The 576,716-nt window shown below is 43.2% G+C and overlaps 4 protein-coding genes and 3 long non-coding RNA genes across 11 annotated transcripts; 2 read left to right on the top strand and 5 right to left on the bottom strand.

Annotated features, from left to right (window-relative positions):
• Positions 1 to 145,552: 145,552 nt before the first annotated feature.
• MAP3K21 (mitogen-activated protein kinase kinase kinase 21) lies at positions 145,553 to 194,425 on the bottom strand. Of its 5 annotated transcripts, none has more exons than XM_006274506.4 (11): positions 193,758 to 194,424; positions 169,995 to 170,175; positions 165,041 to 165,189; positions 163,741 to 163,916; positions 158,020 to 158,260; positions 155,196 to 155,318; positions 152,739 to 152,855; positions 152,050 to 152,200; positions 150,659 to 150,753; positions 148,955 to 149,737; positions 145,553 to 146,060 (listed from the first exon to the last, which is right to left on the bottom strand). In XM_006274506.4, exons 1-11 carry the CDS (start codon positions 194,329 to 194,331, stop codon positions 145,639 to 145,641), a joined length of 3,012 nt encoding a protein of 1,003 aa, XP_006274568.2. In that variant the 5' UTR covers positions 194,332 to 194,424; the 3' UTR covers positions 145,553 to 145,638. The 5 variants fall into 5 exon arrangements, with proteins under 5 accessions (XP_006274568.2, XP_019335358.1, XP_019335359.1 ...); XM_019479813.2 differs by lacking the exon at positions 193,758 to 194,424 and adding an exon at positions 193,237 to 193,300; XM_019479814.2 differs by lacking the exon at positions 193,758 to 194,424 and adding an exon at positions 182,258 to 182,312.
• Positions 170,668 to 184,511, top strand: LOC109281229 (uncharacterized). Its single transcript, XR_002087813.2, has 2 exons — positions 170,668 to 171,129; positions 183,827 to 184,511. It is a non-coding gene; the product is annotated as an uncharacterized LOC109281229 (long non-coding RNA).
• Positions 194,426 to 201,324: 6,899 nt separating the features above from the next.
• Positions 201,325 to 447,281, top strand: PCNX2 (pecanex 2). Its single transcript, XM_059715472.1, has 34 exons — positions 201,325 to 201,522; positions 207,712 to 207,917; positions 216,773 to 216,890; positions 218,714 to 218,750; positions 219,529 to 220,836; positions 236,360 to 236,507; positions 236,670 to 236,815; positions 238,374 to 238,467; positions 261,417 to 261,552; positions 269,120 to 269,262; positions 271,035 to 271,188; positions 271,278 to 271,310; positions 283,154 to 283,325; positions 291,298 to 291,408; positions 294,068 to 294,159; positions 302,594 to 302,703; positions 305,907 to 306,003; positions 312,834 to 312,926; positions 313,466 to 313,616; positions 328,928 to 329,069; positions 337,961 to 338,138; positions 353,952 to 354,062; positions 363,022 to 363,149; positions 389,479 to 389,537; positions 392,246 to 392,461; positions 406,757 to 407,010; positions 415,765 to 415,998; positions 418,063 to 418,166; positions 429,986 to 430,130; positions 432,426 to 432,656; positions 433,041 to 433,315; positions 434,413 to 434,597; positions 443,922 to 444,370; positions 446,157 to 447,281. The coding sequence occupies exons 1-34, from the start codon at positions 201,370 to 201,372 to the stop codon at positions 446,328 to 446,330; spliced, it is 6,387 nt and encodes a 2,128-aa protein (XP_059571455.1). The 5' UTR covers positions 201,325 to 201,369; the 3' UTR covers positions 446,331 to 447,281.
• Positions 353,374 to 363,078, bottom strand: LOC109281240 (uncharacterized). The gene is made up of 3 exons (XR_002087831.2): positions 363,001 to 363,078; positions 362,465 to 362,608; positions 353,374 to 353,589 (listed from the first exon to the last, which is right to left on the bottom strand). It is a non-coding gene; the product is annotated as an uncharacterized LOC109281240 (long non-coding RNA).
• Positions 447,282 to 454,324: 7,043 nt separating the features above from the next.
• NTPCR (nucleoside-triphosphatase, cancer-related) lies at positions 454,325 to 478,888 on the bottom strand. The gene is made up of 5 exons (XM_006274503.4): positions 478,777 to 478,888; positions 472,070 to 472,232; positions 470,496 to 470,592; positions 464,040 to 464,249; positions 454,325 to 458,525 (listed from the first exon to the last, which is right to left on the bottom strand). Exons 1-5 carry the CDS (start codon positions 478,808 to 478,810, stop codon positions 458,457 to 458,459), a joined length of 573 nt encoding a protein of 190 aa, XP_006274565.1. The 5' UTR covers positions 478,811 to 478,888; the 3' UTR covers positions 454,325 to 458,456.
• Positions 478,889 to 525,617: 46,729 nt separating this feature from the next.
• On the bottom strand, positions 525,618 to 536,285 carry LOC109281200 (uncharacterized). The gene is made up of 5 exons (XR_009461617.1): positions 536,188 to 536,285; positions 531,666 to 531,873; positions 531,284 to 531,404; positions 529,603 to 529,688; positions 525,618 to 527,011 (listed from the first exon to the last, which is right to left on the bottom strand). It is a non-coding gene; the product is annotated as an uncharacterized LOC109281200 (long non-coding RNA).
• Positions 536,286 to 555,239: 18,954 nt separating this feature from the next.
• Positions 555,240 to 558,152, bottom strand: MAP10 (microtubule associated protein 10). The gene has a single exon (XM_006274512.3). The coding sequence runs from the start codon at positions 557,907 to 557,909 to the stop codon at positions 555,450 to 555,452; it is 2,460 nt and encodes an 819-aa protein (XP_006274574.1). The 5' UTR covers positions 557,910 to 558,152; the 3' UTR covers positions 555,240 to 555,449.
• Between the last annotated feature and the right edge of the window lie 18,564 nt (positions 558,153 to 576,716).

Below are 576,716 nucleotides of genomic sequence, written 5' to 3'. Positions count from 1 at the left end.
CCTCAGTCCAGAGGGATTGTCTGTATAGTTGGAAATAGGTTTAGCCTAGTCAGGTTAGACTAATCTGCTAAGGTTGAATCACTTCAGGCTTAGGCTTCTTGAATATCTGTCCCTATCCTGTGTGTGGGAACCCCAGTAACTTCAGTGGAAGTTTTGCTCGTGAAAGGTTTACAGAACTAAATCCAAAGGCTAATTTTGTATGTGCTCATACACACATATACACACACTTAACTGGATAGAGAGGGAGTAGTTTGAAAGGGAAAACAAAAGAGCAAAATCAAAAAGTGAATGGGGGGGCGGCAAAATCAAAAAGTGAATGGGGTGGGAGGGAGGCAGCATAATAAATTTAAAAAAAACATAGACCACAGGAACATTTAGAAAGGAAATGTTGCAATAAACTTTAGAAAAGTATTGATGAGAGACTGTAAACTCAGTTATAAATGTTTGAGAGGTTGTTAGGAAGAGCAATATTAAGAAGGATTATAAAAGTAATGGCATAGAGTATCATTTTTAAGTAACTGGGGAAGCATTGTATGAACTGAGAATGGTGATCTGTGACTATGGCACTTCAATAAATTTAAGAAAGTTTATCATTGCATTTCATTTATTGCTATCATAGGAAATACTCATGCATAACAACTTTAAATGAATTGAGATAATTGATCACTCAGGGAAATGCCTAAATGCATTCAAAGACAAAAAATTCAAATAGCAATTTTAAATGAACAAGAAAAAATGATGTTAAAGCCCATCAAGGGAATATTTTAAGTTATTAATAGGACACCAAGTCCTTTAGAGAAGAAATATACTCTGCTTTACAAGCTACGTGAAACTTACTTCAGGGGAAAGAAGTGTTTGCAAAGCAACCCTTCTAGTGCATCTCAGCTCCCACCCACAAAGTGGCACTCACAAACAAAAATGCAGTTACATAAGCTGTTAAAGAAGCACACCTTCCAACCATTCACTAGTGGCCCAAAGGCCAGAAGATCAGTTCAAGCTGTGACTGCCTGTGCGCTTTTATTTGTGACTTATTGTTTTGTGGATTATAGTCCATTCTGTGTTGGCCACAAACAAGTGCACAGCTACAGAGTCACTGCGCTGAAGATTTTACATTTAAGTCAGTCAAAGTATAGGAGAAAGAAAGTATCATTAGACCCACTTTATGGATGAAGAACTGAGGCAGAGGAGGCTTATGTGACACCCTGAAGATTACACAGAATCCTTGCCAGAAGCTAAACCCAGATCTCCCAGGTCTTACCCTTAGCCTTCCAAACACAAAACTATTCTTTCTGCTTGTATTCCCCACCCACAACTATGAGATATGACCCTTCTCAGGATGATCTTATCACAGAATAAGGGACAACCTATCTGAGCAGATAGGAGAGTTGAGAAACTCAGGGACAGGAGCTGTAACTGTTGTGTTCTCAGGTCCTTGGGGTGAGGACAGAGTTGTAGGTACAAGGGAATATGGGATGAGGAGAGAGTGAGTAGGGGCAGTACCATAAAATTGGCACAAAAATGTGTACATGTTGAATGAGTATATAGGTATCTTGTTGGCAAAGTCTAAGTGATGGGCATGAGCTGTGGGCAGAGTGGAAAAGGAAGGAAGGAGATCCTGAAAAGGCAGTTAGAAAAGATGGCCAGGAAATGGGGTGTGGGGAAGTGGAGGGGAAAAAGGAAGGGAAAAAGGACAGAAAAGAAGGAAGTAAAAGGAAGAATGTCTCATGAACAAATGTGAATGAAAGGGAAAGGAGGCAAAATGGAGAAGATAAAAAATGACAGTATTTGGAGAGAAAAAATTAGAAATTAAGGGATAAAAAGGAAACTAAGGGATAGAAGCCAAGAAAACAACATCAGTTACAGTATTAGTGAAGTTTGGTGCTTGATGAACTCCTTGAATATGCTCGACAGTTGATTTTATATGCTGGTGAGATCTTGTCACAGAATTCACAGGTTTAATCACTACCTCTCTACAATGCTTCTGAATCTGTAACAGGTGCTTGAAACGGTTGGTGAATTAAGGGGAGGTATAGTAGATTTTGCAGGTGATTCATAAGGTATTCTCTCTAAAGCTACATGCCTGTGTGCCAGGCAGTTTAGTTGTGCCCTGAAGGAATTGGAAGACAAGTCACACGAGCTGGAGGAATCTCATTGAGTCACTATGATAACACTCTCCTTCTAAATCACAGTCCAGGCTCAGGGAAGGCGTCTTCAGCTTCCCACCTGCCCCATCTGCTCTTTAATAGATGCCCATGCTCTCTTGTCCACTCTGCTCCTACATGACTCTCACATTCCTCCTTCCTCATGACCGTTTCATTCTGCTTGTGTTCACTTCACCCTTTTCCTTCAAACTGTTCCAGCTGCCTTTAAAACAATACAGAATCCTTTGAATGTTTCATGGAGGAGGAGCTTATACATTTGCTGACACCGCGTGCTTCATAAAGGAATTTATTTGAAGATCCTCCGCTAATTAAATTGCTACCTAATGTGAGATAATTTTAAATAAAACAGTGCTGAGGCAGGGAATCCAGATATGTGAGTTGTGTTTATTTTTACTGCAGGTGAAGCAGTTTTAAAACTCTGAAGAAAAGTGGAAAATTAACAGAATATTAAGTCCAATAAAATAATATATTGGTAGCTAAGAGAGAACTCTCCTGTAGCTTGGAGGAGGTTACTGAATTAATTTGTCAGTTTATTATAGAAAGCTAGTGACACTTGGAATCCTTCTGCCTTGTAAAATCAAACATGTTCTGGCTGAGACTCAGCAGAGAGTGGAGGACAAAAGATAATTATTTTGTATAATAGCGTAATCTAGTAGATAATAGTAAGAGAGCAAGCCAGTTAAAAAGTTATCTAGTATTGGAAACATGGGGTTGGACACTGATGTTCCAAATCCATGATTTGCTTGGCTGGGTGTTTTTTTTCCTTCCTTTCTTTCTTTTTTTTTTCCTTTTTTTTGGGGGGGGGGGAGGGGAGGGGCCGTTCCAACTCCCATCTATGCACACCTGAGACCTCATCATCAGAAAGCAAATACAAGCCATCTCTGCTACATGTGGCACCTTTAATGGAAAAAATAATGGAGAAACAAATAAAAATCTCTTATTTGTCTTCTTCCCCTCTCTTCAGAACTGCACCTCACTCCCTGTATGGCTTAACTCCACAGACAATTTCTTGTTTGCTAGAATCTGCCCAATCATCTCACTGAAGAACAGAAATAGAAGGCAAGGCTGTGAAATAACACCTTCCTGGAGACTAGCTCTGTGGGCTGGGTAAGCAGTTATTCTCTGCCCTGGAAATAGCTTCTTCCTACTTATTTTCAATGCAAAAGTAAACACCCCTGCCTGGTATTTCACAAACATCCACTGAATCCTGAATGTTTTGAAGAAAACATTTCAGGCACAGCAAACTGATATTTTCCATCAAAATGTTGCTCTTTCAAAAAAAATTCCAACCAGATCTATCATATAGCACCTTGTTTTTCCTCTTGCACCCAGACACTAGATGGGAAGGGCTGAACTAACTGGAGCCAGACAGTTAGGCCCATGTTCCTGTTACACTTATGGTGCAAGTCGGTCAAAAACTGTTCTAATAAGATCTTGCCACAGATGTCATTCTTCAAACTTTCCTCAGGCTTCAACCACTTTGTTACAAGGTCAGCTAAATGTTGCAGCAAAGCCCATGGATCCTTTTCCTCTCTCTTCTTCTTAGCTCTGAACGCCTGCCAGTAGGGTTAATATCCAGCCAGCAAAGGATTTCTCTCTTTGCCTTATCATAGTCTATATCTTCGTCCTGCGGCATAGCTCCGTAGGCTGCTTGGGCTTTTCCTATAAGCAATAATCCCAGCTGTCCAGCCCAGAGGGATTTCTCAAGCCCAGCTGCCAACGCCACCCACTCAAAGCTTTCCAAGAATACCTCTGGGTCATCATGGGTACTCTTAGTTCCACCGCATTCCTCTGATGCAATGCCTGTTGCTGGATCCAGCTTTTCTCCAGGGCAAGCTGACAAGCTGACTGTTATTGCTGTTGCTGGAGGACTTGCCCCATCAAAAGTAACATTTGCTGAATAGGGTCTGTTCTGCCTGCAGCTGCCACCATCAAAGCTTCCATATTTTCAGCTTCCCCTCGGCTGTCAGAGTTCCCGGCCAATGCTCACTTTGTAGGGAGAACACCGTTTACGGGTGTGGACCTTTGCATCCTGTTGACATTCACTGGCCTTCTTCTTTCCCAAGGCCGTCACCAGTCAGTACAGTTGGGTCGGTCTTCCTCGCTGTTATCTCGCCTGCCATGACTTTGATGGCTTAGTTAATTAGGCAGGGGTGATGACTCCCCAACCCAGAGTTGACTGTCACTTGCCCCAGTGTCAGACCAGGTAAAAACAAAAAAACCCCCTCTCTTTACAAAGGAAAAGAAAAACGAATGAAACTTGCTGTTTGTTTAATGGTTCTTCCCCTGCTGCAGTGAACTCTGGTGCTGCTTCTTTCTCCCCCTTGTCCTTGATCAATGTGCACTTAATCAGCGGAGCCATGATCAAGTAGGGTTTTTTTTCTCTCTTCCAGTACCTGATGCCCCACCGGCTCAATTGACCACCCGTGGCAGCCAATTAATGCGGAAGCATTTTGTTTTGGTTTTTTTCTCTCTGAGCTCCTCTGAGCTCTGAAGACCCTGCGGGTCTATTGTCCCATTCCCAGGAACTTCAATTCTGGGCAGCAGATGGGCGTTTACCGTCTCTGCCTGCCCTTTCCCTCTCCCTTACTGTACTCCTCCGTCCTGGCGTCCGGAACCGGAAATAACCCCCGGCAGCTTAATCAACCCAATCCGCCTCAGCCCACGAGTTGATAAAGTTGCGCCAGGGTGGATTGAGAGCTCCCTTCAGAGCATGCCCATGCTGCTGCAGCTGGGCGGACTCCCCTGGCCAGGGGTCTTCTCCCAGTACATACTCTTCTTCTTTTCACAGTGCACTAACTTCACTTAAAACACGAGCACCCCCATGTTCAAGCTGTAAAGCACATGTTAAGTGTGATCATATTGTGGCAAAGTTATGACCTTCCACAGAAGAAATATCTCCAGATTGTTAGGTAACATGTGTTCAGAGTCCGCCACAGAGATGATATGAGTTCAAGATTCCAGTGTGGTGTCAAATGATTCATAGATTCATAGATTTTAGGGTTGGAAGGGACCTCACTGGGCCATCTAGTCTGACAACCTGCCCCTGGCAGGCAAGAAAAGGGTCACCAAATCTGGGATCATGTGATCCCAGCCAGGTGCCTATCCAGTCTGCTCTTGAAGACCCCCAAGTATGGGGTGAGCACCACCTCCCTTGGAAACCCATTCCAAATCCTGTCAACCCTGACCGTGAAGAATTTTTTCTAGTGTCCAGTCTAAACCTACTCTCCAATAGCTTATAGCCATTGTTCTTTGTTTTTCCAGGGGGTGCCCTGGTAAACAGATTGCCACCTACTTCATGTTGCTCTCCCCTTATGAATTTGTACACTGCTACAAGGTCCCCTCTCAGCCTTCCCTTGGAGAGACTGAAAAGGTTGAGATCCCTTAGCCTATCCTCATAGGGCCTTCCCCACAGGCCTCTAATCAATGAGTGGCTTGTCTTTGGACACTCTCCAGGCTCTCTGCATCCCACTTGAACTGCGGCGTCCAGAACTGGACACAGCACTCCAGTTGTGGCTTGACCAGTGCCGCATAGAGAGGAAGAATCATCTCCCAGGACCTGTTTGTGAAGCACCTATGGATGCACAACAAGGTGCGATTGGCTCTGCCGACTACTTCATCACATTGATGACTCATGTTCATCCTGGAGCCAACAGTGACTCCAAGATCTCTTTCTGCCTCAGTGGTGCTGATCATCCCCCCAGCCTATAGGTACGATGGCAGTTTTTTCTCCTCAGATGCAGCACCTTGCACTTGTCCTTATTGAATTGCATCCTGTTGCTCTCTGCCCACTTCCCCAACCTGTCTAGGTCAGCCTGGATCTGGTTCCTCCTCTCTGGGGTGTTAACTTCACCCCATACTTTTGTGTCATCCATGAATTTAGACAAGGTGCTTCCCACCCCCTTGTCCAGATCATGGATGAAGATGTTGAACAGCACCAGCCCCAGATCTGAGCCCTGAGGGACTCCACTGCACACATCTTTCCAGATTGACACTGACCCATCCAACACCACTCTCTGAGTGTGACCCTTGAGGCAGTTTGCTACCCAGTCTACCATATAATCATCCAAGGCAAATCTCCTCAGTTTATTTATAATGATGATATGGGATACCATCTCAAAGGCCTTCTTGAAGTCCAGATAGATAACATCCACCTTAACTCCTGCATCTAAATATTTGGTGGCCTTGTTGTAAAAAGAAACTAGGTTAGTCAGGCAGGACCTGCCTGCCATAAATCCATGTTGGTTACCTCTCCACATCACATTAGCCAGCAGGCTCCCACAGATGTGTTCCTTGATAATTTTTTCAAGAATTTTCCCTGGGATAGAGGTAAGGCTGTCTGGTCTATAGTTCCCCAGATCTTCCTTCCTCTTCCAATCCTTCAGGACCTGACCCGAGCACTGTGAGTGCTCATATATCCTTGCTAGTGGTTCAGCTATGACACTCGCTAATTCCTTCATTATCTGTGCATGGAGTCACTCCAGTCCCGGTGATTTGAACATGTCCAGTCCCTCCAAGTGTCTTTTTACTGTGTCAACACTGACTGTTGGTCAGCTGATGTTCCCCTTGTTGGTGTCCATGCTGTATATTGAGGGTTCGCCTAGGTTCCTATTTAAGAAGACAGAGGCAAAAAACTCATTGAAGAGCTCTGCCTTGTCCCTGCTATCTGTCACTAAGCCCCACCTGCCCATCCTGTAGGGGTCCTGCCTCCTCTTTCTGCTCCCAACGTACCTAAAGAAGGACTTTTTATTGTCCTTAATCACTGTTGCTAGCCTGAGTTCTAGAGCCGCCTTGGCCTTCCCGACTGACTCCCTGCAGGCGCGGGCCAAAGAAGTGTACTCCTCCTTGCTAGCTACCCCCTGCTTCCACTTCCTGTATACCTCTTTTTTTCCACTTATGGTATCCTGGATGACCCTGGTTAGCCAAAGGGGCTTCCTGGCCCCTTTTCCCCCTTTCTTCTGCCATGGGATTGTATCACTGTGAGCCCAAAGGATGGTTTCCTTGAGGAATGACCACCCATCCTGGACCCCCAAAGCATCTAGGCTCTTGGTTCCTAGTACTCTGCTAACCAGTCCCCTGAGCCTATTAAAGTCAGACTTTTTAAAGTTCTCTGTATAGTGAATTTTATCATTTGGTGATCACTGTCCCCCTAAGTTGTCTTGAATCTGCAGGTCCCCCACCAGGTAATCCCCTATGGCCAACACCAAGTCAAGCAAGGCATTACCCCTGGTGGGACACCTTACCTCCTTTGTTAGGTGGAGGTCCTGGATACAGTTTAAGAACCTGCATGAGCAGTTAGATCTAGCTGACTGCTCCTCCCAGCATATGTCTGGGTGGTTAAGGTCCCCCATGACAATCATGTCTCTAGACCGCACAGCCTGTGAGAGCTGCCTGGAAAATTCCCGGTCTAGCTCATCCTCCTGGTGTGGAGGCCTGTAGTAGGCCCCCACCATCAGGTCCCTTTCCCCCCCAACCCCCTTGGATCCTAACCCACAGAGTCTCTGCTTGTCCATCCTCTGATCCCAGTTTGATTAGGGAAGATGTGTACTGTTCTTTGACACAGAGAGCAGCACCCCCTCCTTTTTTCTCTCCTCTCTCTCTCCTATCCAACCTATAGCCCTCTATTCCTACCCCCCAGTCACGAGTAGAGTCCCACCAGGTTTCAGTTAGTCCCACTAGGTCAAAGTTATTGCTCGCAAGCAAGAGTTCTAGTTCCTCCTGCTTGTTTCCCATGCTCCTGGCATTTATATATATACACCCTTAATTCCCCGGGTGGATGCCCCTGGAACCCCCTTATAATGCTGTCTAATAGGTTCTTCGATACTTACATGGGCTGATCTTGTGGGTGTCTCATGGTTCAGTGTTCCATGGATCCCTCCGTCCTCATCCTCCCCTTCCCCCGATGAATCTAGTTTAAAGCCTGCCAGAGGAGATCAGCCAACCTGAAAGAGAACACACACTTACCTTTGGAGGAGAGATGAAGTCCATCCCACCCGAGCATGTCTCTTGTTCAGAAGTATGGGCTGTGGTCCAAAAAGCTGAAGCCCGCCTTGTAACACCAGCTTCGGAGTCTCAAGTTGACCTCCCTGATGCAGGTCTCATGGCGTGGTCCACATCTGCTCACTGGGAGAACAGATGAGAAGACCACCTGTGCCCCTGGCTCCTTCAGCTTGGCCCCCAGAGCCTTGTAGTCCTTCATGAGGCGATCTGGACTGTTCCCGGCTGCATCACTAGTGCCCACATGGATTAGGACCATGGGGTAATAATCAGTGGGCTGGATAAAGTCCGGGATCATCTCTGTCATGTCTTGAATCTGAACTCCAGGCAGACAGGAGACTTCACGTGTCATGGGATCCAGGCGACAGATGGGCCCCTCTGTCCCTCTCAGGATGGAGTCGCCCATGATGAGTACCAGCGTCTCTTCTTCTGGGTGTTCTGGCCTCCTCCAGTCTGTGCTGTGCATGGAGTGGCCTCCTCTCCAAGGGTTTCCCTTCCTCTTCCTCCAATGTTCCCAGGGCCTCATACCTGTTCCTCAGCTGGACTGGGGGATCTGATACCGCACCACTGTGATTGTTGGTCCCAGCCCCAGGATTACCCTGTAGCCAATTCAAGACTGCCAGCAGCAGAAACCCAGCTTGCTCTATGAATCCAGCAGCAGCTGTTGATCTGGCAACAGGGACAGCACCCTTTCCCTGGCTCAGATCCCCATGCCTCCCTCTGCCCACCACCAGCAGCAGTGACATAGCTGACCTTGGCATGCCAGGGGTAGGCCCTCTAGGGCTGGGCAGTGCTGGGTATGTGGTGGGAAGGACACAAGCTCTGGGCAGGGGCCTTGCAGGTCTTCATGAGCAGACCAGCAAGCCTCAGTGCCCCATGCTGTGGTCTGTGTTGTGGGGAGCAGGGAGGCACAGCCAGCTTTAGACCTGTCAGAGCAGGCTGATATCTAGTAAGTATTACCATGCAATTGCTCAGAACACACTCATTCTTAATAAGGCATGGGAATGCGTACTATGATCTAAATAAAACAGCTGCTAAGTGTCCCATGTGACTTGGAAAGAGAACTTTATTGCCTGCTTCTGCTTTAGAATGAGAGACTGTGGTTTGTATCTTATTTCTGGCAATGGGAACAACTTTCTCTGTAGTCTTTGAGCAGTCATAATAGCTTATAGGAGAATCTGCAGCAACATGATGTTCTGGGCTTATTAGACATGTTCCAAGACAAGAAGTGACCAATTATTTCAGTTACCTTTATGGATGTTCTTACAGAATAGAGACAGGATGAAGAGGAGAATGAGTTCATTGCATCCTCTTCTCTCAGAGTTCTTCACAGCCTTGATTATAGCTCAGAATTACACACACAATGATACTTATTTTAATAAAATCAACAAGTGTCATTTAACATCAATTTTCATTACAGTTTTTCATATCTTTCCTGTGCTTTACCTTTCTCTCTCATACAACAGATTTATTGATTCCTTGGCTTCTTTTGTTGGTTGCCATTTTAAAATCCCTATTTTTAAAAGAAAGCAATACAGAAAACAAATGCTACTTGAAAACTGGTGCATTGTCTAATATATTTGCAAGTAATGGATAATGATGGCCTCTTTTGGATTCTCTACAAAGGAAGAAATTCCTCTGAGATCATGTTTGAAGATTTCTAAAAGCTTTCTGTATTAATTAATTAATACAATTAGCTTTCTAAATTAATTAATTAATACAATTTGTCAAATAGGAGTATAGGTTGTAGCAATATTGGGCTAAGACCATAGGCAGACAAGGTTCTTTGGATAAATCTGATACTTTTTATTAGACCAACTAAAATAGTTGGAAAAATTCTTCTTTGCAAGCTTTTGGGGACAAACACGGTACCCAAAAGCTTGCAAAGAATACTTTTTCTATTTTATTTGGTTTAATAAAAGGTATCAGTTGTCAAATCAGTTTTTCCAACTCAAAATTAAATTAATAAATTTTTGAAGAGGGTCTTGTTCTCAAACAGAATCCAAAATGGCAGCTCACCATACCTGTCAACCTGTTGAACTCCAAATGTGGTACACAATACTAAAAAGACTCAAGCAAGGGGTAAAAATTCTTAATACAGAACACATGAAATATTGTAAGATTCATTTCCTTAAGATACAGGTTCTAAATATGGATCTCATGACCACCAGGCTATACCTGATGTAAAGGGGGCACCTGATACAAAAAGAGGACTTTGCTTATGGAAAAATCTCAGAATCATTGGACTAGCATGAAAAGCTCCTAAAAACCTGGTGTCACGACTCCCAGTAGAGTGTAGGCAGATTTATGACTAAAATGAATGATGTGCCTTGAAAGGAGGGACATTTTAGATGGAAACTTGAATGAGCTGATGTGCATAACTCTAAATCCTGCAGTGAGTCATCTACTAGTAAGTCTTTTTAGTGTAGTCAAATAAATTGCTGAAGGTGTCCAACATTTCTGTTTTCTGCAGAAATTTAATTTCTCCCAAAACAAATTTTTAGACTCTCCACCTCTCTCTCAAACCTATTTCCCCTCTCTTATTTGGAGTAGAAAATCTCAGCTGACTCCAGCTTTGGGGAGAATTGAAGGCCTGTGAGGAAAAGAAATTAAAGGGAAGGCTTGCAGACATTTACATGTCCAGATTTTTTTCTTCCACGTTAAATATTGCAACATCAGAAATACCTAGTTGAAAAGGTGAGACTGCCTGGTCTTAAAATTGTATAGTATAGCCAGACCCTTATACAGCACTGCCTGTTCCCATGGACAGGCCAATCCACATCTGCTGTCAGCTTAGTCAATTAGAGAACTTGAAGTTGAATTTGATGTCATTAATTTCTATGCATTTAAGACTGAAATCAGTCAGAGACATAGCGTGGAAAAAATACACCAAGGCAGTCTTCTCTCTCCCTTCCCCCCTCCCAGATCTCTGCTTCTACATTCTCACTTTCAAGTGCAGGAACAGCAGCAAGTAGAGCACCAGGCAGTCATGGTGTGCAAGGCATTCTGGGAATCCCAAGAGTGGAGGAGTTTGCTGCTGCCAAGGGAAAACTTTCATCCATTTTTTTTTGCTGCTGAAGGCCAGGTCCTGAGGGCAAAAAAGACTGCTGATTTTAGTTGCAGAAAATGGGGATCCATTCTCTCCCTCAGGAGCAGCAAACTCACTGCTGCTCTACAGAATTATGATTCCAAGAATGCTTTGTGCTCAGTGATACACATTGCCTAGGCTGGCAGAGCTCAAGCAGGCAGAGCAGAGTGAGGCAGGCAGTAGCCCTGGGATCAGGCACCATCTTCTCATGCTTGTAGCACCCCTCAGACAGCACTGGAGGCACACACCCCCTCTCTTATCCCACATTTATGCTACTGGAATCAGTGCCTTGATGACAACAGCTGATCCATGGAAAAGACATTAATTCAGATAGACAATCACATCTTCCTTGCATCAGATCTTCATCCATATAAAGATGATCAGTCTGCCTAGAACCAACTCATTTCAAAACACCCTTTTTCTGACTCTTAGATAACCCACTAGGCCAGTGAGCTCAAACTTCTGGCCTTGTGGTCTAGTTGAGTGAGTAGAGCTGGTCCATGGGGCTGATCCTACTGGCAGGGTCAGCAAGCAGTCTATGGGTGCAATCCAGCAGGCTGGCCTGACTCCAGCTGTGGAATGCCTGTACCACTGCGCCCTCACCGTCACATTTCCAGGCCCATGGGGAGCCCCACAGGATGAATGACCCAGCCCCTGTGGTCAGCAGTTGAGCACCATCGCCCTAGAGAATATGTGTGTCCTTCCTGTGCTCCTTGCAAATTCTGAAACTATTAATTTAATACAAAAACCCAAAGTGATACTAGGAGAGTAGAAAATGGCATCATAAGAAGTTACTTTATTCTATTAGGGACACAAGAATGGAAACAACCATCTGAGTCATCAAGTCCAGCCCCTAGGAGTCACAGGGGAAAATATAATGATGGTAAGTCCAAAAGGGTCCACAAGAACTCCTACATATGCTGTGAACCACAAAGCAATTCTTGACATGTTATAATACATTTAGGATATTTAGGACAAAATCCCAAAGGTCTCAAAACTACAGGGTTCTGCACAAAGAAAGCAAGAGACTGAGAGTGCTACAAGTACCTCTGACTAACTAGGAGTATATTGCCAATACAGCATTAAAAGCATGGAGTTTTACTGCATGTCTATCTGGCTCCTGCCCATTATGCAGCTTATTGATGGCTGCCCTCAGGATACTGGAACATGCTACCACTGTTAATGCTGGGTTATATTTGCAGACTTTTTCTTCCAAAATTGCACCTCTTAATTGAGTAGAAAATGAAATCTACTGCATTCAACAGAGGGGATAGAATCAATAACTCTATGCTTGCAGAGCAGTAAAAATCAATAAGTGTTTGATGGAGTCTTTCAGGGCAATAGAAATTTCGTGTATTTCTCTGCATTTTTCTTATTTCCCCCATTGTAGCTTCACAGGAGCTAAAAAAGAAAAAGGATGGGTTTTTAGGCTTTCTTAATGAAAAAAGATACAGTTTTAAGACTGTCAGATTATTAGCAAGCATTCTTTCATTTCCAATATTCTCTTGTAGCTCTATCTCTGAAGATTTCATAGACTTCATAGACATTAGGGCTGGAAGGGACTTCGGGAGATCATCAAGTCCAGCTCCCTGCCCCAGGGGCAGGAATTCAGCTAGGATCACAGGATCCTAGCAAGATAAATGTCCAAACGCTTCTTAAAGGAGTCCAGAGTAGGTGCTTGCACCACCTCTGGAGGGAACCTATTCCAGGCCTTGGGAGCTCGGACAGTAAAGAAAATTTTCCTTATATCCAGCCTAAAATGGTCTCGAAGGAGTTTGTGACTGTTGGACCTTGTCATACCTTGGGGCGCTCTGGTGAACAGGCGTTCCCCCCCAGATCCTGATGGACACCCCTTATGTACTTATAGGTTGCCACCAGGTGAGCCTGTGCTTTTCCAGGCTGAAGAGTCCCATGGCTCTCAGCCTCTCTTCATAAGGCCTGTTCTCTTGCCCTCTGATCATGCGTGTGGCTCTCCTCTGGACTCTCTCAAGCTTCTCCACATCCTTCTTGAATTGTGGAGCCCAGAATTGGATGCAATACTCCAGCTGTGGCCTCACCAAGGCTGAGTACAGCAAGAGGATGACATCCTGAGATTTACTTGCGAAACATCTATGGATGCAAGCCAGAGTTTGATTTGCTTTACCACCCGTGACATCACATTGGTGGCTCACATTCATCTTGTGGTCAATTATAACCCCCAAGCCTCTTTCGGCCAAGGTGCTAGTGAATGTAGCACTGCCAAGCCTATAAGTGTGCCGCAGGTTTTTTTCCCCAAGGTGGAGTGCCTTACATTTGTCAGTATTGAATGTCATCAGGTTTGTATCTGCTCACTTTTTCAGCCTATCCAAGTCAGCCCGGATCACCAGCCTATCCTCAGGTGTGGACGCTCTACCCCAAAGTTTGGTGTCATCGGCAAACTTGGCCAGTCCACTGCTGACACCAGTATCCACATTGTTGATAAAGACATTAAAGAGAACAGGTCCAAGGACAGAGCCTTGGAGGACACCACTGGTCACGAGGTGCCATGATAATTCACTTCCATGGACCACACTTCTGAGTCTGGCCTCAGAGCTAAATCCCCAGCAGTCAGACTGTGATGTAGTGGAGGCCACAGTTGGCCAATTTTTCCAAGAGGACACCAGATCAAAGGCTTTTTTAAAGTCCAGATATATGATGTCAATCTCTTCTCCCTTGTCCAGGTGATATGTCACCTGGTCATAGAAGGAGATGAGATTGGTCAGGCAAAACCTACTGTGCGGGCCGGGCCCCGCTCCCGCCGCCGCACGCGGGTCGGGAGGGGCGATCCGCGGCCCGTCTTTAGCACACGCGGGCTGTGGCCGGCAGCCCGGGCATGCGGGGTCGGAGAGAGCCGGCGACGAGCTAGAGTTAGTCACAAACGCGTAGTGGTTGATTGAAAAGATTGTTTACTTACACCCAAAGATGGTATTGGTGTAGGCTGGACAGGTTTCTAGGCACAGCTCCCGCTTAGATCCTCGCTAGAAGACCACAACAAATTCGATTGCTCCCACAGAGTTGTTTAGGCTCCACGGGTCCGGTTCGGTTGGGCTCGAAAAGCTCCCCGGAGTTGAGACTCCAGGGGTTCGAAGTTACAGGAAAGGGATACGTCTGGGATTGCGATCGGCGACGGGGAGAGGCTAGAGGCGAAAGCTCCGTAGGGTCAGTTCTTAAGCCTCTATTGCCTGCTTAGAGGAGGCGCGTTGGGTCCGCGAGGGTCCGCAGCGCTTGGAGATCTTCACACAGAGTCTCTCTCTTCCTTCCTCCTCCTCCTCTGACTTGGGCGGAAGCTACCCAAGCCTTTTGTACGGCTAGCAAGCCAATAGCTAGCCGCCACGTGTGCCTACATTTGGAATTGGCTAATAATGTGGCGCAAATCCGAATACAAATGGCGGGAACTCCTTTGCAGCGTGTATCACTAGTATGCAAAAGAAATGCACCCTGCAAAGAAGCTGTAATTTGGCGGGAAATCCCCTGTTGCACCAGAGTTCTCTCCCGCAGCAGAGAACTCTACCGTGCAAAGAAAGCTGCAATCGGCGGGAAAATAATTTAGCGGTGCCAAAGCACACACACAAACAAAAATCACAACTTTGGGTTGTGACACCTACCAGCAAGAAACCCATGCTGGCTGTCTCTCAGGATTTTACTATCAGCCAGCTTGTCAAGAATGGTTTCTTTGAAAATTTTTTCTAGAATCTTTCCAGGGATTGAGGTCAAGGTGATTGGCCTGTGGTTCCCTGGATCTACTTTCCGTCCTTTCTTAAAGATGGGCACCACATTGGCCTTCTTCCAATGTTCAGGTACTTCACCTGAGCACAAGGAGTTTTCAAAAATCTTTGCCAGTGGCTAGGCTATGACTTCTGCCAGCTCCTTAAGTACTCTGGGGTGCAATCTGTCAGGACCCATTGACTTGGTATCCAGCCTCTCAAGGTGTTCCTTTACAAGGTCCACACTGATGCTGGGTATAAATTCACCATCACCCTGGCCATCCTGCAGCTTGCTAGGCAGGGCAGTCCCTTTGGATTGATGAAAAACCAACGTGAAGTACCCATTAAGCAGGTTAGCTTTTTCCTGGGTGTCAGTTGTCAGTTGTTCCATTTGGTTTAGCAGGACTCCATTGTTACCCTTGAGTAACATCTTTGAGTTTTACCTGTACCAGAATTCTAGAGAAGTTGAGTGGTGATATGATGGTTCTATTATGAAATTACATGTTAGGAAATCACGACCATTAAGTGAGACAATATGTAGGCTGACTGTAAGGAAATACAGGACATTCACCTAGGATATTCAGGACACTGCACCTGTCAGGCACTCTGCACTGCTCTGACTCTTGGCCAGACTGTGTCCTATGCCCCTGTGTATCCAGGATGCCCATTATATTTCTCAACAGCTGGCTGGGACTGGCCTCTGAAATCCTGGACTTTCCTGGCTAAACCACAACATATGATGGTCACCCTAAAAATATGGTACTATTGAAGGAAATTATAACCTAAGATGTGCACAAGAAAAGACCCATGTTCTTGCTCAATATTCAGGCAGAAGAGGTCTTCTATCCCAGGGTTGTCCAAATTCTGGGCAGCCATAGGCATTGGCAATGAGTTGGAGGGGGCATGGATTTCTGCAATGACAGCATGACACAGGGCTGCAGCCTGGCTAGAGTCAGGGCTTAGCAGCAGTGGGGGTGGCGGCAGAGGTGGTGTAATTTCTGCACCAGCAGTCCAGCCGGATCCAACACCTGGGAGCAGTGGGGGCCGGGGTGGCAGTGGGGGGCGCAGAGCTGTGTCACTCCCACTGTCAGCACTTGTGCATCGCCTATGACCAAGGGCATTGTCCCGAATACTCCGTGGGATATAGACTGCAGACCAAGGGCCACTTGCCATGTGGACAGCACACCTCCCAGGGCTCTCCTGTGCTGCATTTCCTCTCCTAATGCAAAGCCAACCCAGTCTGGGTCTGCTCTTCAGTGGCATAGTGAGTTCATTGAGTGTCTGGGGCCAGGGGGCAAGATGAGGGCATGCCAACCACTGTGGACAAGTGGGGGATAGATGGACAGAGGTGAGTGAAGGGAAGGAAAGACCTGCCTACTTTCCCAGGGTACTGCTAGTACTGTAACAGTGTCAACTCCACTCCAATGGCAGCAACACCATGGCCAGGCTCCCTGCAAACCATTAACTCCCTCTCCCACCATGCATATATATTGGATGCAGGGCTATAAGGCTAGTCAGGAATGAGAGTACTATTCACTTACTTCCTTGTCCTGCACCCTCAGATACACCACATGGTGTGGAGCTGCCCTGCTCAGCTCCTACAACTGGGCAGGGGCAGTATAGGTCTGCCACCACTGTGTGTCAAATACTCCTGGCAGAAGGGATCCCAGTGGGGTGAGGGCTCTGCTTGTCCTTCCCTCGTTACACTACTGCTCCCCCCCAGCCACACACACGGTGTGAACAGCCTGGTGCTCCCCCACTTCCCAGCTACATACAGTGCCTGGGCAATCCAGCTCCCCCCACTTCTCAGCCACATATGCCTCATAGGCATCCTGGCTGCCCCCGGCTTCATTGCTATTTCTCAAATAGTGTAAAGTAATATCATCATATTCCATATAACTTTAGACATTTCTCATAGTATTGCCTACCAAGTATGTCAGAATTCAAGGACTATACCTGGAAAAATATGCAATAAACTGTACTCACTGAACTTATTAAAGTATACAGAGTAATAGTCTGCTGGCATAAAAAGACTAAATTAATTTTCATGGTCAATAAACAGTATCTGAGAAAGCCCTTCCTCTTTGTACAAAGGTACATTTGGTCCTTCATAGTTAACTTTTTCATACTTTTTACTTCAGAAAGCCTTTGTTACTGGTTGAGAAATAAATTAATAATACATAGTTGCTAAGTAAATTATTAAAATATAGAACCCATTGATAGATTTTATTATAGAGAAACTCTAAGTCAATAGAAATATTTCAGCAGATAACATCTGGGTTGAAGAACAGGTAGAACCTTCCTGACTACGAGAGTGGTCAAGCATTGGAACAGGTTACCTAGAGAAGTTGTGGAATCTCCATCCCTGGAAGTTTTCAAGAGGCAGTTACAATGAGACTTGACTGGGATGGTGTAGTCAGGGTTAATACTGCCTTGGACAGGGGCTGAACAAGGTGACCTCACTAGGTCATACACGGGCCCATTATGATAACCCAAAGAGTGCAAGTACATATGGATGAGAAAACAAACCACAAAAGGTTACAAATGGGAACTTATGTAAATAGAATAAAATTATGTGCGAATAGAAAAGACCATCTGATCATATATTGTATTAGTTTAGAAATAAGATGGTCATGTATGAACAACGATTACAAATGGTGTTCAATTCTCTGATCATCCTGTTTATCAACTAATACAAAGACATCAATATCCCATATTGCTACCAACTCAGGGGTACATTTATACCATCTTGCAATTTTTGATTAATTCCATTAAGTTAAATGAAGAATATATCATCTTTAAACCAGAGCTTTCTTCCCCAGTAGCTAAGATTTTATTGAAAGATGTATGCTTTTTAACTGCACTTTCACACAACAATAGTGAAATCCCGTGAAAAAGAAACTTATCTCATGGGATGGGTACATGAATGAGAGAGAAAGAGAGAGACAGACCTTTCTAGACTTTTCAAATCTTTACTATAAAAATATTTAAAAAACAAAAAGTCAAAGTGGAAAAGTGTGTGTCACTTGCAAGGACCAAGCAGGAAACACTTGTCAGTATTAAAAAATCTGTATCAGCAGGGACTGAAACGCCCTACTCCAAAAACCAGTAACACATTTCAGACTAGCTGTCTGGCTTCTAGCTGAGTGCTCCCACAACACAATTTGGTCCACAGTTTGTTGTAAGATGATTCAACTCAAATGAGATACAAGAAATGGGAGAGATGGAGGCCACTTTGGAGCTGACCCCTATAAGCTGGTGTCTGCGGGTTTTTTTAAGTCACCATCTTGGTCTGTTTCAAAAGAGAAAGGGTGAAAGAGAATTGATGAGGAGAGGAAGAAAAATGAATTCTTTTTGTCTGTTCTTGTTAAAAAGAGTATTGGTCTTAATTTAAAGCAACTACTAGTAGCATTTCAAAAACAAAACACTACATAATTTCACAGCTAACTTTACTTGTGAACAGTAGGTTAGAATAGTGAAGAAACCTCAATGATCATCATCCCCCCTCCCCCCACAAAGGACTCATTATGGAAAAATTACATTAAACAATTTGAACAATGTAGCTGAAAATTTCACACCAAACACTTTGGATGTAGCTCTTCTGTAATAGAACTGACCGCTATATTTAGCTCAACAGGGTAGAAAACGTATTTTGGATAAGAAATGGGTTATTTGTAAGACAGAGAATAATGAATATCACATATACAGAGATAGGAATTTGGGTTATAAAATTTTATCATCATAATAAAAGCATTATATTTTCTTGTGGATTAAGAACTCTGCCTGACAAGTTAATGTGATTCACATATACCTATGGGATCAGTAAGAATCAATACAGACCATATCATACTCAAGATTTATGGTTAAATATTTTACAAACTTTGAAAAATGATGGGAAGAAAATACATTAGCTTACATTACTTACTTTTTAAACTTTTACTATTAAAATACTTTAAAAATACCAAGGTGAAAGTACAAAAGTGTTTGCATTACATTACATTAAATGCATTAGCTTAACTTGTCAGATATGCGTTAAAATAAAAATAAAAACAAAAAAATCGGAAATACTGAGCAAGAGCTAAAAAGAGAAGAAACATGGCTGGGTTACATTCTGTCATTAGACATTTCTGTGTCGTCCCATTAGGTTAAAAGAGTGCAATCATGTGAAGAAAGAACTTGGTTCTAAAAACAGAAGCAGCCAATGAAATCTCACAATCCATCACACAAATAACTTTAGTAGAAATCAAGGCAATGACAGTACCTAGGCAATCACATACATGAAATCTTGTGTCCAATAATAGATTTTTCATCTTTAAAGATAGCAAGGCAATTAAGGTTCAAAATAAGGTAAGACTGATTGTATATGTTTTTAAAAGACAGTAACAGTAGAATCGTGCTGAATCTCTTCCAAATCAAATTAGCATCCGAAGCTTCGCACAGCCCTAGTTCTCACTGCATGCTACGCAGTTTACAAAAACTGAGAACAGACAGTTTGTACTCCCAAAGCTAATACACTCTAAGGAATCACAGAGGCATCTGTTCAGATTTATCCACTTACATTACCCTAGAGTGAAGGTTAAAGTCAGCAAAGTTTTGAAAGAGAGCAGTCAGAGACCAAAGACTGAATGAAATGAAGGTAAGCTACTCTTCTAATTATAATGATCATGCCATCATTGCTACTATCTTACTAAAGTGCTTCCTTCATCCACAGTCTCCATAATTGTTAACCTGGCACCTTTCACAAGCACTCTGATTACTTGGAGTGGGGAGGGGGATATTTTTCTAACATCTAACTGGCTTACAACTGTTGTAGCCCTGGATGAGAAGGCGCAGTGGTCCCTTAGCAGTGGAAACCTGTTCCACTCTTTTTTGATGATGAAGCAGCCCCAATATTATAAATGTCAAATGAGACTGAAGAGGAAATGAGAAGTTTTTGTATTTCATTGTGAGACTAAGCATGAGACTTGGCAGAGAGAAAAAAAAAGAAAGAAAATTAAATGGAGAGAAAGGAAAGTGAGAAGGCAACCTAAGTGACTAAACGGTTCAGTTGATTTGGAATCCTGATTAATCCAAGATGAGAGCAAAAAGTAGAGTTGAGAAGGTGATAAAGGAGTTTTCCAATGTGGCAACAATTTAGATGGAAATCTACAGATAGGTCTATTGAATTGTCACTGAAGAACTCCAGAGGATTTCCATTGACTTCAAGGGCAACAGAATTTAGAAGCTTTTTTTATATATAAATTAAGGTAAATATTCTTAATAGATACCTAGAACCACCAAAGACACAATAACCTATACTGACTTTATATTCCTTAAGAAGATGTAATGGTGGAGCTAGTCAGTGCAAGTGTAACGGACGGCTGAAACTAATACAAGGTTTGCCATTTATAGTAAAACCTTTTTACAGCTCTTGGACAGAATAAAGGGCTTCCAGGTGACTAACTTATTTTGTACTCACTGAAAGGCTCCTTTAAATGGAGCCTGGGGAATGGAAATATGCCTTCATGTATTTGAGAATTCAGACCAGAATAACTACTTTAAAAATTAGCTGCATGGCTGTCTAAAGGTTTAGATCATAGCAATGAAAAATTACCATTAATATGCTGGGATGAAATACATATCATAAAAACCATAAAGCAGTCAGAGTATAGGATTGAAGGAGGGAACATGTATACTAGATTACCCGGATTTACTATCTAAAAATAGAGAATAGTTACAGGGGTGGATCCCAGGGAGAAATGGGAGATGCAGTGGTATAGCTGCACCCGCCTTTGATTCTGCTCCATTCAAAGAAATCTTATGAGGTTCAACAAGAACAAGTACAAAGTCCTGCATTTAGGATGAAATAATCCCATGCACCAGCACAGGCTGGGGGCTGACTGGCTGGGCAGTAGCTCTGCAGAAAAGGACCGGGGAGTTACAGTGGACAAGAAGCTGAATATGAGCCAACAGTGTGCCCTTGTTGCAAAGAAGGCTAACGGCATACTGGGCTGCATTGGTAGGAGTGTTGCCAGCAGGTCAAGAGAAGAGATTATTCCCTTCTATTCAGCACTGGTAAGGCTACATCTGGAGTACTGTGTTCAGTTTTGAGCCCCCCACTACAGAAAGGAAGATGACAAATTGGAGAGTCTGGTGAAGGGCAACAAAAATGGTTCTGGGGCTGGGGCACATGACTTATGACGAGAAGCTGAGGGAACTGGGCTTATTTAGTCTAGAGAAGAGAAGACTGAAAGCAGATTTAATAGTAGCCTTCAACTACCTGAAGTGGGGTTTGAAAGAGAATGGAGCTGGACTGTTCTCAGTGGTGGCAGATGACAAAACAAGGAGCAATGGTCTCAAGTTGCAGCAAGGGAAGTTTAGGTTAGATATTAGAAATAATTTTCTCACTAGGAGGGTATTAAAACACTCATGGGTGACTGGTGCCTCCTAATACTTGGGGAACACCAGCAGCCGATCACTGACCGGGGAAGGGGCGTCCCCAAGTGGCTGATCGCCAACACCAGCAGCAAAAATGGAAATGCCAGCAGCACACCTGGAAGTGCTGCCAGCGCTTCTCTCAGAGGGGCACAGCCAGTCTCAGGGGGTTCACATGCACCCGCATGCACCCCCTACACGGCACCAATGAAAACATGGGGACAGGTAACCTAGAGAGGTTGTGGAATCTCCATCCTGGGAGGTTTTTAAAACCCTGCTATACAAAGCTTTGGCTGGGATGATCTAGATGGGGGTGGTCCTGCTTTGAGCAGGGGGTTGGACCGGATGATCTCCTGAGGTCCTTTCCAACCTTAATTTTCTGTGATTCTACAGTCTGTACTCTCTTTTCAAAATCTGCCAATAGGTAGTTAGTTGTGTTAGTCTGAAGTTAGGCAAAAGGCACTCTATAGGCTAACCTGTTTAGAGGTTTACCACCTTCATCACAAGACCAGTCCAATGTCCATGAAAGTCAAGTTATATCGAATTTCATTAAGCTAATGGGTAGTGGATCTCCTTCCTGTTTTGTAAACCTTTTTTCTGATACCCCTTTGTCCATTTGTCCTCTGATTTTCTGTTTTCTATAAGGGAAATAGGAACCTTTGTAATCCACCATTCAGAACACAACATACGTACAGAGTTAGTATAAAGTAAGAATGATGTTGTAGCCATGGTGGTCCAGAAATTATGTGAAAGGCAAGGATTTCTTAGGGTGATAGTTTTCATTGGGCCAACTATGTAGTTGGGATAAGCTTAGACAAGCTTTTGAATGCAAGGCATTCTTCGGCAGGTTTCCGAATTACTATATTATGATTCAGTTAGTCCAAAAATGTTAAATTGGTTATGACAAATACTCTTTATAAATATGCAGATATTAACAGCCTAATGAGACTAACAGGAAGATCTCTGGTTTGGTAGAAGAAATTTTTATTAAGAAATCTGAACATCACTTAGAAACAAACTACAGAGTTCTTTGTAGAAGATGGTGAACTTTCTACCAATCACACTTTATTGCTTCAAGTTTTATTATAGCTGGCTTATAAAAGATATAGTAATGCTGAAGCATACAGAATACCTAATTCAGCACTGTGGAGTTATCATCAGCAAAAAACATTCTAGCTAGAAACTTGATCTAAAGCCCATTAAAGTTGATTGGGACTTCAACAGTTGGAACGGTTATGCTGGAATTCTATAGTGCTTTTAGCTCCTGAACCAGTGTAAGCTAAACACATTAGGCTAAATTAGTAGTTGTAGTGAACCCAATAAAATGAATCAAGTTATCCCCTTGACTTATTTGACACATTACTATACTACTATACTATATTATTTGATTTCAGTCCATAAGAGTAACTAATTACATTGTAGTTACAAGATAACTAAACTTTGCACATATTTTTATATATAAATTAATATAAGCAGAAAATTAAGGCTTGAATTACTCTATAGTATTATTCTTAATACATATATGAATTGACTAGGAATATATTAATTACATTGCAAATTCTTTGCAAATATTCACAGTTATACACTGAAGCGTCCAATTATAGGAAAGGGTGGTATTATAGCTATTGAAAAGCATAACTTACAACATAACTACATAAATACAACATAAATATATTTACTGCATTAAAAATGTAATCTGTTTGGTAAACACAGGTTAATTTAGAAGTGATGAAAGGTTCTGAGTTGGGAGCACATATTATTAAGAAGATTCATAGGCAGTAACAATGCCCAAGCCCAGCAAAAGAAAATATATTCCTAAGGGGAAGGATTTTTGTAGGCCTTTGCTTCTCAAGATAGAAGAAAAAAGAAAAGAGTCAGAAAACTTACCTTGAGAATCATCCTTAACACACAGTGGGTACATCTGCACGTGCGATTAATACAACACAATAAACCGTAGAGCAACTCAAACCGGAGTAAAATACTCCCGAGGGCAGAGTCTACACATGTTCCTGGGACAGCAGAAATCTGAGCCAGGGTGCAGCAGGACCCAACTGGCTGGGCTGGCTGGGCGTAATTTACACCTGCAGTTTATGCTTGAAATTTACATGTGCGTTTCAGCACAGTAAATTACTCTCCTGTATGACAGCACTGTCTCTGACAGTACCATTTTTCAGCTCTTGCAGCTGAACACTAGAACCGAGTTTCTGTGCACTGCAAAACAAAGCTGTAGGTTTCTTTATCCAAAATTATCTAGGACTCAAAAAAATAATACTTATACAGACACGCTACACTGAAATATTTTGGCAGCCACCAATAGCATTATCAATGTGGATTCTAAACTGTTATTCCTGGATACGGTTGTTGATACAGAGTCATTAAGAACTGACACGAAGGATGAGGGTAGGAGTTAATACCATACTCTACGTAGCTGTATAAAAGTAGAACATGCTGACACCCAGTTCTGATCACCTGTGATGCCAGTTTTCATCACCCACTTGTTAGATTTTCAAACCAATGCTTTTGTTCCTTCTCACAGGCTGTCCTTTCTGAAACACTACCACATTATTCTTCTAAAACTCTCCTTTGTTGTGATGCCCATAAAAATGATAATGTGTAGGCTATTTGTCTGCTAAGACCACTGTCTATCAAGAAATCAATGTTGTCTTATTGTTTACTTGTACTCTCTCACCTTCCTCTTTCCATCTGTCGTCTCCACCTTCTTACATTGAAAGATTTCTAGGGTAGGCTGTCTTTTTGGTTTTTGTACAGTGCCAGGACCATAGAGTCTTGGGGCGCTTGTACACGTGAGGGGAATTTAGCTCCCCTAAATTGAAACAGTGGGTCACAATTAAAAACCCACAAATTAAAAACCCACTGTTTCAATTTAGTGGCTCCTACTCCCACCCCTCCACCCCCCGGGCTGTGGACAGACTCCACCGGGGGAAAAATAAAAAACAAAAAATGGTGAGGGGCCTCCTTTTTTTTTCTTTTTTTTTCACGTGGAGCCTGCCTGCCTCTCCCATGCCCGGGGAAAAGCTGCCAGTGGTCCATGAGCTGCAGGATCCCCAGACCTTCCCTCTGCAATGGCAATGCCCCCCGGGTGACATCTGCCCACTAGCAGCCCACCCAGGCAGCCCCAGGGGGTGCCAATCCTGCAGAGGGAAGGACCAGAGCCCCTCTCAGCACAGGGGCCATCAGCGGCTCAGCCCCTAGCCATGGGAGAGGTGGGCAAGCTCTGTGAGGAAAAAACAAAAAAGGATTGGGCTCATCACTTTTTTTTTTCCCTCCAGAGGAGCCTGCCCACGTGAGCTGCCACTGAGCCGCGCAGGCCCTGGGCTGCAGGAGGGGCCCAGTGCTTCCCTCCACAGCAGTGGCACCCCCAGGACCACCTGGGTGGGGTTGTAGCTGGGTGGGTGCTGTCCCAGCTTGCAGGCAGGACCGAGCCCAATCCAGCAGTGCATGGGGCACTGGAAGCCCGTGTGTGCTCAGGGAAGCTCAGGCTTGGTGGACTTCCAGCACTGCATGCACTGTTCCTACTGGGGGCACACTGTCCCCGCCCCTTCCCACTGCCTGGAAGTGCCCAGGAATAGGCTGGCTTGCCCCTGGGGCAGTGTGGGAAGGTGGCAGGAGGTCAGCTGGGTGTGCTGGCAGCTGAAGAAGGCAGCAGGGGCAGTGCACGGGGCACTGGAAGCCTGCCAAGCCGAAGCTTCTGCAAGCCCACCTGGGCACTTTGTGCACCATCCCTGCTGCCTCCCCTAGCTACCAGACATGTACACGTGCATGATTTTTTTTTTTATCCACAATGGGACAATTTGCCCTGATCAAACTAAAATACATCTGAGGTGGTCTAAGTTGTCGCACACACATAAATTTTTACATGAAAAAAAATCATGCACATGTACATGGTAACACCGTTATGTTAGACAAATGATGATTTCTTGTCACTTTGTCACATGTACATGGCCCTGCCATCATGGTACAAGTACCCTTGTTTTTTTTCTCCATATCAGACTAGTCAGATTTGGACTTGGAGTCTTTGACTAGGATCCTACATATGATAGTAAGACAAGATATTACTATGATTACTATTACTATTATTATTATAGAAATAGCAACAGAAGAAGCAGAACTGGTTTTGTGAAATCAAGATTTTGTATTGTGAATGAGTACAAAAAAATTTAACCGTTTCTCTCAGGGATGCAAAATTCAGAAGGATTTTCCTTAGAACCATCATTTTTCTCACATAATTTTATCTGCTGATGGGCTACATCCAATATTTATCATGGATCTGGCTAAAATTTTATTACCTAGTATTTATTTAAATAATTTTCCCCACCAAAAGAAACACATTTATATATTCATAAATGGAAATCCCTGTTTATATGTTAGTGAAATTAATAACAGTAAATACATACATATGCTAATAAATAAAATCAAAATAAAAACCTGAACTCTAGCTAATTTTTTGCCTTGAAATGCAAGAAGTGCCAGATATTCTTTGACCTCTGTTTTGATAGGGACTATTGATATTTACTTATGTGGGAAGCTTTCAGATTCCATGGTGATGGGTAGCAGTGTAAAACACAGTATAAAAACTGAAGTTGCATATTATCAAAAGATGCTCATTGGTTGCTAATCAATAAACAATATAAACATTATTAAAAATGGGAAACTTGATCCCCCTACTCCCCTGCTGCTCAAATAATAAACCAAATTTCTCTAATGAATTTAATAAAATGGATACAGCTTCCAAGTCATTCTATACCTGCACCCGTATGTGTTCTTTGTCATACACATAAATGCCACTTCCATGCTGGCAGTATAATTGACTGTCTTTATATTTAGTTATATTCACCAAACAAACTTAGTTAAGAGTTAATTTTCCCCAAGAGCATCCCTCACTAAACAACATCATATCTAATTAAGGAAACATTAGCAATTAGGTTATGGATAGAGTTGCAATGTATGTTAACAACAACATACAACCCTTTCTTATATACCACTCCAGTGTATTATCTTCTAATACAGCACTGTCCAAATTCCACTCTGCAGGCCACATGTGGCCTGTGAGCAGTTAACATGAATCTTGTGGGCCTTGGCTGCTGCCTCATCTTCAGGCTGTATGAGGAGGACTGCTGGCAGGAGGCTGTGAGCCACTTGCCAGCCCACCTGTTTAAGGAAAAGTATGGAAAGGGGGAAGGTGCCCCGACAGCATGTCCATGGCCATGCTGAAGTTGGGTAGCTCTGTTCTAATGCAAGCCTATTCAAAACAAAAATTAAATGCACAACTTTAATTCCAACCACATCATATTTCCTTTCTCATTCTGAATCTAATATTAATGTTTTCAGTCTTTCACCTATCTCTTTACACCACTTCTCTTTTCACATATTTCCTAAACAAATTTTAACTTCGAATCATAGAAAATGAGGGTTGGAAGGGACCTCTGGAAGTCATCTAGTCCAACCCCCTGCTCAAAGCAGGACCAACCCCAAGTAGATCATCCCAGCCAAAGCTTTGTCTAGCTGGGCCTGCCTGCCTGCCTATTAAAATGGAATTTACAGGGTTCTTGGATTTCTACTTCAAGGCTTCCTACCATTTCCCTCCACCCACACATACTTTGCTTTAATATCTGGAATTTAAAGTAGTGATTTCTTAAAGGTCAAAAGTTTTTGTGAGATATCTAAGTACTTCAAAGACTGAGTTTCTATATAAAGTCTGGTGGTATATTGAATTCTGAGTAATTAAAGGTGTGAACAGTTATGCGTTGTACTGGAATATGTTATGGCCACATGCAGGATGTATGAACTATAATCTGTGGTTGTGGAGATAGGCAGGCCATGAAAACTTTACTGAAAAGGTAATCTTTATCCTATGATCAAATGTTTGGCATTTGCACAAATTAATTTTTAAGTGTAGCCAAAGGGATTTCACTCAAACGTTCCCCTGGTCCTGCAGTTGAATCTGCATAGGTGAATTTTTGTACCTGTGCTGAATGCCATAAGTTTCACGTATTTCATAAGGAATATATGGATTAACTGTAGACCAAGACTCTCCACAAGTACTTATCCTAAGCCATTGTCATTACTTCCATGCTTTTATGCCTGCAGTATATTTGTTTCAAGAAAAATACAACTTAAAAAAACTTAAACCTGAAGCAGAATTGACTGCATCCAAAGGGCAATTCTTACTATTTAGGATCTCTTGACTATAGTATATTGCATACTTGTAATGCAGGGGAGGGGGAGGCAATAATTTGGGCCCACAGGCAGTTCTGGGGAATTGTTGTAGGCTGGTCAGCAACCCTCATCCCACACAACAGCTTGTAGCCCACATACCCTGTAACTCCTCTCCACCACCGCCACCAGTGCCCAGCAGGAGCTGAGTTCACAGCTCCAGCCTTGGCCTGCCCCACACCCTCTCTGGACTTACACCAGCCAAAGCAGACCATATACTGGACCAGATGGTACCTGCATGCACAGCTGAGACCCTGGGCTACTCCACACATGCTCCAGATTGACCTGCCCATGATGAGCAGTGGTGGCAGAGGCAGTGGCCAGGCAGAAGCTGCTACTTCCCCCCCTCACCACAGCCCCACTGGGTGGCCCAGAGATGGCATTGATGGCAGTGGAGAGGAGCCACAGGGCAGCCCGGATGTAGGCTCCAGGAGGTTGCCACTTTTCCCCCACACCCAGCAGCAGCTTCTGTCCAGCTGCCACCACAGCTGCCGCCACTCAGCATGGGCAGACTGGTCCAGAATGGGTGAGTGATGGCTTGGGATTGGGGCTGTGCATGTGCGTCCCAGCTGGTCCAAAGCTGATCTGTTCCGGTTAGGACGGGTCTGGAGCAAGCGCAGGTTGGGCCAGGTCCAAGCCAGGGCTGTGTACATGGGTCTTTGCCAGTACCATGGGGCTGGAGCCAGTGGTGGCAGCAGCTAGAAGGAGCCAGCGCTCTCTGGGCTGCCTAGAAATGCAGGCCAGCTGCAGAGCCACCCACTATGTACCTGAGGGCGATGGGATGCATCATGGGCCAGATGGCACCTGGGCCAGACAGAACTGAGGAACCCGCCGTGGTCTGAACTAAGTTCCTCTGTTGCTGGATCCAGCCCATAGGCCATATTTTGCCTACCCTTGCTGTAATGAGAAACTCTATATGTACCCATAAAAAATGCAGTATATAACCCAATCTGCATGCCCATTCAGGTCTTGACCTCTCTTTTAAGACTGTCTTAGTTACTCAAATTAGTGCCAAAGTTTTTTTGTGGGGTGGATGCTTCTCTGCTACAAATGCAAATGACACTATTGACACATTCCACAACCAGGGCTAGATTTGCTTTAGTGACCTCGGATTTTAAAACAACCTGCATCCCATTGTCAAATCTCTCTGCCACCCAATTCCTCATAAATAAGGTATCTCACCCTATATTCAGTCATATTGGTTCTATCAGTAAGACCCGGTTTTTAAAGTTCTTCACAGCAGGAAGAGATGCATCTCATGGAGACCAAGTTTTTCTGAACCTTTTAGAAGTCTGATTTGCAAAGCTTGTACCTATGATCTTTTTTCATGTTGTTGATTTCCAAAAAGGAAGCAAATTAAGAAACAAATCTTAATAAAAGCACCTGCAAAAGTGGGTGGCTAATATAAAACCTAAATCATTATGGTGGCGAAGCACTGGAATGGATTATACCTAGAAAGGTGGTGAAATCTTCATCCTTGGAGGTTTTTACAGTCCAGCTTGACAAAGCCTGGGCTGGAATGATCTAGTTGGGGATGGTCCTACTTTGAGCAGGGAGTTGGACTAGATGATCTCCTGAGGTCCCTTCCAATCCTCATTTTCTATGATTCTATGTACCCTTTTTTTGCCCATTGCTTTGGCTATATCCTCCCTAGCCCCCAAATCACTTTACTGAACATCATATCAGATTCAATATTTGTCTCTCTGCATCATACACCCCTTGCCTACAGCTGCAACCCCATCTCCCTTAAGACACTTCCTTTCCCCTGTGCCAGCCATGCAAACTCCACTTCACCCTTTAACTCATTTCACAGTCATTGCTGCCACATGTACTTACAGTGCTTTTTCTAAGTCTGCTTACTAAGTCACCTGACTTGTCTCATTCAATTCTTTCCCATATGTTGTCTTCTGTCTCAACTCCAAGGAGTGAAGTGGAGAATAGGTACCATCAAACTGTCCATACAACTGAGTAATTGTCCTATCACTTTTGCTGTCCACATCCTCTCTCCCTTTTCCTTTCCAATCATGTCTCTCTAATGACCCTCATTTTTCACATCAAACGTAGACTGCTGGCTCTTTGTAAGTTGCTTTGCATATCTGACACGTTCAGCAAATAGAGTACACACAAATATATCAGTAACGTTAGAGTAATATGTTCTATGGGCCAAACAATGACTTTCTAAGCTGCTGGAAAGAATGGGGTATAGTGGCAGAGAAAAAGCCTTGTATTGCCAAAAGGTATGCACAAAAACTTATGCCATTAAAATGATGCCTGCAGGAACAAGACAGGCATGGAAGGGAAGGTGGGAAGCAGTGCTCTTGCTAAATGTTTACCAAGGAGTAGTTTATGTGCAACCTCCACTGCAGCCAGGTAAGCATGGTTGTAGGGTGTACAGGGTCAGGGGGACATCTCTCCATGGAAACTCTGGTGTGGCAAGCAGTGGTGGCAGGCTCCCCATCTCTCCCAGAAAAACTGTGACTAGTTTCTATGTGACTGCTGGTGTGGAGCGGAGTAGAGGAGTTGGAGATGAAAAGGAGTTGCCTATGCCCTTCTGGCTTCTCTCCCTCCTTATTGTACCATTTGGCCCTGCATTCTTTTTATATTATAATTTCTCTTGTTCCCCCATCTGCTTCTTTGCACCACCCAGTCACCACCCAGGAAAATTTGGGGGCATTGTGCAGCAAAGCTTTTACAATTGTCTTACCTGACTTAAATTGTCAAAATATTAATAAAAGTTAAAACACATCTTTTGTAAACAAATCCACAGGCCTTACTTTCATTAGAAAAGAAAAGAGGGTTAGCTAGCACATGTTAAAATCTTAGTACAGAACCACTTGTAGTTTGAACATGCTTTGGGCAGTTAAGATTAAGATCTGTGCTGTTCTCTAAGGTTTAATTTGGCTAGTTAAGGTGCTATAAAACATACAATTTCTTCTCTAGACACAGCCACATGTCTCTGCCTCACAATATTCACTCAGGTTGCTGTCTGCTATTTTTTCACCTTACCTTTTAAATGAGCTTCTTCAAACCATAGGGATGGAGCTGGTTCAGTGCTAAACAAACGGAGTTTGCAAATCCCTGCATCATGCTTTCCAGTGGCACACAGCACAGCAGGAATGCCTGCCCTCACTCTGCTGCTTGATTATTATTGAGTCATTTGTCCAAATAAATGAAACTTCATTAATTGGAAGTAATGACTTCGGAAGAGAGACATCGAATCTCATTGGCAGAAGATGTGCTATTTTCACTTTGAGCTCTAACCAATTGCTCCTTCAATCACTGCTGGAACAAACATGGTGAAATTTTAGGTTGCAACAGTATAAGGAGAGTTCATTTTTGAGAATATGACTTCTAACTGCAGATTGCATTTAAATGGGTGGATATGTAAATAAGTAGTCTATAATTCATCTAGGCACTGTGATCTCTTGCTTTCTGAATTCATTATTCTAGTTAAAACCCTTCCCCTTTCCCCTGGTAAATAACATAACTGAAGATTTTAATGCATGAGTATCACTTCCCCTGACCCTTAATTGGTAAAATAATATAACAGATGAACATTCTGCCAAAAAACCTGTATTTCGTTTCCAACCTCTCCCAAAAGGCCCACATCAACAATTACTTTGAAAATTAAACTAGGACTATTTACAAAATGTATTTGGAAAGATGAAGCAGTTAAAGTGTGTGTTAAGAGGGCACAGGCAACCATCAGCTAAGGTGGCCTCTTCTTGCCAAGACTCAGCATCCCTAGGCTACCAATCAGATGTTTCTTCCCTAAATAAGTCACTTTCCTAACTTTGATAGACATAGCACCTGTAAAGTTTACCGTCTATAATTAGGGACCTACCTGAATTGCAGTGCAACAAAGTGATTTTTGTGGGCTGCTTGTGGCGCACAGAGCCAATTTCACGGTCTTCTCAAGGCAAGCCCCACTGCTGCTGATTGGCCAAGGGGCCCCAGCAGCCCTGCCCCTTGCTGCTGATTGGCCAAGTGGCCAATCACTCATCTTCAGACTGCAGCATTACTGCAGCATTGCATCTGGCTGCTTAAAAGATGGCACCAAAATCCTCTCACTTTCCTAACTAGTGCCTTCACTGAGTCAACATCAATAGCTCAGCCTCAGTAGCGCTCTCTTAAACTATGTGCTGCAGGGATTGCCATATTTTCTTTGTATTCCAGTCAGCTTTTTTGGGGGTGGGGATTCTGCACAAAATCATGGGAAACACCATTTTTCAAGGTGATTGCAGAAACTGATGCTTTCTGTGGTTTCCATGAAAACCATGAAACCGCGACTTAAGTAGGTCCCTATATGTACTGTAGGCTAATAGTGTTTGATACAGGAACAAATTACACAGCGCTACTTGTTTAATGAAATAGATCCTTATCTTCTGTTGCAAAGGTTGATAAGACATGTCTGTAATAGTTTAAAACTAATACATGAGTTTTCCTCTACCCTCCTTAGGCAGAATCTTCAATGCCTGGAAATGTGTAAATCACCAATGTTTTGCTCAGTAGCAGAGGACATCACTGAAAAAAAAAAATATTCCAAACAACTTATCCACACAAAGTTAGAGGCAGCAGATGCTCAGTACCAACTAGGCTACTCATTTGAGAATGCAAGCTTGTTACCTAAGCTGTACTGTGACAGCTGATGTTTCTTATTGGAACTGTGCAGTTCTGCTGCTCAAAGCTACTGCATTTTACAACAGATATCTCAGTGAAGGTGACCTTTTATTGGCCTGTTTTTAATAGAAAAAATGTCTTGAAAGAAATCATTGATCATGGCTGTTAACAACTAAAATATTACATGGTATAATTCATAGAGCAAGCTGTTCAAAAACAGAGCATTCCTGACTCTTAAAAGAATGTCTAATTCATTTAGGAACTGCTTATGGTAAGAACCGTGCAGAGAAAAGCCAAATTTCAGGGCTAAGGAAACTATTAATGTAATAGGGGAAAAATAACCTCATCATCATTAGATATGATCACATGTTGGCTACTGTGGTGAGGGAAGTTTCAATCCCCTGCCTCTCCTTAAAGAAAGCTGCTGTTATATTTCATGCAATATTAAGTCATTTTTATTATTCCTCTTTTTGTTAAGTCCTCACTGTTTAGATCATCTCTCTTTCAGAACTTGCTTTGACATCCAGACTTTGTTAGGACTCTGCTATGGGGCACACTCAGAGTGAACTCTCATGCACTGGAGTAGCATGTTTCCCAGGGGGTAATACTAGCTAGTGTGTTTCCCTACTGCCAGAGTTTTTCCAGAGACACAAGGAATTTTTAATATTTGCAGCTTAATGTGAAATACCCAGCTGTTTGTACAAGGCTTTTCTCAGCAAAGTGGGTGGCAGAAGAGCTGTGCATCACTTCTGGAGGATCATTAAGAACAATTTCTGCCTAAGATTGCAGAAAGGCCTTTCAAAAAAGCATGGTACTTGGCATCCTGAGGTCATACTGTTGACCACATGCAGAATAAGTGACAGAAAAAAAGAAAGCTTTCAAGTACATATGGTCTGCTGAAGAGAGGCCTGAAGCCGAGAGATGCATGTTATTTGGCAAAATTTCTTCTGTTTCTGGGACACGGGTGTTTTGATCATTTGCTCTGTCCTCTTCACCCCCAAACAGCTAGTTTTTTCTTTGGACCAACAAAAGTCTTTTCATTAAACCGTAAAGTCTCATGTCTGGGTTTTTTTCAGGTTTCTCAAGGAAATCAAAAAATGAAATTTCTTTTCAGCCTTTGCCAGCCTATGGGGAAATCACAATCAAACCCTATGTGGGAAAGTAAGGTTCAGAGATAAACTTATCTTTCTGCATCCTATGTCTTAAGCTGGCTCACCTGAAGCTAAGAAGAATTTACACAGAGGAGTGCAGCCAGGATAGAGGGAAATGGTACCAATGTTGTGAAAAGATATAAATTATAATGCTTAACAGTTGCATAGTGCTTTTCACCTTCAAACCCTGTTGCAGAGATTAGGGAAATTCCTTTAAAAAAAAAAAGATTTCAGTTTACATTTACCGTTTGGTTTGTTTTGGTTTGAACATTACAGAAAGGAGCAGGGATAGCAGGCAAGGACCTGAGGGCCTAAAGCTACAAAAAAAATAAAACAAAAACAGGAAAGAGAAAGGTCCTGCTTGAAGAGTGGAAAAGAGACAGGAGAGGAGCAAGGTGAGCATGGAATAACCTACTCCCCAAAACATAGGTATTTCCCATAAAACCTTTATTTGAAAATAAAAGGTGCAGGGTTAAAGGGACATAGCATCTTCCTGTCCCGGCATGAACATGTGCCTGTCAATCCCATTCTAGAAGGTGCACTGAGTACATACATTACTGGTGCAGAGCTAGGCAAAGGAGGGAAGAGCATCAGTAGAGGGGACCAGTGATGATGTTAGTAAAAAGGATTGGTTTGGTTTCAACACATAAAAGTCACCAATGAAATCTGTGACACAGGACACCACCCGGTTACTGTTAGCAATTCCTGCCAGCTTGTTTTGCAGACAGGCATGTAATTTCTCCCTCGAAGTATAGCAACTGAAACCAAGAGATGAGAGGATGCAGATGTTTTGTCTGTGGCTTTTGAAAAATGAGTGAATGTTGTAGAACCTGTAAGTATTAAATCTGAAGGATGCAGAGCTTTAAGACCCCATGGGACAAAAATAATCTCAGAGGAACTTGCTAATTCACAGCAGGAAATTAAATATCACTTTATAGAATGAGTAGCAATAAAGGATGTCCATAAAGCTGCAAACATCCTAACTAAGGAACAAAGTAGTGGTACTTCCCACAGACTGACTGCCTCTGCACAGGCTCCAGTGCTACAACACAATGCATTTATTTATAGACACCTATCCTAAATTATAATGACCTTACTGTTTTATAGGAAAGGAGACCCAATGTAACTGTGATTTATAATCCATTTTATTCTCTTCAGATGATATTCCTTTTCCATATTCAAGGGTACCCTGAATTCAGATACTGTATTATGAAGACAGAATGATCAAACCTCACCATGAAATCACCATGCGCTCTCTCACTTACTGAATTGTATCAACTTCATAGAAACTAAGACACCAAAGCTAGGGTTTGTGAGTAGCAGCTCTAAGTAAGCAAATTGAGGGAACTGTTGAGCAAGCCCACGTTCTCTACCCTGTCAGCTGGCAATTGCATAATATTTTATAGCAGAAGGCAGGGAAGGGTGGCACCTTGGAAACTAACTTCCAGAGAGGCACGACCTTTTCTGGGTAACAATCTACTCTGCCAGATGTTGTAATCTACAATATTGTACATAACACTCCCCTTCACCTGATAATTTTTTACAATTAGCATTCTGCAAATCTTTAATTCTGTCCTACCTCAAAGGAGATTCTTCTCCCCCTAGCGCCACATAGTGCACTTATGTAAACACAGAGCCATCTTGGGTAGCCAGATGAACAAGAAATACCTCTAGAGATGTGCAACAGTTCAAGACTGACTACTGTAGCTGTTGGGAGACTAGCTTGGGCTGCAGTACACTTGGATTCAAGCCCCAAATTTGAATCACACACAACGAGGACATGAACTTGCCACCCCCACAGTGCAGGTAAGTTCCCTTTCCTTATGACTACCTGGGGCAGCTATTACTTGTTTTCTTGCAAAGTTTTGGTTTTGATAGATCAACATTTTCTGACCAAAAAAACCCTCAAGCCCTAATCAGAACAGAACAAAACAATCAAATCATCAAGGCTACGTACGGACATTCAGAAAGCCTGAGGTGGAATCAATCTGAGTTGCACTGTTTTCTGTAAGTGGCGTACTTTAGATTGGTAGCAAACAGAACACACATTCACCCTTGGGGGAGCAAATCCTAGACCAGTTTCTACCATTTTTAAACCTGTGTGCATTGAACTTGTGTTCTGTTAGGGGTAAAGACCAGTTTCTGGTCACTTATACTGGTAAAAGTGTAATGTCTATACCTGGCCCAAATGTCTGGCTGCATGTCACTGTTCTGGCTAGAATCACTCTCTCCTACTTACTGGGTGCATCTACACAAGACATTTACTGCAGATTAGACTAATTAGCTCTGCAGTAAATATTGCATGTCTACACATATGCCTCTATTAGGCTGGAATAAACTAGTTAACTTAACAGGAGGATAGTACTTACAAGTACTATACTGACACAGAGTTTTTTACTCTGCAGCAGTGCACATGTAGACACTTCCCCAGCTGGCTGGGGCATGAGGGTGTAACAGTGTGGAGGCAGCCTGCCAGCTAGCCCCACACTAGGGCACCCTTATGCCCCAGCCAGCCCCACCATAGCACATTGAGCTGGGCAAGAGCAGCCCTGGCCTGGCAGGCTGACCCCTGGGGCCCCCTGCCAGCCAGAGCTTCTCCAACCCAGTTCAACATGCTGCAGTCTCATGCATACATTCAAACAGCATGACCAGGAGCAATAAACTCCTGTGCAATAAGCACTAGAGTTTATTGCTTCACTTTAATTGCATGTGTAGACGGGCCTACTGTGACAACATTGTATGGTTGGAAGAAAACCTTATACTAAAAAGCATTAGCCCCTTTCTCCCAAAGTCACTCCCTGCCAAGCCGATTCTCTGTAAATCGCCTTAGGCCCTTTTTCCCCCCCTTTCACATACCTATTTGGGAATTCAAAGATCCTCACCTTGTACCAGAGAGACAGGACCCATTCCTTCTTCTCCCATCCTAAGAATAGGAGTTGGATGGTCGCGGTAAAGAGGCACCCAAAATCAAAGGCTTCTAGATTTTGGAATAAGAAGCTGTGGTTTACACAGCCAAAGGCTTTCTGTTGATCTAGGAAGACAAGGCTGATGTTCAGACAGAAGAGTTCCACGGCTGCTAGCAGGTCACAGCAGAAACAGATTGTACTGGATGGTTTTGCTGGGTATGCAGTAGCTCTGTTTGGAGCCTACAACTGAGGCTATGGCTGTTTTGAGGCAATTGGATAGGAGTTGGGTCAGAAATTTGTGATCACTACATGAGAGATACCAGCCACAAATTCTTAATGTCACCAAGATCCCTTTTGTTTGGCAGCAGCAAGAGGACTGCACCAGCAGGAGCTGACTAGTAGGATGCCTTCTTTGGGGCTTTCCTGGAAGATGTGCAAGGGGTCTGAGCTGAGGGGCCAGAGAGTCTTGTATTTGACAGGTAATCCTTCAAGGCTTGGCTCCCTCATTGTGGTGAGGCCCTCAATGGTTGTGGTCAGCTCTGCCAAGGACAGCTCTTGTTCGAGCTCATTAGCCTCAGACATGGAGATTTTGGAGAAGCCCTTGTGCAGGTGTTGCATAGCTTCTGGGCGGGCAGGCTTGGCTGCAAACAGCTCTGTGCAGAAGCTAATGGCACATTTTCAGATCTTGGCCAGATCTGAAAAATACTTGGTCCAATGGGGTTTTCAGTTGGCTGATGTTCTTTTGTTCTGTGCACTTCTTCTCTAGGGTGAAAAAGAATTGGGTCCATGCATTAGATTCTGTCAGCTCTTGGAAGCAGACTTGAGTTCTTGGCACCCTCCATCAGTTCTCTCAAGCATTTTTTCTGGAGCCTGAGGCTTTTATGCAGCCTATGGTCATTATTAGCATCCCTCAGGGCAGCCTGAAGCTATACAATGTCTTTATCAAGCTCTTGCACAATGTGGCAGTGGGCTTGGATCACCTGTTGTGTGTATTTTTTATTTGTGCTTTTCCCCACTTCCTACCACCACTCCCAGGAGGGGATGTCACCTCTTGAGGCCACTCAAGTTTGGCAGAGCTATGTGAAGCAGTACCAAAAACTGAGGGTCTTGCAGAAAGCTAACATTGAGGCACCACCAGTAAGATGCTCAGCTGCAAGGTGAGTCAAGAAAATCCATTTCACACCAAACTAGGCTGTAGTGTAAGATTCCTGATGGAGTAATACAGCTGCAGTGAAGCAGAGGCAGGTGGTGTTCAGTGGTATAGACCCAATCCAGGTGCACGATGGAGAGCCCTTTGGCACTCACCTTTACCCAGGGATATTGCCTCATGCTAGGATGGAGATAGTACTGCCTGTAGGGTGATCCATAGCTATCAAGTGGAGGGTGGATGGGGTTCCTGCCCGTTTTGGCCAAGCCTTTCCTGGAGAGTACAGTTAAAATCACCCTGTAGGATGAATAGGTAATTGTTATCAGCTGCAGTCTGTAAGAGGTCAGCCAGCATCTTGAAAAAGTGCACCTTTTCCCACCTTTCATTGGGTGCCTAAGTGTTAATTAGAACGAGGTGGTGCTGGTCTGAAGTTGCTCAGACCATTAGCAGGTGACTGGGGACAACTTCTTGGGACCCACTGAAGCCAGTCTCAGACTTGTGAGCAGAGGATGGTAATGCCCACAGTGGAGCTGGAGTCATGGCTGAGTTGAGCTCTTCTCCTCCAGGCAGTGTTCCAGTCTTCCTCCTTGATCCTGGCTGTGTGCATCATTTGCAACAAAGTGACTGCCCTACATTGCTTTCACAAAGAGCTTGTTCACTACTTGTTCAATTGTTTCAAACCGTTTGAGTTTCAGACTCTGCCTTCTTTTCCTCCACAGTTGGCCAATGGCCATGGTCAACCTATCTTTGCAAAAGTGGCATTGACTTGGGCATAAGAAAGAGGGAGACAAAAATGCTATAACTGCAAAGGCTGTGTGCAGCTTTACTTGTAATTCTTACCTAACTGGAGTAACCAACCCAAAATTACTCAGTATCCTGGCATTAGTGGCGTAGATAAATGATTGATCTGAGGGAGTATGTGTATATCCATGACCTCTCACATGAGAGGATCCAGGATGCTAAAAAGAGAGAGACAACAGCAGCCAAGACTGGAACTCTCAGCAACAAAGTGGTGGCGTGCAGTACACCACTACACCAAGCTGGATCCACCCCTGTCCTTTCTACACCCTCAGGCCAATAAAGGGACTCTAACATGAAGCCACAATACTAACACAGAGATAAACTTCCATATATCTAGCAAAGCCAGACCCAGGATCAGTGCTAAGGCAGCTCTGGGTTACAGGGAATACTCCTATTACCCACCAACTACATTAGAACTATTTGCAACAACTGTAATGAAAAGCCCCCAAACCAGCCTTCCTATATGAATACTGGCTTAAATGTTCATGCCTTTTAAGCCTCAGAAGGTTTTCCCCCACCTACTATCATCATCACAGTGAATATGTTAAAACTGGAACATCACCTTTGTCTTTTAGATATTTATTCCTCCAGTATGCACCAAAAGAAGCAACTCTCTGGTGTCAACTGTAACTTTATTTCCATTTTGCAAAACTGGTAGAGAGGTGGCTCATTGGAAATTACATTTCCTTTTAGGCTATTTCAATTAAGTTTCTATTTGTAAAAAAAATGCATTCTTTTCAACCACCAGAAAATTTCTGGAAAAATAATTACCTCCAGCTGACTAAGTTAAATGACATTGCAGGATCCATTCACATAATTCTACAGCAATTTCATTTTAAGACCTACAGAGCTCTGTAGGGAGCTATAACAAGGGTTTTATTTCCTTAAGCAGATACAATGCATGCTTTTTTGCAACAATGTTTTCTCTAGTTGAAAACTAAAACAGGTCTCTCTCCTGTTCCTTAAGGACTGGTTGTAGAAGGGACTTGTGTGTTAGGAGCTATGTATATTGTATTACAATATGGGTGTGTCTACATGTGCATATTAATGTGAAACTTATTGCTCTGGAGGGCATCATTTGCAAGTGCACCCAGGACTGCATCATGTTGAACTGGGTCGGAGCAGCCCTGGCTGAAAAGGGATTCTGGGGGTCAGCCTGACAGCCTGGGGATGCTTCCCACAGCTCAACATGCTGCAGAAGGGCTCTCTGGGATACGAAGGTGCTCCAGTGTGGGGCTAGTCAGCAAGGTCTACATGGGCACTGCTGCAAAGTAAAAACATATGCAGCAGATAGTACTTGTATTTACAGTACTTAGAAATATTACAAGAACTATCTGCTGCAGAGTAAATTAGTTTATTCCAGCCAAATAGGAGCACACATGTAGACAAGCAACGTTTACTGTGAAGCTAATTAGTCTACTGCAGTAGGCATCTCATGTATACTCACCCTGTATGCACTTAAAAGGGATAATAGAGGAAGTCTAGAGGGATTGCCTTGCTGCCCACCACGGGAAAGATTATTGCAAGAACCCTCCTAAACCATCTCCTTCCACTTGCTGAAGAGCTCCTCCTGGAATCTCCGTGTAGGTTTAGGGCATCACAAGGCACAACCAACATGATCTTCACTGCTTGCCAGCTGCAGGAAAAATGCTGGGAACATAAATCTCTTTATATGGCCTTCTTTGACGTCATGAAAGCCTTCAAGTCTGTCAACTAAGAAGCACTGTGGAGGATTCTTCTGAGGTGCAGATGCCCACTGAAATTCGCCACCATTCTTCACTTGCTTCATGTATGTGAGTGTTAGTTCTCAGTAGTGGATCTATCACAGGTCCCTTTGAGTTTAAGATTGGAGTTAAGCAAGGCTGCATCATCACTCCAAAATTCTTTTAAGTATTCCTTGCCATGATGCTATATCTCACCACCAACAAGTTTCCAGTTGGAGTGGAACTAAACTACCAAATAGATGGTAAAATGTTTAATCTCAGCCAACTCCAAGTCAAAATCAAGACTAACCTGACCTTAATCATCAAGCTCCAGTACGCTGATGTTGCAATGCAGGGGTGTGCAAAATAAGGCCTGCATGCTGAATCCAGCCCACCAATTGATTTTATCTGCTCTGCAGGCGGGCGGCATGGGTGGCAGTACTGCACGGCAGGCCTTGGGTAAGCTGTACTCAGGCCCCTGCCTCTGCTGGTGGGCAAGAGGGGTAGTGGCTCCAGCTCTGGCCTCTTCTGGTGCTATGGGGATGCTGAGTGGAAGCAACCCCACCTGCTTGTTACTGAGTGGTGACCTGACAGATGGAGTCTGGCCCACCCAAGGCCTGTGGGACCAGAATCCATCTTCCAGGTGCCATGTGGGATAGTGGGCAAAAGCAGCTCTGCCTGTCTGCCTGGTACCACGCAGTGCTAGCAGAGGCTGAAGCCAGAGCTGCTGCCTGCACACCCACCAGCAGAGGTGGGGGCCTGAGCACAGCTTACCCAGGGCCTACTGTGCAGTGCCAGGTGGGGCTGCTTCCACCCAGCATCCCCCATGGTGCTTGGGAGATTCAGCCCATTCCCACAGGCCCTGGACGAGCTGTGCTTAGTCCCCGGCCTCTACTGGTGGGTGGCACCCAGGTTTTGGGGGACCAGACTGCATCTCCTAGGTGCCATGGGGGACATACACATGTGGCAGGCCACGGGCAAGCTGCACTTGGGCTCTAGTGGCTCCAGATCCAGCTCTATGGGCTACTTTCACACAGAAATAACAGGGGCCTGAGCACAGTTTGTCCAGTCCTTGCCCATGGGGGATGGACTCTGGCTGTGGGCGTCTAATCTGTCCCATTCTGCCCTGCCATCAGGGCTCCTGGGAGCTGCAGGGTGGGTGGAGGAGGTGCATGTATGCGTGCCAGGAGTCCTGATGGCAGGGCAGGACAGTGTGGAGGCCAGGCTCTATCCCCTGTCCCCCCCAGGTACAGATGCTGGCTGGTGGGGGGTGCAGTGGGTTGGAGCCAGGGAGCGTGCGTGCGTGCGTGCATAGCCCTTGACAGCTCACCAAAACTCATTAAATGGCCCTCCAGCCCAACAAACTGCCCGCCCTGAAGCAGTGCACACTTACTCAGAAGCAGAAATTCAGGCAATTGTCATCTTTACCAAGGCATACAAGAAAATGGGACTGATGTTTAACATTCAGAAGACTAAGGTCCTCCATCAACAAACTCTTAATGAACAATCCCCAGCTCTGGCAATTCAGATATACGGAGACTCTGGAGAACACTGAGTATTTCCTGTATTTCAGAAGCCATCTCTCGCACAAGGCTGACATCAGTGAAGAAACCCAACATCACCTCAAATGTGCAAGTGCAGCCTTCGGACTCCTAAAGAAATGTATGTTTGAAAATCATAACATAAGATTTGAAACCAAGCTCATGGTTTATCAAGCAGTTGTGATCCCCACCTTATTGCAGGGAGCTGAGACATGGACAATAGGCCCCTGTGAAGTGGCTAGTATTCACTTTGGATTTGGATTCAGCCAATTCAAGGCACAGTGATTTGATTCAGTGATTCAGATCACTGTTCCAAATCGATTAGGCTGAATCTGATTTGGAGATTCAGTCACCGCTGAATTGGCCAAATCTCTGAATTGATTAGACCCCATCCCCCACCCGTCCTGCCCAGCCCCAGCGTTCCGGCACTTAAAAAAAAAAAAAAAAGCCCCGCATTCTCTGGCTCCTGCCAGGCTGGGTGGAGGGGAAGACATTCCAGGATGCCTCCCAAATCCCCATGCTGCATGGGGGGGGCTCTGCCACAAGCCCCAGAGGCCCCAATGGTCGCTGCAACAGCCAGCAAGTGCAAGGCGCTTTTTTTTTTTTTTTTTTTTTTGCTTTCTTTTTCTTTTTTTTTTTTTTAAGTGCCATGACACTAGGGCTGGGCAGGGGAGCCATTGATGGGGCTGGGAGAGTGGGCAGGGGTCAGGGGTCCCCCCATGGTCCTGTTCCCCCTCTTCCAGTCCTCCCCCCACCACTTACCAGCATGGAGTCTGGGTCCAGCTCCCTGCAGCAGTGAGCAGGGACTTTCCAAATCTCCAAATCTTTTCCAAATGGATTCGGAGGCTTCAAATTGATTCAAACCTTTTTATTGGTCTCCCAATTCAGATTTGAATCTCCTCCAAATCGAATCAGCAACTGAAGCTTCGCACAGCCCTAGTGGACAATGTATAGGAGACACCCCAAGTCATCGGAGAAGAACCATCAGTGCTGCCTGTGGAAGATTCTTCAAGTCCAGTGGAAAGATAGATGTACCGACGTTAGCATCCTCTTGCAACCAAACACTACAAGCATCAAGGCAAAGATCATCCCATATCAACTTTGCAGAAATTATTTTTCCTTTCCCAGCTCTGAGGACCAAATTTAATCCTGTGCTGTTCAAGTCTTCCCAGAGTTGTGTCAGACATAGTCTTCTAATCTTCTCTCCAAATTAGTATTAAGATTTGAAATGACAGCTTCAAGAAGTGTGCTTCATGTCACCAATGAAATCATTATACCTGGGATTAGGTAACAGTCAGAAGTAAACTTAACCTCCTGGAAAGGAAATACAACAGATGGTACATTAACCACCTGGCTCTACAGGTCTGTATGAGTCATAAGCTCCTTGACTTTAGTTAAGCATCCACAGCATTTCTAACACATCAGATATATTTTGTTCCAAGTAACTGGATAATAATGCATAATTGCTACAGGCTGTTGGTACAATTTATCACTTCTGGTTGCCACTGTTTCCCTGGTATTTATTTCCTCTCAGTTCAGAATCAAATTTATTTCACACTTTATCAGCTTGTGCTTCATTAGCCTTCTTTCACCACATTTGTATTATGTATTCTTTTCTATACATGTCATTGAATCTTGTTAAGAATAGAGATGCAGGGGAAAAGAGGGAGGAGAAATTAATTGATATAATTCCCATCAATATACTTTTAAGCAGTAAACATCAAGATGCCTCTTATTTCACCAGTGGAGCCAAGAAACATAATTTAGCATATCAATCAGCACTGCATAAATTAAAATGAAATTTATAGTAACTTAAGGCAAATATTCCTTCAAGACAATGAGTTTTCATTCATTTTCCAAGTTTCTTTCCTGATACATTTTTTCAAAACACTATTTTCTTAAAAAAAAAAATTTCACTGGACATTATTTGTTTTAGATGCCTGGTACCTGCAATTTCCAAATAGCACGGACAACTGACTACATGCTTTAGAGGGACCAGCCAGATATCCAAGTGGTATTTGGAAAAAAAAATCCCCAAAGCTTCCAAAGTAAAATACATGAAAAAAACAAATAAACCCTTTCAGCAAAGAATTGATAGGAGGGACCTAAAAGCAACTGTTGCAAGTATAAATGAATAGCATAGATAGCAAAAGACTAAATGAACTGAAGTCTCCAGTGGCTTCTTTGTCTTCCAGTACAAGGTATCAAAAGTGTAGCCCGGGTACACCCAGGGGTGTGCCCTGTCCACAAGTGGAAGGGTTGGGGTGGTCAGGCAAGAGTGCTGTGAGAGGGGCCTGCCTCTGGGGAACAGTTCCCTCTTTTCTCTATAGAGCCAGGCACTTAGTTATATACAAATGTAGTGCTATACAAAAATAAATATGAATAAGGGACATTAAATATTTGCAGTAGAATTGGTATGTGACACCACAGGGTGTGTGTAGATGAAACGGGGGCTCTAAATTGAAGCAGTGGGTTTTAAAATACACAACTTCAATTTAGGGCTGATTAAACTCCTGTGTTGTGCATACACCCTGCAGACTTAACCTTTCTCTCCAGTGGGGAGGGGAGGGCAAGCTGCCAGCAGGCTGAGCGGTCCCTGGGCTGTGGGGGGGGGCTGGTGCTTTCCTCCATGGCAGCGGTGGCCCCACCCCAGGTGGCACCTGCCTGCAGGCACCCGGGTTGGGCGGTCCCAGAGGGAACCACAGTCATGGAGGGAAGCACCAAGCCTCCGCGCAGCTCAGGCAGCCAGGCAGGTTTCGGGGGTGGGGAAGGATCAGGCTAGCTGTTTTTCTTGGGTGAAACCTGCTTTCCTGGGCTGCTGCCAGGCTGCTTGCAGGGCTTCCTGCAGAGCCGTGGAGCTGCACAGAGCCCAGAGTTTCACTCCGCGGCTGTAGGGGCAGCAAACAAACTCCTTGGAGGAGTTTTAGTTTGCTGCGCCCCAAGTCATTTAAGGCACATTGAGCCGCCAAATTTCCTACAGTGGCTGGAACTAACATGCAATACACTACTAAGGTATGCAAACACCGACACCATTAAAGCAGTGCAAAAGCATTTACCCCACTTTAAAGTGTCATGCACACATGCCTCTCATTTTGTCTACACATGGCCATATACAATAACCTGCAATCAACACATTGTGCCACTTCAAGGCACTGCAAAATGTAGAACAGGTAACTGGAAACTCGGTACAGATGATCCACAGTGAAGGTAATAAGCCCCCCACCCTTGCACAGGTGACCATTAACACCCTGGAACAGGTAAGTCAAGGCATCAACACAATAAACACATACAAGCATCAACTCAGATAAACCCAGGTAAGCTGAGGTAGCAATGCAACAGACATACACAGGGAAAGTGTATGATAATAGCCACAATAGGGAAAGTTCAGATAATAGGCAGTAAACATATATGTTACCTGTCAGCAATGTGTTCTTGGGGAACCCTAGCGCAGTATGCAGCCTGTCTGACTCACAAAGGACTCCCCCTCCCCCACACACGTCTGTCTGATCAAGAACTAATAAGAGGAAGGGCTTAAAAAGACAAGGAAGATGAAGTGGGAGATGCATCTAAAACCCTCCAGACAATAGTTATAAGAGTGAAGCAGCTCCCCTGATCTCATTTAAACTGGAGATGGAACCAGATGGCAACTCATTTACATGGGAGATGGGGCAGGAAAGCACCTTCATTAGCATTCAGGATGGAGAACAGAGAGTCCAAGGCAAGGACCGCACTGAACTCTGGGACCAGAGAAGCAGGGGAGCACTGCATGATGGGGGAATCCCTGCTCCAAACACTAATCAACCCACATCTGTACACACCCAGCACAACATTTATCAGACCAATTCTAGTAAAGACTCCATTATTGGTATCTAAAACACTGAATCTGCCTGTCTGTATTGTGAGCTCCCTTCGAGTAATGCCACCCATAGCCAGGAGTGATCAGTACCTATTATCCAGCATATGAGCCATCATTTACTCATAAACAAACCTAGTGCTCTCTTGCCTTGAGCCATTGTTAGTTCTCTACAAAAACCCCTAGCAAAGCTCAAGTTTCTGTCCTGGTGCTTGGATCCAAAAGCTGCACCAGTTCCACTCCTTTGCTGCCTGGAATCCCTCCACTGGCCCCGCTGAGGGCTCTGCCTATCTGCAAGCTCCAACAAACACCTGGGAACCTCGACTGGTTCAAGCTTCGCTGAGTGGTGAGACCCCAACTCTTTCTCTCTCTCTCTCTCTTTGACTCCAGGAACCTGACTTTTGCTTTCTTACTTCAGGCATGCCTTTCTAAACCTGACTTTAGCTGATCAAACTTGAGCTAGACTTCCCCAAATACCTAACTGAAACTATGTAGTATTGTAACTTTTATTTGTCTCTCTTGTATGGCGGTTACTACCGGTATCACCATAAGTTCATATACCTGGTAATAAATAACTTTTATGGTCAAGCTGGTTGCTTTACTCTCTGTCTGAAACTCACTTATTCTTCCTTCCCCTTGACCTCCCCATTTGGTCTGCAGTAACACTTCTTTTACCTAAGTCAAAGATCGCTGCAATGCCCAAAACTACAGTGGGGTCTGCTCATCAAGGGAGTTACTACTAGGACCACTGTGACAAGAGATTGGGACATGATGATTTTTGAGGCGTATGAGGATATCAGCTGAAAGTGCTAATCAGACCTAGTCTGCTCAGATGTATGCGTGTCTAACTGCGTTTATTATTGTCCTGCTGAAATAAAGGATGAACTGAGTTCAAAGCATATGAGGGTGTTAGCCTGTCAATGCTGAATAACTTGGCCTGGCTCAAGCATGCCCTGCTAATCTGTGTGTGTATGTGCGTATATGTGTTTGACTGATTTGGTGGTTAGAGGAACCCAGCCCTATTGAAAATGAGTCCTGCAAGATAGCTCCATCGGGGATGACGACTTGCAGAAAAGAAAGAAACAGCTCCATATAGAAACACAAGTAACACAAGCAGCACATTGATAGAATTACAAAGACCCCAGAAATGCACCCCTAACAAATGAGCACACCCCAAAGTGATGGGCAAATCTCGTAATATATATAGATAATGAAGACAGGTAAACCCATATAAACCCCCTTAAGGAGCACCCATAACTATATTAACATCTACAGTATGAAGCAAAAAATCAATCACAAAATATGGGGTGCAGAACCCTACAAGGTGTTCCCTGGAGCCCCGCCCTTTTAGGGCCCCGGGATGTGGACACCCCTCCCATACACACAATGGAGGAGGGTGGAGGCTGCACCCATTCCCCCAGCAACTCCTGCTCCCACTCTGAAGCAGATAAGGCTCATCCCCTGGTGGCCAGTTGAGCCAGGGCCTCTCTCTGGCGGTGCCTCTGGCTCCTCTTGGTGGCCTGGTGCCCCGCACTGGGCACCCAGGGTGCTCCTACGGGAGTCAAGACCTTACTGGCTCTGGTTCCCTGGCCTCACACAGAGGGTCCTTCCCCTTCCCGGGCCCTGCTCTGGGCACTGGGGCTCTTTTAGTTTAAAGTTGAGCCACACTGTGGGGCTCCGGCTACCTGGCCTAGAGCCAGGACTAACTTGAGCAGCCTTGAGCTGCTGTCAAAGTCGACCCTCCCTTCACTGACCTGCGCACCATGTCGGGCATGAGCAGCCTTGAGCTGCTCCTAGGGCCGGCTCTCCATGCGCGGATCCACATACCACCCACCCAGTCACTTGCCGGATTTGCAGGCTCAAGCCGCCTCGAGTGGCTCCCAGAGCCTGAGCGCCATGTGCCAAGCCGCACAGACAGCATTGAGGCTCAGGTGGGGTCCTGATGACAGTCTTCTCCGGAGCTCCTCTCTCCTTGCCATCCCTCATCACGTCTGCCCCCAGCATGCTGAGCGCGCTCCTTTTACACATTTCAGGGGCTCTGCCCCTGAAGTCCAGTGGACCTGCCGTGCTGCAGTCCACAGTCTGGTCAGGGAGCTCCTCTCCCCATCCTTTCTGGAAAGAGGCGGTGCCCACTTTCCCACAGCTTGTTCCTGATTCGTTGATTAGCTTCACCAATCGGAATTGAGGATTCTCGAGCCCCTGGACACGGTGGAGCTCGATCAGGTAAGTCTGTCACAAAAGTAAAGCTTTTCTATTGTATCGTTTTCCAAAACATTTATTCTGAAGAAAGGGAGTGTGTAATGCATCTTGTTCAACAGACCTGTTCCCTGTGCTTTTGAATTACAACTTTGTAATTCACCTTCTGTTCTGCTGTAGCTCCTAGTATTCCGCATACATAAATCTTCCTTTATTTTTCCAGCTCTTTCCCAATAGGGGCATCTCCCCCACAGTCTGTCTCCTGCTGATCATTTCCTTCAGTTTTTAAAGAGGTGTCCTTGTCTCTTGCCCTTCAGCTGTCATTCTAGACTCAGAGCCTAGTCAGCAGAACATTTTCTATACAGGCCTCATGATCATGAGCCATCCACAGGAACCATTCACAGCATCTGCATCTGACTGCTTTGGGGCCTTCACTACCTGTTCTTTATAGCCTTACACGTGTGTAGATGAGAGCAGGGATGGGGCCAGAATTTCTTCTTTCCAGGGACCGAAATACCTTGAAACCAGATGTAATAAGATCCTGAATTTGCACACAGCTACTCAAGACTCTAGAGAAAAAAAGCAATGAATCTAAATGACAATGTAGCTGAAATGCATACACTTTACTGTTTCCTCATGGTCATGCCTTGCTGGCCATATTTCACCACTTTTATCTGAAGAGGACTTAGGAACCATGTGAAATATTTGCCTTGAAGAATTAAACAGAAGCAATACTACCATCTAGGAGGCCTTTCCTTCTAGTAACCAAAGAACACTGCGATTGAAGCCGATTGTGCCTGGTTCTGCTTCAGCAGTTTTTTAGCCAGTCCACAGAGAATAATTTTGCCCTTTAAAGGTAATTTTGCCCTTTAAAGTAGCTGGCACAGTATGGTTTGGTCAGACATATTCCTCCATTTTCCAGCAAAAATGCCCTGGGAGACCTTTAAACATGGGAAACGAATTCTTTAAAAGCCTTATACATAGGGCCAAACCAGCCAGACTTGTGAAAAGAGGAGACTAAATGAGCACAACAGTGACATCCACAGGGCAGTGAGCAGTAATCACACTTTTACCAGGCAGTATTTACAGCACAAAATAAGCTCAAAAGTATGCATAAGCTTCCTACAATAGTACTAAGGCACTGTATCCGATTCCCCCATCCCTCACACACACAGACCTTTTGCTGAGGAGAGGCAAGATAGTGAATATTCTCTTTGGAAAGACTGTTGGCAAACTTTTCCCCCTGTCTCATGCAGAAAATGAATGAAGCTGCACCTTTCCTGCAGTCTTCTGTGCTCAAAGGATCTTTAGACATTGCCCACACATCTGTTACATTCTGTGTAAAATCACTGTAAACCCTGGTGTGTGGGTATGGGCATACGAGCATATTGGGTATATGCACGTTTCCTGTACCTGATCTATATGATCACACAGCTTAAAGCAAGCCATGTGATCACAGACTAGAAGCAGCTTGTGCACACATTGGCTGGTGCTGAGAGCTGTGCCAGGAACCCAATCTAACACGGGGTGGGAGGGATCAGGGGAGGACTGGCAGTTCTGCAGGGGAGAGGTCTCTATCTGAGGGTGGAGGATTTGGGGGGCCAAAAATAGCAGCGTCAGGGGTGGGTAGGAAGAGTGGAGCCCCAGGACTGAGGCAAGTGGCTGGGTTTTCCCAGGCCTGGGACTGTTCTATGAATATGTGCAGATGTTTACTAGATGAGACTAACTTGTTCCTGAACTAACTTGTTCCTGTTAGTTCATATCCACAGGATCTGAGGATGTGATCAACCTAAACCTAGTTAGGTCAATCTAAGTGTAATGTCTGCACAAACCCATTGAGGTACACTATAGATGTCCCAATAGACTTGAAAGTAAGAATTATATTACTTATGCTATCTGAAATTTTGCAAAATGTGTAATTTCCATATTTACTCAACTATAAGATGGTCCTGAATTTAAGATGACCCCCCCTCAATAATTAGATTCTATATATAGAAAAATTATAAATGTGTTATAGTTTTCCAGGTATAGAGTCTAATTATTGGAAAGTTTGCCTTGAATTTGTCCCCTTCCACAGCTTTAGCAAGGAAAATAAATAGGGGAAAGGGGTGGGGGGGAGATCAGGCGGCCCCCTTGCCCTCTGCCACCTCAACTTCTTCCCCTTGCAGCCCCTTCGTGCCCCCCCACTTACTGCCAAACCCTGCTCTCCCTGAGCACGTGGAAGTGAAGGGAACATTTGAAAACACTGACTTTTAACTAAACATACAGGCAAATTACTATGGGTACCTATACACTTAGTTTATCCAGAATTGATGCATTTTACCTTTTTGAAACTGCTGCAAGTTTTAACACAGGTACTCCATAAACACATTTTTAAGCAGCACTTTTGTACTTATTTATATATAGCACAACCTATGCATAATATCAGTCCAAAGCCAAAAGGCTCATGATTTACCATATACTGTAATTCATTAAGCTGAGTCCCAACAGAGTCCAAAGCATTTCAAGCCACAGTGACCCTACAGCTCAACACTGCTCAATATGTGTGTGTACTCCAGATACCCCCACACAAAGGGGCACCCCCCACCATGACTGGAACCAGAAGTTTGTCACAAGTCCTATGATCCTCCAAAAACTGATATACAGATTAGGTGCAGAGTGAGCTGATCCAGCTCCATCTCCTGCAGGGTAGGGCCACACTACTAACCATATGTGGCAGCCTGAGAGAGGGGTTAACAGAGGGATTCTGGGTGAACTGTTTAGGACCCTGTTTAGTGATATATGCCAGACAATTAAGGCTGGTGAAGAAACAGGAATCATTGGAAATGGGAATGAAAGGCACAGTTCAGCTGTGGGAGTGAGGAGGGAGTTGAAATGTATTTAATGTCATGGCTCAACATGACTTGGAAAAGAATAAGCACTGAGGGAGGGCTGAGCACAGTGGGTAATACCATATATTTTATTTAGATGGGTTGCATTAATCTAGCCTTAATCAAAGATTCATAGATGTTAGGGTCAGAAGGGACCTGAATAGATCATCGAGTCCGACCCCCTGCATAAGCAGGAAAGAGTGCTGGGTCTAGATGACCCCAGCTAGATACTCATCTAACCTCCTCTTGAAGACCCCCAGGCTAGGGGAGAGCACCACCTCCCTTGGGAGCCCGTTCCAGACCCTGGCCACTCGAACTGTGAAGAAGTTCTTCCTAATGTCCAATCTAAATCTGCTCTCTGCTAGCTTGTGGCCATTGTTTCTTGTAACCCCCGGGGGCGCCTTGGTGAATAAATACTCACCAATTCCCTTTTGTACCCCCGTGATGAACTTAAAGGCAGCCACAAGGTCGCCTCTCAACCTTCTCTTGCGGAGGCTGAAAAGGTCCAGGTTCTCTAGTCTCTCCTCGTAGGGCTTGGTCTGCAGGCCCTTGACCATATGAGTTGCCCTTCTCTGGACCCTCTCCAGGTTATCCGCATCCTTCTTGAAGTGTGGCGCCCAGAATTGCACGCAGTACTCCAACTGCGGTCTGACCAGCGCCCTATAGAGGGGAAGTATCACCTCCCTGGACCTATTCATCATGCATCTGCTGATGCACGGTAAAGTGCCATTGGCTTTTCTGATGGCTTCGTCACACTGCCGACTCATGTTCATCTTGGAGTCCACTAGGACTCCAAGATCCCTTTCCACCTCTGTGCCACCCAGCAGGTCATTCCCTAGGCTGTAGGTGTGCTGGACATTTTTCCTCCCTAGGTGCAGCACTTTGCATTTCTCCTTGTTGAACTGCATCCTGTTGTTTTCTGCCCACTTGTCCAACCTATCCAGGTCTGCCTGCAGGTGTTCCCTGCCCTCCGGTGTGTCCACTTCTCCCCATAGCTTTGTGTCATCTGCAAACTTGGACAGAGTACATTTCACTCCCTCATCCAAGTCGCTGATGAAGACATTAAAGAGTATCGGTCCAAGGACCCATATATCCCAGTATGGGGTGGGATACCGTATCGAAGGCCTTCCTGAAGTCTAAGTATACGACATCCACCCCTCCTCCTGTGTCCAGGCGTTTCGTAACCTGGTCATAGAAAGAGACTAGATTGGTCAGGCACGATCTGCCTGCCACAAACCCATGCTGGTTTCCCCTCAGCATAATTTGCCCTGCCGGGCTCTCACAAATGTGAGCCTTGATAATTTTTTCAAAGACTTTACCAAGGATGGAGGTGAGACTGACTGGCCTATAGTTGCCTGGGTCCTCCTTCCTCCCCTTTTTGAAAATGGGGACCACGTTAGCCCTTTTCCAGTCCTCTGGGACTTGGCCCGTGCGCCACGAGCGTTCGAATATTCCCGCCAGTGGCTCTGCAATGATGTCGGCCAGTGCCTTCAGCACCCTCGGATGGAGCCCATCCGGGCCTGCCGACTTAAAGGCATCCAGTTCTTCCAAGTGACTCTGCACCACCTCAGGATCTACGTATGGAAGTCTGGCGCCTTGCTGCTGCCTCTCTACAACCCCAGTGAGAGACTTGTCGTGCCCCTCACTTAGGAACACTGAGGCAAAGAACTCATTGAGGAGTTCAGCCTTGTCCCCCCTGTCCGTCACCAATTGTTTCTGCCCATTTAGCAGGGGTCCTATTCCTCCCTGGGCCTTCCTTTTACTCCCAATATATCTAAAAAACAATTTCTTGTTGTCTTTTACTTGGGTTGCCATCCTTAGCTCCATGGTAGCTTTGGCCCGCCTAACTGGCTCCCTACAAGCACGAGCAGAGGAGGTATATTCATCTTTAGTGATCTCACCCTGTTTCCACTTTTTATATGCTCCCCTTTTGGCCCTTAGGCTGCCCTGGATTTCTCTGGTCAGCCATGGAAGCCTCCTGGCCCCTTTCCCTCTTTTGCCTTGCTCGGGGATCGTCTTGCTTTGTGCCCAAAGGATCGTTTCCTTAAGGCACAGCCACCCTTCTTGGGCTCCCATCCCTTCAAAACTCCTGCTCTGCAGTGCGTCCTTGACTAATCGCCTGAGTGCATTGAGATCAGCTTTCCTAAAGTCTAGCACTTTCACCCTACTAGTTACCTTACCCACTTGACGTCTTATGTTGAATTCTATTATTAGGTGATCACTGTCTCCCAAATGGCTACCGATCTGGAGGTCCCCTATCATGTCATCCCCTGTTGCCAATACCAGATCCAGTATGGCATTCCCCCTAGTGGGACCATGCACCTCCTGTGTCCTCCTACCTCTTGTGGTAGGTTTCCATCAGTATGTTTGCCCAATACAGGCCATGTATTTTATAGTCATGCTTGGTGTTGGCTGCATTTAATAAACTTCAGAGTTGATTTCCATTACTGAGCACAAGCTGTTTTTGGCAGCAGTTTAATGATAGACAATATATTTCATAAGGATTCCTTGTATGGAAATATAAGACAAGAAGCTGTCTTCCCCCATGCTGATTGGGGGCAGGGGGAGAGGTAGGACCTCATATTCTACTTGAGTAAATACAGTATTTGGGGTGCCTAATTTGAGAACTTTTCTAGGGGCCCAACATTTCAAAGAGCAAGTACTAAGCATTCTTTTGAAACTCAGGTTTCTAACATGTTTCATAAGGGGTACTAAAAAACTGAGACACCCTAAATTACTTGTTTCTTTTGTAAATGTAAGCTGAAGTGGAGCTGATCCTATACTAATTCATTTTAAACTGACCCCCCCCCTCCCCCAATTGGTCTTTAGTGCTAAGGAAAAGAGAGCACTTTTCTTAGAGGTTTCCCTTTGCTGTGTTATTTCTTCTCTTTTAAATGCTTATACTAGTTGTTTTCCAATCAAAATAGGGGATGAGAGAAACCCCTATTCTTTCTTTTCCTGCTCTTCCATGATAATTCAATGATACCCTGGGGCTGCATAGCATAAAAGTTCAAATCCAACCAAAACCTTATTTTCATTGAGATTTTTATTTCAGGAAAATATTTCTAATTATATCAGGGGTCTAATATTTAATATCTAATATTAGGGGTCTAATATTTTCCTTTCCAGTATTGTATCCTTCTCAGTTCTAAGCTGTCTGTCAATGGGCTAATACAATCCTGTTGACTATAATGGAGTTAAACAAGCAATAATTTGGATCTATCATTCCTCCAAATAGATAGTCTTCTATTCCACTCTGCCCTCCTCAGTTGCTCTAGAAGGTTACAGTATCATATGCCTTCAGTGAAATTAATCATGGGGGTTACTTGAATAAAGACAGTTAGAAGATTGGACCCTCAACAAGGAGAATTATTTGCTAAAGTGATTACGGAATGACCTTTTATATTAAATTTAAGAATATAAGAACTGTCATTTACCACACAGGTCCATCTGGTATCTTGTATTACAGTGGCAGCAAGTGGATGCTGAAAGGGAGAGTGAATAGGGTCTGACCAGGGTTTTTTCCACTGTTCCTCTCCCACTTGTAGCCTCAAACATTTAACAGAAGATACTTTCTAGAAGAACACACTCATGGCTTGAAAAATAATATTTTTGATTGTTTGGACAACCCTAGCAGAATAAAAAGAAAAGAATGGAATACAGGTCTTGACATATGGGTTTCAGTAATAAAGGTAGAATAGAGGTCTACCGCTTGTAAAGGACACAATGCTTAATACATTTCATGTAGCTCTCATTAGTATTATGGAAATGACCTGTGCACATTGAAGAGCAGGACTAGACCCACTTGACTTATTTCTCTTCCTCAGGTCTGCAAATGAAGTGCTAGAACATCAGGAAGAGTTACAGGAGGGCAATTTAGAGGCATGTAAGGAAGAACGATGCAAAAAAGAATACATACCAGATGTCTGAGAACTATGACTCCAAGGCAGGCAAGCTGCACTAACAAAGTGGCTTTTTATGCTGATTCAACACATCTTGAGGGTTCTGCACAGATGCAGCTACATCAGCTCATCCATGCTGATGGCTACAAACCCAGAACAGATGCACTCTTGCTCTCCTACCTGTGGAGGGTGGCATTCCAGTTGCTTGCTTCTTCTGCAGCTCTGGATGGCTGAAATCACTTTTCTATATCCCTGTTTCTCAGCCACAACAGCTCTCTGTCTCCTTTCAGGTCTCCTCACAAGTTGTTTCAACTTCCTTACCTTTCCCTATTCTCCTAATGATAATTTGGATGAATAAGGAATTTGAGATACTTGAAAGATATACAAAAGTCAGGTTGTACATAGCAGTATTGTTGTTCTTTACATAGCACTTTCACTTTCATCCATGGATCTCTGAGTACTTTTTCCAAGCGGCAGATAAGTATTATTATCTCCATTTTACAGATGTGAAGCTAAAATGGTGATGGTCTGTAGCTTGCATAGGAAGCTAGGCTTCATTGGCAATGTCAAGACAGAGAAGTCAAAGCTTTCATTCTCCAACTCTGGAGCTGCGTTCACTTTCTTGTCAGTCCCACTGTGGTTATTCTGGCCATTCACAGAGCACCTGAAGGGCCTGGAGAGCTTCAGGTCCAATGGAACTTCTGCTATTGTTTTTGTTATGTTTTGATTAGATCCCAGAATAAAACCTTTGTCTGAGATACAGAAACCCTGCCTTGCAGCCACTTCTAGTCCCAAGTACTCTTTTCTAAAGAGACTCTGAAGGTTGATGTTTCCGCAGCTCTGACAACTTCATACTTTGATGGATAAGTTGTTCAGCACTAGTTGAATGTTTCTAGGGCTAGGGACACAAGTTACATATAAACCAGTTTAAGTGACCGGAAACTGGTTTAAAACTGTAACAGAACAGAAGTTCAGTGCACATAAACCAGTTTCAAAATGGCTGAAACCGGTTTAAGATAAACCTGGTTGAATGTACTATCAGACTTAACTGTTTTGGGTCAAACCAGTTTATGAAACTTCTGTCCCAGACCCCTTTCTAGTTCACATTAAATCAATCAAAGTCCCCCAGCATACTTTCCAGCCTTGGGGTGGGCTGTGCTGTCTCCTCTAGCAGAGAAGGGGAGGTGCGGGGAATAGGGGAGAGAGAGAGGCAGGGATTACTCTTCCCCCTGCCCCCAGCAAACCCCAGATGGGGCCTGGGGCCAGCAGGGTGGTAAACCCCTGTTCCCCTGAGTACAGAGCTGCTCTGCCCCACTAAACTTACTGCTGGCTTCAGCTGTGGATTACAAATCCCAGAGGCACCTGAAAGCAGGAAGAAATAGTGATGAGCAACCCTGCAGAGTTCTGCTGCTGCAATTCTGGACAGAAAATCCCAGAGACCTCTGGGGCAGAAGGAAGAGGAAGTGCCAGAGAGTCATTCTATAGCACCCCTCTCCCCACACCCCAGCTATTGGCCTGAGCCACTGCAGGCATGTGGCTGCATTTTCTGAATCAAAGGTAAACATATATCCAGTTGTTTCTCAGTTTAATTTTTGCAGCTTAGACTAACCTGCAAAGACTGAATCAATTCAGCCTCAGGCTTTATCACTGTCTATACTTAGCCTAGGTGATGAGAGAGGTGGGGAGGAATTGCAGTAGGGGTCTAATACAGGAGAAAGGGGAGCAAGAGTGATTTTCCTGAGCAGAAACATCCAAAGAATGGGGCCTAGTGGTAAAAGGGCTTTAATTGCCTGGAATCTATTAGAAAAGCAATACATCAAGACACAGACAGTTCCACAAGTCCCTGGAATGCATTGTGGATAACTTAAAGTTTCAAAATATGGAGGAAATTATTAAAGTAGCAGCTATTTTAGATTTGATTCTGACAAAGAAGGAGGAACTGCTGAAGAATCTGAAACAGAAAGGTAATTTGGGTGAATGCGATAAAAAGTGATAGAGTTCATGACTCTGGGAAAGGGAGAAGTGAGAGCAGCAGGTTAAGGACAATGATCTTCAAAAAATAGACCTTGACAAGCTCAGAGAACAGGTAGATAGTGTTTTTTTGAGAACAAGTTCTAAGGGACAAAGGAGCTCAGGTTTGCTGGCAGTTAAAAGAACAACTATCCCATTAAGCATAGAAAATATAGGGTCTAGAATGAAGATCTGCATTGCTGTATGAAGATATCTTTAAAAGGAATCATACAAAAAGTAGACACATGGGCTAGGCAACTGCACATGGAGATATAGAAGCTAAGGTACAAAATGATTTACAACTAGCAAGGGAAATGAGGCATAAAAGAGACTAAAAGACCATGAGAACAGCTTCTATAAATATAATAGAAGCAAGGGGGAGAAAAGAAAGTAAAGTTCAGGAAGAGAAAACAATGGATGGCAATGAGAAGGCTTAAGTATTCTGTCTTTTTTTTTCCAGTCTTTACAAAAAGAGGTTAACTGTAAATGAATTGTGTACACAACACTATTAACTTTACCAAGGAGATAAGAGGAGCATGTCAGGGGCCCTAGCAAGTATCCCAGACTGGGTTAATTGCCTAGTGAGCCACAAGTGCTTGGGGCTTTGACTGGCAGCCCTAACCTAGTTAATGACTCCAGTTGTCCACTGTCTGGGCTTTTGCATTAGCTACCAGGAAAGCAGCTTCTCCATAAACCTCCAGCTGTGGCAACAGACTTCAGGCCAGCCCACAGTTCTGATTAAGGTTTGCTTTAGTAAGCCTCTATATTGCTGTGCTCTCTGGCTTTCCTAGTTCCTGATCCAGGATGCTCTGTTCTTGGATTTAGGCTTAAGGATTCCCCTTGGATTTGGCAATTTAGCAGCCAATTCCTGGACTCTGCCCCTGCATTTCCTTCTGGATCCGGTAACTCAGTCTCAACTTCCTGAACCTTGACCAGGCCTTTGTTTTGGACCTTGCCCCAGGGTTTCCCCCTTGGATCTGGTAACTTGGCTCACAAACCTGACTCAGTGTTTTAGGCTGAGCAGCCTAACCACTTGATGAGACCTCCTAAGACCTGGTCTATTAAACTGCAGCCAGATTAAGGGGAAAAAAAAGTTTAAAGAATATTTAGATATATTTGAGTTGGCAGGGCCTGATGAAATTCACCTAAGTGTACTTGGGGAACTAGATGAAAGAATCTCTGAACCATTAACAATTATCTTTGAAAAATCACCAGGGACAGGAAAGCTCCCAGAGGACTGGAGAAGGTCAAATAAAATATCTTCCTTTAAAAAGGGCAAAAGGAGAACCTAGAGAATTCTAGACAAGTTACACAAAAAGAATACAAACACAAAAAGAAACAACAAGCAATGTGCAAACACATAGAAGATAATAAATAGCCAATATAAATTTGTGAAGAACAAATTGCATCAAACCAACCCATTTTCATTCTTTGATCAGGTAACTGGCCTAGTAAAACTGGCCTAGTCCATAAAGAGCAGAATGATGTATAAGGTGTGTCTTAACTTTAATAAAGATTCTGAAGTCGAACCACATGGCATTCTTATAAGTAAGTTTGGGAAATATGGTCTACAGGAAAAATCACCGTAAGGTAGGTATATAACTTGATGGAAAAAAATAAAAACATAGAGAATTATTAAAGGTCCACTGTCAAACTGGAATGGAATTTCAAATGGGATCCTGCTATCCCAAGTCCAGTTCTACTTAATATTTTGATTAACAACTTGGATGACAGCAAAGAATAAATTTATTAAATTTTCAGAGGACACTATCAAAAGGGTTGCAAGGACTTTAGAATACAAAAGGATCCTTTCTCTAATTGATTAAAGGCAGCATCAACAAGGCAAAGTTCAACAGAGAGAAATGCAAAATACTACACTTTAGGTGTGTCTACACATGCAGATTTAAAGTGCATTAGCCATTTTTAAGGCTCATTAAGGGCATGGGTCTACATATGCATGCCCGTAATACACCTTAAAAATGGCATTTTTAGGCTATTTGGACCTAACTTTGATACCTGCAAAATTTAGGTGCAAATAGCTAAAGCCCCTTAACATGTAACACTGTGTATGGTGACTGACTTGGGACTAACTTTAGTCCCAAGTCAGTTTGCGCACCATGTTAATGAGCATTAGTGCATGCACATATAGACCTATGCCTAAATCACCTTAATGCGCATTAGGCAAATGTGCATTAAGTTTAGGTGTGCATAAAAGCACGTGGTGACATGCCCTTTAAAAGGATAAATGCCCAAGAGAAAATGTGGAATAACTGGCTAGAGAATAGTACCAAAGAAGAGGATCTGGGGATTATGGTGGATCCTTAACTAAGTCGACAATTTGATGCAGTTGCAAAACAACCCCCCACCCTCAAGAAAAACACAACAAAACCCTCCTATCTTTCTAGGATTCCTGGCAGAGATGTAGTATGGAAGGCATGGAAAGCAACTGTTCCCCTATACATGGTATTGGAGAGGCCTCACTTAAAGCGTTGTGTTCAGTTTTGAATGCCACTCTTTAAGAGACCTGTAAAAGCACTGGAGAGTCAAGAGGAGAGCAACAAGAATGTTAAGATGTTTGCAAAAAAAGAAAAAACTATCCATGAGAGAAAGTTGAAAAAGGAGGAGATGGATGTGATAACAGTCATCAAATATGCCGAAGGTTGTTATAAAGAGGATGGAGATCGTATGTTCACTGTGTCCTCAGTGGTAGCACTCAGCTTAAAGGACAGCAAAGAGTTTGGTTAGATATTAAGAAAACTTTCTAACTGCTTGGACAGTCAAGTGCTGAAACAACCTAACTAAGGAGGGTATGGAACTCCTTCATTGGAGCTTTTTTAAGAACTGGTTACACAGATCTGTCGGGGATGGTCTTAGTCTACAATCATAACGGTGCCTCAGATCAGAGGGCTAGACTGGATGACCATCCAGACCTTTGCATCTATGATGTTTTATTCCATAATTTATGTGCCCTCCAAGCCCTGTCTTTTTTCAAACAGCTTGCACCCACTGTATTATTATGTGCAGTGACCATATCATTAAGTGTCAGTAGAGCCAAAATATTTCTATATTTAGCCTATCAAACCTGAAGCTATAACAACAGCCTTGGGGTTGATAAATGTAGCACAGCTGTTGCTTCACTAATGAAGGGGAAAAGAAAGGTCAGTTGTAGTAGAAAAGGAAAACACTCCTTGTACAGTGTGAGGCTAAAAGCAAGTTTTAAAACCAAAAATGTAAGTACCCAAAGCTACCTAGCAACTACCCATAACAACCACTGCAGACATATACAGTCATCTTGTTTTCACTGAAAGTTATAGCACATACTGTTTATTCAGGCTTAATGGTTAATGATTTTAGTTTTCCCACATAAAATATTGTATTTTTTTTATTGTTATATTAAGTCACTCATTCTTTTAAAAAATCTTAAAAGCCATTTAATTTGAAAAAGTAACTGAATCCAATTCCCTGCAGATCATTCTTACCCAGCTTTACACAGTGCAGAATTCTGCTGTCCTCCATCAGCAACCAGTACAGTATGTCTATTGCATTTTATGCCTTCTTTCATGAAAGACAAAACTACCAGGCTTCATGTACTGGGGAGCATCAGTGTTCAGTCTTAAACTGATTATTAATCAAGAGAGAGCCCAAATATTCTAAGAGCTTGCATCTGTGCAATTTTTCCAACTATTTAGTTGGTCTATTAAAGATATCACATTTAACCAAAGAGCCTTGTCTGCTTACATCTATGTGAGGCATTTGCTTTGTATGCTGCTATGAGACGGTTAACATTACACTCTATTTTTTAAAAGCTGCCCCCTCACTACTCATGTAAATTGCCACAACTCTGGTAGGACTGTGCACTATTTTAAATGAGTGAAGTGAAGGGTCATCTCCACAAGTGTGAAGCAAAGGCAGGGAGGCCTCTTCATATCTGCCATCCTAGCCAGAGTGAAATGTTGCTTAACCCCAGCAAGCTCTCCAAGGGTAAATGAAGGATACGCTACACCTGTTTGCAATGTGCTAAGCTATTTTATCTGCTGCATAATTCAGGGCAGGGGGGACAGGAGTCATGATGGAGAGCAAGGAACTGCAGAATGCACCAGGTTGTATCATCTTCACTGGCTTCAAATCAGCACTCTCCAAAGGGAGTGGGAGTGGTGAGGGGAGCCGTTTCCCTAGCCAAATTTTCTTTACCATCTGCCACTTGAAATGTTAAAACCTAATCTTGTATCTAACACTAACATAACAAAGCAGTTCATGAATGCATAGGTCAATAAATAGAGAGGAGGAGTCCGAATAGGCAGGGTGGAGAACAACAAGATAGTGGAGCTATTAAGTGTGAAAGGTTGCTTTTGATAGGAAGCAGAACCTGTGGTTACAGAGGCCCAGAAGAGGAAGAAAGAGTGGGCCAGTGTTTTCTCAGCAACTCAGTCTACAAACTAGATCAGCAGGTGTCAGCAAACACCTGAAGACGAGCCCTGGTTTTCCACAACATAGACAAAGCCTGGCCAACAGTTTGGTCTTTCCCAGAACCAAAAACTGCTCCCTCTCAAACCAGTGACGTAGAAGGGGATAAGAATAGGGGCTAGTGACTCATCTGTCCTCTGTGGTTACTGCCTTCCACCTAGCACGTGCACAGTATGCTTCTTCATCTGGGCTCAACCTCTTCTTCAGAACTATTCCTGCTAAAACAATAGACTTGGGGAGCAAAATCCAGGACACCCTAAAGATCTTTCAGACCAGAAGTTATTTTCAAGACTTACTGTTCTGGCTAGTATGGCCAATGTACTATTGTGCCGAAGAAAGGTAAATTAGCTTTAGTGAAAGGCAGAACCAAATAACTTGGGTGCACTGTGGCTGTACTACTTGAGTCCAGGAAGCAGATGCCCGAGCTGGAATCAGTAACTCAGTATTCCCAATTAGACAGCATTATGTTTAGCCCATAGATATAGCCGGGTGCTACAGAGACATTTGCAGGAAGTCTTTGGCAATTCCTTGCAGTTGAGGATGATTGTCTTCCATGATTGTCTTATCTGTGTATTTGCAGAGAGTAAATGAGAGACAGCCAATCTAGGACCAATTTTCTAAATTCAGGACAAAAATCCAATTCAGGGAGCCTTCATGAACACCAGAATGTAGCCCTGAAACAGTCGCAGAAAAGTTGGGACAGTTGATTAAGTACTGCTGTCAAGCTGGGTTTCTCCAAATCTATCAAGAGGCTTCCTCCAGCCCTGTCTCTTTCTTGCCCCTTGCTTCCTAGCCCTGAGTGTCTTCCTTTGCATAATTTTTCTCTTCCTCACCCAGCCTTCCCTGCCAGTCTCTGAACAACCTCCATCTCCATACCACTAATTGTGTCTTGGAATAATGGAAACAATTATAATTTTTGTTTTAAATATGCATCATCATGCTTAGATAATGATACAGAGAAAAATTACTCCTTGGAGGATGCTACCCAATCAACTGGGTGGGGCCCCAGACTGCTTAAACTAGGGGTGATCAACTTCTGGCCCGTGGGCCAAATGAAGCCCACAGAGCCTTGGCATCTGGCCCATGAGGCTCCCCCACACGTTAGAAAATTTTGTGATGAGGGAGTGGTGGCTGTTTGAGCATTCGTGGTCATCTGGCCAGGTGCCAGGGGATTGGAAACTGGCTAATGTGGTCCCAATTTTCAAGAAAGGGAGGAAGGAGGACCCAAGTAACTATAGGCCTGTAAGCCTCACCTCAGTGCTTGGGAAAATCTTGGAGAGAATCATAAAGGAGCACATCTGTGGGGGGCCTGCAGAAGAGATCATGCTCAGGGGCAATCAGCATAGGTTCAACAAAGGCAGGTCCTGCCTGACCTACCTGATTGCCTTTTATGACCAAGTAACTAAATCTTTGGATGATGGTGTCGCCGTGGACATAGTCTTTCTAGACTTTAAGAAGGCCTTTGACACTCTCTCTCATCCCATCCTCATCAATAAATTAAGCGACGGTGGCATTGATGCCTACACAGTTGGATGGGTAAAAAATTGGCTGATGGGGAGCATCCAGAGAGTAGTGGTGGACAGGTTGTACTCAACCTGGTGAGCTGTGAGCAGTGGGGTACCCCAGGACTTGGTCCTTGGGCCCGTACTGTTTAACATCTTCATCAGCGACTTGGACAAGGGGGTGGAAAGCACACTGTCCAAATTTGCTGATGACACTAAGATGTGGGGCGAGGTGGACACACTTGAAGGGAAAGAGAAGCTGCAAATAGATTTAGACCGACTACAAAAGTGGGCAGATGAGAATAGGATGGGGTGCAGCATAGACAAATGCAGGGTGCTGCACCTTGGGAGAAGGAAGCCACAGCACACATACAGGCTGGGGAGTTCCCCTCTTGAAAGCACAGAGGCAGAAAGGGATCTTGGAGTCATTATTGACTCCAAGATGAACATGAGCCGCCAATGCCAGACTGCAGCCAGCAAGGCCAGCCATACCTTGTCATGCATCCAAAGGTGCATCTCAAGCCGGTCCAGAGAGGTGATACTCCCCCTCTATGCAACTTTGGTCAGGCTGCAGTTGGAGTACTGCATCCAGTACTGGGCACTGCGCTTCAAAAGGGATGTGGCCAGCCTGGAGAGGGTTCAGAGGAGGGCCATCCGCTTGGTGAGAGGGCAGCAGGACAGGCCCTATGAGGGGAGACTGTGGGACCTGAACCTGTTCAGCCTCAGCAAAAGGAGGCTGAGGGGGGACCTGGTGGCTGCCTACAAACTCATCAGGGGAGATCAACAGCAAATAGGCAGAGCCCTTTTCTCCCCAGCACCACCTGGGGTGACAAGGAACAATGGTAATAAGCTGATGGAGAATAGGTTTAAGTTAGAGATCAGAAGACAATATTTTACAGTTAGGGTGGCCAAAATCTGGAACCAACTTCCCAGGGAGGTGGTTCTCACCCCTACCTTGGGCAAATTCAAGAGGAGGTTAAATGATCACTTGTCTGGGGTCTGGTGAACCCAGCATTCATTCCTGCCTGTAGCAGGGAGTTAGGCTAGATGATCTGTTCAGGTCCCTCCTGAGCCTAGTTAGTATGAAACTATGAAATAATGGCACCCTCATGTACTGCCAAATTCCCAAAGCCCCATGTGGGTCAGAGCCAGACCACACCCCCTTCTCTCCATGTGACTAGGTTGTGGCCAGGCCACCCTCCCTCCCCTCCCCATCCCAGTGGGGCCAAGTTGGGGCCATGTCAAGCTCCCTTCCCCCTCTACAGGACCCTATTGAGACTGGGCTGCCCAATCCCACCCTCTCTCTGCAGCCAGATAGGGCCCTGTCACACCCACCCTAGGTGCTGGATCAGGATCGCCAGTCAAATCTGATCTGCAGATGGACCAGGCAAAAAAGCTGACCACCACTGGCTTAAACAAGTCGTTCTCACCCAGAACAAAAAATCCATTTAATTCTTGCAACTGGTTTGCTTCATTTAAGGTACAATGTGTATATGCACACACCAAGCTTTCACATTTATATGGCCTAATCCATCAGCAAATCTCACCCTGCTGGGCAATCATTAATTTAACCCCTACAAGAGCCATTTATATTAGGCATTATTATCCTATTTTGTAGATGGGGAAACTGTGGGAGAGGACAGACTAAAGCCTAAAAGTCTTTGGTTTGGTTGGGTTTAGAGGGGTGTGGTTTCTAAGAGGAAGGAGACATTTCAAGTCTCAAAATAGGGAAGAGGGACATGGAAAAGCTGCTGAGCTGGGGTAGGGGTAGTAGAAATTTGAGTTCTGTGAAACAAGGGGAAAGGTTTCTTAGTGAGAAATCTTCTGAGACAAGAATGAGAGGGTGGATGTTCTGACTCTGGAAGGTGCTAAGGGGTAAGCAGGGAGAGAAGCAGAGAAAAAAGGCAGTACACCCCACTAGTGCGGTTGGACCCGCGTACCACAGAGTACAACTGAGCTATTCTCTTTGAAATGCAGGCCAGAATGCCAAAATTGCCTTAGTCCACACTAAGAGCAATTTAAAAGTTTTTGGAAAGTTTTGCATGTTTATGAGCACTTCTCTTCTGTAAGAGTGATCAATATTCTGGAACAGCACAAATAGAGAAAAATTATTTACACTTTTTGGAAGTCTTAACATTTTATAAGTGCTTCTCGTTGGGGAAAAAATAGAGTTCTGTACTTGTCTGGTGCTGAGAGCACTTCAGTAGTGCTTTACAACTGCAGGAGGGCTGCAGGCTCCATATACTCCAGTAAATCACAGCAGAAAGTACAAGTAAGAGGTCCCTGCTGATTAAAGGGTGGAGAAATGATTTTATTGATTGGGAATAAAACCCCCAGAGATAGATCATATTTCTGATGGAAGAGTAAATTGCACCTCTTATGCCCTATCAAATTAGGTATTTTATTACCTGCTTAAAAATAAAACATTCTTCACACTAAAATACACTGCTAAAAATGCTGCTAAAAATCCTATTTCATCTTCTTTTATTTTACTTAAGTAAAATTATTATTTACTTAAGTACTGCAAGGTGAATACAGAACTGATTGGATCATGACACTTGATAAGTACTTATCAATAGCTCAATGTCTAGCTGGGAGGAGGTATCAAGTAAGGTTTCCGAAGGGTCTGTTCTAGGTTCAGTATTGTTCAACATCTGCATTAATAAGCAGTAGGATTGAGTACACATTTTGTAAATTTGAGGATGACACCAGTTGGGTGGAGTTGTAGACACTCTAGAGGGCAGGGCTAGGATCCATATGGCCTGGATAGACTAGGAAAATGGTCTTCAATCAATCAGATGAAATTCAACAAGGACAAGTGCAAACTCCTGTACTTGGGACAAAATAATTGCATACACAAATACAGAATGATTTGCTAGGCTGAAGTACTACAGAGAAAGACCTGGGGGTTGCAGTAGACCGGGGGTTCCCAAACTGGGAGATGCAAGATATCTCTGGGGGGTATGTTGGAGAAATTGTGTAATGGCAGATTTAGTTTTCATTATAATAATAATAATTGGCATTTAAGGGGTTAATATGATGGTAGGGGTATACAGACAGCTGGTAAAATCTGGAGGGGGGGGTATGCAACAAGAACAAGTTTGGGAACCTCTGCACTAGACCATTAGCTGAATATGAGCCAACCGTGTGTTCCTGGTGGAGAAAAGGCCATACAAAGGTTGTCACTTGCAAATCAAGAAAAAATATTCTTCTACTCTATGCAGCACTGGTGAAGTGTCACGTGGAACATACTTCAAGAAAGATGTGGATAGATTAGGAAGAATCCAGCAGAGAATGACAAAAATGATTAGGGACCTAGAAACCATGATTTACAAGAAAAAACTGAAAGAGCTAGGGTTATTGTAGTTGGAGAAGACTGAAGGAGGATTTGATAAAAGTCTTCAAATACCTGATGAGTGATCAGAGGGAATGAAAATGGTTTTTCTCTATAACCATAAGGAACAAGACTAGAAGCAATGGAAATGTAGGCTGGTGATTAGGAGGAACTTTCTGACTATGTGGGTGGTCAAGCATTGCAACAAGCTACCCTGAGAAGTTGTAGAATCCCCATCCCTGGGAATGTCCAAGAGCAGGCTAGAATGGTTCAAGTTAGAGATGATACTGCCTTGAGCAAGGAGCTGAACTAGATGACCTTGTGAGGTCCCTTACAGCTCTACTTTCTATGCTCCTACTTTCATTGTTTTCATTCTTTCAGTGGCATCAACTCATGGGCAGATCCAGGATTTACAAGAGGGGTGTAGAGACCACCCCTTGGATTATGGGGGTGGAGGGATGGGAGAAAGGTGTGTCTGGAGCCCCCGGGTTTGGCAGGCGACATGAGGAAGCTAGGCAAGGAGCAAGTGCACAAAGTGTGTACCTACCCCAGGCAGGGACCCATCCCAACCCACCGACACTGCTGCCACTATTTCCAGCTGACCTGGGAGAAAGGGCAAGGGACAGAGCTTTTCTTGGCCCTACTCCAGCTTTGGGCTGTGGGGAGTGGCTGCATGGGGTGCTGGACTCAGCAGGGGACAGCAGCAGCAGTGCAAATGTTCCTTCTTCTAGCATCTGCTTCCTGCTCACCCATCCCCAACAAGTGTCCCCTCCTGGCCAGGAGCAAGCACTGGCTGGATGAACCTGAGTGCCACTAACCCTGTTCCCAGCCTACCTTGACTCCCTGTGCAGCTACTACTGCAGCTCATAGCTAAAGCAAGACAGGAGTGGTTCTGGGACTCCGCCTGTGCCTGTGTCAGCTGGGGACAGCAGTAGTGGTACACAGGTCCCTCTTCTCAGTGCCTGATCCTGGCCAGTGGGTGACACCTTCAGGGGAGGGGAAGGCAGGGAGCAAGTGCTGGAAGGAGGAACCTGTGCACCACCACTACCGTCCCCTTCTGAACCTGGCACCCTGCACAATCACAGCCCACAGTTGGGGTGCCACACAACAAGCTCTGGGGCTTCCCCTGCCCCTTGATCAGCTGGGGACAGCAGTGGAAGGGGTTTGCATCTCCACTGCCACACCTCCCCTAGATCTGCCCCTGCATCAGCCTTAATGCTTCCCTTATCTGCTTACCTGGTGCCATTCCCCATGGCCTGGAATGAGCTGCCATTTTTACCCCTCTCAACTCCACAGAAAGTGAACTAAAATGAACAAGCTTGGAGGAGTAAAACCCAGGACACAGTCTGGAATCAGAGGTAGTCCAGGCCACTTCTGGGTCTGCTTAGTACAACCTCCATAGTCTGTATTGTGAGCAGGTTAATTCATTTTGCTGAGAGGCAGAGCAATCTAGCTCAGGCACAGCAACACATGAAAGCTCCCATCCTGCTTGGGAGGTAACCAATGGCTAACTCCTGAATTGGGAACGGGATAGTGGCAATCACATAGTGCCAGGCACCATTGAAGGAATGTTAGTAGGAAACAGTCTTTCAAATTTCAGACAAAAGCCCCATTTCAAGATATTTTTAGGGACACAAATTTGGACCTGACCTGGAAATCTGGAATGATAGGTTTATTAGAAAGTATGCAGAGCAAATGTTCTTTTGTTCCTAGAAATGCTGATAAGGATTGGGTGTCATTTCTTGGCAACCTAACATGAGACAGGTTTACAGAAGATTATACTTGTGTCACACTATCCTATAAAAGAAGATAAAGAAATTAATAATGCTAGTTTAGAGAGACTCAAATGGAGACCTGGAGGAGAGAAGTCAGAGTATTGGATATTTGTCAGTAGCTACAAATCTGCACCTTAATGGCATTCTGCTCACGCAGCCTGTTACTCTTCTCAGGAGAGTTTCTTGTACAGCATTATATTGGGCTGTTCAGGTTGATCCATCTGGAGTCATTGTTCACTGCCTGTTTTGTTTTTCATGTCACTTCTGAGTACACCAGAGAACAAGTGTCATTCTTTGTTCAGGTTAGACACCTAGGACTAACCCTCATGGGCGATTATGATGTATGACATCAATAGGACTGGTTATAGAAAGTTAAAGGGTGCTTTTGATGCTTTGGGCATTATGTCTGGTAATCGTGTGTGAGGGTTGTTTCCCGAAGTTTTTAAATAGCAGGTTATACAAGCACTTGTGTTGGAACACTTGTCGCCTACAAGACCTTATTCATCTCTGAATTAGATAGTATCTAAGGGTGCCTGTAAGTATGTCTGTAGACGTGTAATTACAGCGCGTCGGAGCAGATTCGATTAATCAAGTCTGCTGGAGCATGCTAATTAGCATGCCTCAGTATCTCATGTAATTAATTAAGAAATTAAGTCAATTCTGAAATGAAAATAGGCCAAATATGAAATAAAAATAAAATAAAAAACAAAACACTGTTCCAGTAGTGTCTAAATATAATTTTTGACTGCTTCAAAATTGCTCCCCCAGCTTTTACAGATCAAAAGATAAATCAAGAAGAGTTTGTTCTCCTGAAACTACATTTTTCATAACATCTACTTACCAGGCTTTAAAAGCAACTTTCTGTTTCAAGTCTAACATTGTCCATCATGCAGCTGTAGCACTGTTTGGCATCATGTCACGGTACAGTATTTCTTCTGTACTAATTGCTTGATGCACAAAAAATCTGTTCAGAACATGGTTGAAAGTTTTGAAATAGTTCTGGTTTTGTCCTCTTTTTAGAATTTTTTGCAAACTAAAAATGTTTGATCAGCTAGAGAGTTGGTCATCAACCTTCCAAATCGGGGGGGGGGGGTATTTTCCCTTCAAATCCCATTTGCTTTTTATGAAAAATCTAGGATGTGATTTTTAAGGGGACAAAAAGGCATTCTATCCCCCACTCCCCACCTAACTCCCTTTGAAAATCTACCCTTTAGTAAAAAGGATATCAAAATTTTAAAAATTCCAAGTAGTGTAATACAGGGATTGGCAATGTATGGCTCACAGGCTGGATCTAACCTGTGGGGCCACAGGGCTTTGCCTTTGCCTGTGCTCAGGTTTTTCTGGTGTGCGGTTTGAAAGAGATTTCCAGTCCCTGGTCTACTAGACAATTTTATCCTAAGTTATTTCAGGATAAACTGTCTGTTTAAATAAGCTTAAGTTAGCTGGAGCTTTACACTACAGGTTTTGTTTTTCTGCCTAAAGTCTCTATACTAGTAATTCGACTAAAACATTGTTAAAAAGCTATAAACCACCTCTTATCGCTCAGTTCGATCCTTTGAGTATGTAAAAGTTTTTTTTTGTTTTGTTTTGTTTTTTTTTTTAATTCACAGGTCTTTTTTCTATTGTAAACAACAGAGCATTGACTGTAGAAAAAGGGTTTTGAAAAGATAACTTTATCAAAAAGAAATGGAAATTGGGCCACTTATGATTTGCAAGCTATTGTCAATGAGTAACACCTCTACAGTGCCATAAGCAGGCTGCTCTTTTTTAAAATATGTCATTACATTGCTACTCAATAGGCTGTACAATAACTTTTTATAGGTAAAAGTTTTAGTTGTCCACCAAGGAAAAGTACTTTTTTGCACCAAACTTGGCACAGATCTGTGCCAACCTTGGACAAAAGACAAAGAAACCTAAGTAGCTTCCCTTTTTCTTGGGCATCTGTTTCATGGCACCAGAATTCATGCTTGGACAATGTCTTATCTCTGGTGGTAGTACTAACCTGTGATGGCAATATGATACCCTGAGTGCTATATCTATACTTCTCAAAATTCAGATAGCTACCTGGGGAACAGCCCCATCTCTCAGGCCTGCGGTTGGCAACCTACCATTTACGGGCTGGAGCTGGCCTGTAAAGAACTTGGATATGGCCTGCCAACATCTGATTTAGTGAAGGGGAGGTGCCAATTTAAAAGGGCCATATTAAAGCAGCCAGTTAAAGCTGCCTTATCACCTAATTTGTTGTTCCCTGATGGGATTCACCATGGCTTTCAGCAGCCCCTGGTAAGCAGAACTGAAGGCACAGAGCAAGGAAGGGATCAGCAGCAGGGATGCAAAATAAGCAGCTCACAGCAGTGTCTCAGTCTTAAGGACCTTATGCACCACTATAAAAGATTTTGAACCCCTGTCTTAGGCTAGAGGGTCTTGCATGGGGGGATTCAATGATCCTGCCATCCCCACAATGGCAGGATCATTGGCTTGGATTCCATACATACATTACTCTGGGTAGCTCCTGACAGGGCGTTTTTTTGAAAAAATTAAGTTTCTTGTTATTTATGCTGATAGATAACAAAGCAAGAATTAAAAGGAGCCAACCAAACAAAAAAAGAAACCCTTAGTTATGCCTAAATGTCTAGCAACACTCCTACTCTAAAATGTACTGTTGAACTCTCTACCCATACTTAACTCCCAGGCTGTCACTTTAAGAACCACTTGATTACAGACATGTTTTAAAACTACTGCACTATCCACATTATGCTTTTTTACCCTCAGGAAAATGCATTAAGGAGCTTAGCATGAAAGTTAAAATACACCAAAACTTATGTAAGTCAGATAGCCAGTGTGGGGGAACACTCAACAACTGTTGACTTTCTAATGGGAACCATTGTAATTTTAATTAAGGCAAAAGTTTCTAATTTAATTCTGTATTACATCTTGGGGAGGGGAGGGCTCATCATTTTTTTAAATTCTATTGCTAGATATGCTGTAAAAAAATACTGTGCTTCCCCAACCCCTTTCTTTAACAAAATTAAAATCTGTAAAATCCTGGTGTGTTGGCAGGAAACTTGCCTATATCCGTCCTGATTTACTACAGCACATGAAGCTCATAGCTTTCCTGTGGTTGTAAATTTTTTCAAGGATGCATGTTTTTAAGGGGCATTTGATTCTGAGTGCATCGTCTGAGGCATCTAAGGCCTGATTCAGAAATATGTGGAACACCTCCAACTGAAATCACCTGGATCTGCAGGTTCACCATACCTCTGAAAAATCAGACCCTGAGTGTCTCAACTTGGGCTCCCAAAATATGAAGCAGCCTGAAATAGGTCATTTTTGTAAATACGTGGCTGAAGCTAGAACTTTCTGCTCCAAGCAACTGCTAAACTGTAATTGAATTCCAAAATAGAGGATTTTTTAAAAGAAAACCTTATAGGTTTTAAAAAGCCCCGTTGTTTATCTACAGCTAAATTTATTTTCAAAGCTGATTAAGTCTGTCAGCTGATAACAACAGTGTGGCTTCCAATCTTCATTTAGAAAACCTGAGCACCTGAAAGCAAAGGAAGTGAATAGTTAAGGATGTTATATATTGTATGCTTGCCCTAAGCTTAGGCTCATGAATGCTTACGCTTTAGTTTGCTCTGATTTAGTCTATAAGGTGCAAATCTACCCTGCCTTCTTCCTCGTGAACAAAGACATTTTTACAAAGCATAATGAAATGGATATTTCATCAAACACATCCACTTTCCTTTCTTTTGACTCGAGCACCTCACTTGAAAGAGCATGCTTTATATTAGACTAAGCTGGTTGAAAATTTTCTGTGGGAATAGTTTTCTGCACCCCTCTGCGCTGTTTTTATAGTGGTGTCTCAAACGAACCTAAGCTCAGCAGTGACTGTGTTATACACTTTTACTTTACATTTTCAATCTTCATTTGGAACTTTAGGAGCTGCCAGTTTTAAACAGTTTTAAACTACACAGGTTTGGGGGACTATTAAGAGTAGCAGACAGGACGATGTCTGTACAAATATACCCATGTTCTTGCATAGCATTTTTATTGTAGCATCACTCATACCTTTTTCATGCACTTCCTTTGTAGTCATTGCAGAGGAGGATTATGCAGAGGAGGCTTATGCCACAGACTAAGAGTTTTGTCGCTCTAACAATGGTTCTGAACCTGTGGCCCTATCAGTACACTGCTGCAGCCCATGTGACATGGATACACAGGAAGTAAGTTGTGTGGGTGTAGCCCACATAACACATTTCAAGTATGGTGCACTATGGCAAACAGGTTGAGAACCACTGCTCTAGTAGCTAACTCAGAGGCCTACTTGCTATCCCAGAAATGTTGGCAGAGTTGCTATGGATGAAAAGCCTGGCTCTGATCCTCAGGGGAATCAACAGATTTCTCAAAACAACAAAAAGCAGAGAGGAATGAGAATGCAAGTCCAAAGTTTAAAAACAAGAATATTGGATGGGGATACTGAGGAGAAAATATGTCCACAGTGCCTACTGATTTGCTAAAGAGTCCATGAATGCCTCGCATAAGAGCTCTGCCTTGTGGCATGAGAGAATCAAGAAGCACAAGTAGACCACACAGTCATAGAGAACCTCCCCACCTTCATCACCTTTGACTGATGGGTAGCCATTCGAGCCACCACTAGGAAAAGACCAATGCTGAGGTCTCACAACATATTGTCTTGAGCAGTGAATTTTTTTGCTGAAGGAAGTTTGTGAAGAGCACTGGTATGTTCCCATCATGGAACATACTCTTGAATTTCAGTAAAAAAGGAGTACCAGAGAGTGTACACACTGCAATGCAAGGAGCTGAACCAACTACCTATTATCATGTTATTGTTGCTGGTCTCAAAGTGGAATCTGATTTATCAACAATTTATTTTTTATCTGCCTTCTTTGTAGAATAGATCTGAGTCTCCTCCAATCCCTGTCCCTTCATGCATTTAGAAACACCAAATAGAGTGGGTAAGGATAAAGGAGAAGGTGGTAATGAAACAAACATGCTAAGATGGTCACAACATGACAGAGCTGCTGAACTAGATTCTGACACATGATATACAGTACCAACAATGCCAATATGGGAAGGGTTTGAAAAAGTGCGCAGATCAAGTACATCTCAGGTGCACCTGGCACTAGGACTGTGCTGAGATGCGTCTCCCTGCTGTTGCTAGGTGACAGGGGATAACAGATCCTTCTCCGTATTGTCATGTTTCATTTTTGCTCTGCTATATTTACATGAGTTATTTTATTATTGCTGTTTCCCATCACTGTTTTCTGTTAGGGCCTGGAGGAAAGAAGAAAAGTGACTTTTGAATCCAGCCATACAAAGAAATCCAAGCTGGTAGCTATGTCTTAAAATGTGTCTATAGTTCTTGCCACTGCTTCATTTAAGTGACAGAAACCCAGCTCCTCCTTTTTGGAGTGTGAGCCCAAAGCCTGTGACAGTGCAGAACGAGGAGGCAACCTTATGTGTGCCAGGGTTGTCTTGGAGAATAAGAGCAGCCCTATAATGAAGAATAGGATTCAAACCCTTCAATTACATTTAGGTACCCAACTTTATTTGAAACCTGGTTGGGTCACAGCTCAGCTTGACAAGACACTCTGTAGAAGCGTGTGGTACCTGAAACAACCCTACAAAATGGGAACTGAAGACAAATACCCACAGAGTATCCACAGGCTCTGACTCACCCCAACAATGAACATAGATGTTGCCATGCTCCTAATCACACCCCAGACACTGGCGATTTACCACTACAGTACATAAGAAACCTTTTCCCTGATTCCAAAAAACATTTTGATCAAACTCAACTTAGGGACAACCAGATGACCTCCAGTGACCAAATGACAGGGACAACCACCCCCATGCTTATACCATGAGCAACTCTTGAACAGTGAAACTAAGGATACCATTACTGCTCCCTCAGAAGCCAGTCAGTCTCCATCACTATTTTATTCATCGCTTTTTCTCTTTTGCTTTTTCCCATCTGTGTAAATAAAAGTTCAATTTAATTAGAGAGAAGTCATCAACCCTTACAAGTTTTTACCATGACCAGAGATAGGTTTTAAAAAAATAAAAATAAAAAGCCAACCACCACAAACTCTGCCACAATATGCATTCCTATTTTAGAAAAAAAAAAAGATTGCTTGGTGCTGGAGCGACTTAACATTGCATACAAAACGTGTATTATTTTCCAGCAACTACACAGAATGCACTTGGAAAAAAATGCATTTTCTCTCTCTCTCTCTCTCTGCATGTGTGTCTTGCTATAAAAGACTTAACAAAGACTAAGGCCTACCACTTACAACTTAACTTCTCCCCGCCAGCAAATTTTATTTGATATTGTAAGAAATGTGTATATGCTGCTCAAAATAGTTAAATGAATTATAGAATGCTTCCTTAGCAACAGTGGAAAGAGGTGCCTGTGAAGGAGTACTTGCTTGTATCTTAGACATGCCAATCACATTTTGTTCAAAATTGTTTCTAATTTAAAGAAACCCGTTCCACTCTATTGCCTTTGCCAAATGCAAACTATCAGCTTAAATACATCTTGCAGTTTGCATCTGCTTGAAACAGCAATTTGAGCTTAGTTGACAATGAGATTTTACAAATAAGCACACACATAAAATTGTCATATTCACAAAAGCATTCATGAGTGTAGCAGCTGGGATACATAAAAAGTATCCTGTCACCTTTTCTGGCGCCTTTTTTGGTTATATGGCGGGGGAAGGGGGGAAGTTGTTGCTAACACTGAAATATATGCACAGTAAGAAATGAACTCATTATAGCATCTGCTACACCTGAAACCTTTGTCACAGAAACAGATACAGTGCATCAGCTATTCAATCTGATTCATCAGCTTTTGAACAAAGCCATGCTGCTTAACAAAATAAAAAACACTAGTAAAAAAGTGAAGATCAGCAGTAGCCATGGGACTCTGACTTAAAGGAGCCCTATGGTAGAAATAGATGTCACCAAATGAAGTGGATCAGCTTTACTGGCATGTGTCCTGGCACAGCTGATCAACTTCCTTGGGAGAAACATGTTTCCCATTGTCCTGCCTGTTGATGCTGCAGGACACCAGGTGATATGTTCTCCCAGGGCTTGAGGGGCCTGCTCCTGCACAACAATTCTCTTCCATCCTACCAGTGAACGGACGAGGAAGACGGCATGAGAACTGCATCCGAGAAACCAACTGGCAGCTTCGGCAGTGGTGTCTCGAGGCAGGCTTCGGATTCCTGGACAATGACCCGCACATTACAACAAGGGACATGCTCAGCTGGGATGGGCTTCACCTGTCCCCCAAAGGTAAGCGTGTGTTTTCTTCTAGGTTGGCGGATCTCCTCCAGCAGGCTTTAAACTAGGCTCGTTGGGGGGAGGGGAATATGAGCGCGGGGGAAGCTGTGGACCACCAAACCATGTGGCACCCACAAGGACAGCCCAGCCTGAAGAAAGAGAGCATTGGGAACCTGAAAGCCATGGGGAGGCCAGCACTACGGCACAGGTAAGAAATGAGAAGGTAAGAAACAATGGGCCCCTTGGGACTCGGAGCAAGAGGGCAGCAAAGGCACCAGTCGCAGGGCTCAAGTGCCTATATACTAATGCTAGGAGCATGGGGAACAAGCAGGATGAACTAGCGCTCCTGCTTGCATTAAACACCTATGACTTAGTGGGGCTAACGGAAACCTGGTGGGATTCATCCCACGACTGGGCAGTACATATTGAGGGCTATAGATTGTACAGAAAGGACAGGGTGGGGAAGAAAGGGGGAGGGGTTGCGCTCTATGTCAGTGAGCAATATACATCAACCCTCATCAAGACAGAATCCAAGGATGAGGAAGTAGAAGGATTGTGCGTTAGGCTACATGGGGGGCAAGGAGAAAGGGATTTGGTGGTAGGGGTCTGCTGCAGACCCCCACATCAAGGGGAAGAAAGAGATTCGGGGCTCCTGAGGCAACTCTCGGAGACCATAAAAGCTAAAGAGGCGGTAGTCATGGGGGACCTAAACTACCCGGACATCTGCTGGGAGTCACAGACAGCAAAGTCCCACCGCTCACGAAGGTTTCTAACCTGTGTACAGGACCTCCACCTGACACAGGAGGTACACGGTCCCACTAGGGGGAATGCCATACTAGATCTGGTATTGGCAACGGGGGATGACATAGTAGGGGACCTCCAGATCGGTAACCATCTGGGGGACAGTGATCACCTAATAATAGAATTCACCATAAGACGTCGAGTGGGTAAGGTAACTAGTAGGGTGAAAGTGCTAGACTTTAGGAAAGCTGATCTTAATGAACTCAGGCAATTAGTCAAGGACGCACTGCAGAGTAGGAGTTTTGAAGGGATGGGAGCCCAAGAAGGGTGGCTGTGCCTTAAGGAAACGATCCTTCGGGCACAAAGCAAGATGATCCCCAAGCAAGGCAAAAGAGGGAAAGGGGCCAGGAGGCTTCCCTGGCTGACCACAGAAGTCCAGGGCAGCCTAAGGGCCAAAAGGGGAGCACATAAAAAGTGGAAACGGGGAGAGGTCACCAAAGACTAATATACCTCCTCTGCTCGTGCTTGTAGGGAGGCAGTTAGACGGGCCAAAGCTACCATGGAGCTGAGGATGGCAACCCAAGTAAAAGACAACAAGAAATTGTTTTTTAGATATATAGGGAGTAAAAGGAAGGCCCAGGGAGGAATAGGACCCCTGCTAAATGGGCAGAAACAATTGGTGACAGACAGGGGGGACAAGGCTGAACTCCTCAACGAGTTCTTTGCCTCAGTGTTCCTAAGTGAGGGGCACAACAAGTCTCTCACTGGGGTTGTAGAGAGGCAGCAGCAAGGCGCCAGACTTCCATACGTAGATCCTGAGATGGTGCAGAGTCACTTGGAAGAACTGGATGCCTTTAAGTCGGCAGGCCCGGATGAGCTCCATCCAAGGGTGCTGAAGGCACTGGCCGACATCATTGCAGAGCCACTGGCGGGAATATTCGAACGCTCATGGCGCACGGGCCAAGTCCCGGAGGACTGGAAAAGGGCCAACGTGGTCCCCATTTTCAAAAAGGGGAGCCACAAGGTTGCCTCTCAACCTTCTCTTGCGGAGGCTGAAAAGGTCCAGTTTCTCTAGTCTCTCCTTGTAGGGCTTGGTCTGCAGGCCCTTAACCATACGAGTGGCCCTTCTCTGGACCCTCTCCAGGTTATCCGCATCCTTCTTGAAGTGTGGCACCCAGAATTGCACGCAGTACTCCAACTGCGGTCTGACCAGCGCCACTATAGGCCAGTCAGTCTCACCTCCATCCTTGGCAAAGTCTTTGAAAAAATTATCAAGGCTCACGTTTGTGAGAGCCCAGCAGGACAAATTATGCCGAGGGGAAACCAGCACGGGTTCGTGGCAGGCAGATCGTGCCTGACCAATCTAGTCTCTTTCTATGACCAGGTTACGAAACGCCTGGACACAGGAGGAGGGGTGGATGTCGTATACTTAGAATTCAGGAAGGCCTTCGATACGGTATCCCACCCCATACTGGTGAACAAGTTAAGAGGCTGTGACTTGGATGACTACACAGTCCGGTGGGTGGAGAATTGGCTAGAGGGTCGCACCCAGAGATTCGTGGTGGATGGGTCAGTTTCGACCTGGAAGGGTGTGGGCAGTGGGGTCCCTCAGGGCTCGGTCCTTGGACCAATACTGTTTAATGTCTTCATCAGTGACTTGGACAAGGGAGTCAAATGTACTCTGTCCAAGTTTGCAGATGACACAAAGCTATGGGGAGAAGTGGACACGCCGGAGGGCAGGGAACAGCTGCAGGCAGACCTGGATAGGCTGGACAAGTGGGCAGAAAACAACAGGATGCAGTTCAACAAGGAGAAATGCAAAGTGCTGCACCTAGGGAGGAAAAATGTCCGGCACACCTACAGCCTAGGAAATGACCTGCTGGGTGGCACGGAAGTGGAAAGGGATCTTGGAGTCCTAGTGGACTCCAAGATGAACATGAGTCGGCAGTGTGACGAAGCCATCAAAAAAGCCAATAGCACTTTATCGTGCATCAGCAGATGCATGACGAATAAGTCCAAGGAGGTGATACTTCCCCTCTATTGGGCGCTGGTCAGACCGCAGTTGGAGTACTGCGTGCAATTCTGGGCGCCACACTTCAAGAAGGACGCGGATAACCTGGAGAGGGTCCAGAGAAGGGCCACTCGTATGGTCAAGGGCCTGCAGGCCAAGCCCTACGAGGAGAGACTAGAGAACCTGGACCTTTTCAGCCTCCGCAAGAGAAGGTTGAGAGGCAACCTCGTGGCTGCCTATAAGTTCATCACGGGGGCACAGAAGGGAATTGGTGAGGTTTTATTCACCAAGGCGCCCCTGGGGGTTACAAGAAACAATGGCCACAAGCTAGCAGAGAGTAGATTTAGATTGGACATTAGGAGGAACTTCTTCACAGTTCGAGTGGCCAAGGTCTGGAACGGGCTCCCAAGGGAGGTGGTGCTCTCCCCTACCCTGGGGGTCTTCAAGAGGAGGTTAGATGAGTTTCTAGCTGGGGTCATCTAGACCCAGCACTCTTTCCTGCTTATGCAGGGGGTCAGACTCGATGATCTATTGAGGTCCCTTCCGACCCTAACATCTATGAATCTATGAACCCAGGAATTTCTAAACAGGATCAGGCCCCTCAAGCCCTTGCTTTACCCATTCACTGAGGAGCATGCCCAAGATTTCTGGGGCGCATGTTGTTTCATGGGGAAAATCAGAAGAAACCCCTGACTCACTAATCAGGGAAACCCCAACCTAAAGGCAATGTCTGTTTACAACCCTAGAGACAGATCCTGTGCTCATGGAAGTCCATGGTAATTTTGTGCACTATCCCAGACTATTCCAATTGGAGTCAATGCAGTTAATTCACTGTTATTTGCAAAACAGCCTAGAGGACTAGAGGGTCCAGCATCAGGCTATTAGGCACTATATAAAAGTAGCAAAAGTTGGTCCTTGCCCAAATAGCATACAAAGTACATACAAAACAAGAACAAATCTAGCAAATACAAACAGCTAGGCAAATATGAGGAAATAAGGAGAGAAAACAGGTCAGTATCTTAACTAGTGATCTTTCCAAATCAACTACCTAACTACTGATGAATCTTCTGTAGACATCATAACAGAGATGAGTTTCAAAGGGTGTAAGTTCGACCCAGATCAGTGATAGTATTTAAAGTCCCAGTTGCCCATCCATTTAACATGCCTGACTAGATCCTATGCTCTGTCTTATCTTAAATGGGTGTCTTGGGACAGATTTAAATGCAATTAGTAGGCAAAGGGTAGTTTACTGTTTAAGTGCTGTTAATAAGCAGTCCTCTCAAAGGGGCCAAATTCATTTCTGATGTCAGTGGATGCTGCTTTGCTGAAGTTTTGCTAGATTTAGAATTTCTCCCAGAAGAGCATTAATTGAAATTACCTATCCATGCAGAACTCTGTTATATCACCTTAAAGGGACAGCGGACATGGAAGAGAGCAGCTCCATGCCCAGAGCAGTGCTTGCTGCTGTGCTGCCACTAACGACGGTGTGGCCAGCTGTAGTGTGGCCAACTGTAGCAGCAGCTATTTTGGGGGGAGGTGGGGAAGAAAGCTGGGAGTAGAGGTGTAGCCACCCCTGCAACACCACTCCTGCTCCTGCACCCCCATTTACAAAATCGAGGATACACCCACGTGCATATATTCATTCATGTATTTTAGCTGTTTTGGACATACTGGGGTGGCATTATACTTTTAGTGGTATGCCTTCCCAGTGGCACCTAATAACACCTGATGATTATGGAGCTAGTTAGGAATGGAAGAGTGTGTAAAGAGCCAAGACTTCACTTAGTGTGTGAAATCTGTTTCTGAACTCATTGCCTTTCAGGGAATGAGTTATGATCTGGTCTGTGGTGATACGTTAACTTTGCAACTCCAGTTAATATTCTACAAAGGCATGATTATAGAAAATTAAAATTGAGACCAAAATCAAGTCCAACAAACATCAGAATAACTGACTATTCAGAAATAAAAATACCAGTGCAAGGGAGGTAAACTGCTAACATCCAGTATAAAAACAGAATATTACAAACTCTCATTAATTGTGGCATCTCAGGAGATGACACCAATTTTGGATCTGGCAGCTTTTGAGAAACTGAATCTAGTTAAGTATGTGCTTTCAGCACAAGATGACACCATATTCATGCCTCCTAATGATTTTCTTGGCCATCACAGCCCAAACCTGGACAGGCTTCTTGGGTAGAAACCAATTGTTCCAGAACAGAAGTAGCAACCATGTCCCTATAGGAGGAAACATACCTGCAAACACAACGCACGTACAATGTAGAAAAAGGAAACTGGTCTCAGTAGCCTACGGCTAATGAACTGTGTCTGTATACGTAGACACACAGTTGCCAGAAGTGCAAGTTAGCCAGATCCCAGAATAAGGACTCAAGTCCATCAAGATTTATAGGAAAATTTTCCTGCCAAAAATTAAGCAGAAACTGGATCTGATACTTTGTTGCCTGGAGAAGAAAGTGAAACCTCCTGAAAGGCTCACAGGGACTTGTGAGCTACAGAAAAAGGGGAATAGGAAAGCAAAGACTCACACCAAAGAAACATTCTAGTAACTAGGGGTGTGCGAAGCAGGCTGTATTCAATTTGGATTCAGCCCAAATCAGGGACAGTGATTTGATTCGTTGATTCAGATTACTGTCCTAATTCGATTCAGCCGAACCTGAATTTGAAGATGTTTGTGTTAATTGATTGTGTCATTATTGTTAAGAGGGAAGATGTGATGATAGAAGCTGTAGTTTGGAGATGCTCCCTTACTTAGGCTATAGAGATTAAGAATTGGGAGATGGTCCCTCAGTTAAGGAGCCAGTTAGACGGCAGAGGTCTGCAGAAGTTGCCTACTGCTCCACAGTTAAAGTTTGTTGTTCTTGTCATGCTATAGTGTTACCATATTTCTAGTTTCAAAAAAGCAGATACTGTGGGGGAGGAGACGGGGAAGGGGTATGTGATTGGGGAAGGGCAGTGATATGCATGTGCCCTGCCTATGCCTCTCACTCCTGACCTACTGTACCCCATCTCCCAGACCATGCTGGTGTCCCTCGCTCTCAACCTGAAGCCCCCTGCCCCACCCAACCCTGCTGCCTATGCAGCTCTCTCTCACTCCCTCTCTTACCTGCCTACAGTTGCAAGGCCCATGCCAGAGCAAATGATACCCCCAGTCTCCAGTCACCTTCCTCTGCTGCCCCCAGCCCCAAAGAGCCAAACCAGAAGTGCCTGGAAAGAGCAGAGGCAGAGCAAAAACCCAGACATTTGCTTGCATTTCAAAAAACTGCCTGGATGGAGGATAGAGGACCAAAAAAGAGGACATGTCTGGGAAAACTCGAATGTATGGTAACCCTCATTCACGTATACCTGTATTTCTTGAACTCGATGATCACGACATGATCCGTCTTTGTGGAATCTGCAGAACTAAAGATCTTTACAATCTCTACGAAGGACTAGGGAAATTCCCACCAGCAGGGACAGTTCTCCATGCTTAGCATTGCTGGAGAGCCTCATGACAGTCTGAAGAAGAATAGCGTGACCTAAAAACATCTTTAAACAAACATCTGCAGCATCTCTTGGAACCCACCTGTAGATCTCAAGAGACTGTTTATGCCAATTCTGTGACATTATCAAGATGTGTTTTTGCTGCTTTCTAAAATGTCAGCCACCTAACCTTTCCAGGCTCTTCTCACACACTGCCTGCTTTTCCAAAACTAATTAAAAATAGCAGAGACTTTGAAGCCTGTGTAAATCTTGCAGTCAAATGCAGCGGAGAGAGAATATTCAGAAGCTTAAATCCTCTTCTTTGTTCTATGTTCTGGCTCCCTGCTGCTCAGGTTCTTTATCATTGCCTGTGGGGTATTAATGGAAAAAGATATACTCTCACCTACACTAGACGAGCCCATTATTGATCAAGTTCTGAAACTCCATTGAAAGCATAGGGGTTAGGGGTGTGTGAAACAGGCTGTATTCAATTTGGATTCAGCCTGAATCAGGGACAGTGATATAATTTGTTGATTTGGATCATTGTCGCCGATTCGATTCAGCTGAATCCAAAACTGAAGATAAGATGCTGATTCAGAGAATCAGAGATTCAGCCATAGACATAGCACAGTCTGTGAACGCTGCGATGCTGGGGCAGATGGAGCGTCCCGCAGGAGCATGGGGGGGGCCCCGCACATGGTCAGTGGCAAACCCAGAAGTGGACCGGAAGCAATTCTGGTCCACTTCCCAGTCCTCCAGGGAGCACACTGGGGGGCTCTCCCGCACCCCCCTGGCTCAGTGACTGGCCACAGGGGGACCCCAGGTGCCCCCCCAAACCCAGAAGGCACCAGTCACCAAGCCAGGGAGGTGCAGGGGGGCCCCCAGAGTGCTCCCCGGTGGACCCAGAAGTGGACAGGAAGTGCTTCTAGTTCACTTCTGGGTCTGCTGCCGATTGCGCTGGGGATCCCCTCCCCTTGCCCCACCCTGTGCTCCTGTGGGATGCTCCATCTGCCCCACCATCTCAGCATTCACAAGTCACCTGGTACCTTGAGGTATCTAGAAAAAACATTTAAAGCTGTGTCTATGTCTGAATCGCCAAATCTTTCCAAACTGATTCAAAGGGTTCCTATTCATAGATGCTAGCGTCAGAAGAGACCTCAACAGATCATATTTGGAGATTCAGCCACTGAATTGGGCTGAAACTCCGCCGACCAAAGCTTCACACAGCCCTAATAGGGATGGCAAAAGTTGGCAAAGGTTGTCAGAAAGGGAAGTCATTAAATTAACCCTACACTACTACATTCCTTGTCTGTACTGCTTTTCACGCAATACTCAAAGTACTCTAGAAATATCAATATCAGAGAAGTTGCAGCAGCATCCCCCATTTTACAGGTCGGGAATCCCACACACACAGGGAAGAAACTAATATGTCTGAGTAGAATATGAAGAGACCGCACAATACACTGTCTGGTGAGGCGTGATTAGACCTAGGCAAAAACTGAAAACACAACAGGGAACAATTTGGTGGTTCTAGATTATTGCTAGGTTGCTATTTTCACTGCTTAATAGAAATTTGGTAATTTGACTAGATTGGTCTCTATAGTCTTCTGCTACTGCAAAGAAGGCAAAGAAGTGTATAAAAATGCTTCTGTTAATATAATTTGGTCATACCACTGAAACTTTTTGTTGTAAGCAAAAAATAAAAGTACATCTCCAACCAAAAGACTCTGTTAACACACATATTACATAAAGCATTCTTCACTGTTTTAATTGTAGTGTATATAATTGACAACAGTGAGGTTAAAAGCAAGCAAGGGCACAGCACATGGTATTTCAGGGCTGGAATTGGTGTAATACTTCTTTATATAAAAGGTATAAGATATTGATTGTGGCTCTGAATTCAACAAAGGTCTTCACTTAGCTGTCTACAATGACACTCAGCTCCCTATCTGGAGTTGCTATATCTAATTTAGAACCATGTAAGATGTGAAAGCAGTTGCTGGGTCTTTTCTTCCTAACAGTATACTAGAGTTATCAGCACAAAATTTAATTTACCATCCTGTTGCCCATTCACCTCCTTTACCTTGATTTTTCTGCATTTTATCCGAGTCCCTTCTCGTTCTGACTCATTTAAATAACTTCCATTGGCAAGGTTTTCTACCTCACTATTCATTCCTCTCAAAATCACTAATAAGTATCTAGGTACAACGGGTAATTGGAGAGGTTTCTATGCTGGGGCCCTACCTGCTGCCCTACTTTATCTTATCAGGAATAAATCAGACAAACAGATTGTGGATATAATTACAAAAATGCCTTTATAATTGTGCCTTTTCCCACTGCAGCATAAGCTAAAGCTAGGAGGGGGGAGTGAGTTTTTAAAGTCTTTTAAAAAATTGATAAAAATGCATCTCTTCATTTTTGCAACTGAGAAAAAAAAATTCTGAAGTGTCAGGGTAGATTCACTAATTTTCAGATTCTTTCTTAATAAAAAGGTGAAGTTCAGAAGCAACAGCTGTTGTCATTTCTATTCAGCCCACTCACTTTTGAATACCGGACACAGAACACAGTACAAAGACCTAGCAATTGGAAAATTGTTCATCTTTTTAAGTTACAGCTTCAAAAGCTTTGAGCTCAATTGTTTACCATTGCATATGTATTTTAAATTTCTTGTTAATGCACTGAACAATGGGCCACAAGGTCCATGCTTATGGCAAAGTCACGGGGGGGAGGACAATACTGAGTAATGAAATGCCCAACACCCAGGCATCATGTCACCTGGTGGCATCCAGAGCCCTGCATTAGGCATCCAGCATTTCTGTAGAATGCACAAGGGAGATTTAGGTTAAATCTATATCACAAATACAAACACGTGCACACACAGACCTCCTCTCACTTGCATTCTGCAAACCCAGAAGTGTACTGGTGAAGGTGCCCATCCCTCTCTGGCAGCTCTTGAGATCTTGGTCTCCTGTGTGCTTGAGAAAAGCTTCTGGGGATGACCTAGAGTAGCTTAATCTAGGTTTGGAGCAAGCAGGAACAAATGGGCAGGGCATGCTCAGGGGCATCTATGCTACTGTTCTGATATCCTTAGGGGAAAGAGCAAAGGAAGAGCTCTGAGGAGTCAGCTAGCTGTGAAATCTAACAGTGGAGTTGGGAGATGAGGACTGAATTTTGAGCCCTTAAGCAGCAGATCTTGCTAGAAAGAGGTATTTATTTGTAACCAGACAGGCACCTCCTTCCACTAGGCCTCCTCAGTCTGGAACTTCTTATCTGACGTTAGATATCTAAACACGTTTTTTCTCCGTTTTTTGGGAAAAACAGAAATGAGATTCTTGACTAGCCAACAGCCTAATAGACCACCAATCTGGGGTACTGGGCTCAAATCCAATTCTAAATAGGTAAATGCACTAACCACCAAGTAATTAGCTGGTTTGGGGCAGGCTTTTCTTGGTTGTTTTTGCTGGAGCCGTTCTGCTTTTTACTATATATTCAGCAGGGGCAATGTATAGGGGGTGCACACGGGTGCACGTGCACCCCCTGAGCATGGAGGTGCACCCCCTGCAAAAAGGTGCCGCCAACACTGTCAGTGGCACATGAGGGCAGTCACTGCTTGCCACCCTGCCGCCAACACTGCCAGCAGCATCTGCAAGTGGTCCGCGGTTCCCACTGGCCCCCGCTGACGCAGCCAGTGGCGGCTGCAGGTGATCGCCAACCCTTGGTCAGTGCTCACCACCGCCCCTCCCCGACAGCGGCTGTGGGAGCTTACCACCACTGTGCTCCCGCTGCCGCCGTGCCCGCCCCCGCCACCAGGGGCACGTGCCATTCATGATATTCACTAGGCAAGAGAGGGGAAGCACTACCTCTACAGTGCAGTGGGCTGGGACATCCATTTGGGGTTGGAGAGAAATTCAAGTCCCTGCTCCAGTAAATATTATTTATACAGAGAAACAGCTTTAACAAAAAAGACATGAGGGACCCACTGCGGTAGAAACAATAGTTTGATAGGCAGGTGATTTACGTGGGATGCAGGAAGTTCAAGTCTCTAAAGCAAGCAGGCCAAATTTGGGTGTCTCTCACTCTGAATCACAGGTGGATGAAAAGACTCCAGCTGTCTTTTGTGAGGGGTCCATCCAGATAATCTGTGCTCAGAGCACACCTTTGCAATTGAGCAGAGACAGGTGAGGGGAACACCTGGCTTGAAAACCCAACTTAGGTTCCCACTTTGTCAGGGCTTCTCTTAAGCTACAGATGTGAGCAGCTTGTTAGTGAGGCAATGTCGCAGGGCACCTCAGTGCCTGCTCCTAGAGAGGAGAAACTGCCAGGAAGAGAGCCCTGGCAGAGCCTAATGAGCACAGCTGCGGGTTGCCAGGGTAGCAAGCACAGCTGCGGGTTGCCGGAGCAACTAAGGGGAGCCAGCTGCCTGTAGGGGGCAGGGCCTGGCCCTTATAGAGCCCAGGGCTGAGGCCAGGCTAGCAGTTCCCTGCCAGCACCCAGAGAGGCAGGAGCTCATGGGGCTAAGATGCCAGGACTGCTCGAGCAGGCTGAAGGATGGTGGCTCTGTGGGGCAGGAGCTATGTTGTTGCAGCCAGGCTTCCTTGAGTTAAGTTACAGCCAGGAGGCTTGTGTTTGGTTTGGTTAGTGTGTGTATTACAACCGGAGGTTTGGGTGAGGCTGTAGGGGTTGGAGGAGGCCTCATAAAGGGCCCCACGGGAGTGTGGGGGTCCCGGTGCCAGTGAGGGTGCAGTTGAGCGCCAAGAGGGCGCATTATCTTCATAGGTTCCCCAGTGGTATGGGGACCTCAGCGCCAGTGCAGGCGCAGCTCACAGTGAGGAGCGCAACCAGTGGGTTGTGAGTGCAACCAGTGGGTTGCGGATGGGGAACATAGACCCCGGGTTGTGTGCGGGGTGCGTAGACCCCAGCCCCAGAGCGAGGCAGAATTGAGAAGCCCAGGGTGGGCACGGCGAGCCCCAAGGAGGGGGAGTGCCATATTAGGAAGCCCAGGACGGGTGCAGCAGACCCCAGCAAGGGCATCACTTGTGGGGTGCATAGACCCCAGCCCCAGGGAGGGGTGATTACTGAGGAGCCCTGGAGCAGGGCAATATTGAGGAGCCCGAGAGGGGCAATGTTTGAGAGGCCCAAGAGGGGCCCGATTGAGAAACCCAGGACAAGAAGAGCGAGCCCGGTAACAGGCTAGCACCGCAGAGAACCCAGGACAGGGGAAGGGTGCTGCGATGGACCCAGACAGAAAGGGTTAGCAGTACAGTGTCCCAGAGAAGGTCAAGGTGCTGCGGTGGCCCCCGAGAGGACAGGGAGTAGCAGCGCGGTGAGCCCGTACTAGAGAGGGTAGTGGTGCAGTGGGCCTAAAAGACCAGCGGCTCGAGGGGACGTCCCAGAGGGAACTAGCGTATTATAGAAGAAGGGCCCGGGAAGCGGGCATGCAGACACACCAACGTCTTTCACATCAGCGAGGCTTGGGGAGTGGTATTAGGGGTGGTAGGAGCCACGCGTAGCCCATAAGGCTAGGGTGCCCGGGGAGCACCCATCACACCGGGAGACCCCAGGGGGTCCAGGAACACACGGGGACAGAAGTCCTGAGTAGCCATGCCCAGGGAGTCATAGGCAGCCTCCCAACCTTATATTTACCAGCAAGACGTGGCGGGCGAGAATAAGAGGGTGCCTTGGGCCGGCCTTGACACGGAGCGAGGGACCTCGAGGAGATCACGGCCCTCCTAGAGGACCCCGCTGTGACAGGCAGCCTTAGCACTGAGGTGACTTTTTCCATGCTGACCGGGAGAAACTTGGGATGGTGTGGGGTGATGTGGCAGCTACACTGTTTTCAGGGTATCTGTTGCCTAAGGCAGCTAAGCAGGTAAGTACCTTTGAGGATCAAGGGATAAGCCACTGATTCCCTTGTATCTATTTTCCCTGATTAGTTGTTCTGGGTTAGTTAAGTGAAATACTGGACCACAAGGCAGAAAGCCCATGACAGTGTAGAACAAGGAGCCATTTTAAAGCATACTGCATCATACACAAACCAGTTTAAAAAAAGTGAAATCAGAAGGTATTTGGTATTCTGGGCTAAAAACAGACAGTCAAAAAGCCCAAGGCTGAACTGAGTCCATTTTTGCAAGTTAGTCTAAATTGCAAAGATTAAGCCAAGAAGCAAGTGAACAGACATTCACTTTTAATTCAGAAACTGCAGCCATATTCCTGCAGTGGCTCAGGCCGGAAGCCGGGGTGTGCTAGAGCATGCCTGACAGCCACTTCCTAAGGGAAGGGACTGAAGCTCCAAGGTTTTTTCCCCGACTCCCTGCTGGAGCAGAGGGGGCATGGCCAGACCTCAGCTAGGGGAACGGGTGCTTTAAACCCACCATGGCCCAGATGAGCTTCCAGCCTGGGTCTGCCTGGGTAGGGCGTGGTGGGGGGCAGTGCCTGCCAGACTTCTGCTTCCCTGCTCCTTGCTCTGAGAGGGGAAAGCTCCTGCCAGGCTGAGGAGGGAGTGGTTGGGGAAATAGGTAGTGGCATTGACTTCATAAAAATTTGAACAAGAATAGTCCTTTCTCTGAAGCAAGCATGTATTGCACACAGCAATTTGCAATCTCAAGCACAAAATAAAGAAGAACCAAAAATCTTTGCCTAAGCTAAGATACAGCCGAGTAAAACACAGTGAGAACACACACAGCTTAGTCTAACTTAAAATGGAATGTAATGAAGCAAGAAGACAAGAGAAAGCCTTGCATAAGTCTTACGTAAGGAATGTCTCCTTACTGGCAGGAATTCAGAAAGTCCTTCTTGGGAAATCAGCGGGTAGTCTTAGGTGTTGGAGTGGGGATTCCACAGACCTGATCTCGACTTGGGTTTTCACAGGTGCACTTGCACCTCTTCTCCCCCTTGGGTGCCTTTACTCCAAGTGCTCTGATTGAAACATGGGCCTAAAATCTGGGTTTTGGCAGGGTTTGGGCAGGCCAAGCCAAGGCCTGCAACTTTCAGCGCCAGAGCCTTGCCACTTATTCAATTGGTTCTGGGGCCCATGGGAGCTTGCCATGTGTCATGAGGGGGAAAAAAAAAAAATTTCCTGCAGATCCATCTTCCAGGTGAATTTCTGTGCCCACACCCAACCTTGGGCTCACAACCTGCTGCCCAGGAGCTGACCCTGCTAACCCCTAAGCCAGACAGCAGGACAAGATTTGGGTGTTTCCCACTTCCCTGCCTACCCCAGGACCACACTCATAGTATATATATGCACAGTATTACCACCGCACACTTTAATAAAAAAAAAATTCACACCCTTGATGGAGAGCCCTGTGCCCTGCAAGAAGAGGCCATAGACAGCCACAAACGCCCCCCTTTTTGCTGCCAGCATCATGCTAGGCCCCAGAGGTACAATGCAGACCTCCATAGCTGCTGGCTACTTCGCTGCTTGGGCTGCAATGACCTTGGCTGCCCCAACATTCAAAAAGAAAAAATCTTCCCCATTTTGGCCCCACCAACTTCCCCTTCCTCAGAGACACTCTGAGTGCTCCGATTGAAGCACAGGCCTAAATCTGGGCCTCAGCATGGCATTGGATTTTGGCAGGCCACACCAAGGCCTGCAGACCGAAGGACATGCAACTAAATGATTTCACCAGGCCATGCCAACACCTGCAGCTTTCAGCCCCGGAGCCTTGCTCTAATCCAAACGATTCTGGGACCCATGGCAGGACTCTTATGTATTCAGTAGCTTTTGTTTCTTCTTAGGTAGTCCAGTCTCCCACCTTTTATTGGTTCTGCTTCATAATGTAAATGTAGTTCTCTGCCTTTTTTTTTTTTTTTTAAAAACACACCAGCCCAAGCAGTCCCTCTGCTGCTCCCTTAGCACCATCTCCAGCACATATTTTTGATGATTATGCCAGGTTTTTGCCAACACCTCCCACCTGTGTCTGGTCCTACAGGGCTTGGCCCTGTGCTCAGAGGTGGCAGAGGACCAGTCCCTCCAGCCCCAGCTCCCCAGTGTCTTCCCCCTCCCCCATGGCCTGAAGAAGCTGAGGGGAATTACGCCCCCCCTTATTAATGGCTTGCCCGCCTCAGTCTCTGCCAGAAGTGGGAGGGAGTGGAGTCTGTTGGTCTCTTGGTGGCCACCTGCCTGCTAGAGAAGTGGGGATTAAAGCCCCCCACCAGACTCCTGCCCAGCTTTGCCTGGGGGGGGGGCAGTCCCTCTCAGGCTACTGGCCCCCCACAACCAGCTCCAGTGGAAAGCAGGGGGCATGGGCAGCACACAGAGCCAGGGAAGGGGGGGTTAAAGTCCCTCCCAGACCCCAGCTGGAGCTTGCCTGGCTGGGGCAGTCCTTCTCAGGCTGTTGCTCCCCCCCCCCCAAGTATTGCCCCATGCCCCTGCCCTCTCCACTCTACTCCGGCAGTGAAAAGTCTGAAAGGGGCTCCTCCCCCCAACAGGCAGACTCAGTTACAGTCCCCAGCCAGGTTTCCTACCCCCACCCCCTTGACAGCCAGCCCTCACTTCTCTGGCTAGGGAGCAGAGGGGTGGGGCCAGCCCTGCTTTCTGGAGTACACAGCACAGCCCAGGCCAGGGCTGCAAAGCATGCTGGGATGCTGGGAGACTCTGATTTAACTTGAACCAGGAAAGGGTCTGGGACAGAAATTGCATAAACCAGTTTGACCTACATCAGTTAAGTCTGATACTACATTCAACCAGGTTTATCTTAAACCAGGTTCAGCCATTTTGAAACTGGTTTATGCGCACAGAACTTTTGTTCTGTTGCAGGTTTAAACCAGTTTCTGATCACTTAAACCAGTTTATGTGCACCTTCTTTCCCTAGCCCTGGAGTCTTCATAAACACAATAAAAACCTGCTCTCTTACCACCACTAAGCACTGACATAGTTCATGGAAATGCTTTATATACGTTAACCAACCTTCTCTCAACATATGTGTTCTGAGTGTTATCCTGTTTTGCATGTCAGAATATAGATGTGGAGTTACTGCGTTTTTCTGAAACCAAGGAGTATGCTAGTATCAGGGACCAGTAATTCCTTTCTTCCTTTTCTGTATTCAGACTGCTGTTTGACATAAGCAGCAGCATTTGGGACATGTTTTTCAAGTTGAACATATTTTTCAAGAGTCAGCAGATTTGGCAAGTCATTAAAAAGTTCATTGTGGGGCCTGTTAGGTTTTTAAAATCAGTTGAACACTGGCGTAACAGTTTGCATGCCAAATTACACAACCTGAATCTCAATGCAGCCCTACGAAAAGAACTGACTGAAATGACAGCTCTGGATGTGACACTGTGGAGATGACCTAATCACAACAGGCATTTCTAAAAACTGATTAATGAGGAGATAGATACCAACCTAGATCAATACAAAGCACTCATGAATGTTTCCTTTTTGAATAAAGACAAAGTAAAAATGTCATTTCTTACTCAGCACATGTGTTTCCAATCCAGAGTCAGTATCATCCCTTCTTGCTTTAGGGGACAAAAAATAAATCTTCATTCTCTTTTTCTTTTAAGTTTCACAGTGAAGTGCTAGTCTTCAGTCAAGGTGCCTCTGACTCAAGTCCTTCCTCAACACAAAAGTCCTCAACCTTACTTCTTATGTCCAATTGATTGGCTCAAAAGCCACAGCTTAAGTTAACACAACTCCTCAACTTCCATTAAGCAAATACATTGTCTATAAATTAAAAGATGACAACTCAACAAGTATAATGAAAAGCTCAACCCCTACAGCAAAATAAATGTGGTGACCATGGTACAGAGTTTCCAGACTTAGAGAGAGAAATGGAGCATTTGGGCATTTTGTGTGAAAAATACAACACTCCTTTCTCCTCCCTCCCACCCTTTCATAGACCATGCTGACAATATAAAAATGTTTCAGTGTATAATACCACTTCTGAGGCTTGATGCCTATGTCAGAAACAAATAATGCTAAAGATGGTCTTACCCAGTAGCAAGGCCAAAGCCAATAAGCAAGTTGTTTGCTAATATTTTTAACCAAGAGAAAATGCTGCCAAAGGGCACTGATACTCAGTTTACTGAGAGGTGAAGAAAGCAAGCCTATGTAATTTTTCTTGGGGCTGATCAACACAGAGCAGCTGTTGCTCTAAGAATTATTAAATCAGTTAAAAGGGATTGGGGAACGACAAACATACTCACATTAATATTATAGGCCACGGGGGAAATGAATGCATGTAGGTTTATAAGAAACATTTGCAGAAAGCTGATGATAAGATTGTTAATGCGAAGATACAGATTTTTAAAAACTTAGAGATATTTCAGCTTTACTGCAAAGCATCTTTGTGAAGTAAAATAGCATTCCTGAATCCTAAACCAGATTCATGAAGCATACACACAAGTTGGGCTGGCAAGTCGGGCAATTGCCTGGTCAAATGTTGTCAATTGACCAGTCAATTGACTACATGATTTTTGATCTGTCAAACATTATAGCAGTTTTACCCCCAACATTTTTTTTTTTTTGTAGTTTTCTTGACAGGAATATGATTTTTATTGTTTTTGACACAATAGCAAATTTGTGCTTTTTCTGTGTACTATTTAGACCTAGTGGCAATTTTTTTTTTTTACTGATATTTGACTGAACTTTATTTGATCGGTCAAATATCCAACCCTACACACATGGGAATATTTCCCATTTGTATTAGAAACAAAACTTTACATTCATGATCAGGAAAATCTAGAAACTAAAACTCCTTAAGCAACATGCTAGTTTCAAGATAAAACCAGGCATCTTACAAACTTCAGAGGAATTCTACCCATTTGATGTTGCTGCCTACATCAGCATTATTTAAAAGCAAGCTAGCTATTGATCATCCTCTTGGGAAATCTTAGCAATTTAAATGCACCTCCTGGTACTATTAAGAAATAGTCGATTCTGTGCGGCTGGATGGATCTGAACTCCTGTTATTTTTTGAAGAGCTGTCTGGAATGATGAGTACTGGGAACACAGTATCTACCTATTCATAATATCCCTTCAGTTCTGTATGTACAATTCACATTATAACTTCAATAGGAGTCATATGCATGCAACAGAAGAGTGAACAGCATCCTTTTATTAAATGAGATACTCTTGAACAAGTGTCTACATTTGTAATACAGCTCAATTTTGGAGAAAGCAGAAGAAGATATTTACTAGTCCTGTGCGAAGCAGCTAGTATTCACTTCAGATTCAGGTTCAGCTAATTCGGGGGACAGTAATTCGATTTGGTGATTCGAATCACTGTCCTGAATCAATTCAGCTGAATCTGATTGGGAGATTCAGCCATCGCTGAATCAGTTGAATCTCCAAATCAAACAGGCCCCATCCCCCACCCGCTCTCCCAGTCCTGTCAATGGCTGTCCCATCTGGCCCCAGCTCCCGACTCTTTAAAAAAAAAAAAACACAAAGCCCCCACTCACCAGTTGCTGGCTGGCGGAGGGGGGGGAGAGGAGGAGATCCATCCCCCATCCCCTGCCCACTTTCTCAGTACCCCCCACCCATGGCTGCCCTGCCCTGCCCAGCCCAGCCCCGCCCCAGCATCCCAGCTCTTCAAAAAGCCCCTCACTCACCAGCTTCAGCCAGGCGGGTGTATGGGGTGATCCCCACTGCCCCCCACTGCCCTGTCCTGCATGAAGGGCTCTGCCATGAGCCCCCAGAGGCCCCGACAGCCACTGCAGCAGCCGGTGAGTACAGGGCTTTTTTTTTTTAAGAGCCAGGAGCCAGGCCGGGCAGGGCATCCAAGGGGGGGTGAGAGGGCTGGGAGAGCAGGCGGGGGTCGGGGGGCTGCTCAGTGGGGCTGGGGGAGCAGGCAGAGGATGGGGCCTGCTGGGGGTTCCCCCATGGTCCCCTCCCTCCTCCTCCACCCCAGACCCCCATCCTCTACTTACCGGCCTGGAGTCCGGATCCAGCTCTCTGTGGCGGTGAGCGGGGACTGCCCAAATCTCTAAAGCTCTCCAAACCTTTTCTGAATTGATTCGGAGAGCTTCGAATTGATTCAGACCTTTTTATTGGTCTCCTGATTCAATCCAGATTCAGAGATTTGGCTGCTGAATGGTACCAAATCTCCTCCAAATCGAATCAGCACCCGAAGCTTTGTACAGCCCTAATATTTACCTAGATTATAGGCCTTGCTTACACTGGACTGCTCCTGCTACCTTAACCTCTGGCAGCAGACAGCAGTCAAACCAGGGTAACTGCCAGAATGTATCTACTACCATGCAAGCTTTTTGTGGCTACGCTACATGCAGTTCCTGCCAGATCCACCTGGTTCCACAGAAGCCTGTGCTGTACAAAGTGCACCATGTTCAAACATCTGCTAGAAAGGCTGCAACAGCTGGCAGAAGACACTGGTATATCTACACATCCCTTCTGCTTGCTGCTGGGTGGTGGCAGAAGCTTGCATTTCAATCACAGATCTGCCGTTGCTCTGCCAGTAGAAAGAAAGAGTTCTATTACTACAGGAGAACTGTGAGAGCTTTGCCAGCAAAACAGCAAGTGCATCCACAAGCATTTTGGGGCAGAAAAAAAGAACAACATCATCTAGCAGATGTAGCACTGAACCCAAGTTACAAGGTCTACCACTGACTTGTCATGGGACTGAAGGCAAATCACTTCACCTCTTCCTACATTTCACTCTTCAGTTATTTTCTTTCATCTATTTAGATTGTGAAGTAATTCTGGGGCAGAGACCGATTTGTGTGATGCATATGCCTAATGCACAAATGTTTTGCATACTGTGTGCTGGCCAGTAACACAAAAGGACTTGAAATCTGTAAAACTAAATTCCCTAATAAGAAAACTATGTACTGAGACATTCTAAACGCTGCTCTCATTCACACCTTGCACCAAGAGGCTAGGGTGCCAAATTTAGAGGACCAGAGGATCATGTGCCTCACCTGAAGCTTTCCCTCTTGTAACCTGTGCTTCTCCCTGTTTTACTCACTCCCAATACCATGGAAGTTGCTACAACAGACTCCTGTTCTCAGGTGGCATCTAGATGCTACCTGTATACAAATAAATGGCAAGAGCACATAATCTGCCATAGCTAGGATTTACCTATGTCAAAAGATGATCTGAAATGGGCAAAAGCCATGTAAAATTACATTCTGTTAATTTAGGCCAGCACTGAAATCCCCATTACTATACAGCCTGAACCTGCTTTCATTAATGAGGTTTTAGCTATTATGCATACTTGCAGCTGAGTAGAGCCCATAAAATCTACTCAGTCATATCAATCGTACCTCACAGAACTCCATCAAGCAGTTGTATGCCTTGATGGCATATGGATACCAATTATTTCCCTAGGTCACTGCCCTTATATACAAAATCTAGGTATTTTTGTAAAAACCAAAGATAGACTATCAATAGTTCTAAAATTTTTACCAACCCTTTGTTGGTTCTTCAACATGTATATCCTTAATCTTCTAAGGATTAAATGCTTTCTTGAATAGGGGTGAGACTAAAATATGGTTTGCTGAATTCAGGCCTCCACTTACTCTCAGTGCTCTAAAAGAGCATTTTGGAGGAGTGGAAAGCAGCAAATTCTTAGAGCAGTGAAAACAAAACAAGATTAGACTGTTTTGATGATTACCAGAAATCATTGCCCCCAGAGATATATATATTCCTACAAAATATTTACATCTTGTTGATTTAATATTTTTCCCTTGGAATATTATTATTTCAGCAGAAAGTTTTCAAACAGCTCTCACTCTTTTGTAAGTAAGGTCTGGACTGGAACCCCGGAGACAAGCATAATTCACAGGTCTCTGCCACAGACACCTTGTACAATATTAGGCAAGTCACTTGTTCTCTCTGTGCCACGATTCCCCACCTGCAAAAGAGGAGCATTGCTATGTCTCTCTCACCCTTCATCTTGTCTATTTAGATTGTAAGTTCCTCATGGCAGAGAGCCTTTCTCTGTGTTTATATAGTGCAACAGGGTCCTAGTTTCAGATGAAAACTATATATTGATTTAATACAAATAATCAACAGGACGTTTACCCTGAACAGCTCTGAGCATCTATTCTTCCCCTCATCAAATAGCATAAGCAAGGGGAAATGGAGTAGTTCCTACTCTGAAGGAGGAATGTAAAGCAGGGCAAGAAGATTAATAACTAGTGAAAAGCAAACCTTGATAACTGTTTTTTCCCCAAGGTAGTCAAATAGAGATTTTATTTGACCCCTATTATACATTTTATATTCAGTTAATGTTATTAAAGTCAAATTTCCAGGGTGCTGGAATCTTTCAGGCTTTTTAATGATTTTTCTGGTCTGCAAAGGAAAACTAATGATATTCTAAAGTACTGTTTAAGAAGCCACATTTTTTCTTTGTTCTTCCAAAAAGTATTTGCATAAACCTACTGGCAACAACTATAAGGAAAACTAATAAAAGTATAGCTCATCTGTATGTACATAATCTATATTAAAAACTGAGTTCTGGTTCTTTAGGATATTGAAACCTGTCTTACTGTTTTAGAAACTTTCCTGAGGATTTCTGACTTCACTGGCCTCACAGAACTGATATTTAGTTATAAAGCACATGTAACTCTACTTAAGAGTTGTATTTCAGTGCCTCTGAGAGTTAATCACATAACTGTAGAAAAAAAATCATATTAATGCTGTTATGTGGATCATTACCCATGATGGAATTTGCTCAACTTTCAACTGTTCAACTACTCCACCATAATGTAAAACAAACTCTTTAAAAAACGTACTAAATTTGAAAGTGAAGTTCACAACAACCTGGAGGGATGTGGGCAGTGGGGTTCTGCAGGGCTCAGTCCTCGGGCCCGCACTGTTCAATATCTTCATCAGCGACTTGAACGAGGGCCCCCCTGTTCAAATTTGCAGATGTGGACATGCTAGAAGGAAGGAATAGGCTGCAAGCGGATCTAGACAGGTTACAGGGGTGGGTGGATGAGAACAGGATGGGTTTCAACACTGACAAGTGCAAGGTGCTGCACCTGGGGAGGAAGAACCAGCAGCATACCTACAGGCTGGGGAACTCCCTTCTCATCAGTGCAGAGGCAGAAAAGGATCTTGGAGTCGTTACTGATGCCAAAATGAACATGGGCCAACAGTGTGGGGACACGGTCAGGAAGGCCAACTATACCTTGTCATGCATCCACAGATGCATCTCAAGCAGGTCCAAGGAGGTGATCCTCCCCCTCTATGCGACACTGGTCAGGCCACAGTTGGAGTACTGCGTCCAGTTCTGGGTGCCACACTTCAGGAGGGATGTGGACAGCATTGAGAGGGTCCAGAGGAGGGCCACTCACATGATCAGGGGGCAGCAGGGCAGGCCCTACAAGGAGAGGCTAAGGGACCTGAACCTGTTCAGCCTCCACAAGAGAAGGCTGAGGGGGGATCTACTGGCCTGTTACAAACTAGTCAGAGGGGACCAGCAGGCATTGGGGGAGTCCCTGTTCCCCCCAGCACTACCAGGAGTGACTGAAATAACGGCCACAAGCTGGCAGAGGGTGGATTCAGACTAGACATCAGGAGGCGCTACTTCACAGTCAGGGCGGCTAAGATCTGGAACCAACTTCCAAGCGAAGTAGTGCTGGCTCCTACCCTGGGGGTCTTTAAGAGGAGGCTAGACAAACACCTTGTTGGGGTCGTTTGACCCCAGTATTCTTTCCTGCCATGGCAGGGGGTCGGACTTGATGATCTGCTCAGGTCCCTTGTGAGCCTACCAACTATGAAACTATGAAACAATTTGAAAATGCTCAAAGGTGTCCAGATAACCTTGTTTCTGCATTTGATAGTTTCTTACAGGATTAGACAACCCCTGGCATGGTTGCCAGCATGTGGCACTCAAAGGCATTTCACTTGGCGCACATGCCTCAGGGCAGATGGCAGGAAAGGGGCAAGGGCTGCAATGCCACAACAAGGATTGGGCCCCTCACAGCTCCCCTGCCATCTGGCCCTGGCATGCCAACATCTTACTAGTCGAAGTTGCAGGTGTTTTTGATATGGCCCAAAAATGTTGCCAACCCCTGGTTTATTAGATGATCAAGCATTTTCAATGTTTTGTTAATTACTACACAGATTAAACAATGGTCAGTGAATGAGGCAATTAAGCATCCAGTATAACTGCTTTGATGCATGCAATGGGGTTTGAAGGGAAATGAACACACTTCATTCAGTCCCGAACCTGCCCATCGAACAACAAAGATTCTGTAGAAATAGTATGTGACCATGCATCATAACTTACAGAGTTAGGGTTACATGCTTGGCTGTGTTAAAATACATTTTATTTCAGTGGACCCTGGTTGCCAATAAATCCAAATCACTCTGTACGAATTCTCCTTTGTCATCATTATTTGCCAGTAAGCAGATGTTTGTGATCTATCAGTTTTCATCAGCAGCGGTTGTACATTTGTTCCAGATAATGATGAAAATGTTGAATGCCATGGGCCTACTGTCCAGCCCTACTAGAAACATTACTAGGAATGATGGTTTCCCAATGACAACTTTTTTGAGGTCTGTTAGCCAAACCAATTCTCAATTAAATTTAATACACGCTTTACCAGTATTGCACAGTGCTCCTATTTTAATTGGAACAATGCACAAAAGTCTAAGTATTGTAATTACTAAATTCTAAGATAAGGTTATTTTCCCTATTTATCATGGGGAAAACAAAGCCTCATCTTCAAATCGAGCCTCACAGCTGGGAGCTGGGAGAAACGGCTATGCAGGGAGTCCAGCTGGGGCAGGGACAGCTTCAGTAGCATTCAGCAGCAGCAGCTGGTCTTTACCTGGATTCCCTCTCCTCTCCTCCTTCCCTTGCTGGCAGGGAGGCAGGCAGGAAAGGAAGAGTCTGCATGTGCTGCTGCTTTGGGCCTGCCCTACACTGCAGGAAGCAGCTGCACTGTGAGCCTGTGGGCAAGCAAGGGAAAGGAACAGGGCAGGGAAGGAGAAATCCTCAGGGTGCAGTTGGGCTCCCAGCACAGCTGCTTCCTGCCCCATGGCACCTGGAGCAGCTCTGTAGCTCCACTTGTGCACAGACCAACAGGGAAAGTAACAGTAGGAGGAGGTAAGTGGTGGTTGGTAGTCACCAGGGGGACAAAGGATGAGGGGAACAAATGCTCTCCTTCCCCTGCTTTCCTCTACTGTTTATCCCTGCTTCCCACTACATCTGCCTCCTCACTCCTGCTTTTCCCATTGCCTGCCCCCTTGCTACTGTTCCCTGCTGCAGCAATGTGTGTGTGGGGGGAGGGGGGAATTTAAGATGATCCGTCCCATAATTAGATTCTAGACATGGAATATTATAACAAATGGAGCAAATGCAGTAGGTCACATCTATAGAGTTGTCATAATCAACTAAGATTTCTAATTTCATCAAAGAATCAGATGTATTTGACAAGACCTACTCTGCATAAAATCACATTGACTGGCACTCTTATGCTCTAATTATTAATGTAATTCCATATTGGCTTTTCCATTACTTTGCTTGGAAGTGATATTAGGCCAAGTGCCCTATAGTTACCCTGCATCATTTCTCTTGCCTTTCTTGAATACTAACAAATTACCACGGGGTAGACAAAATATAGCCCACCGGCTGGATCCAGCTGGCCAACTGATTGGATCTAACCCACGCTGCTGGCACCCACCAATTGATTGTGTCCAGCCTGCAGTTGCCACAGCCTGCAGTATTCTACATGGGATTGTATCCAGCCTGCAGTACTTCTCATAGGGCCGAGCTCCACTTGCTCTGGCACAGGGCAGCCCATGGCTGTGATCCCGCCAGCCCTGGCCCCAGGCCATCATGCACAACTTCCCAGCGGGGCTGCTCCCAGTAAGCTGCAGCCATTCAGATACTGCTCATCTCCCCACCATCTCTAGCAGCTGCTCCTCCTCCTCTTCCTGCCCCTGCTGTGCTGCTCCTGGCAGCAGGAAGCAACAGCAGGCATGGGGATGTGAACTGGGCACTGCATGCTCAGCCAGGTGGCTCTTGCCTCAGTGCATGGGGCTTCAGCTCCCAGCTGCCTTCCACCCAACTCTGCCACTTTCCTGGATGGAAAGTCACAAGGAGCTGAAGCTGGAGTTCTGCGCAGTGGGGCAGAAGCTGCCCAGCTGAAGCTCCCTCCTCCCCCAGCTTGGCATGGTGCAACAGGGGCAGGAGGAGGAGGAAGAGGAGCCACTGGAAATGGGGGAACCGAGCAGTACCCAGGCAGCCGTAGCCACAATGAGAGCAGCCCCGCCAGGAGGCTGTGTGCACTGGCCGGGGCCAGAACCGTCCTGTGGGTGCAGTTAGGAGTGTGGTGCGGGGCTGCCACAGGTGGGAGTGGGCTGGGTTCAACCCCATGCGGAGTGCCGCAGGGGCAGGAAATGCTGGACGGTGGGGGAGGAGTAGAACACACCTGCAACAGCACCGCCCCAGCAATCTCTGCAGCACCCGCCCCCTGCTCCTCCCTCCACCCCCATGGCTTCTAGGACTTTTTTAGGGTGTAAGTTCTCAAGGCTTGTTGATTTAAAAATGTATCCCTGATTAAATATTTTTAACATCTTCCTTTATGACCTATGAATGGAAAGATACCTCGCAATCCTCATAAAAACATATATTATCCTGCTTTGGCACAATGAGGCCCCCATGTAAAAGTGGGGCCTCATTGTGCCAAATGCTTTACCTACAGAATGAGAGATGGACCATTCCCCAAAACACTTTCAGTCCAAAAGGAAGGATTAAGGCTGTAATTTTGTCCATGTTTGTAGTGCACTTAGTACAATGAAGTGTGATACCTAACCTCGACTGAAATACAAATAATAAATAAAATAACATTCATCCTTTTACTGGTACAGAGAGATTAAAGGCAAAGCAACTTGCTCAAGGTCACCTTGAAAGTCTGAGGAAGAGCCAGGAACTGAAGACAACATAACGCTTGAACTGTCCTTCCTTTTTTTAAGCTCATCAGCTACATGCCAAAGTACAGAGAATTACAATAATCAGGTCTAGAGGTCATGAATGTTGGCTGCACTCTGGGGAAAAACAAATCCAACTCTGAAAAGCATGTAGTCTTCCTGACAGTGATAGAAAAAGGGCACTCACAGCAGTCACAATTTGCACATCCAAACATCAGCAAAAATCTAGAATATTAGCACATTTGGCAAATCCCCCTCTGATTTATCCCCTGGACATTTGTGTTTGTGTTTATATAAGTATGCTTATTTTATCAGAAACAATATTTCCATCTTTACATTTTCTACTTTGTTTTTGTAACTCTGCAAAAGTCTAGAGAGCACTGGTGGCATTGTACAAAAAGCCTAACTGAAATCTAACTTATTACTCATGCTTAGCAACAGGGCATACAATAGATGTCCTGTTGAGTGTCCTACATTTTTCTTTTTATCAATATTAGTTTTTAACAGATGTTGATAGTTCTTATTCCTCTGGTGGATGACAATATCATTGACCAAAGAAACAACTTCAAAATGTTAATAACCTCATATAGTGCAAATTGGCTGCTAGTCTGTGACTGAGGTTCCAGGGCAGTAGAGTGAATAAAACAAATTTCCATATAATTGTCCAAGCAGATTTGAATGGGGACTCTGAGTCACTCTTCTAATGACCAGGAACAGAAGGAAAACAATACGGATATTTTGCCATTAGAAATAGTTCTGCAGGAGGATTTACATAAAGTACTATGATATAAGCCTATGAATTTAAGTCTATGGTGTCTCACATTCTGCCACACTAAATAGTTGATTGTTAGTGTTGTAGCATTGAAGCAACTGGATAAGCATTTAGACAGTGATGGACTACACTGCCTCCTGCCATGGAAACAAATAAACCCTCAAAACTGTAGCCCAGTCCTGTTCCCTGCATACATGAAAATTTTGGAAATGTTTACACTTTTGACCTGTTGTCCTAGTTTAGGAAGTTGTGCAGCACAGAAATTTGTTCTAGTTCTGGCAGGAGTTTAAGATGAATGATAGGAAGAGTTGCATGATTGTGGGATAAAACCAAGAGTGACTGGTTGGAAAGTGGAGAGTGATACAGTGAGAATGAGTGACAGGTGCAAGAATGACATGTTGTTACTAAGTGGGAATGATTGGATAGTTGTTTCTGTCAATCATTTGAAGGCTATGAAAGCTTGTGTTACCACTACTTGATTGTGGGTGGTGAGAGTTCATGGGGGATTTGTTCTGTGGAGTTTGAAGGGAGAGACAATGCCAGTGAAGAGAAGACTCTGGTGAAAAAGCCATCTTAACAGGAAAGGCCAGTGGGTGAGGACCCTTCGAGACCCCCCACTCCAGTGTCCAGGAGGCACTGGTCAGGAAGGCCCTGTAAATATAGGTGTAAGGATATGGATATCCCCTGTTCCTGTCATTGTGCTTATTGCTATATTTCTCTTCCACTACTGTTAATAAATTCCGATTGGTTGAAGCCGGACTCTTTTAGCTTCAGTAATCACTATCTTTCTACCCACTCCTTTTGCTTCAATTGATTACTAATTAATCAATTAAATTGGCAACACCATTACATGTGAACAGGTAAATGCATGCAAATCCATTAATTACATATGAACATGCAAAACAGACCAGAACACAAAGACCTCCTTGTACAGTTTTTGGGAAATTGTATAATTCAGTGGAATGGGAATTGGGATGTAGTAGGTGAGCAAGGAGTAAAGCCTCCCACACACACAGAACCAAAGGACAGAGAAAAAGGTCCTTCCAGCTCCTCAAAAGCAGAAGCCTTCTTTGCATGGATAGTTAACACCTCAACTCAGTCATACTACACCAAATGTCTCCAGCAGCCAGGCTTTGAGCCCCTGCCTCAATCTTCACCTCTAAATCCTGGCAGAAGATCCTATGAAGCAGGAAAAGACAAACTTAAAGTACCAGACAGAAGGAAATGGTCCTGCTGCAGGAATTCCTTCCTCCTTTCTGAGGAACCAAAGCAGCTCTCGCTCCACAGGATCCCTTCTGCTCACGCAAATCCGTTGTCTAGCCCTAAGCTTTGATCAAGCTGGTTCTTTCCTCCAGTGCGTGCAGCACAACAGCACATCTGCGAAGACAACCTGAATTAGCCTAAACTGAAAAATATTTGAAGAGTACATTCTAATTAATCACTTAAAAACAGGAAACAAAACACAAACCACTGTCCTCTCACCCTTCATTGAGTCTTCATACTATAAGGCTCCCCTCTTTCCAGAGTCACTATTTTAACTCATTTGGTACCTTTCACTCAAGGATCTCAAACTATTTTTCAAATGCAAACTAACCTTCTTCACAACCTCCTTGTCTGTTAGGTCAGTGTCTTTCCTCCTCTCTAAAACCAGTATATGAAAGCACAGGATAATTTAACACTTTCCAAAGGCTATACAGAGGGTCTGTGGCAGGCAGAGGTTTGGAACCTAGGTTTCTGGATGCTACCCTGTGCTTTCACTACTTAATGCTCTCTTTGCACAATATGGTTTGCAACACGTAGTTCAAGGGTGTCAAACATAGCCAGCAGGCTAGATCCAGCCCCTCAGACAGTTTCTCCAGTCTGCAGGGCTCCCAGAGAGGCCAGAAATTGGGAGGCAGAACAAGTGGAGGGTGGGGCCTGCCACAGAATTCAGGGCCGCTGGGAACGGCCTTTGGCAGGGGGTGAGCAATGGCTATTCCAACACAGCATCACTTGCTCCATCGCTGCTTATCCCAGATCTGGCCCCCAAAGAACATCCTCGTCCAGATTCAGCCCCAGGCATGGGAGAAGTTTGTCACCTCTGCTGTAGTGATTTACCAAACAGGAACTGGAGTGCACACCCACGTGAAGATAATAGCTGCCTGGTTTCATGCTCTTCATTCTCAAGAGCTCCTGGTTGGAAAAATATAAATCCTATCCTATTTGTACTCCCATCTGGAGTAGAAGAGTTGGACATCTCACAACAACACAGTGCTCTTGTAAAACCTCCTCCCCATCTGAGTACTTTAGCCTCAGGAGAGTTAAACAGCTTGGACCAATTTCATATTAGCATTAGGAAGACCGGCTTGGAAGCACTCCTTGAGCCAACTGCAGTCTTTCTCACCCTCCCTCATTTTGACCTGCATTTGGTAAAATAGGTGAGTGCCTACAAAATCCCAAGCCTCAGGGTGGCACTCTGCCCTGCCTTCAACTACCTCTCCTCAGGGAATGAAGGACAGGTCCAGCAGTGGTTTGCTTTCCACTGGTATTCTCAATCTACTGAGGAAGTGCAGAAGCATCATCTATACAGCAACATGACACAGCTACACATGCATCCTGACTATTGGGTGCCTGCAAGTTCCAAAATGGTACCAGTTATAAATCGGCTGTATTTAAAAAAAAAAAGTCAACCTTCCCATGAGGAAATAGAAAATCTCATTTCATGTCAGTCTCCATTGTCAAAATAATAACAATAACAATAATAATCATAATCAATCATAATAATAAATAGTGTCAACGCATTTAAAAAAATTATAGTTGTGATAACTGTAGCTCTACTGCTAACAACAGAATCTGCCTTATTCAACTTGAGTGGTGTCACTCATCCTTGGCTGGTCAGCAGCAAGCCTAGAAAAGCAGTGGACACGAGGGAACAGACTTCTTCTCATGCACTGGCAGATCACTAGTAAACTGTAGAGGGAAAGCACTTCAGAGAGAGAAAACCCAATACTGTAATTGCCTCCAAGCACTTACTTGTATTTTCAATCGCATGAGACAAAACGGGTGTTTAAATTGGGGTCTAAGACACTAAGGTGGTGAAATGGGAAAGAGTTATCATTCTACAGCCAATAAAGCTCACTCAATGAGCAAACTTCAGGTAGTCTGCCGCCCACCACCCACTCCCCTCCCCCCCCCCCCCCCATCCCCACCCCGGCATACACACAAATCCAAAGTAGAAATGTGAAGAAAAGGCCAAAATTACTTAAGTCCCAAAATAACAAATTTTAATATTCTCCCCTCCTTTTCTTTCCTTACACAGTTCAAAGAACAAACAAGAGAAACAACAGAGCTCATGACAGTCCTAGTTTAAAAAAAAAAACAAAACAATTTTTGAATATTCATTTCCCTGAACTTCTCAGACAGAAATGTTAGAGCGACTGCGTGATCTGAATTCTGCCTGTGGAGGCTTAGTTGATCCTTAATTTCAAGCAAAACAGTATTTTGCATTTTTATGCTTCTTAGTGTGCTTATTGTAATTCAAGATTTGCATAGCAGTAATTTCTGGATGATCGCATGTAGGACTACAAAACCATTCTACAAGACACTGTATAAACATAACACATAATACAAGTCTTTCTCAAAGATCTTGACACTTGCGCATTCTATCTCCCTGCCAGGCAAACGTTGAATCTGTGCAAGATGATCTCTGTGGAACTGTACCAAAGCCAGTACCGCTTCATATGAACTATGAGAATGTGAATCCAGTCATAGGATAGAAGTCTTATTGCTGTATGCAGATGTAAGTGCTAGCACTTCAGGTACGGTGTATTGTCCAAGCCAAACAAATCCTGCACACAGCTGAATGAGGAGCTATTATATTCTCTACTTTACCCTTACCCACACTTGAGAGAAAGGAAGATCCATTCTCCCTAGAGTAATTTGAGCTTATAGCATTTCCAGAGTTAAAATAAAACAGATGCTGTTTCAATCACTAGTTACGACTTAATCTAAAAAAAAAGGGGGGGAAGGGAGGTAGAAAGCACCTTGTCTAGTTGATGAGCTGCCTGAGCCAGAATGTTGTCTGACACTTTTCCATCTGTGTAATAAATGACAATATATAGTTTTATTTCTGTAACATAATACTCTCAAGAATTCTAAGGTACTGAAAAAGCAACAGTGATATATAAAATACAAAGTAAGGATGTAACATAGACTCAGAGAGAAGCAGGGCTAGAAAGGACCTCCTGGGGTCATCTAGTTCAACTCCCTGCCTGAGGCAGGATCATCCCTATCCAAACTACTCTTTAGGAATCCATAATCTAAACTTTACATAAGACTACCATCAACCCTGACACAACACATACCTAACACCCTAACCTGCCACAGGTGAAGCAAGCGAACCATGACAGCCAACATCCTGCTTCTATGAAAGACTGTCAATATATGGTCAAGAGATCCCAGGTAGAGGGCTATGCCTTCCCAGCTACAGAGAAAGGCAAAAATCTCCACAGGCCATACCAATCTGACCATGGGGCAAAATTCCTTCCTGACCCCATATACGGTGAGTGGTCTGACCCTGAGTGGAGGGGCAAGACCTTCTAGCTAGGAGCCTCCAGCTTTGGTCCCAGCAGAAGTATTGGCACACCCCCATCAAGTCCCCAGCCTTGACTATAACTAACACCCAATGCCTCTGAGGAAGATTTAAAAACACCCTGAAATATGTAGCAGAAGGGGAGGTGGGTGCAACCAGCATAGCTCAGAAGCATGGGAAATAACCATATGCTTAGATCATCCCTGACTAGTGGCTGTGCAACCTCTCCTGAACACCTCCAGTGGTAGAGTCCACAACTTCCTAAGCAATCTATTCTACTGCCTCACTGTCTAACAGATTTTTTTTCTGGGTATCCAATCTAGACTTACTTTGCTGCAACTTCCATCCATTGATTCATGTCCTCCTCTCTGCACCAAGAGAAAAAAGGTGCTTTCCTCCTTCTTTACAGCAGCCCTTCAAGTGTTTTAAGACTGCTATCATGTCCCCTCTCAAGTGCCTTTTCTACAAACTGAACATGCCTTTCTTCAGCCTCTCCTTGTAGGACTGCCTTCCAAAGTCCTTGAACATCTTTGTTGCCTGCCTCTGGACCCTCTCCAACTTCTCCATGTTCTTTGTAAAATGTGGATCCCAGAATTGCACACGGTACTCCAGATGAGGCCTAAGCAGTGTCAAGTAGAGAGGCACCATCACCTCCCGTATCTTGACCTGATGCTTTTATTGATGCAGTCCAAAACTGCATTCATCTTTTGTGCAACTTATTTTGAGTCTGTGGTCTACCAAGACCCCCAAGTCCTTGTCCATAGAGCTGCCATCCAGCCAGGTGTCCCCCCCATTTTGTATATATGTTTTTGATTATTCCTCCCAAGGTGTAGCACCTTGAATTTGTCCACACTGAACTTCATCCTGTAGCTCTAGACCAACTTTCCAATCTGTCGATATCCTTCTGAATTGTGCTTGCAGCCTCCAATGAGTTTTCAGTCCTTCTCAGTTTTGTGTTGTCTGAAAACCTGCTCAAGAAGCTTTTCTATGCAAGTGCCCAAATCATTAATAAACACATTGAACAGCATCAGGCCAAGGACAGACCTCTGCGGGACTCCACTTGAGACCTTGTGTCATTCTGACAGACTCATTAATAATTACCCTTTGCTTGTGGCTATTGTGCTAGTTATCTATCCACCTTGTAGTAGTTTGATCTAGCCTACATTTCTCCAATTTGTTCATAAGAAGGTCATGAGGGACCTTGCCAAAAGCCTTTTTGAATTCCAGATGCAATATACCTACAGCATTCTCTTCATCAACCTAAGTACTTGCCTTGTCAAAGAAGATCAAGTCTGCTTGATACAATTTGTTTCACATAAACCCATGCTGGCTGCCTGCGATCAGCCTTTCCTATTCCTAACGCTTACAAATGTCCTTAGGATATACTCCAGTAACTTCTCAGGTATTGAGGTGAGGATAATCAGTGTGCAGTTCCCCAGGTCCTCTTTCAAAAGAGGGGCACTATGTTGGCTCTTTCCCAGTTCTGCGGTACCTGGCCTGTCTCTCACTACTTCATGAAGATCATAGCCAAAGACTCTGAGATCTCCTCTGCCAGTTCCTTCAGTACCCTGGGATGAAGTTCATCCAGCCCTGCTGACCTGACTTCATTCAGAACCAACACAAGTTCTGTGGCTACCTCTTTAGTTATCTCCTTCAGGTTGCCCTCTTCCTTATCCAGATAATCCCTATTAGGTGTCTAGCTGCCGCTTAATGTTTGGGGGAAGACTGAAGCAAAGTAACTGAGTAGATCTGCCTGCTTTGCATCTGTAGTTAGGAGTGTCCCCTGGCTCATTAACAGAAGACCCACAGCTTCCTTGGTCCACCTTTACTGGCCACTATATTTATAAAACCTTTTCTTGTTGTCCTTAACCTCCTTTGCCAGGTGCAGCATGTTCTTTATCTTTATCATCCTGCTTTCGTCTATGCAGGTTCTTGCTATTTCCTAGTAAGCTTCTTGGTGACCTGCCCATTCTTCCATTGCCTGTATGCTTCCCTTTTATATCTGAGGCAATTAGAAGCTCCTTGGGCAGTCACAGTGGTCTCTTGCCATTCTTCTTGTGCTTCTATTGTGTCCGGGCAGTTTCTTGTTGGGCTTCCAATACTGTGCCCATTAGAAGCTCCCAGCCCTCCTAGGCACCTTTATCCTCCAGTCTATCCTCCCATGACACCATATCTATTAATTCCTTGAGGCACATAAAATCCACCTTTTTTAAAACCAGTGTCATTATTTTGCTGACTTCATGCTTTCCCCATCTCAGAGTCTGGAATGCTATCATATTGTGCTTGCGTCCTCCCAAGTTGCCCATCACCACATATAATATACAGGCTGTGAAATAGGAGCTTCATTTCTAGGAGGCAGGTAACAGACAGTAGCAATGCAGACCAAAGGATAGCTTGATTGGTGGAACTTCAAAAACAATTAGAAGGAAGAGAAGGTCATTAAGACCTGTGGAATGAAGAGTTTAGAAGGGATCGGGTAGATTATAATGAGCTGTGAAGTCAATTAATTCCCTCAGCACTGCCCGACTAGAAATGCTCCTGCCACTGCTAGTCAGTTGGCGTTAAACTTTGGGTGGAGCAGAAAACAACAGGGGGTGCAAGGACATCAGTGCAACAACCCCCTTCCCATATCTGTCCTTGGTTCTCTGTGATTCCTAGGATCCAGGCTACATGGGACTTTACAGAACTGCATCCCAACAAAACTGCAATACAAAGCAAGTTACGAACTCTAGTGTAATGTGTTGCCTATCTGAAACTCCTTGGAAGGCAAAAGGCTAATTGCATATATGCTACTCTGTAGTAATACAGCCTGGATCAGATGAATGCATGGATTCTTGTAGAAAGTTTCAACAACAATAGTCTGATTTCTAGTTAGAGGGCAGTGAAAATAATAAAGTCATTTGTGGCTGTTCTTCTTAATCCTGCACCATGAGTAAAAACAATGGAAGACTTGCCATAGATTTCAGTGGATGTAGGAAAATCCTTGTGCCTGAACCATAAGGGACCTCACTCCCCTCCCCCCACACACTTTCTTTGGACTCTTGCAACCAGAAGCCAACTTATTTTGATTAACTGTTGGTAGCTTCTGCTGTATAATAGTTCAGGTTATAACAAGGCATCCCTACTTTTGCTTTGTGGTCCCCAAAGTAAGTGGGGACCACAGAGCACAATATTTACATTAGCTGGTCCATTTAATAGGATTCATTTTTATACCAGAGGGCATAGATAATGTTTGATGATGGTTAGGAGGAAACTCCCCCTCTAGGCATGCTATGGGTCAAGTATGGGGTCTCTTATATTGAAGACAAATCTGAAGAACTTGGTTATGGCCCACTCCCAGAGGAAAAATTCTGGTGTAGAGGAGCCACTGGTTTAATCGGGTTTGGCTATTCCTGCATTAGAATGAAACTGATTTTAAGACTCACTTCAAAACAAAAAAAAGGAATTCCTCTTTATGGTGTTTGCTAGTTCATTATGAAGGGCAAAGAAGAACACTTATAAAAGAAAGAAAAAGCAGGATATTGTCTAAAATCTTTCCTTAGGAAGAGCGAGTGAGCATTTCAGAGGACAGCGGGAGATGCATGAAAGGGGAGAAATAAATTTCATGATCATTTTAATGAGATGTTTGCTGTCATGTTGTCAGGAGAAGAGATAAAGAGAAGCAGAAAAGGGAATGAAGGACCCATATAATATTCCTGTCAGCCACAGAATTCAAGCAGATATGCTTGTTTGCTTACATTTGAATTAAATCTGCCCCTGTAATTTTCCCTCTTCCAAGATGAATAAATTGCATTTTTTTTTCTGAAGAGACAACAATCAAGTGTCAATCACAGTGATGGGCTCCAAGACTACTGGTCTTTAAATAAATTAATTCTGCTAAGATCTGATGGTGCTCAGCTGTAGAAATGCACTGCACTGTGTGGAAGAAGAAAACCCCAGGCCTTAATTTCTGCTGACTTCTTGAGTTAGTGCACTATTTGCTAATGATTGCTTTTTCCCCGCCTATTTTGCAATCTGCTCTTTCTCCCGCCCTTTTTCCCTTGTTGAGCTGAGTAGACCTATGAGGTCAATAGGTCAAACCACAGTCTATGCCCTCTTGCAACTTTCTGGTTCAAAACAGTTTTTCTTTGATTTGTTATATCTTGTGTTATGTGACCTGAATTGAAACATATAAAAGGCTTGCTTCAATTATCTGTTGCGGGGGGGGGGGGGGGGGGGGGGGACGGCATGTGGGACTGACAAGAGGAAGTTCTGTCTGTCCGGTGCTCTCCCCAGCAGCTGCTTGTAAATAAAGGTCTCTGACAACTTTGTGACCAAACAATAGAGTGAAGCCTGTTTCTTCCACAACTGACACTGTTCAGAGATTATGCACCTGACAGAAAGCACAAGTATAAGAGCAGCCCTGGACACACTTTAAAAAAAAAAATTAAGTCAGCAACATTGAGTCACTTATTTTGGCCAAAGGAACACACACAACCAGGATTTTTGTTTAATCATGGATACTTAAACACAAACACTATCATTTGATAAGCAAGCAAGACTTCTCCCATTGCCTTCAATTAGCTACACATCTCAAGTGGCATAGTGGTTATGCAGGGGTTTAGGTTGTAGCCGTGTTGGTCTAAGGATATAGGCAGACAAGGTTCCTTGGGTGAATTTGATATCTTTTATTAGACCAACCCAAATAGTTGGAGAATAGTTATTAAGCAAGCTTTCGGTTTCAAAAACCCTTCGTCAGGCTAAGGAAGTTTCAGCAGTTGGTGTGTGCTCTTCCTGGATGGGATGAAAAGTAAACAAGCCAGGGGCTGGGCTGGGCTGGGGAGTCAGCTGCCAGGCAGATTATAATGTATCAAAAATCCAATGTCTATGTTTAGTCCATGATCTCTAGTGTCCAGGAGGTTGATGAAATGGAGCTCATAGGCTTGTCTCTGGGAAGTGTTGTGTAAGTTTCCCTTGAGGATCAGGACTGAGAGATTGGAGAGAGAGTGGCCCTCCTGTGAGAAATGTGCCCCCACCGGTAATTGGGTGTTTCTGTCTTTGATGGATTTCTGGTCTGCGTTCATTCTGGTGCGCAGTTGTTGTCTGGTCTCTCCTACGTATTTTCCATCAGGGCATTTGGTGCATTGGATGAGGTATATTACATTTCTGGAGGTGCAGCTGTAAGATCCTGGGATGCTGACGGCTCTGTTGTGGGGTGTAGTAATTGTGGGGGTGGTGGAGATGTGTTGGCAGGCTTTGCATTTCTTGTCATGGCACGGTCTGGATCCTTTTGGTATGTTCTGGGCTTGAGGAAGTTTGCTTCTGGTGATGAGGTTGGCGAGGTTCGGTGCTTGTTTAAAGGCTAGGATGGGTGGCTCTGGGAAGATCTTTTTAAGAATAGGGTCTCTTTCTAGTATGGGTTGCAATTTTTTGAGGATTTTCCGTACAGGTTCAAGGGAGGGGTGATATGTCATAACCAGCGGTGTGCGATTTGTGGGGGGTTTTCTTCTGTACTGCAGCAGTTCTCCACATGGTATCCAGGTGGCTCTTTCAAACGTGTGATCTACCTCTCTGGAGGAGTGTCCTTGTTGGGTGAAAGCCTTTTTAAGATTGGTGAGGTGGCAATCCCGGGTGTTCTCTTCAGTACAAACGCGGTGGTATCTGAGGGCTTGGCTGTACATCACATTTTTTTGGTGCGTTTGGGGTGATTGCTGGTTCTGTGCAGATATGTATGTTGGTCTGTGGGTTTCTTGTATAACATGGTTTGTATTTTACCCTTCTGGATACTGATCATCATGTCTAAAAAGGAGATGTTGGTGCTAGAGTATTCTAAAGAGAGGCAGATGGAGGGATGGTGACTCTTGAATTTCTGGTGGAACTCAATCAGAGATTGCAGGTTCTCACTCCAAATGATGAAGATGTCATCGATGTATCTTAGGTATAGTAAGGGTTTGATGGTGCAGTTCTTGAGGAAGTCTTCTTCCAGGTGGCTCATAAAAAGGTTGGCATACTGTGGGGCCATTTTAGTGCCCATAGCTGTTCCCATCATCTGGAGGAAGTGTAGATTATTAGAAGTGAAATTGTTGTGTGTGAGGATGAAGTGTATAAGGTCAGTAATATCTTTGGGTCTGTATTCTGAGTTGTAATCTTGTTCCTGTAGATATGTAAGGCAGGCTTGGATGCCATCCTGGTGTGGGATGTTGGTCTATAGGCTGGTAAAGTCCATGGTGGCTAGGAGTGTGTTGCTGGGAAGGTGGTCTATAGTGTCTTGTACAAAACTTGCTCTGTGGGTGACAAGTGGTTTTAGGATTGATTCAACAAAACCTGATATTTCCTCAGTTAGGGTCCCATGGTTGAATATGATAGGTTTGCCAGGGTTCCCTTGTTTGTGGATTTTTAGGGAGCATGTAAAAAGTCCCCGGGTTAGGTAGTGGGAGGATCAAGGTCTGTAGTTTTTCTTGTAGTCTTGATGGAAATGATTTGATGGTATTGTTGAGTTTTTTGGTGAAAGGGGGAGTAGGATCTTCTTGTAGTTCTTTGTAGTAGGTGGTGCCAGAGAGCTGTCTGTTGGCTTCCTTTATGTAGTCTTCATGGTTTAGGATGACTATGGCTCCTCCTTTATCTGCTGGTTTTATTACTATTTGGTGGTTACATCTTAGAGATTCTATGGCCTTTTTCTCTGGTAGAGAGAGGTTGTTATGGTGGCATGTGTTGCTGATGATTTCATTGTTCATTCTTTCCCTGAAGCAGTCAATGTAGCAGTCAAGGTTAGGGTTTCGTCTACTGCGAGGTGTCTAATCTGATTTTTGGGGGGCTTTTTGGCATTGATCCTTTCCTGAACGTTGTCAGAGGATGAGTTGTTGTTGGGAGTGGGTTCAGTTTGGTCGTAGAAATATTCTTTGAGGCGCAGGCATTGGAAGAATTCTTCTAGTTCTCCACATTGAAGTATTTTATTAGGGTATTTTTCTGGACAGGAATTTAGGCCTTTAGAAAGGACAGATTTTTCAGTTTTGGTAAGCATGTGTGTGGAGAGATTGATAATATTTGTGGGTTGGTTGCTGCTTTCAGTTTCATCAAGTCTGAGGTTGGAACGTTGTAAGGTGTTGGTGTTGTTCCTCTGATGGTTGTTTTGTGGCTGGGGAGCTTGTTCTTGGAGTAATTTGTTCCATTTCTTCTTTTTATGTAGGATGAATGCTGTAGAAAGTTTTTCATAGTTTCTTTGTATCCACTGTATATTGTCAGGGAACATGCATGGATTTCTGTCTTCTAAGTTGTTGTAGTATGTGGTGATTTCCTTCCTGAGTTGGTCTCTTTTGGAGTAGAGTAGGTGAAGTAGATGATTTCTAATTTTCTCTGAAGTTCTTCTGCATAGCTGTGAAGCATATGTGGAGTTGTGTGTAGTAGTCAGGGGTTTGTAGGTGTTTAGTCCTCGGGGAACGAAGTTGTGTTTCTTGCAAAGGCTTAGAAAATATATGTCGCTGTTGAGTTTGGCTTCTTTCTTTTTCATGTTGTACAGTTTCCATTTCAGACGGCTGAATTCGATATCTTCCATGTTGCAGGGGTTTAGGTTGTAGCCGTGTTGGTCTAAGGACATAGGCAGACAAGGTTCCTTGGGTGAATTTAATATCTTTTATTAGACCAACCCAAATAGTTGGAGAAAAGTTAGTAAGCAAGGTTTCGGGTTCAAAAACCCTTCATCAGGCTGAGTAAGTTTCAGCAGTTGGTGTGTGCTCTTCCTGGATGGAATGAAAAGTAAGGTACTGGTTATGCTACATTTTGATGAAGGTTACCCACTGTTGTGGTTCAATGATAGAATCCTTGTCTGCCATATGATTCCTGGACATGAATATAATTACAGCCATCGAGGCATCAAAAGTTGAGACCCGGTCTTGCCTTTGGATTCTGTCTCAATGGCCTAAAAGGGGGACGGAAGGTCTGGGCAGCCTCCACCCCTCCATACTCCTAGCTAGGCGCACATGTCAAAGATCCTAGTGACCTCTCATGCATACACTATGATCCAGAATGATTGATGATTGCTTACTATCTGATGAAGGATGGACTTTCTGCAAGGATGGATATTGCAAAGTTCTATGGTGATAGGGCTCCAAATAGGTCTGGACAACATTTTGGCAAATGCTGAATTCACCAAAAAATGACTCCATGTCCATCCTATAATAATTTGTGAGATTACTGAACAGTTTCAGCTGGCAAAAAGTTGAAGGGCTACATTCACAAAACCACCAGAGATGGAAGTAACAAAAGAGGCTGCAGCAGTGTCCACCATATCTCAGCAGTTAGAACATTCACCCAGGATGTGGGAGTGTAGCAGGGCACTAAGGTGCCTGCTACTTGTAGAGCAGAGATAATCACCCAGGTGCAGGTTGCTAGGACAACCGGGTAACGAGGGAATTGGTTGCACCTGCACCTGGTCAGCTGGCCGGAAGAGGCAGTGCCCTAGGCCCATATAAACCCCAGGGCTGGGATCAGAGAGGTAGTTCCCTGCCAGCAGCCAAGGGGGAAGGAGCTCTTTCAGAGCAAGCAGAGGGAAGAGGCCAGACTGCAGGTACAGCCCTGAGATTGGGGAAGGATGGGGCACCCCGGTGTGGCTGGAATAATGTTATAGCCCAGGGGCTTGTGTTTTGTTTGCTGTTTTAACTGGTGGCTTGGGAGAGGCTATTAGGGGAGGGAGGAGGCCTCATAGGGGGTCCATGGCAGCGTGGGACCCCAAGCGCCAGTGGGGCGCAGTGCGAGACAGGGCCGCAGAGAGCCCGAGCACCAGTTCCATCAGTGAGGCTTGGGGGGTGGTAAAGGGATGGTTGGAGCCATGCATAGCCCATAAGGCTAGGGTGCCCGAAACACCCAATACAGAATGGGGCCCACAAGGGATTTAGGAGCCAGGGCCAGTGTACAGCAAGAAGCCGTGTCCAAGAGGACAGAAAGGCAGCCTCCCTATTATACATTTACCATCAAAGACATGGCGGGCGAATTGAGGGTGCCCTTTAGGCAGCTTGGCACGGCAAGGGGGCCTTAGGGGAGATCACAGCGACCTCTAGGATACCATCCTATTACAGGGAGATTAGGTTCAATTCGCTCCTATACTTGAGTTCAAAAGGTCTTGTGCAAAAAACTCAGACCTGTGTACCAGGCATGACTGGCGTTATCAGTCAACACTATTTGCATCTGGATTATCTCTCTCAGAATTTGTTCTGGGAGGAAGCTCAAAGATGCCTCTGAATTTAAGCTGTATTGAAGTCAAACATAAGCCTGAATGAATTTTAAAAAGAAAATGTTGGAATAGATATTCAGCTTCATGCTTTGAGCTGCAACTGGAAAAGTTGCCTTCTCTGAAATTTCCTTCTCATAACTTCCTCCTAAAACAAATCCAGACCCATCCACTCTGGAGAAGACCATGAACACTAAAGTCACAACATATATACTGTGTTTACTTTTAACTCATCCTTTCAGAGAAGAGTTTGTCTCAGTTCGCTCTTTATTTCATCCTCCTTTTGGTCAGCTTATTTTTCTCCTGGATGCAAGCCAACCAGTTTTGCCTGTTACCACCAAGTACTCCATGGGCCACAGAACTTCTGCACTAGCTTGACCTACTGCTCTCAGATGTTGTTCACCCTGCTATTAAACAGACTTTCCACATCCCTTTGTAGCTGAAGGGAAGGAACTATATTGCTTTTCATGTCTCTATAATTTACTAGTTCCAGTTGTATCTGGAAATCTTGAGAGCAAGTCTTCAGAGTAGTTTTAGCAGAAGAAAATAGACTGCCTGTCATTAGGCAAGGCTAGTGTTTACTTCTGCTGCTCATGCAGGATTGATATACATCATTAGGTGTCTCCCATGAGGCAGCAGCCAATATTTCCCTCTCATTTACCTGTTGTCACCATGACAGACATTATCAGAAGCTAAACCCAGAGAGCCATGCAATTGCAGATAACAGGGCACAAAGAGAAAGTTGGAATCAACTGTACTCCACTGCTTAGACCATGTGGGGAGATTTCACTAAAACAGAAGGCCAGTTGAAATAAAAGGAGTAGTAATCTGCAACACAATTGAGGTTGATGTATCCCTGGCACAATTCAGTTTTTTGTTTGACACAGAGTTGACACAGAACTCTGTTTTTCAAGCAGTAATGCTCTTACTCCTTAGGCAGTAATGTCCTTTAAACTATCCAACTATTTTGGTCTCATTAAAACTAAAATAAATGAGGACAGCAAACCTGGAAATCTTCAGCTTCAGAAAGACTGCTTGGGCTCTTATTTTCATGCAGTTTGATAAACTTACAGCCTGCTGTGGTATCAGAATGTGGCTGATAGAATTGGTTTCAAAAGCTTGTGGATTTGTGTGCACCTGCACACACTAAAAGCAATTTCTTTTACTGTTGGCATAAGACAAGCATGGAAGACAATTATCCTCGACTGTGAGAAATTGCTCAAGACAACAACTGTCAGCAAAGCACCAGGAGAATTTCAGACCAACTGCAGCTATTTTCAGAAATAAACTCTTAGTTTAGTAGAAGACCTCACTTTAGCAGAAGTTATGTCTGTAGATGCAGTTGGAGACGCAAAGCCAGGACAGATCCAAGGCTGTTGTCACTGCTACCACTGTCCTCAGCTAACCTGGGCACAGGGGGAGCCCCAGAGTGGCTCCTGACCTGCTCCAGCCACTGACTGAAGCTGCATAGGGTGTTGTGGGGACAGTGGCAGCGGTGGAATGACTTCTTCTTTCAGCACGTGTTACTCCCCCACTATGATCTGTGCCGGCCAGGAGCTAGAAGGAGGTATCTACTCTATACCACTACTGCTGTCCCTGGTTGATATAGGCAAGGGAAATCTCAAAAGCCCCCCTGCCTCACTCCAGCTGTAGGCTGCAAGAAGCAGCTGTATGGGCTGCTGGGCTTGGCGAGACAGTGACAGCCGGGCATGGGTTTCTCCTTCCGGTGCCTGCTCCCAGACAGGAGGAGACAGAGGGTGTGGCAAATACCCTGTGCAGCTGCTCCTTGGAGCCTGCAGCTGGAGCAGAGCATAGGAGTGCTCTGGGGTGCTTTCCATATCTGGGGGACAGCTGGGCACAGCAGCATTGGGGGTACATGGATCCCCCATCAAGTAGTTGATCTCTGTCCATTTCCCCAGTTCCCTGCCAGCCTGGGGGCTTCAGACACTCCTCACCCCCATCCACCACAGTCTGAGAGGTGGTGTGCCACCACCCCCACCCCCTTAGGAAATTCTAGATTCTCCCCTGAACAAAGCTAATTCTTAAAAGCATGCACTGATCTAATTTACAAATATATGAGAACAGAGTGGAATAGGGAAGGCAAAGGCCTTAACTAAACCCCTTTCCCCCTCCCCAAAATGGTACATGGGACTAAAAAGTGACTTTTAGGGTATGCGCGCACGCACACACGTGCGCACCCCCCCCCCTTGTCTTTCCAAACTGGTATCTTCAGGATACACAGTCTATACCATAAACAGCAGTCTGGTGAAATGCTCAACAGGAAGAGCGTGACCCAACAGAGACCGGCAGATACAGTGAGAAGCTGGAATGAGAAGAGTGGTTAAGGTAGGAGAACATGTTAGGAAAATGGAGGAGGAGGGTAAGAGAGAAAGAGTGAGAGCATGCACACACAAGAGAGCATGAGTGACTGCATAAAAGGGAGAAAGAGCAAGAGGGTGGGGGAGGAGAGAGAGAGACTGGGCTTTGTGCCTTTTAACTTCAGATACAATTCAGCTCTATAGCACTTATAAAACTATGAGAGAATACTGAGGCACTCTGCAGAGTATGCAAGACATCTCTCCATTGCCCCTGCTCAGGATGGGCTGCAGGTTGCCATTAAACAGTGTTGCCAACTCACATGACCTCATCACAAGTCTTGCAATAATTCAGTACTTTTCACCTGATTCCTAGAATCAGACGATTAGATGAGCATCTCATAACCAGTAAAAAGAAAAAGAAAGATGTTTTTGGTGCCTTTTTTTTTTTTTTTAACAGTCCATCTCAGAACTGGTATAAATTGTTCTGGCAGGGGGATGGAATAGATCATGGGGTTTTTGGTGGGGGATAGATTATGTTTTGGGGGAGGGGAGGGGGTGAAATTACATACATACACACCTACCCCTTTTCAGGTGTAAGACTGAAGAATGCTGCTACTTTGAATTCAGACAAAAAGTGTGCCCAGGTATCGAAAGTTTGGGAAACATTGACTTCATGAGCCTTAACATGTTGACTGCAGTTTTTCTTCATTGACTGCCATAAAGATGGCCTCATCTAGAAACCTGAAGAAAAGCTCATTTTAAAATCTCCTTCAGCCAGGGATAATCTAAGGGGAAAAAGGCCTGATTCTTATTGATCACCATGGCCTTTCCACCACTTAAGGGATTTAGACAGGCCTTTAGTTTTTGGATCCGATACTGATGTAAACTGTACATTCTCTATTTGTAAAAATAGTTACATTTTCTAGTTGTAAAAATCCATAGTCCCAAAAGAAATTGTCAAAACCTCACTTTTAAGGAAAAAAAACCCTCAATGTTTCTTTTTGCTTTCATAAGACATCAAGTACACAACCTTTCCCCCCCCCAGCCACAGATAAATTAAACCTTAACTGCTTCAGTCTTGCTGGAAGGCTCTCAGGACTGCAGCTTCTATGTTGTTTGATCCTACTGCAAAGCTGACTGTCTTTGCCATTCCTGAAGAAACATGCATTGTTAAGCCTTGATTTTTTTGCTACATGTATTTCTTTATTTGCATTTCTACATATTCCATCCATGAATATACAATTATGGGGCTTCTGAGACCGCAGAACAAACAATAACATAAGAGCGATCCTTTGAACAAATGCTCAATTAAACTAACACTTCAACAATTGCAGTCTTGACAGTTATGCATTCCCTGAACAAAAACAATTTCTTCAGCTTTTTGCTTGCCATCATCCCTTTCTGTGTTAGGTAATAAATAAGAGTTTGTTTGCATAGGTCAACCTTGTCTGACTGGCCACAGTCTGCCTTAATTTTATATCCCTAGAGCCCCCTTGCCAGAGCGGCTTCACTGGGGTATAACTGGAGGAAGAACCTATCCATGATTCTGAATATATTCACTGAAAAGATTTCCCCTTTGGGCTGAGTGGAAGTGCATATTCACAGAGTGAACCATGTGTACACCGACAGATTGTTCATACTCAAAAAAACAAAAAATCCCCAACATAACAAAAAAACCCAACCCTCAATCCTGCCAGAAAAACTGAAGTGGTAAGAGGCTATATTTTGCCCACAGTGCCAGGTGATGTGCTTGCCTAATGCGGGGTCCCTTTTCACCACTTCTGTGTCCCTGGGAATAAGTTTGGGCAACTCTAATTTATTACTGGAAGACTTACTGCAGCTTACAGCTGAATGCTTTCTTCAAAAATGCATATTTCCCTCTTCGAAGTTATCCAGGCACGTCTGGAGGATGAAGAGAGCCGTGATTCCACCTCCTTTTAGGCAGCTAACTCCTATGGAAATCTGATTCTGCCTCCCATCAGAATACCAGCCAGCCACTGCACACGCTGACCAGGGGATTATGCAGTGTAATGACAGGAGGAACCCTGGAGTGAGAAGCAAAGTTATCAGAGCGTGTTGTGGGGAGGTGTAGGGCAGGGAGAGAAAGAAGAACAGAAGGCAAAAGGAGGCTGGAGACCCAGATACAGAACCATGTGGGCTAAGCCAGACACTTATGTATATATACCCTTGTTATAATTCAAGAGACAAAAGCTAATAAAAGGTATATAGTATTCTATGAGGTGTAACATTACAAATGTTATATACAAAAGCTTCATTCAACTTTCTCTCCCTCAACCATATGCATCTCCACAGGGGCTGGCTACAATCTGACCCATTACTAATGAAGCCAACTCTTCTACACTTTTCAAGTGCTGCTTTTCCATTTACTCACTCTGGCTATTTCAAAACTGCCCTTTTGGCAGGTTATTCCTAGTTACAGATTTGAGCCTACATACAAGGTGCTAATTATTTTAAGGCAGGTTTAAAGCCTTTGTTTTATATTCCAGTATGGATCTTTGAACAAGAGTTGTGAAGAATCTCTTCACCACAGTAGTAAAAGTTGTGTGGGCCGGGAGCGGTCCGAGGCTTTCGGGGGTGCGCGGCGGGCTGTGGCCGGGAGCCCGCAACGGTAGGGCGGGTACTTTTGCACGACGGACTAGAATTAGGCACGGACTTGTAGCGGTTAATTAAAAATTGTTTTACTTACACCGTAGGTGGTCACGGTGCAGGCAGGAAAAACTTTCTTGAGTTGCAGTTACAGACAAACACAAGTGGAGTTTGCTAGGCTCCACCGAAGACACACGCATGGAGTTTGCTAGGCTCCACAAAAACAAACACGACAGAGCTCTGGATACCCTTGACGAGCGCGCAAAACCATAGATACGTCTTAAGAATTTAACGAACGAGACGGGAAGAGGTTGGTGGTTGATCAGGCCGCCGAACTCCTCTGAGACGCACACAAAGTTTCTATTACTCTGCCGCATGCTCAGAGTCCCCACGAGATGGTTGTGGAGTCCTCTATCGCTTGGGCGGAAACTACTCAAACCTCTTATACGGCTAGCAAGCCAATCACTAGCCGCCACGTGGGAATAATTTAGAAACAGCCAATAGTGGGAAACAATTTTACATACAGGTGGCGGGAACTCCTTTGCACCGGGGTTTTCTCTCTGCAGCTGAGAATTGCACCGTGCAAAGAAAGCTCCATGTGGCGGGAAATAATTCTGCAGTGCCGAAGCGCGCACACAATCATTGGGTCATGACAAAAGTAACCCTGAAAAACTAGAACCTCCCATTAAACTTGAGTCCAGTATTTGGCTCGACATCCTGGGCCAAATTCTTCTTTCCCCAGCCCAATCCATTGAAGTCAGTGGACTTCTGCTATCACCATTTAAGGGAAGGCTGAGATGTACAGTTTGGCTGGGACAAATATTTTCTATGGCAGTCCTTTAAATTTTCCTAATGACACCGTCACAGCAGAGGGTTTTGTTTTTTTCTTTTAGCTACCCAGCATAGTCCCATACTTTAAGCTAACTCTTTCTATGTTTTAACATAGATCTACCTTTGGAACCACAGAGTTGTTAATTTTTGGCTCCAAGAAGTGTGGGCTAGGTACATCACAAAAATAAGTTGATGACCTGGTGACATGCACTGGGGCTTTCAGTAGCAAAGGCATAGATAGCCCTAACACAATCTTTCCCTATTAATAAGCTGAGACCTGTGGCCTGAGCACATTCCCTGTGTAGGATTTGCCTATGCAAAGGCTGGAGAACTCCAGAATAGGGGCTGATCAGGCAGTCTGAGCTGGCCTATGTCCCTTAACCTGAAAAGCATATTCTGTGGAGTAGGACCTAGGTAAGCCCACACTTCTCTGCAGCATGAGGAAGGACCGAGGGTCCATCTGGCTGGTCAGGTCTTTGCTGATCCTGTCCTGTCTTTGAACAGTTTGTATCACTGGCTTACAAGAATCTTTACTGCATATTAGTCCTAACACACTAGACATCTACCTCCTATAGCATGCTGTGCATACAGATGGCTGCTTCAGGCAAAGAGAGATGGAGAGGTAGGCACACAGGATCTTCAAAAGATCTCTCAATAATATTTTTCTTATCCAAGTGGCAAAATCTAGAGCTTCCTGAAGTGAAAGTAGATACTTAACAGCTTTCCCCATGCCTGCTGATCCGTTGCTCCCTGCTCCGGTACCTTCTGCTCCATTTGGTAGGCAGAAAACAAGTTGTTAAAGAGGTAAAAAGATAATTAAATATACAGTGTAACATTTCAGTTTAGAAAACATTTTAAGGCAGAAAAGCTCTAAGTTGGTTAAGTAGCTCAACAGCATTTTTTCATGAATTCTTGCAATTGTATTGTGTATCTACATCAGAGCTGCCCAGCTGGTGGCCCATGAGCTGCATGAGGCCTGCGAAGGGTTAACATGAAGCCCACAGGCTCCCACTTGGACACCACTCCCCCCATTGTTTTGACTACTGTGGGGGCTGGGGCTTTTAGGTTTGCCCTCTCCCAGCGTCTACTTCCTGCCCAGGTCCTAGGGGCATGGCCAACTGGTGCTGCCTTAGTCAGGGCAACTATGGTGGGAGGTCCCCCCCCAGCAACTAGTCAGTGACTGGGGGGGGGTCATCCTTTGGCCAATCCCACCAAATGGGAGGGTGCTCCCCTGCAGATGACCTTGCTGACCGGTGTGGGGGAGCCCTGCAGCCAATTGCGAGGCACCCGATCGCTGTGATGGCAGCCAATCCAGGCTGGGGGCAAGGCACTGTGATGGGAGGGAGGCCGGGAAGGGTTTACATTACCTGTGCTCTGCATACAGCCAGGAGACATGGAGCCACGGGAGAGAGACAGCAGGTTGCCTGCAAAGTAGAGGGGAACCCCAGGAAAGTCTGTAGCTTGTGGGGGCATGCGACTCTGCCACCAAGAAGCTGGACAGACCTTTCTTACATTATTTGATGCTTTTCTTACAACCCCAGGTGCTGAAGTAAAGAAAGTCCAAACATCTCACTTGCACTATAAAAAGTCTCTAACCCTTCTGACAAAGCACAATGCTTAGACTTCCTCATGAATTCCACTCTCTGTAAGACGGTGTTTAATTTTTGCAGTTGATCAAAGGGGGGTAATGTTTCCATCACATTATGTGGTACCATTGTAAGAGTTCAGGCAGCCAGTGTCTTTTTGATGTGTTTTTTCAATGTTGCTTCTATCTTAATTGCACAATGAAACTCACAATATCTTTAATCTTTGTATGATAATGTGATTCCTAGTTTTCCTGATCCGTTTTCCTATACTCAGGATAGTTCTCATTGAAAGTAACAGGATATAGAACTAAAGCTATCAATCAAGATCACTACCAGCTTTCTACAGTTTCTATACAAGACAGTGGGGCCAGTTTTTCCTTTGGTTTCAGTAAGACTGAAACCAAGCTTCCCTCATAGAAGATACTATATTTTCTCTCTCTAAATACATCCCCATGTATAGTATGCACCTTGTTTTTGAAAGGCAGCCTGAGGGGCATCTTCCTTATGGTGACCAAGTAGCAGCATCTAGAGAGCTGAACCTGCTCCTGAGGCTGCTGTCAGCCCTGCATGCCAGAGAAGTCTAGTGACCAACCCAGTGCATTGGATCTGACGCTGCGTACTAAGTCCAACCCTGCATACTGGCTCTGGGCTGCTTTCCAAATTCAACACTGCACACCAGGTCCAGCGCCATGCACTGGGTCTGGCCGTGGACCAACCCTATGCATGGGTAATTACCGTGGGCCTCAGAGCAACGGTAATGAACTCTGGCCTTGCTTTCCCACCACCAAATTTACAGACCCATGAGGATCAGTTTTTTTCACATACAATGCACACCTCAGTTTTCATAACCTGATCATGGGGAGATGGTGCAGGCAGTTTGCAAGGAATTATGGTAAATACTAATAATTCAGTGTATAAAATGGGCCTTTATGGAGCAACAAGGAAATCTGAAGACTAGAAGAGAAGCTAAAGGGCTGAAGAGGGATAGGAAAGCAAAGTAGGAGATTTTTCATATGCCACAGGTTGGATAACAACAAAAAAAGAACTGTGCTTGAAAGGCTCTTTAGTAAGTCAGACTGTGTGAATAACCGATTTCTTTGTTTGGTTGCAAGGTTAAATAAATAAATACATAAATAAATATTTATTAGCTGGTTGATCCAAAACAAAACAAATGATGGTTTTCTTGCTAAAATATTGCCCCCCCCCCCAATTCATTTCCCATTCAGGTTTTGGACTACATTTTAATCTAAAAATAGAGTAAATTTGGGTGCCAAATGTTTTGAAGCAAGCTCTTTAATTGTTCTTACTCTTCCAATTTTTTTTCCACTTAAAACGTGTTTGCCAAATAGATCTCATTCACAGATTTTGCTGCCCCAGAACTACTATTATTCAACCAAAAACCATTTGAAAATGTCTCAGCTCTATTTAAGAAAAATTCTTGCTGAGCTGCTACAACCACAGCTAGTTTTCAGACCAACTTCTTAATGCCTTTTCCAAAGTTTTCCCTCCTGCAACTTGTGCTGTTCTGTCCAAGTTCCACGTAGGTTACATCGGGGAACTATGGTGACACAGACAACAGATAACTTTAAAATTTCAGTATTTTCAAATCAAAAGTCAAAAGGGACAAACTTCTAATGAACCTTGGTTGGACTAGATGACCTCTTGAGGCACCTTCCAGCATTACTCCTCTATGATCTATGAAATATTTTCTTGATTCTTCCTCGCCCCCTTATTTTCTGGCCAAGCTGTACTGGCAGAACAAAAGTCTAAGGGGAATCAATGAAGGTCAGCAGGAAAACTTAAAAGCTGCAAGAAAAGACTATGAAAGTCAAGGGGCTAGGGAATGGCCACAAAGCTTTGGGGTAAGATTATATATAAAGGAGAAAAGAACACATGACTAGAAAAATAAAACAAGTAATCAGTGGAGAGGAGAAAGGGAAGTAAGGAAGTGAGAGAGACAAACAGTAAAAAAAAAAAAAAAAATCAGCTGACAGAAGCAGCACAGAGAGAGGGATAAAATGGTTGTTCCCTGACCAAGGGATTGGAGAATTAAATGGGATACCTTCCAAGCAAAAAATGGGGAGGGCCCACAATTTTGCATTTATGTTTCAATGTAAATTTGTAATTTAAAATGTTCCTACTGGCTTTGGTGTTTGCTTTCTTACCAAGAGGTCAAACACCACAGAAATTCAAATGTTTTTTAAGCCCATCTAATAATTTTTGGGAATATGACTCATGACTTTGAAAAAGATTGGCAAGACTGGGTTCCTTTTTCCCCCTGTACTGCCAATTATTTTTTATACCTATTACACCAGCCTTGTCGCAATCCTTCAGTCAGTATGCTTTGGAAGACTCTTACAGTGATTGATCTACTTTAAACAAGGGGTTGGTCTACATGGCCTCATAAGGCCCCTTTCCACCCTACTTTTCTGTGATTCTGTGGAAGTTGATAAGGGTTAAAAAACTGTGGGGGTATAGTTATCCATTTGTGCAAATCCATTTATAAAATCAGTGCCTATGAATTTAACCAGAGTTAGACTATTCTAGAGAAATACTTTCTTCCTAGTAAAGGCCTTGTAACACCTTACGCTGTAAGCTGCACAAATGTTGATCAGTGTTCGTGCCAGGTTGAGTCTGGAGCGGTCACAAGTTCAGGACAGCAGGGGCCTGGAGGACTGAAAGGTAATCATCACCTCCCCCTCCCATTCTAGGCATCTCCTCTGCCCCCTGCTCCCCAAGGGGTCTCCAGGGGTGCCCCCTACCCTCTCTTACTGACTGCACCATCTGTTCCAGGGGAGTAGTCAGGGAAAAATTAACATACCCTCTCAGCCCCAGCTACCACTGGTGCTCTTCTCTGGGCTGAGCCTAGCCTAGACAGCAGCAACAGCAGCTGGGCTGGCAAGTTAACCCTTCCCTGCCTGAAACCCTGGGACAGATAGCATGGGTAGCCACAAGTGGGGTGGCAATAAGTGGGGATCAGAGGTGCTGCAGAGGGCAGGGGGGCAGCCAGCCCAGCAGCAGCCAGCAGAAGATGGGGACAGGGGGGTGTTTATACCAAGGTGTAGCCTAGTGGCTTAGAGCATATACCACAACGTATACCATTATGTGTCAATATGCCAGGCATAGTTCATTTGGGAGAGGCTTGAAATAAGGGCTAAGCCTTCAATTTCTTTCCATATGCAAAATACCCTGCATTACATGAAACCCCACAGAAGGTAAAAGAGATTAATTACTACAGGCACAGGGGCTTGCCCACTAAAACGGGCTTGTAGGACTGGGCCTGTCTCTTTAGAGGCATCCTATCTCTAACAACATGAAATTTGCAAGAGCTCTAAGCACACAACTCATTTCATGGTAGTAAGCAGCGGTACCAAATACCCTGGCACTTAAAATAAAGATCCAAGTTGCTGCAGTGTAAATGGAGTCCTTTTATTACTGCACAGAGTTCTGTACATGAAAAACCATCCATTTAGGGGCACATGGTCTTAAACTAATCTTCATGCCTAAATCTGTTTTGGGACGTCATTACATTTTTAGAAACTATTCAGTTACAAAAGGCAGAGTAGACCTTGATCATATCTTCCCCATCTAACTTTTTCAGCTCAGTGAATTAATGCCCCCAGCCTTTTATATTAACCTGCACGTTATTCTAAAAAAATTTTTAAGTGTTCCTTCATCTCAAACTGGGACTTCCTTTTTCAAAGAAACTTTTCTAGAAGTTCTTCTGTAACTCAATCCATAGCCAGGCTATGTGGGGGGAAAGGGGCTAGAACCGGGGTGTCAGAATCATGTGGGAGCTCAGGCTGGATCCAGACTTTGGGGCTCCTCATAAGCTGGATCCAACCTATGATGTGGGGGTGATCATTTTGGCAGTGGCTATGATGGCCACTGCAATGGCGGTGGCAATGGTGATGGGGGGTTCCAGCGATAATGAGGGTCCACCAGTGGCAGGAGGAGCCTAGCAGTGGCAGTCCAGGAGACGGGCCTGGAGGTGGTAGTGGTAGTCAGTCAAGCTCACCTCCAATGGCCACAGCCAGCAGGTCTAAAGGGCCCCAAATTATGCAGTTGACCATGCCCCAAAACTTCCAGGAGCCCTCCAGCAGTGTAGCAGGCCAGATAAAGTGGCTCTGTGACCCAGCTCCAGCCCACAGGCCATATGTTTGAAACTCTTCACTAGAAGAACATTTGAGTTACCAATTAACTGACTTGCTGCATTGTATAAATAACCTTGAGGGTTGCAGTTGCATGGCAACCCTCTTAAATTTTATTCTGAAAAGATTGTTTGGGATGGGAGGGGAGCAGGATTTGGGTTGGGGAAGTACTATGAGGGAGGTGAAGGAAAAATTAGGCTTATACTGGAAAACAAGATTGCCTGAATTATGGAACAACTGCTACACTTTATTATATAAACTTCTAAACTGAGCTCAAGAGGTAAATTCCAAAACATTACATTTAACAAACCATACAAAAGGGGTATGCCACAAACATAAAAAGTAAAATTTCTGTAATGATTCAAAGCAGTTAAGTGTCCCAAAGCAAAGTTTATCCTGAGGAGATTATATTGGCACGTCCCCCTGAACACCAATCATTCAGAGCTTTCACTGTTTTCACTTTTCCAAAAAGGTGTTCAAAAAGGGACATTGAGAAAAAATAGGGGGCTTTATGGAACATAAAATAATTTGAATTTATACTTGTTTTTTATTCAGCCCAAATATGTCCAAGCCTTTCAAAAAAAAAAAATAGCTGGTGATAAAATTTTAATTAGCTTTCTAAGAAGACCATTGTAACAAAAAGCACTATACACTATAATAAGTCTCTTGTGGAAAAGGTAAATATCTTTTAAAATTACTTATCAAGTTCTCTTGTTTCCATCCTAATTCATACCATTGTGTGATGCATTCACATGCCAAATGAATTTTTATGCTACAGCCATATCCCATTAACACCCCATGTGCATCATCAGGTTTAACTGAAAACTCCAAGGATTATTTTAAACATTGCCAATTAATTGCATCAGACCTCCAAATAAATCTGGGGCGAAGAAAATGTTAACATACTGTGGCAGGGCACCTTTGGTGCCTGCGACTTAAAGAGCAGTAAACAGGCAGCAGCCAGGTGGCTGAGGGCAGTCATTTTGGACCCAAGGATATAAGCTGGGCTGCAGTTCACTGCAGGATGAAGGAGAACATCAGGCTGAGAGGCTGCTCTGGCCTGATCAGGAGATAAGGGCAGGGGCTATGGGGAGGAGGTGGCTCCTTGTCCTGGATAAGACATAAAACTGCACCCTGCCAGTGTCTGTCTGGTGGGGCTCTTAGTGGCATGGGAGCCCTCAGAAAATGCCAGGCCAGTTACTCCCCAGTGAAAGGTGGGTCGGGGCACCTTATAACACCAGCCCCACATCCCTGGTGGTGTTCTAATGAGCAGGGGGAGCCCAGGGCTTGTTAAGGAGCCTTGAGCTAGAGCTCAGGCTGGAGGAGGGACCTGGGGCTGCGCCCAGGTGGCAGGGGCACCTGTGGGCGTGAGTGAGACCCTGTGTGAGAGGGGTGATGAACAGAGCCTGTGAGTGTGGGCAAGTGAGGACGCCCATAGTAGGCCGGTGAGGGGCTAGGAGTGAAATAGACCTACAGTTGTACAATCGCTCAGTCTGTGCTCAGGTGAGGGTAGCAGGAGATATCCAACAGACTGCACCAGGGCTGACCGCGGAAAGGAGAGCTAAGCCCGAAGCCAGGTGAGGCCAGGCAGCATGAGTGTGGCCCGAGAGAGGGCAGTATGAAAGAGGCTGGGTGAGAGCCAGCAAAGTGAGTGGGACCCCGGTGAGACGGGTAGTGTGCAAGTGGCCCTCTGGGGCTGTAGAAAAGAGCTACAATTGTGTGTCCTGTTTGCCCAGGCTAAAAGCCAGGGAAATAACATCAGAGTAATATCTGTGAGGCATGGGACCTGTGGATGGGAGGTCAGAGTGGGTATTATAGATTCATAGATGTTAGGGTCGGAAGGGACCTCAATAGATCATCGAGTCTGACCCCCTGCATAAGCAGGAAAGAGTGCTGGGTCTAGATGACCCCAGCTAGATACTCATCTAACCTTCTCTTGAAGACCCCCAGGGTAAGGGAGAGCACCACCTCCCTTGGGAGCCCGTTCCAGACCTTGGCCACTCGAACTGTGAAGAAGGTCTTCCTAATGTCCAATCTAAATCTGCTCTCTGCTAGCTTGTGGCCATTGTTTCTTGTAACCCCCAGGGGCGCCTTGGTGAATAAATACTCACCAATTCCCTTCTGTGCCCCCATGATGAACTTACAGGCAGCCATGAGGTCGCCTCTCAACCTTCTCTTGTGGAGGCTGAAAAGGTCCAGTTTCTCTAGTCTCTCCTCATACGGCTTGGTCTGCAGGCCCTTGACCATATGAGTTGCCCTTCTCTGGACCCTCTCCAGGTTATCCGCATCCTTCTTGAAGTGTGGCGCCCAGAATTGCACGCAGTACTCCAACTGCGGTCTGACCAGCGCCCTATAGAGGGGAAGTATCACCTCCCTGGACCTATTCGTCATGCATCTGCTGATGCACGATAAAGTGCCATTGGCTTTTTTGATGGCTTCGTCACACTGCCGGCTCATGTTCACCTTGGAGTCCACTAGGACTCCAAGATCCCTTTCCACCTCTGTGCCACCCAGCAGGTCATTCCCTAGGCTGTAGGTGTGCTGGACATTTTTCCTCCCTAGGTGCAGCACTTTGCATTTCTCCTTGTTGAACTGCATCCTGTTGTTTTCTGCCCACTTGTCCAACCTATCCAGGTCTGCCTGCAGCTGTTCCCTGCCCTCTGGCGTGTCCACTTCTCCCCATAGCTTTGTGTCATCTGCAAACTTGGACAGAGTACATTTGACTCCCTTGTCCAAGTCACTGATGAAGACATTAAAGAGTATCGGTCCAAGGACCGAGCCCTGCGGGACCCCACTGCCCACACCCTTCCAGGTCGAGACCGAATCATCCACCACGACTCTTTATTAGGCCCTTGTTAGCAGGGCAAGTAATGTGTAGCCTCCTACCTTAGTAACAACTCTCATTTTTCCAGCAAGGCGTGGCAGGAGAGTGAATCAGGCAGTTACCCCAGGAGCAGGGCAGTCAGTGAAGACCTGATGAGGAGGCCACCCTGTTACACATACATTAACAAAACCTGGATCTCTGAAGAATAAAGTTTGCTTGCGCAGTTGCTAACACTGCAGTCTGCATTATTATTTGTTTTATCCCCTAGAAGTCCCAGATGAGATTAGGGCTTCATTGCGTGTGGCACATTCAAACGTCTAGTAAGAAACTGTGCCCTGAAGAGTTAATGATCTAAACTAGCAAGCTAGATAAAGCGTTTAAAAGGAAGTAATAAGAATCTGATTTTATAGGGAAATTTGTTGAGGGTGGCGCACAAAACTATACAGAACATGTGTAGCAGAGCTAGGACCTGAACCCAAACTTTTCAGTCCCAGCCAAATACCTTAAGACTGGGCTGGTGGAGCCCCATGAGCTGACCCTTGGTGCTGCCTCTTTTTTATGTACTAGACCATGCCTGTGCACAGTGCCCAGGAGGTGCATTGCATGCTTGGGTCAGTCCCAGGCTGAGCTGTCCACAGTGCTCACGTGGACTGGGTCTGTTAGGGAAGAGTGGTCTGAGGGCCTGACCCAGCCCATAGACTGGCTCCATGCCACTTATCCAGCCCATGGAGCCAGATGAATTTGACACCCCTGCCTTAAGACCATTGTTTGGCATTTCACAAATCTCCATCATGCCCAGTTTCTTTTCTTAACTCTTTTTTTGTTAGGGAGAAAAAATTCCCACTATTTTTCATCTTTTTACTAGGGATGTGCAAAATGGGCCCTATTCAATTCAGATTCGGCCTGAATTGGGGACAGTGATTCAATTAATTGATTCGGATCACTTTCTCGGATTCAATTCAGCTGAATCCATATCTGAAAATTCAATGCTGATTCGGAGAATCAGCAATTCAGACATACACACAGCTTTTAATGTTTTTTCTACATACCTTGAGGTACTAGGTGTAGCTCATGAATGCTGAGATGCTGGGGTGGATGGAGCATGCAGGGCCCCCCCCCGTGCTCTGTGGTGAACTCAAAAGTGGCTGAAGGAAGTACTTCAGCCACGGGGGACCCCGGGTGCACCCCAGACCCAGGAGGGACCACTCGCCAAGCTGGAGGGGATGGGGTGAGGGCCCTGCATGCTCTTCAGTGGACTGGAAGCGTTTCTGGTCCACTTCGGGGTCTGCTGCTGAACACGCTGGAGAACCCCTTCCCCCTGCGCTTCTGTGGGACACTCCACATGTCCCAGCATCACAGCATTCATGAGCTGCCTGCTACCTAGAGGTATGTAGAAAAAACATTTAAAGCTGTGTCTGTCTGAATCTCCAAATCAATTCAGAAGGTTCTGATTTGATTTGGAAAGATTAAAGGGTCTTCAGATTCAGAGATTCGGTCACTGAACTGGGACACATCCCTGTTAAACTGAATCAGGAACCGAAGCTTCACACAGCTCTACTTTTTACTATCAAATAAAAGACATTGGGATGCATATAGTTTTATCCATATTCCAAAGACATTTATTTAACATTGGGCTCAATCCTCATCCCACTGAAGTCAACAGGAGCTCAAACAAGAAGGAAAAAAATCACCTATTTAGACCTCACTCCATCACTTTTGAGAGAGGTATGTTTTATTCAGTTTGTGGAGAGTGAGAGAGACATAGAGCATCTAAATGAATTTGCTTAAAGCCACAACCTTTCTAGTTGAGAGACCCTGTCTCTAGCATTCACTTACCTACTTACACTATTAGTTTGTGTCTCTCTCACTACCTATTTTTACACCAAGTAGACAATAATGTAGTAGGATACACATGTAGGTACAGCACAAGATCTCCTGAAACTTATTTAGGTTTTTCAGAGTTAGACTGGAGTATGCAAGAGAGAACTTTCTTGCTTATGTTTCCACGGGAATGCCTTGAGACAATTATTCACACAGAGTTCATGTGGAGGAAAATGTTCCCTTTCCTACTCAGGACAAGTCTCTTCCCCTTATTCCTTTAAGCATCTCCTTACCTGACCTTGGTTCTTCCAATCTCTTTCAATTCACCTACAAGAGGCAAGCATTTTAACAACACTTGAAGTTAAACTAATTCCATTATGCAATAAATGGAGCCATGCTATAGCAAAAATGGCATACCCTGGTGACATCTAGTGGACATACGGAAGAAAAACACAAAGCCAACCACACTTCAAATTCTATTTGTAAATATAGTATTTGTCTGTCTTTCTACCCATTCTCTGTGCTCTGAAGGAATCATTTAATTTTGCTAAAAAGCCTGAATGCATTTAGAATCATAGTAATACATATCGATTTATGCATAAGGAAAATGAAGTCACTGGAATCAAGATACTGTCCACACACATGCTCACTTGTGGGTGAACCTGATGACCTTGGGTGTCAGGGTGCAGGAAAGCATAACTAAGGGCAGAGAGGGGCAACTGGGGCAGCAGCCCCAATCACCAACTTGGGCTCAAGGGATATAAAAATAAAAGCTGCTGCTGGCAACTGAGATCTGCTGCTGTCCTGTGTGCTGCCAAAGCCCAGGGCACACAGCCGTCCTGTTACACCTCTGGGGGTATGACCAGGGTGTTGGCAGCTGGGGTTTGATCCCAGAGCAGGGATCCTTTTAAGGATGTTGCACAGTATTAACGTTATTGTGTATGCTAACACCCACAGGATTCACAAGATAAACCCAGAGCGGTGCATCCCTGCTACTGCGTATGTGCATTTCCCCAGGGACAAATAGCAGCTGCACATTTTTGTGCCACTGCTACTTATTCCCAGGTATGCCCCTGCAGGTGTGCTGTGGCACCAGGCAAATTGCCCTAGGTGGGGTAGGAGAGGCTGGGGCCAGCACCTGGGCTAGCCCCAATAGCCTTAAGTCCTGGGGACCTACCAAGGCTACAGTGGCGGCAGCCTGGACACAAAGAGCTTGGCCAGCAGCCAGAGCATGGCTCTGACTGGCCAGGCCCCAGCTTGGGTGGTGCACACTGTTGCCACATGAGTCGCCCCACTTTTTTTGGTGTGTGTGTTTTTGGGTTTTTGTTAGTTTGTTTTTTGTTTTGTTTTTTAAAGAGACCTGGGTTTCCCAGTATCTAATTTTGCTCCTGCGTTACAAATATGCAGCACGGCAAACAGATTAAACATGTGCTACATGCATTTTGTGATGCCACAAAAGGCTTTAAGGCACCACAAACTTCACATTCCTGTTTGTGGGAATACAGCAAGAGATGTCAAATAGGAATCCTTAGACACTGAGGTCTTGTGTTTTTTCTGAGTTCTTTGTAACAAAAGCATTTCTCTATTATTTTTCAAAATGTCAAAAAAGTAAAAGCTCATAGCTGGCATTTTCCAATAGGAGGCACAGGGGCTTGAGGCTAAAAAACTTGAGAACCACTGTCACAGAGGGTCACAGACCAGAGGGATCAGGAACAGAAAAGATGGAAAGCAAGGATCCCAATTAGAGGAAACCAGGAACAAAGAATCAAAGAGCTAGGAAACTAAGAACAAGAGATCATCAGCCTAAGGCTAGACAGAGAAGTAGTTGTCCCAATAGCCTTTTGGGCAATGAAAGAGCTGCTGGCTATAAGCAGGCAGCTGTGCCCATGTTAACAACTGTGGCCAGCTGGGGGTAGATAGGCTCCCGGCAACCAGGCCTATGCAGGCCACCAGGACTAGCTGGGGAAGTTTAGCTTGTCCATTGCCCCAGCTCCTGACATCAGGTTTGCCTGAGAAGCTTTTGCTCTGGAAGTACCCATAGAGCAAGTTCTAGCCCTGTCCCTTCTCATTGCCTATGCCAAAGGAACAAAGGCAGGGTTGCTAATCCAAGTTTGGTTTTGGGTTTGTTTGTTTTTTTTTTTACTGACAATCTGCACACTTTTTTTTTTTTTTAAACACATAGAAGGTAAAGGGTGTACAAAGCACCAAAATACACAGAGACACCTTTCCCAAGTACTTCACATCGTAATCCCCTGCTTGCCTATATACTCCAGAAACTGCTCCAGGCACCAGACACTCTTCCCCAAATAAACTTCCCTTCTCAGTACAAGGAGGGGGAAAAGGTAGGGCTCTCTCTCCCCACCAACTGCCCCTCCCTGCCTCACCCCACTATGCAGTGTCTCACCTCTGCCAAATCCCTGCATGCTCCCTCAAGAGCAAGAATGAGATGCAAAGGGTCTCCTGACTGCTCCTTCCCCTTACACCAGATGGGAGAGAGAAACCCGCTACTGTTGTGAATGGGCTGTAAGCAACACCCTTTTGCTGCAGCTGCTTCTCCCTGACTTGTTGCAGCAGCAAAGGGCCTGATCTGCTTCAGCAGCAAACATCTCCATGCAGGAGGCTGTAGGGAAGTAGTGGAATGCACAGGGGGGCACATCTAGGTGGTGGTAGGAGACAGGGTGGACAGGGGAACTTTAGCACAGAACGGGGACACTCAAAGGCCTCCCCCCCTGTGCATGGATATGTTCCCTCTGCCCTCACTTCCCCTCTGAGGGAAAAGTGAGGAGAAAAACTGAGTCCTGCACATGAAAGACCCAAAGTTTACAGAAACACCTGAAGGTCCCAGTGGGCAGCCGTGAGAGGAAGCAGGGTTGCCAGACATCCGTTGATTTTTACGGTGATCGAAATATATTTTTAAAGACTTTTAACCATTTTTTTAAACAGACTGTCCATAAATTCATGAATAGTTGGCAACCCTGGATAAAGTACAGTCTTTAGTTCCTGCTCCTTAGCTGTCTTTCAGTAGCAACGTCCTGTCTAAATTTGACACCAGTGAAGAGGGGCAGGATGGCAGAAATCTAATGTGAAGAACTCTAGGGCTAGGGACATAAATTACACATAAACCGACATGAAGCATTAGAAACCAGTTAAAATCTGTAACACAACAGAACTTCAGCGCACATAAACTACTTTCAAATGGCAAAAACTGGTTTAAGATAAACCTGGATGGATGTAATACCAGATTTAACTGAATTAGGTTAAAATGGTTTATTGAATTTCTGTCCCAGATCCCCTCCAGATTCAAATTAACTCACAGTCCCCCACTATCTCAGGATGCTCTGCGCCTCCCCTGCAAAACCCCACTTCCAGGGTGGGCAGACTAGCCTTGGCCCAAGTTGTCTGCTCCAGCAGAGAACAGTGGTGCTCTACCGTTCCTGGATTCTGGCTTAGGCCACTGCATTTCTGGACTCAAAAGTAGATGTCTGTTCACTTGCTTATCGGTTCAAACTATGCAGGTTAGACTAACCTGCAAAGATTGAATTGATTGAGCCTTGGGCTTTTTGACTGTCTGTTCTTTGCCCAGTTTCTGTTAAGCAACTTTGTTTTACTTCTAGTAGTGCCCACATATACTGTAGAGGTCCCAACCTGCTGAAGAGTGGTCCTGATGTCCTGAGGTCTTTGCTAATGGAATGTCTCATCCTTTCTACGGGGCTCTCCTTAATGACAGTCTGTACTGGTGGCAGTGGTGGGAGTCAACCTCTCTAAAGTTTCTAATGAAAGGTACTTGAATTTGTGCTTATTAGGTGAGATGAAACAACCCTAACAAGCAGAGCATGGCTCTGGAATACATGGGTCTTTTTGATCCTGCAGCAGCTACTCAGAATCTCATTTTGAGGATTCATGTGTAACTTTGTCCTAGCTTGCATAATTGCTCCATTACCAATGACCATGAAATTCAAGCCTCCTTATAATCCTGTTGCATTGATTCTACACCCCTATGGCAATGAATTCTACAGGTCAATGATTCTGGGTAAAGCTGTGCACTGTATTTCCTGTCCTAATTCGGTTGCCTTTGGTTTCCATCACATCTTGTCATTATCTATCCACTTTGCACTCTATTTTCCATCTCTAGTGAGGCATTTAAAGTTTAAACACATTCCTCAGGCCAGCACTTTCTGGCACATCCTGGTTTTGGCTAGAAAGCTGAAGTTCATGACTGTTACTAATGTAGCATTGCGGTGTCTCTATTCTGGTAAGCAGATGCATAGGGCCCCATGACAGTTTGCAGAGTATTCCTGCTTCTGACACGAGAAATAAACATCACATATGATGTGAGAACCAAGTGAGGGCGTGTGTGAATGTTTAAGCCTCTTTCCAGAATGCCTCTCTTTCTCTATTGGTACAAGGCCTGCAAAAAGCTAGAAGAGCCCTCTGCAAGGTTTTGGGGGAGTCAAGAGCTGAAGACATCAAGTTAAAAAAATTATCTGTAAACTTTCTTATTTAGAAACAGACAGTGTGGTCCAGGGATAGGAATCTTGAGGCCTGGTTTCTAAGCCGTACTCTAACAGTGACTTGTAATATCACGCAAGTCACAACATCTTTTTCAGTGTCCTCATCTGCAAAGTAAGACTATTTACCTATTTTAATGAAGCACTTCTTACATCTCCCACCCTTGTTCTCATGGCTATTTCTCAAGTAGTTTAAAATTTGCTAGCAAGAAGCTTGCCATGCCTAGGAAACCCACGCTTGTTACTTGTTTCCTCTTTTCTGTACTTCCAAAAGCTTTCAAATTAAAACTCTATATATTTCCTCTCTCTGTGAAAAGACAGTGAGCAAATATATTTTTATACTATAAAATTTACATGTAATGCATCACACGCGCACTGAATTGCTGTAAACATTGACACTGATAGTAGTGCCTCTTGTAGTATGTGAATTGATGGATTATGCCCAAAGCAACATGTTCCCTCCTTCTAGCAACTGAGCTTGTCACAATGAGTACAGCTGTTGAATTCATTCTCCTTGGTGAAGTTTATCTTAAATTAATCTTTAACTCCCTGGGAAAATAATCACTGGCAAACCAAATTGGTTCTTCCCTCAATTATTTACAATTTATTCTGAACACTGTTTTAATGCAGCAAACATCCAATAACTGCATTCATTTGCTCCACTTAATGCTTGCATGTTTAGGAAGCATCATTTCTCTATTCACTTTTTATTATGTGACAATTTATTCATCTTAGCTTGGATTTGAATGGCAACATGTTGATGGAAGTGGTTTTTAGAAACCCAATTATCTAACATACATTAAATTAATAGGAGTTCCAGTTAGTAATGCCAAAAACTTGGGCAGCCGAACCCTAAACTAGTAACACTTCATTGCCTTGGAAACTTGCATAGAATTATTTCAAATTATTTTACAAGTACTGAGCCAGCCTAATAAATTATCATGAGGTAGGGTTTAAAATACATAGGGATCACTTGAATAATCCCTGAAATATAGCCAGTTCTGAGATGGAAAGTAGACATCCAGTAAGCATATAATCAACACCAGTAACAGTATATATAGAACAGTGATTCTCAACCTTCTTAGCTTTAAGGCAGCCCTCCATAACTTTTCTGGATTCAGTGGTGCTCCATTTCAAAAACCAATTTGTTTGTTATAGAACTGATGTCTCACACCCTGCACCCATCAAGGATCTCATTGGGTGACAGAGCACCTGAGAGCACAGCTGGGGATGGTGGTGCATGGTAGTGGCAGGTGCTGCTCAGCACAGCAGATTGGGGAGCTTGAGGCGAGTTATCAGTAGGCCTGTGCAAACTGGCAAGTATTTGCTTCAGATTCGGCCGAATCAGAGGGACAGCGATTTGATTCGGAGATTCAAATCACTGTCCTGATTTGATTTGACTGAATCGAATCTGAAAATTCAGCACTGCTTTGGAGATTCAGCCATAGACTAAACAGGCAGCAGTCCTCAACCAAGCTGGACACAGCTGCCTCCAGCTGGTAAATCTGTTGTGGTGGGCGGACGTGGGAAGAGAAGGCCATGGGGGGGAGGGGGGGGGCAGATCAACACCCCCACAATGAGGGAGGGATTAGGGCTGAGACAAGCTGCCCAGCCAGGGCAAGGGGGAACGGGACTCAGGGAGGGGGGCAGGGGATGCGGGTGCAGCAGCACTAGGACCGGGGAGTATGCCCTGCTGCTGCTTGTCCAGCTGGAGCTGGGGCACAGTGCAGGTGCGGCTCCCTCTAGGTGGAAGGGGGCAAGTGGCAGCAGGGCATAGCTCCTGCTTCCAGTGCTGCCATGCCCACATCCCGCACCCCCTCTCCCCTTCCCTGAGCCGCACTGCCCCCTCCCACCCTGGCTGGGCAGCTTGTCCCAGCTCCAATCCCACCCTCACTGTGGGGGCATTGAACTGAGTCCCCATGCCCCTTCCCTCCCCCTTCCGCCCACCACAACAGACTTACCAGCTGGAGGCAGCTGCATCCAGCATGGTGAGGACTGCTGCCTGTTCAGTCTATGGCTGAAGCAGCACCAAATCTTTTCCAAATCGATTCAAAGGCTTTTGATTCAATTCAGACCTTTTAATTGGCCTCCTGATTCGATTTGGATTCAGAGATTTGGTCGTCGAATTGAGCCAGATCTCCTCTAAATTGAATTGCCTACTGAAGCTTTGCACAACCCTAGTCATCAGACCCCCTGAAGAAGGCAGCTGACCCTACAGGAGGCAGATAAGGGCAACAGTGATCACTGGAGGCACAGCCTGGTGTTGTTATTCTCTGCTCCTTCTATCTGCCCCACCTCGTCCCTGGTCTGTACCTGAGTGGGCAACTGTGGTCCCCTCCATTGCAGCTGTTCCCTCAGGAATTTGCATGACAGCAACTGAAGTCACCTTTAGCTCAGAGAGCATGGGAGGAACAGAAGAATGAGCTGGGTTGCAAAGTGCTGTTCCACAGTCCCACATCCAACTGCCTGCCTGCAGCAAATCGCACCACCCAGACCACGGGCGCTACCAGGTGTGGCAGAACAAAATTGGAAGGCCCCAAAGGAGCACCTGGGGGTGTCAGTGGGGCAGAACTGGGGCACCCAGCTGCTGAAGAAGCAGGCACTTAACTTGTTGCACAGCAGCCAGGCACCACCCCAATTGAGAATCACTGGTTTACAGTAAGAGCTGCAGCATGTTTCTTTATAACCATTAGGGAACTTAGACACAAAATAATTTCAGCTGGCTATAACAGGAGTACTAAATCCTTAACTCTTGGGTAGGGGGTGGAGGAAATACACAATGGAAACTATACAGGCTGCAGACATCAATAGATGATTTTTGTTTAATCTAAAAAACCAAAGCTAAGCACTTTCAGGGACAAAGGCCGCTAAATTAATAAAATGTGCTTTACCGGAAGCAGAGTGTTACTTCAACCTGGCTCTGCATCGTCTCTATTGATCAGGTGCTTTATTGGGGATTTGTTGGCGCTTTTATCTAATAGATGATTCAATCAGCTATTAGTGTGGCAGCGGGAAACCCCCACAGGTTTGGAAACACAAGGGGCAGACCCCAGAGCTCCCGAAGAAGGGAACAGTGACACCCATGCCCCAGAAAATTTACCTCCTAGGTAGGCCAGAGTGGAGAAAGCTGTGCAAGCCAGCGTTTTGCCGGCTCTTCAAGTGGCTGTCCCTCAAGCTGGGCAGTGGCCAGCTGATGTCAGCTGGGGCCACTGCCGCCACAGGGAATTTAAAAACCCTGCCAGAAGCCAGATGGTGGGGAGGACCAGCTGGGAGAATGCCAAGCATGCTGATACCCAGTGCGCCCGTGGCAACAGACCCGATGACTCTGCCTAGCAGCAGAGGAGTGAGGGCAGGAGCTGGATCCTGGCTGGGAAGTTTGCAAAGCCCGGCCCTGGAGCATTAGAGACTCTAGGACAGCAATTCTCCCTAAGAGAGTCGACCGGCTTTATATACCCTCCCCCGGCACTGAAGCCTGCACTTAAGGCCTTAGGGTCGACTTAGGAGCCTGGGCAGTCAGGCTGATTGCCCAAGCCCGCACTGTGTATACAGTTGTGGAGGTGGATGCACCTCAGGGCAATGCCTGTGCCATAACCCTGACTCGGGGAGACGGCATGAAGATTGACGCGGCTAGCGAGTGGACGAGGTGTAGGGGAGGTGGAGTCCTGAGAACAGCCATAGCAAACCCATGAGTATCCTGTCTTTGGGTCTGGGGGGAAGGAACATCACTGAACCCTTTCTTCTTTACAATTCCATCAAGTTGTGGCAGGAGAGTCAGGGACCCAGACCACAGAGCAGGAACAGACTCACGGCACCAACTGGGGGCGCCACAATTAGATAATAGCACCAAAAAAATCCCCACTAAAGTTCCCAATCTATACAGATGTTGGGTGATCCAGGTTCAACTAACATGCTACCTCTTCCAGGCATGCACTGGGCTCAGCATAGGAGTTTGCAATTTGAAGTGAAAAGCCATTTTAGGGGGGTTTTTTTTGTTCTTTTAAACGTCTGCAAGCTGCTAAAGTGACTGAAGTGACCATTAATAGAAAGTAATTGTTTCACAAAATAAAAAATAAATAGAAGAAAGGATTGGTTTTGACATTTCTTTTCATTCCCCATTTGAATGAAAACTAGACCTTTAGAAATTCTTTTTTGTGAAAAGAAAAACTCAGCTCAGAACAATCATTGGTCCACTGGTCAGGACAATTGTCCGACACATGGAAAATCCAGATGCAGGTTCTAAATTTGGCACAGCAAAACTCTCCACATCTCTGGAGCATCCTAGCCACTGGGTGGCTGGTTACTTTGGACTGGCTCTCTGTACGGACTTTAAAAACCTTCCTGGTGAAAATGATGTTGAAATAGTTCTGTAGAAAGTTTAGTTGAGTTTGCATTTTTCAACAACAAAAGAACCCATTCATCAACTAATTCCTTAACATCTCTGTTCCTAATACTAGCCACGATGCAATGCTTCATTAACCTAGGAAGGTATACCTGTTAATCATCAATAGCTTCTGCAGTACCAAGGTGGTTTAGGGGTTCTCTCATTCATGTAGCAACACAATCTAATGCTGGCGAGAGGACCTGCTGCACAAGAGCAAATTGAAGGTTGCTTCTTTTCAAAGGGTAAAGATTAGTATCTAGTCTGTATGAAATCCTTATAGAATACTAGCTTTTAATTACGTAGATGTTTGACTTTCAGAGAAAGAACTCCATCTATAACTTCTTTACAGCAGTATTTCTCAGATTTTGTAGGTCATACACCCCATTTTAAGTTTGAGACTTTTGTACTCCTAGGATCCCATGTTATGGATAATAAAAGTAACACTTTATAAATCACTACAACCACTCAATGTCTCCAGCAATCATGAGATACTGTAGAACTGTTTTTCCTAATTTTGGTTTCTTCCCTTTTCTCTGTTTATATTTGTTTTTTCCCCTTCTGCTCTCCCAGTCTTTCCTCTTGTACCTTCCAAAAGATGGCTGCATACCCTCAGAGATGCTTGTGCCCATTTCAGAAATTAGCCATTTGTTGCAGTTCCGCTACACCGGCCATGGAACCCTGCCCCTCTCCTTTAATCTCCATCAAAGGCTTTCCAAAGTAATGTAGTCACAAACAATAGGAACCATGATGCTTGCTTTTTCTTACTGAGATCTTCAGTTCCAACTTCATCCCTGTGGAGTGGCTCAAATACTATATTTACTTGAAATTAAGACAAGTTTCTCCCCCCCCCCCCCCCCCCCCAGCAGAGGGAAAAGAGCTTCTTGTCTTGGATTTGAGTGCAAGGTAAGGTGGTAGGTGGCTGCCCCCCATGACACCACCTGCTCTCTACTGACTTTGCTCTCCTGCACTGCCTTTGCCCCTACCACCAGCCACCCACCATCAGCACTTATCCTCAGTTGCAGGTCTGGCTCCAACACCAGCTCCAAGTATGCAACACATAGTGGTTTTGCTCCCTGCCCCAGCCAGGTAGCAGCAGTTGCAGTAGCAGCAACTCTGTCCCCAGGCACAGGACAAGGTCAAAGCCCAGGTCAGGGCTGAAGCCACCACTGCCACTGATGCCTGGCTGGGTCCAGGCTATAGCCACCATGTTGCTCTATGTCCTGGGCCAGAGCTAGAGCCACAATGGATGGTAAGCACAGGACCGGAGGTGGGGGGGGGGGTGTGTCTTAAATTCAAATTCAAAGTAGATTTGGATTCAGGTAAATATGGCACTCAGCAAAAGGATACAAGTTATAACAATAAAAAGTCCTTCTCTCACCAGCTGCGATTAGGGTTCTCTCACCTTATGCTCCACAGGCACATCATATTCTGCATTACCTTAGAGAGAGGGGTCAATATGTGAAAGGGGCTGCTGCTAAGACTGAGGAAAGGCAGCAGGGCAAACAGATTCTAAAAGCCAATTACAGCTCCTACTGCTGGGTCATGATCTCATTGTGACCCAGAGGCTGGTACAACAAGATGTCCACCTATTTCTTTTCCTTTCTTGTTATCTGGTTTCACCATCTTCAACAAGAAATGTCAAAATACTGCTATACATGAGCAGTATATAGAACAGGAATAAGAAAAAATAAATCAGGAACTGCTAAAGTGTAGAGACCTATGATTCAAATACAGGAAAGTAACTTAGCTATGATGGAGTTGAGAGGAAAGAAAAAAATTTAGCAACATATGCTGTGAGAGTTAAGATTAAAACAACAGCTGCCACTGTTGAACGATAACTTCTTATGAACAGATGTAATGCATAATCATGAAGGTATTTACATAAGTATTGACCTGAATCAAACCCCCCTAGTTTGAAATCCAGATCCAAATTTTACAATTCATGCCTATCATTACACATTTGGGAATTATTTATGCAAGGGAATCTGTACTGTAGTAAGATGGTTAAGACTTTTCAGTCAGATTTTAAATCATACATACTTTGTTTGCTGGAAACTTCTGGTTCAAAAGGAAGTGGAGGCAACTTCTGTGCACTAAATTTCCATGACAAAGTTTAGAACTGTTACCAAGTCCCTTAACTAGTAATCACATGGAGCAAGTGTTACTATTTTGGTGTTAACAGCTACTTACTCCAGAAAAAAAATGGTTTATAAATAAAATACTAAATTAGTAGTTAGAGATTTCCCTGGACAGATAAAGTGTTTTAGAGTAATGGATAATGGCTCTTAGCCCTTTCTTGAAGATAGAAAACTAAAAATTTCCCCCCTGCCCCAATCCCTTTCCCCCCCACAAACAAGCAGCGGACAGAGTTAGGATTTTAACCTAGGTCTCCTGACCACACCAAGATGAGATGGTTACTTCCAAACTCACTTTATCAAGCCATGCAGAAATACAAGTAAATAAGTTATTCTAAAAGCTGCTACTCACTGTACATAGTTAAACTTGTCACCAAGAGAGAAAAGGAGTTGAGCTGATCAGGATGAAATTTTCTGAAGTGTTTAAGCCCTACCAAGGCTCATAGCTACTTTGTAAATTGTATTCCAAAAAGAGACCTTTCTGACTCAATACAAGCGCCCTGAAACAAGAGAAACTCTCTTATTAAAAAAGGATAATATGCTCATAGCACATTAAAAGGACTAGAAACCTCTACTTATGCTGCAACTGACACAAGGTTAAATCTACACATTATGAGCATTAGTGGAAGTAAGTAGTCCATTGGATTTCTAATGCAATCAATATTTAGATCAGGTTATCAGCTCTCACTCAGGCTAGGTCTATAACTGCTCCCTTTTACTGGTGTGTAGTTACCCAAGTGGCTTTACTGAATGAGTATTCATTCAAAGAAAGATTTGCAGGTTTGGGTAAACAGCTATGAAGTTTAAACTACCCTTATTTATTAATATGGAGGACAGAGACCACATACCAACCATTGCAAGAGCATTGGGATCTACAGGGGGAAAAACAAAACAAAAACAAAAACTCAACAACCAAATTTATCTTACACATGTGAAAGAGCAGGCTACCACCATTTGCATTTTACCTGTGCATAGAGGCTCAAAACAAAACAACAGCAAACCCACAACCCTTCTCCCCTCACCCCCTGCCACCTACAGTAATCTAGGTAAGATTAAATTAGGAGGCAGAATAGATCTGCACTGTTTAGAGTAACCAAAGTACATAGGTAGGGAGGTTGATCAATTAATCTTTTGTGAATTGAAGCTCACTTAAAATTACTCACTTTCTATATAGACAGCTGCATCCTTGCATCCTGAAGGATTAGGAATCGGGTGTTCAGTTCTTGTTTACTCCCCAAAACTTGTATACAGTAGGTTAAGATACAAAAATAAAGAACATCCTCCCCTCCCCAAAAAGTTCTAAAACATGGTACAACTGAATACAACAAACAAAACAAAAATTCAGCCACTGGGTTTTGTAAACAATATGTCAAGTGGTTTCTTAGTCTTTACAATTTAAGCATCTCAAAATAGATGTTAATATAATCCATACTGTTTTATCTGGTCACCTATATTTAAATAGGTGCATCTTTTACTAAATAAAAGATAAAGCAACATACATGGAGGATTATTTTTTTTAAAAACCTAACGAGGTAAGATACATGCGGTGACTTGAAAAATAGAATGTGAAAACATGGTAATTTTATTTCAACCTTTTCAATGAATGAGGACTGACCTAGAAGAATTATACCATAGAGACCTCCATCAGAAAAAAAAAAGTCTTGTAAATGGCCTGCATATGTTTCCCTTGGGGATGCAACATTAGAGTATATAATACCTATTAGAAGTACACTGTGCTGGTTGGCCCATAGTATGCCAATCATTTCTAAAACAGAACTCCTCACTAAAAAATCAATGGAGAATGTTGCTAAAAACAGATGATATCATATGTGTCATTGTCACAGAAGAAAAGCACAGCACACAAAAATATTTTTGTGCTGTCACTGTTGATTACAGAAGGAGCTAGGTGGAAAAATTCAGCATTCACAATGAAGGAAAATAAAGTATTATGCACACAAGTTTACCAGACAAGACTATAGAACCTGAGGTTTTCTTGTAGAAAGCTAGATAGAACAACTTCCCCTAGGAGTTGTACAATCCAGTCAACTGTTTCTCTCAATATTATAGACTGAGTCTATCCTGAAACAGTTTAAGCATATATCATATTTCAATACCTAATTTTCAGCCCCAAATTAAAAACATGCTGCTACCCTATATTTAAGATTTGATCCATGTTTTCATAGTGAACCAAACATGTAATTATGTACACTTTGAGAGCGAGTCATTACATTTTAAATGTAAAACAGATTTCATTTACTTCTAAGGTTTAAACCTATGTTCAAGTATATTGTACATAATTTAATGTTGTAATTAAGTTTTAAAAATGTGTAGTATTCATACTGATATTGAACTTCAGCGCTTTAGTTTTAAATCACTGTATTTGTTGTTTAGATCTTTCTTCAGTAACTTGCTTCAGACAGATTACGTTAGAAAGATTTGAAAAGTACAGCAATTTAATAACCTACTATACAGTCCTTCTTGGCTGCAAAAAGTATAAGTTAATGTACCAAAGTATGTTTAAAGAATATTACACTTTAAGAAATGTTTTTGTTTTAATTTCCACTTTGAATATTGTGAGCTTTTTTTGACCAGTTACCTCCTCTTGTCTGCATGATTTACTGTTTCTATTGCTCACTGTCAACATAAGCAAAGAAGTGCATCATAATTTTAGAACAGAGAATTGCTTCCCCAACCATTGGCTTTAATGCTGAAGTTTCATTGATTCTGCTAAACAATAACATAAAATCCCAGACTTAAGGGGTAAGAGAGACAAATCATTTAAACAAGAGTGTCATGCTGGGAAATGAAATTTTGCAACTGTGTTATTTTATTTCTGCATCGGACACATGACCCAAAATCTGCCAAGATACTAGGGATTATTAGTTTAAAGCTTAGAATTTAAGAAAACACTTAACTTTTAACAATGCTTTTGCATAGAATGTTTGTAAGACTGTGAACATTGCATACTTTATCTTTGGCATTTACTGAAAGCTGTTTTTAAATTAATCACTGTGTTAGCTCTGCAGGTAAAGTGCACCTTCCTCCACAACATTTAAAAAAAGAGACTCTTTTTGGCATTGCTGAGTTAGAAACCAAGTGTTATCAGGTTTTTGTCTTTTCACACCTCAATATGAGAAGCAGGGCTGTCACTGGGAAACTGAAGGCCACAATGATTTTATTCTTATAAAGCCTAATATTTAATGCAAGTGTTTACAATTGTGCTAGGAACAAATGCAATTAAATGCATTTTTTATCTTAATTAAAAAAAAGAAAAAGAAAAGTTTCTCCCACATAAAAGGGCAGTACCTGAGTGCTAGGTATTATTTTAGGGGAGGGAAAAAAAAAAAAATCAGGAATATTCTTTTCAGTGCAAACCTTGTAATCTTAAAAAAAAAAAAAGTCTGAGTACAAATATCTAAATTCAAATGTATTTTTTACTTCAGTGGAATGTTGCCTCACAAAGTATGTCTAATGCCTTTAACCAAGTTGCAACCTTTCAATTAACCCTCTCAAAGTTAAAAGTTGTGCCTAGAACTTAAGTGTTTACAAAAACAGCATAATTTCTTAGACAGTGGCTGGATCAACTGCTCTCAACCACTGTATCCATCAAGAATATGAAGGCGAAAACATTTTTAATTCAGTGCTGGTATTGGTTACTTCCATGATATAATCAATGCCAAAAGGTAATTTGCTATTGGGCTGGCATCAAAAAACTCTACATTATGCAAGGAGATTACTCCTGCAAGCAGAAGATATGCATGCAAAACTTTTTTTTGAAACTGGAAAGAATTCCTCTGCATGTTAATGAGTTCTTTAATGCACAAGTTAGACTTCAGCACAGAAAGTGTGCCTGATATTTTTGAGGAAAAGGAATAAAATTAATTCAGATAGTTAATCTGTGTTTAGATATGCATCCAGAATAGTTTTACAACACTGTGCTTTTGAAATTACTAGCTGGCATTTTAAGAAAGATGCAAAATATGCACCTTGTTACATACTTTAGAATTAGTTGACCATTACAAAACTTCTGGTACTAATGGCCGCAGTGTTTTAGAAAATAGCAGCATGAAACATCAGAGGGACAAGAACTTTTAATTTTTGTTCTCCTTAAAAAGAAGAAAAACAAAAAAAACCCACAATACTTTAAACAGCAAAGCACTCAAGATAGAAATTCTCTCTCCAGTTCATATATAGATGGCCGACCAGTCTTGCTCTTCATCCTGCATAAAGGCACTGTGCAGTCTCTGTTCTGACCTTCCACATCAGCATCAAGTAAGGAGGGCATATGGCCTTTAGTTCTCTTCTCAGAATCTGGTAAAAAATTAACATGTGGGCCTAAATCACCCTCTAAATAATCTGCCTCTGCAGAGTTTGGTTTTATAATCTGTGGAAGTAACTGCCAAGGATCTATTTTGCTTCTCAGAGAAGAAGGTCGAGGCCTAGATATAATATTGATGTTTGTTTGTTTTTGTGGTGACACATCACTTGGTATGCTTCTTTGTGGAGATGGAGAAGGAAGGATTCCAAGAACTGGGAGAGTAGACAACTTGGAGACTCCTTTAGCTGAAGGTATTCCATTAGCTAGATGAAGGGGAAGACGAGACAATGTTAGATGATCACCTGTAACTTTATCTTTCCTCAAATTTGTAAAGAGGACAAGCAAAGAAAGCAAGTGTTAATGGCTGAACTTTATCTTCATTAAAATTTATAAAAACTTAGTAGGAATTAATGATGCCCCATAAATGCTCAGCACCATCAGATACAATCTGGCTCAGACAGTCAAACCTCATACAAAAAGAATTCCTTTCAGTCAATATTATTCTTGTGCTGGAAACTCGGAGTTGTTGACTGAGGAAGAGAAGTAGGCTGTTGTCCCAAGTAACTGGATGACTACCATTACTGGAAGAAAGCGGGCAAAATTTGATTATTCAAATAATTTTTGTTTAAGCAAGGTATAACACACAGTGACAGGGGGCTGTCCCCAGCCAAGCTCGACATCGGCCTGCCCACCTGGCAAGGGCAGTCTGCCCTCACTTGCTTGCCATGCCTTGAGGTCACAAAATAGATGAAAATGCAGGAGGCTGCCCATTCTAAGCCCTGATGCCAAGGGCAAAACACACAGCTCCGACCTCCGATTTACCATCCCATGCCTCGCAGATGGCATCCAAACTGCTGACAACTCTGGCCCGTTGCTCGGCCACACTCTGCCCTTTGCCAGGCCTCAATCACACCGCCCCTCACTGGGCCTCACCTACTCTGCCCTACTCTGCACAGCCCTTTGTGTCCCCCCGGGGCCTACTCTTTGGGCTTCATCACGCAGACACTTCAGCAAGCCTACTCTAGTCCTTCAGCCCGCCCACAGGCCCTACTCTACATGGTCTCCTGCTTTCTGTCCCACACTGGGCCAAACTCAGCCTCTAGTACCTCTCTGGGCCACTACACTGCCCCTCACTAGGCTCCTGGGCCTTACACCCCTTTGGCATCAGGCCCCACTCAGTGGGCCTCGACCTCTGCCTCAGGCCCTGCTCTATGGGCCTATACCCTGTGCTTTTCTGTCAGGGTGTGCTCCACTAGCCTTTCCCCTCCATGGGGTACCCACAAGGCAGCGGGGGCTGAGGCTCCATAGTGCCCCATCTTTGCCTTTTACTGGGGAAGCATAGGTGTGGCATTTCCTGGAGACTGCCCCATCGCACTATCCAACCCCAGCAGGGAGCAGTTTCAGGTCTTACCCATGACCAGAAGGAACCTCTTCCATCCCCATAGTTCCTACCCTGACCTCCAGGTGTTCCAGGAGCTGTACTCAGGTTGGGTGATGTTGCTCCACTTGCTCTCGACTCAGCTCCTAGGGCCAGAGCTTATACCCTGGCTGCCCAGCCCTCATCCAATCGAGGGGCTCCCCTTGCGGTCATGTAACCACCTAATTGGGCCTAACTGCATCTGCCAGCTGCTCCACAGCCCGTTCAAGCCCATTTAAAGTGGTCCCACCACACACACATTCAGAGGAAAAAGAACAGTTTGAGGAATTCAAAAACAAATTATGCTTCTGAGGAATACTGCATTACACTGTGGAGCAGTACTATTCATAACAAGAGCTCTGGGTACGTTACCCAGAACAAAACAATTCTAGTATCTTAAATAACTAAAACTACCCATTTATCTCTGCTACTAGTAGATTTGAGGATAAGATTTAAGCTTGCATTTGTCTTAGAAGTTGGACAGCCCTGAGTTACACTGTTAAGTCCCAAAGGGCCACATACCCCATTGTACTTGCTCCCCCACCCCCAGTGCAGTCCTGATTTCATCTGCCCCTACCCATGGCCCAGATTCCATCACTTGCCCCCTCCTACCCACCACAGTCCAGACTCACCCTCAGCTGTGTTGTACTGCCCCACCCTCTGGGGTAGAGGCAGGGAGCAGCAGCTGGAGGAAGGAGGGGAGGGCCTGGAGGCTCTGGCTGCTGTTAGAGCCAGGTGAGAGCTGAGGGGTGTAACCAAACCCCTTGCAAGCTGCATGCAGTCTACAGGCCACTAGTTGGACAGCCCTGGTTTAACTGTTAAACATCCAGCATGTGACTGGACTCTCAGAAGGCAGTCACTAAGGTGCCACCCTGTCCTAACTGGATTCAAAGGCATGAATCTTCCTAGGCAACAGCCTACTTTGTGGACTTCAAGATTTCTCAAATCTGTTTTTCTATAACTCAATAAATGAATAGTAGTCATAGGGCACCAACCAGCCTCAGCTGACCAATTGTCAAGCTATTTTAAACTAGGTTTAGTATTTCTTTCTGCCACCTGAAGCCCAGATACAACATTTGCAGAAACAACAATGCCAGCTACTATGCTTGGTAGTTTTGTTTCAAGACCCAAAGTATGAAGGGACTCCTTAATACAGAACCAGTTTTGATAATTTCATTGGCAACACTGTTCTGATGCATGCTGTTCACAGCAGGTTCCAGCAGACTTCCACTGAAGCAGCTTAAACATTAAGTGAACCTGTATTGCTGTTTATTAGCAAAATTTTTACTGGTCTTCAAGGGCACCTATACACAAGCGCAAAGTCTGCTCCTACGTGCTGGAATTCTAGTGCGTTGGAGCAGATTAAATTAATCGAGTCTGCTGGAGCGTGACAACTGCTGCACTCTAGCAGGCACCTGTGCCTTGTGTATCTCTGTCTCCATGCTTAAAAATGGTGGTGGAAGTGCTTTATCTAAAGGTCAAAGTAACTTTAGTTCAAGCACCTCCGCTGCCATTTTTAAGCGCAGGGATGCTGATACACAACACACAACAGTGCTTTAATTAGAGCAGCTCTCATTCCCCAACCCATCCTTGAAGCACATATACAAGTGCCCCAACTGACCACATCTCCTTCAACAACTAGTTATTTATCACTAACTTTCAGCAACTGATAAACTGCAGTTCCATAGGATTTTCATTTCTACAGTAAAAACTACTTTTTTGATATTTTGTATTACTTACTTGTAGTCTGGAAAGCATTTCCTTCTGACAAAGTTCGTCGGTGACCCAACACCCTCAGTTTTGAGGAAGAAACATCTGGCACATTTTCAGATTGCTTAAGAGGATGAATAGGAGATGTATTCTTTAACATTGCAGTATCAGTGTCAAAAACCAGCTTTACCCTTTGTTCCCTCTTACTTGCAGGAATTTCAGATGAAAAGTCAGCAGTGGGAATGCTTGGATTACAATCACTGGGCATAACACTTACAAAAGCATCTTCACCGTCAGACTGAAGCAAGCATTTTGTGGAAATGGAAGAGACAGAGAGAAGGTTCACAGTATTTGCAGAAGGATTTAGGGTTGGAATATTTGTTTCCTCCTTTTTGGACTGCAATCGTATAGGACTTGCACTCCTGCGAAACTTTGAAGCACGCTGAAATATTCCATCCCGTTTCTTCTTCTCCTCTTTGAGCATGAGTTCATCTGGAACCTGCGATTTGTTCAGCTCTCTAATGTCCAAGCCCAAAGCTACAGATGCAAGGAGAACCGCACATCCATACAACACAGAGTCAGTTTTTTTTTTCTGTGATGTTCTATTAAGACTGTTTGTAGGAGTCATTTGTGGAGTACTATTTGCAGAACTAGTAGAGGTTCCTTCTTCAAAGCTTTCATGATCTACAGCATTCTCTCCCTGATCATCCTTCCAAAGAGGTAGATTAATATACGCCTGATTCGGCAACTTAATTGGCTTTGGTCTTTTACAGTCCAAATCTTCAGGGAAAAGTCTCTGATCTGTACAAACACCTATAATGAAGTATTAATACTTTAGTACTCAAAATAAAATCCAATTTCCTCTATTTTGCTCGCTATATGTAACTCAAGATTTTTTATATTTGTTATTTTTGCTGTAAGTGCAGTCTGCCTCATTTATGTGTTTTACAGGCTCAAAGATGCATACTGGGATATCTTTTAAGCCAGATTTAGATATTGATGTTCAATGAAAGCCTCCCTATGTGCTTTTGATCAACATGCAAGATTCTTGCTGGAATCTTTAGAATGCATATATGCAAATAACAGATGGGTTTTTTTCTACATGGGGTAACTTGTAGCAAAATGGAATATGGGCAAACAGTGCAAGTACATCAGCTGCCATAAGTTCTGGATAGTTGGGGTAGGTTGAAAGATGACAATGACCAAGCAGCAAGTGTTCACATTAATATTTTAATCCTAACTCTATATTTCTGGTCTTTTAGATACTATTTAATAGCTATTATATCATTTTGCAGGTAGATTCCTCTGCCCCTACCAACCCTGCTTGACGGACTTAGCTCTTGACTGCTTGACTGACTTAGCTCTTTTTCAGAAGAGCTATTCTATTTTAATAATACAAAGAGCCTTGATCTACATGGCAGCACACAAAACCTCAAATGTACATTCTTTAAAGAAAATTAGCAAATTCACAATAAAATTTATTTTAGTCTTTTTAAGTATCATGAAAATAATTAAAAAAAAAAAAACACAGAAAATAGAAATGAACCAGACAGATTCCTGAAAGAAACTCTAGTCTTCACAAAACTGAGATGTCAGCACAGTGTTTAAATTTATATACCAAAGCAGTTTAAAGGTCTATTTTTGCTTCAGATAAAGAGTATGCATAAATCTTTTCAGAAGTGAAGCACTAATATAATTAGGGCAACTTCTACCTTAACACAAACACACACCTACCTTCATCTGCAAACAGTGAAGCTAATGGAACCCCTTTCTGATTTTTCATTAAAATTGTTGACCAAGGATCGCTGCCGTCGGAAAGGGGTCTTATTCTGAAATAAGAATGATTCTTTTTGACACGGTCTAGACCAGCATATTTATATGAAACGTTTATTAGGAACTACCACAGGCTAAAATGAATAAATGTTTTGCAAATTAAACATTTACTGTACACTGCACTTAATGATTTAAAGTATCTTAAAAAAGATTAAGTGGGTTGATATGGGGTTGTAAAATGCATTATAACATCTTTACAGGAGATGCATGCAAAAACAAAAAAACCCCCAAAACAACTCAAGAAGCATACAAAAGGGAAGCTGCACTTAGCATGTTGCGTGTTAGCATGAAGCTGCATTTAGCAGTTATGACTGTATACACCAAGATATGCTTTCAAATCATAAATGTCCATTCTAACCGATAAAGATTTAAAAATTGGATAATAATTTACTTTCCTTGAAAGAAAGTAAAACAGGTCTAAAAATAACAAGTAGAAATATCAGTAAAATCTCTGAGGTTTTAATGGTCTCAAATGAAATTATTTAAAAGCATACTGCTTTTCAAAATTAGGAAAACAATTTTCTGCAGCACATGGATAATGTAGTATTCATGGCTGAAGCTAGTAATATACACATAAATTTGAGTCTTTTCTTCTCCAGGATAGACTGTTTTAGCATGAACTACAATTATACTTATTTATGTTAAGAATGACATGGGGGAAATAATATTACATTTCAGAAAACTCAAGAGAGCTTTCTGAGGTCAGAATAATTTTCCTGAATGTAGTACACAATTATCCAGGTAATTTTAGGATTCTTTTTAAAGTTTTCCTCAGTGTGAATCTCATTTATGGTATGTCTTCATGCTTCACACAGGCAAAATAATAACCTTTTAACTAACAGTGTCCACTGAGGCCAAGTCTGAGCCCTCTGTGCCTTCAACTTGTAACATCCAATGGTATAAATGACAGAGGAGCACTGACTTTTTTTTTTTTTTTTTTTTGCTTCCCTCATTAAATTTAGAATCTCAGAAAAACAAAACTCAAAAGGAGTAGGGATGGAAGGTCTCAGAGAAGACAGAGTTCATGAGAGGATGCCACCTGCGAGGACAGCTAATAGTTCCCAGATGAATAAAGAAGAGTTTGAGGAGTCCAAGCTACAATTGGCTGCAGAACTGCCTTCTCAACTTGGATATTTGATCTATGCAAGAGGCAAGAAATCGTGTGGCTGATATATTTTATTGGACTAACTGCATGACTGGAATAGATACAGCCAAGCTTTCAGGTATCACAGCACTCTTCCTCTCATACTTAAACTAGTCACAAAAAATGGTTTTCAACATAGTAGTCATACCTCTCCTTACAATCTGCACACTCTTTTGTTTGAACTGAGCTTGGCCCCCATGTACAACCTTTCTTTTTAAAATTTCTCTTCACATCTTCAAATTCCTCTGGGTGAAAAGCTGCACTTCTTCCCCAAGTTCTATTGCTGTCATCTGAGGTTACTAGAGATGGATAAGTAGATTAGTGATCATTAATGGTCCTTGCAAAATCAGAGAGATATTTAGATTTTGGCAGAACAGACTTCTCCACTGTAACAACATTTATCCAGTAGCAAATAAAGGTGCAATTGAAAGACTGAGATGCATTTTTTCCATAGAAAAGCCCATACATATACTGCAACAATTCAAAAGATAAGCAAGCAAGGAATAATTTGTAAATGGGAAAGAAAGGTGCAAAATTAACAAAAAAGTAGGAAGGATTCTTTTTCATGCTTATGTGACATTGAAAAGTAATGTGGTAAGTGAGGTAGATTGAGCACTTGGTTAATATATTTGTTCATGGGCATTTGTGATCATATATCTTTACGAACATATCAAATTAACTCAGTGTCACACCCAAGATACCCATCTGATTAAATGTAGTTTTGTTTTTCATTAAACAAACACTGAAGAGATTTTCTGCATACGTGCTCAGTCTATCACTTGAATTCAGCTATAAAATTAATACAACCAACCCCTTTACAACTTAATTGAATCTTGCCTTTTTGCACAACCCCACTGGGAAGTTCATATTCACTTGTGATATCTACATCTTGCTGGTACACATACACACTGTTTCTTCGGCCATTAGTTGCATTTGTGTCTGTTTTGGAAAGCACTAAGGAAAAATTAAAAGAATGCAGTAGAAATCTTAGTTACTTTAATTTATAAATCAAAGGAAGGACTGATTCCTTCTTCATTTTAGATCTTGGAACAGAAATCCAGATCTAGAAAGTTTCCAAGCACCTCTGAGAAGATCTTAGCATTTATAGTAAAATGTGAGGGTGCATTGCTCATTCCAGGATTGGCCTTGGTTTGTGGATATGATTCAACTAAATGGATTCCTGCATCAAGCCAGGTCTAGGCTGATACCTGGAGAGGTAAATCTGCTCACAACCAAGGTTATTGTACAGACATAACAACACCAAACTTAAAAACTTGTTAAAAGTCAGCTTCATGTATAGACCGTTCAGACTTCACGTGTTTGAGCTCTCTTGCTGCAACCCTTCTCCTCACTCCCTTTTAAAGAAATTAACCTACTCTACATATCATAGCTGATAATTTATCTTCAGTAAGCCATGATACTACAACTGAGTTTTCAAATTTCTAAAAAGCCTACTTAGCATTAGCATTAAAAAATGGAGTTAATTTTTTCTGACTAGTTTTTTTTTTTTGTTTTGTTTTTTAAATGATGAGCTAGGATTCTTCATTTTAAAAAGCTATTTAGATTTGGAAGCCAGAGGATGTTAAGACAATGGGTTAATCAAGCAACCAAGTATTAGATATTCTTGTTCAAAGTGCTCATACTTGAATAATTCTAACCAAAAGACATTTTGAAGTTAATCAAGATAAAAACAGCACTGAAGGGGGGGTATTTATTTTTACACAGGCACAAGGGATGTGGAAATTAAGCTGTTTGAGCCAAATACCCCTGAAAGATCTAGTAGGCTTTTTGACAAAGCTTAGGAATCAAAACTCAAAGTGAGCAAGTTCTTTCATTTAAAATCCACCTTTGCATACCTGATGGCCTATAAAAGAAAACCCCAAATGGAGAATTAGGTCCCGAAACACTTCCTTTACAGGAAGAAGCCTACACAGATGAAGCCTCTTCCAAAATATAAATGTCAATTATTTTCTACCTTTCCAAAACATTAAAAGTTCTAGAACTAGGCTAATCAATGGCTTCTTTGTTTGGTGTCACAACCCAGTGATTTTGGTGCCTTGGCACGATGGAATTTTCCCGCCACATGAGAGCCTCTTGCAGAGTAAAGGTTTTCTGTTGCAACAGAAAAACCCCGGTGCAAGAGAGTTCCCGCCATTCGAATGCAAATTTGTGTCCCACTATTGGCCAGTTCTAAATTATTCCTACGTGGCAGCTAGTAATTGGCTTGCTAGCCGTTTAAAATTTCGTGCGACTTCCGCCCAAGTCGGAGAACTTTAAGCACGCTGCAGAGTGCTTCTAAAAGAGATCTGACTTGCGGCTGAACTGATCGATAGACTGATCACCTATCGATTCTTCTCCCCGTCGCCGAGCACAATCCCAGACGTACCCTTTCCCCGCCGGCTTGATTTGTGGACGGATAAGCTAGCCTGAGCCTTGCCAGCTGGAACAACTAACATAGTTGTTCAGACGACCGGACCGTTTGCGTCGCAACCACAAGCGGCGTAAGTAAAGTTTTACAACAATTAAGCTTTGTCTGCCTCTCTATTCACCAGCCCGCCCAACGAACGAGTAATTATTAGATCACCTCGAGTCGGCTCTGGCCGTCTGAGACATTTGGTTTCTATGGTGATGAGTGTCACAGGTAAAATCTAATAGTAATCAAAAATAGCATGCTAGCATGAAAAGCTAGTTTTAAATGAAAGTGAATACCAGCTAATTTCTCTTAGGACTGTAAAAAAAACAGGAGGGGAAGGGGGAGGAGGGAGAAGAGAGCAGGGGGCATTACAACTATATTAGTTAACATTCTGAAAAGGATATCACCCCAGAATTTTCCACTGATGCTTTTTTCAAGCAAAATTTGAGCTTCGTTGGGATAGGCTGTATCAGACTCCCTTCGTTCTTAATGAGGAGTGCAATAACTGAATGCTCAGGACCTGGGAAAATTAGATCTACTAATTGTTATTACCTTTTTTTTTTAAAAGAATATTTCAGTGCTTTCAAAGCCAATTTAAGTACAATTTCCTAAAACAATGAATATTTTAACTAAAAAAAGATGTATTACAATTTACTGCATTCTTTTCAGCCAGTTAACCTGAAATAATTCCTAAAAACAGTTAATATTCCAGGAAGATTCTTTCTTTATCCACAGTAAACTGTCATGGAACATGTAATTCTATCACATCAATGTTCAAGTCCACCTCTAAGCTACAGCTACCAGCGTTTCAATGCACTGACATAAAACAAACATATTCACATTGTTTAAAGAAATTAAATGGAATAGTGATGAAGACTTACGTTGTATAGCTCGAAGACGAGGCATTATTGTAGGGCTGCTTGGTGGACTAGAGTTGGTACTGTTTAAACTTCTTCGCTTATCCAGACTAGGGGATGCTTGCACTGTTATTTTGTGCTGGAAATCTGTTATAAAATAAGCAACACACAAATTACAGCTTCTAAATAAAGTCTTGGCTTTCTAAAAGATTACACTGCTGTAATTTAGTCAGAAAGAAAGTTGTAAGTAGTTTCTTTCTACAGTAACACAGCCAAATTAGTACATCAGTACTGACTGAAGATTCAGACCAGTAACAATTGTAGGGGTACCACAGCTCCACTGTTACCACTTGATGGGCCAAGTACTGCTGTGAAAGGAGTCTGGTAGCCCAATGAGGGCTGAATTGATAAACAGTGACATAAAAAAAGTGTGCATCTTTCCTGGAGCTCAGCAGGAATACTGAAGATTAACAGAATATGGTAAGAACTTGTTTGATTTCAGAGTGCCTTTATAAGTTGGCAAGGCATTGTGGGAAAGTTGTACAGCTATGAAATATACTTTTCCTGTTACAGAACAGCCAAGGGTTTGTAATCTCTAGGGCTGGGGGGAAGGGGGGTGGCATGTTTAAGCATACTTAATTCACATATACCAAAACAATTGATGAAAGAAATGTATACCTGCCAGAACAAATTTTCATTAAAAAAAATATAGACTGTGAACTAACTGCAAGGAATATTTCTGACAACATGTTAAAATAAACCTCCCATTAATATTTAAGTACTGCAACACTTTACATAGCAAAATTTATCCATTTAGCCTTGTTTTACGATTAACAAAATTAAGATAAGATTTTATGCATTTATATAAAAATACATATGCAAACGTTCACCTTTCAAGACTTCCAACATAGTAGAAATGACCCATTAGGTGCATAAAACAAACACTGTAAAAGTGCAGCAAGTAAGATCCATAACCGGAATGGGGGGCGGGGTTGTTAAACTTGCTATCTGAAGACTAGATCTGTAATAAGATACGCAGTGGAAACACTCAGGTTGGAGTATAACCATACTGCTGTCACAGGAGTGCACACATTTTAAAGACTTTGGAAGATTAGGAGTTAAAATGGCATATTTGATTAAAGTGCCAATATATTACTACTCCCTCCCTCAATATATGGGAACCACATAGTAAGCACAAAAGACTAGTTTTTAGTAAGGCAAGATCTAAACTTAGTTTTGAAGACGTTGAGATTAACAGAGTAATCCGCTGGACTGTGTTATGACAAAGTACTTTTGTCCAGGACAGGAAAACTTGTATTTGAAGAGTGCTGAGTAGCACTTTAAACCACCCTTGCATTGTTCCATTCATCTTTTATTTCTGTCCCAGAAAGCTATGACAATATTAAATGGTAATAAAAATCTCTTATTGCACTGACAGTAAAAGGATGTTACCAATGTTAGTAAAATCTTTCACCTGATTCTCTAAGTTTTGACTTCCTATGACTATCTAGCAACACCTTTAATGAAATGTAAGTGAACAAACGGACTCTTGTAGCAAAACTACTTGGGGAAAAAGCATGGTTGTATGTCCCTGGGGTTTAGATACTTTAGCATATCTTCTGTAACGCATTGGGTGTACTGACATGGGTATCAGCAGCTTTGCTCTGATTTTTTTCTTCTGGTCAATGCGATTAAAAAGTCTAACTGACAAAGGTCACGTTTGGACAATAAGGAGGTAGATTAATAAAATTATTCCATCCCAGCTGTTTTAGCCTCCATTTGTGCTCAAGTTCTGCACATCTGTATACCAACTGCATATTTTCAACACTTAATTGAAACCAGTCAACTGGCACATCATTCTGAGAAGACAGATTACACATTTTTCTCCTCACTTTGAGAAAGGTTACCACCACATCTGCAAATTTCAATACAAATAGAGTTTTGTTTTACACTATTGAATCACTTTCAGTTTTCCCAGTGCCTCAGAACTTGCTTATGTGGGAAATCAGATTTTATGGAACTATCATGCCTGCTTTAAAGGGTATTTAATTAAATTAAATGTTACATCTTTAAAAGATATTTCCCCAATTTTATATGAGGTGAAAACACAATGTCCATTATGCAAGTCAATAAGTGCATTTAAATCCTGGACTTTCAGCCCTGGACACAGCCATTTGTGCTACACATTTAGTTGTCTGTGCACCAACCAGGAGAGGGAAACTTGATGCACACCTTGCTAGTAGGTTACTAATTTGCCTAACAAGAGTAAAATACTGGAGAATATAGATCGTGAGTTCTATTTCTGGCTCTGGAAGGTGCCTACTGTTCTGGGACAATGCAAGTCTGGTGTCTCCCATATTAGAAGCATGGGCTCTATTCCCAATTCTATAGGAAGCAACATTATGCCATCTCTCAGTCTGTTGAGAGATCCAGAGCTGGTAGTCCAAGTACCTGATCTTATCAAGGGTAGCAGCGGGCAGAAAAAGGGGAGTGAAACACAGATACCATTAACAGCAGTAATTACCAGACAAATAAGAACTCATGATCCTTTGGATCCCAATATAGCACACTTTTCCCAAGAAACATTTTTGAACAGGAAGAGTATCTTTGACTGATCAACTGAAAGGAGGAGTGTTCTGCAAAATATGATTACTTGGAAGTTCTATCTGTTAAAGGATCTCTTGAAAAAAAAAAGTTGTTTTATACATTTTATACTAATATAGGTCAGACCCTTTAGTATATTAGGCATCTTCAGGGTTAATATATAATATCTAGATGTTAAAGCAAAGGAATCTCAGTTTCAATAGTTCACTGCAAATAGGGGAAGAAAAAAGAAAAGGCATCAAACCTGAAGGCAAACTAATTCTATGTCCATCTTTAAGTTTTAACCGACTCCTTTTAAACTTCCCCTTCCTCTTCTTTACATTAGGCTTCTCTTGATTTAACTGGAATATCAAAATGTTCAGCTCACGCTCCAGGACATCAATCTCCCGTTCCACTAACTGCTGCTCACGACGTTTTAATAATTCTTCCTGGGATTTCTGCTGAAGGGCTGCTCTTGTCAGTTCTTCTTCACGTGACCGCAGCTCCTTAGAATAAGATTTACACAAACATGGATAAATGAAATTAGAAAGAGTTGTACTATTAGCCTTTTTTACAATGCAATACTAAATTAGTCCTTTATGAACTTTCACTGTACTTTATAACTAAGTAAGGATGCATGGGCTAGATGAATGGACTGTAAGGTGGACAGAAAACTGGCTGGAGCATTGGGCTCAAAGGGTAATGGTCTATGGCTCGATGTCTGGTTGGCAGCCGGTATCATTGGTCCTGGGACCAGTCTTGATCAATATTTTCAACAATGACCTGGAAGATGGCATGAGTGCATCCTCAGCAAGTTTGCATATGATGCCAAGCTGGGAGGGAGTAGCAGATATGCTGGAAGGTAGGGTTAGGATTCAGAGAGAACTAGACAAATTGGAGGATTGAACCAAAATAAGTCTCATGAGGTTTGATAAGGACAAGTGCAAAGTCCTGCACTTAGAATGGAACAATCCCATGCACCAGTATAGCCTGGGGGCTGATGCTGGGCAGCAGCTCTGCAGAAAAGGACCAGAAAGGGGTTACAGAGGACAAGAAGCTGAATATGAGCCAGCAGTGTGCCCTTGTGAAGAAGGTTAATGGCATACTGGGTTGCATTAGTAGGAGCATTGTCAGCAGATTGAGGGAAGTGATTCTTCACCTCTAATCAGCACTGGTGAGGCTACATCTGGAGTACCGTGTTCAGTTTTGGACCCCCTACTACAGAAAGGATGTGGACAAATTTGAGAGAATACAGCAGAGGTCAATGAAAATGGTTAAGGGGCTGCAGTACATGACTTCTGAGGAGAGGCTGAGGGAACTGGGCTTATTTAGTCTAGAGAAGAGAAGACTGAGGGGATTTAATAGCAGCCTTCAGCTAAACTGAAGGGTGGTTCTAAAGAGGATGGAGTGAGACTATCGGGGAAGATGACAGAACAAGGAGCAATGGTCTCAAGCTGCAGCAAGGTAAGGTATTAGGAAAAACTCTCTCACTAGGAGGGTAGTAAAACACTGGAAGAGGTTACCCAGACAGGTAGTGGAAGCTCCATCCTTGGAGGTTTTTGTTTTAAGACCTGGCTAGACAGAGCCTTGGCTGGGATGATCTAGTTGGTGATGGTCCTGGTTTGAGCATGGGCTTGGACTAGGTGACCTCCTGAGGCCGTTTCCAACTCTAATTTTCTACGATTCTATGATTTTAAAGCACAAAAAAATCCATTATAGTCACATCTGCTTAGTTCTTTACAAGTCACCTGTCTTTCTGTAGAAAAAGATCTTCCAGGCATTGAACAGATCTTTTAGGTATCACGTTTACATCGCAAATTATATACACTGAAGCAGAAGCAGCACTGTGACCAACATCACCATCCTATGTTAAATCAAGGACTTGTAATGAGACCTCTGGTGATCATAGAAAATGTGTTTGGTCAGCTCTCATTAGGTTATAAATTCCCTTTCTTATTTTATGTTCATCTTGCACCTATACAATACACTTTATACAGCATGTCTATACCATAAAGAGACCTCTGCATGGTTGTATCCTAGCAAAATTGCTGCTGGGGTTAGCTATGTATAGAATGGTGCTGGTGGTATGAAAATAACTGTATAGCTTCTCTTTAACAAAGAACTATTTCAAAATTGAGTGGCATAACTATACCCCAATCACTCTTGAAAAAAATATATACAGTTCTGAAGACTTCAAAGCAAGTCACAAGACAATCTGTATGTACTTTCAGGCATTATTCAATCCAGGAATTTTTAATGATTTTTTTTTAAACAGAATACGCCATTCAGAAAATGTCATCACTACATTCTTTGAGGTCCTACTTGATATTTTTAATTTAAATTATTAATAGATTAATAGTAAATATAGGGTGTAAGTATTTAAAAATTTTAACAAATATCATCAAGAAGAAAATTCACTAAAATTTAATTTTAAAAAAGTCAATTAAAAAATGCCGAAGTATTTATTCTACCACTTTGCTTTTAGTCAACAGCAACAGAATCACAAGTCTACTCATTGGAAGTTTTATACTGTAATGATTAAAAACTAGTTTAAAAATTAGTTTGAAATCAGCAGGATTTCAAACTAAGGTGACCCCACAGCTTAGCACTGCTCAGTATACATGTGTACTCCAAATATCCCCCCAAAAGGATCCATGTGCTAATCAATCTCCCCACTCATGACTGGAACCAGTTATTCTTGTCATGATTACTGGGGTCTTCCAAAAATATGCAGATGAGGTACAGGGCTACCTGGTTCAGCTTCATAAATCTTTGTTGATTGGTGGATGTTGATATTGATTTGCCTTATGACAGGTTTGACAAGTTCAGTTACTTAAGGTAAAGATGCTACTGATGTTTTATTGAAGTCTCTTAAATATAGTTGACTTGGTATATATAATATTTTAATTATATAACTGAATGAAAATCAACATGAATGGATAAAAAAAAAAGAAAACAACTACTTAATAGTTCTCAGAAGTAACTGTAAAGAAGGAGTAGTCATTAAATGGGGTGTTTTTAACAGGGTGGCATAAAGACTTGCTTTTTTTGGTCCCATATTATGTAACGTTTTATTGAGGACCTAGAAGGACAAAAAAGACCACTCAAGAATTTGCTGATAATAAGATTGGAAGAGAGTTAAATAATAAGGAAGACAGGTCACTATAAAAGCTTGCAACTAAACAGTGCTAGTGTGGCTAAATGCAGAGTCATACATGCGGGAAGGGAGACTATAAATATTTATGGCTGCTGATGAACATGGAAAATAAAAGGAAACGCATCATTTTACTTTCAGCTCAGCACACTCCCACAGCAAATGCAGCACATGCCCAGAAGAGGAACTGTGTCAGTTTGTCCCTGCCTGCCCAATGTCTGTATAGATCATGCACTTCAGCAGGGCTTTTTGGTGCTTTTATATCTAATAGCTGAATCAGCTATTAGATAAGTGCCAAAATGCTGAAGCACGTGATCTATGTAGATGCTGGGGAACCAGATCAAACTGATGTGGTTCCTTTTTCTGTGAAGCACCAGGTTTTTTTCCATGTCTGCCAGCATCCAACATGATAGATGACTATCTTAAAAAGAAGCAATGAAGAAAGACTTGTAATTTGGGGTGGATATTAGCTGAACAAGAACAGCCAATGCAATGCTGCTGCTGAAAGAGCTAATGTATAAGCAAGGGAATACTGAGTAGGGAAGTCACACTACTGTTAAATACTGAGGCGATATAGTGAATAGTAAACAGTTTTGATGTACATCGGTCAAAGAATGTTGAGGGGGAAAAAAGAAAGGGGTTTAAAGAAGTCATAGAATGATTAGAGGATTGCCTTATATCTAGGGACCTACTGAATTCATGGTGAAGTGGGTGCACTGGGGCCCCTTTAATCTTGTAGGTTCCCCTGAACCCCCCACCGATTGGTGAAGGGGTCCTGCTGACTCACTTCTGATCAATGGGGAGACAAAAACCGTGGTTTTAAATATGGCGCTGTTTTTGCCTCCCGCCACCAATTGGCTGAGGAGCCCCAGACAGCCTTCATGTCTGCTGCTGACTGGCAGGGAGGCAACAACAGCACAGTGTTTAAAACTGCAGTTTTAGCTTCCCTGATGATCAGGAGGGAGCAGTGAGGTCCTCTGCTAATCGGCAGCGGGGGAGGAAGGTGAGGGCACGGTGGCAAGGGGCGCTTGGGGGACCATGCAAAATTAAAGGAGCCACTGCGCACTAGTTTTGCTGTGAATTTGATAAGTCCCTACTTATATCAGTAGTGCTCAACCTCCAGTCTGAAGGGCTCCCCATGGGTCTGGAAGTTTGGCACTGCGGGAGTGGTGGTAGCATCAACTGCCACAGCAGTTGCAGAAAGTTGCAGGGAACTATTAATACCACTGCTCCCCGTCAACAAATTTCTACACCTGTGGAGAGTCTTATGAGCCAAATGACAGCACCTAGGTGCCAGATCAAGGTGGAGCATGAGGTTACTCCATGGCTGCATCCAGGCCAGTGCGCTAGATTGCACCTGACCCCATGCACCAACCCCACGCTGAGTCTGGCCCATGACTGACCCTGCCTGCAGGATCTGACCCACAGGGCCAGAAGGTTGAATACCACTGCCTTATGCTGAAAGGCACATGGAGCTGAATCCAGTGTACTTAAGGAGTAAGAATAAACACACTTCCCACAAGGAAGTTTGGGGTAGGGACTTACTGTGTTAGCAGTTCTGTAGTAACTGATCATCTACTTGCTCCTACCCTGTGATAAGCAAAAGCTAAGCCAAGACAATTTATCTTTCAGTGGAACAAGGGTAGTCTGTTGCACTCCAGCTTCCATTTACTCTGGGGACAGTTTACTCAGTTACTGAATATCAGCTACTCTATGGCAATAACCCACCTACTTTCCACTTGCTGCAGTTTGTTTGCCCATATACAAACAGAAGGTTAAAAGGCAAGTTTCAAACTTTGGTCCAATCTTGCCATGGATTTCCTACACCATGAAACAGTTAAAAGACATGTCCATCAAAAAGGAAGTTTTTTTGTTTTGTTTTTTTAACTTTTACATACAAACAGGATTTCAAACCGTAACTAGGCAAAAACCTTACAGTCTGTTTTTTTCCCCCTAAAACTACTATGCTTTTGGAAGGGTCAATCATTTTCCATCACGCCCACATATATATTGGTTTTGAGAAGAAGCAGAGAAGCCTAAATCTCCTTAAAGGTTTACTGAATGATGTAGAATAGCTATAGTAAAAAAAGACAAGGAGTTATTTTTCCTGTCAGTACTTAAGTTTGAGCCCAACGTTCCTACTGCATGGAGATTTAAAAAAACAACAAAAATCTGGCAAAACTGTACATTGGTTGACTTCCTGCCATTCTGCTCCAGATTTATAGTCTTTATTTTCACTTGTTTAAAACTAAAGCATGAAGGAAAACACAAAAGTCCTTGAACTCCGAGACATACCATGTAACAGCAGTTATTAGCTCTATAAATTATTTTGAGAATAGACGATATTCTAAATATAATTGGAATCAAGACAAGTTAAAAAGGGCACATCTGCATCAAGAACAGACAACAATGTTCAAGTTTACCTATGAGAAAAGTAAAAGTATAGGGTAAGGGGTTCCCAATGTTTTGTTGTTGTTTTTTTTTTAAACAGCTGCCTGGCTTTAACCCTGGAAGCTCAGATGTGACCCCGGAAGCTGCACAGGTGGGCGGACAGATGGGAGGGGCGAGGGGCTCAGAGCAGGGGACTCATGCAGCGACCCCACAGCAAAACCACTGCAGCCCGGTTGGTTGGGAACCTCTGGTATAGGAGTTATCTTAGGCCTGAGCTATATACATATTCAGACTTCTGGCATCATTATGGAATACTGCCAATAAGTGTCCCAATCCCACTAGTAAAAAAGCCTGTACCCACTAACCTACACACCAGTAGTTCCTAGTTTTCCTACTCCTTGATTACAGTTATTACACTTACAACTGGAAAAATCCACTTACTTTTTCTTTAGTCCTCAGTTCATTGAATATCTGTTGTATTTCTAATTTCCAGTCATCTTGCATGGAGTGGAAGGATTCTTGAGGCATTTCGGTCATAACTGCCTCTTCAATGGCAGTAAGCTGTTCAAGAATTAAGGCAAACGATGGTCGGATATGAGGATCTTGCTCCCAACATTCTGAAATTCACCAAAATCCAATCAGTTGCACTATAAGGAGAAGCTTATAATTACACAATCCATAGTTTTCCAATTCAAAGTTCAAGTGCTCACCTTCTTCCTAAAAATTGCCTACATTCTCTTTGTTTCTATAAGTCAAGCTTACCTACAGTATCACAGGGCTTTTCAAAGTGTTATAAAAGTCAAGTTTTTCTCCCAAACATAATTTCTATTTTCAGGATCTGAAGAAGCAGACTATCACAGAAACATAGAAAATTAGGCTTGGAGGGACCTCAGAAAGTCATCTAGTCCAACCCCCTGCTCAAAGCAGGACTAGCCCCAACTATATCATTCCAGCTACGGCTTTGTCAAGCCAGGCCTTAAAAACCTCCCAAAATGGAGATTCCACCATCTCTCTAGGTAACCCATTCCAGTGCTTCACCACATTCCTAGTGAGAGAGGTTTTGTTGTTGTTTTTTGATTTTTTTAAATATCCAACCTAAACTTCAGTTGCTGCAACCATTGCTCCTTGTTCTGTCATCTGCTACCACTGAGAACTATCAGCACTATGTAGTATGTTAATAAAATGAACAACCAGAGGCAACCTCTGACACTGCAACATTAGTCTGCAGTTCCCTTACTTCTTTTTAAAGAAGGGATGGCTGAACAGAACACGTTTGGACATCAAGAGGTGACTGTGACATAACTGTGGTTTCTGATGGAAGTGATTTTTAAAGTGATGTGATACAGTACTGTATGGCTTATACCAGGAAAGTAAAAGACATGGGCCCTAGGCTAGGTCTGGCCTGTGGAGCTCTATCACCTCTATAGTGCCATATGCAGCTGGCAGCACGCAGGGCCAATTTGTGGGCCCAATCAGCCCAAGGACCAGCCCAACACCACTCATCCAGACCACGGGGCTTGATGAGTTCGACACTCCTGGATTACACCGAAATGTGTTAAAATGTACTGGAGTGGCAGGAAGGGGAGTAAAGGTAGAGAGGAATCACTACATTATACTTGGTTGGCATACTACCAGATGAAGTGTTTGAGTTTTAAAGTAATTGTATAACCCAGCATAAAGAAAGCACAGATATTGCAGAAGGACATGTACATTTTGAAGTATAAAAAAGCAGTATAGATACCTTTCATTAGTTTAGCAAATGGTTCAGGACAGGTGGATGGAATGGGCAAGGTAAGCTTATTGACAGCTACTCCATAAGCCACAGCGAGACCATCAATGCCACGGTACGGAACTTCTCCTGTAAGCAGTTCCCACAGCAACACTCCATAACTATAAAGCAAATTTTAAAATGGTTAGTTTTATCTTCCAAATATGTTTATTCAGAAAAAACCCAGTTAGCACTTTGTCCAGTTATATACTGTAATAGATAAGGTCTTTAGTGTCATAGGTAGGGACCTACTGAAATCCACAGGAAAAAAAAGAAACAAAAAACAACAACAAAAAAATCCAACTTACCAAGCACTGTGGCAGCTTGCCGGGGGGAGGAGTAAAGGGGGCTACCTGCTCAAAGGAGTGGCAGAAAGATGGCTGCTGCCCCCACCCCTAGTCACTAACTAGCTGCAAGGGTGGCCTATCATGTGCCCCCACCCCTTTCCACCAATTGGGTGCAAGGTACAGGACTATGTGATGGACAGCCTTTGCAGACAATTAGCAGTGAGGGGCGGGGTCACCAGGCCCCTCAGTCAGGGGACAGCCCCTGCAAATTAGGTAGGTCCCTAAGTCATAGGTGAAGGGACTATTTCACTTTTGTCACCTCCTCTTTCTTATATCAACATTTAATAACATTGTGTATATTGGCCAAATGTAACGGCTCGCAGTCCGCTTACTGCCTTGCACTGACTGACAACATATCCACATGAAGAACTTGGGAAGGGAAAACAAACAAACAAACAAACAAACCTTTTTTCTACTAGGTACTATGAGAGCCTTGATGGAAAGAGAGGATGAGTGGGATTAAAGGTGGGAAGGGAAAGTGTAAGGAAGGAAAGGGGGACTTTAAAAAGAAGCCTTCTAGATATCACCCCATCAATATCAGCCAATATCAGCCAAACCAAACCAGAGTTTGTCCAAACAAATAAAGATATCACTTTCTCTTCAAAAGAAAAGACACTATTTGAAGCCTGAAATTATGCTTCCCCATGACGCACTGTAAAGTAACCTCTTACTTTTTTAACCTTCTTACAAATCATGTAGCAGGACCTGAGACACCGCCACATATACAATTTCATTTTTCTAATCTGGGGGAAGATGGTGAGGGGAATATATTGTCTCCTGTCAAATAAACAGAGGAGGAAAATGTCTTGAATTTTAGAGCACTAACATTTTACTTCTTGATTTTCTATCAAATTCCAAAACAATTAACTGTCCTTAGAATTTCTTGAACTGACTTTTTTTCTCTCCCTTTTTCAGCTATCTCTGTGGACTTGTTACCACCTGTACTTAAAAAGTGAGCCTTATAGTTACTCTTTTCACTCCTATTATACAGCCACAAAATGCAGAAAAAAAGACACTAGGGGCAACCTTCTCCTAATTTAGCAACTGCAGAAGGAGCAGCCCAGAGGAAAAGGAAGAAAAACAAAACAAAACAAAGGGATAGATAATATTCTCTCCATTCTCACCCATGAGAGTCACCTGCAACACTGCTTTTCCTCCACAAAATGTGTTGGGTCAGCAAAGACAGAAACAACTGCATCGTTCTCTGGCCTTGGCTCTCCTTAGAACAAAGTTGTTTAGAATTTGTATGAATTCTTATTGTTTTCTCAGAAATCCCGAGACACTATATAGTGCAACGAAAGTACTACCAGAAGAGAGTTTAAAAATGTACATTAATTGAATAACAAGCAGTGTCTGTCTAGAGCTACATTCAAAGTCTTGACTTCTCAAAGCCTTATGTTCTCCTTGCTTTGGATATGCAGGCTACTGAACTAACATTTGTTTAGAATTAATGAGAAAAAGCACTGAAAAAGGTATACTAGACATATTGGTGAAGTCTTGGACTTTTTCAGTAAACTGATTTACCAAAGAAAAGATGCTCCCAGATAAAATAGACCAGTATGCATCATCCAAAGAGAAAAGCCAACTCACACTCCAACAAAATTTCATTTCAACAGTTACGTGAAACAATAATGAGTAGTTTGATCTGTACTGAACTTTACACAGGTGAAGATCTCTACCTAACCACTACTTCTTGCTTTCAAACCTAATTTTGGGCACCTAAATAAGTCTTATGCTTTCTGATATGGTCATAAACTCTGCTCCCAAATACAGAGCAGTGAATAATCTGTACTAAAATAAACCAAAAGTGTCTGTTGAGAACTTTAAATGAAGTTCAGCAAAGCAGTGCTGCATTTGGCTAAAAAGGCAGGGGAAAAATATGCCTCAACAAGTTGTTCATTGTACTGTCCAGGTTCAGTTACTTTCTGAATTCAAAGTTTCTAATGTTAAGTAGTTTTTAACACTGACAGAAAGATAGTTGTGGAATTCAATCACACCAACACAGTAACAGTCTGAGAATGCCCATTTTAATTATAGCGTTAATCTCAAGAGCCGTTCAAGAGCCAAAACCAGGGAAAGGAGGGGCAGTGGACGGAGGGGGAAGAGGGGAAAATGAAGGGGGGAGGGAAACCCACAGTCTAATTTTACTAAGTGTGGGTTTTGGGAGGTGCTATTCTATCATTACCTCTGATAAGTAGTTATTACCTCTCTCTAAGGTACAGAAGCAGCTATTTGTGCAGTAAATTCTGTAAACCCAAATACAGTCATTCTAGGCATTTATTCCCAGCACTTAAGAGGAAGCACCTTTTAAAGAAAATGCACAGAATCATCTATCTATTCTTGCATCTTCCTAGGCCCTTGAAATGTATTCCCTAATGGTTGAACCTGTTAAAATTTAGCTTATTTTTCTTAATGCCATGAAAGTGTCTCACTATTTAAGTCCATCCTCAGGTATTTAAGGCAGAGTATCCATTACATATTCACTTAAATCTAAACTCATGATTCTTATAAACAATTTCCTACTCTTATGCCAGCCAAATAGTTAAACTGAAATAATGACTCCTCTTGAAAAATACATTTCATTTTCTCCTCCACTCTTCTAAACAAAACAAAAAGACTATATGCAGGCAACCTTGTCCAGATGAACTTCCCAGCACTAGCAGATTTTGGAAATCTGAACACTGGATACAAACCTGTCAGTCTCCACTGCTTCTGGTTACTTTTTTATATCAAGTCCTGAGGAGGATTGTAAATACTGTGTATATTTAGTTTAATGCTAGAACATTTCAAAAAGAAAATCCGTCACAACTTAGCTGTTCTCCATATGACTTGTAATGTGCCCTACTGAAACTCCTACATGCTCTGCATCCAGAATGCTATTTATTTAAAAAGGAATAGCATTCAGTGGGACTATATTGCACAACCAATTTTCTCTACTTTTCTATTACGGAAAGAGTATAGTGGAACAGAATAGATCAAGATGCAGAAAGCAGGCAAGACAGCAGGACTGAAAGCAAAGTGTACAACACAAGCCTTACTAAATAAAAACCTCTCCTGTTAGGACTCCATCATTAAACTAAATACTTACATTTTTACAAGAGAGGCGTGCAGGATAGAAGGCGAAGAAGAGAAATACTGTAGATTCCAAAAATGTAAACTAATGTTGCAGAAGAATATAAAACAATTGCACCAAAGCATACCCCCTCAGATACCTAAAAGACTGGACAGGACCTGTAATTAAGCATGGAATACAGCTGGTTAGGGAAACACCTCCACCCAACCTCCATCCCAGCAACACAAAAACAAACTGGTTTTCTCAAATGGCCACCAACTCAGACTGATGCAAAACATCTGGCCTAAAGAATGAGGGTTCAGACTTCTTACAGATAATAAGTACATCAGAAACTAGGAGTGCAGCCTACGGAGCTATCCTGATTTTACCAAAACCATGACTTCACGGTGCATAATAGCAGTGACACATCTAAGCAGACCCTATATGAGTTAAGAACCACACATCACAAACCTTGCACAAACTTAGATCAGGCAATAGATTATGTAGCATTAACCCTTCCAAATTTGCTACTTATACATTTACTTGAAAGAGCTCAAAATTTGAGGCTATATTTGGAAGACACAGCCAAGGGGTAGAGTGGCTAAACAGTGTGGGAGTAGAGAAACTTGGAACCCCCTAGCCAGTGGTGACTGTTTTGTGCAATGCAAAAAAAAAAAAAAAGCAACTTACCTGCCCACACAATTATTTCTTCCCTTTGATACTCAACATATTGCAAACTGCATAATTCAAGCAGCACTGATTCTAGAATTCTACCCAATTCACTCTTAGGAGATTACCCATGGATTTAATTTATGGAAATCCCCACCACCCGAGTGGTAAAGTAAAGCTGTTTCTGGCTCAAATAAACCTCCATCTTCCTCATACTAACAGAAACTCATTTAATGTCTATTTACATATAATCTCTAATTTAAATTTGACTTCACAGTTCATATCTAAAAATAAGCACTTGTTAGATTCATAAGTAGCAGCACCAACTTAAGTTAACATTTGGCAAAGTTAAGGTGACAGCCTCTTTACCTTGATTTGCAACTTTTATTCATTTACCAGATTTACTGCATATGAGGTAATCATCAACTAGTCTCAGTACCATGTCTTACATACCAGGCAAACTTTCCAGAGACTGGTTAAGAAGTTAATGTAGGATCTGCCTCTTCATAGTCTATTTATGCAACAAGGGTAGGAATTCTTGTTTCCCCCATGTAAAATATCTAGGCATTTAAAATATCTGGGGATTTAAGAAATGAAAGGCTTCTCTTACTGAGTCATTGATTTCTTTAAGATATTAATGTTAAAATAAAGGGATAAGAGAGCTATGACTATTTAGATAGGCCAATTGAGGTATATTCTGAAACAAGAATTATACTTAACAGGTGGTAAAATAGAAATTCAGAACACCTTATAAACAAAGGGTTTCTTCACATATCAGTTTCTCCCTGCAAAATCTTAGGAGGAGAAAATTGCTATTAAGCAATCTGATGTAGTAATCTGAAGTAGACAAAGCACTTACCTCCAAATATCACTTCCTTTAGAAAACATTGAGCACTTGATAACTTCTGGAGCCATCCATGCATACGTGCCTGCTGCACTCATTTTAGTGGTTTTGTGCCATTCCCTAGCCAGACCGAAGTCTGTAATCTTCAAAGTTTTATTAAAAATGTCATCATCCTCTATCTTCTCCAGTAACAAAACTACAGGGGGGGAAAAAAAAGTGTTTGTAAGCGTTTCAAAATGTAAATTACCTGCCACCACAAAATTTGAGTAAAATGCTGTTTCAAATTAAATTACAATGGCGAATCAAATGGGCACAATCATGATACTTAATTTAACTTTATTATAGAGTAAGGGGGAAAACTGCCAACTTTAATGCTGCAGTATATTACACACATTCACTCTGAATCTGACTTATTTAAAAGTAGGGTGGTATTGGCAATGTGTAGGGGGTGCACGCAGGAGCATGTATGCCCCCAGAGATCGGTTGTGCTCCCCCCCCCCCCACCAAGAAAAGCACCACCAGTATTTTTGCCAGCGGTGGTGATCAGCTGCTGGGGGACCCCCCTGTTGGCAGCTGGCTGCTGGTGGGACTCCCCCAGTATTAGGAGGCACCAGTCACCCATGTAGGGATGTGAAAAAATAAATAATTAATCATTTAACCAATAAGCCCAGTAATAACCGGATATAGGTTCCTGGTTATTGTTTACTGCAGAACGGGGTGCAGGCCAGCAAGGAAAGGGGATGTGGGAAGAGTGGAGAGGGAGAAGGGAAGCTGTGCAGCGCCCCAGAAAGAACTAGATAGCAGCAGGGCTGGTGAAAGGGAGGGAGGAGCAAGGAGGAGAGGAGGGGGGTGCTCTTGGCGACACGCAGCAGGGAGGTTGCAAGCAGTTGCACTGGGGTCTGTGGAGGCTACTTATTAGGTACTAGTCCCCCCTCCCCCTTCCCGCTACTCTGCTGTCCACAAGGAGAGCAGATCAACTCTGCTCCGGGGAGTGCAGATGTCAGAGGCCACCTCCCTGTCCCCACGTCTGGCCGGGTGTAGTGCCTTTTGTGGCTGAAGCTACTGCTGCAGCTGCCACTGCTGGCAATGCCCACATGTGCCTCCCAGTCAGGCCCGCAGGAGCTGCAGGGCCTGGCAGGGCAACATAAAGGTAAGGGGGAGGGCATGGGGCGGCTTCCCAGGGCATGTGGCTCAGCCCTACAGCGTGCCCTTCCTGCCTGTCCTGTCTGTGCCCAAGACCGGAGAGGACCCCGCTGCCCAGCCAGCTTGTGAGGTACAGCCCTGGGGAGCTGCTGAGTCCCTGCTGCACCTCTGAGGGCTGCAAGTACCTCACTGGTGCCAGACCAGGCAGGGGTGCCCTGCAGGCTGGGTCGGAGCAGCCCCACGTGGGCCAGGTTGGGGGTTGCCATGCCACTTAGTTGTTTAACTCTTATAACTGCAACAGGTTAAGTGGATATTTTCTAATCAGTATTTACATCCTATTTAAAACCTTAACTATTATGTTCCATTACAATAGTTTTGTGATACAGCTTCTATAAGCTATAGAAAACTGTGATTGATTGTGTTCTGACTCATATATAGATAGACATATATAGATAGTTTTGTAGATTTGTATAGATTTGTAAGAGCTCACTTCATCTTAGACAGCTCAGATACAATTAACCTACAAGGTGCATCTCTACCTTGCCTCTTTTGTGACTTGAGAGTAACACAGTACCCCTCTCAACTTAGTTGAAATCCAGATCACCACCTCACAAAAGAATATCCTCCAAGCTTACTCATCAATGCCAAGTTTCTACTATTCTTGCTGACAGCAGCAACCTCTTATTTTAGCATTTAGATCACAAAGATCAAAGGTTAAACAACAGATAAGACTACTTAGCACATAAATGTTCTCTAAAAATACAAGTTGCAAGGAACAGCATAACAAGGTAACCCACCAAGTAGACAGTAACTGAGGAATTACCTTGCTTTATGAGGAATTTGTTCCAGAAAATCTAATGACCTTGTAGCTGCAATTGCAATAACTGAGCACTATTTTACTTCAGAGTGATTAAAAAAAAAAAAAATAGTTACAGTCATTTTAAAAAAAGTCTTAAATGTCATGCAAGTAAAATACTGAACAAGTATTCCATTTCCAAGAAGCTTTTTAATATACCACTAGAAGAGAAATTAAGGCCCAAGTGCAAAAATAAAAATCTAGGCAATTAGTACCAAGAAAACAAGTTAAAATTATGCAAAAAGGTTATGCATTTAGATTTGAATGAAAGGCCTATTGTTTTCAATTCTATTTCAAACATGTTCAGCAGAATTCCTGAAATTCCTTGTCAGTCAATGTGACCGAAACCCAAAACAGCCAGTTTTGCAAAGGTAACAGCTGGCATTTCACCAGGTTTCATCCTTGAACAAAGGTTCAAAACATTTCAGACTTCCCCTTCCTGTTGGTAGGAAAAACTATAGTACTGTACATAGATTAGTTAGTGGGTGGAAAGTAAAGTGCTCAACATACCTACTAAGAGATAGTAATGCAACTGCATAAATTCTTGTGGTTTGGTAACCTAGCAACCTGTACTAGACCATCCTTTGGTGATTTCTATAGATTTCTGACTCATTATCTTCATTCCATAATAATTAGCCTTTACAACCTTGTATTTAGCTCATTTACTGACTCAATTCCGAGCTACTTGGATTTTTCACATAGACAGAACCTCCACATATCTGTCACCAGCTCATTGCATATAAAAGGAGATCAAATCCGGTGACTCCAAATTTAAGAGAATGAGAAACAAGACAAAGTGAACATTAAATATAACATTTTCTGGCCCAAATGAAAGCTCCAAACTTTTTAAGCCAGCATAAAGCACAGAGGCTACAGAATGAGAGATTTCTGTAGCAGCAACTGGATGTTGGAGAGACTTGAATAAAAGCTTTCCTGGTATCGTAACTAATGGTGGGTCCTGGGCACTATTTGTGTGGGGGTGCAAAAATGTCCGCCACACCATTGCCGAGGGCACAGAAATGGCTTGTTAAGCCTCTCCTTTCTCCCCCTTTCCAGAAGTGCCCTGTCTCCTATTACTGGGGGAAGTGGCAAGTACCCCTATGACAGTGTCATCAGAAGCAGTTTAAAATTTTTGCATGACAAAAGTTACCGAAACCTAGCACACAACTTAATTCAAATGCTATATTTCTTAATACACAGGGAAAGCCTGAAGTAACTATATTCAAATCATGCATGTGCTAAAGGCTTAAAGAGTGAATGGTATGTGTGCAGCTATGTACCGGCTGAATAATTTTTATACCCTTCCATAGCTTTCAGGGGAATTTTCTGCCCTTCAAAACATACATGTAGATAGGAAAAATTCTGAGTCAATTTGACAGCAAACCTGAAGGAGGATGCAGACAAAACAACTTCCTATCACTAACTCTTCTTTGAAGGCTTTTGCTGATTTGAGACACCCTGCATGAAATTCTGAAACAGGCTATGGCCAAACAGTGAAATTAAGAATGGTGAAAAACAACAGATGCCAGATTAAGTTTAAAGATATAAAACATACAGCTACACCTAACCACTATTTATTTAGTCTGAATCTCAAACTACATACACACTTTTAGGTTGAACAAAATAAGTTAATAGTCATTTTTCACTGACAGCTTTCTTCTCCATCCCTGTTCCATCTTCCAGTCTGATGTTATTCTGAGTGAGTCAGCATCTGGTATATCCCATTAGTCCTTCCTAGGAGTACACATACTTAAGCACCACATTTAAGTTACAGACTAATCTTTTTGATCTTTTGGAAGGCGAGTTCATAACTCCACTCAAAAAGGCATTTACATAGATATCTGGTCTATCATGGTAAGTCAAATCTCCTGCTAAGGTAGCACTAATTTGAGTTCCTGTTTCACTGCGTTTCAAATGAACCCAAATACCATATTTACTCAAATCTGAGACAAGTTGCCCCACAAATTTAACATGGGGAAAATAAGGCCTTACCTTGGATTCAAGCACCAGGGCAAGGGCCACAACTGCTACTGCCACCTGGCTGGGGCCATAGGTTTTTGGGGGGGACGGACACTCATGCAGCAGGGAAAGGGCAGGGGGAGACCAGGCAGTGTTTGGAACAATGGATGTGCAGGAAAGACCGTGAAATAGTTGGAACATGGGGGGGAGGGGTACCAGGGAGACTGGAGAGCACGTGGCTCTGTGGATATGCAGGGGAGACAATGTGGTGGGGCGAGGGAAGAGCAGGTGACTGGTGGGAGGGAGGAATGGGATAGGGACAAGTGACAGGGTTGTGTGCGCAAATGGCAGGGACACATAGCAAGGGATCATGCTGTCTGCCCTGCCCCCCACTGGGGGGGGGCATGGGGAGGTGAATTTAAAATTGCCTTCTAATAATAGTTTTCCACGTAAGGAATGCAGTAACAAGTTTATAATTTTCCATGTATAGAATCTAACTATTGGGGTTAACTTAAATTTAAAGTAGTCTTGGATTCAGGTAAATATAATACTGTCTATTCTATTCAAGGTAATTCCCCCACAATTGCAGACTTCTAGCACACAGTTTCTCCTTAACACCTTATAGTGCATTGTTGCAAAGGAATCCTTTTGACTTTCCAATTAGCTTTATTTATAGCGTAGACTATTATAATTAGCTTTATTTATACCGTACAGTCTCTATACTACACGTCGGATCAATGCCAGCCTAATAAAAAGACTGGTGATGAAGACATGCTCCTGATTTGTACTGCAGCTGCAGACAGAAACCAGTACTCCATTGTGCAAGGCACTATATAAACATAACAAGAGATAGGCTCAAGGTTCTTCTAGCCAGGGAAAGATTTACAGGAGTGCTTAAGTCCCCCAGTATGCGAATGGAATTCACAAATCCAAATGAGGCACCAAAATCACATATAAAGTGAAGAGAGAATTTTAGGTGCCTAGATTTAAGACTTTGCTAGCATGCTGAGCAGGGAACACCTAAGCCAGACAACAGGAAACATTAAAGAAAACGCGTGTCTGAAATCCTGTCTCTCTGAAACCTATGTACGTACCCACAGCTGAAGCGGTTATATAAGATTGGAATTCATTGCCCAAATCTGATCCTCAACCTTACATTTAAAATTACAGGCACAGGCAACTGTCACACTTTAAAAAAAAATGTGATAGTGCCATTTTATTCTATAATTGCACATTGCTTAGAACACTCTTTGGACAAGGGCCTTCCACTTTGGTTCAAGGCCTTCCTCAGACCGAGCAAGTTCAAACCAATAACTCCTACCTCTTTGGAGACAGCCATAACCACCAGGCTATCGAACATTTGGTATATTCATTCTATACCTACTGTTGAAGCCGGGTCACTGTACAAAGAAGAAACATGAGATTCTCATGGGATCAGAAAGAGTAAGCAAAAGGAGACTGGATTTGTTGCCCAGCTCTTGGGTTCCCTACCCCACTCCCAATGCTGTCTCTACATATCATCCTATAACTCTTTAGTGTAAAGTGGCAGCAAAAGCTGGACCCAGAATTTAGAGCCTTGTCTATCAGACAGTGCAGCCCAGGTCTCCCTAGCCAGTCACATTCTTTTTGTTTTTTCATTAGGTGGTTTAAGGAGCACAGATATGCAGCATGCCTGACAGGGTTCTTCAGATACAGGGAGATTTCCCCTTAGCACTGGCATTTCCCCTTTCTCACATATTTATTCATTCTCTGCAGCCCCACTACATCTGAAACTTCTGGCTCTCTCAGGCTTTCCCCCCCTCATTATAGGTGGGGAAAGTATATAGTTCCATTTAGCATAGGCTACTACATCCCTCTAATTATTATAATTGTTTTATACCCCTTGTTTAATGTATGATACAAAGTAGTTGTCTTTATTTTTCTGATTGGCAGACTTCAAGTCAGATTTTATGTAAAAGTAATGACACAGTCTATAGTTTGTTCCAATTATTTCAGTCCTTAGCCATTTAACATAACTTGTTTGTGGTCCTCAAAACTGCTATTAGGGGGAAGCTACATCCAACCTTTGAGTGCTTACTAGGACAGTCTTTAAGGGTACTTCACCTGAACTACAAATGCTTTGATTCTAAAGCAGTTACTCTGGAGTACTTGAATCTTTTCTATTTATATTTGCTACCAAGATTGCTCATCTCTCGCCTTTATTTTAGAAGGAGTTCTAGGTCATCAGCAGCCTTTGCTTCCATCTTATCTAGGACTTCTCTAAATAGTTCAGTCTTGTGCTAGTTAGCTTGAATTATACTGATTAATAGCTAAGCAAAGGTAGCCCGTATGCCACTACATTTGCTGCCATTGACAGTGCTTATGCCACTTCCCACTGCTTCAACACGAGTAAAGAGTTGACCACACCATAACTGTGTTAGACAGCATCCTCATGTTGTCTTCTAACCTCAGTTTAAGTACTGTTTGTCAATTACGATTCCTGTTAATTCATTTTTCATTAATCTGCAGAGCTGATCTGGTTGCCCCACATTTTTTCTTGCAAAGCAACAGACAAGACAGAACCTTATTTAATTTGTTGTATGAAGTCAGCAATCATGTATATTACAGCAGTGAACACTTTTTGTGCATGGAGGGAGGTGCTTCTATCATAGTGACTGTTGTTACACAGATTAGTGCTTTACATTAAGGTTAACTTCACTAGTATGAAATAATATTTTTGACCAACTAAATGAGGGGAAAGTAGTCTTAAACCTGTTGAAAAAAGTTGCGTGCAGATAGTGCACATCCCTAAGATAGTATAATTTCATCCAATTAGCACCAAACATACCCCAAGATGAATTAGGAATACTTTTACACTAAATCCACTTTCCCTCCTGAGTTCGGACAATTAGTCAGCCAAACATTCTGACAGTGCTTTATGGCTCGGAGGTGGCCACTAGAACCTAAACTCAGACCTCAGTGTTTCTGGGGTAAGGAACCAGATAAGACCTTCCACTTTTAAATCAAATGCAAAGGGACCAATTTTCCCCTTAACCATATATCTTCACAAATCAGTCAATTCGTGCAATCACCCACCCTGCCACCAGCTGAGGCCCTTTAAATAATGTAGTCTGTGGAGACACTGCAGTGCAAGAGACCCATCCTGAAGAAAGTTGGAGGAGTCAGGATACGTAGCCCATCACTACGATAAGGACAGCTGCCTGGAGCCCCAAGCAGAATGGCAAGCAGCGCAGGACAAAGGCAGACCTGAGCTGGCCAACCTTTGTTGACAATACTAGCTTTGAGCCACAGTTTGTGATTGAGTCTGGGTAAGAAAGGAGTCATATCAGCAATATGGAAATAGCCCAAGGCAAGGACCTCATTCAAAGACTGAACTGTCTTGGTACCAGGGGCCCCATCTACTGAAGAAAGTTTATATACAACTTTACCAACATCAGTCAGACACCTATACTGCTGCCCCCACTCAAGTCACCCTTCTGAGAACTTTGTTGCCAATAAGGCCAGTGAGGATTTGACAAACAACTCCCTTACAAAGTTCCCCAAATTAGTACAGCATGGTCAGCATGTGAATTCAAACTGAAAAGCTTGTTCTTATAGTAACTGTCAATTAATTCAGAACCAAACACCCCTCTTTCATTTGAAATCACAGGCAACTGGTCTTGCGTTCACTATAAGCATGCACTGATTGCTCAAGTAGATCTAGTTTACTTGCCATCCATTAGGTTACATCAGTGAACTTCGTATGCCAAGGACTCGCCTTAACACACTAACATTTCGGGGGACCCTAGTTTCCCCTCTGAACCATTACATTGTTCCTCTGCACCATACCAGGAAGTAGCAGCAGTGAGCATTTAGTGAGGTCTGCAGTAAGTTTTACAGATCTTTCCACTGCCCGCTCATTATAGAGACAAGTATTACATCAACCAAGTTATGCACAGCTAAGAAAGGAAGAGGGGTCTTAAGAGCATCTCCTTACTATACCTCCACCCTCAGGGTGAACTCTACAGCTCCAGAGCCACATGCACCCTGGAGAGTGGAAAGCACATTAACCTCCTCATTCCCAGTACCACTTATCCCAGAAGCTCATTGGCATGGAGCAGCAGGAGTTGCTGGGCACAGATAGCTCCCAGTCCTAGGAAACCCTGGTGATGGTAATGGGATGGATAGCAATAGCATCCCATAAATTAAAGGAAAGCTGTTCTACCTGAAAACAGACTTCTTAGTTCATTTCTCACCTTCAAGGGGCAGCATCTGCAGCATCAGGGATTCCAAGGTCACTAAGGCAAAAAGCAGCTCCGTGCATGGTGAAAATGAAAGGGGCAGGAGAAGCAAAACAAAAGTGACGTTGGGGGAGCCAGTCTCCTTGTTGGAGAAGACAGCAAAAGTTGCAGACAAGTAGCCCTCTTAGAGAAAGTACCACTGGCGTGTCTAACAAGGTCTGCATTTCACTCAGGGCAATAAGAATACAGCAATGATGAGGGAGACTATGACCATGACAAGGGAGACAGCTGGGGGAGGGAACCTATGTGTGGAATATGAAAGGGAGATGTAACTGTCAATGACTTCCTGTCCTGCCAGACTGTACATAAAGGCAGTGCTCTTGCTTGCTTTCCTGACTGCCATTTCCTCTGGGTGGCCGTTTAAGCACCTTCCACAATGCAGAGGAATGGCCCAACATGTTGTACTTGGGGAGAACAGCAAGTGGGCAACAGCGTTCTGGGTAAGAGAAGGATAGCAGCTCTTTCTAGCAGACAAGCTCCTTTTGATCCCTGCAAACACCAAGCAAGTTATGTGCTGTAGCACTGCCCCCTCACAGGACATTCAACCATAAACTTACTGCTATGTTGCTGGTAAACAAACAGTTATTTTTTTGAGAACAGGTACCATGGGAATAATGGTAGATTGGACCGGCAAGAATCAATGGGGATGATGGTCACCCTGTTGTGATCAACAATCCCTTTCTTGTCAGGGAGACCAAGGTTGGAGTTGAACAATTGCTTAGTCCTGGGGTCAGTTCTGCAGTAAGTCTCAAGAAATATAGCCCTTGTCATCCTAAAGCTAATATACCAGTGCTAATCACCTCATATCTGTGGCACTACCCTCTCCCAGCTGTCCATGGTTACCCACAAAGAAGTGGAAAATATTCTGGAGATGGCCCAAGAGCAAGCCCCTTTCTCACTGGTGTCCATGGGCACCTATACATGTGCAGCAAGGCTATGCTCCGACATGCTGTAATTATAGCACATTGGAGCAGACTCCAGTGTCATATGCATCAGCGTCCCTGTGCTGAAAAATGGCAGCGGGGGCACTTTGAACACTTTAACTAAAGCTCGTCTGAAGAGCTTTAAGTCTCCCCCACCACCATTTTTCAGCACAGGGATGCTGATGCACGTGATGCTCCAGACACTTTAATTAGAGCACCAGCCCCCCCCCCCCCAATCCCAAAGCACATGTATAAGCACCCTACGATTTCTTCTTCCACCACAATCACTGCCCAAGAAACTGATACCCTATTCCACAAAGGGCCTTACATGAGCTTCAGGCACTGCCATAGGCACCTGTCACTTCTAGTGAATCACTTCACCCAACTGGGTGATCATGTGGTTGAGGCTCAAGAGTAACTTTTATAGTGATACCCTGTGCAGGACTAGAGCCTAACAATGTTGTACATTCAGGAAGCAGAAGAGCTCTAGGCAGCAGGCATCTATGATACACTTCTACCACACAACATGAAAAAGCACCCGTACTCTCAGCCTGATGTTTCTGCCTGGCTTGTCACCAGTGGAAATAGAGGCTTGCTTTATTCCAGCCATTACTGTAACCAAGGACCTCTCTAAAGTCAGGGGTGCTCAACCCATGACCGGGGGGGGGGAAGGGTTTGTCTCATCTCTGGTCTACAGGGCTCCCTAAGGGGAGACTGAAAACCTGGCAGCGGAGAGTTGTGGTAGCATTAATTGCTGCTCCCTGCTACCCAAATTCTCTGTCTACATAACATAATGCATCTTACGTGTCAGATCACACCAGGACATGGGGGGTCCTGCTGGCACACAGCTGGATCTGGGCATGTAGAATTATACAGAGTATACTATGTATAAGAGTATAAATATATATATATATACACTAAAAAGAAGTCTGAACAAAGGCACTACCAACTGCAGAGATAAAACTTGAGGAAACTAGTCAGGAAAAGCCCTTGATTGCAAGAACTGTCCTATAAAAGAAAGGAACATAGCAGAAAATGATCAATACCTTTGAATAGCAGGGGCAGAATCATTAGATTATCTGCGATTGGCAGGGAAAAGAGATAAAAGAAGAAAATGTCAACAGTATAAAATTAGATTAAGTATCAGCTACAAATTCAGTGCTCTTTGTATCCACCAACCCCCTACCCTTTACTTCTTTAAATAACCACTATGGCATCTTTGGGCAAGTGACAATAGTTAAGAGAATTAAGTACTTTACATAGATTATTGAGGACAGCATGAGGAGGTGGGCTATTATCTGCTGCTGAGATGGTTGGAACATTAGCTATTTTTTTCCCCTTTTCTTTTTGAATTATTATTATGCCTGGAAGGATGAACCACAAATAGCAATTCATTAAAATACAAATATAATGCATTCAGAAAATGGAAGAGTTAATGCTCTCAGTCAAATTATTACAAGAAACTTGAATAACAAACATTCTACATTTTGTAAATGTAGTGGCACCTCATAGCTTTTCTATTAAAACTCCATGTTTACATGTTACATCACTAACATGACATTTCTGAGATTCTGCATTATGCTGATATTAGTAACCAAAAAGAAACTCAATTTGAAAACAGTTTAAAAGACACTCTCATTCCTGGTTATGTATCTGTCTACAGCAGTGGTTATCAACTTTTTTAGCTTTGAGACAACCATTGGAAAATATTAGTTCTTAAGTGTTCATAGTAAAAAAAATGAGTGAAAAAATAGAAAAAAGCAGTTTTCTGTTACAAAGAACTCAAAAAGACAACATGTCAGAATACTTTTAATGTTATGGATTTCTGTTTGAAATCTAAGTTTGTCTTGTGAAACATATTTGCACACTTGACAGTGTAAGTATTGTGTAGCACCCTGATGCACCCTTGAAAGGAGTTCAAGGCACCTTGGTTGAGAATCACTGGCCTAGGAAATGTCTTTTATAATTTTTTATATTCCCACAAATCTATTTTTTTCTATTCTTTTAAACATTCCCTTCTTCTCCCTTTTGCTTCTGTTTGCCTTTCATACAACCAAGATGTAAGAAAAAAATATTGCCCATAAAACAAAACCAAAAAAAAACACTTTAGTGTTAACTTGTACTTAAGTAGCATCTAAAAATCACCTTGGCCAAAGTTTTTATATTTGAGTCAGTTCATATCAAAGGGAAGCTGTCCATTCAAATAATGTGAAGGACATCTAGAAACACAGTAAGTGAGAATTTCCTTCAGCAACTCCCCAAAATCCCTAAAAGCCTCAGGCCTACCCTTCTTTTTGCAGAAAGGTACTTCGTGCCCAAAAGCCTGTTCAACATCTCTTTCAATAAAGACAGTCCAATAAAAGATATTACTAACTAAACATTGCTTCTATCATATTCCCTGGATCATCACAGCTACAGCACTATCTATACCAGTACTTTACTAAAAAATAACATTTCAACAAGCAAGATCCTGATGCTTACCCAGTCACCTCCTCTGTCCTGATGATTTGAGTTTCTTTGAAATGTATTTACTTAATGCAAGATAATTGTAACAGATGACATTAAATTTGCAGCTGAAAACATAAGACCTAAACTAAAGTTAAAAATAATTTTTAAAGAAAAAAAAAGTTTTCCAAAAATCACCTTTTGATTATTTGTTTAAATTTTAACTCCAGAAAAAATATTTTTCATAAACGGATAGATTTTTCCATTTCTGGATCAGTGTTAGTTAGTGTGGTAGAAAGACTCAAGGCAACCTGAAGGCAAGTTGTAATGGGTCCCGTGCCTTCCGCCCTTGCATTGTTTCCTGGTCCTAGCAGACAGCCTCCTACCTGCAAAAGTAGCATTTTATATGCATCTTTCCACGGACTTTGGAAAACAAGAGTGCACTAGTTTCACATTTACAAAAGTTCATCATCAATAAGGCCTGAACACATTCTTTTAAAACATTAAATTTAGGATTCTGTAGAATTGAGCTGCAGTCACCCAGTGTTTGCAATGCACAAGTTGCTTCAAATCTGGGCCAACAGTAAGTCTGCACTAAGTGCCTGAAGTAAGGAGAGCTACTGAACGCCTATATTTTATTTATGTATATGCCTCTAGCTTTCCATCCCTTACCAGCAGGATGAGCCTTCCAGATTATATTGCAGTCAGTCATGCAAATTCTGAAAATAATGTTACAATCTGATCTTCAAGTCAGCAAGTCAGGAGTTTAATGATAAATGCAAGCTCTTTGAATGATTTCCAGGATTGTTTTACTTGTCTAATAATGAACTATAGTAAGCATAACTATTTCATTACATTTTTTTGAGAAACAGAGGGGGAGGGTTGGCTTATCAGGCCTGAGTTAAAAGCACACCTGCCAAAACACAGATTTCAGTAGCTATGAAGAAAACAAAGCATGATTATACTGCCAACATTGGCATGTCTGCAACTGATTTAACTGGAGCTATGACCCTGAACATAAAAGCTTCAACTTTAGAGGCAACTTGAGGGGAGGGAGTATTTTTGTGATTTTACATGCTTACAGTTAAAGATATGGCACTAACTTGCAGCAAAAGCAATGTATGTTGGAAGAAAGCAAAGGTGAGTAAGTATTTTAGGATTTCAGGTGAAACCCTAAGAGAGTTTAATTTAAAATTTTGCTTTCACTAATGCTAAAAGTTATGACATTTCTTACTATCCTTATACAGTAAACCTAAGCATTAAAGTTAAACACAAATTAATGACAGCATGTTTCAGGTTGTTTGTTGAAATCCATTTTGTTATTATGCCTGCTAGTTTTAATTTTTTTTTATTTCAGAAAATAAGTCCTTAAAACATCCCATCCCTTCCCCCTCCCCTTTTTGGAAGCATCATTAACTTCAGGAGTTAGAATTAGCTTCAAAAAGAGGAAAGTCCACAGGCTTTTAACTTTACTCTGTAAGTTTTACAAACACCTATTGTACAAAGCCATTTTAGTTCAAACTTGCTACATGGGAGCTTGAAACATTTCTAGATAAGAAACTGACAAACTGCAAACAAAAAAAATCCATTAGCTTTAGCTTCTAAGGTTAAAGTAGCCACAAACTGGCATTCAAGTTCCAAAAACAATTTGAGAGCTTGAATGTTACTTTTAGCTATTTACAACTCATTGTAAGCTAACCTTTCAATTGAATTTCTTTATTCAAAAAATTCACAATGCTTGCAATGGTGATCAAAGGTACAAAATAAAATTTACAACTGGAAAAACCAATGAAGATCTCACTTTTTTCCCCAAAGTTCCACCCAGCATCAACAGCTGTTGGTTTTTATACTTAAATAAGCATACTTTTCATTTCACAAAAGCTAAGGTCAGTTCTCAATACACTCCAAAGGTCTAGCTAAAGAAATAGGCCATATTTTAAAGGTATTTACGAATTTTCAAAACCATTTAAGCATATACTTTCAATTTAAAAAAAAAAAAGTGAATTTGAGACATGAATGGTTCTAAAAAAAAAATCCCACTAGGTATTTATCTACATCTTTAGGAGACTAATGAGTTTTAAAAATCTGACTTGATACTCCTAATAACCATGTATAAAAGTTATTTAAATATTTAATAGTATTTTAATGCTTATCGTAAATATCAGTGTCCAAAGTATAGTAAGCTAAATTGTAATGTGACAACAAATTAAAAGCTCCAAAGTGCAATCATTTTCTTTCCAGAGGGGTTACAATCAGTTGTCAAAAAGGCTAAAACTGGACTCTGCTTTTGGCCAAGAGGCAGCAACTGGGAACCTTGGTGAGAGCAAGTTCCATGAAGAAACCCAACTGGCGAGGTTCCAAGATGGAGCCAGAGGAAAGAAATTTACAGCTACAACAGTAAAGCAGTTCCCCTGTGACTTAAGATGTGAAAATATATTACAAGAAAAATGGGGCAATCACTGGGGGAGGGAAGCAAGTAAAGCCAAAATAACAATCAGAGCAGGACTCTATTTTTAACAGAGTCAGGCAAGGAGTCAAAAGGGGCAAAACGCAATCCTCTTTAAATAAAAACTAACAAATATATCAGTATTAAAGTTGTGCATTTAAACATAACCTTTGATTCTCATACCAGTGGTAACAGTAGTGCTAAATGAAAGTGTGTTAGAGTAGGCATTAGTGTTGTATTGTTGTTCTGATAGTGAACTAATACTTGGAAGTTAGTTTTATTGCATGTGACATGTTGTTTTAACTAAAGATCTTTGCTTTTCAGTGTCAATACTGTGAGGAAATACCATATACTTGAACACTTTATTTTAAATTACGTATATGTGCATTTTCAATTATCTTCACTTGTATCTACCCTAGATGTAAATGAAGGTCAAAGATAATGCAACATTTAAAAGGTAAATAAATCAAATTCAGTCTATAGTGGTTGTGTCTTCAAACTACATAAGAGATATCAGCTAGAACATTATTCATTCTCAGGACACTTGTGACCTCTAGAGAAACATTGTATGAAATAAAAAGCAGGAGTTACATTCCAACAGATAGCCACTGTATTAAAAAAAAGGCATTACATGCCCCTATTTTTTTTTTTTAAATATGCTGAAATAAATATTTCAAATGCAGATTAGAGGTAAAATAGTATACAGAAAATAATATTTACTGGAAATAAAGTATTACATGCAGAAGGTAAATTTAAAATCCACCTCTATTTTTTGATGACAAAAACACAAACAGTGCATATCCCATCTAGAAAGAGTTAACAGGTATGTCAAATCAAGCTCAAGTAAAAATGTCTGTTTTCTAATGTGTTCTCTCTGGTAATCTGGAAAAACAAAATAGGTTTGAGTTTTAATTGTGCTAAGCATTTGTTGCTCTCACTGAAGCCACGGAGAACTGCAGGTGGTCAGAACTACTAAAAGACACATCAAGGCCTTGGCTTTTGTTAACATGCTAGATCAGAGGTAGGCAACATTTTTTGGCCGGAGTGCCAAAACCCCCACAATGTCTACCTTGGAAGGTGCCCGAGAGCCGGCAAAACGAAGTGGGGGGGAGGCGGCGATGGTACATGGCAGGATGTTAGTATATTTAATAATCATAAGTGTTGCCTTTGTTGTTGTGTACTTTTTTGTTAAGCATGTTGCAGTGAGAGAAAAAAAAAAGAAATAAGAGAAAGAGGAGAGAGAATAGGAGAGAGAAAAAGAGGAGAGCAGAGAAACAGGCACAAACACACACACACAGAGAACCACACACACACACGTGCGCACAGAGAACCAGAACAGACACATGCGCACACACATACAGAACCACACACGTGTGCAAACACAGGCACACAAAACCAGAGGCAGACAAACATACAGAACCAGATGCGCAGGTGCACAGAGCCAGGCTGCTGGGCCACCAGACAAAGTCCAACCCAACAATGCCCTGCACCTGCTGAAGCCCCTGTGCTTCCCTGGGGAGCCAGCCCCCAGGCTGCAGCATGGCCAGCCCAGAGCCTGCCCATCATCAGCCCAACCACCTACCCACTCCACACAGCTAAGCCTGCAAAAGTATGGCTGTCCTGGTAAGGGGCAGCACCAGCCTCATCCCAGTAGGGGGGCTGGGCTTGGAGCAGGTGGGAATCAGGCTGGCTCAGCTGCAAGCCCTACTGCAAGCAGCCTGGGCTCCGTAGTTGGCAGCAACTACCCAGAGCTGGGGCTGGCTGCAGCCAGGAGTCTGCAAACAGCTGCATGCATACCTCGGAACAGGCGGGGGGGCTGGGCCTGAAGCAGCACAACCTCGGCCTCTCCCCTGCTGCCAGCACAGAGCTGATGACTGGGCTCTGGAGCCCGGAGCAGCTGCTTGTAGCCAGCCTGGGCTCTGGGCCGCTGCAGCAACCAGGCTGCAGACAGCTGTGCTGGGCTCCGGGATCAGCTCTGTAACAGCAAGTGCACATGTACCTTAGAGCAGGCGGTGGGAGGGGCCTGAGGCAGCACAACTTTGGTCTTTCCCCCACCACTGGGGCAGAGCTGATGGTTGGGCTCCAGAGCCCAGTGCAGCTGTCTGTAGCCAGCCTGGGCTCTGGGCAGCAAGCAGGCTGCAAACAGCTGTGCCGGGCTCCACAGCTTTAGCATCAGCTCCATGCTGGTGGTGACTGTGCGTGCACCTCAGAGTGGACAGCAGGAAGGCTGCGCTGCCTCACCCCAGTCATCAGCTCTGTGCCAGAAGTGGGGGAGAGATTGGGGTTGCGCTGCCTCAGGCCCCTCCCACTGCCCACTTCAAGGTGCACGCACTGATACAGAGCTAATGCCAGAGTCCGGCGCAGCTGCCTGCAGCCTGCTTGCTGCACCCAGCCTCAGCTCTGGGTAGCTGCTGCCAGCCACGGAGCAGGTTGCTTACAGCAGGGCTTACAGCTTCCGAGCTGCCTGGGCTCCATGGTTGGCAGCAGCTACCCAGAGCCGGGGCTGGTGGTGGCATACCCAGCAAAACGGCCTTGCATGCCGCGCTCGGCACACATGCCAGGGGTTGCTGACCCCTGTGCTAGATACTGAATCATAAAAAAAAGTGCTTAAGAAGAGCTCAGAACGAAAACAAGACAAAGTATTCATTCAAACAGCAAGTCAATTTTACAAACAATACACAGATAAGAGAGCAAGCATGCACACAATTTTTTACTTTAACAGGCCTTTCCCTTAGAACAGATCTCTCCCCTCAGGAAAGGCCCATTTTTCAAGTTGTTAAAAATGGATGCTACTTCACCAAGCCAAGTGAAATCTGCACCTACTGTACTGTGTTAGAACAGCATTCAAGTGTTTTCTGCAAAATAAACAGTATTATTATGATTTTTTTTTTTAAGTCTTTGTTCAACTTACCTCAAAGCACTTCAGATTGGGTAATATAACCATTGCAGAAAAGGAAAATTAAGGGATAAAGGCATAAAAATTTCAAAAATCAAACAAACCATGCCATTGCCTCTTATTATTGTACTTTAATAAGTTACTAGCTGCAGGATGGCTCAAGTTAAATGTTTCAGAGATATTTTAGTTCATATTCTTCACATACAGCATGCACCCCAAAGTCAGCTCCCCCAAAATGGAGGGGAAGGGGCATGTTTTAAGCAGATAAGCTGTTTGGTGTTTGTATTTTGGAGAGGGGTTTGGCTGGACAAAGCAAGCCTGGAGACGCTGCATGCTATGTAGCTGCCAAAATGCAAGGATCCCATGTTAACCCTCTCAAAGCCATAGCTATTGGTTGAGCACTGTAGCTTGTGCCTGAAGCAGTGAGAAACATATAGCATCTTTGACAAATCCTTGATTTACAGGAACTTGCATAAAGAACTGCTTGAGGTAAAGCACTAACAATTTTGCTATCGCCCTTGCAATGGTCTGAGGCTCAACCCTCAGACTGTTGAGGCAAAGAGGAAGCCCTCCTGGGAACAGAGTGTCCAGGCAAACCTAGGGATAGAGTTGGTGAGGCAGCTGGCACAAGTAACTTTCTGATGCCACATTCCTTGGACACTATGGTCATGTCCAGATGAGTGCAGCCGTGCTGTATGTGGTGCCACAGACACGCCTGCTGTGCCACATACTGCACGTTCAGTTGTTCTCCATGCTGCAAGCGATCAGTGCAGAGGGTTTTTTTGGATATCCAGGGGTCAAAAAAACCCAAGGGAAAAAAAAAAAAAAAAAGAAGGAGAGGCCCAAAGCCAAAGGCTGGCCAGCTAGAGCTGTGGTCCACTGCTGGCCAGACTCCTCATGGCAGGATCACCACTGCTGCAGCCCCAGAAGGTCCCCAGGACAGGCTGCTGCAGGGCCTAGTGCTGGCCCCAGCCTCCCCTACCGCACCCAGGGTAACTTACTGTGCGCACAAGAGCGCACATGGCACAGGCGTTCCCCAAGGACAACTAGCCCATACATCTGGACGCAGCCTATGGGTGCTTACAGATGGAAAGGGGGGGGGGGGGGAGGGGAAAGAGGAGGGAACCCAGTGCTTTACTTTCAGCTAGGTGTGCTCCTGTGCCAAACACAGCCCATGCCCAGAAAAGTATCGCATCAATTTGACCCAGCTCCCCAGAGTCTGCATGCACTTCAATGGGGCTTTCTGGTACTTTTATCTAATAGGTGATTGGATCAGCTATTAGATAAAAGAGCTAAAGAGCCTCTCAAAAGTGCATGAGCTATACAGATGCTGGGGAGCTGAATCAAACTGATGTGATTTCTCTTTGAGTAAAGAGCTGTTTTTTATTTTTTTTCCCCCATGTCTGTCAGCATCCTATGTTCCCAGGAGGATTTACTCCTTATCAAAGAGTGGGCTATGCCTCTGGAAAAATCTTTTTTAAAAATTGCCTTCCAAAAACTGGGTGCATGTTTTATGTGAGAAAATACAATGTTTTCCTTGCCAACTCGGCCAGTACCTACCTAGGTTTTTCCTTTGAGGGAGAGGAGTAGCTATATTAATTTTCATTATATGTCACTCTGAGTTCATCCCCAGGCAAAAATAGTTAATTAAGACTTAGAGACTTTCTTTAGCTTTTTCTCAAGGGCACAAAAACACCCTTGCAATGTTTTTATTATAAACTCACATCAGAACACAATTAGACATTAAGGACCTGTTATTTAAAAAAAAAAAAAAAAAAAAAAAAAGATGCTAATGTTTATTTGTGGACCCTGCAACATCTTCCATCTTCTACCAGTCAAGAGAGGGCACACAAACAAACCCCACTTGCCCCAGTGACTCAAGAATTTAACCGTCTTCGAAGGGAGCTCTGAGTTTGGTTGTGCCTACCATACCCAAGACAGCTCACCTATTCAGAAACAAGCAGCCCTAAAAAAGTGTGAAAATTCACCAGAATTTAATCTACTGAAAACCAAGAGCCTCCCTCTGCAATGAGCGCCAAGAAAACACAAAACAAGGACTCTGTGAAGTTCAAAAGGAACAGAGGTGTTTACAAGAGCTCCCGAGGTCATCTTTTGAATGCTCCTCTCTTTCACTACTTTTAAAGATTCTTAGGTCCATAATTTGAGTTACCTTGCTAGGAACCAACTTTGGGAAATGCCAGGCCACAGAAAATTTTAATCTTTTCTTCCTTATCTAGCTGGACCTAACCCAGACAGAAGCGGGTTTCTTTAACACAGTATGCGTCATACTGCAACGTGTTTCTTCATTCTGCTTTTTAAAAAGGTCCCAATTTCAGTCTTTCTAGTTTTACATTACAGTGGGCTCTCCATGGCCTGTGGTTTTATTCTTCAGTTTGTGCGTTTGATTCCTTTCACCCAGTGACCCTAAAGGGTATGCTGGGGCACCTGTGTGTACTGGAGCACACGAGTGCACTGTGAAGAAGTGGCTGGATAATGCCCTGGGCATGCTGGCTCAACATGACAGGATTAGAGCCCAACTGAGTTAGCACTGCATGATGAGGCCCAGTAATGAGATCTGGCCCATAGACTAACCCAACACCAACCCAACATCACCTAGCCCGCAGGGCCAAAAGGTTGCATTTTATTTGCATCAATGTATATTACTCTCAAAGCAGCGAAGAGAGAACAGAGGAAGGAAAACAAGAGAAATTCTAGCCTACAGCCTACTATCTACAACTTTCTGTAGATAGTAGGCTATTACAGCCTACTATCTACAGAAAGACCTACAACTTCTGCAGATGGTCTGGGGCTCAAGGATTGGACTCTTAAGTCACCTCAAGACCCATAAATGAGCTAGGATAGTGATTGTCCTCAAATCAAGGGATTGCCGCCACTGACAATTTATTACACACACTTCACTCATGCACATCTTTTTGGGTATGAGTGAAGCATACTGCCAATTTTAATCCAGAAAAAAATGCACCCCTGATATCAAAACTTTGGGGGAAACCCCTTAAACTTCAAGCTTTTCACCATTAGTATAAGCAAGATACTCTAGGTTTCCCCATAAAGCTTCCTGAAACCTGCATTAAGAACACATAAGCCTTTTTCTTTAAGTGCAGATGATGAATACTCTAAAATCAAAACCAGAATGACAAATCTTTGCCTGGCTTAGAACAGGATTTTGAACACAAAGGCTAATATATACTACCTAAACCATATCAGACTCATACAAAATTCTAGTCTAGACAAGGCCCAGGCAAGTCTCCACAAGGCTTCTATAAACCCAGGTCTCCCCTGTCTTCGTATGTAATGCAGTGCCTTTGCCCATGGGCAAGTGACTTGATTCCCTGTGAAGAGTAAGCAAGCAAAATTGGTACATCCTTTACTTTCTGCCTCTCTCCCATCACATAACTGAGAACCAGACTTAGATATACAATCACCCTTTCCAGTTTCATTAAATGACTAGAAACAAAATACCTTTAACATTAACAAACCTGTACAATAGTTAAGGAAGACCTAGGTTTACTAGACTAAGGTTATAATTGAGACACACAGTTAGGATGATACTGACAACCTAACTGCAATGTTGCCAATTTCAACATTTACATTTTCTTAAAAATGTCAGACTGATATTACTTTCCAGCCAACTACTACTGTGTCAAAAACAAATGCGGTTTCTTCAGGGTTCTTTTATGTTAAAGAAAGGTTAAGTCCTTTTTAAATCTTGATTCTAAGTTAAAGGAAAAATCTGCCTGGAAAACTTGGGTCTGTCTCCTCTCCACCCCTTTCTGGGAGGTGAAAAGGGGCGTTAAACAAAACCTTGGATTGTTAACTGCCAAGAGACTTTATAGGACACCAAGAACAGGACAATAGTTTTTCTCATCTCTCCTCACCACAGCTATCCACATCTGGGAGGTAAAAGAGACTTTGTAAAACATACACGTGCATGCACGCAAAGTGATAAACGTATATTATTCTCATCTTTAAACATCTTTTGTTTTGTATACTTGCATTCTTATAGGTATGAACTCAAGTAGGATGGGTACCTCCAAGTAGGAGTCACCCCCACATAAATGTGCCCGTTTCATTTTCTTAGCCTTAAAACAAAGGTTACTTGTTCGAGTGGCACATTCCTTTCAGATTCACGTAGATAATGTTATGAATTTAATTCAAACAACAACATATTAGCGTAGTAATGGAATGCCACTATATGCTCCCTGGCTGTGTACGTTAATTACTTTCCCTTAACTGTGAGACAATTCTGAGAAGTGTCTGAAATCCTGCCATATCCTTGACCCGGCATAGACCTGGTACTGACAAAGAATGCACTGATCAATGATCACCTCCTGGTGATAAAGGAGGTTCAAGTTGTTGTTATTGGCAGGTTTATCACCTGTGCTTGATACTATTGAACCAAAGTGCTGACCTTAGGCAGAACCAAATGAAAATGCACTTCAGCAGCTTCATTCTTTTCTTTTGACAGAGCACCATAGGTAGTTGCAGGTATTTTCTGTTCCTTCTAAAGAGCTCTCCAAGGCAACATGCCCTTCCATTACCTCTGGTGTTAAACATGAACATTAGTGGCATGAGCATTTTGAAAACAGCTAGCTGTAGGTATCTTGCTCATCCGACTCAAACAACCTGTATGACTGTCTCATGCAAATTAGGATCAGACAAGAAGCCAGCTGAAGCAACTATACAACATGGAGGGAGTAACACTGACCACCCCAACTAATGAATGTCTGTCTGCCTTGAAATTTTAGGAAATCAGACCTAGAAATCAGACCTAGATTCTGAAGGAATCAATCCTAGAGTTCAGAGCCTAGGTCTGATTTCAGGGAACACTTTTCCTCCCCTGTCCCCAACAAAACAAGTTTTGTTAGATCACATTAAGGAAGCTGGGATGTCAAACTCATTCATCCGCCAGGGCCAGATGAGCATTGCTAGGCTGGTCTGCAGGTCAGACTGGACCAAGCTCCCTAGCAGCACCAGCAGTCCAGCCCCTTCACCAAATGCAGGGCATGCTGGCCACCAGAGCAGCATGGGGAGGCCAGTGCAGGACTCACTGCATGCAGTATGTGGGGCCAGCACAGAATGCAGACTGGACCTGACCTTGCACATGGCACAAGTCCAAGGTATGGGCTGCCTATGCCCTCCCGCACCCCCTGCCAGCCTCCTGTGCTCTGTGCAGTGTGCACAGCACAGGGTCCAGTGGTGCAGGGGTTGAAGCATGGGGTCTGTCCAGCAACCTATGAGACAAATCCTGTGGCTCCAGAGACCAGATCTGGCTTGTGGGCCATGTTTGACACATCTGTTATATAGGAATTAAGACACCTTTTTAAGTACCATGCCTGAATACATACTGCAAACTTTCAGAGGCAGACCTTGCACCTGTTACTAATGCTTTTGTCACATGAAGAGTCTGATGTACTGAAATGATGTTTGTGTAAGGCCTAAACCAGATACTTAAAATGCAGCAGCTCTACTCAGTGGATGGAACATGGCTCCGACATCCTGCCAGCATGTGCTACTGCTAGCGTTTCGTTTTTTGTAGGGAAACTTGCTTACTCCAAAGATCACCTCTCCCTGTGGCCGGCTGCCACCACTTCAGTCAAAGTACTTCAACCAACTGTTTTGCCTAGTCACTCTCTTCCAGTAAGCAAATCATAACATTTATCTTACTGTTCATAAATGAATGGCTCTCTCATTGTTTCAGTTAGTAAGGACAGCCAGCCTACTAACTGATGCCCCCAAATACATTTTGCCCACAGGATGGATTCTGAGGGACTAAGGAAGATGGGAGAAAAGAGAAGTCAAGATGTAGCCAGGCAAAGTTGTGTGTGCAGACACACACAAACACAACTTAGGCAGCATAAGAGTGAGGTCCCCAGACCCAAGTGGACCCTGCAGGTAGTAAGACAGTGATTCTCAACCGTGGTGCCATGACACCCAAAGGTCCTGTGGGATCCTTTGAAAGGTGCCGTACAGTAGTCACATTGTCAGCATTCACAAAATAACTTCAGACTCCAAAGAGTGAGAGAGAAGTACGACTGAAAAGGAGCACCAGAGCTCATCTAATCCAACCCCCTGCTTGAGGCAGGATCATCCTCATCCAAACAGTCCTCTACAACCATCATCTAAACTCTACAGAAGACCACCTCAGCCCTGATCCAACACAGCCCTAACACCCTCAACTACCACGGGTAAAGCAGGGGAACCATGGCAGCCAATGCCCTGCATACGCTCAAGAGGAGCCCACAGCATCAAAACCCTTTGAACGGTTCTTCTGCCCCAGGCTCTACCCACCAGAAGAACTGCTCCAGCATTTCTCACAGCCAGCCACCTCCCGGTCCATAGCCCACTCTCCCCTGCGCACGACAAGACTTCTGCAGACAGTTCCCAGGCTTGGGCTCGCGTCACCTCAAGAGCCACCCATGAGGCATGGCAAGGATTGTCCCTGAATCGGGGGAAGAGACTGTCAGTGACCAGAAAGCCTGCAAAAGCTACCAGCTGGCATTTGATATGGGCACCTCAAGGATAAGCACCGCTGCTGGACAAGACCTGCAGACCATGATGAGGGGGTCCTAGCAATGGGGCCAAGGAACGGGGCTGGGGGCGGCCAGCTCCTTCCTTCTCGCTACCCCCCGACACTCAGCAGCCAAGGCCACCCCCACAGGCTTGTCCCAGGCCAGGATCCTAAGGGTGTGTGTGCAAGTGTGAGTATGAATGTACCATCCTGTAGGTCACTTGGAAGTGTGAGCATAAGTGTGACCATGTGCAAGTGTGAGTGTAGTGTGAGTGTAGTGTCCCCCCCTCACGACACTCACTGTTGCTGGACTTGAGGTCACGGTGCAGGACAGGCACGGCCGCCTGCTCGTGGAGGTAGCGCATGCCTTGGGCGATCTGCACTGCCCAGTTGACCAGTACATGCGGGGGGATTCGGCGGCCTCGGCGGGCCCCGGCTCCGGCCCCAGCCCCAGCCCCGGCCAGGACGCGGTGCAGGGCGCCGCCGCGGGCGAACTCCATGACGAGGCAGAGGTGGGGCGGGCGCAGGCAGGCGCCCAGCAGCCCGATGATGTTGGGGTGCCGCAGGCGGGCGAAGAGCGCCGCCTCCCGCCGCACACTGTGCGCCGCGCCGCCGCCCTCGCCCTCCTCCGCCGACGCTGCCTCCTGCCGCGCCGCCTTCACCGCCACGTCGCGACCGCGCCAGGTGGCCCGGTACACCTGGCCGAAGCCGCCCGCACCGATCAGCTCCCGCAGCTCCAGGTGCGCGAAGTCGATCTCGGCCAGACCGGGCGCTCCCTCCTCCTCCTCCGCCGCCGGGCAGGTACGGCTGGGCGCGGCGTGGGACAGGGGAGCGCCGCCGCTCCGCCCGTCCGCGCCGGCCCCCGACAGCGCCATGGCCGGGGCCGCGGCACCCACCGCACGCACTCCCGCCTGGGCATCCGGGGGAGCCGCCCCACCCCGTGCGCCCCGCCCTGCGCCGCCGCGCCCGGCAGGTAACGCTACCAACTGACTGACTGACCCGGCGGGCGGTTGGCCGGCGGCTCCGCCCACTGCCGCGCCCGATTGGTCAGCCGAGTGCGCGTGACCCGGGGGGGCGGGGTTAAGGGCGGAGGCCCACCCCCCATGGTTGCGTTGAGGGGAGTCTCCTCAAGACACGCCCCGCTGCTGACCGGGCCCCGATTGGTCAGAACAATGCACGTGACTGTGAGGGGCGGGGGTAAGGGAGTAGCCCCGCCCCTATGGGCTGGGTTGAGGGGAGGGATGTGTCAAAAAAATTAAAAATTAAAAAAAAGATTAAAATAAAATAATAAAAAATAATAAAAATGGAAAATAAATACAAAATAAATAAAATAAAAATTAAAAATACAGCTTGTGGCAGAGGTGGATGGGGTGGTGGGGATCAGGGTGCTGCGGCAGTGGGGGGCTCCCCCTTGTGTGTGTGTGTGAGGGAGGCGGTGCCAGGGTGGGAGGCACCAGGGGAAAGAAGGGAGGTGGACATGGAGACCTGGGTTTCCCTTGAAGAGGCGCTAATGCTGAAGAGCTTTACAGAAGCACCATTTGGGAACCGGAGCTCATTAAAATAACTCACAGGGTTACAGGTGCGACCTGGCGGCTGACCTATGTGGGCTGGATGTAACAGAGAGCATTGCTAGCACCTCCCTCATGGGAGCGGAGTGACCCCCCCCCCCCAACTCCATTAATGTGAGGATTACAGTTTTACTCAAACCTCCTGGACCCTCTGCCTAGATGGCTGGGATCTCACTGCTTAGACAGAATGACTATTTCTCTCTAGTCCAACCCACTCCCCCCCAGGGTAATTTACATCCAAAGTACTATAGATCCTTAAACAGAACAAAAATTGCAACTATGAATTGTGAGGCTAGAACAACATGCTGTATTATCTAGTATACACCATCATCCAAGCCTTTTAAAAAGCATAGCTTGTTTTCTGCCATCTCAAATTATAGTTGTATGGATAAAAAGCCAAAATAAAGTGTACAGGGTATGTTTTAGTGAAGTACTTTTTAAAAGCAGACAAATTATCAAGGATCCAGTGTGGTTTTCTCATGTCTCATCCTCTTTCTTTTAACATAAAGGAAAGCCTCAAAGTCACTTGTGGAGTAATGATAAATATTTCCCTTATCTGCATATTTGCCCAGTATTATAAAAGCTATAAAATATGTTGTAATATAAGTGTTCAGGCACACAAACAAATTCTGCACTGACCTTTACCTGTTATCTAAAAGAATCCGCAGGAACTGATAAATTGTGGACTATTTCTTAGGTCAAATGAGGTACTGGCTACAGCACGGAGAAAGTTTTTAAATATTACTTAGGTCAGGGTTGTCCAGCTTCCAAATGGCTGGGGAGTGAATGCCCCATGGGCTGCATGGGCGCACAGTGCAGTGAAGGGGGTAGGTTTTGTACAGGCACGTGGTGCACCAGCAGGGACTGTACACTCATAGGCCATACCAGGTTGAGCCACTGGCTCCCCTGGACTGCACCATGCACCTGCACCTCCGTTCCACTGTTGTACCACATGCCCAGTGGGGCTGTGTGAAATGCCATTGTTTCATTTCGACAAAGAGCCCCACATAGCCCTGGACCCAGCTTGCCCTGCCCTGGCCTGCCCTGCACAGATTCAGGGGCACAGGTCCCCCCACCCATGCCCTCCAGGACGAGTGGTGGAAGCAGCAGCAGGAGCCACCAGATGAGTGGGTGAGCACCAGACCGGCAGCTCCTGGATGAGCGGTGCGCAGTGGCGGGAGCACCATTCCCCCTCATCCCCCCCTGCACTTCCCTGATGATCCATGACTCCATCCCGCGCCTGCTCCACCCTAACTGGGAAGCACTCATCCCAGCCCCACTCCTCCCTCATTGCGGGGGCCGTGATCTGTCCCCCCATGCCCCTTCCCACCCCCTCCCCTTCTACCACAACAGACTTACCAGCTGCACGCAGCTCTCCAAGCTGCCGGGCTGTGCTTCTAGCTGCCTACATGTTGCGCTGTGGCTACGCATACACACGGGCATTTATTGGCCAAATTATCGGCCACATCAGGATGATTTCCGATATGATCAATTTTCTTTATATCGGTGCAGATACGATAGCAGACCAATGTATCGGTGACCTCTATTAAATGTGCATTTTCTCCCATGGCACCCTCTAGTGGATTTTTTCTTTAATCAAACAGAACAGACTACTCAAAAAGTGAAATTTCCTACTCTCTTCATTGTAGCCTTCTCTAAAATAAAAGCAATGCCAAATTAATGTTGGAATATAATATCATATGTCCACATTGCATTCACAGCAAGCATACTTATGGAGATTCCCAGCTGGCAATTGCAAAACCTCTTCTGGTTATCACATCATTCCAGCTGTACTAGAAACATTTTCCCAGGATAAATGTCATGGAATATGTCCCCAGAAAAAAATTAGGAAATGCCTAAATTAAAGCTTCCTTTGCAACCACAGTTTGGCCTCTTGTGCATGTGCAGTATGATATAATCTTTACATCAATACCAATCTTCTTTCCATAGGACCTCTTTCTAATTTAGTTGCCGATCAATAGTTCAGTATTTCTTGTTATTCAGTATATTGTTCCAGGCCTTGTTTAATGCCACTCTGCAACCATGGACTGAATGCAGTCTTATTAATTTGCATGGTCCTCTTACTGTCATATCTGAGTGTTTTATAAACTTTATTGAATGTATCTTTGCACACCTCTGTAAGTTTATCTAGCGTTATTACCCCCATTTTTCAGCTATGCAGCTGATTCACAAGTTACATGAAAGCCAAAATTATAAAAATATCCATTATCTTTAGGTGCCCAATTTGAGACAACTAAAACATGATTTTTCAAAGCATTTAGCATTTTTAGAGCAGTTTGCACGTTCAAAGCACAACTGTCAGTGACTTTAGTTACAGTTGTGAATTCTCAGCGTTCCTACAAATTTGACACCAAATTTCTTTTGTTCACACCTAGAAAATGAAAAACACACAATTAATGGCCAACCATGATTTATCTAGTCTCAGACAGCAACTCTGTGGCGCAGGCCAAGTTAGAATTCATGCTATCCTAGCATTCAGCTTTCATAAACCTTCTACATCTTCCCATTTGCAACAAATGAAGCAAGGGTCCTACAGAAAACAACCATCCTCACTTCATCACTCTGATTCATTCTCTGAACACAGTACATCTTTTGTACTAAATGAGGCAAAAAATCCCCATAGGACAAAAAGGACTGTAATTAAACATAAAAATATAATGCAAAGGCACAAGAGAATTGTTTGTATGGCAAACTACTTTTAGCACTTCCTAACTTCTGGATGCTTGAATGTGCAACCTTGATGTTCTTTTAATCTAATTTATAAATGTAGTATATATTTTTCTTTAGAAAACAAAGCTTAAAAAAGATCCAATGAAATACCATGGTGTGGAACCACACTGATCCTCAGCTTAAGTCATCAACATAATTCAAACCTTTGTATCTACAGCATGTCAGACAGAAACTCTTTCCCTGCCTTTAACAGTATGAGGAATGCAATCCCAAATTTGAGCTGGACCTACGAAATTTTTAATTCTGGAACTACGAGTAGAATTTATTCTGATAAAGCATAAGGGCAGGTTTTGTTTTAAGGTCAAATGGCAGTAGGACAAATTACCATTTTATATGGTTACCCAGTTCTTTGCCAGTAAACAGTCCAGAATATCTGAACAATTCTGAGAACATCCAAGTCATTGCATGAAAAGAATGCACACATGGAGAGAGAATGTGAGGATTAGATCATTAGATATTTTTATAAATGATTATTTTTGGTGATTGTAGATTTCATGCCCATTACCTCAGCCAGAAGATTTACATCATAACCTTCCTGCAAAGGCCTCTTACATCCTATTTTTCATATTTCTGGAAGATCTGTGGCCAAGCTTGCTGGTTTTGCAAAAATCAAGGGTCAGTCAGTGAAAAAACTTTCCACTGAAAGTGAACAGAGCTGAAAAAGACACGCAGAGAGGAGGGGAAGAAGGTGACTAGGCTAGAGGCTGCACCACTAAGCCAGGGGACTCCTTTGGGGTCTGAGAAAAGACCCCATGGCTGGAGGTAACTGTTTTATTGTTTGTGTGCACGTTTGATTTATGGTTTATACTGCCCGTGCAGTAAAATTGCCCCACAGGACACAGCATAAGTCATATATCAAATACATACACAAACAATAAAAGTTACCTCCAGCCCTGGGGTCATTTCCCAGATCCCAAAGGGAGCACAGTGTTACCACCTGTACTAGTAGCTCACATTCATGTTCTCAGCATTCTTCCCTGGGAGCCTTTTAACTTCCTCGGGGCCAGCTAATTATCCTCCTCAGCTGGCCCAATGCTCCCATGCAGCCAGCAATCTCTTGCTGCCTGCAGCTGGGCTGCAGTTCCTCAGACACACAACCTGTTACAGTAAGGTCTATAGATCATCCACTGTAAGCAGACTGGGCTATGGTAACTGTGCTGGTTATTTAGATACATCCAAGGGGCACAACAGGAAGGTAGTCCTTCTGACAGAGCAAATGGGAAATGATCAAGGAAAGCGCACGTAGAAGAAAAGTGATTCTCCGTTCTCTCATGCCATCCTAGGCTATACACATCTCTTCCCTGGGCAGGCCACTAGAGAAGACTTGAGTCATCAGCGAAGCCAGACTAACCAGTTACAAACTTGCAATATATCCTATATGCATTAGAAGCTTCAACAAGGCCTCCACTTCCTAATTCTAGGCAAAAAAAAGACAATAATGACACAGCCAGAAACCTTAATTATCAACTCATCTGGTCTGATTTTTCAGCTGGGATATATCAAGTTGACTGTATCTGTCCACTACCTGACTGGGCCAAAAAAGTTGGCAGGGCCCAATATTAGCCTATTTGCAGCAGTAGTCTGAAGACTGTTTAATATTAGTGTAGCTTGATTTGGTATGTGGTTCTGACTCCTGGTTCTGTTTTTGGTTCTTGTTTATTCATTTGTGACTCTCAAACTCTGTCCCCCATCTCTGATCTCCTGACTCTTCCTTTTCCTTCCCACACGACTGAAAACCCCCCCAAATGCAAAACCGTAGAAGATGCTTGAAATCCTGTTTCCACCTTTGTTATTGTAAGGGATATCTTTCTTTCTTATTTTTCAGTTCTATTTATTTACTTTTTGTGTGGGGAATGCATCTGTGTGGGAAATACAGCTTTAAGACTTTCTCAAAAGTAAATGTTAAATTTTTTTTAAACTAGTTAATAGTCTCTAGGGTTAAAGAGTAGCATTGTTTAAGTTGTTATTATGCCTGATATAATAATTACCTCTACAGAGTGGAAAGATTCTGTGTTATTGTGGGAATAAGGGGAAACAAGAATATGCACAAAAATGTAATAAGAGCAAAATTAATGAAGGTATTATTATTCACCTACAGTACTTGTAAGCTGTACTTCTCTGTGATAAATCAGAGGAATTTGCCACCTGTACTGGTACCTCTCAAACCAAAGGTCTAAGAATACAAAACCTTTATTGCAAAAACTGAAATTATAACATAAGTCTCCTAACCCCTTGTTAAATGCAAAGCCATCCTTCCTTTACTCAGTTCTTTGCACATAATAAGAATGATGTAGCCATGACGGTCCAGGAATGATGCAAGAATCAAGGATTTCTTAGGGTGATACCTTTTATTGGACCTACTGGGCACATGAACACGAGGTGCTACTGTACAGTGGTTACTGCACATTTATTTAATACTTGTACAAGTACTAAATAAATGCACAGTAACCAGAGTTATTGCCCAGTAGTACCAGTGAATGCCTTTTAAATGATGGCACTGTATAGTAGCCTAATTTTACTGTGCAATAGCATCTCAGCACGGTTTTTGCCATGTGATGCTACTGTTCAGTAGTATCAGGCTACTGCGCAGCCAGAGCCTCATGCAGCCCCGCTCACTGTATACCTGGGGTAGAGCTAGACAAATTTTCCAATGCAAGACACTGATGAAGAATGTCCTATGTTTGGAAGCTTGTCTAACTCTACCCCACCTATACAGTGGGACCAATAAGAGATATCCCAGGTTTTGAGTGCAAGACATGGATGAAGAGTGCCTTGCATTTGACAGCTGGTCTAACTCTACCCCATCTCAAAAGAGATCACCCTAAGAAATCCTCGCCTCTGGCAGATAACACAACATATTTTAGATCGTGACTGGAGTTAGGAAACCACAGCAGCAAGCTCTGCACCTTCTTACCTGCAGAAAACAGGACCAACTACTCTCTGCTTCATATTAGTAGCTTTTTAGTTCAACTTTTTCCCTTCTTCCTGCAGAAAACAGAACTTCCTAGTCTCCGCTTCATATTAGTAGCCTTCTAGTTCAACTTTCCCCCTTCTTTCTTTCTTGTGAGCTAAGCAGGAACACTGCTGCCGTTGTCCCCCACTCTGTGGATACTTCTCTTTACCCCCCCTCCCCACCTCTTTTTTTCCTTTCTGAAACTGCAGGGCCACTTTTTCAAATAAACCCCATTAAAAAAAAACAAGTCCACAGAACTGGTGTATTCTTCAAATTCTTGTAACCTCAGGTGAAGAAATGTGGAAGCTACTTGCTAGGACTTCCCCGGGACTCCCTACACCCCTCCCAAGAGGCCTGATGCCTTTCTGTTATTCTCCCGCACGGGAAGCAGTGCTTTTCGAAAAGCGGAGGCCGCGGAGTGGGGGTGCCGCGTCCCCTCCCGAGCGCAGGGCACCCTTTCCACCGCATTAGGGTCAGGGGGACGGGCCAGCGCGGCGGCAGCACGGAGCAGGCGCCGGCAGGGCTGGGGGCGGCATTCTCCCGGGCGGCGCGGGGCATGATGGGAGAATCCTTGCAGCATCCCGCCCGCGTGGCAGCGCGGGCGCCGGGCGCAGCATCTTTGGGGCCGGGTGAGGGCGGCGATGGTGTCCCAGGTGGTGCGGCTGCTGCGGCAGGGCGTGTGGGCGGCGCTGACCGGCGGCTGGTACCACGACCCGGAGTACAGCACCTTCACCAACAGCTGCCACCTCTATCTGTGGCTCTTCTTGCTGATGCTGCCGCTGGCGCTGCACCTGGTGAGCGGGGCAGAGGGGGGCTCTGCCAGGGCACAGAGGGGCAGTGTCTGTATGGGGGTCGTGGACCAGGTGGGGGAATTGGGTCTGCGGGCAGGGGAGAGGGGTGGTAATTAGGGGGAAGGGGAGACGTTCATGTGACCCCCGTTTAATCAGGAGGTTGTTCCCTTCGTGCCTTTAAAAAAACACAAAACAACAACTTTCCGCCCCACTTCTCTCCCCCTCCTTCCCCTTTGCTGCATTCATTTCTTCCTTGATGGGCAGTCCCAGTTCCTCTGCTGGTGAAACGCTGTCTGTCTTGCTGGAAGGAGTGAGCAGAATGGATTTGCTGCCATGGCCAAACAGGAATAAATAAAAGGAGATGGCATTTGCGGCTGTGGTTGAGGCAGTGTCGTTTCAAGGCCCATCCTCCCCCCTGGCTTTTCTCATTTTCCTGGCAAAACTTTCCTGTTTTTATCCTGAAGTGCTGGATGGCCTTTTGGCCCAATGATCAAGTTATTTTGCAGGGAAGGACATTAACAGCTTAATTGACACTAGGTAACGCCTGGGGCTAATCTGTTTCACTTTTGTATAGCGATATGGATGCAACATAAACCAAGTGTAAACACAATATGGACAGGAAGCTACCTAAAAATCTTTGTTTCAGACTGACCTTTCACTCACACTCACACTCACATACACACACATTTAAAATTTCCCTGAATGTTAAGCGCTTAAGAGACTTACTACTTGTAAGGCCCAGAACCACAAATCCTATTGAAGTCACTGTGCTATTTATATAAGGGTGGCAGGGTTGTCTCCTGGGATTTAATGTGAATCAACATCTATGTCTGTCTTCAGATTTTCCCTTAAAACACCCTTGTTTTAAGTAAACACTAGTTTGGCCTTCTGAAAAGGATAAATAAGTAAATGGAATACAAAATCCCAAACGTATGAAGATATGATGGATGCTAAATTTCACTGGCCATGCCACACATTTCCACATCTCTTCTCATTATGTTTAATCCTCCCTCTTATTGAAATTTGAGAAATAAAATGAAGTTATGTGTTGTCTGACTGTAGTAACTCAAATTTGCATTCTGTTGGCTAAACTTGAAAAAAAATAAATGTTTAATCTAGTTTCAGTGGTCTATCACAGTGGTATTTAGGACGCAAAAAGTGGGTTTGGAAGAGGACTTTTTTTAGCTAGAGTTGTGTGTATGAATTTAGTGATTGATTCCCCAATATCTAGCTCCTGACTTTCCACTATTAGCATTTATTTTGGCATTATGGTCATGGATTCCTTAATTCTATAGCATTTTTTTTAATAAAGAAAATTCCACATTAAACACTGTTCTTCCTTACTGCTGTATCTCAGAGCCTATTGGCTTGATTTTCAGAACTGCTTTGTGTCCTTCTAAAGTACACTGAAGAGGCAAATGATCAGTTCTGGATATCATGCTATAGGTCCTATTCATTGGGTCAGTTAAAGTAACAACACACTGTGCTTTTTTTGAGTAGGTCATGTTAATTTCCAAGGCCATAAGAGCTTTAGGTTGCTGTTGTAAATGAGCACCCATTAGAGTGTGGGCGCATCTACACATTCATTAATGTGCTTTTCCTAATGAACATTAAATGTATTACCTACAATGTGGGGTACTAAATAAATGCGCATTAGGGTGCCCTAATGTACAGTAGCAAAAGCACACACTTTTTTGGGACACTTAATGTGCAGTAGCTTATTTTATGAGCATTAGCGTATTTGCATGATTTTTTACACAGCACTTTAATGCGCAGTAAAATAGGCTACTGCACATTAAAACATAAGTGTAGACACGCTCTGTGATCCGCAGTAAACAAAAACAATCTTTTTTTTTGTTTTTCCCGAGGTATACATAGAGAAGCATATACAGGAAATACAAAGATTCCTGGGAGATTTTAGAACTAATAACATATGAGAGAGGCAGTGTAAGTTTAAAAGACCATCAAACCCCAAAACTGAGCGATAAAACAAAGATTAGAAAGTGGGAATTATTTAAGATGAAGGTGAAGAAGATCAAACTTGTGCACAAACTTTCCACTTCTGAGTTCCTTCTTCATTGCTTCAGCAAGCCTTGCTTTCTGCAGGCTGGCTGATTTTCTGATGAATCATCTTGTGAGATGCAGAGCCTGTGTTTTCAGGCCAACATACCACAGTTGGCCTTTCTTATTCTGGATAAGAATATTGCATGTAGTAGGCAGGCTGATTAAGAATAATTGTGTCTTTAAGTCTTTATTTTCTTTTTAAGTTCTTGGCTTTTGAAAATGATACTAGAGATAGCTAAATTATCAGAACTTGGAAACTTTAACTTGTTTTTTAAACAGTTTTTTTACTCTGGGAATCTTATTTATAATTTTTTAATGCAGTATTCAGATTATACACACATGTATATGTGCATACAGACACACATCTCTTGCCAGAGTAAAGAAAAAAATGCTTGATTTTTATTTTCCTTTGTTCCAGTTTGTCTTAATCAAAACTTTTGAAATCATAACATCTGTTTGGATGTTGATGAAAGGGCAGATTTTGACCAAAAATCAGAATTTTTCTGACACGTTTTAGATGAGGCATGTAAAAACTAAAACAGAAACAGCATGGGGAAGCTTGTGCTATGTAGGCTGAATCTGTGGTGCAGACTAAACATTTTTGTCTCTAGCACTTTTTGCTATTAATGGTTTTGTTATCAAAAAATACCCACACCTGTGGTTCTTTTTCTTCACCAGGTTCCTAATTGTCCCTTTCTAATCTTCATGATAAATTAAAAATATGCTTCGAATAAATATTTGGGACATAATTGAAATCATCCTCAGAACTCCAAAACTGTTATATGTCCTGTAACTTGTTTTATCGGACTGGTCTGAAAAGAGATGAGGTGAATTAATTAAAAGAACTAATTTATAATCCATATCCTGATCCAATCTACTTTTTAATCTGAGAGAATACTGTTGCTTCTTTTACAAAGCTATTTGGCCAAATTGCTTCCCCCCAAGTAATCCTGTTGAAAACAAGAGATAAATTCATGTCTGCTTGTGACACAGTTTATTTCACAAGTTACAAGACAATGCATGCCCAGATTTTGGTGAGTCAGTATTTGTGGTTTTAGTGACTGTTTTTTCTGCCTCATTTTAGACAGAAGGATTCCCTGAATTCACTGATTGAAAAAATCACTGCTTCTTTTGCTTTAGGTACACAAATTACATTATGATGCGATAAATCTAAATGTGACATTTGAGCTTATTCTTACTCAAGCAGTTTTATTTTCCATGTGTTTTCCCAGGTGATTAAATTGGATTGTCAGATGATCATCACTCAGGATATATAAACTTCAAAATCAAATGTTTATCTTCACAGTATCTCTAGCTCTCTTTTTTATTGCCAGTTAATTGCATGTAGGTGTATTTGCAGTTTAGTTGTTTTTATCTGGTAACACACCAAGACATAAACCAGCTTTAATTCTTCTTTCAAATTTTCAAGCTGTGATGTTTTGTTACAAGGTGAAATATCTTTCTAGTAAGAAATACCTCTCTAATATTAATAGAAACCGTCCTACAATAGAAGCCTGAAGGACAATGACATTTAGCATTTTGAGTATTTAGTGATGCCTAGAAGCACTGTAAAAGTGTAGAGATGCAATGTAAGGTCATTACTTTCCATTAACACAGTAATCTACTTGGCTAGTCAGAAGACCACAGTTGAAGGGGTACTTTAGGTTTATGCATGTGTGCTTCTACAAAATTATTGATGCAGTGTACTTGGATATTGTAAGGTGTTCTCTAACAATCACTTGTCACCTGGTAGTCCCTATCGCATTGTGATATAGAGTGGTTTCTTTCAAACACATTTCTAGAGACTATTTAGCACGTAACGTTGTGAACAAAACCTTGTAATATTAAAATACATCTTTTGAACATCTATGTTTAATCATAAAATAAACTGTAACTACCATTGATGACCAACTGTTTTCCTTTCTCTATTCTACAAGCTGATACCGGCCTTGGTGGGGGAGTTGGGGGCAGGGAAGGCTCCAACCCAATAAAATACATAAGTGCATACTTAACTTTCATAATGTGAGTCATCCTTTCAGCTTCAGTGGAACTCCTTGCATGTTTCAAGTCAACTGTGTACTTGAGTACTTTTAATTAGTACTTTCTGCAAGCTGAGATGCAGTGTACCTATATTCAGGTAACAGACCCAGTACTGTAAATACCTAAACTGTCCACTTCTCTGTAATACTTTTTATTAATGCATCATAAAAAATGGGACAACATTTTTCTTTCCCATGAAAATCTTGCATGTATACTTACAGCTGCACTCAGCTGAATTTGGATCAGGAATAATAATTCCTACTTTCATAGAAACAACAAAGAAAAGGAAGTGATCAAATATATTCAACTTCAAGATCAAGATAAACATAGTGGTTTGCAGTCTGTTTAGATCTGAACAAAACATGAAAATAAATATATTCTAATTTATGCACTTATGCCTATACCTACAGAGATATTCCTGGCTAAGCCTGTCCTTTAGAAATGCCTAAATTCCCTGCTTGAAATGCACCATGAAGTAAAGCAAGACTTCTCTTGAAATCTGTTTTGCATGCAAGTGACCCTTATGTGGTGACCATCAAAATAAAACATTTAGGGAACAGTCCAAAGCCCATTACAGTTAGACTCCATCCTTTGAGTTTGCTAGGCTTTCATCAGACCTTTCTGTAATAGAACCTCTGTCTCTAAATTGTGCAGTGGCACAGTAAAGTTTACCTGAAAAATGCCTGATTGCAAATTTTAAACCTTTTAGGTAAATGTGACTAACTTAATACAGAAAAAAAACTCAGTTGATATAATAATCAAGGCTTTGATCCTTCAAAGAGAACTAGAGGTATTTATCTGCCCACTTCTCTTTGTACAAAAGACATGGCCTTAATCAGTAAAATGTTGCATGTCTCTGGTTTCTATCATTTGAAAGGACTTTCTAAGGATAGCTGAATTCCTGCTAACTCATTTTAATTACTAGGAGAGCTATTGCTGGTCATTAACATTTGCAAGTTAGCATTTAAGCAAAGCTTTAAAAAAAAACAAAGACAAAAACAAAGCTACTTCACAAAATGGACTTTGTCCCTTTTTCTTTTACAAGTTCAGATTTTTTTTTTAAATCTCCACTGTACACCAATAAAGATACTTGTGCAAAACCAGCAAAGTCTTAGTGATGGGAGATCAAGCTTAAATGATTTTTTCTGTTAAATTCTTGCTATTAATTGGGATGAGACTGACAGTAGTTTCTTCTTATTTTTTTATTGATTAAAAATGTTCTCCTGATTCTATGTCTGTGTGTATGTTCCTAAGCAAACACACAGTGGGTGCATCTACACAGGAGCTTTACAGTTTATTAATTAGCTCTGTAGTAAAAAATCACTGTCTATACATGCACCAGTATTAGGGTACAGTAAATTAATTAACTCTGCCATAGGAGGATACACAACCGTAGGATAGTTCTAATTACATGTGCTGAAATACATGTGTAGATGGTGACAGGGGCTGGCTGTGGCACAAGGCTGCTAAAATGCAAGGGCTGCCTGCCACTTAGTCCTGCACTGTAACACCCTTGTGCCCCAGTCAACCCCTCTGCCACCCGATGCTACCACCTAGAGCCCAGAGCCGACCTCCTGAATGCCCTGCCAGCTGGGCTGCTCTGCCCCAGCTCAAGCTGCTGTGGTCCTGGGCACATGTACAGATGCTGTGCCTGGGAGCAGCTGACTCCAGCCCAAACTGTGCTGGAGTTTATTACATTGTTTTAATGGCATGTGTAGATACACCTACTATATGTAGTTCTTGCACCTATTGCCAGCCCACGGATGGAGAGGAAGATGTTTGAAGAGGTCTCAAAATAATTATTGTAATAATTTTTTATTGATTTTGATCAAGTAACTTTCATAGTCAATCAAAAGTACATCTGATATCAAAGTTCGAAATCTATATACTCCATAAAGCTTCAATTGAGATTAAATAAAAACCAAGAAATGCAGCCATACTTCAAGTGATGGGAAATTCTTACAATGTTAGTTGTTTCAGGCAATAAGAAATTAAGGGTAACATCCCCCCCCCAAACATTGTGAGTAAATAATAGTATCTTCTTGTAATAAGTTAGTATCATTAACTCACTCTCATTTCTTTCCTTAGGCTTTCCCACCAAATGCAGTAACAGTTTTTATATACTGCAGTTCTGTGACCGTGTTCTTCACGATAATAAAGGTGATCAGTTATCGTCTGCATGTGATGTTTGATAAAGGAGAAGTAATTCAACAAAGGATCTCAAGAAAGAATGGAAGACAAAGTAAAGATAAAGAGACCACAACAGAAAATGTAGGTCAGCGGTCTACCCTTCGGTAAGTTTTTTATTATGCACAACTGTTCTATAACAAGGACAAGCCCATGTCCCAGCCCTGCATAGCAGACTTCTGTCGTCTTTTATAGCAATTTTAAGTTGTGCAAGCAAGGACCTAAGCCCTCTCAAAGGACTGGCAACTCATTTAAGTGGATCCAGCTTCTCTGATGGGGCAGGTATGTTGCAGCTCTAACTGAGGAGGGTGGCGCAGCACCTAAGATTAATAAAGGGTGCAAGGAGGAGTAGGAATAGAGAGCTGATTGGGATCTGATAAGGAAACCCTGGGGAGAGGTGAACTAGTTCCTTGAAAAGACGGAAGCAGGACTGAGAAGCAAAGCAGTTTGCATGTGTAGCTTTCTGAGTTGAGGGTGGAGAAAGCTAAAGCAGAAGGGGAAGAGCTGATAGGTTTATCTGTGACTGAGTTGTTTTGTGGGGCTGGGGAAGGTGAATAGCAAGAAAGTCTTGCTTGATTGATTTTCTAGCATGGAGTCAGAGAAATGAGATCTGGGGAATCAATGGAGAAATTTCACCTGCTGACTTCTGCAACCCAGAGCCAAAAGGGGTTGAACTCTAACAAGAATATCAGAGGCTTGCCTTTTGCCATGTGAGTCAGAGAATAATTAGTAGTGTTTCCTCCCTCTGTGAAGAAGAATTTTAAAAGAAGTAAAACCAGGAAACTGTTGGACAGGGTTCTCACAGGGAGGGAACTGAGGAACTTCCTGAGTAATGACAGATGAGGTTAGATTTGGGGTCTCTGTTTCCTATGTCCTTGTGTAAGTTTTTTCTAATGTGCTTATTTAAGATTCACTGGGCCCATCCAGACAAGCACGCAAGTGCCTCTTGCAGCATCTCAAAGCCCTTTGAGATGCTACAAGAGACACATGCGGGAACAAAAAAACATTCCCTGTGCTGCAAATTTGTAGCACAGGGGAAAAATTAGACCCCTGGATGTCCAGGGGTCAAAAAATACCCGGGGCAAAAAAAGCGGGGCAGGGCACGGTCCAGGACCATGACCTGAGGCAACCAGAGGCTCGGGTCTTCCACAGAGATGCTCTGGTATCCAGCCAGAGCGTCTGTATGGCTGGCCCTCACCTTGGTTCCTGCCACAGGGAGCTGGACCCGGGTTCCATGCTGGTAAGTAGGGAGGACAGGATTGGAGGGGGGGGGGGGACCCCTGCCTGGCCCCATACCCTGCCCACTCCTTAAGCCCCCTGCCCAGTCCCATACCCCTCCCAGTCCCCCTGATAGCTGCCCCACCCACCCTAGTATCCCCGCAGTTTAAAAAAAAAAAAAAGCAAAAAAAAAAATCCCCGCACTTGCCGGCAGTAGCAGTGGCTGTGAGGGCCCTGGGGCCTCCTGGCAGAGGTCCTCCATGCAGCCTCCACTGCTCAATCGTGCCCCAGCCCCATCCCTGATGGCCCCCCTTCCTGGCCCCAGCAATCCAGGATTAAACCCCCGCCCCCAAAACCCGCACTCACCGGCAGTAGCAGCAGCTGTTGGGGTCACTGGGGCCTCCTGACAGAGTCCCCCCCACACAGTACGGGGCAGTGGGGACTGGCCCTGGCCGCGTGGTACCCACACTGCCACTGCCCCATTGTGTAGGTGTGGCCTAGGTTGTCAGGGTACCACATGGCTCCACGCACTGTCAGGCACCTGGGATCACTCAGGATGAGCAGTGCCAGGCCCCAGGTAACAGCCGCAGAGGCCCCAGCTGCCTGATAGCATGCAGAGCCGTGCGGTGCCTGCCAACCGGGGCTGCACCTGCATGATGGGGCGGTGGCAGTGCGGGTGCCAGGTGGCCAGGGCCGGTCCCCGCTGCTCCCCACACACCCCCATGGTCCCCCACATCCCTCCACAGCCACCCACACATCCCTCGCACTTCTGTGTCAGTGCAGTCGGCTGCAGGGGACCCTCCCCCCCCCCCCCGGTTGCTGACTGGGGGCGGGGGTGGGGAGGGAAGTGTCCCCCAACTCAGGAGGCACCAGTCAACCATGCAGCCAGGAGTTGGCTGGGACCTGCCCTAGACCTTTGTCTCTATGTGCATGGAGTGGGAGAGCTGTGCAGCAGCAGCTGTTTCCCAGCCCTGTGCACATCAGGACCCCTCCCAATGTGTATGGGCCATGAGACAGCTGTCTCATGCGCATAGAGCCTGGCCCCGTGATCCCTGCCAGCGCCTGGGCTAGCACCCAAGGGGAGCCTGGCTGCTGCAGGAGGGTAGAACAAGGTGGGAGCAACCCTGTACCAGGTTTCTGCTCCGAAGAGGGAGCATGTGTAGACGTGTTCCTGGTGGGCTTACTGAACAGGTGTTTTTACTATTGAATTAATAGCATGTGTAGACACACCCACTGTGCCCTAAAATAGTACTGTCCCTGGCAGTACTATCAGGGAGCAGTTAATTTACTGTGCCCTAATACTGGCACACATGTAGATGGTGATGCCTTTACTGAGGAGCTAACTAGTCAGCTCTGAACTAAAGCACATGTGTAGATGCATCCATTGTTGGGGTTTTTAAGCCCCATTTGTGCTGCCTGGGGATTCCAGTTTGAAGAGAGCTGCACAGCTGCAGGTTGCTGGGGTAACAGCCTAAGTGGTTAATTGGGAAGCAGCTGCAGGCATCACATGACCGGAAGGAGGCAGGGTTTGGGGGTATATCAGCCCAGGGCTGGAGCTGTCAGAGGGACTCTCGGTCTCTCCTGCAGGAAGACTCTAGAAGCCTCCCAGATACCTAGGGCTAGGGGCATGTGGCCCTAAGGGTGGAAGTTTGTCTCCTTAAAGGGACATAGCATGGTTGTCATTGCTAGTGTTTATGTATGTGTTCAAACAGTAACACAAGCATAAGGCCAAGGGATCATGCTTATGTTACTGTTTGAACGAGAGGACCGGGATGAGGCTATAAGGGGAGGTTTGAAGGCCTCATCAGTGCCTGGAGAAAGGGGCACATGATTCAGGTACAGCCTAGTGACAGGCATCGAGAGAGAGAGGTGTCAGAGAGAAGGCCGCAGCTACAGGGACACACGGAGCCCAGTGCCAGAGAGAGGGGCGCAGCTACAGAGGCCTCAGTGAGCCCTGGCTAAGGGATATAGGGGCACAGGGAGCCTAGAGGTGTGCAGGGATTGTAGGGTCTCAGGGAGCCCTAGCACCAGAGGGGTGAAGAGACACAGGGCCACAGAGCTCACTGCTAGGGCGGTGCAGAAGTGACAGGAGTATAACACCTGCAAGGCTTGAGACACAGTAAAGGGAAGGTTGGAGCTGTGTATTACATCCTTGTTTTTAGGGCATAAAAGGGGCAGCCTCCTGCCTAGAAACAACTTATTAATTACACTAAAGTTGTGACAGGGAAAACAGTGGGCAGGCCGCCCTAGACAGGAGGGTGGGCTGATGTAGTGATAGGCTTTGGGATGGCCCCCTGTCACAAGGTCATTTATTCTTGCTTTGCTTGAGCTCTTATATTAATTTAGAGAGCCTTTGTGGTAATGCCCCTCACTGCTTCTCTCCCTGTTTATGGATTATTCTGTGTCCTTGGTCTAGTCTGAAGGAAAATGGCAGCTTTCTCTGTTTAGACTACATAGTATATTACACTTCTTATATCTCCCCTAAGACCAGAATCCCATTCCTAGTGAACCAAATACTTTCATGCCCATGAGTAGTACACTATTTTCATGAGTAGAACATTACTCTGGAAATGTTCAACAGATGTTAATAAGACCACTTACAAAGTAAGACACTAGTCAGAGGGCCTACGGGCATATCCAGACAAGCATGCCCATGCGGTACCACACAGTCTGGTGTTCTCCGCACTGCAAGGATGCACTGCCCAAGCATGCGCTGGGCTGGGTTTTTTTTCCACGGGTTTTTTTACCCCTGGATATTCGGGGTTCAAAAAAAAGTGGAAAAAAAACAACAATAATGCAATGCATGCTCAGCCGGCATGTGCCAGAGCCATGCGATGGCTGCCAGCCAGGCTCCCCATGGCAGAATCGCTATGGATGTAGCCCTGGGAGGCCTCCAGGATCCCAGGTAAGGCTGCTGGGGCTCCAGCGTCCCCTACCCCACCTGGGGCAACTTGCAACATGCCAAAGCATACATGTCATGAGCGTTCCCCAGGGACAAGTAGCAGTGGTGCAAGGTGCACCTTGTGCTGCCACTACTTTCCCCAGGGAACCAAATGTCCACGCATGTCTGGACATGCCCTATATGGCCAAATTAGGCACTAGAATGTAGCTTCCTTGGATTTATGTGAATTTCAAACTATGTAAGAAAGTCATTCTTGTTTCTAACTTATCTTTACTGACAACTAATGGAACAGAGAAACAATCAATTAATTATGAATATTGAGCCTTTTTTAAAGTACTCTGGAAGCCAGTGTTTGAAACTTACACAGGAAAAAGTTACCAGTAGCTTTGAGTATTTGTGAGCAACTTGGTGGATATGGACATTCCTGAAGCTTGTAGTATGGCATCTGTGCTGCTGGCACAGGAATAGCTGTAGTGTAGTGTACAAATACCTAAGCTAGCTTTAAACCCTTTTTTGGGGTTGCTGGCAGTAGTTTAGCTGCAGCAGCGCAGACCTCACCATAGGATAATTTATCCAGCTTATTGGGTAGATTTTGCAGCTCACTGGTTTCTGTATTGTTGCTGCTGCCTACTACTGAAATCCATGTTGGGTATCTGTGAGTTGCTGTAACTTCAATTTATATTCCTTTGAAGGTTTGAATGTTATTAGCCCACAAAGCTATTATTTCCTTTTTCTGTTATCAGATACATTGATAGGATAACTTAAGAGGCTTGTCTTAAGCTTTGCATTGTTTTGTTGTGAATTGGTGTGACCATTAGATGACCAAGGTATAAAAAGTGCACTTAGTATGACAGTGTGTGGCAGGCACACTTGCAGTGCCACTACTGATATGCTCTGCCCACCTGGGCACCACCCCACGGCCTACTCTCCTGCCATGACTTGATGTTATCTGAGATTAGTTGGAGGTGTTGCTCAGTGCTTCCCTCTGGCCCCGGGCAGCTCAGCTAGTAGGTCTTCTGTGAGGCTCCACCATCCCTACACTTTACCCCTTTCCACTCTGGTCTCGGTGATGTCTGTGATGGGCTGCTGGCACCACCCATTCTCCTGGCATGCCTGCCTGCACGGTCCTTCATGGGAGACTGGCGAGGCCTTCTTGGCCGATGACTGCACTACTTAGCATTAATGAACCTAAACATGTGCACGTGGTGTGGGCAAGCAGGGCATCAATGCTACCCGCACCCAACACTTTACTTCAGTGTTCTGCGCTTGGTGAGGCAGGCTTCACCTGGTCCCCGACAGCTTCCCCTTTGTGGGTATTCCACAGGTGAGCTGGAGTTGTAGGCCTAATGGCACCCAGCCACATACCTCAGTACTTTGGGCAACATCCCCTTGTGCTCCCTAGTGTCCCCCGTGGCCACTGCTGTTTTACCAGTGGATTTGGGGTCTGTACCCACTCAAATGCAGTGGCAGTGGCCATAGGGGTGCCGGGTGGGTTTTCTTCCCTGGTCGGCTCTACTGGTCCCACTTGGGCTGGCCTTCTCCCATCCCAACTGCCCTCATGGTACCTTTCAGTGTTGTAGTGTGTGAGCAGAGGCTTAGTCAGGGCTGCACCACTGGCTTTACCCATCCAGGCTTCTGTGCCAATACTTGCTCTTTCTCCTACTGGTGTTTGGTTGCCCATGGCATCTCCTCTTCTGGTGGGGGCTTCTGCCCCTTGAAGGATTCCCTGTTGTGGTGCCACAGGTAAGTGTGTGGCCTGTCTCCACGGGAGGGTTCTGGTGGCAACTGGGACTCCTGTAGCCTGGCCTGGTAACCCGCCCCGGGGGGGGGGGGGGTGTGCTGGTCCTGCTCCAGCTGCAGGGAGGGTTTCAGGTTGCACTTGTAGTGTGCCTTCTTTCTCCCTCCCCCGTGGTGCTGGTGAGGAGTTCCGGGACCGGACAACTCCACGGGCCCTCTTCTGGTCACGTGGTGTTGGCCAATTCCCCAGCAGACTGGCCACCTGGACGCTGGCACTGTAGTGAGTGTGCTGCGGGCCTGTCACACAGGGCCATAGCAGAGAAACTTAATTCTTTGCATTGGTTTTTACTGCAGAAGATACTGGGAGAATTTCCACATCAAATCAATCCTTCCTAGTAGATATGTTTGAAGAGCTGAATCACACTGAAGTGATAATAAGACGTTTTAGAATAAATCAAATACCAATAAGTCATCAGAACTAGATGGCATGCACCCAAGAGTTCTGAAAAAACTCAAAAGTGAAATTGCAAAACTATTGGCAATAGTAGGTAATCTATTGTTATAAACAACTGGGGATAACCAACATAATACTCATCTACAAAAAGGGGTCCAGAGATTAATTTAGAAACTACAGACCTGTGAATCTCACTTCCATCCCTTGCAAATTGGTAGAATCTATAAGAAAGAATAAAATCAGCTACACATGGACAACTGTGACATGTGACATGGGGGAGAGTCAGCATGGTTTCTCTAAAGGGAAAACTGCCTCATCGATCTGCTGGAATTCTGACAATCATGTAGACCCAGGGATCCAGTTGACAGCATATATTAGGATTTTCAAAAAGCTTTCAAACAGGTCCCTCACCAAAAAGCTTTTAAAAAAAAATGAGTTGACGTGGCATTGGAGGGAAAATTCTTTGCAGACTAAGAGCTGGTTGAAAGATAGGAAGCAAAGGGTAGTGCTAAATGGCCATTATCCAGGATGAAGGGAGGTCAAAAATGGGGTCCTGCAGGATTTGTGTGGTGCCTAATTTTGCTCAGCGTTTTCGTCAGTGACCTGGAAATAGGGATGCAAAGTGAAAACTCCCAAGTTTGTAGATGCAAATTATTCTGGGTAGTCAAATCTGAGGCTGAAGAAGAGCAGCTCCAGAAAGATCTCACAAAGCTAAGTGAGTGGGCAAAATGAGTGGCAGATGAACTTCAATGTCAAGCTATTTCATATGGGGAAAAATAACCTCAATTATACATACACAATGGTGGGTTCTGAACTAGCTCTGACAACTTAAGAAATGGACTTTGGAGCCATTGTAGATAGCACTCTAAAAGCATCACCTTAGTGTGCAGCGACAGCCAAAAAAAGCTAATAATATATTGAGTATCACTAAGGGACTTGAAAACAAAATAGAAAATATTATTATGCCACTATACAAATCCCTGGTGTGTGCACATCTTGACTACTGTCAGTGATCTCCCTCTAAAGGGATTACTGAATGTGCTACTTGCCGCTCTTAGGAACAGGATATTGGGTTAGATGCACATGGACGCGGGGGATCCAGTTGGTTTGACCCAGAATGGCACTTATGTTTTAACATTCCAGTTTGTTGAATATTTTTATAACCAATGAATAGAATAACCATACATTTTCATTACTTTACCTTTTGTTTGGCAAGGAATACTATGTCTAAACCTTATTCAGTTACATAGTTCTTGGTTCTAGATTTAACACAGAATTCAAATACAGAAAATTACAATATTGAAATATAGTATTTGACAAACTTATCTTCCATGTTTAGATGAATGAATTTTGAAGGGAATGAAGAAAAGTTATTCCGAAGGAGAATTCTTTTTCTATTGTAAAGGTTATATTCATTACACATTTGCAATACAGTCTAAGTAGAATTCTTATTCATAATATTTGAGGTTGTCTCTTTTCTAGGAATCCATCACTTCATAAAAGAAAAGGAATTGTCTTCACGTTTTGTTTTGATATTCTGGTTATCAGGTAGATGGCAAAAGTCTTTCAGCTGACAATAGTCAAAGACCTGATGATTTCATGCTTGAAACTAGTTAATAAAGTGAATATAGTTTTATAATAAAGAGGTCTGTGTTACTGAGGTAAAGCATTTTTATAGTGGATATATAGATTTAAAATTGTACGTAGGAAAAAATCAGTCATTTACATGATTAATAATAGCAGTGTAATTTGCAGTTGAAATCTAAGTATATGTTGTCCTATGTCCAGGTACTCGTACGTAAAGCTTGTACCAGAGTATTTATATATATTCCCCAGGGGAATTATAGAAGTTATATATAGAAGGAGCCATTAGATCACTGAACATATCTGTATAAACATATTTATATTTTTCAGGTTGTCTCAGGTATTGTTTATTCAATTGTTTTTATATTTAACCTTAGTTAAAAGGCATTGAAATTATTTTGCTGCAGTTTTTAATGATTTATGTAGTAATATAATTATTGCTGAAAATAATTTTTTTTTTCTGTTTCAGGTGGATATTTGATGGGAAATATATAAATGATCAGCAGAGTACATTCTCTATGCCTGAGCTTTATATAGTTATTATTTTTTACCATACTTTATTTTCATTAGTTAACAATTAATTGTTCTACTACTAATAGGAAGCCCAAGCTAGCATTTGGAACAACAAATACATTTTTAGACAAATATAGGGCTGACTTAGGTGACCTGCTCTGTGTACAGAGGCTGGAGTGATATCACTGTTTAACATAGTTATGTCCTGCTTTCCTGAAATAACAGAATGTTTTTGTGCTGATGTTCTTTTATTTTGAGGCTAAGGAAACATTGAAATAATTTAATTCTAATACAGATCTCCCAGTGCTAGAAATGTTGTGTGTAGATGGTTATATCATATACCCAATCTTCAGTTCAGCTATTTGGGGAAAGATGGGAAGGAGGGGAATGAAAAATCTGGAGTGTACTGTTAAGCGAAGGCCCTACAAATCATCCCACTCTGCCTCCCTAATTCAAACACCATGGCTATGACAATGTCAGCAGTATTGCATGAAAATACAGTCAGCTTAAGAAACAGTGGTACTAATTTTCTACTTTCTTATTTTTTGGATCAGCAGAAACAGAAGAGATAATGCTAATATTGAAGAATTCAGACGAAATGATTCAACTCCAACAACCCATGGCAGTTCAAGAGTACAGGCTATACGCTCACGCCACTCTTCAGGGGTTTTGGTTAGTATGCTGTTTTTTGATGTTGGCATCTTCTTTCTGGGCAATGCTATGTAATTTATGCCATAATATTGTGTCAAAATACATATCACTTGAATTAATGGCTTGATCCTGCATAGAGCCATGCAGAGTTGTTCTCTGCATATGCTTTTTAGCAGTTGGCTATGTACCCTCACACTTTGATGCAGAAGAAGAAAAATGCTTTATGTATATGTTTAGTGTGTTATGTTCTACACTAAATTGGTCAGTTCCTCCTTGACCTCAGAGGAACCAATATACAAAGATATCAGTAACTTGCTAGGCATCCCAGTAGATAGAGCTCTACATTTGGTTAATCTTATCCAGAGTAATTAGTACTTGTCCTTGCTGCTGCGGTAAGAAAAAGATGCTTACTAGAGGCAAAGTGAGCACTTTTTTATTTCATGCTGCTAAATCAAGCACAACAACCATTTTTGTTGTGGAATGACTTTGCTCCTGGATAATTAGTAACTGGTTTGTTGCTTCATTTTTAAATTTGTGAAACTGAGACTCATCACATGTCTGCACACATATACTAACCCTGATATTAAACATATGCATTTGACTTGACTCCAAGATCTGCATAGTAGATGAAACAATGCAAACATGCCATACCTGGAATCAATAAGATTCTAAAGCTAATGGGATGTATGAACCTGGTGGACAAGGTGTATACATATTGCATACAAAATATCTACATTAAAAGAACATTAAGGTTTCAAATTCATGGACCTGCAAATCAGCAAATGCTATAGTTGTCTGTCCAATCTTAAATTTCCCTCCCTCGTCTTTTTATGATACAGTTTTTAAATGCATGATCATATACTGTTTATTTCCTCAGGACTCCTGCCTCATTCAGCACGGCAAATGGATAGTGTTGCTTGAATACATTGCTATTTTATGTTTCATTTCATGTGCGTTATTCCATGTGCATTCCTAGTTACTGCAGTGTTGAAACCCTGCTCTGAATATAAAAGTGTTAATTTCCCTCTGCCATTTACTTGGAAGCTTCTCTGTATTATATGTGTATGGTTCAGACATGTTGTTCAGGTTACCTTCATAACCCCCCTGTGAAGTCAGGTGTTTATATAACTCCCCACTACATCTTTGTCCCTATCTCAGTTCCCTCTCCTTCCTTCCCTTTGCTTGCTTGCCTCAGCATATCTGCCAATACAGATTCTACCTGGTCTTCTCACCCCTTTGCTTTATAGTCAGGTATTTTTTCCTACTCTTCACTGGCCTGCGCACCAGCGGTATCATTGACAGTGTAAGAGAAACTCCCTGCTTCCAGTTCTGGGACTTGATCCCACAAGAGTTTGTGGATGCCAGGAAAACTGAAGCGACCTTGATTTTCCCTTTGCACCTTTTTTCAAGATATCAGTCCTGTCTGTGTTAAATAATTTATTTTTCAATATTTTATAAAGAGTTAATACCAAATACTAGAAAAGAAATCTTACATTTTACTAAGTAGCAGCCAGTAATAGGGGAGAAGGAAAACTGATATGTGTGATCTTGGTCCTCTTAGATTAAAAATCCAGAACTGGGGCTGCTGGATTTCAAAATCCATTTTTTATTTCTTTTGTGGGATTCCAGGGGAAAGAAATGTGATTGACATTATCAGTCATGCAAATAATACTGTACTTACCTTTACCTTACCTTGCACTTTATCTGGATGAGTGTACACATCCCACAGATGCTTACTGGCTACTTTCATAAACCAGTGATAAGGCAACTACTGAGTTTATAGCTTGCATTTTTTTAATGCATTGAGTTAGAAAACACATGTTAACCTTATATTTGATTTTTAGGAACTGCCAGCCCGTGAAACTGTTGAGGATCTCAAAGGTATCTTGAAGGCTTTTTACCTTTTTAAACTGTTTTTCTTTAAGCATTGCTTGTCATTTTTTTTTTTTTTAAATGAAGAGCCTGTACTAGATGCTAACCTGGCCCAGAAAAATGAGTGGCTGCTGCCTCCCTTTTTCTACCTTGTAGATGGTTAGTTGGGTAGTTGTCAATCCTCCAGCTAGATTAGAAAAAATCTACCCCTGCGCAGGTAAAGAAAAGTTCTGTTGCATGGGTTTGTTCTCTCTCTCATCTTTTCCTGAGGGAAAGACCTCTGTGTACAGCATAGTACTTGGGTTTAATAAACAATTTTTGGGGCGCAGAGGGCGATCCGTGGGTTTTTATTATATATACATGCTCCTTTTTCTTGATTTGGTGGGGGAGGAAGCACACAAAGGGTAGACCTGCAACTTATAGGCTCCTGAGACAGAAAAACTTGCAAACCCTTAATGGTCTGACTTGTATGAATAGATCTATTCACATGAGTGAAACTATATTTTCAGGTAATTTAAAAGCAAAATATTTTTTTCAAGTAATTCCTAAACTAGGAAACATTATCCTTAATTTTTTAGCTAGATGCAAAACATTTTGGAAGTTGACAGAGAAATATTGACTCTAAAAAAATATTCTAAGATTACTCTTTTCTAAAGTAATTTGCAACATTAATCTGGTTTTGGGTTACTTTTGGTGCTTCCTTAGTTCTGCAATCTAGTTTTAATGTTTAGATGTATAATGCTTTTTGTTTGTATGGCCTTATTTTACATATTTTACATGTTGTTAGGAGTTATGGTGTTAGAAGATCAAGCTGTTCCACCAGTTACATCTACTTCACCTGATGCCAAAGCAGATATGTTGCCTGTTTCTACAGCCCTTATGACAAGTTCTACCACCTCAGCGATAGTGACAAAACCAGTGACTGTGGAGACATTTTCTACTAATGGAACAAATGAAAAAGAAAATAAGGTGCAGCCCTCTGTTCCCCATACATCAGAAGATATTTTTGTGGATACAGATATAACTAAAAAGTTGTCAAATATATCTCTGTCACAATGTGATGTTTTAAGAAATGGCTTTCCTCTGGAGCCATGGGGCAGTGAAAATTCAGTTATTTCAGAGCATTTAAGTAATCCAAAAAATAACAAAAGAGAGAAATTGTCAGATGGGTCATCTTATGAAAGCTTCAGTAACAACTGCCCACAGTGTACTGCAATTGCAGCCAAAGAGACTGATGTTCAGAGGGAAAATTCTTGTAACCTCGATAACACTAACGAGGATCTTGATTATTCAGATGGTGAAGTTGCTGTTGCTCTTGTTGACTGCTCTCAGCCTGGAGACCAACTTAGTCTACATGAACCCATTAAAATAATAATCACTATGAGTAGTGCTCCAAACACCATGAATGATTTAGAAGGTTCTGTTCACCTGAAGGTATTAAGCACTGAGAGAACCAGCTCAAACCCAGACTCCAGTACAGCTACAGAAGATCTGAACAGTCAGCAGAATAATGAACAGCTCAAAATTCCTATTATAACTTTTGAATTATCTGATGGCAGTAGAGGTAACGTTTATCCAGAAGCCAGTGAGAGTGAAAGAACTTCAGAGCATTTAAAGGTTGATAGATCATCCAACCAGTGTTCAGGCTATGAATCTGGTGAGCAGGACAATGCAGGAAAGGAACAAAGCAATCCTGCAAATACGCCCATAGAAACTAACACTTGCTTAGGTCCAAATCTGGAAGATGTTTCTGAGAATTTGCCAGTCACAGCTCTTAATTCTAAAGAAGATCAACTAAACCTTGATCCAGTATCTTGTAAAACTCCCCATGAAAAGAGACATGTTCGTGTGCTGAGTGTAGACAGTGGGACAGACATTCTTTTAAGTAAGAATTCTACAGAAATAGTTAGTGATAAAGAGAAGGCTTTACCAACCTCTAAATCTGACCTAGAAGCCAAAGAAGGACAGACACCTAATGAATCCAACTTCCTGGAATTTGTCTCTTTACTAGAATCCATTAATACCTCAAAGATTAAGGCATCCAATCAATCCAGCATCAAAACAGAAACTACAAAGGATAATGGATCTGTTGGAGGTATGATGCATGATTTAAAGTTACTCTTTTGTAACAAACTGTCAGATTATTTTGATTATCATAAATCCAGAGCTTGTTGGGGAGACCCTTAATCTATAAGACAAGGAATGTACCTTTTTTCTGTTCTACTATGGGCTTTCTGTATTGAAGGTTACAGCATACCTGCCTGATATTAAGAGACCCGTGCTTTACTGGAAAGCAAAGCACAATCTTATCCAGCATTCACTTGAGGTTGTATAAATACTAGGCCTGTGTGAAGCAGCTAGTATTCGCTTTGGATTCAGATTTGGCTGATTCGGGGGACAGTGATTCAATTCCGTGATTCAAATCACTGTCCCAAATCTGATTCGGAGATTTGGCTGCCACTGAATCTCCAAATCAAACGGGCCCCATCCCCCGCCCGCTCTCCCAGCCCCGTCAATGGCTGCCCTGCCCGGCCCCAGCATCCTGGCACTTTTTTTTTAAAGCCCCACATTCACTGGCTTCTGCCAGGCTGGGGGCAAATCCCTGCTGCCCCACGTTGCTTGGGTGGGGGCTCGGCCACAAGCCCCCAGAAGTCCCCATAGCCGCTGCAGCATCCAGTGAGTGCGGGGCTTTTTTTTAAAGCACTGGGATGCTGGGGCTGGGCGGGGCAGCCATTGATGGGGCTGGGAGAGTGGGCAGGGGTCAGGGGCACTCAGGGGGACTGGGGGAGCAGGCAGGGGATGGGACCTGGAGAGGGTCCCCCCATGGCCCCCTCCCTGCTCCTCCAGTCGCTGCCCCTCCACCTCGTACTTACCGGTACGGAGTCCGTGTTAAGTTCCCTACGGCAGCAAGCGGGGACTGCTTGAATCTCCAAGTCTCCTCCAAATCTTTTTCCGAACAGATTTGGAGGCTTCAGATCAATTCGGACCTTTTTATTGGTCTCCCTATTTGATTCGAATTTGGAGATTCGGCTGCCAAATCGGGCCGAATCTCCTCCAAATCGAATCAGCAACTGAAGCTTCACACAGCCCTAATAAATAGAAAGACATACCAAAAATAAGTATGAAGACATACTTACAATTCCTGGAAGGATAGGTATAGGTAACCTCTGGATCACAGTGGTGGGTTTCTTCCAACTATCCAGTGTAGCAATTAACCTTTTATAACACAACATTTCTTACTAATTTTACATTTGTACAGTGACTGGCTAATGTTGTTTCTAAGTTGTTTTTCCTTATAAAGAGGTTTTTGCTAATAGAAAGTTCAGGGTTCACAAAGAGTGCTGTCTTTATCTTTTTAAAATTTGTGGCTTGGTACTGTAATGTCTTGTGTCCCACTCAAACCAGACAAACCACAAGCCTTTTTACAAGAGTAACAGTCCTGGTAGTTAGTATTATTACCAATAACTTTCAGAATTTTGTGGTTTAATTGACCTAGTGACTCTTGCAATAAAGCTCCTATATTATAGTTCTAACAGGTAGGAAGGAACTTATACAATAGCTCTTAGCAAATGAAGAGAGTTTTTCATTTACACATTAGCTTTACCTTACATACGTGAATATGGCTTCCCAGTGACCTTCTATTTGCTCCCATTTTTGTCAGCACTCTATCCCAATGCCTTCCACTCCAGTTCATAGGGCTATTGTTTGTAAGTGTTGTAGCATCTAAGTTTCTTCAAAACAATAGCTAAATTGAGACATCTGTGGTTAGATGACTAAAACTGAGGAAGCACTACATATGAGGAATAAAATAAAAAAAACACTTTGCAGTGTTCTAGCTAAAAAAAAAAAAAAAAGTTTTGAGATGACAAAAATAAAACCAATTTATAAATGGTTTTCAGAGGGAGAAACACTGGTAGCGTGGTGAATGTTAAAGCATGATTTATTGTCCTCTCAATAGCAGGGTTAAACTCAAGTAAAGGAAGTAACCACTGATCAGAATGGATCAGGATGTCCACAGATGCCATAACAAAACTGAGGGGAAATTATTAGTTCAGATACGCAACTGGTAGTCTCCCATATGGACAAACTCAAGTTGTCGTTCATCTACAGCCATGGCTGTCCATACATGTGAGAATGCTGTCCCTTTTTTAAATCAATCCTATACTTTTATTGGCCAGTACCGCTGAGCATATAGGAGCTTTCCCTGGGCTGCTGTGTTAGGTGAGGAGACAACCATTGTGTGCCCAAAGGCAGTCATTTTGGCTATGAATACCACAACCCCCCTCTCTACCTAGTGCATATTTAGCTCCTTTTACCTACATCCCTGAAGAGGAAGGATATATTATCACTATTTTACTTTTTGAACTTAGTGCCATAGATTTCTAAAAACACTTTAGAAGAGAAGTGTTTTTAGAAGATAGGAAAGAATCAATTCTTTACAATGGCAAATTCAGTCCTGAAGTCTTGGAATAATTAGGCAGATTTGTTACTTACTTTCCCACTGTTGAGGAAATTCTCTGTTGGAGTGGTTTATGCCAGAAATATGATTACAAAGTGAGAGCTCAAATACTTTTTCAGTATTGGGTTAAGGCATAGAGTTCAGGCTAAGAAAATATTTTTCTCCTTCTTTCCCCGCCCCTCCCCAGAACAGGTAGAAGTTTTGGGTTTAGTTCTGTTTGTAAAGTGTCTAGTGCAGGGTAGTTCTTGTCCATAGGGCTCTAGGGCATTTTGTTGAGACAAATACATAATAGGGGAGTTTCACACTTGCCAAGCAAGGATAGCAGGGAAGCATGGGCAAGGGTTCGACATCCAGTACAGCTGAATCAAGCTGTCTGTCAGACAGTAGTGGAATAGCTGGCCTGGTAGAAGTAAAGAGAATACCACTGACTTACGAGTTAGCAAAGAGCTAAGGAGAGCAAGAGAACTGAGTAACAAATCAGCGACAGTGGGAAGAGGCTGGATTTTAGCACTGCTTCTCCTTCCTCAGACTCAGTTGATTTCAGTTCAATATGTAACATCTTAGAAGCTAGAAAGGGATCAGGAAGAATGCCTAATGTAAGCTAATGCATCTTGTAAACAGCAGTTTGAAAGTATTCTCTGCTAGTGTTCTGAATAAAGTTATGGGGTTATTGGAGGACACAATAAATGTGAACTTTTCAATTACAGCCAGTATAACAAGTTGCAGGGAACCTGTAGGTTTGAACAGGATTTGTAGGACGGATGATTTTGAGAATGATACCAGTTAGCTTCCAGGAAGCTTCATGTGCTCAGGCAGTGAGCTGCAGGGCTCAGTATAGGCAACCCCTACTTAGCACTTGTAATTGGTTCCTGAAAAACTGAGTGTTAAGTGAAACCAACTTTCACTTTTCACTTTCTAAAACCATCAGAATTAGGGCTGCCAGGATTAGTGTCAGTTTCAGTACCAGCTGTTGGATGCCCGCAAGTGTTATAACAAAATCGCTGAGCGCTAAGTGGAATCAGGTGTCAATGTAAAATGAGCGCTGTAGTGAAATAACACTGAGTGAAATAGCCTTAAGTGCGGGGTGGCCTGTATAGTGCATCACATGGCTGCAAGCAACAGCATTATGTACAATGCACTTAATAAAGATCCAGTTACTACAGTCTAGATGAAGTCCATTTATTGTTGCACAGTGCTGTACGCATGAAAGAGTCGGATGGTTAAAAGACAATTATTTTTAAAGGCAAGCAAATTTAATCTGGTTTGCGGACACTAATCCAAGATAAACACAATCTGATTATTGACTGTTGCTGCAAAATACTGCTTGATTTCTTTAACACAGACTTTTTCTTTTTCTTTTTTTTTTTTATGGCATTGTAATTACTAACTTAAAGTTCCTGGCTCTGCAGCAGCAGTTAATTACAGTTTGTACAATAATTAAAAAAAATATATATTTATATTAAAATTATATGCATGTGTGGAAGGGAAATTATATGCATGTGTGGAAGGGTTGATTTTACAAAAAATGAAAAGTGTCTGGAAAAGTCAAACAACCTCAATGGAATTACTTAGGCTAATTACACCTTAACCAGCTTAATTGACAGAGGAAGTCCTCCTTCAAATGGGCATAAATATGTGGCATAGAAGAACACATTAAAGAATATGAGAAACCTGGACCTCCAGATGCATTCTTAGTTCTAGAAAGCTTAGCATTCAGAAATCTAATGTAGGAATGACTAAACATTTTGTGTAATTTGCAGAGAGCAAGTGATCAGGATAATTTTCTTGTAGTGATTGGAAGAGGTTTGGAACTGATTGGTCATGTATAAATGAAGGATCTTGTGCTCAGATGAAATGCAGGAAAGACAATATATATCACTTTGTCTACAAGAAGACCTTACTACTTATATTATTCATTAAAATGTGGCACAAAGAGACTCAGACCCTATTTATTATCTCTTACACCATTGTTAAAATAGATTTTGATTTTTAGAGATTTTGAAATACTCTTACTTTTAGGCCAATAATGGTTTTAACCTTGGTTAAACTCTTACCACCCACACAGAAGGGAGTTTCAGTCAGTGCCTTGTCATACAGGACTCTAGGTATGTGTTAAACTTTGTGGACCATTATGCAGTGTTAAAGTTAGAACATGTTCTGAGCAGTTGCACAACCATATTTACTATGAACCTTACATGCACAGCTCATGCTCTGCTGCTAGAGGGCCAGCAAGCAGGCTGCCTGACATGTCGTGCTGGCATTCCCATATTTCTGATACCAGCTGAAAACAGCCAAGCATAGATGAAGGTGCCGGTTAAGTGAGGTGAAGCGATGATGTGATGTGACTACTGGTGAGCTCTGTTTGACTTACTGTTTCAGATGGCACCAGATTTCCAGGTGCATTCTGGAGATGAGTAGTAGGGCTGTGTAAAGCTTTAGTTGCTGATTTGATTCGGCGCAATTCGGTGGCCGAATCTGAATTGAATTAGGAGACCCACTAATCTCTCTGAATCGATTCGGAAGCCTCTGATTTGATTCGGAGAGATTTGACGATTTGGCCATAGACACAGCTTTATATGTTTGGTTTTTTTTCTATGTACCTTGAGGTACTAGGTGTGGCTTATGAACCCTGAGATAGTGGGGTGGATGGAGTGTCCCATGGGAGTGCGGGGGAGTCCCCCATGTGCTTGGCAGTGAACCACACGCTTCTGGGTCCGCCGTGGAGTGCGTGGGGGACCACCTTATCCCCCGGCTCAGTGACTGGTGTCTCCTGGGTCTGGGGGGGGACCCAGGGTTCCCCTACGGCCGATTGGTGAGCTGGGGGCCATGGGGGGACCCCCACGTGTTTTGTGACGGACCTGGAAGTGGGCTGGATTCTGGCCCACTTCCAGGTCCGTCAACGAGTGTGCGGGGGATGTCCTCACGCTTCTGCAGGATGCTTCATCTGTCCCACCATCTCAGCATTCATTAGCCATGCTTGGTACCTCGAGGTATGTAGAAAAAATATCTTCAGATTCAGACTCAGCTGAATCGAATTGGGACAGCGATCTGAATTAGCAAATTGAATCGCTGTGCCCCGAATCGGGCCAAATCTGGATCCAAATCGAATACTGCCCGCTTCGCACACCCCTAATGAGTAGTGGAATCAAGCAAATCCTTGCCCTGACTGCTATAATCCACGGGCACTCCATGCTTCAGCATAGCATACTCATGGCTCTGGTGAGATGCTTCTCTGAGGACTGTGATACTGGCATGAGCATCATACTGGCTCATTTGCAGGAGGAACAACATGCTGCCGTGCAAGTCAGGGTCCTGTGGGTCCAATATCAGATGGCACCTTATCATTGCTGGGCGCTACTGGTGAGCCCAAATGCGTGGAAGCAGTTTCTGCTGAGATGACAAGCAGTGGTGGTGAAACTTTACAATGTTCTGTGACACATTTGTTGACATTTTGTCCCAAGCTTCAGTGCCAGGACATTGGGCTTTGGCCCAATGGGGGCTTTGGCCCCAATTAATAGACGCATGGTCGTGGTTATTTGGAAGTTGGCAAACACCCACAGCTTCCATTCTGTCACCAACCAGTTCAGCATGGGGTGGAGGACGGTGAAGACAGCCAGGCATGAAGCATGCAACGCCATCCTTGAAGAGCTGGGCCCTCAGTGAATCTGGATTAGAGACTTATGGGAGGTTATCATTCGATTCGAACTGACGGGCATTCTAACCTGTGACGGCTGTCAGTGGGACTGATGTACCCATTCTGTGCCCCCATCAGTGTATCTCAGATTACATAAACTCTAAGGAGTTCTTTTCAGTTATGCGCCAGGGAGTTGTGGACAACAAGTGGCTCTTCACTGACTTCAGTGTTGAGTGGTTGGACCAGATACATTACACACACGTATTCAGGACCTCTGGTGTTGCAGAGATGATGGAGCAGGGGCCTTCTCTCCTGGTGCTTACACAATGGATGTGGATGGGCTGACCTCCATTGATCATCGGGGAGCTGACCTACCTGCTACTCCCCTGACTCATGAAGCCATATCCCTGCTTAACTAGGGTTAACTATAACTGGCCCAGCCACTGAGCACCTTAATTGGCCCGGTAATCTGTACTGATTGCTGCTTCTGCACCCAGGTGAACGTTGAGGCTTTCAGTGGGTGCTCAGGGTGATGCCATGTGGTCTGGGGTCACACCCCCCATAGCAACCAGGGGGTGTTGTTCTGAGGTTGGTACCACCTCTCCGGGCAGTAGAGTGGGGTGCTGGGAGTGGGTAGCTTGGGCTGCTAGAGGACCACAAATTGTTTGTATTATCTCCATGGAGCAGGCTAATGGTAGCTGAACATGTGTTACTTAATGGGCGTGCCTACACGTGCTTTTGTGCGCACCTAAAATTAATGCACATTTGCCTAATGTGCATTAAGGTGATTTAGGCGTGCATCTACACGTGCACACGCTAAGGCGCCTTAACGTGGTGTGCAGACTGACTTGGGAGTAAAGTTAGTCCCAACTCCGTCAATGTACCTTAATGCACCTTAGCGCATCTACATATGTGTTATGGCACTTTAGCTATTCATGCATAAATTTGATACTTGCTTTTGTAGGTATCAAATTTAGGTGCGAATAGCCTAAAATCACCATTTTTAAGGTGCATTAAGAGCGTGCACATGTAGGCCCGTGCCCTTAATGCTCCTTAAATGGCTAATGTGCCTTAAACTGGCATGAGTAGACGCGCTCCATATTATTTGGAGATACAACTTTTCAGGCGAGGAGTAAGTTTTCTATGACATAAGTGAACATAGCATGTATTAAGTGCATTTAACATGTATGAAATATTCCTTGTAACCTGGCTCTCTGAGGCAGTTTTAAAGTCTCCTAGGAAAAATGTCTCTAATGCACAGGTTTGTGCAAATCAAGGTTTGTTTCTGTGCTGGCTGATTGCTCCACTGACTTGTCTGTAGCTGAGTAAGATTTGTATATATCAAACTTATGTGGGATGGAAGCTTTTGTACTCTTTGTTCTGACATAATTGACTTGGAATCTAGGACAGATAACATTATCTCTTGGGAAATACGATCTGCTATAGGAGTAGAAACCAAGACAGAAGAACACAAACCAGAATGGTTTGGCCTGAATTCATTTGTTGCACCATCTGGTTTTATTCAAGGTACTCATCCATGTTGCGGACTGTAGAAACAACACCCTTCCTCTTTTCTGGGGTTGGTACCTGCAAAGGGTGCCTCTTTTCTGGGGTTTCTTTTGTATCTGCAAAGAAAAACATTTTCTATGTTTATAAGTTAGAATTTACTTTTAAGGACATCTTCAAATTTAAGTATTGAAGGCTAGCAAGGTGATGGCAAGTTCAAGCTATTTTTGATGATGTTAAGATAACTTTGAGTTATCAGATTAGATCCAGTGGGATTCAAAAAACTTGGTTTTATTTTGGTCTCGGAGGTGACCTTGGGATGTCACTTCTGTCTGTTCCTCAGCGTTTACACCTCTAAATGGGTGTGATGATAATGATACTGACCTACTTTAAAACACTCAGATCTTTTGATGAAAAATGCTTTAGGATGTAAGTACCTATTAACGAGTCATTGAGTCTTTTGCTTTTGAAGAATCTTTGCTTGTTTAAAGTTGCAGAAGACTGGAAATACTTTTCTGGGACTGACAGCAAAGGCAGACAGCCCTGGCCCTGTGAAGTGCAAACTTCCATCTGAGGATGGTGTAGCAAATTTGAAGGGAAGGGGTGAACACTTGTAGATATTTAGGGACAAATGTTCAGGGAAAATTAGATCAGTAGTTTTAAATCTGTTGTTGAAAATATAGAGGTGAAGTTTATCAAATTACACTAACCATCAGCTGGAAGGTTTCAGAGCTTTGCTTTCAGACAAGCTAAAGATTATGGGAAAAAATAAAGAATGAAAAAGAGGCCCACATTATTACACAATGAGTCTGCTAGAATGTTATATGCAGGCCCTGAGTTAAGGTGCAGAGGGAAGTAGGATAGTATATGGCATCAGTGATTTGCTGCTAAAATCGCAATGCATGATATTACATATGCTTATTTAGCCAAGCTTTTAATCACAGGGAAACCTGTCTTTCATGATACATACACACACTCACAATTCTTCTTGTTCTATAGGCACAAAATTTGGTCTACTGCAGTGACCTTAATCAAAAAAGCCCATGAACATAAAAACAGAAAAGAGTGCTTCAAAGGGTAAAATTCTGTCCCTCTTTTAGTGTGTTGCCATTGACTTCCATGAGGGTACAAGTGAATGGCTCATAGTACTTTCACACTCCATCAGACTGTTCTCTGCTGGGTCTGAAGAACCAGAAAGAGGACATGTACATTGTTGAAATGAGTGGCTGGCAGCAGTGGTAGAAAACAGAGATGACTATAATTCTCTGTACCCTTACAAAAAGCTGGGTAAATTCTACAGCAATCTAGTTTCTGTGGCAGACACCCTGGGTGCTATCACACTCTGTCTCAACATCAGATAACCTTATTTTAAAATAGATTTTTGGCACCATGGCAAGCAGTTTGAGACAGTATGGAAAATCAGGTTTAGGTACTTCTGCTAAAACAATCAGCAATGAAGTAACCAAGAATGTTGTCAATTACAATCTCATCTTTAAGTCTCAAGAGGGTGCAACTACATGAGACGCTGACTGTGCAGTACCCTAATAATACTGCACAGTAGCACCTAACAGCACAGACAATGCTAATACACTACTGCGCAGTATTTGCTACTGTGCAGTAGCGTCATTTAAAAGACATTCACCGGTGCTACTGTGCAGTAACTCTGGTTGCTGCTCATTTATTTAGTACTGGCTAATACAAGTCAATACAATACAAGTGTAGACACACCCAGAGTGTATACCCGATAGGTATGAATGCCCATTCACACCTGCTGTGAACACTGGAAATGTGAAACCATCTGAAAACAAAATTAAATATGCAAGCAGGTGGGCTAAAAAATAAAATATTTTAAACTGGAAGTGTATATTCCAGAGTAGAATTCTGCCAAAAGGAGCAGATTCTGTGTTAAAGGAATTATGGAGTAGGTGAAACCCTGACCAGAGTAGTGCAATTCTGCATGAGCAAATGCAGATTTCAAACCAGTTGGCATGTTGAAATAATGTAAAATAAAATGTCACTAAAAGTGAGAACTAAATCGAATACAAGGTAGAAGTTATTGAGAGATAGATAGATAGTAGATAGATGGATCATAAGATTTCATTAGCCCCAACTCACTTTAATAAACTGAGACTTAAATAATAAATAAAATGTCGCTGTAAAAGTGAGAACTAAATCATATACAAGCTAGATGTTATTGAGAGAGAATTATATTTGTATATCTATATATAGATATATCTATATAGATCATAAGCTTTCCTGAGCCCAAACTCACTTTGTCAGGTGCTGTGAAAGGAAAGATACTGCAGTTTATAGAATAAGGAGAGTGATTTGAATACAAAAAGCAGGAAGGGAAGGGAGAGGGGCAATGCTGGGAGAGGCAGACAAGCAAGCAATTAACCCACAGGAATAAAGGGGTTAGAAAAGCTAATCCATGTAGTAGGATGAAAATTTGTAGATCCTGTTTAAAATATACTTAACACAGTCCATCTGTGGATATTTTGTTCCACAGTTTTCCATTTAAGTTGTTTTTTAAAGTTTTACTGCTAAAGAACAGCCACTCAGAAGTCTGCGATGAAATGTCCGGGAAAGTTGAAGTGTTCTGCCACAGACCTTTGTGTCTTTCTGTAGCTGATGTCAAATTGGTGTTCATTCATTCTTACTCATAGGGGGTTACCCCATCTGTCCAGTGTAGGCAACATGGGAGCACTAAGCAGGTGATGATGTATATGACATTGGTAGAGTTGCTGGTGAATGAGCATTGGATATTATATTCTGTATTATTTGGTCCAGCAATGATGTGGTCTGTATTAATGAGGGGGCACAGCTGACGTCCTGCCTTTTGTATTCAAATGGCTCTCCATTTTATATACTGCTCTGTGCATGTCTTTTCACAGGGTTTGATGTAGTAAGCTTGGGCTCACAAAAACTTATGCTATATATCTCGGGCTTAGTTAGTCTATAAGGTGCAAATTTATCCTGCCTTCTGTCAGACTTCAGGCTAGGATAGTTAACTGTGGTACTTTTCACAATATTTTAAAACAGAAACAACAGGGCTCATAGAATAATATTTAACTGAGACAATTACTTGAGACCATAAAACATCCCCCAGAAATAATGACTGCCATATCATGTCAGATAGACAAGTTGTCAATACACATGAACATTTTTATTATAACTATAATGATGGATACAGGACATATCTATATAAGAGAAAGCCATACAGTTATACCTGCAGACTCTCCCTGAGGTTCACAGGTTATTGCAGTGCTGCTCAACCTTTTTACAAGTGGGAAAAGCTTAAAATCAGAAATGGCCTGAGGACCACATAGAAAAGCATTGCTAGAACTTCACATGCTCAGTTAGCTCTTTCAGATCACCAGTTGTCAGCACATGCTCTGGCTAGAGTTATTGCTTTTGCTCAGCTTTGAAACTCAGGGATGACTGTCACTGCCCCTAGTTCCCTCTTACTCTGTTACTAAATTTAGTGGAAGTGAAAAAGAAGAGACAGGCGGTGATGGTTGCTCCCTGAGTTCTGGAGTTATTTAAAAGTGGCTGCTCTGGCAAGAGCCCATGCTAACATACGGTGAGCTCAGACAGGAGCATGGTGTTGCGTGATAGTCTGTTCCCATGGGCTTTGCAGGCCACATCTGGCCTGTGGGGATCATAGGTTGAGCACCACTGGCTTATCCTGTCAAAAGGATTCTTTGATGGCATATGTTAAACCCATTTTCTAATGGAATACGCTACATAAGTCAGATAACTCTCTTGTTAGCAGAGCTGTGTTTACATTAGGGATTTTGCCAATCCATTGTCAGGTCAGGATGCAATGATTATTTTGTGCATGTGCACCAGTGGTTCTCACCCTTTTTAGACTCGGGGCACCCATTGGAAAATGCCAGATATTAGCTTTCACTTATTTTTGGAGTACAGAAAAATAATAGAGCATTCTTCTGTTGCAAAGAACTCAGAATGACTACAACAAGTCTGGAAGTTTTTGACCCTATGAATTCCTATTTAACATCTCTGGGTTGATTTTGTGAATAGTGTAGGCTTTTATACACCTAACGGTGCTAATATTGTGTGCCACTTCATGGCACCATGGTTAAGAATCACTGGTGTCTACTCTCAAGTGGTATAGTTATAATAACAACTTATAAGTATAAATCAAGCCTAAAAGTACTTACAGAAATATAGTTTATTCCCATATAGGAATAAGGATGGAGATTCCTCAACCTCCCTGAGTAACCTGTTCCAGTGCTTTACTACCTTCCTAGTGAGAAAATCCTTCCTAATATCTAACCTAAACTTCCCTTGCTCCAACTTGAGACCACTGCTCCTTGTTCTGTCATCTGCCACTACTGAGAACAGTCTAGCTCCATCCTCTTTCAAACCCCCCTTCAGGTAGTTGAAGGCTACTATTAAGTCCCCTCTCAGTCTCCTCTTCTCTAGGCTAAGTAAGCCCAGGTCCCTCAGTCTTTTCTCATAAGTTCTGTTCCCTAGCCACATCAACATTTTTGTCACCCTCTGCTGGACTGTCTCCAATTTGTCCACATCTCTGTAGTGAGGAACCCAAAACTGAACATAGTACTGCAGATGTGGCCTCACTAATGCTGAATAGAGGGGAATAATCACTTCCCGTGACCTACTGGCAACACTCCTACCAATGCAGCCCAGTATGCCATTAGCCTTCTTGGCAACAAGGACACACTGCTGGCTCATATTCAGCTTATTGTTCACTGTAACCCCCAGGTCCTTTTCTGCAGAGCTGCTGCCCAGCCAATCAGCCCCCAGCCTGTACTGGTGCATGGTATTGTTCAGTCCTAAGCACAGCACTTTGCACTTGTCCTTGTTGAACCTCCTGAGATTCCTTTTGGCCCAATCCTCTAATTTGTCTAGATCACTCTGAATTCTAGCCCTACCCTCCAGTGTATCTACTACTCCCCACAGCTTGGTGTCATCTGCAAGCTTGCTGAGGGGGCACTGTATGTCCCACTCTATGGGGTTGGACCTTATAATCTGTTTAGGGCCCTTCTGACCCTAAGTACTACGATACTATGATTTTCCAGGTCACTTATGAATACAATGAACAAAATTGGCCCCAGGACCAACCCCTGGGGCATTCCACTTGATACTGGCTGCCATCTAGACATTGAGCCATTGATTACTACTCTTTGAGCCCAATGCTTCAGCCAGCTTTCTATCCACCTTACAGTGTGTTCATCCAGCCCATACTTCCTTACCTTGCCTGTGAGAATATTGTGGGATATCGTATCAAAAGCACTGCTAAAATCAAAGTATGCCACATCCACCTGGCTCCCCACATCCACCAGTGTAAGATGTTCCAGTGCATCTTTATCCCGATGTAACTGTATCCGTGTTAGGAGTGATACCAGTATAACTATATCAAAAAATACCACACCCATAACCAAAATAATCCAGCTGGTACAAAAACTGTGCACAGACTAGTCTTCAATTGTGCGTGCACAAATATCAGAATTTTTTCCCAGATTGACTTAACTAGAAAGCTCAACAGTTTCATCCTAGTGAATTTGAGTGCGAGAGAGAGTAGGTTTTGGGTAAGAAGTCACTCTCTGCAGCGAGACCCAGGGGTGCCGGATACCCAAATATGCTGGTTACCTTAGAGGCATCTTTGCCTGTTTGGGTTGCTGCCCCTCCCACTGCATCTGGTGCTCAAGGGCTTTCACTCCCTGGCGTCAGTGCGCTGGGCGACAGGGAGGGGGCCCCATGCAGGCTGCTTTGCCCCGGGCCATGGCAAACGAGGAAGATGTGAGACTTGGTGAAACCAGAAATGCCATGGTGGGACTTCCGGTTTCACTTTTGCCACGTCGATCGGCAGGTGGTTTAGTTTTTACTGCATGTAGTATCAGACTTAACTGATTTGGGTCAAACCAGTTTATGAAACTTCTGTCTCAAACCCATTCCTGGTTCAAGTTAAAACACAGTCCCCCCATGCTGGTTAATAAAGCATTCCGGATGGTAAAGTGCCGGATAACACAGCTTTTAGCGTACTGACATATCTTTCTAGTGCTAGGAGAACTAGATATTTACCATTTATTATCTGGAAGGCCTAAAATATAAAAAAAAATGAGTTTTTTTTTTTAAGCCACTAAGTAATAGAGCTAAAAATATCTTTATAATTGTTCTAGCCCTACAGCTGGCTTTAGGTAGTGTGGGACCAATTAGATTATTAGAGTCACGACTTTTTGCTGGCTATCAATTATTCTTAATCCTTAAATATTCCGAGTCTGTTGGAAAAATAGTTTCAGTTAGACTTCCCCAACACCCTCAGCCATCAGGGTTATAGTTATGGGATTATGGAGATGCCTGGTTTAGAGCACCTCCATAGTTAAGATAGGGTGAAGTTTTGCTCTTAAAGTGAAGTTAAAAACCAAATTAGACAAGAAAATGTACAGATAAGGAGGGAAAAGATTAACCTTGCTGTCCTTTTTCACAATTGCTTCTGCCATATTTTTCAAAATAATGCTCCTTTTTGAAATATTCTTTTCCTTTTCAATTCTTCACAGCAGTTAGCCTATCACAGCAGAAGCACAGAGTAAGGAAGCTCATGGCAAAAAAGAAAAATCCAAAATGGAACAACAATCATGTTGTTATTCGCCTTTGCTAAGGATAATTTGTTTTTCATTATAGAGGTCTGTGGAACATTGGATCTTGTAGACCTTCCATGTGGCACTGTCTTCTTGGCTCTGCTGCCTAGCCCGGGCTGCCTGCCCTGTCTGCTGGGTTATCCTGGCTTATTAGGTAACTTTTGGGACATAAGGTTAATAAGGTTTATGCTCCTGCTCTCCCTACTAGGGGCTGAGATTTGGTGAGTAAGATCTGGTCTTGCAGTTCATGTTATATCTGTAATTGGTTTTCTCAGCAATAGTGACATTGATGGTGATGCAGAAAAGGAAGTGGATTTGTTGTGGAGTTCAGCATTTTGCAAGTGTTTGGGGGACTGAAATTTCTCTTGTACATCATGTGAATTGAAGTTGGCAGGGACATTAAGGTTTGCTTGCCCAATGACTTCCTTGGGGTTTAATAATTGTTTAGGCAGGAAATCCAGTTGTTGAGCAACCTTAAGTTCAAGGTAACAAAGCTTTTTGTGGGGACATTGCTGTGGTTTTCTTAATGACGAGTACGTTTCTATGGCATGTATCACTGTAGTACTTGAGCAGCTGGTATTGTGAGGAGACTGGATGGATACTTCCCCAGGGAAAGCTGGAACCCAAGGGCTATGTAGGGTGTTTTTCCAATGGGTTGCCTGGCCCAACAAATCCCAGAATTCTTAATTTAAAACCTAGAACTGTAGAAAAATCACTGTTCTGGTTATACCTGAAAGCACTTAAAGACATTATTCTTTCATTATCAATATGGTGTTCCATGATTTTTAGCTAATCAGTGCAAGTATTATTAACTAATGAGGACCATCACTATGTAATAACAAAGTGTTCAAAGCTAGAAGCAGACTTAATGTGGACAGGGGTAGAAAATAGCCACTAACTCGCATCTGCCTCCTCCACCAGTATACCAGCTTCTGGTGCAGAAGGGGAACAGTCTATTTCTGAGATAGACCTATTGCAGATTACTTTCTTATGGAGCAATGAGGCAAGCAGGGCAGGAATTAGGACCTTTTTGGTTATGTTGCCTGTGGCCACGTGCTGAATCTCAGAAACTGAGACAGTGGAGCCTGTTAAGAGTAGCACCAGGCACATGCCCCAGTGCTACCCTCAGGCTGTTTTGGGCATGCTTCCTGGCATGTGCTCAGGGATGCTCTCAGCAGGCTACCACTGCCTTGTTTCCAGGAGTTTGGTATGCACTAACTGGCAGAGCATGAATAAGGCATGTGCCTCTTAAAGCAACATAGTTATGTGTTCCCCAGTTTAGAACTACATTTAATAAAGTGTTAATAGCTGCCTCAGTCTTTAACTTATTCAGAAGTAAATGAGAATAATTTCTTAGGGAGACTCTACACAGGTCACTTCATGTGTCTTTCAGATAGCCAGGCAACAGAGAAGAAAGAAGAAATGATGGAAATGGAAAAGCACTGCGAGCATGTTACTAAATGGGAACGATCAGATGTACAAAGTCAAGATCATGCTAGGAGTAGTCCAGTGTTACCAGAATCTGGCAAATTTACAGCACTGTAAGGGCAGTTTTCTTTACAATTTTGTACTTCAAATTTATGATGATGGTAGCTGTTTTGTTACGCTGAGTAGAATTGACTTTTAATTAACCTCTCTCTCTTTCTGTTTTGAGAGCAAGAAAAAAGTTCCTCATAGTAGTTTTGAAACATTTTTGTGTCAAGTTACCAGGGCAGCAGGCAAAGGCAGATAATCTACCGGGTAACTTCCCAGCAAGATAGTTCTGTCTTGCAAGTTATAAGCGGACCTGAGGCTTCCATGCAAGATGAGATATCTGTGGATACAATGCATGTTTTCATAGATGAGAATGGTAAGTGTTTAAAGCTGTAACTTTTAGACTATGAGGAGAGAATTTTAAAGAGATCTTGGAGTCCCTAAAAAGGTATATCTTTTTATTTTACTGAAAAGAACATTTTCTGTGTCCATCAATTGGAAGGTGGCTCAGTGGTCAAATACCAGATTTAAAATAACTAAAGTGTTCAAAATGCAGTAGAGTTATCTCAGACCTGTAATCTTCTGACACACAGAGTACAGTTTAACATATTTTAAAGGGGACACCTTAAAGACAAGCCTAGTCTGCTTCTCTTGGAGGTTGCAAGATCCGAGAGCTCTCTTCGATTTGCTTGAACAAAATGTTCCCAGCCCTTGCTGTCAGGGCTTTCAGCTGAATGTGAATAGGTGATAGCTTAGGTGCCAGCAGCCTCCCATCACACAGGGTATCCATCTATCAGAACCATAATTCTCTTCATAATATGTGATGGAAAAACCACTTTCCTTTCCAGTACCTGACCTTGGTGTAAGGGAGCTCCAGATGGGCAGCTTGTGAAGTAGTTACTCAATAGTTACTGTTACAGGCCCTTACCATAGTGTAACTGAGTGGGGGCAACCAGGTCAGCAGTCCCAGGTGCCGTCTTTGTGGAAGGAGCACAAAAACAGCCAGAACTGCAGCAGTAGCTGATCACGCAGCTGTGATCAGCAGCTGGTGATGCCACAGGCATCATGTGGATACCCCAGGTGGAGAAGCTGTCTGGTTATGCCTTTGGTTTCAATAGTCCAGAGGCTGATGTTTCAGTACATTCTGTTTTACAGGCATTGGCCAAGTGGGTCTGCATAATAGCAGCCCAAGAATTCTTTCCTCCTTTAAGCTTTCTTGCAATCTCCTTCCAAGATGCATGGAGGAAGCTCCTATGTAGCTGGCTTTTATGGTTCCTAAGGTCCTGTCTTTCTCCCTTTTGCATTATATGCTCTATGATGCCATTAGAGGACAGCTGTAAGGAAGCCAGGGTAGTAGCATGGCCTGTGAGTTAATGAATCATGCTAATCTCTTGCCTAATTAATGTATTTTATTGGAGGTGGGGAAGAGAATGGAGAAGGAGTAGAATATGGCCACCTTAGTTCTAATTCTCTGCTGTGTTGTCTCTGTCATCTAACACCTTTACTGAGGGTAAAATGTACACAAATCAAATATCTCCACTTATACCAGCAGGTTCTTAGACTTGCTTTGCACATTTATAAATTACTGTGCAGTCATTAAGGGATTATCGGATAAAGCATTGTGTGTCCAATTTTGGGTAGAATTCTACTTTTCACAGAACTCTTTTATACTGGCCATGAAAAACCCCCCAAAATTTTGCCTTAAAATTTAAATATGTTGGTGATTTTGTTTTGGGTCTTCCATTATTTGTTTAACATTCCTTTTTTGGGGGAGCTTTAAAACAAGCTTATGTTGCCAATCACAAATATAAAGAAGTAGTGAAAGTATTTGTTTTATGGATATAGGGCTTTTTTGACCCAAAACCAGATTGCAACTAAATGTTATGTACAAACAAATAATTACATCCTCTAACTGATGTTTTTGTGTTTTAAAGGGGAAATTAAATCCTGTTATTTAAAGACTGGCAGTCAGAAAGAAGGACATTTTCGACATCAGACATCAAATTGTGATTGCATTTCAAATGCTCAGTAAGTAAATGCTTATTTTTAGACATGTTAGACTTTTCAGTGCTGGAGGCTATGAAGTTGATTGTAGCTGCAAGAGAGACATGTGAAGAGGAGGAGTGCAGAATAAATGTGTTAATCTGTTTTAGAAATGTGAAATCATGCAATCTTTTTTATGTTCAAAGAAACCAGGGTTGAGGGAGTGACCACACTGTATGGTAAACATATGGAAAAGAAAATACTAACTGCTGTATGTTTTCACTGTCAGCCAAAGTAATGTTTGGAGCTATAAATGTGCTTGTAATTAAAACAAAGTGAAATAGATCTGGATGGCATAGGAAGCCATCCTTTGTCTTAATCCTGTTGCCTCTCAGTCATTGTCCACTGACCTCTTATTATTTTTACTATCATGTTATATGAGAGCAAGTGATCATGCTTTACTGGGCGCAAAGAATAAGCCCTTCATTCTGCTTGAAGTCCACATAACAATCATTTTACCACTCTTCAGAAGCAATTCAACAGTATTTTTTTCCCTCAAAGGTGCTTTTAGAATGGTCCCAGCATCCTAATTGTATTGCCTCTGCCCATCCCTTTGGTGTTATAATCCATCTCTGATTTGTTGGGTTTTATTTAACTGCACAGAAAGGTGTTTTTTATGAGTATACTGAAGGGTATGGTCTCACATCTTTTACAGCACTTTTTTAGAATTTTTATAAAGGCCGTGGGTGGGAGGGATATTTTTCATGACAAACTAGGAATGTTGTTCAGTTGTATGTTTAAACTAATGTAGTGATACGATTCCATTGAGCTAACCCCATTCCTAGCATGGGCATACAGACATCTTTGCAAAGTGTCCCCTGAATATCCAACACTAGACCTGGTTACTTTGTTCAGTGGCCAAACCAAAAGATCAAAAAGAAAAATAAAGTTAGGGACAACCCAAGGTGGAAAATTAGTGTTGTCTTTGGGAGAACAAGACAACTGAAATGTTGACATTGATTTGGAATTAAATATTTAATTTCATTTTAGTGTTACCTAACTCTCTTGTACCTTTTTTTTTAAATTTAGGTCAGTTTTGAAAGGAAAGGTCAGTGTTTTAGAAATGTTGATGTGAAACCCCATTTTTCGATATTTTCTCCCCCTATTTTTAATCCAAAAATATTAATCAGATTTGACCAAATTTCATTACTTCTTTTGGTCACCCTGACACTTTTGACAAATTCTCAAAATTTTTTACTTTTTTTTTGAGAATTTTGCTATTCTCAGAAAAAATACAGCTTTGATACTGCTTTCTTTAGTGTGAATGCTCACTCACCAGGCTGCTGTATTTTGTCTCAGGATACTGGTCTCATATGTTTTTAAGTTTTCTTTGGTTTAAGTAGGCTGCAATCCACTTTCTATTTCTTGGTCCCTTCGGTGCTCTTTTTGGGGGAAAGCATCCTCTGCTTCCTGCAGCACAGAAATGGGGTCAGCTATTCTAGGCCCCAGGAGCAGTGCTGACCTTCCCCATCTCCCTAACAGCTTCTTTCCAAGAACTCCACTTTGTAAGCATTCTGGGTTTACAGTTGAATTTTTCAGGGGTAGATAGGTGAATCAGACAGACAACACAGATTTTGTGAAGTTATCTAGACAAGTACTTTTTATTGAGATAGGGCCTAAGTTTTAGTTATGTATTTCAGCTATAGCCCTTGACTACATTCTTGTATACAGTAGCTCCTCTGAGCAATGCATGGACAGACAGTGGAGAGTTTATTAAGTTTCTCTCTTTGCCTCGCTTTATACAAACTATAGACTAATTATTGATAGCAATAGTAATAAAATGGAGGCACATAATAAGAGATGCACAGGGCTCTGTATAAGGCATAGCTCAAAGAGTGTAGTTTACATTGGATAAAAAATCAGTGCAAGATTTAATAGTAATACTTCTGATGCAGTTGATTACTGAACAGAAAAACACAGAAAATATTCCTAAGAGTAAGTTTTTAGCAAGAGATTTTTTTCGAGAAGACATTTGGAAGGTAGGAGAAGCACTTCTCCAAGTGTTGGGCAGCATGAAGGAAGATACAGAATTTGCATTATAAATAAGAAGAAAATACTGGGAAGAGTGGGCTGTGGTATAATTTATTTGTTCCAGGGACATTCTGTAACATGGTTTGGCTAGCTCAGCTTGCAGAAAATCTCTCTTTCCATCCTGGTCAGAGAAGCTGCTAGAGCTGCCTGGTCTAGCAACACAAACACTACAAGAAGAAATGCAGTGGTAGTAGCATGGAACAGAAGGGGTTATTATATTTAACATCTCGAATACTAAGTATTCTGTCCCCAAATATTAGTAAAAATTGCACTTAGAGGAACAACAGTGACAGGACCTTTACAATTGTCTTTTTTAGTGGCATTCTGGGGATGTGATATCACTTCTAGTACACGCACACACACATACACACATACCGTGTTAGTCAGGTAGGATTCTTGCCAGTTTCAAAAGGACATAATGATTGCAGGCAAAAAAAGCCCTTTTCATGACTCCTAACTGTATCTATTCTTATTATGAAAGACAAAAAATATCAAATAGAATAACACAACATGTAAGTAGTAAACAACAGTTACTTCAGTTACAATCTCTTCTGTATGTCTGTCTGTGGAGAGCTCTCAACAGAGACTATACCTTTGAGAGTGGGCCCACCTTTGATGGGGACGCTCGTCACTAGGTAAGTTGTGACCAAGTACATTATTCCCCAAATCAGTAGTGACCCCTGTCTCAGTGTTAATTGTGAAGGATGTGGTGGCTGCCTGTTGTTGCTTATGAATATTATATGTTTTCTTTGTTTGTTGTAGTGTTATTTCTGTGATGGTAAGGGTTGGGGATGCCTGTACATTTGCAAGAAGAATAAAATAGCTCCTGATAACAGCTTCTCCACAAATGCTTGAGGCAGTTTAGAAGCCAGCTGTTCTGAAGACTGTCTGACCCACAGTGGTTTGACCAAACTCCAAAATCCCAGGAAAGAACAAATGACTGTCTGGATTTAAAAGGGGTTGCAACCCCTGAAAGGGAATGCAGAGGTCGAGTTGAGGTGAAGTCAAACTCCGTGATGTATCAAGGTCAGGTGTGGTCTCTATGCCAGGAGTACACAGTCTAACCAACTAGGATTGAAGGTTTCCTTCTTGGTGTTGTGGTGGCTTTGTTTTTTTCAGTGTCTTGTTGCTGCTGTTTGCTTGCTTGTCAAGGTCAGGTGAACAGGCAGAGTTAATTAAAATGTGTAAGAATACGCAAGAGAAAGAAGAGGAATTTGTACTTTCTCCATAGGCTCACTGAAAGCAGAAAATGTCTCTCTCTGAAGATTAGCTTATTTCAAATATTGGCTGCTGTCACCTTGGGATGGTGTCGGTAGCATCTTCAGTCTGTTGATACATATGTAGCAGGGTTGCAATTTTTCCACTGTTGTCCATTTTATTTCTTTGTCACAGGAAATTCTAAGACCATCTTTAAAGACGGTCTTTTAATTCTTTTATATTTTTTTTGCCTAATTTTACAAGACGGTCACAGCAGGGCTTCACTGAAATTGAGATTCTGGTCCCAGCTTTTTTATTTGCAAAGCCTTTCCATTCTTAAAATAATCTTTACATTTAATTTATTCTTAGAGTGTCTAAACTTAAATGGTAGTTCAGTAAATTATTGGCTTTCCTTCTTAACAATCCTTTAACAAGTGGTTCCAGTTTTCTAGGGTATGAGTTTTATATATAGCCAAATTAATATATGTGTTTTATGCTCAACACTTGTTAACTTAGTGGTCTTCAACCTATGGACCATGGGCCCGATCTGGTACATGGAGCTTTGTTATTGGTGTATAGGGCACTCCACAGGTGCCACAGAAATTAACTCTGTCACTGCTTCCGCACCATCAAATGTTCAGGCCCATGGGCAGTTCCATGGGTTAGATGGCATAGCTGTAGATGTCAGATCAGGCCTGCGGGCTCTAAGTTGAATATCACTGGGTTAGTAAGATAATGAGTCATGAGTACACAATACTCATTCATTTGGCTGCATGGGTTGGGCCTGTGGACCAACTCTGTTCACTGGATCTAACCCATGGACTGGCCCTGCACCACTCATCTGGCCCATGGGGCTGGATGGACTGAGTACCACTGTGCTAACCAGTTATAACAAGGACATTCTATTTTATATTTGTACATAAAACATCTCTCTATTCAAAAAACAATGGTGTTAGTAATTATAGGAACTACTTACATTTATTTGCAAATAAACCTCAAGAGAACCTTATATTTTATTGAGAATTTGAAGCACAACAAAGGTTTTACTTGCAAAATGAAATGCACTAGAAGTGTCCAATATCTTCTGTAAACACTTTCCAACCATATATGTTCACCTGCAAATTTGAAGGATATTTATAAAAGAGTTTGGAGCATTTATAAAAGAAATAATTTTCAGGAAGGAAGTTGCTATTATTCTTTGTGTGGATCTAAAGTAAAAGTTTTTCTCTTTGTGAAGAGGAAGGTAGAGAAGCCCACTTTGTGACTTAGAAGCTGGACAGCTCTGTGCTAAGTGTTTGGGGGCCGAATGTCCTTTGGGCTGTACCAGTGCCCATGGTCCACACCAGGAAGAGCCACAGCCCCCTGCATGCTGAGCGAGTGCCCCCACTGCAGCTGGGCTCAGAAGTCCCTCCCACTGCTGCACCATGTATCCATGCTCCCCCTCCCCACCTTGCTGCATTGTACATCTATGCCCTCCCGCACTGCTTGCTGGTGCACCCTGTCCTGTTCCTACCTCTCCACTGTGCTACTACTCTCCCACAGCCCTCTGCCCTTATTACACCACACACACGTACTCTCCTGTTGCACAGCAGGGCCTCAAGTTCACTTTGAGCTCCTATGGCTGTGTCTCAGTGCACTACCCTGCCTTCTGGATCAGTAGCAGGCAGAGAAAGCTGGAGATGGGAAGGGGAGCCTGGAGATTCTGGTTGCTGTTGCAGCCAGTGATGGGGAGAGCAGTGGACAGGCAGGAGCTCAAGGAGGAGTAGGGGGTACAACTTAACCCCTGACAGATGGATGGCCCTGACCTAGCACATTGTTTTGCTAATACTTTATAAGCATCACTTCTCTCTGAAACTACTGCTGGTTAGAAATGTTTCAGGAAAAAAGGCTTCTCGGGCAATTCTGATTTGCCAGAACTGAAAATGGGTATATTTTGTTAATGTACTAATTAAGGTGAGATCGTTCTCAACTCCAGGGTGCAATTTCTCATCAAAAACTTAGGAGAGCATATAGCATAGGAATTGGGGAACTCATCTGAGATTTGGGAGATTCAGATTCAAGTCCCTGAATCAAGCAGAGCAGAGACTTGAATCTGGGTTTCCTATATCCCTGGGGAGTGCCTTAACCATTGGGGTCTTTGTTATTTGGAGTTACTGTTTCTTACCATCTCTTGTTTTTTTTCCCCTCTAAATTTCAAAAAGTCATAGCTTCATTATATTGTACAATGGAAAAAAAGATTTACATTTAAAAAAAATGAACAGCATGGGAGAACTAGTCCTGATCATTTCTATTTGAAATATTCTGCATGAAAGTGTTCTAGTATTCCTTTACCTGACCAGGTTTATTTCTGAACCATTAATATCCTTAGAAGCCTCTCCCCACCCTTCAAAGAAATAAAGGGCATGTCTGTACCAAACTGGTATTTGGCTTAAGTCCTAGATGTCCTGTTCTTTGAGTAGACACTTTTGATTGTTTGCCTTTTGACCAACTGGTTCCTAGTTACAACCTACTATTTGCAATGTGTTTATGATTTACAATTGGTAATTAAAACTCCAATCAAATATTCTATGCATGGCATAAATTGTAATCATTATCATTTGTATAGCCTTAAAACATAGGTCAAAAGAAAATAATATTCAGTGTAAAAAAAAAAAAATAGATGTTACAAAGCTGCATTCCAGATTCAGTGAAAACAGTGGGAGGTAATAAAGATGGTTTTATGGTTAAGGAGGTGTCATTCTCATTGACACTTTCAGTGTCTGTCACTGGTTGACAGGAAGCAGATGCTTCCTAGGAATTTCCTTAATTACTTTAAATGTTTCATTTCATTAAATAACTAAATTAGTTTTGATAAGCAGCCAAAAACATGAGCATGCGAGCTCTCTTTTTTTCTAAGTGTCAGACGTATGAAATTGTAAGTATCTCATAAAATGAGATAAAAGGAAAGCAATCTTTTAATAAGCTACAGCTCCAATAACTAGGAATTTTATTAACAATTTTTGCATCAATAGTGAGGTCTACCCTGTATGGTGTAGGAGTTCTGCAAGATATGGAGTCATGTTGGTACATGAATTACAGAATAGTCAGATGCTTTGTGTATACTTGCAGCACCAAGGTAACATATCTCCAAACATATTTAATTATTTGCTTGCCTAAACTATGCTCTATTTACATATGAGGATTCTTGCTTAGAGTTTGATTGGCCTTCTAATGTAAAAAGAAAAATGTGTCAATATTTGTTACCTTCTAGTAACATTGCTTTTCTGAATATGTCTCTGAAATATTGCTTTCCAAGAGCCCTGTCTTTTTAAATGAGCAAGCGTGGAAGAGATTGATCATCTGCTATGTGGACATTTTATACCTCCTGGTTTCACATCAGTCTGAAGCTAAAGTCAATTAATGCAACCTACTGCACTTTTTTCAAGTTACAAGTGCTAAAGTGACATACTGTCTGAACCTATAGTCCAGAGAAGCTGAATACTTGATTACCCTTTGTTTATCTGTGACCTACTAGAGAGATGGCCATTTCAGAATTACATGATAGGCTTCAAAGGCGTATGACCATTTCCACTCAGTACTTCACCTCACATTCAGAAAGGTTAGTGACTTTAGATCAATTTAAGATTGCTGATATAAAACACAATTGACTATTTTGAAAATGTCATTGTAATTTTGCTATTGCTGAATTCTTTGTTGATGAATTTTAATGCTGTTGAAAAATTAAAACATTAATATTTGGAGGAAAATTGAACATGAGTTACGGTATCAAAGTGTGATCACATTAAATATTTGGCTGCCTTTATAGGATGGTCTCAGAAACAACAAGAAGATGTTCTAAGTTTTCCTAATTTTTCATGTTGCCATTTCAAAATTATTTTGCTGCTTTTGGTAAAAATTTAAGTGAAATTTTAGTTTCACAGATATTCCCAAACTAGTGGAGGAGCCATCCAATTCTGGTATTGTCCACAGAGGTGCTTTCACTATAAAATTCAACTACTTTCCACCATAGATTTTGATGGTGTCAATCCTGAGGCACTATTTCTTTTTTAATTACAGGGTTTTACCAGGACATTGAGTAAATTTTGTATTCGGATGCAAGTAATTGTACAGTATTTACTTAGACATAATTTAGAAATGAAATATTACATTTTCCTGTCCTATTTTCTTCTGGAACATCTGTATATAACTTCTTATATATGTTTGTCCCTGTTTCAGGTATTCAAATAACCATGTTGCAAATACTGTATTTGGCTGGAGATGTGAGCTAATTTGCTGCCTTCAGTTTATTTTCTTTGTTGATATATTTAAACTATTTTGAATGGAATAGAACCTGTGGGGAATACTGAACAACAAATAATCCAAGCAGGGTAGCTGTATAACACACATGGGTTGATTTATATTTGTATACAGTGGATACCTTTTTAGAATGGTTTGTTTTTCCCAGCTGGCTGCTAATCATGACACAACCTCTTTGGTGTAAGAGCGTGTGATTAACTTGTTCAAATATTGTAATTTCATTATTATTGTTTGTATTACAATAGCCATTGAGATCAGGAGTCCATTGTGCCATACAAAAGTATAGCAAGCCATATTTTCTGGCTAAAGGAGCTAACAGTCTAGCTAGATGAGTCGCAAAAGGTCAGAGAAAGGGGAACAGCATATGAGCAAAAGACTGAGAATTAAAAGATAGAGAAATCAAGTGTCTTGCCCAAGGCTGCATAGAAAATCTGTGACAGAGTAAAGGGCAGAAATTGTTTCTCTTGGGTTCCCCCTCAGTACCTAAGCCCTGTCTTTCCTCCTTCAGTGACACTTGGGTGATTATTTAAGCCCTTTATGGGAATAAATGTAAGGATGAGCTGGCTTGTTCAATTCTTTTTATAATATTATTAAGAAAACAAGAGAAATGAGTCCTCCCATTCACTGTGTGGAAGCTGGGGAACTCAAGGTGGTCAGTAACTGAACTTCTTTGTTTAGTATCTTAGATGGGGCCCAGCTACTAAGCTTAAGCTGTCAAGAAGCCTCATCATAGTGCAGGGGCAAAATACAACCTGCAGGCCAGATCCAACCCTCCAGGTCATTCTATCTGGACCGTGGGGCCCCTAAAAAAATTAGAAAATTAATTATTATCTTCCTGGGGCTGCCTGTCAAAGATGACAAGGCACCAGCAGCAGCAAGACCCAGGAAGAGCTAGCAGCAGGACCCAGCAGCAAGGCCCACCTGACCCCGCCCTACCCCCAGCCACCAGACAAAAGCTTCTGCCTAGAAGAGGCTTCTGGCCTGGTGACCTTGGGGCTGTTCCCCGGCCCTCCCTCCATCCAAGAGTGGAGACTCAGGAAAGAATAGGTGGAGATGGCAGGGAGGATCGCTGGTGCAGCAGGAGCCAGCCCGGCCCAGCCAGCATCATGTGGTTCCCAGCTGGCTCCTGCTGCACCATGCTGTCCTGGCCATGCAGCCAGGAACTGCGCACTACCGAAGTGGTGGGCAGGTGGCGGGGGGGCATGGCAGGTGAGTGGTTGGGAGGTGAAGCGGGTGGGCGGGCAGACGAGGGAGAGTGGCGGGTGGGTGGGCAGGCAGGGGGAGCAGTGGGCAGGTGGGAGGGCAGGGGAGCAGTGGGTGAGGAGGGAGCGGCAGTGGCAGGCAGGGAAATTAGAGAAGCAGCAGGGGAAAGGCAGTGGCAGCAGGCGTGATGGGGAAAGTGGCAGTGAGCATGATTGTGGTGCACCAGGGACAGCCACAGCAGGAGCTGGGCTGGCTTCTGCTGCATTCTGTTGTTGTAGCCGGGAACCATGAGCTGCTGGGAGGTGCCCGGCTGCACCGGACCAACTCCATGCTTTGCAGCACAGATTCTGGCATTGCAGCTGGGAACATGCAGCATGGCATGGAGCTGGCCCAGTGCAGTTGGGCACCTCCCAGCAGTGTGCAGTTCTCAGTTGCAATGCCAGGACTTCAGAATGTAGTAGGAGTCCTGGTGTTGCAGCAGGGAACCATGCTGGGCACCTCCCAGCACCATGCAGTTCCCAGCAGCATGGCACTGAGCCGACCCAGCCAGGCCCATCCCTTCCAGGCACCACACGGTTCCTGGCTACAACACCAGGACCTATGCAGCATTGGATGGAAACGTCTGGACCCGCCCTGCAACACATGGTTCTCAGCTGTAATGCCAGGATCTGCACAGAGCCAGCCTGGCCCAATGATGCACTAGTGCCAGGAGCAAGGGGGAGTCCCACTCCATCAGGCTGGGCCGGCTCACAAGGTCTAGCACTTTAGCAGGGAGCTGCACATGGAGGCACAGTCAAAGTCCTGTGAGGCCCACATTGCAGCCAGGAACCGCATAGTGCCCTTCCCCACACCGCACACGTGTGCGCGCGCGCACCCCCCCCCCAAAAATCTCCATACTCGCCCACACCCCTCTACATACCCCTACAATGTACAAGAGTAAGATTTTGCTTTGAACTATTATGCAATCATCTCTATATACACAGCAAAACACACACAAATCAGGACAAAAATATTTTTTGAAATAAAATGTTATTCTAGATGTGTGTTTTTTAGTATATAATTTAGGGTTTTTTTGGTTTGAAGATGGTAACCCCCCCTCCCAAAAGGAGTACTTCTGGGGCGAGAGGAGGGATGTCTGGTGGCAAAGGTCAGGGGCTGGGGGGTGGGACTTCTGGTCTGATGATGGCGACCAGGGGGCAGGGCACCTCTTGAGGGGCAGGGCTATCCTTGCAGTGCTCAACAGCTCACCAAAACTCGTTAAGCAGCCCTCAAGCTGAAATAATTGCCCACCCCTGTCATAGTGTATAATATAAAATTAATTCCAGTTCATGCTCAGTTTACAATCACCTGTTTAATCTGTTTGGTCTGATTTCAGGATAAGCTCTTTCAATAGCATCAGTTGGATCTATAGGTTAAAAAGAACTAAGTGGAGCAAAAACAATGACTCTGTAGCAAGTAGTAAGGAAAAAAAAATACTCTGCCAGTGTAGCTTTTAAATATTGTAAAATTCCAGTTCTTGGCCTTGGGCTCATGAGAAAGCTTTAGCTCAGTGACTTAAGTTATTTGATTCACATTCAACTCCATAAATAAAGCAGCTGCTGAGTACTTTGTACTGTATGAAAGCATCTATCTGAACACCTTAGCGCTAACATTCATCTTCTGAATAAGCACATTAATACTTTATGGTGTTCACCCCTGGAAAATTCCCCAAGCCCCCTACAGATGTACCTTTTGCATTTCAAACTTATGTTGAAATGGGTAGCATACACTGTTTTTGACTTATTCATTACTAAAAGATACCATATCACTAAAGCAGCTTTTTTTTTCTTTAGCAAGGTGACTTAAATGACAGGGACAGCCTCCAGCTCTAGTAGCAGCAAGCTGCTGATTCTTAATATCTAATGAAAAAAACTCATTTCACCATGTGATTTGCTTATACAGTTACTCAAAAATACAGATTTTTAATTGTATGCCATAAATATATGTGGTATTTCAGGGTTTTTGAGGAGGAAACCCAGAGTCCTAAACCTACCTGATTTACAGGGTGGAGGGACAGGTTGATTTTCAGATCAGTTTTTTCCTTCTAATCTCTCTTTAAATGTAATTCTTCATGAATGATTTTTTTTTCACTTAAAAATCTTGTTGCCTTGCTACATGCAGTTTTTGTCTTACTTTTAAGTCAGATTTTTCTAAATCAAATGGTAAAGCACCGGTATGAAATGCAACTTTTTTTTGGCATCTCTCTGGCATCCTTGCAATGGGCTAAGTACGGACAGTCAAAGTCTGAGGCTGAATCGATTCAGTCTTTGCAGGTTAGTCTAAACTGCAGAGATTAAACTGAGATATAACTGGACACACATTTACTTTTGATTCAGGAAAAGCAGCCATGTGCCTGCAATGGCTCGGGGGGGCACTAGAGCATGGCTCTCTGGCATATAGCCAGCATAGGCTGTGTGTTTGCTTCCTCTTCCTGTTGCCCCTGAGGTCTCTGGGATTTATAGTCCAGATTCACAGCAGCAGGACTCTACAGGGTAGCTCATCACTTCCTCTTCCTGCTTCCAGGTGCCTCTGGGATTTGTATTCCACAGTCACAGCCAGTAGTAAGTTTGAATGGGGAAAGGGGTGTTTAGCACCCATTCCTTTGCCCCAGACACCAGCTAGGGTTTGCCTGGTGGGGGGCAGTCCCTCCCTCCCTCCCTCCCACTACCTTTCTCTGCTGGAGTGGACCATCCAGCCCAACCCAGGGCTGGAATGCATGCTGGGGGACTGTGATTTAACTTGAACCAGGAAGGAGTTTGAGACAGAAGTTTCATAAACTGGTTTGACCCAAATCAGTTAAGTCTGATGCTACATTCAACCAGGTTTATCTTAAACTGGTTTCAGCCATTTTGAAACTGGTTTATATGCACTGAGCTTCTGTTCTGATACAGGTTTGAAACACTTTCTGATCACTTAAACCAGTTTATGTATAACTTCTGTTCCTAAGGAAAAGTCTGTGGAACACAGTATAATCTATATTTCCATTTAGAATCCCATTCTAGATTTGTGGGTGCTTCAGCATCCTTTCTTTAACAGAGGAAGAAAAGGACATTTTGAGAAGGAGTTTGTGAGAAGACAGAAGTGAGAGCATTGCCACAGGAGGGCAGCAAAATCCTGTGTAAATACAAAAGTCTTTGCAGAGCTTTAGATTTTAGTGCTTAGTCAGAAAGAACTACAGTAAAGCTGCTCTTTTCTGGTGAAAGAAGTGATGGGGATATTTTGAAATACGTTTCCTTGAGATAAGGGAACACCAAATGTTTTTAATATATTTCTATTTCCAGAACAATATCTACAGAATACCTCCTTTAATTAAAAAAAGAAAAGACCAGCTAAGCAAGATTTTCATGTTTTGTTTTTATTTCCCTTTAAGATATATTCCTTCTTTTTGAACTGTAAGTGTATATTAACTTATATTAGCAAACCAAAACTATGATTAGGAACAGATAAGGTTGCAGCCAGACATACCCTATCCCCACAAATCCTAAAAGCAGAAGATAAGGGGAAAGATTTCTGTGTTCCTTTCTGCCCTCATGCTGTCCACAGTGCTCTTGTTAACGCACCCCAGCACTCCATAAAACTTTTCTTTCCATACGTGACAGCCAGCTTCATTACACTTGCACTTCAATGCAAAGCCTTAACAGTGACCTCATATGTTTTATAGTGATGATATCAACAGATCAGTACATCTAAACGTTTCATGTTCAGTGCATTTGGAAAGCTATTTTGCTTCGGTGCTTCTGATGATTCTGGAAAGGGTTTTTGGTTTTTCTCTTCCATGCTCTCAATTTTAGCCTCCTTGAAAGTGATTAACAACAGTTTACATGCAGGAAATTTTTTACCATCAAAATAAAATTATGTTGGTTCAGCTCACAGCATATATTCACAACTATTTCTCAAAACTTAAACACTTACTAGACAAGCGCTACTTATGCATGAACACACAACTATTTTTCAACATAGTCTCCTTCTTCATTATTGGCCTTTTCCCTAATAGTCAACATGTTTTGAGATTGTACAAAGGTCAGTCAGAAATAATGCTTCATAACTTCCTATGTAAGCTGTGGACATGGAGGGTGTTCATCTTGACTTCATGCATCTGGGAGGCACAGAAAACTCAGAGGCCAGTATGTCAAGATTCTGAAGACACTGAAACCTTGTATGCAAATAGCCCATGTCAAGAGCCATATCTGAGTGCTGCTTTTGCGCAGCCATGCTCACCCATATACCACAGAGGCAATCCTATTATTTGGACGGACTGTGCTGCCCCATCCTCCATGCAGCCAGGAGGAATGAAGGACAAAGTATGAGGGCAACGTTTTTGGGATGACAGTTATGGATTGATGGAGTCTGTGTGACAGTGGCTGCTCAACTGGGACAAGGACTTCTACAATGTCAGGATACATGCCCTTGTTCTTCAGTGAAAAAAAAGCTTTTGATGGAGACTATGTTGAAAAATAGCTGTGTGTTTAGGGATGATGTACAAGTTGTTTGTGCAAGTTTAATATTTGGCTGAGAAATAAAAGGAGGTATTACTTTGTGACTGCCCCTTGTATAATTGATGTTAAAAACTGACATGTCTTTTGGGAACGCTGTTGCTTGCACAGTTTTAGGTCCTAAAATGTTGTAGAGGTACAAGAAAAAGGCAAAAAAGGGGGTGAGGGGAAAGTGATAGTTTTCCAGAACTTCAACTACATAATATTTTGACAATTAAGATCAATTTAAATGAGTTTTTAAAACTCCAGTAGTACCCATTGATTTCAAAACACACATACACACCTTCCTTCAGAACTCTGCTTTTACCCCCAAATGTGTCTTCTGCTTTGAGAATATGAAAATGAAACTGCCTATTTAAATTTTGCCTGATTTCATTAATGCTTTCTTATCTAAAAAAAATTAAAAATGTAAAAAGGGAGCTTAGACATAGCAAAACATGAGGTCTTTTTGAAAAATTATTTCTATTCTAAGCTGCTATAGATAATATGGGAAGAGAAACTTAAAAATATCAGTTTTAAGTTGAGAATATCTCCTTCAAAATTATAATTAGTGAGCTTACAGAAAAAGAGCCAAGATTGTGTCCTGAGCTTCACAGGATTTTTTTTCTGATGCCCTGATTAGTTTGATATGTAATTAGCGGATCTTCCCAGTGCTCTACTTTCACTCCATACTTCATTTTGCCTCCTAATTTTTAAGAAGAAAGTTTTGTCCTCTAATGTCATAATATATTACATGTAAAATTTCCATGTTGGGGCAGGCAGACAGGAGGTGGCAGTCCTCAAAGAAACTGCTACAGATGCTGCTGGTGTAACTAGGTTCTCACCAGGGATCTGGGTTTTCTGTTTGCTGCAGAAAAATGCAGATTTTCTCTTTTAATGGAGTAAAACATGGGAAATGGTGAGTTTCCCCTTGCAGGTAGCAGAGTTCCAGCCTGCAAAGGGCTGCTTGGGGCTGTGGGGAGCAGGAGGAGAGTTATCAGGGGAGGTGGGGGGGCTGTGGGTCAGGAGTGAGGGACACCGGCAAGGCTGGGAGGCTGTGGGTCAGGAGCAAGGAGCACTGACAGAGCTGGGGGCCTGTGGCTTGGGAGGGAGGGGTAGTGGTATGGACATGGCACTGGCATATTAGGGCTGCTCAGTTACATAAAGTAGCAGGGGGAACAGCCACAACTGGACCCTGGGGAGCAAAAGGGGCAGGGGGAGCTCTGATTTTTCCATGATAAAAAAACCCAAAATCAAATGCCAAAGTATTTAATATTTATTTTATTGTAATGATTGAGGCACTGGTCAGCTTCCAAATTGCTTTAAAATTGTAAATATATCAATAAATAATTGTTTTCAACTGATACCAATTTAGTGTTTCATTTTAATTGTCAAAAAACATGGATTTTAGGGGTTTTAATCAAAGAATTTGTGATTTTTAAATAGACCCCTGGTCCTTACATGAGCTGGGCAGTATGGCACCCTTAGAAAGATCTTATGGCATTCTGGTTGAGAATCACTGGTATAGTTGGAAGACAGCAGGAGCAAGGATGGTGATATTGTAGTGGGAATCTGTGCAGAGGCTGATTTAGGACTTTGAATCTTTTCCTATCCTAAATGTAGATGGTTATATTATTACAGTGAACTGACAGAGATTCTCACAGAGAGCAAAAGTCAAGGAATTCAGAATTAAGGTTATCAAGAATATAGACTAGTAGTTCTCAACCCTTTTAGACTTGAGGCACCTCTCGTTAGACCTAGGCACCCCTCAGAAAATATCAGCTCTTAGTTTTCCCTTGTTTTTTTGGAAAAATAATAGAGCAGTTGTAAAGAACCTAGAAAGACCAAAACAGGTCAAAATGTTTTTAATGTTATGGATTCTTATTTGAAATCTGTGGCTGTGTCCATACAAGCAAGCACGTGTCTGTTGTGGCATCTCAAAGCAGTTTGAGACACTGTAGGAGGCATGCCACAAATGAAAAAGTGTTCCCTGCACTGCAGATATGCAGCACGGAGTCTGTTTGATACCAGGGAATCCTGGTATTGAAAGAAAACATGCCAGAAAAAAGCAGCACCTCTGAAGCAACCGGAGGCTGGGTCCTCCAAAGAGATGCTCTAGCACCTGGCCAGAGCATCTCTATGCCTGCCGCATGCCCCTGCTGCTCCAGCACGCTGCCTCAGTGTGCTGGAAGAAATAAAAGCTGGGCATGGCTGGCAGCAGTGGCCTGGAGCTGGAAGGGACCCAGGTTCTGTTCCTGGTAAGCAGGGACGTACAGGTGGGGGGACCATCTGGGGGTGGGGGTTGTGTGAGAGGGGTGGGCCCCCTACCTGCTCCCCCTACCTCCCATGGTGCACAGGGCTCATGGCCCACTGCAACCAGTTCCCCAGCAGTGCATGGTGCCACCTGAGACCTGGGGAATACACATGGCACACAGAGCTGACCCAATTCACTGTTGCCCACCTTCAGACAGGACCAGGCTGGCTCCTGGTGCCACTTTGGGCTCCTGGCACTGCAGGCAAGAGCTACATGCCATTGGGCCAGGCCGGCTCCTGCACAAATCTGAAGCACAAATTTGTGCCGCTGCTACCTGAGCTGCTGCAAGCACACATACCTGCACGTGTGGATGCACCCTGTGGTTTTATCTTGTGAATCATGTTTGCACACCTAACAGTGCTAGCATGGAATGGCATCCCAGGGTACACTCGAAAGAATTTCAAGGCACCCCAGGTGCCTCTACACCCTGGTTGAAAATCACTGGTAGACCTACAACTGTATTGATATCAGAGGATACTGATACAAGATGTTACAAGGCAAGCGCTATGTCTGTAGCAATACAAGTGCTTCTCCGCTTTTAACATTGCTTCATTCAAGACAAAAGCTTGGGTTGATTAAACTAACTTGTATCATTCCAGGCTTGTGTTTAAAGACCTTGCACAATTTTAAATATCAGTTGGTTGTTCTGTAAATATATAAATATCATATCTTTTATTGCCTCTCTGTTTTTGGCTTAGTGAAGTTGTGCTTTGTGGCTGCTAATCAAAATGTGGTTTTGACTAAAATATTTTAGTAGGATTGTTAAACTCATAATAATCCAAACGCTAAACCAGAAAACACTGTGTGCACAATGTTTCCATTTAATAGCTTATTAGACATATTTTTGTTGCCAGGTTGCTTGTATTATTAGTCACCATCATAATATTTAGTGCTTCCTGTCTTTTCAAGTAGAAATCCCCTTTCTCATACATAGTTCAAAAGAAAGGCTAACTCAGAAATCAATAAAAATAATTTTAAATTATATTTATAATGATGTGAAGTACCCTTGTAGTGAGTTACCTCAAATTCTGACATAATAAAGAGCTTAGTCTGTCTGTCTGTCTGTCTGTCTGTTTGTAACGCTCTTGGAGCACTAGATTGGTTACTGAAACAACAAATCAGTGCTCCAAGAGCGTTATGGACAAGAGGCAGTGGTGGTAGCACAGCGATGCACTGCCGTGGTGGCAGGGATGAAGGGGATGGAGCAGGGGAGCAAGGCCAACGCTGCTGGCCTCCATACCCCCCGCCCCTCCCAGCCCTGCTCCCTGGAGGCAGTGGAGTGCTGCTGTAATGGCATGGACAGAGTGGGAGAGGCGAGGCCAGCACTGCTGACCTTGTTCCCTCTCCTCCCCCCGACCCTGCTCCTTGGAGGGGGTGGTGTGGGGTGCTGGTGGAGGGGGACAGAGGGGATGGCAGGGTTAGCTTCCCCTCCCCCCCACCGTGCTCCTGGGAGGTGGTGGTGGTGGCAGTGCAGGTGGGTTAGGGTTGGAGTTAGGGTTAGCAAGCTTCCCACCCCTCTGTCCCTGCCCACCCCTACCTGCCCCCGTCATTCTTGATGGGCAATTTGCTAGTATCTTCATAAGGAGGCTTAATAACTAGTAGAAAATGGGTTGGCATAAGCTATGCTGTAGGGGATTGATTTTTTTGGTAAACATTTCAGTGGCATAAAAAATGTCCTCAGAGAACAGGAGGAAGTTTAAAACACAGATTTCAAAAGGTTTGTTTGGCTACAATTAAATATTTTCCATGTTGTGCAGCTCCCCACTTACATTTTGCTTTGTTCCATTACAGAACTGAATGCAGCGAAAGGAAAAAAAAAAAAAAAAGCAAAACCTTAATCTTTTTTTACCAGTTATCAGTAGAGGGCACTATGTACCTTTCACATTCACCACGTGTACATTACTTGTTTGTCAAGTATATTTTTAGTTATTCATTTACAATTCAAAATTTAGTTTAATTATACCTTTGCTTATATTAATGGTGGAGTTTACTGTAGTAGATCTTGATAACATTAATTTGATTTTGCAAACGAACCGCTTTTCTGTTCATCAAGGCCTTAACTTGCACTGTGATATTTAGTTTTATGTTACAATTATTTTGTAATTAGGAAGTGTTTTCTCCTATTTATACATTAGATATTCCAATTATTTTATGGAAGCCAGTTATAGGCTTATAAAAACACAAACACAACTAGGATTTCCTGTTGACATTCATTATTGGTGCAACAGTGATGTCATTAGTAATGGTATATATCGTTGATATGCTCAAAATTTAAACTGTTCAGCCTTGGGAAGGGGAGGTGGTAGGTGAATATGAGAATAATAAATCCCATTTGGTCTATGAGGGAAAATGAGGTAACTAAGGGAGTGGTGTTGAAGGAAATGGGAACTAAGGGAAGTAATAAGATGTAAAGACGTAAGGAATAAGAGACCAGCTAAGGGAAGAAGTTTTCCAGGGGCAGACTCTGTTGTTGAACTGCTGTTTTTCCATCTCTGCCCTCCCAGCTGCACATGTTTCACTCCTCTGGTCCAAGTGCCCTGGTAGCATGGTAGTGTTCCTGACTCTCTCAACTGGCCTCCTGGTGGCTGACATGCTCTGTAATGACTGTTTCGGCCAGTCATTTCTGGTGGGTGGAGTTGTGAATGCTGTGGCTGAAAGGAAATAAAGAAAATAAAAGTCTGTTTGCTCTCCTGGGTCCACAAAGTTTTCCTTTGGTTTGGTGGGAGGAGGTTATCTCAAAGGGCACACTTGATACTTGTGCCATGAGTCAGAATAGAGATTTCTGAATTCTGAGGATTGTTTGGCCATAGTGCAATGGCAGTGTCTGACCAGGATGTTGTGACATACTTGTATGTACGTGCATACAGAGCTAGTATCATCTAGCTTGGCTCATCTTTGATAGACCCGAATGAAAAGAATATAATCAAATTTAAAATCTGTGCCAGAGAACTGACTAGGGAAGTAGGCAGATGAGTTTGGAGGTGAACTGTGAGGATGTAGCATGTGATTTTTACTGATTCTGTTTCCTTTCCGTTCTGTCTGGCTTACACACAAAGAAGCTCTTACAGAAATGGAAAATCTGGCTCACTAAAGGTGAAAAGATGGTCCAAAGGGTAGGATGTGAATGTGGGAGTCAGAAACCCTGAGTTCTGGTCTCTGCCAGTGGCATGTACATGTGATGGGGGTTTAGTCCCCAAAATTGAAATGGTGGGTTTTTAATTGTAACGATTAAAAAAACCCCACCATTTAAATTTACGGGCTTCTGTCACTGTTACGTTGAGGGACCCAATCCTGATCTTTTTCTCTCTCTCTGAGGAGCCTGCCCGCCACTCTCATGCCTGGTGGGGGGAAGGGGGGAGGTGGTGAACTGCTTCTGGGCTGAGTGGCCCCTGAGCGGCGGGGATCCCGGTCCTTCCCTCCATGGTGGCTGTACCCCCCCAGGGCCACCTGGATGAGCTGCTAGCAGGCAGGTGCTCCCCAGGGGACACTGTCGCCATGGAGGGAAGGTCCAGGGCCCACCGCAGCTCAGGGCCCACTGGCAGCTGGCCCCCTGGTTGTGGGAGAGGTGGGCAGGCTTTGTGGGAAACAAAAAAAAGGATCAGGCCTCTTGCTGCTTTTTTATTTCCTAAGTGGATCCTGCCTGCGCGAGCTGCCCCCAGACCCTGCAGCCCCTGAGTTGCAAGGGGACCTGGCCCTTCCCTCCCCAGTGGCAGCCCACCACCCCCCCTGGAGCCACCAGGGCAGGGTGCTTGCTGTGGGGGTGCTGCCTGAGCTTGCAGGCAGCACCCACCAGATCCAACTCTTCCCCAAGCCCACGCTGGGAGCAGCGCCCGGTGGGCTTCCAGTGCATGGGCTCACAGAAGAGTTGGATCCTGTGGGTGCTGCTTGTGAGCTGGGGTGGCACTTGTGCAGCTTGCACCCCACCCTGGTCCCCATCCTTGTTTTTCCCCCCCTAGAGCCTGCCCACTTCTCCCAAAGCCAGGGGGCGAGCTGCTGGTGGGCCCTGAGCTGCGGGGAGCCCTGGACCTTCCCTCCACGGTGGCAGCACCCCCAGGGTCACCCAGGTGGGCGTCTAGTGGACAGGTACTTCCCAAGCTCACAGGCAGCACCCAGTTTGATCCATCTGTTCCCTGACCTGAGGCAGCACCTGCCTTCTAACAGCCCACCTGGGCAGCCCCAGGGGGCAGCACCACCATGGAAGGAAAGAGTGGGGCTTTCCACAGTTCAGGGTCTGCTTGGTCCACTGGCAGCTTGCCTTATGGCTGTGGGAGACGTGGGCAGGCTCCATGGGAGGAAAAATAAAAAGGGATTGGGCCTCTCACTGCTTCTGCCCTCATCCCACCTCTCCCACAGCAGGGGAGCAAGTTGTCAAAGGCTGCAATGTTACAAAAGCTACATTGCAAACTAAACTATGTGCGGATGTGGTTTAGTTTGCAACATAGCAAACTCATTTAAATTGTACAAAACCCCCCTGCACGTGTACAAAAACAGCCAATTTTCATCACATGTACAAGCACTCTGCCTGCCTACAGAATTTCTATATGACCTCAGGCAATTCATTCAGTCTGTATATGCTTCCCTTTCCTTTCTGTAAATAGTAGTACTAAGAATTCCCTATTCATAGAATGTAGGCCAGAAGGGACCTTGGAAGATCATTGGGTCCAGCTCCAAGCAGGAAAGACATCTGGGGTCAAGTGACCCCAGCAAGGAGACCGTCCAGTCTCCTCTTGAAGATTTCCAGGGTAGGCAATTGCACCACCTCTGGAGGGAACTTATTCCACAGTCTGGACACCCTAGCTATGAAGAAGTTTTTGCTAATGTTGAGCCTAAAACTGTCTTCCAGGAGTTTGTGACCATTGCTCCTGGTTTCCTCAAAGTTGCCCTGGTGAACAGTTGATCACTGAGCCCCTTACGTACGCCCGTGATGTAGCAGTAAGCTGCTACCAGGTCCCCTCTCAGCCTTCTCTTCTTCAGGCTGAAGAGTCCCAGGTCCCTCAGCCTTACCTCGTATGGCTTGCCATGCAAGTCTCTGATCATATGGGTGACTCTTCTCTGGACTCTCTCAAGCTTTTCCACGTCCTTTTTGAAGTGTGATGCCCAGAATTGGACGCAGTACTCCAGCTGCAGTCTCACCAATGCTGAGTAAAGCGGAAGAATCACTTCCTTGGTTTTGCTTGAGATGCATTGGTTAATGTCTGCCAGAACATTGTTTGCCCTGCTGGCAACACACTGACAGATCATGTTCATACTATGGTCTGTTATTACCCCTATGTCTTTTTCAGTCATGATGCTAGTCAATTTGGCACCAGCAAGCCTGTAACTATATTGGGGATTGTTGGTCCCCAGATGGAGCGCTTTACACTTCTCAGTGTTGAACTTCATCTGGTTCTGATCTGCCCAACTTGCTAGCCTGTCTAGGTCCACCTGTATCTGTAGCCTATCTTCAAGTGTGACCATGCTTTCTCATAACTTGGTGTCATCTGTGAACTTGTGCAGTGAGCTCTTCACCCCTACATCCAAATTATTTGATAAAGATGTTGAAAAGAACTGCACCAAGCATGGACCTCTTCTCACCAGGATGATACAGATCCATTCATTAGAACTCTCTGAGTCCTCCCTCACAGCCAGCTTCCTACCCACCAAACTGTCAAGTAGTTAAGCCTGCAATTTTCCAATTTTTCCATGAGAATGTCATGGGATACTGAATCAAAGACCTTTTGGAAGTCTAGGTATATAATGTCAACCTTCTCTCTCTTATCCAGGTAGTGAGTTATCTGGTTGTAGAAGGAGATGAGATTGATAAGACAAGAACTGCCCATGATGAAGCCATGCTGGCTGTCATTCAGAATCCTACCTTCTGCAAGTGTATCGCACATAGACTCCTTGATGAATTTTTTCAGGATTTTACCTGGGATAGACATTAGGCTAATTGACCTATAGTTGCCCGGGTCCTCACTCCTCCCCTTCTTGAAGCTGAGCACTACATTGGCCCTCTTCCAGTCTTCAGGGACCTCCCCCGAGTGCCACAAGTTTTGGAAGAGTTTCGCCAGAGGTCCCACAATGACTTCGGCCAGCTCCTTCAGCACTCTCGGGTGAAGTTCATCCAGTCCTGCTGACTTATAAATGTGTCTACCTTTTCTAACTGATCATGCACCAGCTCAGCATCAACAGTAGGAAGGCAGTCATTCCCACCATGCCCATTCTGAGCCTTATCTTGCATGATTTTCCCTGTATTCTGGTGAAATACCAAAGCAAAGTAGTTGTTCAGGAGTTCAATTTTCTCCTGAGTGTCGGTAACTAGCTGTCCTAAATTGTTAAGCAGTGGCCCCATTTGTTTTCCTTCTGTTCCCTACATACCTAAAGAAGGACTTCTTATTGTCCTTGATATTCCCATTGCTAGGTTAAATTGAGTCACCACCTTAGCCTTTCTAATCTTTTCCCCAAATGCGGACCATTGTTGTATAGTCCTCCTTGGAAACTATCCCAAGCTTCCATTTTCTGTATTTCTCTTTCTTCTTTTTCAAGAGGACCATGATATCCCTATTAAGACAGGAGGGCTTACCAGCCCTTCTGCTATCTTTCCTCTGCACAGGAATGGTCTTCTTTTGTGCTTTGAGGATTGTGTCCTTGAGGAATGACCACTCTTCATGCACTCCTTTTACCTTTGGTTCCTGGACCCTCAGTGCTTCCATTACTATTGCCCTGAACTTGTTGAAATTCACTTTTTTTAAGCCCAAAACTTCATCCCTGCTAGCTGATAAGCCTGCCTTGCTTTGGGCACACATCTATACATGCACATGCTAAGGTGCATTAACACAGTGCACTGACTGACTTGGGACTAAAGTTAGTCCCAAGTCAGTCAACATACACAGCGTTAATGCGCCTTAGTATGTCTACATGTGCATTAAGGCTCTTTAGCTATTCATGCCTAAATTTGCTACCTGCTTTTGCAGGTATGAAATTTAGGTGCAAATAGCCTAAAATAGCCATATTTAGGGTGCATTATAAGCAAACATGTGGATGCATGCCATTAATACACCTTAAAAATGGCTAATATGCCTTAAATTGGCACGTGTAGATACATCCAAAGAGTTGCATCTCTTTGCCATTTAATCCTTGACATCCCTACTGAGACTACGAGCTATAACACCTATTATGATAGTGGGTGACGATCACATTTTTCTATTTAGAATTATAAAACAGTGATTAGATAATTAGTAACTACTCTGGACTACTAGGACCTAGGCTAGATTTTGTCAGACAGGATGGAAGGTTCCATGTTCTGTTGCCAGTTCTGTGAGCCAATAGTCCTAAATTGTTTTAAGTGTTCTTAACATCACTTTTTCTAAACCTATTCCATTCTTTTTCTCCCTATTGCACAGTGAAATACAATTCAGCTCCTCTAGTACTACCACTTCAGAGAGTCAGGAACCATCTTCAGGTGATCAAGCAGCAAGTGCACTCCAGCAGCAGCTTCTACTGATGATGGCTCGAAGAACCCTTTCAGAAACACCCAAGGTATATTATAATATTTAATTTTCTAGAATTTTAATGAATCATGTTCCATTAATATGTGGCAGAAAAGAACACCTGCTGTTGATGCAGTTGTGCTAATTCTTTTGTATTGATTAGTTTGGTACTGCTCTACTGAGTTTTTTTTAATGCTTATTATGAACACAGTTCTGCTATCTGTTCTCACACACAGTGATATCTTCTTATATTTGGTATCCCTTTCACTTCAAAGTGCTATTTGCAGAATAAGGTATCATTTTGTGAGCCAGGGTGATGAAACTGGAGCCTAACAGAGCATTTTTAGTAGGGTAAAAAGGACAGTTTTGCCACAGTAATTTTATTTTTCTTTTATAGCATTTAAGGATTACTGTGTATCTAATGCTGCCAAGCATTTGTGTAAGACCCATGTTAGCTGTTCAAAGAGAATACCAGTGTATAAACAGTCAGTCTCATATCCTGAAACTTACTTAAGTTTGAATAAAAGAGGGCACCGCTCTGGAGATCTTATGCACATTGCCCAAGTTTAGTATTATGACAGATTTACTATTTAGATTTATATGGGCATTTAAGCCTAAAATATTAAGTCAGTCACCACTTACCTGAAGTGCGCAGAAATACTCTTAGGTCTTGGATATTTTTTTGTGAAATGTCAGGACACTCCCAAGTCCCAAAAGCTGGAGTTGCCCACTACTTGACAGAATAAGGCCTTTAGAGCTAATGTATTTTGTAAACTGACAATAACATATTTTAGTTTTTCAGTGTTTGTAAATCTGAGGCCTGTGTGACTCTTTGGACTATCTTTAAGAATCTGGACTCTTCCACATCACAGGGTTTCACCTCCACTTTTCCAAATGCCTATTTCTAGTTTAATGCTTGTATTAATAATTCAAAGCATCAATTATTTTTTTACTTAGTTTTTTAATAGGATCTAGGAGCTGACAGCCTTCAGTATGGGAAGGTGACTGTTTTAAATTTTAAAATATGCTTTTGCCTATATTTGTAATAAATGCATATAAAATTATTATTTGGATTTGTAAAGAGACTTCTGTACTAGGTCTTAAATTCTTTACACAAATATTTAATCCTTTAAAAAGCCTGTGACCTTGGGTACTATTTTTCACCTTCATTTTAGCTACAAGAAACTGCTGGATTAAGAGTTGAAGTGTTTAGTCCAAGATCGTACTGCACATTTAAGGCAGTCAGGCAGAGATCTCCCTTCTTTTTTACGTCTATTCCTGTGATGAAAAGGTGAAACCATGATGCTATAAAAGTCGTGGGGAGTTTTGATGTTGACTTTAGTGAAGCTAGGATATAACTCAGTGCCTCAGACATTAATATAAATTACTTGGGTAGTGTTTCCTTCATTTTGTGGATAAATGAACAAAAACACATGACTTGTTTAAGGCAGCACAGCTAGTTGGGGACAGAACTCTAAATAAAATGTAGAAGTCCAGATCTAAGCATGAACCCTACAAACCTGTGTGCACATGCTTAACTTTATATATATGTGTAATTCTCCAGAAATCAATGAGAAATCAATGAGGCTACTCACAGGCTTAAAAGTAGGCACACACTGAAAGGATTGCAGGATCCTACGATCTATTTAGATGGTAAAACTGTTCCTCTGCTACCTCTGCCCATTCAGAACTCCTTTTTCTACTAATAAAACCAAATTAGAAAAGTAATAGAATTGAAAATACAGGTTTTTAAAAGAAAAATTGAATTGGAGTGTTGTTGTAGCTCTTATTGTCCAGGAAATATGCAAAAAAGAACTTTTTTGGTGATATCTTTTAGGCACAAAGTCTCATGTCTCTCCTAACCATATAGTTGGTTCAATAGAAGATATCACCAAAATAACCCCCAAACCCTTGCTTCTCTCATGAAACCTCTCAGTGTAGACATAATCAAGAAGAACAGGTTCTTAGAAACTGACAGAAGCAGTAGTCTGCAAGTGTATCTAACTTTGGCTTTTTCTCTTTTATCTAAATTCAGGATTTGGGGTTTATCAAGATGAGATTAGAGAGGCTTGTATCTGATGGTATTTATACATTTACACCAAAGATGTCAAACATGGCCCACAGGCCTGCTCTGGACCATGGAGGTTGGTCATCCAGCCTGTAGGGCTTCTCATGGACTGGGCCACTCACATCTGCAGTCGAAACATGGCACATGGGACTTATTGCTGCAGCTATCAAAACCCCTGTGGCAGCAATGTTACTTCCTGTGGGTTCAGAGTGGCTTTGGAATCCAGGGAGTTAACTCTGCTTACCTTTCCCCCCAATCCTCCTCAGCCTGCTGTCAAAAGTGGTGGTTTTAGTTGCCCCTGGTGACTAAAACCAGTACCAGGGGGAAAGGGAAGGAAAATGGCAGCAGTATGAACTCCCTGATTTCCAGAGCTGTGCTGAAACAGCACTTTCAGCAGCCTTAGGGATCAGTACTCTGGCTGCTCACAGGTTATCCAGCCTGCAGAGCCAAACAGGTTTGACACCTATGATTTACATGAACTTGATGCAATTTTTTCTCTGTTTTACTATTAAACTTAGTTCAGTTAAGAATCTTGCACACCTATACATATGCAGCGAGGCTTAAAATTAATCGAGTCACCTGGAGTGTGGTAATTAATAGGGCTGTGTGAAATTTTGCTGGCTGTTTCATTTCAATGCTGTTTTGATTCGTTTCAAGCTCAAAACAGTGAAATCAAAATGAAATGAAGGCCTTTAAAACAGCCTCAAAACAAGGGCAGTCAAAATATTTTGAAACGTTTTGAGTTTCGAAGCTGGGCTTGCTTGCAGGCAAACAGAAAGTAAGGAGAGGGTAGAGGGAGAGGGGGAAAGGACTGCTCTCATATTGACCATGTAGTTGGCTAGTGACTGTGATCCTTCCCTGAGGTCCCTTCCAATCCCAGTGCTCTGGGGGAGGGATGGAAAAAAAGCATAAAAAGCAACATAGTTTGAACTGAGCTGCTTTCTGCCTTGGGGTCAGTTACTGAGCCGTCTTCCAGCAGCTCAGCAACATCAGACAACAAAGGCTATCACTCTTTCCTACTTGCTAGCCTAGTGGGATTCATCAATACCTTTTGCATTCTATACCCTTTTATTTTATTATTATATTCATTGATTCCTTTCAATTTATTCCTTCCCAAAAATCCGCTTTTTGTTTTTGTTAGTCTATTTTGATTCTTTTCAAATCTGTGCTTTCTCTCAGTGTGCATTCTATTCACTGTGTAGGGAAGCACAGCATATATTGCATAGTGTAATATAGAATTTATGCAGGAACATATGCATACATTTATATATCTTTATTTTATTTATTACATAAATACATACATACCTTACATAAATACACATAAATATACAATTATCTACATATATTACATAAATCAGATAACATTACAGAAGAACACAGATTTTCCAGCACACCAAGGCAAAGACATTATGAAACACACCATGAAGTGTGCTGGAAAGGCAGCTGGCAAGCCTTCAGGGAGGAGCGGAAGAGGAGGTAGAGAGAGAGCTGTAAGTTTCCCCTGCCACCCAAACTGAGATGCAGCCTCTTTGCTACAACAAGCAGGCATGAGGCTTCCACTAGTTCTATAGGCAGCAAGGAAAGGGGAGCAGTTAACCACTGCCTGTGCCTGAGTCTGCATCCCATCCAAGAGCACCAGCCATAACCTGCCCCACCATCACCATGACAACAAGCAACAGCACCAGCATGACAGTCTCCTCTACCCCCATTTTACTTCCCATGCTGAGCCTTCCAGTGCCTGAGGAAGAGCTGGAGCTGGATCTGAGTGCCCTAGCAAGGGAAATTCTGGGGAAGGAAGGGGAATCTTCTGAGTTTATGCTCCACACCCCTCAAGTTTCCCCTAGAGCCAGGTCTCCTTCTGCAGAAGGCACTTCAGAAGAGGATGAGGTAGAGGATGCGGAATCAAGTGGCTCAGCTGAGTCCGCTACTCCTGTTGCTGTGCCTCTGCCTGCTGAGAAAGGGGAAAAGGCAGCATCTCAACATGCACCCGCACTGTAGAAGCAAGTGGGTAATGTGGTCTGGGATCATTTTGAGCTGGCAGATGATCGCACATATGCTATCTGCCTGCACTGCTGAGCCAAAACCAGCCAGGGCAAGGGAACAAAACACATGAGCACCACAGGGATGCTCATTTCTGCAGGAACCACCCCCTTGCCCTTGCTCCTCCTCAGCCTGGCACCAGTGGGAACATGCCCAGAAAGAAGTCCCCCTCTTGCTTCAAAGCCCCCATCCCCCCTAAGCAGAGGTAGACCACCCTGGAACAGTGGGGGGAAAGGCAGACAGGGAGGCAAGTTGCAAGGGCGAGCGAGATCACCCAGAGCATTGGGGCAATGCTTGCTGTGGATGGCCAGCCCTTCTCCTTCGTTGAGCAGCCAGGGTTCAGGCAGCTCATGGCACTCGTGGCCCCATCATACCAAGTGCCCATATGCACCACCGTCAGTAGGACAGTGGTGCCCTGCCTGTATGAGGCATGCAGGGAGTACTTGAGGGAGGAGCTGCACAAGGCAGGTCCACAGGTGGTCTTACACTTCACCTCGGACATCTGGAGCACCTGGGGTGGAGATCATGCCTACCTCTCCCTCACAGGGCACTGATGAGACCAGTCAGGTTGTTGGTGGGCTCTCCTTCACGCCAAGGTGATGGACAAATGGAACAGAGATCATGGGGGCCATGAACTACTTCGTGCAGGGGTGGCTCATTGAGCAGGGCGAGCTCACCCGCGGGTTCATGATCACTGACAATGGGGCCAATATGGTCAAGTTGGTCCATGATGCCAACTTTGTTGGCAACTGCTGTGTGGCACACAAATTCCACCTCACTGTCAGGGACACCTTGGAGGGGGACAGGGATGCTGGTGATGGTGCCAGCACCACCAGCAAGCTCATTTCAAAATGCAGGAAGGTGGCAGACTACTTCCACTGGAGCATTAAGAGGGGCAAGATGCTGCAGGACAAACAGGCAGAGCTGAACATCCTGCAGCACAAAATCATGCAGGATGTGGTGACTCAGTGGAACTCCACATACCTGATGCTCAAGAGGCTGGTGGAGCAAAGAAGGCCATCCATGAGATGGCCTTGCTTGGGGAGATTGGGATCAGTGGTCCCCTTAACAGAGCTCAGTGGGATATCATCTCCCAGGTCTTGGTGGTCCTCAATCCCTTCCTCAAGGCCACCGAGACCCTCAGTGCTGGCGATGCCCTCCTTAGCCAGGTGATCCTCATAATGAGGGAACTTCAGAACCAAATGGAGAAGTTGCAGGGGATCAGTGTTCCTGGTTGTGGCAAGCTGCTGTCACCAGTTGTGCAAGCCCTGTTGAGGCAACTAAAGGAGGACATCAGGAAATGGCTTGATCCCTTGTGGTCCAGTATGGTCCACATGCTGGCTGCCATGTGTGGGCCAAGGGCATGGCTTATATGGTGGGGTCCAGAGGCACCAAACCCCAACGTCAGGCAGGTAGCGCTCAGGCCTTGATGGCTGTCTATCTCGCTGAGGATGTGGAGCCGCTGCTGTGTGACCCCTTGGCCTACTGGACAAGCCGCAGCCAGATGTGGCCATGGTTGCGTGGGAGCATCTGTCCTGTCCACCAACCAGTGTTCCAAGTGGGAAGGTGTTCGGCTTTGCTGGTGATGTAGTGACACCCCACCTTGGGTCCTGGTTTGGCGGAGCACCTGGTGTTCCTCAAGGTGAACCTCCTGCTGCTGGGGTTCCCCAAGCTCTAGGTACAGATGGAGTGACTGCCACCCTCCTCACTCCATCCACTCACCCTGTTTTGTCATTTATTTAAAACCATTTAATGCCCTGCTCTCAGAGCTGGAGGTGGCACTCACTGAATCACCAGCCAGCATGGGAAGAACATGTCCTTGCTGAGCTCCTGTGTCAGGATGAACTTGGAGGTATGGGCTGGGGCTGTGGGGAAGGAGGAGACCCCAGGTCCTGGGCATGACCACTAAAACTGCACTATGCCAGGGTCAGGAGGCCTGATGGAATTGTTGGTGGTGCGGCAGCCCCAGGAAATGCCAGGACTGAGGATCTCCCTGGTGAAAGGTGGGTAGGAGGCACCCTAACCTTCAGCCACCACACGCATGCACACAGTCCTGGGTGGGGAAAGCTCAGACCCATCACATCTGTGACAGGCCTGAGGCTTGCTGGTTGCAGTAGAGTTGTGAGGCTCCACGTGAGCTCAGTTTAGATGCCTGGGGTGCTAGCTTTCGGGTTGAAAAACCCTTTGTCAGGCTGAGGAAGCACCTGCAGTTGGTGTGTGTGTTGTTCCTGGATGGATGGAATAGTAAAGAAGCCACAGGCTGGCATGCAATGCAGGCAAGGAAGCCAGTCAGTGAAAATGGAAATGGAGGCATCACGGGGTGAGGTACAGGCTGGGGTAGGGAGGAACAGGTAAAAGTTGAGAGGTACCTAGGGAGTCAAATGTGCAGCAGGTTGTAGCGTGTCATAATTCCAATGTCTATATTGAGTCCATGAGTTTCTGTACATAGGAAGTTGATGAAGTGCAGTTCATAGGCTCATCTGTGAAAAGTGGTTTGTAAATTCCATTTAAGGATTATGCCTGAGGGATTGGAGACAGGTGGTATGCACTCATTCTGGTGCACAGTTATTGCTTGGTGTCTCCTACATATTTTCCATCTGGAAACTTGGTGCCCCTATCGAGGTATCTATTTTATTGTGAAGATATCTTCATACTGGAGATATTGTTGGCAGGTTTTGCATGTCTTGTCATGGCATGGCCTGGATCCATTCAGTGTGTTTTGATCTGTAGGAAGTTGGCTTCTGGTGATGAGGTTAGCGAGGTTTAGTGCTTGTTTGAATTTACAAATCACTTTTCACATACGAGCCTATGCACTGCACTTCATCAACCTCCTACATACAGAAACTCATGGACTCAATATAGGCAGTGGAATTTTGACACACTACAACCTGACTCCCCAGGTACCTCTAAGAGCCGCACTAATTAAAGCACCTCGTTCCTGGAGCACATGCATAAACACCCCTGGTGGTCTGAGACACATACCTTATCTGTCTTTGGAGATATTACCCCTGAGACATCCAAAAAGTGGTAAATGGTCCTGCAGCCTGTGATGAGAGGTAGCAGACAAAGCGTCCAGATTGTAAACAGTGCTTTGTATGTCAAAGATTAGAATTTTGTCCCATGAGGTGTGTTTTAATTGGCCTAACACTTGAGAAGAGTCTAAAATCTGCAGACAAGAGATGGAGTCAGAACAATCAGACACATTGTGATATGTTAAGTAATAAGTAAGTAATATGTTAAAAGGAGTATTAAAATATAATCAAAAGGTTTTTACATGACTGGTAAAATTCCTGACTATGTGCAAGAAATGAGGTTAATGCCTTATGTTTTTTATTTCTAAAATGAAGAAAACATATTCTTGCTACTACCCATTTTGTGAAGAAATTGATAAGAATTTTTTCATTCAAATTTTTGCCTCTTAGAAAACGCAATTTATTGGCAACAGTATGTTCATATGAAATTCTGTGTGTGTGTACATCTGTGTGGCTGGTTTGTTTTTGTTTTAAAGCATCTGAGTCAGGACCTTGAGGACTCTTCATGTTCTTCAGCACAACGAAAATTTAACAGGCAGTTTTACAAATTAATTATATTTCCTGGGAAGTGGATTAAAGTCTGGTATGATCGACTAACCTTATTGGCTTTGCTGGACCGGTAAGCTTCGTCCATTTCCTCCACTTGCTTATTTTTATGCGTGTAATGAACTGTGGCTTGAATTGCCCCTTGGGGCACAGACAGAAGTGCAGCTCCCTGGTCCAACAGAAAGTGCCGTGAATTACATGAATCTTCCCAACCCAACAAATGTTACCGGTTGGGTCGGGAGGGTGGGGGATTGAACCCCATACAGGGACAGAGGGGTTCTCTTCAGCCTCTTCTCCTATCCCTGCTCCTCTTCTTCCAGCCCCCGGGGCTGCCTCGGCATGGGAGGAGGAGAAGGAAGGGGAGGGAGGTCCATTTTGGGGTTTTCCCAGTCTGCGTTGCAATTGGGGGTGGGTGGATTGGACAGCCATCTCCAGGCGGCTCCACTTCACCAGCCCCACCCTTCAGCTTCAGTTTGGCAATCCCTAGAATGAACTCCTTCCTCTCCCTTCCCCACCTGGCACTCTGCTTTGGCATGCTTTCACCTGAACCCTTATGTAAGGGATTGGGCCCTTTTAAAGTGCTCTGCGGCTGTGTACTTGTGTTAGGTCACAGCTGTAAAGTGTTTTTCGGGGCCAGGTTGGGCAAAAATTTCACTTCTGTCAATGCCCTTAGAGTTGATAGCACAAACTGTTTATTAAAGGAGTAAATCATGTGGATTGTTTTAAACATATCTGTTTGGTTTAAAGATGTGAAAAATATTTTTCTATGGTCTGAGCTTGGGCCTTTACAGCTAATTTTGGTAGCTCACTGCCCTGACTGAGAAGGGACCTTGGTTCATATCAGTGTTAAACTATGGGATAGTCACTCTCTCCACATTCACAATTACAGTTGCCTACCAAAATAATTTTTTTTACCCTGGCATTTCTCCTTTCCTTTTCTCATTTCAGTTGGAATTACCTGTTTTGTCAGTTCCCATTACTAGGTGTAATATAATCTGTTAGACTACTATCAACCCAAAACATATAAGACTACATAGCCAACAACTGTAGTCTGGTCTGTCATGAGCTTTGATCCTTGTTAGTGTATGTGAATATATTATATAGTCATGCTAATATGAGCTCCACCGCAGAAATGTCAGAAGACAGCTTTAGCATGCTACAGCAACCATAGTATCTAGCCAGCAAACTTCTAATGTATGAGGAAATATCCACTGAAGCACTCTTATTTACAACTGTGAATGCCTGATTCACTTTCCTAGGCACTTGTGTTCTAACAGATGAGATTCAATATGTGTAATGGATATAGTGTGCTTTTGTAATGTATATAAGGACAAATTGTGTATTTTAAAGCAAATTTAACCTGGCAGTGGTATACATTTCCTTCTTTTGGTCACATACTATATTTTGTCTTTTGCCTTCTAGTTAAATGAAGGTTTCTCTCTTCTTGAGGAAAACGATACATAAAACTTTTTATAAAACACAGACAAATATCTGCTCAGATGTACATGTTACTTTATGAATTCTTATTCAGTAAGTCAAGTTATATGGTCATAAGGGTCCTTGCTGGCTTTCAAATCTATGAAATAAAATACCCAGATGTTTTTGTGAGGTTTAGGTATCGTAATGATAAACACAGCTATGAAGCCTCAGGTACATGAGTTTTATATGTAGGTAAGTAGGTGTTGATGCAGAGTTCTGGGTAAAGAATCTCAGATGCTATCACTTGTAGTTCAAGTCAGTAGAGCAATGACATTTTATATAGGCTGACAGTCAGGCCCTTGATAAATAAATAAATCCTTTTTTCTTCCTTTTTAAAAGTAATTCCTATCTATTTTATTCATGTAGGACACAAGACATTAAGGAGAATGTGTTGGCTGTTATACTAGTTGTTCTTGTTTCTTTTCTTGGATTCCTAACACTGAACCAAGGCTTTTGTAAAGACATTTGGGTCCTCTTGTTCTGTCTTGTTATGGCCAGTTGCCAGTATTCCCTTCTAAAGGTAAGGGGCAAGTATGCTTTTTCTCCAAGAAATTGTATGTAATCTTGTGGAAGGAGAATCCAATAAACCTTTTTTTGTTCTGTTTATAGAGTGTTCAACCTGACCCTGCCTCACCAATCCATGTAAGTCTAAGCGGCAGGACACGGGTGTTTGCGTTTTACATTATTGCTTTTGTGCTAACTGGGAACCAGTTGGGATAGTGAAAGGTTAAAAACAAGCAGCTTTTGTAAAAGTTGCAGGTTGTTTATCCAAAAAGCTCCAGACCCTATTGGTTGTAGCTTTTGGAACTTCAGAACTACATTTATTAATGACTGATTATTTGAATTAACTGTTATTCCTGGAAATTATATTTTTTCTATATGCCAAAATATGTAATAAAAATGAACGCATCTGAATAAGGTTATAGAAATGTAGTCATATGGCATCTGACCAGCCCTTTCTTTGTTTTCCTTTAATCACTCTTAGGTCCTGAAAGAATAGTAATATCAGAGCTACACTTTGGATGTGTCTACGCACAATGGTATGTTGCCATAGCAACACGCTATGGCAATGTAGCATCCGTAGGCGTCTACACATGATCAACAGCTACTTTGCTATAATGATGCGCTTCCTTGATATAGTGCCCTGCTGTGGCGAAATAGCTGCTAAAAATAACCACGTACCATGCGCACAGTGCAGTACAGGGTGTTACTGTACCATGATTTAGTACTTCCAAGGAAGTACTAAATCATGGCGCAATAACAACATCACCATAGCAGCATGTGTAGACATGCCCTTTGATCCTTAGCCCATTGAGACTGAGAATGCATCTTCAAGACTGAGGATTGACGGGTCTTTTTTAATCTGCTCTTGCTGAGGTTCACCTCAAAATAACTAAGAAAGACTATATAATTGTCTGATGACATGGCACACTGTCACACTGAAATGTGGGTGGCTAGATCTGGGGCCCCTTGGGCAATCAAGATGCTGATCAGGGTCAGGATGAGTAAGCAGATTCAGAGGTCAAGCCAGGTCAGGAAGTCAGAGGTTCAGTCTGAGAAAGGGGTCTAGGGGTGAGCTGAGTCAGGAAGCTGGAGGATCAAACAGAGAGAAGAGGCCAGGAGCAAGCCAGGTTAAGAAGCAGAGAGATCACATACAGAGCAAAGCCAAGGAGCAAGCCAGAGGGAACAGCACAGTGGTCTTGGATCAGGTTGAGCCCTGTTGCCTGGGCACTTCCTCTTTCAGTTCAGGTGTTTTTATGGTGGAAGTGGAGGGTCAGCTGACCCCAGCTAGCCATTTCAGTGACAGGGAGTGGGGTGGAGGGTTAGGTCCTACTGAAGGCTTCAGACCAGCCTTGGCCAGCTTGGATGACAAGTGTGGAGGTGGCTGTGTTGCCAAGTTGAGGCCCCTGGGTTGAAGTTGTGGCATGACACACATGCTTTCTTCTTGTTAAATTCCTCTCCCTGCCCCTCCACCCCTTCTGTAACTGTGTTTATATAAAACTCATCCTTTTGTCATGAAGACTGAAATACCACCATTGGGAGAAGGTTAATTGAAGTATCAACAATGGGTTATTGTGAATTAGCCTATATTAAGTAGAAGCGTGCAAGATCTGCTGACTGTAGTACACAATTACAAGCTGTCTTGCTATTCTATATCATTACATCTGGAAATACTGCATATAGGGCAGCAGTACATTAGAAGTACTGATTCCTTGTTGGAAACACAATTATCTGGGCATATTTCTCTGAGGAAGGGACTGTGCCTCTGGGAAATAGATCCAGTATATATCTGTTGCTCTTTGAATTGTGAAAATAAGGAAAGTGGGGTTGTTGAATACATTACATTCAATAAAAAATACATGTGCTCTTACACTAATCATTTTGATCAGATGAAGGTGGAAGGTAACCTAGTTAAGGGAAAGGAATAACATCAATATGCTCAGTCTCCTTATTAGAAGATATTTCTAGCATAAAGGCATGAGTTTGCAAACTGCAGGAGGAGGAATGTTTTCTTCAACTCAGAATACTCAGCTCACTGCAGGTTGGAAGGTCTGAAGCAAGGTAAAAGAGGTCCTGTATGTTGCTCTTAGGTCTATAATGGTTTTATACAGGGATATTGGCAATCATGAAACTTCAAACTGGCTCTCTACTCTGTCAGGTTGGCTCTATTTCCTTTGACAACAAGATTCTGCTTTTGTCAATTGAAAGGCTGGAGATAGACATTCCATTTTAAATTAATGTTGTTTGCAGTTAGCAATTGTAGGTTCTACCCAGATGAATCTTAAAGGATCCTTAGTTTCCCTTTCCATCTCAGTCATTCATAGGGTATATGGAACTGTCAGATATCACACATTTGCAGACAATTAATGTCCCCACAAAAAGTGAGCAGTGCTGATAAACAGCAAATTCATTTACAGTTCCATTCCTTGTATTGTTATATTTCCAAAACTTAAAAAAAAAAAAATATTCATACCTCAGTAAAGAGCTAATTTTCTCAAGGCCAAAAATAGAATCTGCTTGTCAGTTCAGCTAATACATGGCTATGCACAGTAATGTGAACAGTAATCAAATCAACTGCACATGCAGACATTAATAATGTGCACATTTGTTTTAAATGGGTGGTAACCAGGTTAATCAAAACTTCATTTTAATCACATCAGTCTGATTATTTTTAGCATCAAAAACAAACAAATGAAGTTTAATCAAAGCATTTTTAAATATAAAATCCTAGGTATAGTTTTATAATCACAGTAAAAACACTGTTATAGCATCAGTCATCTTACTGTGTCATGCAATATATAAAAAAAAAATAAAGAGACTCCTGATTTCTTACCTCCACCCCAAGTCCTCTCCCAGACATTTTTCAAATGTGGCTCGTTTGATTTTGTATCTTAAAAAGAATTTGTGGTGTGCCATAACAATGCCGATGGAAAATATTTTACAGTTTTCTCATTCAGTGTTTTGAACATGAAAGCCATATTTAGCATAAGATTTAATCCATATGGAATAATATAATGCAGTCACTTAAAAGTAATATTTTTATAACAAGACATTTTCACAAAGGCTTGCTAGTGCTAAAGAGCATAATTAAAAATACGGCAGTAAGTAGGCATGAAGAGATACCATACTGTACTGCTTCATAATTCAAAATACTACATTAAAATTGAAGTGGATAACATTACTTGATGCTAATATGAGGATGCAGAACAGCAGGGAGGTTAAAGAATAATCCGTGTTTTAGCCATAAATGGCAACGCAGATGAGATTTTCAAATATATAACACAGTTAATGTTACAACAGTTACAAAAGAGCCATGGGATAACCTGGAGATCATTTTGAACCTGTTCATGTTCTTCAATTCTTGGGTATGAGTGGCCCAAAGTACTTGTGATAGTCTGTGTCTGGCTAGCAACCTCCAAACTTCTTCCGTATCTTTTTCATGCAAACTTTTCTGTAATCAGCTGGGGCTGTCATCTTCAGGATATACTAGTTTAACAGTCTACGTAGGATTACTTTTGAAGGCCTCCCGGAGTATTCAGGAGGTGTTGAATGGCCCCATGGTCCTGTGCCTCACTGAGCATACAAGGTTAGTGCTCCAATCTCTAGAGTAGATTCTTCACTTCCTGGTGCAGTTTGTGGTGTTTCTAACTTTTTAAAAAGCCCTGCATAGCTTGGTATGAAGAGGAGCTTGCTATTTTCTTTCAATATTGTGGTAACAACTGGGATCATCTGGGATCCTGCATCACTGCACAGAAGCCTAAGTTAGGTGAACTAAGAGATCAGGGTGATAAATATGCTTTAGACAGGTAGTTTAGTGCCTGCCTTTCACTCTAACAAGTTGTCTTCTAGAGATTCAGGTTAGTTAGCATCAGTATACAATATAGAGTTTAGTAATCTGGTTAATGCTTAGATTTTGTGTGCAGTGTGTTAAAGGTCTGCTTTTATGGTTTTGTTTTTAATCTGCTTTTGTGTTTAGTTGGGGATTTCTGTTTTTTAATGATTAGTCTCCTACTCCTTGCTTGCCAGTTATAACAGGAGGTCTCTTCTAGTCCTGTGTTTGTGTTGCATGAGTTGCAAAATAGCAGAAACTCAGACCTTGCAGACATGTTTTTATTATGACAGTAAGATGCTGTAAATGCTCATGGTAGCAACAGTTGGCCTTTGGGCAATGGGTAAAAGGCAAAGATCCATACATCAAGATAAGCAAATGGATGGGAGGGTAGTGAGGCCTTATCTTTGTCTTTGCCCCTGGGTCACATGTGCAGTGAGGGCCCTCTGGACTGTGTTTGCAGTCTTTATTTGTCTAAGTACATTTGCAAACAGGTGCCTAGCAGGATTTACAAAAGCACTTAAGCAAGTTAGTTACCTGCCTCCCATTGAGTTTTTTGAGTCCTAACAGGCTAAGACACTTTTGCCAATCCCATGAGGCACTTCTCTGCAATCATTAAATACCATTGTAAACACAGCCCTGTGAGATTTCACACATGTAGGCCTCCTCTTAAACCTGTGGTATGTACGCACACAATAACATGAGAATAATTTTCGATATCATTGTGATTTTTCCCATCAAAACACTTCTCAATCTAGAATGGCTTTTTAAACAAAACATTTCTCTTTTTTTAATTTTTCAGAATCTTGAGGGGAAAATGAGAAACTTTTGAAAACCTCTTTTTTGGGGGCACTAAAAACCAAGTACCTGAAAATTCAAAGACAAATGTAGATGAAATTAGGGTAAAATGTGTGTGGGTTTTGAGGTGTTTTTTTTTACATTTGTCACAGGGAAGAATATAATTTACCAACCCATTCCATATCACATTAAAAGTAACCAGGAAATCCTTGTAAAATGACATAGAGGCCAGGTACAGAAATTATATATATCTAGTTCAGTGCTTTCCCTCTAAATCTTGTGGGAGTCAGGGTATTCGGCAAGACGGACCATTTGTCTGACCCAGCATGGTACTACTTATGTTATTACACTGTGTTCTTATGTTTTTTGCTTTAATTTTTACAGGCATGTGGCATTAAAAACAGGAATAGGCTCAGTCTGTGGCTGAGTTGTGATCAAAAAGTTTATCAGTGTTTGATGTCATTTGTATATCGTGAAATCAAGGTGCAATTGAAGCACACTAGTTCATAGCAATCTGATTGATTCCAGAAGATATTGCAGATCAATTGATATTAGGACTAAGGTATGAACCTGGCTGAGAGCTAGGAAATTGTGGTCACTGTGTCCCTTCATCTGGATTAAAAGACAGATTCTGAAGATGTGCTCTTTTATTATAGAAGAGATGCTCACTTTAAATTATACTTTACAAATACAGATGGGTTTACAGCAACATTTTACAAGGCAAACCTGAATCCTTGTCACTTTGATCATGGCTTTTCACACTCAAGGCATCCTTGAATTGCCAGTGTATAAAATGTCCCACTTACCCTTGAGCTTGCTGTCAGAAGAGCTGTTAATATTTCCTTTAACTGTCTGCTTCTGTTTTTTTTCAGCCCTTACCTGGCACAAAAGGTTTTGAACTACTTGTAGCCAAGTAAATGAAAATGTTGTAACTTGTAAATGTACAGCAATGTTCACTCTTCCTTTGATGTCTGTTGGGAGAGCAGCATTTCAAACTCCTACATATGTGAAACAGGTTACCTGAGAGAGGGGAGTGTCACCCCACATAACTGGAATATTCATTTGTAGCTGAAGAGCTCATATCAATTGAAAATTAGGAGTTTATTGGTAGTATGGTATATTTGTTGCCTTGTATCCTAAAATATTTTGCCAGCCACAAGTCTGATCCTGTGTTTTTACATGGGCAAAACTCCAAGACTTCAGTAGGCCAATGGGAATCTTCTCACTTGCAGCTAACATGCTGCCACTTCTGAGGAGGAATGCTGCTGCAGTGGTTTGTTAGTACATAATGAGCCCGCAGGCCCATTTAGGTTCAGGAAAAGAATACTGTTGCTTAGCAGAAATTAACAGGGAATTCTTGCCTAGCAGAATATAATTGCCTGGATTGGAACTGAGAAAGGAGAAAACATTAACACTCTTGTGAAAAGTGCACTGGGTACAGGCAGGGCCTCAGCAGCAGCACGGGGCATACATTCAATAGTAGTTCAGAAATTAAGAGGTTCTACCTACTAACTCAGTAAGACTCTCAGTCGCTTCCTGGAGGAATCTGAGTTTTCATTAGAAGTCTCTCCTCCCAATGCTGACAAGACCTTGCTTGTGAGTTGATGAGCTTGTGGCCCCAAGCAATATGGCAGTAATTCAGCTGAGTTTCAATTTAAGAAAGGAAGAGAACAAACACTAATTTGGCAAAAATGTAAATGTAAATAGTGATTTGTTTTTGTTTTCATTTTAAAGGCAACTTTGAGACAGAACACAGCATGGCAAGCTCATCACCCAACTACACAGGGCATGAGCAAAGAGAAGCAAAGGAATTAGGTCTTTTTAAAAAGGGGGAAGTCCTGAGAAATGATCTGTATATTTAAGGGTTGGAAAAAGTCCCTAATGAACATGTGTTGCATTTTAGGGGAGACAAAACAGCAGAAGAAAAAACAAGATCCAATTTAGCCTTCTCTCGCAACTTAAAATGGACTTATGGGTCTGAAAACAATTTTTATCTTCATTTTCATTCCCATTCTCCTCAGCAGATCTGGATGTTAGGTGGCTTGCTCAAGGGATTTTTTAAGGTGTTTCTGGCTTGCTTGGAAGCACAAAGTATAGAAAACATTGGAAGAGCTTGTTCCCTAAATTTTCAATCCAGTTGTTTTGCCCAACCCTGTTTAGGGGGTGTGGAAGTATCCACACTTCTATAAGTGAGCATACCACGAGGTATCCCTGTGGGTGTTGTACCCCAGTGCCCTCAATGGCTAGCAGTGTCATCTCTGTACCATGAGCTTGTTCAAATATAAGCATTTCCAACATCAGACTTTGCAGGCAGTAGCTTTGGCTGGACTCCAGCAAGCACATATTTTGTAAATGATTACATTATTAGAACTAAAGATCAACCCAAGCCCTAGGCTCTGTTCAGTCCTGAGGGCAGTGGGTTTTAATGGAGTTGCTTCTGTGTAGGGTGACTGTATTATTTTTAAGGAAATCCAGGACACGGCCCCACTTCCCCTATTAGTAGTACTGCTGCAGGCAGAGGCAGGCGGGCAAGGGTGCAGGGCACAGTCTGGTGGGAGATGGAGTGCAATGGTGAGCCAGGCAGGCAGACAGGCAGCTGCTGCTGGTTGGAGTGGAGTGGTGCCCAGCCTAGCCCACCCCCCCATCTCCAGCCACTGCTCAGGAGGAGCTGGGCTGGGCATGTGTGTGCAGCAGCAGCGATGTCTGCTTTCCTGCCTGCCTGGTGCACATGCCACTCTTTCTCCCTGCTGGACTGTGCCCCACACCACTACATGCCTGCCTCTGCCTCCGCCTCTGCCTGCAGCAGTTTCCAGGACTTTTCTTTTAATTTTCACCCGCTGGCTGAAATGGCCTACAGTCTGGAACTGTCCTGACCAAACTGGGACATATGATCACCCTAATTCTGTGCCATCCGTTTGTATGTTTGCAGTCACTGTCTTCCTCCATTTTCTGACTGCTGATGACCTCTATGCTGTATAATTCTATTATGTCTCCCTGTGGCCCCCATCAGCAAAAGGCTGCCTCTCCCTGGCCCTCAGCTTACAGTCCCAGCTCTCAGACTTCTGGAATTGTACCTTTCCCATGACCAACAGGCTGTGCTTGTCTTCCCTATTCTCAGAGGGTTAGAGAGAACTCAACCAGCTGGATGCTAAATCTGGCAAAGCAGTGCCCTGCACTATCCAGATCCTATCAGCTGGTTTGTTACTGTATTAAATAGAGGGAATTTAATACTTCCTTCTAACTTTTCATTGTTAGGTAAGAAATAATGATACAAGCTGCCAGAATGCCTGGCATGACCTAACCTATTAGGAAGTGTTGATGTGTAAAGATAAAGGTTAATTCAGTTCTTCCATCACTTTTAGATAGGTGACTGATTGGTCCAGGTGAGGTGTCTTGAAACTATTTAGGATCTGGGGTGAACAATCTTGAGGCAGGTCTCGTAGAAGAAGGCTTGATCTGACCTTTGATTTTCTGGACAAAAAAATAAAGGCACTAATTTGACTCTGAACTGTGAGGACTTTTTCATAGCTGGTTGCAAAAGGTGCCTCCTTACGTGGTGAATAGTAGCCATGTATGGGCATTATGTTTCTGTTAGGAGAATTGCAACTCTCCTAGTAGAAAGTAGGAGCGTACAAGTGTTCAGTTTCTCCAGCCCCCTTAGAAACTCCCAGTCTGAGGAGTGTGCAGGGGGTTTACTGCACTGCTTCAGTCTTCTCCCAAGCCAGTCTGTAGAAGGGGCGTAGATTGAAGAGGAAAGATTTTTCAAGAATGGGAGGAGTGGAGCAGCTGCTGCTCTCCAAGCCTTGCTTAGACTGGGATCACCTGATCTTGGGAAGGTGCAAAGAGCAGGGGTGATAGGGCAGGCTGAACACCTGAACTGTTCTCTCTCCCAGAAATTTTTCTAGCAGTGCAAATTTCTGAGAAATTTTTCAGAAATTCCCACTGCTAAAAATGAACACCTGTTTGTGGCCAGTAGCAATGCCTATTGTAACACAGGCAGTGCTCCCCATTCCAGTAATGATTTGTCTCAGGGTAAAAATAGAAAGGGCACATAAAGGAAAGTTTCGAAATGTTTCAAGTTTCAAAGCCGTGTTACTTGGCCTCAGCGCCGGTCCCAGGCAACAGCGGCAGCCTGCTGTCATCCCATGTACAGATCCAGCGGGGTCCACATGACCCCAGCACTTTTTCCTGCCACTGACAGGGGGTTGGACTCAATGATCCTTTGAGGTCCCTTCTGACCCACTAGGAAATCTAGTCATTGCACCAGACAGCAAAGCTAACCTATTTAACAATTTCTTTGCCTCCATTTTTCTCAGCAGGGACCGGGTCACCCCCCCCTCCCCCACTGGGACCCCTGTAGGACCCAGGAGAGGCGCACCCAGGCCTAGGGTCAATGAGGACCTACTCAGGGAACTTCTGGAGGGACTGGATGTATTTAAATCAGCAGGTCCTGATGATCTCCACCCCAGAGTGTTGAGGGAATTGGCAGAGGTCATTGCAGACCCCTGGCATGGCTTTACGAGCACTCATGGTGCTCTGGCATAGTGCCAGAGGACTGGAAAAGGGCCAATGTGGTTCCCATTTTCAAAAAAGGGAGGAAGGAGGACCCAGGAAACTATAGGCCACTCAGTCTTACCTTGATCCTGGGTAAGCTTTTTGAGAGAATTATCCTGGCGCATGTCCACGAGGGGTCAGCAGGGGAGATTATGCTTAGGGGCAACCAGCACGGGTTCATTAGAGGCAGGTCCTGTCAGACCAACCTGATGGCCTTCTATGACCAGGTCACAAAATCCTTAGATGCAGGTGTAGCAGGGGATGTAGTCTTTCTGGACTTTAGGAAGGCCTTTGACACTGTCTCTCACCCCGTTCTCATTAAAAAACTAGGGGACTGTGGCGTCGACACCTATACAGTCAGATGGGTCACTAGTTGGCTGGAGGATCGCCCCCAGAGAGTGGTGGTGGATGGGTCATTTTCGACCTGGAGGGATGTGGGCAGTGGGGTCCCCCAGGGCTCGGTCCTCGGGCCCATACTGTTCAACATCTTCATCGGTGACTTGGACAGGGATGTAAAAAGCACCCTGTTCAAATTCGCAGATGACACTAAGATGTGGGGAGAAGTAGGCAAGCTAGAAGGGAGGAATAGGCTGCAATTGGACCTAGACAGGTTACAGGGGTGGGCAGCTGAGAACAGGATGGGTTTCAACACAAATGCGAGGTACTGCACCTGGGGAGGAAGAACCAGCAGCATACCTACAGGTAGGGGAACTCCCTTCTCATCAGTGCAGAGGCAGAAAAGGATCTTGGAGTCATTTTAGACTCCAAGATGAACATGGGCCGACAGTGTGGGGACGCGGTCAGAAAGGCCAACCACACCTTGTCATGCATCCACAGATGCATCTCAAGCAGGTCCAAGGAGGTGATCCTCCCCCTCTATGCGACACTGGTCAGGCCGCAGTTGGAGTACCGCGTCCAGTTCAGGAGGGATGTGGATAGCATGGAGAAGGTCCAGAGGAGGGCCACCCGCATGATCAGGAGTCAGCAGGGCAGGCCTTATGAGGAGAGGCTAAGGGACCTGAACCTATTCAGCCTCCATAAGAGAAGGCTGGGGGGGGGGGGGGGGGGGGGATCTCTAGTGGCCATTTACAAACTAGTCAGAGGGGACCAGCAGGCACTGGGAGAGTCTCTGTTCCCCCAAGCACTACCAGGAGTGACAAAAAATAACAGTCACAAGCTAGCAGAGGGTAGATTCAGGCTAGATATCAGGAGGCGCTACTTCACTGTCAAGGCGGCTAAGATCTGGAACCAACTTCCAAGAGAAGTGGTGCTGGCTCCTACCCTGGGGGGTCTTTAAGAGGAGGCTGGATAAACACCTTGCCGGGGTCGTTTGAACCCAGTACTCTTTCCTGCCATGGCAGGGAGTTGGACTTGATGATCTGCTCAGGTCCCTTCCGACCCTATCAACTATGGAACTATGAAATTATGACCCTAGCATTTATGAATCTATGAATCTAACAACACTCACTGTGGATACCTCTGTATGCTACTTAGACCAGAGGTGGTAGCAGCCTATGAATTACAAGAAGATTCCTGCTTCTCATGTGTGTTCATTAAATAAGGTGAAAATATGCAGTTCTCTTTTGAGTGGGTTTCTGTGCTGACCATCTGTTTGTTACTTGGACTACTCTAAAAAGAGGTAGCTAGGGCTTTGCAGTGAGGTGAACCTGATCAGCGACAGCTCACCTACCGTCTTTCATCTCTCTCCCGTTAAGAGCCATATTTTAATTCAGCCATATCCCTTTTTAAAGGTTAATATTAATTTGCACATTTCTTATTCTTTGTTTTGGGGATGGTGGACCAAGGGTCATTCTTGTGCATTCTTTCAAACTGTGTATTGGTTTTATGTAATGTGACCACCTATTTAGCAGCGGTATCTGAATTAGGATCCTCAAATAATTTTCTTTATGATCATTAATAAAAGGTGCCCTGTTCTAGCTGAACCTAAGTTTCTAAAGTAGAAAGACTGAAGCAGTAGATGCATGAGCCATAAAACTTTGTTTTTGACACTAACTACATTACCTTAACACAGTGTTTCTCCGTCTGGGATATATGTTCCCCTGGGTAGATGCAGCCCACTTTTAGATAGTACACAAAAGGAAAGAATGGGAAAGCATAAGAAGGGAAAGGGGAAATATAAATAGAAGAGAAAAGAAAAAGAAAAAATGAAGAACAACTACAGTCCCTCTTAAGTAGTTTGAGGGGTTACATTACGGTTAAAGGAATTATAGGTTATATGTTCCTTTTTTATTTTCCGTAACAAAATCAGGGGGATACACAGTAGAGTAACAAACTTACAAAAGGTTTCCCAAACCAAAGCAGTTTGAGGACTGGTACCATAACAAAATATAATTAAAAAACTCTAACTTTAATGTTCTTTTCATAAATGCTACGTTAAAAGGTCAGGATATGCAAAGTAGACAGTGATTAAAATTTTATAAAAAATGTAAATGCTAAGCTTATTATGGCATGATTCAGCTAGATATACCTTTTTTCTGTGTATGACAGTGGCTACTATAGAATTACTATATCGTTTTGGAAAGGTCTGGAAGAGTTAAATGCTTAGAGGCATAAAGGGTACCTAAGTTTGTAACTGCCCTTTGTGCCTTTTAAAAATCTACTTGGAGGTGGATAAAATAGCTTGCATTGGTTTATTGATAATTAGCAGGAATAGTTCATAGAAAATCTTTGCTGCTGGACCCTCATTCCATCTCCGAGTTTTATACAGACTGTAGACGGTCATGATCATAAATAGAAAGACAAAAAGTAACATTAAGAAAGATTTTGTTTGCTCCTTTTTCAGGGACACAATCAAATCATAACATACAGCAGACCTGTATATTTTTGTATATTGTGTGGCCTTATTTTGCTGCTAGATGGTGGATCAAAAGATAAAAATCCTTCAATATACACAGTGTACGGCTTGCAACTCTTTTCACCTGGATCTCTCCGAACAGCCAGAGACCATATAATAGGTGAGTCAATACTTTGCCTGAGACACTAAAAATGAAATTGGGAAGCCTGCATTTTCTTATGTTTACAATCAAATGAACATAATGGAGGAGTGCCTTTGGGCCTTGAAGTCAAATCTGTACAAAGAACTGGAATGACTTGGTACACAGGTATGGTGGGTTCATTCCCTCAGCCTAAAACAATTCTTAGTGAAATAAGGATTATGTTAGTATTCTCTGCAGGAAGCTAACAATTTTAGAATGATATTAGAAATGAACACCGATTGTGAAGTTCAGTTCATCTTCATAAATAATGTGCCTATGGCTCCAGTAGATGTTACATTTATGACCCGATTCATTTGTTAATCTCATCATAAATAATAACTCTGCCACATGGTCAGGAATTAAAGGCCAAGAAAAGAGAAAACTGCCTACCTGTGGGTGCATCCAGGGATGTCTCACTCACTTGCAGCTCTGCTTCTTGATCACTTCCCACTCATCTGCCACACCCTGATGTTTTTAATAGTTGACAAGAGAAAAGAGAGGTGAAGTGTTATCCAAAATCAGCAGTATGACTTGAGGGCAGAGATTTTCTTCACAGGGCTCATCCTCCCTTACACCCTGCACCTTACCACTTGCAGTTGGACTGTGGTTAAGGTCTTATCACGTCCACCTTTACCTCGGTTCCTAAGTTTACTTATCGGTAGTAACTCTTGGCCTCCAACTTACCTAAGGTTAAGATGCCTTTTCACTAATTTATGGCTCCCCGATTTATCGATTTTAATTTATAAAGCCTGTGATTCCTCAATTAACCATCTATTGTATATTGGTTTATTAACTCAATCAATTATCATCCTTACCCCTTATTGTTTAGTCCATAGCTTGCCAGCTCATTAACTTAATCAACAATCCTCGTAATTCAACGCTTAATAGTCCATTTCCGCCTTAACTCAATCAATGATCCTCTTATGCTTTATCAATTAATAATTTTATAGCCTGCTGGTTTTTCAGTGTGCTCACCTAGCTTTGTGGAAAGCTTACCCCATCTTCACCAGTCTCCTCAGTCACTGGTTCCATCTAGTTCCACCAGCTGCAACTCGGCAGTGGGACTTCTCATCCCTGGCTCCAGTTCTGGCTCCAGCTCCAGCTCTGGCTCCGACTTCAGGTTCAGCTTTGGCTCCAGTTCCGTCCCCGACTCTGGCTTCATGTCTCCATGCGGCTCACGTGGTACTCGCACTTTCCATGCCTTCCTCTCCCTGTGGATGAGAAAGTGTGCCAGCTGCCCCTTTGAGCCTCCAGTGGAACTCCCAGGAGCCAATGGGAGCCAGGTCCCACCGCATGTGGTTCCCTGCTGCCTGCATCAGCCCCTCTAGTCCCTGCCTGCATCTGGACATCTGACAGTGCATCTTCAGAGCCCATGCTGAAACACCCTGTTCTCCTGGTTAGTCTTCGGGTGAGCTCTGGTCCAACTGGCATGCATGGACTGTAATAGGCTTGGGACCAGTGCCCTGCTACACAGCCATAAAAATATACCACATTAAACGTGGAAGATTTTTGTAGTTGGTTTCCATCATGCCTTATGCTGAACATGTGGTAGGGTAAAATCCTACCACACAGCACAATACCTGCTACATGGCAGGGCTTTAAACTTACAGGCTGGTGTAGAGTAGCACAGGAAATTGAGCACACGTGGCATAGGCTATCTTGCACTAACTACACACATGAATATTCTTAGTCTGCATATTAAGGCTATGGACAGAAATTACACATAAACCGGTAGAAGTAATTGGAAACTGGTTTAAACCTGTAACAGAACAGAAGTTCAGTGCACATAGGCTGGTTTCAAAATGGCTGAACCTGATTTAAGACGGACCTGGATGAATGTAGTATCAGATTTAACTGATTTAGGTTAAACTTCTCTATTGAACTTCTGTCTCAAATCCCTTCCCAACTCAAGTTAGGTCACAGTCCTCCAGCATCCCAGGATGCCTCGTACCCCCCCACAACCGCCTCACAGGGCAGATAAGTTAGCTTTGGCTGCTCTGTCTGCTCCAGCCAAGATGGGCTTGCCCTGCCCCAGGCTGTCACAGAACTCAGGCAGCAAAACCTCTGCATCCTGCCTATGCCTGTTAGCCCAGTAGGGCAGGGTGGGGGAAGGGGGAACAGAGCCCCCTGCCCCCCACCCTCCCAGGTCCAGCTTTGCCCAGAAACCCAGGTCTTCCCAGCCGCCCACCTCACCCCTGCATTCAACCTGCCTCCACATGTGGGAGGTAGCTGCCTTTCCCAACTGAAAACTGAATGCGAGTTCAGTTCATCGGTTCTATCTTTGGGGCTTAGAGAAATCTGCAAAGATTGAATTGATTACTTTTCAGGCTTTTTGACTGTCTGTGCTTAGCCTAAGAGTTTAACTCAAAACTTTTCATTTCAGCAACTAAGGCAGAGTAGCTTTTATGCAGTAGCTATTACAGTCCACTTCCTTGTGTATACAAGCCCTAAAATAGCTTTATATACAAGTATCTCATGACAGATCACCAGGAGTTTTTCTCTGCACTGCTCTGGGGCAGTCATGCTTAGAATTCTGAATTCTGCCTGGGCACTTCTTTGCTGGTAAAATATTTACTGGTTGGTGATAGTTGAGACAAGAGCTGAAAAATAACTCAATAAATTTAATTGTATGCCATGAATCTGAGTTATGTAAAAGCAATGACTCAGGAGGAAACATGGTAACAATTGTCCTGTGTAATGAAGGATGTAAATAAAGGACTGAATGTCGTGATTTGGAGAAGCACAAGGAATAATGTGATAAAACTGAAAGGTAAAATGTAGGCTAGGATTAAAACTACCTAGAAGCATAGGTGATGTGCGGGGGGGGCACAGGGAGGCACATGCCCTGCCTGAGATTGGCCGCCACTGAAGCTGCTGCTGGCTTCTGTGGGCGGTATCTGCTCGCCACCTGCTTCCCCCTTCCCTCACTGCCAACATGGCCAGTGGCATCTGCGGGCTATTACTGCTTGTTATCCCCACCCTCCAGTGCCAACACTGCCACTGGCATCTGCAGGTGGTCCCCGCTCATCCCCGCCGACACTGCTGGCTGCAGGCGGTCCCCGCTCGCTGCCATAGTGCCCCTCCAGTCTCAGGAGGCACCAGTCATTCAAGCCTAGGGGTGAACTATGCTTGTTGTGTAATAGTCTCCCCAAGAAAGTGGCAGAAGCCTAATTATTTAGGACGTTTAAAACCAGAAAAAAAGAGAAGTATTGGACGAAGCAACTTTATGTTATGGAGTAGATGACCTAATTGGCCGTATCTATCTGTGATTGCTATAACTGCGCTTAAAGTCTGGTCATCACCTCCTAGCAAAAGTTCTGTTTTTATAATAATATGCAGCTTTTTATACATGCTTTTTGGCTCTTGTTTCTCCTCCTTTCAAACTACGGAATAATGAAGAGCTGCATCACTTATTTTCATTAGTTTCTTTCATTAGTTTCCCTTGCTCTCATTACAGTTTCTTCTTACATTTTATTCTAGCTGCCTGTCAAAGGTGAACAGTAAAAATGCTGATAAATAATTCAACAAGAATCCTAAATGACTCCTGGGATAAAGATAAATGGAAAAACTATAGCAACCACTATAGGATAAGTGAGGCTATAAATGTGTTAATTTTGGCTGGCCTCGAAGAGATCATGGAACAGAATTTTTGAAGCGAACTGAAAACAGGGAGGAGGGGGACTACAAACTCATATTGCCATTTAGCTTTCTTTGAAAAAATGGAAGTCACCAACTGCCAGAGGCTTTCCACCCATTTTTACCTTGTAGAACAAGTAGACTTACAGTGCTCTACCTATCTGAGCAGAGCTCAGAGTCTCCAGCCTGGATCTTATATGACCAGTAGTCTGACCAAAATCTTTCACTTCTTTTAGTTCATAATCCAGGAGAAAAGGCTTTCTGGTGTGAGAATGTGGAACATTGACTTAACACCTACCATCCCATCTAGCATTTTTTTCTTTTATAATACAACCCCCCTTCACTGCAGCAACAGCTGCTTTGCAATACTTCCTAACAGCCAAGGAAATTAGATAGCCTCTTGTTGCTCTCAGACTATAATATTAATATTATGGTGAATTTTTTGTCTTTCCCATTAAGTTGTGGAAACATCACTTCTCTCACCAAACAAAGAATGTTGGATGTAAAGGCTTAGGTCTCATATCTGGTTACATATTGTGCTTCCAAATTAATGTAGCTACCTGGATATAAATAGCTCTTTTAGATGGTGAGGATACTAAAGTGCTTGCATTTTGAGTATTCTCAATTGTGCTAAATATAGGAGATGAAACCTTGACCCTATCAAAGATGGGTGGTTTGGTCCACTCCATCTGCAGTGGAGCTAAGATTTTACCCATTGTGTTAAGTCCTTATAAATGCTCTTCCTAGTTATGCATTACCTGAGAGGAGAGGTAGAGTTAACCTATCTTAACCGTAATATATTTAGATATTTTAGACTGGTATATCAATAAATAAACTTGTGTGTGTAAAGTCATGGTGTAAGGAAGCTAACATTTTCCCACAGTATGGTGGTGTTCCAGATATCTATGCAACTATAACTATCAGCTTAAAACACAAAACAAAAATTGTGCTTCTTGGAAGTCTGACTAAGAAACTGGTTGTTCTGATGTTGTACAAAGAACAATGAGATTTATTTCAAGAATGTGCAACAAACCCAAATTGGTTGCAGCAGTATCAAACAGCTAAGATCTTTTAAGTCAAAACTAACACCTTCCTCCCAAATAGCTCAGCTCCTGGCTATTATTCCCTTGGAGGGAGCCAACTGTAGTGTTGCTTTTCCACACAGGACTTAAATAAGAAGGCACGCATATGCTGTCTGGGATTCTTAATACAACTTTAACTATTTAATCATCCTCTCTTAATGCTCTTCTCTTCCCCAGGGAAACCAGATGATTCCTAAATTCAGTTCCTTTAAATACAATGGCCTTTTAAGTTTCCTTTCTCCAAGATAACTCTCTGGTGCTGGGTAAGATTACTATGTATCAGGAAACGTCAAGGAGTGCAGGAACGGAACTTGGCCTTGGACAGCCAACCATCCTCATTCCCTCTCACATGTGCATCCATTTGTTAACACACACACTCCTCTGACACACTGGCAATGAGTTCTGCTTCCTGTCCTTTTCATTATTCCCCCTCCTGCTGTACAGGCTGTTCTTGAGTCATATTAATGCAATAATTCAGATACCAAACTAGTAACATCAAGCTAGCTATGTAGTGAGTCCCTTGCCTCAAAGTGAGGATCTCTCATTACTTCAGTGCCAAGCTTTTGCAAAACTCTCCTAAATTTCAAGGCACTGGGGGTCTAAAAATCTATGGGATCAAATGGAGGATTCAGGATAATCCCTAAGGCATCTTACTGTTTTTTGCCATTGCTTTCCTAAGTAGCAATCCAAGAATAGTTTGGAATGGATAGATTGGATGGCCAAAAGAAGGAGAAAGGAAAAGGTAAGGAAGAAGAGCTATTAGTACCACCTACAAGCAAGAGATGGAGAATGCAGTATTTCTTTATGCTTTTTTATGCATCTAATTTGTCGGTGGTGGATGATCATGATATACATGACATAAATGTGAGCTTAGGTTTTCATTTTATTGGGTCTGACCTATTGTGCCAGTATTTGGACACTTCCATTCTTTCTGTCTGATATTGTAGCTTGTCCTTTCCTTCTTATGCTTGACTTCTTCAACAAGATTCACAAAATTATGATAGAACAGGGTGAAGATGAATTCAGTCAGAGTTAACACCAGTGTATTGCTGTTTTATTTTAACCCAAGATGCATTAACATAGGGAGTTATAAGCAAAATGATATAATTAACATTTAACAAAGGAAACAAAGATGAGCGGTAACATTTTAAAAGTCATCCTGAAAAAAAAGATGATCAGTAGATTGTTTCATTTATTTACAGGGCAAATAAGGAAAAAAATGGCACCCTCGCAGGTGTAACTAACAAATACATATTTGTTTACAAGGAAAATCATGAAAAACAGCAGAATATTTTTCCTTGAGAAATGGGGGATGTACTTTGGGAAGTAATTTTCCAGTCTCTCAGTGATCCTGTTAACATAATAAGTGTTCGTTTGCATTCTCTTTGACTATTGACAGAGACTGGATCAGGTTTTCCTTTACCTCTTTATGATGCAGCTTCAATTTGAAGCAGTATTGGCAGCAGTTCAAAGGCTGTCCTTTCATAAAAAAACATTGCTTCCATTTTCACAGGTCTTACCAAGAATGTCTCTTTTCAAAATGTGTTTGCTCATCTCATTTGTATTTCAGTTCTTTCCCTCACTCGGTTTGTTTGGTGGCAGTCTTAAGTCCTTGCACCTCTCAATTTACTGTCACTTTGTTCAATTTATCTGGTTTTAGGTTTCCCATATCAGTGATTATTTCTACTTATCCAAGTAGTATTGCCTACACAAGGCATGATCATGCCTGGTGAAGAGCATTCTGGCACCAATCCAGGAAAGCATTTAAGCACGTATTTCTCTTTGAACATGTGCATAAACCCTTTCAAGTTAGTAGGACTAAACATCTGCTTAAAATCAAGTCTCTGCTCAAATGCTTTCCTGGATCAAGAGAGCGAGCCCTAAGAAAGGTGAAGATGTTGAAGGTATGACACTGGAAGTCCAAATACCTGAGTGTTAATCCTGGCTTCTTAGAGGTTTCCATGCTGAAGAAATGCTATGCAAACATGACCCTTTACTCAGTAGATAAAGCTTGCCTTTGGGAGCATCTACACATTGCCCTACAGTGATGTTGGTGCTTCAGTACTTTCTTGGAAGTGCTTTAAGTACTAAGCATGGCGCAGTAACAAAATCACCCTAGGGCAATATGTAGATGCGCCCAAAGGCAAGCTTTATTTACTGAGTGAAGGGCCATGTTTACTGCACCCTGTTGTTACCGTGCCGTGCTTTAGTACTTCCAAAAGCACAGCGCGATAACAATATGGTACAGTAATAACATGATGCAGTAAACATGGCCCTTTACTTAGCAGATAAAGCTTGCCATCTACACGTCACCCTTCTGGAAGCACTAAAGCACGGCGCAGTAACCACCTTTACTACACTGTGCACACAGCACGTGGTTAGTTTTCACCACTACTTTACTGTTGTGGCATGCTAAAATGGAGGAGCTATGGTGATGTAGCAGTGGATCATGTGTAGATTCATCTGATCGCTACATCACTGTAGCACGTTGTACAGTGATATAGCACATTGCTACGGTGACATAGGGCAACGTGTAGATGCACCCTTTGTATATCTGCTTACTGTGCTGCATTTTAAAAAATTTATTCACATTGGTCCTCCAGGGTCAAAACAGTTATGTGAGAGTGAGATGGATACTGTCATCACTGGCATCGCCAGCAGCTATCTTCCAGTTGCAGAACCTTTAGTGACTGTCAGGCAAAATGCACTGTCAGAATTCAGTTTGACTGACCTATTCCAAATTCACTTGGCAGAACCCCAGGTTAGCTTTATGCTTCAATTCAGACTGAGCAGATTTGATACTGAGAAATAGCTAGTATAGAATGCACAAAACCATTTATTTTGCCAGTCAGTGTTCAGCGTTGAAGTGAACTTTAAACTATGTATATTGCTTTAACTATCTGTAAAACAGGGGGATAATATTTACAGCACAGGCCTGTTGTGAGAAATAATGTTTGTAAAGTTTTTAAATAGCATTGTGTGAATGCCTTATAATGTTGCCTATTATTGCTATTAAAGAAACATTCAATAAAAATAATCTTTAAATAATAAAATGTCTCTAAAAGATAATCATCATTTCCAATATTAAAATCCACTCACTAGAAATCCATTGAAATTTAATGGAAAGGTTAATTATTGTAGTATGATGCAGCTTCTCTCAGTTTTCTTTTTGAATACAAACATCCAGTTTTTGTGATACTCAGATACACTAACATATATCTATTTTATTTCAGTGTTTTTGTATTGCTTCCCTGCAATTTCTCTTCTTGGTCTATTTCCTCAAATCAACACTTTTTGTATATATGTCTTGGAACAAATAGACATGTTGCTTTTTGGTGGTTCAGGTAAGTAGCATGTTATCATGAGCTCATTGTTTCATGCCTTAGATTAATCTGTTTGGCAGTACATTTTTAAGCCCATCCATGCTTGAGTTGACAATGACACAGTGGTAGCATAGTTTCCTGGACCAGATGTTTCTCTGAAAATATAGGCACTCTAACTGTAGACTGCAAACCATCACCATTGCAAAAGTGCATTAACACTACCAAATGAGTCTACTTCCCCCCACCCCTGATCTTGGTCCATACTGAAGAAAGTATGTTAGAAAAACATGGTAGTTGCTTTTAATTTTATCTAGTTATTTCAACCATAGTACACTCAATGAGAACTAAAGAAAAAACAACAAGAGAAAGGGAGTGCTTAGTTAGTTTTCTCTCTTTTCCTGCCTTCTTTTCGCCCTGTTGCTCAATCAGGAGAATAAATCGTAGGCTTGCTGCAACCAACACGAATGTCTAGAGCAGAGGTTCTCCACAGTTTTAGATTGAAGGCACCCCACATTAGATTCAAGGCTTTCCTTGGAACATGCCAGCTTTTAGCTTTTACTTATAACCAGACTATGGAAAAATAATAGAGCAATTCTTCTGTTGCAAAGAACTCAGAAAGCCCATGACAGGTCAGACTGTTTTTGTTACTATATATTCTGGTTTGAAATCTCTGGGCTTATCTTGTGAATCATGTGCAAGTGTTTGCATACCTAACGATGCTAATATTGCATGATGCCCTTAAAAAGATCTTACTGTACCTTAGTTCAGAAACATTGGTCTAAGGTATCTTCACAGTATAAAAACCTGTAGCATAATTAGAAGTTCTTTAACCTAAGAGGCATGCTGTAACGGAATGCAGAAATGTAAGGCATTTATATAGAAGGCATTTTAAAGTAGCTTCTGTTCTTTCCTTCTTAAAAAAATTAAAAAGGGACAAACCAGGGGTAAACATTTTTGTATGACAATATTCAGGATAAAGAAGTCATCTTTCAGGTGAAACCATGGGCCCAGCGACCACTAGGGATGTGTGTGACAGTGGGCATGCTCAGGTCTGGGTCTCATGCCGGCCCACCCACCTGTTTCTCTGGGGCAGTCCGCCTAGTCTCGCCTGCCACGACTTTGCTGTTCCCGTAAACTGATGGCATAAGGTGGGAGGCTGCCTATTCCCTGCCCCGATGCCAGGGGGCGCTGTCTGCAGCTCCGAACCTTCCCTACACTGCATCCCATGCCTTGCAGATGTCATCCACATGATGTAATCATAACCTACATCACAGCTGGTGGTCCAGGGTCTCACAGGGACTCTCCCTCCCTCCCTGGAGCAGCAGGTCATTGTGCTTGCCCTTTACGTCTTTCTTCCATCTCACTCTCAGCCTCCTTGCAGTGGAGGAATTGCTGAGGCCAGGACTCACTGTTAACTCAGCCTCTGGCCCAAACTACAGCTTCAGGCATCCACAATCATGCCTTGGCCTCTTCCCCACACATGGGGTTCCTACTACACCCCTGCTAGGGCCTCTATACCATGCCCCACCCTAGGGCCTTCTCATCTTCATGATCAACTACTCACAGTGCTGGCCCTTGCGCTGCCCTTCAGGCTTACTCCTAGTTTGGCCCTGCTCAACATGCCCCTGCGACTGCCCTTCAGGTCTACGCCCTATTCAACCCTACTCAGTCCCCCTCATGCACAGCCCTTCAGGCATACTCCCATTCAGCACTACCCTGTGTGGGGCCACACAACTACGCTCCCCATGCTACTCCCTCTGGGGTCTCCAAGATATCACATCCCTGCTGGGCTCAGGCACCTACACATGAGCATACCTGGCCCCCACTACTCCCACAACTCTATGCTACCCCCTCTGGAGTCTCTGGGATCTCACAGCCCTGCTGGGCTCAGGTGGCACTCTGCTTGCTGTGCCTGGCCCCACTACTCCCACAACTGCCTTCAAAGCCCACCCGAAGATGGGGGCTGGAGTTAAGGCACCCCTCCCTGCTTTTCACTGCGGCGGTAACTGGCCTGGCATTTCCTGGGAGCTCCCACACCACTAGAAGCCCCACCAGGCCACCCATCCCTTGCAGGGTACAGTTTTAGGTCATGCCCAGGACCAAAAGCCTCCTGCTTTTACCTTCAAGATGTTCTTGCTGCAGCTCAGCCAGGCAATGTTTCTGCCTGGGCTGACTGCAGCAAACTGCAGCCTTTATATCCCTTGTTCTCAAAACGACTGCTGCCATCAGGCACCTGGTAGCTGCCTGACTCTAAGTGGCGGGCACCCAAAGGTGCCCTGCTACAGTGTGCGAAACGCCTTATTCAATTCAGATTCAGCCTTATTCAATTCGGATGTCTATATCTGAATCATTGAATCTCTCTGAACCTCTCCGAATCAATTTGGATTTGGAGATTTGGCTGCCAAATTGAGCTGAATCTCCAACAAATCAAATCAGTGACCGAAGCTTTGCACAGCCCTAGTGACCACTTATTGACCCATTGAGGCTCTGATTTTACCTTTCATCTCTGAGGAATTAGTTTGACTGATCAGACAGGAAAGGTTTTCTTTATACGGCTAAGATTTAACATCTAACCTTACTGAATAACATTCTGGTCATGTAAGTCGTCTTTTGATTTTTCTCTTGGTTACATTTTCTCTTTTCATTTAGAAAGTAACAAACTTTGATATCTGTATTTCAGCTGCTGCTGGACTGGTATCTGCACTATACAGTATTTCTCGAAGCTTTGCAGTTCTGGTTGTACTATCCACTTTCTGCTTCAGTGCAGTGAAGGTAAGTAGACATAACTGCAGTGGCAGAATGGACCTGCTATGCTGAAAGGCATTCTCTGGTCTAGTGACTGGCATTAGTTCAAATGCTTCTTGAGCCATTTTATCAATTCTTGTTATCAAGCCAACGTAAAAACGTGGCTTATAGATGTACTGCATGTTAGCTAAATGGAGATATTTTAACATCTTAGAAGTACTGGCATAAATATTAACCTGATTGACTGAACATAACACTTATGCATGACCACCTTATATAAAGTAGTGCATTGCTTTTTCAAAGCAAAAGGAACTAAAGCAGCTCCTGGCACTCTTTGACTTCCTTGAAAGTTATGTCTGTTTATGCTGGCATTTTCTAAGAACATATATTTTTCATTACAACAGCATGCAGCACAGTTACTCCAAGTTTGAGCTTTGTTATATTTCCTAGAAATTAACCAGCTGTCAATTATGACTAAGATTACCACTAACCTGTATCTGTATGTCCACTGTGTTTTTGGTAAGAGGTTATTGTTAAGCCACCAACACATGCTTCATAGTGAAATTTGGCATACAAAGTCCATAGCTGAGAAGTGAATTGATATATAGGATGATATGTTGATATATATGATAATATGTGTATGTTTATGTGCGTGTATGTAATATTGTATAATAATATTATTATATTATACTACATAGCAAAATAGGCCATTTAAACTGCTTTCTCATTTTATGTTTGGTCTAAATGTTTTAATTGTAAATATTTTACTAAATATTTAGTATATAGTTTTAAATGTCTTCTACACATCGTATGTTGCAATAAAATAACATGGCTCTGATTTAGTGCGAGAGTAGGGTGGGGCTAGGCCACGCCCAATCTTACTCCCATGTGGGAGTAAGGCAGGGCCAGCTCAGTCCCAATCAGGTGTACGGGGCTTGGTAATTTGGCAGAGAGGAAGGGGTTGCAGTATTAATTCCCACCACTCCCCCACTGCCAAATTTTTCAACTCATGGGAAGTCACAAGGGCCAGATGTCATAGCTCCATGGGCCAGATTTGTCCCATCGGCCAAAGGATGAGCACCCCTGAATTATACCAAGGCTTCTTGTTTCCAGCTACATTAATGGGTTAGCAACTGACAACTGAGAGTGGGGCTGCCTGGGAGTATGTGTCTGTGTGCAAAAAAGAAAGAAAGTTTGGGGAGTCAACCAGGGAGCAAGTGGAATAAACAGAAATGAGATGGAAAGAGAAGGAATAGTGTTAGGGCGTTTTTGGGGAGGCGTATTATTTTAGGTGTCTGGGAAAAGGCCAGGTCTCTTATGGAATAGGAGGGTTCAGCATCTGAGGGCAGAAGAGTCAGGATGATAGTAGTGTAGAGAGTTTAAAAATAGATTTTGTAAATAGTATTAAGGAAAAGCCTCTTAAAAATTCTCTCACTTCTACATCTTTCTTTTTTAGCATAATAGTTTAAATTGCAACATGCAGGTGGCTTTGTAGATAAGTGATCTTGCCCATGGATTAGACTTCAAACTGCTTAGAAATATGCTTATAATTTTACCTTGGAGTTATAGAGTGCTGTGAAAGATTTACAAGATATCTGCTGTAAATTAACCATATTAAGTGCAGATTTTCTGTTCACATAGAAATTACACCTAATTTTAATTTTTATGGTATTGGGCTCCTGAAGACATTTTTAAACAGGATAATTTAAAGCATGTAAAGATGATTCCACTTGCTTCATCTTACAACCTTAGTCCTCTTGGGTTTTAGAATTCTCCTATATCTTTTCTTTGTACAGCATGAAAGGAACACTTGCATTAACCTTTCTTCCTTCCTAGATCTTTTTTAACTCTTTAGCCAGTACCTAGGGAATGATTCCTGTCACCTTTACCTATGATTAGTGTCATTGCCTTCTGTGGGAATGTAGAGGAGTACTACCCAGCTTAAGGAATGGAGAGAGGTAATTAGCCAAGGTAGTTTGAAGTCGGGCAGAAGCAGCCAGGGCAGCATGGCACCTTAGCCCGCTTGTACATGTCACAGGGGTTTACTTTGGTTTAATTCTTCCTAAATTGAAGTGATGGGTTTTTAAAAACCCCACATCAATTTAAACCAAAGTAAACCCCCATGGCATGTATACAAGGGTCAGGTCCTTACCTGCCCCTCTGGCGGGGGGGGGGGAGGGGGACAAGGTGAGCTGCTGGCGGGCCAAGCAGTCCCTGAGCTGGGGGGGAGGGGGTGGGGGAGCGGTACTTCCCTCTGCTGCAGCGGCAGTACCTGCCCACAGGCACCTGTCCCGGGTGGTCCTGGGGGGGCACCGCAGCTGCGAAGGAAAGCACTGGGACCCTGCACAGCTCAGGCAGGCAGGCAGACAGGCTCCGGGGAGAAAAAAAAAAGATCAGTCTTGACACTTTTTTTTTTTTCTTCAGTGGAACCTGCTTGCATTGGCTTCCGCCAGGCTGCCAGCACAGCCCCTGAGCTGCACAGGGCTTAGTGCTTCCCTCCACGGCTGTAAGGTAGCAAACTAAACCACCTCAGACATGTTTTATTTTACTGTGTCCCAAAGTCATTTAACATGCAATACACCGCTGACTATGTAAACAGCTACACCATTAAAGCTGATTATGTCGCTGACAGTGTAAACAGCTGCACCATTAAAGTGGTGCAAAAGGGCATTTAAGTCATTTTAAAGGCCAATTTTGTGGCGTGTACAAAGGCCCTTAGGGACTAACTTGTTCAGAAAGGCATAAACTTTCATAGGCAACAGCCTATTTTCTCAGTAGAACTTTTATAGATACTATATAGTAGAGCTTTTCTTTTAGCTTTAAGCAAATCAGTGGTCATTAGAGCTTAGGCTTTCAACCTCACCAGCAGAAAAAAGCCTCTTCAAATTACTGGAAAGGACTTGCTATCACTAAAACTTCTCAACATAATCCATTCTTTCCATGACGGAATGCAGGGAACAGTCATCTATGATGAAAAAATATCTGAGGCTTTTGAGATCTGAAGCAGAGTCGAGCAGGACTGTGTCCTTGTCCTGACCCTGTTTGGGATTTTCTTTTCTCTTCTTTTGAAAGAATGCCCGGGGCTGCGGGAATGCCACATTTTCTTAGGGCCTTGCTATTGGCCAGATTGTCTATGACCTTGCTTAGGTTCTCAACAGTTGGACTATCACCAAGCTCTTCGAAGACTGAGTGTCAATAACATTAAGGGCCGTCAGTGACATCACTTTCTCTTGAATAGAGTTTAAGATGATGTTCTACTCATTTATCCATCTGTTGCTTCCAGTCTTCTCCCGATGCTGTCCTTAATGGATCTAACTTCTTTGTAGCTGGACCTGCCACCTTCTTGATTCCATCATATGTGCCTCTGATGTTTCCAGTGTCACATGGAGATTTAATTTCCTTGCACAGTCTCAGCCAATGATTGTAGGCACAACAACTTGTGATTTGTTCAACAACAGTCCTTGCTTTCCTCAGTTCCTTCAAAGTTCCATCTGAGGCATTCTTCTTCATAGCTATTATTCCTATAAAACTCTATCTGGGATATAGTTTTGTTAGGCATTTGGGTCATTCTTTGCACTGGAGTATCTAATAGTATCAGTTGGACCGCTTTCTCCTTCTCTTTAGCAGACTTTGGCAGCATAGCGCATAGTGTAAAAGTATCTGTGTTCACTCTGTTTCTGCTCTAGATTGTAGTTCTGTAATCTTGAACAAAATTGACTGATTTAATAGCCATTTGTAACAGGATCGTCTGTTCTTTTAAGAAGGGGCTGCCAGCCCTGATAGGACATTCAACTGTAGGGCATTTTACTAATGAGGGAGTGTCCCACTTGGAGATTTAAAACCATGGAGGAGAGAGCAGAAAGGGAGATGAACTGTAAGAAATCAGTTTGCAGGGAAGGGAAGCCAGTTTGCTTGCACTGGGGAAAAGCCAGAGCGGAAAGTGGCTCTAATATCTGCAAAAGATGGAGATCCTCTCCAGATATTTGTTCTGTTTGTGTTGTTAGAAATTGAAATTTCTTTGCTGGGAAATGAAAAGGTGGAAGGATGATAAAGGACCTGCGTGCACCTTGCTTCCCTCAGCCAGTGAAGAAACTATATTTGTATTTCTTGGATTCTCAGATACCCATTAGATTCTGAAGACATGCAGCCCAACCTCTTGACTGTTATTGCCTAATAAGCCTATACTACCTTTCTCCATGTTTTTTTCCCCTTTCTTTTTTGCCACGTCTCTGGACATTTAAAGGATACTCTTTAAAATGTAAGCCAGAGGTGCTGAGTACTTGGGGGACCTGAGGGCCCTACCCTCTTTGAGAAGAGGGCTGTCACCTGAAATGCAGAAAACTTCCACATGTCCATCATCTTAGCCCTGGTAAAAATAAAAGTTGGCACCCATGATGTAAGCCATATCTTTTCTTTTCTTCACAATTATTAAAAATCAAGGGTTTAATGGATTCCATTTCTCTGTCTTCCGTACCAGTCACTTACCTTGCTCTAATTAATACAGTAGTATTTTGGTGTAAGGCAGAGTAATGCATCCTGAATGATGTTGGATTCACCAGTTTCTTTTCTTCTGTGTTCTGTTCCAGCCAGCTGGCTTTGATTTGAAGCTTAGCCAGAGCCAGACAAATTTTTGTACAGCTTCTTTTAATTGTTAAAGAAACTTGTGGGTTATCTTAATCAGAGTGAAAAAGAATTGGATATTGGATTCAGGTCAAATATATTAATTTGAAATAAATTTACTCATATGTGGCACAGCTGCATGTTTCATTTTTAGATAATTGCAAATTGTCTTCACAGGAGTTATATAGTCTGAGTGGCTCTGCTACATATGCCTGCTTAAAAACAAACAAAAAAAAAAAGAAGGCCCCCCCAAATAATATATCTACAGTTTTTAGTAGACATTTACCAAAAGATGTATTTTAGCTCTCATTCTTAACATCTCACCATTTGTTTAGTTTAATACTTAGTCTGATTCAATACCAAGCTCATCAATTATAATAATGAGGCAGAGTAGTGCTTCTTGCTACCTGCTTCTTAACAACACTTGCTTCATCTGTACACGAATAATTTTGACACATATTTGTCTTAATTAAGGTTTTACAATGGCAAAGCTCTCTTTCGGATTGCTAAGACTGCCTCAAAATGTTTCTGAACAAGACTGAATGGACCCATGTGTATACATATAATTCCCAAATGTGCAAGCAACCAAATATAGAATTACAGGAAAGTTGAACAGTTTTATTTCTTTCACATTAAAATACTTCAAGCCTCCAGGAGACTTCTGGATACAAGGCTTATCATTGTATATATTTCCCCATTAAGACCCATGAGAGCCAAGCAAAAGCCATTAGGGATGTTAATTTTGGAAGGAGATGGCAGATATTATGCTTTTAGTTAATTATTTGTTATTTGTAACCTTTTCCATGTCCAGAAGTATATGTGGTTTATATGGTGTATTCAGTGCTTTCCATGGGTGATATCACAAGCAATTCATGTACACCTAGATATAGAGATATGCATTCTTTTCTGGATTTAATGCAATAAAAATAAAACATTTAGAAACCTGTCTGTAGAGATTGAGAAGTTCCAAGATCAGTTTGTGTGAGAAAATGAGTGGGTTATGATATAGCAGTACTTCACAAGGAGTCAAAAACTCTGGAAGCAATTCCATTCTAACCACCAATTTTAAGTCTTTTACATCTAATACATCCAATACCAGCTAAAACCCAGTGTAGCCCAAACATAACAGAAGCTTGATTTTTAAGGTTTTGTTTTTCAAGGCTTAGAGGTATAAAGTCTTTTTTTTTCATTTTTGGATATTTTATGGGATCATGATAACTTGGTTGAAGTTTATGACAAATATAAAGAAGGCAACATAACCTCAGTGCAAATCTAATTTATTTTGTTTTGCTATAGTGCCTAGCAGCTCAAACCAGGGAGCAGGACTCCACTTGGCAAGGACTCCTCATTATTATGCATGCAACACAAAAGAAAAGACAGCTCCTTTTCCCGGAGAGTCTAAGCAGAAAGCAAGAGACAAAATACAGGGACAGACATAGAGGAGAACAAAGAAATAGTGAGATGATGCGGGTCAACATGACAGGCAGTGGTTCCAGCATTCCAGGAGTCTGATCTTTATCAAGTGTTTTGAAAGATAAAGAGGTAGCTGTGTAGATGTTTACAGAGAATTCCTCTTACCTTTCTGAAACTGTCAGATCATCCAAATACATCAGCATTCTGATCCTTAATTTGTAGATCTACACAATTAGTCTAATAGCATAATAAATGCTTCTAGGACAATTGACAGTTCCCAGTCATTAGCACTCACTGGAAAGAGAATATGCTGCTTACAAATCTACCGTTAAATTTGTACAGAGGTTTCAGTCACAGCCTCCAATTTCCATCTACTTATAGCTTTCAGAACGATTTTTCTTTTTGGTTGAAGTTTACTTTTATATGATCTCAGCCAAATATAAATATTTTACAGGTCTGGGAATGGGTTAAGGAACTTTTTTCCTCACTTAAATTTGTTAACGTAGTCTTAAAAATAGAGACATTATGGACAGCTGACTTTCATAGCCTATCTTGCAGATTATACTCTATGACAAGTAGTATGTGTTTCATGACATAATTGGGGTAGATAAAAATAGCAAAATGCTGATAGAATTGTTAAGTTATTGTAAGTTAACTTCTCATCATGCATTGTACCCATTTTCTGGGATATTTATGGTTCAGGTTAAGGTTTGCAGCTTGTATGCTATCCCTGATACAACTGTGGCCATCAACACTAGCGCTTGTGACCATTCAAATTTCTAGTCTTGATATATTTTGCTTCTGTTGTTGTTGCACCAGCCTGCATTACATCTCTGATGGGATGTCTACACAAGATGCTACATCGCCATAGCAATGAGCTACTATGCCATAGCTTGTTGTTTGGTGACATAGCATCAGTGGGCATGAACCATGACAGCATTGCTACTGCACAGTAGCAGCTAAAAATAATGATGTGGCAATGGGACTGCACAGTGACTGGCGTTACTTGATTAAGCAAGAACTAAATGACTATGCAGTAAAACCTGCACAGACTGGCACATGTGTAGATGTGCCCTGAGATGAGGAGAGTGTTCTGGAAGAAAGCAAACAGGTGTAGTTCCTGTTATCCAATGATTCTGCTGTGTTGAGGGCATTCTTTGCCTGTGGAGTGGGAAGTTCACCTTGAAACTTATCTGGAAAAGGTCTTTAAAAAGAGAGAAATAACAAGAGACTGTAGTTTTTGAATATGCCTTTTTTAAAATGTATTCTTCCCCCACCCCTTCCACCTTACCAGGATAATAAATTTTAAAGTTCAAAGAAACCTTTATCTTCCTTTTTATTGGGTCATTCTGGGATTAGGTAGACCTGTGGTAAAGCAAGGCTTTTCTTTTCTTTTCTTTTCTTTTCTTTTTGGTCTCAGTGTTTGTTTTAATTTATCACTTTTATCCTTAATTCTTCAGTTCCCTTTCACTTGTTTTAAAAGCCAGTATTTGTGCACTTTTCTGCACTTGTATCAAAATCAGAATTGTATGTGAAAGAAAAGAGAGCAAGACATCACTGCCATAGAATGCATAGGAAGTCAAACTCCCTGTCTAAAATGACAGGCAACATCACCACCCAAGAGTAAAACCTATTATTCCTATTCTCCCACTGAGACAAATTGTTGTCCAATTATTGACTATGTCGTTCTTTCTCCTTTTAAATTTAGAGCTCTACCAGACATTAGTCAGGAAGGAAATGACAAAAATGGACTAGGGCTCATTACACTGAATCTAGATAAATTACTAGAGAAGTGTATCTGCACATTTTGTTAAACAGTCTGGCCCAAGCAACACACTTTCTTCCTGGGCTGGGGGAGAGAGGTGTAAGAGCAAAGCACCCTGGGAAGCTGGAGGACTGTGCTGTGTCTTCTTTCAGAAGGGAATGTGTGTGTAAACAGTCACCCTCCAAGAGAAACTCTCTTGGGAGCGATTTAACTTCAGTTGTTTCTGGTTTATTTTCCTTCTAGAGCAGCCATTTTTGCTCAGGGAGAAAAATCCTGAACATCTGTACACTGGTGATTTCTAAATGTGTGCAGCTTCTTTCATTTGAATATCAAATGTATTACTTTAATGAGATTATTAATTTTTCCTCTAGCATTTCATTAAAGGGACAAAAAAGAATCTTGCCATTTTATGTGGTTTTCTGGTTTCTTTTTTAATTACTGATTACAGCAGTATTACAGTATGCACAATCATGAAGTATGCCTGTAACCTCTCAGCCATCCTCACAATAATAGATTGTTTGGAAAAGGGCTATACATCCCTATCATATGGTATATAAATGAAAGTACTGGAGATCTAGTATTATATATAGGCAGTGATTTCTTTTAAAAACCTAAAAATTGCTTTACTAAAATACATGCTTTATTATTTGTCCTTCCTGTTAGGAGCCATGGGATGCTCAACACATTCCAGCATTGTTCTCTGCTTTCTGTGGCCTTTTAGTTGCACTTTCTTATCACCTTAGCAGGCAAAGCAGTGATCCATCTGTACTTATGTAAGTTGTCAGAAGACTTTTTTCCTCATTGATTTTTCTTTTCTTTGTGGCATATAAACTACAATTTTGCACACAGTGATATTTAAATCTAGATTTCCAAATTCTGTAACTTTGATGCAACTTCCAGTGGAGCTATGTGGAAAAAAAAACCTGATACAGAAAAGGTTTGCAGAAAGACATTGTATATAGTGTTATCAGTGTTTTAGAAAATGCCCTCTTTTGGAGAGAGAGGTCAAGATACCAGCAATGAAATACGTTTTTACTTCTAGATAGATGGTATGTGAAAGGCTGTGATCCAGAAAACATTCATACATGTGTTTAATTTTACTGTCACAAGTATATCAGTTGAAATTGGTGAGATGATTCATAATAGTAATGGTAAGTCCTTGAAGCCTGGAGTCAAAGATCATTGTTAATGTATGTTTGCTCACTTGTGAGAAACAGTTTTAGGTTGTGGTTCCTTCTAATGCCCAGGTATCCCAGTCACAACCATCCAATCAGACTAATCACTCATTGGTAGTTCTGTCAGTGGTCTCAACAGAAAAAACAAGAATATATAAACAAACAGAAATCAAACTCCCAGGTGGGGGTGGTGGGGAGCCTGCTGCCCCACACTGCCCTGTACTGCATGGAGGGCTCTGCCAGAAGCCCCCATCCCCCACTCACTCTCCCAGCCCCGTTGATAGCTGCCTGTTAAACACTGAGGCCGGGCGGGGCAGCCATGGGGGAGCAGAGCTGGGAGAGCGGGCATGGGTTGGGGGATGTTCAGGGGGTCCCTTCCCCCCTCCTCCAGCCCCCACCCCTCGCTCCCTACTTACTGGCATGAAGTACAGATCTAGCTCCCTGTGGCAGCGAGTGGCGACTGCCTGAATTTCTGAAGCTCTCAGAATCCTTTCCAAATCGATTTGGAGAGCTTCAAATCGATTTGGACCTTTTTATTGGTCTCCCGATTCTATTTGGATTCAGAGATTCGGCCGCTGAATCAAGCTAGATCTCCTCCAAATCGAATTAGCACCCAAAGCTTCACACAGCACTACTGTTGACCTCTCTCCTCCTTTGCCCTCTTGTCTAAAACAACAGCTTAAGTTAAGGAGTCTGTATGATCTAGTTGGGAATGGCCCTGCTTTGAGCACGGTGTTGGAATAGATGACCTCCTGTGGTCCCTTCCAACCCTAATTTTTTGTGATTTCTATGATTCTCCTTATGCCACTCTGCTAACAGGGACAGAATCAAGGAAGAACCAGTAACATAGTAGATCTGAAAACTGGTTTGATATTAGCAGATATGCATGTAGAAACAACAGGTTTTTCCTGGGGAAAGGGGAAGGCTTTTTCTGGCATTCACTGGAGGATACAGGGGAAAAAACAGGAATGAGAGAGAAGATGGAATCCCGAGGGAAGGAAAAAGTCAAGGCATTAATTGGAATTGTTCAATTCTTCAGATTTACTGAGATATAATGTTATCCTCAACCACCCAGACAGGACATACAAATCAGATACTTATATAAATATTTACATTAATGCGAAAGAGCAGTCAGAAAAGTGCTTCCTCTTACTTTCTTTGAGCCAATCGAACGCCCATGGGATCTTTTTAATTGACTTCTATTGCCCCTATAGGATCTATGATAGGACTATAGATTTATGCTATAGGATCTAGATAGGACTATAGAGGAGAAGAATGTGCAATGCCCCTCATACTAGGGAGTTTTATTGTCTTCCTGCATAAAATGCACACAGAAAAATACTAAATAAGGACTGTACTGTGAGTTCTTAACATTTTAAAGAACTTTCCCTAAGTGTATATTTTCCTGGGATATACTCAAGAAATAATCCCCAGGCAATTATTTTCTTCAATCAAGTAAAAACTCTTTCCTTTTGTTTTAAATAATGTGTTTAGAGTCCTTGAATTCAGTTCTCGGTCACCTTTAAAAACTAGTTTCTAATCCCCTAACAACCTTAATCAAATCCTCAGCAGTTCAAATTGTTGTTAAATGTCTTATTTGGGATTAAAATATGTATACAACACATCAAATATTCATTGTGTAAGCACGATTAAAATGTATAATCCCTAAAAAGAGGTTTAAGATATTTTTTAAACTACACTGAACTTAATTAAATAGATTTAAGGGGATTGGAAACAGTATTTAAGAGATGGCCTCCAGCATAAACTTTAAGTTGAAGAGAAGGTGGGGAATTAAACTAAAATTTGGGATGAATGTGATCTATCTGTTTTCCATCACTAACATTTTGACAACAGAGTTGTTACTAAAGAGCCCCCTTTCTGGCCTGACCATCTCAGCTGAGATGTTAAAAATTTATAAAGGACAGGGATACTGAATTACCCTCTCATTTAGGCCCCAGGCAGCCATTCAGTTAAAGGTGCAAGAAGATCAGATTCATGATCCCAACAATCACGTCTCCTGTCATACTACATGGATTTGGCAGGAGGCATGATGGTGGGATCAGGGATCAGATCCTGATCGTGCTCTGTTGCCAGTGCAGAGGGAGCCTGGGATCACAATCCCAGGCTCCCCCTGCACTGGCAAGCAACAAGCTGGTGTGCTCAGCTTGGATCACCAGTCAGCTGATCAGCATCCCTAGCCTTAGGAGTACATAAGAGTCAAGGGCTCTGGTGCACCCCTGAGGCTGGGACCCCTGCCACTCCCAGCCTCAGGGGCAAACTGGAGTCATGGGCTCTGATACGCCCCCAAGGCTGGAAGTCCTGATCTCAGCCAATCAGCCTGGCTATGCATTCAATTTAAGGTACAATGGGAATCATCCACAACGTTAATAAACACTTTTCTGTAATAACTTTGTGTCTTATTCCCTGTTTATTGTGCCATTAATTGCATGAATGTGTGGTCAGGTTACTACTTAAGATGTGATCAACTGGTTAATCATGTCTTAAATGTAACGTCTGCTAGGGGCTATAGTTTCCTTCAGGTTGAGTCTGAGGCATTTTGGTGGGCCACTAGGTTGATCTAGACTAAACTACCATATTGCTGAAGAAGCTAATACTGCTTGGGCCAGAGGTGCAACTGTTCTGTAGCAGGTTCCAGCTGTACATTCATAAAATAGCCAGTGTGGATGTAGAGGTAATATTAGAGGTAAAAATGTCTGTTATTTTCTTAGTGAGGGCACTAATTCTGTTAGCTGAAAAGCTGTTGTTCAAATGTATCCTAATTTGGAATCTTTTTATAACAGGTCGCTTGTTCAATGTAAATTTTTTCCTCACTTACTACGTCAAAATTTGGAAGACTCATCAATAGATCCACTCCCAGAGAAGATGAGAGAATCAGTGGTAAGAGTTCTTCTCCTGCCCCCCATTGTTCAGTTTATATACTGGAAGACTGCAGTCCATCCATATGGTGCCCCTTAGCAAAGCTCAGCTTTTAATAAAAGACATAGAAAATGGCAAAATACGTATTCTGTTTCTTTAGTACGAGAGGGGGCTAAGGAAGCTTCTAAGTCTAATCTCTACAGGATGGAAGCTGGGGGAGAGCTGTTTTGTTTGCTTTTAAGGTTTCTTTCCAATGTTTCAAGAAAAGCAGCTCTAATATACTATCATCTTACGGTATGCACAGTTTCAGAGCATGGGGAACGTGAAAGGGTCACCTACCCCAGACTTGAAATCAGCTGACTAAGAATTATGTGCCCTGCAGAGATTTATAGCATGCTAACTCACACTGCAGGAGTTTAGAAAGCCTATCTTACCTAACACTTCAACTAGGCAGAACAGATTGCAATCGTGACACCACTGAAGTTAGTAGCAAAACTCCCATTTACTTCACTAGGAGAGAATTTCAGCCTTAGTCTTGTCTGGCACAAAATAAAACACTGTGGTTCCTCCCCTGGATTTAGGGAGAGATGCAGATGATCTGCAGGAATGCCTCTCTCTATATGGAGAAGGCAGCATTACTGGCATGTCAAACAGAAGGCATAACCTATTTGCAGTTTGGAATGAGAAGAAGCAAACAGAATCCTGACCAGATAAAAGGCTACAAGACAACCACCTCCTCTTAGTCTGTTCCTCTCTTTCTTTCCGAGCAGGCCAAAATGTCGTACTGTCTGCCTCTCTTCTCTGTGGTTATACCACTGCACCTCATCTTCAACTTCCAAAGTGACCCTTTTCTACTTTCCTTGTTATCAGGTACTCTGGGGAGGGTCCTGACATCAGGAGTTCAAGCTAGTGGAGGGCGGGATTTCTAGAAAGGTTGATATGGGTTAATTCAATCCAAGGTTCCTGAACTGTCTTGCTTTCCAGTAACCAGGAGCCTTATATCACCATAGTGGCCACCTTCAAGCACTTGCATGTGTTAAACCACATATGCAGGTGTAAATAGCTTGCTTTTAGAAACCATACATGTGTGGATCTAGAGGTGGTGTGGTGGTACAGTCACACTCCCCTTTGGCTGTGCTGCATGTGAGCTCTCAGCTTTCATGTGGCTCTGGAGCTGGGGTTGAGTGCTGCTGTTGCCACTTGTACCTTCCTTCCTTCCTTTGAGGGAAAGGAGGAGAAAGGCAAACAGCAGCATTTTTCAATCCTTGGTTTCCAGAGCTCTGGGAAAACAGGGGCTCCAGTGAGACCTTGCCCTGATCAGCTGGTGAGCTCAGAGCTTGCTGTGCATGCACAGCACAGCCGAAGTGTGGGGCCTCACCCCCTTGCCCTATTCCTGGATCTGCTACTGAAGCCTTAGCCATCTAATTAGGATCAAATTGTTTTGGATGTGTTTGGCTACTAAGTAAGGTTTCTTTAAAGATATTGAATGTTTTTTATAAAGCTACCAGGGCCATTGCCCACAGCTGAGATGGATGAGATGCTGGTTGGAGTCTGTAGACCAGGTATAGCACTGTGAGCCCCAGTAAGCCTGGTAAGCCAGAGCCCCAGTAAGCAGACAGGGGTGGAGGCCAGGAAGGCTGGTGCCCCAACAAGGGCATAGACGACTGGAAAGGAACAATATCAGATGGGTTGAGGGCCCACTGAAATAATTGGTGAGGCCTGTGAGCCTGGGCATGGCTGTAGGGGTTGTTGAAAGCCATGAACAGCCCTTAAGGCAGTTGGTAACTAGAGTCAGAGTAAGACAGACTGGATCAGTGGGCCTGTGGGGCCTTTGAGCCGCCTCCCAACCTTTTTATTTCTAAATAGCATCAAAGGCATGGCAGGAGAAGGAGAGGGTAGGACCCAAGACCCAGAGGAAGCAGGAAACACAGGCCACCAGGAGGCATCATAACCAACTCAGGGGCCTAATCCTGCTACACTTCCCCCTCCCCTCAATTTAGTCCTGGCTATATGCCAAGTGAAATCTTGTAGCTAGGAAAAATACTGTGTTGTAATGCAGTTCTCTAGTATGGTTGTACTGTTAAGATAGATAGGACCTCTTTGTCTTGGTCCCTTCTTTGTGGTTGAATATGTTTTCTGGTGCCCTTCCCTAACAAGAAATTGATTTCACACAGCGCTGCTCAGCTGTACATATCTGCAGTATACGTCTGACATGTCATTTGGTCTTTCTGAAAAAGAGGCTATTTTCACTGTCTGCTGCAAGGGCCTGCTAAAACCGTGCCTTCCTTTTTTCCTCTGTTTGGGTTGTGTCCCTTTTATATACTAAATTTAAGTGAAAAGTCTCCGGGGTAAATTGGTGTGCACCGTGTTCACTCTTTCATGCTGGGACACAGATAATATTCTCTGAAGAGGAGATAGCAATTGTTGTTTAGTGCAGTGGCTGTTTGTCTAACCCCCCTCAGAGCTTGGCACCTCTGTCTCCATTCAATAGTTCAACCAGTCTGTGAGTAGATTTTCACAATTGTTTAATAGGGTAAGGACTACAAGCAACTAAAAATATATGTGAATTAGGCTTGAGGGACACAGTCAAAGGGCAATTTATCTTGATCTCATTCAACTATAGTTGAATAGCTATCATATCCATCTCTGGTCTTGATCACTTTTTCAAAAGCAGACTAAAAATAGCTTTCGAAGCCACTGCAAGAAAAACTTTGATCAGTCTTTGAACTGGGTATAATGTTATACAAGAATGAAAGAGAAGCTTTACATGACACATCTGTTCCCTCTTTGTTTTTCTTAGTATGCCCATGTGTAATGGCCCAAAACAAGTTTTTTAAGCCTCACCCACTATTTGCTGTATACTGTGACAGGAAGCACACAATGTCCATTGCCCCTTTGATCTTTTCACCCATGTATAAGACATGCATCATATTCAATCTAAATGGGAGCCTTCTGACATGATTTTGAGAGGCAAATAACTGTTTCACCTCTCAAGGTGAAAACAAGCATTTAATATTAAAATGAATCTGTTGTGCTATATGATGGTTCCTTATGATGGTTCTATATTAATGTTAATAATAATAAATATACCATCTCTAATGCTTAGCTACATGACCTTTACTGTTTTTTCTTTGCTTGAACGGCTGTGTAAGAATCGTCAGCTTTAGAAACTGGAATAACAAAGCAGCTGTGGTGGATAATTGACCATTCAACTTTGAGAATGGAGCTTACTAGCATTATAATTAATTTCTATAGGCATCCCTATGGTTGATTACTACACTAACCAGTGGCCTCAGGGTGTTAATGTATTACATTCAAACCCAGCTTCCTTCCTTGCCTCTAGTGCAGAGAGTTAGATAGTTAATAAAAGGATTTATACAATGCTCAAAATGTATAATTAAAGACAAAAAGATAAAATAACAGTCTACAACATGTTTTGCTGTTTAATCTCTCAAGCAGGAGACATCCAAAATAGCCTTTAAAAACCATTTGTAAAATGAAGTGAGGAGGAAGTTGCCTTTTTGTCTGAATGATCTGTTCTTATCCAAATTACAACACCATCCCAATCGTCGGGGTTATTTAGTTATTGAGTTTTTATTGTGATTGGAGGTCAACCTCATGCTCATAGGGCTAAATGCAATAAAGGGCTTGAGGTACTGAGATACGAACAACTTACCACAAGCTAGGTGTAGAAGCTGAGGCTTTGCGAGCTGTCTGTTGCTCTGTGTTAACTGCCTGTATGCACACTCCTGTCCCACAGTAAGTGGAAGCTAACCTGTTATAGCTTAACCCTTAGTGTAAGAAGGGTCAGTTGCTGCACAGCAGCAGAGCTTCAATAGGATGAATGGGGAGTGACCACTCCCCATGGTGGTTAGGGATCCTGGAAGATGAAAGGTGTGGATTTGAGTAGGTTGCGAAGGGCTTTGAACTTTCTGGTTGAGTATTCCCATCAATAGTTGATTGTTAAACAGTGGCTCAACATCAGCTGCTTCTCTGGTTGTGTTGTCAAAGAAAGACAGCAAATGCTGAGAAAAATCTGAAATTATGACCTGAGTGGATGCTTACTATTAAGACAAATTCATGATTTCTTGAGACCTTATTCTTGATTTTGAATCAGGGGGTTGGTTGTATGGTTTGAGCCAGTTATTTAGAACCAAGGGGCACATATAGACATGGTCTGTGAGGTACGGGGGCGGCACTTTAATTAGCGCAGCTCAAGAGCTGTGCTAATTAAAAGTGCCCAGTCATTATGTGTATCAGTGTCCCCACGCTGAAAAATGGCAGGGGGGCACTTTGAACTGACGAGCTTTAGTTTAAAGGGCCCTACCACCATTTTTCAGTGTGGGGACACGTGACACTGGAGTCTCCTGGAGCGCAGTAATTACCACACTCCAGCAGACTCGATTAATCAAGTCTGCTGCCACAGGCTGTAATTATAGCGCGTGGGAGCAGCCTCCCTGCACGTGGATAGGAGCCCATGGTGTTTAGTTACTTTCTGGCAGGGTATCAACACGGTTCTTGATCAATACAGGAATGGGAAAGGAAAGGACAATTTTGAAGACTTGGCTTGAACAGAGTGGAGTGCTAGAGGACAAAGAAAAGGCGCTTGATAAGATGAGTTCTGACTCAACAGTCAGTATGTATGATGTGAAGTAATGTGGTCCCCAGGTTGGGGCATAAAGGTAGTTCTTTTGTAATGTGGGTAACTTTTACAGAGCTTTTGCTAATCGCTAGATAGGGCCAGATAAGTATTTTCTCCCATATGAATGCTCCAAGCTTATCTGGGTTTGGTTTTTTTTTTCATCTTCCTCTGAGGCATTGGGATTAATCACAGCTAAGGCTGAGGATTTTTGGCTTGGAAATGCTGATGTTCCTGCAGAACACCTGTGCTTTTCTGGTTAGAGAGCCTTGCTCTTCAGCACAGGGTCATATATCAGTCACCTCGCTGGGGTCAGGAAGACATCTTTCCCATAGAGGAGAATGGCGTAGACTGTGAGGGATTTTGCCTTCCTCTGTAGCTTGGAGCATAATCCTTTTCTTAGGATTTTCTGAACACATATTAATACATTATTTCTATGCTAGTGCAGAGGCAGAGCACTGACAATACCTTTCTCTCCCTTACTGTAAGCTGTGGCATGTTATAGGTTGTTTTTAGTGTTTGGGGTATTATGCCTTGTAGTTGTATGTGGGGATTTTGGGGGATTCCTTAGGTAAATGATTGCCTGCGACCACAAGGGACTGGACTAGATATCCCAGGAGACCCCTTCTTGATCTGAGACAGAAGTTCAACAAACTGATTTAGCCTAAATCAGTGAAGTCTGATTACTACATCCATACAGGTTTATCCTAAATCAGTTTTGGCCATTTGGAAAGCAGTGTATATACACTGAACTTCTGTTGTGTTATGGATTTGAGCTGGTTTCTGATCACTTATGCCAGTTTATGCGTAATTTCTGTCTCTAGTCCTTGAATCTCAGGGCTGTACCCTGTTCAAATGCCAAAAGTGGCTGCAAAAAGTGGTGTTGTTAATACATTTTAGAAAAAGGTCACAAGCCTTTTGGATACCAGAAAGTGCTAGGCAACCTAAAAAAAAGTGGTCTGTAGTAGCTTCCACTCTAATTTTCTTGTTCAGTAGTTTTTTTCTCTGGAATATTTTCTCCCCATTCTTGGGACTGTTATCCCATTTCTGCTCTATATTTTCTCCAGCCTCCCTGCATAAGCACATGTAGGTTAGGTTGGCTGTGCAGCTGGAGAACACTGTACTATCCTGAAATCAATGATGATACAACCAACATTTCAAGTCAGATGTTGGTATGTCCCAGTCAGCATTTAAGTATTTAAGAAGTAAATATTTAAATAAAGAGCTAGCTGTAGCCTGGCATGGACTGGCATTAAGAACCTCTTCTTATCATAAATAGGAAGTATTAACCCTCTGTAGTATGTCTGCTCATACATCTTAGCCAAGTTTTTTACTTACTCACAGGAGACATTTGTGGCACCTCTAAAATACATGTGAAAATTTTTAACACAGCGAAAAAAACCCTTGTAAATATGTTTACTGACAATGACATTTTAATCAGATGGGATATGAAGGATATGATATATTCTATCTCAATAAAACAAAATTAGCTTTATAGATAGACACTTAAGAGCACAGTTAATGTTTTCACTATCCATGCACAATGTTAGAGTTATGCCCTCATCTGAAACATCCAGATCTTGGAAAAATTTGGACTGATAGTCAGGTGGAATCAGTTTAGATCCGTCTCACATTTATTACATGATAGAATCAGCCTTACATCTTGAAAGACACTACAGAAATTCTTTCCCAAAGAAAAGCCACTTATACGACGTAAGAAAAAATAGTTTTATAGTTTCTAGGGTCGGAAGGGACCTGAACAGATCATCAAGACCGACCCCCTCATCAAGTCCGACCCCCATCAGCTGGGAGTCATTTCTATGCCTGCAAATAGGAAATTAATCCAGAATTTTAATAAATTGATGCCATTTTAAAAAATAGAGAAACTCTATTGCAAGTCCATTGAATAAACTGACACAAATTTAAAAATCTTTTTATTTTTAAGTTTTCCAGGGCTATTGCCAACAAAGTTTAAAATTGTCTTTAAAATCAATTTTAATAAATGTGAATAGGATTGGCTGGGGTTTTTTTGATAAACCTAGAATCTGAAAGAATAATTTCACAAAGCATAGAACAGAATATACTTTTATATTAAACATTAACAAATGTCATTTCAGTGCATGCTGTCAGTAATTCAGAAAAGATTAATTTAATTTATCCAGTTAAAAAAGTATTAACTTGCTAATTTTGTCTTAAACATATTTTTTCATAGAAGGAAATCTTGAAATCAGATCTCATTGTCTGCGCAGTAGCTGCTGTTCTGTCATTCGCAGTCAGTGCCAGCACAGTGTTCCTGTCATTAAGGGTATGTATTATAATCCCCTCCTTTTAATTTTTTTTTCTATGGTATTATCTCTTTGCAAAACCATGCGGTGTCTTACTAGGAAAGAATAGGGAGGAGATAGGTTGAAGAAAATGTATTTACTGGCAAAGATAATTTCAAGGCTTTTGATGTACACTGCAGTTCAGTTATAGATATTTATATTAGGCACATTATTACAGGTTTGGTAATTGTTTTCCCTAAACTTTTCCATTGTGTTCCTCTTTTATGATTTAGAAGCTGGGGTTAGAAAGGGACTTGAACAAAAAGGAACAACTTCGCTTTCTTCCAGTTAAAGTACTGTTTAATTCTGTGTGTAAAACATATTTTTAAAAGAACAAAGTTTGTTGCTTTCATTTCCTTAGACTCACATCTGCTCCACACCTGTGGAGCTGGGAGCTTTTTTTTTTTTAAATTGATATTTCTTGTTAAGAAACAAGAAAGATGAAATTGTATATTTAAGGATGTTGTCTAAAACTATTGTTGATAAAACCTGATTTAATTTTTCCCCTCCCTTGGTTCAGCCGTTCCTCAACATAGTGCTGTTTGCATTAGCATGGACCGTGGGATTTGTAACACATTACATACTTCCTCAGCTCCGAAAACACCATCCTTGGCTGTGGATTTCGCACCCCATACTTAAAAACAAAGAATATCGGCAGCGGGAAGTGAGAGGTTTGTAATAAATATTTTCCCAGTGTTGAATGATGTTGCCTGCAGCTTGTTTTAAAAGAAAAAAAATTCTAGCAACGTTTTAAAGGCAGTCAATTTTTTCAAAGCTGATTTTTATTTTTTACTGTTTTACTTAGAAATATCCAAAGTATCACTTCTGGATTTTTATAGTTCTTTTGGATGGCCTTGCACAAGGGCCAGAGAACTAAAGTGTTGTCTGTCCATGGTAACATTATAGTAGGCAGAAATATGAGTAGGGTCTTTTCCAAAATTTCATTTTCATTTTTGGATGTTGGTTTGAGTTTTGTCCACAGTCTTTTACTAAAGCTATCCAGGTTTGATGAAAACCAGTCAAGCCCAAAGCGTTTAATAGTCTATGTAAACATTCTTTTCTATATTAACTATAGGCTAACAAAACTGCTAACAAAACTTTGTTCTTTATGATGTTAGTATTCCACAATTCTCTGGTGCCCCTGAGGACCTATCAGCAGAAAGAAGGAAGGCAAGGGGAAAAAAATGATTCCCTCATTCTATTCTCATTGAAACCAGAGTTTTTGGTTGTAGCTGTGTTGGTCTAAGGACATAGGTAGGCAAGGTTCTTTGGGTTCATGTGATAGCTTTTTATTAGACTGACTGAGTAGTTGGAAAAATGTTCTTTATAAGCTCTCAGGCACAAGCGCCTTTCTTCAGGCATAAGGAGTGAAGTTCGTAGGATTGTCTATGAAAGGTTTTTTGTAAGTTCCCTTTGAGGGTTAGAATTGAGGATTAGAATTGAGGATTGGAACTACAAAACACCTTTCACTTCACAAAATCTACTAAATACAAAAAATCATGGACTCAATATAGAAATTGGATTTATGACACATTGTACCCTGCCTAATATCTGATTTACCAGGTACCTGCCTGACCTTACCATTTACACTTTTCTCCCCTGCTCCCCTCCCCTCCTTCTCTATTCTTTGTCTTCCTAATTTCCAGCTATTTACTTTTTCACAAACTGCCTCTTTTCTACCTTGGAGAACTCAGCTACAGCAGTCTCCCTTGCTTGCCTTCAGCATTATTTTCCCCTCGTTTCCCCCCCTCACCTCCCTTCTCTACTCGTTGTTTTCCTGATTTTCAGTTATTTACATTCTTGCTGACCTCCTTTCACACTTTTTGCTTCTTTCATTCCTTGGAAATCTCAGATCAACAGAGACTCCCTATGCCTGAAGAAGGGTACTTGTGCTCAAAAGTTTGCAAAGAACATTTTTCCAACTACTCAGTTGGTCTAATAAAAGATATCACATCTACCCAAAGAGCCTTGCCATTCTCACTGAAGTGAATTGGTAAATTTCACTTGACTTCAGTGGGAGCAAGATAGGAATTAGAGAGCCACATTTTGATTCATATTTAAAATGCTTCCAAAAATTCCAAGCTCCTCTACCACATACCCAGTCCCAAATTCCCCTCTTTCCCTTGGTTACTTTTGTTGTTTATTTCCTTCCCTTTATTAAATAGTTGAAAATGAAGATTCCTACCTCTTTTTCTTACCCAGACTATCTTGGGGCCTGTATAATTTACTGGTGTCATAAACAGGCTCTCTTTCATTGCTACTGCTAAGTGAGCAGGTAGCCCCATCTTTCTTAAGTGTTACCTTTCATATGTCACTGACCTGAGCCCCTAAATACTGGATTCAGTGATTAGAACATCAGGGCTTGTTTTTCAGGCTACTGGGAACTGAGCTTCTAGTCCATCTAGCCTTTAACCCTTACTGTGGTATAGATCTGAGATGCTCTTTCCCCTCTGAAATTGGACATAAAACTTCATGAATGCTCTGACCTCTTGAGGCTTGGATTCAAATCTGAATTTACTTTTTGACAAAAGGCATTATAGTACATTTTCAAGTGGATACTTACTGCTATTTATTAAGCATCCTTTTAACTCTCTTCTGTTAAATATAAGTTGTTTTATGACTGGAATAACTTTCAGTGTGTGGGAAAGGGCTGCTGTTTCCTCTGGAAGATAAAGGATTTTTAGAATATGAAGGAGGATGAAAGTTTAAATATATTTGCCTTTCACTATGCTGGCCCCTGACACATGTTACATTTGTGGTACAGCTAAGGTGCTAATTGCACCATAAATAGTAACCCTGCCAAAAGATAAAGCCAACTTATGGCATTATAATATAGGAAATGAGCCAAAAAGATGTTTCACATTATTCAGAGAAGTTTAGGACTGGAAGGGACCTCAAGAGATCATCAGGTCCAGCCCCCTTGCTCTGGGTAGAAAAGACTGCTGGGGTCAAATAACCCCAGTAAGGTAATTACCATGCCCCAGCTGACTCGATTAATCAAGTCTGCTCCCACACGCTGCAGTTACAGCATGTGGGAGCAGACTTGCTTAATAGTCTGCTCGAGCGTGGTAATTAATGCGCTCCAGCAGACTGCTGGAAGAGTCTCAGCATCCCCACACTGAAAAATGGTGGTGTGGTGCTTTAAACTGAAGCTCGTTCAGTGGTGGTAGGGCACTAAAAGCTAAAGCTTATTAGGTCAAAGCGTCCCACTGCCATTTTTCAGTGTGCGGATGTTGATACACATGATGACTGGGAACTTTTAATTAGCACAGCTCTTGAACCCTCCCACTGGCAGCTGGAACAGGTGCTTTATGGTGTGCGGTACAGGCAGCTGGGGAGCGGAGAGCTCCTAGCTCTCTATCTGCCCATGTTGTGCACATTGGATCTCAGCACCCAGTGAGCTTCAAAGTGCATACCTGCAGCTGGGCTGCAGCTCCCTTTTTCAAACCTCTCCAGGCACTTGGACCCAGACACTGAGGAAAGGCTCCCCATTCTCTGGCTCCCAGCACCCAGAGCACTTTAAAGCTTCCCCCCACCTCCACCACATGGAAGCAGCAGCTGGGGAGTAGGGAGCTGCTGTTTTTATGGGCAGGAACGCCCATCTGCATACCCACTTTTTAAAGGTGTGGCATGGGGGGGGCATTGTGAGCCTGACTTCAGGAAGATGCTCCCCATGTGGAATTGCCCATGGAAGCAGCATGTGGGAAGTGGGGAGCTTCCACATAGCATCAAACTGCCTTGCTTTATAGTTTGCAAGTGGGCTGCAGGGCATTCTGCTCACATAGAGGGAGCCCTGCAGACTCCCAGCATGGAACTCCCCGCATTACAACAAGAAATTGTTTTTTAGATATATAGGGAGTAAAAGGAAGGCCCAGGGAGGAATAGGACCCCTGCTAAATGGGCAGAAACAATTGGTGATGGACAGGGGGGACAAGGCTGAACTCCTCAATGAGTTCTTTGCCTCAGTGTTCCTAAGTGAGGGACACGACAAGTCTCTCACTGGGGTTGTAGAGAGGCAGCAGCAAGGCGCCAGACTTCCATGTGTAGATCCTGAGATGGTGCAGAGTCACTTGGAAGAACTGGATGCCTTTAAGTCGGCAGGCCCGGATGAGCTCCATCCGAGGGTGCTAAAGGCACTGGCCGACGTCATTGCAGAGCCACTGGCGGGAATATTTGAACGCTCATGGGGCACAGGCCAAGTCCCGGAGGACTGGAAAAGGGCTAACGTGGTCCCCATTTTCAAAAAGGGGAGGAAGGAGGACCCGGGCAACTATAGGCCAGTTAGTCTCACCTCCATCCTTGGTAAAGTCTTTGAAAAAATTATCAAGGCTCACATTTGTGAGAGCCCGGCAGGACAAATTATGCTGAGGGGAAACCAGCATGGGTTTGTGGCGGGCAGATCATGCCTGACCAACCTAGTCTCTTTCTATGACCAGGTTACGAAACGCCTGGACACAGGAGGAGGGGTGGATGTCGTATACTTAGACTTCAGGAAGGCCTTCGATACGGTATCCCACCCCATACTGGTGAACAAGTTAAGAAGCTGTGACGTGGATGACTACACAGTCCGGTGGGTGGCGAATTGGCTAGAGGGTCGCACCCAGAGAGTCATGGTGGATGGGTTGGTCTCGACCTGGAAGGGTGTGGGCAGTGGGGTCCCGCAGGGCTCGGTCCTTGGACCGATACTCTTTAATGTCTTCATCAGTGACTTGGACGAGGGAGTGAAATGTACTCTGTCCAAGTTTGCAGATGACACAAAGCTATGGGGAGATGTGGACATGCCAGAGGGCAGGGAACAGCTGCAGGCAGACCTGGATAGGTTGGACAAGTGGGCAGAAAACAACAGGATGCAGTTCAACAAGGAGAAATGCAAGGTGCTGCACCTAGGGAGTAAAAATGTCCAGCACACCTACAGCCTAGGGAATGACCTGCTGGGTGGCACGGAAGTGGAAAGGGATCTTGGAGTCCTAGTGGACTCCAAGATGAACATGAGTCGGCAGTGTGACGAAGCCATCAAAAAAGCCAATGGCACTTTATCGTGCATCAGCAGATGCATGATGAATAGGTCCAAGGAGGTGATACTTCCCCTCTATCAGGCGCTGGTCAGACTGCAGTTGGAGTACTGCGTGCAGTTCTGGACGCCGCACTTCAAGAAGGATGCAGATAACCTGGAGAGAGTCCAGAGAAGGGCCACTCGTATGGTTAAGGGCCTGCAGACCAAGCCCTACGAGGAGAGACTAGAGAAACTGGACCTTTTCAGCCTCCGCAAGAGAAGGTTGAGAGGCGACCTTGTGGCTGCCTATAAGTTCATTACGGGGGCACAGAAGGGAATTGGTGAGTATCTATTCACCAAGGCACCCCCGGGGGTTACAAGAAACAATGGCCACAAGCTAGCAGAGAGCAGATTTAGATTGGACATTAGGAAGAACTTCTTCACAGTTCGAGTGGCCAAGGTCTGGAACCGGCTCCCAAGGGAGGTGGTGCTCTCCCCTACCCTGGGGGTTTTCAAGAGGAGGTTAGATGAGTTTCTAGCTGGGGTCATCTAGACCGAGCACTCTTTCCTGCTTATGCAGGGGGTCGGACTCGATGATCTATTGAGGTCCCTTCCGACCCTAACATCTATGAATCTATGCACGCTGGCAGTTGGCAGTCACCTGACTGGGGTTTGAGGAATTTTATGCCCTATCCCCAAAACTGTGTGACCTAGCATGCACATCTGGCATGGCATGTGTCTCTCAGTTTTGGGGATAGGGCTTAAAATTTCTCAACCCGCAATCATGCAATTGCCTTAACGTCTGCCAGCAGCCACTGATTTGCCATTTCTGAGTCCTGTGACCTAGGTGTGGGTCACTGACAAACAGGCTAACACTTATACTGGGATTATTTGCCACTTCATGTTTTAGAGAGGAAAGTGCTTTCTTTTAGTAACACAAATTTGTTAAATACCCAAATCCTTTCAGAGAAGTTAAAGTTACCTGTGATCAAATTTTTTATATATATATACATTTTTGAGGCACATATAGATAGATAATGCATAGATATAGCTAGATAAATTCATCTATATATGCCTGAAAAATGTATATACTTGTAAATGATAGAATCCATTTTCACTGGATTTCTGCAGAGTGTAATACTTTGCTAGCAGAAGTAATAAAGCTAAAATTATGCCTTTCCAAGGCTTCTGTGACAATGGGGGCTCACTTGATAACGCAATGATGGAATGATGCAAGAAAAAGATTTAAAAAAAATATGATTTCTCACAGTAGAATTAAAAGTGTGAATGCAGAATCTAACACCAGTGATCTTTTATCTGGTACCCTGTTTTTATTAATTTAAATCTTAATGCTTGTCTGCCCAGACCTCTTGTAAGACATAATACAATACTGAGAAGTAATGTTCAGCTTTGCCATCTTTTCACTAGTAACATTCAGTTCAGCAGCCATCCATACTTTCTATTCATTTTTACCTGTTAATTGGTGCACCTGTAGTAGCTGTAGCCTGAGATGACTGAGCTACAGTTTTTAACTAGAGGCGTAACGTGACTCCTGAACATCCTGTGGCAGCCAGGCACAGGGTAGTGTCACTGGCTGTGCTGCCAACACCACAGCAACTATCAGTCTAAAATGCAACTACTTCTATTTTTCTACACCTCTCACAATACTGAAATAACCCTTGTACATCACAACCTCTTTTATACTATGTGTGCTATGGTGTAGTCTGTATGGAAGACGGATGTATTTAAAAGCTAGCCTAATTGCTAGGAGATTTCCTTATTTAACAATTTGAGGCAGAACTGTTTTTACTCTCAGACTTACATATACTATACAATTTGAAGGGCATAGATATTGAAATCTGTAATTTTTGATCTCCTGCATAGCATCTCAAGAGGAATGTTAAAGTTTAATGGAACAGTGCAACTTTATTGATAGTTTGGTCTTGCTAGTATCTGCAGGCTTCAGCAGGTGATGCCTTGATATGTAGGAATAGCTGTAAATATTTTAGCATCTCAGGGACTACTTTCCAGTTCTTCTGCAGTTCTTTTCAGCAAGCAATCTAGCTTTCAGAATTATGGCTTTTTTCAGTCTTGTCTTTGCTCCCAGCCAGAAATGTGCTTGTCATATTTTGATGGATCTTATGCCTTAATCATCCTCAATATATATTCTTGAGGTGTTTGAAGACAACATTGTGAGAACACAGACTACTGGGGGACCTCAGTCTCTTTAACTAGACAACAAAAGGATTCAGATTTCTGTCTGCAAAAGCATGCATTAAGGATTTAAACCTCTCTGCAAACTCAATCTTCAAAACTATTACTTTCAATCTCAAACTTGGGTATGCAGAAGCACCCCAGAGACTTGACTGAAGGTTGCCTTTTAACTTTTATTGCAGTATGCCAAAGAAAGTGTGCTAGAAATGCAAATCTAATTAATGATTGTATTCCAGCTGAAATTTATTGTTCATGCAGGGTTCATCTGCTTAATAATCAGCAACTCTGTGAATACTCTGGTTTTTTTGTTATGCTGCAAGAATTTAATCAAAACAGACTGCTCAAAGATATCTGCATTTGTCCTGATTAAATCTGTCTTCATTCACTGAAAAAACATCCTTTTCTTAAAGACAATGACTCAGCTTTTTAAAAGGTTGAGCCAGGCTAATCCAGACTGATTTGCTTGTTCTTTGGGCTCAGCGGCATCACTCTAATGAACAGTTCTCTGGGTCAGTCAGGTAGAACTAGGGTATTTTCAGATTATTTTCTAATATGTTTATATAGTCTGTATTGAGTTTAAACATTACAGCAATGTGCCCAGAGTCGTATATTACGGCAGCTGATCTCTCTTTGATCTCTTGGGTTGATGCAAAGTCTTCCTAGTCTAGGTTTGACAGAAAATTTGTATAATCCTTGCTATGGAGGAATGTCTGAAGGACCAGCTCCATTTTATTTAGAAGACTTTCAGGAAAAGTTTAAGACTAAAACTCGAGGCTCTATCACCCATCTGAAGAAGAACAGTGTCCTAGCATTCTAAAATATCAACATGGTGCTTTTTAAGACTATGAAAGATGCACATGACACAACTCATTACCCATTGATAGTTTTTGCTGCTGGGTCTTGAGATGTCTTTCTGCTCTTGAAAATTGAAAGAGCACCCCAGAGAGAGAATGATTGTTTGTAATTAGAAGTGACTAGGGATTTAGCTTCCATAAATCAGTTCTGGGCTCTGTCACTGACTTTGGACAAACCATTTGGACTCCCTATACCTCTGTAAAATAACTATTATCATCATGCCTCCCACTACACCCTTACAAGGTACTATCACCTAGCATTATTTCACTAAGTGCAGCCAGCAACTTCTGTTGTACAGATCTATACAGCCTATGCAGAGATACAAGAAGCAGTCTAAGGTCAGAGCTAGGTAATCCTAGCGTGCCACAACTCATGGCTTCACCTGTGTGTCCTGGCAGCTTATCTGTGTCATTGCTGCACCCATTATGAGGGGGAGGGGACACCACTTTCCTTTTGGAGTAGCCTGTGGGAAACCAAATATTTATGCAAGAGATTAGTTGGTATCTATTTGGTTTAATGGACTAGGACCATTATATTTTCCTTCTCCTGTCACACCCACAGAGTCACCTTCAGTTGTTGTTGGCAGAGGTCTACATAGCAGAGAGTCGTATCAACTCTGCAGAGAGAGAACACGACAGTTCATGCTTTTAACTCTGGCTATCTGCTGGGTCATCAGTTGTGTCTAGAACAGGTCAGCACACGTTTGCCAAAAAATCATCTTCCCAAAATATGGTGTTTATCTGAAGCCAAATATTCAGAGACACATTGATTACCCCAAAAACTTTACTGGAAAGATTTGAAAAAGAGAGGAAGAGATCCTTGAACTGTACAGCTTTGTGGTTAAGGCCTTGGCCTACACACACACACACACACACTGTTCTGAATTGGAAAGCTCAGGTTCCAATCTGAAAACAGATATTTTAACACTATTCCATTTTTGTTGACACATTCCAAATGTTCTGCCTTTGTTCCAATATGGAACAAAAACCAAGTTTGAAACCTTAAGGCCAAGTACAAACATTGGGGGAGGTTAAATTGGGTTCAAAATGGCCACCTGATTTAAACGTAGCTCATCCCAGTGCCAATTACACTTACAGACCTGGTCTTAGTGACCAGCAATCAGTCTAAACCTGTAACTGTACAGAAGTTCCATGCATACAAACTGGTCTAAAAATTGGAGAACCCGGTTTAAGATAAACCTGGATCTATGTAGTATTAAACTTATTCAATTTAGGTCAAATCGGTGCATGGAACTTCTGTCCACTTCCCCTGTACAGCCCCGGGGCTGGGAAAACCCAGCCACTGGACCCACCCTGGGGGTGCTCTTTTCACTCCCCCATTCCCCCACACTTGTCTATTTTTTGCCCCTGCCTCCCCTCTCATCCTTCCCTGGATGCTTGCTTCCCCAATCCAGTCAGCACTTTCAACTTCCATCCCACAAGCTGCTCCAGGTGCAGCTGCTTTTATCAGCGTTCACTGCTGCTGGAGCCAAGCAAGTATGTCCCAGTGTGGGGGGGGATGGGACAGATGAGGCTGTACGTGTGCTGGAGAGGGGGGCGAGGTGCTAAAAGTAGCCCCTGATCCCCCAAGCCATCCCATGCAACTTGCAAACCCTCCTGATCCTGTCAGACACTCCTGAACCCCAGCAAAACCTTGTGGGTTCCACCTGTCCCCTCCTCACCCATGGGTCACACCTTTCCCACCTCACTCACAGGTCCTGCTTGCCCCCCTCATGGGTCATGCCTACCCCCACACCCCACCTGTGGGTCCTGCCTGTGCTCTCCACCCCATCCATGGGTCGCACCTGCCTCCCCACGCCTCACAGTCATGCCTCCCCCATCCCCCAGGAAAGAGCCCCAATCCCATCCAGCCTGCTGGACCCTCAATCTCCCTGCTAGCCCCCACCCCCATCCTGACTTACCTGATATTGGACAGCCATTTTGAACCAATTTAACCTCCCACTAACACCCCTGAATGTCTGTACTTAGCCCAAAAATTTATGAGACAGAATTATCATTCTCTAACCAGCTCTCTTTGCTTCTGCATTGATTACATTTAGGACATGTTTTCAAGTATTTCAAGAGTCTGCTCTACTCATACAACCCAAGAACAAACACATATGTCAGAGGCCTGCATTACCTATTCCTTAATCATGCCCTGAAACAGCAGTATCAGTGGATAAAAGTAGAAGTCAGGAAGCTTTGGTATGTTTTATTCCCAACTCTGCCACTGATTAACTGCATGGCTTTTGGCAAATCATTTAATTTCTCTGCGACTCAGTTTCTACTGGCAACCTGGGAATAATGATAGTTTTATAAAATGCCTTAAGATCACTAGAGAAAAAGGTCTATGTATATGCTGCTACTAATATTAATAATAATTAGTATTGCACCAGAAAGCAAGTACATTTATGAAGCATTGAGATCTTTAGATGAAAGAGGTTGTTATGTAAGCATTTTCCCTCTGAAAATTCCAGCTTTTTTCCTCTTACTGACATTTTGAGAGAGAAGATTGACAAGATTCTAACTCCCCCCTACTCTTTTTTTTTTCATGCTCTCTCTTCTCTTTCTAGTAAGATTAATGTTGTCTCTCATCTGGTCTCCAATCTCATAACTTTCTTTTCCCTACTTTCTTTCATTGTCACCCTTTAATTGGCTTGTCACAGTTCTGTAGCTCTCTTTTCTTACAATACAAGAATGATTTGGTATTCTCCATCCCCAAGCTGTCCACCCATAATATTTCTTGTGTCTCTGATTACCACTGACTCCTGTCTTTTGCCTTTCCCTCTTGCTTCCTGAACATATAATCTGCAGCTGCTACTTTGAGCTCCTCTCCTTTCATTCCATCCTGGGGCCTCTTCAATCTACCTCCTCTACTCCATTGACCTTGCCCTTGCTAGCATGTCTCGTCTTTTCAGGCTAGATCTTGAGGCCTTTTCTGTACCCTCTACCTTTTTCCTGCTTTTGATCTTGTTGGTCATATTTTCCTTGTCATTCCTTCCTCTCTGTCTCTTTCTAGGCATTTCTTCTTGCCTCTTTGGGTGATCTTATCTGCAGATGTGAGCCATCAGTCATTTTTTCTCTGTACCCTCTCATGTATACCATCTATTCCCAGTTTGTCTCCATCTATTCATTCACCCATCTAAACATGTTTACCTTGTGGCTAGGGACATACATTACACATAAATTGATTTAAGTGCTCAGAAACTGGTTTAAACCTGTAACAGAACAGATGTTCAGTGTACATACACCAGTTTGAAAATGGCTGAAGCCAGTTTGAGATAAACTTGGCTGTATGTAGCATCAGACCTAACTGATTTGGGTCAAACTGGTTTATGCGACATCTGTCCCAGACCCCTTCCTAGTCTAAGTTAAATTACAGTTCCCCAGAATCCCAGATGCTTTGCTGGGCAGGTCTCTGCTCATTGTACCAGCACAGCAGGGCTGGCCCCTCCCCTCTGCTTCCTGACTGTAGCTCTGGCAGAGACTGCAGGTACAGCAGGGTCTGCCTGGCTTCCTCCTGCTTCCCCCGTCCCTCTCACCACTCCCTGGTAAAGCAGGGATTCCCCCCTCCCCTCTGCCTTAAATAGACACTTGTCAGCATCAGTTAGCATACCACATGCTGGCTACAGTCTGTGCTGTGGCAGACAGGACAAAAGCAGACAGGATTGTGGCTTAGGGCTTTTTGGAGCTAATCAACAGGTAGCTTGTAATTTCCCTCCATTCCTTCATTGGAACAAGTTGTTTAAGAAAAGCTTGAACTAATGAGAGACCCTTTTGTTTTTCATTTATCACCCAATAAATGCTGTGTAAACCCCTGCTGGATACCTGGCTGAGCAGCGAGGGGGGAGGGGAGGAACCCCTCCCTAATTAGAGCATCCTGCTAGGGCCTGGCCATGCACCCCATGGCTCAGCACTACAGAAGGGAAGGGAGGGCTGCTCTTGCGCCCCCCGGGTTCTAGCCTGAGCCACTGCAGGCATGTGCCTGCATTCTTTCAGTCCAGAGGGGATGTCTGTGTGGTTACAAACTGATTCAGCCTAGGCAGATTAGACTAACCTGCAAAGATTGAATCAAGTCAGGCTCAGACTTTTTGAATGTCTGTTCTTAGCCTGTATGTCCTAGCTGCCAAAAGTTTAAATGGTCTTGTTTAGCAACAGTATCTTCTTTCTTAAGCCCTGCTCTTTTCCCTGCATTTTGTGTAGCTCCATTGTTCTGGTCTATAACTGAGGGCAAATGGAGGGATAGACCATTCAGAACTTTCCTTCCTCCTTGTCCCTTACTATATTGTTTCCAAATCATTCCATCTATTTCTCCATGCCCTTTGTAAAGTCTGACCTCTTCTTTGTTTCCACATTGCTAAAACTCTTTTCTGGCCTTACCACCTCCTTCCTTGAGTCTTGCAACCATCTCCTCTCTAACCTGTCTTGATACACTGATCCTCCCCACTTTCTCTTCAGTCCATTCAACGTGTAGCTGCTCAAAAGAGTTCAGTTTTGGGTTGGGGCAGGTGGATGAGCCTGTGTTGCAGAATCTAGGAGCACTCTGTGCTCAGAAAAGCCTCTCTTTGAGTTCATGTGCAATGTTAGAAGGGAAGTAGAAGGAGGTGCTCAGTCTTCACGGGCTGAAACCCAGCAATAGGTGACTGGCAGTTAAAAGTCCAACATTTGGGAGGCTGGGAGTCAGCTGCAACTGATAACTAGAAAATGAGGGTGGAGCCATAAAGAGGGTTAAAAGCCTCAGGAGCAGTGTGAAAGAGAGATGAACAGACTGTGATGCTAAGGAAGAAGTACAAAGCCTGTGTGGTTCTCCTCAAGGTCTGAAGAAAGACATCAGATTTGAGTTTTGTTTGTTATTTGCATGCTTGTTTGTTTTGTTTATTGTGGGGATAAGGTGGCCCCATGTAAAATAAAGTGGCTGGAAACCCTGAACGCAGAAGCATGTTTCCTACAGCATCACTACAATCATTCGTGTCAATGGCTTTATTCTACCTGTGGGGTGGAAAAGTTTGGTTTCAAAATGTAAATCACCTTGTTTGTATGAACTTATGAGGACTAGCTTGGGATTTGAGCCTTAGGTGCAAAAGCAAAAGGAAATATTTTAAGCTATAACAAGTAGAGGGTATGTGCAGTCCCAGAAATCTATGTACAGCTTTTTTTTGCCAGTCTGTTATCTTAACCATGAGAGATCCTAGGTACATTAAATAAGGATAATTTGGAGGGTTTCTTTTTTGATCTTCTCCATGTAGAATATGTATCTGCTCAATCTTCCTGCAGTATGTTCTCCCTTCTCACCATCTTTCCCTTTTCTCGACCACCCTTCCAACTCCTTTTGCAGGAAGGCATATCAGTGATTCAGAAGGTAGCATTGTTACTTTTGAGTCAGTACTGAAATCTGTGTTTGGAGCGGCTGTTTTTCCAATGAGCCTGACTGCTTGTGCTCAGTATTAATCCACTGTCTCCAGAATATGGATGTTATTTAGAAAACTTCCCTCTGGTTACCTATGTTTTCCCTGAAACTTTAAATGGCATAAACTTATATTTCTCAAGCAGTAGGTTATGCCCTGCTGGGGAGAAGCATGACCGTCTCCTACAAGGGATGTGCACAAATTGCAGTGGCAATTGGCAGCACCCCCCATGTCAGCCATTCTCATGCCACCCTGCTGCCGCCTCCTCCCCACCTCCTCAGGCATTGGGCAAATTGACGCCAGGGTGGAAGGGGCAGAGGTAGCACAGGGTTTGGGAAACACTTACATACAGCATGTATTTCCTAACTAGTGAATGTACTGGTACATGACTGTGGAATTCTGCCTGTGAGATGAGCTCACTCTTGCTGATTGAAGTAGTCTTTGAACAAAAGAAACTGGAGAGAATTTTACCCCCCTGGGGAGCAAGGTCATGTGTAGTTAAATCTGAAGCGTGCTTAAATCACACATTCCCTTGCCCTTCCTTCACCAGTGCAGTAATAATGAGACGTGACTTATATGTAGTGTAGTGTAATTAAAACATTGCTCATTTTTTAGTTCCAGTGTATATACGCAGTACTTTGTGCATATGAGAATCTCACGAGGGCAGAGCACTTGGCTGCTAGTAACTGGTGATTCTAATAAATGGTAGAACACTGCTGGATCTACACAAAGCATATCTTCTGCTGCCATTGCACTATCATGTTGATCTTGTATCCCAAATGTACATTTTTGTTAGAAATCCACTAGAGCAGCAGTCAGCAACCTTTTAAAGCTCTAGGCCAGACTGACCCAAGTCAGGGAATGTCAAGCTGTAGGACCCAGTCCCTGCTGCTGCTTTTCTGGCAGCAGCACAGGAAAAGCACCTGTGCTAGCTCTTTTCCCATGGTGGCAGAGGAAAGCGACTACTGCCGAAGGCTTCTTCTCCCCTGACCAAGTGTCACTGAAGCCCCATGTCTGTGGGCTAGCTCAAATGGCTCTGCAGGCTAGTTCCAGCCTAGGGGCTGTAGGTTCCCAACCCTCTGCACTGATGCTGAAAATTTGGTCGCACTAAGTTCAGAAATCCCATAAGCTCACTTTTTCAAATTGATACCATGGCCTAAAAGATCACAACACATGACTGAAAAATTGCTGACCAAACAGAGTCAACAAAGACATTTTTCACAAGGTGTGAGACCTCTCTGGTGGCACACCAAGCTAGCTGACACTGACTTTCACACTAATTATAGCCAATTTGTCACAATTGTAATTATGATGCTATGGCAAAAATGGAAATGTGCTTGATATCCAAACAAGATTGTTCTTGTATCAGGTACTCCAATGCTGGAAAATTTGGTTTTTAATCTTTGGCTGATGTTCTGCTTTTATCAGATATGTTTGTGTCTGGCTTCTGCTCTATCTCCTTTTTATAAAAGCTTATTTTTAAGGGTTCCTTTGGGATAACAGTTATACTGTCTCGCTTCCATATTAATGCTTTTCATGGCTAGGTTTCAAAGCCTGATCCACTTTACCAGGGAGGTCTGTATAATGATTCCCATTTTACAGCTGGGGAAACTCATTCACAGATTGGTGGAGTAACTGGTCCAAGCTTATCCAGCAAAACTGGGAGAGAGAATCCATTTGTTCTTAGACCCAGGCTAGTGCTCTGTCTGATAAACTATACTGCCCCTCCACCCACACCCCAGCCACTTGAAGGGTACAATCTATTTAGTAATGTTTAATAATTAGATTAGTTTAAAGCAGAAAAGTGGCAAAAATATGAGAAATAACAGGTTTTTGACAGCCAAAAATATGACATTAACAAGCATCTGCCTTTAGCATGTACCATCTTACCTTATTTACCCATATTTTCTCATATACAGCATACACTGGAATAAGATACATGCCTTATATTTGAAAGGCAGCATGAATTTAAAAGATCTTTCCTTGTAGTGTCTGAAGAGTGGCAGCTAGGGAGCTGAGCCTGTTTGTTGTTTCCCTCCTCCTGTGAATCACATGCAGACTTTACTTTTACTTTTGCCTGGCAGAAGCTTAAGCAACAGAAACTTAGTACTGTGTTTCCTTGCTTGTAATGCATGCTTCAGTATCCAGGAGCTGGGTTTTTAGGGGAAGTTTTATTTTGTTTTGGTTTTTTATTTTTATTTGGGGGTGGGGAGGGGGGAAAGAATTTGGTTCCTGTGGCTGGGGGGATACAATAATAAGAAGCAAAATACTTGCATAGTATCCATAACCACAGAGCATCATGGCTACTATATGGCAAAACAATTAAGCATTCCATTAGGTGTTCTACCATGTAACTAATGTACCAGTTGTAGCAGGGAAATTATTGTTAAGCCAACCATATGAGACTAACCAATGTGAAATCCAGAACTCATTTGTTTTTCCTCTTTTATTTATATAGTATGTATAAAAGAGTAATAATTTGACAGAGTGGTCTGTTATCTGGGTTTTTATTTCAGATGCTGCTCATTTAATGTGGTTTGAAAGACTCTATGTGTGGCTTCAGTGTTTTGAGAAATACATCCTGTATCCAGCAATAATACTGAATGGCCTCACCATCGCTGCTTTTTCAATTACCAAACACAAGAAATTTGGTACACAGTAAGTTGATTATAGTTCCTAGCCCAAGATTAATAATTATAAGATTTTGTATTTAGATTAATGCACAAGAGATGATGAAGTTTAGTGTTGCATAAATGAATCTAGTTATTTGTCATGGCTTGGTTTTGTACAACTAATGAATAATAAGTACTAAATCTGGTAATTATTGACTGTAGTAACAAAGTTGAAACCACTTTAGCATATGATAAAAAAGATGTTTTAGCTACCGCTGTAACAAAAAATGACCGAGGCTAGAAAGACTGAAATTTATAAAGGCAAATTAAAGAATCAAATATGTGTAGAAAACCTAAATGACAGTTAAAAACTGGAGATAGTATCTGAACAGTCTGCAGGTGTTTGACGGGTGTATACACAACAGGGATGTCTAGAATTAATGAGATAAAATGAAAAATCTAGGCTGCTATCAGAAAATACATCCTAACTGTGAGGTTTATGAAACTGTAAAATACTTGGAAACCTCATCACTACAGTCCATTGAAGGCTAGACTGCACAAAGCATTCAGCAATGTAGAGTGGTGAGTAGCCTTGCATTAACAGGAACGTGAGAAACGCAATATAAGCTTTTTCCATGTCTGATATCTCTGATTGGAAGGAAATGCTGCTGTTCCTCTGTATTCTAGTATGTTCCTTGAAGACAACCTTTTATGGTAGAGATCTTTACTTGATGACCTACAAACTGCCATACATTAACGGGAGTGATTGGAGTGTCTTTACTGTGCAGAATTTCAGCAGAGATTTTTCAGAATAACAGTAAATTAAAGACTAGTTGTTTAAAATAATTTTTCAAGATGAAAGCTCTATTAAAATGGAACATATTTTTACAATATAACAAGATTAAAAAGATACAACGAATGGATGTTAGTTTAATTATGATTACTTTTTATTATAGTAATACATAGGGACCCAGGCCCATTTTTCTAGGGACTACATAGAGATAAGAAAAAGATGGTTGTAGCCCCAAAGAGCTTCATCTAAATAAACTGTACATGTTTGCATATTATTCCTGAACTGAGCATTTTGAATTTCTATTCTAAAACAACACTTAATAAAAACTAATATTATGCAGTTCCATATTGTGCACTATCATCTGTGAAAGGGAGGTTTTGCAAGATGAAAAGGGTACATCCCTTTGTGACATCTGACAGCCCAGCTGTCTTCAAACTATGCCCTTATTGATAATTTTTTTTCAAATCCATTGCCTGCATTCAGCTTGCAGACTACTAACTGGTAGGAATTTACAGCAACATTTTCAGAATGGCCTACTTTCAAAAATGAATCAGGCACTTGGGGAGCTAAGTCTGACTGAAAGAGGTCAACATCCTACTGACTTTGGAGCCTGTGTGTTGCCCAGAATAAAACCCAGGTCATTCTCACAGCTGCATAGGTTGTATAGGGCTACTAAACCTCACAGACAGGATTTAATTTGCCACTAATCTTCAGAAGTGTCTGAGAACCCACTCAAGGAGCTGATCTGCTGAGTAACAGGATGCTACTTTTACATAGCTGTTTTTCAAAGTAGAATCACACTTTAACATTGTCAAGCTCAAGTGATCAAAAATCATAAGTTGATCTTGCAGCAATCATGGGATAAAAAAGAAAAAAAAGAGAAACCGTTTTTGGGTCAGCCTTCTGATCATTTAGCCTTTAGGGAAATGGCACAACTCTCTAAGGTATATGTGATCATTTATGGATTTTAAATTTGCTTATCAAAATACTTAAAAACAAACAAACAAAGAATCAATGTTTGGCTCCTCTTCAGAGTAAAGTCCACATAAACTATGCCTACAGTTCAATTAAAGATATTACTGCTGATTTTTATATAGACATATTCAAATTAGTTTTAAGTTGGCTTGCTTAGGTGCTGGTAGCAGTCTTGCCATGGTAGCATGGGGCTCAGTATGGGCTGCAGAATATACCCAAAAATCTGTATGAATATTTGGGGAGATAACCAACCCTGAGGTCCATATTGCTGCAGCTAGCTGGCTACTGGTATTTGACCTAAAGCTACTATTGAATCAGGATGGGGAGTGGGGAAAATACATTAGATTAGCTTAGATTCATGTACAAGTGAAGAGAGGAGGCAGGCAGCTGCTGTCAGAATCGAGACGTGCAGCAACCTCTTGCCCCCCACTCCACTTGCCCTCTGCAGCTCCTGGCCCCCTTCCCCCCACCCCCTTACTGTCAGGCAGCTCAGCTTAGGCTTGGGCTGGATTCCCTCCTGAGCACAGAGCACAAGAAAATTCCATCCCCCGTCCTGGCAAATCAGCAGTGCCACTGCTGCTGCATGGGCAGCAGGGGCTGCACTTCCATGTGCTATGCTCTGGGAAAGAAGAACCCAAGCAGTCAGTAAGAGGGGCAGGGAGAGTCAGAGACTGCAGGGAGCTGGGGGGTGGAGGGGAGGCAGAGGCTGTGGGGAGCTGGTGGAGGGGGTGAAGGTGGCAGAAGGGCAAGAAGGCTGCAGGGAGAAGAATTGGGGGGGGGCAGAGATCAAAGAGTGTCTACATGACCCCCCCTTAGCCACTGCTTTCCTTGTTGTAAGGGTGGGGGAGATATAAAACAACCCTGCAATAATTAGGTTCTATACCTGGAAAATTATAACAAATTTATAAATTTTCCATATATAGAATAATTATTCAGGGGTCAACTTAAATTCAGGGTAATTTAGATTTGAATAAATATGGTAGTTTGGATATATCCACGTGAGCAGTAGTGACATCTTTGGATTGAAGTCTAGATGTGCCTTTCATCTTTCTTGTCCCATTTGGTATGGAGGGCAGCCATTCTAGGCCTTGCCAGCCTTCTGTCTTGGAGAGAGAGAGAATGGAGAGTGACGGGATGGTAGCTGTGCAGTACTCATTCTTCCTCCATCCTCTTCCCACTTGCCTATTTCCTCCCCTTTCTTATCACTTTCTTTCCTCCCTTGCATTTCCCAGCAAGTCATTTTCCTTCAGCACTCCTTTTTCCCATGTATCATCTTAGTCAGCTTTTATGCTGCCTCCGTTCATGAGCACTCCCTTTCATTCTGTCCTTTCCACCTCACAGTCCCTAACACTTCCTTCAGTTTTCCCGCATTTCTCTGTCATCATGAACTTACCAGGATATCTGCCTGGTAGTTTATAGTCTTGTTCCACGTACTTTACATTCTCCTATATCCTACCCTGCTCTCACTAAGGCTATGTCTACAGGGCACAAAGCAGCAGAATTTAACGGTAGGCATGCCACATTAACATGGCTATGCTGCTTCTAGTTTAAAAGCTAGCATGCACGGCATCTCAGCATGACACTGACTTGTACCCTATAGACATACCTGAAACGGCACTATCAGCTTAGCAGGGGTGGGCAATTATTTTGGGCTGAGGGCCACTTGCCAAGTTTTGGCAAGCTGTCAAGGGCCACATGGGTAGCCCTGCCCCTTGACAGGTGCCCCCCCATGGTCGCCATATTGTGACCTGAAGTCCCATCCCCTAAGCCCTGACCTTTGCCACCAGAAGTCCCTGCCCTTGCCCCTGGAAATACTCCGTTCAGCAAGGGGTTTTGCCATCTCAGAACCAGAAAAATACCAAATTATATTCTAAAAAGCGAATATCTAAAACATTCATTAATTTGATTTAAAAAAATATTTTGCCCTAGTTTACATGTTTGTGTAGTGTACACAGAGGTGAAATGAACTCTTACTCTTGTATATTGTGGGAGGGTGAGGGGTGGGTATAGGGTTGTCGGGGTGTGTGGGTATATGAGGTATGGGGGAGGGTATGGGTGTGTCTGTGGGGGGTGTGAGGGAGCATGTGGGTGTGTACATGGATATGTGGAGTGTGGGTAGGTATGGGGTTTGTGGGGAGATGCATGGGGAGAGGGTGGCAGGGGTGTGTGAGGTGTATGGTGGAGGGGTCTGCATGTATGGCAGTACGAGGGGGGGTGCATGTGTATAGTGGGATGTGTGTGTGTGGGACTCACCCTATGAATGAACACACACACACACATACACACACACACACACACACACACCCCTCCTATCCCTGGCCCCATGCTCCCATGGTCTAACGATGCAGCTAGGAGCCATGTGGTGCTGAAGCAGTGCACGGGCAAGAATGCAGGGAAATGGTGGGGATGGGATGGGACTGGGATGCTGAGTCCTACTGCTTACTCCCCCTGGGTCCTACTGCCCTGGCTCCTGTCATCTTTAACAGGAACCCAGGAGCAGATAAATATTTATTTTCTAAATTTTTTAGGGACCTTGTGGGCGGGATAGAAAGGCTTGGTTGGCTGGACTTTGCCCACCCTGGCTTAGCCCCATTAAGATGGTGGCCTTTTTAGACATGTTATTTTGAGACCAAAAGGGACTGTTTTGTTGATCTTGTCTGACCACCTGTATAAAACAAACCACTTAACCTCACCAAGTAATTTTCACATCAAGCCATAACATCTGGGTGAACTATAGCTGAAAGACTTCAAGTGATGGAGAGTGTTTCATATCCTTAAGAAGGTTTTTTCAATGATTAACTGCCTTTCAGTGTTAAAGGATAAGAGTTGAGCTCTAAAAGTTTGAACACAGAAATCAGTAGATCATGAAAACTTAAGAAGAAAGCTAAATATTGCAAGAATTAAAATAAACAGAATGACTGGCAACTCTGGTTTTAAGACAGAATTCATGTTGCCTGACCTTATAGTTTAAGTTTTTAAAACACAGCTACTTTCAATTTTAATTTGACTTTCTCTGTGAAAGAAGGTGTCAGAACAAAGGCCAGAAAGTTCTAGTGTGGGCACTGTTTAATATATATGTTTTTAAATTATTTAATTTTTAAAGAAGCTTCTTAGAGTGGATTTAGGGCTCCCCACAATCCTAAAACAAAGTGGAAGTGTTGATCACTGGTTATAACATCTGAGAAGAAACTCCCTGCTAGGGACAGACATTACACATAAACTGGTTTAAGTATCAGAAACTGGTTTAAACCAGTTTCAGAACAGATGTTCAGTGCACATAAACCAGTTTGAAAATGACTGAAACTGGTTTGAGATAAACCTGGTTGAATATAGTATCAGACTTAACTGATTTGGCTCAAACTGGTTTATGCAATGTCTGTCCCAGACCCCTTGCTGGTTTAAGATAAACCGCCAGCATCCCAGCATGCTCTCTGGGCGGGGCGGGACTCTTTGCTTCACAGCAGGGATTTGCTTCCCCTCTGCTCCCTGGGCAGAGCTCCTCTGGCTGGGTCTGCTGGCTTCCCCATGCCCCTCTCTCCCTCCCCTCTCACCACTTTCCGCTTAAGCAAGGATCCCTTCCTCCTCTCTCCACAGCACGGACCATAGCCAGCTTGTTGTATGCTAGCTAGTGCTGTATAAGGCTCCAGCAGCAACTGCAAACACAGCAGGATCTGCTGGCTCCCCCCTGCCCTACCCCACCCCCATCATTGCCCAAGCAGGAAATCCCCCTACTCCCTCCCTCCCATCTCCTACAGCACAGACCCCAGTCCCAAGGACTCTAGGCATGTGGTATGTTAGCTAATGCCAATAGGCATCTCTGTGTGTGTCTCTCCAATTTCATTGGGACAGGCAGGCAGATAGAACAGAGCTTTTGGAGCTAATCAACAGGTCACCCTGGTGAGCTGTTTAAGAAGAGTTTGAAGTAATGGGTGAAAGGCTACTGTTTTGCTAATTGGGTGATATCACCTCCGGGCTACCTTGCTCACCTTTCAGTTTTCTGCAGACAGTCTGACAAGCAGGGAGAGAGACTGAAAAGACTCGTATCATCAACAGATGCATGCGCTGCACACCCCACCTTGCCTCAGAGTGCTAGCAAGGGTTTGGGGACTGACAACTCTCCCACCCCTTGAGCAGCCAGTGGGGAAAAGCCTGGGATGGTGCAGACAGACATCCCTAATGAGAAAGTCCTGCCGGGGCCTGGCCATGCCTTGCTCAGCTCAGCACTGTGGAAGGGAAGGGAGGGCTGTTCTAGTGCCCCCCGGCTTCTTGCCTGATCCACTGCAGGCATGTGCCTAAATTTCCTCAGTCCAGAGAGAATGTCTGATTTCCAACTGGTTCAGCATAGCCAGGTTAGACTAACCTGCAAAGATTGAATCAATTCAGGCTCAGGCTCTTTGAATGTCTGTCCCTAACCCCTAAGGCTATGTCTTGGAAGTGATAAGTTACAAATCCAGTCAGTGGACAGCAATTCCAAAATCTTGGGACTGGTGCCAGTCAGACTCCAACATGTTTTCTCCAGGGGCAAATAGAGGAAGGAAGAGAGGGAGAATCAAGATACCTTCAAATATATATTTGTCTAGAAATGGGCTTGCTAGTAGTTAATAAGCCTGAACCCTAGGCTACCTATATTACATAGTGCAAGTGGATTTGTGTACCACAATAGGTCTTTGTTGCCTAAGGAGGAGTGTTGTGTATCTGAGAGTTGGAAAAAAGGGAGGTTACTTACCATTATGACATTTTAAGGCCATCTTTCATGATTCGTATTCACATGCTCAATTCCCCTCAGAGATCAATGTAATGTTTTCTGAGGTGATATCTTTGCAATTATATTTTCTAATTTCATTTACTTTTGTAATTAAAATTTTTAATTGGATTTTTTTTTCTTGGAGAGGAGCTGATACTTTCTGCACAATTAGGAACTCATTGGAAGGTTCCAGAAGCAGAAGTCCTAGCTGTTGATGAGGCTCACTGGACAGGCTCATATGGCTTCCCCTGTGGTCTACTACTCTTCCTGCCTCAATAGGTTAAAAAATCATAGTTGAGTGAGTGCAGTTGTATCCTTTCTGCTACTGGCGCTTAGCACCAAAGACAGAACTTTCCTTAGTAGTATCTTTAAAGAAGCAGAATTATCAGAAAACAATTTTCCCTAATCCTCTAGCACAGGGGCGGACAGTTATTTTGGGTGGAGGGCCGCTTACTGAGTTTTGGCACGCCATTGAGGGCTGCATGACAGGCAGCTAGGGGCAGATAAATATTAATTCTCTAAAATTTTTCGGGGCCCTGCAGGTCAGATAGAATGGCCTGGTGGGCTGCATCTGGCCCATGGGCTGCATTTTGCCCACCCCTGCAGCAAGAGGGTATGTTTATAAAACTTCTGTCTGCCAAAAATTTTAAGGATAGCAGAGGAACATCAGTAATGATTTGCTTAGAGAAAAGGGTCTTTCAGCATTATCTACTGCTGCTGCTCTACGATCTAATTTCTTCTCCCCATTAATATCTTCCTCGTTGCTCCAAGAATTTTCATTTTGGATGGAACAAATATGCTCATCTCATTTAGATGTGGTTTATAAGAGGTTCAAAATTTGTTTTACTCTAGTTCCTGTTTGTTTGACTCTAGTATCTGCAAATAATTGGAAGCACCAACTCTAGCAGGGTAAGAAATGAATTCTCTAGCCATTTCATCTAGACAGTGATGCCTAAGTGATTCTTGTGAGTGGCCTGAACTCAAATAAAGTTGGATCTGCAATAAAGGATATGCTGCAATGAATAAACGGAACATAAAATAAAATCAACTGAGCTGCACAATCTGAAAGCTTTTCTGAAATGACAGAAATGCAGTTTGAGTCGAGATATTCTGGTGATCTCAACATTCTCTTTAAAGTTTTTTGAGCTGTCAAGTGTCACTCACTTTAGCAGGCATTTTACTGATTTTTTGCTGATGTGAAGGAATATTTTTGTTGCATTTTGCAAACATTGGACCTAATTCTGATCTTACATATTGGTGACTTCAGGGTTCCTGTCTGTGGTTGCCAGCATTTAAAAAATACTTCAAGGAAAGGTCTCTAAGTCATCTGTGATTGCAGAAAGACAAGAAGTAGTCTTGCCAGTAAAAAAGGGAGTTGCATGTGCACCTTGATGAATTTTAGGTCGTTCTTTGAAGGCTAAAATCGGTGAATGACTTAAGTGCCTAAAGTAGGATTTGGACTTATTTAGACTTTTAAGCCTGAATGTACTCTTCATAAAAAATGTTATTCAGCTGCTGCCTAACTTTGGAGGCATTTGAGCATACTAGATTCCTCCCATTTTCACTTTAAAGCTCCCCATGTGCCTACATTTGTGCCTTCAAGTTCCCAGAAACCATCCGAGCCTAGTGCCTGTCTCCTGTCTAAGGTTAGGATCTTATTTGCAATCAAAGGGAGGGTCTAACTTTCAACATGGGTAAACTGAGAGTCACAAATTAATTGTTAAAGATCTTTGGAGGTTGAAATAGCCAAATGCTGTGCTCTTACAGTTGGACAGTCTCTTTCTTCTTAGTGAAAAACTTGTTTAGTTTTCTGAGCAGATACCTATCTACCTAGAGTCCAGGTTACATTCCCTTTCTGTAGATTTTTTTCACAGGTAGCAAAACAGACTGTATGCATTACTCATTATAACACATACATTTTCTAACATTTTGTTTCTTTGATGGCAGGATTGTTATAGAGTAGGGATGGTTCATGCCATACAATTAAGATAAAGATTTCAGCACCTCTGTTTTGAAGAGAGTTAGTATTCAGGGTTTTGTTTAGACTTCAATGCATAAAGGAGTTAGGAGATATTTGCTTAAGCAGTTATCTAATATGAAGGTGAGTTAGTTTTCACATCAGTTTATACAAGCTGAAATGGGACTTTCTGCCTAATGAATGCTTTTCTTTTATAATACAACATTGTTCCTGTGTTAGAGTCTGTTAAGTATCAAACAAATATGTATTATTGGGAGCATAAAGCTATGCTGTTGTGGATAAATTAAGCAAACATAGAACAAAGTCATCGATAGACTGCATGCATATAGACACACCAACCAAAAATGGGTCTGGTATGGCTGTCCACATTCATTAAGTATCAATTATTTTCTTTTTTGTTTGTTGTTACTTTGACTTTATTAAATTTATTCTTTTTCACCCCTACAGCTGTGATATTATCCTGATAACAGTTGCTGGAATGAAGCTACTTCGGTCCTCATTCTGTAATCCTATTAATCAATTTGTTACTTTAAGCTTCACTGTAGTCTTCTTCCACTTTGACAGTAGAGAGAGCTCAGATGACTTCTTACTGAATTTCTTCATGATGTCCATTGTGTTTCACAAGGCAAGTTTGCAGACACCGTTATTTTCTTTGATCTTAAATATTTACATGGATTTAACTTGTCTTTCCAGTGTTCCAACATTGATAAATGGCTAGCAATTTTTTAAGATGACTTATTGTCACTTTTTATCAGAGACAGACCATTGATTAAATTCTCTACAGGACTTATCATTAGCTTTAAAGTTAAATGTCTTCTGTCTCTCTGCAAAACATCAGATTTACTTCAGCATTCATAGGATACTATATAAGTTCACACTTGTGATTTAGTTATTTTATATATATATGTATTCAAGAATGGAATCATAAATGACTTGGAAGGGGGCCTCTTGAGTCATTAGTACAGGGTTGCCCTCTAAATGAATTGCTGGAGTGTAGGTTTTTTTTATCTAGGCTTCCTTTAAATGTCTCAAGTGTTTGACTCAACAATTTCCTTTGGGAAGTGATTCCATTGTCTAATTGTCTTTCTGATAAGAAATGTTTTCCTAATGTTAGACATACATTTTTCCTTTCTTAGTTTCAAGTCATTACCCTTGTTGTGCTGTCTTTAACCTTAACTTCAAGGTTCCTTCAACCCTTATACATCTTTAACTCTCAACTTCTATGGACTCTCTTCACTTTGGGTTTTTTCTGAGTTATACTCATAATTTTGAAATTTATCTACACCAGCTGTGGGACTGGATTCTGCCCTGATTGCCCATTCACTGAACTCAAAAGCATATTTAATTGACGTTGTGCTTAAAACCACAAGAAGTCACTGGAGCTGTGTCTATATTAGAGCTTCCAGCACTATTAATGCTAATTATCTAAAGCACGGTGGGAATATTTTTTGCTTTTTTAATATGGTCCCCTGTTACTATGGTATCAGTCCTGATGCAGTTGGACCCACTAATAGCACTGGCAAAATATTGTTGCTAAAATATATTAGTGTAGACATGGTCCGTCAGTGTGACCCAGCTAACTTCCGTTACATAACTGAGAGGGGATTGGCATGATACTATGGTTGCTGAGTCTGTATATCAGAGAGGTCCAACAATAAAAGGATATATGTCTAGCCTCTGAGCACAAGGAGATCAGCCCTCAGTGTCATCTCTACTTAATATCCTAACCTCAATAATTACTGGGATATGAGGGCACTGATGGGCCTATGTTTAGCTTCTCTGTTAGTTTTTTTTTTTAGGAGTGAAAATGTGGGTTTCAGGTGATAGATATTGGTACTTGATGAGTCACATGATGGTCTTAATCCCTAATCAAGATTCTTGGGTGCCCTGGTAGACATGATTCATTCCCTTCACTAAGAGCGACTGTTGATTATTTTGATTAACAGAAGTTCCTGGTTATATTGACATTTTCATTAACTAAACAGAGCTTGTTTGTACACAATATGTGGCTGTTGGACTGGCAACTGCAGCAAGAGCTGTACAGTCACCCTCTGAAACTCTTTTCTATGCTTTTTCAAATTAGACAAAAAGCAGAGGCTCCTAGGATCTTTAGTTCTTCATCAGCATGTTACAGTTTCTATGAAGAAAGCTCCGTGTTTGTAGAGTTTGGGACATTGGGAGTTTACAAGAAACTTTTTTTGTTTCTCAAATGCTGGTTATATGAAGCCTCCTAGAGAATTAGCAAGTTAGGCTTAGAAGAGATAGGTTAGTGAGGAGAATGAGAGTGGCTAGGGACAGATATTAAAAAACCCTGAGCCTGAACTGATTCAATCTTTGCAGGTTAGTCTAACCTGGCTAGGCTGAATGAGTTTGTAATGGCACAGACCTCCCAGACATGCAGGCACATGCCTGCAGTGGCTCAGGCTAGAAGCTGGGGGATGCTAGAGCAGCCCTCCTGTCCCTTCCACAGTACTGAGCTGATGGGGGTGTGGCCAGACCCCAGTAGGATGCTCTGATTAGCCCAGGAGGGAATTGATGACAGTGTTTATCACCCTCTGACTCAGACTTTACCACCCCATTAAGAAAACTAGAGAAGGACATTACCAGCTACTTGTTGATTTTGCCTGTTGATTCTACTTGTTGATTCAGCACCGACCGTAGCCAGCAGGTGGTCTGCTAGCTAATACACAGATATCTCCTCAGCAAGGCAGAGGAGAGGAGGAATTCCTGCTTATCAGGGAGTGTGTGTGTGTGTGTGTGTGTGTGTAAGGGGAGGGGAGTAGCCCGCAGCCTGTGCTAGAGCTCCAGCCAGGGAGCAGAGGGGAGGGACCAGCCCTCCTGTGGAGCAGAAAGCCTCACCCAGCCCAGAGAGCATGCAAGGATGCTGGGGGAGTCTGATTTCATCTTAAACCAGCAAGAGGTCTGGGACAGACATTGCATAAACCGGTTTGAGCCAAATCCGTTAAATCTGATGCTACATTCAACTAGGTTTATCTCAAACCAGTTTTAGCCATTTTCAAACTGGTATATGCGACTGAACATCTGTTATGTTACAGGTTTAAACCTGTTTCTGATCACTCACATTGGTTTATGTGTAATATCTGTTCCTAGCCAGTGAGATAACTAATGGTATATGCTAAATTAAATATGGAGCCCTGTGCTTTGAATTTTTATAGGTTTGCTAAAATAAAAGCTTCAGTAGCTGATTGTAAGTATATATTACAGACATGATTTGACAGTTCATTTTCAGCATAGTTCCATCACATTTTCCAAATCCCATTAAACCTGAACTTTTGAAGGTTCATTAGTTCATCAGGTGGCCTTGTCCTTCTGATATTTTTTAAAAACTGAAAATAAATGGCTGAAAAGCCTCTCCACACAATAGTTATCCATGCTCTAAAAGACAGCATTATGGATGATAGCAATTTAAAATCCTATTAATTTCAAATCCAAAAAATAAGTTGTTTTACTTCAATTAAACAATAGCCTGTGATTAGTTCAAAAAGATTTGATGGCACTCTTTTATAAAATCTTTCTTTTCACTTGGAGCTAAGGATAACATCAAATAAAGATGTATGAGCTTTCCATGCAACAAGTTTTAATCAGACTGTATCTGGTTCTGTTCCTAAAAGCTTTATGAGTCTTTATAACTTCAGCAGCTGACAGCTTCAATCAAGGCATGGTTCAGTTGTATTAGTATTCACAACTCTTTTTAAAACGACAGAATAAGAAGTTTATATTACCATCACCTTTTGACTATGTAGAAATAACCAATAAAATGGTACAGTAAAAGCTCTGTTATCCAGCATCCCCTGGGAATGGGGGATGCTGGATAACAAAATATGCCGGTTAATTGAGCAGCCCTGGCTGCCGCTTCTCCCACCGCATCTGGGGCATCCCTCCGCCCCGCCCATGGCATCGCAACCCTTCCTGCCACATTGCCGCCCATCCTGCAGGACAGGGAGGTGGGTCCCACACAGTCCCACACAGCCTGTTATGCCCCCGGGCTGTGGAGGCTCGGCAACACAGGCTGCTTTGCCCCAGGCCGTGGGGGCTCAGAGAAACTGGAAGTGTCATGGTGGGCACTTCTGGTTTCACTTTATCTTACAAGCCAGCATGCTGGTTAGTGAAGCATGCCGGCTTGTAAGATGCCGGATAGTGCAGCTTTTACTGTAGTCAGTATCTGCTTGCTCATTGAAGCTGTGAACTTTCCACTGTCTGGATAATGGGACTTTTATAGCGTTACATCCAACGTAACCATATTGATGGCAATTTTTGAGCAGAGGGAGTCCACAATAAACCATTTGCTTGCTATCTAAATGATATTGCATTGAACATGCACCATTTTTTTTTCTTCTGCCAGAGACTGGAGGAAACTACATGTAAATGCAACACATGTTCACAGTTTGGTTAGTGGCTCCTTAGACAGATTTCTGCTGAATAAGCTTCACTACTAATGGCAGGTAGAATATTTCTGAATCTCTTGGTGATCATGTTTCTTCTTTTATGCTGCTGTGATGATGCTATTAATACAGTTCAGTCAAATCAGAGAATTTAAATCAACATGACTCCTCACTGAGCAAATCAGGGCATTAAAACCACAATGGCTGCTCACAGATTTCTATCTACATTTACAAATAACCATGTCTCCCACACTAAGGCAATTATATATCAACACAAGAGGAGATTTTTTTGTTTAATCAATGTGGACTTTTTTGCCCTTTTTAATGCCTTATAACTTATTAAAGCCACATGACTAATTTTGTGCTCTTTTGAAGGTTTTAACCCTTATCTGCATTTTTGCAAGTTGTAGAATTTAAAAGTTTAATATTAAAAACAGGGTAGATAAGCATGAATTGAGTACAGTTTTAGGTTTCAAATTGCCTTATGAAAGGACCAAGGTAAACGATTAGAATAGCTTTGTATTTTTTTAAAGAATGGCTAAAACCTTAATTCAAATAGAATAGTGTTTCTTAACCTTTTTCATTTTTTGCTACTTACTATGACCTGTGGCACACATTACACTTAAGATGTGGTTAACCAGTTAATCATGTCTTAAGTTGTTAGCTGGCTGCATGTTAATGGTTAATAGGTGGTAAAACAAGGAATAAGATACAAAGTTATTACGCAAAAAATGTGTAATAACTGGTCGATTTCTATCACTTCATTAATTGGATGTGTGGCCAGACACATGGCATGCCCCTGTGCTGGGGCTCCTAGAAATGTCCATTCTTTGAAGTCTTTAAATCAAAACACGTGTAATACAGAGATAGCGGCTATATCTCAAACAGAAATTATAGACTTAATGCTTAGACTAGATCTTCTGTGATCTTAAACTCTATGAATCTATGGAAGCACTTTACATGGGCCATTGGTTCTCCCTGGACTTCCTGGCAGACACTGTGAATATCAAGTGATAGTCTGAGCCATTTAAGTTAATTGAAAAGAGAGTCAGGTACAAAGCACTGAGAAAAAATATTGTTTGGAATCAAGGCAGTAATAGAACAGGAAATAAGTGCATTTCACCCTGGACTTCTCAGTGTGTGAGAGGAATTAACTTTTGAAGTGTTTTCCATATGCCATATTTCATAAAGTGAAAATATTATTCAGTTCTTGGTGGAAGAAGAAACAATGAACTATTTGGAGTTGCTAAAGAAAGCAGTTAGTTCTTGCATCAGTCTGATATCTATCAACACAATAGTTTAATTGAGCTAAGTCAGGGAAAATCATAATTGTTTAACTAAATGGGGTTTAAGCAATAGTTCATGCCTCAGAAACATGTTTAAAAAGGAGTATGGCCAGTACAGCTCCTTCGGACAGCCATGCTACTATGTGAATTGGTTTTAGAGGATGCTGCAAGATTTGGTGGTTCAAGACTAGGAAGAAAGGGAGTGTAATGAAACAAGGGACCACACAAGCAGCAAAGGCTCTGGGCTTAATATGGGCTGACTGTCAACAGGGATGATGTCAATGGGAATCCTCTCCAGCACACTTGCTAGATTTGTTAAACAGGTAGCTTTGCACTTTCCTCAGTGCAGTGATGCATTGTAAAACCGCTGTGTGACAAGTGGGCAATTAATGCATTTTAAGTGCTTGCACAACCCCCTTCTAGAACCTTGAATGCTAAAGACACACTTAGCACTCCTTGAGTTCAGGGGAGGGAAGGTAGATTAGCTGTGGCTGCCTTACATGAGAACGCAGGGTGGCATGGGTGGGTCCAGAATTTTGGAAAGCGGGGTGTGGGAGCAATGACCTATGTTACAGGAGTGGCTGTCCCCCAGCTCCCAGCCTGCCCACACAGACTCCAGGGTGGGCACACTGTACCAGAAGGGCAGTAGTGGGGGATTTTTTGTAAATCCTTCAAGCAGGTAAGGATCTTCCCTTCCCCTCCATGCTTATTCCCCTCCCCTCCGTTTCCCTCCCCTTCCGCCCACCCTCCCCCATCTGCTGATGCTTCTGTCCCCAGGGCTAGGTACAGACATTACACATAGACCAGTTTAAGTGATCAGAAACTGGTTTAAACCTGTAACAAAACAGATGTTCAATGCACATAAACCCATTTGAAAATGGCTGAAACCAGTTTGAGTTAAACGTGGTTGAATGTAGTATCAGATTTAACTGATTTGGCTCAAACTGGTTTATGCAATGTCTGTCCCAGACCTGTTGCTGGTTTAAGATAAATCAAACTGCCCCAGCATCCCAGCATGCTCTCTAGGCTGAACAGGCTCTCTGTTCCACAGCAGAACTGGCCCCTTCCCTCTGCTCCCTGGCTGGAGCTCCAGCAGAGACTGCAGGCTGCTCCCCCCCTTCCCCTCACCACTCCCTGCTAAGCAGGAATTCCCCCCTCCCCTCTGAATGAGTGGATGATGAAAGGTGTCTGTGTATTAATTAGCTAGAAGACCACATGCTTGCTAGGGTCAGTGCTGAATCAATAAGTAGCTGGTAATGTCCCTCTGTTGTTTTCTTGATGGGTTGATAAACACTGAGTTAGGGGTGATAAACACTGTTATCAATTCCCTGCTGGGCTAATCAGAGCATCCTGCTGGGGCCTGACCACACACTCCTCCCCCCAACTCAGTACTGTGCAAGGGAAGGGAGGGCTGCTCTAGCACCCCCCAGCTTCTAGCCTGAGCCACTGTAGACATGTGCCTGCATGTTTGGGATGTCTGTGCAGTTTCAGAGTGATTTAGCCTAGCCAGGTTAGACAACTCTGCAAAGATTGAATCAATTCGGGCTCAGGCTTTTTGAATATCTGTCCCTAGCCCAGATGACTCAGAGTTAGGGGGGGCTCTAGAGCTGCTCTTCCTGGGCTGCACATGGAGCCAGGCTTAGCAGTGGCAGGAGGTGGATTCCCTTCCTGTGTCTGCATCCATGTTGTCAGGGAACACTGGGGGGTCGGGGGCGGGGGGGTCTGTGGGGCGGGGGAGGAGGTCCCTGCTCACTGCTGCTGCTGTCTCTGGATGAGCCTGGCTCTGTGTGAAGTTTGGCTGGAATGGGTAAAAGTGGCTTTGGAGCTTCCTTGCCCCTGCCCCAGTGCAACAGGAGACAGCAGCAGTGATGAGCAGGGAGGTGGGGAGGGGAGTGGAGGTGCTACTGAGCATGAAGGAGAAATGCGTGGGGAATTCTTACTTGCTTCAGGACTTTAAAAAAATGTCTCTGGCTCCTACTCTCTTAGTGTAGCCGACTTAACACAGGGGGCTGCATCCATGCCACTGTACTCCACTCTGGATCTGCCTCTGCTAGGTGGGGAAAGAAGAGAGGAATGCCCTCCTCCCTCCTTCCCAGTATGCTTGAACCAGAGCAGCCATAATTGAGTCATTTGGATACTGTACTTAGTGATTTGGTTATATATATTGATCCTATTCAAGCACACCAACAGCCTGCCCTACACAGTATGATTATATTGCACAAACCATCTTTGTGTACTTGATGAGGGGCCACAGGGCTGAAGGACACTGCACATAATTGGTCCATGTCCTCCTTTTATAGCAGAGGCATTGGAACTGTCTCCCTAGTGCATTTAGGTAAGCTTTAAACTATTTTCTTACTGTTAAGAAGCCTTAGACTTTTTAGATTTGGTGAGTGTCCACCCCATACTTTTTGAAACAAGTATGCTAGGTATAGGATGATGATTTGTCTCCATGCATCTTCTTTGTTAATGCATAAACAAGTGAATTGGGCTTGTCCCAGTGACTGATGTAGGAAGCTGCCATGTACAGTCAAAGCAACTGTAGCTGGAGAAATCTCCTAGCGATCTGTACTGCCCCCTCTGCCTGTCTGTTATCTTTCTCAAGTGTGGCAGCAGGCAGCAAGGTGCTTCTGTGTCAAACACTCACAAATTCAGTGCTGCAACTAGGGTCATTGTCACTGGCTTCCATGTGGAATGCCAAAAGAAGAAGAAATGCATTTAAAATTTTTTCTGGCCTGGTGACTTCTGCTGAGCTCCCATTGTGTTTTAAAGAAATGGGACCCATATTCTCACATATCCCATCTGCACATATCCTGACGGAAACTATCAGACCCAGTAACATTAACCCTCTAATCAGTAAGGCTACAACTTACGGTTTTTTTCTGTCTCTAGTATGTTATTGGCAGGCAGTCTAATGGCCTCTTAATTTGTGTGTGGATGAACTAATTAGCAATACTAAAATATGAAATCACCTTATATTTTTCTGATAATCAAATCCTCTGAGGGTTCAAAATTTGTCTTCATACATAAGACAGAATAATCAAAGAACCAGAGCTTGTTAAATTTGCCTTCATTAACACTGCATTCATTTGCCTAAGTAGTCTTACCCCTGCTGAGCTCACTTATGGATAAGTTTTCCTTGTCTGTTAGTCTCTTTTTATTTCCCCTCATCGCACTTGCCAACTTAGAAGTGAAAAAAAAAAGGTAAAGTTTTTTTTATTTTTTATTGAGGTTGTTTTCTTTTAGCAAAGAGGAACAATACTATTGTATATTATATAAGATAATCTTCATGTCACAGCAGCTCCAGCTAACATAGGCTGTAACAATTTGCCAAACCTGTACAAATCAGGCTCAGCCCTTCAAGAGTTTCATACCCCTACCATGATTCATTCTAATGGGGCAGATCTTATGCATAGCATCTTATTTTTTCTTCATCTGATGAGAAATTGTAACCTTTGACCATCTTCTTACTTTGCTATAGTCTAGTAATTAACCTTGTTAGACCTTTTAAATTGTCTTTGTGGGCACAAACCACAGACCTCTTGGTTAACTTACTAGCGTCAGTTAATTTAGGTGCTACCCTAAGTCAAAACCCTTGCTCTTTTCTTTTCCCCTTATAATTTTCAGACCTCCTTTAAAGCTGATGTTTTATTTCAAAACTTCTGTCACTGAATCATTAATTCATATTCTAATCCATTTCTTGCCATTTGTGCACACTGAAATCCAGTGTCTTAATCAGCTGCTCCCTCTTAGCTCACAGCTGTTCCATCAACTTTTGATATCTGGCATATAAATCCCTGATAAGACACTTCCTGTCGAGTAAATTACCCAAGGCTACCTTTGATATTTGACAGGATAATCTTGGTGGTTACTTTTTGGATGCTGTAGCTGTGGTTTGCATTGTGCATTTTATGTTTCCTTTTAATATTGGAAACAGTTTAAATTGCTTTTTTTTCAGTCATCCTTCCATCATTGACCTCTACCTCAGATTTCAACCTAGATGAAGATTTTTTTCTGTCTTTTTTGTATTGAGGAACCAAGACAGTGCATACAAGTTGGTCATGTGCCTTTACTCATTCAGGGGGCTATATTTAATGCATACACTCTGAGCTAATGAGGGTAGCAATACCATAGGGGAGTAAATGAGTCATGAGTGCACTGTATCTGGATATATATGAGGTATATATCTGGGTGTCAGTAGCTGGTACTCCACAATGGTTTCTGCCCCACTCCTCCTTCCGCCAAGTGGCTTCCTCTGTGAATTATTTTATGTCAATTCTTAACAAAGTTGGCCCACCAGATCTGTAGGAAAGGATACAGTTTTAAGTGGCACTTTAGGGGACATGATTATGGATACTGCATGGGGGAAAAGATGAATCAGTACAACTCCTAGCTTTTCCACTCTAACTGGTTTTGCCTACTTTGTAGACTGCACTGGCTACCTGTGTGGCCTGTACCTCCCTCCCTCCCTCTTCCCAAACAACAGAGAATTGATGGTGTCTTATGGCACTGTTGATCAACTCTCTGTCCTACTACCAGCTCAGTGTTGGATGTGGTACAAGCCTCGAGTTAATCAGGGTCATTACTTTTCTAATAATCTCTAACTGTTGTAACCCTCTTCATCCTATGCTCTCGGCCCTCTGCATCCATATATGTCCCGGATGATTAATGACTTGATGATAAATATCTCATTAGACTGTAAGAAGCTCAGATCTTGTCACTTGAGCTGTCTGTGAAATACCACACACCCTTCTAGTGCCATGCACAAAATCTCTTGTAAATGAATATCAGGACAGTTCAGGAATTATGCTTGGAGTTTCAGGTAGAAACTATTTTATAGCTCTTCAGTTTTTCCCATAGGCAACTTCTTTTTTTTCTAGTGGTATTGGTACTTTCTCCAGAGAAGAGAAGCAGTAACAATCAGTAGTTTGTCCGTTGCTTCTTATATCATGCTTGGCCATATAAATTTACTATGCTTAGTAGCACTAAGATTACAGATTTAATATTTTTCTTTTACATGCACAGCAAACTTCACCATGCTTAAAAACAAAGTTTCACGTTAATTTTTATGGACATAATTTTTATGGATGCAAACATAAACACGTTTCCCAAAAGAATTAGACCTATCATAACAGATCATCGCTTACCCTGAAGAGATGGCAACAGTCAGTCAGAATTGACTGCACGCATGGAAAATTAAATGACACAGTAAATCCTGAGAGTGCGGGTCTAGTTCTTTCTTGAATGCACCAGTGGAATTTTAAGGAGCATCCATTTCTAGTCAGGACAAAATTGCATATGTATATGTAAACATTTTTTTCCATTTCTTAACAGAAAGTTCCGAGCACCAAATTAGCAAGTACATTTTCACAGATGTGCTTTAGATATTCCAAGTCCTGTTTTGGTACCTCCCCATGTAGAGTCCTAGTGAATGACTTACCACACAGGCAGAAAGGTTCGGACAGGCAAATCTTTTCACAAGAAAGAGGCATTGCCAACTTTGATCTCGGTTTATTTAAGTCACCCATTAAATTCCCTATGGATTATAGAAGTGAATGAGATCTGAGACCAGGAAATATTAAAATAAATAAATAAATAAAAAAGGAAAACTATATATGTAATTCCAGTGCTGGAAAACAACCTTAATGTAATTAATTTTCTAATTTCATTATTGAATTTAATCTGTTGTTTTAGGTGTATGCAAGAGAACAAGAATAGCCATATATAAGGAAATTAAGAAACATTTTTAAAGATTATAATTTTTAGCTCTTCTTTATTAGTGTACATTAAAAATAGAAGATATTTGTATGAGGAAGAATTTTGTAGAAGCTTAACAGCTTTACCCAAGAAAAAAAACTTAACATGATCAAGATCATAAAGGGTATCTCCATATAAAATATGCATTTTGCCTTTTCATTTTATTTGACAGTAACAAGGATAAAATTATTTAAATTCTCTGAATTGATTATACTGGTAGTTTTTACTAGTTATTGAACAGGAACGAACTGTTTACTGTGCAAAACTGTCATATGATGAAAATTTAGGAACATTCAAGATATACATACCTTAAAAAGTGTATAATTTTTCTGCTTAGTGTTCTGTATAAGATGCTTCAGAACTGAAGAGGAATTATACAAAGGATACAGTGAGATAAATTATCCTATACTGGGGAAGTCTTGAGTAGAACTTGCATGCACTCTTGACGAATATGTAAGGTTTAATATACTCATAGGGACAATATTTTTTTTTTAAACTTTCACACTATCAAGGAAACTTTTTCCTTGAGATCTAATGCTGCATTTAAATATACGTCAGACATATCGAGAATTTATCATCAGCTTCCCCAGTCAAAATTAAAATATAATGTTTACTAAGTGTACGTTGTTTGTGTATTATCAATAATATGTAATTTTCATAATTATAAGAATAATATTCTAATACTGTTCGTTGAAGTTGGAGATTATTTGTATGATAGAGAACTGAGCCCTTTGGTTGTATTTGGAGAGATATGTTTCTGTTATTTCTAAAACAAAAATAATTGTTCTTGGCAAACCCTTTGAGTTCTCAATTCAGACAGGGAAGAAGGAAAGGATACGTGATTTGTAATCTCCCTGATAAGTGAAACAAGTAATAAATAAAAGCTCTTCAGGTTAATCTAGCAAAGAAAAGCTCTTTAGCACCTGAATCTATACAGGCTAGTGTCTATATAATGAATGAAGCAACCATCTTACCTTTGGCATGTATAGTCAGGTTATGCAAAGTACTGGAGACTACTTCATGGTTGAGGGATTCTTCAGAAGACCTCACAGAAATAGATTAATTGGTGGAAAGTTCTGGTTTCAAACTTGAGATACTTGAGTATCTCAAGTCATAGAGGTACTGGGCAATGTTCTTCTCTAAAGGCATGTGCCATCTGAAAATTCACATTTTAATAACTTTTTTGAACAATGTAGGAATCTCTCAAAAGCTGAGAATGTAGAAGAAACTTGCTAGAATTCCTTTCTTACCTCCATTTTTTTTGTTGCTGAAAACATTCTCTCTCATTCTTAGTGGATAAAAGATAGGTGGGATGGCAAGTGGTAGAAAATTCTGGAAATCTCTGAATTTGGATTGGCTCTTACTTATTTTACTTATTTGCTTTCCCTGCTCCTATCAGCAGTTGGCAGAGAAATTGAGTACTGGCTACTTGAAAAGAGCACCTTTTTAAATGTTCTCCTAGAAGAAGGAACAGTAATAGTTGTGGGTGGCAGGGAATAAGGAGTTCAGACCTATCATACATTTTTTGCAAAACTATGCAGATATTGGAGACATGTAACTTGTATAATAAAATACAGAAGCAGAAGAGGCTCCCCTGGTTTTTATTTCCTTACAAAACCCAGGACTTGAACTATGAGGTTTTAAAACCTTTTGGTGAACCTTCAGAGTTTTTTGAACACATCTTGGCTGATTTATGGCTTTGTGACTTCAATCTGTAACAGGCATATCCTTAGTGGATTTTTTTTCTTTTTTGCTGTAGTTGTACATGATGTTTGTGGATGTTCCAAATGTAGCTTATTGGTTTGAATTGTAGTTGAATCTTTAACAAAAGCTAGATTTTTCTCCTGGCTGTTTGTTCACGCATTTCAGAGAACCAGATGTTAAGAAAAGACCTTGAAGTGTTAAAACTCCATGAATTAACACTATTCCATTTGCAGTCAGGTTTTGCTGCATTCTATGGCAAATGTCATAGTTTTTCAGTTATATAGAGTGGCTTTCAGAGAAACAAGGTGAACAAGATTTGAATTTCTAATGGAAAAAACAAGCACAGATTCATAAACAATCTGCGTTTGAAAGAGACCGTGACAGGGGGCAATTCTCAGGGTCGGATCTCATGCTAGCCCACCCACTTTTCTCTGTGGAGCAGTCCACCCAGTCTCTTCTGCCATGACTTTGTTGTTCCCATAAACTGATGGAATAACACGGGAAGCTGCCCATTCCCCACCCCGATGCCAGAGGATGCTGTCTGCAGCTCCAAGCCCTCCCTACACTACATCCCATGCCTCGCAGATGGCATCCACATGATGTAACCATAACCTACACCACAACTGGTGCTCCAGGGTCTCACAGGGACTCTCCTTCCCTCCCTGGAGCAGCAGGTCATTGTGCTTGGCCTTTAGGTCTTTCTTTCATCCCACTCTCAGCCTCCTTGCAGTGGAGGATTTACTGGGGCCAGAACTCGCCATTACCTCTTGGGATGAGCCCCCTACTCGGCCTCTGGCCCAAAGTACAGCCTCAGGCATCCACAATCATGCCTTGGCCTCTTCTCCACACATGGGGTTCCTACTACAGCCCTGCCAGGGCCTCTACACCATGCCCCACCCTTCTCATCTTCATGATTAACTACTGAACGCACCCCTGGGACTGCCCTTCGGGCCTGCTCCCTATCCAGCCCTACTCAGCCCCCCTCACACACAGCCCTTCAGGCCCACTCCCATTCAGCACTACTCTGTGTGGGGCCACACAACTATGCTCCCCATGCTACCCCCTCTAGGGTCTCTGGGATCTCACATCCCTGCTGGGCTTGGGTGGCACTTTGCTTACCATGCCTGGCCCCACTACTCCCACAACTGCCTCCAAAGTCCACCTGAAGATGGGGGCTGGGGCTAAGGCACCCCTCCCTGCTTCTCACCAGGGATGTAACTGGCCTGGCATTTCCTGGGGGCTCCCACACCACTAGAAGCCCCACTAGGCCACCCATCCCTGGCAGGGTGCAGTTTTAGGTCATGCCCAAGACCAAGAGCCTCCTGCTCTTACCTTCAAGATGTTCCTGCTGCAGCTCAGCCAGGCAGTGTTTCTATCTGGGCCGGCAGCAGCAAACTGCAACCTTTATATGCCTAGTGCTCAAAGTGGCTGCCCTCATCAGGCCCCTGGTAACTGCCTGACTCTGCCCTTAAAATGGCAGCCACCCAAAGGTGCCCCACCACAGAGATCATACATCCTAGTTTTACTAGGAGTGTCCTGATTTTTCCATATATCTGGTTATGTCTTCATTGCAAAATGTCATTGAAGTATAATTAGAGTGTTGCCCTTAATTTGAGTCTCATACGTATGTGAAACTCCTTAGATCAATTGGAGTGATGTTTTTGACTTAAGTTGTCTGGCATTTCAGGGGTTGTGGCTTAAAGCAAAAAGTAGCATTACTTGTCAGCTGCTAACGGGCATGGTACTTAGAGTCAACACAGACTAGCAGCTCTTCTTGAATATCACTGGTCCTTCACTGCATTCCCTCTATCTATCTGTGTACCTAGAAAGTTGTCCCATAAATCATTTGAAAGAAATGCTTAGAGCAACTCAGTGTACCACAGTGAGTATATACTTTGGGACTTGCTACTAGGAGTGTCAGTGTCACATACAAGCAAGAGCGGTGCTAGCAAGGACGCAGTAGCTCAAGCATTGTTTCACAATGTGGCCACTCTCACTCACAAAGTAGGCTAACCCACGAGAAATAATTTAAAATAGAGGTAATTTGATTGAACTTTCACTGAAGTAAACCTTCTCAGTTGGACTTAGAACTTCTATCAAGGTATCTAAAACGTCTTGATTTGTCTTTTAATCCATTAGAAGTTTTTGAAATACAAAAATGTTTGTTCAAAGTGTATTGAACAAAATCCTGTTTCATTCTCCTGAAGTGTATGCATGTCACTCCAAAGCGTCCTCAGGTAACGATATTGCAATACAAGTAATCTGACCAAGCCCTGTCCGCTGCCATCACCAACGTGAGGAAGCCAGCTGTTTGCTGGAGCTCTTGTGACACTGGTAGCAACCATGGAGATGCTAGCTGTTGCCAGTGCTCCCATGGTGGCAGCAGGGTCCCAGTAGAGCTGTGGTTTTCAACCTTTTATCATTTGTGGACCCCTAAAAATGTTTGAATGCAGGTGCAGACCCCTTTGAATTATAAGTGTGGGTATTCACATGCTTTTGATGGATCATGGTCATCCTTTCTGGACCCCTTAGGTATAGTCTGCAGACCCTCAGGTTGAAGGGGGTCTGCAGCAGGGCTCTGAAACAGGTCCCTGTTGCTGGTTGGGCTATATAGAACACCAGCACTCTCACATATGTGGCACTACCTATGTAATGTGTGTCCATACCATAAGAATATCTTAAACACAGGTCAAGACAAATGTGAGCTTTTATTTATTTCCTGAACAAAAATAGTCAACAGCATGAAAGGAAATTGGTGCATACCAGTCTCCAAAAGTTTTCAATGATGATGTTGCATATAGATTTAGGTACAAGAGGTCCTGACTCTAATAGGGGGGTCTCTCCCAGCAGGAATACGCCTTACTGTCAGATGTGAAATTCTTCTCTTCAGATGCTAAAGGAGCACCACAGAAGTTAACCAATCAGACTGCAAGTTATGAAGAAAACGAAGTTAGCATGTAACAGAGCAATATTTAATCCCTAATTAAGCAGAAATATTTTTAAAAGATGATCATTTGGGCCCCAATTCATAAATATACTTAAGCTTGTGCCTAAACATAATCATGTGAGAATTCAATGGGACTGCGTGTTCTTTAAGATAAGCATGTGCATAAGTATGTTGCTATATCAGGACCTTAGTGTCAATGAAAAACATAGCATAACGAACTAAATTCTATTCATTCCACTACAGGTTTGTAAAAGGTTTATCATTTTCTAGATGTTACTATTGGAAGTGACTTTGATAACCACACGTGTCATCATAATTGTTTTTTTTTCTCTTGGTTTCAGCTGTGGGACCTATTGCAAAAATTGCAGTTCATCATGACATATATAGCTCCCTGGCAGATTGCTTGGGGGTCTTCGTTTCACGTGTTTGCTCAGCTCTTCGCAATACCTCATATCCTTTTATAGGTTTATTTTTCTTTACCCTCAAGTTCCCTGTTGATATGTGTGCAAGGTTTGAACAAAGAGCATGACATTTTCAGATCATTTTTATTTAAAAAAATGTGACAGTACTTGATGTTGAGTCTGAAAAATAGTCTTACTTCTAATATGGTCTCCTTAGATATGGGAGAAACAGTTTTATTTTACTTGGAGGCAGGTGCAACTGGGAAATCATAGTGCAATCAGACCAAGATGTTTAATATTATGAACATTTGTTCCCTTCTTTTCCCATTCCTGTGCAGTGGGTGACTTTACATACATCTTCACTATACAGAACTTTGAGTATCTGGTATAGAAAATACATTTTCAGTACACTATCTCCATCTGGGATAGACTTTCCTCTTTTGTAATGCATTTAAATCCTTATCCTGTAGAGTACTGAGCATGCTGCAGATTGGCCCTAAAATGCTTAGCCTTTAACAGTTTTCCCTGGCAAGTCGGAGACATGGTGAGTGACTCACTAGTTTACAGCATGTCTGTCCAACTATCAGCCCACAGGCCACATGAAGCCTGCAAGGGGTTAATGTGTGACCCCCCCAGGCTTCTACCCAGCCATTGTTCCAGCTGCTGCTGCTCTGGGGTTTCTAGGCTCCCCTTCCCTCATCTTTTGCTTTCTGCCCCTACCCTGGAGAGCAGGGCAGTGCAGCCCACAGTGCTGGGGGAGCCTGTGGCTTGGTACAGCAAGAATGCTGAGGGGCTGTCTGGGATGGCAGTGCAGTGGTTGTATGGGCCACATATGGTATGGGAGAGAAGAAGAGGCTGCTTACATGGATGGAGGAGCATGGGGTGTGGCCTGGGGACTAGTGGCTTGCACTAGTGCAGCCATTGGTGGTGCAGACTGCACCATGTTCAACCCATGGCCACTTAGGAGTTGGAAAGCCCTAGTTATGTCATCTGTGATTCTAAATGTGGTGATATTTTTATATATGTAAGGGATATATCACTATGTGCTTACAGTTGTCTTGTTGGATCATATTTAGGGACCTACTCAAATCATGGCAAGACAAAGGATTTTACACTGCCTACTAGTGTGTAGAGCCAGTTTTACAGGCATTTCGCAGCGGCTGCACCCCTTGCCACTGATTGGCAGAGGGGTCCTGGCCTCCCTGTCCTTTGCTGCTGATTGTCCAAAAGGCAAAAAAAATATAATTAAATAGAGAATTCCATGGCAATATCATATAGATTACCATATTATTATAGATCCAAGTATTAGATTTAAACCTTTGTTTTCTGGTAAGCTTTTTTTTGGTGGGGGGGGTGGAGGTTGCTCATTCCATGGAAAATTGCAGCCAATGCCATTTTTCGTGAAGATCACCATTTTTTGTGAAGATCACCATTTTTCTCAGCTTCCACGAAAATCACAAAACCATATTTTAAGTAGGCCCCTACTCATATTAGTGTTCTGAAGCAAGGTGGTTCTAAGACATAAAATATTGTAGAGTAGATGGAAGCACAAACAGAACAATCCTCACAGGGAAAGCTTCCAGAAACACATCCATAAAGGAAAAATATTGTAAACCTGTACAGCTGCTTTGGCAAAAGCCATCACAAAACTCTGCATCCTGTATTCATTTGAATCCCTATTTTAGTATGGCTAACATTTTTTTAAAAGAAAATTTTATTTAAGTTTCAGGACAGGACATTTCAAAACTGAAGATTATATTTTAATGAGATTTCCCTTCAATCACAATTTTCTGCAGTGACAGTAACTTTAATATTAATACAATCATGATGTAAGCTTTCCTAAAAGGCAAAAGCAGCTAGCTGAATAGGATTTAGTTGATTTAAATAGTTATGGCTGAAGTGCATTAGGCTGACTATCTATTATTTATATTAATGATATCCTTGTTAAATGCAAAACAGTACCTTAATGCAATGTTATGGTTAAGAGTTTAAATGAATAAGTTATTGTTCCCACAGCAACAATAACTTTGTCCTTTAGTATCTGCATACTACTTTCTATTAATGTGTGTGCATTATCATCATAAAGTAATGCAAAATACTACACATGCACAAAAGGGCTAACTTTCTGTAGAGCTAATCTAGAAACCATAATTTGGAATTGACCTAGTTATATTTATGTAAATTTGAAAATAAAATAAAATATATTTTTTTAGAAAAAGGAAAAAAAGCCTAATGAGTGATCACACTGCAAAACAAATATTACATGCATTTATTTAAACGTACTCACTTACTATGTTCATCTGAATGCCTATATATATACATTTCATAGATTTCATAGACATTAGGGCTGGAAGGGACCTTGGAAGATCTTCGAGTCAGGCCCCCTGCCCCAGGGGCAGGAATTCAGCAGGGGTCATAGGATCCCAGCAAGATAAACATCCGAATTGCACTTGAAGGCGTTGAAAGTAGGTGCTTCAACCACCTCCGGTGGCAGTCTATTCCAGACCTTGGGGGCTCGGGCAGTAAAGAAGTTCTTCCTTATGTCCAGCCTGAAACGGTCCTGGAGAAGTTTGTGACTGTCTGACCTTGTCATCCCTTGGGGAACCCTGATGAACAGACATTCCCCCAGATCCTGGTGAGTACCCTTATAAACTTATAGGCAGCCATCAGATCACCCCTGAGCCTGCACTTTTCCAGGCTGAAGAGTCCCATAGCTCTCAGCCTTTCATCATAAGGTATGTTTTCCTGACCTCTGACCATGCGTGTGGCTCTCCTCTGGACTTTCTCAAGCTTCTCCACATCCTTTTTGAATTGTGGAGCCCAAAACTGGATGCAGTACTCCAGCTGTGTACTCATCTGGGGTTTGCTTGAGAAGCATCTATGGATGCAAGCCAGAGTTTTGCTTGTTTCACTAGCTGCAACATCACATTGATGGCTCGTGTTCATCTTGTGGTCAATCATGACCCCCAAGTCCCTTTCTTCCGTAGTGCTAGCCAGCATAGCACTGCCAAGCCTATAAGCATGCTGTAAGTTTTTCTTCCCAAGGTGGAGAACCTTGCATTTTTCAGTGTTAAACACCATCAGGTTCTCATCTGCCCATTTCCTGAGCCTGTCCAGGTCAGGCTGGATCACCCTCCTGTCCTCAGGTGTGGAGTGGACGCTTTACCCCAAAGTTTGGTGTTGTTGGTGAACTTGGCCAGTTCGCTTCTGACTTCAATGTCCACATCATTAATGAAGATGTTGAATAATATAGGCCCAAGGACAGAGCCTTGAAGGAACCCACCACGATGACTGACTTCCGTCAACCACCACCCTCTGGGCCCAACCACGCAGCCAGTTCCCCAGCCAGCGGATCATGGCGAAGCTGAGGCCACAGTTGGCCAGTTTTGCTAAGAGGTGATCATGGGATATCAGATCAAAGGCTTTTTTAAAGTCAAGATATATGACATCAATCTCCTCTCCCTTGTCCAGGTGATAGGTCACCTGGTTGTAAAAAGAAACAAGATTGGTCAAGCAAGACCTACCCACAACAAACCTGTGCTGGCTATCCCTCAGGATGCTGCCATTGGCCAGTCTGTTAAGAATGGCATCTTTGATAATCTTTTCTAAGACTTTCCCCAGGATAGAGGTCAGGCTGATGGGCCTGTAGTTTGCCAGATCCACTTTCCTCCCCTTCTTGAAGATAGGCACCACATTGGCCTTGTTCCAATCTTCAGGTACTTCACCAGAGTGCCAGGAGTTCTCGAAGATCCGTGCCAGGGGCTAGGCTATGATGCTTGCCAGCTCCTTGAGTACCCTGGGTTGTAAACTGTCAGGGCCAGCTGACATGGAGATGTCCAGCCTCTCAAGATGTTCCTTCACAAGGTCAGCATTGATGGAGGGCAAGGGATCTCCCTCACCCGGGCCTTCCCATCCCGTAATGGGCAGGGGTGTCCCTTGGGACTAGTGAAAGACCGACACAAAGTACCCATTTAGCAAGTTGGCTTTTTCCTGGGCATCAGTTGTCAGTTGTCCCATCTGGTTTAGCAGGGGTCCAATGTTACCCTTGCTTTTTTTTCAGCTTCCCACATATCTAAAAAAGGACTTTTTATTGTCCTTGATACTTGTAGCTAGTTAGAGTTCCGTCTCAGCCTTGACTTTCCTGGTTCACTCCCTGCAGGTCTGGACCAGTGCAGAATATTCCTCTTTGGAGATGGATCCAGTCCTCCATCCTTTGTAGGCCTTTCTTTTTAGATGCAGGAGGTCCGCTAGTTTCCTTCAGAGCCAAGGGGGCTTCTGTGTCCTTTTGCTGCCTTTCCTCCAAGACAGAATAGACTTAGCTTGTGCATCCATGATCGCTCCCTTGAGGAGCAACCAGTCATCCTGAACTCTCCTCCTTTTTGGGTCGTGGTCCCTTAGGGCCTCACTGACAAGTCTCCTGAGCTTGTCAAAGTCAGCTTTCCTGAGGTCAAGGACTTCTGTATTGCTGACTGACTTGCCAGCTTTACGGTGGATGGTGAAGGTGATCAGCTTATGGTCGCGGTCACCCAGATTCCCTTTGATCATTAAGTCTCTGATTAGGTCGCCCACCATTGCCAGTACCAGGTCAAGCAGTGCTTTACCTCTCGTCGGCCCGTAGACTTCTTGTGTCAGATAGAGTTCATCCACGCACATGAGGAAGCTTTACAACCATTTATTTTTGGCTGAGTGCTCTTCCCACGAGATGTCTGTGTAGTTGAAGTCTCCCATGACAACCATGCACTGGGAGCATGCGGCCTCAGCCAATTCCCTGACAAACTCCTGGTCAAGGTCTTGATCCTGGGTGGGAGGTCTGTAGTAGGCTCCCACCATTGTGTCCCCTGCGCCGTGTTCCCAACAGATTTCAACCCAGAGGGTCTCCAATCGTCCACCCTGGGCACCAATGTTGGCTTGCAGGGACGCGTAGCTCTCCTTGACATAGAGAGCTACACCCCCACCCTTTTTGTCCACTCAATCTCTCCTGTACAGGGTATAGCCATCTATACCTCTGGCCCAGTCCTGGGTGGAGTACCACCAAGTCTCCAATATCCCTATGACATCATAATTATTTGTGTTAAGCTAAAGGACAAGTTCCTCCTGCTTATTCCCCAAGCTCCTGGCATTTGTGTACAGGCACGCAAGTGTCCCTTTAGGGGCCCTTTCCCTGCCTACAGATTGTTCCAGGGCTGGAGCAGGGGTGGCCTCCCTTAAGTGCCTTGGCCTGCTGGCTTTGCAAAGGTTTCTCAGCAGTCCAGCAGTGCCTGCCCCCTGGCGGGTTTAGTTTAAAGCCTGGTGGAGCAGGTCAGCCAGTCTGGCTGAGAAGAGCCTCCTCCCCAGCAGAGAGAGGTGGAGGCCGTCCTTTCCCAGCAGCTCACTGCCTCTCACCAAAGAGCGGACTGAGGTCATGGAAGCTGAAGCCCTCACGATGAAACCAGTACTGTTGTCTTTGTTTCACTACCTCGATCCTCCTCTCCCTCCTCAGCCCGTAGCCCAAAACTGGGAGGAATGAGGAAGACACCACCTGTGCCCGCAACCCCTTAAGCCCCACTCCCAAATCCCTGTAGGGCTTCATGACCTGGCTGGGATTGCTCTGAGATGTGTCATTTGTGCCCACATGGATAAGGAGCATAGGGTAGTAGTCAGTGGGCCAGAGGAGCTTAGGGATCCTCTCCGTGATGTCTCGGATACGGGCTCCTGGGAAGCAGCAGACTTCCTGGGCTAAGGTGGCAGGGTGGCAGATTGCTCCCTCAGTCCCCATCACGATGGAGTCTCCCATGACAAACACTTTGTGTTTTACTTAGGGAGAGTTGGAGCAGTAGCTAAAGTTGAGCCTGTGTTGCCTACAGGATCGGGCAGCTTGGGAGGCTCTGCTGGGGCTGCAAGAGGTTCATACATATTGCAAAGTTCCAGCAGGGCGAGGACCTTTTTGCGGCGGGCCTTCAGGCCCTTGACTACCTTGGTCCAACCCCTTGGCTGGACAGAATGGGAGGTCCCCGAGTCCTCCCTTGTCCTGGAAGGTGATCTTGGTCTACCCTCTGCCTTCAGGGGGTGAAGGGCCAATAGAATTACTTGCTTGTGGATGCAAGTGGGATGTAGTCTTAAGAGAGGTATTAAAGTTTGAGGCGTTCAGTAATAATAGTCTAAAACTAGACAGCTCTCACTTAGTGTTCTGCTTTTTTAAAAGAGTAGACTAGTATTAGCACATATTTCCACTTGAAACCTTGCTTTCTTAACACTTCGTTAATTTTATGAAGCCCTTAGCACATAACCTAATAAATTCTCATCTTCATAAATTACAAACCCTTGATACCAACATATTCTCTGAACATAATGGAATTACTTCACTGCTCGTATTATATGTTTAATTTATCCAACAAAAATTATAGTGAAGAAATTGATTTTGGAAATCCTAAAGAACATTGGGCATGTGAGAGTAGAACAGAGTGGTGTCCAACTCTGCAAACAGTTACAAATGAATGTAAGATTATTTCCCAAACACATAACTCACAGCTGTCCAACTTTGGTGCTGTCAGGGGCTTCACATGATACCTGCATGTGGCAGGGTGCATACTGTCTGGATGGCCCCCTGGGAACTCTCCCACTGGTGGGCTGGGCTGGCAGTATGTGGTTTCCCCCACTGGCAGCATGTGACCACCTCCTTGCCCCACACTGTGTGGGCTGCATAGGTGGCATGTGGACCCCTCAGCCTTTCTCTACTACACAGCAGCAGATGAGGCAGCCACCAAGGCAGCAGGCCACCATAACTACTTGTTGGCCACCAGTTGGACAGCCCTGATGTTACTAATTCAGTCCTATTTACTTGTAGTGTAAAGCCCTTATCACTTTTGTGAATTGGGCTTATGTTTCTAAGGCACTGAGGGTAAAGTTACACATTACACTTAGACCAGGGGTTCCTAAAGATTTTATGCTGTGGCCTGGCAAACCACAGCCCAGCAGTCACAGCCTACTGTGGCAGGAATTTCCGGCTCAAAGACAGGTAAGGATCCCACCCACCGAGCAGAGGTGTGGACCAAACCCTGCGCTACTGCGGGCCCTGCAGAAGGAGCCACAGCCTCTCCACCCGGCTTTGAAGGGGCCTTAGTTTGTCGGTCTGCAGCCACTTCCAGTTCAGAAGCCACCTGTGCTGCAGACCGGCAGAACTAATTAGTCTACTCTATAGTGAAGCGCATGTGTAGATGTACCCTTTAAAAGTTAAATGAGAGTTGTCTTCTGAGTTGCATATAATAGGCCAACAGAGAGATTGCTATTGTTTTGTATTGTTAACGCAAAGATTTTGTAGTGAACTTCCAAATTTCCTAACTCATGATGCTAACAGCTATTATGCTGTTAATTACTTTGAAGGAATCTTCTAAGTCCTTATCTGCCTGCCTTTATCTTTTCTCATTGTTTCTTTTCAGCTCCTGTGCTCTTATTTGACACTTGCAAATAATTATTTAGCCTTTACGGCCAATCCTAGTTATGCTTAGGGTAATATGAGAATTTAACTTTGTTGACATGTGTTCTTCTTTCTTTGTATTCTCTCTCCTTGTCTTTGAACTTGTAACCTTCAGAGGAAGTTCAGCTTGCAAACTCACTCATGCTCTCAGGCTCTATTCCAGATCACTTTCTCTCAATAAATTGAAGGAATTTCAATGCTATACATGTCTAAATGCTTGCTAATGCTGACTGTTACTTCCAGGGCAATTGATTAATTTGATTTTGAGGGGGGAAAGGGGGAACCAATATGAATATTGTTGAGGTAAGTGAAAGTCAAATATGCATCACAAATTGGACTTTAATCTTTCTAAGAATGCAGAAGTGATATAACTGCCATTATTAGAACAGGCTGAATCAAGAGACTTGCTCCTGAGTGCCTGGACTTTAAGTGTGGTTTCAGAGAAGTGCCACTGCTTTGATATTTGTTGTAGTTTAATAGCAATTATTTACTCCAGAAGAATAATTGAAACCAACATGCATATTGGTTTGGAACTACGTACAACATTTTTCCACAGAACATCAGTGTGTCAAGGGCATGGGATAATGAAGAGATGATTTGACTTTGACTTTCTTTTTAATCTTTCTCTAACTTACATTCTTTATAGCTGCCTCTTTACTGTATTGCCTGGATCAATGGTTCTCAACCTTTTTAGACGCAAGGCACCCCTTACTCAATTCAAGGCACCCCTCCACAAGTTTTGTGAATTGGGTGGCACCTTATTTCAAAACTAATTTATTTGTTATTGACGGGCAGGGCAGCAGGAGCAGGGGAACCGCTAGGCAGGGAGCTCCTGAGCCTGCCATTATCCACGTACCCTCTCACACCATCAGTGGCACCCCTCAAAGACTCTTGTGGCACCCTGGTTGAGAATCATTGACCTAGACACATTTTTCATCAATCTCAAATGAACTGCTATATGAAACAGGCAGGCACTCTGGTTTTTATGTTCTTTACTCACCTGCAGTGTTCTTCTCATTTTGTGTCCACTTTAGAAGTTGTGAGTGGTACACTCTGTAACTATCCAGCAATAATGTAAAAACTAACATGAGGTGGACTTGCAGGAACCACTTCCCTTTAAGCAGGTTTGATAATGGCCGCATTTCTGTAAAACAGTATTAATAATAATCTTTTTTTTCTGTCATTTACACAACTCCCACTGTGTTAGTTCTGGAATTTCAGCAAAAATCATTAGAGATAATGTGTTAGTGGAGTTAGAGCAACTGAAAATGGCCAGTAAGTTTGCGTATCCACAGGAACTCTGTTCTGGCGGAAATCAAACAGAGGGCTCTCTGCTGTCCCTGGCAGCTGACACGCTATGCTGCCTTTTTCATTGTAACACATAGTGCTTGTTACTGGAACTGTTTAACTCTCATAGCTACAGTGCTCATCATAATTAGTTATTTGTGTCTGATCTGGGGAAATACGGTAAAAATAAATAGGTCAAGAACCATCTGAAGAATGATTTTAGAAGTGTGATGAAAACATTTGTGTTACCTTAACTTGAAATGCTCAGACTCTGCTATGCTTTTCTTTCAAATTCTGGGCACCGCGATCTTTTCTGCTCCACTGAGTCCATTTCTTGGTAGCGTCATTTTTATCACATCATATGCCAGACCAGTCAAGTTCTGGGAGAAAAACTACAAGTAAGGCAATTAAGAGTTGCATGCACCTGTTGTTTTAAAAATTTTACTCTTACCAGTTTCATTTCTGTAGGTTTCTTCTCCCCAGTACCCCACCCCCTTCCCCCCCCACAAAAAAAAATCTGTACTTTACTTTGGAATATGAAAGTAAGCTTTTTGGTTGAGTCTTGATTCTACCATATTAACTTTATCATAGTCATTCAGTTATTTTTGAAAATGTATTTAAACAATTATCAGGATGTTGCAGATGAGATGTCACATTGCACCTATGAAGCAGACAGAACAACAGAGCTGTGTAAAAGAATCACAACAGTCATTTTTTATTGTCTTAGAAGCCAGCTTTAGTAACTAAATCTGTTAAGCCTTTGGCAACAGAAGTCAGGTTGTGTTAATCCATTTTACATTAGCCTGTTAACATTTTACCAGTTTGGAAGTGTTGGGGAGCTCTCACTGCGAAGTGTGAACGGGCAAATTGCCGAGTCTCTATTTTAATTGGTTTTTAACACGTCATTTTTCATAAAGTTTAGCACCAGCCTTGGGTAGTTCTGTTTGAATTTAGTTTCCCCTTTTCCAGTTACATAAGAAAATGAACTTTAAAGCAGAGAAATTATTGGATAATGACATAATTTCCATTTATATAGTGCCTTTCATCCAGTAGATTCTCAAGGCATTTAGCTATTGGTGTCCATAACAGCCCTCCACTGGGGAAATGGGCACAAAAAGCCTCAATGGTTTTAAGATGGAGCTAAGTGAGTTTGCGAAAGGGAGTACCTGACATGATATCTGTTATAGGAGGCTGGATTCAGTGACTTTGTCCTCTATTACAAGCTGTACGTAGACTCTTCACCCCTCATTACAATACAACCAGCATGGACTAAAGTATTGCACTTGTTGAACCATGCAAAGAAAGCCACAGCAGTTTAAGGCAGGAAATGAAGAATATATTATCCAAAATAGGATTTGGTCAGAGCAGTAGGGATTAGTGTAAAACATTTTGTTGCACGTCTGTCGCTTTTATGACCCCACTTAACTATAGCACCTGAGCAACTCCTTAAGAATTTTTAAAATAACAATGATTTTTTTTTCTGCTTTTCTAACTTATCAGAGGAGTACTTCAATTTGATTTATAGAGTTTTCTGTTTGGTTTTGCTTTGTGTGAGTTGTGTGAATGTATTCATTCAGTGTCCATCATACCAATGTAATATTAGTGTTGATGGTATTAGAAGAATGATGGGTTAGAGGTAATCTGATGGAACTCACAGCAAGGACCCTTTTTCCATGGGTCCCACAGAGGGAAACTTAAGAGTATGGACAGGCATTCAGTTCCAGCACTGCAAAATTCTGGGAAATTTGCAGCTCTGGAAATCCTTACAAAAATGTATAGGTTGTTCCAGCCTGCAGCTTGCCCCTCAACCCTATGGGCAAACTAGGGTTGAGATCTGGGGACTGCTGCCCAGGGTTCTTGACAGCCACAGAGAAATGTCCCCCTATACCTTTATAGACCCAGATCACCTGGGTCTGTGGAAGGTGCAGGTGGGCAGCAGCATCTCAACTCTTCCCAATTCCAGGAGCAGTTCAGTGGCAAGGATATCCCCTCACCTGTTTCACAGACTGGAAGTATCTCAGGGCATGCAGCTTTTGGATAGATCTGACACAGAAGGCAAGGCAAGCTGACACCTTAGTGACTAACTGGTTCAGAGAAGCATGAGCTTTTGCAAGTGCCAGCCTACTTTGTCAGATAACATCAGATCTTGAAGTAGCCTGTTGCTTACAAAAACTTGTGCCTCTCTGAACCAGTTAGTCAGTAAGGTACCACCCTGTCCTGCCTTCTGCCTGACTTTGGACTAACATGGCTAAGTGCATTTTTTCTAGATATGAGTTATAGAATCAAACCTAATGATCATGAATGCATGGTTCACATAGCCAGATCTGTCTGGCAGAACTGAGCCTCATCTTCATGTTGTTTGTACATGGAACTAGGTGGCTTTTTTCTTTCTTTCTTCACTATAGGATTTTTAGACTTGAGATACCTGATGTTTGGTATCTTAATAATGGATCTTTAATTTTTTTCCTGTGATTTTTCTGACTCCCATTAAATGAACAGGAACTGTAGGTGCTTCTGAAAATCAAGCTGCTTATGAAGGTCTCTTGGTTTAAGCTTTTTAATGTGTAATGCCAATACTTTTTCTCTTTTAAAACAAACAAAGAATACATGTATCTTAGTCTTCAAGCTTTTGGCTGTCTCTGAAACCTGAGGGAGAAAATTAATTGTGAGGAATAAGAAGTCATCTGCCAATTTAACTTTTGTCTAGGCCCTGATAATCTGAATGAATGCTTGCCTATTGTGCTTAAACATTTGTTTCTGTATTTCAATCTTAATTTCTGTTTTTGCTTTATGGCATCAGATACCACAGCATAACAGGGGTGGGTATTTACTGCACATGCTCCACAGTAACTACCTATGTGATGCTCATCCCATAGCACTAAGTGACTGAAAGCTTCCCTTTAGTAACCTAGATCTCTTTTATTGGGTAGGTCAATTTTGCTAGCTTGAATCTGCTGACTGCCTAGATTAAAATTCCTTTTCTTTAGGCTAGCAGCTTGCAGCCCAGCCCACCTCAGGAAGGTCTCCTGATCTTCAGGGCCTAAGGTCAACCCTCCCTGTTCCTTCTTCCTGCAGCATGTTCGTAACTCATCTGGGTGCTGTAGGCTGCCAGGACAGGAAGTCTACCAGCAGCAATCCCTGACACTTGTGGCTGACTTCCAGCCCATCTGTATCCCACTTTCCTGTACCCACTTCTAATTAGAGTCAAGCTTAGAAAGAGAGACAAGCACTTTGCAGACTGATTCTTGAAAGAGCAGGACTTGGTCATCTTGGTGTTCAGCTACCACAAAGTGGGGTGGCAAGGGGAGGGTCAGGCTAGTCACTGGTGACCCTCAGGGCAAATCCTCACTAAGAGGATGGACATACACACTGAAAGTTAAGCTACCACTGCTCACTTTTATCTACTGCAAGCCAATATCATGAACGTGGACAGTTATTGTGGAGCATCTGACACCCATTAAATCCCAGACCCTTTTTACTACAGGATAACTAGTTTATGTACATCCCCTTATGGTTTTCTTTTTCTCTTTTTTTCCCTTTCTTATTTCATTTGTTTTCTTTACTCCTTTCAATTTTTGTCTGCTTTATCACATCCTTCATCCTTGTCCACTCGTTTTTTATTTCTAAGTAAACTCTCCTGTCTTCCTTAATTATTTTCAGACCTGTGCTGCCATTCTCCCTCACATCGAGGAGCGCCTTACTCCACAGGTATTCCCACTGAGCTCATGGGGACTGCACATGTCCTGCAGTGCTACTCTTTCATAAACAGGGGTGACAGAATTAGTGCTTTAGTGCTTCCCACTGATCCACAAATAATTTTTACTGGGTATACACTTGACTTTATATGTTTTCTTTTAATCATCCTGTATATTCTTGGTGCCCTTCTGTGGTTCTTTTTTGCTAACTAATTTACCCCACATAATATACTAATATCATGTACCCAAGGGGGCAGATCTACAACTGGTATAAATTGCCATAGACCAATTAAAATCAATGGAGATGTTGCAGTTTCACAACCAGTCCATCTTCCCCTATATTTATTAGTAGTTTGTCATTCAGAATATTAATACTGTTGCCTACCTTCTCAGTGTTGGTCATTTTGTACAGACCACATTTCTTCACCTAATTTGCTCTCTGTTATGCATTAGACATTATAGTCTGGTTCCTGACTTCTTTTTCACCTTTTTTAATATGGAAATAAAAAATCAGTCTTGCAGAAGTCTGATACTCATCCAAGTGAAATAAGTGTTTGTCTGAACCTTTGGTAGCCTCCCTCCAAAATGTAAATTAAATCACCCTATCTACATTTATATTCATTTTGTCACTAGCACTTCTAGTTTAGGTTCTCTTTTCCTTCACTTCCATTTCAATCTGTTACTGTTTTCATGAACAACCGAGCTTTGTAAGCAGAGTGAGAGTTTGGTTTAGGAGTTCTTGAGTCTTTAAGGCTAGGGGCAGACATTCAAAAAGCCCAAGTCTGAATTGATTCAATCTTTGCAGGTTACTCTAACCTGCATAGATTGAACCGATTTGCAAGTGAATAGACATTTACTTTTGATTCCAGAAATGCAAGTACATGTCTGCAGTGGCTCAGGCTAGAAGCCAGGGGGCACTAGAGCAGCCCTGTTTTCCATTCCTCAACAGCCGCAAGGCTGAGGGTAAGCTGACCTGGAGGAAGGGCGGCATGGCCAGGCCCCCCCGGCTGGCAGCCAAGTATGATTGGGGAGGGGGTTAAATTTCCACCCTGGCCTGCAGGGACCCCAGCTGGGGTGTGCCTGGAAGGGGAGGGGGGAAACAGCCCTTGCCAGGCAACTCCCCAAAGCCAAACACCAGCCTGGGCAGCATCTCAGGTGAAGCGGGGTAGGGAGAATTAAACTCCCCTGTCTCCCCTCTCAGGCACAGGCACAGAGACCCCAGGTGGGGTCTGCCCAGTTTTCCCTCTGCCCCTGCTGGCTCAGTGGGGGGCACAGTGGGGGGCCTAGCCAGAGAAGCTGGCATGGCCCTGCCTTCAGGGCTGGAGCTGGGGCTAGAGCTGGGCCTGTGTGGCTGTGGGGCTGGGGCTGTGGGGCTGAGCCTAGCTTACTTGCAGGCACTTCTTAGGGTGGACATAGAGGGGCCAGACCCGGGTGGGCCATGGGGGATCATGCCCTTTCAAGCTGGCTTCGGCTAGGGCCACAGGAGCTGCACTATCAGATTGCTTCCAGCTCTCTGTGCCCAGGCCAGGCAGGGCTATCACACAGCCACAGCTGGCTGAGAAGGGCTCAGTGGGGCTGGCCTGGGTCGGGCCATGGGGACAAGGCCCTTCCCAGCAAGCTGCAGCTGTGAGACAGCCCAGCCTCATGGCATGGGCAGCACCTGGCTGGGCAGCAGGCTGCCTGGCCTGGCTTGGAGGTGGCTCGGAGGTGTTTCCACAGTTGCCTCCATGCCCCCTGTCCTGTGCAGTACCCAGTGGCTGCAGTCACAACACAACCTGCAGGGCTGTTCAGCCTCCATCACCTCCAGCTGCCACTGCCGCCCCGCTCTGGGTGAGCAGGTGGGAATCTTCTGCCCAATGTATGGAGCTCTGGCTCCAGCTCCTGGACACCTTCCATCTGCTCCACTTCCCCCGTGCAATGAGTAATCCCTGTGGGTAGGCAGAGCGTGTGGAAGACGTCTGGGATCTGGAGCCACATCTCTGTGTGCTGGGCAAAAGCTGCAGGGCTGAAGCTTCCACCCGCCTGACATGGCAGGAGCAGGATCCGCAGCTGGAGGTGAGGGGAGCAGAACAGCCCTGCCGGGCCCAGCCAGCTTCCCCTTGCCTCCAGCAGCTCCTCCTCCTCCCACTTCTGCCCCTGCTGCACTGCTCTGGGTGGTGTGTGGGGAAGCTTCATTTGGGTGAATGGAGATCTGGCTCCAGCTCTCAGCCGCCTTCCACTCACTCCACCTGCCCGCAGGGGCTGCTCAACATGCCAGGTGGGCAGAGCAGATGGAAGGTGTCTGGGAGCTGAAGCCAGAGCTCCATACACTGGGCAGAAGCCACTGGGCTAAAGCTTCCCACCCACCCAGAGTGGGGCAGCAGTGGCAGCTGGAGGTGAGGGAGGCAGAATAGTCCCACCAGCCCTGGCCAGCGCACAGCTTGTGGTGCCACTGCAGCTGCTGGGTGCTGTACAGGACAGGGGATAAGGTGACAGCTATGGGCATATGAACCCCTGTGATGTGTGGCTGCCCAGCTCAGGGCCCACCAGTGCCTCTGACCTGTCCCAAGCAGCTTACTGCCCAGCCAGCTGCTGTCCATGCCAGTGGGCCAGGCTGTCTCTCATCCATAGCTGGCTGGAAAGGGCTGTGCCTCCCCTGGCCCAGGCCAGCCCTGCTGGGCCCTTCCCAATTGGCTCCAGCTGCATAACAGCCCCACCCAGCCTAGGCATGGGGACCTGGGAGCAATCTGGCCATGCAGCTCCCACAGCCGCAGCCCAAGCCACAGCCAGCTGGAAAGGGCCTGTCCCCTGTGGCCCAGGCTGGGCTGGCCCCTCCATACTTGCCCTCAGTAGCAACCACAGGCTGGCTCGGGTCAGCCCCACAGCTCTAGTCATGGATGAGGCAGGCGGATGGTGGGGCCATGCCAGCTGGCTCTGGCCCCCTCTCACCACTGGGGTGAAGAGGGGGGAGAATGCCTGACAGGTGCTGCTCCACCCTGGCCATGCAGAGCCTGGCTGCCAGTGGGACAAGGGATGGAGAGGGAGATTAAATTCAACTCCCTCTTCCCGTTTGCATCAGGCTGTGAATGGGGCTGGCCATGCCCCCCAGATGCGAGGGGGAGAATACTTGACAGGCTGCTACACCCTGGCTAGGCATACCCTGGTTGCAGTCCCCCAGAGGGGGAGGGGAGTGAAGGATAAACCCCCTTCCTTTTCTCTTTGGTTCAAGGGACCATGCCGGGCTGGCATCTGGCCACAGCCCTGTCTTTGCACTGGCTAGTGAGCAGAAGGGAGGGGCTAACTTTGCTTTCTGAAGCAGAGAGCACAGCCCAACCCAGGGCTGCAGAGCATTCTGGGATGCTGGGGGACTCTGATTTAACTTAAACCAGGAAGGGGGCTGAGACAGAAGTTCCATAAACTGGTTTGACCCAAAATAGGTTAAGTCTGATACTACATTTAACCAGGTTTATCTTAAACCAGTTTTGGCCATTTTGAAACTGGTTTACGTGCAGATTTTACGTTCTGCTACAGGTTTAAAACCACTTTCTGATCACTTAAATCAGTTTGTGTAACTTCTGTCCCTAGCCTACAGGGACACTGTTCCAAAAAAAAGTCTACTCCTCGTTATATTAGGGTAAGGAACGTATATGACACATGGATGAAAATAATTGGATTGCTTTACTGCTTTAAATTTTGATATGCCAAACATTATTTATGAGAGAAGTCCTTACTTTTACAAATAGCCCTGTTGAAGAAAGTGGGGCTAATTCAAATTCTTAAGCTCTTCAATACTAAAATATCTATGTCACAGTAAGTGCTGCATGAAATTTCTGTGCAGTGCTGGGCAACCGGCAAATATTTGAATGCATTAAAGGACAGAAATTATAATGGGATTACAGAGAGTGCAGGAGACTCAGGAATTTGATATGGAAGCTTGTTCTGGTTCCTCCCCAAAGCCTTTTTAGGAGAATTAAACCACAGGCTAACTTTGCACACACTACCATGTAAAACAGGCAAAGTGCAGCAACCAAGTGGCAGGTACATAATAAGCAGGTGGTATAAGTTCAGTGTGCCATGGTTGTGTGTGGCATTTAATTGAGGAAAATGCATGTTGTCCTATTTTTGCAAGGCAAAGGCAGAGAAACATGCATAAGAAGCACTGGGTGCTGTTTTTATTATTGTATTATTGTTATGTATTATGCATTAGCATGGACCCAATTGGGGGAAGAGGAAAGATGGAGAGGAGACATTAGGCCAGTAACCTGGGTACTAAGCAGCTTTTTAGCTATTTAGTGAGGCACACTTTGGGTCTTTCTGTTGAGTTCATAAAGCAGTTTCTTTATTGCTCATCCACTATTTTAACTCTATCTTCCAATCCCACTTTTTCTCCTGGGGTTGGACAACGTGGTTCTTGGGCAGCATGTCCCAAAACTGTACAACATGGAGAATTAGAGCAATGACTGGTTTTGAAATTGAGGTGGAGAAATGTTGCTCGATAAAGACGAATTAAGTGTCTTGTGCTTTCCATCAGTTATGCCCAATCTAAAAGCCAGTTCTTTGTGACAGGGTTTAACAGGGATCCCTTGTCCTGTTACTGGAAAATGGCATGGCCCTTTAAGGGCAGGGTTTTTGTAGCAAGGCACACAAAACCCATGGGGGGAAAGTTAAGGAACAGTCCTGTGGTCAAGTCAGCTGATGGGAGGCAGGTGACCAGAAAGGGGCAGGGCTTTAGTACTGTATAAGCCAGAGCTTGAGCCAAAGCAAGAAGTTAGATCTGGAAAGCAGCAAGGTGCAGAAGCCTTGCTGGAAGATTGCTGCTACTGATGACATCTGGGTCGGGAGCTATAGGAGTGCACCCAAGGGATCAGATTCAGGGCCCAGAAGTATGGAAGCCAGCCAGTGGGTTGGGGGCTTGTATTGCTGCCACAAAATTTAAGTTTGTGTTCAGGTTTTAACTGATGGTTTAGATGGGACTAGAAAGGGATGGCTTGGAGGTCCCATTAGTGCCTGTGTGGCATATGATTGCCTTGAGTCCTGCCAGGGGTCAGGCTCAAGGCACAGACAGGGGCCAGAGGAGCCTAGAGCCTGAGAAGGGCAGAGGTAGCCCAGAGAGGGGCAGAGCCTGGGGCCAGAGGGCCTAAAACCAGAGAAGTGCAGAGATAAAGGCCCTGGAGCGCAAGATAAGGGGCTGGAGTCCAGAAGCCAGGTCTGAAACAGTGGGCCTGGGCTAAGGCACCAGCTACAGTAGAGGGACTGAAGCCAGGAAGGTTGAAGTCCCAACAAGGGAGTAAAGGCCTGAGGTGGCCTGGTGACTTTTGGGGCAAGAGTCCCTCTGGATGTGATATTGCACGTCAGTGGTTATGGCATGGGCGTGATTATGGGGGCAGCTGGAGGTCACAACTTAAGTCCTTAATGCAAACCGGGTCAGGACAGTTGACTCCTGGAGAAGAGAGAGCTACTTAGGTGTCAGTCTCTCATGGCAGCCTTGCTTTCATTAAGTTTCCACCAAAGCATGGCAGGCAGGAAAATGAGGTGAAACCTTGCGAGACAGGACAGAGAGAGAGCCTAGCAGGGATAAAGCGACCTGTAGGGGCATCCCAATGGTCCATAGGCTCTTATTCTGTTACACAGGGACTCTGCTTAACTTGCATGTGTGTGCATGTGTGTGTGTGTGGCATGTTATGATATCATATGCAGTCCTGGAAACATAGCAGAATTGTTTGTTTATAATAAGAATGCATTTTCCTGTTATCTCCAAGCTCTAGTAATCACTCCAGGTCATGTTTAAAATAAGTGTCTGGATTTTTATTTTTTTTTTTGGGGGGGGGGGGGAGTTGTGGAGGGGGTTTGATTGTTGAACAAGAGAAGAGATGAGAATGCTGGGAAAGGACAAATTCTCATGCATCCATTTTGTTTATAACTTTGCAATCTCTTAGATGGCAGTGCTTTGATGGAGAAGGAGCACAAAGTTATCTTGCTGCTGGCAAGTTAGTTTTCCCATGGGAGTCCGACTGAGAAATGTTGTATTTGTCCTTTTAAAAAAAACAAGATGCAAAATCCAGCTCTAGCCTCTTGTTAATCTGTGTTCTACTCCTGGTTTGGAGAGCCCTGTTTTACTCTCTATTTTCACAGCTGTTCAAATGATTAGCCCATAGATGTCAGGGGGAGTGAAAAGGAAATAGCAGTAAATCTTGTTCAACGTATAGGCACTTTAAAGCATCAAGCATCTGTTCCAAAGCTGTTTTCATTCCTTCTTTAAACAAAAAAACTTTATAATGCCATAGCTCTGCTTTCCCCTACTCCTCCCTTCCTCTTTTCTCATTTTATATTTTGTATGTAGGAATAGATAGAATATCACAATAAGCTTGCATTCATTCTAGACATTTGATCACACAAGCACCTGCTAAAGATAGTTTCTGCTTCTGGTCTGATACATCCCGGCAAGGAAACTGCCAGTGGAAAACTTTGGATTTTACTAATGAGCCTGTCTTTTGTCATTCTCTTCTTCCTTCTTGTTTCTCTTCTTGGACATCTGACTCAGTTACTATTTTGGAGCATGGCACAGTTTGCGTTTGTTTGGGGGGTCTAAGTGTGCTACTGCTTGGTATAACTAAATCAGTTAAGTCTCCCTAAATACATTATGATTAAATTACTAGTCACCTTATTTCCATCTTCCTTTCTTTACTGAGAATATAGTAGCAGGTCTTTCTTTTCTGCAGGTTTTCAAACATATAACATTGTTTACTGGTCAAGTTGTGGACAAAAATATAGCCACATAAAATGCCAGGATTTCTGGGAAAGGAGGGATAAGAAGCCCTAAACTTACTCATATTTACCAAGGACAACATTTCTTTGTTTTAGTGGATAGTTTAAATTCCTGGTGACTTCCTGGCTGCAGAGGGGAAAGTGTTTGCCAGTGTGGACACAATTAGCACTAAGTCAAGATTGCAGAGGGATGGAGCATGAGTGAGAGGGGCCCATGCTGCTCCATCCTCTCTGCCCTTTAAAATAATTTTCCTTCCATTCCTTCCACAATAGTACCTCCTGCCTGCCCTCCTCCTGTGTAAGTCATGGTTTCTGGACATGTACACACACAAAACTGTCCTCCATTGTCCTCATATGCAAGCTATATAGGCAATTGTATATATTTTCCCATTAACATATGTTAAAATTCAGAAAAGTCTTCGGTAGTTGTATTCTTCAGTCTTCTTTTGTTTCACAGTGGTATTGCTTGCATGGGGATGTAGAAGCTATTGTACTCTTTAGTACAGTAGCCTGTGTTTGGCATTGATCAGTACTAGACGCTTCAAAGTAAAGTACAGGAATCTCTGTAGCATACAATTACGGAATAACTAGACCCTAAGGGAAATTTTTTCCCAACCTTATGAATTTCAAGGTTGGCTTATGCCCTCAAGCATAAGCACCCTCTTCTACATTTTGTTATGTCCTGTCTAATGTCACTGTGGGTGTTCTCATTACCCACATAAACATCTCAATATTTTTTAATCTTACTAAGTTCATGGCCTCAAAGATGCATTGTAACAGTAAGCGTTACACTGGATGGGATTGCATTTTAAAAAGCAAAACAAAATCCTCTTAAGGTTTTAAATGTAGCACCTTTTAGTTTCACTGAATGCTCCTGGTCCTTGTATTGTGCAAAAAATTAGATAAGGGGTACTGATTTATCTTCTCAGTACCCTTTAGTATTTTGTATATCTCAATTATGACCATTCCTATTCATCTCCTTTGCAAAGTGCTGGGGCACATTTCCAGCCTCTCAAACGTCTCCTTGTACAGAAGACTTCTGTGCCTCTTGTTCTTTCTGTTTTCCATCCCTGGTCTTCTCCAGTTTCTGCAATATCTTTTTGAATGGGATGGCTAGAAGTAGGCACACAGTTCTTAGTCAGGGCATACCATCCTCAGTATTATTTACTGTCCTAGTTTGTGCTCACCATTATTTGTTTTGCTTTTTTGACAGCCACTGTCCATTTAGTAGAAATTTTCATTGAGTTGGTCACAACATCTCTCATATCTTTTCCTTGAATGGCTACAGTTAATTTACAGCTCATGGAACACTATATATAAATTCTACAGATAAGTGTGCATGCAACCATAGTAGTGTATTATAGACACTCTTGGCCTGATTTCAGTTCCTTATCTCTGTATGGCACTCCTGTTGATTACAGTGGGAGTTAAATCATGAAAGGTTTGGAGGATGGACTGAGAGGTTGTTAGCTATTATTTGGTACCAACTCTTTGATTCCAATGGCTGACTGCAGTGGCTAAAATAAGTTTATATATTGGAAACATTTATTTATATATTAGAAGAAAATAATGGGGCACAGTTGCTAAGGTATTTCATTACAGCTTCAGAGCAGGGTTTGAATTCATGCCAGAGTCCCCATGTACCTGCAATTGATCCAGCTGTGAAATGGGTACCAATCATTCAGAACAGTGAGTCAAAGATGGCTGGACATAATGCTAGCCATATCACTCTTTTGCGTGCTGTTAAGTAAGACGTGGGCGTATCTTAACTACACTAGTGCGAAGGGCTGTTAGGCTTGCATGGACCTTCCTAATAAGGTGGGAGGCAGAATTTTCCTTTATTACTTTTTTTTATTATTATAACTAGAGAGTACTGCAGTTTCCAATCAAGTATTCTTTTCGGGAAAAAATATGTACTCGTCTAAGATAAAACAGTAGTCTGTAAAAATTCATAGTAAGATGTACCTTTTCTTGAAATTGGGTAGATAACTAACGAAGAACATAAGAGCACTTGGACAAATAATTAGGGGCCAATACTGATAGCAGATTTTTAAGGAGGCAGATCCGATTTCTGATACGCAGCCCATCAGCTTGAAGAACAGTGCCCCCGGATCTGTGCAGGGCAAGAGTGGACTGCCACTGTGGGCCGGGGCCAGGGCTGCACCAGGCTCTTCCTGGTGAGGGGTGATGATGGGAGGGGGACTGCAGCCACCCCAAAATTCTCCATAGCCCCCTTGACCTCACCTCCCAGCACTGCCGCTGCCCTCCCTGAGTGCAGCTCAGCCCAGCCTAGGCCCCGCCTAGAAGAGCCCAGCAGAGCCCCGTCTCCAGCCCTCTGTGGCAGCCCACACCATCCCACACAGATCTGGGGGCACATGCCCCCCCCCCCGTCCTCTGGGGTATGTGTGCAGGGTGGAAGCTGCTCCCCCTCCGCACCCCCAGAAGAGCTGCGGCTCCACCCTGTGCCCCGTCTGACCCTGGCTGGGCAGTGCCTGCCCCAGTCCCATTCCCTCCCTCATCACAGGGGCCTCGATCTGCAGCCCCCCTTCCTCCTTCCCTCCCCTTTCCCCTTCCACAAAAGACTTACCACCTGGATGCAGTTCTCCAAGCTGCTGGGCTATGCTACTCACTGCTTGCGTGCTGCATTGTGGCTCTGCACATGCACAGGGCATTTATTGGCCAAATTATAGGCCACACCAAGCAAAAAAAGCTAATTTCCAATACAGTCATTTTTCTTTATATTGGTGCTGATCTGATAATGGACCAATGTATTCGTGCACGTTTACAAATAATTGGGGAAGAATGTAAGAGCGTTGCTCAGGCATGCAGGGATGAAGTCAAGAAAGCCAAAGTGCAATTGGAGGTGCAGCTTGCAAGAGATGTGAAGGGTAGTAAGGGTTTCTGCAAGTATGTTGGTAGCAAAAGGAGTATCAGGGAAAGTGTGGGTCCCTTACTGAACGGGGGAGGCAACCTTGTGACAGAGGATGCAGAAAAGGCTGAAGTGCTCAAAGCCTTCTTTGCCTCAGTCTTCACAGGCAAGGTCAGCTCCCAGACTACTGCACTGGGCAGCACAGTTTGGGGAGGAGCCCTCAGTGGTGAAAGAATAGGTTAGGGACTACTTAGAAAAGCTGGATGTGTACAATTCCATGGGGCCAGATGGGATGCACCCAAGGGTGCTGATGTGATGGCAGAGCCATTGGCCATCATCCTTGAAAACTCATGGCGATCAGGAGAGGTCCTGGATGATTGGAAAAGGACAAATATAGTGCCCATATTTAAGAAAGGGGAAAAAGAGGATCTAGGGAACTGCAGACCAGTCAGCTTCACCTCAGTCCCTAGAAAAATCATGGAGTAGAACCTCAAAGAATCCATTTCTAGGCCCTTGGAGGAGAAGGAGGTGATTAGGAACAGTCAATATGGATTCACCAAGGGCATGTCTATGATGAGATGACTGGCTCTGTAGATACAGGGAGACCAGTGGATGTGGTGTACCTTGATTTTTAGTGAGGCTTTTGATACTGTCTCCCGCAACATTCTTGCAGGCAAGCTAGGGAGGCATGCGCTGGATGAATGCACTGTAAGGTGGATAGAAAACTGGCTGGAGCATCGGGCTCAGAAGGTAGCAATCAATGGTTTGATGTCTAGTTGGCAGCAGCATCAAGTAGAGTGCCCCAGGGTTTGGTCTTCTGGCCAGTTTTGTTCAATGTCTTCATCAAGAACCTGGGAGATGGCATAGAGTGCACCCTTAGTAAACTTGCAGATGGTACCAAGCTGGGGGGAGTAGTAGATATGCTAGAAGGTAGGGCTAGGATTCAGAGTGACCTAGACAAATTGGAAGATTGGGCCAAAAGCAATATCATGAGGTTCAACAAGGACAAGTGCAAAGTCCTGTACTTAGGACAGAACAATCACATGCACCAGTATAGCCTGGGGGCTGACTACTGGGCAGCAACTCTGCAGAAAAGGACCTGGGGGTTACAGTGTCCAGTGAGCTGAATGAACCAGTAGCGTGCCCTTGTTGCCAGGAAGGATAATGGCATACTGGGCTGCATTGGTAGGTGTGTTGCCAGTAGGTCAAGGGAATTGATTATTCCCCTCTATTCAGCACTGGTGAGGCCACATCTGGAGTATTGTGTTCAGTTTTGGGTCCCCCACTACAGCAAGGATGTGAACAAATTGAAGAGGGTCCAGCAGAGGGTGACAAAAATGGTGAGGGGGCTGAGGGACATGCCTTTTTAGAAAGTCTGAGGGAACTGGGCTAATTTAGTTTAGATAAGAGGAGACTGAGAGGGGACGTTAATAGCAGCCTTCAACTACCTGAAGGAGCGTTCAAAAGAGGATGGAGTTAAGACCGTTCTCAGTGCTGGTGATGACAGAACAAGTCTTAAGTTGCAGCAAGGGCAGTTTAGGTTAGATTTTAGGAAGAGTTTTCTCACAAGGAGGGTAGTAAAGCACTGGAACAGGTTACCTTGAGAGGTGGTAGAAGCTCCATCTTTGGTGGTTTTCAAAACCTGGCTAGACAGCCTTGGCTAGGATGATTTAGTTGGGGCTGGTCCTGCTTTGAGCAGTGGGTTGGACTAGATGACCTGAGGTCACTTCCTACCCTAACTTTCTATGAAATGCATATATACTGACTTGAAAGTAACAGAATAGAGATTGCAAAAAGTTAAGCAGATAAGTGTGTTAGATTGTACTTTTTAGGATAGGAAAAGGGTTTGATAGAGAAGAATAGAAATATTTGCTAACTGGGCGAACCTGGTATTTAAAGCACTATGTTCAAAGTTGGTAAGAGCTTCACAGAAATGGAGAATATAAAAAAATCAAAACTTTTAAAAAAGGTTGGCAGTATCATTTTAACTATTAACACTCTTCTTAAATTTTGCCTGTGGCAGTTAGTAAAGTAAATTGAGGCTAATTGAATAGGAGTCTGATGCATGAAAATTAATTGGGAGGACATTGGAGATTCGGCACTCAGTAGTTCCCTGCCGTGTTAAAGGCGCATTCAAAACTCCAATTCGTTGAATCATTCTAAGAAAGACAGAGTAAAGCAAAGATAGGAGGGAGTCCTCAGAGAGAGAACACGTGCAGAGACCAGGCAAGAACACAAACAGAGATCAAAACCCAAACCGGCAAAACAAAAAAGAAATGAGGATAAACAAAAAAGGAAAAATCATGCAGTGAAAAAGAATCTGAATAAAAGATGACATAGGGTCATATTCAAGAACACCAAGTACAGAACCATGCACATGAAGAAGAAACAAAAAATCATAAACAACAAAGAAGAAAACAGATTTTTTTTTTAAAGAAGTATTCAAAAGAGAAGTCAACACTAGGACATTAGAGAACTGATGGTAAGTCTACAGATCAAAGCAAAGGAGAAGAGCTGGAAGTTAGCAGATTTCGAAGTAAGTTGAAAACTTTTTAAGGACCAGTGTTTTGATTTGGATTCAATGTGGCTGTTTTACAAATTCTGGAATCTGACAAGATCGAGTAATCTTGAAATTTCTGGAATTTTGAGTACTCAAGGTCTTTTGAAAATAAGGAGTTTTGCAATTAACTTTACTATACAAGTATAGTTAGTTGCTAAAAGACTGTGGTGACATGCAGAAAAGGGCATGGCCTAAATTTACTGTTTGGATCTGAACCATGCTAAAAATTATGGGGTGAATTGTGTAAGGCATAGTTGAATGTGTGCAGATCAACTATGCCTTACAAAAGACACTGTTGTGCCTTTTAGTACATGAATACCTCTTGGGCTAAATTTTCCAGCTTACACATCTGCTTTTGTCTTCCATACAGACTACACATACTACTTAGGAGACTATTTGAAAAGCCAGAAGGCTTATTTTCCTTTTGTTATATAGAGAACTACAGCAGCAAGAAAGTAAAATTAAAGAGCATATAAAGGCAGGAGAATATACCATATTTTCTCACCTTTTCCCCCCAGATTGGGGTGCATGTACGAAGTAGGCAAACTAATTTTGTGCCTGAATAGAAGCACCCTGCTTTGATTCCTGCCCCACAGTTCACAGCTGTACTATTATTATTCAAGCAGCTGAGGAAGTCAGTTGACTTAATGGCTTATTGTTCTTCATTCCACAGGTTTGAACAATTCTCTCCCCTTTTCAAAGGTCTTGATTAACACTAATCAAGCTAACCTTTCTTAAGGTAATTTTGGTATCTTTTAACTTATCCTGATTTCTCTCCTTTTATTTCACAGTCCTGGAGTCTTTAGCTTATCTCAGAATCACATATCCACCCATAGAGAGCAGTCTTTAGCAACACTTAGGGTTTCAGCTTTAGTTAAGCAGGAAATGGAGGAGAAATCCCTGCTCTATGCAGTCATAACTCTGGAAAAATCTTTTTTTGCTTCAGTCTGCCTTTCAAAAACCAAGGTGTGCATTACATTCTGGGGTGTGATATATGCAATTAAAATATGATTCAGGCTCCCTTTTGTTTAGTGAACATTTCAGCCTAGACCTAGGGTGGGCAAAATGATAGATCTGGCCAGCAGCCAAACTCCATTTACCATCATCCCTTGCCTGCGTTGCTCCATCTGGTTGCCATGGAGACCCCAGGAGCAACAGGACCATGACCGCGCAGAGCCAGGGTTTTCATGGAGACCAGCCCAAGCAGTGCTGGTAGGGTGCACAGCTAGGTGGGGAGGTACTCCAGGGCCGGGATCTTGTGGCAGTGATGGTGTGGACCAACACCAGGGCAGAGCTGCAATCTGTTGCCCTCATGCTCCAAACAAAATCCCAACCCCAGTGTGAGAGGGGAGGCAGGACCCCCCCAACGTGGCCCTGACCCCTGATTAGCATGCCTCGGCACTTACTGTAGGAGCCGAGACGAGTAACAGCTGGGAGGAGAAGCGAGCACAGACCCAGGCACAAGCTCGGCAGTTTCACAGCTGCCTGAGCCTGTGTATCAGCAAGGGCTGGGGGCATGGCTCCCAAGCAGTGCGGACTGCTCAAAAGGCAGCAGGGGAACCAGCTGGCGGCAAGCCAGGGAGAGAGGAGGAGAGCACCAGCTGGGAGACGCCGGCTCCAGAGCTGGAAGGCTCCAGCTTCAGCCACTGAGGAAGGAGCCAGGTGTCCACCGGGGGACCCCGACTGGTGAGACAGAAGGCAGACTTGGGGATCAATCAAAGCAAGGGAGCCCCATGGAGGGGCAGCAACCAGGAGGGACACTGCTGGGGAGCAACAGGGCTTCAACTAGGAGTCCAGGCACCGTGGTTGAGGGCAGACCCTCAAGCCTGCAGCCATCCTCAGACAGCCCCAGAGGGGGCAGAGCACGGGGGAACATGAACCTCCAGAACGGGAAGAGAGATGGCACCAGTGAGAAGGACCAGGGCAACGGGACCTCAGCTCAGCCTGGCTCCAGGGCAGGGATTCCAGAAGAATTGGTAGGAACGGGGGGCAGGGTCAACCTCAGTACCTGCACCTACTAGAGGAGAGGAGACGCACAAGTTCCCGAGAGAGAGAGAGTGACGATCTCAGAAGCTCCACTGGCAGGAGCTGGCATTTGAAGTTAAGTTGTAGTTGACCCCGGCTGGGGCAAGTTTGTTTCTTAGAAGAGGGGAAACCAGCTTGAAGACAAGGGGTGGATCCCTGAAGGTTAATGTCCAGGAAGACCCAGCCCTTTCAAGTCAGGCAGCGTGGGGAAGACCTGTGGGGAGCCGCATCTACCCAGGCTGAGGACATGGTAAGGGTGAGGTAAAGGGGAGGTTTGGAGCCCCACGAAGACACCCCCACAGTCGAGACCCCTCCTGGCCCCCGACAGGGAACTGCCTCCCTAAGAATAACATTGAATATGTGGCAGGCGAGAAAGGGGCAGCACCCAGACCATCTAGGTGGCACCAAAATTGAGTTTCACCCTGACATTGCTGGGGGGCAAGGCATTGACAAAGAGGTTCCCAAAGCCTTACAACACCTACCAGCGATACCCAGCCCTGGCCCTGGTCCTGAACCAGCTCCCTACTCAGCCACCCACCTTGCCAGCACTGCTCAAGCCAGTCTCCATAGAAACTGTTGCCTCACATAGTCATGGCCCCGCCACTCCTGGGACCTCCATGGAAACAGGCCGCAGTAACATGGGCAGGAGTTGCTGGAAAATGGAGTCTGCTGCAGGCCAGATCCAGCCTATGGACCAGACTTTGCCTGGCCCTAGCCTAGACTTTTGCCTGCCTTACAGTTGACCAGAAAACCAGAGGATGTTTGTGCCCAAATGGGCTGTCAGACCTTGTTTCTATAATTGTAATGGAATCATTCTGCTTCTTTCATGATATTGAACACACTTCCAATTAATCCCATCATCTCTACCTCCTGCTATCCTTTACATCTTCATGTCTGCCTACTGCTTCTCCTACTGGAGAATTCTCACTTCCCTACTTACTTACCCAAATCCACTTTTCTTAACTTTAAGCTTTATCTGCATGGTGCAAACAGCCTAATACATCCCAAAAAGGAAACTGAGGGACCCTCCTTCATAAAGCTCCTACATCATGCTACTTTTTCTTTCCTGGCTGGATTAAGGTAAAATTGTGCATCTTCTGGTATTTACCTTTCAAGCACCCATGAACGACTGGTGCCTCCTGAAACTGGGGGACACCATTCGTAAGCAGCGGCAGCAGTGAGCAGGGACAGCCTGCAGATGCTGGCAGTGGTGTTGGCAGTGGGAGGGAAAGTGGGGGGTGGACAGCGAGCAAGGACTGCCCTCAGATGCCGATGGCAGTGTTGGTGGTGGGAGAGGGTGAGGGTGGCAAGCGGCGAGCAGAGACCGCTTGCAGATGTCAGTGGCCACATCAGCGCGGGGGGGAGCGGCGACCATCCACAGAAGCTGGCAGCGGCTTCGGCAGTGGGCAATCTTGGGGGGGCGGGGATACGTGTCCCCTCTATGAGTTATCTATGCAAGCACCCTTCCTTCTATTTGACTGAACCCCTCCTACTATACATATATTTTGCATATTATTACTGTCCTTTTCAATTCTTTTTATTCTGTTTCCTTGATTGGTATGTTTAGAGAAGCTAGAAGGAAGGATAGATGCAAGTGCCATTGCTGTATTTGATTCTTCAACCTGCCCATAGGGGTACTGAATAAAAGAACAGGAGCTAGTAAGAGACATCAGGAACCAGATGGGATGTTAACTTCAAAATTAGTTAGATGTTTAGAAACATTCAAACATACTTGCTTTTCAGGGAAAGCGCCCAAAGACTTGCTTAGAGTTTCTGTGAAATAATGTTATTTAGTAAGAAATCCAATTACTAAAGTAATTATCAATTTGGGTGAGTGGGGATGACCAAATTTAAAGAAAGAAATTGCCTGTGGAAAACCCAAATTACCCACACTCCCTGAAATTCACTTTAAGAAGTTCTGCTTTTTGACAGCAAAAAGCCGATAAGTAAATGTGCAGCTGAGTTTGGGCCTTGTTACACCTTGTACTTTGAGCTGCTCAAATGTTGATCGGTGTTAGTGCTAGCTCAAGTTTGGAGCTTTTCTGACTTCTCCACCTGCATAGCTGTGAGTTGCCATTAGAGGGCTGGCAAGCAGGGTCCTGACTAGCACCTGCCTCTGTGAGTTGCCACTACTGGGCTGGTGAGCCCAGACAGGCTAGTATCCCTGCTTTAGGTGGGAGGGTGTGGAAATGGTTTGGGGGGGCAGGAACATTGAGTGGGGAGGTGGAAAGTTAATGGAATGGGGGTGGGTAATGAAATGGGAGGTGGAAAGGAAATAGGGGTGGGTGATGGGTGGTGAAATGAAGGCAGTCAGCCACTTAAAATAAAAATTAGTTAAAAAAAAAAAGAGAATTTAAAAAGAAATGAAAAACTAAATTAAAGGAAGACTCATGTTTTAATAAATTAGGATTGTGTGGTATGTGGGGGGGTGCTGGTTTTACTTCCCAGGGTGCCTGGGAGGTGGGAGCAGTGAGGGAAGGCATGTTTGGGGGATCTACTGCCCCTGCCCCAGGAAGGAAGCCCCAGCTCAGGGGGACTGAGTCTGGTCCCCTGCCCTGTTCCTTCCCCTACCTCCCTTAGGTCCCACTCCTGGACCTATCCATGCCCTGTGATCTGACTAGCTGGCATGTGCTCTGCAGACTGTTTGCATGGGATTGCACCCCTGGCAGGTGGGAAGGTCACGCCCCCGATGGCAGGAGGGGGAGTGCCAGAGCTTCCACCTGGGCAGTAGAGTTCAGGGGGTAGAAAGTTTGTTCAGACAGACAGGAGGGTTGGGGAGAGGACACGGCATCCTGGGATGCTGGGGACTGCAACTTAGGTGGCTCATTTGTGGGGAGTGGCCACACGTTAATGGAACACAAGCTGGGTAACACAGATCAGAGACAAACCTGCCCTGGAGTGGTGTAACTAGAGTTGTCTGAAATGTGCTTAAAACTAGTTTTAGGTGTTAATGTGTCGGCAGTCTAGGGGTTAAGAACTCCAGGAACTACCTAAAATTAATGTGTAATAAGTCCCTTTGATTATTGGGTGCAGTATAGGATAGTCTAATGTCATGCAAATTCCCTTAGCCTTTAAGAAGATACAAACAGAACTTCAGTTCCCATAACTGTGGAAGATTTTAAAGTCCAGTAGGGACTCACTGTAAGATATTTCAACAATTTGTACTTATTTCATTGTATAACAAATATTCAGTATGTTGCACTATGTCTTTACAAAAATTAAGTTTCTGCTTTGAAAATATGTGGATGAAGCCCTGGGTTTTTCCTGCACTGTTAAGGAAATCAGCATTCTTCATCTGGTATATTAAGGCTACCTTGTTCAAGGCTTAAGTTAAGTGATCTACAGTACAGTTCAGATGACAGCTTTTAAAGCCGTGGCATAGCTGCAAAAGCTGCTTTTCTTTCTTTTCTATCCTAGCATTCAGTCTGCATTACCTGCTTCTGAAGCTACTAAAGTACTTTTGCTTTCCTATAATTGCTTCATACATATATCAGAAATGGGCTTCCACAGCAATGTTCTAAACAGAAAGATTTTTCACTCATAATTTTCTGAAGTAATGATTCATTTCTTTGGATTGATCTTTCTGGAAAAAAATGTCTCTTATTTTATCACCAGCATCTGCTTAATTTTGTGCTTCAGGTGCTTAGGGGGTCTCATGAGAAAAACCTTCTTACCAGCTCTCAGGATCTCAGACGGAAAAATGTGTGTCAGATACAATATTGACTTTACATCTGATATTGTCCCATGGAATTAAAAATCATCATGGAATGTGATTATAAGATGCCTTAAATATACCCATTTTGAAATAGCCATGTTGTTTGGTAAGAATGGGAAATTGCTCAAATTCCATGACATGGTCCTCAAGTTCCCCCTTTAATTCCCTCTGCCAGGCATCATAGGAGATGGGCCTGTGTTCTGAGACAGACAAATTCTGGCAACCTAATCATATTAAAATAATTCTTCATAGTCAGGGTTGCCACATAAGACCACCTCTGCTCTTACCCTTTTTCTACTGCATTAGAATTAAAGACTTTCATTACAACCCACCAGGCCCACTAGAAAGAAAAGTAATTGAGATCAATAATACATCAAATTAAATGTTAATTCATGCAGATAGTGCGCTAATATTAACTAAGAGTTATATGCACACCTGCAGAGTGAACCACATGGAAAACTTGCTATTTCGAAGCAAAGCTCAATAGCACATTGAGAGCTGAGGAAAGCAGTATTATCTCTCCTTCACTTTCTCTGTGAAAACCCTTGTACACATTTCTTATGGTTGGCTTTCTGTGGCTTTCATAGAGGAAATATTGCTGCAAAATGAAGAACGAGGCAAGAGAGGTTTGTCTTTTTGCCCTTAGGTAAGCCACTGTCATTTTCCCAGCAAGTTGATTTTGGAAATGTTACAAGAGGCAGTGATTTATTAGGGTGATATCTTTTATTGCACCAACTATGTAGTTGGGATAAAGATAGACATTCATTGTCAGGTTGGCACTAGCATACAGAAAATTCAGCTCTCTTGATTGGGATGTGCATGATGGCAAAGGGAAGAGATGTGCTGCTAAATGGGACAAAATGGAAGAGAAGAGACTTGGGAAGTAGTGAACAGAGAGGTATGGGCTCAAGCAATGAAAGCATTTCTACATGAAAATGAGATGTTTGCACATTAAAAAGCACAAGTCCTTGTCTTGTTCTGTCAGTGGACCCGCCCCCCCCCCCGCCGCCACACAATGAAGCTGGGACTCTGTGGTTTTTCCTGTCTGATTTTTAGCATTCCCCAACTCCAACCCCTTAAAGGAGATGTTCATTTAGTATCCAAGCCAGTTGATGCCCTGCTTGACACATTTAAGAATGAATCCATATCTATGGATAGATAATAAACCAAAAGAAACCTGGAATTATAACTTTTTCAGAAAAGTTGCCATTATGGCATTGCTGTTACAGAAAAGGAATGATCAGTCGCCACAAAAAATGTAAAATATCCTTGGGTTAGTGTATATTAAGGGTTTTTAAATAACACTAGAGGTAATCAGAGTATAGTGGCCCTGAAGAAATAGAAATGATATCTTTGGGATACTATAGTAAAATCATTTCAGCCACCACTTTTATTTTATTTTATTTTATTTTATTTTGTATACGCTGCCATTACAAATTTTAAAAAATGTATTTTGAAAAGTTTAGGAAGATATTTTATGTTCATGTAGGTGAGAAGGAAGCCTAAATTTAAAACAAAACCATTTTCCTGGCCTTTTAATAGTTGGATGTTGCTAAGCTTGTAGAAGTATTGCAAGGATTATGACTATACCTATCCTGTTGTGCTGCCATAAATCAGGGATATTTGGATGATCCTGCCTTGAGTAGGGGCCTAGACTAGATTACTTAGTGAAGCCTCTTCCAGCCTTACTTTCCAGGGTGCCTAAGTTGTTTTGGCAGACAGCAGCCAACACAAGCCACAAAACTGTGTATGTGCACACACTTTTGGCAGCTACTTGTGGCTCAACTGCATAGCTAAAGCATCAGAACACAAAATGCAGTATGGGAAGGCAACAGCTGCTACGTGAATTATGGGAGCCAACCGGAAGTACTGGAGTGACTGCAGGCACCTTCATTCACCATTAGGAAGCAGGAGAAGCCCTGTAACTATGCCAGCAGAGTGGCGGTTTCTACTGCCGCAGAAGATGTGGGTATGAAAACCATTCAAAGTTTTGCCAGCAGAACTGGAGAGCAGACAAGACAGAAGAGCTTGTGGTGTTACAAGAAAGGAAGAGCAGGTCCTGGTGGTCTCAGAACAGAATTAAGAACCCTAAATTGCTTGGCCGAGATTCTATGTTGTGCTTAAGAGCAAGCTTGCAACCCAGCAGGACTGTCATTAATGTGGGGCTAAGCCATCTTTCTACAATACCAGGTTTGGGCTGCTCCACGGATAAGAGAGAGTCATGAAACTTATGTTGGCTCTCACACCTGTCTGAATGAATGCTGCCCCTCTAAGCTGACCTACAGGTTACAGTGTGGCTCAAAATCTCAATAACGCTGTGTTCCAGCATGCCTTTCCCAGGTGCTCCCTTGGCATGTCCCCTTGTTAGAAGATCCCTGGAAGAATCCTTGTGGCAGTTTTCATCAGCTCCTGTGCCCAGTTCATTTATCCATGGCTGAACCCTTGGAGTCCATTCATGCTGCTTTGTAGGGCTGTGCAAGGCTTCAGACTGTGCTTTGGATCCGGAGAAGCTTCAGAAGCTTCAGTGTCTGAAGCAGCATGTCCAGATTGAAGCACTGGCTTCGTTAGGCTTTCTGAAGCAGTTCAGAGCTTCTGAACCGCTTTGGAAAATCTTCGGAGCCACTTCGGAGATCTGACCATAGGGTGTAATGGGGAATCAAAGAAATATCTATAACTGTTGTCTTTTGTCTGATTTGGATGAAACTTTCAGGGGTGGTAGCCTCTGCTGAGCATGAAGCCTGCCACATTTCAAAAAGATTGGTGAAGGGATTTGGGGGGAACTGTACTCCAAATTCTTGAAAGCAAAACTCATGTCACGTGTATGTGTTACACCACAGCAGGGTGAAAACTGCAGGGATGGTAGCCCCTGATGAGGCCACAAAATCTGCCAAGTTTCAAGAAGGTAGGTGCAGGGGTTTGTGGGGAACTGCACCTCAAGCTGTGGACAAGCAAAACTTGTGACATGGGTGACACTGTGTGTTAAGGCGCAGCAGGGTGAAAGCTGCAGGGATGATAGCCCCTGCTTATGTCCTTGAAACTTGGTAGGCTTTGTGGCCTCAGCAGGGGCCAACACCCCTGCAGTTTTCAGCTCGCTGCGTCTTAACACACACAGTGTCATCTATGTCATGAGTTTTGCCTGTCAGCAGCTTGAGGTGCAGTTCCCCCCAAACCCCTGCACCTATCACCTTGAAACTTGGCAAGCTTTGTGGCCTCACCAGGGGCTACCATTCCTGAGTTTTGACCCCCCTGTGGATTAACCCATAGATGTGACATGAGTTTTGCTTTCAAGAATTTGGGGTACAGGTCCCCCAAAACCCCTGCTTCAGAGCCGCTTCAGCCGAATTGAAGTGGGAACCTGATCCAGAACTCCAGATTGGAACCCTAGCATCCAAAGTGGCCGGATCTGAAGCTGGATCTAATAGCTGCATACTTGCACAGGCCTACTGCTTTGGCCTTTTTCATCAGTTTAAAGGAACCAGAGAGGTTATGAAGACATCTCGCTGATGTAATCCTGACACTGGCAACCTTTATAGGCTTGGCCAAGTGAATTTATTTTTCTTTCTGTTTTATTCTCATTTTACTGAAGGACATAATTAATTCTCCCAGACCTGCTTCTCCAGGCTGCTGCAAGGATTAATAATGTGTATTAAGGTAAAAATGTCAAGGGGATGGGGCTTAGGAGCCTATCTTGTATTGGTGCTTTTGAAAAGTTTATCTGTAAAGCCTGTGAATTACCACAAAGAAAAAAAGCGCTCTGTAACCACCAGACGCATCACCTTTGGCTGCCTGTACTTGGGGATTCCTTTCCATTCATGTCGGTGTAGAATATTCCACCAGCCATGACTGCTAAAAGAATACATATTTCTAACTGGACACATTATTATATCCAATCCCACTGGACCCTGATTTTGTTGCAGTGATCAATTCATTTGTGATCTCCACGTTTTTAGTACCGCTCATAATGTCTAGGAATGTAGGCATGAGCTGTCTAATAAACTGTCTCTTGGTCCAGGAGCTTCCATGACAGCTGTGCTCCCTGAGACAATGAAAAATACCAACCAATGGGGGAAGGCTCTGTAATATGGGAGGCAAAGTTCTTGCAAGCTTCACTTCTCTCAAGAGATAAGAATAACCATGGGCCTTCATGTTTTAAAACTAAATACAGAATGCTTGTATGTGATTTGCCTTTCCCTCAGTAAATGTTGCATCTGCACATATACATGAAAAAAAAAAACCTGTATAATTTATGGTTTTGAATACTTGGGAGGTACTTTGGAGTCAATGTAAATACTGAGAAATACTGGGAGCATCTACACAAGACATTTACTGCAGAGCTGCCTAATTATCTCCATAGTAAATGTCTCGGCATCTACACATGTGGCCCTGTTAAGCCACAGGAAACTAATTAACTCTGCCACAGGTTAGTACTTGTAAATGTAAGCACTGTCTTTCAGCGGAGTTCGTTAGTGTGCAGCAAGGCACGTGTAGACACTGATGGGGCTGGCTGGGACACAAGGGTGTTATAGTGCAGGGGCTGCCTACTGACTAGCCCCACACTGGAGTACCCTTGTGCACCAGCCAGCTCCTCCACAGCCAATTGAGCTGGGTTGGAGGGAGCAGCCCTGGACCCCCCCCCCCCCACCTGGGGCCCCTACCGTTTGGGGCTACTCCGACCTGGTTGAATATGCTGTGGTGCCCAGACGCACGTTAAAATGTGGTGCCCAGCGTGGTATATGCTGGAGTTTATTGCTCCATGCTAATTGCATGAGTAGATGCACCCACAGTGTAGTATATTGTTACTAGCTTTCAGCCTGAGTCTGCTACACTTGCCTGACATCATACCGCAAGAATAGCTCTGCTGGAGTAAGAAGAACAGTGGGGGACAAAAAATTATCCTTTTTTTCTTAGTTGGCTATATACTTTTTGCTTAAGCTGCATTAAAAAAGAACTAATAGTAATAACTGTGTTTGACTATTGAGAGCAAACCAGTTTCCAGGTTAGGAATATGAGCTGTGTGATCATACAAACAGGATGTATGAGAAAAAAATGTTAAAAAGAAAAAATGGGAAATCTTGTCTCTAAAGGGAATTGGTTATACAAAGTGTCTTTTCATTTCTAGCACAAGAAGAGTGGACCACTCCAATACAAGACTGGCGATCCAGATTGAAAAGGACCCAGGTATGGCTTGGGGTGTTTTTCTATATATTTTTCTAAAATGTGATTTATTTATTGTATTGTGGCTGTGTTTTGGGAAAGCTTGAAGCAGATGCAAAGTGCTTAATCACTATATGAATAAAGCTGATCAATTAAAATGTAATAGAGATTAAAAACTGCAAAGATCCTGATTAAGTCATGTGGTTTGGTATGTAAATACATTCTTTACTTTTTTGGGGTTGATTAGATAGCTGCTGAGTTGTGAATCACTTATTCAATCATAGAGTCTCTGTGTGTCCGTGTATGTAGTAAATAGCAGACAGAGTAGGTCAACTTGAAGGTCAGCTGTTGGTCAAATAACTATCTGGGAGAGTTGGTGTAAATACCCACTTTCCACTAAGTATGACAGTGGGCATTCCTTGCAAATTCTGTTAATGACCCTTGTGGAGAGTGTGTTATCTTGGGTTGAGTAGAAATTTTGCAAGAAAAGAGACACAGGAAAGCAAAGGGATAAAATGCACCTTGTGTTGCTATATTACTTAACAGTGTATTAAAGGTAGCTTTGATTAATGTTAATATACAGCAGAGGTCTAGATGGTTCTGAACATTTCCTGAAAGAAAGGAAATGCTCTAAGTCAGGGAGCACAAAAGGTAGATAGCATCTTGCAAAAAGTGCTAGCATTTGGCAGGATCACATCCTTACAGAAGAAGCTGATGTAAACATTTTAGGTAAAATACTGATCCCATTCCAGTCAATACCAAGGCTTCTACTAAGTACAGCCAGTATATTATTGGTTAATTTTAATTTCTACTTAAAAAAAAAATTGTAAAATGTGTTGTAACAAAATTGAGGGGGAAGTATGGGAAAGGCGGAAATGAAGCTACAAAACTGAATAATCTGTCTTCCTTTACACAAAGAATAAACTTGCTTTCTGGGTGGTAGGAACAAAAGGTACTTATAGTATATTAAAGTGAACAAATGTGTCTTTAGATAATGGGAGAGTGAGGCATCTTAATGATCCACATTCATTATTTTCCATTTCAGAGCATGAAATAAAAACATTTTGCTAGCATTGCTGTCAAGTGACAATAGCCTTTTATTATAATGATGTATAATAGTATTGTTAAACCCAATGTTCAGGCGAAACATTTGCTTTTTCTAGTGTGGTTTAAATCTTAGTTTTCTGACTAGTTTAGGTCTTCATCAAAATAGGCCAGTGGGAATATAGCTGAGTGTGGGGTATAATGACCCAAATACAAAGGCAACCCATTTAATATGAACATGACCCAATGAGCTTGAGTGGCCTTTACAGAGTATTGGGGTGAGCTGCTGATGCATAGCAGAAGATAAATGCACTTGCCAAACCAAACATGCTCATTAAATAAGGGAATTCAAGCACACTGACACTGTATTAAGCCAAGACACAGTTTTGGAAAGTGTGAAGATTTTAGTTCATTTCAGTAATCATAATGAAGTGCTAATTTTTAATCCAGTTTCAAAATGCACTCACATGAGTTTTTAGACTCTGATTGGGGTGCTCCTTCTCCCAGCCTTCTAAGAACTAATTGGCATTAGAGATTCTTGTTAGTAAAGCTGATTTTTACAATTAATAATAACAATTCCAATGATGATTGAACCTTGACACTTTTCCCCTCAACATGCTAAATTTGTGTTTTAAAAAAAATGTTTTTTACAGGTAATTTGATGATGTCATGGTCTTAGTTATCCATCGTCATTGGCAGGGATGGAGACTTTCTAAGGTTACTTAGAAGTTTAGCCCTACAGCTCCAGCTGAAAATAGTAGGAGACAAAATCCCTTTGTTGGCTATGAAAGTGTATTTTTTCAGCTATTAAACAGCATGTTTGGATAGTAGTGGCCTAGGGAGGCGTGTGATTCTTTAAAATTCATGTTAGTAAGCAAAAACAAAACTATCTTAACAAAGTAGAGGGCCCTCAAACTAATTACTCCAGGGCTTCCAGAAAATTCCTGATATTATTAAACAGGGGAGATGTAGCGGTCCAGCTTTGATCTGCACATTGCCTCACATCCAGTCTTCTACTTTCAGCATTGTTTTTTTTTTAACTAAAGATCACATACCTGACTCTATATTAAGTAGCTAGGAGCTAGAGGTGCAGTAGAACTTTCAAGGAGATGCTGTCACCTCCCAGGAATAGGCTGTGTTATAATATCTAGCAAGAAAGTAGGATCAGATTAAAAATGGTTTGATATATATAATATATTTATCCAGACATAGCGTGCTCATTAAGTGCCTGGGATGGGGTGGAGGAGCAGGAGAGGTCTGGGGGTATGTCAAACACTGTAAACTTGGGGCAGTAGAGGATGAAGGGAAGGGAAGCCCTTCGTGGGCTGCTGCTGCTGTTGCAGCACCAGTTCCTCTGGCAATAATAGCCCCACAGCTGGGCTCCCTGGGACCCAACTCTAGTGCCCGTTTGCTCTCCCCAGTCCCAATACATACATATTGGCAAAGGCTTTCCTGGGAGGGGGAGGGAGTACACCATTCCACTCGCTTCACTCACTCCCTGTCCTCCAGATATACAGCTTCATGCAATACTGCCCTGCCTGAATCCTATGCCTCCACTGTAGCAAAAACTCCCAGGGGGTGATTCTGGTGCCCCCTCAAACTCAGCCCCCAAGGCCCATGCCCAGTTCACACCATCCAAGTTATGGTACTGAGTTTACCTATAATAATGTTTGTTGCTGTGCTTATAGGAAGCGATGACAATAATCTCAACTCCATTTTTTATGAGCATCTGACCAGATCTCTGCAGGAGTCTCTTTGTGGAGATTTGATTCTTGGCCGCTGGGGAAACTACAGTACAGGAGACTGTTTTATTTTGACATCAGATTATTTAAATGCCTTCGTTCACTTGATCGAAATTGGAAACGGCCTTGTTACTTTCCAGCTCAGAGGACTTGAATTTCGAGGTAAGGAACTACGTACCTGGAGGAGTAGGAGACGAGCATAAACAAATTAGTTGCCAGGCTTTCTTCACATACTGAAACTCCATAGCCTGCTTATGGTACAGTAGACTGTTGAAAGGGCATATCTGGCTTTAATGGCAGCCCAAAGCATTGGAAAATTAAGTTAAGTCCCTCAACACAATGTGATTTGAAAACAATATAGGAATGTTGTGTTCTTTTTATTTGTTTCTTGTTTCTGAGCCTTTTGGGTATGCTTGCATTATGCTCTTGCATCCTCAGCCATGACAGCTGTGATTCTTTACAAAACTGCGTGACTTTAAGAAGTGGAGCCTGAGAAATGGTCACAAGATTGCCATCAGATCATCACAGTTAGCATGAACATGAAGATGAACACCTGTCTGGTATTGACATGGTTAAGTGTTGGCATTGGGCTGCTTCTGGCTACAGTGACAGGATAGTTTGTCCTTTGAACTGGTGCTGAAAGCCACCCAGAATGGCTGGGGTCCACTCTACTTCCTACCTGGAAGGAAGAGAAGGAGGGAGTGAAGAGCCGATTCCTAGTTTGGGGCATCATACATCCCAGGCTTAGGAAATACAGTTGCTGAGACCATTCTTGGCAGCGGAGGGAAGGTGACCCCACTTTGTCTCTTGCTGGGAGAAGGACTGTTCCTTGCTGTGAGTGCTTCTAACTGGCAACAGGGTGAGTTTTGGCATTTGGGGTTCCACATTCATTTTTGTGGTCACTCCTGTCCTGTGTGCGTTGCTGCTAGGAAGAGAAGGAAAAGATAAAGGAAACTGCAGAGCTTATCAGCCAGCTTTTAAGCTCTCTCCACGTTCTTTATACTAGGCGAAGTCGTCTAATTATTTATTTATGCAACATACAAGTGTTCTGGTATTTTCTCAGATGTAGGAAGAGTATATCTCCCTGCTCCAGAGAGCTTAGGATCTAAATAGGTAACATACAAAGGAGTGGGTGAAGAAGGTATAAATTGATGATGTGGCAAAAATATTCAAAGGAGGCTCTGGGGTCTCTGGGTGGTGCAGTGGAGGAGTGGGGAGAGGTGTCCTTGTAGGTAAGATGTTAGGTTGGGAAACAAAAATATGGGTCCAGTCCTTGTGTCATGGATTGCTCATGTGTTCTTGAGTAAGATCTGTAATGTAGCGGGAGGGTAAGCATGGGGTTGTGAAGAAAAAATCATTTATGTTTGTGAGGCCCTTGGACCCTCTGGTAATGGGGCCACAGAGAGCACAGACAGACAGATTGTAAAAAGAGGTTACATGAGGGAAAAGTAAAGAAGAGCAAGTGTTCACTTATATGCCCTATAAACTCTTATTAACAATGACAGATAGCTCTATTGCTTTCTTCATCTTCAGAGACATCTGTACAGACATTAACTTCTCTTCATGTCGCTCTAAGGTAAGTGATAGCATCCTTATTTTGAAGGTAGGCAAAATGAAGGCAGAGGGGTTAAGTACCTTGTTAAAGGCCACATAGGGAGTTCATCGAAATTTTCCTGATATGCTGATTCTCTTGTTTCATGCCCAGGCCAGCAAACTATACGTCTTTCCTCATTCTTTATGCATGAACATAACAATAAGCCGAGACAGGACATGCATTATTAGGTCACTGGTATAACAGTGTGACAGCTTTAACCAATTAGTTCTGCCTTTAGCAAGGAGTGCTACAGTAGCACTGGCTTTAAAAGGAGATAAAACTTTGTGTTAAATAATTAACTCCTTTGAAGCCAATATAGGCAGCCTGAATGCCTCTTAGTTGCAGTTTATTCCATTTTACTGGAAGAAGCAAAAATAAGACACAATATACAACATGTATTAATCTGAAAAGTAAATTCCTGTAAGAATTGCCCTATCCCTTTCCCTACGCAGAGATTTAAATGTGTTTAAGAAAGGTTTTTAGTTTAAATTCCTTTTGGACTTTTTCTGAGTAGCAGAGCAGAAGTAGCTCTACTGTGTAGTTAAGTCTCTGTTATTTGACATTCTTGTTTGGATTAAAATGTCTCATTGAGGAGCTTGAGGTGCCTTTTATAATATTACCACCTTACCTCACTACCACTTGTCTGTCTCCATCTTTCCATTCCCTAGGCAGATAGAAGGCCTAGAAATGACAAACAGCAAATGTGACAAGATGCCCCCACCCCTGTCCTTGTTGGGAGAGAAGATCAGGGTATAGCAGGCAAAATTAATTAGCTGGAAGTAGAGCCATGTAAAACCCAGTGGTTTTGTATCAAAGTGGTCCGTGTGAACATTGGCTTTGTTTTGTTTGTATATTATCTCCAAGTATCATTTTTTTTCATTTGAATTTGAAAGCAAACTTGTTTTAAATTGCAGAGGCTCACCGGGCACACATACTGAGCATACACAGTTACATTTCATCACTGGAATTGCAAATTTCAAATTATTAAAGGGGAGCTGATAGCCCCCAGTATATGAAGGTTGTCTGCTGGTTTCCCTTGTAAGAGATTATGATTCCTTTTTTCTTTCCCTTGCTTATGGAAAGCTCTTAGCATCTCCATTGTTTGTACTAGGTTTGTGGAATTCAATAAGGACAAAGTCCCTGGGCCTTTCACTTGTCCCATGAAATCCCACATAGGTTTGGCTGAATTTCAGATTTTTGAAAATCAGGACCACGTTCCTCAGGAGCATGTCAGCAGGCTGCTAAAATAATTTTGTGCCTGAAAGCTTGCGAAGAACTTTTTTTCAACTATTTAGTTGGTCTAACAAACAGTGTCGCATCTACCCAAAGAGGCTCGCTAACCTAACATCATCGTTCAAATTGCTGGGCCCACATCACTGCAGCACCTAGAACTGGGAAGGCTTGGGAGATATTCTAATAGTTGTAACACTGGAAGTGGAGTAGTTGAGGTAAGAATTTTCCTTCCCCTCTCTCTCTCTCTCCTTCTCACACCCTCACTGTCACCAACTTAGACAATATCTCTCCACACCTCAGAACAGTAGCCAATTCCCCTGCTTCTGTGTGAAGAAGCTTACCCAAGCATCATGAAGGGGGGTGAGCCAAACCAGATATCCCCTGACTACTGCAGATCCAGTAAAGGTAGAATTATTTTTCCTAAAATAATTGTGTGCCTAAATTGAAGCTTTCTAGCCACCCACCTAGATGTTCTTGATCCTGGATGTATGCCATGACCACATAAATGTGTGCATGCAAACTGAACATACGCCATAAGGCTATGTACTGGTTAAGCATATATGTGCATTATCTGAGCCTGAGTCTTGAAAAGATGCCCTTGGTGGGGGGAGGCCTCCATGCTATGGCTTCAGTATATGAGAGGTTAGGGTGTACACCCAGAAAGTTGGAGACCCAGGTTGTAGATCCCCCTTGTCCAGATGGGGTTTGGATCTTGGTATTTCTGACTTCTCAGCACAGTGTCTAATCACCAAGGATCCTGGTTTTCACTGTTAAAAAATGCAAAATTCTCTGATTAAAACCCCCAAAATCTGTATTTTTCCACAACTAAAATGAAACACACCACTCTCTTCCCCACCACTCCACATATATCAGATAGATAGATAGATAAACACAACGTTTTATTGATATCTATAAGTAAAACATTGTGTTTAACTGATACATACATATATGTGTGTATGTGTGTGTGTGTATATATGTTAAACACAATTTTTTATTGATATATTTACAATTTTAAAACAGTTTGGAAGCCAACTAGTGCCTCAATCGTTATAATAAATTCTAAACAACTGCATATTTTGGCTTTTGATTTGGGGGTTTTTATCATGGAAAATCAGAGCTCCCTCTGCCCCTTTCACTCACCAGGATGTGGGTCCAGCTACAGCTGTTCCCCCCTGCTTTGTCATCTGTGTTCCCCCTCCCCATAGACTTACTTGCAGGGAACTGCGGGAGCTGCTCTCCACCATGCTGCCTGGCTGCATTGCCACATGTATGCGTGTGTGTGTGCAGATGCACGTGACCCCTTGCCTCTCTTCACCCTCCTTCCACCAAGCAGCCCCTTGGAGGCTGCAACTCTGCTTGCCTGCAAAGGGAAAGCTGCGGTTTCCCAGGATTTTCTCCTTTAAAGAAGAAAATCCACGATTTTTTCCCACAGGAAATGAAAACCCAGATCCCTGCTAATCATACCACAGGCCAGACATTATCTTGCTTCCTGTCTGATGAGCCTTTTGTGGCTGAGCCACTGCCCCTTGTATTTAATAGTTATTGGATAAAATGGATGGAAAGAAGTGCAGAGGGGAAGTCTGTGCCCTAGAAAGACCCTAGGACTTGTTCCTTCCAGGTCAGGATCTGCTTTGGAGCCATACATCATCTACCTTGTCTTCCCACCCCACGTATTTCCCTCTTGGCTTCCAAAGAGGACAGCTTCAAAAGGAGCACTGAAGAAGGGGGTCTGGATAATACCAACTTGTGGGATGGTGTTTGGAGCCCTGTGATGGAAAGGCTGAGAGAAGCATGTTCATGGGTGAGGCAGGCCCAGAACCAAGGTCTTTGGCTTCCAGGGCAAGGTGCTCTAATTGTTCAACAGTTGTAACCAAAATGTGACTAGTCAGGGCTCTCCGCTTCCAGTCTAACACTCGCATGTCCTAAGACATGTTTTGAGCACATCCTTTCACAGCATCCAAGTGGGCTTCAGCCCATGAAAGCTTGTGCTATATTTATTTCTCTACTTTGGTTAGCCTATAAGGTGAAAATCTGCCCCACTTTCTGCAAGAAACTCAGCCAACACCCACACAAACACAGGCCACACAGCCATCATTCCCTGCTGCCAGCTAATGTAACTTTTGTTCAGGGTTGAAACCCTGCTGGGAATGCATAATGGGTCTGGTGTTTCAGTTGTACTTATTAGACCTTTTCCTACAATATTCCTTAAAATAACACTAGGGAAAATATAGTTTTAAAAGTCCCCCAATATTAGTTTGTAAAGTGAAGGAATGGTTGCATGTGCAACTTTAATTCCTCTCCTTTGTGTACTTACATTATGTTCCAAGCTTATGTTCTATGCTTGTATTCTGCTTTTTATGCAGGAGCCCAACCTTAGTCAAGAGCATGGGATGAATGCACAAGGTGTCAAAGTAAGGTTACACAGAGAACCTTAAATCTGGCATTTTCTCACTTTGACTTCTTGACTTTGCAACCAAAACCATGTTCATTTAACTTAGATTTTTATAAATTAAATGATCGATTAGAGTCCTAAATTAGCCCAAACTTTTTCAGCATTTCAACATTCACTTGAAAGATTTGTGAACCTCAGTGACCACTTTGTAAAGTTGGAATTAAGTGGTTTCTGGATTTTGCTGTGACCATTTTGCACTACTATAACTAGAAAATGAGAGTTCAGCAAATTTACTTACAGAGTTTTCTGAACCAAAGTTTGCTTTTTAAGGGTTTGCTATCCATATCAGATTATTGGCCTTAAAGGAATTCCTGGTCCAAACTCCCATATCATTATTGGATAACAGTCTTCAAATCCTTGAAGGTCAATTACAGAGGATGGAGAGTTGGCTTTTCTCTGTAGCAGTAGGGGACAGGAGTAGGAACAATGGCCTAGAGCTTCAGCAGGGGAAATTTAGTTGGAAATTTGAAGGAACTTTCTGACTATGAGGCTGGTTAAGCATTGGAACAGACTACCTAGAGATATTATGCAGTCTTCACCTTTGGAAGTTTTCAAGAGGAGATTAGACAGACACTTGGCTGGGATGGTCTAGTCAGAGCAGGAGACTGGACTAGATAACCTTGTGAGGTCCCTCTCAGCCCTACATTCCTATGATCATATGGAAAATAGGGGTACTGTTTAACTGTAAATGTCTCTTATTCACAGTATGGAAATGGACTAATGCACTGAAAGAAGTTAATCACTATAGATGCTGCCATGGACTAAGATATTTTAGTAAGAGCAGCGTGCCAGAAAAAATAAATAACTTGTCGTATGATTTGAAGCTTAGAAACAAAAACTGGGGAGAATGCAGAAGCACTGTTGTCAGCCAAACTGAGCTAACTACAGAATGGGAAAGAAATGATTTTTCTGTTGAGTCAGGGCATCAACAAAAGATCATTTGGAGAATATCCAGTTAGTCACCTATCTCTGAAAATTACTCAGGGACAATAGCACTGGTATCTGGATGTATTGTTTTCTAACTCGCTCCCTTTGTCCTTCAATAATGTAATTAACTATTATATTTCTCCCTTATTTTTGTTACTGATGTTGTGGATGTATTATTCATGCTTCACTTGGAACTTTGTTAGATGAATTGGGGAAGTGGGCATGGAGCAGACACAGATGTAATTGCACATAGTGGAAGGCAGCTGCTATAGTGGGAATGGAATTGCCCGTGGGGTTTTCTGTGTATTTGCTAGTTTATTCCTCTCACAAAATGGTGCATGAACATCATGGGCAGTTTAGATTATGCTCCAGGCACTGTAACAATGTTTAACAAATAAGGCCAGATACTATTCATATCTATGATATATTTGTACGTGCACTCTATGTAGTTTTATTACAGTAGTGAGCAGATTAGCAGTGTAGGGAATATTTATTGGTATTTGAATGTTCTGTCTGAATGGACTGAATGTTCTGTCCTGTTCTCAGGGATCGTTCTATATTGAAAAATTGCCAGCACTCTAATTTTTTATTTTTTAATAAACAATCACTCCATGTTGTAAAAAGTAAAGGTCCCTTTCCTTGTCTTTCCTAAAACCACGTTGCTAATATAATGTTATTTTCTGGACACAATTTATCACAAATATATTTGTAAATTGAAGGGAGCTGGATAGGTATGATTCAGTAAGAGAGATCAAAGAGTTAGGAACATAACAATCTACAAATATTAGAAAAGTGTGAACAAGAAGTACTGCTGTAATATGTTTTGGATCATTTAAAATTGTTGCATGATATCTACTTTTAGCCCTGAGAAAAGGGTAATGTAGTAATCTAGCTTTCAAGTGGGTCTCTGCAGCAAGCTAAACAACAAATTCGTCTTGCCTGTTGTAAGTGAAAAAGATTATTACTTCAACCATTTTTTTTTTTTTATAATTGACCCTCTTACTACATCATGTGGTATATCCAAAGATTAGATATAATATTAGGAAAAATGTTGCAAAGAGAAATGCGTTTGGAGGGAGATAGACTGGATGTCATAATAATAGTTGTTTTCCATCAAATAACTTCAATGATTCTACAGAAATCTAGTCTTCTCCCTCAAGGAATTGTTCTGCAAATTACTTCCCTGCAAGATATCATGGAACCATAGTACATAACTGTAAGGTGGAGAGGAAAAGGAGCATGGTGTACACCTTCCAAATCGTCTCGATCCATCTTTGGTTCCTCTGTTCTTGCCACATGGAGAAGTGGTAGAACCAACTCTTTCCTTTTTTTGCCCTACTCTTTTTTGCTAGTGAACAAAACAAAAAGGTTAGTGGTTTTGAGGCGGGGTAGAGTGGTTATATTTTCACAGCACTAATAAGTTTTGCTGGAGCAAGTGAAAGGACCAAAGCTGGGGTCTTGGTACTACGAGAACTAAGAGCCATGCTGCCACCATTGCTAGTGTCCAGAAAGTATCTACTCTAGAAACCTGTCAGGATGCCACCAGGGAGTTCAGTGCATCCTTTTATAAAGAGCTATTGTTTTTTCTCAGTTCTAGAGCCAAATCAGATGCTAATTTCAAGAGGGGATAATATTTCAGTCTCTCTTCATTGCACTTCCAGGGGTATTTCCACTACTTAAGAATCTCCTTTATGGAGGAGAAAAGGGAGATGTTTAGATGGTTGGGGGGGTCTTTAATAACCAAAGCTACATAATCATGTCTAATTAATACACATATGTATTAACCACTTTACTGCAGGTACTGAAGATGACTTGAGTTTCCTGCGATAATCCACATTAGTACCTAAAGTCTGTTGTCCAAGCCTGATTGGAGCATGGGAGACTCACGTGATCCCACTCCAGGAAAATTAGTGTCCCAAGACCACAAATGGGAATGTGTAGAGACTGGAAAAAAGATGCATTGTTGGGCCTCCTTGGCCATGCTCCCACTGTGGTCTTGAGCAAATCATTTGCACTTTATACTTCTGTGCCTCATCTGTAAAATAATGTTGCCACTTTGCTGAGGAGGAGCAGATTTCCAGAGCCTTGAAGGAAGCTTCGCATTATGAGCAGAAATTGGTGATGAAGAATCAAATGTTTTCTTATATGTATTTTGTAAATAAAAATTTACACTAACTCCTGTACCTTCTGAGGGTGGTAACAAACAGCACATAAGCATCTAGTTGCCTTCTTGCAAATCCCTCTTGTGTGACACCTCTGCCCTGCCTCCAGAAGCAGGTGTATTAGGTCTCTGTTCAACAAACAGCTTCTACTTCCCATCCTATTTGGTCCCTTAATTCTATGACTCCTTATACCCCCTAGTCCAAGGCTGTTTACTGAGGTCACTTAGCTTTGAAAGTAAACATAGTGGGGTGCGGGGGTGTAGTGGGTGAGACAAAAAATTGTGGGAGCTGTGCTATACATCTTCTGGCCAAAGATATTTATTCCGCTGGGCTGGGAATGCCACACTTATAGGCTGTGGGCAGGAGTGGGGCAGGCTCAGCTGCACGGGGAGGGTGGTGGTGGCCCGGTGGGGGGAGGCCCATTTGGGAGGGGTGGCTACGGAAGGGCTAAAGGAAATTTTAGGGTGGCTTTCCCCTAGTGCTGCCCCTGCTTGTACTGCTTTTATCCAACACCAGAAAACTTCAATTGTCAGAAAAAGGAGAGAGATTGAACCCACACAGTATTTATAAAAATGATATGGGTGTGGCTCCTGCATGGCATTGTTACCCCTTTCTATACTGATTTTTATACTTACCACTTATGTCAGTGGTCCCTAATGTACAGGTCATTAGCACCTTTTGTTCTACTCATGCATTTAATGTTAATCCACATCATTAGGGTGTTTTAAAGTTTAGATATTCAGTATGGAAATGAGATCTCCTCTAGAAGTGCAGCATGTTGTTGTGTTATCATATTTTATGCATGCCCATGCACAATTAAAAGTTTTTTTTTCCTCCACTCAATATGATTGCAAGTTGAAAATCAAAATGCATGTTTTTATTTCACTTGCTATTTTTGGAATGATTAAATGTTTTCTGCTGGATAGGCAGTAGTCAAATCAGGTGTTGTTGTATATGCTGCTTGCAGTCAGATTACAGTCCCAAATTTCAATTTCCTAATTTTCTTGTAGGTCATTTAATTCTGACAGAGTACAAGTGAGTTTTTAAATTCTGATGTGTCAGGAAAATAGTGGTCCATTTCTTACAGTGCTTTTCTGCTGGGCTCAACTAAATTGACTTTGCTTTGTTGAGGTAGCACATGTTTTTACATTAATAGAAGATTTTTGGCAAGCATCCATTGTAGATATCATGCAAATGAATCAGTCTTATCTATATTAACAATTTTTACAGTGGATGACTGCTGTGGAGTTGGAAGTAAGAGAGGTAACTTAATAAAACAAAGAATTTTAAAAGATATTTCCCCTTGATTTAGAAAACACTCATTAAAAATAAAAGCATTTTCTTGTATGTTAATATTTAATGGGCCACATTTAATGATATTGAATGTCTCAACTGCACCTTCTGCTCCACTGCTCTTCAGTTTTATAAATAATTCTCTTAACTCGATCAATTTGATATTTTATAGCAAAGCTTAATAAGAATTGGCATGTTAATTATCAGTTTGAAATACATGATATGCAAAAGTGTAGGGCCCCCATTCTGGAAAATATATATGCATTGGCATAACTTTATGCACTACATGTTGTCTCTTTGGCCTTTGTGAGCCTAATCACACTACATAAAGTCAAGCATGTACACGAAGCTTTGCAGGGGTCTAAGATGGTTAATTATAAATGGCATTGAAATACAGGATATTAGTTGGAATTTCCCAACAAAATAAACATTGTGAAGTTCAAGTTCTGGCTGTTATGGGTTTTTTTGAAGGCAAAAAGAAGGACTTTGTAGAAAAGGCATATTTGAGTTCCACTGCTAGAACTGAGGATAGGGAAAGACAGAGATCTGTAGGGCCTGTAGCTGCAGGTTCACATCCCATCTAAGCAGACCTGAGCACTACTTCCATTGGAAGTTTAAATCATCAGAAATCAGACATAAAAAAGATGATAATTCAAAATGCCCAAGTAGATCTGTTTTCAAGGAGGTGCAAGAGAAGCTGCTGCAAAGATGTTTAGGCAGGAGTTTCCTAGTTGGTGTGTGGACAGTCAGAATCCTAAAACCCAGATGACAATATCAAGATCTACCCCAACAGCTTCTGTTAAAGTGGAAAGTGTTGATTCGAGCATTGGGTGACCTACCTTGGGTGTGTCTAAACAAGACATTTACTTCGGAGTTGACTAATTAGCTCCACAGTAAATGTCTTGGCATCGACACATGTACCCCACTAGGCTGGAGTAAACTAATAAACTCTGCAGCAGGGTAGTACTTGTAAATACAACTACTACTCCACTGCAGAGTTTTTCAGTTTTCAGCGCACGCATGTAGACGCTGATATGGCTGGCTGGGTAGAAGGGATTTTCAATGCAGGGGCTGCCTTCTGGCTAGCCTTGCACTTGTGCTCCAGCCAGCCCCTCCACAGCACGTTGAGCCAGACAGGAGCAGCCCTGGGCTGACCCCTGGGGTCCCATGCTAACCAGGGCTGCTCCGCCCCAGCTCAGTGTGCTGCGGTCCCAGGCGCATGTTCAAACAGCACACACAAGAGCAATATACTCCAGAGCAATAAACACCGGAGTTTATTGCTTTGCATTAATTGCATGTGTAGATGCGCCCCTTGTGTCGCATCCAAATGGAAGACAAAAACTAAAATAAATTGAACATTATAGAAGTTAGTAAATACATAAAAGAATAAGCAGCGTCTCTTCTGAGTGGTTATAGCGTACATTCCATTGATATAAACTCTGTAGCACAGAAGAATTAATGAAATCATTTACTTACATTGGATAATGTATTAATAAATGAGTTAGCAACACTGCATGAATTGGAGACAGTAGAAATCCTGCTGTTTGTGTAATTTGCAGAGCTGCTTTCTAGGAAGTTCATATGGAACAGGTTTGAACAAAAGAGGGGACACTCTTTAAAGGTGAATGTCATAAAGGAGAGTCCACCATCAAAGAATAAGTTCCTGGTTCATATTTATTAAAGATAAAATCTTAATTTTGGCATGCCCAGCATGAGTTAAATAGAACCGTGTACTGGGGAGTCATACAAGGACAAAGGAAAAATGAATATTTTCCTATGGTCTGTAGAGATGCAGCTTGTGTGCATACTGAGATGGAAAATGACTGGTGAAAATGGCCATGAAAACCACCCTTCCACCTAAATCAGAGTGAATCCTTGTAGAGTAGCTCTCTATGGCATGAAAAGGGTGAAGAATCTTTGTGTCCCACTCTCTCACCAACCTCTGCTATGGACTGGAACTACAGTATAGTATGGTACATCCAACTCCCATGATGGTATTGGATAGTTGATTAGGTTTTATGTTCTTCTTAAAGCCCCAGCTACTGGAGTCATGGGACTATGCAAGAAACTCCCCTTTCAGTTAGAGAAACACAAAAAAAACCAGTTAAAATCTCATTAGTTTCTGGAACTTGACTCAGATTTTTGAATGCTTGGAACACTAAATGCTTGAAATTGATAATTGTCCTACTGGCTTAGGACCCTGCTGCTGGGGGGGACAGGAAGGGGGCAAGATTTGCTGTTTACCATGACTCCAAACACTCTGGCTTCCAGATAACACCCTTCCCCATAATGAATCTGGAACTTGATGGAAGAAACCACCAATAACTGTTAATCTCAAACATGACTTTGTGTTGAGCATGAAAACAACAACCAACCCCCACCTGCTCTGGCTCCTATTATTTGTTCTTCAGGATAAATCAGCAAAGTAATGGTGAGCTGCTTACTTTCCAATTCCCTCCCTCCCTCAAAGGCTAAAAATAAGGAATAAAAGAAAAGAGTGGATATCCTACTTTTCTTCAGCATTCAGATTATACAAAGCATGCATTTTTCTGCCCAATTCACTTTGAGTACAATATCTTTTGACTTTACTTAAGAAAAACATCCATTGACCCAGAGCAGTTGCTGCCTTTTTTATTATTGAGTGCCAAGCATTAATTCATGTAGAAATCTGTGAAATGTAAGCAGAAGCAGCTCACTTCATGTCTGATTCTACTGTAAATATTAAATTGGTAGGTCTTGTTTTGTACTACAGAGGAGGCTTGAGAGGAGAGATGTTTATTTTAGGGCTATTTGAAGAAGTATCATATCTGTCATATAGTATACTCCTGTAGTACATGCACTGCCCAAACAGCAGTGCTTATCTGTGAGAGCCATTCTAGAATACCTTCACATAGTATACAGTAGGAGCTTTCCATTTCAGAACACTAATTGGAGGATTTTGGAGGAAATAGTTCTCTTTCATCAGTGTTTCAAGAAAAGACAGACAAATATTTGCTAACTTTGCTATTTTTTCACTTTTCTAAATCTTTCAGGTTTTCTCTTTTTCTCACTTCTTTCTAATGTGCTCATTAGATTATTGGATGAAGAAGAAATGGAAGGGGATAAAACAACAATGTTTATATGTCAACATGTTTTGAACTGTTTTGTCTTTAACTTTGTTGGAGCCAGGATTTCATCCTATGTTTTGATGGAATTGAGAACCATATGTGTACTTCCTCCAGTAAAATAATACTACTAATAATAAGCAGAGACTGAGAGAGAAAAATTTGTTTTAGTTATACAGATGCAACAAAATTGGCATCCCTGGGTTGGCTGAAAGAGGAAATTGATCCATAAAAATCCTGTATGGCTATGTCACCCAAATTAATATTGTATGTTGGTTTCACTCTTATGTATGCAGTCCAAAGTAATCACAATCATATTAGGAATTGCAGAAATTAGTTCTAACCATGGTGTTTGTTTTTTTCTTTAACCAAATGAAAAACAAAGTGTTTTAAAATACAGAGTTTCCTTTTCTATTTTTTTAGCTTTAAAAACAGTTCTGGAGTATACTTGCTCATATGTGAAAACTGACATGGCATACTCACCACAGATATAAAGCTAAGTGATGATGGGGATGCAAACATAAACCAGGTAGCAATTAAGCTAATGATGATGATCTTGTTATGGACATTGTAAAAAATAGATAACAATGTGTCTGTAAATACAGTCACCATCGTTTCCACTCAAAAGTGGTCTATTGCTGGTTTTCTGTTTTGACAGCTAAGGTTTTAGTTACTAAGAATGTCTCTTCTCTTGGCTGCAATAAAGTCTTTGGCAAATTTCTCTCCTATGAAGACCACCTGGAAGCTGAATGTATCAGCTCTTAGTGAGCAAGAGTTTTCCATTTGTACAGGTCTCAGTTAATGACCTCAAAATAGGCTCATGTGTGATTTAAGTCCATGATGGATACATTTTACTTAATAAAAAGAGCCACACCTCAAAAGCATAATTCGGGTGCCTTGTGAACTGTACTGTCATCCATGGCTCTCTGGTGCAACTTGTTAACCTTGCTTTTTAGTTCCTAAATGGTTTGGGAATAGATTCATATAGAGGGCACCATTATGATCATTAGTCTGACCTTTTGTCTCATGCCAGCCATAGATTGACACCAAGTGTTTCCTGCTCCAAGGCTGTAACTTTCCATTGGGATAATTTCTTTTTTCTTGAAAGATGCCCAACTTTAAATTAAAGAATTTAAGGCTATGTAAGAGACACTATGTAAGAAACTGTATCTCTCCTCATGGCTCACTGATATAGCTGCTATCAGATGAAGGCATTTAATCTGAAGCTGCTTGGACTTAATTGAGAAGGAGCTGCCAACTGTGTGCTCTCTTTGGAATGTACTTCCCAAATCAGAACTCGGATTTTGTTAGCATTCTTACACATGGCAAAAACTGTTTTGCTACCTGTGCATTTTGGAGGTGGGTTGAGAATTGGAGTAGTTGTCTTATCTGCCTGGGGTGATGAAGGGAGACTCCTTTTGCTCTATTCTATTGAGTTGTTGAGGTGAGAGCAGAAGTCTTTTATGTGATTTAATTCATATTGGAATGCCCAGAGTATGCAATTTGGCCTCTTTCGGCTGCTGTAGATTTAAATAAATAATTCTCATATTTTTGTTCTCAGCTACATATAGATGACTTGATGTGCCTAATTCATATCTGTAGCTCTTTTTATTAGATTTTCATTAGCTGCTCGAATATATATTGTTTCTTCCTCTAGTAGTTGCCATTGTATTATCCTTTTTAACTCCCAAGGGACATACTGCCAGCAGAGAGAAGTGGAAGCTATAACAGAAGGAGATGAAGACAATGAAGGCTGCTGCTGCTGTAAGCCAGGTCACCTGCCTCACTTGCTATCATGCAACGCAGCCTTTAACCTCCGATGGCTGACATGGGAAATAACTCGAACCCAGTATATCCTGGAGGGCTATAGTATCATTGATAACAATGCTGCAACAATGCTGCAAGTGTTCGACCTGCGCAGAATACTCATCAGATATTACATAAAGGTACACTACAAGTGCAGTGAATTCTACCTTCCATTCCTAGTTTGAAATTTTTTGGTAGTTAAAAAGGGAATGAGAAAGGGCTATCTAACAGAAATAATACATTTTAAATAACAAGGTTTACATTTGCTAATTTGCGCTGACTGGAAGAGCTGTTGTTGAAATAGTGAATCCTGTGATTTGTTCTACAAAGAACAAATTACATTATGAAACCAAGGCCACTGAATCACAAAAGATACTTAGTTCCTTTATTTTTGATTATTACATTTCTTAAAGAACTTTCTATATAATGATGCCTTGTCTACATGCTGACTTGTTCTAGATTAATTGAGCTGGTTTAGGCAGTACAAAACCCATGAGTGAGCACATGGTTTTCATTTTAAAAATAGGTTTTCTTGGTCTAGCTTATAATTGTTTCATAAGCATGTGGATCATAGAAAATGGGGATTGGAAGGGTCATTTAGTCCAGTCCTCTGCTCAAAGCAGGACCAGCCCCAACTAGATCATCCCAGCCAAGACTTTGTCTAGCCAGGTCTTAAAAACTTCGAAGGATGGAGATTGCATAACCTCTCTGGGTAGCCTGTTCCAGAGTTTTACTACCCTTCTAGTGAGAGAGTTTTTTCCTAAAATCTAACCTTAACTTCCCTTGCTGCAACTTAAGACTGCTGTTGCTCCTTGTTCTGTCATCTGCCACCACTGAGAACAGTCTAGCATGTAGTTAAAGGCTGCTATCCAATCCCCCTCCAGTCTTCCCTTCTCCCTATAAAAAGAGCCCAGTTCCCTCAGCCTCTCCTAAGAAGTCATGTTCCCTAGCCCCCTAACCATTTTTCTTGCCCTCCACTGGGCTGTCTCCAATTTGTCCACATCCTTTCTGTAGTGGGTTGCCCAAAACTGAACACGGTACTCCAGATAAGGCTTCACCAGTGCTGAATAGAGGGGGAATCACTTTTCTTGATCTACTGGCCATGATCCTACTGATGCAGCCCAATATGCCATCAGCCTTCTTTGCAACAAGGGCACACTATTGATTAATGTTCAGTTCATAGTCCATTGTAACCCCCAGTTCCTTTTCTACAGACCTGCTGCCTAGTCAGTTTTTGCCTAGCCGGTGCTGGTGCATGGGGTTGTTCTGTCCTAAGTGCAGGACTTTGCACTTGTCCTTTTTGAACTCCATAATTTAAAGTTGGGTTTCTTTCTCTTAGGCTAATCCTCCAATTTGTCGAGGTCTTTCTGAATCCTATCCCTACTCTCCAATGTATCTATTGCTCCCCGCAACTTGATGTCATCTGCAAACTTGCTGAGGAAGCACTCCATCCCATCTTCCAGTTTGTTGTTGAAGATATTGAACAAAACCAGCCCCAGGACCAACCCCTGGAGCACTCCACTTGATACCAGTTGCCAACTAGACATCAAGTCATTGACTACTACCCTCTGAGCTTGACAATCCAGCTATTTTTTTATCCACTGTACAGTCCATTCATCCAACCAACCCATACTTCCTTGGGTTGCTTACATGAAAGTTGTGAAAGATTATCAAAAGCCTTGCTAAAGTCAAGACATCTGCAGAACCTGTGTCTCTGCATCCACAGAGCCAGTCAGCTGATCATAGAAGGTAATTAGGTTGGCCTGGCATGATCTGCCCTGGGGAAATCCATGGTAACTTTCTAATCACCTTCTCTTCCTCCTGATGCTTAAAAATAGATTCATGGAGTCCATGATTTTTCCAGGGACTAAGGTGAAGCTGACTGGTCTGTAGTTCCCTGGATCCTCCTTCTTCCCTTTCTTAAAGATAGGCACTATATTTGCCTTTTTTCAATCATCTGGGACCTCTTCCAGTCACCATGATTTTTCAAAGATAATGGCTGGTGGCTTATTATAATTGAGAATAGGTTTAATATCTCAAGTCAAGCTGTCCAAGCTTTAAAAAAACTCCCAAAACTTGATGCAGCCTGTACAAAGAATAGAGCCCCACATCCAACAGGAGCAAGTTTCCCCCGGACAAATTTTCACATGCTTCTAATGTTTGCTTTGCAAAGGCATGGCTTTCTCGCTGATCGCACTTGCAAATGCACAGACTGTTCATTTGTGCATAGTTGCCACTGTGCTTTCTGATCCAGGTTTATGCCTCAAGCTTCACCTCTCTGGTCAGGCATCCTGGCCAATTTGATTTCAGCTCAGCAGAAGTAAATTTGGTGTAAAATGAGTCCTGTTAAGCACAGACATTTGCACTATATTGTTTAAACATATTAAACAATTTTAAACTATTTAACTCTATTAAGCACCATATTATTAAATTGTATTAGTATAAAATGGAACTGGAAATGAAAAGGAAGCCACTCTGTGTTTAGGCAGCTCTGTACTGCTGTTCTGTACTGAATTTCAGTCCAGAAGATTCTCACACTTGGTTTAATTTTTTAAGTGTCGGTAAAATTGGAAAAACAAGCTGAGTTAGAATCAAATCAGTTCATTAGTTTAAGATAATGAACAAGTGTTCTTGGCAAGTTGTAGCTTTTTCTCTAGCTTTTTCAAATCAGCGGCTTAAACTGAGGAGATTATGATGCCATCCTAACAAGTCAGAGGAAGGTGAGCTTTATGGAAAGGTAGGTTAGAACATCTGGTCTGGGGACACATAGGTGGGAGTCAACATGTAGCAGGACCAAAAGATATGCAGTAGTAAGGTATGTGAATGGTTCTCCTCTTCTCGGACCGTAACATTGTCATGGTAGATAGGCTTGTGTGTTCCAATGACCCTCAAAGCTATGTCATCTGGAGTCTTGTACTCCTGGTAGGTTCTTTTTGGTGAACAGATCTGAGGTGAGGTCCCAGACTAAGCATGGTCCAAACCCCTGAAGACCCCAACAGTGGAACAGGCGTACTTGAGGACTTGCTGGACAGATGCAAGACCTGCTAGGCAGATAAAGGCCAGCTGAAAGAAGAAGGTGGCTATACCTTTTTTTGGAAAGGAAAGTCAACTAAAGAGAGGTGCATTCACAGGGTTGGCTTTGCCATCAAGTACAAGATTGTCAGCCAGCTTTCAGAACTCTCTGTGGGCATTCATTAATGCCTTATGATTCTGCCTCTCAAGCTCAATAACAATCAGTATGCTACAGTTGCCAATGCGTACGCCCCCACACTTGATGATGAAGTCAACAAGGAACAGTTCTACTGTGCTCTTGGCACAATCCCAACTGCCATTGCCAGGGAAGACAAGCTCATCCTCATGGGTGACTTCAAGACAAGAGTTGAGCAACTCTCTGAACTCTGGAGTTGCACCATTGGAAAAGAGGGGGTAAGGAAAGTCAACTCCAATGGTATCCTCCTCCTCAGCAAATGTGCAGAGCATGACTTGCTCATCATGAATACCATCTTCAGACAGAGTGACAAATATAAGACCACTTGGAAACATCCACACTCCAACCACTGGCACCTTCTTGACTATATTATTGTCAGAGCCAATGATTGTACTGACGTCCGTATCACCTGAGTCCTAAGAGATGCAGTTGACTGCTGAATGAACTACCATTTAGTCAGATCAATCATGGACATGCAGCATGCACCATAACACCATAAACAACTGAAAGGAACGTGGAAGAGATTTAACATCAAGGCACTCCAGAACCAAGCTAGATGTGAGGCTCTTCAGCAACTCCTTACTGAGAGGCTCTCTGGCCTACCTGATGACATCAAGAACATCCAAACGTATTTGGGGGAGCTTAAGAATGTTATTCACAAGGCATGAATCAATGGGATACTCCACTTACCATCACCAAGGTTGGTTTGACAAGAACAACGAGGAAATCCTAACACTTATCCATTAGAAGAGAACCACATTCTGCAGTTGGCAAAATTAACCCTCCAACCAGCAAAAATGGGAGGCTTACCACCAGCTCAAAGCTGTAGTTCAGAGGAGGCTACAGGACATCAAGAACCGATGGTGGCAAGTGAAGGCCATGGAGATCCAGAGTTTCACTGATCAACATGATATGAGAAGTTCCTTTCAAGCAATAAAAGCCATCCATGGGCCACATTCCAGTGGCCCAACCCCTTGTGATCCAAGGACGGTTCCACCTTTCTCACAGACAATGTATTCACCAAACAACAGTGGAAGGATCACTTTAAGATTCTACTCAACCATGAATCTGAGGTATCGGCTGCCACCATTAAGTCCATCCCTCAACACCCAGTAATAAACCTCTTGCTGATCTTCCATCCTTCAAAGAAGTCTGACATGCCATCACTCAGACCAAGAATAATAAGGTGCCAGGCCCAGATGGCAACCCTACAGAGGTCTTAAAAACTGATGGAACAGCACTAGCGCAAAAACTTCACCACCTTCTCATCAAAATATGGGTTAATGAGGAAGCTCCACCTGCCTTAAAGAATGCCAATTTTGTGGCCATCTTCAAGTCAGTATGTGGGAACTACCGAGGCATTGCCTTCCTCTCCATTGCATCCTTCTGAATTGCCTCTTCCCCCTTGCTGCAGATGTCCTTCCAGAATCCCAGTGTGGCTGTAGACCATCTCGGCATACCACGGGCATGATTTTTGTTGCACGACAGATCCAGGAGAAGTGTAGAGAGCAAAACCAGGAGCTGTTTATGCCATTCATTGACCTAACCAAGGCCTTGGAGTACCTGCCCCAAGTCCCCCAGGGCAGACCGAACCAAGACTTTGGCCTCCATCAATTGTAAAGCCTTACAAAAAGTGCTGGCTAGGTTTGGTTGTCCACTGAAGTTCATCCGTGTCTACAGGCTACTCCATGATGGGATGACTGCCACAGTCCTATGCACTGGATCAGAGAGAGACCCATTTACCATCCATACTGGTGTCAAGCAGGGCTGCATCATTGGCCCAACCCTTTTTTTCATCTATCTTGCTGTGATTTTGATTCTTATCCATGACTGCCATCCTCCCAGAATTGGGGTTGAGTATCAAGTGGATGGTCAGCTTTTCAACTTGCGGTGCCTTCACAGCAAAATGAAAGTTACCAAGACTGGCATCACCGACCTTTAGTATGCTGTTGACTCTTATCCTTGCACACACTGAAACCAATCTGCAATCCACCCTTGACCTTTTTTCAGGTACCTATCACAGCCTGGGACTCGCCCTTAACCTTGGGAAGACCAAGGTGCTCCATCAGCCTGCCCCAGCACAAGCTGCCTCCTTTTGCCCACAAATTACCATTGGTGGAGAAACCCTGGAAAATGTCGAGCTTTTCCCATACTTTGTTAGTCATCTCTTCTAGTCAAGTCAGTAAATGTAGAAATCGAACATAGGATTTGCTGTGCCAGCATCTCCTGTGGAAAGCTTCTCTTTGCTGACTGAGATCTGCAGATGGAAATTAAGATCCTGGCCTACAATGCAGTTGTTATCCCCATGCTTCTCTATGGGTGTGAGATGTGGGTGACATATTGAAGCCATCAAGTACCTGGAATGTTTCCTTCAGTGTTGCCTCAGGAAGATCCTTCACATTAGAAGTGAAGACCACTGTACCAATGCCAGCATCATCTCTGCAGCTAACGGAACCAGCATTGAGGCAAAGATCATGAAACATCTACTCCACTGAGCTGACCACTGTGTGCAGATGGCTGGCACTCATCTCCTGAAGCAAGTCCTCTTCTCTCAACTTATTCATGGTAAGAGGACCCGTGGAGGACAGAGGAAGCACTACAAGGACACGTTGAAAGCATACCTTAAGAAGGGTGGCATCAACCCTACACATTGGAAAGTGCTGGCTGATAACAGGTTTCAATGGCGCTGCACTGTACATCAAGCTACAGCCCACTTTGAAGAGAACCGTCTTGCTCAGGAAACCAAGAAACAGCAGAGGAGGAAGGAAAGTGCATGAGATCCTGGCCAACAGTTGTGCCTCTCCCCTCCCCACGCCCCCCACTGCCCCAGGCACCACTTATGTCTGTGGAAAAACTTGCAGATCATGGATTGGACTCCTCAGCCACCTTAAAACTCACCAGTAATCCCCCCCTCTCCCCCCTGGCAGACATCATCCTCATATCAAGGGAGAGCTGATGAATAGGTCTGTCTTCATTGGCTATAACTTTAGTGGGGTTCTGTAATTAAGACAAGGCTGTTCAACCTCTAACAGGTCAGGGACCACAGCCTTGCAAGTGGCACCAGCATAAAAGACTGGTTCCCTGTGCCACATGCCACGTGGGTATTGTTCCCACTGCACTATGTATACCAGAGATCCAGCTTCACCCACAGCTCCCCCAGCACCAAGGGCTGCACCACTATGCCCTGCCCTCTGGGGTACAGCCAGGAAATGAAATCTGGAGGAGGGAGGGGGAGCCTGGAGACCCCAGCTGCTGCTGCAGCCTGAGTAATAGGAAGAACAATGGCTAGGTGAAAGCCCAGCGGCCACAAATTAACCCCTCAGGCTGACAGTTGGACAGCCCTGGTTTAAGAAAATTATCCTATTAAAGGGTTAGATTGAGCTTCTTGAGTTTAATCTATTTCATTTGCCATTGCATTGACAGCCAGGAAGCCACCTTTTTCTTCACGTAAAAGGATTTTTACTCTCCTCCAATAAACTGGGTCAGCTTCTGTAGCCTTTTTGCATATATGTGAAATAATGTCCTGCCTGACTACTGAGATTTTTTCCTAGTGCTGCCTCTGTCTCCTCTCAATTTATTCTTGTTTAAATACCATTTAGTCAGCAAGAAGTTGTCTTAGTCTCTGAGTGCTGTGCATTTCACTACCCATTGTTTCTGTCTGATTCTTCTTAAAAGAAAGTGTGCTTATCTCTCTGCATATACTCAAAATCTGAGACTTGATCTTTAGTTTGTATCTGTCTTATTTCTCTAGAATCCAGTTTTCCTTTTGCGTGTATTTTATATTATTGAAATAAGAAATAGATTTAGAATTTTTAAACAGGGATTATTAATACTGTCCTTTTTCAAGCCTTAGCAAAGTTCTTCAACTTTACAGGCCTTCATTCATTTTACTATCCAATTCAAAATTAATCCATTATTGATTTGCTCTGGTGCCAGCTGAAAATCTTGCTGTTCTCTACTCCCATCCCTGTTTCCTTCAGCCATGTTGACTCAAACACCTTATTCTCCTCTTAGTAAGGAGTAAGGAGAGTTGATCCTACATTTTCTGTGCACTTAAACTTCCATTGACTTCAGTATGAGCAGAGATGTGTAGCTGGTTTTAGTATTGCCATTGCTGATATGAGAATCATTTAATTTGCAATTACTGTCCTCTGCAACACTGACCTTGTATAACCTTGTCTTTTACTTATAAATATATTGTAACTCCATTGCCACTCATTTTTTTCCTGATGCTCCTAGATCATTCATCTGCAGGGATTGAACCTTAGGAACCCTGATGTAGATATGGATCTTGTTACTTTTTCATTAATTTATGTATGTGCTAAAAAATGTTTACTGAATGTGTTCCTCCTCCTCCTTCAAACTTTGAGAGAGCTGATCAATGATCAATCATTGTTTCAGATTCACTTGTAAAAAGCTATCCAGTTTTTCTTTTTATTTCACTAACTTCATCAACAGTGTAGCCGGGGGTGAGAGCTAGGCCTTCTAATGGTGGAAGTATGCACCAATGGCTCTGTTCTTTATTCCCTTCACCCTGGGTTTGCCCATTCGGAAGTCAACAAGACAAATGTAAGAGCCTTCCTCTGGGCCTGGTGTGGCCTGCGACTGCAAATCTCCCCCTTCCTCCTCTCCTTTCTGAGGCTCATCCCTGGGCTCTAGCTATTCCCCTTCCGGATTCCTGGTTGCTGCCTGGCTGCCCAGCTGGGGCTAGCCCGACTACTCACATCCCTCACTCCTGGGTCTGCAGCCGATTGCCATCTGTCAGCTGCTGCATCTCCCATATAGTAAGGGAGGGGACTTCTGGTGTGGCTTCCCTCCTTGGGAGCCTCCCTGGTGCTTTACCCCCTGCCTGCTCCTTCCGGCCACTTCCGATAGGTGCAGCCCTGCCAGCCAATCTGGCCTTTCCGCCTGCCCCCCGCAAATGTCTCACGGTCATAGAATGCCACGTCCCCCAGCTTCCCCTGTTCGCAGCCAGCCACCTTTCCAGCCTGCAACCCAGGTGTGTAGCCTGGGAAGGGTTTTCTGGGGTGCTATATTGCCTGGTAGGTGTCCTGTGCCCAAGCCTGTGTTACAAGCAGGCAACTACAATATATTTATTGCCAAAACAAAACAACAAGTAAAATAAGGTTTTTCAGAGCTATATTTTACACTTGGAAGTTCTCATATTTACAGTTGCGTTCTGATAAACATGTTCCTGTTAAAGAAATGGGAGAGTTGCATTCTCAGAAATCTGGAACTTCACAAGAGGTGAAACAACATCAGATGTTTTTGGCCATTTGAAAACTGAAAATCAGATTTGCAAAATCTGCAGAAGCCTTGATCAATGTCATTTTCATTTGCAGTAGACTCCCTAGAGTAACAGTCACTTCTTCCAATTAACTAAACAGGTGTTGAAAGCATCGATTCCAATTGTAGTGTATTGCTTTTCATTAATATTCTTTTAAGTCGCATTCATTTACACTCGGTTAGCACTCAGCAGACTTCTTCCTTTCTTGTTTGTCTACTATTTAGATGCAAATTATTGCAGTCACTCTAGATAAACAGTTTTGTGAATCAGTGATGACAAGGACCAGGAATAATATATATTCTTGGGGGTAATTAATGCCTTCTTAATCTGATTTTCTCTCTTTTGTGCAGTGGTTCAAAAACAGGTACAATGGCTAACAAGTCTGCGTTTTGTCAACAGAGCATAATATACTTTACAGCAAGTTCACCCAAAATCTTAGACTGGATAAAAGATGAATCAATCCAGAAGATACTACAACCCTATGCCAAATGGCATTACATTGAACGTGACCTTGCACTGTTCAACATTAACATTGATGAGGATTATGTTCCATGCCTTCAAGGAATAACCAGAGCTAGCTTCTGCAGTGTTTATCTAGACTGGATTCAGTACTGTGCCAGAAAAAGAATAGAGGTAAGCATGTATCTTTTAATTCTTAGGATACTGAATTATAGAGGTATTGCACTGGAGCAAATAAAAGAGTAACTAAAGTTTAGTATCATATTTTGTCACATATAACACTCCCGAAATATAATACATGCCTTCTTTTTGAAAGGAAAAAAACAAAAAACTTTTCCTTGTAGTAGCAGCTAGGGAGCAGAGCCTGCTCATTGTTCTGCTCGTGAGTGACATGCAGATTTTACTTTTAACTTTTGCTAGTAACAGGCAGAAACTGTTCTTATCATATTTCTCATATATAATGAACACTGCAATTTCCAGCAGCTGTTTTTGGAGGGAAAAGTGTGTGCTGTATGCAAGAAAATACAGTATTTTCTTCAAAGTGTAAAGTAATGTATAACGGGAAATATGTTTTGTACAATGTGCAAACCATTTGTGGAGCATGTTAAAAGAGAAACTGGGGAAAAATAAGTAGTTTCATGTACACTATCCATCAGCATTAACTTTATTACCTTTAGTAAACCTGCATTTAAAATCTTTAAAAAAAATGATTGCTGCTAGTGGAAGTATACACCCAAGGAAAAGCCTAAGTATCGTAACAGTGCTTAAGTTGTCATAACTTCAAAGCATCACTGCTGTAGGTCAAATAATATTGCAAATTTAGGGGGAAAATATCAGTCTAGTTACACATAGGTGTACTTTTCAGCTGTCAAGGAATTACAGACCTGATTAGCCAAGAGTATCAGGTTAAATCTGAAAGGTCGTATTTCAAATCTAACACTGTGTTGCAAAACTATGGAAACTTATCATTTAACTGGAGGGAGTTAACAGTTACCCATTCATAGTCTCTGAAACCCTAACATTATTCAGGTTCAGCCATCCTTCCTACTCAAATGTATTACTGTGTTTCATTGAAAGCACTATGCAGTTAGACATGCAAATTCCACTGAGTTTAATACTTTGTTGATGACAGCAGAGTTAATAACCAGCATAACTTTTTCCAGTCATTATGTCTTTTGTGTGTTCAGGTTCTTTACCCATACTTCCCATTAGCTGCCGCTGTCTGTAACCTGGGCAGCCCCCTTGAGTTTCAAGATTCATTCTCCCCTTCCTTAGCATTTGTTAAGCCTGCCTGTCATCACCACCACACCATTTCTCAGGTGGATCACTACTCTAATTCCTGTTCCACTGAATTCTTCCTCTTGCATCTCCCACCTGCTTTTTCTTCTCCCTTCACAATGGGACCCACCACTTTGTTCAAATTAAAACAGGATAGAAACCAGCTATAAAGTTGCTACATTTTCCAGCACTCACTTTAGAGCTGCTTGGCTCTTTTCATAGATAGATATCTTTATATAGATATTTTTATGTCATGATAATTACTTTGCATATGTGGTCAGTCAAAATTTATTGTGAAATTAACCAGTTAATTGCATAATATACATAATGTGTGGCAGGGGCCTTTGACTGTTGCAGCTCCCCACTGCATTGTCTCCAAGCCGTAGCTCTACTGTGTCAAACTGAACTGGTGCTGCAGATTAGGGTTACTGCAGGCCAGACCTGGACCACCCTGGGGCTTGCTGGAGTACATGGAGCTGGCATGGAGTGCACAACACCTATAGCTCATGGGCTAGACTCCGTGCTGCAGGCATCACATAGGGTCAGTCCAGGGTGCTACGTGCCTTTGACCCCTGGTGCTACACATGCTGCATATAGCACGAAGCCAGCACAGGGCGCACGCTGCATATAGCATTTCATTAGGCTGGCTTCTCACACTGGTTCTGGAATGGCCCGATCTGGACCAGCCCCAGAGGCAGCATGCAGAGCCAGTCAGTGGGGTGCTACATGAAATATGCATCCTGGACTGACCCCCTCTGTGCTGTGTGCAGAGTATGCGATGCTGGGTCTCGCTTGTGCCCTCCATGCAGCATAAGGGGTTGAGTCCAGAGCCCATATCTTTGACACTGCTGGTGTATGCACATTTCCACTGTATAGGAATATTATAGTTACAGGAGTATTGTTACTTTGTTTCATAATGTTTATATGAAGAACTAATATATTATCTTTACATCTTTCCAGCATCTGGACAGTGATGAAGATTCTCCTTTAGTAACACTTTCTTTTGCCTTATGTATTCTGGGGAGGCGAACTCTGGGAACAGCTGCCCACAATATGGCCATCAGGTAATTTCTAGAAATACATTTCCCCCATCTTAAAAAAAGAAATCTGATTAGCTTTTTCATTTAGTGTGAAATCTAAAACGATTCCTGGATCAGAGATAATTTCATTGAAAAATTAGTATTAAATGCTGCCCTTGGTCACAATTTTTCTTAGAAACCTGAACAATAAATTATATTAACTTTTTATTTTTTCTTTTGGCAAAGTAGAATTTTATCCTATGGAGTTTTCAGAGTAATGATTAATTTTAGGTTGAATCCTGGCCTGAAGTAGTGTTGCGAGGACTTACTTCTTAGAGGAAAAAGATGTTAACTGATCTGTTCAAAGAAGGTCCCAACAAAACATGGATTAGTAGGCTAAATAATAAATCCATGAGCTTCCTGTATTCCACAGAGCTGAACACCCTAGTTGCTATGCAACTGAATAATTTGATGAAATGATGATGGTAGTGACCCACAGAATAAGAATTTGATTGCTCCTTGGCAAGCTTCACACCACACCACTACCCACAGGTGACTGGAGGTGAGGTCCGGGGGGCCCATGTGCCCCTGCTGATATTGGCCCCTGACTTGGTACTGCTCAGGATGGGGCATATTTTGCCGTGCAGGTCAGCAGTGTGTTTGGGGGTGGGGGAGCACTAAGCCATGGCACAGAAGTATAGGAGTGGATTAAACTCCTTTACCTTATTTAAAGAATTAAACAAAGAATAAGTAAAACCAAGTTGCATTATTTTAAAAAGCATTTTATAGAATGTTTCAAGCCTGTCCCTTCTCAAGATAAAGCTATCCTTTAAATATTTGTTTTAGCTTTCTAATTTTTTATTTGAAATGTTTGCAAAGTCTGCTTTTATGTCTTCCTTTGAGCCTGTTGTTCAAAACATCCCTGGACCCATGTAGTGTGCTTCTGCTGTCTGTTTTTCTCAGTAACTTTCTTGATATTTTTGCTATTAACAGCTGCATGCTGCTTTAACTTATTTTAGATAGGATTGACTTTTTCTGTCTGCTTTCATCCATTCAAATTGGTGTTATTTTTCATAAATGAACAATATTCCAACCTCTGTCCTAAAGTTACACTTTTTCTCCCCCACTGCCCATGTTTAATAGTGGTCTATCTAGCCAGTGGTCTATCCAGTGGTATCCTGTACCTCACCAAATACATGCCATTTTTTCAGTGAGATACAGGATACTGGGCTAGATGGACCACTGGTCTGACTCAATGTGGCACTTACTATATTCTTATTTTCAGAGGAAAGATTAAAGTAGTTTTGACCTTAGACTTCCAGTAAATCCTACCACAGTGATAGGTACATTAGGACTGCATGTAAAGATACCAGTAAAGATCCTTAAAAGTGTTGATATACTGGAGTTTTCAGTTTCCTTTATGAAAGTGCACTGGAATTCTTGCAGTTATTATAGCAAAGTTAGCTCTGTTTAATCAGTTTGTAAGGTAATGGACAGCTGGAAGAGTTGTTAGTAATATCTTAGTTATTGCAAACATATAAAATTTTCATAATATTCCAAAGAGTTAACAAAGCGAAAACTGAAGTCAAGTTTATTTATTTCCAAGAGCTGTTGTAAGGGTTTTAACTGTGTCCATGGAAATAGGTAGTAGGAGTTGGATCATATTTCCTCTTCATGCGCCTGTGTGGTAGGTATATGGCCACCTAACTGCTGTTTTTGGCACGTGCACATTTGGGGATGAAGATGGATTCAGAGGGTGTGCAGAGCCAAGGTCACCCCCCCCCCCCCCATTTTTGGACCACAGTGCAGGAGCAGCAGCCAGAGACTGTTTTTGAAGAATTCCCCCCCAATACTTTCCTCTGTTCTCAAAGCTGTCTCCTCTCCCCTCTTCTCCTATCCCCCCTCTTCTCTGTCTGCTGCAGCCACTGTCCCTGGCTGACCCGAGGTGAGGAAAACTCAAGAGCTGCTTCTGCCCTACTCCAGTCAGGATTTTAGGGAGCACTTATGCAGGGAGCCAGGCTCAGCTAGCGACTGCAGTGATGGGCGGTCAGTTCCCCTCTCTTCCCTGTACTTCCTTCTGCAGATGTAGGGCAAGGGAGCCCATGTACTGCCACTGCTGACCCAGCAAAGCCTGGCTTCCTGTACAGCCACTCCCTGCAACACTGGTTGGAGTGATGCAGAATTTGCCAGGAGAATGGCAATGATGAGTGGACAAGGAGGGTGATAGAAGGGACAGGAGGTGCTGCTGAGAACAGAGTCCCCTGTGGCCACTGGGATGCTGAGAGCAAGGGGAGAGGGAGAGACTCTTATCTGTAGGGGTCTACCCAACTTGAGAAGGCAGCCAGTTGATTTAGCAGGCAAATCACGGGGCTGACCATCATTTTCGAGGGCTTATCATGGCAGATCCCTTCCCCATACCTCTGATTGCCCGATGGGCCCCGGTGACCCCACCTCTCACCCCTGATTGGCTACAAGGGCTATCTGTCAGGTGGCCCCTGCCCCCCAACACTGATTAGTGGAGAGGGGTGGGGCCGTATGACAGGCAGCCCTCTCAGCCAGTCAGTGGTGAGGGGCAGGAGGGGCAGCCATTTTGCATGTTCACTTTTGTGCTGGCAGCCTCCCTCCACCCTTCCCCCAAGTGAGCTGCATGGCTGGGAGGACTGTTTGGTCCCACTGGGGAGCAGGCATTTTATTTTTAGCAAGTTGTCTTTTTCTGTGAATTTCGCTGAGATTGCCCAATTTAGCAATTTCCGCAAAATCCGTGCAAAAGCGATTTGGGTAGGTTCCAACTTATCTGATTCGGGGACTTAAGGAAAAGTCCCTGGGTCCTGCTCCCATGGCATGGTCTTTCACCCCATCAGTGCGGTACTGGGGGAAAGGCTGGGAATGAGTGACCACTGCAGCTCCAGTTACTTTTTAAATTCCTGGATCTGCCAATGTTTGGAGAGACCCTGTAGCGCAAGGAGAGCCAACCAAGCCTGCTGTAATATCCAGATGCTACAGTATAGCAACACTGGGTTCCTTCTACACCTTTTTATTTAGGTTGTTTAAAAATGACCTTGGATTTCCATTTGGCACAGGCAGTTCTGCTGTGAAACAGTACAAGAGTAATATCCCCCTCTGCGATGCCCATGTACCTAGTTTTATAGAATTGTAGAATCATAGAAAATTGGGGTTGGAAGGGACTTCAGGAGGTCATCTAGTCCAATCCTCTGCTCAAAGCAGGACCAGCCCCAGCTAGATCATCCCAGCCAAGGCTTTGTCCAGCCAGGCCTTAAAAATGTCCAAGGATGGAGATTCTCCAACCTCTCTGGGTAACCTGTTCCAGTGCTTTACTACCCTCCTAGTGAGAGAGGTTTTTCCTAATAACTAACATCAACTCCCCTTGCTGCAACTTGTGACCATTGCTCCTTGTTCTGTCACCACTGAGAACAGTCTAGCTCCATCCTCTTTGGAGCCCCCCTTCAGGTAGTTGAAGGCTGCTATGAAATCCCCTTTCAGTCTTCCCTTCCCCCCCATGAAATGAACCCAGTTCCCTCAGCCTCTCCTCAGAAGTCATGTGCCCCAGCTCCCATGATTTTTCCAAGCTCTGCTGTCACATCAAACAACATTCTGTGTACCCTTTGGTTATTCCTGTCCATCCCCATGGACAGACATGTCCAGGTTTTCTCAATATTCTCTAACTTGTTCTTTTGTCACTGTTGGCTGCTCACCTCTTCCCCAAACTGCACTGCCTGGTGCAGTAGTCTACAAGCTGACCTTTTTTGTGAAGACTGAGTTGAAAAAGTCATTGAGTACTTCAGTCTTGTCTGCATCATCTATCACTAAGCTGTCTTCCCCATCCAGTAACAGACCCACACTTTCCCTGATCTTCCTTTTGTTGCTTACGTACTTGTAGAAAACCTTTTTGTTACTTTTCACATCAATTATTAGTTGCATCTCCAATTGCACTTCTGCCTTTCTGACTTCATCCCTGCATGCCTGAGTGATACTCTTATACTTATCCCTAGTCCTTTGTCCAAGTTTCCACTTCTTGTAGGCTTTACTTTCGTGTTTTAGCTCACTGAAGACTTCACTGCTAAGTCAAGCTGTTCTTCTGCCATACATCTTAGTCTTTATGTACATCAGAATGGTTTGTTCCTGCACTCTCAGTAAAGTTTCTTTAAAATGCAACCAGCCCTCCTGAACTCCTTTCCCATGCAGACTGGCCTCCCAGGTGATTCTGCCCATGAGTTCCCTGCATGAGTCAGTCTGTTTTTATGAACTCCAAGGTCCTTACTCTGCTGCTTTCCATCCTTCCTTTCCTCAGGATCCTGAACTCACTCATCTCATGGTCACTGCTGCCCAAGTTGCCATCCACTGCTACATTCCCCACCAGTTCTTCCCTGTTTGTGAGCAGCAGGGCAAGAGCACAGCCTGTAGTTGGCCTCTCCAGCACTTGCACCAGGAAGTTGTCTCCAACACTTTCCAAAAACTTCCCAGATTGCCTATGCACTGCTGTATTGCCCTCCCATTAAATATCAGGGTGATTTGAAGTCCCCCCATGTGAACCAGGGCCTGTGATCAGGAAACTAGCTGTTTGAAGAAAGCCTCATCCTCCGGGCCTGGTGATCTATAGTACACACCTACCACATCACCCTTGTTGCTCTCTCCTCTGACCCTAATCCAGAGACTTTCAACAGAGATTTTCATACTGGAATGCTGAGAAATCATACAGATCTTTTGCATAAAGCACAAGTCCTCCTCCTCTTTTCCCCTTCTCTGTCCTTCCTGAACAGTTTGTCCCCATCCATGACAGTGCTTCAGTCATGCAAGCTCCAACCAAGTCTCTGTTATTTCAGTCATGTTATAGTTCTGTGATTGTGCGAGGACTTCCAATTTCTAGAGCTTCTCTAGGAATTTGTGAGGAAATTCTAAGCTATAACAAGGGGCTGCACATTGTGCTTTTTTCCTCTTTGCTAATTATTTCTATTAAGTAGACTTCATGGCAGGAGGTATGCAATGTTTACGGTAGGCCTGTGCAAAGCGGCTAGTATTCACTTCGGATTCAGCCAATTCGAATCCCTGTCCCGAATCGATTCAGCTGACTCTGATTCAGAGATTCAGCTGCTGCCGAATCATCTGAATCTAATCACACAGGCCCTATCCCCCACCCACTCTCCCAGCCCTGGCAATGGCTGCCCTGCCCACCCCAGCTTCTGGCTCTTTGAAAAAAAAAGCCCCAACTCACCAGGGGCTGCTGGGCAGAGGATGATCCCCGCTGCCTCCCACTGCCCCATGCTGCATGAGGGGCTCTGCCATGATCCCCCCGACCCCCACCTGCTGTCCCAACCCCCCCCCCCCGGGCAACTCCTAGCTCTTTAAAAAAAAACAAAAACCCCAGACTCACCAGCTCCTGCCAGGTGGGGAGCTATCCCTGCTGCCCCCCATTGCCCTGCACTGCACGGGGGCTCTTCCACAAGCCCCCAGAATCCCCAAGGCCACTGCAGCAGCCAGTGAGTCTGGGGGGGAGGGGGTTGTTTTGTTTTTTAAAGGGCCGGGAGCTGGGCAAGCAGGGCAGCCATGGAGGGGCTTGGGGAGCCGACAGGGGTCAGGGGTGCTCAGGGGAGCTGGAGAAGCAGTTAAGGGATGGGGCCTGGCAGGGGTCCCCCCATGGTCCCCTCTCCCCTCTGCCAGCCTCCCTCTCCCCTTCCCCCACACTTACTAGCATGGAGCCTGGGTCCAGATCCCTGCTGCAGCCAGTGAGGACTGCCCAAATCGCCAAAGCGCTCCAAATCTCTTCCAAATCAATTCAGAGACCTTTGAATCAATTCCAACCTTTTAATTGGTCTCCTGATTCAATTTGCATTCAGAGATTCAGCCACCGAATCAGGCTGAATGTCCTCCAAATTGAATCAGCACCTGAAGCTTCACACAGCCCTAGTTAACAGATGAGATGGAGAATCTGTGGTCTTTGAGTTATATTCTGTGTTCTGCTGTGTTGATGTCAATATAGAGTATTTTCACTGATTTTTAGCAAAGATGAGTTAGACTAACATTAATAGAATGAGCCCTTACATATTTTGGGGAGCTCTAAGCATCTGTCTCCTTAGCAAAAAATAATAATGTAGAGCTAATGATCAGAGAGTTGTTTTGAGATGTGCACAGTTTCATCAGATTTGAAGTTTACATTGTGTATGTCAGCTATCAATTTGCACTCATTACACATGATTTCCTTCTAATCTATTAATCAGCAAATGTTAATGTGTAAAACAAGATTTGAAATCTTCTTATATAATATATGTAAATAATTTTTCAGTGTACCCATTCATGTAAATGTCAGTACAAACTCTACATTAATACTAGACTGCACAATAAATGTTCTCATTAACATGGCAGAACATTGCTATGCAAATCACATATGAACTTAAATTGTCATTAGGCAGCATCTTAAATATATAGGCGGTGTAGTTGGAAGAATGACACTGCTTTTCCATTGGTTCCCTCATTCATTGGGTCGGGTGTGTGTGTGTAAAAAACAAAAAACAAAAAAATCCCTTAAATCCTCTGTATATTTACTAGTATTGCCAATAAACAAGGCTGAATTTTAGAATCGTTGGGTACTTACATGCTCTGTGACAAAATACCATCCCTGTCTCTCTCCAAAACTCTGCTACCTGACAATTTGGTTACCATGGTCACTCCTCTGCCCCATCTCTTCATGTGACCCTGAATTGGATACATTCCTGAGGGAGGGGGAAAACCTGCTCCCTCTGCCTACGTGACTGGCATCATGTACCAGGGTGAGGGGCTTGGGCTCCCTATTGTTCTGAGCAATGCCAGTCTACCCGGCAAACAGTGATACATTTCAAATTGGTTGGCTGGCAGCCAACAGGTGCTGACCTCCATTGGACCAGGTAAATGAGGTCATAAGACAGGGGCAAGCAATTATTTTGGGCAGGGGGCCACTTACTGAGTTTTGATAAGCCATCGTGGGCTGCATGACAGACAACCCAGGGCAGATAAATATTAATTTTCTAAATTTTTTAAGGGCTCCTCAAGCCAGATGGAATGGCCCCGTAGGCCGCATGCATTTTGCCCACCCCTGTCATAAGATCTATATAAGTTAAGGACTGCCCAGGAGAAGGGGCGGTAGCCATGATGAAAAGTCTGAGACTTGCTCTCGCTCTTGAACCTCATGACTGATGAACTGCCTGCCTCCAGAGGGAATCTCCACCTGCCTCTGGATGATACTTATGAGTAAGCTACCTGAGATCCAACTAGATATATAGCTTTCAGTAACTCAGATGCGTGTTCAAAGGCTACCCAGCCATGCCAGTTTGCTCTATGGGATTTCTCTGATATTTCTGTACCCTGTACCCTATTCCAAACCTACTCCTTGTAACCAATAAAGTTCTCCTTTGTACCTAGCATGGGAGACTTATTGGGAGTGGGTTTAGATTATGCCTTGGGGTCCCCTTGGTTCAGCTAACTAAGGGAGACCACTATTTATGCTTCAGACTGAGGGAAGCACCCCAAGTTCTTGAAGTGGGTCAAGTACTTTCAAGAACACAGGGGGCACAGAGCCCAAGATCAGTCCAAATCCTGGATGGTGGAGGCGTTGCCACCAGGCTAGCGGGTGTGCTTCAGAAAGGGAGTCAGCCAGACATGAGTTCCCCCAGGTAGGCACTCAGAGCCTGGAAGGTGGCCCAGCACAGGAGCACCCCCTATTGGCCCACCACATGCTCTAACTTTTGCATTTTACACAGAGCACTTAAACCAGGGGTGTCCAACCTTTTGGAATGTGGGGCCGGATCACGAACTTTTTATCACCCAGTAGGCTGGCGAGCCATATTCAAAGATGTCACAGGAAGTGGTATCATATCAGGAAGTGATGTCACGTGACCTTTGACACCAGTGAAGTTGCAGGGGTTGACATGGTGCTGGTTGACATGGCATGTGTCCCCGGGTTGACATGGTGCTGCAGGAGCCACTTGGCTACAACTGGGTTGACCTGGTGCTGGAGAAACTGCGGGGCCAGGCTGGGGTTAACCTGGGGCCCACCTGGCCTGCCAGTGCCGTGCCTGGGTTGACATGGTGCTGCAGGACCTGCCTGGGCAGAACCGGGTTGGCACCGGCCAGGAAAAGCAGCATGCAGCTGAAGCCGGCTTCTCATGTGCTGCTGGGGATGGGACAAGGCTGGCCAGATCTGCACCAGCCAGTAGAAACGGCAGTGGAATCGTGTGCTGCTCGGGACTAACCGGTGCAGGCTTGTCCCATCCCGTGCGGCACATGGCTCCGCCGCCACTTCTGCTGGCCGGGCTCCTCCCATCCCCAGCAGCACATGAGAAGCGGCCCCCTCGGGGCCTAGCGTGCAGGTGGCTGGGCCTGGAGAGCTGCAGCGTTCGGGAGGAGACTGGCCGGGGGAGTAGGCGCTGCCTTGCTGTGGAGCAGGGCAGGGCAGGGCAGTGGGGCTGGCTTGAAGCAGGCAGGTGAGGAGGCACGTGTGGGCCGGCAGTGCCAGCAGCTGCTGCTTGGCCTCCCATGCAGGGCCGCTCCCCCGGGCCCCGCAGGGGTAAGCAGCTCCCCTCCCCTCGCTGCCAGCTGGGGCCCGCGGGCTGGCCCTGCCTGCCTCGCCACGGCCCTGCCGCCGCGGCTCTGCGCTCTGCGGCAGCGGCTCCATGCTGCCGCTGCCGCGAACCAGATGAAATGGCTTGGCAGGCCACATGTTGGACAAGCCTGACTTAAACTAACAGCGAGATGTAACTTAACAGGTGGAACCCTACTCCATTATCCGTCAGCACTGCAGCACCCTTTTTCCCCCTGGTAGCACATCATAATGGAGCCAGGAGAGAGGAATGACAGAACAAGGCTCCAGTATGTCTTAGCGTTTTTATGGTGCAAGTTAAAGCAGCTTCATGGAGGCAAGGGCTCATCAGAGAAGAAAGCAGGGAGCCCCAGTCAGCTCACTGTCACCATCCCTATGTCCACTATGTTTTACTTCTTGTCTGGCCCTGGGAGGCGATTCAAACTATCTTTAAGACTGTATAGCCATTATGATTTCTCTTTGTTTGATATGCTTTCTCGTAAGGCTGTAAATGAGAGATTAAGTGAAAGAGAGCAGTACAGCATGAATGTAGTGAAGACATACAGTAGAAGATAAACTTATTTCACTCACTAGAACAAGGTCAGGGATCCTTGTCTGATGTGCTTGTGTCATTCCATGAGCCTGAAGGGTTTTTTGGTTTTTGTTTTGTTTTTGGTTGGTTTTTTTTTTTGGGGGGGGGGGGGGGGGATGGGGAGGAAGTGGTTAATTAGCCTAACATGAAACACTGAAGTTCTATAAAGAAAAGGAACAAAAGTGTTCACCGAGCAATGAACTATAGCTTAATTGCGATACAAACTAATCTTCAAAGACTACCTGAAAATATGGGTTGTGTGTTTTCTCACATAGATGTTTGCACGAAAACTACAGAGAGCAATATATAATGCTCATAGAAAGAGAGTAGGCCCACAGCTAATAACATTTTCTGATCCAGCATATCACATGATGCTGATAAAAGTACATGGAAGACAGCAGAAAAAGACTTCCCCAAATCATTATGGACTTTGACAGCTTTCTCCATCACACAGGTGGATAGACTTCTTTGGAGAAATGTAGGGCTAAGTATCAAATCTGATCTATGAACTGCTCAGATTCTAAGTGACATGCTCTTGAGGGAGCAGAGAGTCTTCAGTTTCACTGTGACACTTTTATTGGGTTTTGCTAGTTCTCTCAAATAGATTGACAAACCCATCTCTCATCACCATGTAGAATTGCCATATAGATGTGCCTTAAGCAGTGTAAAATAACAATGGCATTTAAAATATTGATGGCTGCCCATAGCCCTGTCTGCAGTATTGCTTCAATAGTGCAGCTGAGCCATAGTTAGCACACTGGGAGGTTTTTTCAGGAAAAAAGTCTAGTGTAAAGACAACCATTGTTTTCACAGAGAACTCTGACGAGCAGGGCAGTTCTGCTTTGGCTCTGTTGCCTTCCTTGTGTACATCGATGATGTGGCGTACGTTGCAGCTCTAATGATGAAAAAATTAATATCCCCTGCTGCCCAACTTTCTCCCTAGGCACCTTTCTACTGTAGATTCAGTGGTCTTACCTGTACCATGGAGTCAGTGTTAGGAGTTTTTTTCTTAATTTTCATCTTGCAAAGAGGATTTAAATTCTAAGAGGGAATTCAGCTGCATGATGGATATTTGTCCAAATGGGTGAGTTCTGAGTTCTAACTAGTTTTATGTACAGGTGCATTTAACTACAGTGGATCTACATCATCATCATTTATCGAAACTGGTTTATTACAAAGACTTCCCAGGCTCTAATCAGGATGTTGTCATATATAATTTAGCAGTTTATAGGGGGTACTGTTGGAAAGTTAAAAGGGTTTTGGGCCCAGATTTTCAATAATAGTTAGGTGCTATGCTCCCACGGAAATTAAGACCTTAAGTACTTCTGAGGAGCTGGGTCAATTTACTAACGCAGGGTGAAAATCCTGCACTGTATTACTAAACACTAATAAATGCAAACAAGTTAAAAAATCAGCGTAGTCATAACATTCCCAGCAGTGAAATTGGTCGATGCCTTATAGTCTGGCCTCCTGATTAGCTGGCTTGTATTACACCGTACCTTTAAAAAGAAAATTAGTATCCAGCTGTTTCTTTCTATTTCTTTCTCTCTATTATAATTTTCAAATTACACTATCCACTAAAGGCAAAACTAGAAATGTATTACAGCTGAAGATAGGCTGGGCAGCTGCCTAATCTCTGGTCTCTTTTTTTTTAAATAAGAATTTTTATTTTTTCTTCTCCCAAAATAATTAAGAAAGCTCAATTAGGTAGAGAGAGAGAACACATTCTCTGGAGAAAGCCTGGATGATAATAAGAATCTCTAACATCTTAATGCTTTTTCTTCTAAGAGCCTACAGAATATGAAAAAAATCCACCCTTGTAAAAATGAGCAAAATCATGTCAGGTAGATTTAACAATATACTATGGGTTTGCACCAGATGTCCCAAGGTTTAATTCTGTTTCTTAAACACCATGACCTGCTTCTTCTAAATAGCATTATTAGGACTGTTAAATAATTTTAATTAAGAATACAAACTTTGGGTAAACAATAAACATCTGCTGCGTAGTTCTGAGAAGTATTTTTGTCCAACCTTATAGCTGAATTCAATAATTTGCTTTGCAGGGGCTTATGCAAATGCTTTTTTCTTCACTTTTGATCTGCCTGAATTTGGACCTCATGTATCTAGTTTTGAGTGTCAAGATCCAAGCCAAATTCAATCTGAACAATGGGGTTCTACCTAGTTCCTTTTAAAAGCACAGTTTTCCTCATTTTGATGGAAAACACCGCAGGTGTGTGCAAAACTTTTCTCAGATATCCTTGACAAGTTCTTCAATCTCAAGGTACTTAAGCTCCTACATAAACACAACCTACTAAAATTTATTTATGCTGGACTTACTACAAAGGTCAAGAAATGATCCAGATCTGCAGTATGCAGTTTTGCAGGTACACTAGCTGGCATTACTGAGGCTATTTTCCATTTAAGATGCCACTCTCATTCTGTAGCCACTCCTTTTGCAGAGCACAATACAGGAGAAAGTTGTTCATACAAGAAGCTTGGCTTCTAAACAGAAATGCACCATATGATCTTTGACATCTGTATAACACAGGAATTTGTACTGAGGTGCACCAACACATATGCGGGAAAAGGTTCTCACCTTCTGACATACTCTATCAGTTGCCATTACTACCAAAAACGGAAGGTTGCTTGAAATTACTGGTTCAGTTCAAAACTGCTTTAAGGGTAACTGATTTCATTATTTTACAGTTTAGATTCCTTTCTTTATGGCCTCCATGCTCTATTCAAAGGAGATTTTCGAATAACAGCAAAAGATGAATGGGTGTTTGCAGACATGGATCTACTCCATAAGGTTGTTGCTCCTGCAATCAGGATGTCCCTGAAGCTACATCAGGTGGGTTTTTCCCTGTTACTATTGTACTCATTTTCCTGAGGATATACAGGAAACTTTAGAAAGTGGTCCAAGACAAATTGGGATGTAAATGTAATTATTGTAGCCTTATTCTGAGTAAATTGCTGGAAAAAATGTAGTAAAGCACACTTTCTTATCTTCTTTTCTTTCCCCCCTCCAAACTTAATAATTTATATTCCAGGGGCTTGCGACAGAGTTTTGACTCTTTGTCAGTGGGGGTCAAACTTCAGGTGAGGTTTTCCTTGCAGAGGAACTACAAGACTGGTTTCTAGGTTCTATTTTTTCTAATAGGAAACACATTGTTTGACACTGTTTTATTTGAAGGGGAAAAATACAAAGGGAGAAATTGTTTAGAAAATATAAGGCTCTTCTAATTGGTCAGCTATCATAGATGTTTCATGGGTAATGCAGGAATGTTTCTGAAAGTACCGCCAATGGAGTTTTTTCCCCTCTCAGTTACATTGGTATGAATCTGGAGTTTCACCACTAAGGCCGTTGCAAGTCTGACATATTTGTGCCTGTAGACTGAGTAGATTGTAATCTTATGGTTCAGGTAAACTCGTCCAAATAAGTGAGATGCCATTTTAATAGTAGACATTTTCCACAAATTGAAAATGGTAATTCATTATGTATGATGTGAGGAAAACAATAGAGTGGGTGTACATAAATTGTCTCCTAATACACTTTCGGGTGCAATTCCAAGACAAAGTCCTACTTCCAGGCCCCAGCCTATAGTTGGGCAGCTAGTTTGCCATATTTGGCAAGCTAGAAATCAAAAGGACACTCAGTGATTGATAGGACTCTTGGGAGAGAGCTAAAGAAAGACTGTGAATGGGGTCATTTTGGTGACAGAGGATACCCATAGTATAAAAAAAGATACCAGTCTTACATCATTTGAAACAAGTTAGGCCTCTGCAGTTCCCTTGGAATGATAAGCCTCAGGGAAGGTAAACGTGTATAGACTGTTAATTGTTTTAGGATTTTTTATCCCCTGAAAGACATTTATTTTAAGAAGACTGAGGTCAATGCAATAACCACTGATTGGAGCTCCTGGAAGGAAGAGAATTGCAGGTGTACTGAATGTAGGTCAGATAGGCTTGAGGCAATCATAATGGATACAGAGGAAACTTCAGCCTAGGAGGAAGTGTGAGAATGGGAGAATCGGATGATTCCACCCTGAAAAGTAATGTCTGAAGAATGGAGAACAGGGAAGAACTCAGGGAAATGCAGTTAGCTTGTGCTGTGAGAGTAAAAAAAAACACTGCCTTTTCTGGTACACAAGGATTAGCCATACATAGTCATAATTAAGGAGCATACTAGTATTGGTGGTATTCAGAAATGTTTTGGGGAAACCAGAGGGAGGAAATTTGTCATTTTTAGAACTGCCGAAATCAAGTTAAAAACACTGTGAAAGTGGATTAACTTCTGCACTTCATTGACATTGTCTCTTTGCACAAATACTGACAATATTGTCAGGTAAAAGAAAAGAAAATAACATATTGTGCCTATTGTTATATCTCTTAATAGCAGTAGTTCTCAACATTTTTATTGAGAACTCCTCAGAAAATGCCAGCTCTTAGCTTTCCCTCATTTCTTGACTACAGAAAAATAAGAGAGCCATTTTTCTGTTCCAAAGATCTCAGAAAGACCACACTTGGGCAGAAGGTTTTTAATGCTATGGAGTCCTATTTGAAATCTCTGGGTTTATCTTGTGAATCACATCTAGGTGTTTGCAAACCTAACAGTGCTAATATTGTTTGGCATCCTGCTGCACCCTTAAAAGGATCTCATGGCACCCTGGGGTGCAGATGTACCCTGGTTAAGAATTGCTGCTTTACTGGTTTCTCAGTTTTGTACTATTTTATAAGAACTAACTTTCTGCCAAAGTACAGAACTTTACAGGTGGCTCCACTTCAGGTTTTTGCCGCATGAAGGAACTTTCAAGTCCATGTTCTCCAATTTTACACTTTAAGAAGAAAATAGTTAAAATGCCTTTCTTCAAGTCTTGTCCTAATAAAGATTTTGCACACAACTAACATAAACACAAACGTCTTAATGTGGTGTTAATGCTGTGTTACTGTGGTGTTAATTGCTTTGTCGCTCTTCCTTCAACCTTCGCTCCGGACTATTGCTACTGTCATTTTTATGTTTACTGTTGCAGTTAATGTCAATTAGTGCTATGTCACTGTCTTCAATGAACTCGGGATCTGGTTGATCAGCAGTTCCTACTGTCTTTTGACAGAGCTGTCTATAATCATGCCATTCATTTAATACCAGGACCAGTTCACCTGTCCAGATGAGTATGAGGATCCAGCAATCCTGTACGAAGCAATCCAGGCTTTTGAGGAGAAGGTTGTAATTTGTCATGAGGGTGACCCTGCCTGGCGTAGTGCTGTACTTTCTAACAGAGAAGAGCTGCTTACCCTGAGACACGTTGTAGATGAAGGGACAGATGAATACAAAGTTATTATGCTCCACAAAAGTTACCTGAGCTTCAAAGTTATCAAGGTACCAAAGCTATCTTTCTATTATTGCAGCAGCTCATGTGCTACCCCTGTTTGAAGTCTTCATCCAGTGAATCCTTGAGATCTGGCTATCATTTTCTAATAATACAATTTAGTTAGGAGAGTGAGGTTGATAATAGCTAGGAGCCGGGACTCCTCGGTTCCATGCCTGATTTTACTCTAAGGTTAGAATCATTTTATGTCGGTTCTCCACCCATCTGAAGCAATAATTTAGTTTTGAGTGAATAATGTTTGTTAAGGTCCTGAGATTCACAGAGAACAATGCAAAGTAATTACTACTAATCTATTCAGGTAACATACTTATGTTAATACATTTTTAAATGGGAAACATTTTCAAATGGTTTCATATGTCTCTACCTAACCGTAGGTAAACAAGGAATGTGTCAGAGGGCTTTGGGCTGGGCAGCAACAGGAGCTGATTTTTTTGCGCAATCGTAACCCAGAGCGAGGCAGCATCCAGAACAATAAACAGGTCCTGAGGAACCTGATTAATTCTTCATGTGATCAGCCACTGGGATATCCAATGTATGTTTCCCCTTTAACCACCTCATACCTGGGCGCGCACAGTCAGCTGAGGAATATTTGGGGTGGACCTATCAGTTTGGACAACATTAAAACATGGTTCAGATCCAAGTGGTTAAGGTAGGTGTTGAGACAATAATTGACCTCTGTTATGATATGCAGGGTATGGGGAGTCTGGAGGCACTCAGGCACACACTATTTTCTGTGAAAAAAAAATGTTCACTGTTGTTTGAAAAATACTCATTTTTGATAGTGCATCCAAAGCAAAAATAGAGAGAACAGCTCCAAAACTATCATAGAAAGCATTAATGCAATTCAGATATAGCCCTCTGTCAGACAAACACATTAGCTTCATTTTACTTAGTATTTCTGAGACATTCCTCAGGAAAGGCTGCCATCTGTAAAGAAAAATAATTCAAAGCCATTTACCTTTTACTCTTTTCAAATAACAATGTAGTCTTTCTGCATTGGAGAAATAATTAGAACCTGGACATAAGCATTAGCAGGTTCAGCTTCAAGTGCTTTGGAAGTTGGGTTCAGATGAGCATACCTAAGTCGTGACCCTTATCCAAAAAAGTCTTAGGATTTTTTTCTTTGAAAATCTGACATTAGCTACCCTTTGCACTGGATATACCCCAACTGTTTTCCTTTCTCTACTTCTGTATCTGGCATCTTTAATGTGTACACTTCTTATGTGACAGACTTACCTTTTGTGTCTATAGAGGAGGGACCAGACCCTACTTTTTTGGACCCCATCACTGAAGCTTTGCTAGCGCTCTGGGATTTTCTCAGCATAGTAGTTTCTCAGAGTATATCCTATCCTTAGAGCCCCAGAGCAAGTGAGATTTTGGAGAGGAGAGTATACTCATTGGCCACCTTATATAGAAATTAGCCTTTGGAGATCAAACTGACATTAAATTAAATGCATTGAGGGGTTGTGGGATGCCCAGGCTGCTTACCAAACCTCAAGAAAGGTTTGGCTTAGATAAGGTATGAAGTTACACATTTTTTTCTTTTTTCTTCTTTTGACCAAACTAACGTGTTCACATCAACTGTAACCATGTTGTGATATAATTACCATCCTCAAAATGTCATCCAGCATTGAAAAGGTTAGGGAGAGTACCGTTGTTCATTTGTGCTGCGAGTTTGTCTGATACCCATCCTACATATTCTAGTAAACACTAAACTCTTGATCTTGTGTCTGTTCACACAAACAGAATGCGAAAGGACTGTCATGCCAGTCACAATAGTGGAGGTAACATTGAGGAGGTGGATAGTGGTGGCGGATCTTCAGCCAGCAACCATTCAACAAGAAATTCAAGCCAGAGTAGTAGCTCACAGAACACAAGGAATGAAACACTGCAATTTCAGGCTTCTTCACATGGTGCTCATCAGCATGCAGGTATTTGTACCTACATTTTTGCATTTATGAACCATGTATTGAGGTGTATCTGTATTGAACACACGGACTGGTATGTCTGGTGCTTTCTCATAGAATTTAGAACAACCATCGTCTAGAACTCTAGGTTCTGTGGTATCAAGCTATACATATTGTGCTTCAAAGTATTGTGCTTTTTGGTGATCCTGGCCTCAGAAAAGGATCATAGTTCTTGGCAGGGCCAGTTCCAGAGGGGGCACAATGGCACAGCTGCCATCCGCCCCTCTCAGATTGGTCTATGCTGCTGGAGCCTCTGGGACAGTAGAAACATCTCCAGAGCAGAAGAGAATCCCCTCTTCCACTCATACTCAGAGGTATGTCTCCTCCACCCCCTTTCCTCCACCCCCCACCTGCTGTGGCTTTTTTTTCTCCCCTGTCCCAGGGGCAGCTGAATCTTCAGAGCTGCTCCTGCCACTCCAGCTATGCTGCACAGGGGCTGCCCTAGGTGAGCCCAACCACTACACAGCACAGTGGAGCAGGTAGGAGCACCTCTGAAGCATTCCCTGCCCTTGGGACAGTGGGGAAAGCAGTAGTGACTGGAGGAAGGGACAAAAAAGGAGAGGATGGGGGGATGTTCCTCTTAGCATGGAGGGGAAGAGGGGGATGCTTACTTGCTTTGGGGACTTGGAAAAGTCCCCCGAGGCTCCTGCATTGTGGCTTGCCTGTGCTAGGAGGTTGGTGGGAAGCAGGATGGGAGCAGGAGTGCAGCCACCCCTTCAGTGCAGGTGGCTGTTCCCACACCCCCTTTTGCCAAATCCTGGCTCTGCCCCTGGTTCTTGGGCCACTAGATTCTTAAATATACAGTATGAGTATCCATCACTATTCACCTGCATTGATAAAGCGGAGGACAGCACAAACATCCAGTCCACTCTTTCCCTTCTTGTTAAACATATACCAATTACATGTCCAAAAAAGGTACACAGGGGACAGAGACCAGGGTCTCTTGCTGCTGAAACTCAATAAAGAGTTGGCAGGCTCTGAAACTAAAACCAAAGTAACAAGTCTAGATTGGTTAGTTTGAACTTGGATGGATTGCATAAACCTTATGTGAGCAGTAAATAATGTCCATCCCAACCCACTGAAAGAACTGGCACATTCAATTGTGGTTTCAAAAGCAAAAATCCTAAATTGCTCAAATTGGAGGGCTGGAAAGCAGCAGATAAAAGAAGGAGAAAATAATGATCCAGACTACCAGAGGCCCAGGAGTCCAACCTCAATAGTTTACAGGACTTTAGAAACATTTTTGAAGGAAGGAATAAGTGAAAACAGACTTAAATTGAGGATGGGATAAATTGCGTTACTAACAATAAGATCATGCCAAGCTAATCTAATATTTCGCTTTGAGAAGATGGATTTAGATCTATCAATTTTTTTCATTGTTTAGAAAGATCAGTTATGTGAACTCCAGTGAAGCATTTGATGCAATGTTAGTTAGGAAATGATTACTTAAGCTGGAGAAAAGAGGATTAGGTATTGATTTTGGGATTGATTTTATTTAATATTTTCATTAGTAGTCCTGGCACAAAAAGTAGGAGTGTGATGATGAATTTTGTTGGTGGCAAATTTGGAAGTATTGTTAACACATAGGAGGTTCAAAATATTCAACAGAAAACTGGATGACCTGGAGTATTAGAAATACCTTGAGTATAAAATGCAAAATGAAAAATAATAACCCAGATTTCCTCTGTAAACTGGAGACAGATCATCTGGTAATTGTCATTTGGAAAGGACAGTGAAGAAAAAAGACTTGCTTATATTTAATTGATCACAAGATGGCTATGAAATAGCACTATGATGGACATAAAGGAGGCAAATGCCATAATAAGTGAGATGTTTATTTCCAGCAGAGATGGGAAGTTATTAATGCCATAGTGCTTATCACCGGTGAAACCTCATCTAGAACAGCATTGTTTCGGTTACCTATATTCAAGAAAGATTAATTCAAACAGAAATAAATGCAGAGAATGGCTAGGATGATCAGGGGAATAGGAAACGAATCTTACCAGAAGAAGCTGAAAGAGCTTGGCTTATTCGCCCTAGCAAAACAAAGGGTGAGACAGAATATAAGTGTTCTCTCTAAACACATCAGGGAGATAAATACCAAGGCAAGAAAAGAGCCATTTAAGCTAAATGACAATATTGGTGCAAGGACAATCTGGCCATGAAGAAATGTTTCCTCAGCCTGATGAAGGCTGTTTGTACCTGAAAGCTTGCAGAAAATTTTTTTCCAACTATTTGAGTTGGTTTAATAAAAGATACTGGATTTACCCAAAGAACTTTGTCTTCCTTTGTCCTTAGACCAACACAGATGCAACCTATACCCATAAAACTGGCTATGAATAAATTTAGGCAAGAAATAAGGGGGTTTCTAGATTTCTAAAGGGTTCTAGGGGGATTCTGGAACACTTTTCTAATAAAAAGCACAGTGGTCAAATACACTAATTTTAAGATGGATCCTGGTAAGTTTATAAAAGGTGCTATACACTGTGCTTTTCTGCAGTACTAGGGGATTGGATCAGAGAGCCAGGATGTCCCTTTCCATCCTGTTTTGCTGCATTCTTATCTCAACGCTGCCAAGATGTTTGCTGAGTTATTCAACTTCATATGAAATTCAGTGGTCTGAGAAGTTTTAAAAATCATAAGTGATGATGCAGGCGAGGACGTCCGCTGTATCTGACGTCCACTCAGAGTAGCATGTTAGGTAGTGGTTGTTAGGAAGTCGGATAGGGTTTATCATTGAAGCCTGTTCTACCATTTCTTTTGGCTAGTAACTACCTGGTTCTACAGCCATTTGGACGGCATAAAAGGCCTGTAATGAGACAATTAAAAGAAATCAAATATCCCACTGGGAGATCTTAATTTGAGAAAAACAGAAGTTTCAACGTCTCATAATTGTCAGGCATATTTAGGAAATGGCCTTCTGACATGCTTCTCCAAAGGTTCCCTGGCGAGTGTTGTACACTTAAGCCTCCACTAACAAATTATTTGGCTTTCAGTCCTTGGACAAAGGGATGCCTTTAGCTGTGATGAAAAGTCAAATGCAGATAGAAGGGGCTTGTTGAATTCAAAAGGATGAATTCAACAAGCCCCGTTATTTTGCATTGTCCATGTGTTGGAAGCTTCCATGCTATGTGTGCGCACCAAAATCTTAACCATATTTCTAAATGGCAGACACTGGGGAAAAAAATCACTAAATGTCCTCAGTTATTTGAGCAAGAGGGTTTCCTCAAGGAAATAGAGGAAATAATAGAGGATAAACCAGGGGAGGGGGGGAAAAATCTTATTATATCGATAGGGCAGTCATCAGAACAAAAAACCCAGCATTTAGATTTTGCCAGCGATTCTTTTATGAAGTAATTCTTGCCTTCCCCATATATGAGCAAAAACTTCCTAAGCTAAAACCTACTTTTGCATTATGGTAATCTACAGAATAGGATTAATATTCTTCACATTGGGAATCCTGATGTGACATTATTATTAGGATACTGAAGATATAAAATTTATGACTCTGGACTCAGGATTTGTTGAAAGTGAGCACATCTGTACAAGATGCTTAATGTGCCATAGCCTAATAACACTGTGCAGTAGTATGCTGGGCAAAAACTGTGCTAATATGCTACTAGGCAGTACTGCACGAGGCTACTGCACAGTAAGCATCACAAAAAAACCCAACATTCATTGGCACTACTGTACAGTAAATATAGTTACTGCATATTTAGTTAGTACTTTATTAAGTAAGTACTAAACTAAATGTGTAGTAACTATGGCACATTAATGAATATGTAGCTGTGCTCTGTGTGAACTAATTGACTTCACATCACATTTATGGTATGTAGTGTAAATTAAGGCAGAGAACAAAAGGGAAATGGTACTAATTTTCTTTCTTGTTCAGTCGTTTTGACCTGACATTAAAAATAATGGACAAGGCTGGAAAAGGTCTTGCCAGGTATATAAATCATGTTGTGGTATAAAAATAACTGCTGCTTTTAATTGAGTACAGTGTGAGAGTTTTCCCCACACACTCTCATAGTTTGACAGCGTAGCAATCAGAAAGGCAAGCTTAATTGTAAAATAATGATCTTGAGCGGCCCATATGATAATAAATGCTAATTGGGAACCATTTAAGAACAGTTCACTAGGTGCCATGTAGCCACAATGGAAAGAGAAGGCCATACAAGTTCCAAAAGGAAACAACTAGACTTAGAAGTGAAGTAAATTTTATATATATACATTTTATATGTATATAAATAATTTAAAAGGGGAAATTTATAGTAATAAATATAAAATTAGAAGCTAGGGCTTGCATTAAATTGGCAAGGGAACAAAAGGACACACATGGAAAATTCTGGCTAGCAGAATTAAAAACAATAAGAAAAAAATGTAAGACTATGAGAAACAAAAGAAGGCCCAACGCTGTTTTCTGTCTACTATGAGATGGAAATGACAGAATTGCCCATAATAATGCAAAAAATGCAAAGATTTGCAGAAATAAATATTTCTGTTTGGCATTTGGAGAAAAAGCCAAATGAAGTTGTCACATCTATTGTTTTTACAGTAGATGTTTTTTAAAACAGCTATCCCAAAGATCCCTCTGAGCTATTAATAATGATTTCCTTTAAGTTTTGGAATATCGGGGAAGAACCAAAGGACTAGACTTAAAAATATTTTAAAACAGCCAGTGGAATGACTGGGGAAATAGGCCTGTCAACCTGACCTCAGTCCTGGATGCTACTGCAATCCTGTGTCAAGTTCTGGTATGCACGCTGCCAGGAACAATGATGATAATTTGGAGAGGCAGCAGAGAAGTTCCATGAGAATGATGAAAGGCCTGGTTTTTGGTGAAAAACTTAAGGAGCTTAATCTTCTTATTTTATCAAAGAGAAGACTAAGGAATGCCTTGGAAGCAGTCTATAAGTGCCTCTGAGGGAACTGAAATATGGTAATATGTAGGGTTGTGCAAAGCAGGTCCTATTTGATTCAGATTCGGCCCAAATCAGGGACAGTGATTTGATTCATTGATTCAGATCACTGTCCCCAATTCAATGCAGCCAAATCCGAATCTGAAGATTTGATGCTGATTTGGCCATAGACACAGCTTTAAAAGTTTTTTCTACATACCTTGAGGTAGCAGGTGCAGCTTGTGAATGCTGCAATCCTGGGGTGGATGGAGCATCCCACAGGAGTGCAAGGGGGGCCTCCACATGCTCGGTGGTGAACCAGGAGTGGACCGGAAGTATTTCTGGTCCGATTCCGGGTCTGCCAAGGAATGCACTGGGGGGGCCCCCCTTACACTTTCCTGGCTCAGTGATTGGCCACAGGGGGACCCCAGGTGCCCCCCCAGACCCAGGAGGCACCAGTCACTGAGCCGGGGGGGGGGGGGGTGCAAGGGCCCCCCCAGAGCTCTCCCTGGCAGACCCAGAAGTGTACCGGAAGTGCTTCTGGTCTGCTTCCGGGTCTGCTGCCGAGTGCACTGGGGAGCCCCCCACACTTCTGAGAGACACTACATATGCCCCAGCATTGCGGCACTCATGAGCCTCTGTTACCTAGAGGTATGTAGAAAAAACATACAAAGCTGTCTCTGTCCGAATCTCCGAATCTCTCTGAATCAATTCAGAGGGTTCTGATTCAATCTGGAGGGATTAAAAGGGTCCTCTGATTCAGTTTGGATTCAGAGATTTGGTCACTGAATCAGGCCAAATCTCCGCCCATATCAAATCAGGGACCGAAGCTTCACACAGTCCTAGTAGTAAGTAAATGGTTCTTCTGTCTAGCAGACAGAGATAATGAAGCTAGACAAATTCAGACAGTAAATCAGGTGCACATCTTAAACAGTGAGGGTAATTAACCATTGGAACAACTTACTAAGAGTTGACGTTGATTCCAGAATATTTTTAATAAAGACTGGATGTTTTTCTAAAAAAACTCATTTGGGAAGATGGCCTGTCACACAAGAAATCAGAATAGATGATCACAGTGATCTGTTCTAGCCAGATAATCTACAAATCAAGTGACTTTAGTGCTTTTTAATTGAATGTGACATTTTGCTGGCTGGTGCCATTCAGTCTGAAAATAATTAAATAATATATCTATATACAATTAAAATAATAAATATATATATATATATATATATATACACACACACACACACATAAAGTGAGGAAAATGAGAATTAAAACTGTTGGGTGTACCAAGAAGTATACTAATTTTATGATACAGTACATAGAACAGTCTTTGTTTTTTAAGCATTTTCAGAGACTGAGTTATTTATGTGTAGATATGGGTGGTCTACTATACAGTGCTGTAACCACTGAATTTGGGATGAATATAGAATATTTTTGGACAGTGGTTAGCTTCGCTGTTTAAATCATGAACAGATGTTTGGCCACTGTAGACTTTGAACAAACTAACACATCCACAGCCTCTTTGTGCTTAATTCCTATCTGTCCTTTTTATTTAAAAAAAAGTAACACATTAAAATAATCGTTAGACATAGAAACCAAAATGTTTAACCAAAACACCCTCCCCTCCACCCCACCCCGAGAGTTTGAACAACATAAATCTTTGGGAAAGTCAGAACCACGTCTGGATATGAATTTTGCAGCTTTGACCTGTCTGTAATTACAGTTTACATCACTCCCATCATCCCATCTAAAGTGCATGGAATCTAAGAGCATGTTTTCAAACCTGTGGACAGGGTTAGCTACCTTCGTCATGTTGATTTTAACAGGAGTCATGGGCTTGTACTGCAAAGGCTACTGGTGGATTTTTTTAAATTTAATCTTTATTGTTTTGAATATGACAATAGAAATAATGAGATATTGTAAAGGATGCAGAAGAGTGTTTTTTTTCTTGTCAGGCCAACAAATGTTATCCCAACTAAGCAGCTTCAATCATTTTATTGACCACCTCTGCCATGCGTCTGACCTCAGTTACCTAACTTCTCTGTACCTACAAAATGAAGCTAAAAATATTTCTCTGAGAAGCACTTTGAGGTCTGTGTATTGTAAAGCACTCATTAAGAACTGAGTAATAGAGGGATCTTTGAAACAGATTATGCTACATTCATTGAAGTAACTAATAAATGCAGTATAGACAATCAGATTTCTAGAAACTTGTTTGGCTGAGAATTGTCAGTATCTGGAGGAATTTTCTTTTTCAAAGATTCCTGCAGCTCTCTTATAACCCCCTCTTTCCTATTTCATGTATCACAAAAAAACCCCAAAGTACAAAAAGCCCAACAGGCTCAGAATCCTCGAAAAGCAAAACTGGCTCCAGCATTGTAAAGTTTTAAAAATATTGAGATTTTTTTTTTTTTAAACCTGCAGTTATGGCTATAACAGAAAGCTTCCACCATGTGTTAGTATTTTGGGTTTCCTGTATAATGGAAAGCCAAGTAAGCACTCACATGAACACACATGTGCTGTGAGGCAGGTATAAAATCATATAGAGGAGCAACAAGGGAGGTCTTTTGTGTGTGCCAGTCTGTTGTTCATTACCCGGAGAGTGCATTGTATCCATAAGCAGGTATTTAGCATATTCAGTAGCTTCTGACTGGACTTTTTTTTTTTTTAATTATTCTATGTATATTCAGACATTCCAGAATATGAATTACAGAGATTGGCTTATGTGCTGACATACAAGGTTTACTATCCCATCTACGTTCTTTTTGTCATTAATTATAACTCCAGATGCTCTGGATACCCTGGTAACAATCCAGTCCATTGTTAAATCCTGTTAAGATCTTGGCCTCAATAGCTTTCCTGTAGCATACACTTCTTGTTCTCTGATACTGATGTGGAAGAATCCTCACATTCCCAGTCCTAAAGGCCAGGAGTAATTTGATTTAATTTGATTTTGTTTAAAAACTGCACTTTTTGCAAACAAATTGTATAAAGCTGTAGAAACAGGATGTTTCAATGTGGTTGGTATTGACTTAAGTTATAAGCTCAGAAAAATAGAGTTGGAAGGCACCTACTCAGCTACCCTGCTCAGGGTAGGATCAAGTGTTTGTCGAACTTGCTTAAGTAAACTTCCAAGAAGAGGGATTCCTCACCCCAAGGTAATTTGTTGCAGTGCTTAAGCAGCCTCATAATGAGAAACTCTTCCTAATATTCAAACTGAATTTCCCTCATTGTAGTTTTAAACCACTTCTTCTTGCCCCATCCCCTGTAGCCACAAAGAATAATGTAACATCATCCTCTTTATACCCACAATTCATGAATTTGAAGACTATTATCAAATCCCCCATCAGCCTTTTATCCAAAATAAATGGTCCCATTTTTTTCAACCCATCCTCATAAGTCATGTTTCCCAATCCTCTGATCATTTTTGTTGCTCTCCAGTGGACTCTTCCCAATTTCTCTATAACTTTCTTGAGATGCAGGCCTCCATGTGTGTTCCTATTGCAAAGAAAGCCAACAGTATACTGGGTTGTACTGAGAGGAGTGTCACCTGCAAATCCCAGGAGTGGAAAAACCACTTCTCTTAATACAACCTGGTATGCTGTTGATTTTCTTTGCAACATGAACACACCATTGCCTCATATTCAGCTTGAGGTCCACCATAATCCCCAGGTCCTTTTCTACAGTACTGCAGCCTAATCAGTATTTGTATGTGTGATTATTCTGTCCTTGTGCAGAACTTTGTACTTGTCTCTACTGAATTTCATCCTATTCATTTCAAACTGTTTCTCCAAAGTATCAAGGACATTCCAAATTCTAAGCCTATCCTTCAAAGTGTCTGTAGCTCCACCAGCTTGGTGCCATCTGCAAATTGGCTAACTGTACTTCCTCTAACTCCATATCATTAACATTGTGACAAAGACTATCATCAAATTCAGGGTTGACTTCAAGTTGATATGAAGTAGTCAATAAAATAATGGTTCCTGGATTCTGTTCTTATTTCTCCTACTGATTTCTGCATAACTTTAAATAAGAGCCCTGATTTCTCCAGTTACTCCTCTGTTGATTTTTTTAAATAATTATGTTATTTACCTACTTCACCTAAGATCAGATTCTGTCCTGATCCAAACACAAGAGAAGTTTGGGAGCAGTCCATACTGGAAACAGGATGGACTAGTTTATAAGAGGTTTCGTCAGTCTCTTAATTTCTGTGGTTCTCCAAATGGTTGCAAAAAAATCCTCCAGATCCTCAGCATAAAACTGCACATGCTATAAAGAATGATCTATCTATAGTACACCCTGCTCACTAGACAGAGGCAGTAATGCATGCTTTGATGGGACGATGTTGACAATATTTAAAATGGGGTATAATATTTTTGTTTTAAAGGCAGAAGAAAACCCAGGAGTCAGTCTGCTCAAACACATGCTGCCTTAAGCCAGCAACCACCTGTTTCAAGTCATTCTGGACCAATTGTAGAAAGCCACCAGCCTTTTATTCGAGCTTCCACATCTGCACATGAAATTGCTCAAAGGCTTTCTGGCAGTCAGCTCTCCTTCCACAATTCTATGACATCTGTATTTTCTCAACCCCCTGCCATTCCTGCTGTTGGCCAGCTGGCTGTTCAGGATCAAGCTGGAGCAATGTTCAGGTCTGGTCTGACCTCCTCAACCAGCTCTACCCTCAGCCTTCTGTTTGGCAAGAGAAGTTTTTCAAGTGCTTTGGTCATTTCTGGGCTCTCAGCTGCAGATGGAGGTAACACCAGTGATACCCAGTCATCCAGCAGTGTCAATATTGCCATGGGTCCATCTGCTAGAGCAGCAAGTCAAGCAACACAGGTAAGGCACACAAAGCATGAGCTACTCTCTTATAGTCAGGTTCTTATATTGCCTTCCTTCCCATGGGATCTGAGCACCTTGTAGTAGTGGTGCATTTTAAGGAGTGGTGGCTAAGATCCATCTGGCATGGCTTGTTTTTTTCTGTCCTCTCTAGCTGGGAGAAAAACTAGTTTTGTTTTGTAAAGTAATGGCAAAGTTTTGAGGGTTTTTTTTCTGTTCACCACCAAGTTGAGCTGTGAACTTTCAAAATAGGTGAGAAAACCCCACCCATTAATAGCCAATAAGCCAGTTGTTGGGGAATTCATCTGGCATATGAAGCCTCAAGTTCAGGTCCATGCTCTGCTTGATTCAGACCAGGGACTTGAATCTCAGTTTCCTGCATCCCAAGTAACTATCTTAACCACCAAGCTAAAAAGTCGCTCTCTCCCTCCCTGCCGCACTCTCTCTCTCCTCCCTTCAACAAATGTTTAATTACAGCACAGTCTTGTTAAAACAAAACCTTATGGGACTATAAGAAAAGTTCATTAAAATAAGGTGTTCACTTTAACAGGGTTTGGGTGATTTACTGCTGAGAAGCCTTGACGAAAATCTAGTATGAAAATGTTTGGGGTTTGACACATCATCATGTTCTGACAAAAACATTTCACTGAAAAATTTGCAACAAGTTCCAGTCCATGCTCTTCCCTGAGGAAAATGTGTGCATGCAGTTTGGCGTGGTGTTTTGCTGGCTACCCGACTGTCATTTAATTTTTAGCTCTAGTTAGTCACCATTCTGTATCTTATCGTCTTCACTGTAGCACTCGGGGGCAATGAAATGAAATGATAAAATCATTGGCCATGAAGCAGTTTGGCAATTCCAGTAAGAGACAAAGTGCGATAGAGCATAATTACTCTCTGGTTCATTTGACACTAACAAATGGAACCAAGTAAGGTTGCAGTGCTGTCATTATGAGAAAATTCTTTTCTCTGACACACAGCATAGGATCATGTTACTACATGACACTCCTTGTTCAAGCTTCAGATGGCAGAGCCTCCTTGACATACATACGTCATCCCAAACACATGTAAGGTTCAGTCTTACTCCCAGTGAATGCAAGGAACTTTGCCATAAACTGCAACAGAAACTAGACTGAACATTACTTTTTATGGTCTAATTTTCCATCATTATTCATGCAAGTAACACTCATTACTCTTTATTACTTCTGCAACACCAATAAACATGCTTGTCACTACCGAAACAGATGGTAAGATGCGTCTCCTACCCCAAAGAAGTTACCATCTGAATCCTGCAAGATGTTGATGTCACCTTTCCATTTTGGTCAAGTGAGCTGAGCACTTTCCATAGTCAGGGTCTAAAGTAAACTCTGGAGGTCCACGTGACTACTCGCTTGAATGTAGTAAAATCTGTACTTAAATCAGCTGCAATAGCATGATAGTCTTCTAGCAAAGCTGGAACAGCATCAGACTCGCAACATTTGAGGATAATTCAAAACAGTCTTCTCAGGCTGATAATCTTCTGTTGTTCACGGTTCATTGCAAGTGAAATTTAAAACAATCCTATACAGCACAGTACATACATGCCTCTTATCTCGTGCTTTATGCCATTATCATATGAAGGGGGACACGTATGAAAGTCATCTTCTGGTTTCCTTTCTAGCACTTGAAATGCCCACTGTAAATAATGAATGTTAAGAGCCTTGCTCAAGCTGTACCTTGTTTCAAAATGTCATTCTGAAAAAAAACACCCTATTAAGATATTTCCTAAACTCTTTTATACTTTTCTAAGCAATTCTCTGAGACATGTGAAGCGATGGATACTACCGAATCGAGACCCTGGAGAGAGCTAGGCCCTGCCCATGCCATTTTCATGGCTCGGAACCTGGAATGCAGGAGGGCTAGCCAGGAAGATATGGCCCTGGAGGACACAGCCTCTCAGCACAGCTTGTCGGAAGAGCAATAAAGAAAACTTCTACCTAAAGGACCATGCATTCCTTAAAATTCAAATAGACATGGCTAGGTCAGTCAGCTGCAGATGGTTTTATTTTTCAAATATAACAACAAACCTCAAAACATTTATTTTTCTAACTTCTGAGAGAGAATACCATTGGGGTAGAGGTTCTTCAGTAAAAAGTCTTGGCAGGTGGGGATGGAAAAACCTTCAAAGAGTTTCAGGATGTCCTAAAATGCAGTGCCACTTCATCTCAGGTTCTTGTAATTATTAGAACAACCAATAAAATCTGACTGACATTCCTTCCCCTGCAGAGGTGCTGACACTTCTGGTGGAATTTTATAAATGCTCAGAAAGAATAATGCTTGGAGTTGGGAGTGAACGCAACGGAAAAATCTTAATGCAACTCGGTGAAAAGCCCATAGACATCTGTTTCCTGCCATAACTACAAAGATGACTGCATGTTAAATAATTGACATTTTATACATAATGTATCACAAAGACAGATTTTGAATAGGAGTAATGAATATGTAATAGAACTGTACAGTGACTGTAATATTAGAGCTGTATCTAAGAATTTTTAATGGAAAACCTATTTTTTTCTTTTCTTTAATGTGTTACGCAGGTGGTAATTATGTGTAGCAACATATTAATTCAGTGTGCATGCAGCCATATTGAAATAATGTATGAAGAGCCAGACTGCACATTGCTATAAGGCAGGTTTTGAAAAAAAATATATAGCCAGTGCATGGAAAGCCTTCACAAAGCATACGGTGCTCCTTATTTGAAAACAAAGCAGTTTTACTTAAAAGGCTGCTCTTACATATAATCGCGCACTCCTGTTGCGTTTACAGGAATGCATGCCTATTTCTGAAGCCAAGAGCCTATAGCAGGTCCTTAATGTACTATAGAACATAATACACATGATCCTCATTTTTTTTGTAATTAAAAAATTTCCAGCTATCAGTGTCCAGTGTTTCTTATTATTGTACCTACAGTGGAGCCTTTCTAATTCTTATCACGGGAATCCACAGCCAGGTTGCCTTCTCCCACTTGACATTAATGCAAGATGGAATAGGCAGTTCTGTAGCAAAGTTTTGTTGCCTCTCACTATATACAGTTGCTATCCTCATACTGTGCCCATCACCATGACATATATATTTAATGCTATGGACATTAAAACACAGTAACACCAATAACAATAAACAAGCCTAGGCCATTTTGTGAAGAAGTAATTCTTATTTTCTTTTAATCGTGTTTATATGATTTGTACCAAATTTGCAAACTTTGAAAATCCACATTTTGTCTCCCATCTTATTAATGAATGAATTAGGTTCTAACACTATGTTACGGCAAAACCCATGCTTTTCTGCACTATGGCCATATATAGGAGAAAACAAAATATGCTGGCTTCGTGATGAGCCTCTCAGACATACTGCTACCACATGGCCAGCCTAAGTAAAAGTGACAGCAGCACATATAATGTACCTACACCACAGATGAGCTCAAGATCCTAACAGGACACGCTTCAAGTCATATTCCCAGTAAGAGACCACTTCCTTTTGAGGACATACAGCGTACTAGGTAAGTGCTTATTATGATCCCAGTCTGCTGCTGTTTAGATTGCCACACAGATTGCTTCTTACTTCCCACTACTCCCAAAGCGCAGATGACTCAAGCCAAACTAAGTTAGACTCAGTTCTGTAAGTTTTAGTTACTTAAAAAAATCTTCCAAGCAACAATAAAAATGGGGCTATTCCAAACAGTTCATTTCCTTTTAGCACCTGCACCTGTGCTACTGATTTTTCCTTTTGATTTTTAAAAATGATTTTTATTGGAATAATTTGAATAAAAGAGGAATGTTATATCTTCACAATGCTAACAATTAGCAATTAAAAAGAGGAAAATAAAGTGTTACAGATATTTTCTAAAACAACAAGCTATGGGTTTGAGGGAACCTTTGAGGAATGGTGTGAAAACTTTAATACGTTTAAAGATAGAAATACTATCCGCATAGCATTAAAGATCTGTTGGAACTTAGAGACCATGCATAAGCTTATATTGAACACAAGTTTGCTGGAGTGTATTTTTTACCTGGAAATGAGAAGGCTGAAAAAAATGACATTAAAACTAAGGCCCAGATCCATAGAAGGGCTTAGGAGCCTAAAATGTGACTGTACCTGAGATTTGGGCATCTAAGGTTAAAACTATACAAATTACCATGATTTCATAGACATTAGGGCTGGAAGGGACCTTGGAAGTTCATCGAGTCCAGCCCCCCGCCCGAAGGGTAGAAAGTCACCTGGGGTCATAGGATCCCAGCAAGATAAGCATCCAATTTACTCTTGAAGATGTTCAATGTAGGTGCTTGGACCACCTCCAATGGCAGGCTATTCCAGACCTTGGGGACTCCGACAGTAAAGAAATTCTTCCTCATGTCTAGCCTGAAACGATCTTGCAGGATTTTATAACCGTTAGACCTTGTCATCCCTTGGGGCGCTCTGGTGAACAAACGTTCCCCCAGATACTGGTGGTCACCTCTGATAAAACTTATAGGTGGCCATCAGATCACCCCTGAGCCTGCGCTTTTCCAGGCTAAAGAGCCCCAGGGCTCTCAGCCTGTCATTGTAAGGTCTGTTTTCCTGACCTCTGATCATGCGCGTGGCTCTTCTCTGGACTCTCTCCAGATTCTTCACATCCTTTTTGAAATGTGGGGCCCAAAACTGGACGCAGTACTCCAGCCTCACCAAGGCCGAGTACAACAGGAGAATGACGTCCCAGGATTTGCTTGAGAAGCATCTATGGATGCAACCCAGCGTTTAGGTCGCTTTTCTAGTTGCAGCATCACATTGAAGGCTCATGTTCATGAGGAAGGTATGGATATGAATTTACAGTGTGACCACTACTCCACAATAACTCTCATATGTACAGGGTGAGGATGGATATGAATCCAGGACTTTCACTACTTAGGCAGGTCCTAGCTGTGTAGCTCAGGCCAGGGCAGTGCTGGGCAAGGATGGAAGCAGAAATTTAGGCAACTAGGGAACTTTCAGGTCAAACAGGGAGGTGGCTGGAGAGGCTAGGCAGGTGCTGGGTGCCTAGATGGACTTTAGATGGTTAAGTCTTGTTGCAGGTGCCTAAACCCTTTATTGGCTCTGAACTGGTTTGTGGATCTGGACCTAAGTTGTTCAGGTTGAACAGTTTGTAGATCTTATGTGCTTGGTCTATACAACAATGGGGGTAGCTGGTGAATGGCTGTGACTAACACTATCAAATGGCATGATCTTAACATGTTTATATTTTGGATATATCTGTGACATGAAGTTTTCCAAAACAACAATCATAGGAAGCCACTCAGTCCATTCTGTAGCAAGGAGCCTGCATACTGCTCCCACTGCTTGTTTGCCAAGTCTCAGAATATGGTCAATGTGTGGAAGTTAGCACTGCTGTGACCCATGGCATGTAGCAGTCAGTGAATCAGCTGCCAGATAGATCATGTATTTCTGCTTTATAGCAGTGAACATTGCAGCCTCCTAGGAGAGTGCATTAACTCTTTGAGAACAACCAACTTAGAATTTTTTTAAAAGAGTCGATGTATGTGCTCCTTTTCAGACGAGCACTGGAGTCATGAGGGAATGAAGGCAGATTTCCATTCACTGATCCCTCTTGGGAGAGCCTTAACCCCAGACACCATCACGGCAGGTGAAGGTAGAGTGTAAAATCTACCCTGGAATGGTGGGGATTCCAGGACTGGACAAGGCAACAAGGAATGGGAAACAAGGGGAAGGAATGGGAGCAAAGTAGGAAGGGGGCTAACGTGGAAAAACAAGCGTCACTGCTGCAGAACTAGCCTTCAGGTTAATGGTGATTTTCTTTCCCTTAGTTTACCTCCCCATTATAGTCTTTAACTAGTTTACTCTTGCTTACATCATACTGAAAAGATCATATGCTCAGTTCATTTGCACTGATGAAGATAATGTTAGAAGCTGCCCAAAGGATCAAAGCAATTAACTTCACCAACATTACTGAGTCTAGCCACGGGCTGCTAAATCAGTTATGTCTGCACCAGCACCTGGTTACCACCTGGCAGTCCCTCAACTTGGCTTATTGCCTAGCTGTTTCCTACTGCAGTCAGTAAGAAACAGTGACAATAACACTTACACAAACTTTGTCAAATGACCTTTGTATTTCTGTTCAACCAAAAGTACAAATCCAGAGGTCTGGCTGGCAGCTCTTACATATTATGTAAGTGAAGACCTACAGAACTCACTGGTAAGGCCTAAGACTTTTCTGTAAAGGTACAGAAGGCAAAGAAGGATTCAGTATCATCTTGATCAACAGTACTTATAACTCAGTACTATTTCCCTTCTCCAGGTTAAAACTGTTGAGCATTCCCTGAAATCATCAAGTTTTGGGGAGCCTTCTGGGTGCCAATCACAGCTCATTTTCTTAGGCTAGTAAGGCAGAGCAATGTTTCTCAACCTTTGCAGTCACAGCACCCCCTCAACCACTTTTCTGAATGTGGCGGCATCCCCAGTTGAGACCCACTATTGGTGCTGCCTCAAATTACTTTGGTGCTTCTCTACTACATACTGTGACCTCCAGGTTAAACTGCCCACTGTGCCTGCTGCACAGTCAGCTTGGGAATGGCTGTAGCACACATAGCTAACCCTCCCTGATAACCCTACAGCATATGAGCCCCACATGCCTGTTTCTGGGAAGTGTGGGGGCCTTTGGACTGGGCTATAGCCCAAACCAGCTGTTTGCTTCAGCGCAGCAGTTGTCAATTTTTCTGAACTGAAGACACCCTCACTGGACTTGAGTAGCACCCAAGTTCAAAAGCTAATTTATAGAATACAGAGCTTTATTCCTTGCAGAGGGGGCTGGCAGTGGGGGTGGGGGATTGTCCAGGCAGGGAAAAGCCTGACCCTGCGCTTATCTGCATATTTTATCAGCTTAGTTCCTAACACTTCACTTATCTCCCTATCCCTCCAGACACCCTAAAAAAAATCTGGTGGCACCCAGATTGTGAAACAGTGCTTCAGGGTTATCAGAGAGCCCTAATGCAGCAGGAGGGCACATGTGCCACAGCCTTACAGGCAGGGCAGGTTTACCTGGCTGCTACCAGTGACACAGAGGAAGTTCCTGTATTGCAGCACCCCCACTTGAGAGCCACTGAGATAGAAGAAGGGGAGGGGGAACAGTGTATTTTTGCCTAGCTTCACTCCATCTCCAGAATGCTCTTTTTTGGTGGAATTTGGACTCAGAATTAGGTTTATTCAAGAAGCTCATGTTGGGAGGTTTGAATGGACTCAAGTTTTCTGGCAGGATGTAATAACCATCTCATCAACAAATTATTCCTCCTCACTCTCAATGAGTGCCATTTTTATTCTGCTTCCTGGAATGGGAAGGATGGCATTTCATTAGAGAACTTTACCAGTACTAATTAACTCTGTAAAACTGATATTTCCTAGCCCTGTTGTTAACTCTGTAGCAGGTCAAGTGTGATGAAGATTTACCATTCTCTTTCACACATTTCAGTTTGTGAGTAAAAAAGCGGTTTGACACATGATAAATAATGCAGCCTCTGTTTTTGTCTTGCTGCCTGCGCAGTTTTATGCTGGAATTGCTATACACTTCCTTGCCAACAGTGTCCTCGATTCTCAGGATTGTACAACGTATGAGGCACCAATTATTCTCGCCTTTTTCACAACAATTAAAGTGTGCAGGTGCAGTAATGTTGTCATCCGGGATCTCACTGATGTGTCTAAGGTTATTTTCACTAAATGTTTGCCACTGGTAAATTAGCTTGTCGGGGGAACTGGAAATGCTGTGTTTGTTGTTACAGTGCTCTTAGGGTTTTCCAAATGTGAGACCACGCAACGCATTTTTACATCTCTAAAGTAAATGTAGGGTACCACAGAAGCCAAGCTTAATTTGGGGCTATTAGTTTCTCACCCATTTATAGCATATCTGAAACTGGCAAAATGCATTGTCTTGACATTGCATCAGACTAGAAGAAACTATTACCATCATCTATTTTTTAACCAAGACACAATTTCACTCAGCAGTTCAATCTGTATCTTGTGTGGAGCCAAAAATATTTTCTTTAGAAAGGCACCCACCTCTTGATCTGAAAACACAATCCCGGCCTCATGGAAGTCAAAATTATGGGTGCACTGATAGAGACTTTTTGGGCCAATCCTGATGGCCAATTTTTAATGGTACATATCAGCCGATACTAATCTGATTCTGATATGCAGCCCTGCAGCGACTGGCTGGTAAGGCTGTTGTGGGGGAAGGGGTGGGGGGAGGAAAGGAGTGTGGGGAGGGCAGATCAAGGCCCCCACTGCGAGGGAGGCAGCGGGGCTGGTGCTGGGGCAGGGGCAGACGCTGGCCAGTCAGGGTGGGGCGAGGCATAGGACAGAGCTGCAGCTTGTCCAGGGAGTGGGGGGAGAGGGGGTTGAATCCCCGCTACCGCACACCACAGCAGGGCATGGGGGGCATGTTCCCCCTGGATCTGTGCACAGGGTGAGGGCGGGCTGCCACTGCAGGCTGGGGTGCTCTGGGCTCTTCCCAGCGGGAGCTGGGCTGGGTTGCACTCAGGGTAGGCAGCGGTAGCACTGGGAGCAGACTTATGGTGAATTTTGGGGTGGCTGCAGCCCCCCTCCCAACTCCTTCCAGTGCTGCCTCTGCCTGCCCCAAGAGCAGCCTGGCCCATCCCCCACTGGGAAGAGCCAAGTGCAGCCCCAGCCCACAACAGCAGCCCACCTTCACCCCGCACACAGATCCAGGGGGCACATGCCCTCCCGGGGTGCACGCAGTGGCAGGAGCTGCCTCCCCTCCCCAGGCCCCCCGGACAAGCCGTGGCTCTGTCCCATGCCTTGCCCCACCCCAGCTGGGCAGCGCCTGCCCCTGCCCTAGCCTCAGCCTCAGCCCCACACCCTCTGTCACCACAGGGGCCTCAATCTGCCCCACCCCCCACGCCCCTTCCCTCACAACAGACTTACCAACCAGACCCGGCTGCTTGTCATGTTGCCAGGCTGTGCGCATGCATGCAACATTTATTGGCCATATTATTGGCCACATCAGACAAAAAGCCGACTGCCGATACACCTAATTTTCCTCATATTGATGCCAGTTCAATATGGGACAGACGTATTAGTGCACCTCTAATCAAAAATCCATGATAGCCTTAAAATCCTGGATATCAGAAAATTCCTGTTGAATTCAGCAGGACTTCAGGTGGTGGAGACTTCAAGTGATGGAGAATCACCTATGCCCCTTTATAAGTTGTTTCCTATGCTCTCTATAAAAATACGTGCCATATTTCTAGTCTTGAATTAATGGCCTGTTGGCTACAAAGGAGCAAGTCATAATACGTTCTAGTTTATTGGACGGGATGTGAAGTTACCAATAAAATCATAAATGCAAACTTTGAGTTATGGGTGGTACTGGTCACCTTAGCACATACACACACATGCACTCACTCATTCAAACCCACGTAGCATAGTGTGTAGTAGCTGCTGTAGTGATTGTGAGAGCACTGGTGTGTGTATATCTACCGAGGCCCTGGAGTCTGCTGTCAATGGTCAGCTTCTTTCAAGGAGATGTCTTCTCTAGAAGAGGGTCGCCTGCTTGTCCTTCCGTCTTGGTAGATCAGGTGCTGGATGAGAGGGCACCACTGAGGGTCATGCTTCACTGCCTTTTATCCCTTTCTGGCAGACTTGTGTGATTCCCCTAGTATCATCTTGGCTACCCAAACCAGACGTTGCTGTCCCACATGGGTTTTGTACATGACAGCTGTTAGTCACAGGGGTCTGTACCTGCTGGTACCTGAAGTTTTGGGAGTCTACCTTTGACTTATTGACTTAACGGCTGTATTGTCATGGGTTACAGGACTAGTCCATAGGGTAAATGCTCAGTTCCAGGGATCAGTTCCTTGGCTTGATTAGCTTAAAGTGGCTATTGTCACTTAATTACATACTGATCACCATACACTCACGTTCACTCAAAGGACTGCCCAATATAGCAGATTTTATTACTTTACAATTACAATTTCAATGCAGTTTTTAACACTGGTCCAGAGTGTAACTTCATTCTACAGGGAGTACATTCCTTAAGGGTTTAAAAGTATAAAATACAAAATGCCATGGTAAAAATGAGACACGAAATATAAAAATGCACTGTCAGAAATATATAAAAATGCAATGTGAGAAAGTGAGGATCACAGGCTACAGGGGACAGCAAGTCAGTTAAGTTAGCACGGGATATATTTGCAGTCTTTGCAGTGGATATTTTAGTTCTTTTGTATTCTTTAGTGACAATAAGCTTAATTGATAGGTAGATGTAGTTTGTAGGTTTTTCCTACAGAAAGCCACTTCAGCTTTCTGGCTTGCTTGAAGCCTTGCCACACCCTGCCAAAACTGAGAAGGAAAAGAAATGCACAAAATGGGGGAGGGGGGGTGAAAGGGGTGGAGGGTTGCAGGCAAGAAGAGGCTTCTGTTATATCAATGTCCAGAAGGGAAATGTACGAAGTGGGGCTTTCTGCTACAGGCCTACTAAGCAAATTCTCACCCCACTTGGTGGGGTTTGTGAATTAATTTCTAACCAGGTAGCATCTTCTCTGTGCACAGTATTCTACAAACCAGAGGCCAGGATCAGCGAAGTGCCATACAAGTGCTCAATAACAAGACAACATATCCACCAAAGTGGATACTATGAGCCACTCACAGAAATGCAACTGAAAAAGTCTTGTTGACCAAAGTAGGACTTAGAAAACAAACCAGGTTATCCAGACTCTGCAGAACTGCAGCAGCCATTTATGCTTAACCTGTGCCTTGATTTTATTTTTTCTTTAGAAGTCATTTCTCATTAAGCACCCAGTTGTGCTTGAAGTCTTATGAGTCTTTCTCATGAACTTCAGGGCTGAACAAAAGCTGTTCCTAAATGGCCCAGTTACAGTTTATTCAGTGTTCTTCTCAATGCCAACTGACTGCTCTGGAGAACAAGAAGCACTTGGCAATTATTAATCATTGAAAGAACAATTATTTAGATGGCCCTTACAACTCAAGGGCATTTTGGCCCTGCAAAATTAACCACTTTGTTCCTTATTCTGTAAACATTTGAGGACATGTTCTGAAGACTCAAAACCACTGTAATAACACCCATGCTTTCGGCTTCTATTTTAAAACTAGCCAACTGAACTTTCTAATTATAACTTCTAATTTCTGCTGACAATGCAACGAAATGTTGAGGGCTGCTATACTGCACAGAGTGTCTAACACAGCATTGGCTTATGTGAGAGGGAGGACACGGGACAGGTGTGTGGGGTATGGTGCACAAAGCTTCCTATTAGGGCTGTCCTACTTCTGGGCAGCCAGGGGCCACATGCAGCAGAGGCCACAGACCTGGGGGGTGCATGGCACAGTGGCTAGGCCTACCCTGAGCTCCCTCCTCTACCGCATATACAACTCGTCTTCCTTTCAGAGCATTTATCTGCTCCCCTTCTGGCTACATGCTGCACAGGCAGCCTGGCCCCCTTTTTTTGCCAAGCACACAGCCCAGCATCCTCCCGTCACACGTACAGCACAGGCAGCCTGGCTCCCTCCCACAGGGCCAGCCTGACCCTAGGAGCAGGGCTAGAACCGGAAGCCAGAAAAGGGAGGGAGAGCTGCCTGGTGCCACCACAAGAGCTATGGATGGAGTACCAGCCAGGCAGGAGGCCACAGGCAGCATGTTAACCCCTAACAGGGCATATATGGTTTGGGGGCTGCCAGTAGGACAGCCCTGGAGTAGGGCATCCATCATACAAACTACTATACAAACAGAGGCATCCAGAGTTTGGGAGCTGCCCCGCACCCAGTGCCAGGGGTGCCAGACAGAGCGGGTGGGCAGGGTCTCCATGGAGATCAGCTGGGACCCCCATGGGCAAGGCACGCTTGGTCAGGCAGATGGGATGGGGTCAGAGGTAGGCACAGAGTGGTGTCTGTGCATGGGACAGGCAGACAGGACAGTGACAGCATGAGGACAGGTGCTGGGGCAGAGCTCCGATCTGTTCTCTGTATGGCCCTGCAATGGGTGCCAGTTCTGCAGGCAGGTAGTGGATTGGAGCATTGCCCTGAGCCCTGGCCCTGCCTGTCACCACCCTGTAATCCAGGCTCTGGCAGTGGCCCTGCCTGCCCATCCTGCTCCCGGATGCTGCTCCCCACCTGCCCATGGGCCCATCCTATCCACCCAGCAAAGGACACCCTACTCACAGGGGTCCCAGGCTGATCTTCAAAGAGATCCTGCCTCCTCGCTCTGTCCAGAGCCCCTGGTGGGGGGAGCAAGGCAAATGGGCCAGGGTACCCAGACACTGGGGCTGGTGGTGGCAGAGACATTGGCGGCAGCAACCAGAAGAAATACTGCTGCAAGGGCTGCCAGGAATCGGGAATGGCTACACATGCTATAGCCCAGGCTGCCACCAGCACCTGGGCTGGGCAGAGCCGAGGGACCTGCTGCAGGCTGAACAGAATCTCCTGGTGAGCCAGATCCAGCCCCTGGGCCATATTTTGCCCACCCCCTGGATTAGCCTATTGCAGCACAGCCCACAGGGAGCTCAGTGACAGTTATACTTTCTTCTAAACTGACTCAGCCAGTACTGCATATTAAGTGAATCAGAGAAGGAATGGTCCTATGGTTCCCTCTCCACTCTGGTATGATGTTGTCCAGTGGTCCATAGCTGGGCAGTGTTTCTAACAGGTACTCATACTGTGAATGAGAGAGAGTAAGGAGTTCCTTGCAGGTTACCCACAGCATACTGTGCACCTGTGGAAAGGCCTGTCGCCATCTGGCAGCGTATGTAGAACTTCTGCTGTTGGAGCGTAATGGCGTGGGAACAAATGACTGAGCGACTACAACACAAGTTTTCACATGCCTTTAAACCGATGTGTTCACTTAAACATTTGTTGCCATGTACATCAGCAATCCAGGAATAAGGAAAGCTAGATTCTTAACAATTTTTGAAGCCAGAGAATGCTTTGTATCATGAGAGAACAAGTCTGCACCTGGCTGGGAATTAAGTTTTCATGACATGCAAAACTGATTAAGTGGTAAACACTTCTTTTTCCTGAACACATTTACAAACCTCCTGGGGATATATGTCATCTAATACTCTCAATCATGTCTTATTTCATCATTAACCAAAAACTACGTACAGGATTGAAAAAGGAAATAAACAGAAATCATTAAGCATCAATAAGCCTTAATGAATTGTTCAACTTGAATAGTCAAATGTAGCATTAGGTTTGAACTTATATTTTAAATATTTCATGGAATAAAAGCATCTGCCAAGGAAGCCAGGGTACTAAAGTATTGTCTTGTTTTTCCTTCCCATCACAAAATTTGCTAAAGAAATATAGAACAAGCAATGCACCCCTCAGGCAGCAGTTAAATGATTTAAAGTGGGCCTTTCCTATAAAGATGCCATCATCAAGTTACACAGTGCTTTATCTCCGATTCAAAATTGAACTCAGCTTACCTGCTCTATACTTTCTGTATTGGGCTGTAATACTGACCAGCCAAAGCTCACTGGAAAGGTCATGAAGACATGTTTAAACAGAATGCCTAAGCTAGGTCATTTTGGAGGTGATGATAATACATATAGAAAATAATGTAGTTCAGACAAGATTCTATCCTGCTCTGCAGAAGCCAAGCACTAATTCTTCAATGAGTGGTATAGATTTCAGTCTATAAAAGAGCCCCAATTATTTTAATTTGTCTCTGGGCACAGCTGGCCATCTATGCAATATGTATTACAAAACCACAGCCTAAATCAGTGGTTCAATTGAGTTTGATAGTTAATTGGATATGCATAACTGTAACCAGTTGGTTTCAAATCCCATGATGAGGCACTGTGGCAGGGGGAGGTTGTGGAGCAGGGTGCATGTCTGTGTGAGAGAGAATCCTGGCAAGTTTTGGGGGGGGGGTTTATTTATAAGAAAGCGACAAACATGGGACCCCACCAACTTATTTTCCACTTGAGTACTATCTTGCTCACAATGAAGACTGCAGTGCCTTGGTGCAGGTGTAGGTCTGTGCTTTTCTGCTATAAACTAAAATAAGAACTTATTTTTCTTACAAAAAAGAAAGTTGTCTTCACTTTCTGCAATTCTGAACAGTTGTCACAATATCCTCCAAAAGGCTGTCTCTATTTTCCTTAGTAACCTAGAGAAAGAGAAATAAAAACTAACATGATTTGATGAATAATAGCCTCCATCTCACTCAAGGTTCCCCCCCACCAGTCAAATCAAACATGCACCTCCATATTAGCTGCTTCCCCACACCATCTAGAGCAAATAATTTATCCCCATAGACCTACATTAGCTCTTGTATATTTGGTACTTTCTTTGATTTATTACCACTGGTATTTTGTAATTTTATTCAGTTGTGATTGACTGACAGGAATCTTACAAAGAGCCACCACTTCCTTTTCTGGTAATGAGAAACCCTTTCCAACTACCTTATACCACTCGCATACTACATACTAGTAGTTTTTCTGCATTCAGTATCTAATAGGATTATGTTTTAATGGGATGTCAAATTTAGTTTTTTCAGACACTTATTCAGTAAAAAACGAAAAAGGTTCTCCTGTAGGCATCTATTTTAATACTGAACTGAAGTGAAGAGATCCAAGTTTCTCAAGATACTTGGGAGAAAAAAAAAAAGAAAAGGCAATTCCATGGAAAGGTTAGGTCCCTCTGATAAATACAAATAATCAGCACATCTGCTCAATATTAGTGGCTGTATAATTGTTGCGTTTTAAGGGTGCAAGCTGTAACTTGTGCACATGAAGTGTTTACAGTTGAAATAAACCAAGTCAGTGGGAATTATGGCAGTGGGGCTAGGATTTCACCTATTTTAAGTAGGCACTGCCTTTCTGAATCAGTCCCAAGATCCATCTAGTGCAGTATCCTGCTTCTTATCGGGAATATACACACTGTAGCCACAGCAATGATTGTAGAATAGTGAAAGCATACAGGAACTGCCTTGCCTCAGACACCTTTACCATTTTAGTCATATACAGAATAAGGTTGGAAGGGACCTTAATGGTCATCTGATCCAAACCCTGGCCTAAATGCTACTCCTAAATCATCCATGTCAAATGCTTATCTAACCTCTGACTGAAAACCTCTAAAGAAATAGATTTTGCAGCTTTTCTGGACAGTTTATTCTAATGCCTCACTGTTCTAACAGTAAGGGATTGAGTCTTGGTATCTAACTTAAACGTATTTTGCTGTAAGTTGATGCCATGGTTTTGCATCCTGCCCTCTGCATCAAGGGAGAAAAGTTATTCTCCCCTCTTCTTTATAGCAGCCTTTCAGATATTTGAAGACCATGTCCCTCCCTAATTGCCTTTTCTACAAGCTAAACTTGCCTAGTTCTTTCAATGTTTCCTTGCCTTCCAAACCCTTTAATATGTTTGCCACCTGCCTCTGAATCCTCTTTAATTTCTTCACATCCTTCTTAACATGTGGAGCTCAGAACCACACATAATACCACAAATAAGGCCTAACCAGCACCAAGTAGAATGGTACTATAACTTCCCATGTCTTACACCTAATACTGTACAGCTGTTGCTGTAGCATGGAGTTTATGTGGGGTAATTTACCCTACACAAGGTGATTCACAAGGGGCAAATTGGCAGATGTTTGATATACTGCTCTCCACAAAGGTCTCTAAGAGACTGGCTTCAGAACTGAAGCCTGAGGTTTTATATTCCTACTAACGCACACCAATTAACATAAATCTGATATTCCTGTTATGCCTCAATACCATTACAGGCTCAGCTTGAAATCTGACCCCAAGTATAGTAGCATCTGTTTTTATATATGTATATCCACATCTAAGTGTTGGAAACACAGTGAACACAAAGACACAGCCAGCAAATGTACATGAAGAAAACAATGGGTTGACAGAAGAAACGCACTTTAATTTTACTACTGACCAATGTTCTAGGACAATGGTTTTCAACCAAGGTGCCAAGGCACCCTGGGGTGCTTTGAGGTCCTTTCAGAGGTGCCATGCAATATCAGCATTGTTAGGTGTGCAAACATGATTCACAAGATAAACCCAGGGATTTCAAAAAGGAATCCAGAGTGTTAAATTATGCTGATCTGTTGTAGTTTTTCTGACTGTTTTGCAGCAGAAGAATTGGTCGATTACTTTCTGTAGTCAAGAAAACCAAGGGAAAACCCAAAGCTGGCATTTTCTGAGTGGTGTCTTGGGTCTAAAAAGGTTGAGACCCACCGTTTAGGAGCACTCCAACCAAAAATTACTGAGAAAGGCACCTTGGGACTTCAAAGTACAGAAAACACAAGGGTGTCAGATTCTAGATCCCACAGGAAGTATTTCAGGTAACATGATGAACATCAATGCCATTGCTTTCCATTGTCTCAAAGTATATAAACATTCCTACTCAACTAAAGCTTTTAAGTATACCATGCAGCAAGAATATCAAACAGCAGATTGAAAAGATTAGGAAATTTGTCATACTATTTTGCAAAAACTGTTTTAATCATATGTTCTGTTGAGTTACTCGAGTCTAGAGGTTGCTATGGTTCAAAGTTTCAGGCTTACTTTTCTAGACAAACTTGGCAAGACAAAAACACAACTACCTAATAATGCCTATACTAGAAGTTAGAAATGAGTATATGTTTTTATTCAGAGAACCACAAGTGTGTGGACATCACTGTTACAACAATGCATTTAGGTAAGATGGAGAAACAACCCGGCTTCCACACATGCACAAATAATATGAAGTTAGTCAAGTGGAAATATTTATTTATTTATTTATTTATTTATTTAGGGAAAGATAGTCTTGCAAAAATATGTTTAACTGGAACCTTTTTTTCTCTGAGTGTAGGAAGAGAACAGGAATAATAAATCCATATTTCTCAACGCTTTTGTCAAAATAAACTGACACAAATGGATCAGGAACAACTTGGACATTTGACTTTACTGATTTTGTGTCTAGTACCTCAGATTTTACTAGGCTCAATACAAATAGGACTTGACATGTAGTTACTAGATGCTACGAACCAAATGCAAAACAGCTATATCAAGAGCCTAAGTGAGGAAAATAAGTGTTTTGTTACCAAAAAAAAAAAAAAAATGTTGTGACAGAAAGGGATGGGGGAAAGACGGATGAAAACTGAAAAGGGAGAAATGGTCTTTTTGGTAGCCAGGGAAATTCTGTGGCTTAGAAAAAGGTCAGGTTTCAGAGTGCTGAACTTGTAAGTTAGAAATATACCTCTTTAATGCTAGTTGAATTTCATTCTTCTGACAGTGTGTGCACGTGCGCATGTGTGCACACACACTTGCACTCCTAGTAACTGCAAGATGATGTTTGGTTGGTTTGTACACACTCATCCTCATGTCATAAAGATGATGGTGAGTGACTATCAGTGAAAGAATATGCACTGTTTATATCATGAGTTCTTTTTTTGTGTGTGTGTATCCACCATTATATTGTGGTTCCTAAAACTTTCTGTGATGCAGTGGGTCTTGCACCCTAGCTCTATTGCCCTGCTACACAGTGCTCCTGTAAGAATTTTCCAAATTGAACCCCACAATGGTCTGTCTGTCTGTCTCTCCTTTTAAATCAAGCACAACTAAAACATCACTAGGAGGGTGCAGCAGAAGGCTTTGATAGGGCAAAATTAGGTGTAAGCCAGCTTCCAAACACAACCAAAGCCTTTACACACTATTTATAATACTGGGCCTGGAACAAGAAAAGTTCAAATGAAATGGGGAATGAGGGTAAACCATTTTGTGCTGTCAGTGGGTGGTGGACACTTCAGAAGTAAAGAGCAAGACTTGCTCAGGTCTCCTATATAATGACTCCACGGGGCTAGTTTTAGGGGAGGGTTTCAAGTGGATGGAGGTGCCTCCCTTCAGTCCTAGATAAGGCTCCCAATAAACAGGAAAGCAAGACTTGCTCGGCTCTTAGTGTTCCTATTGTCTAGGTCTCAGTAGTTCCATGCCTGGTATGCTGGCTGTTGTGGATCCAATTTGAGGTACATAATCTCCCCATACCACATACAAAGATGCCTAGATGCCAAGGCACCCTCCACGTACCTAACAAAGGAGCACAAATGCCTAGGTGCCTATGTCTTTCATCCGCTTGGCTCTGGAAATCTGCTAAGACCTAGTTGGAAGGTGCACAGGTGACATTCACTGAGGAAGGTGTAGCCTGTTACTGAAAAACAATGTGGACTTTTCTGGGTTTAAAAAATAACCAAATAATAAGCTGCTCAGTTTGGCTGATGGCTTAAGAAGAAAATATTAGGGTATGAAGATGTTGATGCATAACTCTCAAATCTTGTTGCAGATACAGGGCACAGATGATTAATGCTATGGTCCACATTGACATCACTTAATCAGAATGACACTGTGATATTGCCACGGGGAAGGGAGGGGAACATCCAATCCCACTGGTACAATTTCACACAACAATGTAGCACTTAACAGCGTAAGTGAATCCTTGGCAGGAAGGGAGAACTGAATTGCATAGTAAGTGACTTTTCATTATGTGCTTCAAACAGCAAATTATGAATAAGATCATTAAAACACAAAAAAAACCTGTCAAAATAGTGAGTTCTTTCCTTCACCATCCATTCACTCTTCACCACACAAAACACAGTAAGGACTCTTACCATATCCTACATAACCAATACATATAGTATATATCGCATGAAAACCTTCTCTCCACTTGTCAGAAAAATAAGATACACAAGTCACAATTACCTAGTTTTTGTGGTTCAGAAGAGCAAGCACATGGTTCTGCCTACAACATATGACTGTTTACTACTTACTGAAAACAGAAAATACCCATTATAGAGCAGAGACCAATGTTTTTACTCATTTTATAAAGCACCTAATACAATTTAGGTTGCTTGAACAGATAGATATCTACAGGCTACATAACTGATAGGATAAAGATTTGAAAAGTCGATCACTGGGGTTTTAAAGCACAGTTCTGCTCAGAGAACTACATCTGCAAAAATCGTATATGAAGCTCAGTGTGTTAACTCGGTGATTCAAAAAAATATATGCTCCACTTACAAGGTTTAGAGGAAGTGTTTCCCCTCTAATTATCAGTCTTGCAAACCTCCTTTTGAACTCAGATAACTCAGATAGTGAGGTGCTTTATTTGTCACATATCATCATCACTGGTAATAAAGACCAATTTACAAAGACTAATTAGAGTTAAAAAACTTGACCCCTTAAACATTATGAGTGCTACATAAAAAATTATGATCTACAACCCTCCTACTTTGTGAAACAATAACAGTGATACTCCTACAACCACATGCAGTACTGTACCTAATTTCTATGACAAGAGACCATACACATGATGTGATTTTTTTTTCTGGTACTATGATCACCTGCCTTTTAAGAACTAAATGGATGCTGCTGGATTCACTTCAGATAGGCTTTCCAACAGTCATTAATTGGTAACGGCAGACTATGCTGCTACTTTCTCACCAAGTCCCCTATAACTACCTGTCTAGGGAAACCAAGACAGCTACAACTAAGCCCAACGTGCTTTTGATCCCCACCATAATGGTACAGAAACATCATTCATTTGTAGCAATGACCAATCATTAAAACAAAGCCACATGCAAAATGGCTACCCAGAAGTAAAAGGCTCCTTAAAAGGTGTTTAAGATTACTTACACTGAATACCTTAACATCCTTCCTACTTCGTATTTCTTCTACAAATCCGAGTGGCTTGCCTTTAGGTATTGGTATAGTTCCAAGTATCACAGTCCCTGAACCGGCCAGAGTTTGACGAACGGCTCGTATAAAAGACTGACTGAAGAGTTCCATTTTACCAATCTCATCTATTACACAAACTTTTTTCCCTGTGCCACTGTCAAGATTAACCTAAAGAGAAAATACACAAGAGATTAAAAACAAGAAAGTTTTGCATCAGCACTGAAACAACTGTTGCCATTTGCTGTGACAGAAAAGGAGGCAGAATAAGCTAGCTCAGGAGTAACACTTGTAGAAAAAAAATTGTTGCTGGAAATTGATGGCATAGAAACCATCCAGTCACAAAGAATACCAGCAGTCATCCAGCCTGTAACCTAGCGAAGCAACAGGATACTGAATAAGGAAGGGGTGGCAGAACATTTCTTGTCCCTCTTTAAGACTTGCATTATTATGGCAGAAAAAAATCACCAGACTGCTCTGTTAGATACAGCTTTATACGTTCCTTATCTTGGGATCAGTGCAGAAGTTTCAAAGAAATACTGTCCTGTGGTTAATTTTGTGATGTGATGTAGGTGAGGAAGTTGTGATAAGCAAGAGAATTTGCTCACTGCCCTTATCTCCCAAAGCAAGAATCTATTCTCAGCGAAAGGTTGCTCCTTATGACCAAGTCATTGATGTCTGCACTAAGGTTTTTTAGAAAGAGGAGAATGGCTGTATTCCTTTTATCCACCTCTGAGCATGAAGATAAACAATCAACTATGGTAAGAAAGTACCCAGGCTGTACATAGTTGGTTTGTCCTCCAAGGAAAACTGACCTACAAGGTCTCAACAGCTGCTACCACTTAGCACGCTTATGTGAACGAGGTTAAATCTGACATTTCGCCCCTTCAAGATAACTAACCCTCTTTAAAAATTAATCCCTGCAATAGTTATCCAGTTACTCAACTGGGCCACTTCCAATCTGTCTCTCTTTCCCCATACCAGCAAAATCATCTTTCCTTCTTTAAATTCCATTTTTTAACAAATCTTATGATATATTCCTTTGTATTATAGGATGTATACATTAAAATAAGTACAGTTGTGTTTAATTTGTTTTGTATGAAGTGGATACTGTATCAAATAAGATGTGCCTCAGTATGATAGAACAAGAGGCCAATATGTATAAGGAAATGGGAACAACACACAAAAGCTAGGGTTAATTGAAAGGTTATGCTATAGACAAGAATACAAGCTCACCACTCTCTTCTGAGGAAATTAAATAAAAAAAAACAAAATCAAAGTCCACTATTTGTGTTTGTTAGGGGCCAACTGACCCAAGTCAAAATCTTCAAAGTTAATCCATGAATAAGTTCATATACCAACTAACTACATAACTGAAGAAGGAACCAATTTAAACATTTTCCCTTGTGAAATAGAAGTTCTGAAGAAAATGGAAGAAATGCATAACATGCTCCCAAAACCTTTCAAAACTAAGTCCCTACTGGACAGCTGTTTTATCTAAAACCCGTTCAGAGATCAGTGAGCTGAAAAGCCAATGCCTGTCATTAGATCAAGTACTAAGAAACTGAACTTTCACTCTTGTACAGAATCCCCTGCCCCTTCAAGTGAAGTTTACAGAGCTCCAAACACAACCCACTCTAGGATCCACACTTTCCCACTTGAAGTAATGGGAGATGTCCCTTGAAACCTAAAGTTGTGGATAGACGTACCTTTAACTATTTTAAAAGGCAAGGACGACTTGCTGCTTTGGAGCATGTATCGGCTGTTCTGATACAACTGCTATATCAGCAGGAGTATTGTGTGTAAGATAGTACCACTACTCGGAACTGGTGAGGCTTTAGCTAGAGTATAAACAGACACTGCCAAATGAAGGGGGATCAGCTGTGCCAGGATGTGTCCTGGTACAGCTGATCCCACTGTCCCACAGGGTCCTGTGGGACAACACTCAGGGCAAACAATGGAATCCCCGGGCACTCTTCTATTAGCAAGGAGACCTGAGGTTTCCCTTTTGTAGAGATGTGTTTCCAGAATCTCAAACTCACTGCTATATGGTCCCAGGAAATTCCAAATAGGGGAACCCAAGCAGGAACTCCTTGGGCTTCAGGGGCAGCTGGAGAGTATGGGAAGCTCTGGGCTACTGTCTTAAAGCAAACAGATATCAGCTGCAAAATAGGTGGTATTTTGTGCCACTGTCACAGCAACAAATTTTAGACACTTGTGGGGTAACAAGGGGCACAATGTCTGTCTGCATAGCCATAAAAAATTGTAATGGTAGCACAAAAGTGATATCTGTTTATGCCCCGAGAGTACTGTGGGCAGTTGTGGGCTCCACACTTTAAAAAGGATGTGGAGAAATTAGAGAGGATCCACAGGCACATGAGAAAAATAATAAAGGATTTGGAAGGCAAGCCCATAAGGAAAAGCTGAAGGAACTAGGCATATATAGCTTGCAAAAAAGACGATTAGGGAGGGACTTGGTAACACTTCAAATATCTTAAAGGCTGCCATAAAAGAGATGGAGAACCACTTTTCTCCCTTGATGTGGAGAGCAGGATATGAAACAATGGCTTCAAATCTTAGAGCACTAGCAATAAAGTAGACTTAGATTGTATATCAGGAAGAATTTTGTTACTGTTCTACAGTGAGGCAGTGGAATAGACTGTCCAAGGAAGCTGCAGAATCTCTTTTACTAAACGATTTCAAGAAGAGGTTAAGTAAACATTGGTCAGGGATGATCTAGGAGTGCCATTCACGTTGAGGGTTAGACCTGATGATCCTTAAGGCCCCTTCCAACCCTGTGATTCTATGATCAAAATAACTGGTGTCTTAACATTTTTCAGTAAACTGTACTGGAGCCACATGACATTGAGAACACTAATGATCTTGTATATTTTGCTATTTCTACACTCTCCAGTAAAAAAAGACTATCTGCTATATGTTGCTTCCTATAGAAATATCAATAAAGCCCCACAAAAATATTAATGAAACATTTGTGAATTAATTACTCATGCTCTAAGATTAGTATACTTTTTCAATTAGTCTTCAACCCATCCATTACCATCCACAAAAAAACCCTCTCCTTATATTTCTACTTTGCTTCCCCTGCCCTTAATTTTGGTCTATTCTTATTCCCGTTCACTATTATCCTTCCCTTTTACTCTATTCTTCCCCCAACTTTGTACCACCCATAGCCATGGTCTTGTTGCCACTGAATCATTGAGAATGTTATTACTGATTAAATGAAAGCAGAACCAGGCCCTCTTTCACTTCTCAGAGCCCTTTCTGCCCGTGATTCTCTCTCTCTCTCCTCCCCTCTGTGCGGGCCGAGCCCCGATCCCGCCACCAAGTGCGAGTTGGGAGAGGCGATCCGCGGCCTGTCTTTGCGCACGCGGGCTGTGGCCAGCAGCCCGGGCACACAGGGCTGGAGAAAACCGGTGGCGAGCTAGAATTAGTCACAAATGCGTAGTGGTTGATTGAAAAGATTATTTACTTACACCCAAAGATGGTAGTGGTGTAGGCTGGACAACTTTCCAGGTGCAGCGCCGCTTAAATCCTCGTTGGAGGACTACGACAAATTCTTTTCCACGGAGTTGTTTAGGCTCCGCGGGTTCGGCAATTCTTTCTCACAGAGTTGTTTAGGCTCCGCGGGTTCGGTTCGGTTCCCTGGTCCCCCGGAGTTGTTAAGGCTCCGTGGGTTCGAAAATTGGGTTTACAGGAAAGGGATACGTCTTGGATTGCGCTCGGCGACGGGGAGAGGCTAGAGGCGGTTCGTTCTTTTGTTCCCCCCTCCGGAGTAGTTAAAGCTCCGTGGGTTCGATTGTTAAGCCTCTATTGCCTGCTTGAGAAAAGCGTAAGGATCTGCAGCGCTTAGAGATCTTCACACTGGGTGAAGTCTCCTCCTCCTGATGTTTGTGGAGTCCTCCAACTTGGGCGGAAACCACTCAAGCCTTTTGTACGGCTAGCAAGCCAATAGCTAGCCGCCACGTGTGCCTACATTTAGAACCGGCCAATAATGTGGCGCGAATCTAAATACAAATGGCGGGAACTCCTTTGCACCGTACATCTCTGAGATGCAAAAGAAATGCACCATGCAAAGAAGCTGCAAATTGGCGGGAAATCCCCCGTTGCACCAGAGTTCTCTCCCGCAGCAGAGAACTCTACCGTGCAAAGAAAGCTACAATTTGGGCAGGAACAATAATTTAGCGGTGCCGAAGCACACACAAACAAAAACCACAACTTTGGGTTGTGAAACCCTCCACCCCCCTGACCTACTGAATGCTTGTAAAAAAAACCCACAAGTGAATTCTTTTACACTCTTGTATTACTATGTTAAGTAATTGCACTATTCTAAGTCCTTATATAATAAAGTCTTTCTCTACTTTTTAAAAGTTTACTATACAATAAGAAAGTGTTACTAGTGTCTCTTCTGCTGTGTCCTCCTGCTCTTTGTATTGCCGCCATCCTCCTTGTCCACACACTGTTGAAATGTTTTGTTCCTTCTCCTCATGCCATGAAGGGCAAGAACCAAAACCTTAGCCTTGTTCCCTGCATCTTTTATCTCTGTTCTCTTAGTGCCCCATGAAAGCTACTCTGTCCTCCATTAAGCAGCATAGAAACCACTGAGGATTTCTAGTAGTTATCCCAGCAGCTGTTGCCCATGGTTTATTAGAAGACTAAGCAAATCAGGTCTGTTCTTGTTTAATTTGAGGTGAAGGGGGCAAAGGTGGAAGTGGAGGCAGAAGTTTCAGTAAGAACATTATTGACTACCCAACCATCCCAAGTGGAAAGGAAGAGAAAGATGGTGCAGAAACCAAGGGAACACATACTGGATGCATTAAATCATTCTCATCATGGGGGTTTTCAAACATCTGGTTGTACAAATTTTGCCATCAATAACTTTCGTAAGTGAAGAAATATTGTTCCCATTACCATGTGCACAGCCTGGAAACACAAACTGTGAATCCAGACCCCGGTTTATATGACTGGGTGGTAGTCCGAATGTTTTCATTCAGTGATGATTGAACACTTGTCCTGTGGAACATGCTTTGAACACACACTTCTCTCAGAATGGAAACCAGAACCAAGAAATGTTTACTAAAGATTCCCACAATGACACAACCAGATTGCTCCTTAAGCAGCAGTAGATGATTCTCAAGTTAGTAGAACTATCATCAACTGAAGATGCAACAAGTCCACAGGTAGTTTCAAAAAGGGTAATTTAACATTTTTTTAAATATTGTTTCTATTGGAAGAGCTCTCTTCCCTTTTATAGATAGAGAAAATTTGATCACGTAGATCACAGCAAGGGACAAAGAAGTTTTGGCTTTGCGGCCAGCTTTCTGTTTGGGGACCTATGGAAATGCTTCTAACAGAACTCTGCAGAAGATGGGATCTGCAGAAGTGAATTGAGATGGCAGTTCTCTAAAGGCAACCTCTGCTGCCAAGTCCTCCAACATTACAGAACATTACAAGTTTGGAAGGACTTCAAGGTTCATCTAGTCCATCCTCCCTTCAAAACTAAGCAGAACATAATGTTACTAAACCATTCCAGACAAATGCCTGTTCAGCCTCTTTTTGCAAGCTTCCAATGAAGGAGATTCTACAACTTCTTTGGACAGTTTGTTCCAGTCTTATACTTTTGTTAGGAAGTGTTCTCTGAGATTTAATCTAAAGCTGCTTTCCTGCAGTTTCAATCCACTGCTTCATATCTTGCCTTGTGTGGAAAGGGAAAACAGTTGTTCTGCCTTTTCTTTATGACAGCTTCTCAAGTATTTGAAAACTGCTACCCTGACCACCTTAATTTCTTTTCCTCCAAACTAAACATACCTATTTTTCTCAACCTTTCCTCAAACACCTTACACACCAACCTCTTTACTATCTGGATCCTCTCCCACATCTCTCTTAAAAATATCAAGTCAAGAAGTGGACACAATACTTCAGCGGAGACCTAACTAGGGCCGAGTAGAACAATATTATCATGTCCGATGACTTACAATATTCCATTTAATGCAGTCCAAAATTACATGTTTGTTTTTCTTTCTTGGTGGATTTAAGAGGGGGGGGAAAGGAAAGGCAGGGAGGAGTGGGGCACGGGGAAGGCAGGGTTGTGACTGCATCACATCATCAATTTAAATTTGTGTTTAGTCTGTAATCCACTTTAACCTTCTCTTCAGCAACGCTACTAACAAGGTATCTCCCATTTTGTATTTGTGTATTTGGGTTTTTCTTTTTCATGTGTAGCTCCTTACATGTCTTTGTTGACTTTCACTTTATTGTCTAGCACCCAGTTTTCCAACTTACCAAAAAATCTTTTGAAATCTAAAGTTCCATTATTACTTGCTAACACCTTGAGCCCATCAGACTTTCTGATAATACTGTTCAAAATAAACTACTTCCTTTTCAGAAGTTTTTACTCACATTTCTCAGCACAGGAAGAACCAACTGCTCAAATGAAACCAGGTCCACTACGTACTGCCCAACGCGATATTCACGTCTTGCAGTAGTTGAATCAGAACTGAATTTAAAAACAAAGCCAAACATTTTCTCATAAATCGAAGAAATCATGAACATGGTGAAAATCTGCAGCAGTAATTTTAACTGGGCTTTACAAGAGTGGTTATTCTAATAAGCCACATTTCCCCTAACATTCCTTGGCTAACATTGATATCATGCTGCAGGTGGCAAAATGGATTTTATTATATACGTTTTTCTCTAAGTAATTGGACATCCTGGAAGTTACTCAACATCAGTAAGCTTTGTGGGGAAATTCAGAAAACAAAGACAAGAAGCCAAAGGGTACCTGTACCTTACAGACAAAGTTGTGATCGCAGCTCACGTATACCCATTTGAAGAGATGTGTATACATGAGCTACCCCTAGAGTACTGCTTCAACTATCAGCATAGTTGAAGCAGCCCGGAGTTGAATTAATGGGCTATAAAACCTACCTGGGAAACTGAGTAAGCACTTGTGGAGGGTGAGCCCACACTGAACTCTGCTGCTGCAGCTACATTGCTATTGGTCCCCAAGCTAGAAAAGGTATGTCTATGTCAGTGGTTATCAACCAGGGTGCCATGACATCCTGGGTTGCTGCAAGATCCTGTTAAGGGTGACGGGGCTGCAATGCAATATTAGCACTATTAAATGTGCAAACACCAACAGAGGATTCCAAAGATAAACCCAGAGATCTCAAATAGGAATCCACAGTATCAAAAATATTCTGATCTGTTGTGGTCTTTCTGAGTTCCTTGCAACCAAAACTCTGTTATTTTTCTGTAGTCAAAAAATGAGTGAAAGCTAAGAGCTGACATTTTTTTAAGGAGCTGCCTTGACTCTAAAAAGGTTTAGAACATCCTTTTGACTGCAGGATACACATGGCCCTAGTATAAGCTTTTGCACGTAGTATGAAATGCTAAGAATGTGTTTGTGAAACAGAGGACATGAGCTCCTTTATATCTGAAAGTGGGGATCTGAAATATTTGTTTTCTTGAAACCCTACTTATAAGATTTGTAGGATAGCCAGCAGCTTATTGCAGAAAGTTTATTTCAACTTGTCTGTCTTTAAATTTCAGCTTCTAACTCCTTTATATTTGAGGGAAACAGTATTATTTTTTTTCAAAATAAGAGGCAAAAATACCATCTTGGATCATGAAACAATAGTATACTCTATATATTATAGGCTAAGTCAGGTCCCAGAGCGAAGTGGGTGGAACCAGTATATTAGTTGCTCTATACCTTCTGTAGTCATTTGCAACAGTGTGAAGGGGATCTTTCTGATTTGTTAGGTATTTTTAGTGTGCTTTGCAGTGATACGAGCACCAATGTAAAGTGCTGGCTGGGAGTCAATCAGGCCCAGAGAATCTAACGTAAGACCTAAACATGCAAACCCTTTTCATGTAGAAATCCTATTGACTTCAAGGGGCATGACACATAGAAGGGTCACAGGATCAACTCTAAAAGCAGTAGGCACATGATAGTACTAAAACAGCATTACCCAACTTTTGATAAAGTTCCCCGTCCTCCAGACAAAGTGACAACATCAAATCCTGTTCTCCTGCCATCCACTCTGACTTCCTCTGTATAAAATCCATCAATAGGGATTCCAGAGGATTTCAGAGCTTGAGTTGCTTTCTGGATCAATGTAGTCTTTCCAACTCCTAAAATTAAAAGAAAAGGAAACAAATGAAGTGTCCATTATTACACATCTTTAGTGCTAAAGTGAGATTTTAAGCTCCAAGGAAGAGAAGAGAGATGATGTACATGTAACAGAGACATGTTATATGTATCAATTATTTTCCTCATTATTTCATCAAATATTCAAATTTCATTCTGGAGCAGGGAAAATAAACAGAAGTAAAGTTTCCTGAGGTTGATTTTTAATGTTGAAAGCTTATTAGTCTTTGAATATGTGTACACTGCATTGTAGCAAAGACATACCCAAACTAGCACTCTCCAGTCCCAGAACAGAACTACCCCTACCTTTTGGCTACATCACAAATAAATCTCTTGGGTAGATTACATTTTAAACTCAAATGTATGTCTTCCCCATCACACAAAATCCAGGGTTATCACTTACTCTTTATCATACCAGTGAATTCTTCTGTCAAAATAGGTTTATTTATGGATAAGTGTCACAAGGTGTGAAACGTCTCACAGAACAGGTCTTTACACTCCCAGTGGCAAAGAGCATGAGTCAGATTTCAAAGGTGTTTTGGTGCCTGAATTGGCTGACAGATGCCTTCTGGTGCATTCAAAGATGTGTAGGCACCTAATAGCCAGCATTCATTTTTGCAGAAACAAACCGTTTTTAAATGCGTGGTTAAATTCTAGTGTCTGTGACAAACCCTCCAGCTGGCTTCAGGGAAAGCAGATCGTGATATAGACAGAGCTGTAATGCAGATGAAGCCAGAACAATGAAAATGGTGAGAGGGCTAGGGGACATGACAGATGAAGAAAGACTGAGGGAACTGGGCTTATTTAGTCTAGAGAAGAGGAGACCGAGAGGGGAATTAATAGCAGCCTTCAACTGCTTGAAGGGGGGTTTAAAAGAGGATGGAGCTAAACTGTTCTCAGTGGTGGCAGATGACAGAACAAGGAGCAATGGTCTCAGGTTGCAGTAAGAGAAGTTTAGGTTAGATATTAGGAAAAAACTCCCTCACTAGGAGGGTAGTAAAACACTGGAAGATGTTACCCGGAGAGGTGGTGGAAGCCCCATTCTTGGGGGTTTTCAAAACCTGGCTAGACAAAGCCTTGGCTGGGATGATCTAGTTGGGGATGATCCTGCTTGGAGCAGGGGTTGGACTAGACCTCCTGAGGTCCCTTCCAATCCTGAGGTCCCTTAGCGAACCAAACACTGCAGCGCTGGTGTCATCGGGAAGGCTTCAGCTTCCACGACCACAGCCTGCTCTTTGGTGAGAGGCAGTGAGCTGCTGGGAAGGGACGGCCTCCACTTCTCTTCGCTGGGGAGGAGGCTCTTCTCAGCCAGACTAGCTGACCTGCTCCACCAGGCTTTAAACTGAGCCCACTAGGGGATGGGGGGACTACTGCCACTGCTGGTTCACTGAGCAACCTTTGCAAAGCCAGCAGGCCAAGGCACTTAAAGGAGCCCACCCCTGTCCCAGCCCTGGAACGAGCTGTGGGCAAGGCAAGGGCCCCTAAAGGGACACTTGCCTGCCTGTACACAAATGCCAGGAGCCTGGGGAATAAGCAGGAGGAACTTGTCCTCCTGCTTAACAAAAATAATTACAACGACATAGGGATAATGGAGACCTGGTGGGACTCCACCCATGACTGGGCCACAGGTATAGATGGCTATACCCTGTACAGGAGAAATCGAGCGGACAAAAGGGGTGGGGGTGTAGCTCTCTATGTCAAGGGGAGCTACGAGTCCCTGCAAGCAGACATTGGTGCCCAGGGTGGACGAATGGAGACCCTCTGGGTGAATATCCATGGGGAACACGGCACAGGAGACACAATGATGGGAGTCTACTACAGACCTCCCACCCAGGATCAAGAGCTTGACCAGGAGTTTGCCAGGGAATTGGCTAAAGTTGCATGCTCCCCATGCAGGGTTGTCATGGGAGACTTCAACTACCCTGACATCTCGTGGGAAGAGCACTCGGCCAAATCAGAGTGGTCGCAAAGCTTTCTCTCGCGCGTGGATGAACTCTGCCTGACGCAAGAAGTCTACGGGCCGATGAGAGGTAAAGCGCTGCTCGACCTGGTACTGGCAATGCAGGGTGACCTAATCAGTGACCTAACGATCAAAGGGAAACTGGGTGACAATGATCATGAGCTGATCACCTTCACCATCCACCGTAAAGTTGGCAAGTCAGTCAGCAATACAGAAGTCCTCGACTTTAGGAAAGCTGACTTTGACAAGCTCAGGAGGCTTGTCAGTGAGGCCCTAAGGGACCACGACCCAATGGGGAGGGGAGTTCAGGAAGAGTTGTTGCTCCTCAAGGGAGCAATCCTGGATGCGCAAGCAAAGTCCATCCCATCTCAGGGGAAAGGCAGCAAAAGGGCACAGCAGCCCCCTTGGTTCTACAGGGAACTGGCGGACCTCCTGCGTCTACAAAGAAAGACCTAGAAAGGATGGAGGACCGGATCCATCTCCAAGGAGGAATATTCTGCACTGGTCCAGTCCTGCAGGGAGCAAACCAGGAAAGCCAAGGCTGCAATGGAACTCCAACAAGCTACAAGTATCAAGGACAATAAAAAGTCCTTTTTTAGATATGTGGGGAGCTGGAGGAAAAGCAAAGGCAACATCGGACCCCTGCTAAACCAGATGGGACAACTGACAGCCAATGCCCAGGAAAACGCAGACTTGCTAAGTGGGTACTTAGCATCAGTTTTTCACCAGTCCCAAGGGGTGCCTCTGCTCCTTACAGGACAGGAATGCCTGGGTGAGGATGATTCCTTACCCTCCATCAGTGCTGACTTTGTGAAGGAACACCTAGAGAGGCTGGACACTCAGCCGGCCCTGACAGCTTAAACCCCAGAGAACTCAAGGAGCTGACAAGCATCATAGCTCAGCCCCTGGCACGGATCTTCGAGAACTCCTGGTGCTCTGGTGAAGTGCTCAAGGACTGGAAGAAGGCCAATGTGATGCCTATCTTCAAGAAAGGGAGGAAAGTAGATCTGACAAACTACAGGCCCATCAGCCTGACCTCTATCCCAGGGAAGGTCTTAGAAAAGATTATCAAAGATGCCATTCTTAACAGACTGGCCAATGGCAGCACCCTGAGGGATAGCCAGCACAGGTTTGTTGCGGGTAGGTCTTGCTTGACCAATCTTATCTCCTTTTACGACCAGGTGACCTATCACCTGGACAAGGGAGAGATGATTGATGTCGTATAAAAAAGCCTTTGATCTGGTATCCCATGATCACCTCTTGGCAAAACTGGCCAACTGCGGCCTCGGTTTCGCCACAATCCGCTGGCTGGGGAATTGACTCCATGGTTGCACCCAGAGGGTGGTGGTTGACTGAAGTCAATCATCGTGGTGGGTTCCCTCAAAGCTCTGTCCTTGGGCCTGTATTATTCAACATCTTCATTAATGATGCGGACACTGGTATCAGAAGCGGACTGGCCAAGTTCGCTGATGACACCAAACTTTGGGGGTAAAGCATCCACACCTGAGGACAGGAGGGTGATCCAGGCTGACCTGGACAGGCTCAGGAAATGGGCGGATGAGAACCTGATGGTGTTTAACACTGAAAAATGCAAGGTTCTCCACCTTGGGAAGAAAAACCCGCAGCATGTTTATAGGCTCAGCAGCGCTACGCTGCATAGCACTATGGATGAAAAGGACTTGAGGGTCATGATTGACCACAAGATGAACATGAGCCTTCAATGTGATGCTGTGGCCAGTAAAGCGAGCAAACGCTGGCTTGCCTCCATAGATGCTTCTCAAGCAAATCCCAGTATGTTATTCTCCCGGCCTTGGTGAGGCCGCAGCTGGAGTCCAGTTTTGGGTTCCGCAATTCAAAAAGGATGTGAAGAAGCTTGAGAGAGTCCAGAGAAGAGCCACACACATGATCAGAGGGCAGGAAAACCAACTTTATGATGAGAGGCTGAGAGCTATGGGACTCTTCAGCCTGAAAAAGCACAGGCTCAGGGCTGATCTGGTGGATGCCTATAAGTTTATCAGGGGTGCTCACCAGGATCTGGGGGAACTTCTGTTCACCAGAGCACCCCCGGGGATGACAAGTTCGAATGGTCATAAACTCCTCCAGGACCGTTTCAGGCTGGACATAAGAAAGAACTTCTTTACTGTCCGAGCCCCCAAGGTCTGGAATAGACTGCCGCCAGAGGTGGTTCAAGCACCTACTTTGAACACCTTTAAGAGAAATTTGGATGCTTATCTTGCTGGGATCCTATGACCCCAGCTGACTTCCTGCCCCTGAAGCAGGGGGATGGATTCGATTATCTTCCGAGGTCCCTTCCAGCCCTAACGTCTATGAAATCTATGAACCCTCATTTTCTATGATCCTAAAACAAGTGTAAGCATTTAAACCAGGATACAATAGTTAGTGGGGCTCTATCAGCTTCACAGTGCTCTAAGGCCTTGTCTCCAGAAGAGAAGTTGAACCAGTAACTAAATAAATGTTAAATCTTTAATTTGGTTATCGTAATTTTATAGTTTACCAACACATAATGAATTTATTTAAGATAAGTGTAAACCAGTGTATGTTAATCTACACAGTGGGGAGGGAGAAGATATTAGCATTTTAACTGGATACATTTTTAAGTCAATTTTGCTTAAACCAGCATGGAGGAGGCCTCCTCAGCCTCTGGTATTGTGCAAATATGATGGTCCTGATTTCCACCCATGTGCTCACTTCCTTGCATCTTCTGCAGTCATTTCTACCTGTGTGGAGTAGGTGTAAAGCATTCCTGGACGAGAACAGGAGTATTTTACACCCATTCCACATAAGGATAACTGGAAGGTGTGAGGAAGCGGGGAGAATCAGGCCTACTGTCTTATTTCCTGAACCTGAATGAGAAAGACCTAAGCAATAAGGACTGTCAGTTTATTAATTAACCTTGTAACAAAAGGGCAATTGTATCTATGTCCATTTTACCTCAGCAGTAATCAGATTCTCCTACAGTGAAAACTACTCAGTCTCTTAACTCAATCTATGCATTTGGGATTCCAATTATTGCTTCAAAATAGAGGAACTGTATTACCCCATAAGTGTACCTTATTTAGATCGGAAGTACTAAATCATTACTATTAAGTTACAGAAAATATTAAGAAAATCACTCATGCTTGTATTTTAATTGATGTGGGATTAATGGTCTAGGTATTTGTCAATACCCAAATGCAGGACAGGACCCAAGGACGCAAGAGGGAAACTGGCTGGAAATACATATTACATTGGATTAATTTATTTAGGATTAAAACCCATTTATGGACTCAGTTGAATGAATTTGATGTTTCTGACCTAAATAAGAGGGTGAGAGAAGCAAGATACAGGTCTGCAAACTGCAGCTCACATACTTGAAAGGAGACTAGATTCATTTATGGCAAAAGGTTTTTCTTGGGTGTTTCAGTACAGCATTTAGAAATAAGTGTATAATTATATTTACACACACACAATACAGTCCCAAAACTGTAGCTGCTCAAATCAACGATGCCAAACTTAGACCTCACTCCGACCTGCTACAATACCAACTTTAGGGCCAACAGCAACAGGATCCCTCTGGCCGTCACCTACAGCCCCCAGCTTATACAGCTAAGACACATCATCAATGCCCTCCAACCCTTTCCGGAAAAGGGTGACTGTCCCAAGGTTGCCTTTGGGGACAAACCTGTCCAGGCTTACAGGCAGTCCCCCCAACTTCAAACAGCACCTTTCAAATAGCACTAACGAACTCCTACCCTCATCAAGGCATATCTATATGTACTTACTTTCTAAATGCTCTATTAAAACACCCAGGAAAAAAACATGTGCCATGAGACAGTCCAAAGACTGCCCTAAATTAAAAGTTGTGTATGCGTATATGTACACATATGAGGTTTTTAAGGAGGGGGATGGGGTGTACATATACATGAGGTTTTTAAGGGGTGTGCGTGTATATACATATACATATGAGGTTTTTAAGGGGTGTGCATGTGTGTGTATATGTGTACATATGAGGCTTTTAAGACCCAGGTAGACAAAACCTTGCCTGGGATGATGTAGTCGGGGCTGGTGCTGCTTGGGGCAGGGGGTGGGCCTGGCTGGGGGATGGGGTGTAATTATACACCCACATCTATCCACATGCGTGTGTAAGAGAGTGGTGTGTGTGCCATTATACATGCACACACAGGCGCAAACAAACAGGGACGCATTCACTATACGCACACACAAACACATGTGGGCACACACAGGCAGGTATGAGTCGGGGTGAGTAGTGCTGATACATGTCAACGGGTCCTTACACACACACGCATGTCAAAGGGCGGGGCGGAACTCCGCACATGCACGTACACGTGTGTAAAGGGGGGGCGTGTATAATTCCACACGCGCGGAACGGGGGGAGGTGTAATTACAGGCGCCGTGCACAGCCCCGGGCCCCGGGACGCAGCAGGCCGGCGCTGGCTGCAAAGCCGCGGGCGGGCGGGCCCTTGCAGCTCCCGCGTCCCCCCGGGGCCCCTCACACGAGCCGCGGGGGCGGCTCCCTCCCTCCGTGCCCGCTCCCCGGGCGCGGGTACCTGGGGATCCGGTGAGGAAGACGTGCTTGGCCATGCTGCGGCCCGGCCCGGCCCTTGCCCTGCGCGCCCAGGCTGCAGCGCCTCCCCTGGCCCCGCCGGAGCCCGCGCCGCCGCCGGCATTGCTTTGCAATCTGGCCCTGCGCTTCGAGCCCCAGACTGCCGGCTCTTGGCTTGATCCCCAAGCCTCTCTGTATTTCCGTTCATTTCTTACAGCTGAAGGTGTGTGGCCTTGTGAAAATCTCCGGGATCCTTTCAAAAGAAAACAGGACGTTTCTAGCCCTGCTGAGAAGAACTTGGGGAATATGTAACCCTTTATTTTCGTGGGGGTTATGACGGGCACTTTTGAAACCCCCTGCCTATCTGGATGATTAGGTATCTAAGTACTTATTTTTAAAAACCTGACCCTTAGAAATAGCCTCTTTCCCTGTCAGACTATCTGTGGTCAGGTGAGGCAATGGTGCTACAGCTTGGCCTATTATAAACAAGTTTGTAGCAGTTATATAGAGCCTTGTATAGGTGTTTCCCCTACATTTAAATAAGTAAAGTAACTCCAGAATGCCAGGAAACCAATCAGCTGAAGATCAGCAAAGCTGTTCTCATTTTCCAAGTCCATTTGCTGAGCTACAAAAATGCAGTTAACAAACGTAGGGAAATCTAGGAGGTTAATACACTAGACTCTGGTGAGGCTGAGCTAATTGGATGGCAAATGGAAACAAATTTAGCAACTTTATCAAAGCCTCTTATGGACATCTGTGCATATCCCAAAACACCACGTGCATGTGGCTTCATTATTTGTTTGTGCTCAAAGCACCAAGGTATGCAATTGAACAGGAGGAGGGGATACAAGTGAGGACAAATGTGTACTGGCAAAATTCTGTGGAAGTCTGCACAGTATTTCTTGGGAAAATACCTAGCTTTTTAAGTATTGTTAGTTCTTCCCTCTCCTGCAAATCCAAAAATGTATCCAAGTTAATTCAATATAAAAAGCCTGCTGCATTCTTTTTGGTGCTTGCTTTCACCAGACTGAGTCTCTCTTTCAGCTCACTGCCCATTTCTGTTATGCCTTTGTTTTCCAGGTGTCATCATTCTCCATGATTTAGGGCTTATCATTTTCACACAAGCAATGAGTATCCTTTTTTAGCCTTGAGAAATGCACAGATCAGCAACAGAAAAGTACATCACAGTAGGCAGGAATTTCCATCATTTGAAAACAAACAAAACAAAACCCCAAGTATTTTTGATGTGGACATCATGCATAACCACTTTCCTTTGGATTTTTTAAAAATTTTTTTTGTATATATTTTTTATTTTTTACCAGTTGTAGGTTGAAGGACAGCCCATCTTTAGTTACACTTTCTGCATCTCTAAGTGTAAAAGTATGACTTTGGGTGTTGGGAACCAGGTCAGTGTGGAATGCTGGGTCATCTAAAAGTGTGATGGCTACAATAGATTATTTTAGCGTATAATAATAGTACTTTGCACTTCTCTGGCAGTTTCCTTCTGAGGAACTGAAAGTTCTTTCCAGACACAAGTAAAATAAATTCTTGCGTTACCTTTGTAAGGTAAGAATTCTCATCACCAGAAACTGAAACAGAGGGAGATTAAGGGCCAGACTGAGTAAGGGACTTAGATTCAGGATCTCCAAGGAGGAATCCAGAATTAGAGCCCTACATTCCCTAAGTAGTATATGGGGAGAATTACATGCCTCAGGAGGTATGTCTGTACTACACAATACTGTACCATTTAAAGCTATCCAGGCTAGCTCCGGTACCAGAAGCACAATAATTATGTTACATGGTGCTTACATTTGAAGGCACACAGAAAAGTGACAATTTTCTCCCGATCTAGCTCCTGAAAACATTCCACAGCCATGATCTAACACAAGTTCATGGCTTCAGACTGCTTTAAAAAGGCCTGATTCCATGACAATCTGAACCCTCATTACATGAGGAGTCCCTCCCAGAGGACTGCAAACGTAGCAGACTATAAGTGAGCCCTTCCTGTGGCTCAAGGGACAGAAGGACAAGGGAGAAAGTGGACAGGTGGCAGCAGAACTACGCTTAAGGACTCTCTTTGGGTTTGGGAGAGGACACTGTGATATAAGCGTTTGGCTTATGGACTGCGTTGTTTATATGAGCTCCCGCCAGGAGGGAGTTTGCCCTGAGGAAGTAAAGACACTGGGAAAAGATAGTAAGTGAACCCAAAAAACTGTCTGAGTTAAGCAAATCCCTGGACCCTCTAAAGAGCCCCTTAAAGCAGAGAAATCGGGATTCATTGACCCTGAGAGAGCAAGAGGGATGTCTGCAGGTTGGTGTCTTGGGTACTCAGCTGGGAGGCAAAGGGAATCCTAACATTTGGTCTTTTCCCAAGACTGTTTATTTCCTTTACATAAAATAGTCATTGGAGTCAATACAGTAACAGATTGTGAGAGCAGGGTCCAACGCCAGGTCTGCCCCTACTCCCAGCTGAGTGCTCTAACCACTAGGTTCTAGAGGCAGGTTCCCTCTTGCTTTCTCTGGCCCTGTGAATCCTGTATTCTTGGCTGCCTTGTAGCACAGCTTCAATAGGAGCAGTAGATCCTGTCCTCACCTCAAAAAGGGTTCTTAGATCCCTGTCCCCAACTTCATGGGCAAGTGCCACTAGGATATCCTATGCATGGTAAGCAACAGCACAAGCACAATGTATTATAAAAATAATTGTCCACAATTGTCTTTTCTAGGGAGCCTGATACATTTGCTTTGTTTAGGCCAGTAGTTCACAAACTTTACAGACTCAGGGCACCCCTTGTTTGACCCAAGATACCTTTCCATTACTTTGTGAATTGAGTAGCGCCCCATTTCAAAAAACTAATGTATTGCAGTGCTTGCCTCCTTGCAGACAAGCTGAACAGGGACAAGCTGAGCTTGCACTTATCCTCTTACACCTCACAGCACCTTACAAAAGATCTCAAAGCATTTCAGCTAAGAATCACTGACGCAGGTATTTCCTAGAGCATGCCTACCAGTATGAGTTCTTTAGGGCATCTAAATGAAGAAATACCTGGTTTCTACGTGCCAGTCAGGCTTGGGAAGGAGATGCAGCCAAGCTGCTCAGACTGGGGCAGTTTTTCAGTAAACACAAAAGCAGAACTCTAGATATTAAGCAGCAGCTCAGCAGAGGTTTTTGGATCACAATTTTGAGTTTAGGCACTTGAATTCCACTTTAAGTCCTGCTTCATATAGCTAAGTCCTTCACTGGATCTGACTCAAAACTGATCCAATGTCTTGCACAGCAAGGAGAACAAAACAGTAATCTTCATTGTGTGTTCTGTCTTTCTTTGCAGATGACACACAGATATGTTATCTTACTCCTAAACATAATTACTAAGAAAGTCCTTTTCCTCAGTTAATACGGTGGTATTCTGATAGGTGGTGCTGCTCTTCAAAGGGTGTGTGTACATGTTGCCCTACGGTGACGTAGCGATGTGCTATGTCACTGTAGGCTGCACTACAGCAACGGAGCGATCATGTGGGTCTACATGTGATTGGCAGCTAGGCTGCCGTAGCTGCGCACTCCCCTGTTTTAGCATGCTGCTACAGCGATGTAGCAGCAAAATCTAACCATGCACCATGCACAAGGCACAGTATAGGTGGTTACTGCACTGTGCTTTTTTTGTACTTCCAAGAGGAAATACTAAAGCACATCACCATAGCAACGGCACCATACAGCGACACGTAGATGCACCCAAATACAGAGTAAAAAGAAAACAGGTTCCATGTAGCAAAGTTATCTATGGAAACAGCTCCACGTGCTTTCTGAAAACAAAATTATGTTTAATAGCGTATGTTCCCTTTGAGCTTTTGTGTGTAGGTGAGAGTCTGTGTGCAAGTTAGCAGCAGTGTTAACTTCTTGCTGGCTATGAGTGATGTTAGACATCCTGTTTAACCTAAAAAAAGAAGTACAAAGAAGCCTTGCGCTTTCACTGGATTATTAACACAAGAACAACCTATTGCAGCCAAAAATGCAGTTTATTATGCAGAACTTACTGTGATTGATATTGCAGTACTTAGCTTGTATAATAATAAATTTTTTTTAGACCCTTGGCTGGCCTCCCAGGCCGACCACATAAAGAGCCTCAGACAATATTCTGTTCAACAGAACAGAATATTCTGTTCTGTTGTTTTTTTTTCCAGTAGGTTTTATAAATCAGACTTCCCATTTCAGTATTACTTGCAGGGATTATTAGGCCGATTGCTACTGTCTGATGGATTTTTTTATTTTTTGCACTGCCCAGAGGCTTTGAAACACTTCTACAAATACAGGAATTTGTTTGCATAGTTAAAGCACTGATCTTGCAAACCCTTGCACATGTGAGTAAAGTTAAACACATGGAAGTGTCAGGATCAAGGTTTAACTTTTATATTTTATCTGGATTTGTGTTGTACCAATAATTGGGACAACAAATGTTCTCCCTGTCTGAATACACTGCTTTTGCCCAGTTTGAGTTTATCCAAGAAATGTGACAGTCAAAAGGAACCTGTTACTCAAGATAAAGTGTTTGTTATTGAAATGTTTTGCTACTACAGAAAGTGTAGCAAACTAATTTGAAGTTTAAAATGCATTTATGAAGGATTTAAAACCATTTAGAGGAATGTAGATCTCTATCATTGCCTGTAGGCACCTACTTAACTCTATTGATTGCAGTTACACCATGAATTGATGTGAATTTCCAAATAAATTTTAAGAAGCTTGTACACCAACCCTGGGTGTATCTACATGTGCTATTAGTGAACATGAATAAACTCCGGAGCTTATTGCTCCCAGGCACCATGTCTTTATGTGCATCCATAAGCACAGCACGTTGACCCAGGACAAAGCAGCCCTGCCAACCCAGGTCTGCTCTCCCTGGCTAAACGTGCTGTGGAGGGGCTGGCTGGGGCTTGAGGGTGCTTTGGTGTGGGGCTAGCCACCAGGAAGCCCCCACACTAAAACACTTTTGTGCCTCAGCCAGCCAGGGTAGCACCTACACGTGCACTGCTGCGAAGTAAAAAACTTGTATTTACAAGTATTATCCTTCTGTGGCATTAGTTAATCTACTCCAGCGTAACAGGGGTGCACTTGTAGATACACAACATTTACTGTGCAGCTAATTAGTCAACTGCACAATAAATATCTCATGTAGATGTGCCCACTGAAAAGCTGCTGCACTAGTTTTAAACCGAAGCTGAAGGTACAATTTATACTGATAGGCTACCAAGCCAGGGGAAGTCTACATTTATGGTAGACTGCTAATAGTGCATTGAAAAAGTTGAATGGATTTCTAGAGCTTTAGGTTGAATGGGGGGGAAAAAATCAATTAACTGGAAGTTTCCAGACCAGTGGCTAAGAAAAGAGGTCATTTATCTGATTGATATTCCCCAGGGTAGAAACTGGAAGGAGAAAGTGAGAGCAATCTTCTGTGTTTGACCTATACCCTCCACTGGTAGAACTCTGCTATAAGGAACGCTTAGCACAGCGTTACAGTCCTAGTTTTACCAGTAGGGATGAGTTTTTACTGCATCTATAATCAGGTTCTAGTATTGCAGGGAGAGTCATTTGTTTGAAATACTTTTCTATTCATTCACCTGGACTGGATATTTTGATACATCCTGGACTTTATTACAATAAAAAGCATTTTTATGCATTATCTGAGTCAAGATAAAGTGGTGTAATTGCATGTTTTAACAGATTAAATTGTGGTGATCCTTCAGTAACATTGACCTCTCTTGTTGTTCACTTGCAAAGATTACCATTGCTCTCAAACACAGTGGGCACTTCCAGATGAGTGCACACATGCCTCTTGCAGCATCTCAAAGCCCTTTGAGACGCTGCAAGAGGCATGTGCAGGAACAAAAAAATGTTCCCTGCACTGCAAATTTGCAGCTCAGGGGCAAAATTAGACCCCCTGGATATCCAGGGGGAAAAAAGCAGGGCAGGGCAGAGTCCAGGACCATGCCCTGAAGCAACAGGAGGCTCGGGTCCTCCACAGAGATGCTTTGGTAGCCAGCCAGAGTTTCTCTATGGTTGGCCCTCACACTAGTACTGAAGCGCACTGCCTGCCCTGCACAGGCAGGCAGTGTGCCAGCCGCAAGCAGCTGGACCAGGGCTCGGTGCCAATAAGTAGGGAGTGGGGGTGGGGCCAGAGGAGGGGGACCATGGGGGAACCTTTGCTGGCCCCATCCCCCACCCGCTCCCAAGCCCCCCTATCACTGGCCCCAGCATCCCGTTAATACAAAAAAAACCCCAAAGAGCCCTGCACTCACTGTCAGTAGTAGCTGCCGTAGGGGTCACTGGGGTGTTGTGGCAACTCCATCTGCCCCCCCTCACATGGCGCAGCAGGGATTGGCCCCAGTCACCTGACTCCCACACTACCACTGTCCCATCACGTAGGTGTGGCCAGGGTTGTTGGCGAGCTGCGCGGCTCTGCGCACTGTCAGGCAGCTGGGGCTACTCAGGTTGAGCGGTGCTGGGCACAGGTGACAGCCGCAGTGGCCCCAGCTGCCTGACAGCATGCAGAGCTGCACGGCGCCCTGCCAACCTGGGCCGCACCTGCGCAATGGGGCAGTGGCAGTGTGGGTGCCAGGCAGCCGAGGCCAGTCCCCACTGCCCCCCAGCTGCCCTGTGCTGTGTGGAGGGCTCTGCCATGAGGCCCCAGTGACCCCCATGCTGGACATGCTTTTTGTACTGATGGGGCTTTTTTTAAGTGCCAGGAGGCTGGGGCTGGGTAGGGCAGCCATTGGGGTCTTTGAGTGCAAGCAGGGGGTGGGGCCAGGAGGGGCAGCCATTGGGGGGGGCTGCAGGAGCCAGCAGGGGATGGGGCCAGGTGGGGCAGCAATCCAGCAGGGCCAGGGGAGCAAATGGGGGTGAGGCACATGGGCCCTGCAAGGGGGGGCCATGTGGCCCCTGTTGGGGGGGGCAGTCCATGAGCTGTGTTGGTGGCTGTGCCCAGCAGGGGACCCACCCCTCCTAAGCAGGTCCCTCCCCCACGCCCCTCCACATCTCCCCACCCCACATCCCCCCAGCACACACCCTGCATGCCCAGTTGCCAGACAGGATGAGATCTGCTGGCAGGAGCTGTGGCTGCAGGAGAAGCTGTCCCCACATCCTGCTTCGTGAAGGGGTCAGAGGGAGCTCTAACTGCTCTATGGTAGGAAAACCAAAGGCAAACAGCAAGACATATAGGTATTTAGAATTCATTTTATTATGATGATTGAGACACTGGTAGGCTTCCAAATTGCTTTAACACTGTAGATATATCAATAAAACATTGCCCAGCTGATCTCTCTCTCTCTTGGTCTTTTGTTTTAATTGTGGAGGAACATGGATTTGGGGGTATTTTACAGAGTGACTTTGGGATTTTTTTATCAGGGATTTTTCAGTTTTCCAATAGGGAACACCAGAATTCCTGCTAGGGAGGCCAGTGGCAGGACCCAGGCAAAGGAACCTGCACAGAGCTGGCATCTTGGGCCTAGCTGGAGGTGGCTGACCTCTTGGCCAGTTGGGGCCAGGAGGACATGCTTTGACAGTTCAAAGCAGGCCACCACACTGGGAACATCTTCCTGGCGATAGCTGCCCAGATGGGCACACATGGCAGTAGTGCCGCACAAAGTCCAACTCTGCAACCACAGCCCACTGGCAGCTGGCCCAGAGGGGCAGATGCCTCTACTGGCTGTGCAGTCCCCATCTGGGTCTGACAGGTGTGCAGGAGGTCATAGCCAGGCAGCAGCCCCCGCTGCCAGAATGCTGAAGTGGGTAGCGGGTACACGGTACCCTCAGAGCTGGCACAAGGGGTAGTGTCCCCAGGTACCAATTGTCCAGGCCCCAGAAGCTCCTGTCTATTTGTAGCACTCATACCATGGGCCTCAGGGCCCACCTGGCTAGCTAGTAACCCTGTGTGGGCTAACAAGTGAGTGGTACAGCTAAATTCTTGGGACAACTAATGAAAAAAAAACAGGAGAGGAGTGTCATGTTGATCAAAGGGTCAAAACGTGAAAATAAGGGTATCTGAGAGGGACACCGAGCACAGCCCCCTGGGCTGCACCCACCAGTCCTCAAAGGCATCCAAGGAGCTGCTGCACACCGTGCTCTGTGGGGTCCTCCTACTCCTGCCTATCATAGTCCAGGAGGTCTCCGATAAGCATGACACCAGCCAGGATCAACCTCTGTCACAACCGGGGTGCCTCTGCTGTTGGCACCTTCAGTTGGGGGTTACAGAGGAGGGGCTCTTTGAGTAAGTTGGTGCCCTGGGTGAGTGTTGCAGGGGACCTGGAGGCAGGGACCAGCCTCCAGGCCAGTAGGAGGTCCTGGTAGAACTCTGGCAGCTTTTGCAGGTCCTGCAGGGAGAAGCCCTGCAGGCCAAGGAGCTGCCAGTCATATCGGAGCCCTCAGAAGTGGCGGAGAAAGGTACGCCCCAAGTGGCCCTATGTTACATGGCTACCAACACCGTCACTGCAGGGCCTAAATGCAGAACGTCAGGCCCTGGCTACCCTCAGAAACTCCTGAGAGCGAGTAGCCCATAGCTACTTGCCAGGGCAGCTTTTTGTACTGATGGGACCAGGACAGGGCAGCTTTTTACACTGCTTGGGCCAGCGCAGATGCTGGCCCCAGGATCTAGCTCCCTCTGGCTGTAGATCTGGGAGGAGCCAGGCAGGGTTATTTTGCCCCAAGTGACACAATTTGCACCACACCAAAGTGCATGTCCAGTAAGCCTGTGCAAAGTGGCTAGTATTCACTTGGGATTTGACTGATTCAGGGGACAGTGATTCAGTTCGGTGTCCCCGTTCAATTCAGGCAAATGCAATTCAGAGGTTTGGCTGCTGCTGAATCTCCAAATCACCCAGGCCCTTCCCCCACCTGCTCACCCAGGCCCTTCCCCCACCAGCACTTGGGGAAAAAAAGCCCTGACTCACTGGGTGCTGCCAGGCAGGGGGTGATCCCCACTGCCTCACACTGCATGGCGGGCTCTGCACAAGCCCTCCCCACACTGTCCCAGCCCCCACCCATGGCTGCCCCGCCCACCCCAGCTCCAGCCCTTTAAGAACCCCCCCCGGACTCACTGTTCCTGCTGGGTGGGGTGCAATCCCCGCTGCTCCACGCCACATAGGGAGCTCTTCCATGAGCCCCCCCGAAGCCCTGAGGCCACTGCAGGAGCTGAGTCCCAGGGTTTTTCTCATTTTTTTTTTTAAAGGGCCAGAACTGGGGTGGGCAGGGCAGCCATGGGAGGGAGCATCAGGGGGCTTGTGCAGAGCCCCCCCATGCAGCGTGGGGCAGCAGGGATTGCCCCTCCCATTCGGCAGCACCCAGAAATGGGGTGGGTGGGGTAGTCATGGGGGGATTGGGGAAGCAGGCAAGGGGTGGGGCCTGGCAGGGGTCCCCCCATGGTCCCTTCTCCCGCCCCTACTTACCAGCTCCGAGTCCGGCTACAGCTCCCTGCTGCAGGCACTGGGGACTGTCTGAATCATCGAAGCTCTCCGAATCTTTTCTGAAGATTTGGAGAGCTTCGGCTTGATTTGGACCTTTTAATTGGTCCCCTGATTCAATTCGGATTTGGAGATTCGGCCATCGAATCAGGCCAAATATCCTCTGAATCAAATCACCACCTGAAGCTTCACACAGCCCTAATGTCCCAGCATGTGCGCCGAGGCAAAAAGCCCTGACTCAAATTTGCACCGCTTCTATTTGAGTTGCTGTAAGTGCATGTGCCTACATGTGTGGTATATGCAGCTTACTAATCAGCTATAATGTTCATTAATTAACTTCACAAGATTTCACATGGGCAGCATTGTTATTCATGAATTTATCTGAGAGCAAAAATGAAATCTCCTTTGTCTTTAAGCATATAATCTAACATCTGTTAAGCACTAACACTGTATTAGAGCAAGAATGTCAAAGATATGGTCTGTGGGCTAGATCTGGCCTGTGGAGCCCTATGATTTGACCTGTGAGTCTTGGACTAACCCTAGGTGACACACACAGCATGTGCCAGCTCTGTATGTGGCACGTGGAGGTGGTCTGGCATGTGCCATGCAAAGCTAGACCCAAGACCATGAACAATGCATGTAGCATAGGGGGGCAATCCAGGGTATTGTACTGTATGTGGTACCTGAGCCAGACCAGCTGTGTGCACTGGCTCCAGGGCTGGTCTGGATTGGGCCCACAGACATTTCCTGAGTGCTAGAGTCAGCGCACAGGACCAGTCTGGTATACACACCACATGTGGCACTCACCCCATGCCAAGTCCACATGTGAGCCCCATGCTGAGGCTGACACACATGTGCAGATTTGGTGCAAGACATACACTACATGAGGTGCCCACACCAGACTGACCCTGTACACAGGCTCCAGTACATGGGGCTGGTCTGTGAACCCCACAGGGCCAGAGCAGTTTGACACTATTGCTTCTGAGGAAAGACAACAGCTCTCTCTATATCTACAACCTCTACAGAAATTGCATCTTGAACCTTTTGCCTATGTACTTTAAGAAGGTAGAAACCTTTTGACATCAAATGTTCTAGTCTTCAGGATTATAGTTCTTTCAAAAGTTTCCACTGCAAGTTTACAGCAGCACAAAAAAATTAAGATGTAAAATATTATAAATACCAAACATCGGAAATAAAGAATATTTGTGAAAGTGGATCCTATTTATTAACTCTCTCACTCAGTTCCTATTCCAGAACAGCATATATCATTTTGCCAACAGAGAATGTTTCTCTCTCACCATCTTTCGGGTGATCCACATTATCCTTCAGGGAATGAGCTTCTGCCTTTACAAAAGAAGATTTAAGTTCCACAGAGGTGCATGCCAGAGTGGATATTTGTGCCTGTAACAGGGGGCTTCCACGGGGCTGATCCGTTGTTGGTCCGCCCACCTGTTTCTATGGGCAATTCCCCACCTCCTCGCCTGCCATGCCTTGATGATATATAATTATGATATTAATTAGGAAGGGGGCTGCCCAGTTCTTGTCCTGATGCCAAGGGGTGCCATCTTTGACTCCGTTCCTCCCCTACACCACAGCCCAAGCCTCACAGATGATATCCACAGATCTTAACATCACCAGCCCCACACTGGGCCCCCTAATCCTCCAATCTAGACCCCAACTGGATCCCTCCAATCAGGAGGCCTACTCCACCCTCATACTGGACTACCTAGCTCCATGAACTCTTCTCCCTCTCAGGCAGGGTCCCCCCAGGACCTTTGATCACACAGGCCCTGGCCTCATCTCCAAGGCCAGTCGAGAACCCCAGGCCCTCAGCTTGGGGCATCCCTCACGGTGGGCCCCTGGCCCTTTTGACCATTCTGGTCCTGGCCCCAGCATTGACCAGTCGAGGGTGTTTTAAGTCAGGTTTTTGAGCCCCTAGCCCACACCCTTATCTGGGTCGGCCTTCTTGGCCCTACTACAGGGTAACCCACCCAGTTGTGGGAGCTGGGGTTATTAAGGAGCCCAGATCCAACTTTCACCAGGGTGGTCACTGGCCTGGTATTTCCTGGAGGCTCCCGCACCACTGGGAGCACCACCAGGTCACCCACTCCCAGCACGGTGCAGTTTTAGGTCATGCCCAGGATCGTGAGCCTCCAAAACACCCCCTACAGCTCCTGCCCTTACCTCCAGGATGTTGCATACTGCCTTGCAGCCAGGCAATGTTTGTGCCTGCTCTGCCAGCAGCGAACTGCTCTGATTATATAGGCGACCAGAGATCTAAAATGGCCACCGCAATCAAGTACCTGCTGGTTGCTTGGCTCAGCCCTTAAAGTGGCAGGCACCAACAGTGCCCTGCCACAGTGCCCCAGTGAGTTCAATATGACTCTACACAGGTACAAGGGTGTTTCCATAGGATTAAGGCCTGAATTATAGTTTTCCTCACTGGTAAACCAGGGATGACAATCTAAAGAGATTTTATTTCCTTTAGATGGTATCAAAGTGTCCCTTAGCTTTTGGATGTAACAACTTCCCTACAGTTCCATACCTAGTCTCCTGGCAGCCCTGGGCAACTTTTTAGTATTGGGCCCCTGTCCACCAGTAACAATGATAATAATAATTGGACAACAGGAAAAGAATTACCATTTTTTGGGCCCCCTTTCTCTCTGGGCCCCAGACGGCCACCCAGTTCGCCCATGTTTGTGTCTGGGTCTACTTCCCTGTGACAAGAGAGATAGGCCTTTCTCTGCCGCAAAATGGACAACTCTCAGCTATAACACTATTCACTTTAATGATGCCAATATGAGATACTTGCCAATCAAGCTTATAGTAGAGCATGACCTCTAAAAACCAAAGTGTGTGAGAGAAATCAGAGCTTCTACCTTAGCTCAGGGAAGCTGATCACAAGCAACTGACTTTCCAGTAAAGAAAACAGTGATATAGTTATATATAGCTTGGTTCTAGGTTGACGGATAATATTAACAAGGACTGGGTCTGTCTTTTAGGAAAGAAAAAATAAGGCAGTTTCTTTGGATAGTAAGTGGTTCCTCACCTTCACAGCATTCCTCAACTTCTGTTGTTTGTTTTGCCTCAACTTGTTTGTTTACTCCTTCCATTTGTTAGGCCTGGACTTTATTGGGACAATAATGCCTTTTTATGTTTTTTTTTTTTCTGTTAAACCACACCAGTAAGTGCTGGGCTCTCTTAGGAAGAAACATTTTTGTTTGTTTTTAAAATTTTATTTATGGAAGCAGGCCACTGGTGTTCCTGCACTGTATTTCAGTTTGAAAATAATGAATACACAATTATATTTTCTTATTCCTGACATAAGATGCATGCTAATATATGATTAAAATGTTTCTCCCTTAAATACTAAATTCCATAGTCCAGGGATTCTTTGTCCAGTTCAAAAGTATCTTTGATCTAGTTACCATTCTTAGTTGTCATTGTATGTGTCTGGTATTACAGAACACTGATATTTGCTTCGCTATTACAACTGAAGATTAAATCTAATTTTTTCTAATTACCTCCACCCCCGACTTGTGTTAAAAAAAAAAAAATTTTTGGAACTTTGTATGCCACATTTCAACAACATTAGAATTGTTTTTTCTAGAAAAGTTTAGTAAACACTAGAAAACAAATGTTAAAGTTAAGTATATTCTGAAAATATATCTGCCAGTCAGCTAAGAAAAAAGGGGACATGGAGACATTTATTGTGACATAAAAATCTCAGTTTTCATAATTTCATCAATTCATATAAAATCTATTAATTTGCATAATTTGCCTACTGTATATACATGTGCAAATTGAAGGGGCAAAAACTCAGTTTCGGTGGGTTGGGCATGAATGAGGCAGGATTATTTCACAGGAGAGAGCATGCTTTAGCTGTCTGTTTCCAGACATTCTAATATCAGGGGCTGGGAGGTGGGGGAGGCTATTGGTTGAATATAGAAATTTGTCAAGAAAATCTAATTCTTGGGATGTAGGTCAACTATCTATTATAATGAAACGTTCTGTATATAGAAAACTTTGGTGCCTATGGTACAATTAATTTGCCTTCTACATGGCTGAAGAATTTAAGTAAAATCTTTCATAGGACAGATTCCATTAACATATACCTCATGTGCTACCTGTACCACAACTTTTGGGGAAATGCCCCTCAAGTTAATTATTGCCACCATTTAACTCTGTACCTTATTTCTAGTTTCAGTTGTTCTGGCCTCAGCTTTCAACCACCAGTCCTTGTTAGATCTTTGTTTGCCTGATCAAAATAAACCTCTGTATAAGATATCTGATACTGCAGTCTATATTTCATAAATTGAGAGACTTGTGTGCCTCTCATCGTAATTTTTTTTTCTAGTCCACTGACGATGTTAAGGGATTTCTCTTTTGGGAGGTTATATTCATTATTAGAAAAATAAATTCCTTTTGCTCACAAAAAGGGGCAGGCAGAGAAAGAGGGAGAGAAAGAAAGAAGAAAAATCCATTTATTAAACAAATACCATTTGGTGCCACATGTGGTTTGGTCAAAGAAACATGGTTAGGAAAGTTGCACAGAATAAACAAACTGCCTTTCTTGTAATAAAATCTACACGAACTCTGTCATGGCAGTCAGTCATTTGCTAAACGATTTGAAAAAACAAAGCCGTTTTGGCGTTGACATTTCATGAGATGACTCTTGTGCTGTGTGGCCATTCTAATTCATTATCTGTAGGAAAAAACTGAGGTGAACAAGCAAATGGATAAGAAATGTTATTAAAACGATAACATCATCCTCATGGTTACTGTTTGCATTAATTGCTATCTGTTAACATGTGTTTTCAAACTTCATTATATTTTTGTGTTTTTTAAATGTGGTCATCATGCTCAATTTCTCCAACAAAATATTTTAAAGGGCTGCTTGGCAGTGCTGTTTTTATCATTATAAATCCTATTTCATTGTGTTCAGATTATTATTCAGCAATCTTGGTTGCTGGGTATGGTGGTTTGTCTCTTAGCCAGACACTGAGGTTTTGTCTCTCTCCCATGAGAACAGCTGTTCTCATTTACTTTGAATGTTCTTGTATGTAATATGTGCTAAGTCTGCATGACTGAGATTTAAATCCATTTCTAGCGTAGGTGTTGTTTGAGTAAAAATCCTTAGTGACTAATAATCTTCCAAAGGAATTGGATTACCCCCAAATGGGTAAGAATATCATAGCATGGAAGTACATTAAATATTTTAAAAACAGTGAAAAGAAAGCAGGGTTCTACGACTGCGTAGAGATTGGCCCTAATCCTGTGAACACTTATGTATGTACTTAACTTGACTACTGTGACCTGGCTCACAGAAGTCAATGAAACTACTGACAGGAGTTAAATGAAACAAATGCATAAATCTTTGCAGGATGGGAGGCAGTCTCTAAGCAGTGAGAGGTCTACGTTTCTTCACATTTAATTTTAAACAAGGTTCAAATGGGAGAGGTTGGGGGGGGGGCTGAGTCCCCCATAATAGAGAGCCCCCCCCAATAAGAGATGTAAGATTTGAAAATCATAACCTGGGGGGGTCTCCGATTTTATTAGGGCATTGTGATGGGCAGCCCAATTTTTTTTTTTTGCAGACCCCACCAAGAGTCAAAGTGTAATTCAAATCCTGATTTTAAATATTTAAGTCTGTTTCCAAGATATATTTTTACCAATATGTTGTTTCCTCAGGACATTCAGCATTTGAAATCCAACTCTCAATTAAGCAGAAATTAAGGCTAATCATACAGATTGGCAATGGGCTGTTTAAAGAGCAGTTCTGGAAGGACAGACTGGAGAGAAGAGAAGAGGTTCAACAGATGTTGCTTGTTAGGTTGTTGGGAAGTGAAATAGATAACTGTGCTCCTTAAGTTGGGAAGTGTTTGGGGGAGGAGGTGAAAAAAGGAATTTAGATTCTAGGTGAGTGCTTTTTAATCATCTAAATCAGAACAGTTCTGATCCTTATCCCATATGTTTTGTATGAAGGAAGCTTTCTTTGCCACTGTATTTTCCCCTTGGCTTAGTAAAAATGGTACGCCTTCTCCTCTAGGAAGCTTACCTTGACGAGTTAGGTTCCAGCCTTCAAAGTCTTCCAACCTTTGCAGGAATGGTTGAATACAGATAAGAAGGCTAAATCTCTTTTGCAGCACAAAAATTAAGACAACCTTAAATATGGAGTCGTGATCAGTACCTTTTGCCACTGTTAGTTAAAGGCCTTAGCTAGTAGTTCTTGCTTAAGTGAACAGTCTTGTTCATTGCAATGAGAGAGCTCTCCTTGAAACCATGTGCTTGAGCAAGGGTCACAGGACTAAATTTGAAGTCGGTAATTGCAGTAGATAGTAGTCCTGATCTTTTTAAAGTTACCATAACTCATAAAATAAGTTATTGCATCTGGTTTTGAAAATCATTATTATTCTATATTTGGGACTATTAACAGGTCAGGATTTACCACATGTGGTATCTGTGATGCACCAGTTACAAGAACAAGAATTCTATAAGCAGAATTTTTCCCAGTATATCTGTTTTGGTAGATAGTGAGTTTCTTTGTGATTTTCTTTAAAAGCCAATATGGATAATTGAGAGAGTGTGATGGGAGAAATGTAAAAAAAGGCAAGACAGCTATATGCTGTGCTTGGGAAGAATAAGGCTGTGAACTCCAGTGTCCTGACCACATTCTGTTGTTGGATTCTTGACAAAAAAACAAAGTTCCCACTACTGGTTTGTAATATTCTGTACTGTCTATCATAATTCATTTAGGCTGTGTTGGTGTGCCAAATGGATTGCTACACTTGATGCCAGAAGTGGCTGGTTAAGCATTCTGCTATTTGCATTGGTGGGTGGGAAAGTGGAGGGGACAATATTATTCCCATAGTACAAATGCAGATTGAAAGGGAAATCCTCAATGAAAGGTGCTCTATAAGTGTAAGATCATTATTGAGATTGCTATAAAAATCTGAATTCTCTTTAGAGAGTCTTAAACTACACTGCTGACAAACCATATACTCGCTACTAATACAGGTTCTTCACAGCCATGCTTTCTTTAGTTATAAAGATGGGGGGGGGGGTGTCATTTTTTTCCCAATTGAGAAATCAGGCAATTCTGTTTGTGATAACTAACAGTTGGTACATACCAATATTTAAACCCCCTTGTTTCTCAAGACAGGCACACAGTCCATCAAGAGACAGAGTGATATTTAAGCATCATGCCTAGTGAACAATGATGCTGAGCTCACTGTGAGCTCTGGTTGCTGATGGTTCCTAATCAGCAGCAAGCCAGGTTCTGACATGTATCTAAGCCATCTGTGCTGAGGTAGCAGTGAACATATATAAGTACTGCAGTTGCTATTCTTTGAGTTCTTTTATTTTATTCATTGACTTCTGTTTGGTCTTTGCAGAATGTGTGTGTTTGCTAGATTTTACTGGAGTGTATTTTGCTTTCTGTTCAGTAACCAAAACTACTAATAAATATCTCATTCTTTCCTGGCAGATGAATTCAAATCAAAGTCTGAGTCTACCCTTTCAACTGAAATTTCCCATCTAAACAGCTGGCAGTTCTGAGAGTCTTTTCTTTCATGTCATACATTTAGTAAAACAGGAGGGTACCAATTTTTACAGTTGTCTGTCCTCACTCCTTACCCCCTGCCTCCCTCTACAGAAGTTTGAGCTATAAGACTTGCAGATACCCATGCTGTATGGGCATGTGAGGAGACTAGAGACTTGGGCCAGCTGCACAAAGGCTCTTTCTCTGCATTGGTACACAGCACCCAAAACTTGCCTCCTTTACCTTTTGTCAGTATACTGCCATGGGCTCTCCTGTACCCCTTTCCAGTGGGTTTTACAATGTGGCACTGAAGCCAGCTGAAGCAGTATTGAACAGGTCAGCATTAAGTCCTATTGGTTTGAAAGACTAAAATATAGTGCAGTGACTGGCTGTCCCTTTGTAAATGGCAGATGCAGAGCTACATAGAACTGATTAGGTGGTCAGCTATGAATTTGGCATGTGTTAACCTGACATTTGAAATGTCCCATGGCTTTTTTTATAGCCCAGCCTATTTCCTCCTTTCCCAGGTTGGCACCTGCTTGTTTATTTAATTGACTTCCTTAAAGTCCAAGAGAAAGACAGTGCTTAGTTTCCTAAATGTCCATTGTAATGGTTTTAGAAAGTTGCTAATGGGATTTTGGGTTGTTTCTAAAATACGCACACAACAAGCAGGAGCTTGGGTCAGCTCATTGCAGGAGAATGGCAGTTGGAGAAGTCTGCAGCTCATCATCTTCTCATATGTACACCAGACTATGCTACACAGCAAAAGGAAAAAAAATGGTGAACTTCACCAGTTGTAATGGAGGGAAGAACCTGAGAATGGTAGCATGACAAAGACACAGCAGTTTGTGTATCCCACCATCTCATCCCATAGTCCAAGAATGCTTCTCTTCCATAGATTTGTATCAACCTAAGCTGAGGTTGCTTTTAACTGATACCCACTTGCTTTTAACTGATGTACTGAGTACCCATAATGCTTGAGGTGTTCTGCCATAAATTGCTCACCATTCATTTTAGTATGCCTAATTCTAATAAATGCATGATTAATTTGCAATCTTTGCCCATAGGGGTACTAGGTACAGCTATTGCTTTTCTTTGGTTAACAGACAGTTGAGAATAATGTGTTAACCAAGAAATCTATTAAGAACCAAGATCAATACAATCAGTATGAAATATTATGGTATGATGCCTCCTTTTGCTGTTACTCCTTTCCCTGCTACAGGCTTGCATGTTATATATTTTAATACCTGTCACAAAATAATTGACTGACTAATACATAGGTCCTGTGTATGCACAAAGCAGGGATTTTTCCTGGCCATCCAAGAAAGGGAGTTGTGTGGGGCCAGGAATGAGAGAGTGAAGTAGAAGTAGAGGGCGTGTGGTTCAATGAGATAGCTGCTCCTTTGGGAGGGGGAACTTGGGCACTAGCTTAAAACCTTGTTCAAAATGAGGCAGACCCTTGCATACTGCACTTTATTCAATGACTATTAAATGTAAGGTGCAGTGGCTTTGCTTCAAGAGAAAGGCAAAAGAGGGGCCTGGATGATTCCTAACCAGTAGTCTGGGAAATAGGAAGAATGTAGGTTCAAACCCTTCTGTGTGAGGTGGGGCTTAGAGCCTGTGTGAGTGCCCTAACCATTTAGATATTAGGCTAAAATGCAAGGGCCTTCCTCCAGTGTCCAACATCTTCTAGTCATGGATTTTTGCCTGTTTCCAGTTTCAAGACTTATGTATGCCCAGGTATGCACTCTCAGGGCCACTGGTCATGCTTAGTCAGAGTGCAGCCTCCTGTGCTTCCACGCTGCCCTGGGGTAGGCTTGCAAATTGTGTGTAAGTGCCAAAAGCAACAGTTACGTGGCTGAGCAAGTGCCATTTGGGTGTGTAAAGTGAAATAGGAATCCATCCTGAGAGTAAGTTCAACAGCTTTCCCTCCTTACACACAAACAATGGCCATTGATTTTTCTCTCATTTGGTGAAACTGCTATTGAACAGGAATCCTGCAAGATTTAACCGCTGACTCTGTAAGAGGATTTAGAAAACCAACGTCTTGTTAAACACTGCAGATGTGCTAGAAGAGGCACATCCAGAATTCTCCTCCTGTCCTTGACCCCTGCCATGAGGTGCACACCCTTTTGTCAAAACCTTTATTAAAACTTGTGAGAGGGGCTGTAAAGGCTAACTCTTCACAACAGATGTGCTGCTGCTGCTCTGCTCTTTAAAATAAATGGTCTCTGTGTCTATTTGTGTATTGTCCATTTACTTACTTGATTGAGGATTAGTGCTCATTGTAAAACTTAAATGCCTACAACTTGGAAACAGCAGTGCCTGACTCCTGGATTGGAGCCCAGCAGCCTGTGTTGGGGGCCTGGGCTCTCTATTTGGTACATGAAGAGTTAGGAACCTCAGAATATCAACCATAAAAAACACCAAGAAGGGAGTCACCTAGTGAGAGCCAGTTGAAAATGCTGAGAACTGGGGTGTTATTGAAATGCTACTCCTCTCCAGAGGTCTGGGGCCTCTGTTCACCTTGGATACAGAAGCTGGAATCCTCTCCCGAGGTTACATACCTACATCCATTCTTTAACCAACCTGGAGCCCTGCTCAGCTCTTTAAAAGGACAGCTGGATATGGAGGCATATGTACCTTATATACAATAGCCTTGTGGTTAGAGCATTCGCCCAGGAAGTGTTAGGCTCAGGCTCAGTGATGTTATCCATCTGAGAGGATTCAAACCTGTATCTTCCTCCTCCCAAGAGAAGACCTTAATCTCTATGCTAGATTATTGGGTAGGGAGGCACTCTCTACCTCTGCTGCTGAAGATATACCACTTTACTGAGAAGAAATGGAAGATCTGTTGAACTTTGCAGTCATGCTCCCTCTTAATCAGGCCCAGGTCATTCAGCAAGAGGGGAGGAATCCTGGGTTCTGATCCCTGTTCTCAGGATTATCTCTTTTTATTCACTTCATATTACACAGTCATTGATTTAAAAAAAAAAAAAGAATCCAGGGAACAGGCACCACGTCTCACCCCTCCCAGCTGAATGCTGTGACCACTAGACTACAGGCTATTCTTGCCTGGTCTCTTTGTAGCCCAAGCACAAGGGGGCTGGACCTGATGATCTTGAGAGGGTCCAACACCTGACATCTATGACTCTATGAACCTTTTTACAGAAGCAGGATGGTGGCTGCTGTGGTTCCTCTGCTTTACCTGTGGCTAGGGTGTTATGCCCTGTTGTGTCAGGGTTGACAATAGCTTTACAGAGAGTTACATTATGGATTTGTATACTGTGGTTTGAATAGGGATAATTCTGCCTCAGGCAGGGGGTTGGGCTAAATGACACCTGGAGGTCCCTTCCAGCTCTGCTTCTCTATGATTCTCCTTCTGCCTTTTTCTTTGTGCTGAACAAGCAATTTTCTCAAATCTTTAAACCATTCTAAAATAGGCGGTGTTCAAAATCATTTTTAGAAGTCAGTTTCTGCCTAGTTAATGTAAATGTCAAAGGAGGTCCCTCCACGTCAGGCTTCAGACAAATTGGTGGGGCAAGGCTGGGGGAAGCTTAACAACCAATGTCTATGTTATATGTGTTCTATTGATAAATGGAGCATATCAAATCTCCAGCACTACTCACATTAGACCCTTCACAAGTACTAAATTCAAAAAGAAATGAAAGATACCAGAAAATCAAAATATCAAATAAATAGCATAATTGTTTCCACAAACTATAGGTTAATGATGGATGAACCACAAAAAGTCAAAGTGCAGTCTATATAAGCATCCCACATCTCGGATGGTGTTCAAAAACATTTTTAACCTCTTGATTCTATAAAAACTGATGACATATCTCATCAAAGACTCGCCACATTTCTGGTATAAATCAGGAATGGCATGTAAAAAGCTTTCTTCACAGTACTTCATCATTTCAGAACAAGAGGAAATGGGAAGAGGATGACCTCCTCTATAAGCTTGGGTGGGTTTTAGTTTTATTATGAGGCAAACTACACAGGGAGTGCAGGAATTTCTTTATATTATAGTTGTTTTCTTCATGCCTACTAAAGTTATACAAATAAAAAGTTGATAAATAAAAGATCATAAATCCAAGATAAAATTAATTTTTTTTAAAGTTCTGAAAGGCAAAATAGCACAGATTTTCATCTTGGATGTGGTATTGAAACTTTCGAAATCGAATTTTAAGTTGTATAGAAACATAAATCAAATATCTACATTATAATGGTTTGGAAGCTTTTCCCAGGCTATAAATAATTTCATCCTATTTCAGTGTGCCATTGTAATTAACTTACATTGGAGAATAATGCCCTATTTTTAATTTAACTCATTCCATTTAGCTCAAACAGTCCTCTCATTACAATATAGTTAAACAATAACCAGAATCTAGGGAAATACACAACTGAAAATTAACATCTGCTGTAATATGTTGGCAAACACTAGGCCTAATATTTGTTAGTATCTAAGCAGATGTCTGCATAGTTTAAAAAAAAAGAAATATTAAAAAGAACACTTTTAAAAGCAAATTTATAAATTAATTAAACCCAAACTCTTAATTAGCATTGTTTTGATCAAACTGCTTTGCTCTTGTAAACAAATTGGAGAAATATGGGCTAGACAATAATAAATATGGGCTACTATAAGGTGGATAGACAGCTGGTTCTACATGAGTATGTCCTTTGCTCCGTGCTACTCAATGTGTTTATTAACAATCTGGGTCCTGGAATTGAGAGCTTCTTGAGCACACTTGAAGAAAAATTACAAACACGCTGGAGGACAGGAGTATAATTCAGAGTGATCCTGATGAATAGGAAAGCTGGGCTGGAGCTAACAAGATGAAGTTCACCTCTGACAAATGCAAGGTTCTTCACCTTGGGACGAAAAATCAAAAACCCCAAAAAACCCAAAATGAGTGGCACTTGGCTGGATGGCATCACTGCGGAGAAGTATCTGGTAGATCACAGACTCAATATTAGTTTGCAGCATGATGCAGTTGCACAAAAGCAAATGCAGTTTTTAGATACATCGGTAGAAGCATTAGGTGCAAGACATGGGAGGTGACGGTACCTCTCTCCTCGCCACTGGTTAGGCTTCATCTAAAGTATTGTGTGCAGTTTTGGGATCCGCATTATAAAAAGGAGATGGACAAGTTAGAGAGTGTCCAAAGTGGGGCCACCAAAATGATAAAGCATTTGGAAAGCAAGTCACACAAGGAGAGCCCTTTTCCTTCCAAAAGGAAGTCCTAAATGACGGTGCAGTAACCATGGCACCATATGAGCACATGTAGACATGTCCTATGGGTATTTCCCATGCTTCTGGGCTTTGCTGGCTGCCCTCCTGTGCTACATCAGGGTTTGTTTGGGTTTTTTTAAAGTCTTCCTCAGAACCATTGAGTGTTGGCTTTTGATATGTTAAAGCTACTACTATGCATAAAATTATATTGGGGACAATACAGTTAAATACAACTCTTACAAGTGACAAAAGTTGTTTTGTGATATCAGGTCTCTCTCTTGTACATTTCTTGAACCATAATGGCTAAAACAACATTCTAACCTCACATAAAACTGTAAGCATTAAAAAAGTGGAGAAAATAACAGTTAAGAAATACAAATATTTAGATCACACTGGCAAATAAAGGAATAATATCCCAAAAATTACTTCTAGTATTCTTAGCAATAATATACTCTTACTTAGCTTTAACCTAGAGATAACACATTTCTACAGCATTCTTCTTATATGTATACGGATGGACTGAAGAATGATTCATGGTTGGGTGTCTGGGTGTTATGTAGTTTGTGTACTGCATGCTATTCAGAAGGAATTGTAGCTCATATTGCTTAAATTGTTACAGGCTCTCTAGCCTTATCTCCCAGGCCTCTCTATACCCAGGCATGTTTCTACCCTCTCTGAGCTATTGGCTTGCCAGCCCTTGCTCCCAGGCCTCTCCATTCACAGGCCTGTTGGGACTCTTCCACCCCTTAGTCCCGTCCACAAACCTCCAGATGTTGCCCAGTCCTCAGGCTATTTACCCCCAGGCATCCTAGTGGAAGGCCAGGGTCTCTTCTCAGCTGCGCATGTGCTTCTCCCAGGGCTGCTGCCAGGCTCAAACTACTACCCTGGCTCAGGCTCTGGGCTTATATCCCATAAGCTCAGACTCCTGCTAGGTCACATGACTCGTGATTGCCTCCTACAGCACCTGTAGATTGCCTCCTACAGCACCTGTAGACTGCTGCATCTGCAGTCGGCCTTCTTTTAAAGCAGCAGGAGCACCAAGTCAACTTTCAGCCATTCTCTCTGTGCGTATAGCCTGCAGACTAGATGAGGATTTGGATGGTAATGTGGATTAAATAAACATTAACTTTATTATAAGAATACAAGGATTTCCAACAACATCAACATGTCTTTAATCTTTCCCGTGTCCTAGCTGAGCATCCATCTTCTTAAAGAAAGCATTTATTAGATGTGTTGACCACATCTTGTCAAAAATGAAGCCTTAATAACTGACTAATTTCATCATGACATTCTCTTTCCTCCCTCATTGTTCCTTCAAATCAGACAGCACTTGAGAAGATGAATTGTTTTTGAATGAGTCAGCAAATAACATTGTCTTTTATCTTTATTGCAGACAGAAATTTGCTGTTCCTATGTCTTGATAATGTATAATGATGTATAAAATGGATTAAGTCCAATGCAGAGCACAGTGAAGAATAGTGGTGAACAATATTCATTACTTCATTTAAATTTCTGGGAATAAAAAAGAATGAACAGAATGAAATAGAATTGAAATCTTGAGTTCTGTGGGCTGCTGCTGTTCTGCCCATAAAAGCTCAAAGTACAGTGCCATAGTTACCAGCAAGAAGTTTTTAAAGGAAGTCAAAAGTTCAGCGTGTCTCAATTTAAACACCTTTTCTGTCTCACTGGGCACATCTACATGAGATGCTACATAGCTGTAGCTTGTTGCTACGACAATGTAGCATCGGCAGGCACAAACTGTGATGCCAACACTATATCGCCATAGCAATGAGCTATGTCACCATAGCTTGTTGCTATGGCAACATAGAGTCTCAAAATAACTGTGCACCACCGGGACTGCACAATGCTAACAGGAACTGCTCTGTCATTTACTACTTGCTAGAGCTTTAGTAAAAACTCTGCAGTACCAAATGCGCAGTCAGGGGCACATATAGCCACACTCACTGAATACTGTATCTGGTCACTGTATAGCTCTTTTTCTAAGTACAGGTTTCCCTCACCAACCATAGTTTTGCCAACCATGGTTTTGAGCATCCATGCTTAATATTCTAGATGCCATTTTGGCTACCACAGTATACAGTTTTGAGTAATCACAGTTTTCCGTGGCTGAGCATCAGCCTGCCACCTGCCATTTTTCCCATAAGCCTTTTGTCTTGCTGACCACAGTTTTGCCAGTCACAGGAGCTTTCAGGAGCCTAACCCCAGTGGTTGGCAAGGGAAACTTGTACAGATTTTAACTTTCAGGACCACTACAGGTTCTTTTTCAATATGGCATAGTAATATTATTTATACCTTCCTATAATAGAGAACATTTTACTAAATGGAAAGGTGTCAAATTCCAGACTGATGAAAGGAAATACCTTTTTACATTATGCAAAGTTTACTTGTAATTCACTGAGTTCATGGGATGAAGAAAAGAAAGTGAAAGGATTACAGAGCCATGGTATAAATTAACCACTAAGTGATGGGGAATATTTGAAAGAAACTTCTCTTAGAGAAAAGGCTATTTTGTAATTTATCCATTAGGAGCTTTCTATTGCATTCCACTGAAATATCTGATACCTGACCACTGTTGAAGAGAGGCTACTAAATTAGATAAATCATGGCATTTCTTATCAGATCAAGTATACAATGGGCATTTCCTGGGATTTAATAGGAACATCCAGGTAGAGGTGTAAACCCAGAATATCAATTCATGAAAATGAAAAGTAGCCCTTTCTTTTATGCTCAGTGGCCCTCATCTTCCAGGAATATAACCCATGATACTCCCCAACCATCAAAAATGTGCAGCTAGCTTCATTGTTTACTTGAAGTAATCTTTGCATGATAAGTTTACAGGCAACTGGAAAAATGGGTTGTTAAAGAGCAATCTCCAGTGATATATCTGGTCTTAAATAGCTTATTTGAAGCACAGCATATGCATGAGTTAGCAGATTTATTTACTTTGAGTTGTTGGGTGACATGTAATGGAAAGGTATAATTTTTACCTGATCAAACTTTAAGAACATAACATGTTGCTTTCTCATCTAGTAGATTCCTACAGAGCCAAATGGTCTTCCATATTTATCATCAGTAATGTAGAAGAAAATAATTTTGCTAAAGTCTGCATATGGTGAAGATCAGAGTGCTAAAATTTATGAGGACAGGTCACACAAACAGAGCAATCTGGAATGTTTTATAAACTGATGCTTTCTGACATGCATTTTAACACAGCCAAATGAAATGTCCTGTATCTAGGAAGAAATGAAGAGATCACACACTTGTAGAAAAGGAGGGGAAATCCATCTTGGAAAAGTGTGAGTCTAAAAAGAGCTTTGAGAATCACAGTGAATAATCAGCTTACACATGAGCTCTTGGCATGATGCTCTGGCTAAACGACTTGCATAATCTTTGGATGAGTAATCAGGAGACTACATAGAAGGAGTGGTGGTGGTGTTTTATTTCTCTGCAGCATGAGTGAGATGACTAGTAGAATTGTGGTTTTCTAATACCACCAACATTCTTCTGTCAGCAAGATTGATTCAAGTTCTGGTCTTTTGTAATGGGGGACTCAAGGATCTCTGTCTACTTAGCTTATGGATGAAAAGGGCAAAAAATGACTTAATCAGCTGGGGAGAAAAATTCTGGTAGTAGAAGGCACTCTAACTGAGCAGACGAAAAGTGTAAGAAGAGACAGTGGCTGATGTTAGAAGCACTCAAACTGAAAATATGTTGCAAATTTTTAACTGAAGGAGTTTTGAATTTGGAACAGCCGACCAGATTCTCCATCATTTAAAGCCTTTTGGTCAAAGTTGGATGCCTTTCCAAATGGTATGTTCCAGTGCAATCGGAAGTTATTAGGTATGACATAGGAATTACTGGATGAGTTTCCAGTCTTGCTAGGCAAGAGAACAGATTAGGTGATCAGAATGTTTCTTGCCAGTTTTAAACCCTATAAATTATTATTTGTAAGTCATCTAAGAACCTTATCAGGAGCAAGATTTCCATTTTATCATAAATACAAACTGTTGTTGAAATTTCAGGTAGCTGGAATAAGCTTCAAGGAAGGCCTTTATCAGAAACTGAACTGCAAGTTATGCTTATGATCTAGTAGTTACACTAGTCTAGTTCTCCCTGGGTCCAGCTGATGAGTGCTCCAGCACTGTTTTTCAGTGGTGCTCCTATACATCTTTGATACACTGGATTCTGTTAATCTATTTAACTTTTATATTGGTATCACTTTTTAATTTTTGCTCCTCACCCCCAGCTCAGTGCTGGTCGTTTCTATCACAGGGACTCCACGCCGCATGCCTGCAGCTCCACATTTGCAGCAGGAAAGCCCCGCACTGGACTCTGTGGCGAAGCAGGGGGCAAGGCTCCCTCCACTCCCTGCAGAGTGCAGGGACCTGCGCAGCAGGGAGTGGGGGAGGCCGCAGGCTCCAGTGCAGGGCTTCCCCTGCTGCAAGTGCTGGAGCTGCAGGCATGTGGCACAGAGCCCTGGTGATAGGGCAGGCTCTGTTCTTTCCCCCCAACGCTGTGCTGTTCGGAGCCGCATCCCACTGGGTGCCTGCACCGGGCATGAGTGCCCTGACCTCCCCGCCAGCTGCTGCTTCCAGGCAGTGGAGACTGCATACTATGGGGGGACTGTGTGTGGGGTCTCTGCATCCCCCACCCTCACACCCACACCCTGCCCAGCTGAGCTCCATGCTCCTGCTTCCTCTCTGTGCACAAGCTCTGCACTGTGCTCCTGCTTCTGCCCAGCTGCAACTCCACCCCCGCACCAGCCCCGCTGCTTCCCTACCTGCTGCTCTGAGTGAGCAGGTTCTGGCTGCAGCAAGAGCCCCTCTCAGAAGCTGCTGTCTGCCCAGAGCCCTTCTCCTCAAGTGGGTGGGAGCAAGGCCCAATAGGGGTTGTACACATGGGTGCCTTGCTCCCACCCTCATAAGCAGAAGGGCTGGGCAGGGTGCAATTCACTGGAGGGTGCCACAGGCCAGATAAAAGTGCCTGGCAGGATGGATTCAGCCTACAGGCTGTATTTTGCCCACCTCTGTGTTATGACATATCACCCCACCCTGGAACCTATACAGAACATCCTCAAACAATTGCAACCCATACTAGAAGAAGACCCAGTTCTTAAAGAGATCTTCCCAGAACCACCTATCCTAGCTTTCAAACAAGCACCAAACCTCACCAACCTCATCAGCAGAAGCAAACTTCCTATGCCCCAAAACACACCAAAGGGATCCAGACCATGCCATGACAAGAAATGTAAAACCTGCCAACACATCTCCACCACCCCCACAATTACTACACCCCACAACAGAGCCATCAGCATTCCTGGATCTTACAGCTGCACCTCCACAAATGTAATAGATCTCATCCAGTGCACCAAGTGCCCTGATGGAAAATACATAGGAGAGAACAAACAACTGTGCACCAGAATGAACACACACTGGAAATCTATCAAAGACAAGAATACCCAATTACCTGTGGAGGCACATTTCTCATAAGAAAACCACTCTCAAATCTTTCAGTTCTAGTCGTCAAAGGGCATTTACAAAACACCTTTGCACAGATGGGCCTATGAACTTCACTTCATCAACCTCCTGGATACAAAAAATCATGGACTAAATACAGACATTGGATTTATGACGCATTATAACCTGCCTAACATCTGACTCCCCAGGTACCTCTCCACTATTTACCAGCTTCATTCATTCCCCTTTCCTGCCACCCCCCACCTGTCTCTCACCCGTTGACTCCTCAATTTACATCTTCACTGACTGCCTGTCTTACATGCATATCAGCCTCTGGCTTATTTACCATTCATTCCATCCAGGAAGAGCACACACCAACTGCAGATGCTTCCTCACCCTGACAAAGGGCATTTATACCCATAAGTTTTCTAAGAAGAATTTTTCCAACTATTTGAGTTGGCCTAATAAAAGGTATCAGATTTACCCGAAGAACCTTGTCTGTCTTCTAATTTAAGCTTTCTATAGAAAATCATAGTCAAACATATCTGTAGGAGCTTCCAGTAGTTGATTGATCATATAATTAACTTTCATCCTCAAAAAGGTTGGTGTCCTACTTATCCAAATGCAGAGTGGTTAGCAGAGTGAAGTTTGTCAGCTTGTGCAGCAGCAAACACTTTATAGAACAAACTCTGCTCTAATCCTACTAGTGCAACCCCCGTGGTATAAATGTAAGAAAATTTCAGCTGCTAAATGCTAAGATCAGCTTGTGCTGGACAAACTGGCCTGTGTTGAGGACCTATTCTGATTTGTACCTCAGTCTTCTTGTTTGATGACTGAAACTGATCCTCTGGGTCTGGAAGAAATGATCCATGTCCACTCTTGATACAGGAATGTGCCACAATTCACAAGAGGTGAGAAGTGCAGTGATCTTTGGGCAGAGCCATCCCTCGGGTAGGGTGAATCAGAGTGACCACCCCAGGCCCTGCACTTCACGGGGCCCTGCAGAGCTGGCCGGAGCAGCCATGGCTCCTCCCGTGGGGCACACCTGTAGCTGGCAGCTCAGCCCCATGTTGTGGAAAAAACGTCCGGCCACTCATCACCATTCCCCCACCCCAGCTGGTCTGCTGAAGAGTGGCTCGTCCAGGGCACACGGGATCTACTTGGCCATGGACACCAAATTTCATTGCTATGGCACCGCCATTCCCTGCCTTTGCAAGGGTCCCACGGCCCCACACAGTGTTAAAGCACAGGCTGATTTGCCCCGGGCCCCGCACCCCCTAGGGTGGGCTCTGTCTTTGGAATATCCTCAAGTCACTGAAGCCTTAGGCCTCAGGCTGCAACCTTTCTTGAAGTGGAAGTTGGTCATTTTTCTCTCTCCAGAGCAGGCCGTATGCTGAAGACTCCTTCAAGTCACTGTGATTGCTTCAGCAGGTCTGACATCAGTTCTGTTTACTCTCATGGGCAAAAATGAGGATTATCCATGATCAGCCATCTTTCTTAAAGAGTTAGTTACTTCAGAACAAAAACATTACAGAGAAATATTAAGAAAATAGTTTATAAGCATACTTAGCTTACCAGCTAGTCACCCATCGTCTACTGTGAGTTCTCCCACAGGACTTATTTTTGCTGGTCATGGCTTCATGTCGGCCAATAGAGACACTCTCTCCTCCCCTTGTTGTTTTCTATAGTTTGATATCCTTTGTCTGCCCTAGCATATGAACCAGGTTGGAATATCCTATGTGCTTTTTTTCTCCTGGAGGTGGGGTGTTGATCCAAAACTTCAAAAGCTTTCTCCGCAATATTTCAACAATGAGGATTTTCATTAGTACCTCTCATTGTTTTCCACCAGAACTGAAGAGTTTTTCTTACCCATTTAGCTAGTAATAAATGTCTAGCTAGCCATTAAAGATTATATCTAAACATGTATAAAACTAATACAACAGTCTTTGAAAACTCCATGACACCTGTCACAATGCACATGTATTAGGCTCTATTATGTGGGGGTTCTGCCTTCCTGCTAAGCGTTCAACAGTGGCTGCTTAGCATTCAGTCTCTGTTACACTATCAAGCTTTTGAAGAACACAGTGGTGTTGACTACAAAGAATGAAAGAATATGAATGGTTTGAAGAAGAAACTGTTTAATTAAAACGTGGCGATGATCAATGTGTGTAGATAATAAGAAAAATTGGAAAGATCATGAGAAATTACAATTCCTGTTCAAACAAATGGGGAATAACAATATTTAATCTCCCTGTAAAAGACTTGTTTTTAATTCAGTAAAGTAGATGGGAAAGATTCAGAGCTGTCAGTCTTAGAAGCCACACTAGGAAGCCACAACAATGCTGGAAAGCATGATAGTAAAAACCTACAACCAGTTTTTCTCACTGGGGATGGGGAGTTTTGTGTGAGTTGTACAGTCTTCACAGATTTAACCTAGGAAACATATCCTGTGCAGTACATCTAATGCAGTACATCTCAGAAGGAAGGGCAAGGAAAAGTAATCAGAAAATTCCTCCTTTCCTCCTTCTAGAGCTCTGCTTTCTTTTATTGGAACTTCTAGAGCAAATGCTGGTCTGCTGTGTGGATTTTTTTGTGCATGTCCTCATTGTAATCACCATTAATTAGGATTTATGAGATCAAAGGAAGGTATTTTTATTCAGTCTGATTCTTGAACACAGCTGTGTTCATCAGCCAACTTCTTTTGCTGCTTCTGTCTTGATTTCAGACCTGAGGCTTAAATAGTTTGATTTTGCTGTTCTTGATAGTACTGTTAATAAAGGTAATATTTAAGATTTTATTTGAAGGTTATTTAAATATCTAATACCTGTAGATTTCTGTGGAGCAACTTTCAGCACTAACACAAGAAAAATCTAATATGTAAAAATCTAATCTAATAAAATCTAATAGCAATACCACCCACTAATTGATGACACCCCCCACATTTTTTCCAAATTGAGAGCAAAATTCTGACATTATCTTCATGTTTAGTGCATAGTGCTGTACGTATTCCATCGACTTCAGTGGTGCACGACACAGTTTTAAGCACAGTGTCTTGTTCGTTCTATTAGTTTTATGTCCACAACTCCCTTAATTCAGAGACACCTTTCAGTTCACCATTAAATGACAATCAGAAGCTCAAAGTAAGCTACTTGTATATAACTACTGAAATTAGACTGTCCTTAAGGATGCCAGCTCTGACTGGCTTATGAAAAAGATGACATGACCTGATGATGGATAGAATGTATCAGATAATAAATTAGTTTTCCATGTAAAAAAAAAAAGTGTTTATTTTTCATGAACACTTGACAAACCCACTAGCCACGACTATAATTTTAATACAAAAGTTCTATTTACATGAAAATTGTTAAAGTTTTTTACCCTAAAAGTCTTCTCTTTTCAACAAAAAATATATTTGATTAGTGCCTGGGTTTGTTTTGGTTTGGTTTGGTTTGGTTTTTTTTCAAGGGTAGGGAATGGGGGAGGATTAGGTCTTTACAGCCAGCTTCAATTTCTGACCATTCCTATAAAAGACAATATTTAAAGTTCATTTACTTACAAATAGTCTATTTAGTTAAAACTTATGAATTTCCCCACTACTCAGAAATGGCTGAGGATTTTAGTCACACATTCTAGGCCAAAAAAACTTCCATCACTTAAGAAGCTGAACATGGCATTTTCAGAGAAACAGTCAATTTTTTCCCCAGACAGTTGTAAAACGCTACTTTTCTGAGACTTAAAACAGATGCTGTTTTGGACACTTTGGGTCACCAAACCAGACAACATAATGCCGTAATGTAACTGAAGGAATTTTCTCTGTGGGAGTATTTTAGCCCTTCTCTGGCGCATGTACTAAGCAAGCCTATCTTTTCTCACTTTTCCCTGAAACAGGAAGTGGGAATTGGTTTAGGAAGGTCAGAGGAGATGTAGTGGAAGAAGGTAGTAACTGAGAAAAGATGTAATGGTAGAGCTGTGACTGTCAGATCAGAGAAGTTTGGACAGGGAGACGCCAAACTTTTTTTTAAAAGACCCAGCTAGAATATTTGGCATCTTAAGGAAATGTAGCGTTAACATGGTGGGGAAGATAAAGGCAGGGTTATGAAATGCACACAAAGGGGGAAACATAAAAGCTGTTTAGAAATGACTGAAGGACCGATCTCTATCAGCTGCCTTAAAGGATATAGCTTTGTAATAAAGGTTTGGTATGACTGCAGATACTTTGGGATTGGGGTAAAATCCAAATCTGGTAGAGCTAAACCTAGGGCCCCAGAGCCCTGAGCCATGTGATGAGGGCACAGTTTCAGCTTTGTTGCTGGGAGGTTTGAAAAGAAACTAGCTTGGATAACGAAAAAAACTTTGAAAAATAAAATTGAACATAAACAGTGCAAGGGCACCACTTGGACACTGAAAATACAGGTTACAAAATAGATGTGAAATGGACAAATTATAACAATTTGACCTGTGAAGCCTATACATCTATTGATCCTACTGAGGCTCAGAAATAAAATGATTTCTCCTCTTCCTTGTTACTGTCCCACTTTCTTTTTCTGCCTTTCCTTGCCTTTCCTTTTTTTGCTCTTTGTTTTTCACACCAAAAGCTAATTTTCTTGCTGGCTGAACCTGCTGGTTTCTTTCTTCTCTATGCATTTTCTTCAAAAGACTTGAAATGTCACATATCTGTATGTCCTACTGAGATGCTCTTGTCTTATTAATGTAACAACGGGTGTTTTTTAATTAGAAGACATAAAAGTTCCATGAGCCTGTCTCCATGTTACCCCATACGTATCATGAGAAACTGGCATTGTCAGTGTTCTGCAAACAACTGGGAATCCATTTTAAGGATGTTTGACTACATAATCACAAATAGGTATTTGTTCTTTATGGGATTAGTTAAGTGGATTTTTCCAAAAATATATTATAAGCTCAATATGAATAACTACAAGTATCTACACACATCTTGTTTCAGGGAAACAAGCACAACATGAATTTTTAATGCTACCAGAGAGTTGGAGCCTGGATACTGGAGTGATAGGTTTATCAGAAATGCAGGCTTTGGTATGGATCTTCAAACAGAGGAACCAAAGTTTAGACACTGTAATTACCATCCATGCCTCAACTTGCTTATTCTGAGCTCGTTTGTTATAATAAAAGTATTGAATTCGAGGAGAGTGATTAGGTTCTTATGTTATCAGCCCATTGCTATGACTGCCCTGGAGGGGATATGCACACGTAACAGTCTTAGCTACAAAGATCTGGTTCTTTTGTTCAAGGTTCTGCTTTTAGTTCTGGAAATCCCCAGTTCAGGCCCAAGTGTACTGGCCAAGATGCTGGTTGTCACATCTGACACTTCTGAATAATTCAGTAGGTGCCTTGACATGGATTTAAAATCTAATTTTCAGCTCGTATATGCAGAAATTCTGGGTCTCCACTGAAAAGTACAGCCAGAGCAAACACCATTATCCTGCAGTTTAAGTGGCCCTCATTTTGGAAGGAAGTGGAAAAGAGAAATCATAACTGGCTTAGGACTTAATATTTATCTGCACTGAACTTGAAAATTATGTCTGCCTGCTGCCTCTCTGAGACAGCTGCTGCAGCTTGTTAAAGGAGCAATTGGCTGTACTCTCCCACCGAGATTTTTGTTTTTTGTTTTTTTTACTCCTCTCTCCCCTCCAGGAAACCTAAAAAAAAAGTGTTGCTGCCTGGCATGAGTAAAAGTCTCAAAACCAAAATGTTTATGCCTAGTGGGTTTTTTGTTTTGGTTTTAAATTAATTTACTTGGGGTTTTTTGCTAGCTTCAATTTTTGGATTGCTCAACATGATTGCTTTGACTTTTACTTTTAAATGGCTACCAGGCAGGCACTTTTTAAACATGTCTCAAGTTGAGAGCAAAATTCATGACATCAGCAAAAAGCTTGTCTGGAGCAGTGGCAGAGAGCGATCCTATGGCAAATTGGTACTTTTGACATGTAAATGAGATTCCCTGTCACAGTGCCATTGCTTGGGGGTGGGGGTGGCTGGCAATAGAGTACTGGGTTTTGTCAATGGCAGTCAAGGGAAATGATTTTCTCTCCCCTCTTCCCGCAACTTTTCAACACTGGTATAGTAACACCTAGAGGTTTTTGCCTAGTTTTGAGCACAGCACTTCAAGAAAGATAGGGATATACTGGAAATAGTCCAGGAGGGAACAACAAAAATTCGGTCCTGGAAACATTACGTACAAGGAAAGGTAGAAGGAACTGGAATGACTGCACTCTCACATGCAACATGCCTCAGAATTTAATATGCACCTTGTTTTTGAAAGGCAGAATAAAGAAGAAAAAGATCTTTCCTTGAAGTAAGTAACTGAGTAGCAGCAGCAAAGGAGCTAAGCCTGCTCATTATTCTGTTGTATGTGAGTAGTGTGCAGATTTTACTTTTGCTCATAACTTGCAGAAACTGTTCTTGCTATCTCTTTCACATATAATGAGCACAGAAATTTCCAGCAGCTATGTTATTGGGGAAAGTGCATGTTGTATGGAAGAAGATACGGTATTTAATTTTGTAGAGAAACAGAAGGAGGACTTGATAAGTTTTCAGCTATACCAGTGGTGCTCACAGTTTTGACTCTGTGGGCCAGCTGAATGGGGCAGAGCTGGTCAGCAGACCAGGACACATCTTGGCTGCTCCCATATGCCAGGATCAGGTCCAGGGGCCCTGTGCTATCTCTACCCAGCTAGAGCCTGATCCCAAACAGGTGTGGGCAGCGCCGGTCACCAGAGCCCAATCCTGGATGGGTGAGAGCCGGGGTGGGGGGGAGGTACAGGGCCCTCACCCAGCCCCCATGCAGAGATTGGCCCCTGTGTCACTCTGCATGCCTGAACTAGGGTTCAGGGCTACAACCAGTGGGGTTCCCCACAGATCAATGACAAGTCCTGAAGGCTGGACTATATAGTGCTGGGAACCAGTTCTGGCACACAGACCAGGGTTGAGCACCCCTGAACTACACTATTTTCAGTAGCTGCAAGGGAAAGGACAAGAAGTAATAGTCTTGAATTGCAACAAAGGAAATCTTGGGTTGGATATTAGGAAGAACTTTCTATCACTGTGGCTAAGCACTGGAACAGGCTGTGGAATCCTAGGGACAGGAATTACACATAAACTGGTTCAAATCTGTAACACAACAGTAGGTCAGTGCACATAAACTGCTTTCAAAATGGCCGAAACTGGTTTAAGATACACCTGGATGGATGTAGGATCAGACTTAACCGATTTAGATTAAATTGGGTCATTGAACTTCTGTCCCAGATTCCATATAGATTCAAGTTAACTCACAGTGCCTCAGCATTCCAGGATGCTTGGCACCTCCCCTGCAAACCCCCCCTTTCAGGGTAGACAGGCTAGCTGTCTACTTCAGCCAAGCAGGAAGGCACGCTCTGGCACCCTCTGGCTTCAGGCCTAAGCCACTGCAGAAATGTGGGTGCTTTTCCAGAATAAAAAATGAATGTCTGTTCACTTGCTTATTAGTTCAATCTATGCAGTTTAGACTAACCTACAGAAATTGAATCCACTCAGCCTCAGTCTTTTTGACTGCCTGCATTTAGCCTAGAAGTTTTTAAGAGAAGGTTAGACAAACACTAGTCTAGAATCGTTTGGACAGGGAAGATCCTGCCTTGAGCAAGGGTTTGAACCAGATGACCTCCTCAAATCCCTTCCAGCCTTTTTTCCGCTATGATTGTTAGCTTTAAAGCCTGAATATGCTCTTGCTTCCACCTGAAATAGAGTTTTGTCAAAACTATAAAACTAATTGGCGTGTGAGAGCAGATTCTACCTACAGTCAATTTACAGCTAGGTAAGACAGTCAGTAAAAAGGAGTCTTGAAAAAGTAGAGCAGGAATAGGGACATAAATGAACTATTTTTAGGGGATTATTATTTGTTGATTACTGTCTCCATTTTCAAAGTATGCAGATGAAGACTCAAGCAGGGCTCAGTGTATAAATTATTGATGAATCTTAGACTAAGCACAGAAATTGGGAATACCCAGCGGCACACACACATCCCTACCTGTATGCTGACTGATGTTCTTTTTAAGACCTGGCTCATGTTAATATTATCAGTAGTAGCAAATATATAAAGCTAGACTCATTTCCAGATAACACCTTTATTTCTCTGCCAGTCCTTACTGGGATGTCATGGAAGAGAAATAAAGGCTTGCTATCAAATCATGGGATGGTGCTGCAAACTCTTATTTGGGTCAGTGTTTCTAATTAATGTTCAGATAAGGTGATGTGTTTTTTTGTTTCCTTTTGGGGACTAAGTATCTTTGGCTCCGATGCAACTGCTTGCACAGCTAAATTCTTTGAGAGGATAATCCTGCACATTATTGATCAAAATGTATTACAGCTGTAGCCCTAATTCCTTCCATATTGTATTTCATAGTCAGACACACACAACATGAATGCAATTTTTGTTTTAAAATATCATTAAGCTGCAAGATTAAGCACTAGTTAGTTAGGAAATCATACAATTCGTTCCTCTTGTTATGAGAGAGTCTTTTAATATAAGTCCCAACCTGTTCATCTGATTGGTCCTTCTGATGTCACAGATGTCCATTCTTCTATATTCCTTGTCCCTACTGGTGGCTCAGCCGCAGTCTCTCTGACTAACCAGTCACAGTTCTTGCCTCACATTTTTGACTTGGTACATATATGTTCTTTATTTTTTCTTGCCAACTAGTTTCCAGGCCCAGTCTTCTTGTCCAACTAATCCCAACCTAATCCCAATTTTTTCTTATCTCCCCCACCCTACCCTACCCTCAGTCCCTATCCTTTTATCCACAACTTCCAGTCCTTCTGTTCAACATCCAGTTATCCTCCAAGGTTTCTTGTCTCCTCTCTATTCACTTCAGGAAGTTTTTTCTTCTATGCTTATAGGACATCAAGAGTTGCAGTGAAACACACTGCTTTCAGTTCTGGGGTCTACAGCTGGGCCTAAAATGGCTTGGATCTGCTGGCACCTGCATGGAGGGGTCTGCTAAGCACTGGGCTAGAGCATGTATCATGTGGGTGAAAACTCTGGGGACAAAGCTTCTGATTGCTAATGAGTCTAACAAGTTACCACTAAGCATATGCATTTTTTTTCAGCCTTGTGTCTTGGCTAAATTTTGGAAGATTTCCTAGAGAAAGACAAAAGGCATATCCATGACTCAAGGGCTGTTCTCTGTCAAAGTCAAATCTTTGCTCAAAGGTTTGGGGTGTTACTGATTATCAAGGAAAGTCACCAAAATTTACCAATGTCAAAACAATAAGGTTGAGTTGTGTTGTTTCATTTAATTATTTCCTATCTTCCTTCTCAGAAACAGTTAACAGTTTTTTAGCTGGAACATAAAACTTAAATTTGGGACAGATACATGGCTTCCAAAATTTAAATGTTGGACCAATATTTTAAAATTATAGCTTAAAAAAATTAAAAACAGTAACTTTCATTACTCAAGCTGATGAGAAAGTTGAATTATAGGTGGTGCTGTGCTTGACTCTCTGGACCAAATGACTTGTCACTCACAGGTGGGCCAACTGCACATGACTTTAGTATGGTGCTGGACTGAGTCTCAGACTTGCACCTCTAGATCCATAGAAAGAAACAGCTTAATCTGCTTCAGTATGTACATATTTGTGTAAATGCAAAGGATACTCCCTAGATGACTAGGAGCCAGGAGGCCATACACTGCAAATGGATCTTCAGGCTTTGAAATAAATAGCTCATTTTGATTATCTACTCTATTAAAGACTAGGCATTTTTAAGTCGTCATAGTAGTATTTAAAGCCAGAAAAACTGATTTCTAGTATGTTACAAATTATCACTTTTCAGGAATATAGTAGCTAACAGCAGGGATTTAGAAAGGGAAGCTGTAAGTGAAATAAAAGAAGCAACAACGTTTTCATTTAAAACACAGCTTGCCAGTCAAACTTTGTCCTTGGTTCTACTGACTGTAACAATAGAAATGGCTGTAAGACCAGAATTTCACTTTTGGTATGGTGTGACAATAAATCTTTTATTCTTCTTAGACTACATCTGTAGTTGTCCTCTAAGCAATCAGGGCTTAAAAAATCTGAGTTAAATCCTGCCCTCATTGACTTCAGTGGACAGTTAGGGACCTGCTAGTCCACTTAAGTATATTAGCACTATATACTGGAGTATGGAGTATGCTGATGTGTACTTACCCCTGTCTTCTAGGGGTAGCAATGAATAGCTAAATATGATTCAGCTATGCTCCATATTTAGCTTGCTTACCCCAGCTTGGAAGCCTAGGCATATATCCTTTCATGCTGAGTATATTTACTGAGGACCATTTCTGCTTGGTTAAGACCCCATTGCATCCCTGTAGCGGTGTGAAGGGTTGTCAATCAGAAATACTTGGGCTGCACATTTGGGATATAGAGCTTTTATTTGAAATATCTTGTAGTTGTGTGCAGATTTCATGTGTATTAGATACATTACATATGTTGTCCATGAAGCATGTGAGTGTTTATTTGCACATCCACCTGGCTTCCCTGCTCTGGATTTGTTCATGTGCTTGTGCATAAGCATCTACTATTATTACAAAGGCCTCTATGAATAAACACTGATAAGAGATGCTTAAATATTGTGCCTGAACTGTGTTTTGACAGCTGTCTGATGCACATCCCCAGTCAATCTTTTAATTACATTGTGTTAACACAGTGTTTCATCTGTCATCCTTGGCTGACTGCAGAAAGGGCCAAATTTAGCCCTGGAGAGAATGGCTGCAGCTCTCTTTAATAGATCTGTGTTTTCTGATGCCAAGGTTGGACTAGGATCCATGAGTTGGTTATCAAGGCTAGAAAAAGAAACATCTGCATAAGGATTATTAGAATAAGGTACAAAGGGTTGTTAAATATCTGCTTTGTACAATGTTTTAATCTAGTTTCTAAAACATTGTCTGCCTGATTCTGTTGCACATGATTTAATTAAATCCCAAGAGTTGACAGTGTTCTAATTGGCTAAACGTTCCTAAACATTAGACCTGGGTGAAGAAATATTCTTAACCTTTCAGTGATGTGCAATTAGAATTTCACTTCAACAATGTTTATCCTGTTTTAGTGTCCATAGTCATTTTGTTTGGATACTCATGGAAAATACATTTTTGAGCCTTTCAGATGCGTTTATGAAACTTGTTTCATGAAAGGAACAAAATCAACGTGACTAATGTCATGTGATATACTAAATTTGTACACAGTCGCTTGGATTTCAGAATATCAGGAGTATTTGTACAGAGCAGTTTGTGCAGCCTGAAGAGTGAGACTAGTTTTAAAGAGAATATTCAACTAAATGGTTCAGAACATGAATACGTTTTCTAAAAAAAATGAAGCCAGTTTGGGGATAATTAATGGATGGGTAGAAGATTAAATTTTCTGAATATATTATTTGCTAATTGTTTGCGCAGCTATACTGAGAATAAACAAAAGATGATATTTTGTTACAATAAGCATTATAACTTGGATCTGTGCCTAACCTTGAGACCAAACAGTGAAGAGTTTCTCACATAAAAAATCTTCTGAGTTATCTGAAAGCTATTGTTCAGCTTATTTTTTGTTAGCTACAAGAAGCACTTTTAAGGAACTATGTAACAGCAATCCAATGTCTGTTCTGCAATTCTTCAATTCCTAATAGTGGTAAATAGGAATAACATGGTTTATGACCGATAAATTGCTCTATCTTAATATTTAGGGGGTTTTCTAGCATAGCATTCATTTAATCTCTTCCATACCCCCAGGTCCTGGAAAGGGAAAAAAAGGGTGAAACTGCACCTGTTTTGAGCAAAGAAGGGGCAGCTGAACTTCAATGCATTTCAATGCATTTCTTCTTTCCTTGTATCACTTCTGCAGTTGACATTTTTACCATCTTGTAGGGAGAGGGCATGGACTGAATAGGCATGGAAACAGAATTACCTTTTCATCCTATGGACAGGTTTGTTCCAGATCAGGACGCAGTAGGACATCTTGCACTGACCTTGCTCAGGTGGTAGCTCTTAGGCCTGGGAACAGTAAGATGCCTATCCAAATGGCAGTTTTGACACATTTAATGGATAAAATTTATAAGATCTAGAGCTTCTTATAGAGACACCACACTAGGTACCAAGGCAAAGCCTCTACATGTCTGCGAAGCTGCCTGTTCTGGGTTGACAGAATAGATGCCTGTTACACTTCTGACTTATTAAATGTTGTGCGAACAGAACATAAAATAACCCACTCAGTTACTCTCTTGTCTCTTGCATATAATATACATGGCTCGCTCCCCTCCTTCCCCCAGTGTTCCAGTGATACTACTAAGAAAGCAGAAATGATACACGTAACTTTTGTTCTTCCTGCTCACAGCATTATAACTCTTGTGTTTGATCTGTGGTCTGGTTTCTTTGAGTCAGTTGTTTCAGAAGCAGCTGACTTAGTGGCAAGGGACAGACATTACACATACACTGGTTTAAATGATCAGAAATTAGTTTAACAGTAACAGAACAAATGTTCAGTGCACATAAACCAGTTTGAGAATAGCTGAAACCGGTTTGAGATAAACCTGGACTGTAGTATCAGACTTAACTGATTTGGCTCAAACTGGTTTATACAATGTCTGTTCCAGACCCATTGCTGGTTTAAAATAAATCAGACACCCTCAGCATCCCAGCATGCTCTCTGGGCTAGGTGGGGCTCTCTGCTCCACAGCAGTGCTGGACCCTCCCCTCTGCTCCCTGGGTGCAGCTCCATAGACTGTGGGCTGCTTCGCCCCTCTCCTCACCATGCCCTGCTAAGCAGGAATTCACCCCCCTCTCCTCCCCACTGCCTTGCTGAGGAGGTACCTGTGTATTAGCTAGCAGACCACATGCTGGCTACAGTCTGTGCTGAATCAACAGGAAACATCAACAAGTAGCTGGTAATGTCCCTCTATTGTTTTCTTAATGGGGTAATAAACACTGTTATCAATTCCCTGCTGGGCTAATCAGAGCTTCTGCCTGAGCCTGGCCACGTCCCCCTCAGCTCCATGGTGTGGAAGGAAGGGAGGGCTACTCTAGCATCCCCTGTCTTCTAGCCTGAGCTACTGCAGGCATTTTGCCTCCATTTCTGGGATGCCCGTCCGGTTACAAAACTGATTTCATTTAGCCAGGTTAGACTAACCAGCAAAGATTGAATCAATTCAGGCTCAGGCTTTTTGAATGTCTGTCTCTAGCCAGAGTATCCACCATCTCCTGTATGATGCTTCTCATTTGTCCATTCATCATGTCCTCATATGTGACTATTTTTCCCTTCTCTCTTCTGTGCTGGGCTGTCTCACACACTAAGGGAAGAGGGGGAGGAAACAGTAGATGATTGAGTGTACTCTATTCAAAGAAAAATGCACTTAAAGGTTTTTTTCTTGACAGAGGTCATCCACAGGTCAGATGGGTGAGTCAGAAATGAATCATGAAGCTGAGTAAGAACAGTCAGTTTGGGGTCATCTTCTCCCCCTCTCTCTCCCCCCCTCCCCCTTCCTACTCTGCTGCTCTTCTCACTGAAGTTTAAGACCCTTTGGACCCTTTGATAACTTTTTTGGGAATAATAAAAAACCAGAGAGGTCTCTTCTGCCTTCTGTTTGACAATCTTTTACATAGAAAGCAGAGTGCAGCTCACCATATGTGGCACCCATGTATTATTTGGTGTCTGTGTGTGTGCTGCTGCTGCCCTAATTATTGCTCCCTTTTATTCAATAGTGTCTGTTAATAGGAGGGAAACATTTTGTGTATCTCTGCACACATGAAGGAGCTGATAGCCTTCCTAAGGAGGGAAGAGGTTAGTGGATATGCAAAGGGTGTAGGGAGCCAAATTCTTCAAGGCATCTGGCATCCATGTGTTCTGAATATCAGTTCCTATGGCCTTCACTATGTGGCCCTATGGTATTCCCTGCTTCTTCCAGCTACAGAAAGCATGGTCTGTTTGAGATGCATGCTGCCAGAGCATCCCTCAGTGCTACAAGAGAAAGCCAAACCCACTGAAAGACTGCCAGGATTCTTGCAAGCAGCATTAACTGCCAGATAAATCCACTGGATGTTGAGTGTACTGTTGAAGCCCTTTACATCAACAGCCTTCTGATTCTCCTGAACCCCACAAAGCCTGACCTGTACAATCTTAGTATGGAAGGGCTCCCACTGGGTCTCTGGGAACATGAAACAAAACTCTCATGCATAACCGCTCTCTTTTCCCAGTCCTCCACTGTTGTCTTTTCTTTTCTGGTGGTTCCTGCAGCCCTTGCCTTACTTTTCCTGCTGAGTAGTGGAGGGGTTGTCCAGTCATCTCCTGTTGAAGGAATAGTATCATATAGTCTCTCAAATTTATCAAGTTCTGTCTTTAAAAGCACTTAAGGTTTTTCTTTCATCATTCTCCATTGGAAGGCTGTTCTTGTATCTGATGGCTCCAGTGTTAGGAAACTTTTTCTGATCTATTCCCATCTGAATCTATTCATGGCTAGTTTATCCCCAGTTGTTTATGCTTTATAGAATATCCCCAGTATGTATTTATAGAGAGCAATTATCCCTTCTCAGCCTTTGTTTTGCTAGAGCAGGGTGCTCACACCCTGGTTTGCCTGCCAGATACAACCCCCAGTTCCCTGTCATCCAGCCCCTGGGATTCTGTGTGGGTTTGTGGAAAGTCCCATAGGCCATGGCATACAGGGCAGTATGGGGCCTGGTCACAGTATACAGGACTGGGTAGGGGTGATATGGGACCCTTGGGGCCCAATCCCAATGGGCAGGGGTGGTACAGGGCCTTGTTGGGTCCTGCTGCCCCTAGGTCCTGTCGCTGACTCCCTCTGGGTCCTGCTGCCGCTGGCACCTTGCTGTCTTTGACACAGGCAGACAGGGCCAGATAATAATTAATTTTCTAAAATTTTTAAGAGCCCCATGGGCTAGATAGAATGGCCTGGCGGGCTGGATCTGGCCCAGGGCTGTATTTTGCTTGCTCTTCTAGTAGGTGGTGTCAGAGAGTTGTCTGCTGGCTTCTTTTATGTAGTCTTCATGGTCAAGGATAACTATAGCTTCTCCTTTATCTGCTAGTTTTATTATTATTTGGTGGTTGGCTCTTAGAGAGTCTATGACCCTTCTCTCTGGGAGGGAGAGGGTGTTATGGTAGTGTGTGTTGTTGATTATTTCATTGTTCATGCTTTCCCTGTGGAAATATAGTGGTCAAGGTTTGAATTTCTTCCACTGTGAGGTGTCCAATCTGCTGTTTTGTTGGTTTTGGGGGGGTTAGTCTTTTCCTTGATGTTGTCAAAGGGTGAAGCATTGTTGGACGTGGATTCACTTTGGTTGTGGAAATGTTCCTTGAGACAGAGGCATCAGAAAAATTCTTCTAGTTCTCCACATTGTAGAGGGTATTTTTTTGGACAGAAATAAAGGCCTTTAGACAGGACAGTTTTTTTAGCTTTGGTAAGTGTGTGCATGGAGAGATTGATAATATTTGAGGGTTGATTGGTTCCTTCAGTTTCATCGAGCATGAGGTTGGAATGTTGTAAGATGTTGCTGTTGTTTCTCTGACGATTGTTTTGTAGCTGGGAAAGTTGTTCATGTAGGAATTGGTTTTATTTCTTCTTTTTATGTTAGATGGATGTTGGAAAAAAACTTCTGGTAGTCTCTTTGTACATGTTTGATAATGTTTGGGTAGATATCTGGATTTATCTCTTTTAAGTTGTTGCAGCATGTGTTGTCTTCCTTCTTGAGTTGATCTCTTTTGGTTCTTTTGTCTGGCTAGAGAGTCTAACATCTTGACAAGTAATGATTTTTCTATATAGGTATAACACATGATTCTGTCTAGGAAACACATTTTGTTGAGAAGGATTAAGATAAACTTTACTGGTGGGATGGGCATCATCTTAACTGCTCTACAACTGATGAGAATTTTTTGTCACAAACAAACCATCTTTTTCATTCAGAAAATCACTGTTGGTGATAACAGCAAGAACTGTGCCATTTGGTGATGTAACTGTGAAAACTTAGAGCTAGTTTTACTTGGCATAGATATGGCATAATGTTGAGCTTGGACATGTGACACTGTGTTAATTGATATTTGTAAAACATGTTGAATTACTGTGGTTCTGTACAAGCTTTGCAATTAAGGAGATGGTTGCATTTTCTGAAACTTTTCTGATTTTAAAGAAAATAACCGTCTTTATTTTTAAAAAGAAATAACAGAAAACAATACAATACTATTGCTGGAGGCAAAATCTTTGTAGTCACTGAGAAGGCACATGGGAATGTTCAGCTAATGGAATGATCCAATTGGTTGAACATCTGCAGGTGCTTTATAATGGCAATAATTAAAAAGCTATTCTGAAGCTAGTACCATATTAATTTAACTTACTGTATGCTATTAATTAGAATTCATGTATTATATATATTACTTTAGCAAGTAATTAAGTAACAGCATAATTGCTGTCTTGTATCTCTTAGAAGTGGAAAATTTTCTTTTTGTAATTAATTACTTTGTGAGGGTAATAGGTCAGAGTCACCCCTGATATAACTCCAGTTAAAACACTAAATTTAGATACGGAATGAATGTGGTTCAAACTATTCTGCAAACCTACTGTCTTCTTCTGGTTGTGTGGTCTAGCAGCCAAAGCTGTCCAAAAGCTTTGTCACAAAATCAAAAATTATGCATAATTCACCTAATTCTGTGACTTAAAATATATTTTCCCATTGAAAGTTATCCTTACAGTTGGGTCATTTGAGATCACCAATATTCCCCATAGTTTTGAGCCTTCCTTTTACTCTCTCAAAAGAAAAAAAAAAGCAACCACTGTGTTTATAATTGAATATTCAGTCAAGCACTTTGGACTCAGTGGCATGAGAACACTCTCAAAGTAAAACTGAAAGAGAAGTTCATAGAGACTTTACGAAATAACATAGCTAAATTTTGCCTACCACTTTTAGATGTTGCAACTTGTTTGATCTAGGACACAGAAACGATTGCAGGGCCACAGATGTCATGAAATTGTAGCCTTGACATACACAAAGAAACTCTGTTTTTCTCAGAACCATTAGACATGCAGGTCACCAAGATGAAATACTGTGGTTTGGCTGGTACATTAGGAGATACGGGCAGCAACTACACAAAATGCTTAATGCACAGTATCTTAATAACACTGCAGAGTAGGGTGTCACAGCATGGATAGTGCTAATACACTACTGTACAGTATTATTAGGCTACTGCACAGTAGTGTCACTAAAAAGGCATTCGCCAGCTCTGCCACACACTAACCGTAGTTACTACTCATTTACTTAATACTTCATTAAGCAAGTATTAAATTAAATGTGTAGTAACTACTATGCGTTAATGGACATGTATGTGGCCACTGAGGGCACGTCTACATGTGCAAAAACTGCTAGATGGGTTTACTCTGCAGTAATTTACTATGGAGTAAATCCACCCTAGGCAGGCATCTATACATTTAGGCATATGGGAGCAGATTTGCTGCTCCTGGCAATAGTTTGCTTCCATCCCTTCCGGCCTGCACCAGCTGGTTCAGGGGGAGCTGGAGGCTCCAGCCACAGCTGCCTGCAGTCAGGGACCATCTCTAAAATCCAGCCCAGTGTGCTGCTCCCTGGCCATCTGCTTTCCTGGCCCAGAGCATCTTGCAGCATGCTGGCACAGATCTCTGTGACACTGTCAGCAGAGCCTGTGTCTGCCGTGTGATGGCTGCTCTACCCCCAGGTCCCAGGAGTGATGTTGAGTGCTCCAGGCTTCTGCTGGACACTCTGGCTGCCATGCTGCACTGATGTGGTGACCGCCACCTGACCCAAGTCAGTCTTGGGCCTGGCAGCCCCCTCACACAGCACAGCTGCCTGGCCAGGCTTACTGCAGTGTCTCAGGCCCCTTGCCAATGCACTGCTACCTTCCGGACCCCATGCTGCTATCCAGACCCTGGGAGGAATGCCAACAATGTGCATCTGGATACCACCACCAGTGCCATTCAAGTGCCTCTGGGGCTCCAGCCCCACTGGCTATGGGCCCACCTGGCCAGCCAGGACTGGTGGCTGCATGTCATTCAACATACCTGGGATGATAAGGAGTGGATAGAGTCATTCCAGATGACCTGTGCCACCTTCCAGAACCTCCTCAAGCAGCTCTGCCCACATCTAGAGTGGCAGACCACCACCATGCAGTGGCCCCTCCCTGTGGACACCCAGCTGGCCATCGTCATGCTCAAGCTGGCCACACCCACCAGTCTGTGCTACATTAGCCACCTCTTCAGCATAGGTAAGGCAACCACTGGGGAGGCTATCCTAGAGGTGTTGCTCCCCCTTCTGCAACCAGGAGGCTGGGCCTGCAAGGCTCACACATGTTGCTGGCCCTGCTGCAGGCAGCTCCTGCTCCAAGGCCACATAGAACCAGGGCAAGTGGCAGGACAGGCCCCAAGGAAGTGGGGGTGGGGGGGACTGGCTGGTGGGGGACCCGAGGAGAGAGCCTGGGGCAGAGTCTCCTGGCTGGTGGAGTCGCCACTGCACCTCAGCCCAAGTCCACTGGGGGGCTTGCTGCTGGGTGGCAGGCAGCAGTCAGGGGGCAGGCAGGGCTGCGGCTTGGAGCTGGGCAGCGGGTGGCATGAAGGCAATCACCGTGGCCACCATTTCTGCTGCTGCCACCAAGCCCAGGGCGTTCAGATTCAGGGGGGCAAGGGGCTCCCAGCTGACTGGGACACAAAGTTGGTGGCGCCTCTCCCAGAGGGCCACTCCAGAGAGGTGCCCTGGGGCCAGCACCCCACCCCCTACCCCACATCCACCACCATCTGAAGGGATACCTGTGGCTGCGCTACACATCCCTGCCCTCCACAGCTGAGGACAACATTGCCACCGGCATCAACATATTCCTCTACATGTAAGAGGCCCATGCCTGCCTAGCTGACGGGGTTCAGGCTGCTCACTAAAGTTTTGCACTCACTCCTGCCTCCCTGCATGCTGTCAGGGGAGACTTTGGGCATCAGCAGCAGCTTGGCCAGGCCAGATGGGGAGGGAGGGCTGGAGCAGGTGCAGGTGCAGGGGCGGGGAGGGTCCTTCCCCCCAGTGCAGGACTTACCTTATGGGCAAGGCAGCCATGCCCAGTGGCCTGAGTCTGTCCCCAGTGGCAACAAAGATGTGTGGCTCCTGGTGGTGTCCTAGGGCACAGGGGCACAGTGCCTGGCTGCCTTGGCAGAGGTCCCCTCCAGGGAGGAGCTGGAGCTGCTGAGAACTGGTGGGCCATGGCTTGGTTGGCCTCCTTGGTGGAGCTGTGCACCCAGAGCTGGCAGGGCAGGTGCTGGCCCAGATTGCTGGAGCTGCTTGATGAGGCCACAGGTGGGGACTGTGGTGGGATGGGCTCTTGGTGTCCTGAGGGGCCCTCCCCTGCTGATGCCTCATTGCAAATGCCAGGCCACAGCAGAGGATTGGGCCAGCTGCCCATGCTGGAGCACATGGCACAGCTCCAGCCAGGGTCCCAGGGCTCAAGGATGTGGTCCAGCTGTCACATACAGTGCACTGATTTGCAGGCAGACCCTGGCCAGCAGTTGTAGTTGGTGACGGTGACCTACTGTGCCCACAAGGTCTTGACCTTTATGCAGTACTGGCATGCTGACTGGTCATACCCATGCTCCCACATATGGCCTGACAGGTTCTCATAGAAATTCATGTTGTGTTGGAGAGCTCGTGCTGAACAAACTGGCTGAGGACCTCAGCCTTGCCCCGCAGCTCCACAAGGTCCGCTCTCTCCTCCTGGGACCAGATGCGGCCCAGGGAGGCAGTGTATGGCATCGGACATGATGCCAAAGTGACTGCCTTGATGGCCTGAAGAACCTGCATGCAACAGTCCATGTGCTGCTGGGCCTCAGTAGATGCCTGCAGCACCCAGCACAGGGACACAGTGCAGGACAGGCAGGCACGTGGCAATGCTGTGCTAGGGACCAGCGCCAGGGTCTGGGCAGGCTGCTGTGGCTGGCTGGGGGCTTCTGCTGCATGACCCAGTGGCCAGAGGCTGGCTGCAGGTGGCCCAGGGTGCTGCTGGGCCTCAGAAGGTACCTCCATGTTCAGTACAGGCAGTCCTCAGACTTATGACACAAATGGTTCCTAAAAAATACATCTCAAGTTGAAACATTGTAACTCGGAACTAATTTTCTCAATGTTATAGATGGGGGATTGGTTCCTGAACCAAGGCCCGATACCCTATTTTCACCAAAAATACCCCAGAATTCTGTACTCGATCAATCATAGATGAGTAATATAGTTACATTAATATATTTATATTGTAAATAGCAATCATATTGATTTAGAAGGACTTATTTGAGGTGACTTTGCTGGACTTTTTGAAGGGCTCTTGGTTGGGCTTTTTGAAGGGCTCTTGGCTGGAGTCTTCTCAGGAGTCTTGGCTGCAGGTTTTTCTGGAGTCTTGTTTGCTTTCTTAAACAAAGTGTCCAAGGAAGTTTGGACAGATGTTCTCCAGGGAGATGAGTGACACAGTGAACTTGTTTGCTGGCATGGCATTGCATCGGATCAAGTGTTGTAAGTCGAAACTGGCATTGTAAATTTGAAAGAGGGTGTCAATTTATAAACATTGTAAGTGCGAAACATAGTAACTCAAAACGTTGTAAGTTAAGGACTGCCTGTATAGCAAGATGGCATGGGACAGGGAGGCTCATGGTGACACTGTGCTATGGACTAGTGCTGGGGTCTGGGCAAGCTGCTGTGGCTAGCTGAGGGCCTCTGGTCTGGGACCCGGTGGCCAGAGGCTAGCTGCAGGTGGCCCAGGGCCACAGAGTCTCTGCAGCCTTTTAAGCGCCTGAGGCTGGGGCAGGAAAAGAGCCACCCCAGCCCTGGGGCTGGAGAAGCTCCAAGCCCTGTGGCCTTGGCATTAGCCTGAGGGTGGCCCCTTGGTGGTGGGGCTGACGGGAAGCAAATATGCTTCTGGTCAGCATCTACATGTGCATTAATGCACAGTAACTACTCTGCAGTTAATTTGCTACCTGCATTGGCAGGTAGCAAGTTAACCACCAAGTAGAGCACATTACTGCGCAGTAAGCATCTGCACATTTAGATGGTAACACTTTGCACAGTAATTTGGTCTACTGTGCAGTAAAGTGTCTTGTATAGACGTGCCCTGAAGTACCTCCCTTACATAATTTGGCAGTATTGCTGTGCGCTGCAGGCCTGTGTCACTGTATTGTGGAACACAATTAAGAGAATGTCTAAGGCAGCTTCAGTGCCTGTGGTTTCTTACCTGCAATCAGAAAAGAGACTGGCCTGCACTGGTACAAGCAGTCATGAGCTAAAGACTTGCTCCTGTACATTAGCAGTCATCCATCATGAATTCGATTTGTAAAACAGCCCAGTAGGCGTTCTGCATGGAGTATCACATGCCCAAGGAGCATCAAGCAGTAGCTTTTTCCAGTTCCTAGTATTAATTGGATTGTGGGAGTCCCTCAATATGTTTTAGCTTTCTTGTAAATACAACCCTAATATTTCTTAACTAGTACCCCCACCCGGAAGTGTGTTCTTCATACCATCATAACCAAGCATAAATATGGTTTATAATTTCTTCTTTGTGACCATAAACTCCCATTAATCCTGTCTTAATCCAGACTCTAATATTATTTATCCCTCTGAGCAAAGTTAAACCCAAAGCCTGGTTGTTATCAATATAAAGCTTGCTCTTTGAGATATTTACAGTTCTGAAACTGTGGGGTTTAGTGTTGAGTAATAGAAGGGGAGAGTGATTTTTAAAAAAAATTAAAAAGCCCAAAGAGAATTCTCTTCACTATATTTTAGTCCTTTGTCTGATTTTGCCCAGTTTGTTTTTTTCTAGCCTTCCTATTTGTCGATATTTTTACTCCCACACTGGGTTATCCCAAGGTGCATTAATTTCAAAGCATGCTGTCCTGCTGTGTATTTTTTTTAGCCTTTCTGGAAGAGTTATTCATCAGTCACCTAAAAGTCCCATATATCTCCACAGAGAAGAGGCCATTACTCCCCTCAAAAGCATCATCCCAAGGCCTTGCGCAGAAGTCCATCCATTTCCCCTCCCTGCTGACCCCCGGCACATCCACAAATTATGCTGACTTCTTAAAAGAAATGACTGCAGGTGCTGAGTTCTTTGTTTATTCTGGCAAGGCTGAAAATAGCAACTGCTAACAAATATTTTGCCCTTCACAAGGCTTCTCACAGAGATGCAGCTGTTATCTCATCTAGTAAAAGTGCCAGCCCTGAGGGGAAAACAGGCACTTAATTAGGTTAGGATAAGCTTCAAAAGGTGACTATCTAAAAGTAATCCCCAAAATGCTCTGTGGGATCGGAGCCTTGAACTGAATCCTAGCGTGTGCAGTAGGGAACAATTATTTCAAGATTTTTAGTTTTTATTGTCCTTGTATCTCAGACTGTGGGCTTCATTTAATCATCCAAAGCAACAAAGCTTCACTCTTTCCATTGCACGCTGCAGTGGGCAAATCTGTGGGACGTAATCTTAAACTTGTGTGGAACATATTCCCATTAGGTTCCCAAATCTGAAACCATCATGCAGGAGTCTGCCCACTGAAAATCCACCCCAGGTTTTACACTGAGACGAATGCATCCTGGGACAGGACTTAAGGAGCTGAGCTTGGGTCCTGTGAATATTCACACAACAATTGATGAAGCTGAGACATCTCTCACTATTGAATCTTAGCACCTTGATGTAAAGAGCTTCCTGTAATTAGGGGCACAGCAGTTAGTGCCAGACTTCCCAGGAATAAAACTGTACCAAGGTCAGATTCAATCATCATTAGACATGCTAGAATGCATATTGGTGTTTCCTTGTTTTCTGTCAGAAAATAGAAACAGGTTTATGCACAGTGACAGCTGGCTATGAAATGGAGGTTAGAATTAGAAGTTTCTACACACAGGTGATGTCTGTCCTCTAGAAAAGGTAGTTAATCTATAAATATTTTTGATAAGCTATTCCCATGCTTTGCAAGCTTTCGGGCACAAACACCCTTCATCAGGCATTGGAGAAAAGATTGTAAAAGTTTTCTTGGGTAGAAATGAAAGTTCATATTTCATAGGATTTCACAGGGGAGTCAATAGATGGAAAACTCCTCTGGGCAGTCAGTTCATAGCTGGTATGGAGCCTTACCTCCTGTGAGGATCTGTGATGATGCAAATTACTTTGAAACAAAGGCAGGAGCAAGATCTTGGGTTTCAGGTGGTCACAGTTGCTTCCTGCTTGGGAAAATATAAAGAGTTCATTTTTAAAAAATGGCTAAAATATGAAGATTTCATTAATAAAAATCGTCTATTGACTCCTTTGTGAAATCCTATGAAATATGAACTTTCATTTCTATCCAGGAGAACTTTTACAATCTTTTCTCCAATGCCTGATGAAAGGTGTTTGTGCCTGAAAGCTTGCAATTAAAGAAATTTTTTTGCAAAAATCTTGTTGGTCTAATAAAATATATCATCTCCACTACGAGTCCTGTGATGGTGATGCTAGTGGTGAGGATGGGCAGAGTGGGGACCACCTGCAGGAAGCCACAGCAGTGTTGGCAGCGGGGGGGGGGGGGGTGGCGGCGGCGAGCAGCAACCACCTGTGGACGGTGATGCAGACGGTGGTGGCTGTCAATTTTAGTGGGGGCACATGCGTCACCTATGGAGAGAAATATTGTCCCTTTGAGGCAAATATGCCTTCTGTCTTCAGACCTGGATATAATCTTTGTATGCAGATTGTCCAGGCTCTGGCCTGGAAGGTCAGCAACCTTTTTGTAATAGTAGGCTGAATTAACATGGCTTGGCTCACAGGTGGGCCATCGTTGCCATTGCCACCAATTCTCCCTGCTGCTGATTTTCCTTTTCTGCCACTAAATGTTGCCATGTACAAACAATTCCCCCCCCATGTGCTGCTAAATGCCACTGAGAGCCAGATACAATCCATTGTGCAGAAGGCCATGGGTTACCAAACCCTGCTGTAGACCTTGGCCTGTCTAGGCAACACATAAATGGACTGCCTCCAGGTCAAAAAGGAATTGTGTTAGTTGAAAAGCATATGGTACCTGGAAGCATTGTAACATTGGCTACATCAGTTCTAAGATTGTCTATCTGATACCATTCCCACAGGCAAAATGTTATTTCCAGATTAAATAAAAAAAAAGGTGGAACAGATCCCACTGTCTTTCATGATTTGTCTTTAATAACAGAATGACTAAACTGAGAATTTTAACGGGAAGGCATTGTTAAAAAGTATCGCACAAGTATTAATTCCTTAAATAAGCACTATATAAACATGACACTAGATGCTGTAATTAGAATTTTTTTTAAAGACATTTCCTTTTCATCAAATCTGACTTAAGATAGTCTCAGATGGAAATTTAAAACAGCTAGGAAAGGTCTTTGGCGACATATTACTCACAACTTGCACATATGTCCAATACTATACAGCATTGAGGAATGTAAGGGAGAATATTGAACGGTATTTATTGAACCCTTTTAGAGAAAAGTGTGAATTGGAGCTTTTACCCTTGGTAAAGTGTTCTGCTAGACACTTGCCAGGCTGCTGACTGGTTGCTGGCAGACCTGAGATGAAGTCCTTGGACTGAATTTAATTTAGCACTCCTGAAAGAGAGAACTGATTAAACTAGTTGTTGAAAGTTTTAGTTTAAAGAAGGGGTGTCAAAGATACAGCCCACAGAGCAGGGTCATCCAGCCTGTGAGGCTCTTGAAGGGCTCGTGGAGGAGGGAGGGGTGGAGAAGGGGGGAGAAGGCAAGTGAGTGACAGCTATGTTAATCCTTGAAGCTTCCTGAGCCAGCACAATGACACTCACCCTGATACTGGAGATGGGTCAGAATCCATCCCACAAGGCTCCTTGTCATCTGGATTGGACCCAGAAGGAGCCCCACACTCCAGATCCAGTCCATGAGGTGGGAATGGATGAGTTTGACACTCTAAGTTTGAAGAGAAATAATAAAAGTTTAATATACTTGGCACCTTACTCCTTAAATATTTCCTTTGAGGTAATATCGATGTAATATAATTCCTCAAAATATCTAGGGTGATGGTTAATTCAATTCATTACAATGAATACATCATCTACAGCAGTGTTCTCAAGCTTTTTAGATTCAAGGCACCCCTCATTAGACTCAAGACACCCCTTCATAACTTCTGTGAATTAAGCAGAACCCCATTTCAAAAACAAATGTATTTACCTTCTTGCAGAGAAGCTGGGCAGGGGAGACAGGGAAGCAGCCAGGCAGGGAGAGCCTGAGCCTGCCCTTATCTGCTTATGTTCTCACACCCTGCTTATCTCTTCAGGCTGCCGGCAACATCCTTTAAAGCATCTCGCAGCACCCCAGGGTACTCTGTCACCATGAGTTGAGATTCAGTGATCTACAGATTTATCAGCTGGAAACTTAACTATGAATGGATAAGATTTGAGAACACAGTGATGAAATGCATTTATATGATTCAAATGAGGATTCAAAGAAAAAGCAAATATCTTTTCCACAAGGAAATTTTTGCTGTGGTTTTTGCAAGGCCCAGACATTTATTAGGAACCTTGCAAAATTGCTAAGAAACTATATTAGTCCCAGCACAAAACATATTCATCCTAACTGTACCAGAATGATTGATGCTAATGAAGAAACCACAGGAAACAACACCCCCCCAAACCTCAACCCCCTTTGATATTTTAACCATCTGTTGACTAACAGTTAGGGGTGTGAGAAACGGGCTGTATTCGATTTGGATTCAGCCTGATTCGAGGGACAGTGATTTGATTCATTGATTTGGATCACTGTCCCGATTCGATTCAGCTGAATCCGAATCTGAAGATTCAATTCTGATTCGGAGAATCAGCAAATCAGCCATAGACACAGCTTTAAATGTTTTTTTCTATATACCTTGAGGTACCAGGCACGGCTCATACACACTGAGATGCTGGGGCAGATGAAGCGTCCCACAGGAGTGCAGGGGGGACTCCCCATGTGCTCAGTGGTGGACCCACAAGTGGACCACAAGTACTTTCGGTCCACTTCCAGGTCCACCACCGAGCATGCAGGGGACCCTCCTCTGCACCCCCTGGCTCAGCGATTGTTTTGTCTCCATCTGTGTCTATCTCCCCTCTCTCTTGCTATCTCCTCCTGCATCCATCACCATCTATCTCCTTCTGTGTCTCCCTATCTCTCTGTCACTGTTTGTCTCCTGTGTCCCTCACTGTCACTGTCTCCCTATCACAATATCACTGTCTGTTTCTGTCTTCTTCTGTGTCCCTCACCATATCTGTGTCTTTCTCTCTGTTGCCATCTTTTCATCTCTATTGCTGTTTGTCTCCTTCATCTGTTGCTTCTGTTTTTCCCTCTGTCTGTCATTGTTTTGTCTCACTCTTGCTGTCTCCCCGTCTCGCTCTTGCTGTCTCCTCCTGCATCCATCACCATCACTGTCTGTCTGTCTCCCTATCTTGCTATCACTGTCAGTCTCTGTGTCATACTCCCTCTGTGGCCATGGCTATGGCTCTCTCCCTCCCTCTCTTTCTGTGGCTGTCTCCTTCTGTGTCTTTGCCATCGCTGTCACTGTGTCTCTGTCTCCTTTTATATCTGTCACTGCCCCTCCATCTCTGTCTCTGTCTCCTTTGTGTCTCTACCTTTACACTTCCCACACAAGGTCATGTTGCGTTACATCTTCTTCTTACCTTGCAACAGGTTTACACATTTTAGTTTAACCTTAGTCATCACCAAGTTTGACCAAGGCCTTTGCAAGCTAGTGCAAATAGTTGATACAATCAGTTTTACTAATCTTAATTTAATATGGCCTTGGTGAACTTGTCTAACTCAATGATGAACATAGCTTTTGCTAATTTTGTTGTTGGATTTTGAGATGTGGAAATGTGGTTGGGGGTTTAACAGCTGTCCTAACTATAGACTTTTTCAACTACAAGCCAAGCGATTCAATCTGGTGCATGAAGTTGGGATGTTCATGATGATTCAGCAGCAGGGGACATCGATAGTGATCTGGTGTCAGGTCAACACTGGTGGGGGGTAGTGGCAGTGGTGGCCAGGTCAGAACTGGTGGCTCACCTTCAGATCAACCTGTTAAAGCACCTGAGTGCTCCTGAAAGGTTTCCAGTTCCTAATGTAAAGTATTTGCTTCTTGTCACGGTCAGTGGCAGGACACTGGGCTAGATAGATATTGGTCTGATCCAGTACAGCAATTATTAGGTTCTTATGACACGTGAGGTGTTTTTTGGGTTTTTTTGTTTGTTTTTTTTTTGGGGGGGGGGGTTGTCTGTTATTTACATGTTACACTAACCATGTTAGTGGTTTTACCCTTTTATTTACAAGTTACAAGTGTATTTCTCCATTATAGGTTCATAAATTGCATAATTTAACAAGTACTGCATTAACATCTCTATTTACTTGCTTTAAGTAAGTGTATTATTGAAACTCTAAACCACTTGAGTTCTGGTACTCCTGATTTGGCTTTTCTTAAATCAGTTTTTGTTTTATTCCTTTGACAACAGAAAACAAATTAGAATTAATTAGAATTAAATTTTAATTTCTCATAATGAGACAACCCTTCTGCAACATCCTACAGTGTCCCTATTCGTGAGATGCCTTACTGAAAGAGGGGAGGGAGACCCTGAATTTAACAACTTTCAAAAATTCTTAAAATATTTAATGCTAAATAAAATCAGCTTTCAAGACAATGAGAGGTGAATATGTAGATTCTACTGGATTTTTTTGTTTTGTGCTTTTGTGTGAAAGAGGAATATGTTAATTAATGTTCTGGACACAAAGTTATTTTAGGAAAAAACCCCCAAACAGATGCCTGTCCTGTAAAGAGTATGAAGTACAGCTGGCTAGAATATATTGAATTACAAATATATCTGGTTAAAGAGCAATGCACATGATGAATCTTTGTTGAATTCTAATATGTGTACAAGTTTAAGATGATTTATTAAATGTGCAAAGATGAGGCTTATGCATAAACTATGAAGCTGGGCATGTTTTAGAACTGCTCGGGCTTAGTAAACTTTTTTCGTCTTTGTACTCACTTTTATTCCCCCAGTTATTTCTTCTTGTTTGTTTTCTTAGTACTATTTGAATGGCTCAGTGGTCAGTGCTATTTTAATTTTGACCTAATTTTAGTATTCTGCTTAGTTTTCTCCTGGTGAAAGATGCCCTTGTCGGAACTTGTGTGCTATAAGCTGTGTTGTGCAAATTTGGGGATGTTTTATTTTTTAAGCAACAGGTTCCCAAGATACAGCCACCCAGGAAAAAAAAAAGTTTTAACAAGGCTTTGGAAAACTTGATGTTCCTGCTGACGGATGTTTGCTTTGAGGTCAAACCCATGTTTGCACTGATCTGTGACTCAAACCATGATTTTGATGAAGCTTCAAATGGTCTCAGTCACTTAACATTTACCCCATTTAATGCTGTACTCTCACTGCCCTTTGAGAAAGCAACATTAAAAACAGCATTCTGTTACTGAAAGAACTGTCTTCTGTACATAGGTGAGTGCCTCACACTCACAAGCCAAATAGATTACACTGCATATGTCCATACTGCTTGTTGAAAGGTTTTCAAGGCTGCCAGTTTTCAGATGAGGTCAGTGACCATTGAGCCTGTCCTACCCAAACCAGCATCAGTTGAAAGCTGGCCTTTTGTGGAAATCTTATGGAGAAGGGCAGGAAGCATATTACTACAATCTACCTGTCTTAAGGGGCCCTTTACTTTGGGGAAAGGTAATCAGAGTTCAGCAGAAAGTGCCTCAATCTCTAGGCCATGGAACCCAGTGCCTCTCTGAAGAAGCAGTCTTGAACATAGGGTTCAATAAAGTATTATGCTGTCTAGCCTAATGCCCCTGCCCCTCTTGATAGATTTGACCTTCTCTCTCAATTTCTTAATGTGAGCAGCAGTGTTGCTGTTTTGAGGGATGGTCTCTGCTTCTTGTGCATGTCCTGGGAATCTGGGGCAGACTCCCACATGTGGTCAGAGCCTCTCTCCCTGCCCTACTATGTAAGTCAAGATTAGTAGAAAGTAGTATAAAGCAGAAGCTGTACCCTGAAAAACTTTAATGAATTTGGGAGCCATGTCATGTTGGAACAGACCAATGGTCCATACAATTAGGGGTAATTTAGCCATCGTTGGTGGATTTTACACAGAAAGGCATAATGTTCCTAATGACTAACATGATTGTGCAAGACAGTACCATGGAGGCCAATTGCTTTCTGTCCACTGCTATATGAAATCTTCCCAGAAACAGAATAGCCATAGGCTATATACCTAGTGTGAGCGCAGCTGCTCTTCTTGGTCATATGAGTAACAAATCCTCTTCAGAACCTACTGAGAGACAGGGCTCAGTAGTAAAGCTTTGCAGTAGAAAAGTCATTTTTTCCAAAGCTTTGTTAAAGCAATTTTTAAAAAATATTCTCAAATGGACCAGATTAATACTATCATGGATTATAGCTATTATTATTTTATATTATTAAAGTGTATGTAATACTAGCATGTCTCTATTGGAATTAGTATTGCTATTGTTATGGTGAAGAAACAGGATTCAGAGAAACAAAGGACTTAATGGGTTTCTTTTACTTCACTTATATTTTCCCCTCTTCTGACGTGATTGCTGGATTTCTGGCTGTTTAGAGACACTTAGGCCATTAATGAATGTACTATCCACTTGTGCTTTAGGATATCATGTACTTCGTATTGCAGAACATACTGGACTTACCATGAATCATCTTTGTGTTCAAGCAGTCCCTTGAAGATTTGCTAGCTCCCTGGGTGGGAAGAGAGGGATGAGCTGTCTGTTATGCTTTCGCTTTGTGTTCCTCCTTTAAAGAAAAGATGAGAGTTTTAGCAGGAATGCCTCCTGAGCTGGGCTGGCATGAAGCCCGCTTTCTTACTGGGTTATTGGTGCAAATACTAAGAGGTCAGCAGACAGAAGTCAGGATGTTTTCTCCTCCCCAAGTAAAATATCATGCAATCTCTGCTGCACATGAGGTGTTCTTGGTCTCTTCACACTCAAAACAACTAAATTCAGTCTAACATGTATATTGATTGACTGATTTGATTGATGTACCATATTTATTGGAATACAAGACAAGGATTTTTCCCCAGTCAGCATGGGAAGGGCAGACACAAGGGGCACATCCAGACAAGCACGGTCCTGTGGTATGTGGTACTGCAAACACATTTGCAGTGCTACATACTGCACAGTTTGGAGTTCTCTGCACTGCAAGGGCACACTACCTAAGCATGCACTGCTCCTTTTTTTCCCCCCCAACAGATTTTTTTGACCCTTGAATATCCAGGGGTCAAAAAAAAAAAAAAAAAGCAGAAAAAAAACGGAAGCAGCGCACACTCGGGCAGCATGCACTGCTGAAAAGTAGAGCCAAGACACTCAGAGCTGTGCTGCAGCTGCTAACCAGGCTCTGCCCAGTAAGATCACTGTGGCTGCAGCTCCAGGAGGCCCCCAGGACCTCAGTTAAGGCTGCTGGGGTCAGCACAGTGCTGGTCACATCCTCACCTACGCCACTCAGGGCAACTTGCCGTGCGACAAAGTGTGTATGGCACGGGTGTTCCCCGGGGAAAAGAAGCAGCGGCACAAGGTGCACTGCCGTTACTTGTCCCTGGGGAGCCAGATGTCCACACACATCTGGACGTGCCCAAGGAGGGCAAGGGATGGGGAGAGGGGTCTGGCCCCTGCCCCCTACCACAGCAGTGGGGGGAGGGTGACTTTATGACAACCTCCAATAATTAGATTCTATACATGGAAAATTATAATGAATTCATAATTTTCCATGTATAGAATCTAATTACTTAGGGGTTATCTTGAATTCAAAGCTGTCTTGAATCCAGGCAAATTTGGTATATGCATTTTCGTACTTTCAGCAGAAAGAATCAGGCCTGTGAAATTTGAGCCTGGAAGCTCTGACTAACGCTAAAGTAGAGCTTGGAATGAAAGCATGTAGACAATCTTATCTATAGCTCTTACTAATACACCAGAGGCAATTCAGTAAATTGGTTAAACAAGTGTTCAGAAACTTTCTGGTGTTTCCTAGTATTTTTTTTTTTTATCAAGTACAATATTTTTCATCCTTATCTGTTATAGAAACCATAGTGGGCAAATGGTTTCCAACAAATCATATGATAGGGAACAACTACATTTTTAATGTGCTACTTGTGTCTTGCCTGACTGCAATGAGTAGAGGTATCTTCTACTTGAGTTTGTTTTCTTTCCTTCTTATTTATTTATTTTTTAACATCTTTCAATCAGGACTCATAGATTTTTTTTTACAAAAATCCTGTTCGTCTAATAGAAGAATCATCTCTACTATGAGTCCTGATTGCCGTTTCCTCTAGACCAATACTGCTACAACCTGGATACCTTAAAATCTTTCAGCATTCAGAATAATAATTTTTCCATGTATTAAGTTGGCTGGTTCACTGGGAAATTAGCCTATGAAAGCCCATTTCAAAGAAGGGAATTTTCTTTACATTTCATGAAGTTACTGAGAAGCTTCAATAAGAGGGCTCCTTTTCTCCACTGTCCCATCATAGCTGGTTTGATAGTTGAGCATTGAATTTTACTGCTTAAATCTGTATTAACTGGATTATGCCGTTTTACTTTAAGAAAATGGATTTATACCCATGTGTGGTGTGTTTGTTTAGGAGATGGTGTGATGGTTTCTAGTTTTTGTAGTCAACTCTGTGAGAGGACAAAATTCCCCAAAAATGTAAAAACAAACAAACTTAAGTTTGAGTGTGAGGAAGTGAATGTGTTTGAGAAGGTCTGCAGAACCTGACTCTGGTCTTTGCTGCACTAGTGTAAAGCTGGTGTCTAGGGAATTATCTACTGATTTACTCTAGTATGGTAGAAACCAGATTCTGGGCTCTCATTCACTCATCTGCAATTTCCAATTTTTGGTTAAAAGATCAATTGCAGGGGTCACGCAGAGAAGGAATAGGCCTAGGGTTATGGTCTATGTATGCTGATCGTGCAGCATTTGGATTGCTGAATCAGGCATTGGCCTCAAAATCTGCAATAACTTTCATGGGTCAGTAGTTGCAGAGTCTATTTCTTTAATAGAACTGGAGCTCTAATTAACTAACTATAGTGAGAGAAAAGATGATAAAATATATTGGATAAGGAGACTGAATGATTTTTTGACAGATCTTTAGTATTATATACTAAAATAAAAAAGGCATTTGTAGCAATAATAACTATCAACAGCTGAGAGAGAACAGGAAGCACAGAGCTTGTTCATCCAGTACAGGAATATATTTCATAGCCAAAAGGCTGTAAGACTTTTCTGGCTGCCCCATTAATAACCTCTCTCTCTCCTGAACCTTGCTGATAGTGCTGAGATAATCTGGTTTCCTCTTGGGACCACTGAGAGCAGCAGCTGAATCACTGTTTAGTAGCAACATGAACTCTTTCATGAGCTGGGGAGAGGGTGGGGGTTGTACTTTTTTTGTTGCATGGTTCCAAGTGAACCTAAATACAAATCTCTTGTCATCTAGCGTATTTATTTGGTTACAATGAGATTTTTTTTCTTTTTGTTTTTATTTTAATTTTGCTACTGATGTAATTCTGCCCTGCCAAAGTGATACGATGATTGACTCATCCTTAATATCACCCTGCTCTAAGCAAATTGCACAGGGTGACTTCCAATTTTCTTGCCATATGGCTCATTCTTCAACAACCACTAAAAAAAAAAATCCCAAAGCAAAACAAAAAGGACCCACTCCCCCAACACACACAACGGCATACGCTGTTCATTTCCAAGGAGCACATCATTTACAAAGGATGTAATCAGGGAGTATGATCCAACTAATTAGTTGAATGATATCCCACTATTTATTTAGACAGTTTACTGGCTTTGAGGTTTCATATGGGAGCTGTCATTTACAGTTTCTGATAGTAAAACTTAATTGAAATCTCATTCCTGTACAAGCAAATGCCAGGTTACCAGATGGTTCATAATTGTTATGCCCACATATTTTGTATTTGATTGCGTCATACACTGTTCCATGTGACTCTTCCCAAATCTGAATCCTAGGCATATTTGGCCTTTATTAAACACAAATACTTATTGGTTTAACATGTTGCAAAATCAGTCATTTCAACATTTGATTAACATTGTACAACAATAAGAACCCTGGGAATTATGAAAAAGTAGTGTGTTTTTCATAGTCAGTAATAGTCTACCAACTTTGGAAGCATGATGAAGTAATGGGCTCTTATTTGAGTAATTGAACTGAAAAATAGATTGTTATATTAAGCCATAGCCCTGCACTGGGGATGGTACAGAAGCAGCCTGTTCAAACAGTGACTCCATGATGTACAGTTAGGGAGGTAAATGTCTCCTTGGACATCTGTAAAGTGCAGCTATTACAACATCCTCAAGACTCAAAGAGGATCTTGATGGGTAGCAGTGTCCTGGCACCATTATTAGACCCACACATGGGAGGCAGTCTAATCTGTAAGGTGGAAAATCGCATAAATCAATCTAAGCTACAGTGTCAGGTAGCGCTCTGCTTCTTTGCCCTTCCACGCTTTTAGCTAGGAATTCAGAGTCCTTTTCCCCCTTTAGTCATGTAAGCATAGGCGAGAATGTGGTCTTTAGTTTGTAGCCATTACTGTGACTTACACTGTACAGTGGTAAAATAGTAGGAAGTAATGGTGTTGCAGAAGCTTTTTACAAGGGCAACAAGCTGGGCTGTTACAAGTGGATGTGAAGAGGAAGCTTTCATGCAGAAATAAACATTACTCCAGGATACTTAAGGAGAAGCTAATATGGTCCTACATGACAAAACCAGCTGCCTTCTGGGACAAAGGAATCAGGATGACACACAATGTGAAGACAGCTTTTGAGTGCAGTAACAGAGGATACAGTGCTTTAGGAATTCCCAGACCACTTACCGGGTCTATTCTCCCCCAGCCCCCAGCTATTTGTAAATAACTCACTTGCATTAAGGAGAGCTGCATGTACATCTGGAGAGGAAATGCTAAAAATATTGTTGGTGTTCTCGAAGAACTCTCGTGGATGGGGGACATTAGAGAAAGTGTGACCAAGTGTGACCAGCTGTCTTATGACTAATTCTAAAACTGTTCAACCAGGTGGAAGGAATTGTTTCTCTTCTCCTTTTGATGTCTTTAAGTTTGTCTGCTCTAGTTATGCCAGTTTTCTGGAAGTATATGATAAAGCATGTTTTGTTCTACTTTTATTCATTATTTGTTAAGAGAACAGTAGAGTGGTTCTAAAATGAGAGGCAAAAAGTCCTATTAAGAAACATTTATGCTAAATAGATGAATGAAATCTAGACTCATTAATTTTATAGAATCAAGATGTTGGGTTTGATCTATAAGTAATTTAGATCTGGACTCCTCTAATGTCTCTCCTGCTGCAACACGATTGTGGTTGAAATGTATTGAGGTGTGTGAGCTCTCCTGTGTGAAAAGGGGGTAGAAGAAAGCTGTTTTCCATCCGCTGAACTTCCCCCTCTTCCTCAGCATCTTTACTAATCTGATTTTTGTTGACATTTAGGACATCTATAAGGCAAAAAAATCTGGGAAAGTGAAGTTCTTTTCTGATCTTGGAAGGAAGAAGACTCGTTCTGTTGTTAATATTGTAAAAGTGTAGTTTTTCTCTGAGTAGGTTATTTCAATGTTGTGTGTGCTGAAGTTTTGAGTGTGTGTGTTTTTTTGCTTGGGGGGGAGGCAGGGAACACTGCATGGGGTTTTTTTTCATCTTATTTATTTTTTATAAATAATTTGATTAATAAATGTTGGCACTTAACCACTTACTAAGTTTTTAGGCATTAATGAAAAGGCTCAAATAAAAATAAAACTGCTATGAGCTGAGTTACTGCTGAAAATGCAAGCCCAAAACAAAGTTGTGCATCTCTTCATTTCCTTGTCCTCCTGGGAACAGGAGAAAAAACTACAGTGAGGGAAGTTATCATCACATTAAATGAGGAATAAATTAATCAAAGTATGTAATGGGTTTTTTCCCTTAAAAATATCAGATGGCTTCCCTACGCACTCCTAGAATGTCTTTCACGGCACATGAATTATTATTTTTTAAAGCTTTTTTAGAAAGCTGGGCAGTTTTTTTCCACCTCTTGTTTAGCTTCTGACTTGAAAGATTTCCACGTCCATTTTACAATGTAAGGAGGTCCAAACAAGGAGTTAGAGGAGTGTCCTGAGATTTACCTTGAATGTCTTGTTATGAACAACCAAATAGGATGATTGTGAGTTCAATGTCAGAGGGATAGCATCTCATGGTTGGTTCCTATATTGGAACCATGTTTTAGAAAAATGGAAGTAGGATCTAAGATAGAAATGTATCATATATACTTCAGTCCTCAGAACAGTTCAGTATACTTTTCTTTTTAATGAATCAAAATGAACTGCAATTAAAGTAAACAAATGCTTCAGTTTAAGAAATAACTAGAGGGCTAGGGAAAGGATATAAGTAAATGGAATCTCCAACGCTAGCAGTTTTGAGTGCATATTAGACATGCTAGATTTTATTAAATAAATAATTGGTCATTTAATAATCTTTGCTAAGTGGCAAGTTTGTTGCTCAAGTTGAAGAGAATGGATCAAATGTAATGTTTTTAACATTGGAAAAATGAGCCTGTGAAATGCTTTAAATAAGTAAAGTTTGGTATATGCCAGAGATCCATGCTTATGCTGAAAGGATGGATCCAGAAAAAATTGTTAAACTGCCTTAAAGAATTTCTGCACTTGCATTTAGAGAGAGAAATGAAAGAGCATGCAGAGCTATTGCTAAGAAATCTATGAGTCACATTGGCTGAGAAAGCTGAGGGCAAGTGAGGGAGGCTTGTTCTGTTTGAAACTGTAGCTCCAAAAGAGCTGTGATGGCTAAAACAGAAACAACTCCCCAAAATTATATTATATTTTTTATACTTTGCTAGAGCTATGCAACATTATACAATTTTATATTATATTAACATGTCAGAGCTTCACAGATATACCATTATTTTTCTTTTTATATCTGGGTTTCACCATAATGTCTGAATCATTGAAGACACTTTGTCCTTTGCTCTCCTTATGATTAGCATGATTACCACTGATAATCAGCAATGCTGGGAAGGGTGAAACGTGCTGTGATACAGAGGAGATCAGACAAGATGATCTAATGGTTCTTACTGGTCATAAATTATGTTTTTGTAGACAAGAGCTTTGAGAGCTCTTCAGGCAAAAAAAACAGCCTCCAGACCAACCATAAGGATGAAGGAAAAAGTGGATATACAGCAGTTGGATGGTGAGTTCCAGAGCTATGTGTTCCCTATTCTCAATCAGATGGGATGGGTGGGCAGGAGGGGGTGCTGTGAGAAGGATGCCAGAATTTCGAGCGGATCCCTCTTTCCTCTATAGAGTTAGCCCAAGCCCAAAGTTCTTAACTATATACAATTTATTGAGTTATAATATACATAAACATATATGTATATGATATTTAGTTTTATTTGCACAGTGAACATTAACCAATAACCAAGGTCAAACCCTAAATAACATTATTTATGCATCACAATAAAACAATTTCAGCAGCATGAACACAATACAACATTTCAGTTACAAAATATACACAAACATGAACAATTTTAATATAATCTATTCCTTAATATAGTCCCTGACCCATGGCAAGAGACAGTCCTCCTTCCAATGGGATCCCTTGGGGGCGGGATGTCCGGGAAGCACCAGGGGCCCCTCCCCTTAGGGCCCTGACTGCTCACCCAGCCCCTTCTCTGGGTTTGCCTGCCCCAAATCTTTCCCCTGTGAGACCCAAGGGCCCAATGACTCACGCTCCCTCAGGTGGCAGTGGTCAGGGCACAGCTTGATGGGATCTCCTCTGCTGGAGCACCTCTCCAGGCCTCTCCCATGCCGCTGGGTTTCTCTCCACCCTGTGCCCCGCTCTGGGCACCGAGGGCTCAGCTCCTCTCAGCTGCTGTATTACCCCTGCTGGCTTCTGGGTGCTGAGCCTCATGCTGCAGCACTACTATCTCCCTGTGCCCTGGCTTCGGCACCAAGGGCTCTTTTAGCACAGGCCGGGCCCTTCAGGCTCCGACTGGCCATCCTCACTCCGGGTGGCTAACCCAAGCAGCCTCTGCTGCACCCTGGATCCCAAGGCTTGGGCCCATGCACCACCCTGTGCACCGTGGGACTTGGCCGCTTGCTGGGAGATGGGGCTTTAGCCGCCTCACTGCAGCCCCCAAGGCCCTTGCCCCGTGAGCTTCTCCATGCATCATGTGGCCTGCTGGCCCTGCCGGGCTTGCAGGCTCGAGCTGCTGCTTGCAGCTCCCAAAGCCTGGGCGTTGTGCACCAAACCATGCACCACGATGGGCCCAAGCAGTCTCACACCACTCCAAGGGCCAGGTCTCCCTGCACCGTCCCCGTGCACCATCTACAGCCTGAGCAGTCTCGCACTGCTCCCAAGGCTGCTCCTTCAGTGGGGGTTCCTTGGGCCTGTTGCCCACTGGGGGAGAGCTCCCTAGCTTTTCTTGGCTCCGCTCTTCTTGAGTCCCTCGGCGCATCTGCTCAGCATACTGAGCACACTCCCCTTTTATACTCCCCTTTTATATACCTTCAGAAAAGGGCGGGGCATTGCTTCCCATGTGCTGCCTCTGGATTGGTGGGCGGGCACCACCAATCAAACAGCAGACCCTTGATCCTGGGTCTGAACCCAAGCTCTGAAAAGGTAAGCCTGCTACATACGTAAAGTAGTTTTGGAGACAACAGTGGGAAGGAGCAAAAAAGTGTTGTGGATTGAGTAGTGCAAAGAGGTGCATATTAAGCAGTGAGAGAGGAACCTATGCATGTAAGAAGCAAAACAACAGAACTTCTGTTTGGTATGTAAGATGAGGGCATGTCAACGAAAAAACCTGATCAGTGTTTGGAGATTTCATGAATGAGGAAACTCCAGATCAGTGATTTTCAACCTCTTTTATATTCAAGGCACCCCTCCATTACTTTTTTAAATTTAGCAGCGTTCTATTTCAATAAGTAACAGGACTGTGCGAAATGACACCATTCCATTTCCACTTGACTTTTGAGGTTTCGACGAAACAGTGTTTCATTTCGAATTTTATTTCAATTCGAAACCACTGTTTCGTTTTGTTTTGTCAGTCCATTTTGTTGAATGTATAGGAATTGTTCTTATAGTCTAGTGTCACTGTTTTGATGCTGTTTCGATGTTTCACCCATAGGCTATAATTGGGAAGCTCAAAACAACCTCTGTCATCCGGCAGGCAGATTGAGGCCCACAACTGTGGGAGGGCTGCAAGGGCTGTGCCAGTTCTCCTGGGGTTTTGGGCCTCGGATCTGCCTGCCAGATGAGGGATGGAAGCTGGGTGCTGCCGCCTGGGAGCTGCCGCCTGGGAGCAGCGCCAGCACGCCGCCAGTCCCAGGCAGCAGCACCCGGCTTCTCTCATCCAGCAGGCAGATTGGGGGCCGCCACATCCCCTCACTCCTTGCTGAGAATCACTGCTTTAGATTGACAGTAGGAGAAGAATAAGGTAGAGGTTGCTTGGCAAAGATGGCAACGTGAAGGTTGGTGAAATGGAAACTGCACGAGTCAGAGCACTGGAAGAAATAAGGAACAAAGAAAACTAGGTAGATCATGGAGATTTTGTGGAGGAAAACCTGGCAGGATTAGTGACGGTGTCAATGTCTGGTGAGAGGAGTCAAAGAGGGCTCTGAGGTTACACATCTGAGAAATGGATTGTATTGCTGCAGTAGAGAGGAAGGGAAGGCTATGGGAATTCTCCGGACTCTGGAGGAGTTAGTCCCTCATTCACAGTACTGCTAACCCTTCCTGGTTAGCAGGGAATTTTATCCTTAGCTCATAATAGGCTTCTGAGGTTTAAATTCTTGCCTCCAAGAATCCACATGAATCCAAAAATGTTCCTGGAAAACAAAACCCCCAGAGCTCTCTGTTAGGGTTTCTATTGCATGCATTCAGGTCCAGGAAAATAAGGGAACATGCAAACTTTTAAAATGATAGTTACATTCTTCAGCAGAACTGTAGTTTGTAAAATGAGAATGTTCTTTTATTTATATAAAATATGGTTAGATATTTACTCAAGGTGAGACTAGACTATAATAAGAACAATTCTTATACATTCAATCTTGTTCTGAGCAGTTCTCCGAAATGCCTTTTACAATTAATGGGCATGATTCCACCACCTGTATTTTTACAAGAGGTAAAATCTGAGTTCCATTTAAGTCTATGGGAATTTTGCTATTGACTTCAATGGAGCTAGGTTTCATACCTGCAATTCTCTGATGGCATTAAACTCTTAGGCTGGGATTTGTCAGGTGCTCAAAAACCATTTAAATTCCATAGCATTTAGGCACTCAAATTCCTTAAATTCTTTTAAAACCTCTATAGTTTTCTTGAAGTCAGTAGGACTATTCACATATGAGCTAGCTGTATAAGAGCTTCAGGGTCAAATGCATTTTTGTATAATTTAGCCCAGGTATTGGTTATATAGTATTACCAATGTATAAAGCAAATTCTATTAGGGCTTCCGTCCAAAATACTTGAAGTTTTTAAATAATCTTTTCATCATATTTGCCTGGAATTTGAATAACTGTAGAAGATGTATTGATTTTAAAGTTGGTTATAAATTTGAAGTCCTTTCCTCTTTCATCTCTCCCTCACCTCAGTAACCAATGCATTACACATTTATAAATTTAGCCAAGAACAATGTTAATCTTGGATGTATATTAGGAACTTCTTCCTCCGGGTAAGCATACTGCGTAAACTATTGAAAACTCGATTAGCTATCAATGCCTGTTTTGCAAAACTGAAAATTGCCTGAGAATCCTTAATATTTATTATTTTTCAATGACTTAGCAGTATGAGACATTCAGATACATTCTCCCCAGTCTGTTGGAAGACATTCATAATCTTTTGCAAAGATGCAAGCTTTTCTGTGAAATCAAGAAAGAGGTTCAAATCACAATCCTCTGGTGATATCCAAATAAGAATTTTCAAGGGATTCTTTAATACCACAGTGTCATGGCACGGGGTCCCCTAGGATGGCTGTGATCTCCCTAAGGCCCCTTTTACCGTGCCAAGTTGACCCAATGGCCACCCTCGACTCTCGCCCGCCATGTCTTTGATGACAAAAATATATATGTTTGGGAGGCTGCCTTTTACACCCTCTTAGTCAAGTCTTGCTGGACACTCAGACCCTGTGGATTCCCAGACCCCTGGTAGGTCCCGCTCCAAGGTAGATGGTACAACGGGTGTTTCTGTGTCACCCCAGCCTTATGGGCTATGCGTGGCTCCAACCATCCCTTTACCATACCCCAAGCCTTGCAGAAGGAATTGATGTTGTTCGGTCAGGGCCTTGTTATAATTTGGCCCCCTTTGTCCTCTCTGGGCCCTGCGTGGCCCTATCTTGCTCTGCACCCTCTCTGGTGCACCAACGCAGCCCTCTCTTCTGGGGTTTCTCAACTGCCCCCTCTTCTGGGGCTGGGGTCAGTGCACCCCAAATGCTGTGCCCTCACTGGCACTGGGGTTCCCACACTGCAGTGGATCCCCTATGAGGTCTTCTCCAACCCCTAATAGCCTCACCCAAACCACTGGTTTTAAACAGTAAACAAAACGCAAGTCCCTCACCTATCACATAAACTGAAGCTGCCCAGCTATAACAACACTACTCAAAACACCACAGGGATGCTCCATCCTTTACCCGGCTCAGGGCTGTACCTGCAGTCAGGCCTCTCCTCTCAACTTTGCTCAGGGACAGCTCCTTCCTCCCTGGCTGCTGACAGGGAACTCCCTCCTGGCCTCAGCCCCTAGAGTTTATAAGGGAGCCAGGCCCTGCCCCTTTCAGTCAGCTGACCGCTGGCAGGTGTACGCACTAACTACTCTGGCTGCCCTGGTGATCAACAGCTGGGCTCCTTACTCACTGCTAGGGCTCTTTCCCTAGCAGTTTCCCCTCTTTAGGAGCAGGGCACCTCAGTGCACACAGGAAACAGATTAAAATCAGACCAAAGTAGGGAGTGAACTTCCTAACTAGAAGATGCCATCTATTAATCTGCATCTTAAATGAAGGATATTAAAATCATACATTGACATGTGTACAAGGGACATAGTGTTCTCAGGCCCTGAAGTTGCTGAAAGGGATTCTAAAAAAATCTCAGGAACAATTATCAAGAAAGACAAGAGAAAAAATGTTAAATGTTCCAACAACTTGGAGGGAGCAAGTACTAAAGGATTGTCCTTATCAGTATGAGGACTATTAAAATAATATCCATTTGATGCCCTCACAATGAGCTCTAATTATCTAACATAAGGCAGTTCTGGAAGCTACAAACTTTGAAAGAAGATTCAAGGCAAGACAATGTGGGAGGGAAGCAGATGTGAAATATTTAAGCCATATGTCCCAGAAATGCAGGTCACTGCTCTGCCTCCAACATTTAGAGAGTTGTTCTTCAGTTGTGAATAAGTACCACTACACTTCAGGAACTAATGAAAAGTGCTGCATGCAAAATTTAACACAATCTTTGAGCATAGGAACATAAGTTATATAGGTCTTGAGAATCAAAATTGAGCAAGTACTAAAATAGTTGCCAGCGACAAGTCCTCGGAAAATGGGAAAGAAAATGAAGGCCCAAAGAATTAAAAATAGTGAATAGCAATTTTATACATGAAAAACCTATAAATGATAAGTAAACTCTTAGAAAATTAATAATAAAAATACTAGGACTCAGGCCAACAAATTGCCAAAATATCCTGATAAATGTTGATGGTAAATATAATTGAACAATAGTTGAAATTGTAGGTAGATGGTTCCCATGTTGAATATTGCTTTGGTGTATTTACGAAAAGGACTTCCCAAACTATATGGGAATTCGTAGTTGCAAATAGTATGGGTATGTCTAAATGAGTGCAGACATGCAGTATGCAACAGACAACACACACTGCACGTGCAGGCATTCCCTGCACTACTTTGCAGCACAAGTGTGGGGCTTTGACCCTGAGAGATCCCAGGGTCAAAAAAGCCCACGTCTAAAAAAAGTGGGGCGGTGCACGTAGTGGCTGGCTGGCTGGAGCTACACTCCAGCTGCCGGCCAGGCTCCCTGTTGCAGGATCACTGTAGCTGCAGCTCCTGGAGGCCCCCAGGACTCCAGGTAATGCTGCTGGGGCCAGCACAGTTGCTGGCCCCAGCCTCCCTTACCCAACCTGGGATAACATGCTGTGCGCCAGAGCACGTGGCTCTGGCGTTCCGCAGGTACAAGTAACAGCGTCACAGCTTGTGCCACTGCTGTTTGTCTCAAGAGAAACACACATTCCCACTTGTGGGGATGGGCCCCATGCAAACCTGGGAATTACTAATTATCTTGATCAAAGCACCATGCTAATACAATCATCCTGCTTCCAGTACTTGTGCTAGTCCATTCAGAACTAGCCCCAGTACCACTACATGAAACTGCATTTTGCCATAGAGATATCCATTAAGATTGAAGAAATAGTACTACTTGCTCAGGGTGATATTTAGAATTTCAAAAGAGGGAAAAAAATACTATAGTGGAAATCACAATTGACATTGGCATCTGCTGAACAATTCAGCAATTTTAATTATTTTTTTAATGGACAGGAGTTTCATTTTGCTATATAAAATATACACCAATACATGCTAAATACAAAGTTTGACCGTTTAAAGTAACTACACGATAGAGGAGTGATCCTAAGAGACTCGGGTTTGTGGGTCAACTAGATCTTACGTCAATTAGAGTATTGAGGCTTTATGTTAAAGCTTTAAAGGACAGTGGAAGCTGGGCGATAGGCAGTTCTTAAGTGTTTTGTTTTTATGTTGCTCTACCTTTTAACTTAGTTGTACAGTATTGATCTATTAAGCAATTAAAAATAAGTTTAACAGAGACTGCTGCCAGATTTTCTGGAACTTTATAGATTCTCAGCACAGTATTCTGAGTCAGAGGGTTTTCTTTCAGGCTCCACTTTATTATGTTGGTAACAAAGTAAGAAAAAAGACAGATAATGGGTAATTAACACTAATGCCTGACAGCTCATTATCTACCTGTGTTCTGTGTAGGCTTACCTCACCCAGCCAGGGAACCTAACAGGCCCTAATGTCTTTCCTGGAGGAAACCAAGTGCTCTAACCCACTCTCCCCTCTCTCCCATCAGAAAAGCTTTATATCCTAGTGGCTCACTCTGCTGTCCAGCAACTTGTACCTGATTGGCCACTGGCCAAATGCTGTCCAGTAATCCACCTCTGGATGCCTATCAACCAAATGTTGTCCAGGAACTATTTAAAGAATCCCCAACAGCAAGCAAATGTGAGCCATTTGCAGCTCCTTGTAGACTATTTACATCCATGTCAGAGACTATAGGTTTCAAAGAGTTTACATAGCCTTCAAGTTGCTGATATGAACTCAACTTAAATGGCAGCGATGTAAAAAACATTAGGTGGACAGTTGTTGTCATTTAAGAAACAGGTTTGGTTTTAGAGTAGTTGCCAATGGACCACTCTGTACATCACAATGAGAACTAATTGGCAATTGTTTTAGCAATCTGGACTGAAAATGAAAATTGAATAAACTTCAGAAGGAATTTTTTCACCCACAGAGGCTTGCCCTTTCAAGTTTGCATTGGTGGTACAGAGTTCAGAAGTTATTATGTATGCTGTATATTTTCTTATATAACCTGTATACCATCTGAAAGTCTTCAGGGATGTCAGACAGAATCTTTTCACATGCGCTGAGTTGACTTTGTGCTAGATTAGACCTTTCAAAGGCATGAAGGCAGCACAGAACCAAACTGGAGAAAATGCCAGAGACAGCCTGCAGGTGCATGACAGACTGCTGCTAAATCTCTATCACTATTTCTTCTTAGCAGCAGGCTCCTTGGTCAACGAAGAGAAGGGCAGAAGGGGATAGCTTTGCTTGCTTTCTCCCCTTCATTAAAATGCCAGGCTCTCCATAGGGGGCATCCTATAAGCCACCTTCCACCCAAGTTTAGTGGACGTTAATGTAGTCAGCTTTTATGGAGATGCCTTGCTCTTCCTCTTATTTCTCTGCACCTGAGTCTTAACTTTTTAAAAATCATTCACTGAGGAAAGCTAGCTTAAGAAGTTTAAGTTGCAAGTACAGTTAAAAGGCAATCAGGATTCATAGTAGAGATAATATCTTTTATTAGACCAACAAGATTTTTGCAAAAAAAAATCTTTAATTGCAAGCTTCAGGCACAAACACCCTTCATCAGGCATTGGAGAAAAGATTGTAAATGTTCTCCTGGATATAAATGAAAGTTCATATTTCATAGGATTTCACAGAGGAGTCAATATATGGAAAACAACTCTGGGCAGTCCATAGCTGGTATGGAGCCTCTCACCTCCTCTGAGGCTATGTAATGATGCAAATTACCTTGAAACAAAGGCAGGAGCAGGATCTCAAGTTTCACGTGGTTATAGTTGCTACCTCCTTTGGAAAATATGAAGATTTTATTTTTTAAAAATGAGCTAGAATTCTATATCTTCCATGTGTCAGGTATCCATGTTGTAGCTGTATTTGTCTAAGGGAAAAGGCAATCAGGACTCGTTGTGGAGATGGTATCTTTTATTAGACCAACAAGATTTTTGCAAAAAAAATTCTTTAATTGCAAGCTTTCAGGCACAAACACCCTTCATCAGGCATTGGAGAAAAGATTGTAAAAGTTCTCCTAGGTAGAAATGAACAATTATATTTCATAGGATTTCACAGAGGAGTCAATAGATGGAAAACTCCTTTGGGAAGTCAGCTCATAGCTGGTATGAATCAGGATCAAGAGTCCTGTGAAGGGCTGTTTGTGCCCAAAACCTTGAAATAATTTTTTTTTTTCCAAAAATTGTGTTGGCCTTATAAAAGTTATCATCTCTGCTACGAGTCCTGATTGCCTTTTCCTCTAGACAAGTACAGTTATAGAGATCCTTTACTATAACTTATGTTATTACCTAAGTTGGTCAAAATTGCAGATGATACAATTTGTAAATATAACTAGGTGTGTCTATATGTGCACTTTAATACACAGTAAGTAGTCTACTGTGCATTAAAGCAGTGCAAAAAAAAATGCTAATGTGCTAGTGAACAAAAAAGTTCACTTTTGCTACTGTGCACTAGTGCAGCTAATAAGCCTCTATGTATTGCTCATATTACAGGTACTACACATAATGCACAGTAGCAAAGGTTCATTAATGAACATGTAGATGTGCCCACTGAGAAACTACCTAAACTAGCATATCCAGGCTGAGGTGGTATAATTATGATTCATGCAAGGTAATTCTGATAAATTCTCAGGTGTCCTTATATAAAAAATAGCTATAAAAATCATTATTTTTGTTCTGTAGAAATACAGAAAAATGTTGTTTAATTAAAATGTGTTGGAAATGTGATGGCTTCATGGATCCCAAATATCATACTAATATAACTAAATCCTTCCCTATTTCTTTTAACGGAGGATTGTTCAATTACATATAAGACCATATTCATTATAACAATGATGATAGCTCATATCTAGTCTTAACTTGCTTAAACTGTTATTCTGAAGGTAAAAAATTAGGCTGAAGATGTAAGCCTCCTTCCCTCTGCTGTACTTCCTAGCTGGATTTTATATAAAAACATATCTTTAAAAAAATGACTCCTTAAATTAATTCCATTTTCTTGCAGGTATTTCTCCTTAGAAAATGTGTAACACAGGGACTATTACTATCTAGTAATTCCATCACTTGCTATATTTGGACACCACAGTATTTATTTAATTAACTCATAGATGTTATAAAAAATAAAATTAGTTGGAATGAATCCTTTTTCAAGCTCATTATAAATGGAACAATTATGAAGGAACAATCAAACAAAAGTTCTGTCTTTAATTCCAATCTATCATTGAATACTTTATAATACTTTACACACATAATCTGTGCTTAACTGTGTAAGATCTCAAGAGACCTTTGTTTTAGAGAGGTTTTAAATTAAAAAACACAAAAACCCACAGATCCTTCCATCTACTAAGAGTTGGGTCAACTCCTGCAGGCCTCTACTTCACTGGCAGGTTTGCCCATGAGCACTGCATGGAACTTGACCCATTAGTAATAATTTAAAAAAATATATAACACAGGATTCAAGTGAGGTTGGTTATTTTGACAAAATGTTCAGGAATGAGGGAGACTGGCTCCATGGTCGTTCTTTCATCTGGAATTGTGAAATGATGAAAACAATAGTTTAAAAAAACTATTCATAAAACAGCTGAGTGGAAATTGCTTTCAGCACAGGAAGCATAAGTGTGTGTCTGCTTGCCTTCAAATTACTGTTCAGTTAGGCTCTGATATTGATGTAAGTATTCAAATAGTCTTACTAGATTACATTTGTCAAACTGGTTTTGGTAGAAGGTAGTATCACTCCAAAGTAAATGGAACTAATAATGAAGAGTTGGAAAAAACTAAATATACAGACTGTAGAAATGTAAATAGCTAGTCCTATGAATTAATTACATGAAAGATAAAAATATGCAGTAACAGGACAGTGTTTCAGAGGAGGGTAACTGTGGGCTAACATAAAGCAAAAAACTTTAGGCAAAACTTGGTGAGAGTAATGTAACACTTTAGAGGAAGAAGGTTCTAGAAAGACAGCATTAATGAGAAAGCAGATAAAAGCCTGATTTGAGGAAAGGGATTGTAAATTTATTCCAAGATTTAGGATATAAACAGAGGTGCAGATAGAAAGGACAATTTTCACCCAATCTGGCCACAGAAAGCTGTTTATAGCCGTGACCAAACACAAGCGTGTGGCTTCAGATGGCTTCAAAAATAGCCAGTAAGGTAAAAATCTGAACCCGCATTGCATGAGGGGTCAGATGAAGACGTTTCGAAATAGAATGTCTTCTGTAATTTCCATCTCTGCTGCCTGCCACTGTTTTCTCAATGGGCGTGGGAAAAGGGAATGGAGTTTAGTCTGGGAGGTTTTCAGTCCCTGAGGTGTGGGGGCTCCAATTCACCCATCCCACCCTCCAACGCTGGCTGGGGAGCTCCTAGAATGAGCTCCCACTGCTCCTTTTCCACCCTCCCATTCTGAAACACGGACAGGCTGGGAGAGAGAAGGGGCTACTGCTAGGGGAAAATAGTGGCAGGCTGCAGCCAGCAGCTAGATTTCCCTCTTCCCCTGGAACCAACAGTGAATTTCTGTTTGGTCCAGGGGATCCTTGTAACTCAGAACACTTCCTGCAAAGCATTCTGTTACAGCGGGGAGCTGCACTTCTGTCTGCAACTCCAGATGTCACCAAATAAAGCAGGTAAGTTATAGTAGGATGTGTCCTGCTACAGTTGATCTGCTTCATTGTTGCACGTTGTCCCACACTGGGCGATCCTGTAGGACAATAGACAACATGATTTTCATTTATAGAGACATGCCTCGGAGATTTGTCAGGGCATGTCTCTAACAGGGAATGCTGGGGTTTCCTGCTTACAGAAACAAAACCCAGAAACTGCATAGGAGATGTCTCTGTTAGAGGGAAGAGATGGGAAGTACTCCCAGGGAATTCCCAGGGTATGCAAGAATGGCTCCCTCAGTCCCTGGAAGCAGCTCCAAACTGACCATGCTCCCCCACCATAAACTGAGAAGACATCAGCCACAGTAAAGAGGTACAAATTGATACCACCTATGTTGTGACTACAAATTTCAGGCATTTGTGGCACAACAAAGGGCATGGACATGTTTGGCCTTTGTGCCGCCAAAAAAAATTGTTGCCACAAAGGTAAATCTGCTTCCACCCTACAAAAATACAGTGAAGGGAAGGGAACAGTAAAGCAGGGAAGAAAGATTTGAAAACCAAGGCAGCAATTTTGAGCTGTATCAAAGAGAACAAGAGAGAGATGTGATTTTTGTTGTTCTGCTTCCTTAAGAATGCCTTTGAAATTTAGAGTAGGAATATAAATATATATTTTTTCGGAACATGTCAATTATACAGTAAGGTCCAATGGCTGGAAGTGAAAGTCAAAAGGGGGAAAAATAAAACAAATTCAAACTGAAAATTAAGTATACATTTAACAATGAAGACAGCTAATCACTGGAACAGATTACAAAGGGATGTGCTAAATTTTCCATCATTTGGAATCTTTAAATCATGATCTGATGTCTTTCTGAAATGTACATGTCAGTCCAGTGTTTCTCAAGGGGCAGCATCTCAAAATGCAATCAAGGGGTTGTGAGGCATTAAAAATTTATTAAAACTCATCGGCACCCATACCCTTCAAGATCAAGTATTCTCTCTCTCTCTCAACCCGCAAAGAAAAATTATGTTTATTGATGTCCATAACATTTGTTGCTATTTTAGAGTAAATGTAAAGAGATGGTTAAGAATTTGACTTTAAGGAATTGCTAACCTGAAAAGGTTGACACACAGTGCTTCAGTTCACAGATGACTAGAACCACTGGATCAAATAATATTGCCTGTACTACACAGACCAGATAAAGGGTTCCTTCTGGCTGCTAATGCTTGTGGCCTGTCACAACTAATTACAGGTTGTGCTGCATTTGGATCCCTACATTATTTCCTGGAAACATAAAAGATATTTTTGTGGAGAGGGTGAATTCTAGTTCATGAACGGCTACATTTTAACAGTAGTTAAATACATTCTGTACACACACCAGCTGCATGCCACCACATTACTTTTTCCTGAAACAAAGTTTTTAGATAATCCAGGAACGCTCACTGCTTCTATCTTAATTTCTACAATCAAAAATAAATAATAGTTCAGCTGCTTTATTTTTTTTTAATTGGATTCATAACATTGACATGTTATATGCACCATTTCATTGCAATGTTCTTACAAGAGCTCAAGCAGTATTTTATTAAATTCATGTAAAATGCCAGTGCTGTACAGTAGTTTTAAATTGCCAGTGTTTACAGAAACGATGTTTTAACATCATTTTGACCAGCAGACCATCTAATGGTAATCACATTGTGTATCCAGGAAGCTTGTTTACTACTAGCTCACTGATGTGTTTACATTGATTAGTAATACTTAATGTTCCCAAATCACCATTCTCTTCTTCGTCTGATGTACTGTTTTCCAATGCACTAAGTTCAAAGTCATACACATTGGATGGCAGGTAAGAACTAACTTGAGATGTCTTTAGTGACTGGCTCTTTTCTGAAGAGGTCTGACCCTTTCCTAGATTGCAGGTCTTATCAGAACAACCTTGTTTACCTTTCACTGCCAAGGATTCTCTGAGCATTCGATCACTCTTGCTGCCTTCTTCCTTGAACTGTAGGGACAGCTGCTGCTCATATAATGACTCTGTGGGACTGGAAAGGTTGCTAGATAAACTCCCAACTGCAACTCTGCTTTCTTTTCTGTTTTTTAAATGGTAGGGTCTCTTAAAAGAGTGGATTGGTGATGCAGTTGAGGGAACTGGGACATGAGCTGACCTGCTGTCCATCCTCAGACTTTCCCCAGATATTCTTGATTTGTCTGATTCTGAATCCACTTCTGAGCAAGTTTGCCTTGGGCTTAGTAATACAGGCTCCGGGCTACTGTCAAAAGCTTCTGATCCTCTTGCAGTATAATCAGCATTGGTGACATCTTCTGAATAGATGGTGTTCTCAGGACTGGTTACAAAGTCTTCTGAATATATGAATTCAGAGATACTTTCAAAACTCGTGTTTGGGTTTGGTTTATGATCATCACCTAATACGAAAGCAACAAAGTCCTCTTCTGTGGCCTGGCCTATGCTAAAATGTGTTGTTTTTTCACCTACTTTATCTTCTCCTGCATCAGTATGATGCATGAAAGCTCTTGGCAGGTGGACTTGTACATCTTTTTCTTTGTAACTGGATTGCAGTGTGGTTCCTTTCAGTGAAGAGTCCCCATTTTCTTCAGATGAACCACCTTCTCTTGCATTTCCATCACTATTTTTCAAACTACTATCAAGATCATGCTCCTGTAGGTCAGAAAAGTGTCCTTTTCCTGTGGGTTCATAATTGTTTTCAAGGTTGCTTTGCATTAAAGTTTGAGTATTTTTATCAAGCCTATTTCTTTTTGAAACCACTGCCCTTTCAGGATGCTGGTAAAATACGTGTTGTTCTGCTGAGTTTCTGAACATTTTTCCTTTGGATCCAGGGCCCTTCCCCCTCTTCTCCCTCAGTGCCTCCACTTGTTTTTTTCTATTCTCCTCTCTCCTTTCATGAATGACCAACATATCAGGATTGGTTTGCTGCAACCGCAGTCTCAGTGTATTTGTCAGCCCGTAAAAAAGTTTCCTTCGCGGAGGTGTGTTTTCTTTCCTTCCGCTGTTTCTTTCGGAGGCAGCCTGCCTTGCCAGTGCAGCTTCCTTGCAATTCTGCCGCCAGGAAGAAGGAGCACCCAACTGCGAAGACCTCTGCCAGCTTCTTCTGAACCTCGGGCTAGATGATCTGCTGTTTGCACTGGGCTGAGGACGTTTTTCCTTCACCTCTCCTGCTGGTGACTTGCTCTCGAGGGAAGGTCGCAAGGGCTCTCCGTTCGCTCCTGCTTCTCGACAGAGCCAGGCCAACTGGGGGTGAATGGTGCCAGGCCCCGGCTCGCCACTCAGCAGCGACAGCTCTGCCAGCAGAGCATTGACCAGCGGCAGCTGCCTCAGGGCCTCACGCAACTGGTGGGCTGCACTGGGCAGCTGCGGGGTGATGTTCAGCACTGGGGGGTTCCCCAACGAGGTAGCACCAGGCACTGCTCGGGAGGCCAGGGGACTCCTTAGCTCCTTCTCCCGCTCCTTTGGGGCTGGCACGGGCCTGACAGGTGCAGCGCACCGGGGATTGGCGTTGTAGTACAGCGGTGGGGGGAAGAAAATGCCGGCGTCCTCATCCAGCTCTGCAGCTCCTTCCTCGCTCTGCAGCAGGGGGCAGAGATCACCAGTCTCCTTGTCCAGCTCCGCAGCTCCTTCCTTGCTCCGCAACACAACACAGGACGCTGAGGCAGCTCTGTCAAGAGACCCCAGTGCAGGGCTAAGTGCTGTAGGCTCCTGCCCCAGGCTGCGGAGTTGATAGGCCAGTGCTAGCTCCCCCACGTGCTCGCCCCGGAGGCCCCGCAGCGCGAAGCAGCCCCGGGCGCCCCCGGGACCCGGCCCAAGCGGGATGCGGGCAGTGCCCAGCAGGCGAGCGGGGCCGGGCCCCTGGGTGGGCAGGGCCAACAGCAGCGCGTGGAGCGGGGCCGGGCCCGGCAGCCCCGGCAGCACGCAGGCCTTGCCCCGCCCAAAGGGGACGCGCCGCCCCAGGGCCTCGAACCCCCGGCCACGCGGGAGCACCAGCAGTGTGGGGAAGTCGAGCAGCCGCAGCGCCACAGCCGGCTGAGGGGGGAGGGGCGCCGGCGGCGCCAGCCACGCCCAGTCCACCAACATCTCCAGCACCGCCAAGCCCTCGCGCTCGCCCGCAGCTGACATGGCGGCGAACGAGATCTCGCGAGATTTCCGCCAGCCGGCTGGCGGAGGGTGGAAGTTTCGCGAGAGTTCCCCTCCTCGGGCACGGAGCGAGCCTCCGGGGGTGAGGGGAAGGAGGTTGTGATGTCTCGCGAGAGGCCTGCCCCTCGCCACCGGGGAGCCAACGCGTGAAGGGCTCGCGAGAGTTCTTCCCTCCCCGGGAAGCCAGCCCGCGAGTACGCGACGTCTCGCGATAGTTACTCCTTCACCGGCCGCAGGGGAGGGCTTGAAGTTCCTACGGGGGCCGGAACCGGCACAGGGTTAGCTGGGGGGGGGGATTACATCTCGCGAGAATTGTTGGGGGTACGATTTGAACGCGCTCCGGCTAAGAGGTAGCGGCGGGCGAGATTCGGGGGTGGAGGATTGAGTTCTCGCGAGAGGAGCGCGGCCTTTCCCGTCGTAACTCGGAGGGGCGTGGCTAGTGAAGCAACAGCTTGGCGGTTGCCAGGGCAGCCTCGAGGCCCTTAGCGGCCGGAAGGCTTCGCAAAGCACCCCGGGGGTTGTAGTCCCCGGAGTCTGCGAGGCCCCTGCGTGGGGCCAAAGGGTTACGCATCACTGGCGTCACCACATTCTGAGGGGACCCCGGGGGACCAGGCGGCTAATTGCTCCCTTCCTCCTTCCAAGTCCTTCCTTTCTTCCTCTCCTTCCTTTTCCAGCAATCACGATTCCCTTTCTGAAACGAAAGAGGCAGCGAAAGTACAGTAGAGCAACGGTTCTCAACCTTTTGCTCCTTGCGTCCCACCAACCATCTTGTCAAAAACCCTTGCTTCCACCGTGATAAAAACAAAACCTCACATAATTGCACTGTTCAAGACACCTGTTGATTCATCCATTTGAAGTGCAAGCAACTGATTTATTTTGATCGGGCAACGAGTTGAAGTCCCACCTACACGACTTCGAGTGCCACCAGTGAGATATGTGGCACTGGCTGAGAAACACTACAGTAGAGCGTCTGGATCATCCTTCCTTGCCAGCCAAATCCCTCTGGCTTTGGCCGGTTTGCTTTGGTTTTGCTTTTTCTCCTGACCACAGCAGAGAGTTACCCCTTTATTTGTCAGTAGTAAACGCACCAGGGCCACAACACGCTCCTTTTCGCTTCTGCCTTTTAACCCGGTTTGCAACTGGATGAAAGAATGCGTGGACACGCGTGGTTTTTTCAGTTTCTAGAACTGAACTTGGCTAATGTCCCACTAAAGCTGCGGGACCCGTGTCGTCTGTCAGGCAAGACAAAAGGGCTGCCTGCCTTTGAAAAAAAAAAGGGTTAGGAAGAGTCTAAAAAAAGAAGCAATTTAACAATATGAATCGTTCCAATATGTCCATGAAGTAAACATGTAAGTAAATGTCCCCATTTAATTGCTGGGTACATGGCGACTCAGAGGCTCAGTCTTAACTTTTCAGATGTGTCCACTAATTTTGAAATGCCCCAGGCAGCGGGCACATCTACACAAGACGCTTAATGTGCATTGGACTAATTCTACTGCTCATTAGCATGGCTGGTAAAAACCATGCTAATGCACTAATGTGCATTAGATTTAGTCCAATGTACATTAAGCGCCACACAAAAAGTGTTTATCTGTGCTAATGTGCAGTAGCGCTGATTAAAGGGATTACAGCGATTACGCCGTGATAACAGGTACTAAACTGAATGCGCTGTAATTAGGGTGGCCATCGAGGTACCTCAAGAAAAGAGTACAACTGTCCCCACCACCATGAACAATGTATGCCTCCTGAGGCTGGAGGGGAGCACGGTGAGCTCCCACAGGCAGCGGCGGTGGTCTTGGTGGTAGGGGTGTGACCGTGGTGAGTGGGGAGCGCCTGTAGGCAGCCGCGGTGGTGTTGGGAGGGGAGGGTGCAGAGCGGTGAAAAATAAAGGACATAACGGTGTCCTGTTTCATATCAGTAGAGGACAGAGGACCAGAAAACCGAACTGTCTTCTTTGAAACCAGACGAATGGCCACCCTAGGGATAATTGTAGACTCACCCAGTGATTAATCCTGGGTGTAATTTGATTGAAGTTAGTTTATGCATGGATGAATTTCAGGTTCAAAGCCTGTTTTTTTTCAGACACTGAGCACCCACAGCTTCCACTGACTTTATTTGTTACTAGGGTGCTCCACAGTTACTGGAATAATTGCAACATCTCTCCAGGTGGGGATCTAAACACTCAGGCATACAAAATTAGCTGGCATAAAAATACAGACTTTCGTGCCTTATCCAAGGTCAGACAGTGAGCCACTGGCAGAATAAGTATTAGAACAGAAGGTTCTAGGGTTTTTGTTTTGTGTTTTGGCTCCCAATCCCATGCCCAGTTCACAGGAATGTGCTGCCTCTTTTAGGTCTATATACAAAGATGTCATAGGAATTGCTATTCAAAAAGCAAATACCACCCCCCGGAAGCTGCTTCTGTCCTGTGATTCATAATTTCTAATATGCAACATTTCAAGAACGCTTATAGCATTATTTATTTTAGATAGTGGATGTGAGCTTTCTGAAGAGACCTGCTTAAGAAATGGCTAGGAAGCAAGGAGAAACAGCTTTAAGTGAAACTACACAGGTATCAGGCAACTCCCCCCCCCCCCCAACACACACACACTCTGATACAAATAATTCAAGTAAGATATGGCTGATTCAGACAATAAACAGAACCACAAGAAAAGCTAAGACTCACTCCAGTCTGATTTATTATCTTTCCTCTGAAATTAGCACTTTCATCCATCAGTCCCTTTCCAGGGAATCTCAGTGTTTTTGGATTTGACCTCAGATTGATGACTTTTGGGAGAGTGGGGAGAGAGATCCAGGGTTTTTGGACAGGCTTTCATTCAGTGAAAGTGTTTAGATGTGGGTTCTTTCAAATCCCAAAAGAAGTTCATGCTTGAGTTCACTAAAGATCGGCTGCTTTAACATGGAAGAAAAAGAGCAACTAAGCAACATGACCTTGGGGGTGGTTATTCTACCTGTTAGTAGTCTGCCTTGTCCATTCCTGCCCCTCTTTCTCTTCTGCCCAGATCCATCCAGTAAGTAGGATTTCTTTCTTAAACAGCTTCATGTCTTCTGAATACAGTTTTTCTGTTGTGCTTTCTTGTGGCTGGTTGTCCTTTTAATGAGTCTTAATTCTTTCTGAGCAGTTGAAGAGTTATGCAGCTCGTTTGGGTCATTTATCAGTTTGAATTACTAACATTTCCTTCCCAGGAATTGCAGTTCAAAGAACTGGTGCTGTTGGCCAGAGACTTGGCAACTTTTGGCTCTAATAAATCTCTGAAGGATAAAAGGAGTCTTAAAAGTCCCCTTGAGAAAAAACAATGTTTTTAAGATTTCAGATTTCTTGTCACTCTGCAAGTGATTGATTCTTTGATCAGATAGCACCACTCTATGAATGAAGACTTAAGATTTGAAGAAAGATCCTGGGAGAAAGTGCCTGTGAATAGCAGATGCCTGCTTTGGTGACCAAAACACTTACAATGTTTTTTTAAACACAAGAGGCTGTAACAATTCATTAATTTTCCCACAAGCTCTTGTTCTGTTCAGTTTAAAATAACCTTTCCGATCCAGGGCCCACTTGACAGCATGTAGAATTTGTACATGTATTTAGCCTGACAGCATCCTTCCTCAGAATGAGGTCAGTCAGTCTGTTAGAATAGATGGTTGCAACATAAAGGCAACTTCTGAAATATTTTAGCTTAAAGTAAGTCACAGGAGGCCTTCCTTGGCCCTTTTACAGGCACTGTGTTTGAAACATGCACTTTTCTTGAGACTGATCAATGAAAAATGAAACTAACCTTCTTCACTTCAGGAGAATCAGCACCTATATATTACAGGTGTAAAGCAAAAAGCCTCAGTTCAGGTCTGAGCTACATACCTCCAGTTTCCATCCTGGACAGTCCAGGGGAGAGTTTTTAACAATGGCTAATTCAGGTGGGGATGCATAGCTTTAACCATTATTCTGTGTCCACTGTGCTCAAGGTCTCAGCATAAGGAAGCAGAGAGACTTTTTGTTGCCCCAATAGTGAGGTGACAAAGCAATTTAGAGGCTGCTCTAACTATGTTTTTGGCTTAAGTTCCTTAAGAGACTTTATGTCACTGATGGTTCAGCATTGTGGAACTCTGCTCTACCATCAACCATCCCTTTTTGTCCTGGCTTTCCCCTATACTGCTTGAAAAGGGAAGGGCAAAGAGATGGTTTGGGCAGCTTTATGATAATAGGGTGTACCTGTCTCTGAAGGGAATTTTTTACTGGAAGTTCAGTACCTGAATCAGTGGAGTACAACAGAGACTGTCTCTATCCCACCCCTCCCTGTATAATTACCACATCTACTCAAATGCAAGATGACCCTGAATATAAGACAAAGCCCCCAGTTAGATTCTATATATGGACAATTTATAAATTTGTTATGATTTTCCAGGTATAGAATCTAATTATTGGAGGTTTACCTTGAAATTGTCCCCTGTCACTGCTACAACAGGAAACAAAAATCTGTGGGGATCAGGTAACCCATTTGCACTCTGCCCCTACCAACTTCTTCCCCCTACAGCCCCTTCCACCCCCTCTTACTGACAGACCCTGATGCTCCTGAGCACATGGAAATGAGGGGCAAGTTTGAAAACACTCACCTTGAAATAAACAGAGCTATAGTAATTTAGTTCATCCAGAAACTGTGCATTTAGCCTTTTTTGCAACTGTTTTTGCAAAATGTTTTAGCACAGGTACTCCATAAACATACCTTTAAGCAGTACTTTTATGTATATTAATATAAATTACTAAAAAAGATTATTCTCTCTCTTTTTGTATATATCTATATGTAAAATTGTTCATGTTCTAAGCCAAATCAGCCAAATCAATTCCAAATCTGTGAGTCATTCAAGAAACATACGTGGCCCTACTACTGGCAAACATCCTCCACCCACACTTGGGGCTTTAGATGTTTCCAAATCATTTGGCAGGCATTCTACATGCAGGCCCAAGCCCGAGGATTGGGGTTTGGATGCCCCCAAGTTTCACTCACTCTCAGCCATACAGCCATGGGAGCAAGCTAGGGAGGAGTCTTCCATTTCCATAAAGTGGGCATAAAGCCAAGATCTTCCCATGGAAAATGAATGTTGGAGGTTAACTATGTATTACCTCCATGGATACTACCCCGAGCCAGAAAAGCGGTTATTCCTAGCAACTAGGAAAACGGTCTTAGTCATCACGATATTTCCTCTGCCCTGGAAAAACCTCCCCTGCCAGGTAATATTTATTTCTACATAGCATAAACTATGCATGATATTAGTCCAAATATAAGTCCATGATATTAGGCCCCAGCAGAGCCAACAGAGTTTCAAGCCATAGTGACCCCACAGCTCAGCACTGCTCAGTATGCATGTGTACTCGAGATACCTCGCACAAAGGATCCTTGTGCTAATTAACTCCCTACTCATGACTGAGACCTGGTGTTCTTCTCATGAGCCCTGGGATCCTCCAAAAATTCATATGCAGACAAAGCACAGAGCAACCTGGTCTGGATTTACCTCATGAAGGGTGCAACCACACTAATGAGATGTACCTGGCAGGGGAAACACCATGACAATGGAGGTTGTTTTCCTACTGGCAGAGGAAAACCACTTTCTTTGCAGGGGGTACTAACCAAGGTAATGCATAGTTAGCCCCCCATTTTCACTTCTAGTGGGAGGACGATGGCTACACTCCGACTTCATGGAAATAGGAGACTCCTCCCTAGCTTGCTCCTGCAACCATATGGCTGGGGGCAAGCGAAACTCTGGGGTATCTGAACCCCAGGCCTCTGAGCTTGGGCCCGCACATAGGTTGCCTGCCAAAGGATTTGGAAGCATCTGAAGCCCCAAGGAGGCGTGGAGGATGCTTCCCAGTAGCAGGGTCACATATGGTTGTTGAATGACTCATTGATTTGGTTGATTTGACTTGGGACATGAAGAATTTTCCTTAAAAAAAAAAGAAAGATTCTTATCAGCATTTTTGGCAGGGATGGGTGTCAGAGCTTGCTTCAGCCTCTCCAAGTGCTGGCCTGGTATTGCAGTACCTCCAGGCTCAGTGCGCATTCCCTTATGGGAGAGAAACTGCCCATTTTTTAAAGGCCACACAAAAAAACAGGGTGTTAACCCAATAAGGGCCATGTGTTTCAGTTATGTTCAGTATTGACTATTTAATCAACTTCATAGTTGGTTTCCACTATTAAGCACATGCTGCTTTTGGCAGCAGTTTAATGATAGACAATGAGGTTTCCTTGTATGCAAATGTAAGATGAGGAGCTTATTTCCCCATGCTGATTTGGGGAAAAAAATCCTTCTTTTTTTAAATTATTTTTCCTTGCAATAGCTGTCACTTTAGCAATGGGCATCGTGTTGATACAAGCAGTTATAGGAGTAAGGTTTACATCCGTGGCTTTATTAGAACTACTGGATGAGTATGGGGTTTCAGTAGAATGCCCTAAATCAGTGGTCACCAACCGATCGACCCTGACAATCCATCTCACGTTGGGAGTGGCTGGGACACAGTCTGGGAGTGGCAGGAAGTAGGAGTGGCAGGACACACATGGCTGGGTTGAGCTGTGGCCCCTGCTTCCAGGGCTGGGTAAGTGGGACTATCTCCCTCCACATCCCCTGCCACTGGGTGAGTGGGGCCCCAACCGGGCTGGGCTGGGCCTGGCCGAGCCAGGCTGGGGGAGGGTCAGAGCAATGGGCAGCTCATCCAGGTGTGCAGGGGGGCTCCCGCTGCTGCACTCACCACAGTGGAGGCCTAGGGGGCACATGTGCCCCCCCCGCCCCGCCCCGCCCCGCGATCTGTGTGCAGGGCAAGGCGGCTGCTGCTGCGCACTGGGCTTTGTGCCCTGAGCCCTGCTGTAGCTCGAGGCTCATGGCACAAAGCCTGGGGTGCAAAGCCCAGTGTGACCTGCTGGGTGGGGTGGTGGGACAGGTGGGCAGGGAGTACACTAGACCCTGGATTGCCCTTTACTTCAAAAAGTGATCTTCACCTTGAAAAGGTCGGAGACTACTGCCCTAAATGTTCATACCAAGTGCATCTACACGTGAAATTAGCCCAGCTGAATAAACTCTGGTGCAGTTTGTACCAGAGTTTATTGCTCCTGAGTGCAGCATTTACATGCGTGTCTGGGACCACAGCACATTGAGCCAGGGCAGTGCAGCCTGCCTGGCAGGGGCCCTGGGGGTCAGCCTGCCAGCATGGAGTTGCTCCCCACCCCCCACCTCAACGTGCTGCGGAGGGCCTGGCTGGGGCATGAGGGTGCTACAGTGCAGGGTTAGCTGGTAGGCAGCCCCTGCACTGTAGCACCCTTGTGCCCCAGGTAGCCCCAGTCGCCATCTACACATGAGCTGTGGCAGAGTAAAAACTCCTCAGTACGATAGTACTTGTATTGAGCAGTACTAACCTGTGGTAGAGTTAATTAATTTACTCCAGCCCTGAATATGTAAAGGGAGATGCTTTACTGTGGAACTAATTAGGCAACTCTTTAGTAAGCGTCTCATTTAGATGCACCCACTATGTCATATATATATAGATACATATAGATATATATCTAGATATATATCTAAATATTCATAGATTCATAGATTGTACAGTCGGAAGGGACCACAATGGATCATTGTGACGGACTCCCTGCCCCTGGCAGGAAAGAGGACCGAGGTCAGATGACCCCAGCCAGGTGACTATCTAGCCTCCTCTTGAAGACCTCCAAGTTAGGTGATAGCACCACCTCTCTTGGAAGCCCATTCCAGATCCTGGCCACCCTTACTGTGAAAAATTTCTTCCTAATATCTAACCTAAATCCACTCTCAACTAGTTTATATCCGTTATTCCTAGTCACTCCCTGGGGCGCCTTAGTAAACAGCGCTTCCCCTATTCCCTGTTGACCTCCCCTAATAAATTTATAGGCAGCCACAAGATCTCCCCTCAGCTGTCTCTTGTGAAGGCTGAAGAGATTCAGCTCTCTCAACCTCCCCCTATAGGGTCTATCATGAAGGCCACTAATCATGTGAGTGGCCCTCCTCTGGACCCTCTCCAGATTCCCCACATCCCTCTTGAAGTGTGGCACCCAAAACTGGACACAGTACTCCAACTGCGGCCTGACCAGTGCCGCATAGAGGGGGAGCATCACCTCCTTTGATCTATTAGTCATGCATCTGCTAATGCACGACAAGGTGCTATTGGCCTTGTTGATGGCCTCGTTACACTGCCGGCTCATGTTCATCTTGGACTCAATTATGACTCCAGGATCCCTCTCTGCCTCCGAGCTGCTGAGAAGGACACTCCCCAACCTATAGGTGTGCTGGGGGTTCCTCCTTCTCAGGTGGAATACCTTACATTTATCTTTATTATATTCAGTTGCATCCTATTTCTCTCTGCCCATTGATCCAACTTGTCTAGGTTGGCCTGAATCTGCTCCCTGCCCTCCGGTGTACTAACTTTGCCCCATAGCTTGGTATCATCAGTGAACTTGGAGAGGGTGCTCTCCACGTCCTCATCCAAATTGCTGATGAAGATATGAAATAATATCGGTCTGAGGACAGAACCCTGTGGGACCCCACTGCCCACCTCCCTCCAGCCCGAGAAGGAACCATCCACCACCACTCTCTGGGTGTGGTTCCTAAGCCAGTTGGCCACCCACCTGACCATGTAGGCGTCCACTCCACAGTCTGCTAGCTTCTCAATGAGGATAGGGTGCAAAACTGTGTCGAAGGCCTTCCTAAAGTCCAGGAAGATGACATTAGCCTCAGCTTCCGCGTCCAGGCAGTGTGTGACCTGGTCATAGAAGGCTACAAGGCAGGATCAGTCAGGATCTACCTGTGACAAACCCGTGCTGATCTCCCCTCAGCATTGTTTCCCCTGCTGGGCCTGCACAAATGTGTTCTTTGATTATTTTCTCTAGCATTTTTCCAGGAATATAGGTAAGACTGACTGGTTTAAAGTTACCCGGCTCATCCTTTCTCCCTTTTTTGAAAATGGGCACCACATTGGCCCTTCTATAGTCCTCAGGGACCTGTCCAGAGCACCACAAGTGCTTGAACAGCTGTGCCAGTGGCTCAGCTATGACACTGGCCAATTCTTTCAGCAGCCGTGGATGGAGGTCATCCGGGCCTGCTGCCTTGTACCCATCCAGCTCCTCCAGGAGCTCCTTAACTATTTCAGAACTAACCGTAGGCAGACTGGTGCCATGTGGACATCCATCAATGATCAAGATGGGGGAATTGGCTTGGTTGGTACATAGAAATACTGAAATGAAGAACTCATTGAAGAGCTCTGCTTTTTTCCCCACGTCAACCACCAACTGTCCTGATTTATCCTGCAGGGGCCCTATGTTGCTCTGAGCTTTCCTTTTGCCCGCTATATACCTGAAGAAGGACTTTTTATTGTCCTTGATTGTTGAAGCCAGCCTGAGCTCAAGCCCTGCCTTGGTCTGTCTAACTGATTCTCTGCAATAGCGTACCAGGGAGATATATTCCTCCTTGGTGGCTGCTCCCTGCTTCCATTGCCTATACATCTCTTTCTTTGCCTCCAGACTCTCCTGGAGTTCCCTGTTCAGCCAAGGGGGCTTTTCTGCCCCCTTACCTCCCTTCCTATGTAATGGGATAGACTTCTTTTGAGCCCCAAGGATCACTCTCTTGAGATACCTCTAACCCTCCTGGACCCCCATATGCTCTATGTTCTTGAGTTGCATCCCCTTACTAACTAGCCTTCTAAGCTTGCTAAAGTTGGCCCTTCTAAAGTCCAACACCCTAGCCCCACTAGTTACTTTACCCACCCTTCGCTGGATAGTGAACTCGACCAAGTGATGGTCACTATCTCCCAGGCTACCATGAACTCGCATGTTCCCCATATATCTATATAGGACTGTTTAATTCTTAATAACATACAGTAATGTGGTGATAGAGCAGTTATAGGGCATAGTGTTATGTCTCCTGAAGATATACGTTTGAGACTTGATTGTGTCAAAAACTGACCCCAAGTAAATGGGCAAGGTTGAGAGGTCTTTTAAGGTTGAGACCAAACAAGCAGATGCTGGGTTTTTGGTGGTAGCCGTGTTGGTCTAAGGATGTAGGCAGGCAAGATTCTTTGGGTAGATGTGATATCTTTTATTAGACCAACTGAGTAGTTGGAAAAAAGTTCTTTGCAAGCTTTCAGATGCAATCGCCCATCTTCAGGCATAGGGAATCTCTGTTGTTCTGAGTTTTCCATTCCTTGGAGATCTCAGAACAGCAAAAATGCCCTATGCTTGAGGAAGGTTGATTGCACCCAAAAGTTTGCAAAGAACTTTTTCCCAACTACTCAGTTGGTCTAATAAAAGATATCACATCTACCCAAAGAATCTTGCCTGCTAAGAAATGTGATGTTGGCTATGGAACCTAGTGAGCATTTACCATAACTCACCCAGTGTGCTTGGGTGGACCTTTAAACCGTTTTTGAACTTTCATACAGAGCTCAGGAATACTGTCAAAGGAAAAGGAGGGGTCTGAGGAGGAGTAACAAAAAACAGTCAACTGGAACCGAACAAAACATTTTTGAGCAGTTCCGTGGTTATGTGTGCATGTATATGTACATGTACTAGTTCCTCTGGAAACAGAATTTCTGAAATATCAGTAACACTTTCTTCCTTGTATTACTGCTGACTCAACTAAAATCAGCCCGTGCTAGAAAGTGCTTGGGACAAATGGATCTCACCAGAGTTCCAGCCTGTATTATAGACCAAAGACTCTTATTTGAACCCAAGTGTCAGAGCTTAAGGAGGTGCTGATCATTAATTGATACCATGTGTTAGGAACTATGATTCCAAAGCACTCAACTCATGCCATTGTTGAAGGATGCTTGTTAAATACCCTTCATTTAATACAATAAGTTTTGACTTTATTTTTAGAGTCTATTATTTTTAAGTTTAAAAATAAACACTATTTGCCTAGCAACTTGGCCATTTCCCATTTGGCAAACCCTAACATATTCCCTGTCTCTTTTATGGGATTAATGCTGTCCATAGTGTTTTGTTTTCTTAGAGTGTCTGGAATTAAGGCTTGTGGGTTAATTACAGAACCGGCAGGGGATCCCACAAGATTGTTTTCTTATGCCTTAACAAAAAAAAAAAAAAAAAAGAAAGAAAAGAAAAGAAAAGAAAAGAAAAGAAAAGAAGTTGACTTTTAAATGTGTCATTCCAATGAACTCACAAAAGCAGGTGGCTTTTCTCATTGTACTTCAAAACCCAAACCACACTACCCTTCACCTTCCGGTTTTCAGTTCCTTCAAGGGCTAACGTAATGGGAAGTGCAGAACAGCACAGCTTCCCCTTCTCTGCTGAAAGCAGAGTAAGAGCTATTCCTCATATTCTGTCCTGGGCATGGGACAGCCACTGAAGGAAAGGTGGGAAAAGAATCAAGGGAGAACAATACTGTGAGAATCAATGGAGAACAGGATGTTATGCAAAAGCAGGCAGAATAGGCCACATATGCTCATTCCGTCCTAAACCAACATCTGATTCTAGGCTGTTGGAGTTTGGCTTTAAAAAGCAGTGAGGTATGTATTTTGGGATTCAGACTTGTGAATATTCCCCATGGCATAATTTTTGTCATCCAGCCAGGGAACCTGTGCCGTTAAAAAACTGTATGCCATTAGCACTTTAAAGGTAAACCATTTTTTTTCTATTATCTATTATAAAATATTATAAACTCATTTGGAATGAACAGAAACCCCATGAGTATTTGTGCAGTAATTCAACATTAATTAATGCACTTCTGTTAAAATAGTGATATCTACATATCCAGTAGCCAAAAATTCTTGGGCCATGTCCACACGTGGTGTGGACATTTGGTTCCCCAGGGACATGTGGTGGCACACCTTGCACCGCTGCTAGTTCTCCCTGGGGAACACCTGTGCCATGCACTCTCTGGCATATGGCGAGTTACCCCAGTGGCAGTAGGGGAGGCTGGAGCCAGCACTGGGCTGGCCCCAGCAGCCTTACCTGGGATTCTGAAGTCCTTCCAGAGCTGCAGCAGCAGCAATTCTTCTGTGCGGAGCCTTATTGGCAGCTATAGCATGGCTCCAGGTGGCCTGGCTCTGCTTTTGAGCAATGCGTGCTGCCCCTGCGTGCGCTGTTCTCCTTTTTTTCTCTGCGGGTTTTTTTGACCCCTGAAATTGCTGAGAGATGTGGGTGGTTATGGTCTCTCAGGGTTGGTCCTTTCTCTGTAAGCAAGGATTGGTCTGGCTCATTCACCACCATCTAGAAAGCTACATTTACATCATTCTTATAGGTCAAGCTGCAAACCACCAGGAGGCAAATTGCAGTTAAAAAATCTGACAGTGCTTTTAACAGTAAAAGTCCTTATGGGCCCCAGGATGGTTTTTAAATTTAATTCAACAGTTAGGGGAGATTTTGTTAATGAAAAAAAACCAACAAAACCAAAAACCTGGTGATGTCTGCAAATATTTGGTTAAGAAATTGTGTAGTGTCATCACATGCATGACCCTCATTGGTAATTGCCACTGTAAACCATGTGGGTTATTTTGTTTGTTCCAATTTGGTTTTCAGACTTCCTTCTTGCTGTTCCTCAGCTGGGAGGAAACATATGGTCCTGTTTCCTTTGTTGTCATTTCTTAACATGCTGGTTGCTGTATACCAGGGCATCAAATGTAAGCAGGTAGATGGGCCAAACTGTGTCCCATTTTATTGTCTTATTAATTAGAGAGCATGGTACCATGGTTAGAATGCTAACATGGGACTCTGGAACTCTGGGTTCAATTCTTGAGTTGAGCACAGCTTTCCTGTGTAATCTCTGTTCCTCCATAAAATAAGGACAAGGCCATAGGGGAGGTATGGATAGATAGACATGCTGAATTTTGTCATTATTCTCAGTGGATTAAATAGCAAACCTCACAGCCCTTTACACTTTTGAAAGCTACAGTAAATGGACCCTCACCCACCACTGAAATAAAAAAGGTTTGTGATGTAATATGGCAGCCATTATGATGACAATAGCAACACTGCCTAATTAAAACTACAGTAACAGGAAGTTAGAAATGTAATATTTGGTCAAAAAATCCATCCCTTCTTTCTCCCATTCCAAGCCTAAACATTTACACAAAAGAAAACTTCCAAAAGCTCTAACAGTGAGGAATAAATATTTAGTTCCCCCACACACAGATGGTGAATCTATATATCACTAATGCAGAGAATACCAAATATTTCTACAGACGGAGCCAACTAGAAAATAATTTTCACTTCTCATGCAGTACGAGAAGTGCACTGTGGCAGTCAGTGTACATAGAAGCACTTAGTACTATCCATGTAGTTCTCTGAGCTGTAGAACAGGGGTGTCAAAGGTATGGCCCACAGGTTGGATCCAGTCTGTGGAGCCCTATCATTCAGCCCACAGTGTTGCCTTTGGGTCTCAGACTGGCCCCACAAACTGTATGCAGACCTATGTGCTGCACACAGTGTACAGAGCCAATCTGGCATGGGCTGCATACAGTGTGTGGGGCTGGATCTTGTATGTGTGCTACACACACCATGCAATGTCAGTCTGGGGCATGTGCTGCATGAAGTGCTGAGAATTTGTTTGGGGAGCATGTTGCATGCAGTGCCTGTACCAGCTCAGCCCTGCATGCTGGATCTGGGGCTGGTCCAGATTGGGCCCTACAGCCCAGTCATGTGTGCCAGATTCAGTGTGCAGGGCTAGTTTGGTGCAGACACCATGGGCAGCAGGAGCCCTGGTCATGTAGCGCTGGGGCTAGCACATGCTGCATGCAGTTTACAGGACTGGTCTCGTGTTGCCTGCACATGGGATGTGAGGCAGGTCCTGGCTGCACACTGCATGTGGAACCCATGCCAGACTGGCTTTGTGCACTGGATCCAGGGCTAGTCCAGATTGGGCTGATAGACTGGCTCCATGGGCCAGATCCAGTGTGCAAGGCCAGTATCATATGGGTGCCACATGCAGCACGCACCTTAGACCAGCCCCATGTGCCATATGCAATGTGTTCCCCTGACCTGCCACACACACTGTATGCTGTATGCAGTGTACAAGGCTGAAGCTGGGGGCATGTGCTGCAGTGGATCAGCCCTGTGCACTGAATCCAGCTCTTGGAGCCCACAGACCAACCCTGCGCCCCTCTTCTGGCTTACGGGGCTAGATAAGTTTGGCACTCTTGCTGTAGGACTTTCTGACAGAAGGCCCTTCTATATCTGATGCAATATTTAGGCACTTTGGGACAAACACTTTCCTGGTTCAACTCCACTGACTTTAACTGAACTCCCTCAGGGATTCATTTGGTTCACTGAGCTGTCTTGTAGGTGCTGTGACTGCCTGAATGCAGAATTTTCTTGTTTGCAGCAATGTATTTTAAACTTATTAAATTATTGCTATTTCAGTGCAGTTCTGTGCATTTCCTATTTGAACTATGCCTGTCGGAAACATGTATTGTTTGGTAAGACGTTGCATTAATTACTGTGTGAATTATTTGTTGTGTGGGTGCTGTGAAGGAAGTAGATGGGAACTATTCCAAATGGTCTTTAATGAGTTCAGTCATCCAGGATCCTGATTTCCATCTCATAAATAATAAACTGTCCTCAATATGCTAATTCAAACTTGCCTTTAAATTGCTTATTTTAATTTTTCAAGGAAAATAATCAAGAAAAAAAAGTTCTGGGAAATGCAAGTCTGCCCTGTCAGCGTGATAGGGCACTCAGAGGTTATAGCATCTCACCTTATTCCAAACTTTGTAAGTGCTGTACAAGGATCACATGGCTTACCCAGTTGTATTTTTAGACATTGCTTGGAAGAGTGAAATATAATTCTAATTGAAATTTTAATTACAGAAAATACATAGGCAATCTTTGCTTCTTAAATGAAGGATGGTTTATGTGGCCTGATCGTAGTGCTTTCTGGCTATCTCCTGTGAGGTGAGAGAACCAGTCTCAATTTCTGGTTCTGATCTTTTGCCCTCCAGACCAACAAAGGCCAGAAGTGCTGCTCTGAAAGCAAAACCAGCCTCTGGCAAGGTGGTGGCATATGCTCAACAGTGACCCAGCTGCTTGATTAAGTGCAATGCTGACAGCCACTAAAGCAAATCTCATTCAGTCCTGCTGTGAAGCAGTCTTACAATAGAGGGTGATATTTTTCAGGAGACTTTATTATGTTCACAGACATTCATAAAAGCCCAAAATGTACCAGTTGCTAGACTAGTGAATTAGCACTCTCCTAACCATAGATAGGCATTTCTGCTTCAACTAAAGGTTATTGCATACCAAAGGATATGACCTCTATATCAAAGGTTATTATAGCAGCATGATAACAGCATGAGAGTTACAATCACAATTATTCCATTATAAAAGCTTCCTTTTCAATCATTCTTTCTCTCAACATAGTCTTGATTTATTAGATATATATCCTGTTTTTAAGTTAAATTGTGATTTCATATAATGCAACATAACATATTAGTAACATCAAAATACTGAAAAAAAATTAAATGATTTTATGGTAGATAACAGTTGCTTAAATTTCATTTAACGCCTTAAAATACCATTTCCTTGTAAGTGGGTATGAGCAGAAGTGCCAGACTCTAATGTCTGGTATGTGGAATTGCAAATACTGCGAAGAACAATACATTGCATTCAAAAGCTTGTTTAAGTCTATCCCAACCATACAGTTGGTCTAATAAAATATATCACCCACAAAAATCCTTGCTTCTTGCAAATACAGTCTAGATATTTCATTTCAAGACATAAACCATGGGAAATATCCCACAGAGGTGACCGTGTCTCCTGCCCTGCAGGGGATAGAAGCCTTTAGAAATATAAATATCCCCAGCCAAGGATCATATAATGCATACATTTTCAGTTCCTTTAAGAAATAAAGAGAGATAAAAATAGAAAACACTTTGAAACAACCAGGGGCTGACAAATACATTCATTTATTCTTGAAGTTGCCTTGAAAGATCCCATTATTAAAAAGTGAAAATACTCAGAAAAGATAGATTCTCCTTCCCCTTTATGATAGGTGTCTTGAAAGCTATGTGCAGCATTGTGAGGAAGAGAAGAGAATTTTTCACTCCTGAAAACTAATACTTTACAGACTGGTCTGTAACAGAACAAGCTGTTACTGAACAAGTACTCATTAAGAAAATGTTCCTTTACCTTAAAACTATACAGAGGTGCCCTAGTAACCACAAGAGGATCTGGTCTTCCAGTAGTGAATGGGAGAAAAGATACATGCTATCCAGAGTACATCAGAAACAGAAAGTAACCTTTAATTCCTCATTCTTTCTACATTCATTAGGAGTAGGTAAACATGCAGCCTACAAATCAGATCCCCATATTAGCTTCAGAGAAGTTTACCTTTCATCTTTTACCCTGCTCAGTTATTATATGTCAATAATACAGCCACATGGTTTCTATGTTTACAGACTAACTCTATAAATCAGGACTATCCAGCTTTGGTGCGGCTGGGGGCTGCATACTGCGAGAGCTATTTACTGTGGGGGCGAACCCCTGAGCTTCCCCTTCCTCACTGCATGGCTACGCTGGTGGTGCATGTCCCATCTTCTCCTCCCCAAAGTGGGCTGCACTGGTGGTGACCCCCCCCTCCCTGCCCCCCCATTTTTTCCCACCAAGAAGGCTGCACTGGTGGTGCAAGGCTCTCCCCTGGACTGCATGGCAGCAGGAAAGACAGTTGCATGGGCCTGTGGGCCACGTGTTAAATGCTTGCAGGCCATCAGTTGGACAGTCTTGCTATAAAGCAGTCTTTGGTATAATGTACTTGCCTTCAATTCTAAATAAATTCACATAGCCTTAGTCACTTTCACACACATTTTAAGGCCCTTTGACACTGCCAAAGCTGTGTAAAATTGCTAAAGGCTGGTTTACCTTGGCTGGGAAGGTTTACCAGTAGAACCTGAGCATATGGACATAGACTACTTACCCCAAGGTAAAACAGGCAAGTGATTTATCCACTGCTGTGAGGTAACTACCTGCCCATAAGCATGGTTTTATTCTTCAGTAAGTGAATCCCATTTTTCACCAAGGGCTAAGCCATGATGGGTTAGGTATCTTCTGATGTAGGATAAAAGCGTGCACACAACAGTGACCATACCGCTAACAAAATCTATATTTCCCCTCATTGACTTTGCAGGAACTTGTTCATGTGCCCATGACCACAGCTTATGTCATATGAGCAATGGTTTAAACTGAAGAGGAAAAAGTCATCCTGATTCTGGAATAAGAGCATCCACATGGGGAGTTATACTCATGCAACTACAGTGATTTAACTAGCCTTGTGTAGTTATGCCAGTATAAATTTCCATGTACACAAGTCTTTTGTGTAAATAAGGATCAGGCCAATTGGGATTTGTTTTCTTTTATAAACAAAAGCTTTGCTTTTTATAAACTATCATTTGGCAGCTGACTTAGATTATATGAAAGGCAGCTCATTAAACATTGTGCTCTGATTTTATCTGCTCAGCAAGTTGGACCAAGCATCCCTGATGTAATCAGTGCCAGGATACTTGCACAGACATGACCAAATGCATTATGAACTATTCTGGAGCAGTGCAGACAAAAATGGGACAACGTTAGCTTCAATAAATAAAGATGCCATCTTAACATCTCCAAACCTACGTGCTTCTCCAGAAGGAGAAAGTATAATGTTTTCAGGGACTTGAAGCCAGCTAGAAGAAAACGTATTGATTGTGACCTCATGCCACTAATGTTCTGAGTTGTTAAGAAGACTGGTAACTACATACTGGGTGCGTCTGCACATGCAATTAATGTGAAGTAATAAACTCCAGAGCACTTTGGGACAGCAGCACTTTGACCCACAGCTACTGTGAAGCTAGTTAGTCTACTATGCAGTAAAGTGCACGTGTAGATGCACTCACAGTGTATTTTATCTCTAGGTCATCAGCAGGGATCCTAATTTTTCCTGATAAAAAAATCACAAATTCTCTGATAAAACCCCCCAAATCTGTGATTAAAATTAAAGACCCCCCACAGCCTCCCACAGCCTTTCTGGTGCCCCTCACTCCCCCCACAGCAGCCCCCTCAGCTCCACACACACAGGCACAGACATAGACTTATGCAGGCACAGATGCAGACATGCAGGCACACACACACACAGACACACACATGCAGGCACACACACACACAGACACCCCAGCAGGTAAATGTGGGGGGGGGGGGAAGGGGCAGGGTGGAGAAAAGGGAAGGGGCTGGGGGGAGCCAGATCAAGAATGAGGGGTGGGAAATGTGTGCGCCTGCTCCCAGGAGCTGGGCCAGGGGGCGAGAGCAGTGGTGCCCCTCTGTAGGCCCCATACACACCGCCTGGCTTGACAGGAGGCGGGGTTCAAATGCAGCAGCTGCCACCACCACTGTCCCACACCACTACCACTGCCGTACCCTGCACTGCTTTGCTGTGGCTGGTTGCACGTGTGGCTCCATGGGCAAGCGGTACAGCAGTGGCAGTACATGGCAGTGGTGGCTGCTGCATGTGAGCCTCCCCTCCGGCCAGCTGGACGGTGCATGTGTAGCCTGCAGAGGTGCACCACTGCCCTTTGCTCCCCCAGCCCTGGTCCTGGGAGTAGGCCCAGAGCCCCCCCCCCCCCACACATTCTCAATCTAGCTCCCACCAGCCCCATCCCTTCCCCCTACACATATTTACCTGCTGGGGTGTGTGTCTGTATCTGCATGTGTCTGTCTGTGTCTGCCAGAGAAACTCCTGCTGGAAGCTGGCTGGGGGCTGAGGGAGGGGGAGGTGTTGGAGAAAGCCCCACAT

The sequence above is a fragment of the Alligator mississippiensis genome, chromosome 1, assembly GCF_030867095.1.
Source record: "Alligator mississippiensis isolate rAllMis1 chromosome 1, rAllMis1, whole genome shotgun sequence".
Classification (NCBI taxonomy): domain Eukaryota; kingdom Metazoa; phylum Chordata; order Crocodylia; family Alligatoridae; genus Alligator; species Alligator mississippiensis.
The sequence above is the reverse complement of the archived record's forward strand: the minus strand, read 5'-3'. Positions and strand labels throughout refer to the sequence as shown.

Excerpts from the sequence above, each read along its gene's own strand:
- MAP3K21 (XM_006274506.4), bottom strand. The coding sequence starts at position 194,331 with ATGGCGCTGTCGGGGGCCGGCGCGGACGGGCGGAGCGGCGGCGCTCCC. Across the intron at positions 158,261-163,740 it reads AACTGAGGACTAAAGAAAAA|GAGCTGCGGTCACGTGAAGA; the intron begins GTAAGTGGATTT and ends TCTTATTCTAAG. Across the intron at positions 150,754-152,049 it reads TGTGCAGATTGTAAGGAGAG|AATAAGACCCCTTTCCGACG; the intron begins GTATGACTACTA and ends TTCTTATTTCAG.
- PCNX2 (XM_059715472.1), top strand. The coding sequence starts at position 201,370 with ATGGTGTCCCAGGTGGTGCGGCTGCTGCGGCAGGGCGTGTGGGCGGCG. Across the intron at positions 291,409-294,067 it reads GTTGCTTTTTGGTGGTTCAG|CTGCTGCTGGACTGGTATCT; the intron begins GTAAGTAGCATG and ends TCTGTATTTCAG. Across the intron at positions 312,927-313,465 it reads CAGTGTTCCTGTCATTAAGG|CCGTTCCTCAACATAGTGCT; the intron begins GTATGTATTATA and ends CCCTTGGTTCAG.
- NTPCR (XM_006274503.4), bottom strand. The coding sequence starts at position 478,810 with ATGGCCAAGCACGTCTTCCTCACCGGATCCCCAG. Across the intron at positions 472,233-478,776 it reads CTTCCTCACCGGATCCCCAG|GAGTTGGAAAGACTACATTG; the intron begins GTACCCGCGCCC and ends TTTTAATTTTAG. Across the intron at positions 470,593-472,069 it reads GGAACTTTATCAAAAGTTGG|TTCTGATTCAACTACTGCAA; the intron begins GTAATGCTGTTT and ends TTTTAAATTCAG.
- MAP10 (XM_006274512.3), bottom strand. The coding sequence starts at position 557,909 with ATGTCAGCTGCGGGCGAGCGCGAGGGCTTGGCGGTGCTGGAGATGTTG.